General features: G+C 47.0%; 2 protein-coding genes and 1 non-coding gene across 7 annotated transcripts; 1 reads left to right on the top strand and 2 right to left on the bottom strand.

The window, feature by feature from the left end:
• Nucleotides 1–10,501: 10,501 nt before the first annotated feature.
• On the bottom strand, nucleotides 10,502–10,574 carry TRNAG-CCC (transfer RNA glycine (anticodon CCC)). Its single transcript has one exon. It is a non-coding gene; the product is annotated as a tRNA-Gly (tRNA).
• An 86,839-nt stretch (nucleotides 10,575–97,413) lies between these two features.
• Nucleotides 97,414–390,080, bottom strand: LOC145536931 (pseudouridine-5'-phosphatase-like). 5 transcript variants are annotated; one of them, XM_081567238.1, is made up of 6 exons: nucleotides 389,979–390,080; nucleotides 361,946–362,164; nucleotides 344,275–344,504; nucleotides 251,145–251,285; nucleotides 180,855–180,961; nucleotides 97,414–97,660 (listed from the first exon to the last, which is right to left on the bottom strand). In XM_081567238.1, the coding sequence occupies exons 1-6, from the start codon at nucleotides 390,046–390,048 to the stop codon at nucleotides 97,630–97,632; spliced, it is 798 nt and encodes a 265-aa protein (XP_081423364.1). In that variant the 5' UTR covers nucleotides 390,049–390,080; the 3' UTR covers nucleotides 97,414–97,629. The 5 variants fall into 5 exon arrangements, 4 of the variants coding, with proteins under 4 accessions (XP_081423364.1, XP_081423362.1, XP_081423363.1 ...); XM_081567236.1 differs by lacking the exon at nucleotides 97,414–97,660 and adding an exon at nucleotides 103,994–104,688; XM_081567237.1 differs by lacking the exon at nucleotides 97,414–97,660 and adding an exon at nucleotides 179,310–180,683.
• Nucleotides 390,081–392,635: 2,555 nt separating this feature from the next.
• On the top strand, nucleotides 392,636–535,179 carry LOC145536930 (steryl-sulfatase-like). Its single transcript, XM_081567235.1, has 13 exons — nucleotides 392,636–392,783; nucleotides 392,967–393,083; nucleotides 435,445–435,501; nucleotides 439,722–439,851; nucleotides 455,996–456,136; nucleotides 459,148–459,269; nucleotides 459,362–459,484; nucleotides 462,504–462,927; nucleotides 469,236–469,372; nucleotides 494,393–494,530; nucleotides 509,066–509,225; nucleotides 522,159–522,280; nucleotides 534,731–535,179. Exons 5-13 carry the CDS (start codon nucleotides 456,000–456,002, stop codon nucleotides 535,102–535,104), a joined length of 1,737 nt encoding a protein of 578 aa, XP_081423361.1. The 5' UTR covers nucleotides 392,636–392,783; nucleotides 392,967–393,083; nucleotides 435,445–435,501; nucleotides 439,722–439,851; nucleotides 455,996–455,999; the 3' UTR covers nucleotides 535,105–535,179.
• Nucleotides 535,180–576,716: the final 41,537 nt, after the last annotated feature.

Below are 576,716 nucleotides of genomic sequence, written 5' to 3'. Positions count from 1 at the left end.
ATCTTCTCAGAAGTTACTGGGGTTTTCTTAAAACACAGCACTGTATTAAATCTGCTTGCCTTTGAAAGCTAGGTGGTACTTATTCAAATCTTTCCTCTTGTGATGTATCCAATACCACAGTTCAAAAGCAACAATTCTGTAATGTAACCACATTTCAACTGGACTAAGTAACAGATCGCTGCAATAAAGAGAAATAACGTTCTGCTAATGAGCAATATTATTACTAGTATTCTTCCTAAGCCTCTAGGGGATCAGACCAAACAGATGATTCTAATGATCACTTTCAACTTACACAGAAATGTTTCTGTCTATATTGAGGCGTTCTCCGTTTTCAGTGACTCAAAGCACATTTGCCAGCTTGCCCGGGGTCTTCTGTAGCTGCTTTTCCCAGTTTCACATCCCGTGGAGTTAAGTCCTAACACAGCGATCAAGGCATCATGACTAACATGCTAGTATTATTTACCTAAACAGGGAATGTTTAACTTGAAGATTGGAGAAATCTATACAATTCAAGTAACTACTAATAAAGAATGCACTGATGGAAGTTTTTGATTTCTTACTTCACCCTGTTGTTTTAATTGCTAAGTCGTGTCAGACTCTTGGTGACCCCATGGACTGTAGCCCGCCAGGCTCCTCTGTCCATGGGATTTCCCAGGCAAGAATACTGGAGTGGGTTGCCACCTGTTGATGAGACTTTAAAGAAATCTCATATCTATATATCTCTATATCTATCTGTATCTATGTCTATATCTATATGTCCAGCTTGTAGTTAAAGAAACTCATGAACCCGTCCAGGTGGCTATGGATAGGATGTAGTAGAACCTCGGCGTTTTTGAGATTGTGTTGGGTAAATTACACAAGTTACGAGAAACACAGACTCTGTTTCATTCAGTCCTCTGATGACTGTTTGGATCATTTTATAAGGAAAGCAAGGCGTGGAGAGTCTCAGTAATACCCCCAGAGTAGCAGGGTATAATAAGTCAGGCCAAGACAGGACCTTTACTTCCAAAACCGGGCTGGAGCACAAGCCACTCTGGTCACATATGATCCTCTTCTCACTCAGAGTCACAGGTTCACGCGGGTCTGTGTGGTGTGTTAGCAGCGAGAAAATTCCAAGAGAGCTCTAATCACTGCACAGCCAAGGAACCCCCACCGTTTTCTTAGCTTAAAAACCTGACAGCTACTACCAAAAAACAAAAACACAAGAATATCTAAATGGCCAAATACACACACACTGATATAAACTTTTAAATATAAATATTTCTACATTACAAATATGTTGATTATATTTATATATATTATATAAATGCCTGTTAAAATACAAATGTTCATCTTATATATATCTATGTTGCTCATTGTGACTTTTCAAGTTTTATGTCTTGAATACATACTATATATACTACAAAAAAAAAGAATACTTAAATGACCAGCCACTCACATAAACAGACATGCACACATACATCAAATTTTAAATATAGATGTTTATATATTACAAATATGTTGATTGATATTTACATATATATTATACAAAAGTCACGTGGCTTCCCTTGTGGCTCAGCTGGTAAAGAATCCACCTGCAATGCAGGAGACCTGGGTTCAGTCCCTGCGTTGGGAAGATCCCCAGGAGAAGGGAAAGGCTACCCACTAAATGTCATATGTTGATTTATATTTATATATATTATATAGATTTCTGTTAAGATACCACTAAATGCCATATGTTGATTTATATTTATATATATTATATAAATGTCTGTTCAGATACAGATGTTCATATTATGTATATATATCTATGTTGCTCACTGTGACTTTCCTGTTGTATGTCTCGAACCCATACAATATATCACATATATTACACATATATTTAAAGGTACTCAGTCTCACGGAAATGAGAAGCAAAACCACTCCGTGTAAGAATGCCCAGGCTACTGAAATTTGCAGACACCGCCATATTAAATGTGGAGAAAATGTAGAGTAGGTAGACATCCACCAATGTCTGCTGACCCTAAAGAGAATTTCTCAAAACTGGGCGAGGCCTGCCATCAGGGCCGTGAAAGAATGCGGGCCCTCCGCATCTTTACGGAACCGGCTAAGAGAGGCATCTGAGCAAATATTTCATTTGCTGCTTCACGACAGCAATGACAGAGCTCAGACCCCGGACTGCGTTCGGATTTAATCATCCCTATCTAAACCCAATCACGGGCTGCGATTTAAACCAATCTGCTCTGCATTAAAGCTTCACGGGAAAGAGAAATTCCCTCCTGATTACCTGCGTCAACAGACAGTAAGCTGAGCTCAGAAAGAAAAAGGGGACACAGGCCATGCTTTCCGGGTTCTATCAGGCGGGTTCTATTTAATTCTATCTGGTAGCTGAGGAGGAAATAAGGCTTCAGTGCATTTTGGAAATGACCGTCCACCAGCACCAGTGACCCAGACCAACACGTGCAGACAATAACCAAGAGGTCACCAGTGGACACAGTGGGGTTGGGGTCACAGAGGGGACTGGGCGGTATAAACTACTGCGTGTAAGACAGGCTACAAGGATGTACTGTACAACACAGGGAATGCGCCAGCCTTTTTTTTTTTTTTTTTAATTACTTTACAATATTGCGGTGGTTTGGGCCATACATTGACATGTATCAGCCATGGGTGTACATGTGTTCCCCATCCTGACCCTCCCTCCCACCTCCCTCCCCATCCCATCCCTCTGGGTCATCCCAGTGCACCAGCCCTGAGCACCCTGTCTCATGCATCGAACCTGGACTGGCGATCTGTTTCACATATGATCATACACATGTTTCAATGCTATTCTCTCAAATCATCCCACCCTCGCCCTCTCCCACAGAGTCCAAAAGACTGTTCTTCACATCTATGTCTCTTTCACTGTCTCGCATATAGAGTTATCATTACCATCTTTCTAAATTCCATATATATGTGTTAGTATACTGTATTGGTGTTTTTCTTTCTGGCTTACTTCAGTCTGTATAATAGGCTCCAGTTTCATCCACCTCATGACAACTGATTCAAATGCATTCTTCTTGATGGCTGAGTAATATTCCATTGTGTAAATGTGCCACAGCTTTCTTATCCATTCGTCTGCTGATGGACTTCTAGGTTGCTTCCATGTCCTGAGCCAGCCTTTTGTAATCACCATAAATCCAGTGCAACCTACAAAAATTATGTAGAAACTAAAAACTCATTAAAAAGAAAAACCAAACAAGGAGACAAGAAAACCCATTAAGTCTGATATATAGTTATGTTACCACAAATTATCACAAAGGTCATGAGATAGAAGCATTGGATGTTATATTAAAATAAAAAAACAGCCATGTGAGACAGTCCCACTCACCAGTACTGGCCGTTATATACTTAACATTCTTACCAGTTTTCTAGGCAAATATTATATAGAATTATAGCTCTGCTTTATCTACCTTTGACTTCTCAAAGTGAAAGTCTCTCAGTCGTGTCCAACTCTTTGGGACCCCATGGACTATACAGTCCATGGAATTCTCCAGGCCAGAATACTGGAGTGGGTAGTCTTTTCCTTCTCTAGAGTATCTTCCCAACCCAGGGATCGAACCCAGGTCTCCTGCATTGCAGGCGGATTCTTTACCAGCTGAGCCACTAGGGAAGCCCTAATGAGGTTAAATATTTTGTACATTTTTAAACTTACTTCATTTCCTTACTAAATGAACTTCAAATATTTAATCTTTTTTTGGATTTGAGCATTTTCATTGCTGCTATTTATCGACTTACTGGAGCAATTGATAAATTAAGAATTTTAACCTTTCGTCTCCCATAAGGGTTGTAACAATCACTTTGCTTTTAATTAACAGTTTTATAAAAATTCTCTCAAGCACGTACTAACTTTATCATTAGTGTGAAAGCATTCTCTAACACAGGTCAAACTAAACCTTGATCTACATTCTCTTATAACTCTTTTTGTTGCTGTTGTTCAGTCACTCAATTGTGTCCAACTCTTGGCGACCCCATGGACTGCAGCCCGCCAGGCTTCCCTGACCATCACCAACTCCCGGAGCTTGCTCAAACTCATGTCCATCGAGTTGGTGATGCCATCCGACCAGCTCATCTTCTGTCGTCCCCTTCTCCTCCCGCCTTCAATCTTTCCCAGTGTCAGGGTCTTTTCCAGTGAGTCGGCTCTTTGCATCAGGTGGCCAAAGGGTTGGAGCTTCAGCTTCAGCATCAGTTGTACGATGAACTTCCTACATAAGACGTGTGCCCTGTCTCGATCATTTTGCTGTGTGCTGTAAAGTGATGATCCAGGGTTTTCCTCAGCGACTGGAGATGTTGCCTTTACATTTCAAACCTCCACAAACACGGGCACACACCTACACACCCCCTGGATGCTGGGGGCGGGGGGGGGTGGTGGGCCATATCTGGGTGTGTTAGTTTCTTAACTGAAGCTGTGTTATGTTCTTGCTAACACTACTCTCATCCCCTTCCCTAGTTTTCCTAACATCTGCCTTGATCTCTAAGCACACTCGGGCTTCTCTGGTGGCTCAGAGTAGGTAATGGTAACCCACTCCAGTATTCCTGCCTGGGGAATCCCCATGGACAGAGGAGCCTGGCGGGCTACAGTCCAAGGGGTCGCAAAGAGTCAGACACGACTGAGCCACTCAGCACGTGTAAGCATATTTTCAGCAATTCTGATTCACACATCTGCCTTCAGCCCTTTTCCACCCCAATTTCCTTTCCCAGCTCCCTTTCTAAGTTAATGTCTTGGCTGTTGGCATTACATCTCTAAGTACATTATTATTTGGAGAGCGCGGTTTTCCCCTGCGAAGCTTGTGTTGTGAAAACACCTTTCCTCGGGGAACCGTGAGGTCCTGAGCTGGCTGCTCCCCCCAGATCCTTGGAGACTGTCTCCCCTTTGGTCAGAGTTCTGGGGTGCCCAGCACAGTTCACACTCTTCCTACGGTGGGACGGGTTTGCAAGATTTTATTTCGCCCGAGGTGGATCTCTTTGATGGGGAGCCCAAGGTTCCTTCTTTGATCAAAAGCTTTCTTCTTCTTGCCCTTCTTTGGCTTCTGGTTTAGAGGGCCTCCTTACATAGGAATTCTCTATTTTTTACTTATTTTACTTATCTTTCTGTTTCTTGCTCTGCTCAATTTTCCCACTTTCTGGGCTTGGTGTTACTATAATTGTTTTTTATTTCAACAATTTGGTTTTCTTTAAAAATCATCTGTGGTTGTCTCCACTGGTTTTTTTTTTTTTGGTCTTCATTCTTCAATCTTTAATTTCAGTTAGTTTCTCCATGACTTTCATCTACTCTAAAGATACACGTCCTCTTGAATAGTGTGTGTGTACGTTGGTGTGTGTGTGTGTATGGATTAATGAATGAGAACTTTTCAAAGAGTTACCCTTGCATCTTCCAATAAATTCTGGCCTATAGATTACCCCTTTGAGTGAGGCAAGTTATTCCATTTCGATCTTCAGCTGATTACTTAGGGCAAATCTGAGTGGGTTCATAAGGTGAGGTGTTCAAACTCATATTGATACTCTAACCTGAAATCTCTGAATATGTATTTAACATAATGTGGACCAACTGTATAGATATTCTTTATCCTGCGTTTTTACATAATGTCAAATCACAAGCACTGCTTCCTTTTGTGGCTACATTATGTATATCAAAGCATGATTATATTCTTTAGGCAATTTGCATTTCCCCTGGAGAAGGGAAAGGCTACCCACTCCAGCATTCTGGCCTGGAGAATTCCATGGACTGTATTATCCATGCGGTCACAAAGAGTCGGACTCGACTGAGAGACTTTCACTTTCACTTTCTTGTATTTTTCTGGTATAATAGACAATATGATGACTATGGTGCTGTTGTTTAGTCTCTCAGTCAGTCGTGTGTGACTCCTTGCAATCCCACGGACTATAGCCTGCGAGTCTCCTCTGTCTGTGGGATTCTCCAGGCAAGAATACTGGAGTGGGATGTCATTTCCTTCTCCAGGGGATCTTCCCGACCCAGGGATCAAACCACCATCTCCTGCGTGAGCAGGTGGTTTTTATTTTTACTGCTGAGCCACTGGGTGCATATAAATCTCTTAACTGCATTTCTGACAGTTTCTTCAGGAAATACTCCTAAAATTGAAACTAGTTGGTCAAAAGTTATGGACACTATAAACAATGCCGGTGCCTAAGTGGCTTTCCAGGAATATTCTAAAATGTTCCCAGTTCTACCAAGAGGTTATGAGATGTCAGCTTGTTAGGTAAAATGCTTTTCGTGTTTTTCTTGCTATAAGGCAGGAAGTTGTTTTTCACGCTAACAGTCTTCTGCTTTTTTTTCCCTTCCCTTTTCATTTACAATTTCTGTCAATCATCCATTGTTTTGTTCTGGTATTAGATAACTCCTACTTCTAAGTGCTCCTGTAGGATGAGAAACTATTACAATATCTATTTTTATATCTATTGCAATTGATGTTCATTGTGTGGCATGTTTTTCCTGATAAACTTGGTTGAAAAAAATTTTTGTCATCTGGAGCTACTCAAATCAGTTATGCTTGAACTATCCTGACCTGCATGCGTGCTCAGTTGCTCAGTCGTGTCTGACTCTCTGTGACCTCATGGACTGTAACCCACGAGACTGATCTGTCAGTGGGATTTCCCAGGCAGGAATACTGGAGTGGGTTGCCATTTCCTCCTCCTCCAGGGGATCTTCCCGACCCAGGGATCGAACCTGTCTCTCCCACATTGGCTCAGAGGATTCTTTACCACTGAGCCACCAGGGAAGCTGGTGTATGTGAGTGTATGTGTGTAAAACACTAACTAATCTCATGAAGGATTATCAGCATCCATGCAACAGTTGGGGAATAATTCTTTACGTTGTAGCCCACCAATACCATCAAAATTCCCCTCACACTTTATTGATATGTATCCCCCACCCTCCTGAAAACAAGATACAGAAAATATATATGTTGCAATAGATTTTTTCACACTCAGTTCACACCTACTGCTTGGGTGGTTTTTTTAAAACACATGTTGCTTCCCTAACATGGCCTGGATCAGAGATTCTCAACTTGCAAAAGGCCAGCAAAGAAGGTGATTTTTTTTTCAAGGAATGGTTGGGTCATCTTCACAGGGCACTAACAGTCTGAGCAGATTTCACTAAGCTTTCTATGGGCTTTTTAGGGGCGGATCATTTTGGCTCATATTCAGCTCAAGTCCAAGGGAATTCGGGGCATTTCTGGGAATTTACCTGAAGTCAGAGAAAGAGACACTGACACGGTTCTTGTAGAAACTTCATTCATGTCCAAACCTTCCTGTAGCCAAGAACTATATCATTTTATGATGCTTGTTGGGAGTTTCTTGAACAAAAAGTAATTTTCCTTATTTGCCAGGGCTTTGTGTTCATTAATTTCCCACTTGCATGCTTTGCTGTGATTGCATTATTTTATCTTCCATTGGTCATATGATATTTTTGTGTGTGTGTATGTGTGTGTGCATGCACACACTAAGTCATTTCAGTCATGACCAACTCTTTGTGACCCTATGAACTGTAGCCCACCAGGCTCCTCTATTCATGGGATTCTCCAGGCAAGAAGACTGGAATGAGATGCGATTTTTGTCCTCCATTGGATCTTCCTGACCCAGGGACTTGAATCCGTTGTCTCTTGCTGCTGATGCTAAGTCACTTCAGTCATGTCCGACTCTGTGCGACCCCATAGACGGCAGCCCACCAGTCTCCCCTGTCTCTGGGATTCTCCAGGCAAGAACACTGGAATGGGTTGCCATTTCCTTCTCCAATGCATGAAAGTGAAAAGTGAAAGCGAAGTCACTCAGTCGTGTCGGACTCTTAGCGACCCCATGGACTGCAGCCTACCAGGCTCCTCCGTCCATGGGATTTTCCAGGCAAGAGTACTGGAGTGAGTTGTCATTGCCTTCTCCGCCATTGTCTCTTATGTTGCCTGAATTGGCAGTCAGGTTCTTTACTATTAGCGCCACCTGGGAAGCCTGTGACCTAACATTAAATATCATCCCTTTGTTGGAATAAACTCCATTTGGAAACGGTGTGTATTTCCTGAGTGGTGCATCAGAGTTGCTAACGTTTTATTTTTCTTGTTGCCTATGTACGCTTGATGGAAGTTTGATTATTCTGTATTTCATTTTTCTTTGCATTAAAAAACATCTGTGTTATAGAAGCCTGGTATTGCAGAGGAAGCATTCTTTAAACTACACTCACAGAGAATTCACCACGTGGGAGTAATATGTAACTTGAAATTTTCATAGAATGTGCCTTTTGAATGAATCACGTCATGCAATTTGTGATATGTATTTCTTCACTCCCTTGTAATTTGCACTGTGAAATTGATGAGTTTTTCTCTTTTTTATTAATCTAATATTAGTAACATATTTTCTAGGAAATAAGTACTTTATTCTAGATAAATAATTTGTGATAACAAAGCTGATCAGTATTTCCTTTTGTCATTTAGTATCTGTTGTTATTTTTCTGTATCTTAACAAGGAATGATTTCATCAAAAAATCCTGTAGTTTCTGGGACTTCCCTGGGGGTCCAGGGGCTAAGATTCTGCATGCCCAGTGCAGGAGGTCTGGGTTCTATTCTGGGCCAGGAAACTATAACTCACATGCTGCAACACAGACATGGTGCAACCAAATAAATCAAAAATAAAAATCCTCCAGTTCTTGACAGAAGAGAAAGACTTCCATAACGAGCAGATTTTCTGCCTTCTATGAGGGTGCCATCTCTTTGCACCTGAAAATTAGCTAATAATGGAACACTACCATGGTTGTCTTTAATATTTCTATTTTTTGAATATAAATTTAATAGGAAAAATTAGGTGGAAGGCTTTTAACTCATACAGTTGTTATTCATTGCTTTTTTTTTTTTCTAACCTCAAGGCAATTTTCTTAGCAATTTTGTTTCCAAGGCATCATTAGGGAAATGATCTTATCATAGCTGCATTCCACTGTGCATTTACTTCTAGTGACAGACAAGTGTCAGCTGGTGTGCCGGACAGTGGCACAGATGAGCCCAAACTGTTAAACAAAAGCTTACAGGAAGCGCCGAGGGTTAACAACAGATTCATTCCATCCTAGTAGTCAGTCTGACTCTGCACAGATGCATCAAGCAAGATGTTTCATATATATTTATATATAATTGAATCAGGCTTCCCAGGTGGCTCAGTGGTAAAAAAAAAAATCCGTCTGCACGAGATGTGGTTTTCCCATTAGTTATGTACGGATTTGGGTCATATATGGGTTTGGAAGGACTGATGCTGAAGCTGAAGCTCCAGTGCTTTGGTTCCCTGATGCAAAGAGCCAACTCACTGGAAAAGACCCTGATGCTGGGAAAGATTGAAGGCGGGAGGAGAAGGGGACGACAGAAGATGAGATGGTTGGATGGCATCACCGACTCGACGGACATGGGTTTGAGCAAGCTCCAGGAGCTGGTGATGGACAGGGAGGCCTGGCGTGCTGTGGTCCATGGGGTCGCAGAGAGTGGGATATGACTCAGCAGCTGAACAAACAAACAAACAAGCAATTGCTCTACGATATGGTGTTGGCTTCCACCATACAAGCACGTGAATCAGCCACAAGTACATGCACGTTCCCTCCCTCCTGAACCTTCCCCCCACCCCACCCCACCCCTCTAGGTTGGCACAGAGCACCGGGCTGAGCTCCCTGGGCCCACACAGCAGCCTCCCGCCGACCCACCACCCCGCACATGGTAGTGTACACACGTCAGTGCTACTCCTCAACTCTTTCCACCCTCTTCCTCCCCACTGTGTGCACAGGTCTGTTCTGTACGTCTACGTCTCTATTTCTTCCCTGCAAATGGGTGCCTCAGTACCATTTTTCTAGATTCCGTATATATGTGTTAATACGTGAAATTTGTTTTTCTCTGTCTGACTTACTTCACTCTGTATAACATGACCTAGGATCATCCACCTCACTAGAATGGACTCAAATGCATTCCTTTTAATGGCTGAGTGATATTCCATGGTACATATCAATACGTGCCACAACTTCTTTACCCATTCATCTGCAGATGGACATCTAGGTTGCTTCCATGTCCCAGCTATTGCAAACAGTACTGCTAGCTCATCAATTCTTGGTCACTCCCTCTCGGAATAACCCAGCAGGCTGAATCACTGCTCGTTAGATGCTGATATTTTTATCTCGCAGAAGGAACACTGTATTCCGCTTTTAGGTAATCTCTGTGTCTGTCTGGCACTAGGCTTGACAGGTCACCTCTGCTGTTGAAATACACAAAATGCTCACAAGGATGGTGAAGAACCCTCCTCTCTGCAAATCTCTCCCTTTTCAGAGCTTTCTGTGTGCTTGTAAATGTCAGGCTGTCTCCATTCTGTTTAAAGTCCTGATTGGTGAATCATTTTTATCTTTACCAGTTCCCTGATTCTGGGCTGACCTTCATACGAAGCTGTCTCTTTGAATATCTTATTTGTTTCTTTACTTTTCCAGCTGTGCCAGGTCTTAGTTGCAGCATGTGGGATCTAGCTCCCTGACCAGGGATTGAACCTGGGCCCTCTGCATTGGGGGTACAGAGTCTTAGCCACTGGACCTCCAGGGAAGTCCTTGAACCTGTCTCTTTGAGCAGTTGCATTTGAAGATCCCCTTGCACAGATTCTTACGGATGGTTTACATTTCGGGTCTTTGCTTTTATTTCTTCTCGCTAATGTACCTTAAAGAGATGGGAATATCAGGCCACCTGACCTGCCTCCTGAGAAATCTGTATGCAGGTCAAGAAGCAACAGTTAGAACTGGACATGGAAAAACAGACGGGTTCCAAATCAGGAAAGGAGTACATCAAGGCTGTATATTGTCACCCTGCTTATTTAACTTATATGCAGAGTACATCATGAGAAACGCTGGGCTGAATGAAGCGTAACCTGGAATCAAGATTGCCAGGAGAAATACCAATAACCTCAGATATGCAGATGATACCACACTTACAGCAGAAAGCAAAGAAGTACTAAAGAGCCTCTTGATGAAAGTGAAAGAGGAGAGTGAAAAAGTTGGCTTAAAACTCAACATTCAGGAAACTAAGACCATGGCATTCGGTCCCATCACTTCATGGCAAATAGTTGGGGAAACAATGGAAACAGTGACAGACTATATTTTGGGGCTCCAAAATCACTGCAGATGGTGATTGCAGCCATGAAATTAAAAGAGGTTTGCTCCTTGGAAGAAAAGTTATGACCAGCGTAGACAGCATATTAAAAAGCAGAGACATTACTTTGCCAACAAAGGTCCATCTAGTCAAAACTATGGTTTTTCCAGTAGTCTTGTATGGATGTGAGAGTTGGACTATAAAGAAAGCTGAGTGCCCAAGAACTGATGCTTTTGAACTGTGGTGTTGGAGAAGACTCTTGAGAGTCCCTTGGACAGCAAGGAGATCCAACCAGTCCACCCTAAAGGAGATCAGTCCTGAATATTCACTGGAAGGACTGATGCTGAAGCTGAAGCTCCAATACTCTGGCCACCTGATGGGAAGAGCTGACTCCTTGGAAAAGACCCTGATGCTGGGAAAGATTGCAGGCAGGAGGAGAAGGGGACGACAGAAGATGAGATGGTTGGATGGCATCAGCAACTTGATGGACATGAGTTTGGGTGAACTCCAGGAGCTGGTGATGGACAGGGACGCCTGGCGTGCTGCAGTCCATGAGATCACAAAGAGTCAGACACAACTGAGCAACTGGACTGAATTGAACTGAATGTAGCTTCGGGGCTTCCCTGATAGCTCAGTTGGTAAAGGATCCTCCTGCAATGCAGGAGAGCCCAGTTTGATTCCTAGGTTGGGAAGATCTGTTGGAGAAGGAATAGGCTACCCACTCCAGTATTCCTGGGCTTCCCTTGTGGCTCAGCTGGTAAAGAATCTGCCAGCAATGTGGGAGACCTGGGTTCAATCCCTGGGTTAGGAAGATCCCCTGGAGAAGGGAAAGGCTACCCACTCCAGTATTCTGGCCTGGAGAATTCCATGGACTGTAGAGTCCTTGGGGTCACAAAGAGTCAGACACAACTGAACCACTTTCACTTTACTTCAATGTACCTTCACTTTCCAAGCAAGAAAATCTCACGAACACCATTGAATCTGAAGCAGTTCAGAATCCACATAAGAGCTCTTTCATTCCCCCTCCAAGAGGCATCAAAACACGGGCTTCCTTCTGATAAGCCTCTACAAACATTAATAATATAGCATAAATCCTTTCATTAATGCCAAAGTTAATAGTTGTAAAGTGCTATTCAGTATTCTTATCTTAGAACAATGCCAAGAAATCTAGACTCGATTCATAATTGACCTTTCTTTTAAATACGAAGCTGATTAAACACCATCATTTTTATGTAATTCAGTACTTTTATGAGGGGCTTTGTTTTTCCAAGTGGGTTCAGGTTAAATGATTTTGAGTCAAACATAATGACTATTCAAGTAGAAGTCTTGATAAAGAGATCTCTTTGGACATTTTCATGAGAAATCCCACGCACAACATAATTTCATTATATTTCCTCGGAACTATTGGTACTTTTAGTTTATATCCTAATTGTTTTGTTCTGATCATGGCCTCAATGTTGACTGGCCACAGAAACTTGTGGGCGAAAGCCCAACGTGCTTCATTTCCAGGTGCTTCTGCTACCAAATAGCGACAGTAAGACTATTTTCTTGGTCTGCCTAATGATTTTTTTTTTCCTCTGTAAGAAAGAAATAAGACCATAGCTCTGCAAGAATTCAGTAGACACTAAAATGTCATATTATCACAAGCTGGGTTGTGCAGTTTGCCTGAGGCATGTTCTTATCTATCACAGCTAACGCCCTGCTTCTAGTCAGGTCGGAAGAAGAATATAGCAGTGAGAAGACCCACTTATGAATCTCTTTGATGCGTGTGATTTTCATTTCAGTCTCTGTCGGTATTAGGAAATGTTTCTGCTTTTCCTTATGCGTCCACACACACACACACAAAAACATTTAAAAACTGCCTTCTTGTTATACATGATGAACTCCAAGGGTTGGGACAAACAAGCATTCATGTAGACATCCAAATGGATTCGTTTATTTATGGGCTCAGGGATGTTCACGGTTATCCTTACGTCCCAGAACAACTGTTTGGGGAAAGACCATTAAACATTCAGTACAATCCCAAAACACTCTACTTGTTTTTTTCTAACGACAAATGGATTATTTCCTGCCATATCAATGATAAGGCCGTCAGAGCCATCACAACCATCACAGCCAGACTGGCCCTCCAGTTGTGAATTTCTGAGCCCACAGGGTGCCTAGCAAGAACAATGCCTGCTATCGGGCCACCCATTGAGCTGCAGCCACTGCCCACAGGAGCGTTGAGGAAGTGGGGGGTGGGGGGTGGGGGAACAGAGGGAGATGTGAAAAACATAAAAACAAAAAAAACAAAAAACAGGATACGGGCCCCAGAGAGCTGAGATGCATGTGAAAGGAAGGGTTTCAGTGAGCCCAGACTCTTGCATCTTTCCCTACATAGAAAAGCACAAAATTCCTTAACTTGACATACCTGGTTTCCCATAATTAATAATTTTCTGATGTTCAGGCTACCTGCCCCTTGTTGCAAACTTCTATATAACCTGACTCTGCCCCCCTCCCACACACACATAACTCCTCCGACCAGGATTCTCAAGGTCGCTTGCGATGCTGTCTCCTGGGCTTGACATCCTAAAAATTCCCGCCCAATAAAACATAACTCTCATCATCTTCAACGCTGGGACTATTGTTTTAAGTCGATGCTAAGGTCGACGTGGAGACACGGAATGTGCAGCACAAGTGATGCAATGGGGGCGGTTAGGACCACAGAGAACTCCAGGTATGAGCCACTGCTAACCTTGCAGTAGCCAGAGATGAAGGAAGACAAAAAGCCACGCGTGCTTACAAGTGATAGAGTGTCTGAAGCACTCAGGTGTGCAGACTCAATTATTCTGCAGCTCGGTGATTAATTAGAGATTTAGAAGGAAAAATAAAAAATGAAAGTCTTAAAATCTATCTACGCTGCTTACATGATGTATGAACATATTCACCTGCTTGGTTCTATTAAGAATTTTTTTGTGAAAAATCTTACGTTTTCCTCCTGTGATCGAGCAATTTCGAAAGCTTGAATTCTCAGAGTCAAACACCTCATCCCTCTTCACGGGCTCATTGAGGCCCCCCCCACCCCCAGCAGGCCTTGATAAAATATGGTATTGCCTTACACTGTTCTCTCATAATGAGTCATTAGAAATGACTTGAGTAGCTCTGCGGGTACAAAGGCAACACAGAATGCGGTAACTGTATTGTGAAGAAAACTAGAAGGTATGGGGGCTTCCCTGCTGGCTCAGACAGTAAAGAATCCGCCTGCAATGTGAGAGATCTGGGTTCGATCCCTGGGTCGAGAAGATGCCCTGGAGGAGGGCATGGCAACCCACTCCAGTATTCTTGGCCTGGGAAATCCCATGGACAGAGGAGTCTGGCGGGCTACAGTCCACGGGGTCACCAAGAGTTGGACACGACTGAGCGACTAACACTTTCACTTTCAGGGGAGCTGAGATCTCACGCGCCTCATGGTCAAAAGCCCAGAACATAAACAATAGGAGCAATACTGTAAGAAATTCAGTAAGGACTTTTAAAATGGTCCACGTTAAAAAAAAAAAAAATCTGTAAAAAATTAAAAAAAGAAAAGACTCGAATGCAAATCACCCTCTTAGTGGTGGCGGTAGTGGTTAAGTCACTCAGTCATGTCCAACACTTGTGACCCCATGGACTGTAGCCCACGAGGCTCCTCTGTCCATGGGATTTCTCAGGAAAGAATACTGGGGTGAGTTGCTATTTTCTTCTCCAGGGGATCTTCCCGATTCAGGGATTGAACCCCGAGTCTCCTGCATTGCAGGCAGATTCTTTACCAGCTGAGCCACCAAGGAAGCCGTCTGAGTGGTGCATTTAAGCTCAATCTTAATTATATCAAAATCTGGGCTTCAAAGCCACGATTCTACGAACTATGGTCATGTTAGAAATACATACTGTATTGTCCCTCCGTACATTCACTCTCTATATTAAGATTTGTTTTGTCAGCTCACAGGCACTGTTCATTATTATTATTAGTTCAACCAGAGAGCAGAGTGAGTCATGATTAACTTCGAAATGCTGGGAATAAAAACGTAATTGTCAGTTGACGCATGTGAGCGGTGTACGATGGATCCTGTTGGGAATAATTTTTACTCTAATGCAAAAAAAATCACTCAAATAACTCATGCTTTTCAATTAAATTCTGTGGCATAATAAAAGGAGCAAAATATGGCTGCTGGCATTGCATTAATGTTATGAATATTACCCTTAAATGAAAATTGCCCATGGACGCACAAATGGGTACATTTTGGAAATCTGAATGTAGAAAGCAATTTTGAAAACTGTAATAGACACGCCATTACCGACATATAGACAGCTTTCAATTCATTCATAGTTCATGCCAGTGAGTATTAGGTTTAGAGAAAGCAGTCTGCACTGGAACCCAAGAGTTGAAATAATCTGTGGAATTGAAATAAGAGGCTGTTTAACCAGGTAAAACTGTTTCTAATACGGCAGAAGTCAGAAATTTCAGAATCAGTTCGTAATGGCCCACTTGTGTTCACAGCAGAAAATCAGACCAGTTTCCACTTACGTGGTCTATGGAGAGAAGGGATTTATCCAGTGAAGTAGCAATAAATAATATATTTATTCCTATATACATCAACCTGAGAATGACAGACCTCAACCTGAATAAATTTACTAACACAACATTATAAATCAACTATACTCCAATTAAAAAAATAAAATGGTAACAAAATAAATTGTACGTGTAAATTGTTAAAAAAAAGAAAAATTTACTGACCATAACGGTGAATTTAGAAAAAAAAAGAAATTCCTCTTTTGATGGACGTCTAGGTTGTGCCCATGTCCTTGCAATTGTGAACACTGTTGCTGTGAGCATTGGGGTGGATGTGTCTTTTTTAATTATGGTTCTCTCTGGGTATATACCCGGAGTGAAATAGATGACTATTGAGAACAATACTGCATAGCACAGGAAACTCTACCTCATGCACTGCGGTGACCTGAAAGGGAAGTCCATGAGGGAGGGGCTTTATGTGTACATAAGGCTGAAGCAATCATACTCCAATAAAAATTAATAAAAAGAAGTCAGACTCAAATGAATACATGCTAAAGGATTCCATTTACAGTGCTTCATTTCTTGACCTCCGTGCTGGTTTTGGGGGCTTTTGTTTAGTATAACTCATTTTTCTGTCTTTCTCTTTTCAATGTCATCTTTCATGTTTGAGATATGTTTTATAATTGAAAGTTTTTAGAAATGGAATTATTCAAAACAAAAAAAAAAAGAGCATGTTCCCAGCTTCGATCTTTGCGTGCGCATGTGTTAGTAACTCAGTCGTATCCGACTCTCTGCGAACCCATGGACTTTAGCCGGCCAGGCTCCTCTGTCCATGGGATTTTCCAGGCAGGAATACTGGAGTGGGTTGTCATTTCCGTCTCAAACGATCTACCCGACCCAGGGATCAAACAAACCCAGGTCTCCTGCGTTGCAGGCAGATTCTTTACCACTGAGCCACCTGGGAAGCTACAGAATTACCCTAGGACTCAGCAATTCCACTTCCTGGAAGATACTCCAGTAAAATAAACACACTTTCATGCATAAATGCGTCCATGCATGTTCACAGCAGCATTTTTATACACCATCCCCAGAAGGTGAAAACATCTCAAATCTCTATTAACGGATGCATGGATAAATAGATGACAGTATATCCAAACAATGAAATAGTATTCCGTCTTCCAAAGGAAAGTAACGCTGACCCTTGCTACAGTATCCACGATTCTTGAAGACATGATGGTCAGTGACGGAAGGACACATATTGTCTGACCCCATTTACCTGCCGAATGTGCATGCTTGCATGTTAAATCCACAAAATGGAAAGTTGATTAGTGGCTACCAAGGGCTGGAGGGAAGAGCACAGAAATGAGACATGACTGCTTTACAGGTGTCTTTTTGGGGTGATTAATATTCTTTGGAACCAGATACTGGCAATAGTTGCACAACACTGTGGGTATACTAAATGTCACCCAATTGCACACTTTAAAATGGTTCATCTAAAAAAAAAAAAATCTAATTTATTTGCCTGCACTGGGTCTTAGTTGCAGCATGTGGGATCCAGTTCCCTGACCAGAGATAGAACCTGGGATTTCTGCATAGGGAGCTCAGAGTCTCAGCCAGTGGACCGCCAGAGAAGTCTCACACTTTAAAAAGGTTCTTTTTATGTTATGTGAATTTTATCTTCATTTCCTTAAAAAGAAGCTCTTCTGCGTGCGATAGAAATAACATGAAACAAAACCTAATAATGGGAGTAGCATCTAAGGAATAGAGATAAAAAGCTTATACAGCCTTAAAAAAAAAAAAGACTTTAAGACAAACAAAGGAAAAATAATACAGGTCCTACTTTTAAAATGCTAGAGAATGAGTTCCGGGATTTTTTTGTTTTTCCTTTTAATTTCAGCTTTATGTACGTTGTAACTTTTTATTTTAAGATCATTATAGGCTTCTTAAAAATTGCCAGAGTGGTCATGGAAGTCACATACACCCCCAAAACTACCTTTGCTAATGTGAACGTTATGTCATCCTAAAGGACAATGATGAAGCCAGGAAATTATTGATAGGATGCTATTAACTACATCAGAGACCTTACTAAGAGTTCTCCAGTTTTGCTGTTGGTGTTCAATTACGGAGCAGGATTCCACATTATTATATTTAGTTGTCCACTGCAACCTTTGACGGCTCTTCATTCTTTGTCTGTATATCACTTATTTTCTATGCTGCCTGTGAGGGTGTGTTTATAAGCTGTAAAGATCTCCAAAGAAGACATCAAGTGTGTTAATATCCAGGGACGCATCTGAGAAATGGTTGGCTAGGAACCAGGCCCAAAGAAATAGCAGAAAAATGAGATCCACAAACATGGGGAAAAAATACTTGATGCGGTAACAGGTGGAGCTGCAGAAATGAACGTGTCTCCCCAACACGGTGGAAGGGTTGAGAAGGCAGGTGAAGACTGACAGGCAGAGTGGGGAAAAGAGAGGCCTGACAGACGGTATCGGTCTAGCAGAGGACTGTGGTACAGGGTTTTCAAGCGTAGTTATGGCCCATTTTGGCATCTCAAGGACAGTTCTGGTCCATCTCAGCATCTCATCGTGTCATTACGTTGGCATCACAAGACCGTTCACGGTATGGCCCCTCTCTGCTCCTTCCCATGTCAAGTATTGAGCTGTGGGACAAGGTTCTCAGAGCAGTCATGGCCCACCTTCGGGTCTCAGCATGTCATCAAGTTGCCACGATGAGACCATTCATGATAGAATGCCTCTCTGCTCCTTCCCACGTCAAGTGTTCAGCTGTAGTAAAAAGTTCTCAAGAGGAGTCATGGTCCATCTTAGCATCTCAGCATCTCATCATGTTGGAATGGGGCCATTCGTGATAGGACCTCTGTCTGCTCCTTCCCAGGTCAGGAGTTGAGCCATGGTACAGGGGTTCTCAGAGCACCCCTTAACATCTGGTCCACCTTAGCATCTCACCATCTTGGCCATCTCATCACATTGGCATGGGAAGACCATTCGTGATGGGACCTCTTTCGTCTTCCTCTGCCAGGTGTCCAGTTGTGGTATAAGGTTCTCACGAGTGGTTCTGGTCCACCTCAGCATCTCAGCATCTCATCACGTTGGCATGACAACCTCATTTGTGATACAGCCCCTCTCTGCCTCTTCCCATGTCAAACGTTGAACTGCGTCACAAGGTTCTCATGAGCAGCTGTGGTCCACCTTGCCATCTCAGCATCTCGGCACATCATCACGTGGGCATGACAAGACCTTGTGAGGTATGGCCCCTCTCTGCTTCTTCCTCTGTCGAGCTGTGGTACAAAGTTTTCTAGAACACTTTGTCCATCTGAGCGTGATCCGTCTAAGCATCTCAGTGTCTCCACATGTCATCACATTGGCATGATGGGACCGGTCGTGATATGGCCCCTCTCTGCTTCTCCCTATGTCAGATGTTCCCTAAACTCTGGGGCTTCACAGAGCCCTGCAGGACCGCCCTCCAAGACCCTGGCTCTCTGACCGCTTCCACTCAGCTCGCTCTTGCCTGTGGATTCCAAGTTTCCATCTCTTCCTCCATGCCTATCTTTCTTCCATAGATTGTAAGCTTACTCCAACCTCCGAGGTCAGCTAGCTACGGTGGCATACTCATTACCAATGTTACTTTATCATGGACTGCATTTGCAATTCTCCTATGAATAGTCTTCATACCTTCTATATTTTTCTCATAAATCCAATTTATTTCAAAGTAGAGGACTATGTTTTGCTAAAAATAATGAGATCACTTCCTCTTATTTCATTAGATGAGGTGTACCATATCTACACATTCGAAGGCCACATTTAATTTAATCCTAATAGACTGTGGTCCATGCCCAACTACTACAGCCTCTAACTGCTACCTCTATTCTTAACATACTGACTCATGACCAGTTCTTTTCTGAATAAGATATTTGCAGGCAGTTCTTTTTTTTTTTTTCTGATGCATACTTGTCAGTAGCAAATTCCAGTACCACCTCTTGTTAGATAAGGTGTCTTGAATAGTACATTCTCTGAATGATTATCTGTTATAGACTAATTTTTCTAATTTATCCTTTGTGTGAATGTTCAGTTGCTAAATCGTGTCCAACTCTGTGACTCCATGGATTGCAGCAGGTCAGGCTCTTCTGTCCATGGAATTTTCCCAGCAAGACTACTGGACTGGGTTGCCATTTCCTTGTCCAATTTATCCTTTGAGTCTTTGGTTTAAATTATTCCACCCATTTCAGGAAAGCTGAGAGATCCTTGAGATGAAGGAATTTTCTCAGAAGGTCCACATGTTACCTTGTCCTTGTTACAATCCCCTTTTGGGCAGGTTCCTAGTAAAGTAAGTGCAAGCGGGAAGTTGAGCCAGGTTTGAGAATCTCCCATGGTCTTCATGTACATACACTGGGCACAGCATCAGTAACAACTCCTGTAAAGATAAATACTAACGTGTCTATGGCTGGTCTGGATGAAGTCTGCCAAGAGAATATGTGATCAAATGGTCCACAAGGCTGAGATGCTGCTCCGATGCACCTTTCTGATCCCCCTGGTATCCTCCTTTTGTGCTCTGCCCCCACAGTCAAGGATGGTCCACGATTCTTAGAGCCCAACACAACGTGCTTGGCCTCACCAAAGACAGAAGAAATTGTTCCTTAAAAAGTCTTGTGTATGTGTGTATTTTTAGGACAAAGAGGGCTCTGAAAAGGTAGAGAAAAACTCACCGTGTGTTTATAATGATATATAATGTGAAGAGCTCACTGCTCACTTGAACTTTCTGTGGCTTCAAGTGTTTCTACTTGGATCATAAAGAATGTATGAGGCAGAGGGGCAATTGCTTCCCTTCCCTTCCCTGTACAAGCTGAGATTATGTGCCCAACACGGAAGAGAAATCCAGAGGAGGAAATGGCAACCCACTCCAGTGTCCTTGTCTGGAAAATGTCATGGACAGAGGAGTCCCACGGGCTACAGTCTATGGGTCACAAAGGGTCGGACATGACTGAGCGACTAACACACACACACACACACACACACAGAAGACAATTTTTAGGACTTCCCTGGCCGTCAAATGGTTAAGACTCCACACTTCCACTGCAAGGGGCGTGAGTTCAATTCCTGGTTGGGGAACTAGGACCCCACAGGCCAAGCGGTCAAAAAAATAAATAAATAACATGCAAAAGTCATTAAGAAAATGTTTTTTAGTGGAAAGAGAAATCTCAACATATAAAATAAAATCTTTCATCTTCTCCCCCTACTTGGAAAAGAAATTGTTTATATCTTAAGGAAAATCCTTAGGCTTCTCTGGTGGCTCAGACAGTAAAGCGTCTGCCTGCAATGTGGGAGACCCAGGTTCCATCCCTGGGTTGGGAAGGTCCCCTGGAGAAGGAAATGGCAACCCACCCTTCAGTACCCTTGCCTGGAAAATCCCATGGACGGAGGACACTGGTAGGCTAAAGTCCACGGGGTTGCAAAGAGTTGGACACGACTGAAAGACTTCACTTTTAAGGAAAACCCTTATGTTTGAATGATTAATAATAGCTGAGTTGCCCAATGCTAAATTTTTTCCATCTAAGATACATCTTTTAGCCCAGAGCATTAAAACATTCACAACCGAAATACCAATACCTCATCCATTTAAAGGGAAATACAACCTTTGGGAGAATATTATAATCTTCCAAGTGTCTGTATGAAGCCGAAAACTCCTTGCCTGTGAAGCTGTTCATCGTTGGCAGAAATAAGATTGAAAATACCGGTCTAAAAATGGACTTATAGAGCACACAGCTTTGGGGCATAGGATGATGGAAATATACGAATATTGAGGTGAAAAATAGTGTTGCCACTTTTACTATAAGCAGTGAAATATCGCTAGTTCTTTAGTAACAGAAAGAGATGCATTATAAAAGCATACTGTGGGACTTCCCTGGGGGTCCAGTGGTTCAGAATTCACCTTCCAACGCAGTGAGTTCGCTCCCTGGCCGGGGAAACTAAGATCCCACACGCCTTGTGGCCAAAAAACCCAAATATAAAACAGAAGCAATACTGTAACAAATGTAAGGAAAACTTAAAAAAAAAATGCTCCACATTTTTAAAAAAAAACGTTAAAAAAATAAAAGCAAACAATTAATGCAATTTAGGAAGAAGATAATTGAAAAATAAGGGACTCAAACATCCCTAGCTTGCTCTAGGATATATGCTTGAAGAAGCACCATGGAGTATCTTCTCCATTGAGCAGATCTTTCAAAATGAGATGCTTGAGTCTATAAATGAGAACTTGTCCAGTTTTAGAATCTCCTGTGAATATTTCCATATCCCTGAGATGTATTAGTCATATATAAGACTACTCACTCACCCCATCACTACTGAGATCCCCTAGTCAGGTGTGGATGTGAGAGTTGGACTCTAAGGAAAGCTGAGCACCAAAGAATTGATGCTTTTGAACTGTGGTGTTGGAGAAGACTCTTGAGAGTCCCTTGGACTGCAAGGAGATCAAACCAGTCCATCCTAAAGGAGATCAGTCCTGAATATTCATTGGAAGGACTGATGCTGAAGCTGAAACTCCAATCCTTTGGCCACCTGATACAAAGAACTGACTCCTTGGAAAAGACCCTAATGCTGGGAAAGATTGAAGGCGGGAAGAGAAAGGGATGACAGAGGATGCAATGGTTGGATGGCATTGCTGACTTGATGGACATGAGTTCGAGTAAGCTCTGGGAGTTGGTGACGGACGGGGAGGCCTGGCGTGACACAGTCCATGGGCTTTCAAAGAGTCGGACACGACTGAGCAACTGAACTGAACTGAGATCTATTGCGCTTTGGAAGGGTTGGTTAATTTTTCTACCCCATCACAACTTTGGACGGGTGGTGGGGTGGGTGGGAAATACTGTTACTTTAGATTTGATACCTTACTTCTCTCACATTGAGAAAGAAATATTTACTTGCATTGTAATACTTTGACATGATAAATTAGGACTGTTGCAGAAAAACGAGTGCCTGGGTTCCAGCCATGGAGTACACGGATTACCCTTATGCTGCCTGAGTAATACTTTATAAACCCATTTGTCACACAGAAGAGGTGTCATGTGTAATCTGATGCATTGCAGGTAATGGATTGGGTGAAATTTACTTGGATTCTCGACAACGTGTGTGAAATAACTACCTTCACCCACGGGCAGACTGTATTTTATCTTTTAAATCTTATTAGGGCTCCCTCGGCCGACAGAGAACAGGTAAGCTGTATTTCAGCTGGCATCAGAAGGGGACAATGTCTGATTACCTCTCACAGATCTTCGTCAAGCCAGCCCCATCGAGGCCATTTGCTTGACAGGAGGAGACTTGTACGACGACATTCATGGTACAATTATCTACATGTATACTTATGGTCTTGTGTCAAAGCAGTGCTTCCTTACTTGAGACAGAGATTTTAAGTAGGAAAAAAAAAATCTACACTGGTTGGTCTAAGTGCTTACCCAATGTCTCTTAATGCTTCTTTTAAAGATTAATTTTTTTTAATAAGGATCGTTTTTTTTTTTTTTTAAGTCTTTGTTGAATTAGTTACAATATTATTTCTGCTTTATGTCTTGGGTTTTTTTTGGCCATAAAACTTGGGTCCTAGCTTCCCAACCAGGGATCGAAGCCGTTGGAAGGGGGAAAGTCTTTTTATTATTATTGTTATTTTGAAAAGACCCTGATGCTGGGAAAGACTGAAGGTGGGAGGAGACGGGGACGACAGAGGATGAGATGGTTGGGTGGCATCACCGACTCGATGGATGTGAGTCTGAGCAAGCTCTGGGAGCTGGTGATGGACAGGGAGGCCTGGCGTGCTGCGGTCCACGGGGTCGTGTATATGTTTCAGCGCTACTCTCTCTATTCCTCCCACCCTCTCCTTCCCCACTGTGTCCAAAGGTCTGCTCTGTAATCTGCATCTCCCTTGCTGCCCTGTAGATCAATACCCTCTTTCTAGACGGAAGGTGAAGTCTCCACCAGTGGACAGCCTGGGAAGTCCCTCTTGATGCTCCCACATGGGTACCGCACCACGCAGTGGACGGCTGCCATGTTCTATTTCCTCAGGTCTACTGATCCTGGAGGCTGGAGACCCTGAGACCAGTGGGTCAGCACGGTTCGGTTCTAGGGTCTGATGAGTGAGTCCCTCTTCTGGATCCTCATGAGGCAGACAGAGAGACAGAGAGAGAGTGCAAGCTCTCGCTTTGACTTCTCCTCTGAGATGGGTGCTAATTCCATCACGCAAGCTTTCCCTGCCCCGTGACCTAATTACCTCCTAAAGGCGTACACCCCCAAACCCACCACACTGAGGACCAGGGTTTGAACAGACGAATCTGGGGTGGGGAGACAGACCTTCAGTCCACAGCAGCGTCTGAATGTCCTTTTGGGGGAGCTTCCTTGGTCCCTTTGTGTGTGAGCTGGCTGTGAAGGTGTATCAAGCGGTGGATCGTGTCCCTTTTAGGAAACCACATGGAACAGAAGTACCTGCTTCCTGGTGGGATTTCAGGGCACCAGCTTTGGGGCACGTAATGAAGGCGAGATGACGGATGGAAGCACAGTGATGCACAGAACAAGAACCGCAGACCAGCCTGCTGACCAGAGGCTTCTAGGGGCCTCCAGAGATCTCTCACTTCCCCCGATCCAAGTGTTGACCTCCAACTTCACAAGGGTTTCACGAACCTTCCCCTGATAATCTTTCTGCTGTTGTTCGGTCCCCTAGTCGTGTCCGATTCTTCACGACCCCATGGACTGCAGCACGCCAGGCCTCCCTGTCCGCCCACCATCTCCTGGAGTTCACCCGACTTCATGGCCATTGCCTCGGTGATGCTATCCAGCCATCTCATCCTCCTTGGTAGATTTATCTTTCTACCAAATTCCAAAATGAGCTTCATTTGCTTTTAGTCAAAACCCAAACAGATACAGACACAGCCAGTTGGAAAAGGTCAAACATCAGAAACACCTGCATATAATTCATCTCACGGGTATAAGTCTCGTTCGTAAAGCCTGACTGTAAAGGCAGGGTTGGCAAGGAATTAAGTGTCTCCGTGTCATTTTTAAAAATGGGCGCGTTCAACACGAGACCGGATGCAATGCTAAAACGGGCAACTTTGAAGTTGATGCCAAGTAAGTTTCGGTGTGAAGACGGCTGTTGGACGATCTGGATTAAAATTCGGAATCGAGGTGGCGAGTCAACACGAGTGCTGGTTTGGGCCATCAAATGGATGCCGTGTTTCAGTTCTGAAAAACCAGGGATTAAACAGAGGATCTAACCGAGGATTAAAACCATGACAGGAGATGGTGCTTGAGGAATGCAATCAGACGCATGGTTCTCTTTGCCAAGTGAGAATACTATGTGTCAGATAACAGCAGGGTTCCCCATGACTCTGCACTTGAGCCTCCCATTCCTACGTATTTCCGCGTATCTTCAATCTTAAGCTTTTCCCTTCTGTCCTCCCAAAACGCAGTCAGAGAAATCTTGACAAAGAGAATCTGATCATGACACTCTTGGACGCTGACCGTGACTTCAACAGCGTCCCGAATCTTTTAGGATGAGCTCTGAAGCTCATATGATGACTTTAAGAATCTGGTCCCTGCGACTGCCCAGCCTCCCTCCCAGGGCCTGTCCACGGCCCTGCCAGCCACACAGCATTTATTTCTGGGTCCTGAATGTCCCGTGGCCTCTGAGATCATTAGGCTCCTGCCAGGAGGCTCATGTAGCCTGGAATACACTCAACGTCATCCCAGTCTCAAGCACACCTCCAACGCCCACGTTTTGCAAAATTTCTGCTCATTCTTCCTGCCGTCAGCATATCCTTTCTTCTCCCGTTTCCCTCTGGGTCTGGCCCCATCACTGAACACGCTACTGTTTCACTTGCTAAGTTCTCTTCCGGACCATTGAGTCCACTCTGCTGTGTCCGGCAGTGGGAAATAATAGGGCTCTCTCCTTCACCACGATATTTCTAGGACCTAGTGTTAGGTCCAGTTCCTAGCAGGAGTCAACAGATGTGTTTTTCAATGCCCCACCCTTCAGCAGAAAATTGGATTGAAGATTTGCTGAGCGTGGCCATGCCCATCAGAGCAAGACCTAGCTTTCTCCATAGCCAGTCCTTCCCGTCAGGAAGCTTGCACAAGCCTCTTCCTCTCATCCAAGAGGAGGAAGACAGAAGAAGCAACAACTACAATCCCACGACCTTCAGAACAAAAACCACAATCACAGAAAGCTGACCAAGATGATCACCGGGATCACAGCATCGTCTAACTCAAACTATAAGCCATGTCATGCAGGGCCTCCCAAGATAGACGGGTCACGGTGGAAAGCTCTGACAAAATGTGGTCCATTGAAGAAGGCAATGGCAACTCACTTCAGTATTCTTGCCTTTTGAACCTTATGAACAGCATGAAAACAGAATATTACTCAGCCATGAAAATGAAATGATGCCATTTGCAGTAACATAGATGGATCTAGAGATTGTCACACTGCGTGAAATATCTGACCAAGACAGATACTGTATGATATGAACTGAACTGATGTGTGAAATATGAAAAAAAGGTACAAATGAACATACCTATAAAACAGAAATAGAGCCACAGATGTAGAAAATAAACTTACGGTTACCAGGGAGTAAGGGGGGAGGAGGGATAAATCGGGAGATTGTGACTGACATCTACACACCAGTATATGGTGGCTCAGAAAATAAAGAATCTGCCTGCAAGGCAGGAGACTCGGTTTGATCCTGGGGTTGGGACGATTCCCTGCAGAAGGGCATGGCAACCCACTCCAGTATTCTGGAGAATCCCATGGACAGAGGAGTCTGGCAGGCTACAGTCCATGGGGTCGCAGAGAGTTGGACACGACTGAGCAACTGACACTTTCATCTTACTTTCATATATAAAATAGAAGCTAATAAGGACCTACTGTATTGCTCAGGGAACTCTACTCAGCAGTCTGTAACGACCAGTATGGGAAAAGAATCAGAAAGAGAATAAATATATGTATATGTACAACTGAATGACTTTGCTGTACACCTGAATCCAACACCCCCATTGTCAATCAGCTCTACTCCAGTTAAAACCTTTAAAAAAGGAGACATGTGTTTGTTTTCAGCATCTTGTTGATGGGACACCAAAGGCCGATGTAGTGACCAGCTGCCAGGCGGTGGACCAACTGCTGTCTCCTCCCCCCGATTCCTCCATTCCAACCAACTTCCAAGATGATCACTGTTAACTGGAGTCTGGAGGGTAGTTACTCGGGCAAGACCGGGTGTCAGTCATCACCATAGAAACGTTATCCTTACCCGGCATTATAATGGCGTTGGTTGGGTACTCCCCACCTCCACACCTTGCCCGAATCCCGCCACAGAAGTTTGAAAATGAGAAACGCTCACTCCCTGTGAGTCAGCCTAGCAGAGGATGCTGAGAACGCAAACACAAGCAGGTGTAATGAGGCAAGAGGTGCCAAGGCAGGAGGCAGAGATGACAAGCCCTCTCGGTCCCTGGGAGACGGATCCATGTTCTACAGGGATGCTGTTACCTCGGAACGTCCCATAATTGCATGCTGGGAACCACGATCCTCTGCACAGTTGTGCTAGGGAAACATTTAAAATCTCTGTTAAAACAAGAAAATGGGGCCAGACTGACATGTTTTACATGAAATAATTAGGAGAATCTGACAAGTGGTAATTTTGGTTAATTGCCAAATAGCGTGATTCTCTCCTAATAAAGTATATGTCAAATTACATTTTTAAAAAACACCATTAGGTCGTTCTCCCTTGTAAAGATTTTTACACGTGCAGCATGCAAGTTTAAATATGTTCATGCTTTTTCCCACATTGTATTTAAGCAATTAAAAAAAAAAGCGTTTTAGTGTTTCTCAGTTTCACTCCTTCCCGTGAAATTTCAAGCTCTGAAAGTTTCTTTGGATTTCTCCCTGTGATTTTTCTCAGACAAGAGTTGCTATTTTTTTTTTTTTTTTGCAAACAAATAGCATGGGAGAGGGTACAGGGATTTTTGCTTTCCTGAGAAAGAAAAGATTTCTCTGCATCTCATTCCGCTAAATCAGGGGTTCCCCAACCTATGGGTTCTCGGTTCTGTCCCAAGATTAAACCATCAAGGTGCATGCCAATCATTTTCTTCTCTGTGAGAGCTCAAAGAAGAAGTTTACAGCAAGTGTTTATGGTCTGTCTTCCAGCCGAGTCACCATGCAGCCCATCTTTTTTTTTTTTTTTATAAATTTATTTATTTTAGTTGGGGGCTAATTACTTTACAATATTGTAAATTTTTTGCCATACATTGACATGAATCAGCCATGGGTTTACATGTGTTCCCCTTCCTGGACCCCCCATCCACCTCCCTCCCCATCCCATCCCTCTGGGTCATCCCATTGCCCTGGCCCTGAGCCTTTGTCTCATGCATCGAACGTGGAATGGTGTTCTGTTTCACATATGATAATATACATGTTTCAATGCTATTCTCCCAGAACGTCCCACCCTCACCTTCTCCCTCAGAGTCCATAAGACTGTTCTATGCATCTGTGTCTCTTATTCTGTCTCGCATATAGGGTTATCGTTACCATCTTTCAAATTCCATATATATGCATTAGTATACTGTATTGTTGTTTTTCTTTCTGGCTTACTTCACTCTGTATAATGGGCTCCAGTTTCATCCATCTCAGTAGAACCGATCTTAACAACTTAGCTTGACTGCAAACCATGGGTGAAAACACCAGCCATGGGGGTCTCCAGAGGAGTTCTGGATTGCAGGAGGATGTCCTAAACCCCACAGGCCTCACCTTGACCAAGGATTTGGAACCACACTGCCAGGTGCCCCCAGACATCGAGACGGACTGTTTGCATCCCAGCAGTAAATCAACTCCAAGAGACAGGCCGCCAGCCTCAATGCGGGGGATCCTGATGCTGGGAAAGATCGAGGGTAGGAGAAGCGGGCAACAGAGGATGAGACGGCTGGATGGCATCACCGACTCGATGGACATGAGTTTGAGCAAAATCTGGGAGATGGGGAAGGACAGGGAAGCCTGGCGTGCTGCAGTCCATGGGGTCACAAAGAGTCGGACACGACTGAGCAGCTGAACAACAACCCTGCGTGAAGGGCAGGGGGTTAGAGTTAGGCTGGGGGGTGCTTGGTCTGCAAACCCAGAAGGCAGATACTCTAGACACCACCCTCTCTGGCTGAGGAGATTCGCTCAGCTTCCTCTCCCCCGAAAAGGGTGAGAGGGCATCCCCAGATGGCTACCACAGAGTCTACTGGGGAATCTTCAGTCCCTCTGAGATCCTGTGGACCCCCAGGGGTAGCCCCTCATGAACACACACGCTGGTGTAGGAGGCTGAAGTCTAAGGCGTACCCCCTGAGATCCCTGTCTGTGGGCACAGAGCCCTGGCCTCTGGAGAATGGGAGGGACCTGTGAACGTGGTGAACGCCACTCTCTTGACGGGGTCCCTCACCATTTGACGTTTGAGTCAATCATCAACGAACCTGGGTGGGCCTGACCTAATCAGAAGAAGGTAGGGTCAGAAAGACAGGACACTGCTGGCCTGGAATCAAACGGCCGTGAGAATCCCACGCAGCATGACTAGCGAGTAGCCCGTGTACCAAAACTAGAGAAAGCCCGCGAGGAACAATAAAGACCCAGCACAGCCAAAAGAAAAAAAAAAACAACAAAAGAAAAAGAAATTCCTGGGTGTCATACGGCAAGGACCTCAGGCAGCCTCTGGGAGCGAAGAGTGCTCCCTGGGCAAACTGTTTCTGTTATTTTTTTGACCTTCTGATGTGTTAGTCGATTGAGTCGTGTCCGACTCTGTAACACCATGGACTGTAGCCCGCCAGGCTCCTGTGTCCATGGGATTCTCCAGGCAGGAATACTGGAGTGGGTTGCCATCCCCTTCTCCAGGGAGTCTTGCCGACTCAGGGATCGAACCTGGGTCTGCCTTATTGCAGGCAGAATCTTGACCATCTGAGCCACCAGGGAAGTGCCTGGTTTTAACCTTGGTTGTGCATTTCACAGGGCTTCCCTGGTGGCTCAGACGATAAATAATCTGCCTGCAGTGCAGGAGACCTAGGTTGGATTCCCTGGGTCGGGAAGATCTACCTGGAGAAGAGAATGTTCATGCTTTGCAGAAAACGGTTGCCCTGAATGGTAGGGAGCATCTCACACAATTCTGCGTGTACACTTCCTATCTACACTGCTGTGGACAGTGTGACTGGGACTGTCCCATACCAGAGGTCATAATCACCCTGCCCACTTCCTGCCGTGATTACCGACTCATCCCCGGGAGGCTGGTGGTGCAGAAGGCTCCTACTTAGAACCAGGGTCTCCCCAGTCACCACACCCCACCCTAAGCTTCAGGGGAGCCCCCTGGCGTTGACAAGTGTGGACCCTGGGAAGGTGGAGAGAAAGAGCAAAACACAGCTGCCTCTGTTTCCTCTACAACGTCGCCCATGAGCCTGGACCACCTTAATAAAAGGAACTCTGATAACCTCACCTCCTAAGAGCATTGATAACAGTAGCAGTAACACCAGAGAGCTTCCGTCATATCCGACTCTTTGCGACCCCCATGGAGTGTAGCCCGCCAGGTTCCTCTGTCCATGGGATTCTCCAGGCAACAATACTGGAGTGAATTTCCACTTCCTTCTTCAAGAACAACGATGCCACTTTGTAAAAAGCATGCAGCAAATCCAGGGTGTGGGGCATGGCTGATTCTCCATATTTTCTTTACCCCCTCTCCTGCCCCAAACCCATCGCATACCTTGAGGTGCAGGGTGTGAAGTCATTAAACTTGTTTTTGTCACAACGTGGTTCTATGTCAAAAGAATAAATATGGGAGGGCGGTGTGAGACAAGGGCTTATTTTCGACCCTGTGCTGTGAATCACCTGCTCGCACCCCGGGGTCCTGCCTGGGATCACCTGATTTCTTTCCCCGGTGCAGACAAGCAGCAGGTCAACCTCCCCGGTTTGCAGGCCCCTAATTCTGTTTCCCCGTCCTTGGGCGGATGGTTGAAGGTTTCAAGGGCCCCTGGCAGCATCCAGCATCCATCTATGGGCTACCAGTTATATATGTGATTTTCTAGGAAAAGAGAGTTCGACAGGACAGGAAACAGCCTCCGGGGCTCTTGGCAGGCCTTGGGTTTGGAAGCCAGCCTCTGGCCAGGACCTGGGAAAGACGTGCTGGCGTCACCTGAGAAGCCAGCATGGAGGTTTTGTGCGAGTTTACTGTGGCCGCCGTATCTGATTACCACCACCTGGGGGTCTGGACACAAGACAACTGCATCTTCTCCTGGTTCTGGAGGCCAGAAGTTCCAAAACCAAGGTGTCAGGGGGGCATTGCTCTCCGTGTGAAGTCTCTAGGGGAGGGTCCCTTTCTTATTTCTGGATGAGGCTGCAGATCTCAGCGCTGGCTGGCTGGTGGGCAAGTCCGCCTAACCTCCGCTTCCATCTTTTCTTGGCCTTCTTCTCTGTGTTTCTCTCTGGCCAAATCTCCCTCTCCTTCCTCGCCTAAGGACTCGTCATCGGTGGAGTGTGTGTGTGTTTGTGTGTGTGTGATGTGCTTAGTCGCTGAGTCGTGTCCGACTCTTTGCGACCCCAAGGACGCTAGCTCACCAGGCTCCTCTGTCCATGGTACTTTTCCAGGCGAGGCAGCTGGAGTGGGTTGCCATTTCCTCGCTGGAGGCAGGGCCCACCCTAAACCAAGGATGATTTCCAGCTGAGATCCATACCTAAACATCTGCAGACACCCTCTTTGCAACTCAGGCCCCCTCCTGAGATTTCTGGAAGTTATCCATTTGGGAGATGGAGAGATTTGTCTTCCCTCCAGGACACGATGCTTCTTCTCTGTCTGTCACTTCTGCCACGGCTCTCACCTTCTTGTCCTGACCTGCAAGGAGCCGGGAAGCCGTTTCCTCCGGCGAGGGGGTGGGTAATGAGCGACTCGGCTATTCTGGGCTCAGCCTGTTATTTATAGAGTGACGCTGCCCCGGGGGATCGCAGGCCCGCCCCGCCGAGCTCCGGGATCCACAATCCGGGGCTGGCCGGGGGGCCGCAGACCCCGCGGCAAAGGGGATCCAGGAGGGTGGAGCCATCACGCTAGGGGCTGGTCTTCCTCTGATTAATTAGGCGACTGCGAGATAGCAGGTCTTTTGTCCCCATCACTGGGCATTCTTATGCCCTTGCACACTTCAGCAGCTCGGCCGGGAGCTCCGACCCAGTTCCTTCCCTTCTCATTTGTGTTTTTCACCCTCCAGGTTGGAAGGATCTTCAGCAGCGCCCCCCCCACCTCTCCCCCGCCGAGTTTCTTTTTGGGAGCTGGGTCCCGGGAAAGCGGAGCTTGTCCATCACAGGGATGCGGGGGGTGTGGCTGCCGGTCAAGCCCAGCGGGGTGCCGTTCCAGTGCTCAGCTCACATGCAGGCTGGATTATCTGCACCTCGGGGGACACTGCTGCGCCCCCAAAGAACCCCAAAGAAACGTGTCAAGGATGTCATGAGATCTCGGCCGCTGGGGAGGAGGCGACATGCCGGTCGTGGCAATACGCACAGAGGGACTCAGCGTTGGCTGAGGAGAAGCAATGGAGACTGATCTGTGCAGAGCTGGAGGGGGGGCGGCGGGCAGGGGGACATCACTGCCTATTTCATCTCCCCACGGGGTATGGATTCCAGACAAGCGAGACCACACTCGGGCATGCAGGCAACCATCGCAGTGATGGAGGGAAGGAGGAAAAACAGGTGGCACGGCCTGCCTTTTTGGAACTGGACTGGGCTTCCCTGGTGGCTCAGCTGGTAAAGAATCCACCTGCAGTGCGGGAGACCCTGGTTCGATTTCTGGGTCAGGAAGATCCGCTGGAGAAGGGAGAGGCTACCCACTCCAGTATTCTTGGGCTTCCCTGGTGGCTCAGCTGGTAAAGAATCCGCCTGCACTGCGGGAGACCCTGGTTCGATTCCTGGGTTGGGAAGATCCCCTGGGGAAGGGAAAGGCTACCCACTGCAATATCCTGGCCTGCAGAATTCCATGGACTGTATAGTCTATGGGGTGGAAAAGAGTTGGACACGACTGAGTAACTTTCAGTGAAGAAAACGTGATAATCTCAGTGACTGTGATAACACAGGGTGCTTACATAGGGATTTTCTTTATAGGATCAGCCTTCCCTGGTGGCTCAGAGGGTCAAGAATCTGCCTGCAATGCAGGAGGTATGGGTTCCATCCCAGAGTCAGAAGGATACCCTGGAAAAGGGAATGGCAACCCACTCCAGTATTCTTGCCTGGAGAATCCCATGGACAGAGAAGCCTGGCGGGCTACAGTTCATGGCGTCGCAGAGTCGAACACGGCTTAACAGCTACACAACAAGAGGAGTAACAGAAGTTCCGTGTCCCTGCCTCCCCTCAGCTTAGAAGGAAGATAACCTTTGATTTCTCCTTGCTGGGGCCTCCTCCTTCAGAATTCCATACCTGCAGAGGTCCTCCTGTGATCGGGATAGACAGCTGACATGACTTGGGAGGTGCTGACTGGAAGGTGCAGTCTGTGATTGCCCCGCCTGGATGCAGGCAGACGTGTGGACAGATCACAGAGAGAAGTGAAATTGTTCAGCTGTGTCCGACTTTTTGAGATCCCATTGACTGTAGACTACCAGCCTCTTCCCTGTTCCTCTTGTGCTTAAATCACTCTTCACAAGGCCCTTGCTTGCTTGCTTAGCCACTAAGTCACGTCCGACTCTGTGCGACCCCATGGACTGCAGCACACCAGACCTCCCTGCCCTTCACCATCTGCTGGAGCTTGCTCAAACTCGTGTCCATCGAGGCAGTGATGCCTTCCAACCATCTCATCCTCTGTCATCTCCTTCTCCTGCCTTCAATCTTTCCCAGCATCAGGGCCTTTTCCAGTGAGACAGCTCTTCGTATCAGGTAGCTAAAGCTTTGGAGCTTCAACTTCAGCACAATAGCTTCCAATGAATATTCAGTGTCCCAGCTCCTCCGTCCATGGGATTTTCCAGTCAAGAGTACTGGAGTGGGGTGACATTTCCTACTCCAGGGAACCTTTCCAATCACACAGTCACCGTGTTTTACTCCCTCACTCATTCCTGTATCCGTACAGTCAGCATCTTCTGTGTACCTGCCACTGAGAAACGGAACATTTACGGAAGCTACTTTCACCACCTATTTCCAAATCAGATCACTTCCATGAGTACCGGAGCTTGGGATTTTAACATCTCTTTTTGGGTGGGACACAATTCAAACTTAACGCTAATACTAAATATTCACTGGAAGGACTGGTGCTGAAGTTGAAGCTCCAAAACTTTAGCTACCTGATGCGAAGAGCCGACTCACTGGAAAAGACCCTGATGCTGCGAAAGACTGAAGGCAGGAGGAGAAGGGGACGACAGAGGATGAGATGGGTGGATGGCATCACCGACTCGATGGACATGAGTTTGAGCAAATTCTGGGCGATAGCGAAGGACAGGGAAGCCTGACATGCTGCAGTCCACGGGGTTGCACAGAGTTGGACACGACTGAGCGACTAAGCAAGCAAGCAAAGGCTATGTGAAGAGTGCTTTAAGAATAAGAGGAACAGGGAGGGGGTTTGGGGACAGGGGGACATCCGTACACCTGTGGCTGATTGATGTCAATGTATGGCAAAAACCACCACAATGTTGTAAAGTAATTAGCCTCCAATTAAAATTAATTAAAAGAAAAAGAATAAGAGGGACAGAGAAGAGACGTATGATTGCGCATCTCAGAATATGTCGCATCAGTTGAAGACACTGTCTTCATGAGAATAAACAGGTTGGGAGTAGTGAGCGTGGTAACAGAGGAAGGTGGGTGGACTGAAGAACTTCCAGGAGATGGAGAAACAGTCCCAAGACATTGATTCCACCCTGGTGTTGCAGAAGATAGAAGAGTTAAGGAAACACCCTGAGCTTTCTAGCTGGAGCGATCATGGCTGTGCTTTTTACCAATGTGGGGAACACGGGTGTGCGACGGCTCTGCTCTCAGACATCAGCCTATGGAAGGGAGGATGCTAGTGAGAAAAATCCAACACCCAGACCATTGGCATATCTGTCAGCCTCACTGTGTCAATACTGGTTGTTGAAAGAAGGGACGAAAGCAAACGTGGGGTTTCATCGAGCACGTTTCTCCACCGTGAGTTGCGTTCCCAGTGAGGCTGAGAAGAAAGGAGGGAAGTGCAGTCATACGCTAACTGATGAATGCATGGACTTGGTATCCAGTATCTCGTGGTTCAGTCTCATTTCTTTCTCTGAGGTTAATTTCTGGTTTCGTGCCACTGTGTTGCAGAATTTGTTTCTGCACGATGCCTGAGTAACCTATTACATGCCACCCAGGCACTGTGTAAGGCTCCAGGACTTTCAAAAAAAGTAAAAAATAAAAAAGTCAGTGGGCCTTCCTGGCGGTCCCGCATGGGACACGGGGGTCCATCCTCGGTTGGGGAGCTATGATCCCACGTGCCTCGGGGCAACTAAGCCTCACGCAGTAACTGCGGAGCCTGTGCTCTGTCAATTAGAGAAAAACCTAGGCGCTGCCATGAAAAGCCTGTGCAACGCCTGTGAAAGATGCCACATACGGCAACTAAGACTGGATAGCAACCAAAAATAAATAAATAAATAACACAAAAACAACAAAAAACAGTCAAATCATATGCCAGCCTTTCCTCTGAATGACTTTGTAGTCTAGGAGTGGAAAGGAACAAATAAATAACAAGTCATGACATGGTATGCGGGCTGATAAAATGACAGCAACCAAAAATCAATAAATGAGGAAATACTAAAAGAATAGCAGCAAAAATGGTCAAATCACATGTCTGCCTTCCCCTGAGTGACTTCATAGTCTAGAAGTGGAAAGCGTTAGTCACTCAGTCGTGTCCGACTCTTTGCGACCCCGTGGACTGTAGCCCACCAGCCTCCGCTGTCCATGGGATTCTCCAGGCAAGAATACTGGAGTGGGTTGCCATTTCCTTCTCCACGGGGATCTTCCTGACCCAGGGATCGAACCCAGGTCTCCTGCATTGCAGGCAGATTCTTGATCGACTGAACCACCAGGGAAGCCCAAGAATCCTGGAATGGGTAGCCTATCCCTCCTCCAGGGGATCTTCCTGACCCAGGAATCGAACCAGGGTCTCCTGCATTGCAGGTGTATTCCTGACCATCTGGGCCACCAGGGAAGCCCGAGTTCTACCCTAAAGAAGAACAGAATCCTGAGAAACAAATATCCACTTCCGTAGGACAAATCTCTTCCCTGCCTACAACGTGTCTGCCTCGACAGCTAGAAAGAGACTTCTCCTTAGGTTCAGATATGACCAGTGTCTGCAGGATTTATGTCACCATCCGGACTTCAATTTCTCTCCCCAATATTTTTCTCAGTGATATGAAACTAATTAAACCTAATGCCTTTGCAGTTGTTGGAAAAGGATATTGTTTTAAGCATATCTAACAACACCTTACGGGCCTTTCTGGCTGAAAGATATATATATATTAATTCTCACCTGAAAACATTGATAATATATTCTCCAACAGTGTGGTGTTAATTCTCTGACTGTACAGCAGCAATTTAAAGATGTGGTGTTTAAATGTGATTCCTCTAAAATGTGATTACGCATTTTAACCTGGCCCACTCCAGCCTTGCTGTCAAAATGGTCTGCTATGAGGCACATGTAACATGCCGGGGCATATGCAGTGTGAAAAGATTTCCATATTGATGGTGGGTCAGACCTACAAAACTGGGTAAATTAACATGCTTCTAATTAGTTAACATCCTCTGAATACATTTCCACAGCGATAATTGATACCCAGATACAAGTGTATGTTCTGTCAGTCCTGAGAGGTGAACGTCAGCTCACAGAACTGGGGTGATGTCTTTTTCTTTTTTTCCGCATTCTTTCAGCTCCTGCTTTCTGCATGATAATACCCTTCAACAATGCGAAATAGTACAATAGCTCTTCTCCCAGGGATGGGGGAGCCTGGTGGGCTGCCGTCTATGGGGTCGCACAGAGTCGGACACGACTGAAGCGACTCAGCAGCAGCAGCAGCAGCAGCAGCAGCAGCAGCAGCAGTGCCAGCCCTTAACAACTGTAATCTTTAGCTCCGAATTCAGCCAGAATTACACTTTCAACATTTTACAAGGTCACAGAGTTTAATAGTCACGTCCATTTTTCTTCATTTGTCTCGAACGTTCTAACTGTTGTATATTATCGGGCCATCCACATTTTCCTATTAAAATGCATATTAGAATATTTAATATTCAAAGCATAATGGGGTAACTTTTTTTTTTCTTCTATTTCTGGAAAAAGGACCATTGGGATTCGTTATTCAATGCTAATGTGAGAGAAGAAAAAAAAAATCCCATTTAGTCAATGAAAAGAAGAAAGCGGTCATTGACAAACGTGCCTGAGGGGTCTGGGATTGGGGTTAAGAGGGTGAAAAGAAACTGGAAGTGTCCACGGGAGACTTCCTGGTGGTCCCCCAGTGGATAAGACTCTGAGCTCCCAATGCAAGGGGCCTGGGCTCCAGCCCTGGTCGGGGAAGTAGTTTCCACATGCTGCAACTAAGAGTTCACGTGCCACAACCAAGCCTTGGCACAATCACATAAACATATTTTTTTTTTAAAAAAAGATATGCCCAAGGTGCCATCAAGTTAAACATGTTACAGGAAATAGTTAATACAGACCAGAGTTGAGTCTTTTTCACCCTCCCTGATAGCTCAGCTGGTAAAGAATCTGTCTGCAATGCAGGGGACCCTGGTTCGATTCCTCGGTCAAGAAGATCCCTTGGAGAAGAAAATGGCCACCCATGGCTACCCACTCCAGTATTCTTGGGCTTCCCTGGTGGCTCAGAGGGTAAAGAATCCGCCTGCAAGGAAGGAGACCCCAGTTCGATTCCTGGGTGGGGAAGATCCCCTGGAGAAGGGATAGGCTATCCACTCCACTTTTCTTGAGCTTCCCTGGTTTCTCAGATGGTAAAGAATCTGCCTGCAATATGGGAGACCTGGGCTTGATCCCTGGGTGGGGAAGATCCCCTGGAGGAGGGCATGCCAACTCACCCCAGTATTCTTACCTGGAGGATCCCCGTGGACAGACGAGCCTGGCGGGTTGCAGTTCAGGGGGTCACAAAGACTCAGACACGGCTCAGCGACTGAGCACACAGCACAGCCTTAAGCATATAGATGTGTCCAACTGCTTCCCCATCTAATACAGTTCTCAGTTCTCCATTGCTCTTTCTCTCAAAAAATAAACTTTTTATGATGAAAAATACAAGATGCAATGAAGAGTGTAGAGAAAGAAACTAAAATAAATGAACAAGGGCGGCATGTTTCTGGATGAGATGATGCTACGGTATTCGTGATTTTTTTTTTCCAAAGTGAACGTATGTTAGGTAAAAAGCGAATGAACGTCACTAAGGAGTTTTTGTGGGTTTTTTTGGTCACAAGATTATTTTTCTGATTATTTTTCTATTTGTCTGGAAGAATAAAAACAGTCTGGGCGGTTTGAGGAAGAGGAGCAGTGGGAGAAGGAATGGTTCCGAGTTTAACTCTGCAGCTATTAAACCAGGGTGATGTCAGAACAGCCTCATAGAGACTGATTAGCAAAACGAGAGAGGCACGCCAAGGAAGGCACACAAAGGCCCAAGTGTTTTAGACAACCTGGTGCAGAGTAATGCGTATTTGGGTTGGCTACTCAATGAGCCATAAATTTCATTTCCTCCCCAATTAAGCACCAGAATTAAATATCGTTGTGAGGATGCCCACTCTTACTGCAGGACACAACATCACTCTCACCCTCCGGATCAAAACCTATAGAAGTAAAGTTGCTCAGTTGTGTAAGACTCTTTGCGATCCCATTGCCTGTAGCCTACCAGGCACCTCCATCCAGGGAATTTTTCCAGGCAACAGTACTGGAGTGGGTTGCCATTTCCTTCTCCAGGGGATCTCCCTGACCCAGGGATCAAACCCAGGTCTCCCACATTGCAGGCAGATACTTTACCATCTGAGCCACCAGGGAAGTCTCAAAACCTATGTTGGAAACATTTTTTTTTTTTTAATCATAATTAAAAAAAAAAGATTCATGAAAACCTCAGGACACAGAGAAACACAATCAACTAAATGTGAAAGAGGGGTAAGCTCCTTCGATAACCTACCCCATATGTGGCTCCCCTCCCCTTAGCTTGAACACTTTCTTTGGTCTTTAGCTGGTGATGGTATTCAAGGTGATGATTAGATGGTCTTTGAGCTGACGGCTTGGGCCATTTCTGGGAATTTCTGTTTATTTGTCTATTTCCCATGTATACCGAAGGTACACACGTTACTCAATTTCTGCTTGTATTTCTTCTCCTATTAATCTGTCTTTTGGACTTTACTGGTGGCTCATGGTAAAGAATCCACCTACCAAACACAGGAGATGCAGGTTCGATCCCTGGGTCAGGAAGATCTGCTGGAGAAGGAAATGGCAACATATTCTAGTATTCTTGCCTGGAAAATCCCAAGAACAGAGGAGACTGGTGGGCTACCGTCCATGGGGTCACAAAGAGTCAGACATGATCAAATAACTAACCAACATCAACAATGACAGCCCATCTCTTATTACAGCAGGTCTCAACCAAGGAGGCAGAAGAGTAGAGGAAAAATAATTTTTCCTCCCCTACATAGGGCTACAGTAAAAAAAAAAAAAAAAAAGAGGGGAGACCAGGAGGCAGTTACCTGATTCTTTAGGCAAACGAAGATAGTACCTGAAGTAAGACGGCAACAGTGTGATACGGACAGAAAGAAACAAAAGTGTTGTTTCTAAGGAAAAAAAAAAAAAAGAGTAGGAAGCTCCTTTCAGGAAGGAAAAGACTGGTGTCAACTTTGATCTCTGGGGAAGTGGTAGGAGGAGCTTGTTGTAGGTTTAATGGTCAGGAGGAGGAAGGATTGAAATTTTTAAAACCCGGGTGGGCCAGTTTCATCAGAAATATGAGGGAGTCCTAGTCTCAGCACATGCTTCAACCACTGGACAACTATCTACCGAGAATCTTTGCAGCAGATTCCACATGTGTGCATTGATATATTTGTTTGTCTCTCTGATTTACTCCACTTTGGAAGACAGTCTCTATTCCCATCCAACAACAGTCTCTAATTCTGTCTGTGCATGGTTGTGGGCTAAGTCGCTTCAGTCGTGTCCAACTCTTTGCAACCCCATGGACTGTAGTCCTCCAGGCTCCTCTGTCCATGGGATTTCCCAGGCAAGAATACTGGAGTTGGTTGCCAGGCACTCCTCCAAATGACCCAATTTCATTTCTTTTTTTTTTATGGTTGAGGAATACTCCATTGTCTACATGCACCACATCTCCTGTATTCCTTCCTCTCCCCATGGACATTTAAGTTATTTCCATGTCCTAGCTATTGTAAATAGTACTGCTGTGAATATTGGGGGTGGGTTAGCACAGGGAACTGTACTCAATGCTCTGTGGTGACCTACATGGGAAGGAAATCCAGAAAAAGAGGGTATATATGTATCTTGATGCTGGGAAAAGTTTGAAGGCGGGAGGAGAAGGGGGCAACAGAGGATGAGATGGTTGAGTGGCATTACCGACTTGATGGACATGAGTTTGGGCAAGCTCTGGGAGATGGTGAAGGATGAGGAAGCCTGGTGTGCTGCAATCCATGGGGTCCCAAAGAGTCAGATAGAACTGAGCAACTGAACAGTGAATAGCTGATTCAGTTTGCTGTACGGCAGAAATGAATACAGTACAGTAAAGCAACTCTACTCCAATAAAAGTTAGGGGGAAAAAAAATCTTCCCAGAGGAAAGAGATGGCCTGTCCCATGTTGGGGAAGGAGGAAGAGATAAACGCCATGAGCTGTCGCCCACGTTGGAGGCAGCCTCTTCCAGAAGGTAGGGATCAGAGTGGTGGATCTGATGGTAACTGTACACGGGTGTCTCTGAGCTTCACGGAGACAACAGCCCTCCGGAGACAAGGGTGGTGTCCCGGGGTGAGGTGACTGCTCCGCTGTGACAGACCGTAGCAAACAGACACGGGGTATCCAGGTGGTGAGGGGAGAGTTCTCATGCTTGAGAGAAACTGGGACGTCGCGGAAAAGGAGAGAGAGACAAGCGGCAGTTTCCCACTGCCAGGTCCCAAGCCAGGCTGAAGGTGAGGTCCTAACCTTTCCCTCTAAAGTTGTGAAGTCGATGAACCTATCTATAGGGCGGCAAGGGAGACTCAGACATAAAGAACAGACTTGTGGATGTGAGGGCGGAGGAAGGAGACGGTGGGAGGGGTGGAGAGGGTAGCATTGAAGCATACGTACTACCATAGGTAAAATAGATAGGGCTTCCCTCGTAGCTCAAGCGGTAAAGAATCTGCCTGCAATGCAGCAGACCCAGGTTCCATTCCTGGGCCGGGAAGATCCCCTGGAGAAGGGAAATAGCAACCCACTCCAGTATTCTTGCCTGGAGAATCCTCATGGACAGAGGAGCCTGGCAGGCTACAGTCCATGTGGTCGCAAGAGTCAGACTTAGCGACTAAACCACCATGTAAATTCGACAACCAGTGGGAATTTGCTGTGTGATGCAGCGAACTCAAACTGGTTTTCTGTGACAACCTAGAGGGGTGCGATGGAGGAGAAGGGGGGGTTGGTTCAAAAGTGAGGGGACATATGTATGCCTATGGCTGATTCATGTCGATGTATGCAGAAACCAATGCAATATTGTGAAGCAATTATCTTCCACCTATAAATAAATCAATTAGAAAACATTCTGAAGTCAACAGTGACGTGAGTCACAGGGAAGCCGGCGTGATCCCTCAGAGACCTTGGACAGTCTCTTCCCTGCTTTCCCAAGCTCTCTGCTCTTCCTACTCCAGTTTGCAGGCCTTCTATTGGAGTCAGAGGAGAAATAAGTAAAAAGTAGGGCCGGAGGGAGGATTCAGGGAACCGAGGGAGTAATAGATTGAGTACAGAGGTTTCCATTTTTATTTCCTCTCTAATTTTCTTTTTCTTTTCTGTCCGTACTGCACGCAGTATGCAGGATCTTGGTTCCCTGACCAGGCATGGAACCTGGGCCTCGTGCATTGGGAGCATGCAGTCTTAACCACTGGACTTCCAGCAAAGTCCCTAAATGGAAGATTCAAAGATATAATGACCAGGAACTTTCCAGAATCAATGACCCATACTGATACACAGACCGATGGTGTTCAGCAGACCACAAAGAGGAGAAACACGACAGGAAAGGACAGCTGACAATTTCCCAGATGACCCTGGACACCAAAGACAAGAGAGTGAAGCTTGAAAGCAGCCGGGGAACAGAAAGACGCCTTACACATGAGCAGGTGACATTCTCAGCTGCAGCTCGCTGTCCACCAGAACAAACAATGGGGGGCGGGAGAAATGGAAAGGTATCACTGAGGTGATGAAAGAACAGTGTCAACTTGGAATTAGAGGTCTAGTGAAAATACCCTTCGGAACGAAAACTAGAACAGAGACGTTTTCAGGTATGATGAAAGCTGAAGCCTTCCTTTTCAGGAGACCCACTCCACGAGACACGCTAAAAAATACAAAAATAAAAGGTCTTCAGGAAGAAGGAAAAAAATAATAGCACATAAGAGCCCAGTTACACGAAAAGAATAGCAAGCAAAGCTGTAACTATCTGGATAAATACACATAAAGCACCTTTTTAAAAAAGTATCTACGTTGTCCGAGTCTCTTTCCACAAGTGTTCACTGTTTAAAATAAAAATGACAAGAATTTGCTGTGAGATGTAGCCTGTAAAAGTGGACTGCAAATTGATGAGAAGGAAAAGGAAAGAGAGGTGTTTACTGCAATTATTCCAGTGTATTTGTGTATATTTCCGAAGCTAGACTCTGCTACGTTAAGAATAAATATGGGGCTGCCTAGAGAAGAGCTTTTCTGCAGAACTTTCTGAGATGATGGCTTATCTAAAATGGTAGCCATTAGGCACATACACACATTGGGTGTTTGAAATGAGACAAGTGTGAGGGAGAAAATAAATTTTTACCTTTATTGAATTTAAATTTATTTCTATGACTACAGGTAACAAATGATTATTATACGAAAGAGTATAGTTCTATTAATAGAATACCTAGGGGAGACATCGGAGAAGGCAATGGCACCCCACTCCAGTACTCTTGCCTGGAAAATCCCATAGACGGAGGAGCCTGGTAGGCTACAGTCCATGGGGTCGCTAAGAGTCGGACACGACTGAGCGACTTCACTTCCACTTTTCCCTTTCATGCACTGGAGAAAGAAATGGCAACCCACTCCAGTATTCTTGCCTGGAGAATCCTAGGGACGGCAGAGCCTGGTGAGCTGCCGTCTATGGGGTCGCACAGAGTTGGACACGACTGAAGCGACTTAGCATAGCATAGCATAGCATAGGGGAGACATGTGACCATTTCTGTCAACGATCAGGTAGGATGTAATGTTGCTTTTGTAGACCAAGAGGCAAGAGAGAGGAGGTTATGCAGGTGCATATATAACTAGTATTTAACATGTGACTGTTTAATGATGAATTAATCATTCTTAACTAGTAGATCCTACAAAAATAAGTGATGGGCTAGATCTCTACCATCAGTTCAGTTCACTTCAGTCGCTCAGTCGTGTCCGACTCTTTGCGACCCCATGAATCGCAGCACGCCAGGCCTCCTTGTCCATCACCAACTCCCACAGTTTACCCAAACCCGTGTCCATCGAGTCGGTGATGCCATCCAACCATCTCATCCTCTGTCGTCCCCTTCTCCTCCTGCCCTCAATCTTTCCCAGAATCAGGGTCTTTTCCAATGAGTCAACTCTTCACATGAGGTGGACAAAGTATTGGAGTTTCAGCTTCAACACCAGTCCTTCCAATGAACACCCAGGACTGATCTCCTTCAGGATGGACTGGTTGGATCTCCTTGCAGTCCAAGGGACTCTCAAGAGTCTTCTCTAACACCACAGTTCAAAAGCATCAATTCTTCGGCACTCAGTTTTCTTTATAGTCCAACTCTCACATCCATTCATGACCACTGGAAAAACCATAGCCTTGACTAGATGGACTTTTGTTGGCAAAGTAATGTCTCTGCTTTTTAATATGCTGTCTAGGTTGGTCATAACTTTCCTGTCAAGGGGAAGCATCTTTTAATTCTATGGCTGCAGTCACCACCTGCAGTGATTTTGGAATCCAAAAAAATAAAGTTTTTCACTGTTTCCATTGTTTCCCCGTCTATTTGCCATGAAGTGATGGGACTGGATGCTGTGATCTTAGTTTTCTGAATGTTGAGCTTTAAGCCAGCTTTTTCACTCTCCTCTTTCACTTTCATCAAGAGGCTCTTTAGTTTTTCTTCACTTTCTGCCATAAGGGTGATGTCATCTGCATATCTGAGGTTCTTGATAATTCTCCCAGAAATCTTGATTCCAGCTTGTGCTTCATCCGGCCCAGCGTTTCTCATGATGTACTCTGCATAGAAGTTAAATAAGCAGGGTAACAATTTACAGCCTTGACGGACTCCTTTTCCTATTTGGAACCAGTCTGTTGTTCATGTCCAGTTCTGTTACTTCCTGACCTGCATACAGATTTCTCAAGAGGCAGGTCAGGTGGTCTGGTATTCCCATCCTCTTTCAGAATTTGGTCTCCACCATAAAGCAATGGGAAAAAAAAAAAAAAACAAAAACCTATCCTGCTATTTGCAGGGCAGGAATAGGGACAGACATGTAGAGAACAGACCTGTGGATATAGGGAGGAAAAGGAGAGGGTGGGATGAATTGAGAGAACAGCATGACCATGTGTAAAATAGACAGTGAATGGGAAGCTGCTGTATAGCACAGGGGGCTCAACTCGGTGCTCTGTGATGACCCAGAGGGGTGGGATGGGGGGAGGAGAGGGAGGGGATCGATAGATAGATAGATAGAGAGAGAGAGCGATCTGATTCACTGTGCTGCACTGCAAAAGCTAATACAACATTGTAAAGCAATTATCCTCCAATTAAAACAGTGCTCTCTGTCTACGTATCTATCTCTTTATCTATCATCTATCCATATCTGTCTATCATCTTCCCATTTATCTTTCTTTCTACCTGCCTACCATCTATCATCTGTATGTACCTATTTATCTATCTACCTACCTACCATCTGTGAGGTGAAGTCATGTCCGACTCTTTGTGACCCCTTGGATTATACAGATTGAAAGTGAAAGTGAAGTTGCTCAGTCGTGTCCGACTCTTTGCGACCCCATGGACTGTAGCCTACCAGGTTCCTCTGTCCACGGGATTTTCCAGGCAAGAGTACTGGAGTGGGTTGCCATTTCCTTCTCCAGAGGATCTTCCCGACCCAGGGATCAAACCTGGGTCTCCCGCATTGTCAGAGCAGATGCTTTACCGTCTGAGCTACCAGGGAAGTCGATAAAGTCTATATCTATAGACTGTAGCCTACCAGGCTCTTCTGACCATGGAATTCTCCAGGCAAGAATACTGGAGTGGGTTGCCATGCCCTTCCCCAGGGAATCTTCCCGACCCAGGGACTGAACCCAGGTCTCCCACATTGCAGGCAGACTCCTTACCGTTTGAGCTACCCAGGAACCCATATCTATCTGTTTATCATCTATGTAATCAAGAGAGCAGATAAAACAGAATATTGAAAAGATCATCTATGTAATCAAGAGACGAGATAAAACAGAAATACCAAAAGGATGCGATTAATCCAAAAGAAGGCACAAAAAGAGGACTCTGCAACACCAAACTGCCGGGACAGGGGGATGACAACTCTGGTAGAATTTTAACTGGAATTCACTAATACATCCCTTGAGGGACAGTGACTGGAAGCCTTCCTTGGGAAACTCTCTGGAGTACCCTTCACAAGGTCAAACATAAGATGCTTCTATGTGCCAGGAATTCCTCTTGAAGATACTTATGCAAGAGACGTGAAAAAGAAGTGCACACACATGTAATATTTAAATATTTAGATTAAATATTTTCAGTAAGTTTATTGTCTTCCTGAAGGGCTTTTTGGACCTGATTTTTTTCTCCCCCAGAATTGACATCATTCACCAGCTTTTATAGGGTCCCATGTGGCACTAGTAAAGAATCTACTTGCTTATGCTGAATACACAGGAGACGTGGGTTCGATCCCTGTGTCGGGAAGATTCCTGGAGAAAGAAATGGCAACTCACTCCAGTATTCTTGGCTGGAGAATCCCATGGACAGAGAAGCCTGGCAGGCTACCGCCCATAGGGTTGCAAAGATTCGGACGTGACTGAGCACGTATGCGTGAGAGGGACCAGCTTGTATATAAAATATGACACATTTCAGATAAAATGTGCTCTTTGAAATCATTATCCTGAAACTGGCACTGAAAGCAGTTTGGAATAAAAGTAAGTACTCTATTCGATTTTCATAAGACAATTCTAATTGGGCTTGTGCTGGAACAAACAGATGTGTGAAAAGTATTCTCACACATCAGCGTTTTCTCTTTACTATTGTGGTTCCCCTTGTCCACACGAATCAGCCCTGTCTCCTGCCTGTTAGTCACTTAGGAGCTCACTCGTTTCAGCCTGTTCTGTACCCTCGTGCCTATGTTCACGAAGTCCTTACTTCACATAATAATGGCCCCAAAGCACGACACAGCGATGCTGCCAATTCGAATATTCTCTTACTGTGCCTAACTTATAATTGAAACTTTATCATAGGTGTGGACATACAGGAAAAAATATAAAACACAGAGGGTTTCGTACTCTCCATGGTTTCAGCCATCCACTGGAGGCCTTGGAAAGTATGTCCTGTGGATAAGGGGAAACTATTTTATAATATGCAGATACATTACATATATATATATCTATGTATATATTCCTAGTATATATGCAATATATATATATATACCGTATCCCCAATGCATGAAAGTGAAAGAGTGAAACTGAAAGTCTCTCAGTCGTGTCCAGCTCTTTGCAACCCCATGGACTATATGTACAGTCCATGGAATTCTCCAGGCCAGAATACTGGAGTGGGTAGCTTTTCCCTTCTCCAGGGGATCTTCCCAACTCTCTCCCTCATTGCTGGTGGATTCTTTACCAGCTGAGCCACCAGGGAAGCTTAATACATCCCCAATGTATACATTTTATATATATACTGTATTGTCAATACAATATGCTGTATTTCTAATATATATACAATATATATACTGTACCTCCAATGCACACATATAATATATATACTGTATTAACAATTACTGGTAGATTGACCCAATCCTTCTTAATTTTTGCACCTCTGCAGAGCACACTGATAAGAACAGATTTCTCTGTTATTTTGTCAAAGACTTCCACCTTCCAGCGACACACTAGAAAATCTATTATACTCTGAGCTACCCAGAATGAGAACTGTCAGAGAAAGAAAGCTCTCAATACCCCCTACCTTCACTTTACAGGAAGCCAAACTAGTACCACGATTGCTCTTATGTGACCCACTTTTTTGGTGAAGCTCTAACGACCTAAATTTCTCAAGCCTTAGGCTTGCAAGGAACAGGGGAAGGTTTTCCAATCCATCTTCGTAACTTCAGGCAGGACACCTCCGTTGTGCTGGAGCTGTCAGGTCTATGCTGACTGTTAACATCCGCGAGGATTTTGCACCATTAACCTGGGGTTCTCTTTCGGGTTTGAGGAAGGTGTATGGCTTCCTACATTTGATAGCAAAGGAGGACTATCACAGAACGTTTTATAGCATAGGAAGAGCGTCATAGAAAGGAGCATAACGATTTTATCTCATAACGCTATCGGGTTATAGAATTACAGAGGCAAAGAAGGATAAAGCACAGGCAGCCTGGAATTGTAATTGGATCTGTCACACACTCCAACTCTGGGGGTGTGTCATGGTACCCACTGCTAAGCATCACTGTTACCTCGAATGCTATAAAGAAGTATCAGTTTAGTTCAGTCGCTCAGTCATGTCTGACTCTTTGCAACCCCATGGACCGCAGCACGCCAGGCCTCCCTGTCCATCACCAACTCCCACAGTCTACTCAAACTCATGTCCATTGAGTCGGTGATGCCATCCAACCATCTCATCCTCTGTCGTCCCTTCTCCTCCTGCTTTCAATCTTTCCCAGTAACAAGGTCTTTTCAAATGAGTCAGCTCTTTGCATCAGGTGGCCAAAGTATTGGAGTTTCAGCTTCAGCATCTGTCCTTCCAATGAACATCCAGGACTGATCTCCTTAGGATGGGCTGGTTGTATCTCCTTGCAGTCCAAGGGACTCTCAAGAGTCTTCTCCAACACCACAGTTCAAAAGCATCCATTCTTTGGTGCTCAGCTTTCTTTATAGTCCAACTCTCACATCCATACATGACTACTGGAAAAACCGTAGCCTTGACTAGACGGACCTTTGTTGGCAAAGTAATGTCTCTGCTTTTTAATATGCTGTCTAGGTTGGTCATAGCTTTTCTTCCAAGGAGCAAGCGTAATTTATATAGAAGTATAAACAGCCTTAAATGGCTACCAGCTGATTCAGGTCACACGCCAGCCTGGAGGATGCCCAGGTCCCCAGGCTGTACCTCCTTTCCTGAGACGTGTGATGTCCATGTAATCCCTTCCAGTACTTATTGACCCGACTCTTGACTCCTCCCTTCCTCTCAGTCACATGCTGGCCTCAGCCTTCAACTCTCTGCTCAACCCAGATCCATGATTCTCACCTCCAGACTGGGAGGACGCGTCTTCCACTCAAGACTTCAGAGAACCAGCCCTGACAACTGAGCACGTGACCTGTGTCTCGTAGGCGCTGGAGATGGCTGGAGACTCTGTCGTGTTTGGGATGGGTGTTTGCTCATCTGCCCAGCATTCCTCTCCCTTTTCATCACCTCTCAGGCACAGTCAGCAAGTTCCATTGACTGTAATATCCACATTCATCTGTGAGTGTGTGCATAGGTGTGTGTGTGTGTGTATACTTACGCCTTTAAAGGCCCCATCTCCAAATACAGTCATATTCTAATGTTCTGGGGGCTAGAGCTTCAACATATAAACCTGGGTGCGACTGTTTGCAACCCCATGGACTGTAAGTCCTTCAGGCTCCTCTATCCATGGGGATTCTCCAGGCAAGAATACTGGAGCGGGTTGCCATCCCTTCCTCCAGGGGATCTTCCCAACCCAGCGATGGAGTCTGCATCTCTTATGTCTCCTGCACCAGCAGGCAGATTCTTTAGCACCGCGCAGGAGAATTGAGCCCTGAAGAACCACTTTAAATGTAGGTGGAATTCCCCCACGCTTTCTCCTACATCCTGCCACTCAGCGTGAGAGCGTCTGATAAATAACGGTGCCCATGTATTGATCGTTTGATTCATATGGCAAGCTTGGAGGACGAAACTGAGTGAGCTGAATTCCTATGAGTGCGTGGGGATGACTAATCCTGGCTTCTGAGTGTTCTGAAAGTAACAAGCCGGGCTGGACGCATGTGTTTTGAGGGTGTTGAATAGAATCTCAATGACCGCTGGTGACCCTGGGTCGCCAGTCTCATCTCGTGGATTGCAGAACGCTGAATGAGAACACATCATAGCACGCTACACATGCGGAAATGAGTTTCCCCAAACCCAAGTCTCTGGTCAACATATTAAACAAAACCAAGAAAACAAAACTCTAACCACGTTTCAAAAGTAAAGCTTTACGTGAAGGAAGGATCAGAAAAACTATATTTCCTTTAGATATCCGGACTTCCTCTTGCCCATCTAATAGCCAACCAGGGGGACCCGAGAGACGATGACTGTGGAGTCACGTAATCAAAATGAAAATCGGGGCCGTGCTATTATTTCCAAGTAGATGACTTTGGGGAGAGCATCTACTTGTTCACTGTGATTAGAAAAGCAGCTAAATATAGATTTAAATAATCTCTATCCCTCCGAGAAGTCTAGAGACCGTGCCCTTTGTCAGTTTACAAGAGCCTGACAGAGAAATGCCAGTTTGGGGAATCGTAAAGCCTCTCCACCACCACTTATGAATTTTTATGAGCAAGATCTCGACAAGTCAAAATGACACTTGTTACCTGTCTCAGCAGGTTAGTTACTGCGATTCAAGTTAGTCTCTCTCTGTGAGCCTCGGGAGGACTCAGCTGATGGCTGATGAGAACCATGATGAAACGGATATTTTCAGCAGGATGTCTTTATATTTTACAGTAAGTACTGAACTTAACAACAATAAAAACAAAAAAAATCTTTGTTTTGGGGAAGTTTATCTGCTCCACCTGTACCACCTGGTTTTCTCACTTGATTCCCACCGTAATCCTCGATTTGTGGAAGCACAGTTGGTTGCCGTGGAGATGATGGCAAGGTCACACACAAGATTATGACTTCAAGTGGGGAATAAACTGCCAGCGCCCTCAACTCTTGACAAACAAAATCCTGTTATTATGCAAATAACCTTCAAGTAATCAAGTGCAACCCCAAATGCATAATTTTCTTTGGCGGGATCATTTTGCCCCTTTGGCGTAGAAAAAGACATCATCATATTGTGAATCTAATTCTAGAATGAAAATGGCTTGGAGCTTCAAAAAGGTCTTTGAGAGTGGAAGACCCTGCCACGTCACAACAACAACAAAACTCATCGTCAATATGTTGTTAAGAATGCTTGAGGAAAGATAATGATTGTTCAAATTAAGCCAGAGAAGTGTTTCGGAATCAGAAGAGTAATTGCAATCACAGGGAGTAACTGTCAAATTATAGGTTTCAAGGTAAGGAACTTGCAGTACCTATTGCTACACCCCATGTGACTTCTGAGATGTTAATAGTGGCTGATTGTTAACAGTGACCTCAGACAAAGATGGATATAGACAGGAAGGCTTCTAGGATACCATGAAAGTCCTGCTCTGATGAGAAACGTCATTCAAAACAATCTGGAGCAGCACCTAAATTGGCAGTGTGAGTCGATATTTATGATAAACAGAAGGAGAATGGAAGTTGCATTCACTGAGCATCAAACAGCAGGTATGGTGGCACTTATTGTATGTAAGTTCATTGAGTTCTCACAATCATCTCACACACACACATACACACACAGCAACCCATTATCTTCACTTTTCTGTGATTTTAAGGTTTAAAGAGATTAAGCATCATATTGTGTCTGTGGTTAACAAGGGTTGGAGCCAGTATTTAAATCCACACTTAACAACTCCATGGCCTGACTCAAGCTACAGCCCAAGGACCCACATCTTTGTGTAAAGTCACACTCATCAGTCATTATCACCCTCGATCCACATAGTTATGACTGTTTGGTCTTTGTTGAGGAGAGCATCAAACTCCTTAACGTGAGAGAAGCAGGGAACCATGGAGCACTGGGCTGGACCAGGGAGAGAAGCCAACTGGAGTTATGTGGCTGGTAGACAAGATGACTGTAGGATCGGTAGCCTTGGGCCATTCTGTTCCAAGTGTCCTGAGGTAAAGTCCCAGAAGCAATCATTTCAGGGAGTCACAGGTAGTCTTTTCACAGCTCTCTGAATCTTGGAGACTGACTCAGTGGGAAGGAGGCAGGCAGATTTTTGCAGCAAGAATAACTCTTTTGCTGTATAAATCCATATAATGTAGAAATTTACCACATTAAACACTGCAAGGTTTAACAGCTAATGGGACTTCCCTGGTGGTCCAGGGGTTAAGAGTTCACCTTCTGGTGCAGGGGGTGAGAGTTCAACCCTGCTCAGGGAACTCAGGCCCCATATGCCTCATGCTCAAAAAACATATAACAGAGGCAATATCACAACTCATTCAGTTAAGACTTTCAAAATGGTCCACACTAAAAAAAAAACCCTTATGTAAAATAGATGACCAGGGCAAGTTCGATGCGTGAAGCAGGGCACTCAAAGCTGGTTGCTCTTGGACAACCCAGAGGCATGGGGTGGGGAGGGAGGTAGGAGGGGGGTTTGGGATGGGGGGACACTTGTATACCCATGGCTGATTCATGTAGATGTATGGCGAAAACCACCACAATATTGTAAAGTAATTAGCCTCCAATTAAAATAAATAAATTAATTTTAAAAAATGCATTTAAAAACAAAAATAAAGTCAACACCTAAGTGGCATTAGGGACATTCACAATGTTCTGCAACCATCCCCACCAACCATCTCCAGAACTTTTTTCATCCTGCAAAGCTGAAACTCTGAACCTACTATACAATAACTCTATCTTTTCCCCTTGTCGTGTATGCTTTTTTAGTGACTGGAATTTTTTGTCAAAATTCACCCATGGTGACGCATGGTGATGGATGTGAGAGCTGGACCATAAAGAAAGTTGAGCGTTGAAGAATTGATGCTTTTGAACTGTGGTGTTGGAGAAGACTCTTGAGAGTCCCTTGGACAGCAAAGAAATCCAACCAGTCCATCCTAAAGGATATCGGTCCCGAGTGTTCATTGAAAGGACTGATGTTGAAGCTGAGACTCCAATACTTTGGCCACCTGATGGGAAGAACTGACTCATTGGAAAAGACCCTGTTGCTGGCAAACATTGAAGGTGGGAGGAGAAGGGGATGACAGAGGATGAGAAGGTTGGATGGCATCACCGAATCAATGGACATGAATTTGAGTAAACTCTGGGAGCTGGTGATGGACACGGAGGCCTGGCGTGCTGCAGTCCATGGGGTCGCAAAGAGTTGGACACGACTGAGCGACTGAACTGAACTGAACTCATGCAAGTATCATTCCCTAGTACAGTTGAATACTATTCCCCTGTATGGATGTACCCTGTTTATCTATACATTCCTATTTGGATTTTCTCCTCATCTTTTTTGGCTGTTGTGCGTAACGGTTGCTATGAAACATTTGTCATTCATGTGCACCTTTTTCTGTGGCTATGTGTTTTCATCTCTCCTAGCTAGGTACCTAAGACTGGAACTGTTGGGTCAGATGTCAACTCTGTGTCTAACCTGGTGAAAAGCTGCCAGCCTGTTCTATCAAAATAACTGTACCATTTTACATTCCCAAGGATACATGAGAGTTTCAGTTCATCTACATTCGTCATTGTCTCTGGTTTTTCCCTGTAGCCATCCTAGTGGGTGTGATCTGTTATCTCATTACAGCTTCATTTGAAGGCTAATCAAGTTGAACATTTTTAAATATGAGTATCGGCCCTTCGTGTATCTTTATTTTTTAAGAAATGCCTATTAAGTCCCTTTGTGTTTTTAACTCAGTTATCCACTGTTTTGTTACAAAGTTATTTATACATTCTGAATAAAGTCCCTTACCAGATACATGACTTTGCAATATTTTCTCTCCATTTTTAAATTGCCTTTTCACTTTTGATGGTGTCTCTTGAAGAGCAAACATTTTAAATTTTGATGAATTCCAATTCTTCTCTTTATTCTTTTGTCACTTATGCTTTTAATGTCATATCTAAGACATCATCGCCTAACCCAAGGTCATGAAGAAATATTCATGCTGTCTTCTGAGAGTTTTATAATTTAGCTCTCACATTTAGGTTTATGACCCATTTTGAGTTAAGTTTGTGTCTGGAATACGCAAGATAGGAAGTACATTTATCTTATATGGGGGAATTTATCTGCAGCACCTAACTCATTGCTACTGTAACTAAACAGTAGACACAAACTACATAATTTTGGGATAAACAGATATTTTATATTTGTGGATTCCATAGCTCTGATGCTTAAAGCCAAACTCCATGCTGTAATTGCAACTAAAAGCCCAGAGGTAGATAGAATAAGATAGAGATAAGAACTAAAAATAGTGACCTAAATGAGAAGGAAATCGAAAAAGAACAGGATATATGTATTCGTATAGCCGACTCACTTTGGTGTACAGCAGACACTAACACAACATTGTAAAACAACTATACTCCAATTAAATTAAAAAAAACCCTCTAAGGGTGAGTGAAACCTAGACCATTAAAAAAAAAAAAAAGAACTAAAAATGTACCTGCATATCTCTTTATTTTTAGCATCCTATATGAACTGCAATTCATTTTTCTTTATTAAACCGTTTCCATCAAGTAAGAAGGCACATATTCAAATAATAGACTCTCAAGGATGCAAATATAACTACTCAAACACTTGGCTTGAATGGAATCAAAACAAGAGCTTGCCTCTTCAAACAACAGTGAGCACATGCGGAATTAATAATAATGCCTTGTAACACGAGTCCTACACCCAATTCTACCCCAGCCAAGTGCGGAAACACAACACGGCTTGGAGAGCATCAGGAAGGAGCCTCGGTGAAGGTGCACCAGCCAGTTGGGGAATCTACACAGGAGGCCCAGTGGGTAAAGAACCTGCCTGCCAATGCAGGAGATACAGGAGATGCGGGTTCGATCCCTGGGTCGGGAGATACCCTGGAGAAGGGCAACCCACTCCAGTATTTGTGCCTGAAGAATCCCATGGAAAAAGGAGCCTAGTGGGGTACAGTCCATGGGGTCACAAAGAGTCAGACACGACTGAGCATCTGAGTGCACGTGTGCGCACACACACACACACACACACACACACACACACAAATGATGCTAAAGTGATGTCTAGTCCAGAAATCAGGATATGATGAATAAATTGGGCAGACGTGAAAGGCTGACATGTGGATCCCACACCATCAGACCCCTTCTTCATGCTACTGATAACCTGAAAGCACATGACTTCTAGGGTAAATCGCTAACACATTATGTGACCTTAAATATCCAAGTGGAATTCTCCTTCAGTTGCATTACTTCAAACAGCCTATGCAGAGATTAATCATTATGATCCTGATTTGAAAAATATAAATAGAACGGGAATGACCTTCCTAGGAAACCTGTCGTGAAGTGTGTGACTATTCTACTTTCTAAACCTGAGCACTGGCTTTATTCCAGCCCTCCCACCTGATCAGTTCAGTTCAGTTCAGTCGCTCAATCGTGTCCGACCCTTTGTGACCCATCAGAACTCCTTTTATATACCAGATTGCACAGCACTCTGCAAAGTCTCCTCTGTAAACCCTCGAATGCATAATCGTGTAAGGGGAGGTGCCCCCTCCCAGCAGACGTGTCTGATCTCAGTTCTGCTGAATCGGAATCCACCTATCGAACTGCACCCAATGCCTCCAAATGCCAACCCAGCAGGCTGACCTGCCAACTGGAAGTACTGACATAATTCTTCTACGGGGGAGCCCCACTTTGGACTAACACGCACGCGCTACTGTATGCAACACAGGTGACCAACAAGGGCCTACTGCATAGCACAGGGAACGGCAGTCAATATTGTGTCATGACCCACACGGGAAAAGAATCTGAAACAGAATATCATGCATATGTATAACTGAATCACTTAGCTCTGCATGTGTATAACTGAGTCACTTCGCTCTATCATTGAAACTAACACCACGGTGTAAGTCAACTCTATTCCAGTAATTTACGTTTTACAAAAAAATAAACAACATAGTGAAATCTCGAGAGAAACGAGGCAAGGGAGAAACCAGGATCCTAGAATGTGCTGCTTCTCAAGTGTCTCAGAGGCTGGGATTCTCCAGCTCAGTGCACGCGTGCCTGCTAAGTCGCGTCAGTCGTGTCCGACTCTCTGTGACCCCGTGGACTGCAGCCCTCCAGGCTCCTCTGTGCATCGGATTCTCCAGGCAAGAATATGGAGTGGGCTGCCCTGCCCTCCTCCAGGGGATCTTCCCGACCCAGGGATCGAACCCGCATCTCTGAAGTCTCCTGCATTGGCGGGCACGTTCTTTACCATTGTCCAGCTCAGAGCTATGGACGTTTGGGGCCAGACAACGCTCTGCTGTGGGGCCACCCTCTGCGATGTAGGGTTTTGAGGAGCCTCCCTGACCTCCACCCCATGGAAGTCAGCAGGGCACCTTTCCCACTTCTGAAAATTAAAGATGTCTTCAGACACCACCTTGGAGAGGAGAAAAAGTCAAGCCTGGCTGAGAAATCTACAGTGATGCATTAGCATAAACTCAGGTGTGGTCCAGAGCCTTTGTTATAAATAACAAAAGACAGTCTGATCACTTGGAAATTCCAAGGGTTTTGGGAGCTCTACGCCAGCAGGCAAGGATCAAGCTTTATGATCATTATTATTATTATACCGCAGGGATACAAACAGTCATGGGACGTGAACCGTGCTCCCTTTGGCCACAAAGGAGAGAAGTTTCCCAATCTGCTAATTCCTGCTTCTCCTACCCAGCTGGAAGCAGCCAGATGCTGCGTCTGTCTTGTGTCAACTATACGGTGGCACTTGCCACGGGCCTCTACCATCCAGCTTGACAAGGATTAAATCCTGAGCTGCTGAAGCGGCTGACCTTCAAGGCCCCCTGAAAGGATTTCAGGGTGGAGAGCAGAAATGAGGTGTCTGTGCACTGAGAAAAATTGGCAGGACGGGTCTTCAGATAGATATTTTCAGGAGCTGATTTTATGAACCCGATTCTTATATCTCTTCATCCCTAGAAAAGCACTAAGATCCTTCATGGTGATGTCTGCTCCTTGTGATCAGTGAAACGTTCTGCAAAAAATATGTGCTTGATTGCACAAACTCTCCCTTCACCAAAATCACTTATATTGACCTTAACCCCATCTCTCTGGAGAAGTTTCTCGGAGCTATCTGGGGTGCTGTTCAGCTTCCCTGGTAGCTCAGTAGGTAATGAGCTACTTCTGCAATGCAGAAGACTGGGGTTCAATCCCTGGATCGGGAAGGTCCCACTCCAGGATTCTTGCCGGGAGCATCCCATGGACAGAGGAGCCTGGTGGGATACAGTCCACGGGGTCGCAAAGAGCCAGACACGACTGAGTGACTAAACCGCTACTCCTGGGCTGCAGTCCTCATTTTGCCGCCAAATAAAGCGAAACTGGCAACTCTCACATTGTGCATTTTTTAAGCTGACACGTGTCTCCCCCTGCTTTGGGCCTCATCATCTCAATTTATGGTCCTTTAGAAAACAGACCGGTGGTTGCCAAGGGGGAAGGGACTGAGAGGGAGGCAAGGAGGGGGAGCCTGGGGTCAGTGGACGTGAGCTCTGATCTACAGAACAGATAAACAACAAGGTCCTCCCGTATGGCACAGCGAACTATATTCAATGTCCTATGAAAACTAAAAATACAGCTACCACGTGCTCAGCAATCCCACTCCCGGACAGATATCCGGAGAAAACCAAACTTCAGAAAGATTAGTGCACCCCAACGTTCACTACAGCACTGTTAACCATAGTTGAGACGTGGAAGCAATCTAGATGTCCATCGACAGAAGAACTGATAAAGAAGACACGATACATATACACAATGGGATATTCAGTTCAGTTCAGTTCAGTCACTCAGTCGTGTCCGACTCTTTGTGACCCCATGAACTGCAGCACGCCAGGCCTCCCTGTCCATCACCAACTCCCGGAGTCTACCCAATCCCATGTCCATCGAGTCCGTGAAACCATCCAGCCATCTCATCCTCTGTCGTCCCCTTCTCCTCCTGCCCCCAATCTTACCCAGCATTAGGGTCTTTTCCAATGAGTCAACTCTTTGCATGAGGTGGCCAAAGTATTGGAGTTTCAGATTCATCAGCAGTACTGGATCACTAAAAAGAATGAAATAATGCCATTTGGAGCAACATGGATGGGCCTAGAGATTGTCCTACTGAGTAAAGGAAGTTAGATAGAGAAGAAGAAGCAGTGTATGACATTCCTCATATGTGGAATCTAAACAAAAATACATGATGCAAATGAATTTACTTATTGAACAGCAATAGACTTAGAGAATGAGCTTATGGTTGCTGGGAGGAAGGATGGGGGAAGGGATAGTCAGGGAGTTTGGGATGGACATGGACACACTGCTGTATTTCACATGGAGAACCAATAAGGACCTGCTGTCCAGCACAAGGAACTCTGCTCAATACTCTGTAATAACCTTATGGTTCCCAGGGGGAAGGAAGGGGGAGGGGACAGTTAGGGAGTTTGGGATGGACATGGACACACTGCTGTATTTAACATGGAGAACCAGCAAGGACCTGCTGTCCAGCACAGGGAACTCTGCTCGATGTCATGTGGCAGCCTGGATGGGAGGGGAGTTTAGTGGATACATGTATGTGTATAACTGAGTCCCTTCGCTATCAACCTGAAACTATCACGACATTGTTAACTGGCTATACCCCGATACAAAATAAAAAGTTTAAAGAGTTTTGTCCATGAAATCACTTAAGTATAACCTCTCCGATGAACCAGGAACCATAAAAGCATGGACTCAAGTGAGATATATTCTCTGATGCAAGGAAAAAAATGATAAAAAATTATTCTGTGATAAATCATTATAGAAAATAATTTAAAAATGCACGTATATGTATAACTGAATCGCTTTGCAGTATACCAGAAATTAACACAAAATTGTAAACCAAATATACTTCACTAAATTAATAAATAAAATAAATTTATCATTCTGCTCCTTTCTAGTCAGGGTGAATCTTAGCCTTTGGGGGAAAAAAAACTACAGTTCTTTGGACAATCATTTTCAGAGTTGAAGCCTTTAATGAAGTAACACTCTGAGGCTTATGGTTGGTAGTTTATCCAAACTTTATCCAAACTTTTAAAGTTTATGCAAACTTTCCTTCCTTAACATAATGGCTGGTTTCAAATGCGTATTACAGACCACTGTTTCCTCCTCAGGTAGAGTATTATAAGCCGCATAAGATACAATCTGGCATACCATTTCTCATGTACAATAATAGAAGCACAGACAAAAAAAAACCAAATAAATAAAAGCCCATTAAGTGGAAACACCATTCACACACAAAAAAGAAAAATGTATGGAGGTGAAGTTACAGGAGGTGTGATAAATACAGAGTTTGTGTGGCTTCCAGGGGCTTCATCTACTCAAATAGCTGTCTGTAATCAACGCTCAGAGCTGTTTCTGTTTACAAAGCTCTGGGGAAATCAATGCACATGGAAGCCTCTTATCCAGGCAGCCCGGTCTTATCTTTACCCAAATCTGCCTGAGTGTCAGCAATTTCATTTGCTGAAGGGAATTTTAACTCTCTGTTGCCTGTTTTCCTTAAAGAAAAGACAATATCCAACCTCACTTCTGGCTATGTTGAATAATGCTTCAGGGAACACGAGAGTGCAGGTATACCTCTTAGAGCGGGATCTCCTGCACTCTCGTGTTCCCTGAAGCATTATTCAACATAGCCGAGAGGTGTAGGTACGTGTTAAGTCGCTTCAGTCGTGTCCAACTCTTTGCAACCCTGTGAACCGTAGACTGCCAGGCTCCTCTGTCCCTGGGATTCTCCAGGAAAGAATGCTGGAGTGGGTTGCCATTCCATTCTCCAGGGGATCTTCCAGACCCAGGGATCGAACCCGGGTCTCTTTTATCTCCTGCATTGGCAGGAGGGTTCTCTACCACTAGCATCACCTGGGAAGCCCAACCAGGAGGGGTAAGCCACAGAAATTTCTGTAAATGAATCAATGGGTAATCAAAATATGGTATATACACAAAGTAGAATAATCAGTTCAGTTCAGTCGTGTCTGACTCTTTGCAACCCCATGGACTGCAGCACGCCAGGCCTCCCTGTCCATCACCAACTCCCGGAGCTTACTCAAACTCTTGTCCATTGAGTCAGTGATGCCATCCAACCATCTCATCCTCTGTCGTCCCCTTCTCCTCCTGCCCTCAATCTTTCCCAGCATCAGGGTCTTTTCCAGTGAGTCAGCTCTTCGCATCAGGTGGCCAGAGTATTGGAGTTTCAGCTTCAGCATCAGTCCTTCCAGTGAATATTCAGGACTGATTTCCTTTAGGATGGACTGGTTGGAACTGTTTGCTGTCCAAGCGACTCTGAAGAGTCTTCTCCAAAGCCACAGTTCAAATCCCATGAGCCCCATGAACAGTATGAAAAGGCAAAAAGTAGAACAGTATTCATCCTTAGAAAGGAAGGGGACCGTTCAGGTGGGACAAGACACATGAACTCTGAGGCTCTCACGCCCACTGAAACAGGCCCGTCACTGAAGCACAGATACGATGAGACTCCGTGTCCTGTTCACACCTTTCAACATTTTCCTGTACGTGAGCTGCTTGAGATGTCTGTGCCATCTTTTCGTCCAACTGCCATGGACGGTTGCTCTACAGATACGGCAACTGACCCCACTGCACTGCCTCAAAACCGAAAACAACTACTGTGTGTTTACATGGCACCGCGTTACCCGATGCAGCATATACCTAACTGCATAGAACTTCCAGTTTTCCCAGGCATTGATAGGAACTGAAGTGTCTTAAAAGATTACACATCTGGCATTTCCCTTCTAGTGACTGGGACTCCTTGCTTCCACTGCAGGAGGCACGGATTTGATCCCTGGTCAGGGAACAAAGATTCCAAATGCCTTGTGGCAAAAAAAAAAAAAAAAAAAAAAAAAAAATTTAAGAAATTAAAAAGAAAAGATTACATATCTGATATTTGAGACCCTGATGCTGGGAGAGATTGAAGGCAGGAGGAGAAGGGGATGACAGAGGATGAGATGGTTGGATGGCATCACTGACTCGACGGACGTGAGTTTGAGCAAGCTCTGGGAGACGGTGAAGGACAGGGAAGCCTGGCACGCTGCATTCCACAGGGTGGCAAAGAGTTGGAGACAACTTAGCAACTAAACAACAACAATTTGGGGTGAAAGCCCCCCCAAATGGCCTCTGTCTGTGTCTTGTGAAGGCATCTTCCTCTCCCTGTATCTCTCCCCTGGCAATGCTGGTCTCTGGGGATGTTTCCACATCTCCACGGGATCTACAGTCTCATCCCTTAGAGTCGCAAGGTCAGGAGAGGCAGGACGCAAGATGGCAGGGGCATTTCTGGAAGCCAGACCATCACACAGCAGGAGAGTGAGCTGAATGGGACGTGTGACCGTGGACACGCACATCCACGTGACATGTGTTCCCAACTCCCCTCTCCTTTTCTGGGTCCCCTAAATGCTCTGCCCACTGTGATATCACCTGGACCTGGACCAAGGTCTAGTATTAAGGCAATAGTAGACAGTCGAGTGCAAAGATAAAGTGTCCTGACCACAGTGGATAAACTATCCCACTAGGGTGACATTTTGGGCCAGTCACTAGCCTCTGCCCCCAGCCGATAAGCTTAAAGGGGAATGTGTCATTCTTCCCAACAGGAGACATTACGCTTATCTCAAAACCTCAGCTAAGAAGGATCTAAGGTATAAGGGGGAAACTAAAATCAGAGGGAAGTGTGGTTCAGGAGCCAAGCAGTTGAAATGGGAAAAGAAAGCTCATAAGGAACAGAAAGTGGAAGGACTTCCCTGGGAGTCCAGCAGGTAAGAGTCTGCCTTGCAATGCTGGGGACCTGGTTTGCATCCCTGGTTGGTGAACTTAGATTCCATATGCTTCAGAGCAACCGTGCCCTCAAGAGACAACTGGAGAGTTCATGGCGTACGGTGCAACTGAGACCAGGTGCAGCGAAATAAATATATATATATATGTATTTAAAAGAAGAAGAAAGAGAAAGGAGAGGAGGAAATATCAACTCTCCACACCACCTTGTGGAAGATTCCTTTTCAGCCCAAGAAGGGGACCTCTGGGTTATATCCTCAGCACGTTTCAGAACTCCTGGATGCTGGGCAATTGTGTGTGTGTGTGTGTGTGTGTGTGTGTGTGTGTGATGGGGTGGGTGCTAGTTGCTGGAGGGATAATGCCTAGAAAAAAAGTTCCCACTGGAGGTTAATGGGCAGCGATTAGCTCCAAACCCACATCATGGCCAATATCAACTATGATCTTACTAACAAGCACCCGTGTGGAGTCCTTTTTCAAGAAAACGACTGTGCTTGAAGTAGTTAAGCTCACAGAAGGTGAAATCGTCAGGCTCACGTGAAAATTTACACAAACGAACACATTTTTGTTGTTGTTGTTCAGTCGCTGCGTCGTGCCCGACTCTGCGACCCCGTAGACTGCAGCACGCCAGGCTCCCCTGTCATTCACCATCTCCCAGAATTTGCTCCAATCCATGTCCATTGAGGTGGTGATGCTATCTAACCATTTCATCAACATTTTAACAATTTTATTTAACTCAGTGATCGAGGGAAGCAAAAGCTGACGTCATCACTGGTCCTCAGGAAGGATGTTAAAAAAATCACAAAATTACTAGGAAACAGACTCACAGACAAAGAGAAAAGATTTGTGGTTGTCAAGGGGTAGGGAGTGAGGGAGATATGGAGTCGGAGTCTGGGACTAGCAGATGCAAACTCTTGTTCAGAGGAGGGATCACCTGCAAGGTCCTACTGTGGAGCACAGGGGAGTTGCATTCAGTATTCTGTGATAAAACCAGAATGGAAAATAATACAAAAAAGAATGTATAGATATGGCTGCCAGGTGGCTCAGGGGTAAAGAACCCACCTGCCAATGCAGGAGATTTAGGTTTGATCCCTGGGTCAGGAAGATCCCCTGGAGGAGGAAGGGGCAACCCACTCCAGTATTCTTGTCTGGGAAATCCCACGGACGAGGAGCCTGGCGGGCTACAGTTCTTGGGGTTGCAAAGAGTCGGACATGACTGAGTCACTAAGTAAGGTATATGTTATACGGGCGCACATGGAAAGTCAACTGGTTTTTCCTCAGGGCATAGGGCACAGCTAACTAACCTGAGTAAGCCCGAAGGGCAAAAGAGAGAATTTTCCGATCTCTAAGATGTACTTTCGGTTGCTATCTGTCACCTACAATTTAGCAAGTTGTAAAATAGTTGAGGTAACTCAGGAAATGGACTCATTTGAAAAGACCCTGATGCTGGGAAAGATTGAAGGTGGGAGGAGAAGGGGACGGCAGAGGCTGAGATGGTTGGAGGGCATCACTGACTCGATGGGCATGAGTTTGAATAAACTCCTGGAGTTGGTGATGGACAGGGAGGCCTGGCATGCTGCAGTCCATGGGATCACAAAGAGTTGGACGTGACTGAGTGACTAAACTGAACTGATTCTGTATCCCTAAACAGATTTCCCTGAGAACCTCATTGCTTCAGATTTGATTTGTGTTAAGTCTCATGCTATTTTCCATCCGAACACCATGTGACTGTCAAGGTAAACTCCCATATTTTTAGTGAATGACACAGACCATAAATACACAAATGTACATTATCACCTCCAAACAAAAATGCAATCAGCCTTTGCACCTCTTAAGAGCACTGCAAATGCTCAAGATAGGTTTTGAAGTCTTTGTTAAAGAATATCCTTAGAACTCACCCCACAAAGTACTTTGAATAACCTCATCGACAGCAAATTCACTTCCCTCATGTCCTGTTTCATTTTCGGGAACAATCAGAAGCCATTGATGGGTAAGTTTAAAAAAACAGGTGGCGCGGGTGGACCTTGAGATTATCATAGTGAGTTAAGGAAGTGAAACACGGAAAGACAAATATATCAGATGATATTGCTTATATGTGAAATCTAAAAAAAAAAAGATAAAAATGAACCTATTTACAAAATAGAAATAGACTTGCAGACATAGAATACAAACTAATGGTTATCAAAGGGGAAAACCAGGCGAGGGATAAATTAGGACTTTGGGATAAACAGATACACACACTCTCTCTCTCAACATCGCTCAGTCGTGTCCGAGTCTTTGCGACTCTATGGACGGTAGCCCGTCAGGCTCCTCTGTTCATGGGATTCACCAGGCAAGAGTCCTGGAAAGGGTGGCCATGCCCTCCTCCAGGGGATCTTCCTGATCCAGAGATCGAATCCAGGTCTCTGCATTGCAGGCGGATTGTTTACCTCTGAGTGACTAGGGAAGACCATCAGATACACATTACGAAATATAAAATAAAGAACAAAGACCTATTGTATAGCACAGGGAAGTCTACTCAATAACTTGTCTATATCACATCATGTATATATATATATATATATATATATGTTTGCATAACTGAAGCACTTTGCTATACACCTGAAAGATTGTAAACCAACTATACCATACTTATTAAACTTTATCAACTATACTTCATTTAAAAAGAACAATAAAACAAAGGAGGACTCCCAGGTGAAGAGTAACACAGTGAATTTAAAAGCGAGGAAAACTGTCAGTGCAGCCTACCCTGGGCTGACGCCTTTTGAACCACATCCACCAGTAACATTTCCCCTCAAACTGAAGGCTTACACACGATTTTGCCAGTAAAATAAAAAAATTACACTCGATGAGGTGTGAGCACCACAGTCTGTAAATTAAAGTATGTGTGGGGCAACACAGGGCTTCCCAGGTGGCACTAGTGTAAAGAACCCACCTGCCAATGCAGAGATGCTGGAGACACGGGTTGCATCCCTGGGTGGGAAGATCCCCTGGAGGAGGAAACGGCAACCCACTCCGGTATTCCTGCCTGGAGAATTCCGTGGACAGAGGAGCCTGGCGGGCTACAGTCCCCGGGGTTACAAAGAGTCGGACGGGACTGAAGGGACTTAGCACACACGAGGCAACATGTGTGTTTCCACGCTAAGCGATGCCGTGTTCAGACCACGCTATTTCTTCCCAACCATCCTGTTTCTCTCCATTGCTTGCCTTGCCTTTGAGTGATTTTACAACTCAGGAGGTGCTTAATGACCGAGAGTAAGGCCAAACAGTTGTCATCAACAGAGATGAAGAGTCTTCATCTGGAAATTCAATTGACTTCTCTGCCCACCAGAAACAGAAGTCAGTCTGCTTCCACTTGTCTCTTCATGTCCATATTTTGAAAAAAAAAAAAATTATTTGGCTGATCTGGGTCTAAGTTGCAGCATATGGGGTCTAGCTCCCTGACCAGGGATCAAAACCGGGACCCATCCCTGCCTTGGGAGCACAGAGTCTTAGCCACTGGACCACCAGGGAAATCCCAATATCCGTATTTTTATTAATCTACACACAGGACTCTGCTTTGTTCTAGGATGGAGCTGTCATAGCCTACCATGGTTTCACTCAGCAATGATGTGTTAAATACCATCTGGAACATTTGTTCACTTAATATCTCCCTGAGAGTGATGGTTTTACCTTTTCTTTGTGAACTATCCTTTAAAAGAGCTTTTTTATTTGCCTTCACAGAACAGACTTATTTTGGGGGGTGAAGGAGAAAAAAAAAAAAGCACAGCAAAACCTTCCCAAGGAAGATTTATTGACAAAGTTCCACCTACCTAGTTCCGCCTAGAGATGTATTTCAAATTTCCACTGAGAAAACAATTACAAGATAAAACTCTATCTTATGACGCATCGGTCTCATCTTGGAAGAAGTTAGCTGGCTTCCTGACCTTTTCTGTTTCCTTATGATGCCAGATCCAGACAGAGCTTGAATATTGTGAAGCTTGTGGTAAATCCTTCTTTAAAAAATGGATAATGCTTGTCAGCAAGAGTGTTTTCATTTCGTTTGGGGCTGTAAGCCCTGTCTCTGTGTTGATGGGGTTCGGGGCATGCTACTCTAAAACAGGACAGCTTGGCGTCCTGAGTATTTGGAGCTGAATGAGTCAGAGGGAAGGACAGACACAGGAGGGACACACGGATGCCTCGTCCTAGCCCACCCCTCGAGCTTGCCCTTGGTCCTTACAACCAGTCATGAAACTGCCACTGAGACTTATCTTCTGAGCATCAGGAGGAGATAGCATCTCTTCTTATCACCAGAGGTAGGGGTTTGGCGGGGGGGGGGGGCTGAGAAATCTCTAGAGAGTATACCTTGTTAGACTTGGCATCACCAACTCAATGGACATGAGTTTGAGTAAACTCCGGGAGTTGGTGATGGATAGGGAAGCCTGGCGTGCTGCGGTCCATGGGGTTGCAAAGAGTCAGACACGACTGAGCGACTGAACAGAACTGAGACTTGCCCCCACTGTTCACTACCTGAAGCCCCAAACCCTTCCGTCTTGTCAATTCTGTGCAGATTCACTGTCTGTCTGAAAGGTATAAAAGTTCACTGGTTGGGTCTCTCTCTTTGACTTCCGTTCCCTTGTGAAGGATCCCAGGTGAACTTTTAATAAAACGTGCATGCTTCTTTTCCTGTTGATCTCTTGTGTCTCCTTCCTTGTCAGACTCAGCTCTAGGTTCAAAAAAGGGTGGAGGAGAATTTTTGCCCCCCTGAAAGTCACAATAGAAATATTCTGAGAAGTTAGAACTCTGGCCATCGTGAGGTCATTCTCCTGTCTTGCCCTCCAAAGGATCGGTAAGGAGTCTGGCCATGGATGGTCACGGACAACAGGCCAGGGGTGGGGTGGCTGACTGCAGACCCAGACTGTTTATAGGGGACGAGCTGGAAATTGATTTAAGGAGGTGCCAAGCCCTGGAGTTGGGAAGGTGTCTCCGGTCCGGAAGATCCCCTGGAGAAGGAAATGGTAACCCACTCGAGCACCCTTGCCTGGAAAGTCCCATGGACAGAGGAGCCTGGCAGGCTGCAGTCTGTGGGGTCGCAAAGAGTCGGGCACAACTGAACAATTAACACAAGCCCTGGAGAGGACTTCTCGGGTGCTAACACCCGTGTGTCCTGGCTCTCGGGAGCCCCTGTCTTGCTCTGAAATTTAATGGAGGAAGAGCCAGAGGCTGAGTCCTCATCTATAGGAGTGAATTCTCCTCCGAGCTCTCCGGCTGTTGGTAGAATTCATTTCTTTGGGGCTGTCAAACTCAGAATAGGTGGCTTCAGAGAGATGTTGCTGTGTTGAGAGTCTTGGCTGTAAACCTTTGAAAAGGCTCATGGAGGTGGTCAGGTCTGTCAATAACAATTTCTTCTTGAGTGACAGCTCAAAATCTGCGCTTGGGTTAGGGAACCCTAATCCTGCACTAAAAAGTGTCATCTTTCCTAAAAACCCTTCGACTTCTGCTAGGCGTGGGTGCGTGCTCAGTCATGTTTGACTCTTTGCGACTCCATGGACTGAAGCCCGCCAGGCTCCTCTGTCTGTGGGATTTTCCAGGCAAGAATACTGCAGTGGGTTGCCATTTCCTTCTCCAGGGGATCTTCCTGGACCAGGGATGGAACCCAGGTCTCCTGCATTGGCAGGTGGGCTCTTTACCACTGAGCCACCAGGGAAGCTCATCTCTGCAACCTCATCACTGGACTGACATCCATCCTATGCAAGGACCAGGCTGACGCTGACCGGCAGGAATTTTATGGGATACACAGAGCAGGGATGGTGGGGATCTTGAGGGTATGTGTATAATTCTACTCCCTGCAGTTATGGGGGAAAAAAAATCAGATCTTCTCCCACAGATATAACTGTAACAACGCTGAGAAAACTCATTTGTCTACGACTTAGGCAATGCCAATTCGACTTTAAAGGTCATCTTTCTCTTTCCCTTCACCCCAAAGACTTAATTAAGCTGCAGATACCTCTAATGAGAGATTTTGCTGGCGACTGAGAAATGAGGAGCATGGAATAACCGTGTTCCTCGGTTCTTTTTTATTTTTTTTAATTATGCCAAGGGCCCCTTCACTTTATTCCCTGTATAGTGAAGTCAGGCATTCAGGGCAACAGAGAGAATGCCCATGCCCGCCCCTCAAATTCATATGGGGGGTCCTGACCCATGTGAAATAGAATGAAGGGATGGGGTCTCTAGGAGGTGATCAGGTCGTGAGCCCCTTGGGACTTTATAAAGGAGACCCCAGAGAGCTCCATGGGCTTCCCAGATGGTGCCAGTGGTAAAGAATCCACCTGCTAATGCAAGAGATGTAAGAGATGCGGGTTTGATCCCTGGGTTGGGAAGATCCCCTGGAGGAGGCCATGGCAACCCACTCCAGTGTTCTTGCCTGGAGAATCCTATGGACAGAGGAGCCTGGCGGGCTACAGTCCATGGGGTCACAAAGAGTCGGTCACGACATTGCAACTGAGCACCACATCCCCTGCCATCCCCATGAGAAGATGGCTGTCTGTGAGCCAGAAAACCTGACCTCACGACACAGTGAGTCTGCTGGCACTGTGATCTTGGACTTCCCACACTCCAGGAATATGAGGGAAAAAAACATCTGCTGTGCAAGCCATCCCATCTGTTGAAATTTTGTTACAGCAGCCTGAACTGAGATGTCCAGTCTCAGGAGAGGACTCTTGGAGGGTGGGACACAGCACTTGCCCAAAATAGCTAAATGAAAGAGCACCGTGCACTGTTTGGGTTTGTAGCTGAGATCTTTAGCCATCATTTGAGAATTTTTTTTCTTTTGGCTGTGACACGTGGCTTGTGGGATTTGTTCCCCAACCCCAGGAGTTGAACCCCAGCCCTCAGCAGTGACAGTAGGTAGTCCTAACCACTGAACTGCCAGAGAACTCGCTCATCTGAGATTCGGAGTGAAGCTTTGGTACTAGGTGTGACTCAGGAACGGGTACCGACAGAACAGATGGTGGGATTTGAGATCTGGAGTGGAATGTGTACATTTCAACTCCAGAGCCTTCACTCAGTGATGAAGCCCTTGAAGCTCTTTTGTTGTTGTTATTAAGTCGCTCAGTCATGTCCAACTCTTTGCGACCCCATGGGCTGCAGTACTCCAGTCTTCCCTGTCCATCACCAACTCCCGGAGCTTGCTCAAATTCATGTCCATCGAGCTGGTGATGTTGCCCAACCATCTCATCCTCTGTCATCCCCTTCTCCTCCTGCCTTCAATCTTTCCCAGCATCAGGGTCTTTTCCAAGGAGTCCTTTCTTCCTATCAAGTGGCCAAAGGATTGGAGCTTCAGTATCAGTCCTTCCAATGGATATTCAGGGTCGATTTCCTTTAGGATTGACAGGGTTTACACAGCAATCACAGAAGGAGTGGGTTTGCAATGGAACAAGACCGCGGGTCTCAGAATCCCAGCCCCTTCTGCGTCTGTCCTCTGTCATTTATGGATGATGACCCCATACACCAGAAGGTCCGCACCACCAGGAAGCGCTGGGCATCAGTGCTGGAAACTAACAGAATCCAATCTTCCTACGAAAATACAGCATGGCTGCCCTTGGAGCTCTCTGAGCCCAGTTCTAGCCTTTGGACCTCAAGAGAGACAGGATGCCGACACCTGAACATCAACCCCAGGTCCACAATGAACAACAATGACAACAGTAACAACTTCATAAGAAGATCGAAGTCAAACTATACCAGCACAACTAAAGCAGAAGGAAGGTGGGCAGACAGAGCTGCCAAATGATGCTCCCATCCCAGTCCTGGGCATAAACCAGAAGAAACCTGCAATTCAAAAGCATACACGCACCCCCATGTTCACAGCAGCACTATTTGCAATAGCCAAGACATGGAAACCGCCTAAGTGTTCACCAAGAGAGCAACGGATAAAGAACATGAGGCACAAAGAGGCGATGGAGTATTACTCACAAAAAGGAACAGAATTGTGCCAATTGCAGACACGCGGATGGACCCAGAAACTGTCAAAACAGAGTGAGGCAGGTCAGAAGGAGAAAAACATACATTAACACATATATAGAGAATCTCGAAAAATGGTACAGATGAACCTATGTGCCAAGCAGAAACACAGGCACAGACATAGAAAACAAACATATGGACACCAAGGGTTGAAGCGGGTGTGGGAGGAACTGGGAGGCTGGAGTTGACATATTTATACTATAGATACTATGCATAAAATAGATAACCAAGGAGAACCTACTGCATAGCACAGAGAGCTCTACTCGATACTCTGTGATGACCTAAATGGAAAGCAAATCCAAAAAAGAGGGGATATATGTATATGCATGGCTTATTCACTTTGCTGTACAGCTGAATCTAACACAGCATTGTAAAGCAACTATCATCCAATAAAATAATAAATAAAAGGAAGGTGCCTGAGGATATCACATAAAGTGAAAGTGAAAGTCGCATCTGACTCTTTGTGACCCCAGGGACTATACAGTCCATGGAATTCTCCAGGCCAGAACACTGGAGTGGGTCGCCTTTCCCTTCTCCAGGGGATCTTCCCAACCCAGGGATCGAGCCCAGGTCTCCCACATTGCAGGCGGATTCTTTACCAGCTGAACCACTAGGGAAGCCCAAGAATACTGGAGTGGGCAGCCTATCCCTTCTCCAGGGGATCTTCCTGACCCGGGAATCGAACTGGGGTCTCCTGCATTGCAGGCAGATTCTTTACCAACTGAGCTGCCAGGGGTGTCTCACATAGGGACATCCTAAAAAGGTTGGGTTCCTCTGGTCTAGAAGGATGCAGAATGCAGACAGGGTTGCCGTGGCCCTCCCAGTAGCTGGATCCACACACGGTTTCCTCCTGTCCATTCAGTCCAGCCCTAGCAAGGGTTCGAGGAACATCAGGTCCTTTCCCTGGACTGGGGCAGCCTTCCACCTAAGTCTACTGGAAGCCTGTTTCAGAGCGGTCATGGGGACCCTGCCTTGTTTGTGGACCCAGTTCCCCATTCTACACCATCTCATGCACCTGTGTTAACAACGCTCGCTCTCTCTCCTTCCTCATGCCTCAAACACTGTCTTGCAGACCCACTTACTCCCCAAATTTCTCCAAAACTTGGCCTTTGCTTGTCTTGCTAATTGAAAAAGAAAAAGAAAAAAGCTCCTTCTAAGCCATGGGGATCACACCTGACCACGTATTCGAATCCCCTCGGAGCGCTTGTTAAGGAAACCAGCCAAACTGCTTTGCGGTGGCGTGGATGGACTTGGAAGGTGTAACGCCGAGTGAAACGAGACAGAGAAAGACAACGACACTACGATATCACTTCTACGTGAAATCTAAAAACGGCCACAAACGTGTGAATGTGAGTTACAAGAAGCAGGCTCACAGATGCTGAGGACAAACCAGTGGTTACCACTGCGGAGAGGAAAAGGGGAGAAGGGCAATATGGCGGAGAGAGTGACAGTGAGAAGCTCTTGGGTATAAACTAAGCTGCAAGGATGCATTGCACAGCTCAAGAGGAGATGGCCGTCATTTTACAATAACTACAAATGCAATATAACCTTGAAACACTGAGTCACACTGTGGAATACCTGTAACTTACGTGAAGGCACCCAGATGGTGCAGGGGTAAAGAATCTGCCTGCCAACACAGGAGACACTGGTTTGATCCCTGGGTCAGGAAGATCCCCCGGAGGAGGAAATGGCAACCCACTCCAGTATCCTTGCCTGGAGAATCCTATATCTAGGCTTCCCTGGTGGCTCAGACGACGGTAAAGCGTCTGTCTGCAACACAGGAGACCTGGGTTTGATCCCCGGGTTGGGAAGATCCCCTGGAGAAGGAAATGGCAACCCCACTCCAGTATCCTTGCCTGGAAAATCCCATGGAGCCTGGAGGGCTACAGTCATGGGGCTGCAAAGCGTCGGACACGACCGAGCAACTTCACTTCACTAAATATTAGTAGAGCAACTGTGCTTCAACACAAAGATTTTTTTAATTAAAAATAATAATAATTAAAACGCTCCTGGATGAATCCGTTCCCTCTGCCAGATCTACCCCACCCTGGGTACCTGTCTGAGGATGATCACCTTGGCCCTGAGTGTCTGAAGCCCTAAGGGGGTCCCAGGAGATGGTGGGGCAGAGGGTCAGGAACCTCAGGGGGCCAGGAGGTGATGAGGCAGCATGGCGTCACAGGTTATCATTTCTGCTGTCTGATCTCTGTGGTTTCAACCTCCTGGTTTTGTTTTGTTTTGTTTTTTTCCAGCAGCCCCTTTGCCAGCATCAACTGAGCGAGTTAACCTTCTCCAAGTGGTCTGGGTAGGTAAGCATACGCCTTTCTCCCGCCCCCACCCAGACCCCAACCTCTGGTGCTGTTAATGCCAGCAGCATTAGTGCTGTTCCAGCAAAGAGGAAACCCGGCTTGGAGCTACACAGAGCTTACAAAGGCAAATCGGAAGCCAGCCGAGTCTCTTCTGTCTTCTTCCTCTGGTGGCTCAGTAAAGTGAAAGTGAAGTCGCTCAGTCGTGTCCGACCCTCTGCGACCCCGCAGACTGCAGCCCGCCAGGCTCCTCCGTCCATGGGATTCTCCAGGCAAGAATACTGGAGTGGGTAGCCATTTCCTTCTCCAGGGCGTCTTCCCAACCCTGGGATCGAACCCGGATCTCCCGCAATGCAGGAAAACACTTTGCCGTCTGAGCCACCAGGGAAACTGCCTACAATGTAAAGGAATCTGCCTACACTGCAGGAGATGCAGGTTCCATTCCCGGGTTGGGAAGATTCCCCTGGAGGAGGAAGTGGTAACCCATTCTAGCATTCTTGCCTGCAGAATTCCTTGCAGAGAGGAGCCTGGCGGGCTACGGTCCATGGAAGTCTCAGACAGTCGGACATGACTGAGCAACTAACACTTTGGTATTGTCATGCCAAACAGAGGTCCACTCTCTCAGAATCCGGCTTCTGATAAATGTCCGTTCCGTTTTTTCTTCCCATCTGTTCCCGACACTCCTAAAAGCAGTGGCTCCGGGGGCGGTCCACCAGGAGCGAGACCAGGACCAAGGCATCAGCAGTTTTGAAAGCATGAAGTTCAGCCCGTCCTCATGAGACCACCTTCCATCCATCAGCCAGCGTTTGTCTGCCCTGGCGAGATGCAGGGCCACAGCTGGAGCAGGACCCAGTTTCTTCAGCAGCTTTCGCTGATTGGCTGGAGCGGGACCCAGTTTCTTTAGGACCTTTCACTGATTGGCTGGAGCGGGACCCAGTTTCTTTAGCAGCTTTCACTGATTGGCAGGTGGGACTACCTAGAGCTTAATCACCTACCTCATCTCTCCACTTGGCCGTGGGACTGAAACCTGCAGGGCGGGGTGAGTCACGTGTGGTTTCGGACTGTGCTGGCTGCCAAACTGTCCTTTATGGAAGCTGTCATAACTGGGATTTTCTGGGTGACCCTTCAACTCGTGGCCACTGTACGTTAAAACGGACCTATGCACTCATCATCAAGGTTGCTAAATGTATTTACACAACGGAAATACAAGAGGTGAAGCATCTCAAGTTAATTGGGTCAATGGCACTTTAGAGCTTTGTGCTGAAAGCAGCATTGTCTCAGTTCAGTTGCTCAGTTGTGTCCGACACTTTGTGACCCCATGCACTGCAGCACGCCAGCCCTCCCTGTCCATCACCATCTCCCGGAGTTTGCTCAAACTCACGTCTATCCTGTCAGTGATGCCATCCAACCATCTCATCCTCTGTCGTCTCCTTCTCCTCTTGCCTTCAATCTTTCCCAGCATCAGGATCTTTTCAAACGAGCTGGCTCCAACCATCTCATCCTCTGTCATCTCCTTCTCCTCTTGCCTTCAATCTTTCCCAGCATCAGGATCTTTTCAAATGAGCTGCCTCTTTGCATTGGGTGGCCAAACTACTGGAGCTTCAGCTTCAGCATCAGTCCTTCCAATGAATATTCAGGACTGATTTCTTTTAGGATAGACTGGTTGGATCTCCTTGCAGTCCAAGGGACTCCCAAAAGTCTTCTCCAACACCACAGTTCAAAAGCATCAATTCTTCGGTGCTCAGCCCTTTCTATGGTCCAACCCTCACGTCCATACATGACTGCTGGAAAAACCATACCTTTGACTGTATGGGCCTTTGTCAGCAAAGGAGGATACAGCAGGGAGAAAGGATGCTCCCCTCATGAGAAAGGCATTCAGTGACTCTGAATGACGGAACGTGTGGGCTGGTGTGTCAACACCCATCCCACTGGCCCTCCACCCAAAAAGCAGAGACAGTCAGACTGGTTGACTCTCCTCTGAAATGATACAGAAAGTGACAAAATAGAACCAGAAAATGCTACTTCTTAACCTAATTTTGTCCCTCCAGAAGCTGGATGAAGCCATTAAAAGTCTCACAAACTACATCGCTCACTCAGCAAAACTTCACCATTTCCCAATGCCGTGCTGTGGGGTTTTCTTTCCATTCTGCCACCCCGAATGAACCCAATAAGTCATTAGAGCAAAATGTCCTATTTAAGTATGGGAGCACAACTGTTTCAACTTCCTACTTTTGATCTATTTTCATAGTACCCTCATTGTGTCATAAGAGCCCACGGAGTGATCCAAGTCAAATAAGGATATCACCCAACCATCTTGCATGAAAACCAAACAAACAGACTTGAAGCTATTTTTTAAAAGTTTATCATAAGTTCTCTCTCTGTATGCGTATATATATATATCATATACATATTATATATATATATATATATATATATATATGTATGTATGTCAGTTCAGTTCACTTCACTCGCTCAGTCGTGTACAACTCTTTGCAACCCCATGAACTGCAGCATGCCAGGCCTCCCTGTCCATCACCAACTCCCAGAGCTTACTCAAACTCTTGTCCACTGAGTCAGTGATGCCATCCAACCATCTCATCCTCTGTCGTCCCCTTCTCCTCCTGCCTTCAATCTTTCCCAACATCAGGGTCTTTTCAAATGAGACAGCTCTTCACATCAGGTGGCCAAAGTATTGGAGTTTCAGCCTTAGCATCAGTCCTTCCAATGAATATTCAGGACTGATCTCCTTTAGGATGGACTGGTTGGATCTCCTTGCAGTCCAAGGGACTCTCAAGAGTCTTCTCCAACACCACAGTTCAAAAGCATCAATTCTTCAGTGCTCAGCTTTATTTATAGAAAGAATATATATACATTACATATATATGTATGTAATATATGATATATGTTCCCTGGGTCAGGAAGATCCCCTAGGGAAGGGTATGGCGACCCACTCCAGTATTCTTGCCTGGGAAATCCCAGAGACAGAGGAGCCGGGCGGGCCACAGTCTATGGGGTTGCACAGAGTCGGACACGACTGAAGCGACTAAGCACATATATGTAATATACGATATATATATATAATATATATGTTATTTCCAATAGGTAATATATTTCTTGACAGTAGCCTGTATCATGATTTTCTATCCTCAACACCAGATTAAACTGCCACAGATACTTGACCCATTTTCTGAACAAATGAATAATTAAAAACACTGTTTTGAAGTATAGTTAATTTACAGTGCTGTGTTAATTTCTCCTGTACAGCAAAGTAATTCAGTTAGATACACACATGCACACATACACACACACACACACATATATATATACATATACACACTTTATTTTTCATATTCTTTGCCATTCTGGTTTGTCACGGGATATTGAATATAGTTCCTGGTGCTTGACAGTAGGACCTTATTTCTTCATCCTAGATAGAATAGTTTGCATCTGCTAATCCCAGACTCGCAATCCTTCCCTCCCCCTTCCTCCAGCAACCACAAATCTCTTCTCTATGTCTGTGAGTCTGTTTTTGATAGTTAAGTTCATTTGCCTCATTTTTTAGATTCCACATATGAGAGATACCATATTTGTCTTTCTCTTTAAAAGTTTATCATAAGTTCTCTCTCTGTATGCATATATATATGTAATATATGATATATGTTCCCTGGGTCAGGAAGGTCCCCTGGAGAAGGGTATGGCAACCCACTCCAGTATTTGTCTTTCTCTTCCTGACTTATTCATTTAGTATGAATATCAGTAATTGCTAAGTATTCAAGTATTCAATTACCATTGAATACTAACTTAGTAATCTCCAGTTGCATTCATGGTCCTGCAAATGTCATTGTTTACTTCTTTTTCATGGCTGCATAATATTCCATTATATACAGGTATCACAACTTCTTCATCTATTTTTCTGTAGATGGACATTTAGGGTACTTCCATGTCTTGGCCATTGTAAATAGTGCTGCAGTGAATACTGGGGTGCTTCTCTCTTTCTGAATGAGAGTTTTATCTGGATATATGACCAGGGATTGGATGGCTAGATCATATGATAACACTGTTTTTTAATTTCTTAAGGAGCCTTCAGACTGTTTCCTGTAGTGGCTGTGCCAGTTTACTTTCCTCACCAAGAGTGCACAAGGGTTTGCTTTTCTTCACATCCTTGCCAGCACTTATCTCTTATCTTTTTGATAAAAGTTTCTCTGATCTCTCTAAGCCTGTGATGAGAGATGTTACCATGGTTCTGACTTGCATTCTCCTCATGATTGGTGATGCTTAACATCTTTTCATGTATCTGTTGGCCATCTGTATGTTTTCTTTGGAAAAGTGTCTTTTCAGATTGTGCTATGACACTCATTTTCAACTGATTCCTTAGTTCTTCAAACTATGTCACGAGAAGATGGAAGTCATTTCGTTATTAGCCTAAGTGTCTCATCTTGCTGAATAAATGCTAAAAGAAGCATCTACCAGTGACCAAAGTTTTATCCCTTAATCAAAAGAGTGCATTCCAAAACTGAACATTTTAGCTTTTTACTGGATCTTTACTTGGCTGTTTTCCCAAGATGAGATGCTATTTATATACCCCAGACTCATCTGAAACTACTTTTCCTGATCTCGCTAAAGAAAAAATTCCCAAATATCAGCAGAAGAATGCAAATATTAGCATGCTGCTGATACTCAACTGTTTCTTACCTAAAAAAAATATATATATATATCAATTTCATGTGGTTCAACCTAGAAATAATTCACTTACTGAGAACTCGCCTTTGAGGTTGTCCTTCCTTTTTGAGAATGGGAATTGTGAGAGATGAATGATGGGTATGTTGGTCTCATTGTCTGAAGTGGTTTGTACTGAATTTAGGAAGTATTGATTCATTGATTTACTGATTCTTTCAGGGGGGTTTTATGAATATTCATTGTGTGCCCACAAATGGGCTACACCGTGTTGGCACAAAACAGGATACAACACAGTCTCTGCCCTAAAGAAAATTTTCAGTGTGGTCTGATTCTGGCATGTTCTAGGAAAGGTGATAATCTTGGGAAAATGAGCACCTTTCTAGACATCCTTTCCACGGTCTCAGAGGATTTTAAGAACCCTAGAAGATACCATTGTTGTTGTTGTTAAGTTGTAAAGTCATGTATGACTCTTTGCGACCCCCATGGACTGTAGCCCGCCAGGCTCCTCTGTCCATGGAATTCTCCAGGCAAGAACACTGGAGTGGATTGCCCTTTCCTTCTCCAGGGGGTCTCCCTGACTCAGGGATCAAACCCATGCCTCCTGCGCTGGCAGGCAGATTCTTTAGCACTGAGCCACCAGGGAAGTCCTAGAAGATATTACCCAGTTTCTAATTTTCGGTTAAGGATACAAAAATTACTACAGCATGAAGAAGTCAGGCTGAACAGAAAAAAAAAAAAAAAAAAGAACTTTCTAACAACAAAACCAGCTCTTCTCCAAGAACACTGAAGATGTGCATTTTTCCAGGAGGGGGTTAATTTCATCGTGGGTCATTTGTGAGCAGCGAGAGACAATCACATCTCAAGGTTTCTTGGCTGACTTGTGTGATTCTCTGATGCATCATGATTTTACTTCCCCATCCCCGTGGGGAAAAATAAAGATATGGAATAAAGCACTTTTACAACTTTGATTAACTTTACACAGAACGACGAGATCGTGTATCTGGAAGGTGAACTTGGGATTTGTAAAGTGATGAGTATATTTAGGAGCATCATAAAGAATAACGACCCCGCCACGGAAAATGGTAAAGGGACGACATAATGTCTCCAACTCTTCATTTTCTGGGGGAGAAAAAGGCTTAATAATGATTATGATAGTTTATAATGGGATTTTAGCGGCTGCCTAACTGTGTTTTGATTTTCCAGGGTTTGTGCTGGGTGCTGTAATTGTTAATTCCTCCTGATTGCAGACTGCACTGCGGTTCCCCTCGGCTTGCTCTGAGCACCAGCCTCTGCATGCTTTTCGGGCTGATTTCAAGGTAATGAAGCAATCTATATTTAGGTATTTTGCAGAGGTGTTTTTTTTTTTTTTTTTTTGGCTAAATGTTAAGTGTACTTTTCCCCCTCCTCCCTGTAGAAACTGCTGCTAACAGCAAAGGAGTGAAACGAATTTTCAGGAGAAAGTATTTGAAACCTGACTTGATTTTTAATCAGTTTCATCTCATCTCCAATCTCCAACTCACTTTAGATGCTGATGAAGGATAAATGGAGAGACGGACTGTATTTGTCAACGTCTATTCAAATGCCATCAATACTTGATGGAGACTACAGTAAACATCTTAGGAGAGATCCCCATTTAGACTTCAGGGAAGCAGAAATTCCTGTACAGACAGGGGCCGACTTGGGAGCATGAGTAACCCAACATGTGAAGATGCGCATTTTGAGACCCTCACGTGGGAGGTATGAAGGGTCACAGGGAGGCATGCTTGGATAAACAGAATCCCCGGTTCTACTTTATGTCCCTATTTGAGTTCTGGCCTTTTCATTCTCAGCTGACTTCCACCTGGTTTGTTCATCATTCTCTTGCTTTATTTATTTTGCTTATATACTTTATGTGTCTTTCTAAGCCATATGTGGAAAATGAGAGATAATGTGGAAACAAGTGTGGAAAACATTTGTGTAAACTGAGAGATAATGAATAGATGTATGGATGGGTGGATGGTTAGATGGAGAGGAGGGGAGGGTGGGTAAATAAATGGATGCGTGGATTTGTGGGTGGATTTGTTATGGATAAATGGGTGGGTGGAAGGATAGACAGATGGGGTGGATGAATGGATGGCAGATTTTTGAATGGATGGATGGATGGATGGAAAGACAGATGGGTCCACAGGTAAGTGGATGAATGGGTCAGTAGGTGAATGGATGGAGGGGTAGTTATATGGATGGATGGATGAAGATGGATAGATGAAGGATGGATGGATGGATGGAAAGATGAATTTATGGATGGATGAAGGGATGGATAGATGGATGGGTGGATGGATTGATGTAGAGATGGATGGGTCAATAGGCAAGTGGATGGATGGGTGAACAGAAGGATGGGATGGATGGATAGATGAATGAATGGAAAGATGGGTTTAGGGATGGATGAAGGGATGGATAGATGGATGGATGGATGGATGGATAGATGGATAGATGTAGAGATGGATGGGTCAATAGGTAAGTGGATGGATGGATGAACAGAGGATGGGATGGATAGACGGATGGATGAATGAATAGAAATGTGGATTTGTGGATGGATGGATAGATGTGGGGTGGATGGGGTGGATGGCAGATTTTTGAATGGATGGGTGGGGAGACAGATTGGTCCATAGGTAAGTGGATGAATGGGTAGATATGTGAAAGGATGGATGAACAGAAGGGAGGGATGGATGGATGGATGAATGAATAGAAACGTGGATTTGTGGATGGATGGATAGATGTGGGGTGGATGCGGTAGATGAATGGATGGCAGATTTTTGAATGGATGGGTAGATGGATGGAGAGACAGATGGGTCCATAGGTAAGTGGGTGAATGGGTAGATACGTGGATGGATGGATGGATGGATGAACATAAGGATGGGATGGATGGATGGATAGAGAGATGGACAGAGGTAGGAATGCAGATGTAGGTGAGTGGGTGTATGAGCAAATAGGTAAATGGATGGGTCGATGAACAGAAGGGTGGGATGGATGGATGGATGGATGAATAGAGACATGGATTTGTGGATGGATGGATAGATGTAGACACGGATGGGTCAATAGATAGGTGGATGCATGGTGAGTACATAAATGGATGGATGGGTAGATTTGTGGGTGGGTGAAAAGGAGGATGGGATGGATGGATGAACAAGAAGGAAAGGTGGATTTGGGGATGGATGTAAGGATGAGGTGGAAGAATGCACAAACAGAGGAGTGGACAGATGGATGGAGAGATGGATGGAAAAAACTTAGATGCATATATCGAGAGATACAGGGGTGGATGGATTCACAGTGTGTGGATAAATGGGTAGATGAATGAAAACATGGATGAACAAAAAGAAAGCTGAAGGAACACACTTATGTCAGCGACCCTCTTGGGTAAACATCACTCTCTACCACACGATGGTCTGTCCCACCCTGTTCTTCCTCTCCATCGTTAACAGTGCCGTGGCTTTAGTTTAGCTCTTCACTCATCACGTCTCAAATCAATTCTCATTCTTCAACTCTCTTTCCTCTGAGAGGCTCCTCTTTTGTTCCCCTTGCTCTTTCAAGAGACGGGGCACCCCTTTCTTTCTATGCCCAAATCACCCTGAATATAACCTTCTCACAGCACACACTGTCCCGTTTGCCATCTTTCTGTCTGCTGTGACAAACAGTGACATCTCCTCGAGACTCTTGCTTCCATCTCATCTTGATATTCCGCAAGTGCCGCACGTGATGTTCTGCATGTGGCAGTAACAGACGCTAGCATTTACTACGTTCCCCCTGACCACTCTGTCACAGGTACTGCCTATGTGCTGTGTCATTTCATCCCCACAACAATCGCGAGTGGTCAGTATTGCTGTGATTCTCATTAACCATCAACAAAGTCCAAAGAGAGAGTTGAAGAATGGTCACAAACCTAGGCCCTCTGACTCTAGAGCATGCATTCTTTCACGGTCAGGATCATCCCAAGTGGGTGAAAATTCTTTCTTGGGAGGTGAAAATGATCACACACAGTTTATGCACAGAGTTTCCAAATATAGAACAGAGAAGCAGTGCATCTGTGAAAACTTCACAGAGGGGTGAATTAGGAACACATGTGTGAAAAAGTACCTTGGTGTCCAACCATGAAAAAAAGACTGAGTGCTATTCACAACAGCCAAGACATACACAACCTAAACGTCCACCAGTAGAAGAATGGATAAAGAAGATGTGGTATGTGTATGCAATGGAATACTGCTGCTGCTAAGTCGCTTCAGTCGTGTCCGACTCTGTGCGACCCCATAGACGGCAGCCCACCAGGCTCCGCCATCCCTGGGATTCTCCAGGCAAGAACACTGGAGTGGGTTGCCATTTCCTTCTCCAGTGCATGAAAGGGAAAAGTGAAAGTGAAGTCGCTCCGTCACGTCCGACTACTCGGCCATAAAAAAGAATGAAATGACACCATTTGGAACGACATGGATGGAACTAGAGATTATCATAGTAAGTGGAGTCAGTTAGACAGAGAAAGACAAATACCATATGGTATCATGCACATGTGGAATCTAAAATATGACACGAGTGAACTTGTTACAAAACTCTCAGACATAGAGAAAAGACTTGTGGTTGACAAGGGGTAAGAGGATGAGAAGGGATGGAATGGGACTTTGGAATTAGCAGATATGAGCTAGTATATACAGGATGGATGAAGAACAAGGTTGTATTGCAGAACACAGGGAACTGTATTCAATATCTTGAGATAAACCACAATAGAAAATAATACATTAAGAAAAACATACACAGGTATATAACTGAATCACTTTTATGTTATAGCAGAAATTAACAACACTGCAAATCAATTGTACTTCAATAAAAGAAGGGCTTACCTGATAGCTCAGTTGGTAAAAATCTGCCTGCAATGCAGGAGACCCCAGTTCGATTCCTGGGTCGGGAAGATCCCCTGGAGAAGGGATAGGCTGCCCACTCCAGTATTCTTGGGCTTCCCTGGTGGCTCTGCTGGTAAAGAATCCGCCTGCAACGTGGAAGACCTGGGTCCGATCCCTGGGTTGGGAAGATCCCCTGGAGAAGGGAAAGGCTACCCACTCCAGTATTCTGGCCTAGAGAATTCCATGGACTGCGTAGTCCATGGGGTCGCAAAGAGTCGGACACGACTGAGTGACATTCACTTTCCTGATTTATGTCCCATCTTTGATCTCTTCTTATGAGGGTGGGCTCCCTGATGACTTGCTTCTAACCGACAGAGTCCAGCAAAAAAACGATGGGATGTACTTTCATCATTAGGTTACACACGAGAGTGACTTGTGTCTTTCTACCGGATCCTTTCTCTCTTGCTTGCTTGTGATGACATAAGTGTCGACAGAGAGATGTCAAGGCAAGACTTGCAGGGACAGCTCCAGGTCACAGCCAGCAAGGTCTCTCTGTCTCTGTCTCTCTCCCTCCCTCTCCAGACACGCGCAGGGAACTGAATCCTGCCGACAGCCACAGGAGTTCAGAAGCAAATCCTTCTCCATCCAGGTCTTCACAGGAGACCCCAGTCCTGGCTGACACCCTCGGTGCAACCTTGTGAGTCTCAGCTTGGCCGTACCTGGAGCCCTGACCCTGATGGACAAGAACCCACGCGATGATAAAAGTGTGCTGTTCAGAGCTGACAGTTGTCTGGTAGATCACTAAGACAAGGAGTTCAAACGCCTTGATTTGAAACCATGAGACCCAAGATATCGACACACATGAAGAGCAGACCCTGTGGGTTTTTTCTTGCATCACTTGACAACACCTCCGTGGATCTGAAGCAGATTTGAAAGTTACATTTGCAAGTAGTTATGTTTGCCTAAATGTGTAGGGAGACCACAGGGTTTATTGGTTGGGAAGCTGCAGCTGAGTCCTTTAAAACCATATTCCACAGCACTTGAGTTGCATTCTGTGTGCTGATCTATTTACAACTCCCTGTGAAATTTCTTTTTTAAAACAATTGTGTCTATTTATTTATTTTTGGCCGCGTTGGGTCTTCACTGCCGCACTCGGGCTTTCTCTAGTTATGGTGAGTTGGGGCTGCTCTCCAGTTCTGCAGAGGCAGCTCATTGCAGTGGCTTCTCTTGTTGTTGAGCAGAGGCTCCAGGGTGGGTGGGCTTTAGAAGTTGGGGTGCACAGGTTTAGTTGCTCCGTGGCACGCGGAATCTTCCTGGACCACGGATTGAACTTGTGTCCCACTGCATTGGCAGTCGAATTCTTAACCACTGAGCCCCTATGGAATTCTGCATACTTTCTTATTTAATGATGGTCACTTAGTCAGCTAGCTAGGATGGTTCGGGAGACCTGCAACCTCTGATAGATGCCACTCAGCCACCTGCCGAGGGATTGATGGATGGAAGGACCAATGACATGCAGGCACACGTGGCTGTGAAACAGTTTGTTATGCACATAGAAAACAGAACATTTCCTGAGTAGAAAAGCTCAGGTTTGATTAAGAGTGAAATGAGCAGAAGGGGGCAGAGAGGCTCTGATTTTACCGTATTACGGGCTTTGACCATGTAGACAGTTTCTGCATGCTCAAGAGTTGGGATTTTCCTGGCTTGAATTTCCCCATCGCCTTCTAGGCAACTAGCTGCTGACTTTTTTTTTAATATAAAATAAATGTTTATTTATTTTTAATAATTTTAGCAATGCTGCATGGCATGTGGGATCTTAGTTCCCTGACCAGGGATCAAATAGGTACCTCCTGCATTGGAAGCACAGAGTCTGAACCACTGGACAAGTAGGGAAGTCCCACTGGACAAGTAGGGAAGTCCCACTCCTGATCTTTTCCTGGAAAACTCCTACTCACCCTTCAAAACCCAATTCAAATGTTCCCTTCTATGATGAACCTAGGTGGAGTCATTCTCTCCCCCATCCCCAAAATCTTAATAAAAGCATTTTTACCTAGTTCTATATTTTTTTTAATGGAGTAAGACCCTGATTACAGTGGCCACCTAGTGACAAGATATATAAAAACAGTTAAGTGTGAAACATTACACATGATCTGACTGATCAGGAGAGGGTGAGGTTATCAAGTGCTGGCCTAGACTCCGCAGAGGAACCTGGGTGTCACCAACATGAAGGACTCATACGATCACTTTCTTCGAAAGCATCCTAGTCGACCCCAGAACTGTAAAGGGTTTGGAAGCAGTGGGTCTCTCCCTGCCATGACGGAGCTCACCAGCTAAGGCAAAGCAGTTCAATACTCATCGTGATTAATACCAAAGGATACTGTAGATGCCATGAGCAGGAAAGAGCTGTTTTACTTGTGAGACCACCTGGGTGCAAAGTCTCAGGGGTCCTCAGACAATATCGGCTCACTGGTGTCAGAGCTCTGTGGTTCATAAAGCACTTTCATCTATTTGTCTCCGTTAATCCAGAAAAAATTGTCTATGAGGCAGAATGGGTATTATCGTACTTAATTTAGAGGTAAGACTGTGGAGGCTCAGAGGGGCAGGCAGAAGGGTTGTTCGCCAGATGTGAATGATGGAGACTTGATTCTGGAGGGTCAGAGTTCCTACCATACGAACTCTCCCGGGCTCACACGTCTCAAATCCACCTGCCCTTGCTGCTAGAGTGTCTGCTCTGTCTTGAGAGCAGAAGGGTGAACAGTATGCACTGGATTCAGGACATGCGTGCCATGCTTGGGTTGAGAAATGGCATGCATCGTTTAGACCTCCAATCTTCTGGAGACCTCCAGTGGCCTCCAAGCTTTTGGGCACCGAGGAACCTGTGACACAGAAGAACATTCTTCCATAGACGATGTGGTGGAGGGATGGTTTTGAGATGTTTCTCATAATGGGGGGGGTGCAACTTAGCTCCCTTGAGTGCGACGTTCACAGTAGGGTTCGAGCCCCCATGAGAATCAAATGCCGTCACTGATCTGACGAACTCGGAGATGAGGTATGAATGCGAACAATGGGGAGCAGCTGTAAATACACCCGAAGTTTCGTCTTTTCTGGCTTGCCTATCGCTCATGTCCTGCTGTGTGGCCCAGTTCCTAACAGGCCACAGAGTGGTACCGGTCCACGGCCCGGGGGTCTGGGGAACCCCCGATTTAGACGACACCTATGAGGATTTATTACAAGTTGTAATAACAGAAACTCCGCAGTTGTGCTCTCTTTCTTCCGTTACCCGGCAAAGACACTCCAGGAAGAAGAAGAGACGCGTTAGTATCTGACTGTCCTCACTCTTGGTTGCCCTAAATAGTTGCTCTGCAGCGTCACTATGACTTTCTCGAAGCACGGGAAGGTCTGGTGGTTTCCGTACCGTGTTTTGAACTTGCTTCTCCAATCTCAAGGCTCGTCCATGAGAGAAGCAGCCATCCCTGCACCGTTTGAGAAGAAGACCGCCCCATCCAAGAGGAGATCAAACATTTCTCCCATCCCAGTTGTGTGGCTTTGCGTGGAAAGGGTAGGGTGCAGGGAGGTGAAAGGGGTAGACCCTCCATGGGTTCCTAGTAACTCGTGGACTTACGTGGGGGACAGGAGATTTCTGAAAAGCCCTCTCTGCTGGTTGTACCTCAGAAAAGACGTGGCTTGTTTTCCCGTGGCCTGCAGGAGCCTCTGGGTCCAACAGAGCCATCTACGATTCCGCCAGAAAAATGGTCTTTCTGTCCACTTTTATTTCCCCATCTTGACTGTGACACCCAGATCCTGGAGAGGTCCATGACCACCAAAAAGGGGAGAGAGGCACAGATTTTTGGAAGCCACGAGCGACTTGGAGATGCTACTTTGTTGACTAGGATGATCACAGCCTCTTTTTATGTATTTGCTTATTCCTGGCTATGCTGGGTCTTCGGCGTTATTTGTGTGCTTTTCTCTAGTTGTGGGCAGCGGGGGCTACTCTTGCTCGCGGAGTATGAGCTTCTCATCGCGGTGGCTTCTCTCGTTGCGGAACTCAAGCTCTACCCAGGAGGGCTCAGTAATTGCAGTTCCTGGGCTTGGTAGTTGTGGTACATGGGCTTAGTTGCGCCGAGGAATGTGGGGATCTTCCTGGGTCAGGGATCAAACCTGTGTCTCCTGCATTGGCAGGCGGATTCTTTACCACTGAGCTGCCGGTGAAACCCTCATGACTTCTTTTTCTCTGATCTCTTCTGTCCTGGGGTGGATATAAATAAATATTTGCACCAAGCATACTCAAAGTTGGGCTTGCCCGGTGGCTCAGTGGTAAAGAACCCACGTCCAACGCAGGAGATGTAAGAGATGTGGGTTTGATTCCTGGGTAGAGAAGATACCCTGGAGGAGGAAATGGCAACCTACTCTAGTATTCTTGCCTGGAGAATCCCATGGATGGAGGAACCTGGCGGGCTACAGTCCATGGGGTTCACATGGAGTCAGACATGACTGAAGTAACTTACTACTCATGCTTGCACACTCAAAGTTTTCCTGGGGACATAAACTCCCAGGAAAACCCAGTAGGCAATAGAGAGGAAGAAAGGAGACAAGCACGTTTATTGGAGGCTAAATGCTTGATTTACTGGAGGGCTGGCCAGCTGCAGAAGTCAGTGGAGCAGCGTTGATAGCATTTGCGGCACTTTCATCTTGACTGAGGGAAACCCCAGGACGCCCTGGGATGCTGGCCTCTGTAAAGACTGTGACATATGGTCCATTTGCAGACATATGTCTGAGTTCTGAGCCCTCGGGCAAAACTTGCCCAAATTCTTCTGTTGCTCCTCTTTCAACCTCCAGCCCACAGCGGTACGTGGGACAGCTGGTCCCCTTTGTCCCGGGCCCCTCATGGTGGGATGTACAAGTTACTGTGCAGACTTTTCTGTTTGATCATTTGTTCCCATCAGAGAGCAGAAGGAAAGACGCTTGGTCAGGGGGCTTCACTCATATGGCCGAGGGCATTTTTTTTTTTTTTGTCTTTTTTTCTTATCTGTAAAGTCAATGAACAACTTCCGCCTTTGGCCCTAGAAGCTCAACCACCTGTTGCACAAGGTCACATGTGCAGACCAGAGTCAGCGAGCTTCCGGTTCTGAACCGTGAGCACGCGTGGGCTTTGGTTAGAAAGCAACCCGGCCTCACGTGGCCGACTAGAACATCCCGCCCCCAGCTGGCTCTGTGTCTCTCGTCAAACCAGAGGAATACGTGAACACGCCGATTCCTGCCAGGTCAGGGCATTTTTTTGCTATCTCTCTTGAGCCCCCAAATCCACCAGGAGCAGAGGTTGCCTGGGAGTCATGAAGACAGCTCAGAGAAGAGAGGTCTCCTGAGCTGGTGGGGTGGTGTCCTCAGAGGTTATGAACCAAGAGGTCAACTGGGAGAGAAGGCAAAGATGCGTCTGGAAGCCCTGTAGGTCAACAGGCATTGGAGGAGAAGGCAGTCACCCTGAACTGCCCAAGATGCTCCAGCCTCCATGACATCTTCTGCAGAGCAGGATGCCTTTCTGCTTATATGCACGCATGCTAAGTCACTTCACTTATGTCCAACTCTTTGAGACACCATGGACGGTAGCACCCCAGGCTCCTCTGTTAATGGGATTCTCTGGACAAGAATACTGGAGTGGGTTGCCATGCCCTCCTCCAGGGGATCTTCCCGGCCCAGGAATCAAACCCTCATCTCTTTTGTCTCCTGCATTGCCAGGCAATTCTTCACCACTAGGGCCACCTGGGAAGCCTGCCATGCTGCTTCCTGGTCCTACTTAGAGGATGTCACCCCCAAAGGAGCCAATGATATACTTGAAACATCAGTTCAGATCAATCATTCAGTCATGTCTGACTCTTTGCGACCCCATGGACTTCAGCACACCAGTCCTCCCGGTCCATCACCAACTACCAGAGCTTGCTCAAAGTCGTGTCCATAGAGTTGATGATGCTGTCCAACCATCTCATCCTGTCATCCCCTTCTCCTCCTGCCTTCAATCTTTCCCAGCATCAGGGTCTTTTCCAAAGAGTCAGTTCTTCACATCAAGTGGCCAAAGTATTGGAGTTTCAGCTTCAACATCACTCTTTCCAATGAATATTCAGGACTGATTTCCTTTAGGATTGATTGGTTGGATCTCCTTGCAGTCCAAGGGACTCTCAAGAGTCTTCTGTAACACCACAGTTCAAAAGCATCAATTCTTTGGTGCTCAGCTTTTTTTATAGTCCAACTCTCACATCTGGAAAAACTAGAGGTTTGACAAGACAGACCTTCATCAGCAACAGTATTTAAAACACATATAGCCCTGGTGGTCCAGTGGCTAACACTCCACGCTCCCAGTGCAGGGGGCCCGGCTTCAATCCCTGGTCAGGGAACTAGATCCCGCATGCCACAACTAAAGATCCTACAACTAACACAAGGCATGGGCAGCCAAATAAAACACACACACACGCAAAAACACATGTCAGCTATCCTAGTGTTGATCTCTTGCTTGATATCAAAAATCTCTATATAGTATCTACCACGAGTGTTAGATGCTGGAAAAGTGACAGCCCACAGGACAGATGTGGCTCCTAGGGCATGGAAAGAAAATACAGATGGGCTGCATACAGAATTAGCAGCCTCACCAAAGGAAAACTAGGGGGTGGTACAGGGGCATGTAGAAAGGAAATGCTACTAAGGGCATGGCTTTCAGGAGAAATGGGCCTTCTGTAGGTTGTACCCCAGTGCAAATGCATGGACGTTTTAACCTGCTTCCATGCCGTTTGGGGCCCTGAAGCAGTGTTTGCATGAAACGTTACAGCTGAAAGTGAATTTGTGCCCCAGGCCTAGCTACCTACTGAAGGCAACCCTGAAACTCTGTCTTGCTTCCTGGGGTGGAGTGAGCAGCAGAATAACCTCAGATATGCAGATGACACCACCCTTATGGCAGAAAGGGAAGAACTAAAGAGCCTCTTGATGAAAGTGAAAGAGGAGAGGGAAAACGTTGGCTTAAAGCTCAACATTCAGAAAACAGAGATCATGGCATCCGGTCCCTTCACTCCATGGAAAATAGATGGGGAAACAGTGGAAACAGTGACAGACTTTTTTTAGGGGGGGCTCCAAAATCACTGCAGATGGTGACTGCAGCCAGGAAATTAACTTGCTCCTTGGAAGAAAAGTTATGACCAACCTAGACAGCATATTAAAAAGCAGAGACATTACTTTGCCAACAAAGTAGTCAAGGCTGTGGTTTTTCCAGTAGTCACGTATGGATGTAAGAGTTAGACTATAAAAAAAACTGAGCACTGAAGAATTGATGCTTTTGAACTTTGGTGTTGGAGAAGGCTCTTGAAAGTCCCTTGGACTGCAAGGAGATCCAACCAGTCCATCCTAAAGGAGATCAATCCTGAATATCCATTGGAAGGATGGATGCTGAAGCTGAAGCTCCAATACTTTGGCCACCTGATGCAAAGAACTGAGTCATCAGAAAAGACCCTGATGCTGGGAAAGATTGAGGGCAGGAGGAGAAGGGGATGACAGAGGATGAGATGATGACATCTCCGACTCAGTGGACATGAGTTTGAGCAAACTCCAGGAGTTGGTGATGGACAGGGAAGCCTGGCATGCTGTGATTCACGGGGTCACAAAGAGTTGGACACGACTGAGTGACTGAACTGACTGGCTGAGCAGTAGAAGGCAGGCTTCTGCCACAGGCAGGGTTGAAGGCAGTAGGACCGGCGAGCACAGAACCTGACAGAGAACCCTGGGCACCCCCGGCAGGACAGGGCACAGCACTGCTGGCTGCAGAGTGGACCTTCCTGCCCTGCCCGGGCCTGGGTCCTGGCTTGTGCACGTGCGCAGCCCATGCCTTCTGCACAAATCCCCAGCTGGGGACTTGCACGAGCCCTTCTCCTGGCCTCCTTCTTTCTGCAGAATGAGAGCTTCTCCTTTTCAACCCGGTAAACAAGAGTCTCATGAAGACATCTGTCTCACGTCAATGCCTTATCTTTCACAGGGACGCCACGGCAAATCCACCCACAGACAGAAAGGATGTGCTCAGAGAGCAAGCAGGCGGCCACGCAGAAAGAAATTAAGGAAACAAAATAGGTCAGGGAGACCGTGACGGTGAGGCATTGGAAATGATGTGCAAGCTAGAGCGAGAAATACTGACGTGAGGACGTGAGCCTGGAGAGCGATCACGTTGTATCAGAGACCTGTTTGTGTGTCTATGATGAAACGGAAAGTGAAGTCGCTCAGTCCTGTCTGACTCTTTGCGAGTCTGTAGCCCGCCAGGCTCCTCTGTCCATGGGATTCTCCAGGCAAGAATGCTGAAGTGGGTCGCCATCTCCTTCTCCAGGGGGATCTTCCTGACCCAGGGATCACACCAGGGTCTCCTGCATCGCAGGCAGACACTTTACCCTCTGAGCCACCAGATGGAAAGGGAGTAAACAGGAACGTGAGCGTGATAGTAACAGAAAGACAGTAAACAGGGCTGTCAGTGCGAGAGACGGCCCTGCAGTCTCTTTGCCGGCCGTGGTATCTACACATTTTCTACGTGGCTCTTGTCATTTTCGTGGCCACAAAGCCTTGCTTTCTAGAACAAGCTACCTCCCCTCTACCGCAGTTCCCTGAGTGCCAGACCTCATTTTTTTTTTCCTGCTGGAAAACTCTCTTTTGGCAAGTTCCTTGCTTTATTCCTGCAACAGCAGTGCCAGCGGCAGCTGCCTATACCTCTCGTAAATCCCTGGATAAAAATCACGTACTGTGCTCAGCCTGGCAGCGCTGTTGGCAACTGTTCTCATCAGCTCAATTTCCCGTTTTCCCAAAGTGTCAGGCGGTGTGTAGGGAAGTGTTTGCTGCTGGCGATGAGATGCTGCTCATCATTCTGTGTAAACAGCTACAGGCGGCCACACAAGGTGACAGACGACCATCGTTTTGGGGAGCCTGCCTGTTTGGGGTGAAGAGGAGAAGGTGTGCGGGCCTCCCAGACAGCTCGGAAGTAAAGAACCTGCCTGCCAATGCAAGAGACAAGGATTCGACCCCTGGGTAGGGAAGGTCCCCTAGAGGAGGGCGTGGCAACCCACAGCAGTATTCTTGCCTGGGAAAGCCCACGGACAGAGGAGCCTGGCAGGCTGCAGTCCATGGGGTCCGAAAGAGTCGGACATGACCGAGCAACTGTGCAGAGTTGGGGAGACAGTGGCAGGGCTAAGAGAAACAGCTGTCTTCTCCTAAGCGCTGGAGAAAGCCAAGCCACTTGAATAAAGATGATGGTTTCATTCATCTGTATTAATTTTGATCACAGTCTTACAGGCACAAGTACCGTAACCCCTGTTTCAAAGACAAGGAAATTGAGCCAGAAAAACATTTAGCTTTCTCCAGAATATGTAGTTGCGTGCATCTTTATTTGTAACTGAAGTCAGAAGTGGAGTGTTATTTCCTACAGATGGCTGAGTTTGCCAGTTGAAAATGGTGACCCATTTTTTTTTCTTATCAGATGATTCTCAGCACTTGTATTTAACAACACCTGTGGCTCAGACTGTTAAAGAAACTGCCTGCCAATGCAGGAGACTCAGATTTGATCCCTGGGTCAAGAAGATCCCCTGGAGAAGGGAATGGCAACCCACTCCAGTATGCTTGCCTGAAGAGTCTCATGGACAGAGGAGCCTGGTGGGCTATAGTCTACAGGGCCGCCAAGAGTCAGACACGAATGAGCGACTAATACTTATATCTGATAAACCAGTGTCAAGAGCTTTTAGTAAATACAGACATTCAGTAGCCATCAAAACGCCATTGTCTCTCATGTCCCTCACAATGTACCATAAGAAAAACCTCCATTTCTCAAGTCTTTGTTGGCTATTTCTAATGGAATGGTTGTTTCTGGGGCAATCTCTATCTTTTACAAAATTATCTCATATCTTTCCGCTACCATTTTAGAAACTATAAACACTTCCTATTGATCTCTTATTGAAAAATTATATTATACATGTGGCTTCAGAAGCCTGACTACATCAGAGAAAAACACAGGCAGAATTTAAGACACGGAAAACCAAAGGTGGCTGATTGACTAGATTTTTAGTCTATTTAAGAAAAAGAAATGTATTCATACGCATAGCTTTTCAAAGTATTTTGTCGTACATGGTCTCGAATCCATGCTGAAATGTGGGGTTAATTGTAAGACTTGTTGGGGAAGGAATAAAGAGAATGGGGTGCATGGTGGAGTGGTTCACGAACAACCGTTTCAATCAGAAATAACCTTATGAGTGAGGAGACTAAGCGTGCAGAAGGCAGCCTCAGAGAGGCCTGAGCGAGTCCATTTAGTGACAGCTTTTCAATATCAGGACTCCCCAGAGGGAATTAATTGCATCAGACACTGTAAAAAGACCTTAAATACTAGCCCTGTTTTTTTTTTTTCCCTTTAGTGTTCATACCAAGAAAACAGTCAACGAGTTTCAGAGACCCTTCTCGATTAAGAGTAAACAATTTAAAAAGTACCAAATTATGAAGAAACATTTCCATTACTGAAACCAGCCTAGGGAGAACAAAGTGTGTGTACATGTCTCAAGTCTCGTACACACGTTAGTTGAAAATCTCTCTGCACGCCAAGTACCACCCATTTTCATGAGGACAGAAATGAGCTGAAAATCAGGCACATGGCAAGCAGCCTCTGGAAAATGGTACATTGTACCCTCTTAATGCTGGCTACTGCTAAAAGGGAAGAGAAAACCCCAGTGGGCAGGAAAGAAAGAGATGGGAGGAAAAGAATGAAGAGGAAATCAATCTCGTGGAGATTTTGGTTTACCTTTGTTTTGCAACGGACATGAGTTGATTTCATTCAAAGCCAGTCCTTTGATCGAAGATGTGGATGTCTTCATCAAGGGGTATCGAGAAGTCAATAAACTTCTGGCTGACGGATGACGTATTAAAGAAAGCTGCACAGATCTTGCCTGTGTGGGCAAATGAATGATGCCAAAGTGAACACAGACCATTCATGGTGTCACCACCATCGATGCTAAAATCCAAGCATGACCTACATCTCAGGAGCATCTTCCAAAGACCTCCCGATAATTGCCACTCCCCAGGCCAAAAACAACTGCTCCCTAAATTTTAACACCGTAGATTCGTTTTGCCCGTTTCTAAACTCTGCATAAATGGAATAGTACAATATTTATCTCCCTGGATACTCTGCCTGCTCAGTCGCTCAGTGGTGTCTGACTCTTTGTGACCCCATGGACTGTCACCCGCCAGGCTCCTCTACCCATGGAATTTTCCAGGCAAGAATACTGGAGTACGTTGCCATTTCCATCTCCAGAGGATCTTCCCCACCCAGGGATCAAATCCACGCCTCCTGCAGCCATGAAATTAAAAGATGCTTGCTCCTTGGAAGAAAAGCTATGACAAACCTAGACAGCATATTAAAAAAACAGATATTACATTGCCAGCAAAGGTGCGTATAGTCAAAGCTATGGTTTTTCCAGTAGTCTTGTATCAGTGTGAGAGCAGAACCATAAAGAAAACTGAGCACTGAAGAATTGATGCCTTTGAACAGTGGTGCTGGAGAAGACTCTTGAGAGTCCCTTGGAATGCCAAGAGATCAAACCAGTCAGTCCTGAAGGACATCAGTCCTGAATATTCACTGGAAAGACTGATGCTGAAACTGAAACTCCAATACTTTGGCCACCTGATGCGAAAAGCAGACTCATTGGAAAAGTCCCTGATGCTGGGAAAGATTGAAGGCAGGAGAAGGGGGTGACAGAGAATGAGATGGTTGGATGGCATCACCGAGTCAATGGACAGGAATTTGAGTAAACTCCAGGAATCGGTGATGGCCATGGAGGCCTGGCATGCTGCAGTCCATGGGGTCACAAAGAGTCAGACATAATTGAGCAATTGAACTGACTGATTGATGCTTTACCTGCTGAGCCATCAGGGAAGCCCATTTATTACCGCATCTAGCTTATTTCATGTAATATTATATGATCTATTAATGTTGTTGCATGGAGTGACTCATTCATTGTGTAGTTCTATGTAATATTCTCTTACATGAATATACGTCAATGTATTCATTCATTCTCCTGGAGGAGGGCATGGCAACCCACTCCAGTATTCTTAGCTGGAGAATCCCATGGACACAGGAGCCTGACAGGCTACAGTCCATGGGGTCACAGAGCGTCGGACACGACTGAGTGACTAAGCACAGTGCATGAATGAATGAATTCATACATTCATTCATTCTAGTGTTGACGGCATTTGGCTTCTTTCCTGGTTTGGGCTTTAATGAATAGTGATACTGTGAACATTCTCGGACAAACCTTTTGATGTGGTTATGTACACATTTATGTCAAGAATGGGATCATGTATATATCTACGGTCAGTTTTCACAGATATGACCAGTCTCCCCAAAGCTTGAGCTGATTTAGACCTCCTCCCACCAGTGCTATGAGTGAGTTCTAGTTGGTCTGTATCTTCGCCAGCACTTTCTGAGGCCAGTCTGTCTATGCTAGCCATTTTGGTGCCTAGGTAGAGGTTTCTCATTGTAGCTTTAGCATAAGTTTTCCTGATGTTGACTGAGCCAGAATATCGTTTTCATGGGTGCATTAGGCATTTGGATGTCCAACGTGTGAGGTGCTAGTTCAAACCTCTTACCCAATTTTCAACTGCCTTGTTAGGCTTTATTCATTTATTTTTAGGAGTATTTTCTATCTTGAGGGTACAACACATTTACAACTTCAGAATGCGGTAAATATCATCTCCCAGTCCGTGGCTTGCCTTTTTACTCTCTTAATTATGTCTTTTGTGATCAGAACACCTTGCCGGTTTGCCAGTCATTTCCTGTATCAGCAGAGTTGTGCCCCATTAAGACAGCTTTGAAAACTCTGACATTCCTGATGGTTTTCTGATGTATTTGATCTCTTTGCTTGTTTCTCTTTGTTGTCAACAGGATAGATTGTCTGAAGACAGCTAGGCAGATGTTGCTGCAAGTATAACTTCAATCTCATAGTATTTTGATTAAACTACAATGGCCCTCAACTCTTTTATTCTTAATTAAATCAATCTTGCTTTTGCTTTGTATTTAAACTAAACAAATTTAATTCCTTTTTCTCAAGGCTCTGCCCTGTAATAAAATTAAAATCTACTTTACAAGTGGAACCAGTATCTGTCCTTGTTAATTTAGTACAATCGACTTGTGAAGTTCACCTCATTTTAAAATTTTATTAGGAATAAAATAATACTTCAAAGGAACAAAAATTTTACCATGTACCTATTAAGGTAGGAAAAAAAGGCAACAAAAGGAGAAGTTGGAGAAAAGGAGAGATAATTTTAGGTTGCTTCAAAAATGGGCAGATTGTGAAATCCTGCAACACATTGCTAGGTGGAAAGGATGGAATCATTCATCCTATAAGAGCCTGAATAATATGAATAAGAACTATTACAGTAGTGAACACAGCAGCAACCCAATAAGCACTGTTCTTTGTTATTGCTGGCAGGCGATTCATGAATTACTTTCCAACTCCTTGATGATTGCTTAGTAACTCTGCCTCCAAAGGTGAACAGGCCTCCAATAGAGAGTTTGACCCCAGCCCACCTTGTTCACATAAATGAAGTAAGAAGGACATTGTGAAGAATGGCATTACAAACGTTAAAGTAGTTGAATTTATTTTAAGCTGAAAATATGTCTTCTTCATAGGTTTATATCCTGCAAATGTAAAATGAATCATGATTCTACATTCTACATATTCAATCTGGGCATCTCTTACACCACGTTCTTTTCATAGCCTGATTATTTTCGTAGGTTTTTGTTGAAATACAATATGGCTTTTTAATGAAGACAAGATGAAGAGAAGTATTATATGCTTTGTGTAATAAAAAGGGATAAACCAGGGCTAAGAAAACGTTAGTTATTAATTCAAGATTACGGCTACTTTTCAACAGCAGTCCTGGGTTCCATCCATGAAAACATTAAGTCTTCCGAAATGTGTGTTTTAATCGTACTGCAAAGCAATCTTAGGTTTTTGAAAATAGTTTTCCCATCAGAAAGAAACTGACCGACTTTCGCTCTGACAAATAGTAAAAATCTGTATTAAGGCTTGAGAACTGATTTGTGGTGACTCAGAAAAAGATAAGTATAGAAGTGGGATAAGAGAATTTTCTTCCTTTATATATACGCAGACCTACCCTTTAAGTGAGAGTTTAATAAGATTGGTTACTGTTATGTTTACTTGCTCTGGGCTCAGCCGCTCAGTTGTATCCAACTCTTTGGAACCCCAATGGACTGTAGCCCGTCAAGCTCCTCTGTCCATGGGCTTCTCCAGGCAAGAACACTGGAGTAAGTTGCCATTTCGTCCTCAGAGGGATCTTCCAGACTCAGGGATCGAACCCACACCTCCTGTGTCTCCTGAATTGGCAGGTGGATTCTTTACCACTGAGCCACCTGGGAAGCCCCGTTATGTTTATAGATGTGCTAAACATACAGGACTGATATATGCCTCCCATGTAAGGCTTAATTTGCACCTGCAAACCAGACTCTTTAGAATCTGACCAAAATGATGACAGAGAAGTGTGGGAATGTATCTTACCTGTCACACCCTACTCTGGAGAAATTCCTTTGGTATCAATATGTATAGCTTTCAAAGAATCATACACAGTTAAATCTCAAGGGCTTTTTGTGCATCAACCCGATTTAAAATCTGTTTCAAGGTTGCTGGCAGACAGAGGTGATTTTTCAGGCAGTTGGCTGGAATTTCCCACTTTTATCTGACGGAGAGAATAAAAAACACTTGGAGTATGGGATATCCCGCTGCAGTGAGTTCCCAACGGACCCCTCAGTTACAAAGTTTTCTCTCTGGAAATGCTGGTTCTTCCAGGTTCTTTTCACTTTGGGAATTTATATAACCCATGGGATTGGAAATAGAGAAAGAAGCACATGTCTTTCGGGAAGGAAGGAATCAGGAAGTAAAGGCATTGTTTAAAAAAACGAAGAGCCTGGGTGTCATAAATATGAGCCTTAGGAGTATCAGGTAGATCACTAAAAAGTTTGAGAGGGAGAACAGGACTTAGAATCTTCTGTCACGGAAAACTACTTTTCATAGTAGAATTGACAGTTTTTTCCATTTCCAGTTTCGTTGTTGTTTCTTGGCCTTATCAAATATTTCAATGCAATAAATTTTGTTATAATTACAAAAAAAGAATATGATTCTTCTGATTTTATTTGTTTTCCCTACCATTTAAAATCAGAAGGTCCATTTTTACTTTATGGCTGTAAAGAGGCAGATGGTGGTTCAGATCTGGCCCGCTGGGCTTAGGTTATAGATTTTGACCCACAGGGTTTGTTAAAAATTTATTTTTTTAATTTATTATTATTTTTTAATCTTTTGGCCACACTGCCCAGCATGCAGCATCCTAGCTCCCCGACCAGGGATCGAACCCCGGCTCCCTGCACTGGCACTGAGGTCTTCGGGTTGTTAAAAGTGCAATGCTGGGCTCCACCGCAGGGTTTCCCCTTCCGTGGGGTCAGGGGGTGTTCTGAGAAGTGCACTTCTAACAAGGTCCGTGGTGGGTTCCACCCCCATCCGAGTGGTGGAGGCAGATCAATAAATCAAAACCGAGTAGCTTGTGAACCATCTCTTGTTCAAAGGCGTGTGTTTCTGCTGCAATTCCCCCTGTGTTCGTATCACATACAAATGCTCTCCTTTAATCGAGTCAGTTGCCAACATTTGCAAATTGGGACATTTACAGGAAAAATGTGAGCTTCTGACTGTGCCGAAAACTGCAGAAAGCAGGCAACGTAGGCCCTCGATTCCCACAGGGTGAGCCCTGCAGGCAAGTCAAGATGGCCCCGTGAATCAGCCTGTAGAGTGTCTCCATGGTCTTCACCTCGTCTGTTACTCACGTCCTTACTGTTCTGGGCCTGTGACCATTTGCCTTCCCAGTTCCTAGAAGACAGGGGATGAGATGGTTGGATGGCATCACTGACTCGATGGAGCTGAGTTTGAGCAAGCTCGGGGAGTTGGTGATGGACAGGGAGGCCTGGCGTGCTGCGGTCCATGGGGTCACAAAGGGTCGGGCACGACTGAGCGACTGAACTGAACTGATAGATGCAGGCTGATGACTCTAATATAGATCAGAGAAATATAGATACAAATATAGATCAGAGAAATTAAATTTAAATGACACATAATTTGTGTTGGCCACTTAGCCAAACACCCCCTATATATAGTATATTACACATACACACACAAAATGTACATATATATATACACACATGTGTATACATTTATATGTATGTTATATATATATAGCTAATGTATATGCAATGCTACGTATAAAAATATACAAAGGCAATACCACTAATTTGTACCTTGACCAGGAAGGCACATATGCCTGTCTCCATTTTTGAGGTACACAAGGGGATTGTAAAGGTCACATAAATCACCTAAGATTACCCAGGCAATGAGTAAGAAAGAGAACTGAATACCAAATCCGTCTGCCCCTAAGCTATACGGCCTCTTCTCTACATACTAAACCTCTCTCTCTTCAAGCACAGAGGGAAAAAAAAAAATTCCAACAGCAACTGCTTCATACAAACATGAGGTTTGCCTTTCACCTCTTAAGCACATTCACAAGCAAAACAGAGCAGTAGGTTATTTACCAGAAATAAGTATCACATTTTATAAATTCTATATCATTACAGGCTCATGGTTTTTTAAAATGCAGCGATAACGCGTCTACAAAAACGCCTTGCTTTGCAAATCTACTGTAATATATTTTATTCCCTGACACATAATTGCATACCAATCAGTTTCTGATTCTCTGTTCTGCAACAGGCAATATTTGTTTGAAGCATCTCTGATTTGGTGCTGCAGAGAAAAAGCTGTGTGTTGAATAGGAGAATCAGAACTGTGTGGACACTCTGCCATGCTATTTTGAATTGCTCCAGGAGACAGGTTCAAAGGTGAGATGTCAAAATCATTTCAGAGATTCATTCGCTTCAGCAGAGCTAGCCAAAAAAAAAAAAAAAAAAAGTTGCAGAAACAACTCATGAAAAAATAGAACTATAAACCTACAGAAAAATCATCATGATCAGTGATGGTTTTAACCCCTAAGATATTATGAAACTGTACATGATATACGCTGCTCTATAATACACATATAGAATACAAAGCAGTTTATGTTAGCTGTACTTTATGTGTGGGGTATGGATACATATATATGGATATGTATATATGGATACATATATATAAATTCATATATAAGAGTTACGTATTTTGTTGTTGTTCAGTCACTAAGGTTTGCCCTACTCTTTCGTGACCCCATGGGCTGCAGCCCGCCAGTCTCCTCTGCCCATGGGATTCTCCAGGCAAGAATACTAGAGTGGGTTGCCATTTCCTCCTCCAGGGGAGCTTTCCAACCCAGGGATCAAATCCAGGTCTCCTGCATTGGCAGGTAGATTCTTTTCTGCTGAGCCATCTGGGAAGCCCTATTCTCATATATATCTATAAGCAAAACAAAGAATGAATTTTATATGTACTCATTTATAACATATGATTTTAAGCAATGGTGATATATATATCAATGCATATGTAACGCATTATATACATATAATGTATATGTAATACATACATGTATAATGTAAATCACCATTGTTTTAATCCATAAAACGTTACAAAGAACATCAAAAATATTCTCTTTGAAAAAAAACAAAAAAATTATCTTTGTAATGTATATACATAACATATATATAATACAGAGTATATAGGCTATAAGTGTTGCATATTTTCCTATGTATTCAGTTGGCCAAAAGGTTTGTGTTTTTCTGCTAACATCTTACAGAATGAATGAATTTTGGGGCTGACCCAAAAGTATAACACATATTCTTTTATATATATAATGTGTTTAGCCACTCAGTTTTATCAGACTCTTTGTGACCTCATGGACTGTAGACCACCAGGCTTTTCTGTCCATGCGATTCTCCAGGCCAGAATACTGGAGTGGGTTGCCATGCCCTTCTCCAGGGGATCTTCCCAATCCAGGGATCAAACCCAGGTCTCCTGCGTTGCAGGGGGATTCTTTACCATCTGAGGCACCAGGGAAGCCCACATATAAGTTATACTGCTTTGTATATTGGAGTCAGAAATGGCATATTTGGAGTAGGAAATGGCCATCCACTGTAATACTCTTGCCTGGGAAATCCCGTGGACAGTTATCCATACTACAAAGAGAATATTTTATATGCAGTTAAGGATATAAAGATTAAAATAATTACAATACATATCACATGCTATATGTTGTATATATTATATCTGCATTGATACGTGTACCACAATAGCTTTAATCTTCATGTGATCAAAGTGCCTCTAAAACATGCTCTTTGTAATTTATATGTATAAATATATATAGTAGAGTACAACTGTTATGTATGAACACACGTACACAAGGCAGGTGCTGTATCTCTTTTGTAATCTGTGTGTGTGTTGCTGCTGCTGTTGCTGCTGCTGCTGCTGCTAAGTCGCTTCAGTCGTGTCCAACTCTGTGCAACCCCATAGACGGCAGCCCACCAGGCTCCGCCGTCCCTGGGATTCTCCAGGCAAGAACACTGGAGTGGGTTGCCATTTCCTTCTCCAGTGCACGAAAGGGAAAAGTGAAAGTGAAGTCACTCAGTCGTGTCTGACTCTTTGCGACCCCATGGACTGCAGCCCACCAGGCTCCTCCGTCCATGGGATTTTCCAGGCAAGAGTACTGGAATGGGGTGCCATTGCCTTCTCCGACTATGAGGGCAGTATTAGCCTAATTCAAAACTACACACAGCATATGTCAGGTGCCCTCTGACAACATCATATGGATTAAGATGAGTGCTGATCAGGCTGACTTTTCTATTCCTATTACACACACACCTGCAGATGTGTGTGGGCGCATAAAATATTCCTAACAGGACTCATGGGCTTCCCAGGTGGCGTGAGTCGTAAAGAACCCGCCTGCCAATGCAGCAGATGTGGGTTTGATCCCTGGGTGGGGAAGATCCCCTGGAGGAGGGCACGGCCACCCACTTCAGTATTCTGGCCTGGAGAGTCCCTGGCAAGTGTCTGGCGGGCTACAGTTCATGAGGTCGCAAAGAGTCAGACACAGCTGGAGAGTCTTAGCATGCACGCACATCAGGATTCATACAGATTATGGAAACCACAATCCTGGAAGTTACTCTGTATTCAGAGACACTCAATAAACCATCAAGGGCTGTATTTGCTCCTTTAGGGATCCTTCAGTGTGTGTGTGTGTGTGTGATAGAGAGAAGGCCCTCCAACAAAGAGAACACCCTCCAGGTCTCTGTGACCCCAAGAGCTGATCCCAGGGCAGCAGCCGGAGAAAGCTCGCCTGTCCCCAAATTTCACAGCACCCAGCAGCTGCTCCCGACACACAGCTGCCCCCAGCCCACCCAGAGGCTGAGCTCCGTAAACACTTAGTGAACGGCAGCGTTGCCCTCAGAAGGGGTACCTGCAGCTCACATACCCACCATGTGCAACAGAAACATCACAGCTTGCCCTAAAACCCCATCATCTCCCAATTCTGTCCTCTAGAAACCAAAGGAGAAACTCATTCATGTGAGTATTTCTAAAGTGAAGATCATCATTGGAAGGAAATCAGAGATCTGAACCGAAACGTGATAACTTGTCCGGGAGGATCCACGTGTTTTATCTTCCCACGGACATTTTAATTTGTGACTTCCCTTGGTGGTTCAGATGGTAAAGAATCTGCCTGCAATGCGGGAGACCTGGGTTCGATTGCTGGGTCGGGAAGATCCCCTGGAGGAGGGTATGGCAACCCACTCCGGTATTCTTGCCTGGAGAATCCCATGCACAGAGGAGCCTGGCGGCCTATACAGTCCCTGGGGTCGCAAAGAGTCGGACGCGACTGAGTGACTAACATTCCATGTTTCACTGCTTTTCCCTGCCTTCAAGCAGACAGCTTCCTTAGACCCCATAGTTGGGGCTCAGCTTCTTTCTGGACTCGATAGATCAAAAGACACCCGGGATTTTTTTTTCCCAGGAATCCTGGCATCTTGTACTGTTCACAAGTACATGACCAGACTGTCATGTTGGTCTGTGAAGGCTCAGCCAACTGCCTTGAAGATGTTTGGAAGGAGGGGACATGTGACTGACCGCGCTGACACTTAGAATGAAGGGAATAGCCATAGTTCAGATTCCACAGGTAAGGAGTATCATATGGTAGCTTTGTCTCTTTCTGACTTCCTTCACTTAGGTTGATGATTTAATTCAATTAAAAAAAAAATGATCTACTGTATTGCACAGGGAACTCCACACTTTGTCATGACCTATATGGGAAAGCAATCTTAAAAAGAGTGGATGTATGTATATGTATAAACTGATTCACTTGGCTGCACACTTGAAACTAACATCGCACTGTAAATCAACTACACTCCAATCTAAAATAAAATTTCTTAAAAAAGGAATAACGGGAAGACAGTGGAGAGAGGTGACATACCTCCTTTCTCTAGCCTGCTTCAATTAAGAACACCCTGCAAAGAGCTTCCATGGTTTAATGCAATTTCTCTTTTATCTAATCTTGAAGGGATTTCTGGTGCATGTATGTGCGGAAAGGATAAATTCTCTCTTTAGTTTTCAAGGCAGTAGATGTGCTTAAGGTGCCCAGATAAATTACTGTAAATGGATTCTTCATCGGTAAAGGATTGTCAAAGTGATGGCCCAGAACTGGTGAAAACAAAGATTTTGAACGTTCAAATAGGCCGTCATCAAATTCACCATGTCTAAGTAATGTATAATTAGGCTATATTTTCCCAGGACAAAAGCAATGGGTTCTGAAAAGGAAATTTTAAACTTTTGCTTTAAACACATAAATACTGAAAATGACTATGTTTTCATTTAAACCTTGGTGAGGTTTTAATGACAGACATTTTTGTGCCCTACAAGCCCAAAGGCCTTCAGGGAAAATGCTATTTTTAACTCTGCATGCTTTTAACCGTTCTTGACAATTTGCACTTTGCTTGCAAATCTACCCTCAAAAATTCCACCAGCTCACTCCATCTAAGTGTTGACAGTTTGGATAAGTCTTATGAGAAAGTGGGCAAAAGGCTCAACTCAGCACGCAAATCATCACCTTGCTTACTTGACCCTGAGATGCCAAGAACAAAGCCTGCGGTTCAACTGAATTTGTTGCTGCTGTTCACTCGCTCAGTCGTGTCTGACTCTTTGTGACCCCATGCACTGCATGGCTTCCCTGTCCTTCACCATCTCCCGGAATTTGCTCAAACTCATGTCCATCGAGTTGATGATGCCATCCAACCATCTCATCCTCTGTTGTCCCCTTCTCCTCCCGCCTTCAATCTTTCCCAGCATCAAGGTCTTTTCCAGTGAGTCAGTTCTTAGCATCAGGTTGCCAAAGGATTGGAGCTTCAGCTTCAGCATCAGTCCTTCCAACGAATATTCAGGATTGATTTCCTTCAGGATTGACTGGTTTGATCTCCTTGTTGTTCAAGGGACTCTCAGGAGTCCTGAATTGATCACATTTAAATGGCTCAGGTGGTAAAGAATCTGCCTGCAATGCAGGAATCCCTGGTTCGATTGCTGGGTCGGGAAGGTCCCCTGGAGAAGGGATAGGCTACCCACTCCAGTAATCTTGTGTGGGGAATTATGGCAAGAAAGTCCATAGGCTTCGCAAGATTCCCAGGGGTTCCCATGTGGGCTTCCCTGGTGGCTCAGATGGTAAAGAATCCGCCTGCAATGTGGGAGACCCGGGTTCAATCCCTGGGTTGGGAAGATCCCCTGGAGAAGGGAACAGCTACCCACTCCAGTATTCTGGCCTGGAGAATCCCATGGACAGAGGAGCCTGGTGGGCTACAGTCCATGGGGTCGCAAAGAGTCAGACACGACTGAGCAACTAACACACATACGCACACCCCAAAAAAGGCCAAGTGCCTGGGGAAGTGATAACGCACTTTAAACCGTTGCTGTGTCCTCTCAACACCCAGGAAATATCCCCACAGTCAGCACCACGTGCAGGCAACGGAGGAATTCATTCTGTGAAGACAGTGCATTCAGGGCTTCTCAAACACTCCTGTTCCCTGAGTCCCTGGAGATGTCACTACAAGGAACATTTGGCTTCAGCAGCTTTCAGGCAGAGCTTGAGAGCACCTCCAATGCTCTCTCTCCAGGGATGCTAGAACCTTGTCCATCTTTGGACCATACTTTCTGTGGCTAGATTGTCCCGAATGGACTTCAACCGTGGAGTTTGGTGTTCATTCATGCTCTCCTGCTGAGCCGCTCAGTCGTGTCTTACACTTTTCCACCCCCTGGACTGTAGCCCGCCAGGCTCCTCTGTCCATGGGATTCTCCAGGCAAGCATACTGGAGTGGGTTGCCATTCCCTTCTCCAGGGGATCTTCCTGACCCAGGGATTGAACCCGGGTCTCCCGCATTACAGGTGGATTCTTTAACCATCTGAGCCACTAGGGAAGCCCCTATGGAGTGTGGCGGGATGTGCGAACAGACTGAAGTTCAAAACGCAAAGATGCCTAAGGGCTTTCCACTTGACCCAGCATCAAGTGTCAATAATATGAGTCAATGTGGTTTTGAACCATGGAAAAACCCAATGCTCGAAAAACCCATTGGGTTTCACACCCAATGCTCATTTCAAGCTCAAACTGTCTTTGTGAAATCAGTACTTATTAAAAAAAGAAACAAAAAACACTAAAGAAAAGCTAAGTATTGACGGATGCAGAAAAAAGCATACTAGAGATTAATGTCTGCTGCACTCTTTTCGTTAACTTTGGGACTTTTTTACTTACTTCATTTTTATTCCCCGAAGCACAGTCAGGTTGGCTTCCCACGTGGTGCTAAAACCCGCCCGCCAATGCAGAAGACATAAGAGAGGTGAGTTCGATCCCTGAGTCTGGAAGATCCCCTGGAGGAGGGCATGGCAATCCACTCCAGTATCCTTGCCTGGAGCATCCCATGGACAGAGGAGCCTGGCGGGCTACAGTCCACGGGGTCGCAGAGAGTCGGACACGACTCAAGTGACTTGGCAGGCAGGCAAGCACAGTCAGGTAGCTAAGTGGTAAGGAATTCCCTGCCAAATGAAGGAGACATGGGTTCAGTCACTGGGTCGGGAAGATCTCCTGGAGGAGGGCATGGCAACCCACTCTGGTATTCTCGCCTGGAGCATCCCATGGACAGAGGAGCCTGGTGGGCTACAGTCCAGGGGGTTGCAAAGAGTCAGGCACGACTTAGCAACTAAACAACAACCACAAGGAAGCACAGTCACAATTTTCCTCCATCTGTACAAACACATGTGATGGACTCCAATGTAGCTGACTTATTTATTCATTCAAAACCAAGAAGAGGGGTTTAGCCGGAAATTTCCCTTAGGGGAAAAAAATATAGTTCTTACAACAAAGAGTGATGATGACATTTGTCTCAGGAAATGAGCAAGTCATGAACACCATAAAGAAGTGTGGGCACTGTGTCGACACTAATGTGCTACGTATGTTGAGTACGAAGTCGATATTCCGCGCGTGTGACCCCGACACCACAGTTAGATGGATGGAGAAAGAAGTGGAACATACATCTTGTTGCATAAGCGTGGTCCCCTTCTCAGGAGCGCCTAGCACTCCTTTCTTCTGCTTCAAAGGGGGCAGAGCTATTTTCAACCTCAGGACCGAGAAGTGGGTCAAGACAGCGGAGTCGGCACGGCAGAAAAGGCTGGGATAACGAGCCGCTGGGCCCCGGTGACTTACATAATCTGCCGCAGGGAGCCGAGCAGGAGCCACGGAGTAAAGGCTGAGCTGAGAAAGTAGGTTTCCAGGAATCGGGGGTTTAAAACGCAATGGGCACTCACAGCTTCTTCTTAGAGCTACACGCTATTTCTCAAGTGCATGGCTGCGCGATTCTGTGGTTCCTTTGGTCCACACAGTGGTAGAAGACATCTAACATGTTGTGTGATCCTTCGCTTTCTGAGCATCTCTGAGTTCCTCTCTCTTTGGGAGAGGGGAAACTGTGGCCTAGGAACAAGTAAAAGATGAGAAGTTGATATTGATGCTTTCATGTCACTGTGGGCTTCTCTGATAGCTCAGCTGGTAAAGAATCCACCTGCAATGCAGAAGACCCCAGTTCGATTCCTGGGTTGGGAAGACCCCCTGGAGAAGGGAAAGGCTACCCACTCCAGTATTCTGGCCTGGAGAATCCCACGGACTGTGCAGTCCATGGGGTCGCAAAGAGTCGGACACGACTGAGCGATTCTTGCCACCGCGTCACTGAAGCCCGAGGAAGCAAACCTTTCTTAACTCTAAAAATTCAAAATAGCAAGGGAAAACTGATGCACTAAAGATGCACTGCACCAGAAGATAGGAAACAAGACTTACTTTTCAAGTTCTTTTACCTAATTGCTATGGGGTTAAGTTCTCAGTTCTGCAGACACTCGTGATAGAAATGTCTTACTATATCCAGTGAGAGTCAGGACCAAGCATTCCCATAGTGACTCTGCATCTGTAAGCATGTAACTATTTTGTGGGAGCCAAAGCTTTTGAATTCACAAACAGATGGATAGCTGTATACATAAGGATGTATACATAAATACGTGTATACATGTATACATAAATACACAGACAGATGATAGAGTAAAGCAAATGAATGGATGGATAGATAAATAGAGATGATGGATGGACAGACAGACGGATGAATGGATAGGTGGATGGATGGATAGAGAGATGTATGGATGGATGGGTAGATGGATGAATGGATGGATGGATGGATGAATGGGCAGACAGACAGATCAGACTATGCACCCCCAAACATGCCGCTTTGGCATAAGGGTAATTTTAAGACGAAAGGAACAGATAAGCAGCAGAAGCAGGAAGAAGTCTCCACCCAACCCCTTTCTGCCTGAAAGCAGGGCATAAATTTCCCTTTGAGAAGGTGACATAAATTCCCATCTGTAAAGGCGTTCTCCTCTCCCATACCAGAAGAGGTGAACGACTCTTACCTTGCATAACAAGCTTCCTAAAGAACCCTTCACTACCACTCACGAGCACTGGCTGCTAAGAACCGCCACTCCTACGTCTCTGCCTACAGTTCACCAGCCCTGGGAGCCCAGGTATCTTTTTCTTTGTCCGGTCCTGCATGCCTGCCTCTGCACTCAATCGTGTCCGACTCTTTGCGACCCCATGGACTGTAGCCCACCAGGCTCCTCTGTCCACGAGATTCTCCAGGCAAAGATACTGAAGTGGGTTGCCATTTCCTTCTCCAGGGGAATCTTCGTGACCCAGTGATCGAATCCACGTCTCTTGTGTCTCCTGCATTGCAGGCGGGTTTTTTTTTTTTTTCCCATCAGCTGAGCCACTAATTCATCATCTTCCATTAAGGTGGTGTATAAAGCATACCCCAGACCCCCACGTAACCACACTTTGGGTTTTCACTTCTTTCTGTGAAGCCCTCATGCACATAAAAACATTAGCATCAGTAAAGAAACCTGTCCGTCTCCTGTTAATCCGTCTTTTGTCAGTTTAATTCACAAGCCTCCATAAACAGATTGTAAGACAATAGAAGGGAAAAGCTTTTTCCCTCACACCCAGTTGGGAAGGGGATGGGGTGAGGGGGCACAGTAAAAGAGAAACAGATTTAGATGGATGGATGACGGAGAGGAATAGACACATATAGACAGACGGGTGATAAACAGAAACACTCCAAGTTCTGTTTTCTGCAAAGGGTTATGTTAAGGACTAAACAAGAGGATGTATATCAACATCTATTATGATCTACTGCATATTATTTATTATGATTTTTCACATTATTTATTTCTAGATTATGAATAAAGATCTCCACTTATGAAAATTTTTTATTCTTAGGCAAAAATGTTTTGAGTAAGTAATGATAAACCACGGGAAGTAAAGGCGTTTTTCTACTGTTTTTAATACTCAGCTAGAAATGTTACTGGAGGAGAAACTCTGAATCCCTGTTAACTGTTATAAATGAAGGCTGTCTTTTGGGCTTTTAACCCCAAAGTCTGCTTCCTACATAGTTTGGATTCCAGTGCCTCTCATCTTTAAGAACAGTCTCCATTCAGTCGAGTTGGAATCTCTAAGAATCTGCATTTCAAGCACAAGGCTAGGCACTAAGCTTATCTGAAATGACTAACGTGAATGAAACTCAACATGGACACATCTCTGAATCAGCCATTAAAACCATCTGGCCTTATCTGTATGTACCCTGATTTCAGATTCCACATACGTGTGTTAACATACATTATTTGTTTTTCTCTTTCTGACTTACTTCACCCTTTTTGACACCCACATCTCTGTGAGTGACCCAATTTCATTCCTTGTTTGTGGCTCAGTAATATTCCATCATATGTATGTATATCCTAAAGGAGATCAGTCCTGAATATTCATTGGAAGGACTGATGCTGAAGCTGAAGCTCCAATACTTTGGCCACCTGATGGGAAGAACTGACTCATCGGAAAAGACCCCGATGCTGGGAAACATGCTGGGAAAGATTGAGGGCAGGAGGAGAAGGGGACGACAGAGGATGAAAAAGCTGGATGGCATCGACTCAATGGACGTGAGTTTGAGTGAGTTGGTGATGGACAGGGAAGCCTGGTGTGCTGCAGTCCATGGGGTCGCAAAGAGTCGGACACGACTGAGCGACTGAACTGAACTGAACATCTTCTTTGTGCATGCATCTGTTGATGGACACTGAGGTTGGTTCCAAGTCCTGGATATGAGAGATAGCACTGCAACGAACATGTGGACACACTGGGAGAAGGGGCGGGTGGGACGAATTGACAGGTAGCATTGACATATACACACGACCATGATTAAAACGGACAGCTAGTGGGAAGCTGCTGGATAGCACAGGGGGCTCAGCTCGGGGCTCTGTGATGACCTAGAGGGGTGGATCGGGGGTGGTAGGGAAACTAAAGAGGGAGGGGATATATGTATATGTACAGGCGATCTACTTCATTGTACAGCAGAGACCAACACAGCATTGTAAAGCAATGATCCTTAAATACAAAATTAAAATTAATTAAAAAAAAACTGGCCCTAGTTCTCTTTCAGGCCGCCATGAACTAACAATCACTTTCGGAAAAACCCTCTACATTCTTGTATCTTCAGACTTCCCTACACCCCAGCTTGTTACATGACCACTACCCTCAAATGAGACCTTGTGAGTCTAACAAGTTATATATATATTTTTTCCTAGAAGAGAGAGCCCAGCAGAGTCAGCCTGGGGGCAAGTGGCGGCAACCTCTATTCCATCTCAGAGCACCAAGTCTGATCATCTCACAACCCTTGCTCCAAGGATGATAGATTCATGTGGGGCCAGTGAGTCACAAAAAGAGATTTTCAGGATGGAGTGATATCAAGATGTGCATGGGGAAGCTCTGGTTGCCACTGGCAACTGCCTAAGGCTATGATGAAGTAGCCGCTATAATAGAAGCCAATAGCCTGCCGTTCTCCGGACTCAGAGGAGATAGTGACCCCGCGTGTTTAAAGGAGCTTGCGTAGGTATGCTTGTCATTGGCAGCTTGCAGCTTCCGCATGGATGTTTACTACTAAAGTACCTTCACTGATTGAGCTCAGGCTTACTGAGCACCTACTGTATGACTGGAACTTAAGGGTGGTAAGGTGTCCAAGGGCAAAGTCACTCCTACACACTTACTGTATTACTCATCCCAAGCTGGCTTGTGGGGAGGAAAATGATTCTTTATCAGAGTTGCTCCTTGGGACTTTCCTGGTGGTCCAGTGGTTAAGGATCCACCTCCCAAAGCAGGAGACACGGGCTCCATCCCTGGTCCAGGAAGATCCCACAGACCACAGAGCAGCTAAGCCCGTGAGCCACAACTACGGAGCCCGCAAGCTCCAGAGACCACTCTCTGCAACGAGAGAAGCCACAACGATGACAAATCTGCCCACCCTGATCCAGAAAGGAGCCCCTGCTGGCCAGAACTGGGCAAAGGCCATGTGCAGCCATGAAGGCCCAGCACCATCCAAATAAAATAAATGAGTAAATATCTTTTTATTAATTAAAGAAAAAAAAATGCTGTTTTGCAATTCAAGCATCTTCCCAAAGAGGCAACATATTTTTCTCCTTAATTTAGCTGAAAATGTACCGTGTTCTATTATGCCCCAAAGAGTTAATTTTCAATTATCCAAGGTAGTCTTCCAGGTATCTTATTTTTTCAAAGAATTTTCACTGCTACAGTTATTTCTTTCTTTCATCTCAGGATGGACTCAGAAAGAATAAGGGCTAATGTATCAATATGTATAAATATCTGTGCTGAATTCTCAGCGAAATGTTACAATGATCACGGGATGATCCTATCTTTTTGTGACCCCATGGACTGTAGCCTGTCAGGCTCCTCTGTCCATGGGATTCTCCAGGCAAGAATACTGGAGTGGGTTGACATGCCCTCCTCCATGGAATCTTCCTGACCCAGGGGTCGAACCGGGGTCTCTCGCACTGCAGGGGGATTCTTTACCATCTGAGCCACCAGGGAAGCCCACAAATACTAGAGTGGGCAGCCTACCCTTTCTCCAGAGGGTTGTGTGCGGTGTGTGTGTGTGTGTGTGTGTGCATACATACACAGCTGTGTGTTTTTCCATTTGCTCTTATCTTCATAGTAACAGTTTTCAGAATAATCTGTTAATTAAATCTGGGGGCTTTAAACAAAACTATATTACTTGAACTTTTTTTTTTTTTCCCCACAGAAGCATATTTAACATGTGAAATAGCGGCCCCAAATTCTTAGGTCATATCTAAAAAATACTTAAAGCGTATTCAAAGAATACAATTCGTTTTTATTGGACACAATTAACCAGATACAAAACACAATTAGCCAGATAAATATCATGCCAAATTAATGGACCCCACTGAGTTTTCATTTTGCCTGCTTCTTAAGAGAAGCACTCCATCATACTGAAAATAAGCTATGGTTACATAATTCTCTCTTGTACTGTGTATTTATTTTTTTTACCTTGCCAATTTCTGAGGTATCCTTTAAAACCAACCACATATCAAAAACATTCGGTAGAGAAGCGAAGACTCATTAAAAACATATTGATTTGCTAGCTCTGACCGCAATGCCTTTACATCTACAGACATTGCAAGTTCCATATAGTTATTACAGTTGAGAGGAAAGAGGTATGCCATTTTATAGATAAATATAACTTTTATCACTGATTTACGCTGAGAACATTTCTGGAGCAACCATACCAAAATGAAGCAAATTCCATAGTTACTTGACTTTAGGTCAAGAAGTGGAAACTGTGGTCCTCATTGGTTTTTTTTTCCCCCTTAAGAACTATTTTATAAAACTGATCCTTTATACATCACACAGGAAGTTTCTATGAATACTTAACCATCAGTCACATTTACAAACATATTCTTTGCTAAAGCTGATCCTTTATATATCACACAGGAAGTTTCTATGAATACTTAACAAGCAGTCACATTTACAAACATATTCTTCATTCTGTTTGGGTTCACAGATTTCCTTTAGTTTTCCCTAGCGTCCATCTTTCTCTTGGTGGATGCAGAGAAATTAAACAGGTTTTTTTTTTCTTCTTTTTCTTTACCTTTTCTACAATCAGAGTTCAGAAGACCTGTGTTTATAGTCTTCGTTTAGCCAGAGTCTCAACCTAGAGGACATCAAAATCATAAGGGAGTTGTTTAAACTATGACCTGGATCACTCACACCATTTCTGAAAGCTACCGGTGATGCTATGTATGGTGGGGTCTTTTTTGAGTTTATTTTTCCCCTTTCGATATTGCAGACGTTCTGCCGGGAAATTCACCACGTGGGCTCTGTCTGCTTGTTTACATAGCAAGGATAGACCTCAGTGCTCTCATCTCTAACCATGAAGAGGCAGCTCTCTGACTTAACCAGCCCTCCAACAATTCCGTTTTCTTCTTCAATTTCCCCCAGGGTACTTCACTGAGCAATGCGTACTGCACTACTGGAAAATTATCGATAATTATGACATGGGGACCTGCAGATACTCCCGCTGGACCTTTTCAAAGGGGTAAATCACTTGACCTTGTAGAGAGAGGTCTACTCTAACATACATTATGCCCACAGATATACTTGTGATGATCTTTCAAACCATAAGCAAGTACAACAACTGAGTTATAATGTTCCGAAGGTAAAACTGGAAGGCTTTTGGCTTTTTCTGTGTTGTCCTTAAATCCCATTAAATAAACTTTTGCCCCTGCAAGAGAAACATATTCCAATAGATATCACCACTTATTAGGTTGGCAAAAAAAACGTGTTCCAGTTTTTCCAAAAGACGTTACAGAAAAACCCAAATGAACTTTTTGGCCAACCCAACACATACCGTTTGTCAGATAATTGTAGCTCCGTATAGCTGTACGTGCCAAGTTTTTTCTATCCGTATGGACTGTGGCCGGCCAGGCTCCTGTGTCCTTGGGATTCTACTGGAGTGGGTTGCCATGTCCTGCTCCAGGGGATCTCCCCAACTCAGGGAGCGAACCCGCATCTCTTACGTCTCCTGCATTGGCAGGTGGGTTCTTTACCACTAGCACCACCTGGGAAGGCCTCTATCTCCAAACACACTGGTTAGACCGGATGTGTGTTTTTCTCATCCCATTACGTTAAATGTTGGAGGAAGAGAATATTGCCATTGAGAATAAACCCATAAAATGGTTCCAGATGACTTAAGTGCTCAAGAACATGTGGTTTATCCATACGATGGGATCCTACTTAGCCTTAAAAAAGGAATGAGATGGTAACTCATTCCACAACTGGGCTGAACCTTGAGGCCAGTGTAGGGAAGGAAGACGAATTTCCCCTCTATACGTCTGAGATCCCTGTAATAAAAGACAGATGAACAAGAGGAAAACAAGCAAGTTTATTAATATGGGTGCCTCCTGTACATACATGGGAGAGACCAAGGAAAAACGAATAACTACAAGAGGTGACTTAGAACTGTGGCTTTCAGAGGGTCTTCAACAAAGAATAACAACTTAAGAAATAGCAGGACAAAGGAGGCTAGTTTTAGGCACCCAAGATCAAACTGTGGGACATTGGACTGCTGCTGCTGCTGCTGCTGCTGCTAAGTCGCTTCAGTTGTGTCCAACTCTATGCGACCCCACAGACGGCAGCCCACCAGGCTTCCCTGTCCCTGGGGTTCTCCAGGCAAGAACACTGGAGTGGGTTGCCATTTCCTTCTCCAATGCGTGAAAGTGAAAAGTGAAAGGGAAGGTCGCTCAGTCGTGTCCGACTCTTAGCGACCCCATGGACTGCAGCCTACCAGGCTCCTCCATCCGTGGGATTTTCCAGGTGAGAGTACTGGAGTGGGGTGCCATTGCCTTCTCCGGGGAAGTTTGACTAATGGCAGATAAAGTCCGGTTAGGAAAGTGTTATGTAGACTCCTGGCTCCTAGGGTCTAAAGTTGTCTCTGGTGAGTAACTTTTGTCTTTCCTGGTAGAGAAGGGAGGAGGAACGTCACTGCGAGTCTATGTCCCGCTTTTAGGCAAATGGAGGGGTCCAGGGAGCTTTGCTTTCCTTCTATGCATTTCTTCTCAGTGGCCTTCAGATCAGAGCCACGGAGCTGGCGTATTTTGGAGCTGGCATATTCTGACTACTCTTTAACACTGTGCTCAGTGAAATAAAACAGATGCCAAAGGATACGCATCGCGTGGGTCTGTGTACATGGGGTACCTGGAACAGTCTGGATCCGGAGCTACAGAAAGTGTGGCTTCCAGGGGCTGGGGGTGGGGAGGGGCTAGGACGAAGGAGGAATAAGAAGTCACCATTTGATGAGGAGGGAGTCTCCACAGCTTCGTAGAAAACAGACTTGCAGTTGCCAAAAGGAAGAGAGATGGATGCATTGCGAGCCTGGAATTGGCAGATGTAAGTTATTATATAGAGGAGGGATAAACAAAGTCCTCACTGTGTAACATGGGGAATTACATTCAATACTCTGGGATACAGCTTAACGGAAAAGAATATTAAAACAGAAGGCACACCTATGTATAACAGACTCACTCTGCTGTACGACAGAAATGAACACATGGTAAGTTGACTGTACTTCAATAAAATTAATTTTAAAAATAACTATGGGGTTTCAGATTGGGAAGGTGGGAACAGTTCTAGACATGGGCAATGGTGATTGTTGCAAGGCAAAGTGAATGTAGTTAATACCGCTGACCTGTTAACATGTATGTATTACACATGCATGTATATGTATACATACATGTATATATATAACTGAACCACTGTGCTGGAACCTGAACCTAACACAATATTGTAAATCAACTATACCCTGATATAAAACAAAGATTGTAGTCAGAAAAATGCCACTGATCTACACACTTAAAAGAAGATTAAAATGGTAACATTATGTTATGTATGTTGCTGCCGTTTTGTCACTAATTTGCGACCGATTCTTTTGCAACCCGCCAACTATAGCCCACCATGGGATTCTCCAGGCAAGCATACTGGAGTGGCTTGCTATTTCCTTCTCCAGGGGAGCTTCCCAACCCAGGGCTCTTCTTCCTTAGAAACATATATTCTCAGTCAAATGCTACACAAACAGAATGACAGCAAACAGCCCATTTCATATATTTATTTATATAAATATATAATATATTTATTTATTTATCTAACCCTATTATAAATAAATAAATAAATATATATATATATATATATATTTTTTTTTGCTGTTTAGTTGCTGAATTGTGTCCAACGTTGCAACCCCATGGACTATGGCCCACCAAGCCCCTCTGTCTATGAGATTTCCCAGGCAAGAATACTGGAGTGGGTTGCCATTTCCTCCTCCAGGGATCTTCTCAACCCAGCAATCAAACCAGGGCCACCTGCATTGGCAGGCAAGTTCTCTACCACTGAGTCACCTGGGAAGCCCACGTTATGTGTATTTTACCATACTTTTTAAAGGATGGCCTAAATAAACATCAGGAATAGTGTGATCGGTTCTAGAGTGTTCTGTGCCATAGAGAAATGGAATATTTCCTGCCATATCAGTAAACAAAGGACGTCACAGTCACCAGCTCCCGAAGCCGCCATAGATGGTGAGCCCCAAGGGAACTCAGGAAGGAAAGGACATCTGTCTTCAAGCAGCATCAGACTGCAGCCACTCCCCACGGCGAGCCCTGAGGAAACCCAGGATGTGAACACACAGGACACTGGTCCCCGATAGCTGAGGGCAGATAAAAGGAATGACTTCAGTGCACCCAGACTCTTGCATTTCCCCATACACAGATAAGGGCTAAATTCTTTAACTTGGGACATCTGATCTTATTTAATTAACAATGGGCTTCCCTGACAGCTCAGCTGGTAAAGAATCCGCCTGCAATGCAGGAGACCCTGGTTCGATTCCTGGGTTGGGAAGATCCTCTGGAGAAGGGATGGACTACCCACTCCAGTATTCTTTGGCTTCCTTTCTGGCTCAGCTGGTAAAGAATCTGCCTGCAATGCGGGAGACCTGGGTTCCATCTCTGGGTTGGGAAGATCCCCTGGAGAAGGGAAAGGCTACCCACTCATGTTCCAGGACAAAAAAGAGCTTGCAAGGAATTTTTTTCTTTTTTAGGGCTTCCCTCATAGCTCAGCTGGTAAAGAATCACCCTGCAATGCAGGAGACTCCAGTTCGATTCCTGGGTCAGGAAGATCCGCTGGAGAAGGGATAGGCTACCTGCTCCATTCTTCTTGGGCTTCCCTTGTGGCTCAGCTGGTAAAGAATCCGCCTGCAATGCGGCAGACCTGGGTTTGATCCCTGGGTGGGGACGATCCCCTGGAGAAGGGAAAGGCTACCCACTCCAGTATTCTGGCCTGGAGAATTCCATGGACTGTGGAGTCCAAGGGGTCGCAAAGAGTCAGACACGACTGAGTGACTTTCACTTTCAATTAACAATAATTTTTCAGTGTTCAGACTACTTGCCCTTCGTTGCTAAACTATATAACCCGGCTCCTCCCCCACCTCCTCGACGCAGTTTCTCAGAGGTATCTGAGGTGCTGTCTCCCAGACTGCAGTCCTTATTTCACCTCAAATGAAATGTAACTCACAACTCACATTGTGCATATTTTTCAACACCATGGCACACTCTGGAACCATGATGGGCTGAGTCTCTGTCGCCCACAGGATGGACTGTAGTAAAGCAGCAAGAACCCTGGTTAGACACGTGGGTGATGTCAACCTGTGAACTTGGCACTTTACTGCATAACTGGAGAAACGTTTATCACCATTTTCCTAATCTGTATCATTTCTACACTTGACCTCAACTTCACTAGCTCACTATTCATTTTGGGCTGTGTCTGTTCTTTGCTGACAAAGGTCTATACAATCAAAGCTATGGTTTTTCCAGTAGTCACATACAGATGTGAGAGTTGGGCCATAAAGAAAGCCGAGTGCCGAAGAATTGATGCTTTTGAAATGTGGTGTTGGAGAAGACTCTTGAGAGTCCCTTGGACTGCAAGGAGATCCAACCACTCCATCCTAAAGGATATCAGTCCCGACTATTCATTAGAAGGCCTGATGCTGAAGCTCCAATACTTCGGCCACCTGATGAGAAGAGTCGACTCACTGGAAAAGACCCTGATTCTGGGAAAGATTGAAGGCAAGAGGAGAAGAGGGCGGCAGAGGATGAGATGGTTAGAAAGCATCACCAACTCAATGGACATGAATTTGAGCAAACTGTGGGAGATGGTGAAGGACAGGGAAGCCTCCCATGCTGCAGTCCATGAGGTCTGAACCAGTCGGAGATGACTGGAAAACAACAACAACAAACCCTAAGGCAAGAAACTCCCATGGGATTTCCAGCAGTCCTGGCTGAAAGACCCAGGAAATGCATTCCTCCCACCAAAGCAAGTTGAATTCCGCAAATAGTTTAGCAGCTCAAACAACTACCAATCAGGCGGTGAAGCCTTGAGGAAACAATGGTCTATCTGTTTCCACATTCCTGAATTGAGTCATCTTTTTTTTTCCCTCTCTCTCTCTTTTTTGTCAGCCTCATAGAAAGAATTCTTCTGAAATGCCAACTGTCTATGGTAGCCTTCCGGGAGAACCCGCTGTCCCCCCAAGCAGTGTGACAGCAACTGTATGGAGAGCGTTTTCCAAAATAAGACTTGTCTCTCTGCCAGGACAGAAATAGACTCTGCAGCCTGAGGGAAGACCCTCTCTGTCTCCCACCCATTTCCCTAATCTGTAAACCGCAGGTCCCAAGGCTGTCAGACAGCTCCTAAAAGCGCTGAGGAGATAAATAGGATGACCTCCGGGCGGTCCTTGGGGTTTTGAGAAAATGTCTTGCACACACAGAAATGAGAGGCGTTCTGATAGCAGCCTCCGTGGTACCAGGGTTCGTGCTAAACAGATGACTTAACCCGTGGCAGGAAACCGTAAGCCCTTCTCGGATGCTTTGTCCTTTCAGGAAATGATCTTTGCAGATGAACACATCATCGGTTCTTTAGCTGCCTTTATTCTGATTACTCTCATAGCCATCACCTCTATGGCCCGGGTCCCTGTAAGAGAGTCACATGAGGATAAACAGCAGTGTCAAGAGTTGGTTGGGACCAGGCACCCAGAGGGTACTTAACCTGTGTCAAGGTGTCTCCTGATGATGCTGGCTTCCTGTTCCACCATGTAAACTACTCGTGAAAGAGGGATCGGGGCCAGTTACTTCAGTTCCAAAGGCAACACAGACTCGGAGACACAGGGTGGTTCAAATGCGGCCAGCCTTCCTCCTCCCTGCCAGGCACAGGAAACCTCTGGTAGACACGGCCCTGGACGTAGAGTCCATTCTCCCCAAACACTGAAAGAAGAGCACAGCTCAAGGGGCCTGGAGCTCGGAATAGAAGCTCATCCTCCAGACTGCTTCCCCAGACCCAGCTAGGATCATCCTCCAGCTTAAGAGACTAGGATTAGGGGATGTCACTTCCCTCCTCCCATGCCCGAGGGACCCTGCAGAGCCAAAGAAATGAAACCCGAGTGCTCAGTACAGCACTCAGCCTCTCCCAGCCTCTGCCTCTGAGAGCCGTCCCACCTCACGTGGAACTGACCAACCCCCATGGCAACTGTTGCATTGAGCCTCTGGATAGAAACCGGCCAGGTCCCTGACCCCATATTAGGTAAAAGATCCACCCTGTTCCCACCCTACAGCATCCTAACCAATCACCTAATGCCACCCTTCCAGTAGGAAATTTTTTATCTTGTGCTCTGTCTTATCCGAGTCTTTGCAACTCCATGGTGACCCACGCCATTTCCTACTCCTGGGGATCTTCCCGGCCCAGGGATCGAACCTGGCTCTCCTCCACTGCAGGCAGATTATTTACCACGTGAGCCACCAGGGGAGACTTGAGGCTATAAGAATCGACTATGAGTTTGCAAAAGGGGTCGTCTCTCCCTCGAGCCCACTTGCTGTCCCACCAGCATCTCCCACTCTAATAAGGTCTATTCTCCTGTCATTTCGTCTCACGTCTGGAAATCCTGTTCCACCTTGCGCACGGACCACGACAGTCTTCTTTGGAAAGTTCTGGATGCCCGAGACAAAAGGACCCCTTCACTGCACTGTGTTTGCCTCCCTCAAGGCGAGGTATGGTGTTTCCCCAACTGGTCCAGTAGGCCACCCACCAACACCCCCTCGAATATTAGTTCCATCTGGCAGAGGTTAGGGTTAGCTCCCGCTTCCTGGGCTCAGCACAGAGCCTGGCTTATGAGCAGCCCTCAACAAGGGGGGCTTGGGTGGAGTGGGTTATATATGAATAGAGTCCTAAACATGATGGATTCCGGGGCTCAAATCTATCCACCTATCCACCTCCCCATCTATCCACCTATCCATCTCCCCATCTATTCATCTATCCACCTCCCCATCTATGCATCCCCCATCTATCCATCTCCCCTTCCCCCATCTATCCATCTTCACATCCCCCCCTATCTATCTCCCCATCTATCCATCGCCCCAAGTATTTATTCCCTCATCACCCCATCTATCCATGGCCCCATGCCTCCATGGCCCACCTGTCTCCCCATCCATCATCCATTTCTCCATCACCCCCATACATCCATGGCCCCATCAAAGATCAGGAGCTTATCACTGCACAAAGTTCCTGTTTCCCTGTTTTTCTTACAATTACTTTAGCTATCTGATTTCATCTCAAGCACATAAGAGGCAAGGTGTGTTTGCAGCCTTTTTCCCCATCCTTGTGGTCATTGCTGTGTGTTGCTCAAACACTGGAAGCCGCCTTGCTCAAAAGATCTTGAAAACAGCCCAGATCTTGTCATTTACATGCCAGGTCAATATAAATGACAGAGAGAGAAAAATATGCTACGTGTTGGGCTGCCCGGTTGAAAGGAACAGGTTACTTTGCTTTTCTTATGCCTCCGCTGCATAGAAACATCACCTGTAGGCTGGAGGAAGGGACTTAAGGCTTCTCTGTGTATTAAATGCTGGGTGGTTTTGCAGACTGCACAAAACTATCTGTCCAACCCCTCGAGGCTCTCCCAAGGCCAGGAAATACCCCTCCAGCGCAAGCCCTGCCCGCGGGGTCTGGCTGACTCACACAGACACAGCGCATATTCTGCCCACCCATCTGACCACCAGTTGTCACAGCCGCAGGTGATTAACCCACAACGTGTGCAGCCCTGACTCAGCACTCTGGCCCTCTGGCTCATCTCTAAGCTGCCAGGCTCATAACAATAACAGTGCCCTGTCTACAAATGCAGGGTGGGCAGCCCAACTCAGGATGCCATCAAGCTAGCGAGCCAAGAGTTCTTGGTGATGATAGTAGACATAGTTCTTTGAGATTCCCTGTAGTTTGCGTTCAACTATGATGAGGAGGTCAACTCTCTGCCACAGGCAGTAGGCTGGACAAGGAGTGTGCTTTTCACCAGAGGAGCAGGGCATGATGACCTGCAATTCCACTGTACTATATAGGGCTTCCACGATGCTTTCGGAAGGAGCCCCAGAGGGTCGGGACCGCTCAGCTTCAGGAGAGGCAGATGTCCCAAATTGGAAAGTCTTTATCAGATCTTTGCAAGTAACACCAAGGGGTGGTTGGGCTTTCCAAGAATGCAAGCTCCCGTTAGCCAGGAATCATGCTTTTTCAGCTGTAACAGGCAGTTAGCACAATGGTGGTCACTGATAGGCTGAAGTTACTTGTTTAGCTTTGTCTTTTCCACTCAAGCGCAGTACCCCGGAACAGGACAACATTTCAAATAGCTTGTCGGAGACACAGAATGAGGCAGAATCTATTGGGATGATAGCCTTTGTGGTGCAGGAGGAAGCCGGCAGTGGGAGGCAGCTAGGTGTAGGAAGGGCTGTGTGTCAGAGACGCTGAGTCCAAAGACATGGGCATAAAGGAGCCTCCCAGAGGGGAAAGAGAAAAACACGGTCCCACAGGGATCAACTCTCACTTCAAACTCATAAGGCAGGTGACAAGAGTCTGCAACAGCTTATCGTTTTACGGGAAACTTACTAGATGTTAATTACAGAGAAACGCGAAAATCTAGATAGTTAATAACTCAACCATGTAGTGATAACCACGGACAAATTTATAGACAGACAAGCAACAGGCATATAGTAAATGGACAGATACACAGAGGCACTGACAAAGTCACAGACACAGATGTTTAGACAGACAGATACAGATACAGAAACACGGACAGATGAGCTTGCTAGATAGAGACACCAATACAGACAGATGCTGGGAGAGATTGAAGGCGGGAGGAGAAGGGGACGGCAGAGGATGAGGTGGTTGGATGCCATTACCGACTCGACGGACATGAGTTTGAGCAAGCTCCAGGAGTTGGTGATGGACAGGGAGGCCTGGCGTGCTGCAGTCCATGGGGCTGCAAAGAGTTGGACATGACTGAGCGACCAAACTGAACTGATAGACAGATGACAGAGATAAAAAGATAGGGATAGTTATAGATGGATGATAGATACAGGTGTATATAGATATATCCTATCTAAATAATAAATATAACTTCATATAACATATAAATATAACCCAAATTTTGGATATATGTTGCTCAACCTTGCATGGCAAACCATATAAAAGTACAGCTAAAAATCTCCAAAAAGAAAATATAACTGAGTCTTCAAAACAAACTTCATCCATTCTTCTTTTAACATATGATTATCACATCTCCAATGTCCTAAATTGGCTACCTGTTCCAGTTACATATATACTATATTCAAAAACCATATATATGTGTGTGTGTGTGTGTGTGTGTGTGTGCATACCAATTTACATTTATATGTATTATATTTATATGCACATTATAATATGCATGAAAGTGAAAGTCGCTCAGTTGTGTACGATTCTTTGCAACCCCATGGACTATACAGTCCATGGAATTCTCCAGGCCAGAATACTGGAGTGGGTAGCCTTTCCCTTCTCCGGGGGATCTTAACAACACAGGGCTTGAACCCGGGTCTCCTGCATTGCAGGTGGATTCTTTACCAGCTGAGCCACAAGGGAAGCCCAAATATGCATACAATATGCATATAATATTATATCTGCATACACAGTATCCTTTCCAAAAGGGAGCTCATACTGATCATTTTCTTCTAATTTAACAGTGGATCATAATCATTTTCCCATCTCAAAAAATTATTTTGCATCATTTTGATCAACCACATAGCATTCCGCTGGGTGGCTATAGTAAGAGAAGAAAACCTCTGTCCTTTTAGGGTCTGAAATGGGAGCCTGTGAATTAAACTGACATAAGGCAGTACTCTTGCCTGGAAAATCCCATGGACGGAAGAGCCTGGTGGGCTGCAGTCCATGGGGTCGCGAAGAGTTGTACACGACTAAGCGACTTCACTTTCACTTTTCACTTTCGTGCATTGGAGAAGGAAATGGCAACCCACTCCAGTGTTCTTGCCTGGAGAATCCCAGGCATGGGGGAGCCTGGTGGGCTGCCGTCTATGGGGTCGCACAGAGTCGGACACGACTGAAGCGACTTAGCAGCAGCAGCAGCAGCAGCAGCAAGGCAGATTAACAGAGCAACACCATGCACATGTTAATTAATAGTTTGCATGCACAGAGGAGCTTCCATAGGAAAAATCAAGACGTAAAGAAGTGCTTAGGACTTACATGCCTTTTTCTTAAAGGAAGGATGAATTTGTGGAGAAATGACTAGAGGAAGATGGTGTAAATGTCTAGGGGTGGTGAAATGTGGGAAGATGGCCACAACATACACGGGGAACTAACGCAAGGTCAGGGTTGTTTCAGGGTGTTAGCGCTGCCTCCCGGCTTGAATTCTGGAGGACAAGACGGACCCCAAACAAACATGCCAAAACACAGATACGTGAATTGCTACCAGGAGATGACTTGTGAGGCACGGAAATTCAAACAGCGACAGAGTCAGGGCTGGTTTGAGCTGAGGACTCTTGAACTTGACCTTGATGCAGAACCAGAGAGGAAGACCCACTCCTGGGAAGTAGGCTCTTTAGAGCAGAGGGAAGAGTTTTGATGGCCAGATGGAAGCTCATTAAATTTACTAACATGGACGAAGAAATCCAGAATACACCTCCACTGCAATAAAGCTACTCTGAGCTGAAGACATTCGACAATGAACAGATGCAGGAAAGAGGCTCTGTTGGAACCCTCCCTTGCTGCGCCGAAAAGAGTCTCCCAAAAGATGTCAACTTTGGTAAATTCCTATAAATTCCCCTTCGAGGACGGCTCCTTGCACCCCGGAAAATGAACTCCCATCAGCAAGGCAGCAAGAAGGGAACCCACCTGAATGGACATTGTCACAAATCCATCCAACCTGCGATGAATGCTCCTGAAGACCCACTAATCCCTCCTAAATGTTATTTATACCTCCATAAATACCCTTCTCCCTGCTTCCCCTTTCCATGCAAAGATGATCTATCCGCTCTAAATGCTGGCACCTCGAGCCGCCTGGCGTGTGAGTTCCCAGGAGTGTATGTACGTGAATAAACACTTTCCCAGGAGTGTATGTACGTGAATAAACACTGCTTTTCCTCTCGTCCCTCTGTCTTTTGTCAGTGAACTTTGCACCGTCTTATCGATGGAACTCACAGGGTGGAGGAAAAGCTTTTTCCTCCCTGATGTGATTAACCACGTAACAGTTTACAGTACAATTTTTCACACCAGGCAAGAATACGGGGGTGGGGTTGCCATTTCCTCCTCCAGGGCATCTTCCCAACCCAGGGATCGAACCAGAGTCTCTTGCATCTCCTGCATTGGCAAGTGGGTTCTTTACCACTGAGCCACCTGGGAAGCCCCCAATACATAAGTGAATCAATTCAAAAGTCACATTCCATGCAAAATATCGTGTAACAGAATTGAAGATACACCATCCACTCAGCATTTCATGGGAAGAGAGAGCTGGGCAATTAGGCAAAAATGTTCAAAGCGATGAGTGTAGAAGAGGAAAGAAATATCATGATGTACAGACACTGTGATTACCTACATGGAAATCCAAGAGAATCTTTAGGAAATCTGTGAAGAAGAGTGTTCCGCAAAGCTTCAGAAGACAAGAAGAATACACAAAGAAAGCAATATGCATCCCTCTATACCAGCAACACAGCATTAGAAAACATCCCTTAGCAAGCATTATATTACAAAAACAATTTACAATTAAGCAATCAATCATAAAATACCTAAAGTGCACCTATCATAAGACATGAGAGCCCATTATAAAGAGAGATGAACAAGACCATGTTTATGAAGACCATAAAAAGATGTAACAAATGACTACATAGACTTTGAGCTCAGTTTGTAAAGAATCCGCCTGCAAGGCAGGAAACCCGGGTTCAATTCCTGGGTCAGGAAGATCCACTGGAAAAGGGATAGGCTACCCACTCTAGTATTCTTGGGCTTCCCTTGTGGCTCAGCTGGTAAAGAATCTGCCTGCAATGTGGGAGACCTGGGTTTGATCCCTGGGTTGGGAAGATGCCCTGGAGAAGGAAAAGGATATCCACTCCAGTATTCTGGCCTGGAGAATTCTATGGACAGTCCATGGGGTTGCAAAGAGTTGGACACGACTGGGCAACTTTCACTTTCCACTAAAGGGAAGATGCAACAATCTTTCAAGATGTTTATTATCCTCAGAGTAAGCCATCAGTTCAATGCAAATGTAGCATAACCATGATAGAGTATTTCTTTACACTGGAAACGATGGTGATTTTTTTCACATGGACAGTGAGTGTACAAGAACTGCCAATGCTATTTGGAAGAATAATAAAAGTTGGGGGCAATTCTCCTACTAAACAGCATTACAACAGGATACATCACATAGAAAGTTTATAGTAATTAAAACAACGTGATGCTGGACAGTCAGCTTGACTAAAGGAACAGGGAAGAGGGATGAGAAGTTGATGGAGGTGTTAATAGGAATATAATATGAGGGTTTCCTGGTTGGTGGTCCAGTGGTTAAGAATCCGCCTGCAATGCAGGATACCTGAGTTTGATCCCTGCTCCATGAAGATCCCACACGCCACAGAGCAACAAAACCAGCGTGCCACAAATACTGAGCCAGTGCTCCAGAACCAGCAGCCACAACTACGGAACCCACGGTCCACTATGATTGAAGCCCACAGGTCTAGGGCCCCATGCGCTGCAACAAGGGAAGCCAGCAGACCACACACCACAAGCAGGGAGCAGTCCCCACTCTCTGCGATTAGAAACAGCCCATGCACATCAAGGGACATGAGTTTGGGTAAAAACTCCGGGAGTTGGTGATGGACAGGGAGGCCTGGCATGCTGCAGTTCATGGGGTCTCAAAGAGTCGGACAAGACTGAGCAACTGAACTGCAACTGAAAAATGAATATCCAGAGCAGCCCCCAAATAAACAGATATTAAGAAAAAAAAAAGAAGCATAATATGACAAAAATTCAGGGCAAACTGATGGGGTGGGATATAGACAGGCCGCTCAATAAATGGTGCTGGAAAACTTCTGTGGGGCAGACGGGACAGAAAGAGAGGAGAGATTCCTGCATTGCCCTACTAAAAACAAATATAATGAATAACTAAAAAAAAAAAAAATGTATATCTAACTTGTAAATGAAAGTGTCTCAACAATTAGAAGAAAGTAATGAAAATACTTGTAAGACCTTGAACTAAGAAAATTTCCCAAAGGCACTCGACAAACAAACCTTATGTAAGGGAAATATTGGCATTTTCCTGTTGTTTAGTTGCTACAACTCTTCTGCGACCCCATGGACTGTAGCCCACTAGGCTCCTCTGTCCATGGGATTCTCCAGGCAAGAACACTGGAGTGGGTTGTCATTTCCTCCAGGGGATCTTCGCGACCCAGGGATTGAACCGAGTCTCCTGTCTCTCCTGCATTGGCAGGCAGGTTCTTCATCACTGAGCCACCTGGGAAGCCCAGATATTGGTATGTCAAGTCACATTAAAGCCAGAATTTCTGCTCTGTAGAAGACATTGTAAACCAGTTTAAGAGACAAGCCATGGACTCAGGGAGAGACTTTCAAGGGATGGACTGGTTGGATCTCCTTGCAGTCCAAGGGACTCTCAAGAGTCTTCCCCAATGCCGCAGTTCAAAAGCATCAATTCTTCAGGGCTCAGCTTTCTTTACAGTCCACCTCTCACACCCAAACCCAAAGTGGATTATTTCCTGCCTCAGCAAAGAGGTCCTACACCTCAGAAAGGGAACACTCAAGGAGAAAGTGGTCAATTAGTGTAAGAAGGTGATTTATAGTGCAAGGGACTGAATAACAAAAAGCACTACAAAAATGTGTTCAAACTCTGAAAATTAAGAAAGAATGCCTTGAAATGTCAGCGAGCCAGCCTGTGATACTAAGTAGACTGGTCTAAAAATTACAAGAAAAGGCAACACCAAGTGCTGTTAAGGCTGTGGAAAATGGAATTTTTAATACTCTCATAAGTCTAAAAAGCAGAGACATTACTTTGCCAACAAAGGTCCGTCTAGTCAAGGCTATGGTTTTTCCAGTGGTCATGTATGGATGTGAGAGTTGGACGGTGAAGAAAGCTGAGCACCAAAGAATTGATGCTTTTGAACTGTGGTGTTGGAGAAGACTCTTGAGAGTCCCTTGGACGGCAAGGAGATCCAGTCAGTCCATCCTAAAGGAGATCAGTCCTGGGTGTTCATTGGAAGGACTGATGTTGAAGCTGAAACTCCAGTACTTTGGCCACTTCATGCAAAAAGTTGACTCATTGGAAAAGACCCTAATTCTGGGAAGGATTGGGGGCAGGAGGAGAAGGGGACAACAGAGGATGACATGGTTGGATGGCATCACCGACTTGATGGACATGGATTTGGGTGGACTCCGGGAGTTGGTGATGGACAGGGAGGCCTGGTGTGCTGCGATTCATGGGGTCACAAAGAGTTGGACACAACTGAGCGACTGAACTGAACTGAACTGAATTCTGAAATATTCCACTTTTTTAAATTTATTTTTTAATTGGTGAAAAAATGGTTTACAATGTTGTATTGGGTTTTGCCATACAAGGTGAATTCGTTATAGTTATATATTATATATGTAATATATATTATATATATACATATATCTCCTCCCTCTTAAGCCCCCTTCCTCTCCCTGTATCTCACCCCTCTAGGTCATCACAGAGTACCAGCTCCCTGTATTATACAGCAACTTCCCACTATCTTTTTTTTTTTTATAATGTAAAAAGCCACACTGATTGGATTTAACAAAACATGCTGATGGCAGATTTAACTCACAACGGGGAAGAAATCTGTTGCTCCCCCCACCTCAGAGTAGCATTATGTTTTTTTTTTTTTTCTTGCATTTTCATCCTTTTCCCTTATATCTTTACTTGCATTAAGCCAAAGGACCTAAAACATAACAGCCTCAAATAAAAGTGACTTCACATGTAATTTAATCTGCAATAACATCAAAAGTCACACCCCATGGCAAAGACTTTTTAAAAAGGACCATTTTAGCATTCTCGCCAAAAAGACATTTCCCCAGTTACAATATCTTATAGAAGAAAGTGGATATACTCAAACTTTGAAAGGTCAGGGAATAATAAAACCATCTCATTATGCACTTACTACAAAGAAATGAATGTATGTTCCACAAAACTGACGAGTATCAGCTGTTTGCAAACGTATGCTCCACAATTTTCTTTCCCTTTTCTATTTTTCATGACATTTTCACGATATTTGAAAAGACAAACACAAAGTCATGAATAAGAAATGATCCATCTGCAGAAAAAAAATAATACAATAACTAAATGCTCGAATGAATGAATGTGTGTATGCTCAGTCGTGTCCGACTCTTGCAATTCCCTGGACTGTAGCCCACCAGGTTCTTCTGTCCATGGGATTCTCCAGGCAGGAATACTGGAGTGGGTTGTCATTTTCTGCTCCAGGGGATCTTCCCAACCCAGGGATTGAACCCACATTTCTTGCACCTACTGCATTGGCAGGCAGAATCTGCCTGCCAATGACAAGAAATATCCTGCCAGAAGGCACTCAGAGAAAGATGAAGCAAAGCTGTGATTTTAGGACTTAAAGAAGTCAGTTTGATTTTCCAGTTGTTACACTGCAATAATCCATTAATTATACAGGGCTCAAAATGCAACAAAGAATCCGTCCATTATGCAGAACTGGTTAACTGGATCTCCCATCAGTTAAAGCCTGGGGAAATATTTGTAGCAGTAACGATTCCGTCCTCACCCACCACCCCAGACACAGCTCGTCCACATGGATCCGAGGAACTTCAAAAAGTCCGTTTTAAAGACCCAACTCTGCAATCTAACAAAAGCGGAGCATTCTGAACACACACCAGGCACTCGAAAAGGGAAAACATTTAAATGAATGGATGAGGGAAGGGATGGCAGAGCTTGTCCTGGCCCCTAATCGTCACTGCTGGTCATGGTCTGTGGGTATTTCTTCCTGGGTTCCGGAGTGGCTGGTCCCTGGAGACCTGGCCGTGGACTGTTAGGGACCACACAGCAGAGGCGTTTTCTCTCACGAATAATGCCATCGAGGCTCAGGGGAGAGAATGGGGAGCTTCCTCCAGATGGATGGGATGTGCCCTAGGTTCTGATGGTGCTCAGGAAGCTCCCATCCTCCCCTAGCTTCTGAGGCTTCCCTGATGGCTCAGCTGATAAAGAATCCACTTGCAATGCAGGAGACATGGATTCGATCCCTGGTCGGGAAGATCCCCTGGAGAAGGGACAGGCTACCCACTCCAGTATTCTTGGGCTTCTCTGGTGGCTCAGCTGGTAAAGAATCCGCCTGCAATGCGGGAGACCTGGGTTCGATCCCTGGGTTGGGAAGATCCCCTGGAGAAGGGAAAGGCTACCCACTCTAGGATTCTGGCCTGGAAAATGCCATGGACTACAGTCCAGAGGGTTGCAAAGAGTGAGACATGACTGAGTGACTTTCACTGGGAAGTAAGGGCTTCCCAGGTGGCACTGGTGGGAAAGCCCCCACCTGTCAATGCAGGAGAAGCAAGAGATGCAGGTTCGATCCCTGGGTCAGGGAGATCAACTGGAGAAGGGCATAGCAATCCACTCCAGTGGGTCTGGCCTGGAGAATCCCATGACAGAAGAGCCTGGCGGGCTACAGTCTACGGGGTTGCAAAGCGTCAGGCACGACTGGGTGACTAAGCACTAGTGTCTGAACACAACAAGCAAGCCTGCCCTCTTTTCCCCATTTTCTCACCACTGCAGCTGAGTCCTTCTGCCCCTCTGGCTTATTTCTGCATCCAGCTTCAGAGACGTAGGAGACATGGACATCATCGGTGTTCATTCCTGATCATGCTTCAGATGACAAATCTTAACAGCTCTTCGGTTCAGTTCAGCTCAGTTCAGTCGCTCAGTTGTGTCTGACTCTTTGCGACCCCATGAACCGCAGCACGCCAGGCCTCCCTGTCCATCACCAACTCCCAGAGCCTACCCAAACCCATGTCCATCGACTCGGTGACGCCATCCAGCCATCTCACCCTCTGTCGTCCCCTTCTCCTCCTGCCCTCAATCCTTCCCAGCATTAGGGTCTTTTCCAATGAGTCAACTCTTCGCATGAGGTGGCCAAAGTACTGGTTTCAGCTTCAACATCAGTCATTCCAGTGAACACCCAGGACTGATCCTAACAGCTCTTACGAATCAAGATATCTATGGCCCCGTGTCACAACGTCATCTCTGGTACACATGTTAAAAAATATCTTCTAAAGCAAATCCTAACATGATTTACACGGCCCTTTCTTCTCGAGTGGAGATGGTCATAAAACACAAACTTCAGGAAATGTCACCCATGTAAAAACTAGCTGAAAGAGATTTTTTTTTATTAATGTGCAAAGACAGTGAAAATATATCACCCATAAATCTTCCTGGAAATAAATAAACATTTGGAGACATACTCCAGTGAAAGGCGAAAACAATTAAAACCGAAATTTATAACTAACAATTAAAGGCGTGGTAAGAGAGGAAGCAAACAGGAAGCTATAGAATTAAGTATAAGTAATAGAATTAAGTAGAAATAAGTATAAGTAATGGTGACAAATACAGCTTCCCTGGTGGCTCAGATGGTAAAGAATCTGCCTCCCAATGCAGGAGACCTGGTTCGATCGCTGGGTCGGGAAGATCCCCTGGAGAATGGAGTGGCAACCCACTCTAGTATTCTTGCCTGGAGAACCCCTTGGACAGAGGAGCCCCCACCAATGGTGACAAATACCATTCTGAAACAGCGTGCAAATGTTAGATTCTTGAAACAACCTATACTCATGGAATAAACGATGATCAAATAATTCTTTTAAACGTAGGAACAAAATCATTGGAAAGCAGAAGAAAGAGTGCTAACATATGGATCAAATTTAATGGATGACAAAATGAAACAGTTGTTGAACTGATGGATAAATTCAACACATAAATCTGTGACTCTCCCTAAAACATTTCAAAAATAGATAAAACTTAGAGATGGCGTGGGGTGGGGTGGGGGAATAGAGAGAGAGAGAGAGATAAAGTGTTAGAATATAAAACCTTGGAACTGGGACATGGGCTATAACCAAAGGTAAGGATGAATTAATCTTTAAAGTACTAAACAATACTCTTCTATGAAGTTTGAAAGTCTGTACAAAATCCATGATTAAAGCATGCAGTTCATATGTTAAGAAAATTTAGAGAAGCTGAAAATGCTGCTTAATCAAAGAAGAAATTCAACATATAGTCAAGGAACTGGGCTTCAAAGAAGGCTGTGTTTACCTTCCACAAATGACTTGTTCATCTTTTTTTCTTTTTCTGATGTTTTTATTTAGTATCAGGGTATAGTCAATCCACAATGCTGTGATGGTTTCAGGCGGACATCAAAGGGACTCAGTCATACATGTACATGTATCCATTCTCCCCCAAACTCCCCTCCCATCCAGGCTGCACATAACCTTTTCTATGAGATGTGTTCTCTCTTCATGTAGTATCCAGGTGGCTTAGTGGGAAGGCCAATGAAATATGAGAAAAAGGAAAATAGTCAATATAAAATAGATAACTAATAAGGACCTCCTTAAAACACAGGGAACTCTACTCAATACTCTGTAATGAGTTATATGTAAAAAAAAATCTAAGCATAGAGTAGATATATGTGTATGGGAGCTTGTCAGGGGCTCTAGTGGCAAAGAACCCACCTAACAATACAGCAGACACAAGAGATGCAGGTCTGTCTAGTCAAAGCTATGGTTTTTCCAGTAGTCATGCATGGATATGAGAGTTGGACCGTAAATAAGGCTGAGTGCTGAAGAGTTGATGCTTTTTTACTGTGGTATTGGAGAAGATTCTTGAGAGACCTTTGGACTGCAAGGAGATTAAACCTGTCAATCCAAAGGGAAATCAGTCCTGGATATTCACTGGAAAGACTGATACTGAAGCTGAAAGGCCAATACTTTGGCTACCTGATGCCAAAGAACTGACTCATTGGAAAAGACCTTGATGCTGGGAGAGATTGAAGGCAGGAGGAGAAGGGGACGACAGAGGATGAGATGGTTGGATGGTATCACCAACTCAATGGACATGAGTTTGAACAAGCTCTGGGCATTGGTGATGGACAGGGAAGCCTGGCATGCTGCGATCCATGGGGTCACAAAGAGTCAGACACGACTGAGCAACTGAACAGCAAGATGTGCTACATGCATACAGTAGACTATTTCTCACTCATATAAAACTTTTTGACCAACCCAATATAATCTGTCATAAGGATGAGATGGTTGGAAGGCACCACTGACTCGATGGACATGAGTTTGAGCAAGCTTCAGGAGTTGGTGATGGACAGGAAAGCCTGACGTGCTGCAGTCCATGGGGTTGCAAAGAGTTAGACATGACTGAGCGACTGAACTGAACTGAAGAGATGCAGGTTCGATCCCTGGGTTGGGAAGATTCCCTGGAGAAAGAAATGGCAATCCGTCCCAGCATTCTTGCCTGGAGAATCCCATGGACAGAGGAGCCTGGCGGGCTACAGTCCACAGGGTCGCAAAGAGTCAGACACGACTGAAGTGACTTAGCACACATGTGTATGGATAACTGATTCACTGTGCTATACACATGAAACTAACACATGGTTGCAAATCAACTGAGCTCTAATATCATCTTTCAAAAAAATTAAACAGGGAGATGGTCAAGGCAGAGAAGAACACATTTAAAAGTCAGATGCCTTAGGTAGATGCCAGCTGTTTGTTTTCAAACTACAGTGGTTTCAGCATAGGGATTACCGGAAGCTAAAGAACTACCTGGAGCTACCTATCTCAAAAAGAGGCAGGCAGCCTCCATCCCTCAGAGAAGGTGGTCCCCAGATGCAGGTGACCCAGCATGTAAAAGGGAGTCTGCAGCTGAACAAACGGATGTAGAATGTGAGCTATTTGACACGGCCATGAAACCTGAAATTTAACACCAGTAGGTAACTCAGAGGGTTTCCTGGCGGTAAAGAATCCGCCTGCCAATTCAAGAGACCCAGGTTCATTCCCTGGGTCTGGTAGATCCCCTGGAGAAGGGAATGACAACCGATTCCAGTATTCTTGCCTGGAGAGTCCCATGGACAGGGGAGCCTGGGGGGCTACAGTCCACGGGGTTTGCAGAGAGTCGGACACGGCTGATTGAGCAGGTATATACAAGGGTAAGTCAGAGCAAGCATATATGGTTTCTCAACAGATGAGGTAGTGATAGTTAAGTTGTAAAAATAAGCAGGGAATGTTCTCCACACCCTCCTGTCTGGCTTCCTATTTTAGTGGTGTGAAAGCATTTTGGGAATCTTCTAGAAAGGTTCCCTACATGCACAGCATGCTATTATTCAAAATAAGGAGTTGCCTCCACAGATAATTGCTCCTGCGGTCTCAAAGTTGTCAGAAAAAAAAAATGATTTATTACTCAGCATTTGTGAATAAACATCATCATTTTTGCCAGATGCCATGAAAGATTTCATTGACTCATTTTTGATAACCCGTGGCCACGAGCTAATTCATTTGCTTGCCATTTAGCTGATAATTTATTCTGGGAAGTTTAGAGACACAATTTATTGCTTGGAAATCATACTACTGTCATACCGTTATCTAGAGATTTTTGCTAGAGCCAGGTTTGTCACTGATAAAGCCTGCCATAAGAACGTTCCAAATTATCTTGATCAGGCTTCTGCAATGAGGAAATTGTGTAGCAAAATTGCTTTTCTCCCCTATAAAGCGTCTTCGAGGGGGTGTTTTGTTTTCCTACGTTTTTTTTTTTTTTTTTTTGCTGTTGCTTTTTTGACGATAAAACGTCTAGCATTCTTGTGATCTCCATCCCTGAAGATCCTGGTCTGTTCTTTCATTTAATCCCCCCATTTATCCATTAATGGACATTACTAAACCTTTCTCCAGTCCTATCATTTCACAGCAAACAGATGGGGGCAAAGTGGGAACAGGGGCAGATTTTATTTTCTTGGGCTCCAAAATCACTGCAGATGGTGACTGCAGCCCTGAAATTAACACACACTTGCTCTTTGGAAGAAACGCTATGATAAACCCAGACAGCATGTTAAAAGGCAGAGACATTACTCTGCCAACAAAGTCAAAGTTATGGTTTTTCCAGTAGTCATGTATGGATGTGAGAGTTGGACCATAAAGAAGGCTGAGCATTGAAGAACTGATGCTTTTGAACTGTGGTGTTGGAGAAGACTCTTAAGAGTCCCTTGGATTGCAAGGAGATCCAACCAGTCTATCCTAAAGGAGATCAGTCCTGAATATTCATTGGAAGGACTGATGCTGAAGCTGAAACTCCAATACTCTGGCCACCTGGAAGGACTGACTCCTTGGAAAAGACCCTGATGCTGGGAAAGACTGAAGGCCGGAGGAGAAGGGGACGACAGAGGATGAGATGGCTGGATGGCATCACCAACTCAGTGGACATGAATTAGAGCAAACTTCTGGAGTTAGTGAAGGACAGGGAAGCCTCGAGTGTGGCAGGCAATGGGGTCACAAAGAGTCGGACACGACTGAGCGACTGAGGAACAACGAATCTATACTATAAAGGAATTTGACTGTTAGGATCTAATAAATATGCCATTAAAATCACAGATACATTAGAATCCCACAATCCTAATACATAAAGTAATGACATCACACAATACCAAAACATGTTTATTTTTTTATCTTATGATGTCCCAGAAACAGTTCTAAGGTCTTTAATCCCAGAAACCAATGCTAGCTCTATTTTACAGATGAGAAAACGAGCCACAGAGAGGTTAAGTGTCTTGCGGAAGGTCACACAGCTGGTAAAATGCACAGCTTGAATCCTTAATTTTAGAATGCGTTTTTGCCATTACAGAAAATTTGACAAGCTACCACAAAGCATTGCTGTCTATCTCACTTCACTTTCCCCTAATGTTTACATCATACACTTCCAAACATGATAGCAACAGTCACTCACCAAGATGGCAAAGATTAAGACATAAAAAAATACTGTTAAAAATATCACGCTTGGTTGTTCCTGATTGACATATGTCCTTTGAAATAATAATGTCATTATTGTAGCATAGCCTATTGAAAAAGCCACATACATACTCACTCAAATACGCAAATAGGTTTATACCATGATTTTTTTTATGGGGGTCCTTGTTTACAGTAGCAAAAAACCAGAAACAATGTAAATGCCCATCAGTACTGCTATCCAATCAAAGCCTAGCATGCTTGACACTCTCTGAGTCTCTGAGTGTCTCAGTGGGATGACAATGAAAAATGCCCAAGATAGATTGCTAGATGAAAGAGACATTGCACAATAACACTGAGAGATTCCTGTTTGCATCACATCACATCTTGTGTGTTTTTGAAAAGGAGCAAAAGCACAGAACAGGTAAGGGAAGACACACGACTAATTGTTAGAAGTTGTTCCTTCTGCAAAGTAGGAGGGGGTGGGTGAGTTACTTTACAGGAAGCGGGTGGGGTGGGGCGGAGACGGGAGGATGGAGAACTTTCTAGATAACGATGGCTGGGAATATAACTGAAGTCATGAATTAATAAAGTTGCAATTTGAGCACTCTGATCAGTCGGTCCCACGTTGTTTTCATTAATCATATACACATATATATACATATATATATATATATATTTATAAAATGAGTCTAGCAGCTGTGGAGCACCATTTTTTTTTCCTGCACCGCAGCCTGCCTGCAAAGATACAGAGTGGTCCAGCTCCAGGGAAAGATGCAGACAGCAGTGGCCGGCACTGACCATAAAGGCACATCTCAGAGAGGGTGATGGCTTCTGACTTTCCAGCTGCGATCCCGAAGGCATGCCAAGCACAAGAGAGGAGAGACGGCCTGGGCGGGGAGGAGTGCTGGGGAGTCAACTGCTTGTTGAGTGCCAGACCTGTTCTCTCAGCCTCTTATTTTGATTTCTTCTTCCGCATCTCCGGTGAATCCTATACAAAGGCCTGGTTTTATCCTCTAAGGGCTCTTCCTTCCTGTCTCCTATTTGACAACTCTTTTTTTTTCTGCTGATGTTACATTCTGGGTCATCTTGTCAGAAGTATCATTCAATGCTCAGTGATATACAATCCATGGAGGTTTCCCTTTGATTAGTATCTACTCCATGAAGGTACTTTTAAGTCAGTAATATTACATTTCACACACACAAATCTGTTTATCCCTTCATCTAAAAAAAAGATTTAAAAATTTATTGAATTTCTATATTTTAGATGGGGTGTAGAATGGGGTTATTACAATACTATGTGATGCAATACAGTGGGGGAACACAGTGGAATAAGAAATGTTAAAAAGCCTTTGGCCCTAATGAATTTTAAATCATAGTAGAGGAAATCTAATATACAAATAAACATGAAAAATCAAATCAGTGGAGCAGTAGGTAGAATAACTGGAACCCTTCAAGAAATCATCTCCAACTGATGAAAACCTACTGGATACCAGACAGAACTCTACTCAACACTGTAATGACTTATACAGCTGCTGCTGCTAAGTCACTTCAGTCGTGGCCGACTCTGTGTGACCCCATAGATGGCAGCCCACCAGGCTCTGCCGTCCCTGGGATTCTCCAGGCAAGAACACTGGAGTGGGTTGCCATTTCTTTCTCCAGTGCATGAAAGGGAAAAGTGAAAGTGAAGCCGCTCAGTCGTGTCTGACTGTTAGCGACCCCATGGACTGTAGCCTATCAGGCTCCTCCATCCATGGGATTTTCCAGGCAAGAGTACTGGAGTGGGCTGCCATTGCCTTCTCCAACTTATACAGCAAAAGAAGCTAAAAAAGAGTGGATTTACACTGTAAATCAACTCTACTCTGATAAAACTTATTAAAAGAAAGAAAGAAATCTATTCTTAAGTCCTGGAACCTGTGAATTCTATATGGAAACGGGGTCTTTGAAAATGTGATTTGGGGTCTTGAGATGGAGAGATTATTGTGGACTAAGCAGGTGGGCTCTGAGCATGTCACACGCGTCAAGAAGGCAGAGAGCGATTTACACACACAGGAAGCAAGACGCTGTGAAGGCAGAGCGGCGAGGGATTTGAAGATGCTGATCTCGAAGACTCAACAGGTATGACCACAAGTGCCAGGAGGCCTGGAATCCCCAGAAGCTGGAAGAAGGGGGAAGGAACCTCCCTTGGGGTCTCCGGTGAGAACTCAGCCCTGGGACACCTTGATTTCCGACTCTGAGCCTTCTGAAATGTTAGAGAATAAATTTCTGTTGGTTTCAAGGCAGCCCACCCCAAGTTTGGTGGTAATTTGACTGCATTGCCATTTAGTCACTAAGTCGTGTCCGAGTCTTTGCGACTCCGTGAACTGTAGCTTGCCAGGCTCCTCTGTCCATGGGATTCTCCAGGCAAGAATACCGGAGTGGGTTGCCATGCCCTCCTCCAAGGGATCTTCCCCACCTAGGGATCAAGCCTGCGTCTCCTGCATTTGCAGGCAGATGCTTTACCACTCGGAGAAGGCAATGGCATCCCACTCCACTACTCTTGCCTGGAGAATCCCAGGGACGGGGGAGCCTGGTGGGCTGCCGTCTATGGGGTCGCATAGAGTCAGACACGACTGAAGCGACTTAGCAGCAGCAGCAGCAGCTTTACCACTAAGCCACCTCGGAAGCCCCTGTAATGATGTTAGTGGTAATTGAACAAGAAAAAAACAACAAGAAGGAGATGGAGGAGGAGAAGTAACTGTATAAATATACTCTAATTGTGTACAAATAATGTATTAATATAACAATATGTATAACAATTAGCAGCAATGATTTTTGTTATCCTGAGGGAGATAATGGTGGAAGTTTCTAGAAGGACAGTGGTGGGTATCATGAGAAGAGGTCACCTTCTAGGTAAATTGTGGAAGTTCAATAGATGTGACATGCAATGGAGAGTGGATGAACATTCCATCATGACAACATGGAAAACTGCCCGGCTCTAGACAGTGGATGCGCAAAGGGTGGCTGATGCATTTTCATCTGCCCGCCCACGATGTCTGCTTCAGCCTGTGGACAAAACAGTGCTTAGGACTGACGTCTGTCCCCAGACTAGCAAGGGTTTTGTGTGTGTGCTCAGTCGTGTCTGACTCTTTGTGACCTCAGGGACCGTGGCCCGCCAGGCTCCTCTGTCGATGGGATTCTCCAGGCAAGAACACTGGAGTGGGGTGCCATGCCCTCCTCCAGGGGATCTTCCCCACCCAGGGATCAAACCCGCATCTCTCACGTCTCCTGAACTGGCAGGTGGACTCTTTACCAACTGCACCACGAGAGTTCTACGGGTTATCAGACCGTGATGCGACGTGGTCCACTATCCAGCGGGATTGGGTGGCGTCCAGTGTACTGACTTATGAGAGAGCTGGCGAAGCTTCCTTTGAACTCAGGTCATGATTATCTTTTCCTAGAGCAGGAGGCTCTCAGGCTTGTCTGTGTATCAGAATCAACCTGGAAGTTTTTAAAAACCCTGAACTCAAGCTGAACCCCAGACAATTATTTCCAAAGCCCCAAGGGTGGGACCCAGGTGAATGCATTTTTGAAAGTTCCAGTCAGACCCTTCCCCAAAAGTTTCAGGTCAATGTCCTTCCTTTTCTGTTAGTCTTTTTCCCCTAAACCAGTGATCCCCAACCTTTTTTTGCAGCAGGGACTGGTTTTGTGGAAGACAATTTTTCCACAGACCAGGGCAGGGTAGGGAGGGGATGGTTTCTGAATATTCAAGCGCATCCCATTTATGGTGTACTTTATTTCTATTATTATGACATCAGTTCCACCTCATATCATCAGGCATGAGATCTCGGAGGTTGGGGACCCCTTCCGCAAACCATTATACTCAGCTGGGGGGAATTCCCCTGCCCAGGGATACTATGCAATGTTAGGAGATATTCATGGTTTAGTTCAGTCACGTGCGACTGTTTCCAACCACATGGAATGCAGCACACCAGGCTTCCCTGTCCTTCACCATCTCCCGGAGTTTGCTCAAAGTCATGTCCATTGAGTTGGTGATGCCATCCAACCATCTCATCCTCTGTCATCCCCTTCTCCTTCCACCTTCAATCTTTCCCAGCATCAGGGTCTTTTCCAGTGAGTCAGTTCTTTGCACCAGGTAGCCAGAGTATTGGAGTTTCAGCTTCAGCATCAGTCCTTCCAATGAATACTCAGGACTGATTTCCTTTAGGATGGACTGGTTGGATCTCCTTGCAGAGATGGCAATTCATGGTTGCCATAACCTAATTAGCATCCTACTATATCCTATAGTCTGAGCTTCCTAGGTGGCTCCTGAGTCAGGAAGAACCCCTGGAGAAGGAGATGACAACCCACTGTGGTATTCTTGCCTGGAGAGTCCCATGGACAGAGGAGCCTGGCAGGCTACAGTCCATGGGGTCCAAAGAGTCGGACACGACTGAGCACACCCACACTCTAGAATCTAGGGACGCTGCTCAATGCCCTACAACGCACGGGACCGTTGCCCTACAATGCTTCCCAGCACAGAGAACTACCCCACCCCAAACATCAGCAATGCAGAGGCTGACATGCTTTGTCCCAAACCCTGGGGATTTTATGACTGCCTTCATGAGTCCGTGAGTAACTGCCAGCCTTCTGCACGTCCTTTTTTTGCCACTTTGGACTGTAACTGACAGTCTGAGGTGGTGGGTGGGAGGTAACCGTGGAAGGAAGGAAGAGAGTGCTGAGTAGTGGAAACACCTGGACTGAATCACCACCTCCCGCACACACAAGTGCCTCTAGGAGGTTCATCAGGGGGACAATTAGCAGTTGTTGAGAACAAGGAGAAGCAACTATTTGCATACTCCTTTCCTTCCTGAGTTGTGTCTGTGAGAGCCGAGTTAATGATCTGAAAAGTTTTAAGGACAAGCCCGGTGTTGAGGTCGGACCCAAGGTCTTTGTTCCTTAAAGGTTTGGAAGAAGGTTCATCAGCACATGGTTTCATCACTGAAATCACGCACGTGGGCGGACAGGGCATCTCCACGTGCCAAGATGCCACAGCAGGAAACTGCAGACAACTGGGTAGGAACCCAAGAGGCGGTCCTCACACAGCTGTGCGTGTCTGACCGGGGACCTCCTGACTCTGCTTTCCTGTTTTCGGACAGTCCACTGTCTGGAGTGGTCCCAAGGGGTTGTCAGCCAGAGGCGACGGAGCCCCTCTGGAAGCCCTTCTGGTCTTTACAAACTGAGGGCTGGGGGTGCTAGTGATGTGCAGTGGGGGACGGCAGGGACCCTGCCCAGTGTCCTACCGTGCACAGGACGACCCCTCAAGATGAAGACGATGCAGATGAAACTGGGTATTATACCGTATTATGGAAGTATGGATATTAGATCACATTATGAATTATTATATGATTATCTTGGCTAGAACAAGGCTATTTTGATTATGTAGGAGTGTCGAAGATACATTTTAAAGTCTGATTATGTAGGAATATGTCCTTATCCGGGCCTCCCAGCTAAGGGAATGGTTGGATGGCATCACTGACACGATGGACATGAGTTTGAGCAAGCTCCAGGACATGGTGATGGACAGGGAAGCTTGGCATGCTGCAGTCCATGGGGTGGCAAAGAGTCGAACACGATTGAGCAATAGAACTGAACTGGGCTTCCTAGGCAGTGCCAGTGGTAAAGAACCTGCGTGCCAGTTCAGGAGGCTTAAGAGATGCAAGTTCGATCCCTGGGCTGGGAAGATCCCCTGGAGGAGGGCATGGCAACCCACTCCAGTATTCTTGCCTGGAGAGTCCCATGGACAGAGGAGCCTGGTGGCCTACAGTCCTCAGGGTCACAAAAAGTCAGACATGACTGAAGCAACTCAGCAGGCATGCACGCATGTCCTTGTCTGTGGGAGATACCGATTAAAGTACTTGACATCTATAATTTAATTTCAAATGGCAGAGCAAAAACAAAGACCATAGGTGGTAGCTACACCAAAGTAACACAAACATTAACAATTTTGCATTTAAGTTGTGTGCATATGGTGTTCATTTCAGTATTCTTTCACATTTTTTTGTATTTGGCTTCTTTTCCCACAGTAAAAAGCTGTAAAACATACAAAAAAAAAAAAAAAAGTATCCAGCCTAAATGTCAATGATGCTGAGGTTTAAAAATCCTAGAAAGAGAAGGTAAGATAAAGGAAAATATGAGCAGCCCTATTAATAGGGCTATAATATTATTAATGTTAATAATATGTATACCTATGGCTGATTTGTGTTGAGGTTTGGCAGAAAACACTAAAATTCTGTAAAGCAATTCAGTTCAGTTCAGTGGCTCAGTCGTGTCTGACTCTTTGCCACCCCATGGACTGCAGCACGCCAGGCCTCCCTGTCCATCACCAACTCCCGGAGCTCGCTCAAATTCATGTCCATCGAGTGGGTGATGCCATCCAACCATCTCATCCTCATCCTTCATTAAAAAAATAAATTAAAAAACATAATCTTTAATGTGATTTAGTTACATACTGACATACTCTCTCCTCCAAGCACTTGCTGCTTATCTGCTGTGCTTACAGTCACACTCTACCAGTGGGTTTTACAATAAAATGTCAAGCTGGGCTGCAATGGAATACTTAGCCACCCTCTCGGGGGTGTTTTAGTTTCCAGTACTTGCTAGTAGGGCTTCCACTAGGTGGCTCAGCGGTAAAGAATCCGCCTGCAGTGCAGGAGACACAGGTTCGATCCCTGGGTCGGGAAGATCCCCTGGAGAAGGGCGTGGTATCCCACTCCAGTGTTCTTGCCTGGAGCATCCCATGGACAGAGGAGCCTGGTGGGCTACAGTCCGAGGGGTCACAGAGTTGGACACGACTAAGCAACCAGACAACGGCAACTTGATAGTACGGGACACCTGATGAACGTTCATCTCATTTCTCAGCTGGCCTATTGAGACTCTGTGGATGCTTACCGTGAAAACATAGGTCGGCTATGATTTAAGCCAGCACTTTTGTGATGTGTTTGAACACTGACTGCTCTTTCCGGGTAGACCCCACTGTTCCCAACTCCAATGCTGGGGTCTCTTTTATCCTGGCTTCCCCAGCCAGTCACAGTTTTAGGACTGAAAGCCCCCTGTCATGGGACATTCCCAATGCTGGGGTCACCCTGCATTCCTTAGAATTGATTTTTCAAGTAGTATTTTGTTTTTACTGGGGGGAGGGGAGGGTGGAAGGGAGAGGAGGAGGGGGAGGGGGGATGTTTCATTGGCATACCTTCCCAAATTCTAATTGAGTGATTAGCATGCTACAGTCCAGAAATGGAAATCGGTCCTGAATATTCATTGGAAGGACTGATGCTGAAGCTGAAGCTCCAATTCTTTGACCACCTGATTCGAAGAGCTGACTCATTGGAGAAGACCCTGATGCTGGGAAAGACTGAAGGTGGGAGGAGAAGAGGGTGACAGAGAATGAGATGGTTGGATGGCATCACTGACTCGATGGACATGAGTTTGAATAAACTCCAGGACTTGGTGATAGACAAGGAGGCCTGGCATGCTGCAGTCCATGGAGTCGCAAAGAGTGGGACACGACTGAGCGACTGAACGGAACTGATCCAGAAAAGAGATGATTAAACATATCTTGTCATGAGAGAGACCCTTCTTATACACACGATTGGTCTTTCTACAGGATAAAGGATCGTATCCTGAACAATCACAGATGCTTGTTCCAGAGAGTTGTTATACAATATTCTAACACTCTCATTCTAAGATTGAATTTTCTTTTTATTCAATTTGACAAAGCTCAAAGACCACCAGAGGTGTCCCTATGGGTAAGACTGGTAACAATGTAAAACATCTTTTCCGCGTCTCTGTTAGTACTGTATTTTACTTCTTTTTTTTTTTTTTTGAGTTTTTAAATTAGTTTATTTTCTATTTTTTTCTTTAACTTTACAATGTTGTATTTGTTTTGCCAGAGGGATGGGATGGGGAGGGAGGTGGAAGGGGGGTTCTGGAAGGGGAAAACATGTACACCCATGGTGGATTCATGTCATTGTATTTTACTTCTTGATCCTCAAATGTAAGGTCGTGCGCCCCGTTTCAATAACGGCCCCATTAATGGCTGAACCCACCATCGAAACCCCCGAGAAGTCCCCCAGTCGCCACACTGGCTCCAAATGAGTTCCTAAGGGTGAAATGCCAGCTCGGCCTCACCAGGACGTAGGGTAGTGATCCAGCCCACGTGCCCAGCCTCTGATCCTGTGAAACCACCTCATCAAGGCGTTCTAATACAATGCGCTGATGCACTCGATAGAAGTTGCCATTTTAATTAGAAACCTCAGCAGGGCATCGTTTCCACAACCCAAGTCATTTCTACCTTCAAGTAGCGGTTTGCCTTTGTGTCTAAGGCAGTGAACCACTGACAAATTATCCAACCTTTGGAGGATTCTCTAGTGACATTAAATGTTATACTACACACCCGAAATGCACTCCTACACGCATATGTACAGAAATGGTTACATAGGTAACTAAATGTGTATCACCAATAATAAGAATTCAATATGCGTGTATATACATGTGCGTTTGTGTATATATCATATATGCACAAACATGTATGTGTGATGTATATATACACACAGACACATGTAGGCATAAACAGATGAAGTATATATGGATACATACACACATAATTAGATAGACATATAAGTAGATATGGGGGTTTCCCTGGTAGCTTAGCTGGTAAAGAATCCACCTGCAATGCAGGAGACCCCGGTTCAATTCGTGGGTCGGGAATATCCACTGGAGAAGGAAATGGCAACCCACTCCAATATTCATGGGCTTCCCTGGTGGCTCAAATGGTAAAGAATCCACCTGCAATGTGGGAGACCTGGGTTCCATCCCTGCGTTGGGAAGATCCCCTAGAGGAGGGCTTGGCAACCCACTCCAGTATTCTTGCCTGGAGAATTCCATGAACAGAGGAGCCGGGTGGGCTACCGTCCAAGGGTTTGCAAAGAGTCAGACATGACTGAGCGACTAAGCACGGTTCAGCACAGTATAGGTAGATATGATACCTACATGCATTTTTTGTTGCTGTTTAGTCACTCAGTCATGTCCAAGTCCTGCAACCCCATGGACTGTAGCCTGTCAGGCTCCTCTGTCCATGGGATTCTCCAGGCAAATACTGGAGTGGGTTGCCATTCCCTTCTCCAAGGGATCTTCCTGATCCAGGGATTGAACCTGGGTCTCCTGTATTGCAGGCTTTTTTGTAATGCATGAATGAATAAATGAATTAAGGTTGCCCCAAGTTGGGTGTTAGGGTTCCCACTGGATCCAGTATGGAGTCAGTATCTGTGTTTGCATTTGTCCATCTGACCTGTGGACTGGAGAAGTGCCTTACGTGTATTTTTTTCAGCTTCATTATCAAGTAGTAAGCTGCCATATTCTAAGCCATCTTGACCTTTACAGGTACATACATATGCATGAGACATTTGTCAATATTTAAATATGCTTTAGATGATACAAAGAAACGTTACAGCGTTGCTGTCCAATTAACTGTATGCATCATTTTGGAGGACTATCCAATTAGTGACGAGCATATTGATCATTGGCTAATGTTAATTAGACAGCCATAATTGTTTTAAAATACATAGGAAATAATATCCACTTTAGAAAGGTATGTTTAAGCATCAGTTTAATCTCTGAGGTACTTAGGAAACTGCCCTTATGGGAATAATTTTATAGGGTCATAATACTCGGTAAAAATCCTAACTATTCTGACTCATTATTAAAATTCAAGATTGCAGTGCACCAGGTACCAAATGATGTATTGTACATAATGACTTTCTTATTCAATTTTTCTAATCTCTATTTTTCATCCTCTTGGGTTTTTTTTTTTCCTCAGTAATTGTCCAGAGCTTTAAATAAAAGAATAGTGGTGATTGAATCTTCATGCGTCTTTATTTTTAGACTCACATCTTAAAATCTGCAGAATGAGTGGCAGAGAGTGTAAGAGAAAAATGTGTGTGGAGATGATGCATGAAAATCATGCTAAGTTATCACATGTCCTTCAGCTCAGCCGACTGACAAAGGAGGGAAAAACTGTGGAGGCAATCACAGTTCTGCCGTCCATTCTGGAAGAGGCTGCCTGTAGATATTAGGATATGTGTCTGGGAGGACGGCTCTGGGGGACTCCTCTGGAAAAAGGCTTCACACAAACATGAACCCCGGTCATGTTAACTGGATGCCCAGGTCAAGGATCAGGACCAAGTAGACAGTCCGTTGAGTGTAGGGTGGGCTTGGGGACCCAAACCGAAATGGAGTTTGTCCCCCATGGCCTCTGCCTGTCTTGTCTGTGGAAAAGCTTCAGCCAAAGAGTAAGTTTTAACCTGAGAGAAGTGGGGAAAAACATGCAGAAACAAAGGAAAACAGTTCAACAAGACTAAATCGTTTAGTCATGAAGTGCAGTCAAGGACGTCTAGCTCTTCCTCCGGGGCTATAGACGATATTCTGAGCCATGTCCTGTGAGCTGTCTTATAGATACTTAAACCGCCAGCAAGTGGAGAAGTTAACTACACGATAACCAGACTGACACCAAGACATGAGCGGACATCATTCTGAGAACTGGCCTCAAGGAAATGGGAACAAACCCACCCTGGAAGAGAAGACCAAATGTACTGAAAAGAATCAAGACGATGCTGATCAGACCATCGGTGGCCAACTTCAACATGACTGTCAGAGCTGACTGCGTTATTTCTGCATGTACCCCCCTCGCTCTTGCCCTCTGACTATCGGTGATGGGGGACTTGGCCTCTCGATGGGAGTATACCCTTACCCCCTTCCCCTCTGGTTGCCAGCACCCAAAATACACTTTCCTTCCTACCAACCCATCCTCTCTAAAGGCTTCTGAGACGAGAGCTTCTGGACTCCATTTTCAGTTACACAAGAAGCATCTCCTTATCCAAGTCATGCTTCCGTCACCTTCAGCGTGAGATCAGAAGAACTCTCGGGTTTCCTGCAAGCTTCTTTTTATGTTGAACCCTAAAGCTTTCTTGCAGAGCCTTACTGCACAACCGTGGCTCTGTTACTGTTGCCAGAATAATTCCTCAGTCTCAAATCGTCACATCCTGGGTACCCACTGCTCACATAACAGGCCAGGCGGGACTCTGGCAAACACCCCTGAATGGACTCATTGTTCTCTGTCTCTCAGGGCTCCACACTGCCCCTCCAGGCAGTGCTTGAACAAACACACACACACACACAAATTCTAGAAGAGCTGGTTGCTTGAACAACTGAGAGTGCTAACTCCTTTCTGAAAGAGAAAGACACTTCAAAAGGAAAAACAACTGTCCATTCTGTGATCATGTATAATCACATAACGTATGCACTGAGACCAGGTAGCAATATGCCCTTGCTGTTTTAGTTGCTCAGTCAAGTCTGACTCTTTGCGACCCCATGGACCATAGCCCACCAGGCTCCTCTGTCTGTGGGATTCTCCAGGCAAGAATACTGGAGTGGGTTGCTGTTTTCTTCTCCAGGGGCTCTTCCCGGACCAGGGATCGAACCCATGTCTCCTGCATTGGCAGGCAGATTCTTTACCAGGGAGCCACCAGGGAAGCCCAGAAATATGCCCTAAGAAAGGTCATCACGCTTGTGTTTAGAATGTCACTGACGGCTGACCTTGACAATATCTGAGACTGAACAGTAACAACAGATGTAGGGTAGGCTAAGAAATAAGCAGGAGGTGAGAGTTGTGACCGTGAGTGTTGATGATGCTAAAACTGGAATAACACTGACAGATGGTATTTAGCAACCACGTTGGGACGCATGGGGAACTCGTTCATTTATAGATGCTCTTGTTCTTCTTTAAAAGGTTGGCGGTGAGAGAGGGGGAAAAGGATGGATTTGGTCCATGGTTCCCTGGAGACTACAGAGAAGAAAGGAGGCAGGTGTATATCATTCTGCAGGGAATACGAAAAACCAGGGAAGGTTACTGCTTGATAATGATGCTTTTCCCCTTTCATCAGAAGACTGACCAGGGATTGGGGATTGGTGAGATGGAGCTGATTTGATGAAAGAACAAGGGGCGAGGGAGAAGGGTGTGAAGGTTAGACTTTGATGGTCTAGAGAGGTGATGGTTGTAACTGAAGTCAGATGGAAAGAGGACTGTTAGGGAAATCTCTGCAGAGAGGAAGAACTTACGTGTCTCATTTACAGTGGACAGTTAGTAAAGCGTTGAGGGTTGAGGTCCCTTAAAGAGTAAACGAACCACCATGAGTTTCCTATGAGGGCTGAGTGTTAGGTCCGTGTTCCATATTTTGTTTGCACCATGGCTTTGCTTATGACATGGGAAGTGATCGTTTTCATGAGCTATTTCTGCAAGTACACATCTCTTCCAACAAGCCACCTAAGAATCAGTTTCCATGAGACCTCCCTGGTGGTCCAATAGCAAGACTCTGTGCCCCCAAGGCAAGGAGCCCAGGATTTGACCCCTAGTCAGGAAACTAGATCCCACATGCCACAACTAAGAGTTCTCATGAAGACCCAGAGCAACCAAAGAAAGAAAGAAAGAAAGAAAGATTTTTTAAAAGAAAGGAAGAAAGAAAGAATCACCTTCCTACATCTTGGAAGGAAATGAGCAAGATGAGTTACGAGCATGATCCCTTACACTGGTACCTCTTGCCACATTGTGAAAATTGCCCTTTCAGTTTGGCTGGGGACCACAGAGATGACACACGTAATTTTTTCTTCTCCTTTTCTTCCAGCAATAATTTTGGCCCCAAGGCATGAGATTTGATCATGAAACAGGCTACTGACTAAAGCACAGACAGATGGCAGAAGCCTGAGTCCAGTATAACTTCATGAAAAATAAGTCATGACATTAAACAGCCCTGGAGGAGGGCATGGCACCCACTCCAGTATTCTTGCCTGGAGAATCCCCATGGACGGAGGAGCCTGGCGGGTTGCAGTTGGACATGAGCAAAGCGAGTTAACACACGCACGATATTAAACAGGTACAACTCAGCCCAGTGCGAATATATGAAGCGGATGGGAGGCATGCCTCTTGGATGTTTGCGGTTCCTTCCATCAAGGGGCTTGACAAGGTCAAGGCAACATGCAGGGAATGAATGCAGGTGTCCTGTTGGAGCCCAGAGCCCTCCGTGAGCACAGGGCTTGGTCTGAGCTTCCCAAACATAACATGTGTAAAAGGGAGGGAACCTGGAAAGAATGTGATCATCACATTGAAGGTATTCTGGGTGATTGCATCTCCTGGGGAGCCTTGGTCACCAAAGACACTGTGTGTGTGTGTGTGTGTGTGTGTGTGTGTGTGTGTGTGCGCGCAGGCATGTGTGCTATTCACAATCAAAGACAACACACGCTGTCTCTTCCCTGATTGGCTCCCACACGTGGTACGGATGTGGTATTTTCCACACATTGGGTGCCAGGTGAGGGTTGCTGACTTGGCTGAGTGCAGGCAGCTGGATTTCTTTGTTGGAACCCGTGACTGCTGCTTGCCCTGCTGGGAAGGGGTGGGCCTTTGCGTTTCCTTCAAAGAGACAATTACATTAAAAATGTCAAGGAAGTCACAGGGAGGTATCCATCCCAACCGTGAGATGCGCCACGAGCCTTCCAGGTTTACATCATTTTCGTAATTAACCCAGTAGCTACTTCAACCGGGAGACCTGCAGGGGACATGGAGATCTTGTCTCAGCCACACCCTGGGGAGTTTTCAGGTTAGTGACACAACAGCAGGGCCACCACTGGAGCGTCGAAACCTCAAGAAAGCGTGCTGTGTCCTTCACACACGGGAAGAAGAGGAGGAAGGTGGAGCCCACGCCTGTCCCATTCTTCATTGTTTCTCTTCCTGACTCACTTTGCAAATCCTTTTGCAAGCTCTCTGGTTTCCCATAAAGAAATCACAGAAGCTGGCGATGGAAGAATATTTTGGTCCCTTGTCATGTTTTCATAATTACCTCCTCCAGCTCTCCATTCTACGAGTTTATTTAGTAAACAGCTAGCTCATCAATACTTTAGCAATGAAAACACGGAATGCTTCCTTTAAAGAGAAAAAGAAGTAACACAGCACGAAGCCAAAATTCTTAGTAGGTAAGGAGAAGCTTTTTGTGGGTCCATCATTTTTCAAGATAGAAGGGTGACATTTCATCTGACTTTAAGAGGTGTCAGACACAGAAAGCTCATTATCAGAGATGCTTAGATGGGTACTTCTTGTTGCTTCTTACCCCAGAAATCCCCATGTTTGTGTGAGTCATATTTTAACCATGAAAACCTATAAATTATGCAAGATATTTTTACGGAGGAGGAATTTAGCTGAGCAGTTAAGCAGAAGCAGGGTTGGTATTTCTGCAGCCTCGAGAGAGGTTTAGAGAAGAAGAATTATGGTCAAGCATCAACTCCAGTGGCTCAGATGGTAAAGAATCCACCTGCCAATGCAGGAGACTCGGGATTGATCCCTGAGTTGGGAAGATCTCCTGGAGGAGGAAATGGCAACCCACTCCACTATTCTTGCCTGGAGAATCCCATGGACAGAGGAGACTGGCAGGTTACAGTCCATGGGGTCGCCAAGAGTCCAACACGACTGAAGTGACTTCACTTTCAAAGAACTGATGCTTTTGAACTGAGGCGCTGGAGAAGACTCTTGAGAGTCCCTTGGACTGCAAGGAGATCAAGTCAGTCAATCCTAAAGGAAATCAACCCCGAATATTCATTGGAAGAATGGATGCTGAAGTTGAAGCTCCAGTACTTTGGCCACCTGAGGCAAAGAGCTGACTCATTGGAAAAAACACTGATGCTGGGAAAGATTGAAGGCAGGAGGAGAAGAGGGTGATAGAGGAGGAGATGTTTGGATGGCATCACTGACTCAATGGACATGAACTTCAGCAAACTCCTTCCCTCTTCTTGTGTCTTCTTCCCTCTCCAGATGGTACCTTCTTTCTCTCTCATCCATAGTTCCAACAGGGTAATCTGTGATTCTTTTTCTGACCTTCCCTGCTTCACCATCGGGCATGCAGGTTTACCTTTATCCCTCTACTCAAACTATTTCACCAGAGGGAATTCATCCATGAGGCCAGAGGGAAGAAGTTCACGTGGAAACAGTCACAGGTTATGGGACAAGGACCAGACATAGCAGCAAAGCGTGGAGCAAGCTCATGCTGACACATCCCATGTTCTCTTGGAAGCAGGGAGTGCACTCAACTCAGAGGAAGGCAGAGGAACCGCAGAGGAAGCAAGGTGATGGAGATCTGGGATATCTGAAAGGCCATGGATGTGTGGGGACTGCTGATGGCATGGGGGTCCGTCTGAGTCAGAAGTAAAGGAAGTGAGTGAAGGTCACTCAGTCGTGTCTGACTCTTTGCAACCCCATGGACTGTACAGTCCGTGGAATTCTCCAGGCCAGAATCCTGGAGTGGGTAGCCCTTCCCTTCCTCAGGGGATATTCCCAGCCCAGGGATCAAACCCAGGTCTCTCGCATTGCAGGTGGGTTCTTTACCATCTGAGCCACAAGGGAAGCCCAAGAATACTGGAGTGGGTAGCCTTTCCCTTCTCCAGGGGAATCTTCCCAACCCGGGGATCGAACCAAGGTCTCCCGCATTGCAGGTGGATTCTTTATCAACTGAGCTACCGGGGATCAGTCAGAATTATACAATCCACTTGCAATGCAGAAGACACAGAAGACATGGGTTTGATCCCAGGGTTGGGAAGCTCCCCTGGAGGAGAAAATGGCAACCCACTCCAGGATTCTTCCCTTGAGAATCTCATGGGCAGAGGAGGCTGCTGGGCTACATACAGTCCATAGGGCCGCAGAGTCAGACATGACTGCAGCAACTTAGCACATGTGGGATCTTAGTTCCCTGATCAGGGATCCAACTCATGCCTCCTGCATTGCAGGTGGATTCTTTACCAACTGAGCTATGAGGGAAGCCCAAAGGAAGTGGTAGGATACAAATTCCCCCACACTTCGGGTGGTTAGAGCTGGAGAAGCAGGACGGTAGTTTTGGCCATGGCTCAAGAAATTACAGGGCAGAGGAATGAGACAAGAGTGGATTACAGCAATTGGTAAGCTTGGGATCAGACTGAAGGAAAGAACCTTTTCATCGGAAATAGGAGGTTGGGAAGGGCAGCAAGGCTAACATGGACCAGTCAGAGAGTAGACAACACAGATGTGGCCAAAACTCATCAACAACAGAGAGAAACTGTTTTTCCTGGAAGAAAACTCAAGGAGAAATGACATTGCCTTCACAAGAGATGCAATAAAGTGAAGTCGCTCAGTTGTATCCCACTCTTTGCAACCACATGGACTGTAGCCCACCAGGCTCTTGTGTCCATGGGATTTTCCAGGCAAGAATACTGGAGTGGATTGTCTTGTCCTCCTCCAGGGGGTCTTCCCAACCCAGGGATCGAACCCGGATCTCCTGCATTGCAGGGTCAGACTCTTTATTGTCTGAGCCACCAGGGAATCCCAAGAGATGCAATGGATTATAGCTATTTTATGCATTTTTAAATTTTTTTAAATGTGAACCATTTTTTTAAGACTCTTTCATGAATTTGCTACAATATTGCTTCTGTCTTTATATATATATATATATCCTGTTTTTATTTTTTTCTTTTTTTGGCCCAAGTCATGTTGGCCTTCCCTGAGGGCTCAGTGGTAAAGAATCCACTTGCAGTGCAGAAGACACAGAAGACATGGGTTTGATCCCAGGGTTGGGAAGCTCCCCTGGAGGAGAAAATGGCAACCCACTCCAGGATTCTTCCCTTGAGAATCTCATGGGCAGAGGAGGCTGCTGGGCTACATACAGTCCATAGGGTCACAGAGTCAGACATGACTGTAGCAACTTAGCACATGTGGGATCTTAGTTCCCTGATCAGGGATCCAACTCATGCCTCCTGCATTGAAAGGTGAAGTCTTAACCACTGGACTGCCAGGGAAGTCCCGAGCTATTTTATTTTGATGTATGAATTATAAAATCTGAACAAGGTGATACAGGAAAGTGCCGATCCTCAAAATGAGACGTGGACTTTTCAATGAACAATCGGGACTGACGGTGCTTGACAGGGAAAAGAGTGGCAGTTGATGGGTACATTCGTATGAATCACCAAAGTATAAATTTTAAGTTTCAAGAAGTGGTAAGTTCTCAGCTGATGACAGGCAGGACCCGTTCTGAACAAGTGAGGCCGTGCGACCGTCTTTTCAGCCCTCAACTGAATTTACTCAGTCTCCAAGGACATCCGATACTTCCTCCACTGAGTTCTCTCAGTTAAACTAGATGCTGTTAGTTCTCAAGATGGATACCTTTTTTTCGTTCTAGGAGAAACTCTTTGTGGACAATCAAGAGCTATTTTTCTCTACTGCTGAGAGGGCTTTTCCAAGAGGCACGTTCTCACATGAACGGCTTTGGCAAATAATTGTGTCAATTTAAAGATGGCCAAGACCACACACTAAGCTCTCAGATAAATATCTATCCTAAAAAAAAAAAATCACAGCATCAAGCCATCTCGGTTAAGTAGTCACCAGGCGATAGCACACGCCGCAAACAAGCTCATCATCTGCTTGGCCGGCATCCAAAGCTGAGAGTGTCCTTCATACGATCAAGGTGAAATGAAATGAAGGGCCGTGTGAGCATGACGCAGAGATGTGCCGTGGGTTCTCTACCACATTTCAAATCGATCCTCGTAGAGCAAAGGGAGACTCACAAACAAAATGCAAGAGGAGCATCCATCTACCTGGGTGAAAGGTGAGCCCGCAGGGGCCCACCGGCTTCGAGTCAGACAAAGCATGGATGAAACAGCAGTCAGGTGATTACGGGGGCTCCGGGCAAAGGCACTGGGAAGCCGCACCATCAAAGTGGCTGCGGGAGGCGTGGCAAGGGCACGATGCAATTGCATCTGCAGCGTGACACGGACATAGACCACACTGAGGAAACAGCTACGGAGGAGTCCAGCTGTACAGCTGCCATCCTAGCTTAAGTGGCTGGTCCCAAAGACAAGCATCACACAGCGATTCCAAGGAGAGAGCTCTGTCCAGAGGAAGATGTTCATAGCTGCTACTCAGGACAGATGACTTGGATGTGAAACGTGCTCTTGCCTACGAGCGTCCTGCCCAGACAGCAGCTCTGACTCTGGAGGGTAACTGTGAAAGTGAAAGTCGCTCAGTCGTGTCCGACTCTTTGTTACCCCATGGACTATACAGTCCATGGAATTCTCCAGGCCAGAATCCTAGGGTAGCCTTTCCCTTCTTCAGGGTATCATCCCAACCCAGGGATCAAACCCAGGTCTCTGTCATTGTTGGAGGGTTCCTTACCAGCTGAGCCACCAGGGAAGCCCAAGAATGCTGGAGTGGGTAGCCTATCCCTTCTCCAGAGGATCTTCCTGACCCAGGAATCAAACCAGGGTCTCCTGCATTGCAGGCAGATTCTTTACCAACTGAGCTATGAGGAAAGCCAATGATTTTAGAAATACATGTATGTTTTCAGTTGATCAGAGCCTAAGACTCGCTTGTCCTCTCATGAGCTGGGTCAGTGCGCTGATTCCTTATTTTGGGGTTTCCCATGTCATCAGGGTATTAGTCGTTCAGTAGCACCTGACTCTTTGTGACCCTGTGGACTGTAGCCCACCAGGCTCTTCTGTCCACGGGATTTTCCCAGGCAAGAACACTGGAGTGGGTTGCCATTTCCTCCTCTAGGGGATTTATGATTGGTTTTTACAAAGAGCTCTTCTCTGTACAGAACATGGTTTATCCACTTCAGTACTATTGACATTTGGGGCCAGATCATTCCTTTTTTTGTCAGGAGAGGCAGGTTTGATCCCTGGATGGGGAAGATCCCCTGGAGGAGGGCGTGGCAACCCACTCCCATATTCTTGCCTGGAGAATCCCATGGACAGAGGAGCCTGGTGGGCTACAGTCCACAGGGTTGCAAAGAGTCTGGCATGACTGAAGCGACTGAGCACACACGGATGCACGCACAATCCCTTTTTTGTAGAGAGCTGTCCTAAGAGGTTTAGCAACAATGACCCACCGGTAACAGACACCAGCACCTTCACTGCCATCTCCCCAGCTGTGATGATCAAAAATGAATCCAGACATTGCCAGATGTCCCTTGAGGATAAAATTACTCCCCACTGAGACCCAGCAGCATGGAGTATCAGTTAAGTTCAGTTACTCAGTTGTGTCCGACCCTTCGAGACACCATGGACTGCAGCAAGCCAGGATTCCCTGTCCATCACCACCTCCCGGAGCTTGCTCAAACTCATATCCATCGAGTCGGTGATGCCATCCAACCATCTCATCCTCTGTCATCCCCTTCTCCTCCCACCTTCAATCTTTCCCAGCATCAGGGTCTTTTCCAGTGAGTCAGCTCTTCGCATCAGGTGGCCACAGTATTGGAGCTTCAGCTTCAGCATCTGTCCTTCCTGTGAATGTTCAGGACTGATTTCCTGAATGGGGAATGCAGGAGGCATGGAGTGTGCTGACATTTCAATCCACAGGTAATTTTCTCCTTTGCTTTCATCCTTTTCTGATCAATTCCTTTCATAGGCTTCGGACACTCCCCCCAGCTCCAGGAGAGCTCAATGTGCAACGCGCAGATGCAAGACTACTGCTATCATAACTACTGACCTTCACCGGGATGTTGACAACAGTGCTGCCGGCAAGGTCGGTGATGGTGTGCATGCTTCCTGGGTTGCCATGGTAACACAGGGCATCTCTCATCCAAGGGCCTGGGTGCCCTCAGTGTCCAGTAGCCCCCTGGACATCCATTCAGAAGAAACACAGTGAGGTGTTGACAGAAGATCCTGTCTCAGTGATCCTTGCATGTTACTCCACTTTGTTGAACCATCTATTATTCCTTTATGTTCCCTAGGTGAATTACTGGAGGCTGGTGGATCCAACTGCCAGGTGATGCGACGTTTCTGCAAAGGAAATTCAGAGCACCAGCAAGACGGGTTCCACGTCCAGAAACTATTCTATCCTGGCAGAGAGAACAGTCTACCGTGCTCACTGGAGTCTAATGTGCCTATCGGTCCTTCCTGCTACCCCTGGGAGTAAATAGACTCCATTCCCATCTGTCAACCAGTCCCTGGGTTGACTGATGAAGTGATTGTATTTCTTCTGAGTCCTGGAGGGTCTGCCCCGAACCACCCCACTGTGGTTTTTAATTGCCATAAGTGCTGGGATGGAAGGTAAGAAAGGTGAGTCCCTTCAACCCATCAACATGGGTTGATGGAGACTTGCAGGAGAGCTCTCAGCCCAGAAACGAGGTAGATCCAACGTGACCAGTCTGTCAGGACTCCAGTGGACACATTCCTCCTATCCAACTGTTCAGTTCAGTTCAGTTCAGTTCAGTCGCTCAGTCGTGTCCGACTCTTTGCGACCCTATGGACTGCAGCACGCCAGGCCTCCCTGTCCATCACCAACTCCCAGGGCTTACTCAAACTCATCTCCATTGAGTTGGTGATGCCATCCAAGCATCTCATCCTCTGTCGTCCCCTTCTCCTCCTGCCCTCAATCTTTCCCAGCATCAGGGTCTTTTCCAATGAGTCAGTTCTTCGCATCAGGTGGCCAAAGGATTAGAGTTTCAGCTTCAGCATCAGTCCTCCCAATGCATATTCAGGACTGATCTCCTTTAGGATGGACTGGTTGGATCTCCTTGCAGTCCAAGGGACTCTCAAGAGTCTTCTCCAACACAGCTGTTCAAAAGCATCAATTCTTCAGTGCCCAGTTTTCTTTATAGTCCAACTCTCACATCCATACATGACTACTGGAGAAAAACCATAGCTTTGACTAGACAGACTAATTCCTCAGTGTAAGAGCTGTTTCTATAAGGGTTTCTGGAAGAAGTCAGCACTTGACCCCATAGACCTGCATGAAGCAGATGCCTCCTCCAATGTGAGTGAGCTTCGTCCAGTCCCCTGAGGACAAGAACAGAAGAGGAGGCTGCGGGAGGGGAACTTCCCTCTCTCTGCTTTAGCCTGGCCACCCCCTACTCCTGCCCTTAGCAACTGTCCAATCTGTTTCCTGGGCCTCTGGACTAGAACGAAGGATGACACTGGTTTTCCTGGGGGTCTCAGCTTGTTCCAGCTGTGGCAGGGAATTGCCACCGACTGGGGAGCTTAGAACAATAGCAATTGCTCTCTCCTAGTTCTGGGAAGTTCAAGATCAAGATGATGGCAGCATGGATGAGAACCGATGAGGCCTCTCTTCCTAGTTTAGAGCCTGTATCTTCCTGCTGTGTCTTCACAAGGCAGGAGGGCTGGGGGAGCTCTGTGGGGTCCCTTTATAAAGATGCTAAACGCATTCAGGGGGCTCCACCCTCATGACCGAAGCACCTGCCAAGGGCCTCCCCTCTTGATACCATTACGTGGCGCTTAGGATGTCAACGTATGGATTTTGGAAGGACATGCACCCTCAAGCCGTGACACCTGGCTCTGCAGCTCGCAGAGAACAGACCCAGGAATTGGGCAGTGGGGTTTTGGTTGCCCTTACTGCATGAGCCGATTCCTACAGTAAATCAATCTCTGTCTGAACCATGACTAATACAGATGATGGAAAGCCAGCGCTGAGCCCCTGAGGTTCTTCTGACAGTCTGGGGAGATAGTTCTTATAAACGGCATAGGAAGTCCTAGCACATGACATGGGATGAATTCCTGCATTATCCCTGCAGGGCACTCTCCCATCCTCCTGCATGCCCTCTCCCCTAGCATGGCATGTAAGACAAGGGACTGAGCCCCTCTGTAGGGACCTACAGGAGACGGGGTTCCCAACAAGCAACACACAAACCATGTAACTGCTATCTGGCTCCCACCAAGGATGGACCCCAGAATCCCTCTTTATTTGTGACTTTCTGCACGCTGGGGCTTCCCTGATGGCTCAGTTTGTAAAGAATCCACCTGCAATGCAGGAGACCCTGGTTCAAATCCTGGGTTGGGAAGATCCCCTGGACAAGGGAAAGGCTACCCACTCCAGTATTCTGGCCTGGAGAATTCCATGGACTGTATAGTCCACGGGGTCGCAAAGAGTCAGACACGACTGGGAGACTTTCACTTTTTCACTTTCCGTGCTGCTTTCTGGCACCATCGTGAACATGTCGTGGTCCCTCTATTTATGTCTGCACTTTAACTCTTAATGTTGACAGTGAAATTGTGCCCCAGTTTCTCTCGATTATAGGTCCCTGGAGGCTGTAATAGAGGGTGTGCTTGCACAGGGCAGCTGTCTTGTCAACCTCCTCCATCTCTACATTTCTTTCTTCTAAATCTGAAGTGCACTGGTATACTTGAAGTATAGCCAGGTGGCACCAGTTGGTAAACAACCCGCCTGCCAATGCCAGAGACATAAGAGATGTGGGTTTGATCCCTGGGTCAGGAAGATCCCCTGGAGGAGGAAATGACAACCCACCCCAGTATTCCTGCCTGGAGAATCCCATGGACAGAGGAGCCTGGTGGGCTACAGTCCATAGGGTTGCAAAGAGTTGGACACGGCTGAAGCGACTTAGCCCACACAGCACATTCTTGATTTACAATGTTGTGTTGATTTCTGCTGTACGGAAAGATGATCCAGGTATGCATTATGTATATGTTCTTTTTTTAATATATTCTTTTCCGTGATGGTTTATCACAGGATATTGAATATCGTTCCCTGTGCTCTGCACAGGGTTTATCCCTCCTACCTAGAATAGTTTGCATCTATTAATCCCAAACTCCCGATCCATCTGTCTTTCAACTCCTCGCCATTTGGAAACCACAAGTCTATGTTCTATGTCTGTGAGTCTGTTTCTGTTTCATAGATAAATTCATTTGTGTCTTACTTTAGCTTCCACATCGAAGCGATATCATACGGTATTTATCTCTTTCTGACTTACTCCACTCATTATGATAATCTCTAGGTCCATGTTGCTGCCAATGGCACAATTCTGCTCCTTTTTATGACTGCATCATATTCTATGGTATCTATGTATCACGTAGTCTGTATCCATTTCTCTGCTGATGGATATCTAGGGGACTCACACGTCCTGACTACTGTAAATAGTGCTGCTATGAACACAGAGGTGCACATGTCTTTTAAAGTTAGTGCCTTGTCTGGGTATATGCCCAGGAGTGCAACCATGAATTTCTAGTCCTTGGAACAGTGTCTGTTCCCAAGCAGGTCCTCAGGAAACATTGGTCGTGGAAACTACCAGCTCTGCTATTTGACCAGAAAGCTTCTGAATGTCCCAGATACACCTGCCTGGACTGTGAGTCTATATTCTAATTGGTTGTGAAGCATATTCTAAGAAGAATTCCCCTAGGGGAGCAGGATTGAGGGGCACATGGGTTTGCGGTAGAGGAAGACCACACAGCAAGAGAAGGGGAACCTACTTAAAGCCACTCATCTTCCACCTCAGATACGGGAACCGCGGCCCGACGGACTTTGTGGGGGTCAGGGCACGTTAAGGAGAAATCAATTTTCAATCACTTAATTAATTCTTTAAATTCAGATTTAATTTTCTGTTGACAACATCGCGGTCACAACATTGAGGAAGCTCTTGATCCCCTAAATGTTAAAATTAAATCAGTGCTGTTTGAGAGCGTAGTTCCAACATAATGACTATGCTTAATGTTTTCCCCCTTTGGGCTCAGAATAACTTTGAAAAATGTCACACGTGAGAAAGATCGTTGAGGAGAGAGAGAGGGAAAAACAGGAAAAGAGTGAGTAAGGAAACAAATGAAGGAAGTTCTCAAAACAGAAGACAAATGTCCCCGAAAGAAGCAAACAAATGACAGAGAAAGGGAATAAATTACAGAATATGGAAAATAAATCCTTAAAATGCCAGGAGGCAGAACCAGCTTGAGAGCAATTGTTTAGAAGAGCATTTTTCAAAGTAATGTTACTTATTATAAGGATAACACGCACTCGCTGGAAAGCACTTAGCAAATATGGAAAAGCATACAAAGGGAATAAAAATCATGCAAAGTCCACCCTGACAAGAAAAGCATTTTAATGTTTGGGGGGTATTTCTTTCCAGTCATTTTTGTATGCCTTTAATTTTACAAAATGGGGGCATGTTCTAAAAATGATTTTACACCGTACTTTTTTTCCAATCAATGTTATGTTGTGAGTGTTTTCTCATGTAAAGTAACATTGAAAACCATGACTTTTATTAGCTGTACCAGGAAAGAACAAACAGAAACCCATTGGAATAGTGACTAGCATCTATTTTGGGTGCACTTTTCAAGCTAAGAGTGGTTTTAGCTTGAAATTAAATGCTTGGAAAAAAAACCACAGTATTTTAGGACACATAAAAAAATATGGAATTCAGATGTCAGTGTCTCTACATGAATTTTATTGGAACACAGTCACACGAATTCCTTTCACACTGACTGTGATTGCTTTTTGCCCTGTAAGGGCAGCTGGAAAATTGTGATGGAGACTCTATGATCCTCAAAGCCTGAAGTATTTATTCATACTATCTGGCTTCTTATAGAAAAAGTTTGCTGACCGCTGAGCTACATAATTGTGTAATCTCTGCAAATATCATAATTCATACATTTTATCACATTTTCATCTTTTATAATTAAATGCTCCTTATTATTGAGCACTGTGGAGTTTTCCCTTGCTATTTCAGATAGCAATGTTGTGACTTTTCTTGACCTGAACGGTGGGTGACGTCTCTGAATATTGTTCTGGGTAATTCATCATGGATCAAAGGTCATGGGTATTTTTAAACAGCCTGATGCCCTGTTCTCCAGAAAAGCAGAGAGTACATCCTGTTTTACACCAAGGAAGCTTACAAGAAATGGGACTTCTGGATCGGTGCCATAGAGTCTCCTTGTGGTGGCGGTGGTTAACTCCATGGTGGTGGTTTAGTCCCTCGGGTGTGCCCAACTCTTGTGACCCCATGGACTACGTTCCATCAGGCTTCTCTGCCCATGGGATTTCCCAGGCAAGAATACTGGAGAAGGTTGCTATTCCCTCCTCCAGTAAATCTCCCCAACTAGGGGATCAAATCCATGTCTCCTGCATTGGCAGGAGGGCTCTTAACGGACTGAGTCACTAGGGATACCCCACAGGTTTATCATCCCCAGCCACTATGGAACTAGGAAATTATTGGTTGGTGTCTTTCTCTGTCTAGAATCCTTCCCGCTCTTTCTCAGGGTGCTGGTACCTAGGAAATGGCCTACATCCACCTGTCCCATGCACACGGCCTGCAGCCGAACCTTTAGTTCACACCCGGCAGACACTCTGGCCGGTGAGATCAGCAGTCAATCCAGACAGGCATCAGGAATTAGCACAAGAACACCAGAGAGATCACCGAGGAGGCAGAGCAGACGGACTGATGCGGCCAACTGCTCACAGAGCAGAATGCAAGGCAGATGGCTCCCTGTCCTGGGCTGGGCAGCCAGGATGACAAGCAATTATGAAGAACTTCCTGGTGGCTCAGAGGGTAAAGCATCTGCCTGCAATGCAGGAGACCCGGGTCCGATCCCTGGGTCGGGAAGATCACCTGGAGAAGGAAATGGCAACCCACTCCAGGACTCTTGCCTGGAAAATCCCATGGATGGAGAAGCCTGGTAGACTACAGTCAGTCCATGGTGTCGCAAAGAGCTGAACATGACTGAGCGACTTCACTTTCACTTTAAATTTCAGTGCAAGGCGAGTCTCTCCACTCTATCTGCAGATCATGTGAAAGAGAGACAATGCTGGGTACCATCACGGTGTGGTTTGTTAATCTGATGAAGGAAAATGGTAAATCAGTCATCGGTGCTATTCCCATTAGCTGCCCTTTTGTCTAGCAGGGAGTTCATCATTTTTTGTACGACTGAAAGACCTCTGTATATTTTAAGATTATAACTGCCTTTTTCCTCTTAAATCCAATTTATGCAGTGTTTCCATCGGTTTTTGATGTGTATGACTTGCAAATAGAGAATATCGGATTAAGCAAGGTTAAACAAGACTGTTTAAAGCCAGACTTCTCAAGGCCAATTTGATGTGGTGAATTGTGAATCAGCAAGTGGGGAATTAAGATGTGATATTTCCTAAAATTATCGACAATGGGAAACTGTATTTATTAGCCATCTTTCAGAATATGCTTTAACTTTTTTATAGCAAAATATGGGAATCTGTGGTAGGAAGCAGGAAATATATGAGAAACATTCTAAAAGAGACAAAATCATACTGAAAAAACTAGCATAAATTAGAAGTGTCATAAAATGGCTAAATACAATATAAATACAATGAAACAAGCTTCCTTATGTATAAATAAACAATTAATTTCATGATCTCACCTGATAAGGTCAAATTCCAATAGCAAAACAAACAAACAAACAAAACCTCAAGAAATAACTTTAACGAGAAATATGTAAAAGCTAGAAATAAAATCATAAAACTTTACCAAGCAATATACTCTAAAATTATACTTGTAGCAATGAACAAAAAAAGCATGTTTCAGGATCTAAAATATAAATATTTTAACTATTTCCATTTTCCCAAGTAAATTGAAGGTTTTTATGACAATATAAATTCTTAATGGATATTTTTAGAATCTTGTAAGTTTTTTATTCCCCAAAAGTAATCTGAAATAATTAGTAATGATCCTATCTATGAAAGCTTTAAAATTATTAAGAGAAGACTAAGGTGAGATAGAAAACTATTTTATCTGTAAGGACCATAGGAAATTCTCACCGATGAAGCCAAGAAGAGATTCCAGAATCTGTCTTCATGCAAACTCAGTGAGATGTATCTTCCAATTAGAGACCACACAATGGACAAAGTCCCAGATGGGGAAGGCTGAAAGAGTCCTTAAAGAAACAGTGGTTGAAAGCTGCTCAAGTTTGACAAGAGATATAAACCTACAGATTCAAGAAGCTGTATGAATACCAAAGAGGATAAACCCCGAGCAATCTATGCCAAGATACATCTTCATAACTCCTGACAGCCAAACCAAAGAAAAGTCTTGAAAGAAGCCACAGGAGAAAAACACCTTACCTCTAAGGGAGGAAAAAAGAAAAGAGCAGATTTCTCGGCAGAAACCAAGGATATCACCTGGAGGTGGCACAATATTTTTTGTATGCTGAAAAATCATTTCGAAATGAAAGGGAAATGAAGACATTCTCAGAAGAAGAAGATCTAAGAGAACATGTCAACGGCAAACGTACACTAAAATGCTACTAAGGAAATTCTCTAACTAGAAGGGAAATGATGAAAGAAGAAATACGGGAACATCATGAAGGGAAAAAGAAACAATACACAAAAATATGGATAATTATGCTTTTCTTAATTCCCTAGCAGCTCAGCGGTAAAGAATTCGCCTGCCAATGCAGGAGACGCAGGTTTGATCCCTGGGTCAGGAAGATCCCCTGGAGCAAGAAATGGCAACCCACTCCAGAATTCTTGCCTGGAAAATTCCACTGACAGAGGAGCCTGGCGGGCTACAGTCCAGGGGGTTGCAAAGAGTCAGACATGACTTAGCTATTAAAACAACAACGTGAAGGTGATTTGGACATTTGATCAGGTGTGATTCAAGAATGGGTGGGACCTAAAATATCTCAGAGAAGTGGTTGCAGCAGTAAACTAAAATTTCTTCTCCTTTTGAGTCTTCTAAAAATCATATTTCAGGGTTGAACCAAAACCTGGAACATTGTCTCACATGGTTCTAAGTGTCTGATGAAAAAACACACAAGATAATTGTAATATAAGTGGGTGAAGGAAAAGAGATACAGCTTTTACAGAGCACTAATACTGGTAAATGGTGACATCAGTAGACTGATAGTCACAAACTTACATCATCTTGAGAAACCACTAAAAAGTTCTATAGAGAGATACTCTAAAAACACTATAAACTAAAACAGGATTCCGAATAATGCTTGAGTAACCCACAGGAAGGCAGAGAAAGAAAATAGAGAAATGAAAAACAGAGGTAACACAAAGGTAGCATATAATTGAGCACTAACTTATAAAAGTCATATTAAATGTAAATGGTCTAAATATTCCAATTAAAAGACAGATATTGATATCCATTCATGTTAAATACTCTCAGAAACGTAGAAACACAAGGAAACATTCTCACCTGCATAAAGAGCAGATATAAACTACTTGTAGCTGGCATTATACTTCAAGGTGAAAAGCTGGATGCTTTCACCTAAAATAGGGAACAAGGCAAAGATGCCCACTTTCATAACACTTATTCAACATGGAACTGGAAGTTCTGGTCAGTTCAGTAAGAAAGTAAAAGGCATATAGGTCAGAAAGGAAGAAATAAAACTATCCTTAGACCTAACACGAGAAGCAGGATTCATATCACAAATAATTTGTCTGTCATCAAAATTTAAAACTTTGGCTCTGTTAAGAGAATGAAAAAACAAACTATACAGTGGGAGAAAATATTTGCAAACTATATGGTTGACAAAAATACTTGTGTCTAGAATATACAAAAAAACTTCAAAACACGGCAGTGAAAATGCAAACAGTCCAATTAGAATATGGAGAAAAGTCATAAGCAGGCATTGCACTGAAGAAGACATACATGGCAGATAAGAATGTGGAAAGATGTTCTACATTATTAGCCATTAGAGAAATGCAAATTAAAGCTACAATAAGCTATCACTATACACCCATCAAAGTGGCTGAAATAAAATATTGACCATAGTAACTGCTGGCAAGGATGCAGTGAAAAGGAATCCTTCATACATTATCATTGGAAATATAAAAATATAAAGCCTCGAAACGCTGAAAAATGTAAAAAATATAAAGCCTTGAAATTCTGGAAAATGAATCAATAGTTGTTTAAATAACTCATGATCCAACTAATCTAGAAACCAGCAATTTCACTCCTAGGCATTCATCCCAGAGAAATGAAGACTTATGATCACATAAAAACCTAGGTACAAATGTTTAAAGCAGCTTTACTTGTAATAGTCAAAATGTGAAACAAGTCAGTTTTCCTTCAGTGGGTTAATGGCTTAAAAAATGTGGAATAGTAACCAGAAATAAGAAGGAGTAAATTATTGATACACAGGAAAATCTCATGAATAGCCAGAGAAGGATGCTGAATGCAAAAAACCAATCCCAAAGGTCATGATTCCATGCGCATAAAGTTCCTGAAATAACAGTACTGTGGAAATGGAGAATAAATTAGTGTTTTCCAGGGGTTAAGGAGAGGGTGGGAGCAGGAAGGAACCAGGTGTTGGTATTGATATCAAAGGATAACATGAGGGACTCCTGTAGTGATGGAAATACTCAATATGTTGATTCTATCGATGGCCTGGTATACTACAGTTTTGCAAAATAATGCTTTTGCAGGAAACTGGGTACATAGCACATGTCTCTCATTTCTTTTAACACTAGGTCTATAACGGGGTCAATATAAAATGTTTAATTCAATAAATAGAATAAAGTTACTGTCCACATTATAATACCAACAAAAGAGCCTTTAATAAGATGGAGCCGCATGCATATCATGCTGATTTAAATGGTATATACGACTTTAAAAACTGTAAGAATACATCTACCCTTTACCAAAAATGTGTGATATTTTTTTCTTCACTGACTTATTTTTCCATCAAGAGGTTAAAACTACAATGTCTTATCTCCTCCCACCAGTCATAACGGCCATTATCAAATCATCTACAAACAATAAATACTGGAGAGGGTGTGGAAAAAGGGACCCCTCCTGCACTGTCGGTAGGACTGTAAATTGGTGCAGCAATGATGGAGAAGAGTGTGGAGGGTCTTTTAAAAATTAAGAACAGAACTAAGAAGCAAGGACCCAACAATCCCACTCCTGGACACATTCCCCAAGAGGACGATAATTCAAAGAAACACACGCACCCCCAAATGTTTACAGCAGCACTATTCACAATAGCTAAGCTACTTAAAGGAGATCCGTCCTGGGTGTTCATTGGAAGGACTGATGCTGAAGCTGAAACTCCAATCCTTTGGCCACCTCATGCAAAGAGCTGACTCATTGGAAAAGACCCTAATGCTGGGAAGGATTGGGGGCAGGAGGAGCAGGGGACGACAGAGGATGAGATGGTTGGGTGGCATCACTGACTCAATGGACATGGGTTTGGGTGGACTCTGGGAGTTGGTAATGGACAGGGAGGCCCAGCGTGCTGTGGCCCATGGGGTCCCAAAGAGTCGGACACAACTGAGCAATTGAACTGAACTGACTGAACTGAAGATACTTAAATGTTCATTGACAGAAGAGTGTATAAATAAGACGCGGTACATATACACAATGGAATAATGTTCAGCCATAGAAACTAACAAGACTGGGTCATTTGCAGAGATGTGGTTGGACCTAGAGACCGACACCCAGAGTGAAGTAAGTCAGCAAGAGAAAAAGTAAATACTGCATACTAATGCATATATGTGGAATCTAGAAACATGGCACAGATGAACGTATGTGCAAAGCAGAAATAGTGACGCAGACGTGGAGAACAAATGTATGGACAGAAAGCGGGGAAGGGGTGGGATAAATTGGGAGATTGGGACTAACATATACAAAGCATTGATACTACACATAAAATAAATAACCTAATAAGAACCTACTGTATAGCTCAGAGAAGTCTACTCAATGCTCCGTGGTGACTGAAACAGAAAGGAAATCCAAAAAAGGGGGAGATATATGTGTATGTACAAGCTGACTCACTCTGCTGTACAGCAGACACTGACAAAACACTGTAAATCAACTATACTCCAATAAAAATTATTTTAATTAATTTATTTGTTGTAGCTCAGTTCAGTTCAGTCACTCAGTCATGTCCGACTCTTCGCAACCCCGTGGACTACAACACGCCAGGCCTCCCTGTCCATCACCAACTCCTGGAATTTACTCAAATTTACGTCCATCAAGTCGATGATGCCACCCAAACATCTCATCCTCTGTCGTCTCCTTCTCCTCCTGCCCTCAATCTTTCCCAGCATCAGGGTCTTTTCAAATGAGTCAGATCTTCACATCAGGTCACCAAAGCATTGGAGTTTCAGCTTCAGCATCAGTCCTTCCAATGAATATTCAGGACTGATCTCCTTCAGGATGGACTGGTTGGATCTCCTTGCAGTCCAAGGGACTCTCAAGAGTCTTCCCCAACACCACAGTTCAAAAGCATCCATTCTTCGGCGCTCAGCTTTCTTTATGGTCTAACTCTCATTGGAGGCTAATTACTTTACAATATTGTGGGGGGGTTTGCCATACGTCAACATGAATCAGCCACGGGTGTACATGTGTCTCCTCGTCTGAAACCCCCTTCCCACCTCCCTCTGCTCTTGGTTGTTCCATTGCACCAGTTTTGAGTGCCCTGTTTCATGCATCGAACTTGGACTGGCAATCTATTTCACATATGGAAATATACATGCTTCAGTGCTATTCTCTCACATCATCCCGCCCTTGCCTTCTGCCACAGAGTCCAAAACACTGTTCTTTTTATCTGTGTCTGTTTTGCTACCTTGCGTATAGGGTCGTCATTACCATCTTTCTAAATTCCATATACACGCATTAATATACCATATTGGTGCTTTTCTTTCTGACTTACTTCACTCTATAGAATAGGCTCCAGTTTCATCAACTGAAAAGTAAAATTAGAAGATGGTACTCCCCTGGAACTGTGGGGAACTGTTATTTAGCACAGGCAGGCTACCGTGACATGAAGAATGGGGTCAACAGCGACATGCGTGGCGTCTGTGGTTAACACACTGGACCCCGGGGGCCGTCACTGTGTGCCACGCACCTGCTGCAGACAGCAATGCCCCCGACGAGCCCTGCCATCCGTCCAAGCTCTTGCCCTATGACAGAGCGAGCTCACTAATGAGGCCCTGCATTGTCCCGATGGAAGACCTCCCAGGAGCGGAGCTGCTTTCTATTTCGTTTCCCTCATTAGTTGTCAGTGGCCGGATGGGAACAGCGGTGCCTTTTAATGGGCTCGCCTTGTCCTAACGAGGACTCGGGATGACGCCTCTTCACCCTGAGTCACAGGTGTCCTTTGACCACGTGGGTCACTTCACACCCAGCCACGTGGCACAGGTGGGAGTCGGAACCAGCATCCACGGCCCGACCCGGAGGTTCATCGGGAATGTGAAAGAGTCTATTGCAACTGAAGGTCTCTTTCGTGATGAACTGGATGTCGTGGTGGGCAAGGAACAAGCTGGTTCGAGTCTATTATTGGTTTTAGCCTTTAAGAAACTGCTTGGGGCCCGCATCAAGGTCCAACTTAAGCCTTCCTGGCAGACACTTCATCTGTATGTGTGCTTTGAAACACTGTGATTTCAGAACCATGTGGTTCTCTTTTCGTCTGTCCAGTACTGGGGGTGTCTTCGAGACTACAGCACAGACAAGATTTCTGGGTCTCAACTGGCCTCTTGTGTGTCCACTCCTCCTTATATGTGACCTGCCCACACTCTGTCCCACCTGAAAAGCTAACCTATCAGGCAAGCTGAGGGGCTTGCTGAGAACACAGATTGGACCATATGAAATCACCATGTCTGCAGGTCAGAGATAAACAAAGGTTGGCCATTTCACGTGGTTCATTCTCCATACTGGCAATTCTCTCCTCTCTGGGGACACTGGGCAATGTTTGGACCCATTTTGTGTTGTCAGAACTGGGACGGGGTTGGGGTGGGGTGGGGGGGAGACTGAAATTTGGTGGGTTGAGACCGTGGCTTCTGCTCAATAGTTTACAATGCACAGAATGGCAGCCCACCACCAAGGACGCAAAGACTCACCCAGACTCACAGGTCAATACGCCAAGGTGAAGAAACCCTGCTTTAGTTCCTGGAATCACAGAAAGGCAACCCGCGGGCCAAAGAGAATTCCTGCAAGTCGTTTTGTTCGCCCTCTCTATTGTTCTAAGGAGAAGGAGAAGGAAATTCTCCACTCCAGTGTTCCTGCCTGGAGAATCCCAGGGACAGAGGAGCCTGGAGGGCTGCAGTCCATGAGGTCAGAAAGAGTCACATGCAACTGAGCATGCATGCAATAATTGCTCTCAACGGCATGGTAACTAGACAGATCATAGCACAGCCAACTGAAACTCTGCTTACTAGAAGCCTTCTCCCCTGTTTGTGTGATCTGCTTGGTCCCTGCACACATCTCAGTTTACCATTCTGATTCTGAAGACTACCCTGATTTAGGGCTTCCCGGGTGGTGCTCGTGGTAAAGAATCTGCCTGCCAATGCAGGAGACATAAGAGATGTGGGTTTGAGCCCTCCTGGATCAAGATGATCCCTTGGAGGAGGGCATGACAATCTACTCCAGTAGTCTTGCCTGGAGAATCCCAAGGACAGAGGAGCCTGGTGGGCTACAGTCCACGGGGTTGCAAAGAGTCCGACACGACTGAGCGACTTAGCGTGCACACACGCGTGCACACACACACAAACATATGCATCTTAAGTTAAGTGTTTTGAAAACTTGGGCCATTCTGCATTCCCATTTCCCCTTCCCCTCCAGTGAACAACTGGCTGTGTATGGAGATATTCTTTGGTGTCACAAGCGGGGAAGGAGGAACTCCTATCAAGGAGGGGGTGGACACCTGGGACACTGCTCTACACCCAACAGGGCACAGGATTCCCACTGGCAGAGGACATCCCACAGCAGAGAGTCACCTGGCCCCAGACGTTAGCAGTGTCGAGCTCAAGACACCTGGGTTGTCCTGAATACAAAGAGGATTTAAGAACAGGGCCTCGAAGCCACTCTGCCTGCTTGCAGCCACCTCTCCACTTATTGCTTGTGTCTGTTTGTGTGCCTTCCCTAACATGCTAATAGTGATGATTCCTGCCTCAGGGTTGCAGGGAAGACTGAGTAAGTAAATACAGGTAACTTTCCGGCGTTGAGAACACAGATGTCTCAGTCACTTAGTCTGACTCTTGGCTACTCCAAGGACTGTAGCCCGCCAGGCTCCTCTGTCCGTGGGATCCTCCAGGCAAGAAGACTGGAGTCAATTGCCAGTCCCTTCTCCAGGGGCTCTTCCCCACCCAGGGATCGAACCTAGGTCTCCTGCATTGGCAGGCGGATTCTTTACCACTAAGACACCTGGGGAGCTGGTGGCTATTATTAACTATAGGATTATTTTTGAAATAAAAATGGCACAATCCAGAATTCACAGAAAATTCATCAGACTTAGCCAAATTGTGGACATCGACCTTAGGTCCCCGTTTGTGTTTGCTTGTGATGCCCCTAGTAGATGTCATTCCCTTTAACCAGCATACGTGCGTATTCAAAAGGTAAATAATTTTTCAACAGGAAGTTCACAAGGGCAGAACATTACTATACACGTTTTACACTCGGAAAGCTAGCTGGTCACAGGAAAGCCATGAGTTTTATTTGCCTTCTTTACTATTGCTCCAGATTGACGGCCACCCTGTGGAAACTGGCATGGGCTGTATTTGAGTAGTCCAGCTTCTCAGGTGGCACTAGTGGTAAAGAACCCTTCTGCCCATGCAGGAGACGTAAGAGACGTGGGTTCGATCCCTGGGTCAGGAAGATCCCCTGGAAGAGGGCATGGCCACCCACTCAGTATTCTTCCCTGCAGAATCCCATGGACAGAGGAGCCTGGCGAGCTACAGTCCATGCGTGCTAAGTTGCTCAGTCGTTATCCAAGAGGAGCTCACCAGGCTCCTCTGTCCTTGGGGATTCTCCAGGCAAGAATACTAGAGTGGGTTGCCATGCCCTCCTCCAGGGGATCTTCCCCACCCAGGAATCGAACCTGCATCTCCTGTAACTCCTGAATTGCAGGCAGCTTCTTTACTGCTGAGCCACCGGGGCAGCCCAGAGGAGCCTGGGGGGCTACAGTCCCCATGTTGCCAAGAGTCAGAGACTAGACTGAAGCAACTTAGCACGCACGTAGTTGAGGATGAGCGAAACTCGCAAGGCTAAAGTACCACATCTGAGTGTGCACGGGGAAGGTGAAAGGTGCACAGGGCTTCAGGTGTGGGATAAATCACGCTCGAAGTCCTCAGAGTGGGTCTTGAACCAGGGCTGTAAAAGCCTGCTGGTGTCCCAGTCGGTCTGTGACTCCTCCAGCCTGATTCTGTGCCATCTGCCTGAGACCTGCCATCCTCGAGGGCTTCGGCTTTATTTCAACGTGTGAGCAGAGGACAAGCTGTGCAGAAATGACCTGGATTAGACGCAGCGGAGACAGCTGGAGACCCGAACAGGTCAATTTTTCTCAATAAAGCGCAGGGAAAACAATGGCCCTCCTGCTGCAAACCCTCCCTCATCCTCATCAGGGAAGGCAGGACGAGCTTATTAGGCGAGGTCCCTCCGCCTGATGCTTCTGCATCTCCTGTCTGGTCCTTCATCAGTCCCCGGGGGCAGGCGGCAGGCAGGTGATTCTTCATCACCAAGACACCCCTGGCAATGAGGCGGGATTGTCAGGGGCCTCAATTTCAACCCCGTGATGAGAAAGAAAAGAAACATCAGGAAGAGGTTTCCCCCTCTTGCTTGCTTATTTGTTCGTTGAGGTTGTCAGGAAGGCTTTGGTCTGATGGCTCACGCGGGAAGTATGTCTTTTCCGCTGCTTGGGAGGGAATGGCAGACGTGGGTAACCACTGTCACACTTTCTTGCTGCTTGGAGAGCTGCTTTATGCAACAATCAGGGGCTCGTTGAGGCTGTTCGACCGGAAGCCTGGCAGCTGCGTTCTCAGACGTTCTCAGATAAACGGCGAGTGTGATGGCAAGAAAACTGCCGGGGAGCAGCAGTTTTCAGTCGTTTGCTGGGGTCCGTGTGCACCCGTGGAGCCCAGGTGGTGATACAAAAGGCAGGGATGCTGGAAGCACGGTCTGCTCTGAGATGATGCCCGAAGCCCTTCCAAAGTCGGCACGGGGCACGGCCAGCTTGAAGCGCAGGTGGATGAGGGTGGTTCCATCCGATTCCGTCCCACTGGATGCATTCTCCTGCGTGGAATGCAGGCAGAAACCATCTCATGTACACAAGTATTCTGTAAAGGGCCGGACACGGGCTACTTCAGGTTTTGCTGGTCTCTGTCACAGCTACACAACTGCTGTGTGCTGTGAAAGAAGCCACAGACAGTTAGCAAATGAGCAAGCGGGGCTGTGAACCAGTGTTGTTGTTGCTGTTCAGTCGCCCAGTCGTGTCTGACTCATTGCGACCCCACGGACTGCAGCATGCCAGGCTTCCCTGTCCTTCACCATCTCCCGAAGTTTGCCCAAGTTCATGTCCATTGCAGCGATGATGCCATCGCTGCAATCTCATCTTCTGATGCCCTCTTATTCTCCTGCCTTCAATCTTTCCCAGCATCAGGGTCTTTTCCAATGAGTCTGTTCTTCCCATCAGGTGGACAAAGTACCGGGGCTTCAGCTTCGGCATCAGTCCTTCCAATGAGCGTTCAGGGTTGATTTCCCTTAAGATTGACTCGTTTGTTCTCCTTGCTGTCCAAGGGACTCTCTGGAGTCTTCTCCAGCACCACAGGCATCAATTTGGGGGAGTTCTGCCTTCTTGACAATCCAGCTCTCACAACCATACGTAACCACTGGGAAGACCACGGCCTTGACTATACAGACCCTTGTTGACGGAGTAACATCTCTGTCTTTTCAACACACCATCTAGATTTATCATAGCCTTCCTGCCAAGAAGCCATTGTCTTCTGATTTCATGGCTGCAGTCACCATCTGCAGTGATTTTAGACCCCAGGAAGAGGAAATCTGGCATCACGGACCCAATAGAACCCAACAAAACCAGGTGGTGGTTGCAACTGGGTCACAGGTTAGAGCTCTCAGATCTTTGCAAAAATTCAACTGAGACACGGTGTGTGTTCCCAGGGATGTGGCACCAAATGCATGTTGAACAGAAGACACCCTGACATACGTTCTCTATCCAGGAAATAAATAAATAAGCAGATGTTAATTTTCTCACAATAAAGGCTTTAAAAACATTTTTTTTCCTCAATGCCTTGGAGCCTAATGACTAGAAACATTATTTCCCTTCACTTTATTTGCTTCTGCTCAGTTGTTTGTTAGTACTGCTTACTTGCAAATCACTTGTTTCATGCAACCGTTGAATCTGTGGCAATTAACTGAGTTCAGGTATGTGGGCTCGGGTTGGAAATTCTTCTTTTGATTATATTAAAAAGGAAAAAAAAATTGTCCCCCCCCCTTTTTTTTTGCCATGGTTATTGTCATCGATTCATGAAATGTGAAGCAGAACTGAAAGCTTTGGTTTAAGAAGGGGCTACAAATCCAGTCCTCATCCCATCTATGAGCTAATATTAAAAGACTGATGCAAAGAACAAGAAAGTCATTTTTCTTCAGCTCGTTACTGGAACCAGGCTCATGTCTGCCCTCTGAGTTCCCCGTCCATGCAATTTCTTGAATGAAATCACATCGGGTTAAAACATACATTGCTATTTGAAGCCATTTCCAGAAAAGCAAATTTGAGTATGATTTATCAGATATTCAGAGAAATGCAGAGGGGAGGGGAAACTCTATCAATACGACAAAGAGGGCTGTTGACATTCCCCGCCTCCCCCCCAAGTTCATGAGTTTTCTTCCGTGTCTGGGGAGTTTTATTCTTTATAGAAATTGAGTTCTTCTCAGGATGGATTTCAAAACCACACATTAAACTTTTTCTTACAGTATTATTTGGGATGAATGTCACCTGGAGGAATTTGATAGAAACAAGTCAGGGTGCTGGGAGATGAGTGAGGAGTTGAGACTTTTGCCAGGAACGTGCCCAGAAAGGATAGACAACCTGACCCTTCTAGTTTAGCCTCACTGAGGGCTGACGTTTTAGTTTGCCTGACTTGGGGATGACAAAGAGTCATCTTGGGCGAGGAACCTTGTCCACCTCCAACATCTCTTCTCGTATTTTTTTTTTTTTTTAATTTTTTTGATGTGGACCAAGTTTTTAAAATCTTTATTGAATCTGTTACACTGTTCCTTCTGTATTGGGTTTGGGGTTTTTCTGGTTCTTCTGGTGTGTGGGATCTTAGGTCCCCAACCAGGGGTCAAACCCACACCCCCTGCTTTAGAAGGTGAAGTCTTCGCCGCTGGGCTGCCAAGAAGTCCCCTCCTCTTGTCTTAAACAGTCAGGTTTCAGTGAAGTCTGCAGCTTGTCTGTGTCCGCTGCTTCTCCGTTTCTCTGGATGCTGAAATGTAGGGTTACTCTAGAAGCCTCACAACATTCAAGGCGGTCTCTGAAGGTTTCCTGGATGGAGCAGGTCCACAAGATTCAAAACCTGCCTGGAGCAGCAGTTCCCAGATTACCCTTGTATAAGACGAGCATCTGTCAGCATTGTAAGGGATTGTTTCAAAGGACTTCCATTTTCCAAGGGACTTCCCTGGTGGCTCAGACAGTAAAGAGTCTGCCTGCAACGCAGGAGATCCGGGTTTGATCCCTGGGTCGGGAAGATTCCCTGGAGGAGGATATGGCAACCCACTCCAGTATTCTTGCCTGAAGAATCTCCCATGGACGGTGGAGGAGCCTGGCGGGCTACAGTCCATAGGTCACCAAGAGTCGGACACAACTGAGCGACTTCACTTTCGTTTTCCAAAGAGTTTGGGACAGGAATGTGTATGAAAGTCTGCGACGCTCATAGAGAGCTGTGAGATGCAGGAGGTTCTCAGAGAGAAGGATAGAAATGTGATCAACTTTCTTCCCATCAGCAATTCGGAAGCCAGATGGACGGCGGAAACCCTTCATCTCGGTGGAAGGGACAGTAACTCATCGGACGACAGTTGATGCTGGAGAGGCCATGTGATTGCTCCCACGCTTCTGGGGTTCAGTTGATGCTGGAGAGGCCATGTGATTGCTCCCACGCTTCTGGGGTTCAGTTGATGCTGGAGAGGCCATGTGATTGCTCCCATGCTTCTGGGGTTCAGTGAGTAGCAAACCACGGGGCTCTTGTTGAAAGTCAGATAATGGATCGGAAGGTCTGGAGTGGGACTGGGGGACCAACATTTCTGACAAGCTCCCAGGTGGGCGGATGCTGCTGGAACATGGATGCTGAGTGGCAAAGGCACAGAATTCACCCGCTACAGCTGCCCCTTCCCCTTCCCAAGCTCCATTCCCCTCGGTCAGGGCTGCCCGCCCTCAGTCACCGCTGTTGGAATCCCCATCCGGTCAGTGGTCTTCAGTCAGCCCCAGCTGCACCTTGGAATCACCTGGGAAGCTTTGCAAGAAGCCTCATCCCAGAACTGTGAAATCAGAAGCTCTGGGATGCTGCCTGGACATGCTTTTGAAAGTGAGATACAATTAGCATAACATAAAGGAGATCAACCCTGGATATTCATTGGAAGGACTGATGCTGAAGCTGAAACTCCAATCCTTTGGCCACCTGACGCGAAGAACTGACTCATTGGAAAAGGCCCTGATGCTGGGAAGGATTGCGGGCAGGAGGAGAAGGGGACGACAGAGGATGAGATGGTTGGATGACATCACTGATTCAATGGACATGAATTTTGAGCAAGCTCTGGAGTTGGTGATGGACAGGGAGGCCTGGCGTGCTTCAGTCCCTGGGGTCTGAAAGAGTCGGACAGGACCGAGCGACTGAACTGAACTGAACTGAGGGCCTCTCTACAGTTTCAGCACCAATGCCCTACACACAATTCCCTAACGTACAATATTTTCACCCAGCTCTACATCTTGGGCCTTTCCCTGCACCGTGGATCTTCATTTGAAAGTATAATTTCAGGGAAGAAGAGAGGGGGACGAATTGAGAGAGGAGCACTGAAACATATCCATCACTGTATGCAGAGCCGACAGCCAGAGGTCATGTGCTGTGTGACTCAGGAGGCTCAACCTAGAGCTCTGTGAGTGCCTGGGGGTGGGGTGGAGGTGGGAGGGAGGCTCACGAGGGAGGGGACCTATGTACACCCACGGCTGATTCATCTTGATGTATGGCGGAGACCAGCACAATGTTGTAAGGCAATTATCGTCCAATTAAAAAGAAAACAAAAAAAGAAAAGATAACGTCATTACTCACAATATTGTAAGGCAAAACAAGACCGAGACTCCCCTAACCACGTAGGGGGAGGGTGTTGGCCTTTCCTGGTTTTTCCCAAATACAAACAAGCGCTCAACGAATGCTCCAGACAATAACTCCTTTGCTGACCTCTCTGAATAGTGCCTTTGGGTCCCTTTAGAATTATACGGAGCAGATTGTAGAGTTTGCACATTGTCCTCTTTATCCTGAGTTGGGTCAGGTATGAGCTCTTCCTGTGGATGGAAATCATACACATCACCTACTAGGAAGAAATGAATGACTGGTTACGTTGTGTGTTTTGCAAATACGGAAATCCACACATCACACACGAGGAGGAAGAGATGAATTACTGGTTACATTTCGTATGTTGCAAATATTGTTGTGTCACCGATGATGAGTTGATTCTCCTCCCAAACTGGGGGGTGGGGGGATACATATAGAGTCATATTTACTCTGCAGGACTTTTCCAGCCTCCCTCTGTTTCCTGAGTATCAATGCAGAGTCAGATTTATTCTACAGGAATTTTTGCATCTCTCTGTTTCTTGAGTGCCAATACAGAGTCATATTTCCTCTCCAGGAATTTTCCAGCCTCCTTCTGTTTCCTGAGTATCAGTACAAAGTCTGATTTATTCTCCAGGATTCTCCCAGCCTCCCTCCGTTTCTTGAGCATCTAAGATGGTTGCGGCGGTCGTTAAAATTCTCCATCCTGTCTCTCTATCCACAGCGGAAGGGGGGAGGGAATGCACCCTGCCTCCTTCACAGGCTCTGCTCAGAACCAGTGGAGGAGAGAAGCTACGTGTGGGGAAAGCATGTTGCGATCGCAGAGCAGGGCCCACATGTGAGGTGTGTTCACAACTACGTTCACTGCTTTGAAAGTCTCCCCCCTGGAGGTGCCCCAGTGGAAATGTCCTCATTCGCTTAGAGCGGACGCTCCCATAAGCCTGACCCACGTTGTCTTATTTGCTCTAAATTCTTCAGAGGCCGGCTCTTGTCACGTGCATATTGTGGGGACTGTTTGAACACGCTCGTTAAAGAGCTGGGCATCGATGCACCTTGGTTAGATTTTGTAAAGAGCGGATTTCTGGCTTTTATTTCCATTTCTCAAAAAAAAAGAAAAAAAAAAGCCATAGGTAAGGACATGAGTTATCCTTCTGTGACGGGACCTGGAGCCACTGCAGAAGTGTGCAAGTCGTGGGTTCTTGTGGTATATTCCCATTCGAATACAGCTTTACTCTCTTGTTGGCTTATACGATGGACAAGCACAAATAAGAAAATGTAGGGAGAAAAGCAGTTGAGTGCTAAGCCCTACAGACCTCGGGAGCCTAACATGGGGTTATGTGAACTCTAGAGAGGTGAGTCAAGCCCTCCTCTTTTGATGTAAAGTGAAAGTGAAGTCGCTCAGTCGTGTCCAACTCTTTGAGACCCTGTGGACTGTAGCCCACCAGGCTCCTCTGTCCATGGGGTTCTCCAGGCAAGAATACTGCAGTGGGTTGCCATTTCCTTCTCCAGGGGATCTTTTGATGGTGTTTCACAAAATGGAGAAACATGGATGGTGCTGGGTCTGAGGTAAAATGGAAAAACATGCCGGGGAGTTCCCTGGGGGCCCGGTGTCTCAGACTGTGTGCTCCCAAAGCAGAGGACTGGCTTCTACCCCTGGTCAGGGAACTAGCTCTCACACGCCACAGGAGCCCACAGGCCACCGTTAAGAGTTTGCACGCCGCACCTAAGGCCCAGCTCAGCCAGATAAACACTCAAAGAAGTGAATAAATGCATTTTTTTAAATGTAGGAATACCCTAAAGGTAAACATCCTTACCAGTTTGCGAAATCAAAAACCCTGATCAAGTTCCTGGCACAATGAACATTAAGAGATATCCCAGCTATGAAGAGGAACTCCCGGTTCTGTTGCAAATTTCTCTGATATCAAAAATAGGAGTAACTCCGCCCTCTCTTTTTGTCGCCTAACTCCCAGAGTTAAGAGGAAGGGCTGATATTGGTGGTCAACCCGCATGTTTTTCACGTCCACTGATTTTCTGCCCCGACACACTGTTTCCACCGTATTCGTCTTGAGGGTGTGTGTGTGCTAAGTCGCTTCAGTTGCAACCAACTCTTTTCGACTCTACGGACCATAGTTAGCCAGGCTCCTCTGTCCATGGGATCCTCCAGGCAAGAGTACTGGAGTGGGTTGCCATTTCCTTCTCCAGGGAATCTTCCCGACCCAGGGATAGAACCCACGTCTACTGGTTTGGCGGGTGGGTTCTTTACTACTAGCAACATCTGGGAAGCCCTCAAATCATTTGTAGAAAAAGGCAATAAAGAAACGTCAAAAGATACAGTAACGTGCTGGGTAAGAAACTTGATATGCATGTTTCCTTTCTAAACCTTCAGTGCTAGCAGGTTCACCACTTAGTGGAAACTCTCACACCAAAGCTGAGCTAACAGTGTCCATTTTCAGCAGTGGCTGTAAAAAGCCTTGGCCTTCTTTCTCAACAGGAATCTTTCTAGACCTTGAGGGGTACAGTGAGTAATACCCAGCTTTAGCTTTTAGAGATACCCGTCCCCTCCCAACCACAAATAACACTTCTCCCGATAAAGATGCATTCTGAAGAGTCTGTCCTGAAGCAGAGAGGAGATGAGAAGCTTTCTGCGTGTTGTAATGAGCCCCGATGAGACAGCAGGAGGCCGTGAGGAACAGACAGAGCTGTTTTTGGAGCAGAGTGAGCCTCTGTCTGTTCGTTTGCTCCTCTTTCTCCCTGAAATACCAGCTCTCTCCAAAGCGCCCAAGCTGGGACTTGCTAGGGGTGGGGGCAGTCCTGAGTATGCACCTTGCTCAGTAGTGTCTGATTTTGCGACCCTATGGGCTGTAGCAAGGCAGGCTCCTCTGTCCATGGGATTCTCCAGGCAAGGATACTGGAGTGGGTAGCTATTTCCTCACCCAGGGGATCTTCCCGACCCAGGGATCCAACCCGAGTCTCCTGCATTGCAGGGAGATTCTTTCCTGTCTGAGCCACCGGGGAAGCCTGGATAAGACTGCAGATGCCCTTTACCTGCAGTAGGACAGACACGTGCCTCTCAAGGAGGCTGGAGATGAGTCACCAGGAGGAAGATGGATGCAGGGCCACCTGCGACCTGTCCAGCGCTCACGGCTCATCTTACCGCGTGGATTTGAGGACACAACCCCTGGCCCCTGTTCCCCCGTGCATCTCCATCAGCCTGGAAGGACCAGGGGACTCCTGGGGATGTGGGGTGGCATTAGCCATGAGGAGCTGTGATGAACGACGCAGAGGAACAGAATCGATCGTTGGCATCTTACCTCCCTCGGCTCAGGATGCTTTTTTTTTTTAATTTATTTTTTTTATTGAAGGATAATTGCTTGACAGAGTTTTGTTGTTATCTGTCAAACGTTACCATGAATCAGCCATCAGTTCAGTTCAGTCGCTCAGTCGTGTCCAACTCTTTGCGACCCCGTGGACTGCAGCACGCCAGGCCCCCTGTTCTTCACCATCTCCCAGAGTTTACCCAAACTCATGTCCATTGAGTCGGTGATGCCATCCAACCATCTCATCCTTCTCCTCCCGCCGTCAATCTTTCTCAGCATCAGGGTCTTTTCCAATGAGTCAGTTCTTGGAATCAGCCATAGGTACACATATGTCCCCTCCCTCTTGAACCTCCCTCCCATCTCTCTCCCCATCCCACCCTTCTGGGTTGATACAGAGCCCCTGTTTGAGTTTCCTGAGCCAAACAGCAAATTCCTGTTGGCTGGGGTGGAGGAAGGGGAACGTTCTTGCACTGTTGGTGGGAATGTAAATTGAAACAGCCACTATGCAAGACGGTATGGTGATTCCTTAAAAAAGTAGGAATAAAACCACCATATGACCCAGCCATCCCACTCCTAGGCATAGACCTTCAGGACACTTTCGAAGTGACAAAGGGAACCCTTCCTTTGGTTTCACACCCGGAGGGGCAGAGGGAGAGAAATAGCACTAATAATAATAATAAAGCCAATTTGCAAAAAGTTGCAAAGCTTTGTGAAGGAGCTGACAAATGCAGGGTTACTGGAAAGAGTGGTGTCAGTTTACAAGCAGGGAGAGCACGCGGGCTGCAGTCTTGAGGTCACATTCCTCTACTTGGTACTTGCTGGAGCCTGGGTACCAAGTTATCGGTTGTGGTGCAGGATGCTGGGGCGCGGGCGGGGAGACGGATTAGCTCTCGGCATGCCGACCTGCAAACCCTGCTGCAGGAGGAGGAGGAGCCAGGAGCTCAGAAGGGCTACTGGGGTCCTAAACACCAGGATGATGTCCATGGGATTCTCCAGGCAAGAACACTGGAGTGGGTTACTATTCCTTCCTCCAGGGGACGTTCGCCAACCAGGATCGAATGTGCTGTACAAACCCATAAAATTGAATCAGGTCTGCCTCACCTAGGACAAAACTGAGGCTTTCCCGAGTGTTAGAGACGTGCCCGTGATTCCTGGGAACGTGGGTTTAGCGGAAGTTCCTGGTCTGTGCCTGGCAGGGAATTTCAGATGCCTGAGTCCCTTCCCCTTTTCCTCTGCAGGAAACACGTCCTGCCTGGAACATTACAACCCCATCCCTGGGCACCACGCACATCTGGAAACACACAAAGACTTCTGAGGACACATGCTAACGGCCTCTGCCCCAGGAATGGCCTCTGCCTGGTGCCCCATCTCGCAAAACACAAGAGCCAGTCTAGGAGACAGCAAACAGCAGCCTGGTCATCTCTGAAAGCATCGTATGAGAGAGCCGTAACTAATAAAAGCTCTCGGTGTTACTGTGACGGACCAGGACTCTATGGGACCTTCCCAGGATAGATGTCCCCCACCAACCCCCACCACGTCCTCCTCCTGCCTCTCATCTCCAGAAAAACATCAGTTAAAGAAATTTAATCAGAGAAGTGGGAAGATGCAGAAGCAAGGGAAAACACTCAAAAACGACCAAATAATAATATTGTAATAATAATACTAATTGTAATAATTGTAACAATAATAATAATATTGTACTCGCAAAGTCAAGGACCTTAATTTCCTCCTCAAGGGCTATAGAGGGCTCCCCAGGTGGCTCAGTGGTCAAGAGGCCACCTGCCATTGCAGGAGACCCGGGGTCGATCCCTGGGTAGCGAAGATCCCCTGGAGAGGAAATGGCAACGCACTCCAGTATTCTTGCCTGGAGAATCCCATGGACAGAGGAGCCTGGCGGGCTACAGTCCACGGGGTCACAAGGGTCAGACACGACTGCACAAACACACACCAACAAGAACATTTAATCCCCCTCTCATGGATACAAAGCTACAGCCATTCCTCCTTCCACCAATTTGAACATTTTATCAGAGAGCAATTCATTATTGCTGTTGAGAGCTGATTCAACCAGTGAATCAAGAGGGTTTTCCCTCTTTACAGCCACTATTAGCCAATTTTAGAGGCAGGCTTCTCTCTATATTCACCTGCTTAAATTAGTAACTCAAACGATGTTGCATTACCCGTGGTTTTATTTTGCCTTTAACGTTCCTTCACTCAGCAAATGGGTAAGAAAATTCATTAGCTAATTTCCTTACTACCCAGGGACGCATTTCCAAGCGAGTTTCCATTTTTGCATTTGAACCTGCCTCTTCCAACTATATTTCCTTTCTTAATGTTTTTCATTTTCATAGAAATCATTGGGATTCCATGGTGGCTCAGACAGTAAAGACTCTGCCTACAATGCGGGAGACCTGGGTTCGATCCCTGGATCAGGAAGATTCGCCGGAGAAGGAAATGGGCAGCCCACTCCAGTATTCTTGCCTGGAGAATCCCACGGACAGAGGAGCCTGGCGGGCTACAGTCCATGGGGTTGCAAACTGTCAGGCACGACTGAGCGACTAACACACACTAATGCCTTATCTCCCAGGATGGAGTTCTCATCTTACACACATCTTGTAGGTTGGATATGTGTTCCTATGGAACTGTAATCATTAGGTAACTTGATTGTCCAAAGCAAAAAATCTTATTTTCATGGACTTCCCTGGTGGTCCAGTGGTTAAGAATCCGCCTGCCGATGCAGGAGACACAGGTTCGAGCCCTCATCCGGGAAGAGCCCACATGTAGCAGGGCAAATAAGCCCTGCTCCACAGCTGCTGAAGCCCATGGTCTCCAGAGCCCATGCTCCCCAACAAGAGCACCCACGGCATCGTGAACCCCATGCTCCACAACTAGAGAGGAGTCCCTGCTTGCTGCTGCTAGGGCAAAGCCTGAGCAGGAATGGAGACCCAGTATAGCCAAGTAAATAAATAAATACAATTTTTCTTATTTAATTTTCATTATTTAATGTTACAAACCTGTGTTTTAAGTTAGTGTTAGTCGCTCAGTCGTGTCCGACTCTTTGCGACCCCATGAACCATAGCCCACCAGGCCCCTCTGTCCATGGGGATTCTCCAGGCAAGAATTTTGGAGTGGGTTGTCATGCCCTTCTCCAGGGGATCTTCCCGGCCCAGGGATCGAACCCAGGTCTCCTGCATTGCAGGCGGATTCTTCAAGCACCTGAGCCACCAGGGAAGCTGCGTGTTAAGTTAGCTTCCCCTCAGTTTATCGACCTGGGACAAGAAATGATCAATGTGTCAAATGCTTTCGTCTTTATATGTTTCCATCACTCAATCCACACCTCCCAACAAGTAAAACACCACAGTCACTTTGTCAGGAGGGCAACACAATGACATATAGCACAATGACATATAGGCATTAACTTATTAACAGCCTGAGTCCCGTGTCAAGAATGTGACATCTGACACCCGTGATTTAAAAGTGGACACGTAATTTCCAAATGCATGGGTTTTTTTAAATATAAAGTATCTTTGATAATAATCTCTCATTTTGATATTAAGTTCTCGTTTTGATATTAATTTCTCATTTACATGCTCTCTTCTCTGCCATCGCACTCTGTACTTTTTCAGTCCTTTAACTTTATTGAGACTTTCAATGACAAGGTAAGAGCTCTCTTGGTAAAAGTCACATTGCCCTTGAAAATATGTGGGTTATTTTTTCAGATTTCTTGTGATACTGATTTCTAACATAATCCCACAGTGATCCGAGAACAGATACTCTTATGATTTCAATACTGTCAGATCATGAAATTTTTGTGCATTGTTTTATGTCCCTGTGTATGTTCCAATGTCTCCTAGTTTACAGTCTATGGGAACTTGAATGGAATTTGTATCCTGCTGTTGTGTGAAAATTGCATAAATCTTCATTATGTTAAATTGGTTTGTGGTGCTTTCCAGGTCTATTATATCCTTCTACTTTTCTATATGTGCATTCTATTAATTTTTGAGGATTTGATATTGAAAAGTAAAAGTGAAGAGTGAAAGTCGCTCATTCGTGTCCGACTCTTTGCAACCCCATGCATTATACAGTCCATGGAATTCTCCAGGCCAGAATACTGGAGTGGGTAGCCTTTCCCTTCTCCAGGGGAATCTTCCCAACCCAGGGATTGAACCGAGGTCTCCCGCATTGCAGGTGGATTCTTTACCAGCTGAACCACAAGGGAGGTCCATGATATTGAAACTCCAACTAAAAATCGTAGTTTAGCCATTTAAAAAAATAATTATACTATATAGTGGAACTATATACAACTCTGTTTGGTATTTTCCAAGTCTCCTGTAAATGTGTTATGATAATTTCATAATTTAAAAAATAAAGAGAAAATACAGAATTGACAAACATTGAAGAATATGGTATCTGTATCAGCGACAGTATATGAAGCTGTCATGGCTTCCTGGAGTGAAATTCCCAGCAGCTGCTCAAAGGGAAACAGAGAGAGGAGGAAAAAACCAAAGAAAGGAAGCAAAAGGAAAGAAAAGACCCAGACACAGCGTGCATGGATCGTTTCTCTTACTGTGTCCAGACCTTGATCCCTTTTCTCTGCAATATCGCCCGCCTTCCCGGGGAGACCTGCTCTCAAAAGATGTGGCTCAGATTTTCTATATGTTAAGCATTCTTTGCCACCGCGAGTCTCTGCACACAGCGCCTTCTGAGAAGGACAGGAGTGTGCCCTGCACTCTTGTGGACACCGAAATTAAGGCGCCCGATCCACTAAAAATCGGATGTCCCTCACCTGCCCACCTGTGTCACCATCACTGCCGATGTTTTTTTTTTCTTCTGGAGCCTGCTTTCAATTACATCCCGGGACTCGTTCCTCATCATGTTAGAAAAAACACTCCATCACCACTTCCCACATCTTCTTAAGTCCAGAGAAACCTGTTGTATTCCTTTCAAAACAGATGCTTTTCTCCATTTCCTCCTCTGTCCTGCGATGCAAGAATTTCCAACATAACTATTTCCATCCCATCCCTCTCTTTCTCTCTCCCTTCTCTTCCTCTCTCTCTTTCTCTCTCTCTCTCCCCCCCTCTCATGGATTTACTCTGCAAGATGATGACAATGGTCGGCCAGCAAGTCACTGGTCCATTTTCACAGTTTACCTGGTTTTGATGACTTTCTTGCAGGAGACAGAGCTCAGAAATGATCTGATGGCTGCTCCAGTATCCGTGCAGGAATCCGCCCATGTGTCGCAAGAGTCCTGAACAGCCTAGAAGGAAATGCAAGGTGAGTTATGACAAGACACCACATACAGCTCCTCGCGGTGGCCTCAGACGAGCGTGTGCCCTTTTGATCTTGGGCCGGGTTCTACACAGAAGCTGAAGCATCTCTGTGTCTCCTAGCAAACCCACTGCAGGCAGTCTATACTTACGTAGAGAGCTGGGCAAGTAAGTGCTGTACACCTCCTGGTTGGAGAGAAGGTCCTCATGCCATAGTCTCTTACTGTCATACTGGGTTTTGCTTTTTGTGCTGTGCAATGTTATTTTCTAAGATGCTGTAGCATTTGCACTGAATCCAATCCAAAGGATGCAACTGAAGTGGAGCAGAAAGTGTCACCCTAAATGTGACTTAGGGGGCTCAGGACGTGTAACCCCAAGATGTGACTGTAGGGGTTCAGGATGTGTCACCCCAAAGATATGACTTAGGGGGCTCTGGACGTGTCACCCTAAATGTGACTTAGGGGGCTCAGGACGTGTAACCCCAAGATGTGACTGTAGGGGCTCAGGACGTGTCACCCCAAAGATATGACTTAGGGGGCTCTGGACGTGTCACCCCAAATGTGACTTAGGGGGCTCAGGATGTGTCACCCCAAATGTGACTAAGGGGGCTCAGGACATGCCACCCCAAACGTGACTGTAGAGGTTCAGGACATGTCACCCCAAAGATGTGACTTAGGGGGCTTAGAACATGTCACCTCAAATGTGACTTAGGGGGGTCTGGACATGTCACCTTAAATGTGACTTAGGGGCCTCAGGACGTGTCACCCCAAAGATATGACTGCATGGCTTCAGGACATATTACCCCAGAGATGTGACTCAGGGATTCAGGACATATCACCCCAAATGTGACTCAGGTATTCACAACCCCAAAGGTGTGACTGTAGGGGTTCAGAATATGTCACCCCAAAATACACACTTTGGTGTTGTGATGATTTTGAGCTGTAGGCATGTGGGAATCAGCAAGCACAGGGTGAGGCTCCCTCTAACCCCCTTTTCCCTCCTAAAGACACACTCTCCCAGAGAGACCCAGAGGTCACCTGTCCCCCCACTGGGGTTGTCGTCAGCCAGGCAGGCTTGACGCCCATCACAGGAGAGGCGCCTAGTGCTCGAGTCACCTACCTCTGCAGCATAGAGAGGAGACATGGAGACCCTGAGGTGTGATCCTCATTACACCCAGAGACGTTTCATCACAAACAGGCCCCCTTCTCATCCACCCTCCTAAGGCCTGGTCATCTCTCCTGAAAACCATTTCTTCTCCCCAAAGAGGGCCACGTCCCACCGTGACTGCCCCAGCAGCTGCCTCGGGTACCCCCCTATGTAGACATGAGGCAGGCAGGCAAGGAACTTCTGTGCGTCTCTCTATTATCACAAGCATCTCTGAAGAGAACTCAGAACGTGCAGGGTGAAAGTCATTTTTCCTCTGCTACACAATCCTTCATGCAACTGCAGGTAAGTATTTTTCCCTGAAACTCTTTTACGCAATTTTTCTAGTGTTTATAGCATAATTACCAGAGACCAAGGTTTGGAACATCACTTATTTGCTAAGAATGGAATAGTGCAGTCATTAATGACTTTCTTCTCAAGACAAATTGTCTTTGATACTTGAACTTATTATATACGTATGGGTAAACTGTTTGTTCTTATATTAATCATTGGACTCAAGCAGATTATCTTTGTGGCTATTATCAAAAGCTTGGGAAAAGTTACATTTATAAATCTTGAAGGAGACTCATGCCTGTTACTCTTTGACCACTAGGGTTTTGTTCCTAAAGCTTGTGCTAATGAAAAAAAAAAAAAAATACTAGTTTACACGTAGTTTTTTTTTTTTTTAACATTTGTTTACAAAATGTGACTTTATAGGAAAATAATCAAACCTTCATTCAATAAGTACTCAATGCCTGATGAAACTTTTTGCAGGGCAGGAATAGAGATGCAGCCACAGAGAACAGACTCATGGACAGAGAGGGGGAAGGAGAGGGTGGGATGAATTAAGAAAGTAGCATTGACATATATACACGACCTTGTGTAAAATAGACAGCTAGTGGGAAGATGCTATATAACACAGGGACCTCAGCTTGGTGCTCTGTGATGACCTGGAGGGGAGGGATGAGGTGTGAATCAAGAGGGAGGGGATATATGTATACGTATGGCTGATTCACGCTGCTGTACAGCAGATACAAACGGAACACGGTAAAGCAACTGCCATCCAAATCTTTTAACTCATTCATTCATTTTAAAAATCTTTTGGAAAATCAAATAATAAATATTGAATGAGCACCCAACACGTGTTCTAAGTGCTGGGGGAGAGACAACAGCAAATCCAAGTCAACGTCCTCCTGTCTGTGCGGGTGCCAGTTTTGTAGACCATAAGGAGGAGCCCTGAAGGGAAGTCCAGTATCAAATGTGACAATTTTTATATCACTAGACAGGTCCGAGGGCTGGAAATTGATGACAGTTTAGGTTCAGAGAGCATGCGCATGCATGTGTATTGATGAGCAGTCTGTATCAGCAGGTGCCTTTATTATGACTGATACTTTGGACTACGGTTAATTCTTGTCGTTCAGTCACTCAGTCGTATCTGACTCTCTGTGACCCCATGGACTGTAGCCCACCCGGCTCCTCTGTCCATGGGATTTCCCAGGCAAGAATGCTGGAGTGGGTTGCTATTTTCTTCTCCAGGGGATCTTCCTGACCCAGGGATCGAACCCACGTCTCCTGCATCTCCTGCCTTGGCAGATGAGTTGTTTACCATCGAGCCACCAGGGAAGCCCTGAAAGTACTGCTTAAGAGCAATCAAATCACGGCTGGAGAAGAATGAATAAGAAGAAAGATCCAAAGTTTCCTGGGCAATATGGTAAAACACCCCAAAGTGCTTCCTCTGTCTTACTGTTTTTAATTTTTCTACTCAGTTACTTTTTCCACCAATTCATTATCTCAAGGATCCTACCTAGGGCATACAGAATTGAGTAAAGAATTCGCTTTAAAACATGTGTTTTGTAGTTTATATCTGACGGAATCACTAGAACATTTGATTCTTTCTAGATTATATACTAATATGTGTATATTTGTAATCTAAGACCAAATAACACACACACACACACACACACACACACACACACACAGATTAAAAAGCACGAGAAGTCATATCACTCAATCATTCCAAAGTTATTCCCCTCATCCGAGTTCTGTGGAACCAAGCAGAGATCTGGTAAACGGGTGAGATGTGCCCATAAGAAGGACATTTCCTGCAGATTGATGCAAATATTCACTGTGCAGCCCTGTTGGGTATACAGCAGATGGTATATTCTCTGGTGCCCTGCATGCAAACAATTGGAACTCTGCTGGTTTCAGGAAATAATTTTCAACACAAATGAGGAATTCACTACAGAGGAAGAAAACAGTAAGCTGTTAAATTCTTTAAAGGGTTATGCTAAAATAAAAGGCAGATGATAAATGAAGAGACCGCTGTTAGAGTCACCCTAAAGTTACTGGAGTGCCCACCTTTTTAATCATGGTCATCGTACATACTAAATTGCACATATTGGCAATGGGATCAAATTACAAAAGGAATTTAGCTGACCATATGCAGTGGAAATTTAGATGGAAAATCATCTTTTTTCCAATGAGTCTCACTGGAAAAGACCCTAATGCTGGGAAAGATTGAGGGCAGGAGGAGAAGAGGACGACAGAGGATGAGATGGCTGGATGGCATCACCAACTTGATGGACATGGGTTTGGGTGGACTCAGGGAGTTAGTGATGGACAGGGAGGCCTGGCGCGCTGCGGTTCATGGGGTCGCAAAGAGTCGGACACAGCATAGCGACTGAACAACAACATCTTTGGCTGCAGAGGGAGAACTCAAAGTATCAGTTATTCAAACAGCTCTAAGCAGCCCCCAAGCATCCCTGCATGCTGCTAGTCACAACCTTATATAGACCTTCCCTACTCTGTATCAGAGGGGGCTTGCATAACCAGTAGAGAACTACTCTTTATATGAGGATGGTGCACGACTCCCCAGGTCAGGTCATACACTGCATTATGGCTTCTGTCTTGGTTCTCCCATGCTGAATATCCCCAGCGGCCATCATGGAAGGGCACGCAAGCAGCCCCGTGGAGATGGCTGAATGGCAAGGTTCTGAGATCTTCTTCTAGCAGACAGATCGGAACCGCCACCCCCCAGCCCAACAGCCACACAGGTGAGCCATCTTGCAAGCTGACCATCCAGCCCAGTCAGGCCATGATATGAGTGCAGTCCTAGCTGACGTCATGAGATACCCTGACCTGGAAATACCCAGCTCAGCCTCCTGAAGGTCACCAAGCCACCGAGACTGAGAAAATGAAGGCATGCTATCACAAGCCCTTGCACTTTGTGTTGCTGTGTTACACCTCAGCAGATAGCTGAGTGATATAAACACCAACACCTTCTTCTACACTAGAAACAAGATGAAAATGCTGAGACTAAAACCAAGGAGGACCTTTCAGGGAGGTCTTGTGGACAGACACCCCCCATGTCTGCCACATCTTGTTTGTAGGAAACCTGGAGCCTCCTAGACCTTCTCCAAGTTCTAAAGAGCAAATTAAGTCCAAGAAGTGAGAGAAGGCAAAAGCAAAGGAGAACAGTCAAGCAAGACAAAACACTTAATAGTTTATCCATTGAACAAACTCAAGGACTTTACTTCCCCCTCAAGGGCTGTAGATAATATTCTGAGCAATGTCCCTTTGAGCTATTTTGCAGGTTCTAAAGCCCCCACCAGACAGAAAGAGTTAACTATAATGCTCACCATCAGCATACTGACCCCAGACCTTGGAATCAGAAGGTTAATGATGCTGACCCCCCAATTCCCTCACCACCAGCCAGTCAGAAGGATGTCCACAAGCTGACCACACATTCCACAACTCCTTTCCCTCACCCTGTCTTTAAAAGCCTTTCCCTTAGTGTCTTTGGGGGCATTTGGGTCTTTTAAGCACCAGCTGCCTGGACTCCTCACTTGGCGCCTGAAGGGAACACTGCTGTTTCCTTCACCACAACCTGGTGTGAGCAGAATGGCTTTGCTGTGTGGGGCTGAGAGGACCCGAGTTTGATTCAGCAACAGGATTATGGCTGAGATGAGAAGTATTTTCAGGATCCCACACCGTGCCTGATATTGGCGTTCAATGAAATTGGTGTCAATGACATTGATGGTGAGACTCCCTTGATAATCTCGCATGCACGAGTCATGAGTTGGCGTAAACCCACTCTCGCAGATATTATAGCCAATGGACTACAGTGCAGAATCTCTCAAGCTGGAGGTATCAGAGGATAAAAGATTTTATCTTTTCTTCATTCTCACATGTCCACGTTTGCACTTGAGAAAAAGATAATCAGATTTTGTTTGAACAAGGCAAGCTGATTCTAAGAGGGAAAAACCATGCCCAAAAGAGCCAGTAAAATTCAGGAAAAGAAAGCTAACTAAGGGTGAAAACGATGCCTCACTGATAAGTATTGCTTTAAAATATGATTTCATAACAGTGTGCTTCTGGTTCATAAAATATGACAAGAACACTTACTGTGTGAGTATTTATAGCAGTTAAAGGTTTGGAGAGGAGTCCTTAGTGGCTCAGCTGGTAAAGAATCTACCTGCCAATGCAGGAGACACAGGTTCAATCCCTGGGTCCGGAAGATCCTCTGGAGAAGGAAATTGCAACCCACTCCAGTATTCTTGCCTTGAGAATCCCCTGGACAGAAGAGCCTGATGGGCTACAGTCCATGGGGTGGCAGAGTCGGACATGACTTAGCAACTAAAACAACAAAAAGCTTGGAAATAATTTAAATGTCCACCAATAGAATAATAGTGAGGAAAACTGCAGTATACTCAAATCAAACCAGGCAATCCTAAAGGAAGTCAACCCTGAATATTCACTGGAAGGACTGATGCTGAAGCTCCAATACTTTGGCTACCTGATGCAAAGAGCCAACTCATTAGAAAAGACCCTGATGCTGGCAAAGATTGAAGGCAGGAGGAGAAGGGGGCAACAGAGGATGAGATGGTTGGATGGCATCACTGACTCAATGGACATGAGTTTGAGCAAACTCCGGAAGTTGGTGAAGGACTAGGAAGCCTGGCGTGCTGCAGTTTGTGGGGTCGCAAAGAGTCAGACACGACTTAGTGACTAAACAACAGCGTTCAATAAAATGCCATGCAAGCATTTAAAAAATAAAGCATCTCAGTATAATTGCAGAGCAATCTCCAAGTGATCGCTTTTTGTGGCTAAAATCAGGTGTAAAATAGATGACTCACAGACATACTATGTGGTTAACTGCTAAATTTTACTCTGGTTTCTATAGGAACAGATTTTTAGTTCACACTGAAGATTCTTTACTACATTTTAATTTTATTTCCGTAAACGACTTAGAGGAAGTATAGATTCGTGAGGTGATAACTTTTAGTGGTTCAAATGGACCTCAGTCTTTAAAAGTTCAAAACACACCTGGATAAACTTGAAAAATAAATAAATACAGATTTTAAGATTTAATGACCTCTAGATATTTAGGACACCATCTGAAGTTTTTTTTTTAAGGTCTTTATTTCTAGATGTTCAAAGACATCACTAAATCACAAGATGAATACCATATTTGGCCACCAAACAAGCCTTGGAATAAACATGGTAATACTCTGCATGGTTCATTTCTAAAAATGTCTTGAGAAGAAAGAAATAAATTATACATACACTGATTTTTTTAAAAAAAATGGTATCCCTATTCCATGAAAGATTTTTAAGAAATGGGCTTTAAAACTAAGATCCACAAATTATAGTCCATCCATTAATATCATTTTAGGAATAACAATTTCTTAATTAGTTGCTCAAGAAAAATGAAACAGAAGCCTATTTGAACAGTACTACACAGAAGATCCAGGATTCATTTTTTTCTTTTTGATAAAGTCTCTGAAATCTTAACAGAGGGGAGTTGCTTAATTAAAACCTTTCATCATTGGAAAGGGGCTTCCTTCATAACTCAGTTGGTAAAGAATCTGCCTGCAGTTCAGGAGACCCTGGTTCCATTCCCGGGTCAGGAAGATCCCCTGGAGAAGGGAAAGGGCTACCCACTCCAGTATTCTGGCCTGGAGAATTCCATGGACTGGACAGTCCATGAGGTTGCAAAGAGTCAGACATGACTGAGCGACTTTCATTTTCACATCATTGAAAAACTGGAATTCAGTGGGAGAGAGTATGTTCTATACACATTGCAGATGCAGAAGCAAGTCTGGCATCTGAAACAGTGAGATAGTTGATTAAACTTTCTTCTCTCAACATTAATTATGGTTCTTTCAACACTTACAAACAACCCTCCCCACCCAGCCTCTCTAAGGCTTAAATGCTGAACTTCCATTTCTTAGAGTCTTCTTTCCCAGGGCTACCAAACTGTGGTACATCGGTATTCCCAATGAGGGAGACCTGGGTTTGATCCCTCGGTGGGTAAGATCCTCTGGAGAAGGGCATAGCAACCCACTCCAGTATTCTTGCCTGGAGAATCCCGTGGACAGAGGAGCCTGGCGGGCTACAGTCCATGGGGTCGCAAAGAGTCGGACACGACTGAGCCACTAACACTTTCACTTTATCCAATGGGAAAAAAATCCTAAACCTCAACGGAGGAAAAGAAAATAGCCACCGTAACTATTTAGCTCTTTCAGATCACATTTTGTTGTTCAGTCGCTCATTCGTGTCCGACTCTTTGTGACCCTGTGGACTGCAGCACGCCAGGCTTCCCTGTCCATCACCATCTCCCAGAGCTTACTGAAACTCATGTTAATTGAGTCGGTGATGCCATCCAACCATTTCATCCCCTGTCGACCCTTCTCCTCCCGCCTCCAATCTTTCCCAGCATCAGGGTCACATTCAGTAGTTACATTTAAAGATTGGCTCTGAGCCATCAGGAGAGACACAAAGCATTTGTTCATCTGACTCACCCCTGCAAACTCTTTAAAACCATCTTTTTCTTTTCTCCTCTGAAATGTTTCAGCTCTCAGCAGGGCTCCTGTTTCCTACCACATAAACTTGATTTTGCCTTATCAGGTGAAGGATGCTCAGACAGCAGCACATTAATTTTGGCAGCACTAAAGTTCATCTCATTCAGCAAGCCAGCCTCTGTTAACAAAGCCTCCCAGGACAGCAACCGCAAACCCTCCTGTAAGTGCGACTGATCGATGTTCACGGCTCAGGCAGCTCTGCCTGGCAATCAGGCGGGCTTATGATCAGGACCAGGGTGCCCTTCTCCTTAACAGCCCAGACTCGCCTAAACTCACAGTGTGTGCTTGCCTTGCCCACTGAATCCACTAGCTGTCCACCCGTGGCTGGGTTGGGCAGGGGTGTTGGGGGGGTTTAGGGGAAGTTTAGGGGGGTAGTGTGCTCCATGCCGCCACCTCCACGACACCCCTGCCTTCCAAGCTGGGACTTGATGTATGGGGAGGTCATGTGGCAGACAGAACCAGCGCAGACCTGCTATCTGATCCCAGGACACGAGCCTTGTTGGATGAGGCCCCAGGAGAAGGAGGGCATCCCTGGTGGCTCAGACAGTAAAGAATCCGCCTGCAATGTGGGAGACCCGGGTTCGATCCCTGGGTCAGGAAGATCCCCTGGAGGAGGGCATGTCAACCCACTCCAGTATTCTTGCCTGGAGAATCCCATGGACAGAGGAGCCTGACGGGCTACAGTCCAGGGGGTCACAGAGAGTCGGACACGACTGAGTGACTAAGTATAGCATAGGAGAATGAGGACACAGAGGTTAATTTAATGTAACGCCACTGCACACTCACTGAGAAAGGAAAAGATACCCAATGTCCTTTCTTTTCCTGACCGCCATTCTCACAAAGAAACTCCCCCTCCAACACACACACACACACACACACACACACACACACACACACTGCCTTTAGGGCCCGACACCACCTAAGCCAAGGGGTTAGCCCAGCCCTCTGTTACAAGGCCGACACTGGTGTCTCCCAGAAGACTGTTACGATGGCCCAGCCCACCGGGACCCATTTTTCTATGGGAGATGATGTAAAGAAATGTCGTCTTCAGTTCAGTCACTCAGTCATGTCCAAATCTTTGTGACCCCATGGACTGCAGCACGCCAGGCCTCCCTGTCCATCATCAATTCCCAGAGCTTTCTCAAACTCACGTCCATTGAGTCGGTGATGCCATCCAACCATCTCATCCTCTGTCGTCCCCTTCTCCTCGTGCTTTCAATCTTTCCCAGCATCAGGATCTTTTTGAATGAGTCAGTTCTTCACATCAGGTGGCCAAAGTATTGGAGCTTCAGCTTCAGCATCGGTCCTTCCAGTGAATATTCAGGACTGATGTCCTTTAGGATGGACTGGTTGGATCTGCTTGCAGTCCAAGGGACTCTCAAGAGTCTTCTCCAACACCACAGTTCAAAAGCATCAGTTCTTCGATGCTCAACTTTCTTTATGGTGCAGCTCTCACATCCACACATGACCACCGGAAAAGAAAACGCAGAGCTCCCCTAGACACGCACAACTAACCGTGGCTGGCAGGAATCTGAGGAAGGGTGGCGTCTGTGGGGAGTGGAAAAAAGGACCTCACGGTCCCAACCTCATCACCACTTTTATTTAATTAATGAATTCATAGCTGCACTGGGTCTTCATTGCCACGTGCAGGCTTTTCTCTAGTTGTGCTGAGATGGGGGCTACTGTTTCATCATGCTGTGCAGGCTTCTTATTGCAGTGGTGTCTTGTTGAGAAGCAGGGGCTCAAGGCTGCTCCGGCTTCAGTACTTGTGGCCTTCAGGTTCAGTAGGTGAGGCTCCCAGGCTTCAGAGCACAAGCTCAGTAGTTGTGGCGAGGGGGCTTGGTTGCCCCGAGGCACGTGGGATCTTCCTGGACCAGGGACTGAAACCTGTGTCCCCTGCATGGCTCTTCACGTAACTGAACCACTGGGGAAGTCCTCCTCATCACTCCAGAGCAGCTGCTCTGCCCATCAGCCAGGTTTAAGCGGGAGAAGGCAGGCAAGTGAAGGCCCACACAAGGGCAGCCGTGGTCCTCTCTTGAGGACTGTCTCATGGGAAGCCAAGCTTACCTTGACCTGCTCTCTGAGGAACAGGATGACTACTAACATTTTAATCAAAGATTTATATGTCTCCGAGTCTGACACATCTCTTCCTTGGGCAAGAAAAAGGCACAGTCCTGTTTTACATGGCTGAGGGATTTACGTAAGAGGATGTAAGTCAAAATCAGCTGGTTGGGGGTGGCGTGGGGTGGCCTGAGACCTTCAGATGAACGTCTGCAGCGATCAGTGGACCAGATTACTGCACAATCCTACACACCATCTCACAGAGCCATGGCTCCAAGGTAAGCAGACTCATGTTCTTTCTCCTGTGATGCCTTAATGATATGTGTGAGGACTAATTCAGGGGGAGTGCCTTCATGACTTTGGCATTGGATGCTGTATTTCTTCATTGATTATTTTGACTTTAGAGATGATGTGATTCCAGAGGCTCCAGAACTAATGACAGGTAAAGGAGGGTTGAGGAATGCTGTGAGCTTCAGGAAGTGTTCAAGCACACGCAGTGGGGAGGATATGTACACACGTGTGTATACAGATCACGGCTGGTAATCGCAGGGGAGGAGGGAGTGGGCACTCAGAGAACATGATGCGTGCTCACAGTAGGTGGGCCTTCTCGCGCTTCATCTATCCATCGGACTGGTTCTCTCTCTGCTGGAAGGTTTCCAGGGAAGAGAGTGCAAAGCTGGAATCAGGGCTTCCCTGGTGGTTTCAGTGGTTAAGAATCCACCTACCAGTGCACACGTTGCAGGGCAGCTAAGCCCATGTTCTGCCACAGCTACCGACCCTGTGCTCCAGAGCCCTCAAGCTGCAATGCCTCTGCAACTACTGCAACAGTCAGGCATCATCGTCACCCTTAGTGAACACTCCCTGGGCGCTTACCACGCAGTATGAAGGGCATGGCAAGCCACTCCAGTGTTCTTGCTCAGAGAATCCCATGGACAGAGAGGAGCCTGGAGGGCTAACAGCCCACGGGGTAGCAAAGAGTCAGACACGACTGAGCAACTCAACACACACATTGAACAAACGGAGGAGAAACAGACTGGTTTTCTTCCTGCCTGCCTCACCGCCCAAGGCAAAGGACTGGAAAGAGAAAGCCGTGACCCTGATGAATCATCACCCAAGTCTCTGTGTTGCTTCTGTTGAATATGCGTCTCCCTCTCCAAGCTTCTTGCAGCCATGCCCTCACCCCCAAACCGGGGGCATTTAGAAAGTCAACCAGGCAGGACTTTATTGGAGACTTCAGGCTGGGAGGGGAGTGATGAGAGAGAGGGAAGCCTGTGTAAGTTGAACCCCAGGTAGCACGAGGGCTGGATCTATGAGTGTGTCTTTCTTCAGGGAGACCAAAAGGCAGGAGGGTGAGCCTGGAGCAATGGCTGAGTAGAAGGGAGAGGTCCATGAACCCCACTAGGGACTTCCTTGAGGCTGAAATTCAACAGAGGCACGCAAGTGGGTGATGCTAGTTAGGCAGGACCATGTGCAGTATGGGAGCTGTCCACAGAGACTGCGTGGGACGCATGCAGGGAAGGATCTGTTGACAGGTAGAGGGTAGAGGAATAAGCACCATCAACCAGCAGACACAGAGCCAGGCTCTGACAGTGACGGGGGTTACTGGGCACGGAGACGAGGAAGCACAGGCAACCAAGGCTGAGAAGGGGCTGGCGGAAAGCGGACCGCTGGCAAGTTTCTGTATCTGTTTTATTTTCAAAAGCCTAGGTCATCTTAAAAGAGAGACATTACTTTGCCAACAAAGGTCCATCTCATCAAGGCTATAGTTTTTCCAGGAGTCATGTATGGATGTGAGAGTTTGACCATAAGAAAGCTGAGTGCCGAAGAATTGATGCTTTGAACTGTGGTGTTGGAGAAGACTCTTGAGAGTCTGTTGGACTGCAAGGAGATCCAACCAGTCCATCCTAAAGGAGATCAGTCCTGGGTGTTCATTGGAAGGACTGATGCTGAGGCTGAAAGTCCAATACTTGAGTCACCTGATTGTGAAGAACTGACTCCTTGGAAAAGACCCTGGTGCTGGGAAAGATTGAAGGTGGGAGGAGAAGGGGATGACAGAGGATGAGATGGTTGGATGGCATCACCGACTCAGTGGACATGAATTTGAGTAGACTCCAGGAGCTGGTGATGGACAGGGAGGCCTGGCGTGCTACGGTCCATGGGGTCACAAAGAGTCGGACACGACTGAGCGACTGAAGTGAACTGAACTGAACCAGGTCATTTTTGTAGCTACGCTCCAGTGCCACTTTTACTCAAGAATCTCCAAAGGATGCTGCCTTTGTGTGTGTGTGTTTCTGGTCTGCCTTCATGTCTTTTGTGGTCCGATTCCTTACCGGCATCATTCCATGAGTGGTTCATGGTGGTTGGGCAGAGTAACCCGCAGGAACAGCCGTGTGGCCCCTACGTTGGTGCTCTATGCTTGCTTTCTTAGGAGTGTTGTGTGTTAGTCACTCAGTCGTGTCCAACTCTTTGCGATCTCATGGACTGTGGCCCACCAGGCTCCTCTGTCCTTGGGATTCTCCAGGCAAGAATACTGGAGTGGGTTGCCATTCCCTTTGCCAGGGGATCTTTCTGACCCAGGGATCAAACCTAGGTGTCCTGCATCACGGGTAGATTCTTTACTATCTGAGCCACAAGGGAAGGCCTTTTTAGGTGTGGTGGAGATAGAAAGACCAGACAGAAGGAAAAACCAGGCACACGTTCACACAAAGGCAAAAGGCAAAGCTGAGAACTTGGGTGTCCCAGCTCCTGGCATTTCTACTCAGCGGATGTTTAATGCATGCAACACTGGAAGGAAAGTGTGGTGTGTAAGGGCTTGTTGGGGGCAGACACTTGCATTTCCCCTTCAGGACGACAAGAACAGGGGAGTCACGTCCAAGAGGAAGGGCAGCGGCCAGCTCGAAGGTCAGAGGGGGGACTTCCGAGGCTGGCCGGTGCTGGCTGGCGCTCAGCTTCTGTCCTCATCTCGATGCATGAGGGTAGATTATTCGAAGCGACCCTCTGACTGGCTGGAGTCTCCTGCTCCATATGCAGATAGATGGAAATATATGCGTCTCTATAATAGGTACCAGGAAGCATTTGTTACCCACGGCAGACAAGTACAAGTGGCTAAACTGGACCAAGGAAAAACAGGTTCATGACGAGAATAAGCCAAAAAGATGGTATCGGGTGCATTTAGGAAAAGGAAGTCAGGTTAAAATGTGTGTATGTGTGTGTGTGTGTACTGATGTGCTAAGTGGTGTCTGACTCGCTGTGACCCCATGGACTGTAGCCTGCCAAGTTTCTCTGTCCACGGAATTTTCCAGGCAAGAATACCGGAGTGGGTTGCCATTGCCTTCTATATATATAAAGAGAAAAGAAGTACACCCCACAAGTAAGGAGATGAGCCTGGAAGAGAAACGTTCTCAGCATCAGGGAAGCCAGGTTCCAACACACCCATCACTTACAAGCGCTGCGACCACAGCTCTGGGCCCCACTCCCCTTGTGTATGAAAAAGTCATTGAGTTCTACCTTGTGAAAGCGTTAGTCACTCACTCTCATCCAACACTTTGCAAACCCATGGACTGTAGCCCGCCAGGCTCCTGTGTCCACGGGGGTTCTCCAGGCAAGAATACTGAAGTGGGTAGCCATTCCCTTCTCCAGGGGAACTTCCCCACCCAGGGATGGAACCCAGGTCTCCAGCATTGTAGGCAGATTCTTTACCATCTGAGCCACCCGGGTAGCCCGCATCCTACCTTAGCGGGTTTTATAAGCATTAAATAGGATAATATATATCAAAGTGCCTAATAGCACGGCAGGGCATGGGATTCAACTCCCTACAAGAGTTCAGTCTTTCATCAGAAAATGTCTCGACTATTTATATTTCTGCTCTCATGTCTGAAGGACAGTGGTGGGTACATCTACCTGCTATCAACTATTTTTCACACCTTGGCAAAACTCGAGGCATCGTCTCTATTAGAGAGCCTATAAAAATTTCATAAATATGAAATTAAAGCCTACAGGGATGTAAATTCTATTCCGTGCTTATGATGTGTGCCTGTGGGAAATGACCCTTTATATGCAGAGAGCTGTATCATGCTTACACTCTGATGCTGTCACCCAGAGACAGGAAACAGAGCTTGCCTTGGCTTAAGTCCCTCCTTGTTTTCCTCCTCTTTCACATGAAATCACCAAAAGAAAGGAGCGCTGTAATAACTACTGTGGTACCAAAGTGAGTTTGTGTTCCTCTTTTAAGTTAAGCACGACATGGCTCCTAAGAATTAGTCCAGTTAGAGGCAAGGACAATAGAGACGCCAACTTACCTATCCCTTGGGATACGCATACGATTTGAATAGTGCATTGGGTCTGCGAACGTGCCTGAAGCACCTTGGAGTTTTCAGAGCTCAAGTCCAAGGTCACGAAGGTGAACGAGAGCTAATCCCCACCCACAAAGAGAATATGGCTGCAGAGCTACCCCTGGAAACAAATCACTGCCAAGCAGCGGGGAAAGAACCAACCTGCCCAGAGGTGGTCCCCTGAGAACAAGTCGCCAGTGGCTGAGCAGACAGCCATTTTCTGGATGTGGATGTTTGGCACTAGGAACATGAAGAGACATTGAGGCTAGAAGACATGCGGTGACCCCATAACTTGGGGCCACGCTAGACCCTATGGGGACTACCGTGCCTCCCCCAGTCCTAGGCTAGACTCCCCTCTCAGCCAGGGTGTTGGGAAGTCTCCCTGATGCTCTTCCAGCAAAGCTATGAGCCCCTCTGTCTTACTCCCAGGTCGAATAATCAATCACCTTTACATTCAGAAAAATACGAGTCTACCTGTGTATGGTTGAGATAACACTTGCATGAATTAAGTTACTTCTGCATCTTCAGCATCTGGGGAGGACAGACGGACCCATGTGAGCAGACACATCTAGACGTGAAAACAGGGACCTTCTCCCATGAGACCCATTCTCTCTGCCTGTCACGTTCATCTGTTACCACTTCCAGCTCAGACAAAGGAGGAGGCTGGTGATGTTCAGTCATGTCTGACTCTTTATGACCCCAGGGACTGGAGCACGCCAGGATTCCCTGTCCATCACCATCTTCTGGAGTTTGCTCAAACTCATGTCCATGGAGTCGGTGATGCCATCCAACCACCTCATCCTCTGTCTTCCCCTTCTCCTCCTGCCCTCCACCTTTCCCGGCATCAGGGTCTTTTCCAGTGAGTTGGCTCTTTGCATCAGGTGGCCCAAGTATTGGAGCTTCAGCTTCAGCATCAGTCGTTCCAATGAATATTCAGGGCTGATATCCTTCAGGACCGTTTCATATTAGAACAATGCAAATTAAATATGGAGTGTGGGGCAGATGCACGTTTTCATCAGTGGTGTCCTTTTCCCCTTCATGGGTCACAGCCTTATCGTGGCAAATGGGTTTGCATAACTCAATGACGTGATGACCCACGAGGTGCAGGGTGCCCCGAGATGGACGGGTCTCAGCAGAGACTTCTGACAGAACGTGACCCACTGGACGAGGGAACGGCAAACCACTCCAGTATTCTTGCTGCCAGAACCCCATGAACAGCATGAAAAGGCAAAAAGGAGAAGGCATATCTAAAACTGAGGGTCCATGGACACCCTCCGTGGGAATGTGCAGGGGGAGTGGCCAGGAGCCCCTGAGCTGCTGTGACCGAGGAACAGTCGGAACTAAAACAGAGGAGAAGGGAGTTCCAGGAAAAAAGGTCATGGGGAGAGACAGAGCAGAGAACAGAACGTGGGAGTGGGGAGAGAAGGTGGAGACCAACAGTGTGAAGCGTAACCCTGACATGTTCCGGGGCTTGGCCCCCTTGCCAGGAGACAGCACTGGGGTGATCCTATAACCTCCCGGGTCTCCTCCAAGGAGACGGACTTGAATCCCTGGGTGAGCATCACAGCTGTAAATGATGGTGAGAGAGGCGTGCACAGACACTTTAATTTCCCGCCCTGAGACTCAGAGACTCAGATGTCACATGTGTCGCTTTGAAGGGCTCCGCTTGCAGAACTGAACCTGGAGAGTTCTGAAAACTCTGTCAAATCCTTCAGGGCTTAAGCAAAAGTGCCTGTAAGCCCCTCTTTAAATCAAGGGGAGCCACGTTCTTCCATCAGTGGGCAAAGCACCACCCCCAAGGTGTCTGATAATTCTAGGGTGGTGGGGTGGGGGTGAATTCAGAGCTTATGGACAACCCCTTCACTGGGAATACTTACAATGATATCCCTTCAAGAGAAGACTTGAATGGAATATTTTATGCCTCTCCATATATGTGGGACACAAGGAGTTGGCTCAGCGGGTAAAGAACCTGCCTGCCAATGCAGGAGACCCAGGAGACCTGGGTTCGATCCCTGGGTTGGGAAGATCCCCTGGAGGAGGGAATGACAACCCTCTCCAGTATTCTTGCCTGGAGAATCCCATGGACAGGGGAGCCTGGTGGGCTACAGTCCATGGGGTCGAAAAATGTCAGACAGGACTCATCGACTAAACAGCAGGAGCAAAGCCCCTCACAACTATCATTCATTTGGCAGTGATATGCTCTTGGAGAATCAATGGAACAAATCTAAATCATTCTTATCATTGGAAGCCCTTGAAGTATCTGAAAAGGGCTACCATGTTATATTGATTATCTGCTGATACGTCACATTATCTCAAATTTGCTTTCCAAATCATCCAGTTACCTGAAACAGTGAGGTTTGTTGCCAATTTCTGCAGGTTGAGGCTCTGCTGAGTCATCTACTTTGGAGGCGGGGATGGCTCTCTCACAGGATAAAACTCAAACTTTCAGTCAGGGCTGTGGTCCCCTTCCAGAAACCATCTAGGAAGGACTTACCCCCAAGCTTCCTGATGCTGTTGAAAGGATCCAGCTCCTCATGAATTGATGGACAGAGAGCCTTGTTGCTTCCACGCCCTGTGAGCCGAAGGCTTTGCTTGGTTCTTCCAACATGGAGGTCTGACTCATCAAGCCAGGGTGGCAACAGAGTCTAGAGTCTCTTAACAACAGAGAGTCCTGGTGTTTGATAATTGTCAGGACCTGAATGTTTGCGTCCCCCCAACCCCCCACAAATTCACACACCAAAGCCCTAAGTCCTCATGGGATTGTATTCAGAGGTGGAGCCTTTGTGAGGTCCTTAGGTTTACATGAATTCATAACGGGTGGGGGGCCCATGATGAGGTAGATGAGATTATGAGGATGGGGCCCCCTGTAATGGGATTAGTGCCCTGACAAGAAGAGGAGGAGACAGCATAGTCCACTTTCCCTCTGTCATCTGAGGACACAGCAAGAAGGTGTGTCCAGGATCTTGGTGTAGGACTTCCCAGCCTCCCACACCTTGACAAATATGTCTGTCCACTACACCACCCAAATCCATGGTGCTTGGTTACGGCAGCCCGAGCGGGTAAGACCAAAAAAAACTCATCTCTTTATCTTTTCTCTGTACTCTGTCCACTGAGAAGCAGTCACTAGGAGGCTGGTGCACACAGAGACGGAGGGATTTAAACAAGGGTGTGAATATCAGGAGGCGAGACTCATCAGGGTCCCTTCGGTCGGCCTGCTTCCACATACACAGCTCTGGGTTTTCATTTCTGCAGGTCCTCATTTCACTTAATCTCTCATAAAAGCCGTGTTTACATGTCTTCATCCCATGGGCTGGTGTTTGCTTGCACTTGAATCTTTGGTCATGGCTATTCATCATTTCAAGATGAAAACAAAGGCTTCCCTGGTGGTCCAGTGGTTAAGCATCTGCCTTACAATGCAGGAGGGCTTCCCAGGTGGTGCTAGTCGTAAAGAACCTGGCTGCAATGCAGCAGACGTGGGTTCAACCCATGGGTCGGAAAGATCCCCTGGAGAAGGGCGTGGCAACCCAGTCCAGTCTTCTTTCCTAGAGAATCCCCATGGACAGAGGAGCCTGGTGGGCTATGGTCTACAGGACTGCAAAGAGCTGGACACGACTGAAGCAACTTAGCACATTACAATGCAAGAGGCGCAGGTTCTATTCCTGGTGCCGGAAGACCTCACATGCCATGGAGCAACTAAGCCCAAGCACCCTAGAGCTCACAACCCCCCAACCACTGAAGCCCTTATGCCTAAAGACCATGGCCCAAAACAAACAGAAGCCACCACAATGAAGAAGCCCATGGACCACAACTACAGAGAACCCCACACAGCAAGGAAGACCCAGCACAGACAAAAAAAATAAAATAAACGCATAAATAAATCTCGTACAAAATGAAAACAAGAATATTTCTCTGTGTCTCTTCTTTCCCCCCAAGTCCCAGTTGTTTTATTCCAGGAACGTGTATTTCAGTCTGCCCACAACCATCAAGATCTTTTCTGTGTAAGCCCGTGAGCAGCTCCCCAGAAGAGATGAACGGGTGTGCGAATGCGTGTTCTGACACCCACTGTGTTAGGATGCTTCTTGGTCTTCCCAGTCTCACTTGATGTCTCGAAACCTGTGTTATATATGGACCATCTCTGCTCAAGCCGAGAAGGCTTTGTTCTCTAGTAGCCTTGAAGTTTCAGACGCAGACAGAAGCCCCGTGGTATCCCACAGCCACCCTCCAGAGCATCCTTCAGACTATTTGGAACTCTTCAAAATCCCAGCTCTTTGGAATGCACCCACTGAGTAACTCTCCGAAGAACCAACAGAGATTATCTTAACGGGGACCCTGGGGTAGAGGATTTTATTTTTAGTTTCCTTTGGTCTGTTTCGAGGCGCAGACAGACTACCGCTGTACGGACACAGCCAAAACATTTAAGATTCGATAGATGTGTTTATCTGCCAGCCGTAGGTTCCCAACTGCTGGAAGAGAACGGATTTATACCCATGCTGGGCTCCCAGGACACAGAACGAAATCTCTGCTTTTCCAATTTCCTCCATACCGCACGGGAGTTCATGTATTAAAAACCAATGACACCAAATTTGTCAACGTCCACCGACTGCCTTCCCCACCAAAACAGGAATACAAAGTACTGTCATTAGCATTTTTATTGGTAAATCCATATAGGAGTTGACTTTGAGTGTTTAGACAGTGAATGTGCCTTGGGAATAAACCGGAATACAGCTGGCATGTATGAGACTCTAAGCTGCCTGCTTGCTTTCTTTCTTTCCTTGTATCACCTGACACAGGTCAAACATAGAACGCTGGTAGTATGGTTAAAAATTTAAAAATTAAATAAATTTTAAAAAATTAAAAAAAAAACCAAAAACGTGTTTTAGAGTTACACAGTTTAGGGTGTATAAGTGAGCTTAAATAAAGCACTTGCAAACTATGTGCAAATAATTTATTCATTCTAACTCTATCTCGTTATCATTTAAGAAATGTAATACTTTTTATGATGGCAGTGGTGGCAGTTCAAAAGTTCAATTAAACCAAGAACAAAATGTATCCAAGCGTTGTCTCTTCTCTTTCCCTCTGCTATTTCTAGAGTTTGCTCAGGAATTCCTGCCAAGTAACAAGGAACGACTGTACGGCCCCGGGAAATTCTACTCAATATTTTATAATAACCTATAATGGAAAAGAATTAAAAGTATGTATGTGTGTGTGTGTGAGTATAACTGAATCACTTCACTGTACACTTGAAACTCACACAAAACAAGCTGTCAGAGTAGCACTGAAATATATACACAGTGAGAGTGAACGTCGCTCAGTTGTGTCCGACTCTTTGCGACCCCATGGACTGTACAGTCCATGGAATTCTCCAGGCCAGAATACTGGAGTGGGTAGGCTTTCCCTTCTCCAGGGGAGTCTTTCCAATCTAAGGATCGAACCCAGATCTCCCACATTGTGGGAGGATTCTTTATCAGCTGAGCCACAAGAGAAGCCCTAATATACATATTACCATGTGTAAAACAGACAGTGGGAAGCTGCTTTATAACACAGGGAGGTCAGCCTGGTGCTCTGTGGTGACCTAGAGGGGTGGATGGGGGTGGGAGGCTCAAGACAGAGGGGATCTATGTATACATATGCCTGATTCACAGTGTTGTACGGCGGAAACCAACGCAACGCTGTAAATTAACTATGCTGCTGCTGCTAAGTCGCTTCGGTCGTGTCCGACTCTGTGCGACCCCATGGACGGCAGCTCACCAGGCTCCGCCATCCCTAGGATTCTCCAGGCAAGAATACTGGAGTGGGTTGCCATTTCCTTCTCCAGTGCATGAAAGGGAAAAGTGAAAGTGAAGTCACTCAGTCGTGTCCGACTCTGTGCGACCCCATGGACTGTAGCCTACCAGGCTCCTCCATCCATGGGATTTTCCAGGCAAGAGTACTGGAGTGGGGTGCCATTGCCTTCTCCGGTAAATTAACTATAGTACAAACTATAAAAAAAAACAAGAAGAAATTTCTCCCAGAAAGACATTCCTATTCCTGTAAATAATGGATCCAATGTGATCAGATCCCCAAGAGTTCGACACTTAAAGCGCAACACGTAAGTATGAACAGAGAATGAGAATCTCAGCATACTTTGGAGAAAAGGAAGGATTCCGATGCCATTCTAAGGTCGGTTAAGACCGTGAAGATGGGTCTCCTAGGCGAGCGGGAAATAGGATTCTGAAAAGCACTCACTGCTTGCCACAAAAGCTCAATTCCCACGACGTCTGTTTCCTCAACCTGAATCTTACCATCACCTCTCTCTGTCTGTCTCTTTCTCTCCCACTCCGACCCTCCTTGTCTCATTCCGCCCCAAATGCCGGTGCAGGGAGAGGCAGCCCGGAACCATTTACAGCATCCTTAGTGCAAACATTTGTGCTGCCAACTGACATGTGTCATTCCTCTCTTTCTATCTCCATGGAATGAGTGAAGCAAAGCAACAGAGGATTTGCTCAAAACCACAGTTGGGAAAAAAACAAGTCTTCTTGGATTCACTGATTTCAGTAGATTCACTTGTTTTCTAAAACCAAGCCCTCAGGGACAATCATCTGTGTCTGGGCCCTGGCAGGGGACTGTGTGGTCCCCTCGCTTTCATAAGAGAGTTTTCTTCTTTCAGCCTGGGCCTGTGTTTAGTCCCAGACGAGGTGCCCTTGTTACCACGTTTGATGCCTCTGTGATCTGCATCATACGTTGAGGGGGGGAGACAGGACACACAGGGAATGATACGTTAAAGACCAAGAGTGGGCTGCTGTGGGTGAAAGACCCTTGCCTAAACCAGTAAGACTTCTTGACGACAGTCTGCATCATGATACGGTCTGGGTCGGCATCATCACACAGCGTCCAGTGGTCTGAGCAGAGAGGGAGTGGGGAGACAGTCACGGGGTTGGAGGTGGGGTTCAAGAACAGGCAGACGACCTCCCCAAGGTGGCGGACGCTGGAGGATGTCAGCGTCGTGTAAAAATGAAGAATAAAAGGATGATATGGAAAGTGTGTCGGCAATTATGTTTATACTCTTTTCAGTAAAGCAGTGCATGCTGTGGGCATACACGTTACGAGAATAAATCTTAATGTGAAATGGTGAACGTTAATGTGAATTCTAAACATGTTTGAAAAAACAACAGTTCTGTAGGTTCAAGAGATATTCCATGGGTGGGGAGCTGGTTACTGGAAATGGGACCCTGGAGATTCTGAGGGTGGGAGGTGGTTTCTGCAAAGGGGACCCCAGAGTGGGGGCTTCAGAGGGTTCGAGCAGGTGCTGGTGAGAGGACGCAGGCAGGACTCACAATTCCTACTGCACAGAAGGTCTGTGGACCCCAGAAGGCGACAGGGGAAAAGACCTGGGCAGTTGACCTCACAAGATGCTTCGGAGCTGCTGCAGAGCACCCTGGGAAATTCCCATCAGGCTTCCCTGATCCCAGATGGAAAAAAAAAAAACCACACGTCACCCCTGAGGGGACAGAGGCTTTCAGGTGACCGGGGAGAATCGGGGCAGAAAGAGACAGCTCCGTGGTCCCGTCGTATTGACCAGGCAGCAGTCTGCGGGCTCTCACGGCAGGGCGGTGGGTTCGGTGCTGAGCAGGAAGACAGTGCTGCAGGGGTGATATCCCAAAGTCTTCTCCTGGAGGACTCTGCAGGTGGGGGGTGGATGCATTTCTGGCTCCTCCTGGACTGAGACTACTGTAGAGGGGAGAGGAGTTGAGGGGGGCAGGGTGGTGACTTCTCAGCATCACCCACTCGGGGGGTGTCTAGCAGAGGAACATCTGGGCTGAGACTGCAGGTGTTCTGGGATTTGTGACAGAATCCCCTCTCCTCCCACCCCTACACACAGGACGGATTTCTGAAACGTGTGTTTGCAGAGTGTGTATCTGCTCAGCTGCATCCGACTCTTTGTGACCCTGTGGACGGTAGCCCACCAGGCTACTCCGTCCGTGAGATTTCCCAGGCAAGAATCCTGGAGTGGGTTGCTGTTTCCTTCTCTAAGACTCAAAGGAGACAGCAGTGGCTGGGACTATGGGCACGTGATCAAAATCAGCTCACTGACTTGATTTGACTTAAGGAAAACCAAGTGCAATTAACACTAACAATTAAAAAGAAAAAAACCCCCATAGAGTCAATTCTCACTGTCATTACAAAAATGTTTCTAACACATATTCTCATCCAAAACATCTGCTAGTGCTTTTATATAAATTCTCTTGAGCTCATGAGAAACAGTATTCAATACTTTGAAAACCCTCCCACATATAGACTAGCACCTTCTCTTGTGTTCGAGACCTGGGTTTGACCCCTGGGTCGGGAAGATCCGCTGGAGAAGGGACAGGCTACCCATTCTAGTATTCTTGGGCTTCCCTTGTGACTCAGTTGGTAAAGAATCCGCCCGCAATGTGGGAGACCTGAGTTCGATCCCTGGGTTCGGAAGATCCCCTGGAGAAGGCAAAGGCTACCCACTCCAGTATTCTGGCCTGGAGAATTCCGTGGACTGTGTAGTCCGTGGGGTTGCAAAGAGTTGGACACAACTGAAAGACTTTCACTTTCATCTCCGCTTACTTCCAAAGGGAAGATGATCATAGTTGGACCCTTACGAAATTTCCTGTGTACTTTTAAATGGACAGTCTGTACTTGACTTTATAACATACCTTAAAAGATGATCTTTATTACAAAGTTGACATGAAAAAAATTATAAGAACTTGATGCAGGACTGTAACGGATATGCAAGCTATATCAGACAGGAAGGACGCTCACGTCATTTCTGTCTTTACTGGGGAGCTAAGGGAATCCCTGTAGAGGGATTTTACGTCGTATTCAAGAAGATGGTTCTCAGCCTGCTCACTCTCAGACTTCCTTCTTTGCAACCAGACCACCAGGGAGGTCCAACTGGATGCAAGGAGGTATAAAGGAAACTCTAAGTGAATAGCCGCTGAAGACTTACAGGGGTATTATGTGCATATATGTAATTATATTGATAGACTTTGTGGATATACAGAGTAGCAAAAACTCAAGTGTACATCACTTCAGTTCAGTCGCTAGTCATGTCCAACTCTTTGTGACCCCATGAACCGCAGCACGCCAGGCCTCCCTGTCCATCAGCAACTGCCGGAGTCCACTCAAACCCATGTCCATTGCATCGGTGATGCCATCCAACCATCTCATCCGCTGTGGTCCCCTTATCCTCCTGCCTTCAATCTTTCCCAGCATCAGGGTCTTTTCAAATGAGTCAGCTCTTCACATCAGGTGGCCAAAGGATTGGAGTTTCAGCTTCAACATCAGTCCTTCCAATGAATACTCAGGACTGATCTCCTTTAGGATGGACTGGTTGGATCTCCTTGCAGTCCGAGGGACTCTCAAGAGTCTTCTCCAACACCACAGTTCAAAAGCATCAATTCTTCTGCACTCAGCTTTCTTCACAGTCCAACTCTCAAATCCAAACATGACCACTGGAAAAACCATGGCCTTGACTAGATGGACCTTTGCCGGCAAAGTAATGTCTCTGCTTTTTAATATGCTATCTAGGTTGGTCATAACTTTCCTTCCAAGGGGTAAGTGTCTTTTAATTTCATGGCTGCAATCACCATCTGCAGTGATTTTGGAGCACAAAACAATAAAGTCTGACACTGTTTCCACTGTTTCCCCATCTATTTCCCATGAAGTGATGGGACCAGATGCCATGATATTAGTTTTCTGAATGTTGAGCTTTCAGCCAACTTTTTCACTCTCTTCCTTCACCTTCATCAAGAGGCTCTTTAGTTCTTCTTCGCTTTCTACCGTAAGGGTGGTGTCATCTGCATATCTGAGGTTATTGATATTTCTCCTGGAAATCTTGATTCCAGCTTGTGTTTCTTCCAGCCCAGCGTTTCTCATGATGTACTCTGCATATAAGTTAAATAAGCAGGGTGACAATAGACAGCCTTGACGTACTCCCCTTCTTATCTGGAACCAGTCTGTTGTTCCATGTCCAGTTCTAACTGTTGCTTCCTGACCTGCATACAGGTTTCTCAGGAGTACATACAGGGCAGCTAATCTCACATAGATACGCACAGTAGCAGCACAGGGTCCCAGGAAGGGTAAGTCTGGGATACAGGATGCTGCATGGGTGGGGGTGGGTAGAGCTCTGACACCGATGCCCTTAGGGAGCAGAAAAAAATGAATTCAGAATGTAGAATTAAAAAAAAAGAAAGCTAGCCATGGGGTAAAGACAATGTTCACAGAAAACAGGATTATCAACTGTGTGAGATAACGCCTCTTGGTGCCAGAAAACACACCTCTGTCATGTCAACCCAAAATAGTATTAAGCTTCTTCCCCCAGAAGAAGGGAACAGAGAGCACGGCCAAGAAAAAGCCACGGATCCGGCACAAATCAGGTCTAGATAAATCTCTCTTCATTCAAAGACTTAAGAAAAGAAGTCAAAATCTGCGGATGTATGGAAGGAAGAAAAAAAAAAGGAGAACACAAGGAAGCACAGTGTCAGTGTGAAGACGGAGAAGATCCACGGGGAGCAAGATGTAACCTGGAATGTTTCTGAAGTATGGGGATAAAGGGAGAACATTCTTCAAGAATTCAGGCAGAAAAAAATAAAAAGAGGCTGTCTCCAATGAGCCAAAATCATGGGGTGCTCAGATATTTCATGTGGAAGCCTGGATTCAAAATGTCTTTTTCCTCTTCGAGTAGAAAAACGGATATCTAAAGACATTTCTATTCAACCAAGAAGTCTTGTCCTAAAGAAAGGCAAAGAAGAAAAGACTTCTAAAAATTCAATAAGTTTTCTAATAGCCCAAACACGTTTCTCAAAAATAAAATCCACTTTATGTCATCAGAGACGAAACCCAAACAATAACTCAGGAATGTATAAATTATGAGATGTGTTGCTGCGCTTAGCTGCTCAGTTGTGTCCGACTCTTTTCGACCCTGTGGGCTATAACCCCCCAGGCTCCTCTGTCCGTGGGAATTCTCCAGGCAAGAATACTGGAGTGGGTTGCCATTTCCTCCTCCAGGGGACCTTCATGACCCAGGGTTCAAACTGAGTCTCCATCCCTGGCAGGCATATGCTTTACACTCTGAGTCATCAGGGGAGCCCAAATTATGGGATACAAGGTCCAAAACTATTAATGCCAGAGAGGCATAGTGTTTTATACCAAAAAAAGTGTCAAATGTGGTTACCCAAAGGAATTAAATGCTATGATTAAGTTGCTGCAAATGGGTATATTTGTTGTAACATAATTAGTACCAAAAAAATAATAATTTGGGCTTAAAATCCCATCTCCTAAAATCTTATCTTTTCATAGAAAAGAGTATGAAAGTTTGAGTCTATAAAATATAAAACTGCCCTCACTGGATACAGTATGAGGTAAAAGACAACCACGTCGTTTGAGGTCTTGAACAATGTCAGTATCGACAATAATGAAAACAACTAATATTTCTGAGGCACTTGTTAGGAGTCAGGCATTCTTCCCAGCACAGTTCATGTAGGTTTGTAATACAGGGTCGATGACTGTCTCAGTCGGTCTGGGCAGCTATAATGAAAGGCCACAGAGCAGGTGGATTATAAACAACAGACATCTCGCTCTCACAGTTAACAGAGCCGGGAAGTCCAAGATGAAGATGCTGGCAGGTTCCGCGTCTGGTGAGGACCAGCTTCCTGGTTCACGGATGGACGTCTCCTTGCTGTGTTGGAACGGGTCAGGGGCCTCTCTGGGTGTCATTTATAAAGGCAGGAGATCCATTCACGCGAGCTCCACCCTGGACTTCATCACCTCCCAAAGGCCCCACTTCCTAATGGCATCCCACGGGGGGTGACAATTTCAACATGCAAATTTGGGAGAAGTGGGGAGAGCCATCTACAGCAATTACATTCTTGAAAAACTAAAATGACTTGTTTATAAAACACAAACAGACTCACAGAGTTACAGAATGAACTTACGGTTCCCAGGGGGGAAGGATGGAGGGAAGGGATAGTCAGGGAGTCTGGGATGGACATGGACACACTGCTGTATATAACATGGAGAACCAGCAAGGACCTGCTGGACAGCACAGGGAACTCTGCTCAATACTCTGTAATAACCTTATGGTTCCCAGGGGGAAGGATGGGGGAAGGGATAGTCAGGGAGTCTGGGATGGACATGGACACACTGCTGTATTTAACATGGAGAACCAGCAAGGACCTGCTGGACAGCACAGGGAACTCTGCTCAATACTCTGTAATAACCTTATGGTCACCAGGGGGAAGGATGGGGGAAGGGATAGTCAGGGATTTTGGGGTGGACATGGACACACTGCTATATTTAACATGGAGAACCAGCAAAGACCTGACTACAGCACAGGGAACTCTGCTGGATATTATGTAATAACCTAAACGGGAAAATAATCTGAAAAGAATAGATACATGTATATGTATAAACTGAATCACTTTGCCGAACTCCTGGAACTATCACCACATTGTTAATCAAGTATACTCCAATATAAAATAAATACATATTTAAAAAAAAAAGAAAACAGAACCACAAGCATATTTTTAAAAGGAGGATCTGCTTTCTAATCTGTAAGATAAACACAAATAAGACATAATCATATGACAAAAGACAGAAAACAAAGGAAACAGCAAGAGATGCTTGCAGTACCTCGTCAGCAAGGAGACAGAAGCGGAGCCAATCACACAAGTTATTGTGTTGGAAGGGAGACAAGGTTCACCTCCCACCTCTCTCAAATTGGGCTTAAAAAAAACAAGTCCAAACATGGGGGAATGTAAAAGCTTCAGAAGAGAATTCAGCCCTCTAGTCATATTTAACAAAACCTCCAGAACCTGATGAAAATTACCAAAGGAAACAGGCCACAGAGGGAAGAGAAACAGTGGTGACGCTCAAACCAGCAAAGGGTAGCAAAAACATGCCAGCTAGTTCAAGGAAAGGGTGCCCTGTTGAGAACAATGTGGCCCCAATTCCTGAGGCCACCAAGGGCAGTTCAACACTCTCCCTCCCGAGAAGCAGGTGTAATTCGCTGAGAAACACATGGAAGATGCTCTGGGAAGCTCCCAGAGCGTCCTCTGTGCTGGACCTACAGAGGGCAGGGCTGTGGCTAGTTCACAAGATTCTCAAGAGGTGAATAAAGCTCCCATCGTTGGGACAGCCGGCCAACGGGTCAAACAGGGAATGGGAAATCGGTGACGGCTTGCAATGTTTCTCTAAACCGGCCATTAACAGCAACCTGTGGCTCCCCCCATTTAGGGTAAAAGAGGAGGATTGGGGGGGTGGGAGGGGGTGGGAATCCTGGATCCTGAAGCAAGAGTTCACTGTGCGAGATGCAAACCGTGTCTCTTGGGGCCATTTCCGGAAGCGCAGAGAGACAGCAGCAAAGAGAGTGCAGCAGGAGATGGGTCTGTAGATGCGGGTCTGTCCCGGAGCCACGAGCCGCCCTGGCATCTCCAGGTGGAGCCCACAGCAGCTGAGTGCTGGGGCGCAGGCCCCGTCCTGCGGGCCTTGGGGCTGGACCGGCCCGGAACACTCAGGGGCTGACCACTCCAGTCTGCCCTGGGGCGGCTCTCCGGGTGCCTGCAGCCCGATGCTTGTGGGTCACTGGACCGGACACAGACCCGAGCGGAACCGGGATCCCGCGGAGGACAGATGCGGACGGGCTTAGCTGGGAGCTCCTCCTCTCTCTCTAACACACACACACACACACACACACACACACACGCACAGACACACAGAGACACACGCACACACGCTGAGGACAGATGTGGATGGGCTTAGCTGGGAGCTCCTTCTCCTCTCTCTGTAACACACACACACATGCACAGACACACAAAAACACACAGACACACACACACAAATACACACACAAACACACACACAGACACACAGAGACACACATGCACAGACACACACAGAGAGACACACACAGACACACAAACATACAGACACACAAACACATAGACACATACAGGCACAGACACACACAAACACACACACAGACACACACAGACACACACACAAATTACACACAGACACACACACAGAGACACAGACACACAAAAACACAGAGACACACACAGACACACACACACAGATACACACACAGATACACACAGACGCACACAGAGACACACACAAACACACAGAGACACACACAGAGACACACATACACAGACACACACACAGACACACAGACACACAAACACATAGACACAGACACACACAGACACACACAGAGACACACACACACAAACACACACAGAGACACACAGACACACACAAACACAGAGACACACACAGAGACACACATGCACAGACACACACACAGATACACACAAACACACAGAGACACACACACACATAGACATACACACAGAGGCGCACACACAGACACACACAGACACACATAGACACACAAAGACACACAAACACATAGACACATACACACAGAGACACACACAAGACACACACAAGCACACAGACACACACACAGAAACACACACACAGAGACAAACACACAGACACACAAACACACAGAGACACACACACACACGCCGAGGACAGATGTGGACGGGCTTAGCTGGGAGCTCCTCCTCTCTCTCTAACACACACACACACACACACACAGACAAACGCACAGGCACACAGAGACACACACATACACAAACACACACAGACACACAAACACACAGAGACACACATAGACACAGACACACAAACACACACACAGACACACAAACACAGACATATACACACACAGACACACACACACAGAAACACACAAGCACACAGACACACACAGAGACACACACAGACACACAAACACATGGAGACACACACAGACACACAGACACACAGACAGAGACACACAAACACACAGACACAAACACACACACAGAGACACAGACACACAGAGACACACAAACACAGAGACACACACAGACACACACAGAGAGAGACACACAAACACACAGACACACAAACGCACATACACACACAGAGACACAAACACACAGAGACACACACACAGTCACACATAGGCACACACATACACAGAGACACACACACACAGACATACAAACACACAGAGACACACACATAGACAAACACGCACATACACAGACGCGCACACACAGACACAGACACACACACATATACACAGACACACACAAACACACAGATACACACAGACACACAGCCACAGGTATATTTAGATAACAAACTGTTAAAAGGGGGCATTTACAACCGCATAAAGATGGGAGGACAATGCAGAACTACATTTTCACGATACCAGTTCTTTAAGAAGCATGTCTCTAATGTACAGGTATAATTATAATGTGGATGGATAGCTGTATAGATGATGCACAGAGATTGACAGATAAACCCAGAGATCGAGATGGACAGGCAGAGAGGGCAAAAGAGAGAGGAATCCATGGATACAGACTGACGGGCAGACGTTCAGGTATCTGCGTCTCTTTGGCGTCACTTATGAACATAATTCTAACGCACAGCTCAGTGCCCTGGAGAAAAGGACCTAACTGAATCTCTCAACTCAAGTCTCCTCATCTGTAAGGTAGAAATATTAATTGCACACTCAGCGAAGTTCTTATAAAGATCAGATGCTATCACCTGTCACAAACCTGACTCATCAAAGAGTTTCAATAAATAATAGTTTCTGCCTCATCCGATTTAGAGTTACATGTACCCAGAAAGACATTGGGGGAAAAAAGGCAGCATTAAATCATGGACCATTTTGGAGCCCAGGAAAATCTAATTCCAAATTGTAAATATACCCATCCTATAATTATGCATTGTATTTTAAGAACGTTGTCTGAGATAGCCAAAAGTATTACATAAGGGTATATCTTCACAGAAAAGAAAAAACTGGAATACACAGAAAATTAGACCATAAACAGATCAAGATTATCTTTCAAAGACCGGGCAGGAAGTGAAAGAAGAGAAAAATGGAGGGCTCAATTTTCATTTGTCATGATGACCCTATACAGTCAGTAATAGGCGCTCCCTCTAAAGGGGGGTGAGGTGCAACCACCTGCTGCATGAAATGCTGCAAGCATCATCTTATTTAGAGCTGAATTTAGAGCTTCCTTCTTGTTCTGCAACCAACCAGACCGTTTTACTAACAGCCCTGAGGACCTGCTTTCTAAAATAATCCGGCAGGGGAAGGTTGAAGAGGAAGCTGCCTTTGCAACCTATGGCTTGGTTCGTCGGGGTCTCCAGACTGTGTGTGTTTCATGCATGACATTAATAAAACTGCAGTCCCTAAGCAGAGTCCATGCCTCAATCCCCCAGAGTGAGACCATGAGACCTCACGTGGCAAGATGGACCTGCAGACAGCTTCAACCTTAAGATGGCACTAACCCGAACACGGGAATTTCATCGTGGATTCGCCGCGTGGCCTCAGGTGGTTAGAGCAGAGGATGAAGCTATAGGAACGCATGAGACAGCTGGAGGTCCATGAAAGGCATTCTACCTGTGGTGGCCGACTTGGAAGGCCAGAAAGAAAACCCCAAGGCCAAGAATTCTGGGCTCTCCAGAAACCAGGAACAACCTCAGCTGACAGTCAGCATGGACTAAGAGAGATGGCTCTCCCATGGTACGTGGAACTGAACCCGGACTTAAGCTGAATGAGTTAAGAAGCTGATTCTCCCGCAGAATCTTCGGAAGAGAGGGCAGCTGGCTGGCAAAGACCTTGGTTTAGGCTCGTGACACCGTGAGCAGAGAACTCAGCCGTGTCACTGCTAACCTGGAGAACTGTAAATGTAAACTCACATTGGTGCAAGCTCCAAAGTTTGTGGCTCCTTGTTAAGGCAGCAAAAGAAAATTAATACGGTAATGTAAGACATTATAGCATGGGATATTTCTAAGCAGAGATGTATGAGAAATCTAGTTAAAATATAATCAACAACAATGAAGCAGCTGTTTCCTGAGAAATATGACTCTTGCCCACGAGAAACAAATGTGTTGACTCTCCTAAGGTGGAAAGAAAGATTCCCTGTCTCCTTCACCATCAACATCAAACAGACTAATTCCACCAGTCATGAACTGTAATAACTAGGTAACAATAATGCTAGGGCTTCCCTGGTCACTCAGATGGTAAAGAACCTTCCTGTAACACAAGACACCCAGGTTCGATCCCTGGGTTGGGAAGATCCCCTGGAGAAGGGCATGGCAACCCACTCCAGTATTCTTGACTGGGAAATCCCATGGAGAGAGGAGCCTGGCGGGCTACAGCCCACGGGGTCACAAAGAGTTGCTGACACAGTGAGTGACTAACACTGTAACTAACAATAACTCTAATGTAACTATATAGTATCTATAACAACATATAACAAGCTAGCTTGTACATTCTAGTAATACAATTTTAAATGTTGTATTTTACATGGGTATCGTTTTTTGCATCTGTTTGTATTTATATTGCACATGCACATATACAGTATCCAATAATAACCTCTAAATATGTGACAGATTTATAATACGCTTTTTAACTTCTTCCTCAGCTCACCCGCATCCTTCTGCTGCCTGTATCAATTTTCTGTTGCTGCTGTATCAAAGGACCACAAACCTGGGGGCTGAAAAATGCAAACTTGCTACTTTACAGCTCTGTAGGTCAGAACTCTGATGTGGGTCTCGATGCACTAAAATTAAGATGGTGGCAGGGCTTCAGTCCTTGTGGGTGCCTAGGAAAGAGTGTGTTTGCTGCCTTTCCCAGCTTTGAGAGGACACCTGCCTTCCCTGGCTTGCAGCCCCCTCTTCCGCCATTACCAAATCCACAAACACTGCATCTTTCAGACCATTTTCCATAATCTCCTCTCCTCCTGCCCACAGGTGGGAAGGGTTCTCCAGTCTGAGGACTCATGTGATTGGTTTGGACCCCCCTGGATATCCCAGTATAATATTCCCACCTCAATATTCGTGTTTCACTCCCATCAAGAAATCACCATTTTCTAGACAGGGGAGCATACTCACAAGTCCTGGGCATGAGGTCATGGACATCTGCCCTGTTGTCTACACTGGGCAGAAAGCCAGGACGGAACAGTGACCTGCTTATAAATTCATCCACAATTGGTCCTGATCGAAAACTTTCACTCATCACGCACTTAGGTGAAGACAGTCAGACAGAGAAAGACAAGTATGGATGATACCGCTTCTATGCAGAATCTAAAATGATACAAATGAAACTCTTTCAAAACAGAAACAGACTCACGGACTTAGAGAACATTTTCACAGGGGTAGGGGAGATAGATTGGGACTTTGGGATGGACGTGTACACACTGCTGTATTTAACATGGAGAACCAACAAGGACCTGCTGGACAGCACAGGGAACTCTGCTCAATACTCTGTAATAACCATCTGGTTCCCAGGGGGGGAGGATGGGGGAAGGGATAGTCAGGGAGTTTGGGATGGACATGGACACACTGCTGTATTTAACACGGAGACCCAGCAAGGAGCTGCTGGACAGCACAGGGAACTCTGCTCAATACTCTGTAATAACCGTCTGGTTCCCAGGGGGAAGGCTGGGGGAAGGGATAGTTAGGGAGTTTGGGATGGACATGGACACACTGCTGTATTTAACAAGAAGAACCAACAAGGACCTGCTGGACAGCACAGGGAACTCTGCTCAATACTCTGTAATAACCTTATGGTCACCAGGGGGAAGGATGGGGGAAGGGATAATTAGGGAGTTTGGGATGGACATGTCCACAGTGCTGTATTTAAAACAGAAAACCAACAAGGATCTACTGTAAAATAAACAAATAAAAACTTATACCAGACAATGTATCTCCCAATTCCTATTTTCTGTCCTTGCCATCTGTGACCAGACCAAGGTAAAGAAGGAAAGGAGATGCAGGTGGCAGAAACCCTTTGCATCAGCCATCTCAATATCCAAACCCAGCTGGTCCATAGATATCCTGGCACCACTAAGCTCATACAATCTTATACGTGTAGCTTCTATGGACTTGTCTCAACAAGACAGTGGATGCTGGGAGGTGAACTGAGTTAAACAGGTAGTCTGTGACACATAAAAAGTGAGTGGAACCTGAGAAATGTTGCCAAGAGGATAGATTATCAACCTGGAGATCCCCCCAACCTTTAGATTCATCTTTCACCTCTAGTCAAGGGCAAGTAACACACCCTGCGTATTGAGGGGGGCAAAAAAAAAATCTCTGCCAGCCCAAGAGGCTTGCCTCCGATGAGACACAGGTTGCCAACATGGCTGTCTGAGTTGTAACAGGGACGCTCGATGGAGGGAAGAAGGCAGCCACTGCGGTGGAGACACGTGAATATGAATCTATGTTTTACGGCAGGAGAGTCACAGCTCCATGGTGGGACTCCTCCTCCTCACAAGAGACTAGTTTTGTCTAGTCACTGGAAAAAACTCAGACGTCTACTTTCAGCAGATCAGATCCCTGAGCACACACACTACACACACACACACACACACACACACACACACACACACACACACGGAAGGCAGCTTCCTAGCCCTGGCTGCACCATTCACCCTCTGGATGCCTCGGTATTTATTTCATCCTCTGCCCTCGAATCCCACACTTTCAGAGGGGAAGTCACGGTGGCTCAGATCATTGATACGTGCAGCTCTAGAATCTGAAATTCTGTAAACATGCAGTATGTTGACCAAGTGTTGACAGTACTGTTAAACCCATCTGCGGCTCTCGATGGAAAATAGCCCTGGCGTCTATCACTCTAAGCTGACTCTCCCGAGGGAGGTTATGTGGGCTAATCTCTCCCCAGGAGGGGACCGCCCAACCCACAAAACTCACCCCGCTTCATAAGATGGCAGGTACGGAATAACATCTATGTATCTATCTGGACAGCAAATGTGATCTTTCTATGTATCCATCTCACCTATGTACCTATGTCTCTCAACCGACTCATTGGAAAAGACCCTGATGCTGGGAGAGATTGAAGGCGGGAGGAGAAGGGGGTGACAGAGGATGAGATGGTTGGATGGCATCACCGGCTCGATGGACATGACTTTGAGCAAGTTCCGGGAGTTGGTGATGGACAGGGAGGCCTGGCGTGCTGCAGTCCATGGGGGTCACAAAGAGTCAGACACAATTTGGTGACTGAACAACAATGGCAATCTATTGTATCTATCTGTCTATCTCAACTACCTACTTACATACCTGTATATAGACATACACTACAAAAGTGATCTTTGACTCCTATTAGATTTTTCTTTCAAGTTCAAGCAGAAGAAGACTGTTTGTATATATACCAACTTCTGATCCAGGCGGGCAGCGCTACCTCAGAGGTGTAAATAGGGATGGCTAAAGACCCTTTGGATATTTCTTTGTTAAGACTTGATATACCTCATACATATATGTGTGCTCTATAATTATCTCAACACAATAGAAATGTAAATGCATAATCAAAATTTAAATACATGCAAACATGCTCAGGTTCTTATTAAACCACGCTTTTGTATAAAAATAAAGACTGTTTCATCCACTGTTTTGCTGCCAGAGTTACACATGAAGCCATGATCCAAGGATGGAAATGACCTGTGAGGTTAGTTCTTTACCCCTTGTCCGGGAGGAATTGTTCACCAAAATGGTATTTGCATAGCCTTTTTAATTATTTGGAAAGAAAATAAAATGGAGTTGTAGTGAAGGAGAAAATCCTCCAAGAATGTTTACCGTCCTTCTTTAGAGTAATATTTCAAGATCCAGGCAACTTAACCCATTTAACAATGCAGTTTCAAGCGTGGAAAAGTGCTCAAAAAAAGGCAAGCGGATGAAAGCTTCCAGCCTCTGCCATCTGTCTCCAAGAATTAAAACAGTCACATGGGCAACTAAGACCAACAACCTCTGAGAAACTTAGGAGAGAACGAGGTAGAAGGACTCTGCGTTGATGACATCTCTAGCTGCTCAGGTTGGATGAGTGTAGGTTAAGATGCGTATATTTCAAGAGTTTTCAAATGCTTCTGACACATTCAGCTTCTTCATCCAGACTTCCTGCTTTCACTCAACCCTCATGATAGTCCATTCGGTGACTGACTCTGACCACCACCAAACCAGTACAGTAGATTTGAGATTTAATAACTCTTTGGAAGGACTGATGCTGAAGCTGAAGTTCCAATACTTTGGCTACCTGATGAGAAGAGCCGAGTCATTAGAAAAGACCCTGATGCTGGGAAAGATTGAAGGCAGGAGGAGAAGGGGATGACAGAGGATGAGATGGTTGGATGGCATCACCGACTCGATGGACATGAACTTGGGCAAACTCCGGGAGATGGTGAGGGACAGGGAAGCCTGGCGTGCTGCAGTCCATGGGCTCACAAAGAGTCGGACACAAACTTGGCAACTGAACAACAACAACATCCAAGCTAAATAATACGAGTCTGTTGGGAAAGGGTGAAATATTCTAGTAGGTAAAGTACGAAAATGGGAATTTCGCTGTTTGGGGATTGTTTGTGAGCTGTTTGTTATTTCGTCAGCAAAATGTGCTTGTCAAACCTTCTACCTTGTCTGGGTCTGAGTATTTCTTGGTCGGGAGAGTGAAGAGGCTGAAGTCCAAGCTATGTATGTATGGTTTGTTATGCTGTGTCCATCGGGGGTGGGCAAGGGGGGGTGCTCCCATTAGGAGAGTTTCTCCCCTAATTGTCTAGTTCCCTTTCTATCAGTCACATCCATGCTACATGCTGTGCGTCAAGCCTTCCTGGCAGATGAGGGCAGAGGATTCTTGCGTGTTTCCCCGAGGCTGTCCCACGCACACGTGGAACTGTCCTGCTCGTCATGATGAAAACCTAAGCTACTGCATCCTTCACCCCTTGGGTTTATCGTACGCTTTCTTCACTGCCTCTTTCTCAGGGGTGCACGTCCTAGCTTTTAAATACGAAGGTACATGGGAACATATACACGACTTTACGAAAGACAGCCAGTGGGAATTTGCTCTGTGACGCAGAGAGCTCAACCTGGGGCTCTGTGACAACCTAGAGGGCTGGGATGGGGCGGGAGGGAGGTTCAAGAGGGAGGGGACGTGTGTACCCCTGTGGCTGACTCATGTTGGTGTGCGGCGGAAACCGACACAATATTGTAAAGCAACTAATAAATAAATTAAAAAAAAATACTAAGTAACATGTTTCACTTTCCAAGCTCTCTCCCAGCAGAGGACACCCCATCAGTCATTGAGTCCACGCATCCAGCAACGGTCTGTCCGGTGACTCTCGTGGTGAAAATGCAAGCTGAGGTTTTGTAGCTGTTTCACTTTCATCTTTCTCATAATCCACTTGGTTCGCACGTGCTGGTCCATGAAACACTGCAAATTCTTCTTTTTTTTTTTTTTAAGTGTTGCTCCAGCACTGTTTCTATCTCCTCAAGGCTGTGGGTGAGGAAGACCCAGGTACACGGTTCTGAGGTCCCTCGAACACCTGCTCACTGTAACTCCCCCTTTTCAGGGAATTCTCCCCCCAAACCATCCCATCTTCCGTTGCCGCTGTCTTCACCCGCTGACCTTCGCCTTGAAAGTCTCAATTACGCTCTGAAATTCCGGACGATAAAAGCGCATGAGGAAGGCTCCCACCTCCTGCATGTCAGAGAGGTTCCCGACACTACAGAGTACTCTATACACATTATTTTTTTACCCTTTAATATCCACCAGAGAAGTGAGTCATCTTACGGATGAGGAAATGGAATCCAAAGAGATTAACTGACCCCAGCTGGCTGGGGGACCACCTCACATTCTTTCCACTCTGCCACTCATAATTTACACCCAGAGACCATGTCTGGTTTCACCCAATAATGATAATTTAATCTTTCCCTAGTTGAAGGTCATCATTCATCTTGAATCCAGTTGTGCTGACCTGAAACTATAAAGACGCTCTACAGTGGGATCTCTGAGTAGCAACGTCCTGCTCCATAGCACAGAGAACTCTGTTCACTATCGTGTGACAAACTAACAGAAAAGAGTATAAAAGCATATTACTCACATATATATAGATATAGACTTTATTTTGGGGGGGAGGGCACCAGAATCACTGCAGATGGTGACTGCAGCCATGAGATTCAGAGACGCTCGATCCTTGGAAGAAAAGCTATGACCAACCTAGACAGCATATTAAAAAGCAGAGACGTTACTTTGCCAACAAAGGTCTATCTCGTCAAAGCTATGGTTTACCCAGTAGTTGCGTATGGATGTGAGAGTTGGACTATAAAGAAAGCTGAGCACCGAAGAATTGATGCTTTTGAACTGTGGTGTTGGAGGAGACTCTTGAGAGTCCCTTGGACTGCAAGGAGATTCAACCAGTCCATCCTAAAGGAAATCTGTCCTGAATATGCATTGGAAGGACTGATGCTGAAGCTGAAACTCCAATCCTTTGGCCACCTGATGCGAAGAGCTGACTCACTGGAAAAGACCCTGATGCTGGGAAAGATTGAAGGCGGCAGGAGAAGGGGATGACAGAGGATGAGATGGTTGGATGGCATCACCGACTCGATGGACATGAGTTTGGGTAAACTCCGGGAGATTGTGATGGACAGGGAGGTCTGGCATGCTGCAGTCCATGGGGTTGCAAAGAGTTGGACACGACTGAGTGACTGAACTGAACACAGATGTGCATATATGTATGTATATGTATAACTGAATTACTTTGCTGTACAGCAGAAATTAAACACATTATAATCAACTATTAGTTCAATAAAATTAAAAAGAAAAAAAAAAGGGGGGGGATAACATACAAGGTTGGAGCCTGTGGTTGTGGTTATTACAAGGTCCCAGGGTAAAGGATTACTGTCTTTAGACTGAAAATTGAAATTCAGGCCAACACCAATTCGTCACAGATCCTAAAGGAGACCACAGAATCGAAGTATTTAATTAATCTAGATGATAAATTACCAGCGATCTCAGACCAGGCGGGCAGCAGGAGGCCCACGTGAGCATGAGAAATAAATGAGAACGCTGGTTTCAGGAATTTACCTTATAAACAACATTATTCTAAATTTACAGCCTAACACTTTGGAGTGGGAGAAGGCAATGGCACCCCACTCCAGTATTCTTGCCTGGAGAATCCCAGGGACGGCAGAGCCTGGTGGGCTGCCGTCTATGGGGTCGCACAGAGTCAGACACGACTGAAGCGACTTAGCAGCAGCAGCAACACTTTGGAGTCTCATAATGTATTTGCTCACCGTCCCTGAAGGAGAGAAACATTAGAGGAATATTCTTCAGGGCCTCTCCAAAGATGCCTTGTCCCGTATGGTAGCTCTTACCAAACAAGCCCATTAAAATGAAGGAGCTGACACCACCATTACCCTCTGGAGGTGTAGATAAAAACACTAAAGTGAGGTTAACCCTACAACCCTGTGCCTGCACATGTGATGTATCATATAGAAAGATAAAATGAACAACTGTGTGAATATGCATCTGACAAAAACACGGTAGCCTCTTTAGGGAAAAAGATAAAGGGGAAAAAAACGCAATTGACTATTTTCACTGATTTTTAATAAAATCTTGTAGGCATCTAACTTATATATGTGGCTCAGCTGGTAAAGAATCTGCCTGCAATGCAGGAGATCCTGGTTCGATTCCTGGGTCGGGAGGCTCCCCTGGAGAAGGGATAGGATACCCACTCCAGTGTTCTTGGGCTTCTCTGGTGGCTCAGCTGGTAAAGAATCCGCCTGCAATGCGGGAGACCTGGGTTCAATTCCTGGATTGGGATGATCCCCTGGAGAAGGGATATGCTACCCTCTCCAGTATTCTTGGGCTTCTCTTGTGGCTCAGCTGGTAAAGAATCCGCCTGCAATGCAGGAGACCTGGGTTCGATCCCTGGGTGGAGAAGATTCCCTGGAGAAGGGAACGGCTACCCACTCCAGTATTCTGGCCCAGAGAGTGCCGTGGGCTGGATAGTCCATGGGGTCACAAAGAGTCAGACACAACTGAGCGAATTTCACATTCACTTTCTGTAATCATACAGATAGGTACGTATCTGAAACCCTTTCCCCTAGAAAATTAGCATTCTTTAAGGAAACATACTTCCTAGAACTTAGACCCACACACCCCTATCCATTAAAAAAAAAAAATCACGTTCACGTGAAAAGATGATCGCTTCCTGTGTTGAATTCCGAAGCACCTCTGAAGAGCGTGGAGGAATTGCAACATCAGGAAAGAGGACCTGCTCTCGGAAAACCCAATAGCCTTTGGAGCAAGGATACAACGCCAGATGTTAGCGCTGCTTTGAGCATCTCCAGAGAAGCAAAAGCAATCGGGCGTTATCCTTGCTTCTCCCTCTGTTTCAGGATCTCATCCCCAAAGCCGGCAGACGTGCTGGTGACGGTGCAGCGGAGCAGGAGGCGTTTTGTCCACGCGAAAATAAGGTCTGGGCAGAAGTTTACTCTACGTTTCCTCGAGGGAGGGCGGGGAGGGGGGAGAGACAGGGAGAGAGCATATAACATAAACCTGACTGATTACATTATCTTGAAATGGTATTTCATAGTCACTAGAACCATGGAGCGCGTGTAAGCCCGTTCCAGGTAAAAACGATAAGCTCTGCTGTACCGACCTCCTGTGGGGTAGATCAAATGCTAGCTGTCTTGTCGGCACTGGGAAACAAGAAATGTCACGGGCGTGCGTCACCCACGGCACCAGCACGCCCAAACCCGGGCCCGCAGACGGCAGCTCTGCTTTTTCCTAAACCCCAAAACACCTTGGCTGAGCCGCGAGCAAGTCCCTCTGTGAAATGATGGAGCAATCACACACCACCCCCAGGGACCCTCTCCAAGTCCACGATGCCCTTATTTTAAGCAATATCCACCTTTTCCACTACTTTGGCCACCTGATGCGAAGAGCTGACTCGTTGGAAAAGACCCTGATGCTGGCAAAGATTGAAGGCGGGAGGAGAAGGGGACAACAGAGGATGAGATGGTTGGATGGCATCACCGACTCGACGGACATGAGTTTGAGTAAGCTCCGGGAGTTGGTGATGGACAGGGAGGCCTGGCGTGCTGCAGTCCATGGGGTTGCAGAGACTTGGACACGACTGAGCGACTGAACAACAACAGTTTCCAACCGCTGGGAGGATAAGTGTGGGCCACTGTGTGTGGGATAATGAAGCTGGGACATCCGTTTTAAGAGCCAGGCCGCTTTCTCCACTTCTGTCGGAGGAGCCGTCTGCTGTCCTCTGCTCCCTCGGGAGGGCTGGGGAGATCACAGCACGGAGGACAGTGACCTGAGCCTCGGAACCTGAGCAACGAGCTGGGATTACTCCGGGAGGGCCTGCCCCACGACGCTTCGGGGAAGATGGGGAAGATAAAGGGACAGCCACTCAGGCCTCGGCCTCCCGCTGGCGAGCCCCCGGGCACCCTGGCAGGTGCTGGTCCACAAATCGGCACCCAACGTGCTCCCGTGTGAGTGAACCGACCGGGACACAGCCTCATCTGCCCGGCGGTCCTCTCCTGGGCTGCTGCCGTGACCTCCGGGCTGGATGAGGCACAGATGGCTCCCTTGGCGCACACAGGAGCTGGGCGGGAGACCCCCCCTGCCCTGTCCCGCCCCAGGAACGGGACCTGCCATCCCGCTCAATGATCACTGTGCTCCTCTCAGAGTCCATCTGGAGCTGAGGACGTGCTGGAGTCTCGCAGAATAGCGTCACTAACTTGTAAATTTCGTCTCAGCACCATTAAGTGCAAACTCTGCACCACAGACTCTGTAAAAACGAACAAGCTCTGAGAGGTACAACGTGGGGGGAGAGAAGGCCGCTGGATCTAAAGAAGGGATGGAACCCTCTCCACCTGTGAGATTTGGGGTCAACCTGACTGGGCCATGGGGTACCGAGATATTTGGTCAAACATGATTCTGGACGCGTTTCTGAAGGCGGTGTGTGGCTGAGACAAACATTTGTTATCAGCAGGCTGAATAAAGCGCATTGCCCTCCTGTGTGACTGAGCCTCATATAACCAGCTGAAGACATGAATAGAAAAACAACAGACTCAGAGGAAACTTTGCTTGTTTGAGCTTGAATGGGGGTCTTCTCCTGCCCTCGGACTGGACTCACCCCGTGGGGTTCTCCAGGGTCCCGGTCCTTTGGGCTGGACCTAGAGCTATAGCGTCGGTTCTCCTGGGTGTCCACCTTGCAGATAACAGACCAGGGGACTTTTCGGCCTCCCTAATCAAGTGAGCCAATTATAACAAATCTCTTTGTCTGTAACAAGACTTTGTATGTAACAAATCTCTTGTTGCTTTAGTTTCTCTGCAGAGGACTTTGTGATGCTCCCCCTCCACTTTCACATACAATGCCTCCTTACAAATCTCCCACCCCAGGCTCCCCCCGAAGGCTCGCTGAACGTCACTGATCAGCCCTGAGGCCTTCCAGCTCTGAAATCCAGACACTAAGGAAATGTACAGACAATAGAGTAGTGGTCAGTGCACAGGACTTCACACCAGCCTGTTCCGTTGACCTGCCAGATGGTGCTGGTCTTGAATTAATATTGCAACCCACGGCCCTCCTCAACCACCTTCATAAATGAATGACTGGCAGATGCTGGCAATGCCAACCAATGATATCTGAAATTTCACACCTTAAGTCTGATCACGGGAAGGGCCCTCTAAAATAACCACACCACCGTGTCTAAATATGGAACGTGGCATCTCTCAGCAATTTGTAGATTTAAGACCTGTCTGCAAAATGGAATAATTCAGAGTAGATGGGTCAGGGGTCTCATGAAATACAACAGAGGTTATTTATACCCACAAAGGGGCTTCCCTGGTGGCTCAGACAGTAAGGAATCTGCCCGCAATGTGAGAGACCAGGGTTTGATCCCTGGATCAGGAAGATCCACTGGAGAAGGGAATGGCAACCCACTCCAGTATTCCTGGGCTTCCCTTGTGGCTGAGCTGGTAAAGAATCTGCCTGCAATGAGAGAGACTTGGGTTCGATTCCTGGGTTGGGAAAATCCCCTGGAGGAGGGAACCCACTCCAGTGTTCTTGCCTGGAGAATCCCATGGGCAGAGGAACCTGGCAGATGACTGTCCAGGTGGTGGCAAGGAGTCTGACACAACTGAGTGACCAGCACACACACATACCCATGTTTCTGTTTAGCTTTGATTTTCTACCTGACTCCTGACATTCTGATTTAAATAAGCCAATTAAGAAGTCAGATGTTCCGACACATATTCAAATTAAATGAAAATTTGAATTTCGTAGTAAACAGTTGGAGGAAGGAGAACGTGCCTAGTCACTAGGAAACTGAGATGATGTTCAGTTGGCTGCTTTACAGATAAAGACATTTGAAATGATAAAACGTGCACGTCTGTTCTGTAGAGGTCTGCTCAGAGTGAAAGCAAAAGGTTAAAACCTGCAGAAATTCAACAACTGTTGATTCACTTGTTAAAAAAAAAACAAAAACCACCAATCATTCACTGTGGGGCACAGAAAGGATTCTTGAGCGGAGAGGATGACGAATAAAAATGTCCCCCAAAGAATGGGTGTGGGGGGAAACAGAGTAAATATAAACAACGTGGTGAACTGGAAAAAACCCAGAGAGGCACCGTAAAGAATCTACCTACAGGGCAGGAGACCTGGGTTCGGTCCCTGGGTCTGGAAGATCCCCTGGAGGAGGGCATGGCAACCCACTCCAGTACTCTTGCCTGGAGAATCCCATGGACAGTGGAGCCTGGAGGGTTATGGTCTGTGGGGTCACAAAGAGTTGGACGCGACTGAGTGACCAACACTTCCACTTTCTTTCAGACGCAAGTGTGTGCAGGAGCGCAGGAAGGGCTGAGGTCACTCTCCTGGAATTTCTTCTGAGGGGAGAGAAGGCTGGGAATGAAAAAGCTGAAATGCACTCGGGCACTCTTCAAATTCAGGAAGCTTACAAATGAGAGGCAAACTGTCACTGGACACCTGTGCCCTGTCTCCTCCAACGCTGGCGGCCATATATTCAGCACGTATCCTGCGCTGGCCTTTATTCTTGACACACACAGGCTATAAATCATCTGGCCTGGCCTTTGTCCCAGGTTCCTGACACAGAAAAGCCCTGGAACCTCCTGAGTGATACGGGATGTCTTTGTTATGCTGATGAGGTGACTCGGCAGAGTCTCCCAGGTGGATTCAGGAAGGAGGCGGCTCACCAGAAAGATCAACTATTTACATGATAAAGAGGTTGGGACTTCCAGCTGTTCCACCACCAGGGGCTGAGAAGGGGGTGGAGGCTGAATTCAGTCAAGGGTCCAGTCACTGACTGGTGCATACCACATAAAAAACCTCAGTGAGTAGTGTTCCATTTTGCTGTATGACTCGGGGTGGGGGGTACTTCAAACCGGGGCTCTGTGACAACCTAGAGGGGTGAGATGGGGTGGGAGGAAGGTTCAAGAGGGAAGGGATAACTGTATACCTATGGCTGATTCATGTTGATGTATGGCAGAAATGAAACCAATATTGAAAAGCAATTGCACTTCAATTAAAAATAAATAATTAAACACACACACACACACACACACCTCAGGGAGGGTTCTGGACACAGGGGCTCAGAGGAGCCCCCCTACCTCGTGGACTCTTTGCAGGATGAGGGTTCTGATTCCATGGGGAGAGGCTCAGAAGCTCTGGGTTCCTGCCCAGATCTCAGCCTGCATGCATCTTTTGTAATAAAACCATGTATGGTTCTTTTCTGAGTGCTATCAGTCTTTCCAGTGAATTTGAGAACTAGGGGTTCAGGAAAACCTCTGAATTTATAGCAAATTGGTCCAAAGTACAGGCGGTCTGTGGACTCACATGGTGTGGCTAGCGTCTGAAATAAGGGTCATGTCCACGTGTGGACTGGAACAGAATTTCCAGACATGAAGCGGCATGAGAGGAGAATAAAGTTCATTAGAGTAGGAGATGCTGTTAGAACAGCGGGCCTGCTCAAAGGAGAGCCGACCCCTTTCATGGGCTAGCAGCAAATTTTTACAGCCTCAGGACAGAGAAAATTCCTGCTGGAATGGCAGCGTTAGGTGACCGGTTAGGACGCTATACGGTGGAAGGGACAGTGGGTATTTTACCTAATACGGGGTCAGGGAACGGGCCGGTTTAGATCCAGAAGTTCACGGCAACACTTGCTGTAGGGCTCGGTCCATTCCAGGGATTTTTATCCTGTGACCTTGGTTACAGGGCTCCACGGTAAGGACGGTCTCCTTGGGGTCTTGCGGGGGTCTGCCCTCATTCCTGTGGTTAGAGCCAGCGGTGGACGGCAGTACACGCAGCCAGCGTTGAACACAAGAATACACGTTAACACACCACCGTGTCGGGGGGCGGGGGGCGCGGCTATGAATGCCATTTGCACAGTCAAGAAGCTGAGGCACAAGGTCACGCCATCAGCTCAAGGTCGATGCTGGAATTGGAACCCAGGCAGCTCCTTTTCTTCTTCTTGTTTTTAATCTTTTGGCCGTGTCACACAGCGTGTGGGATCTTGGTGTCCCAAGCAGGGCTCAAACCCACGAACCCCCACGTTAGGAGGGTAGAGTCTAAACCACTGGAGCATCAGGGCAATGCCAGGCAGGAATCACTGTTCCCCATCGTGCCTGCTACCCACATGCTTCTGCTTCAGCCAAAGTAGGGGCGTATACTTATCCGGGCTATCCCCACACCTTCCCATAGAGGGAACAAGGTTGTTACTTCAACGGCGTACGGTCTGTTGTCACAAAGCGTCCGAACCCTCAGGAGAGAAAGGCAAGCAGACAAAAATACGGCGACGCTCAAATACAAGGAACAGGCGCACGCATGTGGCCATCCTCCTCGCTGACAATCGAAGTGCTTCTCCCGGGATCTTACACAGAGAGAATTACAGCTGACTTGAACCCTGCAGCCCTGTTTGCACATCATACACTTTGCAATGGGACAGGAGCCATGAGGGTCCCGTCTCTGTTGATTTTAGTATTGAGATGATGAGAGAGATGCATCAGGTCATGGCCTCCACTTTTTCCACAGCTGGTGCATAACTGATCATCTCTGTGCAGGAGCCAAGAGTCGTAGACTTGCAAAGTGTCAGACACAACTACACACGCGCGCGCGCACACACACACACGCGCGCGCGGAGGAGCCAAGTCTGTGATCTTCACCCTAGAGTTTCGGGGGGAGTCCAAATGCCCCAGGCTGTCCCTTCCTTAGGGACTCTGAAATTTGAAAAGTGGAATGTGTTATTTGCTCTGTCACGTCTGACTATTTGTGGCCCTTATGGACTGTAGCCCTCCAAGTTCTTCTGCCCATGGGATTCTCCAGACATGAATACTGGAGCGGGTTGCCATGCCCTCCTCCAGGGGATCTTCCCAAGCATCAAACCTCTCTCTCCTGCATTGGCAGGCAGGTTCTTTACCTCTAGCGCCACCTGGGAAGCCCTTTCCAGACCACAGAGATGCTTTTAATATACTAGGAACTAGAAGGAAATGGCAACCCACTCCAGTACTCTTGCCTGGAAAATCCTATGGACAGAGGAGCCTGGTAGGCTGCAGTCCATGGGTTCGCTAAGGGTCGGACACGACTGAGCGACTTCACTTTCACTTTTCCCTTTCATGCACTGGAGAAGGAAATGGCAACCCACTCCAGTATTCTAGCCTGGAGAATCCTAGGGACGGCGGAGCCTGGTGGGCTGCCGTCTACAGGGTCGCACAGAGTCGGACACGACTGAAGCGACTTAGCAGTAGCAGCAATACTTATTATTTCTTTCTCATTCTCATCACAAGTTTTATAGCTATTGTCATGAACTCGTATGATTTCTTACAAGTCTAAAATATTTTTAAAGTAAACAGCTAGCTTTCTGCTGATGGCAATCATCTATATACTACCATCTTCAACCTTCCCATGAAAATCCTTTTCAGCATGTTGTTATAAATTCTATCTCATTTACAGGCAGGCAAATGTTGCATCTGATGATTCTTCCCATAGACATATGGAAGAAGAGATGCCAAGAAAGACTGTCACAGTTTTGTTCACTTGGTAAATGTGTCAATTTGGGGAACAGAACAGTACACTCAACACTTAATGTTCTTACCATTAGTGACATTTTCTCTGAAGCTTCCGCTATCAGAAGGGCACATAATTTTTTTTTTTTAAGATTATGTGAATAGGTCACTGAATTTTAACTAAAGAGTGTAACCTGTCTTCTAGGGAAAAGAATTAATTGCCATTCAACTGGGAATTTCCTTAGCTACCTCAATCATGACAGAAATGCAAAGAATGGAACAAATTTACACACATCTCAAAAGTAAAAACAGATTTCATATATATATATATATATGCAATTAAGTTGATTTAGCTCAGAAAGAATTCCACAATTTTTTCCCTTGAGGGGTTAGAGGAAAATTAGTAACTAGAAGTCAAATGCGGTGGTGGTTCAGTCGCTCAGTCGTGTCTAATTCTCTGTGACCTCATGGACTGTGGCCCACCAGGCTCCTCTGTCCATGGGATTCTCCAGGCAAGAATACTGGAGTGGGTAGCCTTTCCCTTCTCCAGGGGATCTTCCCCACCCAGGGATGGAACCCAGGTCTCCTGCATTGCAGGCAGATTCTTTACCAACTGAGCCACCAGGAAGTCCCTCTTTCAAAACAAATATCCAAGGTGGTGGGAAAAAGAGTTCATTTTTTCAAAGGAACATTTACACATTTGCTTTTTCATGCTAGTCACACTGTGCCACAGAATATGAAGCAGTACATAATTAACAAACTTAAAAAAAAATTAAGTCGAAAACTAAATTCAAACATTCCTAAGTGTTGCATTAAAAAAAATAAAAAATTCAGTGTGCCATAAGGACAGCACTCTTGCAAAACCGTATTTTTTAACAATCTTTAAAAATAGATTCGCCTTGCAGGAGTGTGGCCTGTTACTTCCCGGACCAGGCATCGAACTAGAATCCCCTACAGCAGAAGTACACAGTGTTAACCACTGGACGGGCAGGGAAGCCCCACAAAAGTGTATGTTAAACACTGAAGAAGGAAAATCCGTTCCCCGTAGATGCTTAGTTCCATCGAGGTTCAGAGATACCAAAAAAAGAGCTCAACGATGCGGGCTGACAAAGTGTGGATGGCAGGATGAAGGGGAGGCAACGCTGACCTGCAGGGGCGAGGAAGGAGCGCCGTATTTTTTATTTCTGTTGGAGGCGGCGGACGAGAGCGTGGCGGGGGTGGTGGAGGCGCTGTTGGAGGCGGCATGAAGGAGGCATGAAGGCAGCGGCAGGCATGAAGGAGGAGGGGCTGGGGGTGGAGGGGGTGGAGCCAGAGGCGGCGTCAGAGGTGATGGAGATGAAGGGGGAGGTGAGCGCTGGTGACGGTGAAGTCGGTGGAGGTGGAGGTGGTGCTGAGGGTCGCTGCAGTGGGACTGCTGGTGGAGGTGGGCAACAAAGAAAGAAAGAAATGTGCCAAGAAAAGCAGCAGGAGCAGTTAAGTGCTGCACAGCAAGTGGCATATGTACACTCTGATGCCCTGGACCCCGGTACCTACTCTGGATAGACACTCAGGAGAGACCTCTTAGAAGCAGTGACGTGTACCTAGGTCTCAAAGCCAAGAGGCCTGGCAAAGGGCACCCCACGCTCCATATTCATGAGTGAGGTTTAACTGGGCATGTGCAGAGGCCCAGCATATCAGCAACAGAGCAGAGACTTTTAGAAACAAGGTTTACGGTCAGAATATGAATGGGCTCTCGGGGATGCCCCTGGTGGACCGGTGGTTACGTATCTGCCTTGCAATGCAGGGGACAAGGGTTCAGTCCCTGGCCAGTGAAGTAAGATCTCGCATGCCATGGAGCAGTTAAGCCTGAGAGCCACAACTACCAAGACTGCATGATACAACAAAGATTCTGGATGATCCAACTAAGACTGGAGGCAGACAAATAAATTGATAAATATGTATATATATATTTTAAAATGAATGGGCTGTCTCTCCTATCCACTTTTGCTAATACTCTGCAAACATTAGGCTTCCCTGGTGGCTCAGATGGTAAAGAATCTACCTGTAATACGAGAGACCCAGGTTCGATCCCTGGGTCGGGATGATCCCCTGGAGAAGGGAACAGCAACCTACTCCAGTATTGTTGCCTGGAGAATCCCATGGACAGAGGAGCCTGGGGCCTGGTGGGCTCCAGTCCACGGGGTCACAAAGAGTCAGACACAACTCAGAGACTAACACACACACATATATTGGAGGATTTCTCATGACAGTTTGGTTTTTTTTTTTCCATCATATGTATCACTGAAACTCTAAGGAAGGGAAGAGATTCAGACTAGCGTTTAGAGTTGTGTTAAAGTTTGCTTTATGTCTCTCTACTCAGAACTCTTTTCTCAGGCCTCTAGAAAGCGTTTTTGTTCCTATTAGCTTGCTTTAAATAGGAAGCCTACTTCATTTCTTGTGGTATGTTTGTAGTCTTGAGAATATCTCTGTAAAAATCTATGGCCATCTGCAAAAGTAAGTCTTTTTCTAGCAATTTTTGAACTACTGATTTGGCTCTCCTCGTGTTTCAATGAGGAACCAGAAACTTAGTCCTGGAGAAAACTGACAAATGGGAAAAAAAAAAAATACAAACTTAGCATCTCCAGTATTCTCGCCTGGAGAATCCCAGGGACAGAAGAGCCTGGTGGGCTGTTGTCCGTGGGGTCACACAGAGTCAGACATGACTGAAGCGACTTAGCACAACATCCCATGTGCTCTGATTTTTTCTTAGTCGTCAGTCACTTTTCCAGTGTTTTTTCAACTCAATGCTAATTTTCTGGCCAAATACTATTCCCTAACCCAGGGAAGAGGAGTCACTAAGGTGCTCCCCAGTAGATACTGTTGGTGACACCCACGTACTCTCTCTGCCACTTTGGGGTCCATGCTCCCCAGTTGAGAACACTGGATACTCACAGCTATTAGCTACCCCAAGTGGGTCATATCTGGGTGGTTACACTCTTCCCCAGGAATAGCTCAAACCAACGACTGATGTGAGTTCCAGCTATGTGTTATCACGTAGCAAACCACCCCAGGATCACAAACCTAAAACAAAAACCATCATGTGAAGCTCATGACCTATGCGGGTGGGAATTAGGACTTGGCATAGTGAGCATCCATGGGAATATTGGCATAGTGACTATTCGCTGGAAGGACCGATGCTGACGTTCCAATACTCTGGCCCCCTGATGCAGAGAGCAGACTCACGCAAGCAAAAGTGTGGTCTATACACACATCAGAGTATTATTCAGCCATAGAAATAAATTCTGACACAGGCTGGAACGTGCCGAGCCTTCAAGACACTGTGCTCAGTGAAATGAGCTGGGCACAAAAGGCAAAAACATCCTGTATGGTTCCACTTGTATGAGACACTTGGGGCAATTTGGTTCGTAAAGTTAGAAAGCAGAATGGTGGGTGCCAGGGACTTGGGGAAGGGGGCGCTGAGTTAATGCTGAATGGACAGAGAGTTTCAGTTTTGTGAGATGAAAATAGGTCTCTAGAAAGATGGTGGTACAGTGAGAAGGTACCTGAAGTCACCGAAGTGCATACTCAAAAACTGTTGAGATGGTAAATGTTCTGTTATCTGTATCTGACCACAAAAAAAAAAAAATTTAAGTCCTATACTGTCACTTTCACCACAGTCTATTTGCTGCAACAACCAGTGTTCTGCCGACATTCAAGGGGATGGGAGGCAGACCCACTTCTTGATAAGGAGGGTGTTACCATGACTATGGCATAGCTGGTAAAGAATCTGCCTGCAACGCGGGAGACCTGGGTTCGATCCTTGGGCTGGGAAGATGCCCTGGGAAAGGGAAAGGCTACCCACTCCAGCATTCTGGCCTGGAGAATTCCATGGACTGTATAGTCCATGGGGTCACAAAGAGTCAGACACGACTGAGCGACTTTCACCATGACTATACAACTGTTTGAAAGGATGCATGCGCCCCAGTGTTCACTGCAGCACTGTTTACAATAGCCAAGACATGGAAGCAACCTAAATGTCCACTAACAGAGGAATGAATAAAGAAGATGTGATATGTACATACAATGGAATATTACTGGGCCATAAAAAAGATTAAAATAATGCCATTTTGCAGCAACATGGATGGACCTAGAGATTATCACACCAAGTGAAGTCAGACAGAGAAAGGCAAGTATCATATGATAGAAAATACATGTGAAATCTTACAAAAAGTGGATAAATGAACTTCTCTACAAAACAGAAATTGAGTCAGAGATGTAGAAAACAAGCATGAACATCAGCGGAATAGGATGGGAGGGATAAATTAGGAGACTGAGATCGACATATACACACTGCTATATACAAAATAAGTAACTAATAAGGACTTACTCTAGAGTACAGGGAGCTCTACTCAATACTCTTATCATGCCCTGCAGGGGAAAGGCATCTAAAAGAGAGTGCATGCGTGTGTTCGTGTAACTGAATCGCTTTGCTGAAAACCTGAAACTCACACAACATTGTTAAGGCAACCAGGCATGTGTGCTAAGGCGCTCAGTTGGTGACCCCATGGACTGTAGCCCGCCAGGGTCCTCTGTCTCTGGGACTCCCCAGGCAAGAATTCTGGAGTGGGTTGCCATGCCCTTCTCCAGGGGAGTCAACTATACTCCAATTAAAAAACAACAACAATGGTATTTTGTCCTAGGGTCTACCTCGTGGAATAAGGTGGGCGAGTCCATAGAAACGTGTGCTGCAGAGCTCCGCAAAGGATCAAGCAGAGGTGACTTCAGCGGCAATCACCCTCCTCCACCTCAGCCGCTTCCCTCATTTCCCGGGAAGTTTCTCCTCAGAGACATCCATCAATAAATCACTTGTGCTTGACTCCTCAAACCAGGCTCTGCTTCTAGGGAATCTGAGCTAAAACGGTTTCTGAGACGGAAAATCCATGAAAGCTCAGAAGAGCAGTGGAACCTTAAGGTTTCTGCTGGGCTAGGGGGAATATATTTTGAAACGGGAAGTCTTTTTAGCACCTCTTTGGAGTAAGCCCTGAAGGATGCCAGCTACTCACAAGACCTGTCCCGATCACTTAGCAGCATTTCTCCAAAGGCCATGTCAGCCGCTCTCCCTTTTGATGGGCTGCTCTGAGGACCTAGGGGACTTCCCTGGTGGCTCAGATGGTAAAGAACCCACCTGCCAATGCAGAAGATGTAGGTCAATCCCTGAGTTGGGGAGATTCCCTGGAGGAGGGACTGGCAACCCACTCCAGTATTCTTGCCTGGAGAATCCCATGGACAGAGGAGCCTGGTGGACTACACTCCATGGAGTGACAAGAGAGCCAGACATGACTAAGTGATTAACACTTTCGCTTTCAGAGGACTTAGGGGCTCACTCGCAGTTGGTGAACCGTTGAGGGAAGTTTATGTGCCAGTTCAGACTGACCAACTGTCCTTGTTGTCTCAGGAATAAGGGCTTTTCCCTGACACGAGATTTGCAACATCAATCCCAGGAAAGTTACACACAAACCAGGCTGTGCTGGGCGACTGATTAACGGCCCGCTTGCACTCAGCTCCCCAGGAGGTCTAAGATTTTGTAATCCTCACAATAATAGTTCTGTAGCCATGACCTTGTTCCTTCTCCAATTTTATAGACAGTAGCATGAAAAAGTGAAAAGTAAAGTGAAAGTGAAGTCGCTCAGTTGTGTCCGACTCTTTGTGACCCCCATGGACTGTAGCCCACCAGGCTCCTCCATCCATGGAATTTTCTAGGCAAGGGTACTGGAGTGGGTTGCCGTGTCCTTCTCCAGGGGATCTTACCGACCCAGGGATTGAACCCAGGTCTCTCACACTGCATGTAGACACTTAACTGTCTGAGCCACGAGGGAATCCCCGATATATAATATTAAATACATTTCATCATGCCATCTTCTCTTGAGCTTTCCTCATTGAAACACAGATAGCAAGGGGAAAAGTCTTCTTCTTTAGTTCCAGGATAATGTGGCAAATGGCAAATGCCGATAGTGTTTATTTTTAAGGAAAATTAATCGTTTTAGCTTAGCAGATTGCCATCAAGTAAACATTTACTTCAATAAATGCTGACACTCTGATGGCCTAAAACCACGTATTTATCATCAAAAATATGAGGAGTTCACCCCCAGTTCATGAGCAGGATTGCATTAAGTCTACATTCCAGTGGCTCATAGGTTTTGTTTTGTTTTTTTTTCACAAAGTAAGCCCATTAAATGAATCAAATAATGAATTGGCAATGATATAATGTCATAACCTGTGTATGTTAAAAGGGTGCTGAGAGCTGAAAAATTCGTGCGTCTATTACACTTAGCCTGTACTAGAAATCTGTCAACATCCATGGGCAACAGGTAATTACGTACTTTGTAATGGCACTAGAAAACTGCTTGTCACTCAGATGGATGGAGCAACCAATTTGTTCTTGTACCTTGCCATTACATCAAATTCCATTAAATCCTGACATAACCTAAGAATATACGGCTGTTTTTCCGTTAAGTGAAACACTAATCAGAAGAAAACCAACGTTTAAACACCTCGGGCTCAACGCCGTTTAGAATGTTTTACGGTTAGAATTCTTCCCCCTCACACAGAGCATTTTTTTAATCACAAAAAAATCGCCATTGCTTTTTCTCCCTCAATTTTCTTCTTTGTTTTTTTGGCCCCGTGCTATTAAAGGTTTTAAAAATATCTTATGCACTTGACATGGAAGCCAGTTGTATTAACTACCTGATGTGTATCTAGCAGAAATAGAAACCAAGAACCTTATCTGATGTTATTAATAGTGTTCACTGATCATTGGTTGTTAAATTCCCCATAAATTGTTTCAGGCTAAGTATAGAGGAAAACAGACCATCCATAGATAGGTAAATATTTTGAGAAGATGAGAGGTTGTCTGGCGGATATTTGTGTTATCAGTATAGATGTCAGTCAAATGACCGTGTGGGGGTAAAAGCCAGCTGCCCGGGAGGGATGCTCGAAGTAGGAAACTATAGGTTGTGTTTACATGCGGCCAATGAAGTGTGAAGTTGTACCAACCCGGTGATGCACCTAGATGCCAATCAAATATTCTGAATGGGAAGACAAGCGCCATCATCTCTTCCTGGCCCGTAAATTGCCTTTTACGAGGCTGCTTTTCCCCACTGTGAGGAGTCGTGTCTCCTTACTTGGTACGCTGGTACCAGTGACTAAACTCCTTCCAGGAGGCTGAAATCATCATCATGTTTCTGTCCGGAAGATCCTGTAGCATCCTTTCCTCTGAGAAACCACACGGAATGTCAATACCGAAACTGAAATCTCCAAATCTGAGAACACCTTCTCTTGTCAATACCTGTTACGACTCAAAGACTTGGAGGAAAATAAGAAAACATACATTGTTTATTTTTATTTTTTCTTTCTTTACTTCCCAGCAGTTACTCTTCATTGAACTAGAGTTTGAGCACTGCAAATTCAAATTCAACATAAAAATGAGGCAAGAAATGACATTCGCCAATTGTACCCCCCCAACCTCAATCCCCTACACATCAGTACATATTCATGCAACCTTGATTTCGAGTAAGTGTGTCAGCTGGACTCAGTTGCAGATAATAGGCAGCATTCTTGGTCTTTTGTGCTACAAACAATTAATACAGAACAAGTCCTTACAAATCACCAGTCAGGCCACCACGAAGGCCACCCAGAACAAAATAACAAAAGCAGCCCTTGTACTTGGAACTGTGGGCTCTGCCACAGCTGGGGGACCAGGCGTCTGTCTGCCTGTGTGACTGAACCCAGCACCCCACTTCACCCGCTGGACCACCCTGGCAGGACCATTTTTCTAACCACCTGTCTCAGTTGCTAACTGCCTGTCTCAGTTGCTAACTGTCTTTAAGAGGATGCTTCTGATTGGTGGACCAAAATCACATGCCCCAAACCAAGCTGCATGGGGAGTCTGGGAAATGTAGTTTTTGACAGTCCAGGTTTTGCAGTATCAGTTCAGTCGCTCAGTCCTGTCAGACTCTTTGCGACCCCATGGACTGCAGCATGCCAGGCTTCCCTGTCCATCACCAACTCCCAGAGTTTACTCACACCCATGTCCATTGAGTCGGTGATGCCTTCCAACCATCTCACCCTCTGTCGTTCCCTTCTCCTTCCGCCTTCAATCTTTCCCAGCATCAGAGTCTTTTCAAATGAGTCAGTTCTTCGCATCAGGTGGCCAAAGTATTGGAGCTTCAGCTTCAGCATGAGTCCTTCCAATGAATATCCAGGACTGATTTCCTTTAGGATGGACTGGTTGGATCTCCTTGCAGTCCAAGGAACTCTCAAGAGTCTTCTCCAACACCACAGTTCAAAAGCATCAATTTGCTCAGCTTTCTTTATAGTGCAACTCTCACATCCCTACATGACTACTGGAAAAACCATAGCTTTGACTAGACAGACTTTTGTTGGCAAAGTAATGTTTCTGCTTTTTAATATGCTGTCTAGGTTGGTCATAAGTTTGCCGTATGGGAAGGCGTATAGTGAAGTCACTAAGTCATGTCAGACTCTCTTCAACCCCATGGACTGTAGACTGTCAGGATCCTCCATCCATGGGATTTTTCAGGCAAGAATACTGGAGTGGGTTGCCATTTCCTTCTCCAGGGAAATCTTCCTGACCCAAGGATTGAAGCAGGTCTCCCGCGTTGCAGGCAGACTCTTTACCTTCTGAGCCACCAGGGAAGCCCTTGGGTAGGCATACTTGAAGGATATGAATGGATGCTGAGAATCCCACTGACAGAGCCTGGCGGGCTATATTGTACATGGGGTCTCAAAGGGTCAGGACTGAGTGACTAACACTTTCACTGCCAGTTAACCTTACCCTCCCATGTACCTATGTGTTCTGGCCTGTTCTCTACAAAAATGGGTATGGTCTTCTCAACAGCATGTGGCTAAGTGAGCCATTTATTCTGCTGTCTGTGTGCTTTTCTGTGTTGCTCAGCTGCATCCTTGCGACCCCACGGACTGTGGCCCACCAGGCTCCTCTGTCCATGGGATTCTCCAGGCGAGAATACCGGAGTGAGTCGCCATGCCCTTCTCCAGTTGTTTTGAAATCCATGATAATTCTAATCGGTCGGCCCTCTAAGCTGAGCTGTGGTTAAGCGGGCGGAGTTGTAGAGTGAAGTCTCGACACAATCACATATTTACTTGAACTCCCGTCCCTTTGGGTACTCTTTCCGAGGACAAGACGCTAAATGATTCACTCTCACGTGAAGCTATTTCTTTTTGAAAATCCTAGAGCACCAAAAACGGTCTCTGAAGCACATCGTAGGTTTCCTGACGCGGGAGGGCTGTCTGCAACGCCGAGGTGGAGGAGGGCCCAGGACATGAAGAGCTTTCTTGTGGGGTCACTGAGGAAGGAGCCAATTTTTAAATGTAACTACTAAATGTGACCCTGATGCTGGGAAAGATTGGAGGCGGGAGGAGAAGGGGGCGACAGTGGGTGAGACGGTTGGATGGCATCACCGACTCAACGGACATGAGTTTGAGTAACCTCTGGGAGTTGGTGATGGACAGGGAGGCCTGGCGTGCTGCAGTCCATGGGGTCGCAGAGAGTCGGACACGACTGAACGACTGAACTCCAGTGTTAGATTTCAAACTTAAAAGTTATTCATGGAGTAATTGATAAACCACCGCTTCCTCTACAGTCTTAAACAACATAACCACAATAGAATTTCCCATTATTGTTTTGGCTTGATTCTGCAACATCCTTTCCCAGGCATGGATTATTTTTCATGGCTCCAGTTTAAATAAAAAGAGTGGTGTTGTGTAAATGATAGAACACCTTACTGCCTCCCTGGGTCTGTCCATCTTCCATTATCATGAAGAGTGTGGAATTTCCACCATTCAAGTGCCATCTAAGCCATCTGTTGTAGGTTTACCCGCCTTTCACAGCTTGTCTTGATGGAGGAGGTTAAAAACTTTTCAGCAGGATGAGCTGCCTGGGTTTTAATTAAGGTTCCATCAGATATAATTTAAATCAGCTATCACAAGTAGCAGCCCAGGCCTGCTTCCAAGAGTGCTAAGAGCTGGCGGGTAGAGACAAGAGAGTCTATTTTACCTCCAGGGTTTGGAGCTTACGCTTTTCATTAAAGATCAAGGGGTCCTTTGCATTAAATCACTCAATAAGTGAAAGTCGCTCAGTCGTGTCTGCCTCTTTGCGACCCCATGGACTATACAGTCCATGGAATTCTCCAGGCCAGATTACTGAAGTGGGTAGCCGTTCCACTCTCCAGGGTATCTTCCTGACCCAAGGATCGAACCCAGGTCTCCCACATTGCAGGCGGATTCTTTACCAGCTGAGCCACCAGGGAAGCCCAAGAATACTGGAGCAGGTAGCCTCTCCCTTCTCCAGCAGATCTTCATGACCCAGGAATCAAACCAGGGTTTCCTGCATTGCAGGAAGATTCTTTACCAACCGAGCTATCAGGGAAGCCCAAGGCAATGTCCAAACGCTCACAGCTGTCACTCAAACATCTGATTCTGGGTTCAATCACAGCCCTCTCTCTCGTCAGGGCGTCTCAAGAATTGGGAGCACCGATAATGAATGGCGAGGCGTGAGGATCTTGAAAATGATTTTCCACAGTCAGTTTCACGGTGCAAAGTGCCTATTGAATATCTGACTCGGTGGAAAAGGCCTTTTCTAAATGAAAAACTAATGGCATGTCACACTTAGCCTCAATCACGGAGATGGTCTAAATCCATTCTGCACGGCCAGGGTTCACGTAACTCCCATGGCCCCCGCTCTGCATGCGATAAAATAAGAAAGCAGTGAGCAGACAGGACAACAGCTTGCAGAGAACTCCGCATCGTAGCATTTTGGGAGAGAGAGCCGTGAGCCACCTCAGTGGGCAAGACCAGGCACGGTGGTATCCCAGGGTGATCACACGTGTTGGCCTGAGAAGGTGACTGACTTTTCTTGTTGCCCTTGCCTTCTCTTCCATGAGGCTTGGCTTCTGGAGCTGAGTGTGTGACAGAAAGAAAATAACCATACACACACACATACACGTGTATCACATGTTCAGCCCAGTGCAAGGGCATCTTCCGGGACTGAGAAGATGCGTTTCTGTTTAACTCAACTTGTTGTGTCATTTCAGGCCTCTCGGTCTCAGTCTGCTCCCAGGAGACGGATGGATCAGAATTCATCTTGAATGATAAAGGTGTTTGTTTTGTTTTGTTTTAAACGTCGCCATCATTTAAAGTACTGCCCGGCTCAGAATTTAAGATTCTTCAAATGGCTTCCTTTCTTTTTTTTTTTTTCTTTTTTTTTTTATAAATTTATTTATTTTAGTTGGGGGCTAATTACTTTACAATACTGTAATAGTTTTTGCCATACATTGACATGAATCAACCATGGGTTTACATGTGTTCCCCCTCCTGGACCCCCCTCCACCTCCCTCCCCATCCCATCCCTCCGGGTCATCCCATTGCCCCGGCCCCGAGCCCCCGTCTCATGCATCGAACATGGAATGGTGTTCTGTTTCACATATGATAATATACATGTTTCAATGCTATTCTCCCAGAACGTCCCACCCTCCCCTTCTCCCTCAGAGTCCATAAAATTGTTCTATGCATCTGTGTCTCTTATTCTGTCTCGCATATAGGGTTATCGTTACCATCTTTCAAATTCCATATATATGCATTAGTATACTGTATTGGTGTTTTTCTTTCTGGCTTACTTCACTCTGTATCTTTTAGGCTTCGTTTTTTGTTTTTTTTTTTTAACGAAACAGTAAAATACACTTTCACATGACTATTTCTTGTTTATTTTTCATTTCCCAAGTAGCTTGGGATGGTTAGGCTATCTTATCATTTAAGTCTGCTACAGAGCATTCTGCAAGTCTACAAACTCTATTGATGCGAGATTTCCAGATGAACCAGAACCTTTAAGAAGTCAGTTGAAAACAGAAACTTGTTTCAAATAATGGACACAAAGAGGGAATTTGCAAATGACACAGGACCCCAGCTAACGTCACGTGACTAGAACTACACAGTCTCGGCTCTCCCACTTACTGTGTGGAATTCATTCATTCTTTGAGCAGATGTAAATTAACTGGTCCTAGGTATTTATAAGCTTTCCAGGTGGCACTAGTGGTGAAGAATCCGCCCGCCAATGTGGGAGGCGCTAGTTCCATCCCTGGGTTGGGAAGATCCCCTGGAGAAGGAAACGGCAACCCACTTCAGTATTCTTGCCTGGGAAATCCCATGGACAGACGAGGGTGGTGGGCTACAGCCCACGGGGTCACAAAGAGTCGGACATGACCGAGCAACTAAACAACACAAGAACAAGGTATTTAAGCTTCTTTGTCATAAACATCTTTGTCGCATGCCTCTTGGCTGCAAACATCTGTACCACATAACTAATTGGCCCTGAGGCAATTCTGCTATAAGTTGACAGTTTGCTTTCATTTCCACACTGGCAAGCACACCCGTGTTTATATCACATCATGTGAAAGAAGGCCCAGAGCCAAAGCCACGTTTCCCAGGGAACTCCGGAACATCTGTTGAGAGACATGACGATAAACCAAGAATACGCCAGTGCAGAGCCTTGCAGAGGGCAGCGCAGAGCTCAGGTATAAGTCCGCATCCCTAGCGCTTGTACACTGTGCTCAGTCATGCGACCCCACGGACTGTAGCTCGCCAGGCTCCTCTGTCCATGGGATTCGCCGGACAAGGACACTGGAGTGGGTTGCCATGCCCTCCTAAAGGGGACCTTCCTGACCCAGGGATAGAACCTGTGTCTCCTGTATTGGCAGGTGGATTCTTTACCTCTGAGCAACCTGGGTAGCACTGACAGCTCTTTTAATGAAGGAAGGAATTTTAGCAAAAAAAAAAAAAAAAACAAAACTTGATGCCCATTGTAGAGATGAATCAATAGGCAGAAAAATTATATGGTGAATGAAGGACTCGGAAGACTGGTGCCTAGCTCCAACCCAGAAAATAAAATCCATTATTTGTGCAGTAGCCATGAATCTACACACATTTTAGCTCTGTTCAAAGATTTTGTACTTTGCCATGAAGTCTTTGTAATTTTGTTATTTGCTTTTTTGTGTTTTCTCATGTCCTTTTTTAATGTCCATTTTTTTATTTTTCGTTATTTTATCTTTTATGACAAAATTGCCTCATGGCCAATTAGATCTGTGGGGGAAAATGTTTATGGGGGAAAATGCTTGCAGCAAAGATGTTCATGGCAAAAAAAAAAAAAAAAAAACACCACCTTGAAAGGGAAATACTGCAGAGGAAAGTACCCACCTAGCAGGTACTTGTTGCTGTTGTTCAGTAGCTGCGTCGTGTCCGACTCTTTGCGACCCCATGGACTGCAGCACGCCAGGCCTCCCTGTCCTTCACCAACTCCTGGACTTTGTGCAAACTCATGTCCATCGACTCAGTGATGCCATCTCAGCCTCTGTCAGCCCCTTTCTCCTCCCGCCTTCAATCTCTCCCAGCATCAGGGTCTTTTCCAGTGAGTCAGCTCTTTGCATCAGGTGCTGGGACCAGCACCAGACACAGGATACTGCTAGACCGTCTTGCACACAACTCTTTGTGTCTGTGGTCTCTTTCCCATGAATCTCACATCCCAGCTGGTGACAAAGTTAACAGGTAAACAGAGCAGAACCCATCGCTGGACAACAAGACTTCACTTGTCGGGTTTCCATCGGCCTGAGACACGCCTTGCTCGAAGTTGTGCAGTCTGTCCAGACGCTGGGCCTCAACTTTCTCTAGACACCAGGCCCTTCTCGGGACTCAGAGACTCTCTGCACAATATCAGGAGTCATGTGAGCCACAACGCCAGGGTCAGCGGGATCCTTCAGAGCTCATGGAAATAAACTCCACGTCCTATCACTGACGCTCCATGACTTAAGACAGCAAATGCAAGTCTCTGTAAGGGACAGCTTCCAAGCTGAAGTGGTTAAAGGATGCCAATGCACACATCTGCTCATCAGGAACCTGGGAATATAGCGTCTCGCAAGCAGACGGGGGTGTGTTGATTCAGTCCTGACACTCTGCTCCCACGAGACGCTCTGTTTATCATACTTCCGTCGTCGCTTGAGTTATAAATAAATATGCTCTGATCCAGGGGCTCTCTGAGTGTTCCCAGCTCAGGGTGTCTGCAAAGCTATTCCCGGGTGAATGGGGAGAAATGGTAGCATTTCCATTTTGTATCTAATGAGTAGGTTCTAAGCGGAGCTTAGAAAGTGAAAAGTGTTAGCCGCTCAGTCACGTCCGACTCTTTGTGACCCCATGGACTATAGCCCACCAGGCTCCACTGTGATTGGGATTTCCCAGGCATGAATACTGGGGTGGGTAGCTATTCTGTTCTCTAGGGGATCTTCCTCACCCAAGGATTGAACCCAGGTCTCCTGCATGTATGGATGTGAGAGTTGGGACTATAAAGAAAGCTGAGCACCAAAGAATTGATGCTTTGGAACTGTGGTGTTGGAGAAGACTCTTGAGAGTCCCTTGGACTGCAAGGAGATCCAACCAGTCCATCCTAAAGGAGTTCAGTCCTGGGAGTTCATTGGAAGGACTGATGTTGAAGCTGAAACTCCAATACTTTGGCCACCTGATGCGAAGAGCTGACTCATTGGAAAAGACCCTGATGCTGGGAAAGATTGAAGGCGGGAGGAGAAGGGGACAACAGAGGATGAGATGGTTAGATGGCATCACCGACTCGATGTACACGAGTTTGAGTAAACTCCGGGAGTTGGTGAAGGACAGGGAAGCCTGGCGTGCTGCAGTCCATGGGGTCACAAAGAGTCGGACATGACTGAGCAAGTGAACTGAACTGAACTCCTGCATTGCAGGCAGATTTTTTTTAACCATCCGAACCACCAGGGAAGTCGGGTAAGTGGAGCTTACGGTTGGTTTAAATCCAGATATGCATCCAATGTCCTGAAGTCCCGCAGATGGTCCGGGGACATCCCTGCGTCAGGGACAGCAGTGCAGCTCATTTGTCTTTATTTCCAGTGACTTGCCACCCTTTGCCAGCTACAGGCGCCCAGATGAGAGAATGCAATAATGATGCTACCTGCCGTTAGTGAAGTCAGCCCTCACAAAATGCATGAGGGCCCTGAAGACTGCTGGGGAGGTGGCAGGACTGGCCTTGATTAACAACGAACACCAAGCTCAAGCCAGCCACAGAAAGTGCAGCCGCAGACAGGTAGCCCCGCTCAGGTCAGTAAATAAAAAAAAGCAAAGGCTCTAATGAAGTCTGACAAAATCTGAGCTCTCCCTGCGGATGAGATTCTGAATTTTCGAGAAGGCTCCTTAAAAGCCTCATCTGCATGCATGGTGGTGAATGGTTGTCCCCATGAAGGTACACGGCTCCTGGAGAGGAGGGCATGGGCTGATGTGGTTCAGTCGCTCAGTCGTGTTCGACTCTTTGTGACCTCCTGGACTGCAGCACGCCAGGCTTCCCTGTCCTCCACTATTTCCCTGAGTTTACTCCAACTCATGTCCATCGAGTCATTGATGCCATCCAACCATCTCATCCTCTGTCGTCCCCTTCTCCTCCCGCCTTCAATCTTTCCCAGCATCAGGGTCTTTTCCAGTGAGTCAGTTCTTCCCATCAGGCGGCTAAAGGATTGGAGTTTCAGCTTCAGCATCATTCTTTCCAATGAATACCCAGGACTGATTTCCTTTAGGATGGACTGGTTGGATCTCCTTGCGGTCCAAGGGACTCTCAAGAGTCTTCTCCAACACCACAGTTCAAAAGCATCAATTCTTCAGCGCTCAGCTTTCTTCACTGTCCAACTCTCACATCCATACGTGACTACTGGAAAAATCATAGCCTTGACTAGACGGACCTTTGTTGGCAAAGTAATGTCTCTGCTTTCTAATATGCTGTCTAGGTTGGTCATAGCTTTTCTTCCAAGGAGCAAGCGTCTTTTAATTTCATGGCTGCAGTGACCATCTGCAGTGATTCTGGAGCCCAAGAAAATAAAGTCTGTCCCTGTTTCCATTGTTTCCCCATCTATTTATACATTATATCTGATGTGTATATACATTATTTTAAAAAAACAAACAGATAAACTCCTGGGGCTTTTCTTGCTTCTCCATGCTGGCATGTGAGCACAAAAGTTTGGAGAACGGGACTTCCCTGGTGGTCTGGTGGCTAAGACTCCAAGCTTCCACTGCAGGGGGCCTGGGTTTGATGCCCAGTCAGGGATTTAGATCCCACATGCTGCAACTAAAGATCACTCATGCCACAACAAAGGCCCGGTGCAGCCAAATAAATAAACAAATAAATGAAGGGACTTAAAAATTTTAAGTTTGGAGAACACAGTTCTAACCATTCCCTGAGATCTTAAGGATGGATGTCATGATTACTGTCATTTTTTCAGTTTCACAACTGTCTCTGATTTGGGGTTGAACCCTAGGAAAGTAATGGTGTGCAAGCATTTTCAGCCTGCAAAAACAGCAGTTCAGATTAATAAATGTAATGCCGGAGTCAAGGTCGATAGATATTTGAAGGTCTTCTTTACAGAGTCCCTGAGCTTGGGGCTGGGTATACAGAGGTTAACAGAACACCCCACCCTTATCCTCATAGATGCTTGACTCTCCTCAGGACGACATGCAATAAAGATTATGACTTTTTAATATCACCACCTGTCACAATGCATCAGGAGGAAGTGGATCAAATACTTCCACTCTGGCGGTAGGGATTTTTGCATCTAAGGAGGAACAGTTTGAGGCAGGTGCAGACTTGTTCAGTGCCCACTAGAGCAAGGCTGCTTTCAGTGTTAACTGTAAAAGAGTGTCACCAAAATAAAGTCACTCACCAGGCCTCCTCTCCTCCCACGCAGCGTAAAACTGAAGAGGGATGACACAGATGCTCAATATTTAGATCAGCCTGGAGGGCAGTTCCAGTGCGTCATCTACTTTTGTGAATGAAGTTTTACTATAAGATAACATGGTCGTGCCCGCTTGATTGGTAGGTGAAGAATAATGTTCCCTCTACCCTTGTAGGTGCTGTGCCCGAGGCGTGTGAATTAAACTGATAAAAGCCATCTATTTTTGTAAATGAAGTTTTACTATAAGACAACATGGTTGTGCCCGCTTGACTGGTAGGTGAAGAATAAAGTTCCCTCTACCCTTGTAAGGTGCTGTACCCGAGGCCTGTGAATTAAACTGATAAAAGCTAGATTAACAGTAGAAAGATTCATGTATGCAGATTGAGGCCTTCATAGAAAAGGAATGAACACAAAAAGGAGTTAAACTTTGGGACTTAATGTTCCATTTTGACAAAAGGTGATAAATTATGCAAAGTGAGTAGAAAATATGCTGAGGAAGCTCACAGAATGTTATTTTTAGCAAGGTCTGTTAGTGCAGACTTATCTCAGTATCTTATCTCCAGTGATGAGAGTCACTCTCCTCTTTGTGGACCAAGAAAGGCACATCTCTCACCAGAAATCTGGTCCCTGTCAGTTTACACATCCTCTGCATTGCTTTCACGCTTCATCACAAGTAGCTAAGATAGAACTCTGATAGCCTTTGCTAAATCGCTAGTCGCTCAGTCGTGTCCGACTCTTTACAACCCCGTGGACTGTAGCCCGCCAGGCTCCTCTGTTCATGGGATGCTCCAGGCAAGAATACTGGAGTGGGTTGCCATGCCCCTCTCCAGGGGATCTTCCCGACCCAGGGATTGAACCCGGGTCTTCTGCAGTGGTGGGTGGGTTTTTTTAACCTTCTGAGCCACCAGGGAAGCCCTTCAGATAGACTCTAAAACCCAAAATGTCGACTCTCTGGCCCTGCCCTGAAAAAAAGGCTTGCTAGCTCTTATTTATATGTCAGAGTACATAGCAGGGGAAAAAAAAAAAGTTAAAGGCAGATGGATTACAAGTAAGGTGCTGATCCAAAACAGAACAAATTGAGCTTGATAAAACACACATTGACACTTTGCTTGAAGTTTTCTCTCACCTTTCTAGGAATGTACAAAATGACTTTTCATAATGCATAAATGATCATGTAACATTTTCCAAGATGTGAAGTTCCTAACATCTTGCTGTTGTTAAAAAAAAAAAAATTAATTAATTTTAAAACAACCAAGAGTGTCTTGGCCTTCCCGTAAAGCAGAGAAACAAACAGGCATGTGGTCCATGTTAATTATTTCTATCAGGGCTCTTTGGCTATCAGCATCGAACTGTAAAATAAACAGCTCTTCCAAAATACCTATGCAAATATAAACTCATTTTCCTGATGTAATCTGCATTAAGCTGAATCACTTCCCAGAATAAATTCAAAGGGTATTTCTTATTGCAGTTGTTCTAGAAATAGGTATTTACATACAGAGGCAGGTCCTTTATTCATTTATACAAAAATTTTTCACAGGCTGGTAATTGAAGTTCTGAAAGCAATGGTTTCAAGTCTTGGGTCGCCTGCCTTGATCAAGGAGGTACTGTTTCCTTTGAAAGGAACAGTAGGAAAACATAAACTTTTTTTTTTTTCAGAGAAATTCTCAACAGCATGATGGAAGTACAGATATAAACCATTTTCCTCTGAACTGCAATAGGTACTCCTGACCCTAGAAATTCTTGTAACTGGCAGGCTTCTTCTGTGCATAAGATTTATTCTTTACCTTTATTTTTGAAGAGATGGGGTTAGAGTTTCTTAACTCGTTACAAAGGCTTTCTCATGTGTGAGCAATTACTAACTCTAGGGCTCCAGCTCCAAAATCACTGCAGATGGTGATGGCAGCCATGAAATTAGAAGACACTTATTCCTTGGAAGAAAGGGTATGACAAATGTACACAGCATACTGGAAAGCAGAGACATCACTTTGCCGACAAAGGTCAGTCTAGTCAAGGCTATGGTTTTTGCAGTAGTCATGTATGGATGTGAGAGTTGGACTATAAAGAAAGCTGAGCGCCAAAGAATTGATGCTTTTGAACTGTGGTGTTGGAGAAGACTCTTGAGAGTCCCTTGGACTGCAAGCAGCTCCAACCAGTCCATCCTAAAGGAAATCAACCCTGAATATTCATTGGAAGGACTGATGTTGAAGCTGAAGCTCCAATCCTTTGGCCACCTGATGCGAAGAGCTGAATCACTGGAAAAGACCCTGATGCTGGGAAAGATTGAGGGCAGGAGGAGAAGGGGACGACAGAGGATGAGATGGCTGGATGAGTTTGAGCAAGCTCTGGGAGTTGGTGATGGACAGGGAGGCCTGGCGTGCTGCAGTCCATGGGGTCGCAAAGAGTCGGACACGACTGAGTGACTGAACAACACCAACAAAAACACAAAAGTGTCAGAGCCGTCCTTTTGAGAGGGAGCACGATCATTCTGAAATACTAATTGCTGTTTTTCGACAAAAGTTTGAAAGTCGAGACTGTGTAGTCAGCTCGAGCGGAATGTTAAAACTCATTCCTGAAGGAGGAATTTCACCTCGGAGTGAGCACACCTCTAATGTAGAACGCAGAGCGGTAACGGCTGGCCGCCTCTCTTTGGTTCCATGTGGGGCAGGGAGATCACATTGAATGTGATTGCAATGGCCCCAGAAAAGGCAGTTCAGCACGTGTGGGTGAGCATTTTGTTACCGAAAGCAAACCTGTCTCATGGGCACAGAACCCACAATAAGAGGTATCCTGGTTGGCAGAATCTGGCGTCGTCATTAAGGACACTGGGACGGCGGGCAGGTCTGAGCGTGAACACAGCTCAGGGTGACGGCTCAGGCTTTGGCTGAACCGGGGGAAAACTGGCGCTGCCTTCCCAGAGATGGCGCTTCCCAACACCATTCCAAGATGCCCTGCCCATTTTCGGGTCGGGGTTCGGCCCACAAGAGCCACCCGCATCCTCAGGAGAACGCCCTGGAACGCACTCTGGACAGAGGATGGGTCTGGAACTTGGTACTGATTCTGGGAATTCAGCCGGCTAGTAAACAATCTGCCTGCCGATGCAGGAGACCCAGGTTCGATTCCTGGGTTGGGATGCTGGAAGAGGAAATGGCAATCCACTCCAGTATTCCTGCCTGGAGAATCCCACGGACAGAAGAGCCTGGTGGGTTACAGTCCATGGAGTCGCAAAGAATCAGACACAACTGAAGTTACTAACCCTTCCGCTGATGCTGGCGAGGAGGGAAGAGCCCGAGGCAGCTTTCGTCTCAGGAAACAGAGCTTTGGAAAAACGGGGAAGGACTCAGACATGACTCACCGGGCTGATTACCCCAGGACGCACACTGGGAGTCATTCGTTACAGGAGACGCACTCACGGCGCGCCAAAAAGACCCGGACTTGCCAGATGGAAAAGGGACCGCGGCTCACAATACGCGCACCTTCTGACTCAGAGAATCTGCACGCAGAGCCGAGGTGTCTCCTTTCTGCCCGGATGTGACCGGAGATACACGTGTGTCCTGAGCTCCTGGGCATCTGGGATGTGCTCTGGGTCTCTGGCCGGCTGTCTCTGTCTTTCCCGCTTCCTGGATTAACAGTTACCCTCCTACCGAGTTTGACATGATTGAGCGTGGCGTCTGTGTTTTTCTCTCTGGCTTGGCGTGAGTCACGTCTTCTCCCTACAGTTTAATTAATTCTGTACCCTGTGTGCCCAACAGATTATCTGTAGCACGGACACATGAATAAAGCCGTTAATTTTTTTTTTTTGTCTTCTCCCTGCTACCTTTCCAATCTGTCTTATCTTTATTGACCTAATGACCTTATCTTTTATGTGATTTCTGGACCTTCTTCAGGACTCAGGGTGGGCTTCCCTGGTGGCCCAGTGGTTAGGAGTGCTACCTGCCCATGCAGGGGGATACAGGTTTGATGCCTGGTCTGGGAAGATCCCAAGAAGCTGAGATTCCCTGGTGGCTCAGCTGGTAAACAATCCGCCTGCAACGCGGGAGACCCCGGTTCAATTCCTGGGTCGGGAAGATCCACTGGAGAAGGGATAGGTTACCCCACTCCAGTATTCTTGGGCTTTCCTGATAGCTCAGTTGGTAAAGAATCTGCCTGCAATTCGGTAGACCTGGGTTTGATCCCTGGGTTGGGAAGATTCCCTGGAGAAGGGAAAGGTTTCTGGCCTGGAGAATTCCATGGACTATACAGTCCATGGAGTCACAAAGAGTCGGCCTTTCACTTCACTTCGGGCAAGATTGCACAGGCCACAGGGCAACTCAACCTGTGCTCTGCAGCTACTGAGCCTGTTCTCTGCAGGCTTGCAGAGAGAGAAGCCTGCCCGTTGGGAGTCTGGGGGCACGAGACACCTGTCTCCTTGCATGGCCCTGCAATAGACCTTTCTCTGCTCCAGGCCCTGGCGTTTCAGCGCGCTCAGCCTCACTGTGCGTCGGGCACACCAGCTTGTGTTCAATTACACGGGGACACTGAACAGGGGGGCATGGGGAAGTGAGAGCCGAGGGGACCAGAGACAGGACTCCTGAGCTCGGAGCGGGTTTCTCAGTAGCCCTGGGGGGCGGCTGGGTGTGAACTGCCGGAGAGCACGGTTAGCAAGGAGAAGAACCACCGGCAAGGTGAGGCAAGGCTGGAGACGCAGAAGAGAGACATGCCATCTGGATCGGGTGGGGCTCAGCATTGGCCAGACTCAGTGGCGTTGTTCGGCCTGGTGCTGACTCTGCCCCTCACTGGGGCAGACCACGGATGTGCTGAGCCTCAAGAAACCGAAAGGCGTTCAGTCGTGTCCGACGCTTTGCGACCCCGGGGACTGTAGCCCCCCAGGCTCCTCTGTCCATGGGGATTCTCCAGGTATGAATACTGGAGTGGGTAGCCTTTCCCTTCTCCAGGGAATCTTCCCGATCCAGGTATCGAACCCAGGTCTCCTGCCTCGTAGGCAGATTCTTTACCATCTGAGCCACCAGGGAAGCTCATGCCTAAAGAAATGCACACGGCAAAATCGTATGCTGCAATTTTCCAGCCTGTGATTCTGTTTACACAGGCAGCAATGACCGCTCGCCGAATAGTCAGTGCTTTTGGAATTTCATCTCATTCCATCACCTCACGCTAGCCGGGTCTAAAAGCAAAACCCAACTGGTCCTCATAGTTTGTGGAGTCTGCATTGCCAAACTCTCTCATCCTTGGTGACGTTGATCTGTGACCCCAACGTCAAGACGGTGTCACTTTCACAGTCACGTACAGGCGTGAGTACGGTGGTGAAAAATTCATGCAACCTGACACACACACACACACACATTTCTAGCTGAAGTCCAACGAGACAAAGCTGGGCCTTTTCATTTCAGCTCTCACATTATAAACAAGTGTCTTTTCCTAAGTATACTCAGAAACATACTTTTTTTGCCTTTAGTAATTTTTCTTTTTGCAATTCTGTGCTTTTTTGCAGTGATTTCACTATTCAAGATGGTCCCCAACTATAGTTGCTAAGCTGTTGTCTGATGTTTCTAAGCATGAGGCAGCTGTGATGTGCTTTCTGGAGAAAATACGTGCATTAGGAAAGCATCATTCATGCAGGGAGCTCAAACCCAGAGCTCTGTGACAACCTAGACGGGTGGCGTGGGGGTGGGAGGTGGGAGGGAGGTTCAAGAGGAAGGGGATGTATGCATGCCTACGGCTGATTAATGCTGATGGATGGCAGAGACCAGCAAATGTTGTAAAGCAAGAACCCTCCAATTAAAAATAAATTAATTAAAAAAAAAAGAAAGGTGTCATTCAGGCACGAACGTTGGCCATGATTTCAACGTCAAGGAATCAAGTGCATATTAAATAAGGCATCTTTCCGACGTGAGGTTATTCATTGATTGGGTGATGACGCTGTTGGGACCACGGGCTCCAAGAGCCCAGCCCTGCATTTGACCCGGGAGTACGGTCACTACAGCAAGTCCCCTACATACAGACCTTCAAGTTTGGAACTTGCAGAGATGCGAACGTGTGTTGGCATGTCCAGTGCTGTAAGTTAGCTCACATATCTAGCACATATTGTCGCACGCATCGTCTACAAGTGTTGGGCTTCCGTGTGCTTTTCTGAACAGTCCTGTATAGGAGACGGTAGTTCAGTATCTGTATTTCAAAGCACAGGGCGTCTGGTAGTGACTGTAAAAGCTGCGGTGACGTATCTGGTAAAAGTGAAAGTCGCTTAGTCGTGTCCGACTCTTTGTGACCCCATGGAGTGTAGCCTGCCAGGCTCCTCTGTCCGTGGGATTCTCCAGGCAAGAAGACTGGAGCGGGTTGCCATTTCCTTCTCCAGGGGATCTTCCTGACCCAGGGATAGAACCGATGTCTGCTGCACTGCAGGCAAACTCTTTACTGTCTGAGTCACCAGGGAAACCCGATGTAGCTGACACTACTATACTTCTCAGGGTCCTGTGCTGTAAGATTAAATACATTTTCTTTACTTATCATGTTTTTCATTTTTATATATTATTATTTGTGTGACTATGTACTATGTAGCCGATTGTGTTAGTTGGGTACCCAGGCTAACTTTGTTGGACTTGTGAACAAATTGGATTTATGACCACTCTGTCAATGGAACTCCTTCTTATAGAACGTCAGCACTAGGAATAAGGGTAAGCACCCACACTTCAGCGTCCCAAGCGTTCTTGGGAAACTTCCCTCTTCCTCCAACCTCCCTCCATCACTTAAAACCCACACCTCATTGTGACGCCCTCTTATGCACCCAAACGGCCGCCTACTTCTCACAAGCCTCACTTCAGGAGGTCTCTCCTCTGCCCTCTCTCTCCATCCTCAAAGCTCCTCTGACTTTTCCGGACACTGATTTCCACAGCTGAATTGTCACTGTCATATATTAGCTGTTCTCCCCAGTCCCAGCTCCTTCCGTCCTTTCTGTAGCCCGGACAAGCTACAGGCCCTGCCTCCAACCTCCTCACCTTTCCTTCCTCCCTTTAAGCTGTTACCCCACCTGCAAAGTCCAGCTGAGATGTCACCTCCTCCAGGAAGTCCTCTGGGACGCTTACCTTGCAGGCTGAGTGCTGATCCCTGAGATCCAGGAGTTCCGGCGGCCTGAGGCTCCGGTTTGATGAACTCGGGGAGCCGACTTCTTTGTTCATTTCACCCGTTTTAAGCACATCAAGACTTCCAACAATGAGGGTTGCCTTCTGGATAAAATACAGGGCGCTCGGTTAAACATGAATTTCAGATAAATGACAACGTTTTTTTTCAGTATAAATCTGTCCTGGATATTTCATGAGGTATGTGTGTGTGTGCTAAGTCACTTCAGTTGCGTCTGACTCTTTGTAACCTCCTGGACTGTAGACCGCCAGGCTCCTCGGTCCATGGAATTCTCCAGGCAAGAATACTGGAGTGAGTTGTCACTCCCTTCTCCAGGGCATCTTCCCAACCCAGAGATCAAACCACATCTCTTATGTCTCCTGCATTAGCAGGTGAGTTCTTTGCCACTAGGGTCACCTTGGAAACCTCATTTCATGAGATATATAGTACTTAAAAAAAAAAAAAGTGACTGCTTATTTACGTAAAACTCAAAGTGGGCATTCTGCATTCTTCTTTACTGAATCTGGTAACACGCCCACTAACTCACCTCGCTACAGTTTTGGAATGAACTACTTTCTAAGGAATCACAAAAGCAGCAGATGTCCTGTCTTCTAGCTGTGAAGAGGGGTCATAGGGAATGAGAGGATTTAACTCATAGAGAGAAGAGTTTGTTAGTCACTCAGTCGCGTCCGACTCTCTGTGACCCCATGGACTGTAGCCCATCAGGCTCCTCTGTCCATGGGATTCTCCAGGCAAGGATACTGGTGTGGGTAGCCTCTCCCTTCTCCAGGGGATCTTCCCCGCCCAGGGATCGAACCCCGGTCTCCAGCATTGCAGGCGGATTCTTTAGCGTCTGAGCCACCAGGGAAGCCCTTAGGGAGGAAGCCGCACTCCAAGGCAAAAACATACAAACCCTTCTGTGAAGCTGAGGGCGGAGAAAGCACAAGCTGTAATTCAATTCAGGCTGGATTACTCATGTCGGTTTCAAGGACATGTCCTTAACACTGACTGGTGAGAAGAGGTGGGTTTTCAGAGAACTGGGGAAGCCGGGTGATTTAGTCACCGACAGCTGCAATTGTGGCAGGAAGTGGGGGCACTTCCAAGGTCCAAGAGTGGGCTCTCATCTAACACCCGGGAAGTGAACTGTCCAAGGAGACTCACGAGCTGACAAAGCAAGAGACTTTATCGGGAAGGGGCGCCCGGGTGGAGAGCAGGAGGGTGTGGGAACCCAGGAGAACGGCTCTGCCTCGGGGCCGGCAGTCTCGGGTTTTAGGGCTAAGTGTCCGCCTTATCCTTCTGACTCAGGGTCCTTCCTGGTGGCGCGAGCATCACTTAGGCAAGATGGATGCCAGCGAAGAGGATTCTGGGAGGTGGAAGGACCCACGGTGTCTCCCTTTGGCCTTTCCCGAACTCTTCCGGTGGGTGGTGGCTTTAGTCCCATGTTCCTTACCAGGACTTCGTGTCGTAAAGCAACTCGCGCAAATGGTTACTATGCTATCTTGCCAGGGCGGGCGGTTTCCGTCAGCGTGCCTCCGCTAACACTGTCACGAGGACCACAGATGGTGGGGGAGCTTAAACCACAGACATTCATCCTTCCGGTCCTGGAGGCTGGAGTCAGAGAGCCAGGCGTGGGCTGGCCTGGTTCCTCCCGAGACCTCTCTCCTGGGCGTGTCGAAGGCCGTCTGTTCCCTGAATCCTCACGTGGTCAGCCCTCTGTGTGTGGGTCTGAGTCCTGACACCCTCTTCTTATAAGGACCCCAGGCCTGTGGGGGTCAGAGTCCACCTTAGTGACCTTCTTTTACCTTAACCCCTTCTTTAAAGACCTCGTCTCCAAATGCAATCCCATTAAGAGGTCCTGGGAGTTAGGACTCCAACATTATGAATGGGGGTATGGGCATCACTTAATCCAGAAAAACCAGGTGGATGTCCCCAGGAAAGACAGTGTTTTAAAAAAAATTATGCAAGTTCATTCGTTTCTTACTTCTCCACTTCAGTTCACCCAGGCATTAATTTTTACCAATTTTTCCAGAACACTGAGAATCTTGTTCCCAGATTATCAGTGACAGAGCATAACTATAGTCAGAAACAACTATTAAAATGCCCTGTTGCAAGGGTAGGGGAAATAAAAAAAAAAATTATGTCTCAGAGGAGGTACTGGAGAAGACTCTTGAGAGTCCCTTGGACTGCAAGGAGATCCAACCAGTCCATCCTAAAGGAAATCAGTCCTGAATATTCATTAGAAGGGCTGATACTGAAGCTAAAACTCCAATACTTTGGCCACCTGATGCTAAGAACTGACCCATTGGAAAAGACCCTGATGCTGGGAAAGATTGAAGGCAGGAGAAGGGGACGACAGAGGATGAGATGGTTGGATGGCATCACCGACTCAATGGACATGAGTTTGAGCAAGCTCCGGGAGTTGGTGATGGACAGGGAGGCCTGGCGTGCTGTGGTCCATGGGGTCACAAAGAATCGGACATGACTGAGTGACTGAACAACAACAGCAGTCTTTTAGAGAAAGGGCTTCCCTGGTGGCTCAGCTGGTAAAGAATCCACCTGCAGTGCAGGAGATCCTGGTTTGATCCTTGGGTTGGGAAGATCCCCTGGAGGAGGAAATGGCAACCCACCCCAGTATTCTTGCCTGGAGAATCCCATGGACAGAGAAGCCTGGTGGGGCTACAGTCCATGGGGGTTGCGAAGAGTTGGACACGACTGAGCATCCTCACGTGAAGCTTATAGGATCTTAGTTCCCCCACCAGGGATTGAACCTGGGCTCCCAGCAGTGAGAGCGCAAAGTCCTAGCCACTGGACTGCCAGGGATGTCCCCAGAGAAACTGTTCTAACTCAGTTTAGTTTATACATTTTATGACCAGAGCTCACAAGGCCTCAGCTCTCAGTCAGTGACGTTTCTGTCCTCGGGACCTGCAAAGTTAATCTGCCCCAGCCCTCGTTAGAGTAAGATTTGTGAAACAATGCTTCATTTCCTGAGAACAGACGGAAACGACTTGGGACCAGAACCATGTGTGATCATTTTGCGGAGAGCAGGCCTCCCGGTGTGCTCCAGGACTCACGGACAGAGGGCACCCGGACTGCACTGTTCTCTGGAAAGCCCTCCCGTCTCTTGAAGACGCCTGGAGCAAGTCATTCTCCTCCAAAACGAACCCTCAGTCACTGCATCCCCGTTTGTTTCTGAGTCGATTTACATTAAGGAAATGGAAGTAGCATGAGATATTAAACAGCACATTTTCAGAGGCTGCTTTTCAGAAGGCTGCCTTGGAAGGTAGGTTCGGCTTGGTGATCAGGAGGACACGGACGTTGAAGCATACTTTCCAGAGAGGACTTCTTGTTTAAGAGACGGCGGCCACCAGAAGAAGGGGAAGAGAGAGCATGAGGACTCTACGGGAGGATGTTTCTCCTCCCCAAGGACTTGGACTTTGTTAGCTCAGATACGCAGATGACGCCACCCTTAGCGCAGAAAGCAAAGAACTAAAGAGCCTCTTGGTGAAAGTGAAAGAGGAGAGTGAAAAAGTTGGCTTAAAGCTCGACATTCAGAAAACTAAGTTCATGGCATCCGGTCCCCTCACTTCATGGCAAATAGATGGGGAAACAGTGGAAACAGTGAGAGATTTTATTTTGGGGGGCTCCAAAATCACTGCAGATGATGACTGCAGCCATGAAATTAAAAGACACCTGCTCCTTGGAAGAAAAGCTATGACCAATCTAGACAGCAAATTAAAAAGCAGAGACACTACTTTGCTGACAAAGGTCTGTCTAGTCAGAGCTATGGTTTTTCCAGTGGTCATGTATGGATGTGAGAGTTGGGCCATAAAGAAAGCTGAGCGCCGAAGAATTGATGCTGTTGAACTGTAGTGTCGGAGAAGACTCTTGAGAGTCCCTTGGACTGCAAGGAGATCCAACCAGTCCATCCTAAAGGAGATCAGTCCTGAATATTCATTGAAAGGACTGATGCTGAAGCTGAAGCTCCAATCCTTTGGCCACCTGATGCGAAGAGCTGACTCACTGGAAAAGACCCTGATACTGAGAAAGACTGAAGGTGGGAGGAGAAGGGGACAACAGAGGATGAGATGGTTGGATGGCATCACCGACTCGATGGACATGAGTTTGAGTAAACTCTGGGAGTTGGTGATGGACAGGGAGGCCTGGTGGGCTGCAGTCCATGGGGTCACAAAGGGTCAGACATAACTGAGCAACTGAACTGAACTGAGCTGTGAAAGTGACTAAAAATACTTCATATTCACAAGTCAGAAGCAAAACAAAAATGCAGCCCATTGGATTCTCCCTCTACCACCACCAAATATTGTGCATCAGTGCATGTTGGATATAGCATTTATATATGACTTCTCTGGAGAAGTAAAGTCAATTGTCATTGTATAACTGATTTTATGTATCTATTTATTTTTAATTTATTTTTCATTGGAGGATAATTGTTTTACAGAATTGTGTTGGTTTCTGCCAAACATCAACATGAATCAGCCATAGGTATACATGTGTCCCCTTCCTCTTGAACCCCCCTCCCACCTCCCGCGCCATCCCAGCCCTCTAGGTTGTCACAGAGCCCCAGGTTGGAGTTCCCTGTGTCACACAGCAAATTCCCACTGGCTATCTGTTTTACACATGGTAGCCTTTATGTTTCAATGCTACTGTCAATTCCCCCCACCCTCTCCTTCTCTCACTGTGTCCACAAGTCTGTTCTCTACGTCTGTGTCTCCATTAAAGCCCTACAAATAGGTTCATCAGTAGCATCTTTCTAGATTCCATATATATGTGCTAATGTCCGATATCTGTCTTTCTCTTTCTGACTTAATTCACTCCATATAACCGGCTCTAGGGTCGTCGACCTCATTAGGACTGACTCAAATGTGTTCCTGTTTATGGCTGAGTACTATTCCATTGTATACACGTACCACAGCTTCTTTATCCATTCACCCAGAAAGCACGTTCGGGCAAATCTCTGGGTACTGCAGGATCCAGTTCAGTTGACGAGGAAAACTAACCGCCACCCCCATGTTGGCACATTTCTATCCAGTCATCAAGGTGTCATGCAGTTTCTTGGCTTACACATGTATGCACACACACAATAATTGTGGACAACCGGGTCAACAAACGCCGGGACTTCCCCAGTGGTCCAGTGGCCGAGACTCTGCACTCCCAGCACAGGTGGCCTAGCTTCACTCCATGGTTAGGGAACTAGATCCCGCAAGCCACGACTAAGGCCGGGTGCAGCTAAATAAGTAAATATTTAAAAAAAAAAAAAAGAGGAGGAAACAAGTTTGTGTAAGTGGTGGTGAGCCTCACCGCGGTATATTCAGTGTCCTGCTTCCCTAGACCGTTCACGCCACCTTTTTTTTATTCCCTTCTTCTCACACATCCCCAGAATGAAAGTAATAGTCATAAGAACCAATGTATATAAGGAGATTTTTTAAAAAACACACAAAAATAATAACGGGTAGATTCTCCATCTTACTATGTACCGAGAGGATCAGACTCAGCATATTTCTCCCAGCTCTTTACACTTTACCCCTTTCTTGCTTCTTGGAATGTGTATGTGATGCCTGGAAGTGCAGCAGCCATCTTGTGGCCATAAGGCCAAGAGCCACATGATAAAGATGGCAGAACAGTAAAACAGACAAAACTTGGCCCAATGTCTCCATGTGGGGGCTGCTGAACCAACCCTGCAAACCCATAACTTTGTTCCATGATGCAGCCAGTATTCTGATTTGATTCTGACATCTTTTACTCAAAAGCTTGTCTACTTTCAAGAAGCTTTAACGTATGTGTTCATGTTAATATTATCGATTGCTTTCATTCACTGGTAACTGAAAAACATTTATAAAACAAGATCGCAATTAATCAAAGTATTATTTCTGTGTCTATGCAGTTTCTTCAGGAAAAATGAAAGGAAAAAGCTTCAGGATCCACACACACACACAAAAACCTTAACATTTTGTTCTTTCTATGTTTATGGAAAACGTGCGTTAAAATACCTTAAAAACGTGCAAGAGATAAAAATGCCAGTTTTTTTTTTCTCCTTACATTTTATTTACAGCACTTCAACTTTGATTTTAAATTAAAAACGTCCTACACTGTGCTAACAAATTAGCAAGTTTGAAAACGCTGTTAGTAAACAAATAGCACAAAAAAAAAAAAAAACAAGGGAAATCACAGAAAAAAATTCTCTAAAAATAGAGATGGTATAAGATACATCAAGCTGTGGATTCTGACTTATAATTTGCGTTCCCCTCACAACTGACACGGTGTGGCTTCAAAGGTCAACGTGCCATGGCTTTATAATGATTTCAGTTAGTAGTTAAAAGTGCATTCACAGGGCTTGCCTGGTGGTCCAGCGGTTAAGAATCTCCGTTGTAATGCAGGAGACACAGGTTCGATTCCTGGTCTGGGAAGATCCCACAGGCTTTGGGGAACCTAAACCCGTGTATCACAACTACTGAGCCTGAGCTCTAGAACCCGGGAGCCACAACAAGAGAAGCTATCCCAATGAGAAGTCCGTGTACCCCAACTAGGAAGTAGCCCCTGTTCGCCATAACTCAAGAAAGCCTGCATGCAACAATGAAGACCCACACCACAGCCAAAAGGAAATAAACATTTTTTCAAGTTAAAAAAAAAAAAAAATCAAAGACTGCTAGACTACATATTGTAACCCCTTAATTTTCAGGAAAAGCCATGGTCCTCCCAGTGACATGACCATTTGTCCCCCTAAACCAAATGCCATTCCCTCCAATTCAGTGGATATTTGGGTCCCGCCATGCGCCAGCTGCAGGCAGTGTGGCCTCCCGGTGGAAGTCACCGTCTATCTGAGCCATCACGACCTTCAGAAAAAATCGGCTTCCTCTTCTCCTTGCAGAAGAAAACCTTAACGCGAGGGTTCACTTCTCATTCGAATTCGGAAGGGAAAGGAGTCTTGTCCTACGTCGTGTTGCCTTGCCACCTGTTTGGTTCATCGTGAATTTGGCAACAGGATTAGAAGACAAAAACAAAAACTTTGAAACCCCGTTGAAAAATTTAAAAGGGAAGACTTGACACTTCCCTCGGTGGGCCAATGGCGAAGACTTTGCCTTCCAAGGCAGGGGACGGGGGTCTGATCCCTGGCCGGGAGGTCTAAGATCCCATGTGCCTGGTGACCAAAATCCCGAAACATAAGCAACAGAGGCGATCTTGTAACAAATTCAATTGCAGACGTTAAAAATGGCCCACGTCAAAAAAATCTTAAAAAAATAAATAAAACGAAATTAAAAAAATAGTAAAGAGAGAACTTTCATGAAAAACGGAGGCTTCTGTCTGCATCTTTTGAGTCTCAAATGTCTTCACACCAACTCTGGGGTTCTGAGTGGGTCCCCACCATTCCCCACCCTCGCCCCGACCCTAATGGTCTTACCCTGCACACATCAGCCACGGCCTCCTATGGCTGATCATCTATCACTCATCCACGGTGCCTCGCCTTCATAAAATAAATTTCATACATCCCACCCCGGCCCATGTCCTCCTGTTTTCCCGGCGTCTTTGTCTGGAATCTCACAGTTCACTATCGCCATACCCAAGCAGAACCTTCCAGCCGCTGACCCCCACCTCCTGTGATGATTCCTCCAAGGCGAATGGGATCAGAACATGCAAACCCAGATGGTGCTGCGGGGTTTCGAGGAAAGGCAGCTCCCACATTCCAGCCGAGGCTTCCCCCAGGCGGGCGAGCGGGTCTCCCCTTGCTCTCTGCATCTTTGCTTTTTTTTTTCCCCCCCAGTCTCCCCGGGGGGAGCCTGCGAGTGGCTCCTTGCAGTTCTGGTCCCGTGCGCATCCCTGATCTTTTTTCTGCCCTGAGAAACAAGAGATGGACGCAGAGGAGGACATACACACATTCCCACCCCACCCCAGGCCCTGCGTCTGCCCACCCCTCCAGAATGGAACGTCTTCTTACCAACGCACGGGCACCAACCACTCTCCCTCGGGGGCGGGGGTGGTGCGGAGTGCTGGGGGAGCTTACATCCGCTCAGCCTCACACTGCCGCTCGGGGGCTGGGCAAGCCTCTGGTCCCTGGTGACTTGTGGGATGCTCGTCTCTGAAACCACGTGCCCCTTGTGGGCTTCAGCCACCCTGTCCTGTTCCACAGGCCCCAGACTCACCCCATCTCTGTACACCCCTTGGACCTGCTCCGGCCAGACCTGTTCTCACACCCCAACAACCACGGGACCTGCTTCCACCCGTCCGTCAAGTCAAAGTGTCTAGCCTCTCAGTCATCTTTACTGACTCTCTGTGACCCCATGGACTCTACCCTCCAGGCTCCTCTGTCCATGGGACTCTCCAGGCAAGAATACTGGAGTGGGTTGCCATGCCTTCTCCAGGGGATCTTCCCGACCCAGGGATCGGACCCAGGGATCGAACCCCGGTCTCCCGCATTGCAGGCAGATTCCTTACTGTCTGAGCCACCAGGGAAGCATCACCCTTGTCAGCCTCCTGCCAATGAATTCTCCAGCTAAGGGTTCCTCCCGGACACCCTGTGAAAAATTTCACCCAAAACCTTGACACTTTATGTTCACCCCCTCCCCCCACCGTGGATCTGTCCTCCTTGGAACTCACCTCCTGCTCACATATTTGATGTTTTTTGTATGTATCGTGTCTACTGGGCTTCCCTGGTGGCTCAGATGGTAAAGAGTCTGCCAGCAATGCAGGAGACCCGGGTTTGATTCCTGGGGTCGGGAAGATTACCCTGGAGAAGGGAATGGCAACCCACTCCAGTATCCTTGCCTGGGAAATCCCATGGGCGGAGGAGCCTGGCCTATTTATTGAGTGAATGCCAGGTACCAGTAGAAAGAGCTGGAAGGGGTGAAGGTAGGTGCATAGAAGGATTAAAATGGGGAGACAAGAAGGACTGCCCTGGTGGTTCAGGGGTTAAGATTTCACCTTCCAGAGCAGGGGGGTGTGGGTTCGATTCCTGGTCAGGGAGCTAAACTCCCACATGCCCTGTGGCCAAAAAAAAAAAAAACAAAACAAAGCATAAGACAAGCCGTGTTGTAACAAATGCAAAAACAACCTACAATGGTGCAGACCAAAAAAGAAAAAGGAAAACAAAAAAGCCCGGGGAGAGGAAAGACTACAGTCTGCAATTCTGGCTTTTCAGAGCTAATTGCGTTTTCCTTTAAAATGTGTAATTTAGATATAAACTACACCTATCGAACGAGCTCTAATAGATCTGTTCTTCTCTGTCAGCGCTCGGGTATGAGAACCATCTGCCCCCGTGACTACGATCCGGATGACGCAGTTCTCAGATGCCAGAGCGTTCCAGGAAAGAGGTGCTCTGCTGTGTTTGAGACTGAAACCTGTTGGTAAATATTATGATCTTCAGGTAGAAATATGATGCACCACATGTCTTAGAAAAACAAAATGAACAAACACAGAGTGAAAAAAAAAAATCTCTTTTACTTTCTATTTCCATGTCCCCTCTACACTGCTTTTAAGTGAGACGTTTCTGGGACTTGCCTTGGGGTCTGTTGGGTAAGACTCCCAGCTCCCGGTGCAGAGGGTCTGGGTTCGATCCCTGGTCACGGAACTAGATACCATATGCCGCAACTAAGACCTGGCACGGCCAAATGAATATTTTTAAAAAATTATTTTAAAAAGGGAGACATTTCTGCCTACAATGTGATGATTAAGTGATCCCTTTCACAAGGAGACACTGAGTCAGTCCTCTAGTATGCGTGCCTGCTAAGTCACTTCGGTCGTGTCCGACTCTTTGTGACCCCACAGACTGCAGCCCACCAGGCTCCTCTGTCCATGGGATTCTCCAGGCAAGAATACTGGAATGGGTTGCCATTCCCTTCTCCAGGGGATCTTTCCAACCCAGGGATGGAACTCGTGTCTCCTGCATTGGCAGGCGGGCCTGGGAAGCCCCTGAGCCCTCTCGATTCATTAGCTAAATAACATGAGCCAAAGACTTGGCTGTCAATAGCCTGGTAGCCAGGTGGTGCATTTTTCGCATTTTTCTCACCTCTCTTTTTGCTGTTTCTCTTTATCTCGTATGTCGATCTGGCAGAAGCCAAGGATTACATTTCTGATTTTGTTCTTCTCTTCATCAAAGTCTGGCAGTGGTGGTGGTTTAGTCACTAAGTCGTGTCCGACTCTTGCGACCCCATGGACCGTAGCCTGCCAGGCTCCTCTGTGCATGGCAGTCTGAGTGCTGGGTAAATCCCAGAGCCCCAAGCAGCGGTGTGGCTCTTGAACAGGGTTTGATCTCTGAGTAACAGGTGTGTACGGCAGAATGAGGAGGGTGAAGGAGACAGAAGACTGCATCCTGCTTGCTTAGGTAGATTCCACTGCTGACCGCCAAGCTCCTTTCCGACACGGTGCTCCCTTCCGAGATGCAGAAGGTACACAGCCTTGCCAGACACATCCTTCAAACTGGTCCTCTGCCTGCACCTGCCCCCAGCCTTCTGCTCACACTCAGAACAGGAGCCTGCGATGGAATTAGCGTGTCTAAAAATACCACTGAATAAACACACAATCCGAAACACAAAGGGAGCCAGAATGATGGGCACGCTTAAATGGCAACGGCAGAGCTTAAATTACAGGTCTGAAAAGTGTCATCTTTTCTTTGAAGGCTCTGTTCTCCTTTATTTAAAAAAAAAAAAAAAATGATTCTAATTCCACAAAACCAGAATGCAACACAGAGACTTTGAAAGGGAAAAATGGGAGGCAGCCGGCACTAATTCGGTTTAATTAACACCATCCTGTTCGCTCGTCTACAGTTATTGAAAATGCAAGATGCCCATACGTGGCCTTCCTCCCACGTTTTACTACTAGCCTGGACATCGTGGGGCAGTCTCCCCTTTGGCTCGGCTAGAACTAGGACAAGTCTGGTAAAACTGTCCACCAACATCTCTAAAATCATCCTTTAAAAAAAAAAAAAAAGTAACTGGCACCATTTTTTTCCAACAAATGGTTTTAGCCATGGACACCTATGGATACTAAGAAAATGATCCTTTGCTGCTGCTGCTGCTGCTGCTAAGTCGCTTCAGTCGTGTCCAACTCTGTGCAACCCCATAGACGGCAGCCCACCAGGCTCCACCGTCCCTGGGATTCTCCAGGCAAGAATACTGGAGTGGGTTGCCATTTCCTTCTTCAGTGCATGAAAGGGAAAAGTGAAAGTGAAGTCACTCAGTCGTGTCCGACTCTTAGCGACCCCATGGACTGTAGCCTACCAGGCTCCTCCGTCCATGGGATTTTCCAGGCAAGAGTACTGGAGTGGGGTGCCATTGCCTTCTCCAAATGATCCTTTACACTGCCTCTAAAATGAACTAAAATTACCATGCTCTGGGCGGTAGGATGACACAATAGGAAAAGCTACCTTATTTTTGTTTTTTTTTTATAACTTTTGTAAAAAAAATTATGTATTTTTGGACCACAAAGAAGACTGAATGCTGAAGAATTCATGCTTTTGAATTGTGCTGCTGGAGAAGACTTCTGAGAGTCCTTTGGACAGCAAGAGATCCAACCAACCAGTCCATCCTCAAGGAAATCAGTCCTGAGTATTCATTGGAAGCACTGATGCTGAAGCTGAAGCTCCAACACTTTGGCCACCTGATGCAAAGAGCTGACTCATTTGAAAAGACCCTGATGCTGGGAAAGATTGAGGGCAGGAGGAGATGGGGACAACAGAGGATGAGATGGTTGGATGCCATCACCGACTCAATGGACATGAGTTTGAGCAAGCTCCGGGAGTTGGAGATGGACAGGGAGGCCTGGCGTGCTGCGGTTCATGGGGTCGCAAAGAGTCAGACACGACTGAGCGACTGAACAGCCCATCTGTGTCCAAGGGGAATCCTGGTATGAGGCCCTCCTCCTCGGGATCCTATAGAGCATCAGGTGAGTCGAGCGTCTGCAGCAAACACCTTGTGACCCTTTCCTGACAGTCATCCCCGGCTGCCTTCCCCCTGGAGCTCGGATGGCTTGGGCAGAAGCCCCAGAGGAGAGGAGGGGAGAACCCGGGTCAAAGACCTGCTCATCTCTGAACACGTGAAGGTCTGCAAAGGAGGAGGGACCTCCCCAATGCAGGTAGAAGGCCCTGCCAGTAAGGAAGGATGAGACAGGAGACTGGCGGGCCCTGCGGAAGCGGCCAGGTTGCTGAGAAACCCTTAGAAGAACAAAGCCCTGAGATATAGCCCCAAGGCCCCTCACGGGCCTGGGAGGGAACGGCGAGGGCGTGGGGTGGGGGTCAGGAAATGGAGAGAGGGTTTCCCTGCTGGCCCAGCGGTTAAGAAACCAGCCTTGCAATGCAGCGGACATGGGTTCGATCCCGGGTCCTGGGAGATCCCGCATGCCCCGGAGCAACTAAGCCTGTGCGTCGCAACTATTAAAACCCACATGGCCAAGAGCCTGTGCTCCAGAAGAAAAGAAGCCACCCCAATGAGAAACCCGAGCACTGAAATTACAGAGGAGCCAGCCAGAAGCACAGTAATCGATATTGTTGTTGTTCAGTCACTTGCTGTCTGACTCTCTGCGACCCCGCAGACTGCAGCATGCCAGGCTTCCCTGTCCGCCACCAACTCCCAGAGTGTACTCAAAACTCACATCCATCGGGTCGGTGACACCATCCAAGAAAAGGAAACGTAAAAAGCCAGCAGGGACCACTGTCCTGAAAAGCCTGCTCCCGAGAAAGAGGAGAGAGAAACGCTAAGGACGTGACGGCTTGAGCCTGGGTTATATGTAAAAGCAGAAATGTCTACCGGTAAGGGAATAATTAGGTAGGTTTGTTACCCACCCTGGGATGAAAGTGTAGGGAGCTAACAAAACCCAGGGCGCTTGCTATTTCTCTTTCTGTTCCTAATTGCTACCGAGAAAGCCGACGTTCATCACAAGATTGAAGGGAGGCCAGCTCTCGTGTGTGGGAAATCTCGCCGTGCAGAGACGCTCAGCTGGGGGGGAGGGGGGTCGGAAGTTGGGCCAGACCATTCCAACGGTGGCCAGACCCCCGCCTGCACTGCCCGGAACACTGGGCCTGAGATAAACAAGATACATCATTTTGTTCCACGCTCCTTTCCTTATCAGCTGCAAAGGTTTAAAATCTCCCCGGCTATTTAAAAAAAATTTATTTCTTGTTTAAATGTGAGCTTACAGATATTTTAACTCATGCAGCTTCATGCAAAAAAGCTCTTCGATTAGTGAAAATTAATTCTGTGAACACTCTCTGCAAGCAACTTCTTAAATACGTGTTTATTAATAAGCTGTGTGTGCATGTGCTCCTGTGCGCGCCCTGTGGAAAAATTTCTCAAAGCCGAGTGCCAAAGGCCCACATGGCGACTTGGTACAAACTCAGCTTTGTGACAAACAAGTGTCTGAGCCGTGATGGATGGTTCTTGCCCAGAGGACCTTTCCCTGGGGATGACACAGCAGAGGCAGGACTTTCCACAGGTTCTGACCATCCAAGTTGGCATGCACAGGTTTTTCTCTGCCACCTTCTTGGAAATTCACATCCCATCCATTGTGCTTGCTAAGTAAGGTTCATCCTTTCATTTCTGCAGAGTCGAGCATTTGTTCTGCTGAAAGGACCAGACGTGGGATTCAACCTCACCAAGGGGAGGGACCTTTTCAGGTCAAGGGTCCCATGAATTATGTCAACTTAAGAACGACCTTCATGAAGCGATTTTTTTTTTTTTCTTGCATACCGACCCCACCAAAGCTGAGAGGTACAAAGGGTGAACACAGAACCTTTATGCAAATGTCACATTTTACTTGCAAATTCCTAAGCCCAGTTATCCATGATGTCCCAGAAAATCGGTAAGAACTTAAAAAAAGCAGATAATGGATAATGGTCTCCGGCAGACCAATTACAATATAGGCTTAAAATTATCTTTTTGCAAACTCGTTCTCAACTCTTCCATTCTTTTGATTTATTTGAACCATGACTTTTTATCTCTGAGTAGCGTCCCTCGTTTTAAGTGACCTGCTGATATCTTTATATTTAAGGAAGTGGAGAAAATGCAATTTCTCTTCCATGGAGAGGAGAGAGATTTTTATCCTTACAGACAGTCTTGCTACCGTGGTAGGGGCGGGGAGGAGAAAGTGCTACTATCTGTGAGAGGTTTCCTTAGAGATGTCACAAAAGCCACAGCATTAGAAAAAAAGAATCATTCATTCTCATATGAATTTTCCAGTGCCTAAAAGACACGCGTGTTGTTACAACTCGGAGATGCTATTCTATGAAAAAAAAAAAAAAAAAAACAACTCAAGAGTTCTAGATAGCTGTCATAGAAGGAATCCCACAAAGATCTTTCCAACAGACAAAGAAGATTTGTATAACATCATTCCTATCGATTGCATCATTGACACTGAATTAGCTTTTCCTGTTATATGGTGGTGTTCACTGAATTCATAAAGGCCATTCTGGTGAAGAGGTCTGAAAACATGGAGATGAAATAATTGTGAGTCTGTAACACTCAGCCTCTTTTTTAATCTCTGAAATAATGCTTTTGAACTGTGGTGCTGGAGAAGACTCTTGAGAGAAACTTGGACTGCAAGGAGATCCAACCAGTCCACCCTAAAGGAAATCAGTCCTGAATATTCAGTGGAAGGACTGATGTTGAAGCTGAAACTCCAATACTTTGGCCACCTGATGCGAAGAGCTGACTCATTGGAAAAGACTCTGATGCTGGGAAAGACTGAAGTTGGGAGGAGAAGGGGATGACAGAGGATGAGATGGTTGGATGGCATCACCAACTCGATGGACATGAGTTTGAGCAAACTCCGGGAGTTGGTGATGGACAGGGAGGCCTGGTGTGCTGCGGTTCACGGGGTCGCAAAGAGTCGGGGATGACCGAGGGACTCAACAACAACAACACATACTATCAATCAAATTCCTACACTTTTCACATATGCTGGGGACGACGGGGGCCTTTTTATGAACATACATTTTAAGACTTTCTTATACATTTCCACATTCCACTGCCACCTACGCATCTTGAGACAGTCTTAATCACCAGGACTTCTAAAACATTTAATAGAATAATAGAACATCTTTTCCTTTGCCAATTAACATCTTAGCACTTACTTCAATATCGGAAATATTTTAAAGGTTTCTTTCATCTTGGCAGAAAGTCTTTTCATGCAGGGAGCTGTGACTCAAAAACCTACTTTCGGTTCAGAGGCAAAACCGTTTCCCTTATTATCCCAGATTTTGGTGATTTGGGTTTTTGTGATTGTCGTTCACTGACCAGGAATTGAATAAGAATTCTAACCCAACATCTAAATGTAAGGTGTTGAGGAAAGGACTTCCCTGGGGGTTCGGTGGCTAAGACTCCAAGCTCCCAGAGCAGAGGAGCCTGGGTTCAATCCCTGGTCAGGGAACCTGATTGTACATGCTGCAACTAAAGATCCCACATGCCACAGCTAAGACCCGGTGCAGCCAAATAAATAAAATTTTTAAAAAAATTTAAGAAAGGAAGACAAGAAAAAACTGTAAAAACAGGTTTAAAGTGTTGAGCAAGTAGCAACCTTCACCCCAAATGTTAGACATTCGGCCAGAGAGGAAAGGAATAAAACCTTGACATTTTGGAAGACCGTGTTTTTATTACAAGCAGAGATATTTAGTGGGTAGGTGCTATCTCTACTCACAAAACCTCAGACTCAAGAGTGTGAAGCCGGTGCTTAGGCCGTAAAGAGAAATTGCCTTTCAACAGCCCCCCTTAAAGGATACCACGTCCTCAAGACTTCACAGAGCAGCCCCCACACCAACGCTGGAGGAAGACAGGCATGTTTCCTTCTCCCTCAGTAAAACACGTAAACACATCCATTCCCTGCCATTCAGGGTTGATGACCTAAGGCCACGCCTACATCGTTTAAAGTGAACAGAGATGGGGGGTAACAATGAAGAAGCAAGAAGTCCACGTTCACTTCCTTCGATCTGGTGGTTTGGGAGGTGTGGGCTTATCCATTCTGGGTTCCTGATACTGTCTCCTGAAAGCTTTTAGACCTTTGTCGACTTGCAGGGGAGTATCGTCCTTACCAGCCATCACAAATTGAAAGTACTGTAGGTAGAAAAGGCTTTGAATACATCTCACATCGCAAACAGCATGGATTAGCCCGCCTACCCCACACGTGCTCAGAACACACGTGTTGGCAAACAGCATAGATTAGCCCGCCTACCCCACACGTGCTCAGAACACACGTGTTGGCCAACGGTTGGGCAGAGTCATCCAACACGGAACCTGTTGCTAAGAAAGTGCTGAATGCCTCATGTCATTTCCTGAATACTGCACCAAAAGTGAAACACTTTGGGGTCGTTTGGGGCCCTGAAGAGCTCCAGAATTGTAGTGCTTTCTGTCTCAGCAGAGAGAAGAATTCAGAAAGAGCAAAGTGGTAGATAAAAAAAAAAAAAAGACAGTGCTAAGCTGTGTCTTTGCAACCCCGTGGACTGTAGCCCACCAGGCTCCTCTGTCCACGGGATTCTCCAGGCAAGAATACTGGAGTGGGTTGCCATTCCCTTCTCCCGGGGAATCTTCCCGCCCCGGGATTGAAGCTAGGTCTCCCACATTACAGGCAGATGCCTTACAGACTGAGCTATGCGGGAAGCCCAAAGTGGTGGGTAAGACATGATTTATTAGAATAAGACACTTGTGAGGCTTACAAGTGGGACGGTGAGGGGTGCCGTGCCCTGATTACTTAGTGGGGGCTGCAGTTTTATAATCAACGGAAAAGTGAGGAGCAGGGAGAAGACCTTTGTGTCTCGAGTGGACATTGTGCTTCCGTCATCAGCTTCTCCTCCAAGTTGGACAGGGGAGTTTTCTTATCCCTGCATGGTCAGGCTAGTCCCCAAATTACTGGGTTTTTTTTCTGTGTGCAGAAGCCATGTCCTAGAGATCTTTAACTGACTGAGCTCACTGGGCAGGATGTGGGTCTCCTGTCATCACTGTTTTATTGTTTGGGGGCAGTTCCGTGTGCTTCCAGTGCATGGTTTTGTTGCTAAGCAAGCCTGCCTGGTTTGTGTTTAAGCAAACCTACTTTCTTGAGTGAATACTAACGTACAGAGGTCTCCCGTACTTTTTCCGCTTAAAATCCCCTGGTGGGATTAACTGTTTAATCACCCACGTTGTCCCTTCAGTCTGTTCCCTGTCAAAAGCGAGAAGCAGAATGGTCATAAGTGTTTGGGTCGTTCACAGGCTGACGGGGGGCGGCCGCTGCTCCCCTTCAGGAAGGAGGAGGGCTTCCCATCGCTCGCCCAGGGAAAGACCAACGTTCAAACTCTGAACTGCGGTGTCTGCTGAATACATATGGCTTCCTGCCCCCCGCAACATAAAGTTGAAACACCGAACATGGGGGCGCGTCTGTACTTGTTTCTGTTGACAAAGCTGATTCAGCGGTGACGTGGAGCCCAACGCGTCCTGAACCCAGAGCGGCCCCTGGGGAAGTCTGGGTCTCAGTTCTGTGCCCCAGCATCTTCCTCACGGTGTCTTACCCCCACGGCTCTTCAGGGACCCACCCCCATCCTTTTTACCACCGACCACCGTTGCCCGGGACCCAGTTGGGCTGATCCTATCTGATCCGAAGAGGTTGGAGAGACTAGCACCCACCTATGGATGGTTACTGCCTCTAGAATAAAAGGAAATGGTAAAGACGGTGCTCTGCTACATAGGCAAAGCGATGGTTTTTCACATGCATGGATGTGAGAGTTGGACCATAAAGAAAGCTGAGTGCCAGAGAACTGATGCTTTGGAACTGTGGTGTTGGAGAAGACTCCTTGGACAGCAAGGAGATCCAACCAGTCCATCCTAAAGGAAATCAGTCTTGAAGATTCATTGGAAGGACTGGGGCTGAAGCTGAAGCTCCAATACTTTGGCCACCTGAAAGGAAGAACCGACTCATTGGAAAAGACCTCGATTCTGGGAAAGATTGAAGGTAGGAGGAGAAGGGGACAACAGAGGATGAGATGGTTGGATGGCATCACTGACTCGATGGATATAAGTTTGAGCAAGCTCCAGGAGTTGGTGATGGACAGCGAGGCCTGGCGTGCTGCAGTCCATGGGGTCGCAAAGAGTCAGACACGACTGAGCAACTGAACTGACTGAACTGAACTGCTCCAACCTGTCTGCCTGCAAACGATGCCTTACAGGCTCCTGCCATGTCTCCAGCATGGCCACTTTCTTCCAGTACAGACAGTCTGCTACAGGATGGAGACCCGGTGTTACAGCCTAGTCATGAAAGTGACTTCCCATGCCTTGCCATGCTTACTGGTCAAGCATTATTCTCAGTGTTTCTGGGAGGCTGTTTTTGGACAAGACTGACATTAAACAAGTGGACTGAATAAAGCTAATTGCCCTCCCTAATGTGGGTGGGCCTCGTATGATCAGGGGAAGGCCTGAATGTTAATAGAACCAAAAGTCAAAGCTACGGTTTTTCCAGTAGTCACGTATGGATGTGTGAGTGGGACTATAAAGAAAGCTGAGCACCAGAGAATTGATGCTTTTGAACTGTGGTGTTGGAGGAGACTCTTGAGAGTCCCTTGGTCTGCAAGGAGATCCAACCAGTCCATCCTAAAGGAAATCAGTCCTGAGTATTCACTGGAAGGACTGATGCTGAAGCTGAAACTCCAGTCCTTTGACCACCTGATGCGGGGAACTGACTCATTGGAAAAGACACTGATGCTGGGAAAGATTGAAGGTGGGAGGAGAAGGGGGCAACAGAGGATGAGGTGGTTGGATGGCAACACCGACTCGATGGACATGAACTTAAGCAAGCTCCGGGAGATGGTGAAGGACCGGGAGCCCTGGCGTGCTGCAGTCCATGAGGTCACAAAGAGTCGGACACGACTGAGCAACTGAACTGAAAGCCTGACCTTTCCCCAGGAAGAGGGGGAGTCCTACCTGGATTCAGTCACACGTCCTGTGTTAACGCTCACTGGAACTTTCCTGGTGGTTCAGTGGTTAAGAATCTCCCTTGCAAGCAACGCAGAGGATGCAGGTTTGACCTCTGGTCGAAGAGCTAAGATCCCACAGGCCTCAAAGCAACTACTGAGCCCACGGGCACCACAGCTAGTCCATGGGCCACCACGAAGATTCTGTATGCTCCAACTAAGACCTGCTGCAGCCAAATCAGTAAATAAATATTAAAAAACAACAAAAACACTCACTAAAAATGCAAGACATTCCAGTGGCTCTTGATCTACTAGACAAGGAAAGGTCTGAAGCTTGAGTAACTTACTGGGTGTGCGTCCTTAGTTGCTCAGCCATTTCCGACTCTTTGTGACCCCATGGACTGTAGCCCACCAGGCTCCTCTGTCCCCGGGATTCTCCAGGCAAGAATAATGGAGTGGGTTGCCATTCCCTCCTCCAGGGGATCTTCCCCACCCAGGGACTGAACCTGCATCTCCTGCATCTCCTGTACCTCCTGCACTGGCAGGCAGATTATTTACCACTGAGCCTCCCAGGAACAGGACTTACTGAGAAGTGCGTGGATTCCCTGTGCGAGTGGCTACATCTCAAAACAGAAAAGTGGGCGGTTAATTTCACTCCAAGTGACTCTCGCATACAAGAGGTGTGGCTGGAGTCCTCTGAGGACAGTACTGCTAGACCGGGGTTTTATTCCGGTGGCCTCGTCTCTTGCTCTGTTGGGTGTGGGCGTGGGAATGTCTACTGTTGAGAGTTTAGAATCTCAGGCAGAGTGGTTTACCCGGCAGGACACTCATTTGTAGAGTCCACACTGAATGAGGAACAATTTTTCTTTCCTGAACACTTTTCTCCTTGGCTTGTATTTTTTTAGATGAGTGTTTTGGTTCACAATGATTTTAGATTGGTGGAAGAGTTCTAAACAGAACACGAACAGACTTCCCCCGCGGTCCAGGGGCTCAGACTCCGTGTTCCCAATGCATGGGGGCCCAGGTTCAAACCCTGGCTAGAGAACTGATCCCACATGCAGCAACTAAGACCCAGCCAAATAAATAAATGCATATTTTAAAAAGAAACGCAGAGAGCATGGAGACTTCCCATATAGTCTTCGCCCATTTCGGCTAACATTAACATCTCATTTAAGCACGAAAGGCTGGTCAAAACCAGGAGAGTGACGTTGAGACATCACTGCTCACTGTATTTCAGGCTTTCTCAGGATTTTCCCAGGTTGTACGATGATATTTTTCTGTTCGAGGACACCATACTGTATTTCGTTTTTATGCCTTAGTCTCCTTTGTACTGTGACGGTTTCTCAGCGTCTCCTCACTTTTCGTGATCTTGGCAGTTAGGTATCTCTTAGAATGTCCCTCCATCTGAGTCTCTGCGGTGCCTTTCTGGATATTAAACTGGAGTTATGAGTTTTAAGCGGATGAAACTTGAGAGCTGAGGTGCCCTTCCCACCACGTCCTATCAGGGGTCGGTGACTTCCACATGGCTCACCAGTAGACCACGGGAACCGTGATCACCTGCTGAAGATAATTAAGTGTCTGTCGAGCTTCTGCACTGCGAATCACTCCAAGTTTAGTGCAATCATGAGATTTTTAAAAAATGCACTCGTTTTTAAATTGCCTAAAGTCAGAGCTACTTCTCATTTCTATGGACTTTTTTTTTCTATTCTCAATTTACTTCTAATTCAATTTCACCTTTGTTGTTTTCTTCTAGGCAGGGGAAAAAAAAAAAAAACAGTTCTTAAACACCACCTTCGTCACAGAACTCTCCTGCTGAAACCTGGAGGCTATTCTTGGTTGGGATGAAAGGAAACCCATAGTTTAGGCATCTCTGAGGTACGAAGGAATGTAATGAATATTTTATATATGTTTCCTACTTACATTTCACAAGAGCCCTCTAAATTAAATATTAACAGACCAGTTTTCTTTTCTTTTTTTTTTCAAACGAAAGAACCAATTTTCCCAAGGCCACAGTTAAAAGACAGAAGGTCATAAAACAGGTAGGAGAGAACCCAAATGTTTTAAGCCAGAAGGTTTAAGGTCACCTACTAGCTGTTCAAATTTGACCCCTGGCACTCCAGTACACAGACCTCCCTCCCCGCAAACAAAAGAAATATTACGTATTTACAGCGTATTTCCTCACATCTGTGCCTTGAACACTTGGTCCTCCAGCCCCCAGGCTCCAAGTGGCCTCCCCAGGTATGACTCACCCTGTACAACTAGCTGAAGCCCGCCTCCTCCAGTGAGCTCTCCCTGACTGCGACACCCACGGGGACATTTCCTCCTTGTGCTCCAAGCGTCTTCTCTAGCCCTGGCTGGTCGTGAATGCTGTCTGCCCTCCCCTGTCCCAAGCTCGTCAGACAGGTTAGCCCACCCTGCACCACGCCTTGGGAAGATATACACGTGTGTCAGCACTGAGGAGCTGTGCTTGTGTTAGGACCATCACACACACACACACACACACACTCACACACCCCACCCCGGTCAGGACAGCCCTCCCGTTTCTGGACTGGAATCTGGCATTGTATCCCGCACACTGCACCAAGGTCCTGGCTTCAACCTCCTCCTGGGGCTGCCCCTGGATATTTGACTAAAAAGTCCACCAATTGCAAAGTCTTCACCAAGACGGCCATCACAGGTGATGCCAACTGCTGTGGATAAAATAACAAGCTACAAGGATGTATTGTACAACATGGGGAATATAGCTAATATTTTATAGTAACTAGAGATGGAGTATGGGCTTCCCCAGTGGCTGAGTTCTATTGAGTCACTCCGTCATGTCCAAGTCTCTGCGACCCCATGGACTGCAGCACCCCAGGCCTCCCTGTCCATCACCAGCTCCCGGAGTTGCTCAAACTCATGTCCATCGAGCCGGTGATGCCATCCAACCGTCTCAGCTTCTGTCGTACCCTTCTTCTCCTGCCCTCAATCTTCTCAAGCATCAGGGTCTTTCCCCCAGTGGCTCAGCAGTGAAGAACTCATCTGTAATGCAGGAGATCTGGGTTCCATCCCTGGGTTGGGACGATCCCCTGGAGAAGGAAATAGCAATCCACCCCAGTGTTCTTGCCTGGAGAATCCCATGGACAGGGGAATCTGGCAGGCCACAGTTCACAGGGTCTCAAAAGGGTCAGACACGACTTAGTGACTAAACAACAACAACAATTTTTTATAAAGACACCATAGTTTGATAAAGACCGTCTCCTGGCTGACACAGCAAAACTGCATGAGATGACGCCATATCTAAATCTATCTATATATAGGCTCAGGTGGCTCAGTGATAAAGAACCCGCCTGCCAAGGCAGGAGACATAAGAGGTGAAGGTTCAATCCCTGCTCTGGCAAGATCCCCTGGAGGAGGAAACGGCAACGCACTCCAGTATGTTTGCCTGGGAAATCCCTTGGACAGAGGGGCCTGGCGGGCTAAGTCCACAGGGGTCACAAAACAGTCATGACTCGGAGACTAAGCAACAACAACACCATAGATGGAGTATAACCTTTACAACTTGCGAATCACTACGTTGTACCCTAGTTAACTTATATAATACTGGAAAGCAACTACACCTATACTATATAAATGGTATATACTATAGTATATACCATATATATAGTATATAATATATAGTATATAGTATACTATAGTATATATATCTATACTATATATACTATCTAAAATATAATGAAGCATAATAACCTAAATATGGGCTTCCCTGGCGGCATAACAACCTAAACATATATACACATGCAAACCACATAAGCATTTAGAAGGTGCATACGTATATACGTAAAAATAATAATGAGACACAGCTGTAGACATAGGGACGTTCTGCGGGTGGTGTCAGGTGGGAATATTTGAGACTCCTCAGGCAGCGTGGTGACAGGACTTGTCTCCATCCTGTCTTGTCTAAAGTCCCCTTTTGACCACTCCCTGCTGCCTCTTCTGGCTACAGGACGTGTTCTCAGCGAGGACTCTGAGAGGGGTCCTTAAGGGGCACCACTTAAGAGCAGAAACTGGGTCTTAGGGTGACAGCTCTTACTGGTTGTTTTTTTTTTTATATATATATAAAGCACAGGCAGGCATGCAGCACTTAAATAGATATACAGTGTAATAACTGTGGTGTTCAAATTTCTTGGGAGGGAAAAGGTACCACCATTAGAAAAGAAAATGCTTCCCAGGTGAGGCTCGTGGTAAAGAACCTGCCTGCCAATGCGGGAGACCCGGGTTCAGTCCCTGGGTCGGCAAGATCCCCTGGAGGAGGGCATGGCAACCCACTCCAGTATTCTTGCCTGTAGAATCCCAGGGACAGAGGAGCCTAGTGGGCTACAGCCCACGGGGTGGCAAAGAGTCGGACACAAGTGAGCACACACTCACGCAGAAAAGCAAATGTCAAGACTTCCTTGCGGTCCAGTGGTTAAGACTCTGCACTACCACCCCTGCATCCGCGCACTGTCACGGATGCCCAAGGACTCACGGTGCCTGGAAGAAGCATTCTTAATGCAAAGAAACACTAAAAACTCCCCTCATAAATAAAATAGCAACAGGCACCTGCTTCTGCAGAATTGTTGTTGTTCAGTTGCTCAGTCGTGTCCGACTCTTTGAGACCCCATGGACTGCAGCACGCCCGGCCTCCCTGTCCATCACCAACTCCTGGAGTCTACCCAAACTCATGTCCACCGAGTTGGTGATACCATCCAATCATCTCATCCTCTGTCGTCCCCTTCTCCTCCCGCCTTCAATCTTTCCCAGCATCAGGGTCTTTTCCAATGAGTCGGTTCTTCTCAGAGTGGAACGCTACTTTCAAGGAGTCTGCAATACACTAGGAATTAATAAAACATTTTAAAATACACTCTGCAATTCAAGTACAGAAAGGAAAATCGATTAATGATTCAGAAAGAGAGAGCAAGTGGACATGATTATTATAATTTTGCACGTATCGAGAGCTATTGTTGGACACTGTTTTAATTTCCCAGGGTCTGCCACTGAGAGATTGCAGAAAAAAAAGTCAAATAAAATAGCACACACATCCTCATTAAGGTGCCTAAATACATAAGACATGTTTGATTGCAATCCTATATCCTCGTGTTTGAACCTAGAAGTTTTTACACATGATACATCACAGGTGCTTGGGAAAGTAGGTATTAATATCCCTTCCTTCTGCCTCATTTTCCATCAGTCCTTCCCTTTGGATTGAAGACAATTCAGATCAAGTCCGGTGTTTGAATTAGATTCTATTGTTTCTGCGACACAGGCTAGTCTGCTACATTACACAGTCACTTTGGAAAGTTCTTTTGTTCAGTAAGTCCCAGAGCGAACGTCCAAGTAATGACAGTCCCTCAAAAAGGCAAAGTTTTCCACCACGAATTTCTGCTGGGGGAAACTTTCCTTCAATCTCCTGTGGCCGTTGCAAAGGATTCTTTTGGTTTTATCTCTCCTTTTAAATATATGGGCTTCCCTGGTGACTCAGCAGTAAAGAACCCACTTGTTAATGCTGGAAACTCGGGTTTGATGCCTGAGTCAGGAAGATCCCCTAGAGAAAGTGAAAATGAAAGTGAAAGTCGTGTCCGACTCTTTGTGACCCCATGGACTATACAGTCCATGGAATTCTCCAGGCCAGAATCCTGGAGTGGGTAGCCTTTCCCTTCTCCAGGGGACCTTCCCAACCCAGGGGTGGAACCCAGGTCTCTCGCATTGCAGGCAGATTCTTTACCAGCTGAGCCACCAGGGAAGCCTAAGAATACTGGAGTCGGTAGCCTATCCCTTCTCCAGCAGATCTTCCCGACCCAGGAATCGAACCGGGGTCTCTGCATTGCAGGCGGATTCCTTACCAACTGAGCTACCAGGGAAGCCCCATGTATGAGTGAGGAAGTGAATATTCAGTGATGCTTGGCCAGGTTCTTCATCACTCCCATGTTCCTCCCCCTCCCAAAAAAAACCCACAATTCTTCCAACCACACAGGGATACATGGCTCAAATCTGCGTGCCAACGCTGGTCCTTCCCCAAGAGGACGGTGGACTTACATCTGTATTACAGGCAATAGAGAGCTTCATTGACTGGCAAGGTTCCTCAGACAAAGTCTTTTGCATAACACAAACAGCAGGTTATTATTTCCAAATGACCATAGTACTCTTAGGCAAAAGCTCTTTCAATTGAAATGGCATTAGCATACATCTCACTTTTGGCAAAATGTATTAGAAACTGCAGGAATGAAAAAGGCATATTCATACTCTGTGTGTCTTCAGGAAAACTATGGTATTGGATGAAGAGGAAAACCAATTTGCTACTCAAAGACCTGATTCTTTATTTTTCAGGGGTTCAAGGACTCAGCTCAAGAAATGGGTCTTGGGTCTTCTCTGTGGTTGGAATGAGGCATGGTTCAAGAGGCCAGAGACACAATGTTGAGTAAGACATGGTCCCACCTCCTGAGACATTTCTAACCTGCTTTTACACATACTCCAGTCAAGAATTCCCTAAACGTCCTAAACGTCCCTAAACACAGCAACCTAAACGTCCATTGACAGAGGAATAGATAAGGAAGATGTGGTACATATATGCAGTGGAATATTATTCAGCCATTAAAAAGGATGAAACAATGGCATTTGCAATAAAGTGGACGGACCTAGAGAGTGTCATACTGAGTGAAGTACGTCAGAGAGGGAAGCAGAAATATCGTACGACATCCCTTATATGTAGAATCTAAAAAGAAATGATACAAACGAACTTATATACAAAACAGAAACAGCCTCACAGACTTAGAGAAGGAATTTCTGGTTTCAGGGCAGAAGAATAGGGGGAAGGGATAGTTAGGGAGTTTGGGATGGACATGGACACACTGCTGTATTTAACATGGAGAACCAACAAGGATCTGCTGGACAGCACAGGGAACTCTGCTCAATACTCTGTAATAACCTTATGGTTCCCAGGGGGAAGGAAGGGGGAAGGGATAGTTAGGGAGTCTGGGATGGACATGGACACACTGCTGTATTTAACGTGGAGAACCAACAAGGACCTGCTGGACAGCACAGGGAACTCTGCTCAAGGTCATGTGGCAGCCTGGATGGGAGGGGAGTTTGGGGGAGAATGAATACATGTACACGTAAGGCTGAGTTCCTTTGCTGTCCGCCTGAAACTATCACAGCATTGTTAATTGGATGTATACCAATACAAAAGAAAAAAAATTAAAAGAATGTTAGCCTAGAGAAGACCTGATGCTTTTTTAAAAAAATAAAGTTAAACTTTTTAAGTACTGATAAAAAAAAAAAAAGGGAGAATTTCCTACTGCCACGCAAGTTTGGGGTGTTTTTCTCCTAATACCACCCAGTTTTACTGCCTAGATCTGAAAACAGTGACAGAAACAATGACAAGCAAACAATGACCTCTAGCTGGACCCAGACAATATTCCAAAGAACTACAAACTAAATAGCTTGGCCCTCTGTGTGATGTTTGCTTGATTATTAAAAAAACCAAAAGTCGACACGTGGTTTTTATATTTATTTATTTGCGCTCAATCGTCACAACCCAAGACTCTGTTCTTTGATTTAAAGCTCTTCGGGGTCACTGAAGTGTCATTTGGAAAATCGCTTCCTGACGCGTAATGTTATGGTAATCGTCCCCTGAAGCCAGCATAACGCTCTGCCATAAGAGCTATCGGTTTATCTCCTTCCAAGTATTGTTTTAAAACCAGCGGCAGCTGGTGGTCAAGAGAGAGGCACTGGGTTCCAAGAGGCTTAATGCAACCCAGGAGTTTTGTTTTTTGTTTTGTTTTGCTTTAATACACTTGAGAGGAGAAGAGTTGTTGGCAAGTAAGTACTCATTTAGAGGAACAGTTCAGGAAAGACACACTTCTTTTCCTTCTGAGCACATGATTATAAACTCTGTAACAAAGTAAGTAGGAGAAACAGTAGAAGGTGCCGGAAGATCAGGGTTGAAGCAAGAATCTAAGAGACTGGGATTCAAAGTCCAGCCTTGCCCCTTGCTGATTATCATAAAAAAAAACCCAAAAAACTATAAACAATAAATGCTGGAGAGGATGTGGAGAAAAGGGAAGCCTCCTGCACTGTTAGTGGGAATGCAAACAGAGACAGTCATTATGGAGAATAGTATGGAGATTCCTTAAAAAAATACTAGAAATACATCTACCATATGCCCCAGGGCTTCCCTGATGGCTCAGTTGGTTAACAATCTGCCTGCAATGCGGGAGACCCCGGTTCGATTCCTGGGTCAGGAAGATCCGCTGGAGAAGGGATAGGCTACCCACTCCAGGATTCTTGGGCTTCCCTGGTGGCTCAGCTGGTAAAGAATCTATGTGCAATGCGGGAGACCTGGGTTCGATCCCTGGGTTGGGAAGGTCCCCTGGAGAAGGGGAAGGCTACCCGCTCCAGTGTTCTGGCCTGGAGAATTCCACGGACTGTATAGTCCATGGGGTTGCAAAGAGTCGGACACAACAGAGCGCCTTTCACTCTCATGCCCCAGCAACCCCACTACTGGGCATATATCCTGAGAAAACCACAGCTGTAAAAGACACACGTACCCCAATGTTCACTGTAGCCCTATTTAGCCAGAACATGGAAGCAACCTAGATGTCCATCGACAGATGAATGGATAAAGAAGATGTGGTAAAATATACACATCCGCTGGGTTTATAAACCAAACGTGAACTCTGCCACCTCACATAAAGCGAAAGCAGCAGCCTCAAAGACAAGTGTGAGGATTAAATATAATATTGTGAGCAAAGACCAAGGAACAAAGCCTGGTACACGATATAAGCTCACAGACCTGTACAGGTCATTGCTACTGTTGTTGCCGTAGGAAATTTTACACAAATTATTTGCATAGACAGTACCAATTGCTCGCTATTTGAGGAAGGTGCTGTGCTGTGATAATTAGTTTTCTGCATCAGTTGTCTAGGCTACAGGACCCATCTGCTTGTTTCACACTAGTATATATGTGGGTTTTTTTTTTTTTTTAGATGTGATTACATTCACATTGGCAAACTCTGAGTAAAGCAGATTGCCCTCCATAATGGCATTGGGCACAGCATAATAGATGGTGGGAGGGTCTTATCCAATCAGGTGAGGGCCTTAAAAGCAAAGATGAAAGTTTCCCAAAGAAGAAGCAATTCTCTGTCAAGGCTGCAACACAGAATCTCTGCCTGAATTTCCTGCAGATTTTGGACTTGCCAGCTCCTGGAATCACATGAGCCAATCCCTGAAAATACATCTCTCCACAGATAGATAAGACAGATACAAATATATGTATCTATTATTGTCATTCAGTTGCTAAGTTGGGTCTGACTCTTTGTGACCCCATGGACCGCAGCACGCCAGGCTTCCCTGTCCATCACCATCTCCCGGAGCTTACTCAAACTCGTGTCCATCGAGTCAGTGACGCCATCCAACCATCTCACCTGCTGTCGTCCCCTTTTCCTCCCACCTTCAATCTTTCCCAGCATCAGGGTCTTTCCAGTGAATCAGTTCTTCGCATCAGGTGGCCAAAGGATTGGAGTTTCAGCTTGAGCATCAGTCCTTCCAATGAATACTCAGGACTGCTCTCCTTTAGGATGGACTGGTTGGATCTCCTTGCAGTCCAAGGGACTCTCAAGAGTCTTCTCAGTCACCACAATTCAAAAGCATCACTTCTTTGGCGCTCAGCTTTCTTTATGGTCCAACTCTCTGTACATGACTATTGGAAAAACCACAGCTGTTAACTATAGGGACCTTTGTTGGTAAAATGATCTCTGCTTTTTAATACACTGTGTAGATTGGTCATAGCTTTCCTTCCAAGCAGCAAGTACCTTTTGATTTCATGGCTGCAGTCACTGTCTGCAGCGATGTTGGAGCCCAAGAAAATAAAATCTGTCACTATTTCCACTTTTGCCCCTTCTATTTGGCATGAAGCGACATCAGGTTTGGTAAACCCTGAAAGTGTTTCAGGGTCCATCCAGGGAGGGAGACGGAGGCCTGTGGAATAGACAAGGCTTCTTCTCTTTGCCCACGTGTGGTGAGCCTGTGTGCCTCCATCTTCTAAAATGAAACTTCCCCTGAGGATAATTATCCATCTTTTCAGAGAAGGGAAAAGCCACTGCTCTCCTGGTGGCTCCAAACTCAGAATCCGAGGGTCTGATTCAGACGTACTAATGTAACAAGCTGAGCTTTTTGTCCATAAAGTGAGGATGGAGGAGAAGAGGGGATGGTTTTTGATGAGGGGTGGGGGTGAATGGATGTCACAGGGACTTCTAGGTGCAGCCCCTGTCTTGCATTCCTAGGGTGAAGATTACACCACTGACAAGATGGTGGTGCAAGCTCACGCGGCCACTGGGAGTGGATCCATTTACACAGACCGCCATAGACGGTGCTCCTGGAGCTTTATAGAGCAGCTCCTACAAGATTCTGGACAAGAGTTTGTTCAGAGACACTGGAGAACAGTCCTAGTGAAGTAAGCTTCAGCATCCAGGTTCTCGGCGACTTCCTTACAGGATTCTGAATGTGTGTTCCATTAACAGAACCAAACAGGAGCCTCCCTGGGTGCTCAGTAGTAAAGAATCCGCCTGCCAGTGTAGGAGACACAGGTTGGATCCCTGATCCAAAAACATCCTACATGCCATGCTAAGCCCGTGCACCACAACGAGTGAGTCTGTACTCCAAGGCCCCAGAGCCGCAGCTACTGAAGCCCGCCTTTTACAACTACCAAGGTCCAGGCGCCCTAGAGTCTGGGCTCCACAAGAGAAGCCGCTGCAATGAGAAGCCTGCCCATTGCAACTGGAGAGTAGCCTCCCCTCGCCACAACTAGGGAAAAGCCCGCCCATCAACGGAGACCCAGCACAGCCAAGAATCAACGCGATTTTTTAAACAGGACACGAAGCCGCAACAATGGAGCATCCTACTACTGTTTCTTGGAGATTTTGACCTCACCTGATACCTCCTGGACGAGGAGGACCAAAGCTCTTCATGTATCTACCATCCCGGGAGCCAAAACAGGTGAAACCCCTTCCCGTGTGACTGTCTGAACACGGAATGCAAACAACGTAATTAGTGATGCAGAGGGCATTTCAAACATGCCCCCGACGTGGAAACATGCAAAAAAGGGACGATGCCTGCTTGTAAATTCTGATCAGGACTCAAGACAGACCCTAAGGAGGCATATCCTAGGCAACAGGAAACGTGCTCGGTAAGAGAGACCTTCCCAGATGCTCTTCTGTAGCTGCCCACGGTCAGGCTTCATATAAATAGACGAGGAGCGTCTTATCTCTACCAGCGGTCCTTCTGCTGATCAGCTCTCTGTTCCCCAAGTCACTCCACAAACGGGCAGAAAGAATGATATCTCATGGCGGGTACCATGGCTGTCCTCCTCACGTAAAGTGTTGAAAGAGTTACTCACTCCATCAACCGTGTCTGACTCTTTGCGACCCCATCGATGGTAGCCCAGCGGGCTCCTCTGTCCATGGGATCCTCCAGGCAAGAACACTGGCGTGGGTTGCCATTTCCTCCTCCAGGAAATCTTCCCAACCCAGGAATCAAACCTCGGTCTCCTGCATTGGCAGGCAGATTCTTTACCACTGAGCCACCAGGGGAGCCCTTTAATGCAAAATAGGATTGCTTGTTAAAGACCTGGACCAGCTCAGTGCAGACACTGCCATGAGCACGTATCGAGGAACAGGCAGAGGATAAGTACATTTACACAATAAACAAAGACTGAAGGCTCATGGTTGAGAGCTGCTTCTAGCTTAATATTGTTACTTAATAGTTACTGTTTTAAAACATTATAACATATAAAACATAATCGATTAATTTGCTACATTACATAAAACTGCTATCTTTCAAAATATGTCTTCTTGCATCTGAAGCAGTGAGCATTTGACCTCACAAATCAGTACACTGTGATTAGAATACTTCAAAATAAATACCATGCGGGGTTTTGGGGACGTGCCTTCTTTTATTTTGTTCAGTTCTTCAGTCGTTGGCCTCCCTCGCCCTGATCTAGATAACACTAACAACAACAACAAAAATGTTCTCAATGACTCACCCTTTCCTAGACATATTGATGAAGGGAACAGAGTGAAATCACTAATTATAGAGTTCTAGATTGTGAGTAAGTCTCTTCCACAAAATCCTTGCAGATAAAAATAAAAGTGATAAATGAGCTGTCACCGCGTTGGAAATAAAAGACGGTGGCATCTCACTGTCTTGGGCTTCGCTTATAGGCACAACAGGCATTATTTTGAGGAATGCAACCTGAGGGGGAAAATATGAAAAATAAGGTCCCTGAACTCATCACGGGTGGGATGTTCCTCGGTGTGAAATAGTGGTTGTGTAGCCGTGATCTTGCAGCAGTGTCTGTGTGTAAATGTTTCAAATGTGGTTTTTTTTTCCCTTCCTGGATCACAGCCTTGTCGTGGGGAAGCGGCACGCGTTACTCGGTGAAGTGATGAGTTACCAGGTGGCCACTCAAGACGGACGGGTCATCGTAGAGAGTTCTGACACAGTGTGGTCCGCCGGAGGAGGGAATGGCAAACCACTCCAGTGGAATCCCGTGAACCGTATAAAAAGGCACATGCTCTTAGAGTCATTTTATTAAAGGCTGAAACACAGCATCTGGTCTCCTGCTCCAACACCCCTGTCAGGGACAGATTTGAGCATTTGCAGATGAGTCATATCCATGAGTCCTCAGGTCAGAGATGGAAACTGATGCTTGGTCTCTGCTGAGAACCAGGAGTGACTGACGGTCCAGGACGAAGCAAAGGTTGGATTCCAGCTTTGCAGGCTGGTCCTCACCAACGATTTTAGGGCGCAAAGCACATCTGTAACATTGGTGTCACTCTTACCGTAACTCTTCCGTTACTTTCGTTTCAGTATTTTTCAGTATACTTTAAAATTTTTCTCATAAAGTCTTTCTATCATTTTTCTTCCTATTTATTGATATTTTTTTTTTTTATATTTTGGAGGCTTTTGTGAAAGCTATTTTCTAAAAGTGTATGATCCAGTTATTGCGAGCATATAGATACACAGTACGGGTGATAGCGGATATTTATGTTGTATCCAACAACGTTGATAAAACCTCACTGATTCTAATAATTTATCTAAACCGTCTTTGAGACTTGGGGTTTTCAAGGTAGAAAATGAATGTGCTGTGAAGGATAACGGCCCTTTGCTTTGTAATCTTCGTATGTTCCATTTTATATTTTTCTTAATGGCCTTTAGTACCGCCAACACAAAGCTGAACGGAGGTTGTCATAGAAAGCATTTTTACTTCCCATCGTAAACAGGAATACTTTTCACCATTAAATATGAGGCTTCAACTCAGTTTTTGCTAGGCATTATTTATCAGTGTGGGAAAAGTTACTTTCTATCCTTAATTGTTAAGGATCTATTTTATAAGTAAGTCAGGAATAGATACTAACCATATCAAATGATTTTTTCTTCATCTCTTAATATGATGACATACATTTTTTTTTCCCCTGGAAATCAATGGATTGGTCTTTCTCATGTTAATCCAAGTGTGTATTTCTAGGAAAAACCTAATTTACTCATGATTCAGCTGGTAAAGAATCCACCTTCAATGTAGGAGACCCCGGTTCGATTCCTGGGTATGGAAGATCCGCTGGAGAAGGGACAGGCTTACCCACTCCAGTATTCTGGGGCTTCCCCGGTGGCTCAGCTGGTAAAGAATTCGCTGGCAATGTGGGAGACCTGGGTTCGAATCCTGGGTTGGGAAGATCCCCTGGAGAAGGGAACGTCTCTTCCCAGTATTCTGGCCTGGAGAATTCCATGGACTGTATAGTTCATGGGGTCACAAAGAGTCTGACGCGAGTAAGCGGTTTTCACTTCCACATTATTCTTTATATACGTTGCTGGATTGCTTGGATGATATGCTGTTCACGATTCTGTCCTTGAATTTAGTAGGATTTATTCTCCTTGGATAATTTAGTTATTAAAGTTAGGTAGTTTCATAAAATGAGTTCAGCTTCTTATTTTTTCTGTTCTCTGGAAGAGCTGCACTGGTTTGAAATTGACTTGTTGCTTGTTAGAACGAACATACAAATCCATCAGGGCATCGGTTCTTTCTTTGTGTAAAGCTTCTTTTTTCTTTTTTTCTTAAACTACTGACAGTTTTTATAGTTTGTTTCTTCTTGAGTCATTTCCATTTTTTTCTGGGATTTTGAATATGTAAGGTTTCAAGTTCAGTGCTGAAAAGGCTGAAAACGCTGTGACTCTTATTTTTTTGCTCTCTGAAACAGCTATACGCTTGAAACAGCGAATATTTGTCCTCTGGGCCACCACCAGCACCTGTTCCCCTCTCCTCCCCCGCCCTTCACTGTTCTCTTTCCTCTTCCCCATCTCTCTCTCCTATTGACTCTTGCCAAGAGTTTTCCAGTCTTACTAACTGATTTTTTTTTTAATTTGGTGAAGTGTAATCCGCTGCGCTTTTCTTAATTCCCTGTGTTAAGATGCTCATTTCATTGATTTCCACACTATTTGTCTCCTACTATGAACATTTAGAGTTCTGAATTTCCCTCTCCATTCATCGTATTTCCCTTTTAAAAGTACATAGCGTTATTATTGTCTGTCTATATTTTCACTTTCCTTTATGAGTTCTCATTTGACTCACACATTTTTTAAGTCATGCGCTTTAACATTTCTCTACGGAGGTTTTCTATGTATCTCTTTGTTCTTGGTTTCTCACTGAATGCATAATGGGGAGAGAATGTGACTTATATCCTAGCAGCCTGATGCGATTTACTAATAGTCTGCTTTAGGAACTCAGTGTTCAGTGGTCGTAATCATTTCATATATTGCATAGATATATGCATTTTTCCCTCTGCAGGCTGCAGTGTCCTTTTGGTAACATGATATGCTTGATTTATTTTCACTGCATTTTGTGTTTTTAAACTTTCTGCTTTGTAGGGAAGTTACTGATTTCCTGAGCAAAAATGAAAAAATTCATTCAAGGAGGTTGAGGGAGTGCTCAGTTCATGCTTATAATCGCTGTACATGAAGAATTAATGAACATTAGAAATACCATGGTACAGGGCTCTCCCTGGTGGCTCAATGGTGGCCAACGGTGGGCAATGCAGGAGACACGGGTTCGATCCCGGGTCTGGGAAGATCCCATGTGCCTTGGGGAAGCTCAGCCCGGATGCCACAACTACTGAGCCCACGTGGTGCAACTACTGAAGCCCACACGCCCTAGAGCCTGTGCTAGGCATCAGAGAAGCCTCTGCAATGAGACGCCCACACGCCACAGCTAGAGAAAAGCTCGCACAGCAGCAAAGACCCAGTGCAGCCAAAACAAATAAACACATAGATCAATCGATAAATATTTTTAAAAGAAGACCATGGTACAGCAGAAACTAACATAACACTGTAAACTATCCTATTCCAGTTAAAAATTAATGAATCAATTGATAACAAATAAAAAGTTAAAAAACGGTCACTAATGGAAAAGAATGTGCAAGAAAAATAGATAATTCTCTATGCAAAAGTGAATCACCTCACTGTACATGTGAAATGAACACAACACTGTCAATCAGCTATTGCTGTTGTTGTTCAGTCACTAACTCGTGTCCGACTCTTTGTGACCCCCGTGGACTGCAGCCCGCCAGGCTCCTCTGTTCATGGGATTTCCCAGACAGGAATACTGGAGTGGGTTGCCATTTCCTCCTCCAGGAGATCTTCCCCACCTAGGGATAGAACCTGCATCTCCTGCATTGGCAGGCGGATTCTTAACCACTGCACCATCAATGAATCCCTTTGCCATACACCTGAAATGAATGCAACACTGTAAATCAACTCTACTTCCATAAAACTTAATCGATTTAAAAGAAAGAATGCACTAAAGAAAGACTAACAGTGCTCATCCCCACGGACTTGCCTTAGCGCCTAGAAGGGGACAGAGATAAATACTCACATATTTGTTTGTGTTTGAGTCACACGTCACAGAGGGAAAGTACAGCGTGTGTTCAGTGACGAAGGGTCTTTCTGATATCGAGTACGGTGGCGATTCCCCAGGAGGCACTGCTGGTAAAGAATCTGCCTGCCAATGCAGGAGACTTGGGTTTCCCAGGTCAGGCAAGGTTCCCCCAAAGGGTCAGACGTGACTGAACCACAACCATCATCTTAGGGATGTCTTGGACTGGAGCAAATAGGAACAGGTGTCAAGTATCTGACCCAATGTTTTATGCACATTCTGAACAGGACGAAATGTCTACCGAGTGTGTAAAGGCACAGACAGTGGGCTGCGCTTGGCTCACTGGCAGGCACAGTTTGCTGACTTCCATTCTAAAACGTTTCCCACAGGTCATGATATCTGATAAAAGTTATTAAGCCGTTTGTCTTAGTTGCTATCACATGCGTGCGTGCTCCGTCGCATCGAACCCTTTGCAACCCCACGGACTGGCTGCTGTGTCCATCGGATTTTCTAGGCAAGAATACTGGAGTGAGTTGCCATTTCCTCCTCCAGGGGACCTTTCTGACCCAGGGATCAAACCCGCGTCTCCTGCCTTGGCAGGCGGATTCTTTACCAGCGAGCCACCTGAAAAGTCCACTTGCTGTCACATACGTAACCTCAACCCGGCAGCCCTGTTGGGGTAGCTATTAACTGTCATTCCTTTTGCAATGAAGGCCCAGGGATGTTAAGAAATTCATATAGGGCTTCCCTGGGTGGACCTGTGCTTAAGAATCCCACCTGCCAAGGCAGGGAACACGTGTTCGATCCCTGGTCAGGGAGGATCCCACGTAAAACTAAGCCCATGCACCACAATTACTGAAGCCCGTGTGCCCTAGAGTTTACAACAAGAGAAGCCGCCAGAATGAGAAGCCCAATCACTATAATGGAGAGTAGCCACCACTCGCCACAGCCACAGAGAGTCCTCGAGCAGCAAGGAAGAGCCAGGGTAGCCAAAAATAAATGAATTAAAAAAAATATATATATATATATATATTCACATGACCGATGCTAGCTGGAAATTGAAAGCCCACGTCTTTCATTTCCGACCCCAGGAGCTGGTTGCCTTCCACGGCTGCCTCCTTCCTAAGCTGTTGTTTGATGCTCCTTTGGTGACGCTGATGCTTCTGAGTACAATAGATGTCCGTTCTTGGCCTCTGATGTTTCTCATCCAGCCTCCCTCCTCAGGCTGCTTCTAAGCTGCGTGGGTTCTGCATGTTTCTGTGCGGGCTCTGTTAATGCGCACCTTGCGGGCTTTCTGTCCTCTGCCGTGTTTGACTCCTTCGAGTCCAACCTGCACGGCGTTGGCTCGTTCTGTCCCCTTTGTGGGTGATTTCCCAGTCTTTCACATTTCCGCCTAAGCTGCGACGGCCCCCAGGGCAGATGCTGCAACCCTTAATTCCATTTTGCTTGGGGAACAGATGAACGAGGGGTTTTGGCAGCTTGAGGAAGAGCTGGTGTGCAAATCCTCTGATTTGTGGGGGAGGGGGTGTTGCAGTTCAACAGGACCTTCGCAGGCAGGAAAAAATGCAGCGTGAGCCCAATTTACTGTTTCTCCGACTCCTCGACATCTGTATTTCGTATCTGCTTGTCTTTATCACCCTCCAGGGCTGGGTGGCCATCCAGGGTTCGCGTTCTGTTTGAAGACTCAAGAGAGGACACTTAAATTCAGAGCCAGACGTCACTGCAGAAGTAGCAGAAAGGGAAAGTGAGGGTCAGAGCGGAGCGCCCAGCAACTCCCTTGTTTTTCTAGCTGCTGGTGAAGTTCCCCCTTGAAACATGCTTTCAAGGGCGTCCCTTCAGTAGGGGACAGTTTATGACTTCTTTATTACAGAGCAAGGCCACGTCTCTCAGGCCATCTTGGGCCCCAGGGGCGGCTGTGATCCGCTGCAGATTTCATTGCGATCAGAGTCTAACTGGGAGAGAGTGTGTGTGAGCACCGGGCACCTGAGCCGTCTGAGGGTGGAGGCAGCAGGCTCAGGAGCTGAGTGACAAGGGACAGACAAGCCCAGGCTAGGTGGCGGGGTTGTGGGGTTGCTGCTGCGGTGGGGTGGGGGGAAGAGAATGCTCTCAGCATCTCCACCTGGGATGGGGCCATCTCTAGAGGGGCCAGTCTGGGGAGAACTTCTCCCGAAGCCTTTTACATATATTTATATATATAAGGGGGCTTCCCTGGTGGCTCAGCTGGTAAAGAATCCGCCTGCAATGCAGGAGACCCCGGTTCGATTTCTGGGTGGGGAAGATCCCCCGGAGAAGGGAAAGGCTACCCACTCCAGTATTCTTGGGCTTCCCTGGTGGCTCAGCTGGTAAAGAATCCGCCTGCAATGCGGGAGACCTGGGTTCCATCCCTGGGTTGGGAAGATCCCCTGGAGAAGGGAACGGCTACCCACTCCAGTATTCTGGCCTGGAGAATTCCATGGGCTGTATAGTCCATGGGGTCCCGAAGAGTCAGACACGGCTGAGCGACTTTCACTTCACTCCACCTCACATATATGTAAGATGACTAGAAAAATCCTCTCCCATACTTCTGCTTCAGCCTTAGATATGCTACTTATTAAGCAAAAGTAGCAAGTAGCCATTCCTTGTAAAGTGAGTTCTTCTGTATCACAAGGTACAATTCTCCAGGAAGTCTAAGATACAGGCCTTGGAAGTGAGACTGACCCCCTTTACAGACGAGGGGAACGGAAAGAGATGAAACTGCCTGTGACGATATCGGTCATGGGCTTCCCCGGCGGCTCAGCAGCAAGTAATCGCTTGCAATGGGGAAGACACAGGAGACGTGGGTTCGACCCCTGGGCCGGGAAGATGCCCTGGAGGAGGGCATGGCAAGCCACGCCAGTATTCTTGCCTGGAGAATACCATGGACAGAGGAGCCTGGTGGGGGGGCTACCGTCCATGGGGTCGCAGAGAGTCAGACACAAGTTAGCAACTGAGCATGCACTCACAGGTATATGTGTTGGGGCACACTACCAGATTTTCACCGGTTTAAACTATCGTTGTTTCATCTCTTTCTCTTAGAAATATACGTCTATTTCTAAAGTCTCTTTTCAAGAATAAGGTTAAGTGTTATGTATCCACCCTGGAGGAACGATGGTGTAGAAAAGGCCATTGTGTTGATGTAAATCATTTCTTTTTTAAAAAGGCTTTTTGTTTATTTGATGTGGAGCAGTTTTTAAAGTCTTTATTGAATGCGTTACATTGTTGCTTCTGTTTGATATTTTGGTTTGTTTTGGCCACAGGGAATGTGGGATTTTAGCTCCCCTAACCCGGGGATTGAAACTGCACCTCTTGCAGGGGAAGGTGGAGTCTTACGGCCCCAAGGTAAACTGTTTCTTCGTCTTTTCCTCTCCATCCTCACCACCGAGCTTCGTTAAAGCCTCTACATCTCTGACCTGAGTGGGTGCCCTGGCTTCCTCTGCAGCCTTAATCTCAACTCTCGGGCAGAAGTCCACACTGGGTGGCCCTGGAATTCCTGACTGTTCCCGTCTGGACCGTGTTTACGTTGTTCACCAGAGCGCAGACCTGTATTCGCTTTCATCAACCTGTGTACGCTCCCTCCTGCTGCTTTAACAAATCGCCATGAGTGCCGGCTTAAAAGAACACACAGCCCTCAACACAGGATACTGTAATGGCTGGCTTATCCGTCTTCCCTCTCAAGACTGGGAAATCGTAACACAGAGGGGTAGGGTGGCAGGTTCCTAGATGAATGAGTGAATGAATGACTGTGTTTGCTCTTAGGATGTTCGCTCTTGCATTTTTCCCACTGGTGGCAGTCGGGTTCAACTAACCTTGGAGGACGTGAAGAGCTAACCGCAGTTTTCTTTCCAGGCACTTTTTGGCATGCATCCCCGCAGAGATAAAGTCACTGCAGCCTAGATTTATAGCTTCTTTTCTCCATAAAGCTTTACGACTTCTTTAGCTACTTCAGGTTAGACTACCTAGAAAGTGGTCTCCGGGGAGCTGAGTGAGGTCACAGCTAAGGAAATTATCTGGATGGCTTTGCTGGGGAGCACGCTGGTTGGTCCTTGCTTGTCTGGTTTAACTATCACCCACGGGGGCCCCCTTTCACTTCCCAATTCTGATGAGAGAGTCAGTCTATCGATATTAACGCTTCTAACATCGAACACATCCGTTTGCTTGGGGATGAAATAGGAAGGGGTGTAAACGCACAGAATATTCTGTAACACGTGTTACATCCTGAAAGGTTGGAACGATCACTACGATTTCCTGAACAAGTGAAGAACGAGAAGAAAATTATGGGACTTCCCTGGTGGTCCAAGTGGCTATGACTCCATGCTCCCCACACAGGGGGAACGTGGGTTTGATCCCTGGTGAAGGAACTAGATCCCACAGGTTGCAACTAGGAAGTTCACAGGCCACAATTGAAAGATCATGCATTCTGCCAGTAAGACCTAGCACGGCCAAACAGAATTGAAGAAAAAAAAAAAAATCTCTTTTACATAAGAAGAAAATCAGTAACAGTTTTAAGAAATGACGGGTGTTCACACCAGCGTCAAGTCTGTCGGTATCTCCAACTGCACATTTTGTGTGAAGCCCTGAGATTCTTTCTTACACTCTTACTGGCTAAAGACGGGCTAAAGAAGGGAATTCAGGGTCACTGACATGCGTTGCAGAACTCTCTCATTTCCCTGGGAGGGCAGAACACGGTAGCCTCGGACAGGGTCCCAGCGGATGGGCTACAGAGGTGCAGGAAGACCACGGCGAGGGGAAAGCCAATTGTCTCTATGAAGGGAGAGACACAACGGGAGGAGAGTCAGCCTTGAAACTCAGAGAGAGAGTGTGTCTGCAGATGACCCCAATCAGCAATGCAGACCTTGCGCTGAAAGCAAGGCCACACAGTATAACCCCTGAGAGCAAAGGAAAGGATACGGGAACAGACTCGTGGACACGGTGTGCGGAAGGAGACTGGGACAAATGGACAGAGAAGCATCGAAACATCTACAGTATCATGTGCAAAACAGCCAGTGGGATTTGCTGTGTGATGCAGGGAGGTCAACCCGGGGCTCTGTGACAACCTAGAGGGGTGGGATGGGGTGGGAGGCTGCAGGGGGGTTCAAGAGGGAGGGGACATATGTATCCCTACAGCTGATTCATGGTGACGTATGGCAGGAACCAACACGATATTATAAAGCAATTACCTTCCAATTAAAATTAAATAAATTTTAAAAATTTAAAAATAATAAAAGAGTATGTTAAAATATGAGGTCAGCTAAATGTAAGACCAGAAACTATAAAACTCTTAGAGGAAAACACAGGCAGAACACTCGATGACATCAATCAAAGCCAGGTCCTCTACGACACACCTCCTAGAGTAACGGAAATAAAAACAAAAGTAAACAAGTGGGACCTAATTAAACTTAAAAGCTTTTGCACAGCAAAGGAAACTATAAGTGAGGTGAAAAGACAACCCTCAGAATGGGAGAAAATAATAGCAATTGAAACAACTGATAAAGAATTAATTTCCAAAATATACAAGTAGCTCATACAACCCAATGCCAGAAAAACAAACAACCCAATCAAAAAGTGGGAAAAAGACTTAAAAAGACATTTCTCCAAAGGAGATGTACAGATGGCTAACAAACACATGAAAAGATGCTCAATATCGCTCATTATTAGAGAAATGCAAATCAAAACCACAATGAGATATCACCTCACACCAGTCAGAATGGCCCTCATCAAAAAGTCTACAAACAATAAATGCTGGAGACGATGTGGAGAAAAGGGAACACTCTTGCACTGTTGGTGGGAATGTAAATTTATACAGCCACTATGGAAGACGGTATGGAGGTTCCTTAAAAAACTAGGAATAAAACCACCATATGACCCAGCAATCCCACTCCTCGGCATATACCCCGAGGAAACCAAAGTTGAAAAAGACACATGTATCCCATTGTTCACTGCAGCACTATTTACAATAGCTAGAACATGGAAGCAACCTCGATGTCCATCGACAGATGAATGGCTAAAGAAGTTGTAGTACGTATACACAGCGGAATATTACTCAGCCATAAAAAGGAACGCATTTGAGTCATTTCTCATGAGGTGGATGAACCTAGAACCTACTATACAGAGTGAAGTGAGTCAGAAAGAGAAAGATAAATACCGTATTCTAACGCATATATATGCAATCTAGAAAAATGGTACTGAAGAATTTATTTACAGGGCAACAGTGGAGAAACAGACATAGAGAATAGACTTATGGGCATGGGAAGAGGGGAGGAGAGAGTGAGATGTATGGAAAGAGTAACATGGAAACCTACATTACCATAGGTAAAATAGATAGCTAATGGGAATTTGCTGTATGGCTAAGAAACTCAAACAGGAGCTCTGTGTCAACCTAGAGGGTGGGATGAGAAGGGAGATGGGAGGGAGGTTCAAAAGGGCAGGCATATATGTATACCTATGGCTGATTCATGTGGAGGTTTGACAGAAAACAACTAAATTCTGTAAAGAAATTATCCCTCAATAAAAACATATATTAAAAAAAAAATGAGGTCAGAGATAGCAGGTCCATGCAGAAAGATGTTTCTTCGATTCACGTGAAAATGAACAAATGCATGTCAGGAAACAGTGACGGGAGGGGAAGGAGGAGATTTGGGATAATCGATTTGAAGAACTGGGCCAGTTCTCTTGAAAAAATAATGACAGTGGAGGAAAAAAAAGTTTAAGACCAGAAGACATTTTTCACTGATTCTAAAAATCACTTATTCAAACACCAAAAAAAAAAAAAAGAAAAAGCCACAATAAATATTGACCATGAGCTAGATCTATCAAGTTGGAGCCAGGCAGAATTACTGGGAAAGCTGCTTGTGACTTCACAACAATTAATAAACAGAGACTTATAAACAAAGACAGAGATGAAATTGTTCATCCATCCCTAACATTTAGCCCATTTTTCACAACTGTGTGTACAACATATACAAATTACCACGATGTGAAGATCATAAATATGGGTTCCTCTTTGGTTTCCTTTAATAAACCACATGTCTTGTATCTGGCCTCCTGACACATCTATTTCTCCATATTAAACAGAAACCTAATAATATTTGACAAACGATGATTTTATATTTCGATGACACCCAGATCTTCCGCGACGTGTGTAGAAAAATGGAATTACTGCTGGAAACGTTATTTAAAGATTAGGGTATGAAAGAAGGATTAAGAGGTCAGAAAGCTCTTTCTTCAGAAAGAAGCTTATCTCGACTCATTCAAATAGCTTCACAAGCCAGTTTGAGGTCCTTCCAAAAAAATTTAAATTGCTAAATGAGAGACCCTGTGTGGCCCGACTCTGGAAGGACGCAGCATCTCATAAACACTAGGGATAGTTCCAGTATCTTTCCCGAGGTTCTGGCAAAAAAAGAGAGAAAGGGAGAGAGCTGTGGAATCATTCAATCTGAGCGTTTAGGATGTGGGTCCCTTTGCTAGATACAAAGTGGAGGAAGCCAGGATATATGCCCGTGGAGGTGACATTCCCGCTGGGATGGTCAGCGTGACCCGCCCAGATCAGCACTCACTAATAAGACACAGACCTCTGTGGCAAGGGCTCTGATGGAAACCTCCGTGAGCTGATGGCCACTCGGGGGAAGGACTCCTCCAATTCAGCTGTTTGCAAAAACGACTGTTTCGTGGAGAGGGTCGTGTTTGAACTAGAGGTTTAGGAGCTGGGAGGATTAGAAAAAAGGTGTCAGGGAAGGGGGGGCGGATCTTTTTAAATTTTTTAAATTGTGCTAATGTACACAGATCACAGAATTCGTTCTCTGTGGCTCAGATGGTAAAGAATCTGCCTGCAGTGCAGGAGACCCAGGTTCTATCCCTGGGTGGGGAAGGTCCCCTGGAGAAGGGAATGGCAACCCACTCCAGCATTCTTGCCTGGAGAATCCCATGGACAAAGGAGCCTCGTGGATGACAGTCCATGGGGTCGCAAAGAGTCGGACACGCCTGAGCGACTAACATACACACACACACACACACAATTTATCAGGGTAACTTCAAAAGTATTAAAGATACTCACACTGTTTTGCGATCACCCACATTACCCATCTCTCGGATATTTTTCATCTCACCAAATTAAAACTCTGCGCTCATTAAACCATAACTCCCATTCCCCCTCCCCCACCACGGACGCCCACCATTCTATTATCCTTTTATCCCTATGACTACGCTGGGAATCGCACATAAGTGGAATCATACAGCATTATTTTTTGACCGGCTTGTTTTACTCAGCATCATACCCTCAAAGATTTTTAGCATGTTTCAGAATCTCCTTCCTTTTTAAAGACTGAATCATATTCTACAGTGTGTCTATATCACATTTTGCTCTTTTGTTTATCCACTGATGGACACTTGGGTTACACCACGTCTTAGGTGCAGCACTCAGGATCTTTCGTTGTGGCCTGGGAACTCTTAGTTGCAACATGTGGGATCTAGCTCCCAGACCAGGGACTGAACTCGGGCCCCCTGCACTGGGAGCATGGAGTCTCAGCAACTGAACCACCAGGGGAGTCCCCTGAATAATGCTGCTATGAAGAGTTCAGCTCAGTCGCTCAGTCGTGTCTGACTCTTTGTGACTCCATGGACTGCAACACGCCAGGCTTCCCTGTCCATCACCAACTCCCGGAGCTTGCTCAAACTCATGTCCATCGAGTCGGTGATGCCATCCAACCAACTCATCCTCTGTCGTCCCCTTCTCCTCCTGCCTTCAATCTTTCCCAGCATCAGGGTGTTTCCCAATGAGTCAGTTCTTCGCATCAGGTGGCCAAAGTATTGGAGCTTCAGCTTCAGCATCAGTCCTTCCAATGAATATTCGGGACTGATTTCCTTTAGGATGGGCTGGTTGGATCTCCTTGCTGTCCACGGGATTCTGAAGAGTCTTCTCCAGCACCGCAGTTCCAAAGCATCCGTTCTCCGGTGGTCAGTCTTCTTTATGGTCCACCTCTCACATGAGTGTTGCTATTGGAGACCCTCGTTTCACACCTTTTGGAAAATGCTCAGAAGTGCTGGATCTTGTGGGAATTCTATTTTAATTTTCTGAAGAACAGCCAGTGTGTTTCCCACAGCATCTGTACCACGATACATTCCCACCAAATGCACAAGGGTCTCAGTTTCTCCACCTCCCTGACCGAAGTGACTATTATTATCTTTTTCTTAATCATAGCTACCCTCATGAGTGTGAGATGGTATCTCACTGTGGCTTTGATTTCCATCTCCCTGATGATTAGAGATACAGAACATCTTTTCACGAGCTTTCTGCCCATCTCTGTATTGGCTTTGGGGAAATGCCTGTTCAAGTCCTTTACCCATTTTTTTAAAAAAAATCATTTGATGTCTTTATTTATTTGGGGCTGCAATGGCTCTTCCTTGCCACCAGGGCTATTCTCTAATGAGTGAGGGCTACTCTCTAGTTGTAGTCTGTGGATTTCTCATCACAGTGGCTTCTCTTGTTTCAAAGCACGGGGTCTAGGACACGTGGGCTCAGAAGTTATGGCCTCTCCCAGGCTGTAGAGGACAGTCTTAACTGCCCTGAGGATTGTGGGATCATCCTGGACCAGGGACCAAAACTGTGTCCCATGCATTGGCAGGCAGATTCTTCATCTCTGAGCCACCAGGGAAGCCCTTTTTCCCTTTTAAAAAGAAAAAATCAGGTTGATTATTTTTTGGTTGCTGAGTTGAGGCATATCTTTAAACACGAGTGATGGTTCAGTAAGGGTTTGTGTACATGAGTCAGACATAACATCTGGAAATGTGACCCTGCCTCCGAGCATGAACGGCTCGTCTTGAATGCCCTCTCCAAGACGGAGTGTGGATTTCCCAGGAAGTCGAAGAGACCCCGAGGGCAAGAGCATTGTCCAGTCTGTTCTCAGATGCAGGAATGTTTAGGCCAACGACAGTGAGGAGCCTTCACAGGAGGGAGTCAGACATAGGAGCGGGCTGAAACATGACGGCACTGCCTTAAACTGGGGAAAGGTGATTCTAACACGCCGTGGTCGCCCTCGAAGAGCCGGCCGCAGAAAGGTGATTCTAACACGCCGTGGTCGCCCTCGAAGAGCCGGCCGGCAGAAGGCAGAGCAGGGCATCATGGCCAAGAAGGGAGACCTCCAGAGGCTGCGGGTCAAATCCTCCAATCTCAGCTCTTTCCTGTAAGAGCACCCTTCAGCATCCGCACAGGGTCACTGGGAGGGTCTGCGGTGTCCTACACGAGTACCCACAGCTGTGCAGACACACAGCGCCTCTGCTTTCATGACACCAGAAGCAGACCGTCATCCACGCCGTCCACTTGGCAAACACCCTCTCGTTACTGAATGATCCTCATGGCAAACAGGCCTCTGAGATGCTACCAGGAGCCCACCCCGTTCATCCCAGCAGTGACGGAGCATCTGAGAAGAATCCTGTGTTGCCCACCTCCTTTGTCCACGTCAAGAGATTCAGCCACAGAAGCAAAGTGAGTGGGGGAGGGGGGGAGGGGGGGGCCTACCTTCGATTATTCCCCCCTTTCCCCCTTCAGGCAAATCACCTGGCAGAGAAACAGGCCGGGAGGTCTAAGACCCGACGCCCGCTCTGGGGCTGACTCTGCAGACAAGACTTCAGGATTAGTCCTTTAATCTCCGGGGTGGATTAAATGAAGGTCGCCACAGAGCTGTTGGGTTTTAAAGGACTGTGGCGATTTTATCATTAATGAATAATTATCTTATTCCTTGCAACCTCAGACAGATGTTTAAATGCCAGAGGCTGATAAGTACGCGAGGGTTTCAGAAGTGCAATGAAATTATCGTAACTCAGTTAAAAAAAAAAAAAAACACGTATCTTTCGAAAAGAATCCCGAGGTAGTGAGTCACCTCTTCACCAAATGTTTCCTATCTTATCTGCTGTTGCCTTCATGTTGGCACAGCTTAAACGCAGTTCAAGGAATATTTACATGATCCTGGCAAGACTTGGAAATATGTTGTTGTCTGTGCCAGCACCAGACAGCTATGCCAACAGCATATTCTGTCTGTACACTCCATTTAAAGCAGTTTTTGATTTCTGTTTCTTTTTTTTTTCCACTGGAGGAAGGAGAAAATGCTTACATAACCCCTTTATTTGTACTGTTGTTTCTTGCAAATTCTGGACCCGGAGTAACGACAAGGGAGATAAACATTAAAATAGTGTTGTTTCTTGACCATGACCCAAGCTTGAAAATGAAATAAATTAAACCCATGCCTTAAAATGACAATTAAAAAAAAAATGAAGCATGCCTAAGGACAAGTCCCGCATTCCAAGGTTATTGGCCAAATAACCTGACCTTGTGGTCCTAAAACACTGAAAATATCACTTGGGGCAGTGGGTATAAATAATTTAGAAGGAACGGAACGATGTGAACTTTGGTTGAAGGGTTTAGAATGTAGCTTCATACCAGGCAGGTCAAGACTATCGTTACAGAACCATTAACATTTTTTAATCTGTGGTTCCGTGAAGTTGCTGACAGGGAGAAGGAGAAAGAGGTGTCCTTGAAAGTAATAAAACAGAAAACTCAGTTGGACCTACCATTGATAGGACTAGATTGCTATGGTCTGTTTCCCGAGAATCTGCGACTTACAGGGAAGCGGACTCTCACTCTAAAACAAAACAGAGGGCCCCGGGGATTTCCGTCCAGGTAATTTGTGTCCTGAGCTTCCCAGGTGGTGCAGCGGTGAAGAAAACCACCTGGCATGCAGGAGACGCAGGAGACGGGGGTTCGACCCCTGGGTCGGGAAGATCCCCTGGAGGAGGGCACGGCAACCCACTCCAGTGTTCTTGCCTGGGGAAGCCCATGGACAGAGCAGCCTGGTGGGCTGCAGTCCTTGGGGTCACAGAAGAGAAGGATGAGACTTAGTGATTAAACAACAACAGTTTGTGTCTTCAGAGTGCGTATTGCAACATCAAGTGTATTCTGCCACCTGGGGAATAAATGTGTGTGTGTGTGTGAGAAAGAGAGAGACAGACGCGAAGAGACATTTATACATACAAATATACACATGTATCAAAGCATTTATTTATTTCACAAAGTTGTCTAATATAAACCGAGTCTAAACCGAGCACTTCTCTTGTATCTCTGGTGATACTTCTAATTCTTCTCTGTCCCTTTGGGCAAAACCACTTAAACCTTTTATCTTGGTGTCCTTTGTGGAAAAATGAGGGTAATAGACACCCCTTAGCCATCTCTGAGTAATGTTTTGATGCCAGCCGTTATGCGATTATGGGAGAAAAAAGTTCTGAGCTTCTGGCAGTTAGGTGCTCCATAAAGATGATTAGCAAGCCCCGGAGATTTTATCTTTTGAAACTGACAAGGATTTCTCTTCTAAAAGCTCCTATCTGTAGCCCCTGGACACGTGTTTCCCGATAACTGTGTTCAGAGAGATCCACTTCGCTCCGCGAGAGAGGCAGAGGTTCCCCGCTCCGGGAACCGCTACCCAGGGTTTGGAGAAAAAGACGTTCTGGCTCATGGAGCTGGGGGCAGGCAAGCTGCTGGTTCGGGCAGGAAGATCTGGGGGCCGGGAGGGGCTGGGAGGTCAGGAGATGGCCCTGCGGAGGTGGCCGTCCAGCTGGAGGGACACGCGGCGGGGGAGACTAGAGGACGTGTACAAAGGCAGTGGAGCCAGGCGGTATACGGAAGGCAAAGGAAGACAGCAACTCAGATCTGCACACCCAGGGGAGCTCCTGCTGATGTCGCGGCCTTGGACGTGGAGAAGGTTCCACAGAAGGAGCCCAGCCCTGAACTTTCTTTACCTGTGATGACCTTTCCTACATATAACAAACGTGGGGGGGGCGGTATGGAGGAAAGGGGACCCTCCCACATTGCTGGTGTAGGAAGTAAACTGGGGCAGCCGCTGTGGAGAACAGTACGGAGGTGCTATAAAAATACTGAAAAAATAGAGCTATCATGTGATCTGGCAAGCCCAGTCCTGGGCACATGTCTGGAGAAGACTCTAACTGGCAAAGATGCATTCACCCCGATGTTCATAGCAGCTTTCTTCGTGGTAGCCAAGACAAGGAAGCAATCCCTCTCTGTTAATTCACAGAGGACTGAATTAACGACATTGTGTGTGTATGTGTGTGTGTATATATACATATACACATATATATGTCTTAGTCAGTCAGTTGCGTCTGACTCTTTACGACCCCATGGACTATAGCCCTGCAGGCTCCTCTGCCCGTGCGATTCTCCAGGCAAGAATACTGGAGTGGGTTGCCGTTTCCTTCTCCAGCGGATCTTCCCAACCAAGGCATCAAACTCGGGTCTCCTGCATCTGTAGGCAGATTCTTTACTGTCTGAGTCACCAGGGAAGCCATGTATATATAAAACAAAATATTATTCAGCCATAAAAAGAATGAAATATTCCCATTTGCAGCAATGTGGATAGACCTAGAGAATATTATGCTCAGTGAAATGTCAGAGAAAGACAAATATCGTTTGATACCACTTAATGTGGGGACTAAAAAATTATACAAATGAATGTATATGCAAAACAGACTCAGACATAGAAAACACTAGTGGTTACCACAGAGTGTTGGGAAATAGCAGTATGGGATTAATAGCTATAAACTACTATATATAAGCTATATAAGCAACCAGGATCTACTGCAGAGCAGAGGGAATGATACCTAGTATCCTGTAATAACCTCTAATTGAATATAATCTGAAAAAAAAATGTGAATCACTATGCTACACACCTGAAACTAACATAATTTGTAAATCAACTATATTTAATTTTTAAAAATGTAATGACGTTTGTTTGGCTTCCTTGGTAGCTCAGCTGATAAAGATTCCACCTGCAATGCAGGAGACTCCGTTTCGATTCCTGTGTCAGGAAGATCCCCTGGAGAAGGGATAGGCTACCCACTCCAGTATTTCTGGGCTTCCCTTCTGGCTCAGCTGGTAAAGAATCTGCCTGCAATGCAGGAGACCTGGGTTCGATCCCTGGGTCAGGAAGATCCCCTGGAGAAGGGAAAGGCTACCCACTCCAGTATTCTGGTCTGGAGAATTCCACGGACTGTATAGTTGGACACGACTGAGCGACTTTCACCTTCAATGACCTCTGTTAATCTCAGAGGCGTCTTCTGCTAGATGTATTAGAATTATGCATTCAGCAATATAGGGGAATGTCATTGGTAAAGACAGATATGTGTGTGTGTGTGTGTGTGTGTGTGTGTGTGTGTGTGAGACAGTGAGAGAGCCATGTGTGTGAGACAGAGAAACAGACACACACAGAGGGACTGACTTTTCCTCCATACTTTTGTAACCGAGGACTGAATTATCAAGGGGGTGCAGAATGAAATGCTCGAGTCCTCAAAGACTGAAACTAAAGTGCGACTCGTAAGACTTGTTCTTGATTGGTCTTCAGGGTATGTCTGACACAGAGAAGTAAAAGGATGCTGGTACGTTCCTGACCCAGTGATAACAGGGCTCCCTCTGCGCTGACAGAATCGGGCTGCAGAACCCACAGGGCAGGCAGCCATTCTGCACAGTGACGCCTTGATTTGGGACTGATTTTTTTTTTTTTTCCAAATGACAGAATGGAGTGATCTCTCAAACCAAATTTCCATTCCCAGCATACAGAAGCCAGTCAATCTGATATACGTTTCAAGGGCCTAAGCCCACAGCCAGAAATGAAATGAGAGGGAAAAATTAGGGTGGTGAGTAGGTGTTGGTTTCCTTTGTGACCTTTAGAGCAAAGACGGTGTTCTAGTAATACTGGGTTGGGGGATGTTTTTCACGGGAGTACATTTCTGGGTCCTCAGTTTTGCGGTGGGTTGCCACCAAGCTAAGCTGATCTAAGACAAGAGTGCTGGCTGTGGTCTCTTCCAGGGAGTTTCAGCTGGAGACCATGCCCACAACCAGCGATTCCATGAATGCCTGCTCCCAACATGGACCAGGAGTTTGTCAGATTGGAAAGCAGGAAGTGCATCTATTCAAACCCACTGAAGCGTCAGTTCAAAACATCTACCTTGGTAGTGATGGGTTACATCATAATCTTTGCTGGAGGACAGACTCTGAGAATCTTAAAATGGAGAAGGCTCTTTAAGCTAATGAAACATTATCTCTTGACTAGTACAACTGCCCCCCACACAACTTCACAGCTTCTATTTCCAATCAAGGAAGTTTTTTTTTCAGTAACGCTGCTATACCCTGAATACTAGGAATACACAGGTGAGTAAGACATGAATAATCTCTGTCCTTAAAAGACTGACAACTTAGCGTGGAAGACTGAAAATTCAGATACACAGAACATTTTAGAGACAGAACGGAGTAAAGGAGAGATATTTAAAGCAACTCCGAGGCACTTAACCCGTCCTGGCGTACCCAGAGGGCTAGAATATGTCCAGGACTGGGAAGTTGAGACTTTACAAATTGTGACTCCCAATGGTAATTAATAGCTATTTGAAAACTAGGTTTTCTCATAATAAAAAACCAAAGTGTGACTTCCTATAACTTTTACCCACTGGTCCCACATCTGTCCTCAGAGGTGACATAGGCTATGACTAAATCACCACTTCCCTTCTGCGGAGGGCTCAGCCGTGTCCGACTCTTTGCGACCCCCTCGACGGCAACCCTCCTCTGTCTTGGGATTCTCCAGGCAAGAATGACAACAAGGTGGTCATTCCTTTCTCCAGGGGATCTTCTCAACCCAGGGCTCGAACCCGTGTCTCCCGGGTGTCCTGCACTGGCAGGTGGATTCTTTACCACGGAGCCACCCGGGAAGCCCCAAGGGAAGTACACAAAGGGAACCTTAAAACTTGGCCCATGGTGAGGACGGCCATGTAATTCTCAAGGTGCCACTAGTGGGCACGCTTGTCCACAAGCCGTAAATCATGTGCCTTTGGTGGGTTGGGCCAGGAAAAGAGACTGAGTTTCAGAGAAGGCATACACATGGCCAACAAGGACAGGAAAATCAACAGGGAGATGCAAATCAAAACCTCAGTGAGATACGACCTCACACCTCTTAGGATGAAAGTGAAAGTGTTAGTCACTCACTCACGTCTGACTCTTTGCGACCCCATGGACCCTGGCCCAGCAGGCTCCTCTGCCCATGGGATCCTCCAGGCAAGAAGACTGGAGTGGGTAACCATTCCCTTCTCCAGGGGATCTTCCTGGCCCAGGGATCGAACCCAGGTCTCCTGCATTGCACACAGATTCTTTACTGTCTGAGCCAAGATGGTCATCATCAAATAGACAAAAACAAAACAAAACAAAAAAACAAGTGCTGGTGAGGATGCAGAGAAAAAGGAATCCTTACACACTGTGGGTAGGAATGCAAATTAGTGCAGCCACTGTGCAAAACAGTAGGAGGGTTCCTCAAAATATTTAAAATTAGAACTACCATATGGCTCAGCAATTCCACTCTTAGGCATATTTTCACAGAAAATGAAAACAAGATCTTGAAGGAAAGTCTGCACTCGTGTTCGATACAGCTTTATCCGAAAAAGCCAAGATGTGGAAACAACCTAGATGCCCGTCTACGGAAAAAGAGATAAACGTACGACACACACTGTGCATCCGAGGAGCAAGTGTCGGCCTGGACGAGCCCTGGCCCCTGGCACTCGGACCTCACGGCAGTCCCGGGTGTTGTGTCTACGTTCTAAACGCGTCTGACAACGTCCGACACCTCCCGCCTGTAGTGCCCTTCCCTGGTCGTACCCACCACCCACCACCACCTCGGGCTGTGACTTCTGTGCAGACCCCCAGCTGATAAGCTAGCTTCCATGCTGACCCCAATACGGCCTCTGGATGTTAAGTCGTACATACAGCTCTGGTCTCCTGCCCTGAGGTGGCTTCCTTGGTGGCTCAGACTGGTAAAGAATCTTCCTGCGAACACAGGACACCCGGGTTCGATCCCTGGGTCGGGAAGATCCCCTGGAGGAGGACGTGGCCACCCACTCCAGGCGACTGAGCACGCCTGCCCCAAGCCCTCTGTATCGGTCCCCCGCTTCCCCCAGGCAGAGCCTGCGAGAGCACACATTTTCATTTCATATTATTGTGGCTGCGTTATTATTTCTGAGGCTCCAGGACACCACTTCCCCTGCAGGTTAAGCTAATAGAGCACCCCAAGTACTGCGGTTCTGTTTCAACAGCTCCGCTCAGTGCTATTTCAGGAACGGCCAGGGATAATTAGACACCAAAGGCTCTTGCTTTGAAGGCTGCTAAGAGCATAAAATTAGTGTGCATCAGAAGAGTGGCAGAGGCCCCCCTGGGATTTATCATCAAACTTCCCTTCTCCGGCCCAAGTATTCCGCCCGCCCAGAAGAGGGGACCACGGGGCTCAGGTAGATTGCAGAAGCCGGCACGGTTCTACATCCTAGCTGTTGTCGTACGTGGAGTTTGCCCTCCGTTAAAAAGCCTTTGCCGGCAGGGCTGCAGGAAGTGAGAACAGATTTCATTTTACCTGCTGAGCAACTGCGGAAAAAAACAAGTCTTTCCTTTGCCTTGGCAGCTGAGATTCCTTAAGCGTTCCTCCTAAAACTGGATATGACCCACAATCTATTTTATATACGCCCACCTGCACACACACACCAAGCCTGGTGAGCTTGCAGGGTACGAACACGACCATTTTTTTTTCCCCAAGAGAGAAGTAACAGGAGTAAATGTGGAACATTCACTTTACCTTTTCCTCATCAGTTTAAATGCATATGGTTCTGCCCTGGTGGCTCAGATGGTAAAGAATTTTCCTGCATTGCGGGAGACCTGGGTTCAATCCCTGGATTGGGAAGATTCCCCTGGAGGAGGAAATGGCAACCCACTCCAGTATTCTTGCCTGGAGAATCCCATGGACAGAGGAGCCTGGTAGGCTATAGTCCACGGGGTCACAAAGAGTTGGACACAACTGAGAGACTAACACACACACATCATTTAAATCTACACAATTGCAAATAAGGAAAATAATATAATTGAACTTATACTCATAATCATAAATGCACCATGAGCACACTTTTTGGTGTATTAGGCTAAACATCTTTCAGGAATTCCACACCAAAGATAATTTGAGAAATGGAACAGGTGCTTTTTTGAGATCTCAGCATTTTGGAGAAAAACCAAGTGCTGGAGAGGAACTAAAGAAAACAAAAATTCCTCTTTTACAGACCAAGCCACGTGCACTCATTTCCGCCCTGGTGATGTGGTCAGTTAACCATGGAACGGAACAGGTGTGTGGTCTTCTTCTACCTTGAGAGTATCATTATTTTAAAAAGATAAAAATGTGATGATTAATGCGAGCTTTCAAGAGACCACTCTTCCTCATGAGTTTGTGCCAGTTAGAGCCAAACTAGCATTCCCACACAGCGGAAGTTGAAATAAAAGGCAGTGAGTGCCTTGCTTTAATAACGGGAAGATGCTTATTTGAGCAAAATACCACTTGGTGGCTAGAAAAGACAAAAAAAAATATCGGCCGAGGTTGAAGCAACAGAACCTCAGACCCTTATCAAGGTCACCCCTAGGTTCCTGCGACCTCTCTAGAGATGCTGGTGGTCACAAGAGGAGAATCCCATGGACTCGTAGGACAAAAATACTGAAATTAAAAGATGCTTGCTCCTTGGAAGAAAAGCTATGCCCAACCTAGACAGCATATTAGAAAGCAGAGATGTTACTTTGCCAACAAAGGTCCGTCTAGTCAAAGCTATGGTTTTTCCAGTGGCCATGTATGGATGTGAGAGTTGGACTATAAAGAAAGCTGATCTCCAAAGAATTGATGCTTTTGAACTGTGGTGTTGGAGAAGACTCTTGAGAGTCCCTTGGACTGCAAGGAGATCCTACCAGTCCATCCTAAAGGAGATCAGTCCTGAATGTTCATTGGAAGGACTGATGTTGAAGCTGAAACTCCAGTACTTTGGCCACCTGATGCAAAGAACTGACTCATTTGAAAAGACCCTGATGCTGGGAAAGATTGAAGGCAGGAGGAGAAGGGGACGACAGAGGATGAGATGGTTGGATGGCATCACCTACTCAATGGACATGCTGCTGCTGCTACTGCTGCTGCTAAGTTGCTTCAGTCGTGTCCGACTCTGTGCAACCCCACGGACAGCAGCCCACCAGGCTCCCTCGTCCTTGGGATTCTCCAGACAAGAACACTGGAGTGGGTTGCCATTTCCTTCTCCAGTGCATGAAGGTGAAAAGTGAAAGTGAAGCTGCTCAGTCATTTCCAACTCTTAGCGACCCCATGGACTGCAGCCCATCAGGCTCCTCCATCCATGAGATTTTCCTGGCAAGAGTACTGGAGTGGGTTGCCATTTCCTTCTCCGCAATGGACATGAGTCTGAGTAAACTCTGGGAGTTAGTGATGGACAGGGAGGCCTGGCGTGCTGCAGTCCATGGGGTTGCAAAGAGTCAGACATGACTGAGCGACTGAACTGAACTCTTTGCAACCCCACGGACTACAGCCCACCAGGCTCCTCTGTCCATGGGATTCTCCAGGCGCGAGTACTGGAGTGGGTTGCCATGCCCTCCTCCAGGGTATCTTCGCGACTCAGGGATGGAACCTGAGTCTCTTACGTCTCCTGCACAGGCAGGCAGGTTCTTTACCACTAGCACCACCAGGGGGAGTCCTCACCACCGTTGGAGCATCTTCTTTTTTATTGCTTTGGGCAAGGACCTGGCTCTCCTGGCAGAGAGCTGTCTAATGTGGGAATTGGTGGGGAGAAGAAGGTGCTATCTTAAGCATTCACAAAGGTGGAAGCACGTGTGTGTGTTACGGGCACGCTGTCTCACACGGAAAGGCATCTTGCTGATGTCCACGGCGGTGCTGAAGCCACGGGGGATGGTCTTCACCCTTTGGTCTCCGTGGGGATGAGGGTTCAGCAGATCTTCTCAGGTGGGAGGCAGAGGATGAAGGTGGGGCAGTGAGAACCGCTGATGGCTTGCGATGAGCCATCACTGTGGTTCTGCAGAGAAAGACCTGCAGAGAAAGTCTGCTTTCATTGACGCAGACTTGGTGTGAGTCGGGCTGACCGGCCCGTTTACGGAGAACACTGCTGAACCGTTCGGCTGATCTAAGTAAACCTGGGCAACCTTACTGCCTGTCTCAGCTCGGGTCACATTCAGAAACAAACCAACTCTGACATGCAGAGAAGCTCGAGAAATAATTCAATAATTTTTTTTCTCCCAAGTCCATCAAAAAGGCCAGCATTTTCTCGTTTTAAGAAATGCATTTCTTTGGCTGCACCATGCGGGATCTTTAGCAGCCACATGTGAACTCTGAGTTGCAGCACGTGGGACCCAGTTTCCCCATCGAACCCGGGACCCCTGCATTTGGGAGCGTTAAGTCCTTGTCTCTGGGCCACCAGGGAAGTCCCAAGGCCGCTGCTTTCATCGTTGCTAGCTTCAAATGGTATTCTGCTCCAATAAGGATCTTGTCCTTATAGAAGTTATGCACTGCCTTTTATTTCAACGGTAGCTGTGTGGAAATGTCAGTTTTGCTATTACTGGTGCAACCTCAAAAAGGAAGAAAAGTGAACTCAAAGAGCCAGCTGGAGTGGGATCTAATTCCTTAGCAACCTAGAAAACAATGGCTGGAAGGGCTTGTGCTACAGACCAGAGACCCTCGGAGGCCAAAAGCAGATTCTGTCCCCACGCAAATGCCTTTAATTCCCCCTCTACCCTCTTGTGCTGGGCTGTGCTTAGTTGCTCAGTCATGTCTGACTCTTTGCGACCCTGTGGACTGTAGCCCACCAGGCTCCTCTGTCCATGGGGTTCTCCAGGCAAGAATCCTGAAGTGGGTTGCCATGCCCTCCTTCAGAGCCAGGTCTCCCACATTGCAGGTGGATGGATTCTTTACCAGCTGAGCCACCAGGGAAGCCCAAGAATACCGGAGTGGGTAGCCTATCCCTTCTCCAGGGGATCTTCCTGACCCAGGAATCGAGTCGGGGTCTCCCACATTGCAGGCGGATGGATTCTTTACCAGCTGAGCCACCAGGGAAGCCCAAGAATACCGGAGTGGGTAGCCTATCTCTTCTCCAGGGGATCTTCCTGACCCAGGAATCGAGTCAGGGTCTAGCACATTGTAGGCGGATTCTTGACCATTTGAGCTACCAGGGAGGCCCCTGTACCCTCTTATGCTGTAACAAAACGCCATGACAATTACTTAACAGTCACGAACCACTGGTTAACCGCTTATGTTTGGACTGTCTAAGGTAAACAATTTTGAGTTGCAGATTTGCTGAAAATTATACACAACCACATAGATACGTGTTCAATCACGTCTCTGTGATTTATTATTGCGGCTAGCAATTTTGTACTCATGTTGTCAAAACGGAAGCCATGATGGCTGGGTATAGTTTTGGAGATATTTGCTGGATCATCACATGCACAGAATGCTCATTAACGCCTCATTTTTTGATACTTGCTGCAAAAGTCCCAGAAGCAGGTGAAGGGTGGGGTTCTGCCTAATTTTCAGGACAATATAACACAGCTGATTTTATGCACAATTAAACAACAGAATTAAAGACCGAAGCCTCCTTTGCCCAAGTGGTTTTATCATTCCACCAGCAGAATCGTTTTCTCTGCTGTGGCTGTCAGCATTCCTCGGGTTTATTTTTGCCATTCAAAACACGGCCTCCATAGAATCAACCAAGTGGACTGTGGGAACCACCTCGTCAGCTTCAGACCAGTCGTCTACCCTGCTTCTGTTGTGATAAAGGAGAAGACTCCTCTATTATTTTATCGAGCTATGGCTAATTGTATCTCCAAGTGCAGGGTCCGAGTCTATAGATGTTTGATATATACCGAGAGGAGTCCTTAGTGCAGAGGGGTCAAAAGACATGGTTATCTTAGAGCCTTACTGAATATTATTGAGAGGGCTGTCTGAGCCACCAGAGAAGCCTTACCGATTTCATTGATCTACTAACTTAATGCGAATGCAACACTCTCTTGATTACTGCAGCTTTATGATACCTCTTGAAATCAGGCAATGTTAGTCATTCAACTTTATTGTCTTTTTTTTTCAAAGTGATTCGGCTATTCTGGGTGTTCTGAATTTCACCATGGGTTTGAGATCAGCTGGATAATTTTAAAGAAAGAAGCCTTTTAGGATTTTGGTTGGGATCATATTAAATCTACCAATCAACTCATGAAAAATGGAAAATCTTAATATTTAGTCTTTCAACCTATAAACAATGCAGAGCTCTCCATTTATTTAGTTTATTTCTCTCAAGATTTTTTTGTTTGTGTTTGAGATTTTTGCCTTACAGGTTTTGCACATTCTTTCTCAAATCTATCCCCGCATACGGCATACTTCTGTGTGCTGTGTATGCTTAGCTGCTCAGTCGTGTCCGACTCAATGAGGCCTCACGGACTGAAGCCCGCCGGGCTCCTCTGTCCATGGGATTCTCCAGGCAAGAATACTGGAGTGGGTTGCCATGCCCTCCTCCAGGGGACCTTCCCGCCCCTGGGATCGAACTGGCATCACTTGCGTCTCCTGAGTTGGCAGGTGGATTCTTTACCACGAGTGCCACCTGGGAAGCCCCTAAAACCAGTATACACACAGTCTGAGGAATAACATTAAGGCCAACAGCTGTGTAACCGCCACCCAGGGTGAACATTAAAACACAGCAGTATCCCCAGAAATTTTTCCTACCCCATGTGTTTTGTCTCCATCAAAAGCACTTCCTCTCCTCCTGGAACGATAATTCCTCGCCTGCTTTTTATGGATCTAACTGTTTCTGCTCTTTGAAAATAATGAATGCATTCCTAAACAAACCTAGTTTAGTAGTTTGGTTTTACTGCTCTTTGAAACGATATAAATTAAATCACTCATCAGAATGCTCATTCGTGTTAGCGGATATATTGTGATGTGAGGGGGAAGTCTACCAGAGTCTCGAGAATGAGAAATTTTGCTGGCTTCAGGGCAGTATCGCTGAGAATTAGCAGAGGTCCCTAACCACCACGAAGTCTTCTGTAAGCCAAGCTTCTCTCTACATTTGTCATGCACTCTTCAGTGACTATAAGGATGGTCCAAGGTGCTGCCATGTCTCTGAGCCCGAGGGCATAAAATACAGACGAAAGAAGTGACCGTGAGTGGTGGCAGACGGTTGTCATCTTGGAAGTGTAGTGAAAACTCCCCGCTGGACGGCCTTGAACACATCGCTTCATCCGTCTGGCCCAGACTTTTGTGATCCTTAACTCCTTGGTGAACGGGGTATCTTGTGGTTGGGATGGACGTAGAGCTTTCACAGGTCTCCCGACTTTCAAATACCCTATTTTCAAGAGACACCGGCATCTCTGAATCCCAGGGGAGACAAGTTTTTTCTTCCCTTTATTTAAAAAGGTCAATTGTACTAAATCTTCAACGCACAGCACTTAAGTCAATTCATTATACAAAGACCATGAGGTGTAAAGTGATAAATATCCTGTGTCAACCTTGAAAACAGATTTAGCACTTTTCACTATAAAAACTTCAGAATTCTTAGGTAAGCAAATAGATGCTGTTGCTTAATTGTTTTACATCATCAGATATCAATCTTCACGATGGGGGGCCGTGTGGTTCATTTTTCTTTCTTTCAAGATTTTTTTTTTTTTTATGTGAACCATTCCTAAAGTCTTTATTGATTTTGTTACAATATTGCTTCTGTTGTCTATGTTCTGGTTTTCTGGTGGTGAGGCATGTGGCATCTTAGCTCTCCAGGGATCAAACCCGCAAACTCCTGTGTTGGAAGCCGAAGTCTTAACCCCTGGAGCACCAGAGAGGTCCCCATGTCATTGAGTACAACGTGAAAGGGAACGGAGTCCAGGCGCCCTCTCTGAATGGGGATTTCTGTTGAGGTTCTAAATTAGCCTGTGTCAGACTCCACCATAAAACCTCAGGGGCTCAGATCACACAGACCACCTATTCTCATACTGAATTGGGAGGTCTATATTATGGAATCTCTCAGAACTATAAATGTGTATTTCTTTCATGTCACACACTAGAGAAGGAAATGGCAACCCACTCCAGTATTCCTGCCTGGGAAATCCCATGCACAGAGGAGCCTGGTGGGCGACAGTCCATGGGGTCGCAAAGGACTTGGACACGACTTAGCGACTAAACAACAAAATATATACACACACATACACATATGTGCAGAACTGTAATAATTAAACTACTGGCCATGTCCTCACTCTCTCTCTTTTTTTTTAATCTTCAAAATCACATTTCTGGACCCAGGGCTGCGAGACACAAAATGAAACGGGCCGACACTCCGCTGCTCACGAAAACTTGAAACGTCCAACTGGGATTCTCATTTCTTACATCAGCAGGACTAATTCTCTACCACCAGAGAGAGCGTTTTAACTTTGTTAGGGGGTAAATCCTTTTTCTGATCAGGAATTTATTAGATGTCAAAATATGATGCTCTCTTGATGGATTCGGGAGAAGGCAATGGCACCCCACTCCAGTACTCTTGCCTAGAAAATCCCATGGACGGAGGAGCCTGGTAGGCTGCAGCCCATGGGGTCGAGAAGAGTCGGACACGACTGAGCGACTTCACTTTCACTTTTCACTTTCGTGCATTGGAGAAGGAAATGGCAACCCACTCCAGTATTCTTGCCTGGAGAATCCCAGGGACGGTGGAGCCTGGTGGGCTGCCGTCTATGGGGTCGCACAGAGTCGGACACGACTGGAGCGACTTAGCAGCAGCAGCAGCTTGATGGATTCAGGTAGGCTGTTTTTCGGGGGTACAAGTATTCTCTTTTTCCTAAGCCTTTATTTAGTTTGTTACAATGTGCTGTGTGCTTAGTTTCTCAGTTGTGTCTGACACTTTTCAGTCCTGTCCGACTCTTTGTGACCCCATGGACTGTAGCCCACCAGGCTCCTCTGTCCACAGGGTTCTCCAGGCAAGAATACTGGAGTGGGTTGCCATTCCCTTTTCTGGGGAATCTTCCCAACCCAGGGATCGAACCCAGGTCTCCTGCATTGCAGGTGGATTCTTTACAGTCTGAGCCACCAGGGAAGCCCCTTGTTACAATACTATTTCTGCTTTTTATGTTCTGTGGGGGGCGGGGGGTGAGGGGAAGTTTGGCTAGGAGGCATGGGGGAATCTTAGCTCCCTGACCAGGGGTTAACCGGCACCATCTGCATTGGAAGGCAAAGTCTTAACCACTGGACTGCCATGGAAGTGCCCCGGGTACTTAGCATTTTGTTTCTGGCACACCACTTTGAAAGTCTGAAATAGGGCAGATGAATTTCCTTAGGACAAGGTTAACTCACAGTTGAAAACTACTCTAATAGATGTCACGGTTAAATCTGTTCAGAATAAAAGACTCTTTAAACATGAACGCACATGAAACGCAGCACACAAAACCTCCCAGGACACCCTAATTTTTGGATTTTAATCAGAGTTCATTGGCACGTATATTTTCTCACTTGTTTAGATAAAAATGTACATGTATATGAGCTACTGCTTGTAATGACATTTGTAATGAAAAATAGTTGTAAGCTCCTGCTTGTAATGATATTTGTAATAAAAATAATTGTAAGCTCCTTTCAAGCAAGGGCTTTATGAATACATAAGTGTGGAATGAATGGATAAAAATTCAAATAATGCATGAGTGAAATGAGACTGGCATTAAATATCAGATATAACCACACTGATGCATACTGGTTACAGAACTAGTGGCTTTCACGTTGAACGTTAGAAAAATCGAGTCAGTCCATTCTACAGTGATGGAAAACGTGTATGATTCCTGAATTGTTCTTGATGTAAACAGAGTATTTTGTTTTAAAAATCTTTAGAACCTTAAAATGCACACGGCCAAGTGAAAGAAGACAGTGTGAACAGGCACAGCATAATATCATTCAACGAGATGACTTTCTAGAAAAGTGAAAACTAAAGAAGGCGGAATGCAGAAGCATTGATGCTTCCGAACTCTGGTGGTCCTGGAGAAGACTCTTGAGAGTCCCTTAGACGGCAAGGAGATCAAACCAGTCAGCCCTAAAGGAAATCAGTGCTGAATATTCATCGGGAAGACTGATGCTTCTTCTAGAACTAACAGCCAAAAAAGATGTCCTTTTCATCATAGCGGACTGGAATGCAAAAGCAGGAAGCCAGGAGACACTGGAGTAACAGGCAAATTTAACCTTGGAGTACAAAATGAGGCAAAGCAAAGGGTAACAGAGTTTTGCCAAGAGAACGCACTGGTCATAGCAAACACTCTCTTCAAAGAACACAAGAGAAGACTACACATGGACATCACCAGATGGTCAACACCGAAATCGGATTGATTATATTCCTTGCAGCCAAAGATGGAGAAGCTCTATACAGTCAGCAAAAACAAGACCGGGGACTGACTGTGGCTCAGATCATGAACTCCTTATTGCCAAATTCAGACTTAAACTGAAGAAAGCAGAGAAAACCACTAGACCATTCAAATATGACCTACATCAAATCCCTTATGATTACACAGTGGAAGTGAGAAATAGATTTAAGGGACTAGATCTGATAGACAGAGTGCCTGATGAACTATGGACGGAGGCTTGTGACATTGTACAGGAGGCAGGGAACAAGACCTTCCCCAAAATAAAGAAATGCAAAAAGGCAAAATGGCTGCCTGAGGAGGCCTTACAAATAGCTGTGAAAAGAAGAGAAGAGAAAGGCAAAGGAGAAAAGGAAAGATATACCCATTTGAATGCAGAGTTTCAAAGAATAGCAAGGAGAGAAAAGAAAGCCTTTCTCAGTGATCAATGCAAAGAAATCCAGGAAAACAACAGAATGGGAAAGACTAGAGATCTCTTCAAGAAAATTAGAGATACCAAGGGAACATTTCATGCAAAGATGGGCTCGATAAAGAACAGAAATGGTAGGGATCTAACAGAAGCAGAAGATATTAAGAAGAGGTGGCAAGAATACACAGAAGAACTGTACAAAAAAGATTTTCATGACCCAAATAATCACGATGGTGTGATCACTCACCTAGAGCTAGACATCCTGGAATGTGAAATCAAGTGGGCCATAGGAAGCATCACTACGAACAAAGCTAGTGGAGGTGATGGAATTCCAGTTGAGCTATTTCAAATGCTGAAAGATGATGCTGTTAAAATGCTACACTCAACATGCCAGGAAATTTGGAAAACTCAGCAGTGGTAACAGGCCTGGAAAAGGTCAGTTTTCATTCCAATCCCTAAGAAAGGCAATGCCAAAGAATGTTCAAACTATTGCACAATTGCACTCATCTCACACGCTAACAAAGTAATGCTCAAAATTCTCCAAGCCAGGCTTCAGTGGTATGTGAACTGTGAAATTCCAGATGTTCAAGCTGGATTTAGAAAAGGCAGAGGAACCAGAGATCAAATAGCCAACATCTGCTGGATCATCGAAAAAGCAAGAGAGACTAGAAAATAATCTACTTCTGCTTTATTGATTATGCCAAAGCCTGTGTCAATGACAACAAACTGTGGAAAATTCTGAAAGAGATGGGAATACCAGACCACCTGACCTGCCTCCTGAGAAATCTATATGCAGGTCAAGAAACAACAATTAGAACCAAACATGGAACAACAGACTGTTTCTAAATAGGAAAAGGAGTACGTCAAGGCTGTATATTGTCACCGTGCTTATTAACTTATACGCAGAGTACGTCATGAGAAATGCTAGGCTGGATGAAGCACGAGCTGTAATCAAGATTACTGGGAGAAATATCAATAACCTCGGATATGCAGATGATACCGACCTTATCACAGAAAGCGAAGAAGAACTAAAGAGCCTCTTGATGAAAGTGAAAGAGGGGAGTGAAAAAGCTGGCTTAAAACTCGACATTTAAAAAACGAACATCATGGCACCCAGTCCCATCACTTCATGGTAAATAGATGGGGAAACAATGGAAACAGTGAGAGACTGTATTTTCTTGGGCTCCAAAATCACTGCAGATGGTGACTGCAGCCATGAAATTAAAAGACGCTTGCTCCTTGGAAGAAAAGCTATGACAAACCTAGATAGCATATTAAAAGCAGAGACTTTCCTTTGCTGAGAAAGGTCCATCTAGTTAAAGCTATGGTTTTTCCAGTAGTCATGTATGCATGTGAGAGTTGGACTATAAAGAAAGCTGAGCACCAAAGAACTGATGCTTTTGAACTGTGGTGTTGGAGGAGACTCTTGAGAGTCCTTTGGACTGCAAGGAGATCCAACCAGTCCATCCTAAAGGAAATCAGTCCTGAATATTCATTGGAAGGACTGATGCTGAAGGTAAAGCTCCAACGCTTTGGCCACCTGATGAGAAAAGCCAAGTCATTGGAGAAGACCCTGATGCTGGGAAAGATTGAGGACAGGAAGGGAAGGGGATGACAGGGGATGAGATGGGTGGATGGCATTACTGACTCAATGGACATGAGTTTGAGGAAGTTCTGGGTGTTGGTGATAGACAGGGAGGCCTGGTGTGCTGCCGTCCATGTGGTCACGAAGATTCGGACATGACTTAGCAACTGAACAACAAAAAACAACGAGGATGGTTAAAAAAAAAAAAATCTGTGATTGCCAGGGGTGAAGGGGGAGGGGAGTGGTTAGGCAGAGCACAGGTAGTTATAAACTGTGGGCTTCACTGGATAATCAGGTAACAATTCTGGCTCATCAACTGTAACAGACACACCACACTAAAGTCAGATGTTAATGAGATGGGATAGATAGATAGATGACAGATCATAGAAACAGGTAGATAGATAGACAGATGAAAGAAACAAGTAGATAGATAATAGAGAGAGAGATGACAGATGACAGAATCAGGTAGATAGATGATAGAAACAGGTCGATGATAGATGATAGAAACAGGTTGATAATAGATGGTAGAAACAGATAGTTGGTAGAAACCAGTAGACAGATGACAGATAGCTAGCTAGAGAGATGGACAGACAGACGACGGAAACAGGCAGGCAGACAGACACATGGAAGAGCTTTGCAGACGTGCAGGTGTGCATACAGTATTTATTCCCCTTCCTACAATAATTTCTATTTTCTCTTTTCCCTTCCAGTTTTCTCTGTGGAAGGCATTTTCTGTCTGAGCTCAACATGCTGCTGAGTAAAAAGCCTGCAGCCCCGATGAACACAGCAGATATTAACAGGAAACCGCAGGGCAGGATCACCTGGGGGTGTGAGTTACGGAGGCGACAGGGGAAGCATTCAGATTCGATGTGGAAATTGTCCTCGGGAGACCCCAGGAGTGCCACACACAGCGACTTTACATTTTCAGGATTTAAGATCACCTTTTAGACACAGTGAAGAGGGAGGTGAAGTGTGTGGATTTTTTGCCAAGAGATTATAGACAGATGTTGGTTTTGATACCTCTTCCTTGTAGCAGCTGACTTATTTCAACAAAATAAAAGGTTTTGGAAGGAGAGGGGATTACTCCTGCTCAGTGGGTAGGGAAACCATTCAACACTGAAAAACAGAATTCCCCGCATGCATACCACTCTGGTGGTGCGGGAAATTAATACATCTGATTCAGTAACTTCATATTATAATAAATTTGTGATCAACTGAAACAGGGCCACTTTAGGAGAAAAACATCACAGTCTTAATGGAGAAACGAACCCTGAATTCAAGTCTGAGCTCCATATCCCGTGAGGATGGATGCTCTCTGTTTTTCTCTGACTGCCCTTTCCTTCTTCACGCAGGAAGTTTTCCTTTGAATGTTTACAGTAGACATTTTGTTTTTTTTAAGAAGGGCATATCTGAGCCAGCCGTTACCATAGTTTATCTGAGAATTAATCTGATACATATATGAGTTTATTTTGGAACTTTCTTGAAACAGCATGTAACGATGTTGGTTTGGAAATGACGCTCCAGTAGGGAGTTCCCTTTATGAGTGCCGTTGTAGGTAAGTGTAGACTGGTAGCTCAGACAGGAAAGAATCTGCCTGCAATGTGGGAGACACTGGTTCTTTCTTTGGGCCGGGAAGATCCCCTGGAGGAGGAGATGGCAGCCCGCTTCAGTACTCTTGCCTGGAGAATCCCAAGGACAGAGCAGCCTGGCGGGCTACAGCTCATGGGATTGCAAACAATCAGACACAACCGACTGAGCGACTAACTTTGGGCGCGTGATACTGGCATTCTCGTTAAACTGTGAGTCTGGTTAAGTGGAGAAAACAGCCCAGAATGATATTTCTCTTCTCAATTTTCTCCAGGCCACCACGGGATTTGGGTTATGATTAGGAAGACCGGCCATTCCAATCCTAGAAGGTGTATGTCAATTTCTTCCTCTGAGTTCAGACCCTCTGAACCTCACAGGGAAGGTTAGGGGTTGAGGTACAGCCAACACCATCACACAGACATCTACTGTGTCAATCTTTTGCCCAAAAGAGGGTGCACACTCAGGAAGGAGGGAAGTTCCGGATGCTGACTGTCTGCCCTCTGGAGTTGCAACCCCAACGTGAACATCAGTCTGGAGACAGAGTCTTTCATGAAGCAGGTCTGTAAAACCAGCCCTGTCTCTAGCTGCCCAGGAAAAGCGGTCCAGCAGGCACCACCTTCATCTTCAGACCCCCGGACGCAGGCATCCGTGTCAGCCCAGAGCTTGGAGCATGTCCTAGGAGTTGGCTTAGCCCCATCTTGGCCCCGCCCTGAGAAGTCAGGTGAATGCTGCTGCTGCAGGGGTGGACACGGAGGGCCACGGTGCCCTGGGCAAGGATCCTCACAAAAGGGTTAGAGAAGATGAGCACCATGTGCTGCCCCGCACTGCTGCTCGAGTGCCCAGGGGCACGTCCTTTCCCAACCTGATGCCACAGCCTTCCCGCTGCCCAGGGTGGAGGAAGCCTTGCCTCCTGCACCTGATAATTCAATAAAAGGAGCTGGCACTCGGGGAGGCCATGGATGCCCACAGTCACCTGTCAGAAGACATTCTTTTTTTTTTTTTTAAGGAGGGCGTTAACTCAACCAGTCATCACCACAGCTTATTTGAGAATTAATCTCACAGTTGTAAGTTTATTTTGGAACTCTCTTAAAACAGTGTGTGGTCTTCCCTTGTGGCTCAGCTGGTAAAGAATCTACCTGCAACGCGGGAGACCTGGGTTCGATCCCTGGGTTGGGAAGATCCCCTGGAGAAGGGAAAGGCCACTCACTACAGTATTCTGGCCTGGAGAAGTCCATGGACTGTGTAGTCCATGGGATCGCCAAGAGTCAGACATGACGGAGCGACTTTTCACTTCACTGAAACAGTGTGTAACAGTGTTAGTTTGGAAATTTCCTCCACGGTCTCAGCAAGTTGCCTCTCAGACCTTTCTCCTCTACCGCTTCCTATTCAAAAGCCTGTGTCCATATCATCAAAATGTGATGAATGGATAAAGCAGTTGTGGTACATATACACAATGGATTATTACTCAGCCATAAAAAGGAACGCCTTTGAGTCCATTCTAATGAGGTGGATGAACCTAGAACCTATTATACAGAGTGAAGTAAGTCAGCAAGATAAAATATCATATACTAATGCATATATACAGTTTAGAAAAATGGAATTTATTCACAGGGCAGCAGTGGAGAAACAGACATCAAGAACAGACTAATGGATATGGGGAGAGGATGAGATGTAAGGAGAGAGTAACCTGGAAACTTACATTACCATATGTAAAATACATAGCCAACGGGAATTTGCTGAATGTCTCAGGAAACTCAAACAGGGGCTCTGCATCAATCTAGAGAGGTGGGACTGGGAGGGGGGTGGGAGGGAGGTTCAAAAGGGAGGGGACATATGTATACCTATGGCTGATTCATGTTGAGGTTTGACAGAAAAGAGCAAAATTCTGTAAAGCAATTATCCTTCAATAAAAAAAATTAAAATTTTTTTTAAATGTGATTTTTCATCAAAAATCAAAATGTGATTCCCTCTCATTAGCAGTTCATCAAAATGTCATTCCCTCTTATTAGTGGTTCTCGGCCAAAAGCGAGGAGGGAGCACTCTAATAGAAGGGGTGGAGTGGGGAAGTTACGTTCTCCGGGGCCTCTGTATTTTCACAAGGGGATTCACAGGCTATGTAGGGAGTCACTGTGGAGTTCTGCGTGGAGAGACAAGAGCAGGACCCAGCCTGGTTCAGTGCAGGGAGAGAGATGCGGGCTCAGGAGTGTTTGTCGGGGGCTTGAACAAGGGCAGGACCCAGCCTGGTTCAGTGCAGGGAGCGAGATGCGGGCTCAGGAGTGTTTGTCGGGGCGGGACTCATACAAGCCGGTGGCTGCGTCCTCGGCAAGCTGTAAACAGACATCTGGTGTGGCGAGCTGGGAGGACGCAGTCTGAGAGACCTTTAGTGACTGGGCCGTGCTGGATTTGCGGGATTAGATGCACTTTTGGGGGAAATGCCAACCGCTTCAGGAGTCCTTTCCTCTGCTTGCCCTCCCCTGTGTCAGCCTGTTCTCAAGTCCTCCCCCTTCTGTCTGCAGCCTCAACTTTGGAAAGAGACATTTCAACCCTGCCCACCGGCCAGGGGTCCTTGTTCCTTTTAGGATCAAGGAAAGTTTCCCTTGCACAACTCTGTACCATCTGGGGTTACAAAGCACCTCCTTCTCTTTCTACTCACTTTGAACCATTCATTCAGTCCACAGAAAACTACAAGAGACAGAAGATTCTCCCCAGGCTCCCCTGGAGGGACAGCCCCGTGTCTTTGCTCCCCTGATCGGTCAAGTTTCTCCAGCGTCGTCTCCCCTCGTGGTGTCAAGCCCTTCCCCTTCATCTTCTCCAGTCTGCCCTTGGCCCCTGGACGCTTCCTGTCCAAGCACAGGTACCTAGACCGTGTGTCCACCTCTCTGCCCAGGTGGTCCTTGGTCTCCTGGCAGCATTTCGAGGCGGACTTTCGCTTTTTTGTTCTTTCTTTCTTTGGCTGTGTCGAGTCGGGTCTCAGCTGCAGCACACAGCGTCTTCACCGGATCACATGGGATCTTTTGTCTCGGCACACGGACTCTCCGGTTGTCGTGCACCTGCTTGGTTGTCCCGTGGCATGTGGGATTTTAGGTCCCCAAACAGGGATGGAACCCATGTCCCCTGAACTGCAAGGGAGATTCTTAACCACTGCACCACCAGGAAAGTCCTGAGACTTTCACCATTATGACGCTGCAATCACTTCCTTCTGACCCGTTTTCATCGGACACCTTCTCATCTGTTAGGACCCAGATTCTCCTAAAGCTATGCATCTTCTAAGCCAGGCTTTGGCTTACCTTGACAGACCATCACAGGACCACTGGATCACTGGAAACGGAATATAAAGCATGAAGTGATTTGAATTCCTCTTTTACTTTCTCCCTTCCTTTGGTTCCTCTCACCGACAACACTTGTTGCTATGTAGGTGAGTGATATTTACTTATTTACTCAACGTTTATTTATTTGGCTCCACTGGGTGTAAGCTGCAGCAGGCTGGTCTTTGTTGTGGCATCCAGCAACGAATGTTCTTTAGTTGTGGCATCTGGGATCTAGTTCCCAGATCAGGGATTGAACCCAGGCTCCCCTACACTGGGAACACGGAGTCTCAGCCACTGGACCACCAGGGAAGTCCCAGTGACTTACATTTAAAAATGCATGCATTTAACATTAGAAAATGGACTGAGTTCATCAATCCATCTTGCAGACTTTAATCTCTGGTTGAGATCTCTAGCCATCTCTTGTCCAAATGACGGAACTTGCTCCGCATACGTGGAGCTCCTTTTATGTGAGGTAATTAGAGGAATGTGTTTGGGTGTTGGTTGAAAGGTACGAATAACACTGGAATCTCAGACCTTATCACAAAGCCAACTCCCACCAAGCCCTCCTCTTTGGCTGGCTCCTGCGGTTGCTCCCTTTTGACTATTATGAACTGTGCTGCAGTGAATATCTGTGCGCAAGTTCCTGTGTGGACAAACTTTTTCATCTCTCTCAAGTACCCAAGAGTGGAAATGCTGGGCAACGTACGGTCAATCTCTGTTTTGCTTTTTAACACATTTATTGACCAGGGGATTCTGGCAGAAGCTAACACCTGTGGCTGGCAATTTGTTCAGTAAACACTGAGACACTCCAGTCAGGCAACAAAAGATGTATTCATGTCTCTGCTCAGTAAGTTCTTAAGAAACTGGCCAAGTTAACTTCCACTGCCTCCTGACTCAATCTTAAATACTGCTTCTATATTGAGGCCCTCTCATTGACCCTACAGGCCCTCGACTTAAATGAGGTGCCCACCACTGTTCCCCCTAAGACACTGTTCTTCTGCCTTGCAGCATGTATAGCAATTTGCAATTGTACATTTCCGTGGGTCCTTATTATATGCCTCCTATTCAATTCCTCATTGCATGGGGGTCAGAGCACGTCCATCTGGTCTACCACTGCTGGGCAACAAAACCCATCAGGTCCTGTGAGTTATTTAACCCGCAAACTTCTGGGATATACTTTGAGATACTGCTTCCAAGGAGTTCTGGGCAGAGAAAGGAAGGTGCGTGTCTGCAGCTAACAGGAGGAGAGTGGACGGCACGTGAATCCACAGGGACGCTCACCAGACCCGAGCGGCTTGTCTCGGACACCTTCATCAGCACTCTGGGGACCCTGCAGCCAACAGGCTCAAGGCTGCGTTCCCTTCATCCCCAAACCCGGGAGCCAAGTTCTCGCCGGACGGTGTTGGGGGGGTGGTGGTGGTGGGGAGGGGTCGTCAGGACAAGTCATATGGACAAACTGCGGTTTGCGGAGGAGGAATCAAGGTACCAAAATGAGAGAAGTCGAATAGCAGTGACCCATAAACACTACCCATACGTGTAAGATAGCTAGCTTACCGGGAAGACGCCGGATAGCACAGGGAGCTCGGCTCGGTGCTCTGTGATGAACTAGAGGGGTGGGATGGGAGAGTGGGAGGGACGTTCAAGAGGGCGGGGGTATATGTGTAGGTATACATGTAGCTGATTCACTTTGTTGCATGGCAGAAAGCAACACAGCATTGTAAAGCTACCATCCTCCAATCAAAAATAAATTAAAAAAAAAAAAAAAAGCACCGTTAGAGAAAGGAGAGATGGACGAAAAAACCTCAGACCCCAGTCCTCAAGAAGAAGTTAAAAACCTGCCCTAAAAGTAACCAGGAGACGCAGGTTTGATCCTTGGCTCGGGAAGATCTCCCTGGAGAAGGAAATGGCAACCAACCCCAGTATTCTTGCCTGGGAAATCTCACGGACACAGGAGCCTGGTGGACTACAGTCCATGGTGGGGGCGGTCACAAAAGAGTCGGACATGTCTGAGCGACTAAACAGCCACCACTGCGTGCTCCTCTCAAGGGGCCTAGAGATAAATGACCTGTAGGAACCCCGCAGGGATGCTGAAAACACACACGCATCGCTGTGGCGTCAGATCCGGCCTTGGACCGGCCAACAGCTCGCCTCACCAACATGACTGCATGTCAGTAAGGGGATCAGCACAGAATAAACAGCTCATCACCGGGCGCCTGATAAGTGTTTCCCAAGGTGTAGAGACTTGACATTTCACAGTGTTCCGGAGGTTAACTCGAGAGTCCTGAAGACCACGGTCACGAGGGAGCCATCGGAGGCGGGGATGAGAGGTGGCATTCGAGAGGCTTCGTATTTTCTCCATCAGTGGGCATCTCAAACTTGTGTAAGGAAAATATTCTCCTTAATGAAAAATGGATGATTCAAGGACTTCCCTGGCGGTCCAGCGGTTAAGACTCCGCCTTGCAAGGCAGGAGGTGCGGCTTCTATTCCTGGCTGGGGAACTAGGATCCCACAAGCTTCGTGGTCAAAGACGCAGAGCGTAAAACAGAAACAATATTGTGACAAATTTCAACAGACTTCAAAAAATGGTCCAGATTAAAAAAATAGGATGGTGTAGCTAATAAGGCAAGAGTGTGTTCTATGGGCTGCCTTCAACAGCGTGGGCCCACGTTGAAATAAATACAGGGCTGGCTGCATCCAGGCAAGACCCATACGAGTCAGTTCTGCACCCAGACAATGGTGATGCGATGCCAAATATCCTTGATAGTTTAATTACCCAAAATTTCAATGTATGAAATGTATTTCCCTGTGGTTCACGGTAACAGTGTGGGGAACGATGATGTTTTCTGGAGTGTTATCCTGACTGTTAACCCTTAACAGTCAGCCTCAGCACTGGCCTCACAAGTTACAAAACCTAATTGCGCCCCAATTTGTCTCCTCAAGACGTTAAGGCTTAGAGGGGGTAACAAGGAGTATTCTTGGGCTTCCCGGACGGCTCAGCAGTAAGGAATCCGCCTGGAACGCAGAAGCCCCAGGTTCCATCCCTGGGCCAGGAAGATCCCCTGGAGAAGGAAATGGCAACCCACTCTAGGATTCTTGCCTGGAGAATCCCATGGACAGAGGAGCCTGGCGGGCTACGGTCCATGGAGTCACACAGAGTAGGACACGACTGAGCAGTTAACACTTCAGAATTCAGTATCCAGTGAAGACATCATTCGGAAGTGGAGAAATAGACACGGTTCAGAGAGACAATCTGAGAGTTTTTATATCATGGTACTCGTATGTAAACATTAAGTGGCATTACTCATTGACTAGAATTCCTAGAATGGTGATGAAAACGTACAGAAGGAGGAATCCTTTTGTTTCTGACTTTTAAATGGAAGAGTGAGTACACCACCAATTAAGAGTATTGACTCGGGTTACAGAGAAATTAGGTATTCTTTACAATAAATATCTGTCCTTATCTGACTAAGACTCTGAATGTGGAATGCAAGCCAATTCGTTTGCAAAGCGGATTTTGTAAACAAGTCATTTTAAATGCCTCTGCATAATATATGAACTCACCACCTCTCTGACAAGTTTCTCAATGAGTAAATGTATTTAATGGCATGTTTCCCACGGTCTCAGGTTTAATAAGAGATGTCAAGACGTGCCATTTACAGCAACATGGGGTGGACCTAGAGATGATGGTATTAAGTGAAGTCAGTCAGAGACAGACTAATACCGCATGATGTCATTTATACGTGCAATGGAGAACAAATGATAGAAATGACCTTATTCACAAAACAGAACTATTTGGGAAGAATGTGATCACGTACAAATCAAGTAAGTGACCACTTCACTGAGAACCTCTATCTGCTGAGTGCAAAGAAAGCTTGGTTCACTGACCATATGTAAATGCCTACTGTATATAAAATAGCTAACAAGGACATACTTGTACAGCACAGGGAACTCTACTCAATATTCTGGGATAACCTATAATAGGAGACAATCTGAAAAAGAATAAATACATGTATATAAGCACATCAGTTTGCTGAACACCTGAAGCTAACACAACATTGTAAAACAAGTATATTTCAATAAAAATTTTAAAAATAATTAAAATTAAAAGCTTTTGCACAACAAAGGAACTATAAGCAAGGTGAAAAGACAGCCTTCAGAATGGGAGAAAATAATAGCAAATGAAGCAACAGACAAACAATCTCAAAAATATACAAGCAACTCCTGCAGCTGAATTCCAGAAAAATAAACGACCCAATCAAAAAATGGGCCAAAGAACTAAACAGACATTTCTCCAAAGAAGACATACAGATGGCCAACAAACACATGAAAAGATGCTCAACGTCACTCATTATTAGAGAAATGCAAATCAAAACCACAATGAGGTACCATTTCACACCAGTCAGAATGGCTGCTATCCAAAAGTCTACAGGCAATAAATGCTGGAGAGGGTGTGGGGAAAAGGGAACCCTCTTACACTGTTGGTGGGAATGCAAACTAGTACAGCCACTATGGAGAACAGTGTGGAGATTCCTTAAAAAACTGGGAATAGAACTGCCATATGACCCAGCAATCCCACTGCTGGGCATACACACCGAGGAAACCAGAATTGAAAGAGACGCGTGTACCCCAATGTTCATCGCAGCACTGTTTACAATAGCCAGGACGTGGAAGCAACCTAGATGTCCATCAGCAGACGAATGGATAAGGAAGCTGTGGTACATATACACAATGGAATATTACTCAGCCATTAAAAAGAATACATTTGAATCAGTTCTATTGAGATGGATGAAACTGCAGCCTATTATACAGAGTGAAGTAAGCCAGAAAGAAAAACACCAATAAAGTATACTAATGCATATATATGGAATTTGAAAGATGGTAACGATAACCCTATATGCGAGACAGAATAAGAGACACAGATGCATAGAACAGTCTTATGGACTCTGAGGGAGAAGGCGAGGGTGGGACGTTCTGAGAGAATAGCATTGAAACATGTATATTATCATATGTGAAACAGAACACCATTCCAGGTTCGATGCATGAGACAAATGCTCAGGGCCGGGGCAATGGGATGACCCAGAGGGATGGGATGGGGAGGGAGGTGGAAGGGGGGTTCAGGATGGGGAACACATGTAAACCCATGGCTGATTCATGTCAATGTATGTATGGCAAAAACCACTACAATATTGTAAAGTAATTAGCATCCAACTAAAATAAATAAATTTATTAAAAAAAAATTTAAAAATATACATATGCAAGTATCATTTGACAGTATTAACACTGGCCGTGGCTTGAAAAAAAAAAGTCAACCAGTCACATTTATGTTTTACATTTGTCAGAGGATAATTTTTTTAAGTCTTTATTGAGTTTGTTACAATATGGCTTCTGTTCTATGTTTTAGATTTTTGGCCACAAGGCATGTGGGATCTCCGTGCCCCAACCAGGGGTGGAACTCACACCGCCAGCACTGGATGGTGATCGTGGGTCATCAGGGAAGTCCCTGGAGTGCGACGTTTTTCAAAAGAGAGTGATAAAATCACATTCACAAATAAAACAGAAACAAGTGTCAAAATTTTTATTCAATGAGATTAACTGGTGAGAGAAACAGTAAGATGTTACAGGAAATTTCAGGGAGATTCAAAGAACAGGCTCGTACACAGGCCATCAAGACACAGTGAGATCAATTAGCTGAAATGGTGCAAAACTGGTCAAAGGCCGGAAATAATCACGAACAATCATCGCCGTCACACACATTTCTATCATTTTTCTAAGACCTTACACAATTGAAAATCAGTAACAGGGAACACTTGGGGGGGGGGGCCACCTAGTAGGAACAGCCCGTGATTATATTCTTCTCATTTTCAATGATGTTCCCATCGCAGAAGGCTAAGGAAGTCTGTTGTTGTTGTTCAGTTGCTAAGTCGTGTCCGACTCCTTGCGACCCCATGGACTGCAGCGTGCCAGCTTTCTGGAGGAAATCTATTAGAAGCAGTTAATCGCCAGAGCGTAATGTCCAACAAATTGTTCCCCAAATGGGTTCTTGGTGGTACCAAGACAGCATTCTGTAATCCAATTCTATCTGAAAGAGCGTATTAGAAAAATAAATGATCTTAAAGGAAATGATTTCTCTGAGGTAGAAAACGTTCTCGCACGTGGATATGCACCCCGATGTAAGACGGAGGCTACAATGATGTTCACACCGACAGCAAACCACGGATGACAGAGGTCACAGGCTCTGACCACAGGCCCAGAGCATTCTGAAGGACAGAGGAAGAATGCCACCGTCTGCTGATAGAGTCTCTTATTAAAAGCTCATCCGTGATCTGAATTTCCCACTCAGATTACAAACATAATGACCACCTCACTTGTATCAGTTGCTACTGCCCGTGACGACAAAAAAAACACTGAAGAGTGATACAGTACACGATGTCTATGCTGCTAAGTCGCTTCAGTCGTGTCTGACTCTGTGCGACCCCACAGACGGCAGCCCACCAGGCTCCCCTGTCCCTGGGATTCTCCAGGCAAGAACACTGGAGTGGGTTGCCATTTCCTTCTCCAATGCATGAAAGTGAAAAGTGAAAGTGAAGTCACTCAGTTGTGTCTGACACGATGTCTGTAAATATAAATAAATATGTACCTACATATATATATACACACAAGCACATACATATATGCATACATATTTTACAGTTGCCAGCCAGGGTTGAGAACATCAAAGAAGAAAAAGGACGTGAAGCTAAATTCTTCGGACACTAAAGACGATTCTTCAAGTGAGAATTTTCCCTTTTGTGTTCTGGGCTGGGTGTGCCTTCTGTTGTCTCAAGTGAGGGTTTGTGGCCCCCGTGGAGAGCATGGGCCTGGCCCTTGGCGGGCTGAGAAGGCTTGGGGGCGGAAGGCTTGGCCGGTTCCAGGGGAGGTCTGGGCGCAGGGCTTTCCTCCAGCTCCTCGGGGCGGCCCCTGGCCCTCTCAGGGTGGGGTCGGGCGGGGGGCGCCGTTTCAGTTGTAGGGCGGCAGGCCGAACAGCTCCGGCTGGAAATCCTGCAGGGAACCCAGCACAAGGGTGGCCTTGGAGGTCAGGTCTGGGTTCAGCTTTCCGTCCGGGACCATGACCACCTGCATCCCGGCGGCGAGGGCCGCCTCCACCCCGTTGGGCGCGTCTTCGAACACCAGGCACTGCAGGGCGAGGGAGAAGAAAAAGAAAAAAAAAAAGAGGGTTGAGGCCGTGCCTGTCCGTACCCACACGTCTCGCCTGGGTGGGCAGGGCCCCCATGGCCGGTGGCTGAGTCTGCCTGTGGGCACGGCCGGAGTTCTGCGAGACCCAGGAAGGGTGTGGACGGGGAGCTGCCTGGTTCATCACCCGTGAGGGGGGCAGAGGGGGCTGGCACGCCCACCATCCGAGTGCGTCCCGCCCTGGCACTTGACAGTGGGCTGGCCCATCGCTCTCTGCCCCAAAAGGTGGCACAGCTCAGCGGGGAGACCGGGTTCTAGGCACACAAATTTATTTTACTGGAATCGTTCAGAAGCAGTTCCGCCAAGCACGAGAGGACGTTGCGAAGGGTAAGAAAAAAGCATGCGGGTTAGGTGTAAAGTGACCTCACTGCTGGCCACGTGTCAGGCGCAGCGGTTTGCTCATTACACGGTCAACGACGGGTCAGGAGAAGGCCAGCCCCGGGGTGTGCAGAGTACGCCTCGGGAACCGCCTGAACACCCAGCCCGAGCACCGGGCGTGGTACCTGTCCGGGCCTGCTCAGACATGGCCTCAAAGCGGGGGAGTGGTGTCTGTACCCTGGAGAGGTCAGGGAGCTCCCCCATGCACCGTCCTGCGACTGGCACCCACGCCACATTCAGGTCAGTTCACGCTCCGAGTGAGAGACGGAACCCGCCCGGGGGCGAGCGGGCCGTCAGCTTCACACCCGCTTCCCTCCCGGAGGGAGGCACACGCTCCTGCAAAGCCTCCCTGCGCCCCCTGGAACTCCACACGGGCCGTGAGAGCGCGTGCGCATGTGTGTGAGCTCACTCAGTCGTGTCTGCCTCTCTGCGACCCTGTGGACTGTAGCCCGCCAGGCCCCTCTGTCCGAGGGGCTCTCAGGCAAGAACACCGGAGCAGGCTGCCCTCCTCCAGGGCTCTCCCTACCGAGAGACGGAACCTCGTCCGCTGTGCTGCAGGCGGGTCCTTCCTCTCGGAGCCCCGGGCAGCCCTGCTGCTGGGCCGCTGCGTCCTCTGCAGGGAGTCTGTCTGCGGGGGCCGCGCGGCTGTCAGGAGGGCTGCTCCCTGCTCCACGGAGATGCTCTCCTGGGCGCCTTCGGCACCGCTGCCCCAGCACGCCCGGGGCTGGACACCCGCAGTACTCACAGCACAACACAGTACACACAACACCCACAACACACCGCAATACACACAGCACCCACAACACACCCAACATCCGCAATACACACAACACAGAATACACTCACTCACACAACATACACACAACACAGAATACACCCACTCACACAACACAGACTACACACACACCACACACAACACACCCACAACACAGAATATACTCGCTCACACACCACACACACCATACACACAGAACACACCCACAACACAGAATACACACACCACACCCACAACACACACAACACAGAATACACCCACTCACACACCACACACAAACACACCCACAAAACACCACACACACACCACACACACACCACACCCACAACACAGAATATACTCGCTCACACACCACACACACAGAACACACCCACAACACAGAATACACACACCACACCCACAACACACACAACACAGAATACACCCACTCACACACCACACACACACAACACACCCACAAAACACCACACACACACCACACACAACACACCCACAACACAGAATATACTCGCTCACACACTACACACACAAAACACATCAACACAGAATACACACACCACACACCCACAATACACACAACACAGAATACACCCACTCACACAACACACCCACAACACAGAATATACTCGCTCACACACCACACACACCATACACACAGAACACACCCACAACACAGAATACACACACCACACCCACAACACACCCACAATACACACAACACAGAATACACCCACTCACACACCACACACCCACAACACAGAATATACTCGCTCACACACTACACACAGAATACACACACCACACACACAACACACCCACAATACACACAACACAGAATACACCCACTCACACAACAAACAACACACAAACACATGCAATACACACAGAACACCACACACACAACACACTCTCTGCTCTGCAGCAGGCTCACCAACTTGACTTTCTTTGCCTTCCCTGCTTCCCTTCCCTCCGGAGCTAAGCTGTGCAACCGCCAACCGTGCCAGGACCAGCCGTGAGCCCCAGGCAGCGCACAGGGTGGGTGGGTGCCGGGACGCGGCGGCCGACGGCAGAGTCCCGGGCCCAGGACAGCCCGCCCACCGCCCGCCCCGCAGGCCTCGGCCAGCCCCCGCCGGGAGGGGACGCCTTCCCGCTCGGACAGCGGGGACTGCGGTCCGGGTGGTCTCTCCCTCTGAGCCGAGCGCTTCCTGTCGCTGCTGTTTCTCTCCCTGCCTTTTCAGGATCTGACCCGCCTGGATTCCCAACCTCCCTGGGGTTTTATTTGGGACCTGCACGGGCACTGCAATGTCAGCTGGCGTTTTGTTTTTGAGACCCCGAGGGGTCTGAAGCGTGGTGCGGACCACCTGGGACCTTTCGGAGGGCCCAAGGACATTTTTGTTGATTCCTTGGCCTCACGGTGTCTGGCTCGAGTTATGAAAACAGCTTAGACCGTGCATTTGTGAGAGGCTCCTTCCGACGAGCATGTGGGCGGGAGTGAGGAGGGCGTGGAGGCTCGGAAACGGTGGCGCCGAGCAAAGTAGGGGACCAGGACACTGTCCTTCTCCGAGGAGAAGAGGGGACAGTGCCTTCACGCCTGACGGCTTGTCCACAAGCCCGCGAAGGCGATATAGCAAACGCAGAGCCATGCCCACACGCCCCTGAGGCTCCAGCAGCGAACGGCGGACCGGCGGACCGACACGGAAAAAGCTGTGCGGGTCTTGAGGGCACCGGGCAGGGAGGCATGGCATGGTTGACACGCCCTGCTTCCGGAAGCGTCGCTCTTTCTGGAGGCGTGTTTATCGGTTTCTCCTTTCAGCGCACCATTTGTCCCCGCCTCATTCTGGAAGGAACCGCCCAGACTACCAAGGAGACGTGAACCATGATGCTCAGCATGCGGGCCGCAGAGGAAAGGGGGCGGGGCTCAGGGAGGCCAGTCCCAGTGTCCACGGGGGGCAGGGGACCCGTGGGGCTGCTGTAGCAAGACGGCCAGAGTGAGTCTGGCCGCGGCCTCGAAATGATTCAGGGAAAAGCCAAGCAGACAGGCTGGGGCATGTGCACAGATCCACTTGGGATGCTGACTGTCCTCAAAGGTCAAAAGCGATGGTAGTCTGTGTTGTGTGTGTGCGTGCGCGCACTCAGTTAAGTCCATCTCTTTGCGACCCCGTGGACTGTAGCCCTCCAGGCTCCTCTGTCCATGGGATTCTCCAGGCCAGAACACTGGCGAGGACTGCCCTGCCCTCCTCCAGGGCATCTTCCTGACCCAGGGGTCAAGCCCACGTCTCCTGCGCTGGCAGCGGATGCCTTAGCACTGCACCAAGTCTGTGCTGCAAATTCAGTCCAAAGGAGAACAGAAACCATGACTGCAGACATTGTGCCGGGAGCTCCTCAGATCCCTTTCTTCTGTTCCTCGCACCCAGCCTCCTCACTTCACAGCTCTAAGAAAACAGTTTCCTTGGGCGCCAGGCGGACTCTTGTTGACATCACCAACAAGAATTTGAGAAATACAGAGACAGCGAAAGATAATTTGAAGTCTTGAAAAGCAAACTGCAACAGGGAAGAAGAAATCTGACTCCACATTAGATCTGTTTCTTTCGCTTTAACCTTTTCTTCTATTGCTTTTGCTCGAGTTAAAGAACGTTGCTGAGAGTCTGAAATGTAGTTGCTGATTACTGGCTCAGTGGCACTTAAGTCTTTGCGACCCCATGGACTGTAACCCACCAGGCTCCTCTGTCCATGAGATTCTCCAGGGAAGCATACTGGAGAATACTGGCAAGGAGTGGGTTGTCATTTCCTCCTTCAGGGGATCTTCCTAACCCAGGGATAGAACCCCAAGTCTGCTGCATTGGCGGGCGGATTCTTTACCACTAGTCCCACCAGGGAAGCCCCTAGCCTGAAATATACAGAAAGTCCACTCTCAAGGCTCTGATGTTTAAAAGGCTGACACTTTTCCATTCTTAGAGAGGTAAAAAGCTGTCTTATAATGTTATTATAAGAACCAAGAACCAGGGATTCCTGCACTCAGAACTTGGTCACAACCAAGCATGTCCCCCTTTTCTTGCCTTTAACATGCTTTGCTGAAACCCTTCAGGGAGTTGCGGGTTTTGTGGCGGAGGAGGGTGAGCCACCCGTCTCCTCGCTGGCCCTGCAGTATACCTTTCTCAGCTCCAAGCCCTGACGTTTCAGCCCTGTGTGGCCTCGCTGTGTGCCAGGCACACGCACTTGTTTTGGGTCACGGAAGTGGCCGGTCCACTGGACGGTGTGTTAGGAGACTGTGCAGGACACACAGCAGCAGGTGCGGGGTGCGGTTCATGGGAGACGGGACTCCCCATATCTCAGCCCAGCTGTCCCCACACAGCCCCAATCCTGCCGAGAGCCCGCAGTGGAGCTGCTCCGGATGCCCACTCACCCCAGCGCTGGCTGCACGCGGACGGAACCGGCTGCTCAGGCGTCCGACGGCACCTGGAATCGCAGGCCTTCCCCGCCTTCTTAGAAGTGACGAGACTCCCAACCCGAATGACGCCTGGATTGTGAAGCGCCGGTCAGAATGCCTCGGAAGGCTTTTATGTGCTCACTATTCTCTGCGTCTTTGTTTCCTGAGACCAGGGGTGCCCAGCCTCGGGATCTAATGCCTGATGCTCTGAGGTGGGGCTGATGTCATGATTATCGAAATCACACGCACAGTCAATGGAAAGTGCGCTTGAGTCATCTCCAAACAAGCCCCCTGCTCCAGTGTAAGGAAATACTGTCTTCCTTGAAACCAGGCCCTGGTGACGACAAGGCTAGGGAGCGCTGCCTAAGAGCCAACGGTCTTGTCACGACCACTCACAGGGCAGAGGTACCCAGGGACGAGAAGTGTGCACGCTGCGAGCATGCTTCCTGCACGGCCTGTCTAGGTACTGAAATCAAAGAACAGATCTTAACCAAGAAGAGTTTGCCCGGGTATCACAGGACTTAAGGGTCACAAAACCACTGAAAGACACAAGTGAAAGCAATACAACTCACACCTTACACCAACCAAAGGAGGACGTGTGCACGACTGAGCACACACGCACGTGCTTTTCTGGCAAGTCCCTCAAGGCCTGCTGGCGGTTTCGAGCCGCCACGCCGGCTAGCAGGTGTTGACCTTCCCTTCCCTCCTTCCTTTTCGTCGCTTCACGGCTCCCTCAGTGACCCGCCCAGCCCTGCCAATTCTGCCTTGACGGATCGCACTTGACCTAAAACTCAGTCACGCCTACTTGGAAAATGTGACCTTGGCGGACACGCACCTTGGTCTCTGCAGAGACACTCCCGGTAACCAAGGCGAGGGTCGTGAGGGGCTGCAGCAGGTGGAGAGGCTGGTGGGGCAGAATGCCCTTCCCCCGCTCCCCCTGCACCTCACCCCCCTGGCCCTGACACCCCGTGGATACTGGGCAGCCCTGTACCAAGGTCACAGGTGCAAAGCCCTGTGTGTACCCGGGTCATCCGGAACAAACCAAGCTCCATAGCAACTGTGGACATGAGGCCCCCTGACCTACACCGGGCGTTCCCCAACTCCGTATTAGATAAAACCTCCTCCCTATTACACCCTCATAAGCAATCACCTAATACCACTCCTCCAGCAGGAATCATCTTTGTCCTGAGGCTGCAAAAATTGATCACTAGCCCAAGAAAGCATGGGCTCTGCTGTGAGAAGCTGTTCTGAGAGCGTCTTCCACTCCAACAAACTCGACTCTGAAATAGTCTAGGTCTGGAATGTCTTTTGCAACCTGCGCACAGACCACGACAGATACGAACCTTTAACCTAGGGGGGTGATGTTTGGAGCTCGGCACCCGTAGCAGGCACCCCAGGACACACTTCAGGACTCTGAGGAGCTCGGCACCCGTAGCGGGCACCCTGGGACACACTTTAGGACTCTGAGGAGCTCGGCACCCATAGCAGGCACCCCGGGACACACTTCCAAGAGTCTTGGGCAGTGGCTGGTCAGGAACACTCCTCTCACAGCGTGTGTGGCTCTAACCGGGTGGGTCTGTGGGAAAGGCAGCCCGCCCACTACGGTGCCAGGCAGACAGCGGGCATCTGAGTGGCGCCTGCTACATCTGGGGCGGCGGCCGATGGGCCCCGTTTGGGACTCAGAGCCACACAGGGGCCGCAGAACATTACATGGGAGCACGAGGGCCGGCCAGCACTCTCCTGTCACCGTCCCCGGTGAGGGACCCGCGCCAACCGAGGCTCACAGGTGAGCTGAAGGTCACAGCGGCGGGCGGGTGACAAGTGTCTAGGGATGGCACCCCGGGTCTCCAGAATCCAGTGTTCTTTTCGCTTCACCAAGCTGAGGGCTCAAATGCATCTGGATTTCATCTCCAGGAGAACAGATGAGCTTAATTCAACTGTAGCTGGAGGGGTTTAATTTAGAAGGGATGACATTTGCAACAAACGACTGGGGAGGTGAAGTGAAGCGTTTCAGGGGCTCAGCACCCGGACGTGGCGACCCTGCTCCTCCAGAGATGCGCAGACTCGGCGGGGGGCCCTGTGGGATGGCCCACGTCCATGAGCTTCACCTGGGCGGCTCGTCTGAACCACGGGGGGGTCAGGAGGTCCCTTAAAGATGGGCATCGTTACAACTAAGACGGTCCACTTGCTATCGATGAAGATGCACGTAACAATCTTTGTGTGATGGTGGTGGACGGAAGGGACAGTGGATGGGATCGGGGAAATCCTTCACAGGCGACATGGGGTCTGATGGACGACACAGCCCATGATGAGGCAAAGGGGAGTCCAGGCTTTCTGACGAAGGCACTGGGGTCACTGTTACGGCGGAGGGAAGGAGAACCTGCTTCCTGACAGCCTGGGTTTGAGGCCACTGGGGGAGGGCCCAGCAGAGACAAGAGGGGCCTGCCTGTGTCCTGGGCGAGCAGAACTGGGCTGGGTGTGAGCAGAGGGGGCTGGGTGTGACCAGAGGTGTGCGAGCATCAGAGGAGGTGGGCTGGGTGTGACCAGAGGTGTGCGAGCATCAGAGGAGGTGGGCTGGGTGTGACCAGAGGTGCCTGAGTGTAAACAGAGGTGTGTGAGCATCAGAGGAGGTGGGCTGGGTGTGACCAGAGGTGTGTGAGCATCAGAGGAGGTGGGCTGGGTGTGACCAGAGGTGTGTGAGCATCAGAGGAGGTGGGCTGGGTGTGACCAGAGGTGTGTGAGCATCAGAGGAGGTGGGCTGGGTGTGAGAGGAGAGGGCTGGGTGTGATTAGAGATAGCTGGGTGTGAGCACAGGTGTGAGTGTCCGAGGAGAGGGCTGGGTGTGATTAGAGATGGCTGCGTGTGAGCAGAGATGGCCGTGCGTGAGCAGAGGTGTGTGAGTGTCAGGAGGTGGGCTGGGGGTGAGAGGAGATGGGTTGGATGTGATCAGAGATGGTTGGGTGTGATCAGGGATGGCTGGCTGTGAGCACAGGTGTGTGAGCGTCAGAGGAGGTGGGCTGGGTGTGAGAGGCGAGGGCTGGGTATGATCAGAAATGGCTGCGTGTGAGCAGAGGTATGTGAGTGTCAGAGGAGAGGGGTTGGGTGTGATCAGAGGTGCCTGGGTATGAGCAGAGGTGTGTGAGCCTCAGAGGAGGTGGGCTGGGTGTAAGAGGCGCAGGCTGGGTGTGAGCGGAGGTGGCTCCCTCGGCCTTTTTCAGGGTACTGGTGAACCACAGCGCTGGCCCAAGGCCCCCGCTGGTCTCCCGTGTTGAGGGCTGACCTGCGGTCAACCTTGAAGATCACCCCATAGGTGACCAAGGCGTCTGAATACACACAATGGGCTGATCTGTGTTCTGCGAGGTCCAATGCTAAAGCCTGTCACCCCATGGACTTGGAGATGGGGTCCCTGGAAGGCCTTTCAGGTGACTGATGAGGTCCCGAGGGGGCCTCATCAGAGAGGGTGGGGGGCCCTCCAAGAAGAACACGGGGACGTCACTGTGTCCGCCCCTGGCCTCCTCCGCTGGGAGGACCGCCCCCGTGAGGACACAGGAGTGAGCAGGATGCCCTGACCAGCGCCCCCTGTGCTGGACCCCAGCCCCAGGACCAGGGGGACACACGTGTCTGCTGTTGCAGCCCGCCCCCACCCCCCCCAGTCTGTGGTCCTGCTCTCCGGCCTCCCGAGCACTCTGTGACCACACGCCCGGGGCGAGCTGTGTGTCCAGTCCCACCGAGCACCTTCGCAGAGAAGAAGCGCCCGGGGTTGTCTCAGACGGCAGCCGCCTTCGGCCTGTGGAGGAAACACGCGCTGCCCGGGGGACACAGCTCCGCCAACGCCAGTGGCGCCGAGGCATGCCTCCTCCTGCCTGCCTTTGGCCGCGCTTCCCCAGCAGGCTTCAGCCACAAACGGGGTTATCGCAGGACAGACCAGGGGAGGGGATGTTCCTACTCTGCCTGCAGATGGCGTGTATAGAAAAGCTGGCGGTTTCCACGGGAAGGGATACACACGCAAGGAAACGTATGTTCGTGCACACTCGGTCGTGTCCGACCCTTTGCGACCCCACGGACTGTAGCCCGCCAGGCTCCTCTGTCCATGGGACTCTCCAGGCAAGAATACTGGAGTGGGTTGCCATCTCCCCCTCCAGGAAATCTTTCTGACCCGTGAATCAAGTCTGGGTCTCCTGCACTGACAGGCAGGTTCTTTACCACTGAGCCACCTGGCAAGCCCCCATACCACATTTAGCGACTGAACAACAACAATAATGAACTCAATATGAGTTGAACCTTTGTAGCTGTGGCTGAGTCGCCAAGGCGTGTCCGACTGTTCCCGATCCCATGGACTGCAGCACCCAGGCCTCTCTGTCCATCACCATCTCCCGGAGTTTGTCCAAGCTCGCGTCCATTGAATCGGTTTAACCTAGTGTACAACTGATCCAGGGTTTCTCAGGCATTTTGTCCACTGTCACATCCTAAGAGGTCTTTGCATTCAGATATTTTTTTTACCACCCTACAGGGTGACTGCTGCCTCTTCCCTGCCCATTATACACTAGTCCCTGGTGGCTCAGCTGGTAAAGAATCCGCCCGCAATGCTGGACATCTATCTGGGTTCGATCCCTGGGTTGGAAAGATCCCCTGGAGAAGGGAAAGGCTACCCACTCCAGTATTCTGCCCTGGAGAATTCCATGGACTGTATATAGTTCATTGGGTCGCAAAGAGTCGGACATGACTGAGTGACTTCCACTTTCACTCACACAGGAAGAAGCTACGTTGGAACTCTGCAGTAACCAGCAAGGGAGAAAGCGACCGGGTGAAAGGGTATATACTTGATGGGGTCCTGTGGGGAGCCGGGCAGACTGAACTGGAAACAAGACCATAGCTGTGGTTTACACACGTTCCACAAGCAAAACCTGGGGTGTAGGAAGAGGTTCTTTGTGCTGGAACTTAAGTGAGATTGCTCCCATGTGGGCCTACTAAGTTGCTCAGTCATGTCTGACTCTTTTCGACCCCATGGACTGTAGCCCGCCAGGCTCCTCTGTCCATGGGATTCTCCAGGCAAGAATCCTGGAGAGGGTTGTCATTTTCTACTCCAGGGGACCTTCCCATCCCGGGAATCGAACCTGCGTCTCCTGCATTGGCAGGCGGGTCCTTCACCCCTAGGCCCACCAGGAAAGCCTGATCGCTCCCACAGACTAGCAGAATCGTGTGTGTCTAATACATGCATTTGCAGGCACGGCTGTTTAGTTACTTTATCAGAAATCCAAGATACTACTCGTCCTGGAAACGGTCTGAAGTCTTGTCAGATTTTCATTCTGTAATGGTGGCTTAAGATGGCTGGGTTACATGAACACGCTGTCCTGATGCCCTCATGAGAACTACCGTCCTCTGAAATGGCTGACGCGTGGAGAGTTCACAGCCACATGTGCAGACACACAGAAGAACCGAAAAAGCCGCTCAGCAGTCATGCTGGCGCGACCACACTATAGGACGAAGTATACAGGCGCCCCTCAAGTGATGTTTCCCATCGTGGTAACAAAAACTGGCTTCTGGCATATCCCTGCACCAACTTACATCTAGTCTGATATATGTGTCTGTGCGTATGAATCCACAGAACCAGAAGCAACTTAACTGCTTTGAGATCCATTTACCAGGAGTCATGCCAAACAAAACCGAACATCACACAGGCAGACACAGCAAAGGGCTCTGGTCAGGTGAATGCTCCCTGTGATCGCAAAGGGAGACAGGGCTGCCTTTGGATTTCCTTGTTCCACTCCATGGAAGTCAAGGGGCTTGAAATATAGCCAACGCGACAGCTGGCTACACTTGAGGGGCTTCCCGGGTGGCTCAGCGGTTAAAGAACCTGCCTGCCAATGCAGGAGCCACGGGTTCAGTCACTGGGTTGGGAAGATCCACTGGAGAAGGGAATGGCAACCCACTCCAGTATTCTTCCCTGGAGAATCCCATGGACGAAGGAGCTTGGCAGGCTATAGTCCATCATGGGGTCCCAAGAGTCAGACTAACACACACACACACACACACACACACACACACACACTATACTGGATGTGAAAATGGAGATGAACACCCATCCAGGTGACGTGAGGAGAAGTGTGTGTAAGAGGTATATGTCATATCTCCTGTCCAGGAAGAGTTCCATCAGACAGCTGAGAGTGGGTCATTATGTCTTTAAATAATGTAATTCTACAGCATTATTCGCTATGCATTCTAGGCCTATGGGCTGTAGGTGGCCCATTTCTTTAAGATTTTTTTTTTTCACATGGGACCATTTTGAAGGTCTGGTAAACATTGCTTCTATGTTTTCGTTTTTGGGCCTTCAGACAGGTGGGAATCTTGGCTCACCAACTAGGCATCAAACCCACACACTGGAAGACAAAGTTCTGGACCACCGGACCGCCAGGGAAGTCCCATGGGAGCCCGTGTCTTCATGGCAGCTGGGAGCACCCAGGCCTGGCCGCCTAAGTCACCCTGCCATCAGGAGGAACACGGACCGTGGCCTTTGATCTCAGCAGGGCCGCCGGCAGGGGGAGGCGGGGCAGCGGGCCTGGGGGAGGTGCGAGGGAAACAGGGGCCTCCCGTGCAGGAGGTCACCGGCACCGCCCAGCTGGGGAGGACCCGCAAGGAGCCGGGAGGAAGGTGGGCACGTCCCGGGGCGAGAGGGCTTGGGGAGCTGGGGGGCGGGTGCCCACAGACAGAGCGAAGGTGCAGGTGGGATCCAACGCCGGCATCATGGAGTCCCGGAGGTCCCCGGGGCCGGCCCGGGACCAGCTGCTCAGCGTGGGAGCCCGACCAAGGGCTCCTGGCGAGCAGCACTCCCCGAAGCCATGGGGGAGGTGAGACCTCCTGGGATGGAGGAGGACTCACGCACCTTCAGAAATGCAGAGCTCTCTGAGCAGATGCCTTCCTGCTGGCCAGCCAGACGCTGAATGTCAGGGGAGAGGACGCAGGAAGCTGACAAGGGAGGGCTGGGGAGGAAAACAAGAAAAACAGGGACTCCCTCGGGGGGAAAGGGGGCCCAGACCACGCCACAGGGGGCCCAAGGATTCTTCTCAGCTGAAGACATTTGAGAATCAACAGTAGTGGGGAGAGGCTGTTTTCTAAACCCTCCTTATATTCCTCAAAGCAAAGGCTCCCTGTGTTAGCGTGTTACTTGCACAGTTGTGTCCGGCTCTGTGCAATCCACGGATTGCAGCCTGCCAGGCTCCTCTGTCCATGGGGTTCTCCAGGCAAGAATACTAGAGTGGGTTGCCCTTGCCTCCTCCAGGGGATCTTCCCAACCGGGAGGGACCATACCCGGATCTCCTGCATGGCAGGCAGATTCTTTACCATCTGAATGGGCTTTAATAAGCCCTTAAAGTCTCCCTGAAAAACTCAGTTGCCACCGAGACTTCCCTAGTGGTGCAGTGGCACTGATGCAGGGAGCATAGGTTCCATCGCTGGTCGGGGAACTAACATCCCATACCCCATGCCACGAGCGCAAAAGATTTTTAGAAATCGGTAGGTCCCTTCCTTCTCTTGTGTTTCCTGCATAGACAAAACCTACAGAAAATAAACCCTACACAACTAAGAAAATGCTAACAGGATCACATATTTCAGTATTACCTTAAGTGTAAATGAATTAAATGCACCAAGTGAAAAGTGAAAGTCGCTCAGTCCTGTCTGACTCTTTGCAACCCCATGGACTATACGGTCCGTGGAATTCTCCAGGCCAGAATACTGGAATGGGTAGCCTTTCCCTTCTCCGGGGGATCTTCCCAACTCGGGGATCGAACCCAGGTCTCCCGCATTGCAGGTGGACTCTTTACCAGCTGAGCCACCAGGGAAGCTGGAGCAGGTAGCCTATGCCATCTCCAGCAGATCTTCCCAACCCAGGAATTGATCCAGGGTCTCCTGCATTGCAGGCAGATTGTTTACCAACTGAGTTACGCTCCAACCAAAAGACATGGACTGGCTGGGCGGATGAAACAGGTACTTCAGTTTCGCCTGTTGCATTCCGTGGAGGCGAAGGGGCGCTCGGAAGGTACCGAAGGTGCTGACTGACTGCACTTGAGGGGCTTCTCCAGCGCATGTATGCGCTCCCTCTTTCTACGTCACTCTGCTTGACCCCCCAGAGTGTTATGTAATTATTTTACATTGCTAGGTTAATCGTGTTCCCATTATGGCTTGCAACTGTAATGATCTTTTATTTTTTTTTTTGTTTGGCTATGGACTGTGAAAACTGATAAACATCTTTCACTATTGTGATTACATAACTATTACTCAGTTAATAGCAGTGTCTCATCATCGGTCAACAGGAAAATAATACGATTCTGTATCACCAAAACTGTATCACAAAAAACCATTTAACAGAAAAACCTGCAATCACTTTTTAAAATCCAGGTGCCTGTCAGAATTAAATTGGAATTTCTTGAAAAATACACATGCCCAGGTATTGTTTGCTTTTCTCCAAAGCTCCAGATATGTTTCTGGTGAGCTGCCACGTTTGGAAACAACCGGACTGTACGATGATCTTATACTTTTACCCTGTTTGTTTCACTTTTTCTATTTCACATTCAGTGCTCCTATTTCATTTAGTTTATGTTTTCCAATTTCTCCATCTCTTTTTTTAATGTTCTTTCTCAAGTCTTTATCAAGGATAGTAGAAAAGCTTTGGTATACACATATATAAATAGTGTATTATAATACAATAAATACAATAAAACAGTGTATAAACCAACATATATTGCAGAAAACTTGGGAATTTTTGCCTAACTAAAAAATTAATGACATTTCCATTCCATTTGTTTGACTCAGTATGAATAGAATGCTAGGTTTCTAATTTTTTAAAAAAATACATATGCAACAGGCAACAAAGGTTTGCTATACAGCACAGGAAACTATAGTCAATACCTTATAATAACCTGCAATGGAAAATAACCTCAAAAATAATATATGTGTATATGTATAAGTGAATCACCTCGCTGTGCAGCTGGAACACTGTATGTCAACTATACCTCAATAAAACATATATATATTAAGACAAAAAAATTCAACTGCCATAAAGCCTCTCCCTAGGATTTTCACAACCCAGGAACGTTGACTTTTATGACTAAACGGAAGTCTGCACAGGTCAGCACCTGGGTAAGAAACCACCCAAACAGACGTTGCCATACAACTACTGCATCTCCCATCTGTTCTCCTAAGAGCCCATTTATGTTCCTGAAAGATATCTGTTCTCCCAGAAGCGCCCCTCTTTTTTTCCGCAAGCCCTATTAAAATGGTATATAAACCCCAGGTTCTAAATGTCTCCTTGAATCGTATTTGCTGTGCAGTGCCTTGTTGTTATGCAAAGAGAAACCTGTATTTTCTCTTGCTGATATCTTCTGCCCATTTAATTGACACGCCCCTGATGTGGAACTTAAGAGCGTACAGGAAAAGGTCCCAGAACATGCCACAGGGACCTGGTACGACTACATATTTTAGGCACAGAAGAATGATACACGGACAAGCTGGGAGAAAACAGTTTCAGGGAAAACATAATGAACGCCAGCCCTGTGAGGCGTTTCCTCGTAGTAAGACTGTAACCAGTGTTTGAACGTAAACCCCCCTTTTACACTACCTGTGCTTTACTGCTTACCCATTAGCACTGCTGCACTGAGTTCATCCGGTGAGGCGCACAGCATCGTAAATTCGCGCTGGCACCGCGCCTCTCTGCAGGGACTTAACAATCGCGTGGAACGCCCTTGACCTCTGAGGCTCGCCAGCCCGTGTGCTGGCGCCCGCGCTGCGTCAGAGACAGGGCAGCAGGACGCGACCCAGGAGCTCTGTCGTGTCTCCACGGGCCTCTCTGCACCCGCTTCCTGGATTCAGCAGCTTAGTTGCTCAGTCATGTCCGATCCTTTGCGACCCCATGGACTGCAGCCCGCCAGGCTCCTCTGGCCACGTGATTTCCTCGGCAAGAACACTGGAGTGGGTTGCCATGCCCTCCTCCGGGGGATCTTCCCCACCCAGAGATCAAACCTGCATCTCTTACGTTTCCCGCACTGACAGGCGGATTCCTTCCCTCTGGGCCACCTGGGAAGCCCCTGTATTCGGGAGACAAACTCAAGTACGGAATGACCGGGCTGCGGGGTGGGGCACAACCAGGAGCCTGTCAACACGGGCCTTCTCACCACAAGAAGCACATCACCAGGGGAAAACCCAAACGCCTTAGCTATATTTGCCTAAGAAACAGGACAAGAGAGGTTTCCCTCTGCAGGACCAACACCTGCATGAACAGACGTGGGTGCGGAACGGGGGTAACTGGCGGAGGAACACCCGAAGAGCTGGATTACACCCAGGCCACGCGCTCGCTGACCTTCCTTTGACGCATCTGAAAGGAACGCCGTCAATGCGGGCAACAAGGACGTTTGAGCTCCGGCCCGGCGCCTCACCAAGGGAAACTCCTGCCCTGCGGGCTGGAGCCCCCCACCCTTGCCCCTACCTCCCCCCGTCCACGCTTTCGCTACAAATGTCCTCACACAAAGACAGCGACGTGGTCTCCTCGTAAATGCTGCTTGCGCACACACTCGCAAGCCCGAAAACACCGTCTTTGCATGAACAGGGTGCCCAGCGAAGGAAGGGCTGCTTGGAGGCGGAGGCAGGCAGGAGCCTCTTCCTTGGACCACCACGGCCACACGATCGGGGAGGTGACGGGCCAGCATCTTCTCTCAGCCTCCAGGATGAGCTGGAAGATAGCGGTCCTGCTGGGAGCCACCCGGGGAGGGACCAGTCTGCCGGGGTTGGGGGTGGTGGGGGGCGGGGGGTGCCTCACTGCGCCAGGTTGATCCACAGCAACCTGCAACGCACAGAGAAGGTGGCCCTTCTAGAAGCCGCTTTATGAGCCGAAGGCATCGACATTAAGTGGGGGTGGTGGTAAAGTTCTTAGAGAAAAGAATCCATCTGTGTGGAACGTGTAGCGGGACGCCAGGCCCGCAGGCACGCACACGTCCTGACGTAAGAAGCAGAGCCGCACGGCCCCTAGCCCCTGCCCCGCCAGCCCTGCGGCTTCAGCTCCGACCCTGCGGCTTAGCGGCTGGGCCGCGTCAACTGCCAAGTTGGCCCTGTATGTGAATCACTGTCCCGCAGTGACACTCAATAATGCTTACGGCTGCAATGTAATTAAAAAAAAAAAAAAAAGGTCTTTGCCCCTGGTATCCTCCAGGCTTCTCTGTCCATGGGATTTTCCAGGCCAGAATACTGGAGTGGGGAGGGGGTAGCCATGCCCTTCTCCAGGGGAATCTTCCCGACTCAGGGAGCGAACCCGGGTCTCCTGCACTGCAGGCAGATTCTTTACCGTCTGAGTCACCAGGGAAGCCCTACTTCAACTTTCCCGCCCAGAGCTCCTAAAACCCTTGACACGTCCTGGGCAGTGAACACATTTTCCGTCATTCATACTAGTCTGCTTTCAAGCATGCCTGAGTATCCTGGTCCCTGGACGGATTCACGATGCGGGGCGTGGGGGTGTGTTGATGGGCTCCTGGTTGTGCCCCACCCCAAGGCATGATTGGAGGGGTGCCACTTCTACCCCACCCCCTCATCTCCAGGGCCAGCGAAGGATGCATTTATTTACCAACGGCCAGTGAATTAACCGATGGCAATGGAGCCTCCACAAAGACCCTTGGAAAACAAGGAGGCCCTTGGCGCTGCTGAAGACAGGCGGGTGCAGGAGGCTGGTGCACCCGAGTGGGCCTGAGCGCTCCAGCAGCCCAGCCACCCACCCCTCACCCCACACAGCTCTTCTGCTGCAGGGTTCCTGGCTTGTATTTATATACATGTATTTGGCTGCACTACGTCTTAGCTGTGGCAGGCAGAAGCTTCACTCTTTAGCTGAGGCATGCAGACTCCTAATGACGGCTATGTGGGATCTAGTTCCCTGACCAGGGATCGAACCCAGGGCCCCTGCACTGGGAGCCTGGAGTCTTAGCCACTGGGCTGCCAGGGGAGTTTCCTTGAGTTGCATTCTTAAGGTAAACCAGTGAAGGCAAGCACAGCGTCTTCCTTGAGTTCTGAGTCATTCTAGTGAATTAGGACTGCCGAGGTAGGGGCTCTGTGGGATCCCCAAGCTTGCGCTCGGCTGGGGAGAAGTGTGAGTGGCTGGGATGCCTCCGCTGGTGGCTAGCGTGTGGCGTGGGGGCCGTCCCGGGGGGCTGAGCACCTAACCCGGGGTCTGCACTGACTCCAGGGAGCTCCTGTCCTAAGTATATTGAATCGTGGGAGGCCCAGTAGGAGTCTGAGATCAGGCACATTGCCCTTACAAGCTGAATGGTCCTGAACCCCAAAAGCAGGTCATTGAAGAACGCTCCCCCATCTCAGCTGCTTCTGGAGGCTGCTTTTGGAATAAAGGCCCCCGAGGCTGTGATTTCCGCTGTACCAGGGCGGTTCCCATCCCCGGCTCGCTGGTTAGTGAGAGGCCACAGCGGCGAGAAGACGTTCCAGGGAAACACTCTTCCTTGCATCGGTTCCCCACAAGGCACCCGATCCAGGATCCAAGAACCAGCCGGGAACGTCATCACCCTCACTGGATACACGCCCTGCCTGGCGGGGACACCCCGGGGTCACCAGGAGCAACCCCTCAAGAGAAGCCCCCGGATGCTCCGGAATCTGCACCTGTGGACGGCCGAGGCTCCACCCTGCACCTCAGCAGCCCCGGTGCGCCATGAGGCACCACTGCTCACTGTCAGCCTCTCCCAGGCTCAGGCACCCCCTCCCTTCCCCACCGGGGACCCTGCGTGATGCAGGGTGCAGCTCCCCCTGCGGCCCCTTCCAATGGGAGAAACACACAGAAGCCTGGCAAGCGCTCAGTGAAACCCAAGGGCCCTCTCGCGCACCAGCTCGGCGGTGACGAAGTATCACCGAGAAGCGCGCAGGCAGAGGGGCGGCGAGGGTGGCTGACTGACGTCACAATCGCAGAGCGGCGCTGAGCGTGCGCGTCCGGGTCTACGCGTCACAAACGAGGATGCTGGGGTCCCGCGTCACCGAAGGCCCCTCTTCCCCGCACAGTGCCCGTCGGCCGCGCTTGGTCTGGTCCAGGCGCTGCGGGACACACCCGGGCACCCCGGGCGGTTCTGGGTGGTGGGTCTCTCCAGCCGGGCGTCTCAGGACAGCTGCGCTCCCCGCCACGAAGCGAAGGGCCCTCCCCGGGCACAGCCCTCCAGCTGCCCGCAGTGCCCTCGCCTCGAGTGAGTCTCGGGCGCCGCGCAGCAGCCGTCCGCGTGGACACAGAGCACCCCCCGACCCACACCGGGTGTCTCCCCCGTTCCCAGCGGCGCCGCATACCTTATCGGCGGGAGGAGCCGGAGAAAAGCGGCGCGCGCAGGCCAGGAAGATGTCCGGCTCGGGCTTCCCGCTCCGCACCTCGGGGTCGTCGCCCAGCACCACGTGGTGGAAGAGGCTGAAGAAGTCCTGGTGGCGGCTGGTCTTCAGCTGGAAGGACGCGGTCCCCGAGCTGGTGGCTACGGCGCACGGCACGTCGTGCTTCCGCAGGTGGTGGATCAGCTTCTCCACGCCTGGGGGAGTGGAGGGGGACCGTCAAGGATGGGGGGGGTGGGCAGGCCTGGGGTGGGGGTGGGGGACGCTGGGCCAGCCCGGTCCCCTCCAGCCTGCAGCCTCGTCTGATCTCATCGCTGTCCTCACGGGGTGGGGATGTCAGCACGGGGACATCTCCACTCAACACCAACGTGGAAAAGCAGTTCAGGGCTTGGTGATGGCCGTTCCGAGAGGATCAGAGGAGGCTGCACTGGGGCGGCTGGGACTCTTCTCGCCAGTCCTGACTCAGCAAGGGCTTCCCTGATGGCTCAGCAGGTCAAGAATCCACGTGAACACTATCTACATACAACAGCTAGGACGTGGAAGCAACCTAGATGTCCATCCACTGATGAATGGATAAAGAAGCCGTGGTACATGTATACAGTGGAATATTACTCAGCCATAAAAAGGAACGCATTTGAGTCAGTTCTAATGAGGTGGATGAACCTAAAGCCTATTATACAGACTAAAGTAAGTCAGAAAGAGAAAAACAATTATCGTATATTAACACGTATGCATGGAATCTAGAAAAATGGTACTGATGAACCTATTTGCAGGGCAGCAATGCAGACGCAGACATAGAGAACGGACTTGTGGACATGGTGGGAAAAGGAGAGGGTAAGACGAATGGAGAAAGTAGCATGGAAACACATACACTACCATATGTAAAACAGACAGCCGGGGGGAATTTGCTGTAGGACTCACAAAACTCAACCTGGGGCTCTGTGACAACCTGGAGGGGAGGGATAGGGTGGGAGGTGGCAGAGGGCTCACGAGGGAGGAGTCACAGGCACAGCTGTGACTGATTCATGTTGATGTATGGCGGGAAGGAAAACAATGTTGTAAAGCAATTATCCTTCAATTAAAAATAATAAATTAAAAATAAATAAATAAAAGAATCCACCTGCAATGCAGGAAACACAGGAGGTGCTGGTTCGACCCCTGGGTTGGGAAGATCACCTGGAGGCAGCAAATGGCAAGGCACTGCAGTATTCTTGCCTGGGAAACCCCAGGGACAGAGGAATCGCCTGGTGGGCCACAGTCCATGAGGTCTCAAAGAGTGGTACACAACAGAGCAACTAAAGCTCTACGCCTATCAGAGCAAACCCGGGGAGCTGCCAATAAAACTGACAACGTACAGGAAATGGACAAGTTCTTTCCAAGAGAAAGAAGTTCTTTGGAAGAGTTCTTGGACAGCTCACTCAGGAACATAGCAATAACATAACTGGCCCTAGATCCGTGGGAGAGAGACTGGTATCTGTAGCTAAAAACCGTCCCAGACCTAGCGCCGCACGCCCTCACTGGGGAACTTACCAAACATCCCAGGAAGAAACAATGCCGATTCTAAAGAAACCTCAGAAAAATCACAGGGAACACTTATTTCCCAACTGTTTTATTTGAGACTGGGACTTTTCTGATACCGAAGCTGGAGAAAGGCATACAAGAAAACTGCAGATCCGTATGTCTTGTGAACACATACACTTAACCTCACACTGAAGCCAACTTACAACCACTATGAAAGAGTTCTACTTGAAGAGTTGCTATGGGGTTGGAACCTGTTATTTGAAAATATTAAAAAGCCACACTATTTAATTATCTTGCCACAACTAACGACCAATATGTAGGATTACATTAGCTAAATTTCCATAAAAACCTTCATGGAACTGCTGAATTAAAAGGATGAAAGAATGCCTATAACAAATATACATCCAATAATCACCTTGGTCTGGATATGGTGATTAAAGCTGAGTATCAACATGATTTGCATCTAAAACAAAAGGTTCAAATTGTATGACCCAATAATAAACCAACATACTAAAAAATATTGGAGCATATTTAAATATATACTTCCTCTAAAACCTACTGGAAAAAGAAAATTTTGCTGCAAGAGTTCTCTGATGCTATTGATTATAAAAATTTAACTACAGTCGATGTCATTTTAGCTTATCCTTCAAATATTTCTAGTTCTGTGAATATTTTGTAAGGCACTAACATAACGGGGCACTACTATACCAAAATAAATACACACCAGCAAGCCTATATTGGAATACAGAGTCAACATTTTTATCCATAGGGGGATGAATGAAAAACAGTTTTTGGCTGACTGGTAATTTTTTTTTTTACGATTTATTGCTTGTATTGATACATTTATCTTTGGCTGTGCCGGGTCTCGGTCACGGCGCGCAGGATCTCCACTGCAGTGGGCAGGCCTCCTCCCTAGCTCGATGCACGGGTTTAGCTGGCCCAGGGCACATGGGAACTTACCTCCCAGACCAGGGAGCAGACCCATGGCTCCTGTACTGGAAGGTGGATTCCCAACCACTGGGACCTCAGGGGAGTCCGGGAATGACTCTTTAAATCAGACGAGCTCCGTGAAGATGTCTGAGATGGACACAAACGTGAGCCCAGAGACAGGGAGGCTGACCACAGCCCTTGGCAAGTCGACTCTGTCTCTGGGGCTCGGTTCTGTCCTGTGATACAGCAATGATTAGCGTTCCTGGTGGTGACGCTGTGAAGGAACGCCTGTAAAAGGTCCCACCTGTAAAAGCTCACATAGCAAGGTAAGGCCCCACGAGATGCTAGCAGCCATGGTTGCCAGCAATCCATCAAATTCAGGTTACTCATCCGTCATTCAAATCTCCTGATAGTGACATACTATTGCCCGATTCCTTCAAAAACTCTGGTGTCCTTTCAATACTGTCTGCTGACTTTTTCATAGTCTCTCTGCAACGTAAAAGACTAGAAACATGATGAAACTTCTGTCCTGTACAGAAGCTCGTTAATTAGGTGCATAAATGAAACCCAGCCAGCAGACAGCTGGGAGCCCCGGAGTGCTCAAGTGGGTTTCAGGGCCGGGCACAGGCAGATCACTCTTGCTACAAAGAAGGAGCACTCCCAGGACTGATCTACAGGGGAGGAAAGAAGAGGCGTGTGGAGGATCAGCGATGCTGAGAGGTGAGTGCTTCTGCCTGACTTCATCCGGGAGGCCTTGGGTTGGTGAGGACAGACACGGAGCCTGCCCCGAAAGTGGGTCTGAACATGGAATCGTGCAGAGAAGGGCGACCGGGGACAGGGGATCTCTCTCTCAGCTGCTGCCCTGGAATTCACGTGCTGGGTGGCTCCATCCAGCAGTCCCCTGGCTAGCTCAGGCGTCCTCTGTGACACTTCACCTGAACCCAGAGACGTGCTGTGGCTGGGAGCGGAGAGGGCCCGGGGGGAGACAACACCGCTCAGGGACGGGCTCGGCAGGCATCTCGGGACCCGCAGAGCAGGCACGGAGTCTAGAGTCCTGCGGGCAGGTGCAGGAGGGCAGTGGGGAGGGGGATCAGCTGACAGAACCACCTGGGGGGAGAGCAGACACCACTCAGGGACCCACGGAGCAGCCGCGGAGTCTAGAGTCCTGCGGGCAGGTGCAGGAGGGTGGTGGGGTGGGGGCTCGGCTAACAGAACCACCCCGGGGGACAGCAGTCACCACACCACCCTGGCACGGGGTTCGCCGCGTGCAGTCTGCCAGACCCAGACCTCCAACAGGAGCATTCCTGGACAAGAGGCTCAGTCCCTCGTCCTCGCAGCCCACGTGTGGAAGGGAGACCATTTCTCCTAGACAGTGACCGTGCCACTGCCAGGGAGGTGACAGGCTGGCACCAGGGAGGCACAGGTCACAGGGGATGCCTTCAAGGGTGGTGGGTCCAGTGGTGGGCCCCGAAAGGGAGGTAAGGTCCTCAACCCTGGGGTTTCTGACCATGAACTGAGCAGGGACAACGAGGGTCTGAGCAGAGGTGAAGTCCTCACCCTGGGGTTTCTGAACATGAACTGACCTGTGACTATGAGAGTGTGAGCAGAGGTGAACTTCCTCACCCATGATGGTTCTGACCGTGAATTGATCATTGACAACGACGGTAGGAGCAGAGGTGAAGGTCCTCACCCCTGGGGTTTCTGACCGTGAGCTGACCTGGAACAATGAGGGTCTGAGCAGAGGTGAAGGTCCTCACGTCTGATGCTTCTGACCGTGAACTGACCAGGGACAACAAGGGTCTGAGCAGAGGTGAAGATACTGTCCCCTGGCGATTCTGAACATGAACTGATCTGGGACATGAGGGTCTGAGCAGAGGTTAAGGTCCTCACCCCTGGAGTTTCTGAACATGAACTGACCTGGGACAATGAGGGTGTGAAGAGAGGTGAAGGTCCTCACGACTGGTGTTTCTGACCATGAGCTGACCTGGGACAATGACGGTCAGAGCAGAGGTGAAGCTCCTCAGCCTTGTGGTTTCTCAACATGAACTGACCAGGGACAACAAGGGTATGAGCAGATGTGAAGCTCCTCACTCTTGGGGTTTCTGAACATGAACTAACCAGGGACAACGAGGGTCTGAGCAGAGGTGAAGGTCCTCACCCCTGGAGTTTCTGACCGTGAGCTGACCTGGAACAATGATGGTCTGAGCAGAGGTGAAGATGCTCATCCCTAGGGTTTCTGAACATGAACTGACCTGGGACATTTAGGGTCTCAGCAGAGGTGAAGGTACTCACCCCTGATGCTTCTGACTGTGAACTGACCAGGGACAACGAGGGTCTGAGCAGAGATGAAGGTCCTCACCCATCGGGTTTCTGACTGAGCTGACCTGGGACGAGGGTCTGAGCAGAGGTGAAGGTCCTCACCCCTCGGGTTTCTGAACATGAACTGACCTGGGAGAAGGGTCTGTGTAGAGGTGATGAAGGACCTTCAGAATGAGATCAGCATGGTTTTAGGGTCAGCCCTAAACCCAGTGGGACTTCCCAGTTGGCTCGGCGGCAAAGAATATGCCTGCCAACACAGGAGACATGGGAGGCTCAGGTTGGATCTCTGGGTCAGGAAGATTCCCCTGGAGAAGGAAATGCCAACCCGCTCCAGTATTCCTGCCTGGAGAATCCCATAGACAGAGGAGCCTGGAGGGCTACGGTCCATGGGGTTCAAAAAAAGAGAGCCATACGCGCCTGAGCAACGCACACAGGCACGCTCAACCCAGGGACATTTGCCTTCCTCTGTTTCAGCTGTTGTCATGCAGCCCCACCGGCCTGGCTGGTGTATAAACATGGAAATCTGTTTCTCACAGGTCTGCAGGCTGCGATCAAGACCAAGGTGCCCGCATACCCAGTGTCTCCTGAGCGGGCCCTCTTCCTGGCTCACGGCCACCTACCCATGTCCTGATGTGGGGGAGTGGGGGGTGAGCGAGCTCTGTGGGGCCTCTCGCATAAGGGCGCTAATCCCATTCCTGGGGTGCCACCCGCATGAACTCACCACCCTGCAACCGGGTCACCTCCAAATGCAGTAACACTGTGGGTCAGGACTTCAACTATATGAACTCAGATGTTTCTAACAGAGCAACTGGGGCCCTTAGTAACTGGTGTCCTCACAAGAGGAAAACAGGCAAGGGGCAAGAGGAGAAGCCACGTGAAGACAGTGGGAGGCGGCCACCAGCCCAAGGATCAACGCCTGGAGCCCCAAGAAGCTGGAAGAGGCGGGGAGGACCCTCCCCTGGAGCCTCTGGAGGGATCTCAGCCCTGGGACCCCTTGACCTCAGAACAGGACTCTACTTGAAAACAAGATCTCTGCAGATGGGAAGTCAAGGATTCTGAAATGAGACCATTTGGATGAGGGTGGCCCTAAATCCCATGATATGGTCCCTATAAGACACAGAAGAGGAGAGACACGGACACAGAGAAGCCCCGTGGAGACGGAGGCGGAGACGGGAGGGAGGCGGCCACCAGCCCAGGGACGGACGCCTGGAGCCCCCAGAAGCTGGAAGGGGAGGGGAGCACCCTCCCTGGTGTCTCTGGAGGGACTGCGGCCCTGCCCACACCTTGACCTCAGCCTTCCAGTCTCCAGGACTGTGCCTGCGTGAATTTCTGCTGTCTGTGGTCATTTGGTTCATCGGCCACAGCTGATGGAAATGGACCCAAGGTAGGAGAGCTCATGGTGGAGACTAGAAACAGGGTGCCATGATTATGAGAAGTGTGCTGGCAACATTTTGACAAACCATTAGTTCTCACTTGCTTAACACCTGTCTCTTCCTATAAAAACTGCCAAGCAATGTAATTTAAATATTTCAGGATTTTCATTCTATGCATCAAGTGTTTACTTGCTTTGGATGTTGGTGAATTTTTTAAATTCCTTTAAGGGATGCGTGTGTGTGTGTGTGTGTGTTTGTACATGCATCACAGAGGTATACTAAGAAATGTTCTGGAAGGAGGCACCCTGAATGGCTAGTTAAACAGTGTGTGCGTGCTAAGCCAATTAAGTTGTGTCCGACTTTTTGCAATCCTGTGGACTATAGCCAACCAGGCTCCTCTGTCCGTGGGATTCTCCAGGCAAGAATACTGGAGTGAGTTGCCATTTGCTCCTCCAGGGGCTCGACCCAGGGCTCAAACCCCTGTCTCTTAAGTCTCCTGTACTGGCAGACGGGTTCTTTACCACTACGACCACCTGGAAATCCCCGTTAAACAGTAAGTAATGGGGCTTCCCTTGCGGTTCAGCTGGTCAAGAATCTGCCTGCAATGCAGGAGACCTGGGTTTGATCCCTGGATGGGAAGATCCCCTGGAAAAGGGAACGGCTACCCATTCCAGTATTCCAGCCTGGAGAATTCCATGGACTGTATGGAGTGTGGTTTAACAAAGAGTCGGACACGAGTGAGTGACTTTCACTAGTTCACCACTAATGGTGACTCCAGGGAGAACTAGTTACAGGGCCTCTCAGTTTTCACTCCATGCATTTTGCTGTGAGACACGGTGTCATTTTGCAATTAAAATATTCTGAAGGATCAATTTCTTCCAATTACAAAAATAAAAATAATAAAAAGGTTTTTTAATACCAAATAAATAAATAAATAACTTAAAGGAGCGTGGCATCATGACTATAGCTTGTTACTATGTCTGTGGGCTTCCCAGGTGGCTCAGATGGTTAAGAACCCTCCTGCCAGTGCAGGAGACATAAGAGACACTGGTTCGATCCCTGTGTCGGAAAGATTCCCTGGAGGAGGGCACGGCGACCGACTCTAGTATTCTTGCCTGGAGAATCCCATGGACAGAGGAGGCTGGTGGGGCTACAGTGCATGAGGTCGCAGAGAGTCGGACACGACTGAACGACTCAACACTCTCACACTATTCTACACTACTACACCATGTCCTTACTTAATACCGTCCTGATAAGTGTTGCCATGTGAAAAGCTACATGCATCCTGAGACTTGCACCTTCTGCCTCTAAATGTCTGCTGGAGTCTTTTTACCTTTGCAATTCCACAGCCTCAGTGCTTACAAGTAACAGCGCCCCTTGAAACTTCAGGTTCGGTCCTGGCTTCCCGGGCAGGAGAATGTTAACTCTGGCCGGCATCGTGTCACAGTATCACCCCGCACGGGAAGGTGGTCCACTCCGACCCCTGACTCCACCTCAGGTCAAGTCCTCAGATCCTGGTCCTCCTCCAGCCCGTGTCTCTCCTGCTGGTGTCATCACGGGCCATAAACCCTGAGGAATTCCCCATAGCATCACTTTCCCTCTGGTACACACCTTTTCTTCAAAACTCCCTCTGGTTCTAGAAGCAGTAGACAGATTAGCTCAAGACTGAAGACCTAATTGAGTCCAAGTTCTTGGTCATTTCTCAACAATAAAAGGTTGAGCTTCCAGCTTTTCCAAAAGCGTGTTCAATTCCTGACTTGAGTCCTCCACAAACAGTCTTTTCCATCTGGAATGACTGTCCCCTCCCCATTCACCCACCCCAGCTCACGTGGTCTCTGCAGTTTACTCCATGTTCAAGGCCCCCTTCCTTCTCCTTCACAAGCCTGCCAGTGCTCCAAGCATGATCTGCTTTATTTTCTTCCATATCCCTCCAGCCGCTCTTCTCTGAATTTCTCTTTTTGACACGAAACTATATGCCATTGTGGATTTTCAGTTAAATGGAGATACATATTTTGGCCCCCTGATGCGAAGTACTGACACACTGGCAAAGACTCTGATGCTGGGAAAGATTGGAGGTGGGAGGAGAAGGGGACGACAGAGGATGAGATGGTTGGATGACATCACCGACTCCATGGACCTGAGTTTGAGCAAACTCTGGGAGCTGGTGGAGGACAGGGAAGCCTGGTGTGCTGCAGTTCGTGGGGTCACAAAGAGTCGGACACGACTGAGTGACTGGACTGAACTGAACTGAAAGGAAGAGGAAAGTTACAGAGGAAGCCTGAAAAAGTAAGTGCCTTCTTGCCAGGACGGTGGAAGGTGTATTCACAAAGCAGGTGGTGGGAGGAGGTCGCGTCTGCTGATGGCCATGGGGGGCTAAAGGCATAAGACGAGTGAAGAACAAAGGAGAACGGACGGTGGAAACAGACGTGCTTGCACAGGCCCAGGCGCCCGGCAAGGAAGAAACGGGCTTGGGGGGACTGGGCCCGGGGCGCCCCCCAGGGAAACTGGTGCCCGCCGGGTGGCTGCGCTGTAGTCTTCAGGGCTCTCCCGGAGAGGAGTGAGTGGATTCCGAGCCTGTCCTGGCGTGAGTGACTTCCAAGCCCTGGCGAGGACCGGCCCGGGTCAGACTCATCTCCACCTGGGACCTGTCCCCACGGGCAATACCCCGGCAACACTCCACAGTGGAGGTGGACCTGCGCTCCCGAGGGGCCCATCTCACAGGGCAGGGCACACAGGCCTGCAGTCCTGGGGGGGGACTTGTCCCAGTCCCCTCCACGGGCCCTGATGTCACCTCCTGGGCTTCTCCGTGGGAAATCCCCACTCCCACCGCACCCCCAGAGAAAAAGAGCAGGAAAAGCAGAGAGCCACAGCAACAGGAGACCTTCTCGGGGATTTCACACCACTAAAAGCCACCGACTTTATTACTGGCCTTCCAAACCAACTTACTCCTGCTTAAATGATGCCAAAACACATTACTGTCATACATCTCCAAGAATCGGTGACTGAAGCCATCTGCTCCAGAATACGGTGGAGGTGGACTTTCCTCGTGGTCCAGGGTTGACAAACCCACCCGCCAACGCAGGGGTCAGGGGTTCCATCCCTGGCTGGGGAACAAAGACCCCACAGGCTGTGGGACAACTAAGCCGCAGAGCTCGTTCTCAACAAGAGAAGCCACACCGCAGTAAGAATCTCACCCATCACAATCAGTAGCCTCTGCTCGCGTGCGCTAGACAAAGCCCACACACAGCAACGAAGACCTAGCGGAGCCAAAACAAAAGAGGTAATTTTTTAAATTAAAAAACAATCATTAAAAAAAAAAATACACTGGAGGTTACCAGCACCCTTCACGGGCAACACTGTTCTGACGGTTTCCTTACATCTCATGTCAAAATTTTTCCTCTGTAAAACCACACACATTTCAGTATTTCTTTTTTTTTTTCGGTCAAAAACTTTGGCCACAGTTAAGAAGATGTCTATTCTCAGAAAATAATTAGACCCTTGGCTGACTTACATTCTATATTTCATCACTAAGGGATGTGGTAAATGCTTATAGGACATACTGGACAAAAGTACTTCCATCTTGATGGCAGGAAGGGACAGTTAGGGAGTCTGGGATGGACATGGACACACTGCTGTATTTAACATGGAGAACCAGCAAGGACCTGCTGTCCAGCACAGGGAACTCTGCTCAATGTCATGTGGCAGCCTGATGGGAGGGGAGTTTGGGAGAGAATAGATCTATATATACGGCTGAGTCCCTCTGCTGTCCACCTGAAACTATCACAACGTTGTTAATCAGCTACACCTCAATATAAAATAAAAAGCTTAAAAAAAACTTTACTTCCCTCCTAGAAAGGGAGGCCCGTTTTAAAGAGAGGTGTCCACAGCTCATGGGAAGGTAATCCAGTCACTCGTGCCTCGCCTCCAAGCCGCGCTGGCCAGCCCCATCCTCCGTGTGGCGGGACCCAGAGAGAGACGCCCCCCACCTCACAATCAGGGGCCAGTCACCCAGGTGACGGGCCCAGGCAGGGCTCCCGCATCGCTATAGCCGGGCCTGTTTCCCCGGCAACCTGCCCTCCCGCCGCACGAAGGACCTGCTGGGCCCACAGCGCTCACCTGAAGGCAGAGCTGCGTCGTCAGGACGAAGGACGTGCGTGTCACTTGCTCAGTCGTGTCCGACTCTCTGCGACCCCGGGGACTACAGCCCGCCTGTCCGTGGGGATTCTCCAGGCAAGGATGCTGGGGTGGGTTTGCCATTGTCATCTCCAAAGTGAAGGATATGGAATTCATAATACACTCTCTCTACAGACAGGCTCCTTTCTCTAATGGGCGCAAGGTGCCTCCCCATAACCGAAAATGCCCCACCAGAAAACAGCTGCAGAAGGAAAAGAGATGGAAGACAAGGGCCCAACTCTCTCATCCTCAGCTGCGTGACAGAAACAAAGAGGCAAGTGGACAAGAGGCACACCCGGATCTAGAAAGGGGGCAGTGGTCACTTTTCCTGGCTACACTCACCGCCTCCTGGACTCCAGGGCCGGGAGGTTGCCTTTCCGGCGGAACTCAGCTTTGGCTCACATAAAAGAGGTGATGGCGGGAAGGCGGCACAGATGGGAACTCTGGGGTAAAGCACATCTTTCTGAGCAGAAGCTAGATCTCTGTCCTTACTGTGCCTGTGACTGGCATGTGATACATGCAGAGACAAAGAAGGGTCTTGCGGGCGAGTTCAGCAGGACTACACTGTCCAGGAAGAACGAGTTCTTGTCTCACTTCCATGGTGGAGCTGGTTTTGGGATTCAGTTCTCTTCAGTGATTACCCAGGATTAGGTATCATTTAAATGACACCTGGCCACTGGCAAAGCCAAGAGGAGGGCACTACACGGACTGGATCACCAAGCAGACTTCGTAATATAGACGCATTGGCACTTCAGCCAAACTACCAGGCTAGCTGGATAACACATCATCTTCTTGGAATTAGAGTAGAGTATCTCAAGTATGGGCTTCCCTGGTGGCTCAGCGGGAAAGAATCTGCCTGCCAAGGAGGAGTCATGGATTGGATCCCTGGGTTGGGAAGGTCCCCTGGACAAGGAAATGACAACCCACTCCAGCGTTCCTGCCTGGGAAGGCCCATCGACAGAGGAGCCTGGTGGGTTATAAGCCATCGGGTTATCCAAGAGTCAGATACAACTTAGCAACTATACCACTACCACCATGTCTCAAGTATATCTTAGAAAACAAACAAACAAACACACACAAAAAATCTGGAAGGAAAACCACTTGAAAGGCTTGGGTGGATAAAGAAGAAAAGATATTTGCGTGCCTAAACCATAAAGGGCGCTTTGTATGTTAAACAATGAAAGAGACTCCATGTCAAGTATGAATGATATAGACTTAGCTGGATTAGCAAAGAAAAAACAAAAAACAAAACCAGGCTCATAAATACAATCAGAAATGAAAGCGAGTACTTTAAAACCAATGGCACAAAAATACAAGGGATTCAAAGAGAATAATGTGAAAACCTGTAAGCAAACACACTGAATAGCCTGGAAGAAACAGATGAATTGCTAGAAATATACAAGCCCTCGACATCAAAGCAAAAACAAAGTCTGTTCAAACCTCTAAGTATTACGGAGATTAATTCAGTAATCAGAAGCCATCCGACAAGGAAAACAGGACCAAAGGGACTCACTGCAGAATTCCACCAGACTGTAAAGAATTAGCACCAACAGTACTCAAACTCTTCCCAAAATTAAAAGAGGATGATATACTCCCAAACTCATCCCATCAGGCCAGCATTACCCTGGCACCAAAGCCAAACAAACGACAAGAAACTGATGCAGACACATTCAACAAGATACTAGCAAACTTATTTAAATAGCACATTAAGAGGATTCTTCTACACCGTAAAGAAGGGAGGTTTATTCCTGGAGTTTTAAGGATGGTTCAACATACAAAAATCAATGTGACACATCGTATTAACAAAATGAAGAACAAAACCCAAGGGATCATCTCAACTGACGCAGAAAAAGCATTTGGAAAAAACTCAATACCCTTTCATGATATAAACACTCAAACTAGGAATAAAAGAAAAGTACCTCAAAATAATAAAAGCCATATACGAAAAGTCCACAGCTAACATCATACTCAATGTTAAAGGCTGAAAGCTTTTTCTCTGTGATCAGGAACAAGAAAACAATGCTTTCTCTTGTTGCTTTTATTTCACACAGCTCTGTAAGTCCTAGCCAGAGCAACTAGGCAAGGAAAAGAAAAGACATCCACGTCGGAAAGGAAGTAATGAAGTCATCTGTTTGCACATGAAATGATCTCAAACGTAGAAAACTCTAAAGATTCCACACATACACATAAGACTATTAGCACTATTAACAAACTTCAGCAACACTGCAGATGACAAAAATCAACATACAAAAGCCAGCTGCATTTCTACACACTAACAATGAAAAATCTGAAAAGAACATTTGAACAAATCCACTTACAACTGTGTCAAAGAGAAATAAAAGAAGGTGAAAGACCTGTAATGCTGAAACTACAAAATACTGCTAGAAGAGATGAAAGAAGACACAAATAAATGGAAAGGCATCCCAGGTTCATGGGCCAGAAGATCTGATAATCTTTACAGTGCCCACAGAATCCAAAGTGGTCTACAGATTCAGAGGAATCCATACCAAAATCCCAACAGCACTTCTCGTTGAAATACAGAAATCAATGCCAACATTTTTATGGACTCTCAGTCGAACCTGAACAGCCATAAACTATCTTGGAAAAGAAGAACAAACTTGGAGAATCTCACACTTCCAGGTTTCAAAACATATTACAAAGGTACCGTAGTCAAAACAGTTTGGTGCTGACATAAAGACAGACATAGAGACCAATGGAATAGAAGAGAGAGCCTGGAAATAACCTCACACGTATAATACCCAGGTGATCTTTCAACAAGGCTCCCAAGACTACTCAGCGGGGAAAAGGACAGTCTCTTCAACAAAGTGTGTTTTGGGAACATGGATATCCACATGGAAAGAACAAAGCTGGACTCTTATACCATATATAAAAATTAATATAAGATGGATTAAAGGCCTAAAGGCAAGAGCTAAAACTACAAAATTGCTAAAAGAAAACAGAAAGAAAGCATTATGACACAGGATTTGGTTTTTAACTCTTGGATATGACAGTGAAAACATAAGCAAGAGCAGAAACAGTCAATGAGTACATCAAACTTAAAAAGTTCTGGGCATCAACGGACACACTCAACAGAGTGAAGAAGCAACCTTTGAAATGGGAGGAAATATCTGCAAACCACGTAGCACATAAGTGGTTTGTATCCAGAATTTATTATATGAAGAATTCTTAGAACTCAACAAGAAAAAAAAAACTATCAAAAAATGGACAAAGGACTTGAATAAACATTTCCCCAAAGAAGACAGACAAATGGTTAACGGCAAGAAACAACGCTCTATGTCTTTAATTATTCATGAAATTCAAAACCAAGAGATAATGGCTTCACACACATTAGGACAGTTACTATCAAAAAGAGAGAAAATAACCAGTGTCGGTGAAAATGTGGAGAAACTCGAACCCTTGTGGACTGCTGGAGAGAAAATAAAATGACACAGCCGGTATATAAGACAGTCGGGGGGACCCTCAAAACACTAAAAAGAGAATCACCTTATTATTTGATAATCACACTTCTGGGACTGTACCCAAAAAATAAATAAAAGCAAGGTCTTGAAGAGGTATTTCCATACCCATGTTCACAGCAGTGGTTTTCACAGCAGCCAAGAGGCGGAAGCAAGCCAAGCATTCATCGAGGGATGAAGAGATAAGCAGAATGCGGTCCATCCATACAATGGAGCATGATTCAGTCTTCAAAGGGAGAGAGTCCTGTCTCATGCTACAGCCCATGAAATGAAAGCACTGATGAACCTCAAGGTTAGTCACCACAGGACAAACACTGTTTGAGATCCCTGCGTGTGTGTATGCTCGCTCAGTCAGCTCTGACTCGGCCACCCCCAGACTGCAGCCCGTCAGCCTCCTCTGTCCAGGGGATTCTCCAGGCGAGGCTACTGCAGTGGGTTTGCTGTTTCCCTCTCCAGGGGATCTTCCCGACCCAGGGATTGAACCCGTGTCTCCTGCACTGGTAAGTGGGCTGTTTAAGGCTAGTGCCATGTGAGATAAAGGACCGAAATAGTAGGGACCTAACAGAAGCAGAAGATATTAAGAAGAGGTGGCAAAAATACACAGAAGAGCTGTACCAAAAAGATCTTCACGACCAGATAATCACAATGGTGTGATCACTCACCTAGAGCCAGACATCCTGGAATGTGAAGTCAAGTGGGCCTTAGAAAGCATCACTACGAACAAAGCTACTGGAGGTGATGGAATTCCAGTTGAGCTATTTCAAGTCCTAAAAGATGATGCTGTGAAAGTGCTGCACTCAATATGCCAGCAAATCTGGAAAACTCAGCAGTGTCCACAGGACTGGAAAAGGTCAGTTTTTGTTCCAATCCCAAAGAAAGGCAATGCCAAAAAATGCTCAGACTACCAGACAACTGCACTCATCTCACACGCTAGTAAAGCAATGCTCAAAATTCTCCAAGCCAGGCTTCAGCAATACGTGAACCGTGAACTTCCAGATGTTCAAGCTGGTTTTAGAAAAGGCAGAGGAACTAGAGCTCAAATTGCCAACATCTGCTGGGTCATCGAAAAGGCAAAAGAGTTCGAGAAAAACACCTATCTGCTTTATTGAGTATGCCAAAGCCTTTGACTGTGTGGATTACAGCAAACTGTGGAAAATCCTAAAAGAGATGGGAATACCAGACCATCTGACCTGTCTCTTGAGAAACCTGTATGTAGGTCAGGAAGCAACAGTTAGAACTGGACATGGAACAACAGACTGGTTCCAAATAGGAAAAGGAGTACATCAAGGCTGTATATTGTCATCCTGCTTATTTAACTTATATGCAGAGGACATCATGAGAAACGCTGGGCTGGAAGAAACACAAGCTGAAATCAAGACCGGTGGGAGAAATATCAATAACCTCAGATATGCATATGACACCACCCTTATGGCAGAAAGTGAAGAAGAAGTAAAGAGCCTCTTGATGAAAGTGAAAGAGGAGAGTGAAAAAGTTGGCTTAAAGCTCAATGTTCAGAAAACTAAGATCATGGCACCTGGTCCCATCACTTCATGGAAAATAGATGGGGAAACAGTGTCAGATGTTATTGTTTTGGGCTCCAAAATCACTGCTGATGGTGATTGCAGCCATGAAATTAAAAGACGCTTACTCCTTGGAAGGAAGGTTATGACCAACCTAGATAGCGTATTTAAAAGCAGAGATTTTACTCTGCCAACAAAGGTCCGTCTAGTCAAGGCTATGGTTTTTCCAGTGGTCATGTATGGATGTGAGAGTTGCACGGTGAAGAAAGCTGAGCGCCGAAGAATTGATGCTTTTGAACTGTGGTGTTGGAGAAGATTTTGAGAGTCCCTTGGACTGCAAGGAGATCCAACCAGTCCATCCTAAAGGAGATCAGTCCTGGGTGTTCATTGGAAGGACTGATGTTGAAGCTGAAACTCCAATACTTTATACTTTGGCCCTCTCATGCGAAGAGTTGCCTCACTGGAAAAGACTCTGATGCCGGGAAGGATTGGGGGCAGGAGGAGAAGGGGACGACAGAAGATGAGATGGCTGGATGGCATCACCGACTCGATGGACATGGGTTTGGGTAAACTCCAGGAGTTGGTGATGGACAGGGAGGCCTGGCGTGCTGCGATTCATGGGGTCGCAAAGAGTCGGACACGACTGAGCAACTGAACTGAACTGAACATGTGAGTTATGTGAGATAACTAGAAGAGTTCAAATTTACAGAGACAGAAAGCAGAAGGGCAGGTCCCCGGAGCTGGAGAGAGAGAGAGACAGAGGAAGGGATGGAAGTTACGGTTTACTGGGGACACAGTTTCACCTCCGCAAGGTAAAAACTTGAGAAAGATGGATGCCGCTGCTGGTTACACAACCACCTGAACATTCTTAACGCTCAACTGGCACACTTAAAAACAGGTAAGATGGTAAACTTTTAGCTTAGTGCTTCTTGTGACATTTATTAATAGTTGTGCTTCCATCATTAAAGATTGTTAGCATTCCAGTGTGTGCAAACGGCCCAGAAAGACAGCTGGTGAAGAAAGTGTGTATCACGGGGCTTGTGCTCCTATGCTGAAGTACGTGTGTGTGTGCACGTGTATTTGTGTGACATACGTGTGTATGTGTGTGACATGTATGTGTGTGACGTATGTTTGCGTGTGTGTAACGTGTGTGTGACATTCATGTGTGTATGTATGTGTGACGTACAGGTATATGTGTGTGTGTGTGTAATCCAAGAACAGCCCACACGGTTTCTTTGTAACACCAGGCAGCAGTAATAGCAGGGCCCTTTGCAGGAAATTCACTAGTTCCAGGGGATATTCAATCTGTCCCTCTGGATATATGTATAAACGTAGATAGTTACACGTTTCAAAAATGACTTTGACTCATGTTAATACCATTTTGAATCCAAAATTACTGCTGTGAGTGTAAATTTTTTTCTCCCTTAGCACCAGGAATTCTGAAGACTGAGTAATTCTCCTTTCTTCCTAGAAGAATCTTCAAATAACACTCCATTTTTAAGCCATTTTTGTCCCTGTAACCTAGAACATTCTTGACCTTCTCACTTATTGTAAGAAATAGCAGGCAGTTCTGTTGTTCCATCTTTAGCTAACAAGCCCCAGGGGAGAAAAGTCATCTTTCCTCTCAAAGGAAAACAAGTAAAGGCCACACAAACAGACATGTTAGAACTGAATTATGCCTTTAACTCTTAAAATAAGTTTTTTCAAAAGTTCTTTAGGGAGATTTGGCTGCTTGCTTATCATCGTGTTCAAGTCTGCACAGCTGCTGAAACATGAATTCTCCATCTGACTGTGAAAAGCAAAAGCCACCTATTTGAAATTTGGAAGCAATTCTCTCAGGAATGTGATCTCTAGGTCATACTGAGACAAACAAAATGCAAATGTTTTCAGACCTCAGGAATCGGAGGAAAGAATGTATATTAAGAAGGCTTAAAAATGACAAGAACACGATGTTGTTGTTGCTTAGTCGCTGAGTCACATCCAACTCTTTTGTGACCCCATGGACTGCAGACGGCCAGGCTCCTTTGTCCATGGAATTTTCCAGGCAAGAACACTGGAGCGGGTGGCCACGCCTCCTCCAGGGACCTCCCCAGCCCAGGGATCGAACCTGAGTCCGCAGCACTGGCGGGCGGGTTCTCTTCCACTGGGCCACCCAGGAAAGCCCACAGCACCTGCCAGCACCCTGAAAAGTCTCTAACGAGTCCCTCGGAGCCCTACCAGGAAGGAGATCTTCCGAGGGGTTATCAGGGCAGAGGAGAACGCTAGCGCACTCGGCGGCAGGCTGAGAGCGGCCGCTCAGAGCCCCGAGCGCGTCCCGGGACCTCACCTGGCATGAGCGCGGCCGTGGGGAAGACCTCCTTCAGCTTGGCCTGGCTCACCTCCACCAGCTCCTCCGCGGACATCGGGAGCTGCAGCGTGTCCCTGATCAGCTGGGCCGCCTCCAGCGCCTTCTTGCCCATCACCAGCGACTTCACGTCCCAGCTGTACTTCTTCCCGTAGCGCCCGCAGATGTCCTGAAACACGGCGGAGTACAGCCGCTCGGTATCTGCGGAGACGAGGGGGCGGAGACACAGGGGCGTTGAGGGCGCGGCCTGGGATGTGTTCACTGGGCGCAGAGCCCGCGTTCCCGCGTTCGGGGCGGACAGCTCTTGGGGGGGCCCTGTGGATGTGGGGGAGACGCTGGCGGGTTCGGAGGCCCAGCCGGTGCCCTGGCGGCCTGCCCTCTGCTGCCCTGTAACCTTACAGGGTGGGAGGGAAAGGCAGTCTGTGCACTGCTGCGTCCAACGCCGCGCTCCCGTGGACCGTGGCCCGCCAGGCCCCTCTGTCCATGGGATTCTCCAGGCAAGAATACTGGAGTGGGGGGCTCTCTGGGGGCTCAGTGGGAAAAGAATCCACCTGCCAATGTAGGGGACATGGGTTGGATCCCCGATCGGGGAAGATTCCACCTACCTCGGAGCCACTAAAGCCCTGGGCCACCACTAACGGAGACTGGGCTCCAGAGCCCGGGAGCTGTAACTACTGAGCCCCGGGCCGCGACTCCTAAAGCCTGCGTGCTCTGGAGCCTGTGCTCAGCAGAGAGCGCCCCCGGCAGTGAGAAGCCCACACACCGCATCTACACAGGAGGCCCCCGCTCTCCGCACCTAGAGAAAAGCCCGCGCGGTAAAAAGAGCTGGTACAAAAATAAATTATTTAGGAAAAAAAAAAGAAGAAGAAAGAATACTGGAGTGGGTTGCCATTTCCTCCTCCAGGGGATCTTACAGATCCACATATCGAAACTTCTTCCACAGTGCAGGCGGATTCTTTACCGCTGACCCACCAGGGAAGCCCTGAAATGTCTCCGTTTGGGTTCAAGCGTCTTCTGCGTTGCCAGGTACGTTCTGTTGAGCCTGGACCACTATTGAGACTTGGCGTCCTGATGGAGCAGCCGCGAGCGTGCACACTGCAGTCTGTGTGCAGGGACTCCACTGCGGCGGACCGTCCGAGTGCTCTGCGCCCCCGGCAATCACTCCCGGTGGGAGTGTGCGGACGCGGATGCAGCTCTGAACGACGCCCCTGCGTGAGCACAGACGCCCGCCTGCAATCCCAGGAGGAAGGCGCAAGCCCTGGGTTTTCCGTTTCCGCCGCCCACCCTCGGCGACCCTGCAGCAGTAGCGGTGGGGTTTCCCTGCAAGGTAACTGGATTCTACACTCGGTGGCGAAGGGCTCAGTCCCAGGAGACCACCCCCACCCACCTCCCAGCCCACGGCAGCTGACCTGCCCTTCCCCTCGCCGCTCCTAAGTCTGGCCCTCCCTGCCTGCAGCCCACTTCCTAGCAATGGGCCCTGGACACCCGGCCCTGTGGTGGCAGGACCCGGCCTTGGACAAGAGCCAGCAGCAGAGAAGGGCTTTGCTTTCTCCTCTGCTTTTCAAGGCAAAACCACGTGTAGCTGCGTATCAAATACAAACTCATCTTCAGTGCTTTAACTATCTGGGTCCTCGCTTTTCTACCATGGGCTGGATTTGAGGAGAAGGTGGGGAGCGGGGTGGGGGTGGGGGACGACACGCAACAAGCAGCTCTCAGATCTCCATCCTGGTAGGTACCTGACTGCCCTTGCTCAGGCATGACCCCAGGGTTGGGTGACACATCCCTGCTTTGGTTTCCTTCCTGGTACAACGGAAGGTGAGACTTAAAGACAAGTCTTCCTGGGCTCCTTGGTGGAGGAAGCCAGTGTTCGGATCATAACCTGAGAGGCTCAGATTTCTTCCAGAACCCCCCTGCGTGTCATCTCCATCAAGAAGTCCCAGCAGAGAGGGAAGGGCTGGTCCACACCTCTGGGGGACAATGAGGAGGGCTGTCAGTATCGAATGCTCGCTCACATCCTGTTTCCCGCAAAACCCAGAGGGCTCCACAGGCATGGAGAGGCAAGGCCTGGCAGGGAGCCCGTGTACACTTTGCTTTCTTCCTGTAAACACTTTTCTTCCAGCAGCTGGGAGAGAGAGACTGACAAGACATCGCAGGCACCAAGCGACTGAGAAACCGCCGCTGGGTTTGGAAAGCACGCAGAAGGCCAGGAAAAACAGCAGAGGCCGATGAGCCAAGCGGATGAGGAAGAAGAAACGAGCGCAAGAAAAGACAAATTGCAAAGACGGAAAAGAGCTGCATTCTTTTAAAACATGTTACACGTGCTTCTTTAAAGCTGGTGCTTTTCATTTAAAAGGCCTAGAACAGTGGGATTATAAATCTGTAGAAGACTGTGCAGTCACTTAACTTTTCTTCACAATTTAGATGAAAATCACACCAAACCTTCCGGGAGATAAGCAAGGATCTCAATACATTGTTACAACTCCTCACATCCTGCAAAGAGTACAGCAGCGGAGGACAGTGTACAATCAATGAAAGGGACAGCGCTTCGAAGGGGAAAGTTCTCCCAGAAGCTAAAATAAAAGGAAGGAGTGGAATTCCCTGGTGGAGGTGGTGTCCAGTCGCTCAGTCGTGTCCGACTCTCTGCGACCCCATGGACCGCAGGCCAGGCCTCCCTGTCCATCACCAACTCCTGGAGTTTACCTAAACTCATGTCCGTGGAGTCGGTGATGCCATCCCACCATCTCATCCTCTGTCGTCCCCCTCTCCTCCTGCCCTCAACCTTTCCCAGCACCAGGGTCTTCTCCAATGAAGTCAGTCTTTTTCCTGGTGGCTCAGTGGTAGAGTCCACCTGCCAATGCCGGAGAAACGGGTTGGATCCCTGGTCTGAGAGGATTCCATATGCCGTGGAACGACTCAGCCCACGTGCCACAACTATTGAGCCTGTGCTCTGGGGCCCATGAGCCGTGACCACTGAGCCCACATGCGCCCCCACTACGGAAACCCAAGGTCCCCAGAGCCCGCGCTCTGCAACAAGAGCCGCCACCGCGACAGGAGAAGCTGGAGCACCGCAGCTAGAGAGCAGCCCCCTCCCCACGAGTACAGAAGAGCCCTCGGAGCAGGAAGACCCAGCACAGCCAGGACCAAATAAGATCATTCAGAAATAAAAGTAAAAAAATAATCCAAAGGAAGCAGCATACAGTAGCAGTGCCCAACTGTCCCGTGCACACACGGCCTCCAAAGCTCCGAGCTCTGCGCCTGGCTCCTGGGTTACTTTTCATGAGAAGCTCGCACGTGGTTTGCAACGAGCCACAGCCACACAGGATGCTCCCCTCCTCAGGTGTGCCAGAAAAGTACCACGTGTACACCTGAACCTCAGTCCTGGGGGCGGGGGGACGTAAGGAGAGACGACACTCAGGCAGCACTCCCAGCAAGCGCGGTGAACGGGTCAGCTGGGCAGAGACAGGAGGGCACTGGACGCGGGTGCAATCTCGGCCCAAAGGCCGGTGTTTCCCTCGTGTGCTGCAGGCTGGGCCCCCGGGTGGTGAGATGTGCACACACTGACCCTTAGGGTCAGGGAGCTGCTACCACAAAAGGCCTCAGCAGGCCTGGAACTCCTCTCCACTTTGTCTGGGGCTGAGGTCCCACCACTGTGGGGTACCGAGTCCAGCTGATCACAGAGGACGTATTTACACGTATCTGTCCCGGCCTCTGAGGACACTATCGGTTTGTGTTTCACCCTATGAAGACGGGAAGGAGGAAGGGCAGTTCCCCGGATGACCGGGACTTGCATTGTTTTATAGCGAAACACCTCAAGCAGACGCTCAGCGCCTAGCGTGCAGGCTAAGACCTGCTTTCTCTGCACACCCCATGGTCCTCTCCGAGCCACACCCGGAGGAAGCAGCTGTGTCCTCGGCCTCTGTCCCCGACCTGTGGTTTCTGCCAGGGGGGTGGGGGCCACGGGGAGCAGCCTCTGCCCGCAGGCCAGGGTGCTCCCGAGGACTCAGGTGAGGGGCAGCGGGTTCTCTGAGGCCAGCGGCCTGGGTTGGAGGCCCTGCTCTGCGGCTGACCAGCGGCTAGGAGCTGGAGACCCATGCCCAGTGCCCAGCTGGGCCTCGGCTAACCTATCTGTACACGGGGGGTGCAAGAACAACGATATGCCTACTGGGCATCTGTGTCACCTAAGCGGGGAATCTGTGCAGAGCCATGAGCCAAGCGATGGCCCCAGAGTCACCGGCTGGAGCCCCTAGGGCGGGAGGCAATGGCTCCACAGAGGGAGGTTAGGAGTCCTCTGGGAGGCGAGAGAAAGGCAATTAGGGATCATCTACGAATTAAGAGGAAGGCAGTAGGGATCCTCTGGGAGTTAACAGGAGGGTGACTGGGGATCATCTGTGAGTTAAGAGGAAGGCAGTAGGGATCCTCTGGGAGTTAACAGGAGGGAGGCTAGGGATCATCTGTGAGTTAACAGGAGGGAGGCTAGGGATCATCTGTGAGTTAACAGGAGGGTGGTTAGGGATCCTCTGGGAGTTAACAGGAGGGTGGTTAGGGATCCTCTGGGAGTTAACAGGAGGGAGGCTAGGGATCATCTGTGAGTTAACAGGAGGGAGGCTAGGGATCATCTGTGAGTTAACAGGAGGGTGGTTAGGGATCCTCTGGGAGTTAACAGGAGGGTGGTTAGGGATCATCTGTGAGTTAACAGGAGGGAGGCTAGGGATCCTCTGTGAGTTAACAGGAGGGTGGTTGGGGATCATCTGTGAGTTAAGAGGAAGGTGGTTAGGGATCCTCTGTGAGTTAACAGGAGGGTGGTTGGGGATCATCTGTGAGTTAAGAGGAAGGCGGTTGGGGATCCTCTGTGAGTTAACAGGAGGGAGGTTAGGGATCATCTGTGAGTTAACAGGAGGGTGGTTGGGGATCCTCTGGGAGTTAACAGGATGGTGGTTAGGGATCCTCTGGGAGTTAACAGGAGGGTGGTTGGGGATCCTCTGTGAGTTAACAGGAGGGAGGTTAGGGATCCTCTGTGAGTTAACAGGAGGGCTGTTAGGGATCCTCTGTGAGTTAAGAGGCAGTTACAAGTTCTGCTTTCTCCCTGTCCACCACAGCTCACACACAGCTCCTGCATTGGCAAGGGCCATTTAATCTGAGAAGAGAGTTCATTGTTCCAAATGTTCCACTTCAAAAAAAAAAAAAAAAAAAAAGCAGCACCCATTTGGAATTCATTCACAAAAGTATCTATCACATGTTCCCAGCACATCAGACTAGCTCCACGAATATCTGTTAACAAACTGCCCAACCCAGTACCAGCACAGAATCCTGTGTGCCCAACCCTGTAATCCAAGTCTCCTTGCGGTGACCTGATCCTCCATAAACCAACCCTCGCATGTTCCCAGCTGGTGGCAGGACCCCACTTCCTAGCTAGCTCCGTTCACCTCTCCCGGCCAGGTAATAATTACACAGAGGTGTATCGGGCACCTGTTCCGTGAGATGCACTGAAAAAACATAAATGAGACACAAACACCCTTGCTAAGTTAAACACATAACGCAGAGATTCCAGTCAAAGACTTTAATGTACTCAATGAAGCAAGAAGTAGATACGTTTCTGGAATTCTCTTCGTCTATGACCCAACGGATGTTGGCGATTTGATCTCTGGTTCCTCTGCCTCTTCTAAAACCAGCTTCTACATCTGGATGGCCTCACGGACTCAACAGACATGAGTCTGAGCAAACTCCGGGAGATGGTGAAGGACAGGGAAGCCTGGTGTGCTGCAGTCCATGGGATCGCAGAGTCGGACACAACTGAGCGACTGAACAACAATGGTGACTGCAACTGAAAAGCTCACTGATGTTTGCTGACCAAAAAAACAAAGGCAACAGTCACCCGGGAAGGTAGAGGAAGCTCTGCAGAAGGAGTGACAGAAAGGCAGTATGTACATCAAAGTATTTTTCTCCACTGAGACCCAAGGATACATGGCCCCTTGCTGACCCCAAGGCCCTGGGAGTTCAGGGAAGTCCTCTCAGACCTCGGAATGGTGGCAGATGGTGTGTTAGATGCCACAGAGACAGGGGCCCAGTGTTCTGGGGAGCAGAGAGAGAAAACAGGACGGGGAGCGCACAGATGCTGCCTCCACCAGACAGGCTCGCGTCCAGGCCTGGAGACACTCGGGTGTTCCCTCTCAGGGCTGCCCGCACCGCGTGTTGACCGCACACGCAGAAGACATGGGAGAAGCCTGTCTAGTCCGTGCGGTTTAACCTTTACAGACACGCTTGCCTGCAAGAGCCAGCAACTTCCTCGTGTTTAGGAACGTAAGAGACCGAAATGAGTAGTTAACAATCGTGAAATGACGAGGCCCGGTAATATTTGCTTCAAACTAGGAGCCGCTTGCCTTGGAGGCTTTGAGGACAAGTATTTAAGGGTTTGATGGACTGTTTCTTGTGGCTGAAAGCCAGCCAGTTTCCAACTCCTTTAAATAAAGATTGGTAACGACTTAACCGAGTGATCTTTTCTCAAGTGACACTTTTGATTAGCCTTCAGTATGGTTCAGTGGCATTATCAACCACTTCCTTTAACAGGTGTGGGTATGAGTCAAGAATTATTTTCTTTTTTTCTGACAATCCATAATAAAGTTTAAGAAAGTGCATCACCACGCCATTTCGTAAGGGGCCACACTGGGTCCGAGGACAGCGCCTGGGCATGAGGGTGGAGGACTCGGGAGTGGTGCCGTCCTTACAGTTGGGGCGCCTGAAAAAGGCTGGGCCCCTGTGGTGGGCTCAGGTGTGGGCTCTGATCACCAACTTACACACTGAAGTATTTTCAGAAGGTACAATGGAAGAACATATTCAGAGCACGTGACTGCTCCCAACCATGCAGCCCAAAAAAACAGCAATAGTCAGTCAACTGACAGTCAATGATTTCTACAAAAAGGCTTCTCAGAAGCTCAAACTGAAACTACAGTCAGGTTACAGCTTTTGTATCTATTTCTCTGCCCAGTTCAGTTCAGTTCAGTCGCTCAGTCGTGTCCGACTCTTCGCGACCCCACGGACTGCAGCACGCCAGGCCTCCCTGTCCATCACCAACTCCCGGAGTTTACTCAAACTCATGTCCAGCGAGTCGGTGACGCTCAGTCATCAGTATTTTCTATACTTGAATAGAACCTATACGACCAAAATTCTAACTTGAAGGTGGCATTTAACCCAAGAATCATAGTAAATTTTTACTGTATCTTTTGTTTTGAAAAAGGTCATCAAGCAAGATTTGGAAACAGTTAAGTATGCAGTGTGTTTTACACACTTGATTCATTACCCAATCGCCAATTCAAGATTTCCTTGGCAATCTTTCTAAATTATTGAAAGTTACTTTAAAATGAGTTGATAGATGGTGATGCAATAACGCTTTTTTTTTTTTCAATTCCTTAAAGTGATGGTTTATAATCAGGGTGATTTTGCCCTTGGGGGACTTAAAAGATACATGTGTTGTTTGTTTGCGGATCATTTTTTTAATCTGATTTAAAAGACAACTGCATAAAATTAAAATTACAAATCTCTGTTGATGGGCATATAACATATATAAAGATGTAATACATAACACGTAAAAAGATGTAATCTTTACGACAATAACACCACAAAGGAGGGTAGGAAAGGAGATATATAAGAGCCAAGTTTTTGTACACTATTCAAATTACACTGGTATTAATGCAAACTGGATGGGTATAACTTGTTAACTATAATACACAGAGCAACCACTAAGAAAATAACTAAAAAAAAAAAAAGGTAAGAGAAATAAAACAGTTAAAATGTACACAACAAACTATGTAGTTCCCATAAAAGAAGGCAGTGATGGGGGAAAGGGGAACCAAAGGAAAAGACATAGATCTGTTTCCTTTTTTGATTCCACAGACACTGGAAATATACAGGGTTTGTCTTTGATTTACCTTCTACGTCTACCTGTTGTTATTGCAAGCAGCCAAATCTCAAACTAATCTAAGGCGTAAACAGACACAGAGTTCAGAGAACTATTTCTACCAGAGGGGAGGGGGTGGGGGAGAGACAAGACAGATGAAGGGGACCGAAGAGGTGCCAACTACTAGCGGTAAAATAAGGAAGTTACAAGAATGGAAAGTGCAGCACAGGAAATACAGTATTTTACAGCTTTACACAGAGTACAGTCTATAAAATTATCAAATCACTATGCTGTACACGTGAAACAATCCTGCCAGTGAACTAACTGCAATAAAAAAATACATGTGGACAGAGGAGAGTCTTCTCTACAGCAGAATGCTCGTTAATAAATACAGATTGACGGCATGTGACAAAAAAAAGAGAAAACAAATAAGATAACCATATACGTAAATCCTTTATCAATAATGGCATTATATGTAAAAGGTTAAATGTAAATTAAAAAGTAAAGACTGGCAAAATGGATTAAAAACGAAAAACCACATGATCCGATTATATACTGTCTACAAGACACACTTTACCAGGAAAGGTGCAAAAAGCTTGAAAGTAAGAGGATGAAGCTGTTAAATGCACACGGTAACCAAAGAAAGCCACACTGGCCACGTCCAACAAAGCAGACTTAAGACAAATGTTTCTACTAGAAACAAACAAACAAAAACTCGATAGAAGCATTTTGTAAGGACAAAGGGGTAATTCAATCAAGAAGATGCAACAACTATAATCATGTAAGAAACTTACAACAAAGTCACAAACACCTAAAACAAAATCTGACCAAACTGAGAGAAGAAACAGATGTCGACCACAGTAGCTGGAAACTTGTAATGTCACATTTTCAATGATAGACAGAACAGCTGCACAGAAAATTCACAAGGAACACAAGGCTGGATTTAAAACTTGCTAAATACTATAGGTAACTGCTACTGCGTAGACAGAACAGCTGGACTGAAAATTCACAAGGAACACAAGACCAGATTTAAAACTTGTTAAATACTATAGGTAACTACTACTGCGTACAACTTAACTACTTAAATACCATAAACCAACTGAATTTTATGATACTATGGAAATGCTCCACCCAAACATGACAAAAAAAAATTCACTCTTATCAAGTTCACAAGAACTCACCAGGAAAGACGATAAGCTAGGCCATTAAAAAAGGCTCAATAAATTCACAAAGGATCAAAATCATGCCAAGTATTTCCCTGATCAACAACGGAACGGAATGAGAAATCACTCACAGGAGAGCCTGGGCAGTTCACAACTGTGTGGAAGTTAAACAAACACACACCTAAACGGTGAGTGGTGAAAAGGTAAAATTGCAAGAATTATAAGACAGGTTGGGAGGAAGGAAATGACAAACACAGCACCCCGAAAGGTATGGGCTATAACAGAAGCAGTGCTTGCAGGGAAACGGATGGCTGTAAACGCCTGCAACAAAGAAAAGGATGGTTAGAGAGGTGAAGTGCTGAAGGACCTGAAGATCAGGGAGGAATGCAGCTGCCTCCAGAAGCTGGTCAAGACAAGACTCTCCCCTGCAGCCCACACAGGGAACCAGCCCTCGACCTCAGCCCAGGGACACTGGTCTTGGACTTCTGACTCCCACAGCCATGAGAAAGGGCATCTGGGTTTTTTTTAAGCCAGTGAGTTTGTGGCATTTTGTTACAGCAGACCCAGGCAACTAACACATACTGTAAATTCCACTAATCCATCCATCCACCCACTTGTCCACCCATCCATCCATTCACCCACTAATCCATCCATCCACCCACTAATCCATCCATCCATCCATCCACCCACTAATCCATTCAGCCATTCAACCACCCACTCATCAATCCATCAATACATCCATCCAGCCAGCCACCCATCCATCCGCTAATCCATCCATGCCTGCACCCACTAATCCATTCAGCCATTCATCCACCCATTATCCATCCATCAATCCAGCCAGCCAGCCAGCCACCCACTGACCCATTCAGCCACCCATCCATGGACCCTTGGGTGGCTTCTGCTTCCTGCCTGTTATGGACTGTAATACTGGGAAAGACAGCCCTGTCTTAAGGGGAAACATCTATCATTTGCCAGGTCACTGATGTCTCCTCAGGGACCAGAGCCCCGAGTCACCCGCCTCGAGCCTCCGTCTCTTCCTAGGCAAGCTCACCTACCTCTCAGCCCTCACCTGGAGGACTCTGATGAGCACCGGGCGAACTGGCATGTGAAAAGCACTGAACGCCATTCTGGAAACTCACAAGGAGACTGGTTTTTCTCTGGAAACATCACAGTCTTTGCAGATGTGACGAAGTGAAGGGTCCGAGATGAGGTCCTCCTGGCTGAGGGTAGTCCTAAATCCAATGCCACGGTCCTTGTAAGGGACAGATGAGCAGAAACACAGCAAGAGCCACAACTACTGAACTGGCACTCTAGAGCAAGGGACCCACCACTACTGGGTCTGCAGCTGTGAACTACTGAAGGCCGCATGTCCTAGAGTCTATACACTCTGCGATAAGAGGAGCTACCACAATGAGAAGTCCGCGCACCGCAACTAGAGAGTAGACCCCGCTCGCCACAAGTGGAGAAAGTCTGCCCGACAACAAAGATCCGGTGGAGCCAAAAAGAAAAGAAGAACGTGGAGGCTTCCACGAAAGTGGGTCTGAAAAAGGAAAAACTGCAGAAAAGACTGACAGCGAACAGGGGTTCTATCAAGGTGTTGCCCTGAATTCATGTGTTGAGTTGGGTCTATCCATCAACCCCTGCTAGCTCAGGAGTCATCTGAAACACTTCACCCTGAAACCCAGGGACATGCAGATTTTTAAAGCCCTCCTTTCCCACCCAGATCAACAGCTTCCACTTCTTTTCAAGACCTTCCTTCAGTGGCTGCTCCCGTTACCTCTAGATTTTTATACTTCCTGAGGGTACAGTGGGTTGAATTCCCCACTGACTGTATCACCCATGGTGTATGCATTGGTACGGAGGCAGCGCCAAAACCACTTTTAATTTAGAACAATGCAAAGCACTGTGGAATCTAGGAAAAGCAAATGAAGAGACGTTAAAAAAAAAAAGGACGCGATTCTTCTCCTTTGAACACACACAAGCCATTGTGTTCCCGGCGTCATTTCTTTAGCTGTGATGTGCACTTCCGTTGATCTGTTTTTGGCGTGGACGGGGTGGAGGACTGCAGACAACTGGAAAGCGATGACAGGAGGAAGACTGGGGGAGATCACGCGGTAACCCTGGTGTCTCAGCTACCGACTGCACAGCTCTGGGCGTCCACGGGCACCTCCCCGGCCGCAGTCTGCCCGGGAGATCTGTCAGATGCCGGCGCAGCTCCCTTTATCCAGTCCCGGCATCAAACACCCTACGTTTCTGGGGGGGATTCGCTTGCTGTGGCTGCCATGGTAACACACCGCACGCTGGGGGGCTCAAACAACACGAAGTTCCTTTCCTCAGCCCTGGAGGCTGGAAAGCAGAGACCTGGATGTGGAGAGCGCTGGTTCCTCCCGAGGCGTCTGTCCTGGGTGCACAGACGGCCGTCTCCTCCCCGTGTCTGCCCGCGGTCGTCCCCGTGTGCGTCTCTGTGCTATTCTTTCCTTATGAGGACCAGTCCTAAGGGGTCAAAGTGGTGTGTGTGAGTCGCTCAGTCGTGTCTGACTCCTACAACCCCGTGGACTGTGGCCCGCCAGGCTCCTCTGTCCGTGGGATTCTCCAGGCAAGAACACTGGAGAGGGTGGCCAGTCCCTTCTCCACCTAAGGGGTCAGGATCCAGCGCAATGTCCTTATTTTACCTAGTTACCTCTTTGAAGACCTTGACTCCAAGTACAGCCCCATTCTGAGGCCCTGGGGGTTAGGGCTTCACAATACGAGTTTTGGTGGCGCACACAGCAGCCCACAACTCCGAGTTATTGATCTTCATCTATGCAGCACTTCTGTCAAAGGCAAGGTGTCCGTGTGTATGAGGCGTGCGTGCTAAGTCACCTCAGTCATGTCTGACTCTCTGCGACCCCGTGGACTGTGGCCCACCAGGCTCCTCTGTCCGTGGCATTCTCCAGGCAAGAATACTGCAGACGGTTGCCATGCCCTGCTCATCAAGGGCAACTGATGAAAAATATCCTTCTGTGTCTTGTTTTTTTATGGGAAGGGACTAGAGATGGACCCCAGGAAATAAGGGTCAATATTCTTTTAAAGAACATCTGCTCAACAATGGAAAGTGGCTCGCACATCTCAGACTTCATTTACCTCTACCCCGGCATTTCTGCAAAGGTGAAAAGGCGGTCAGGCGTCCTTTCTCTTCCCAAGCAGAGCGCACCTTCTGTGACCACAGGAGGCGGAGCTCGGTCAGCACAGGTAGAAACTCACCTGTCCTAGCCCCCCCATCGCAGAAGCTCTGAGAGACGAGGAGACACAAGTGCCCACCCTGTTCGCAAACGTAAGTGGCTTTCGGTCTGGAACTCTGAGGACCCAGAAGTGCCCTCTAGGGACAGGCAGGGGCTCCTCACATGCACAATTAAGGCTCATTTTCTGACTCCCACGGGTATATGGCCTGACGTGGTGTTACTCCCAGTCAGACACAGGACATGAAAGAAATCCTTCAGTCATTCACATATTGTTTTCATGGCCCTCCCCCTGGGACCTGCACGGACCTGGGAAATATACTGAACAAATGCAGAATTCTCGTCAGGGTCAAAGATTATGGGATTTACATGGAAAACATTCATATATGCCAAGAAATGCAAAAATCTACTCAGCTGGGTGGGAAAAAGGTTTCCATAATGGACAGGCAGACACCTCTAGACTCCCAAAACATTCAGAGATGTAAAGGGAATAAGGTTTTGCAAGTTATTTCTCATTTTGTTCTGTGTATTCTTTAATGGGATTTGGCCTATCGGGGCAACAATGCTATAAATAAACTTTGAAATACACACTGAAATTACTAACTTTCACCTGCCATTTTAAGACAATATTATCAGGGGACTTCCCTTGTTGTCCAGTGGTAAGACTCTGTGCTCCCAAAGCAGGGGGACCAGGTTTGATCCCTGGTTGGGGAACTAAGATCCCACGGGCTGCAACTAAAGACTCCGCCATGTCGCAACTAAGACCGTGCACAGTCAAATACAGAATTTCCACAAAGATGACATTATTGGAACTCTACTGGAAAAGTCAAGTGGACTTGATGCTCATCCGTTTTATAAACCTCATGTATTAGGCCTTAAAGTGATCACTGGCTATTCAGAAAGGCTGTGTTAATTCAGAAAAAGGAAGTACTGAACCAGGAAATAAAACACACTATAAATGGAGCTTCACAAGCAGAAAGGTATTTAAGTGGATTAAAAAATGTGCAACAGTCAAACACTACCATGGCCTCTTAATAGTGATGGTTAATATGTATCAGAGCTGTCAACAGAACAAGCACAAATTAAAGTGTTTGGGACTTCCTGGGGGGTACGGAGGTAAAGAATATGCCCGCCAATGCAGGGGACAGGGTTCGAGCCCTGCTCTGGGAAGACCCCACATGCTGAGGGCAACTGACTGAGTACATTGCAACCACCGAAACCCGCTCATCTAGAGTCTCTGCTCCGCAACGAGAGAAGCCTCAGCGAGAAGCCCTCCGACCGCAACTAGAGAAAGGCCCACACGGCAGTGAAGAACCACCGCAGCGAAAAATGACAGAGAAAGAAAAATTTTTGAAGAAGACCTTAGATAAATGGAGGATCACAAGCATCAGGGTGTTTATGTTGATGAAAAAAAATGTGTAAGCGGAGTCAAATATTGTCATGGACTCTTACTAGTGATGGTTAATGTCTACCAGATTTCCCAACAGAATAAGCAGAAGTGTTTAAGGGGCAAGTATGATTTTGAAACTTGAAGAGCTGATAATTTTTTTTTTTTAATTGGAATATAACTGCTTTACAGTATTGTGTTAGTTTTGGCCTACGACAACGTGAATCAGCTGTATGCATACATATATCCCCTCTCTCTAGAGCCTCCCTATCTGACCCCAAAGACTATACAGTCCATGGAATTTTCCAGGCCAGAATACTGGAGTGGGTAGCCTTCCCTTCTCCAGGGGGATCTTCCCAAACCCAGGTCTCCTGCATTGCAGGTGATTCTTTACCAGCTGAGCGACAAAGGAAGCCCAAGAAGACCGGAGAGGGTAGCCTTTCCCTTCTCCAGGGGATCTCCCTGACCCAGGGATCAAACCCAGGTCTCCTTCATCGCAGGCGGATTCTTCACCAACTGGGCTAGCAGGGGATGCGTTAAAACCCAGTGTCCAGGAGCCAACTCGACACACAAGAAGGCTCATCAGTAATATGACGCCCTCGTGACACGCCGCCCGCATGTGTGTGGGGGTGAGGCGAGGAGAGCAGAGGGCGAGAAGGGGGATCCACGGGCACTGGAGGCGCAGAGCTGCTGTGCAGGGCAGAGGAATGCCCCCGGCACTCCCAGGACCGAGCTCCCCGTGGTCAGGAGGAGGTGGGCGGGCGGAGGTGGACAGACGACAGCCCTGCAGGTGCGGGGCGGGTTTGCTGAACAACAGGCTGGGCATCTAGCTTCCACCTGTGACGCTCACACCTGGGGAAAACACGCTCGGGTTATTCGAGAACTGGCTGCCCGGATTATTTGGGGCCCTTCCTGAACACGCCAGTGTGCACGCCAAGGCAGGATGGCGTGAGCAGAGGGCAGGAACCCGTCCAGTGAGACGGCGGGGCCCGCGGGGATCCCGGATGGTGTAACAAGAGTGCGTGCGCGTGGCCTCAGTCTCCAGGACGGTTGTGACAGCCCCTAGGCAGTTCCCGGCCTCGAGGGCCTGGTCCTCCCTGCCGAGGGTACTGCCCTGTGTGGCACCGCGCACCCGTGGGGCTGGGCGGCAGGTGGGGGGTGAGGTCTGCGTTCCTGGGTCTGGCGCAAGGCAGACCGCACCCCGGGCGCCCTCCCTGAGGCCTCTGCACTCGCCTTGCACCGCACTGGGGCCACGGCTCTTCCTCACCCTCGGCTCGCACAGACTCACACGCGGGGCCCCGCTGGCCGGGAACCCTCACGGCCCTGCCTGACGGCCACCCGGCCGGCTCCCACCGCCCAGCGGTGTGTGCTCAGTCACTCAAGTCGTGTGTGACTCTTTGCGAGCCCGTGGACTATCACCCGCCAGGCTCCTCCGTCCACGGGATTCTCCAGGCAAGGATACTGGAGTGGGTCGCCATGCCTTCCTCCAAGGGATCTTCCTGACCCAGGGATGGAACCCGGGTCTCCCGCTTTGCAGGAGGATTCTTTACCATCTGAGCCACCAGGGAAGCCCAAGAATACTGGAGTGGGTCGCCATGCCCTCCTCCAAGGGATCTTCCTGACCCAGGGATGGAACCCGGGTCTCCTGCTTTGCAGGATTCTTTACCATCTGAGCCACCAGGGAAGCCCAAGAATACTGGAGTGGGTCGCCATGCCCTCCTCCAGGGGATCTTCCCGACCCAGGGATGGAACTCAGGTATCCCCGCTTTGCAGGCGGGTTCCTTACCAGCTAAGCCACCGGGGAAGCACTCCCACAGGCCTGCTCAGGATGAATCCAGTGTCCTGAGAGGCACGCTGCACTGCAACTCGCTTCCTGCCCCCAGCTCCCAGGGTACCTGGGTGAGCTGAGCGGTATGTCCTTCCCTGGACTGGCCTGGGGACCTGCATCTGGTGGGCCTGCTCTGGAAGACCGTGAGGCTCAGGAAATGGGGCAAGGCCCTGAACGTCCCTCCCCTGGACCGCCCTGGCGGATCCTGCTGTCACGCTGGCCTTAAATGCCCTCTGAATGAAAAGCCATGTCCCTGAGCAGGCTCCCCGAGTGGGCAGGTTGGCTCCAGGCTGCTGGCTTTAGGCCACGCTACCTCCCGGGGGGGACTGGCCCGAAACCACTCACTCGGGGTCAGACCTTGCACGCTTTTATCAGGCTGCTTGCTCTCAGCCTGGCTGAACGAGATGAAGGCTGAGATCCGGCTCGGGCTTCTGGGGAGGAACACACTCGTCCGGCTGCACGTGGCCAACTCGGAGATGACTTACGTGTCTGTATCATAACCACACACACATGCACACACGCACACAAAGCCAGCACACGGGAGGACAACTCAGATGCACCGCGACAGGTAGGGATGGGGGCTGTTTTTACGGCCCAGACGCCCCTTCTCATGTAAACTATTGAGGGACCCGCTTCAGCGCAGATTCCTCTGAGAAGGCAAAGCAGGGGCACTTGGGGGGAAAAAAACGTGTGCTAGGGTGGGTGCCCTTGGCAAAGCCTCCTTCACCTGTACATGCCGGGCACCAGGCTCTGTGCCCTCTCACCCACATGAGCACCAAGCCTCGCCAGCCGCCACCAAGGTGTCTGGGAGGGACATGCCTGCCCCGGGCACACGAGAGTCTAAGTAGCCGCGTCGCCTCTCGGGCTGTGGGAAGAGGCAGGAGGCGACGCCGGGCAGGCTCTGTCCCTGAGGTGAGGTCCCTGGAGCCGCGGAATGCGGGAAGATGGGCAGGAACGGGGTGCCGGGCTCCCTGCCAGGGGCCCGGCTGAGGCGGGCAGGGTCCACGGGGAAGGCTCCCGGGAAACATTATCACCCGAACAGAGAGCCTCGGGGCCTGAAGACCCCAGCGTGGCTGTGACTCTTCAGCCAGCAGGAAGGACCGGATGCTGGGGAGAGAGAGGGGAGGACCAGAAGTCAGGAAGCTCACAGGCGGCTGACGGGGAGCATGGGATGGCAGACTGGTCTGGCCTCCGCTTTAACCTGGGTCTCGGGGGCGGCCCCTGGGTGGAGTGCCCTGTGGGCACTGGGAAGTGTGGACGGAGCTGAAGGGGATGCGAGGGCGCCCACAGGGACCCAGAGACGGTAGAGGCAGAAGGCTCCCCGAGGCCACACGTCCCTGAGACATCGCCAGGAAGGGGGCCAAGGCCAGGGCCCTGAACACCGACAGAGGACAGACAGATGAGAAGCGCGGGACAGAGAGGGTAGCAGCGGCTCATGAAGCCCAAAGTTCTGGAAATACAAGAAAAGATGCCGGCCACACATCGACTCAATGGACGTGAGTTTGAGCAAACTCTGGGACACCGTGATGGTCAGGGAAGCCTTGTGTGCTGCAGTCCAAGGGCTCGCAAAGAGTCGGGCACGACTGAGCGACTGAACGACAGCAAGCCAGCCACCCGAAAGGCACTGTGCCCTTCAGCCCAACGACGTTCCTGGGTTGTGGGTGGAAAGCAGTGTGCAGGCAGGACGGAACCATGAGAGCAGGGAGGTTGTGTTTCAGTGATACTCTAGAACACGCTGTGCTCAGGCACTAAAGCACTGGGCTTCCCTGGTGGTTCCGTGGGAAAGAATCCGCCTGCCAGTGCAGGAGACGCGGGTTCAATCCCTGGGTCAGGAAGATCCCCTGGAGGAGGGCATGGCAACCCACTCCAGTCTTCTTGCCTGGAGAATCCCACAGACTGAGGACACTGGCAGGCTACAGTCCATGGGGTGGCAAAGAGTCGGAGACGACTGAGCGACTAAACGACAGAAGAATTAGAAGCAGCAGGAGAAAGAAGCTGGTGACATTCAGAAGAAAAGGCAAGCCTTCCCTCAGGGCCAGGGCTGAGCCCACGCGGAGGCATCGGCTGGAGCGGGAAGACCACTCCCTCCCGGATGGGAGGGCAGCTGATGCCTGCAGAGTCCTGCACACTCCCCCCGAGCCAGGGCACCAAGGAAGACGCCGGTGGGCAAGGACCCCCTCCAATTCAGGGCCTGACTCTCTCTCCAGCCCAACGCTCGATACGGTATTACAAATGCCAAGACAGGTACCCTGCACTGGTTATTCAGTATCACAGGTGCGGTCACACAAAGCTGTTAAGGTCACACGAGTGCCATCTGCTCACCAAGGGAGGATATGCCTTTACTTGATCTAATAACAAACACAAATGCTATGAAGAAGGTCTGTATCATATTCAGACAACTAAATCTCTTCTGCAAAGTCACATTAAACACTGCACTGGGGCTTCCCTGGTGGTCCAGCGGTTTAGAGTCCACCTTGCAACGCACGGCACGTGGGTTTGACCCCTGGACCGGGAGGACTGCCACATGCCGTGTGACAGCTGAGCCCGGAGCCACAGCTACTGAACCCACGTGTGCCAGATCCCACGCTCTGCAACATGGGAAGCCAATGTAAAGAGACGAATGGGCACAACTGGAGAGCAGCCCCCGCCTGTCACAACTAAAGTAACCCCACCTGTCACAACTAGAGAACAGCCCTCACAGCAATGAAGACCCAGCACAGCCAAAAATAACATTAATTTAAAAAACAACAGCAGCAATAACAACAGTGCACTGAGGGCCTTGGGTCAGCTAGCAGGCTGTCTTGGATCTGACTGTTCTTACATCCTGATGAGCCTCTGAAGGCCCCGGAGGGGTCCCGTCCCGCCTGAGACACGCCCGAGACACCTAGGCCAGGCTCCGCTGCTGGGAGAACGCCTGAGGACGGGGAACTGCACCAAGCCGGCAGGGAGAGCACGTACCCGGGGTGAAGTGGGGGGCCAGGCTTCCTCCAGGTGATACCCGGGGTGAAGTGGGGGGCCAGGCTTCCTCCAGGTGACAGCCAACGTGTTCAGTGAGCACAGGTGGTCCTGAGTGGGACCCTCCATCGGCCCTCGGAGTGAGACAAAGACCAGAATGCTAGGTGTCAGCTACGCCGTCTCTGAGGTGGGTGTGTGCGTGCTCAGTCACTTCAGTCCTGTCCGACTCTCGGTGACCCCATGGCCTGTAGCCCGCCAGCCCCCTCTGTCCTTGAGATTCTCCAGGCAAGGACACTGGAGTTGCCATGCCCTCCTCCAGGGGATCTTCCCGACCCAGGGATGGAACCTGCATCTCTTGCATCTCCTGCATTGGCAGGTGGGTTCTTTACCACTAGCGCCCCCGGGAAGCGCAATAAGGATGTCCCATTGTGCCTGTACCAGTGAGGGTTGCCCGGCGGCGGGCGTTCTAAGTCGGCCCAAGGCCCCCCACTGAGATGCTTGCTGAACCGACCTGGTAGGAGGCAGCGAGCTCGGTTTTCTCTGGGTTCTCCAGGCAGCTTGATGGTTTCTCCAAACACATCTCAAATTTGACTGGAACTCCCCCTCCGCAAAGCCAGTCACCTCAGCATACTGCTTTCAAAGCCAACGCATGGTCATAAAACTGTCAGTGCCAAACTCAAAACACACGGGGGCCAAAGACAGAATCTCAGCTGGACTTGAAGTCGGCCTTGATTATACATAGTCATCAGGCAAAAAAAACACACGCTGTCAATGTAAGCAAAGGAAATGCTTTTAAGATAAATAAGGGAAATAACAGACGCAGAGAAGAAATTGGAGTGTACCAGGGCACCTACTGAAATCGATGATTGTCCGTGGCTGGAACGAAACGCCGAATAACACCCTGCTGGCACAAAACGCTTCTTTGATAACCAAGTGATGCCCCTTTTCTTAAAGCAGGAGCAGAGAGGTTTCCAAGACGGTGAAACCGTGGTGAACACGGACAGAGAACCCCGTGGATGTGTGAAAATGCAGCCGCAGGGCCCTCATGCCAAGGACAGCACTGGCCCAGCACTGCCAGAACTGCTTTTATTTATTTATTTTCAGAACTGCTTTTAAATCCACATCGTTCTTCACTCCAGCTCGAGCTCCAACCTCAGGAGTGATGCATGAGAACATCCCAGGCCTGCAGCGGCAGACGTCTGCTGAGAGACATCGGCCCAGGGCTGCCGGGTTCCCCAGGGACACGGCTATCACCAGGTCTGACGGGCACACCACGTGACCGCAGGTATCGGTGAGTGGCTACTTCAGGAGGACATGTAGGAAGTTGTTCTCTCTTTTTTTTGAATGTGACCTCTTGACTAACTATCAGCTGCTGTTTAAGATTCCAACAGAAGATGAGAATGTAGACTGATACAACTACTATGGAAAACGGTACAGAGAATCCTTAAACAGCTAGCAATAAAAACTACTGTATGACCCAGCAAGCCCAGTACTGCGCATGTAATTCTGAGAAAACCATAATTCAAAGATGCGTGGTACCCCAGTGTTCACTGCAGCACTATTTACAGCCGCTAGGACATGGAAGCCACCTAGATGTTCACTGACACGTGAATGGATAAAGAAGATGTGGTATCTATAGATATATACAATCAAACACTACTCAGCCATAAAAAGAAAGAAAACTGAGTCATATGTAGGGATTTGGGTGAACTGAGAGCCTGTCATACAGGGTGAAGTAAGTCAGAAAAACAAATACCATATATTAACGCATAAATAGAGAATCTAGAAAAATTGTACTGATGAACCTATTTGCAGGGCAGGAATAGAGATGCACCAGCAGAGAACAGACCTGCAGACACAGCGTGGAGAAAGTGGGAAGAACGAAGAGAGCAGCACGGACATTCTTTACACTACCATGCGGAAAACAGTCACTGGGAAGCTGCTGTGTAGCACAGGGAGCTCAGCGCAGTGCTCTGTGATGACCTAGGGGGTGGGATGGGGGTGGGAGGGAGGCTCAAAAGGGAGGGGATACAGGTATACATATGGCTCAAGCTGAGGCTCCAATACTCTGACCACCTGATGTGAAGAACTGACTCCTTGGCAAAGACCCTGATACTGGGAAAGATTGAAGGTGGGAGGAGAAGGGGACAACAGAGGATGAGATGGTTGGATGGCATCACCGACTCGATGGTCATGAGTTTGAGCAAACTCCAGGAGATGGTGATGGACAGGGAGGCCTGGCGTTCTCGAGTCCACGAGGTCGCATAGAGTCAGGCATGACTGAGTGTCTGAACTGAACCGATGGCCGATTCATACTGATGTATGGCAGAAACCAATACAACACTGTCAAGTGATTACCCTTCAAATAAAAATTAAAAAAAAAAAGATTCCACCCAAAGAAAATCTGGTGCACAAATGTCTTTAGAGATCCCGGGGCCCAGCTCCAAGCGCACAAGTGGGAAAACGACAAGGAAGGGTATGGAGCAGGAGGACAGGGAAGTGTTTTTGATACTCTGACTTGCTGACCCAGGGGAAGAGACTGCCCCTCCCAAGGGTAGTCAATTCCTATAGAGAGTAGGAAGCTGTCTTCTGTATGCAAACAAGAGTGCCTTTCACATGCAAACCAACCTACCCAGAGCCCATCCTCCCAACCAGTCCTTTACTGATTTAACCTACCTGTCAAAGCAGGAGACAGGAGAGACATGGGTTCGATCCCTGGGTAGGGAAGATCCCCTGGAGGAGGGCATGGCAACCCACCCTGAAGACTCCCCTGGACAGAGGATCCTTGTGGGCTACAGTCCACAGGGTCGCAAAGAGTCGGACATGACTCAATCAGCTGAGCACACACACACGCCAGCTCTGATCGTGTGTCCTCATCTTCCGTAGACTGGACGGGCTAGCGGGCGTCGAGCAGACTCTAGTTTGCCTCTAGATCAGTTCCTGGCCTCTAGGCCTAGGGAGGCGAGTTAAGGGCCATCGACTGCCCAGCCCAAGGGCAGGAGGCAGGCCGATGGAGCCGCCTGCCAGGCCAGGGTGCGGAGCAGACCACCCTCAGCGCAGGCGCGGGCCCCCATCTGCACAGGTACCCTGTGCAGAGACTTAAGCTAAGCTACTGACTGCAGGCCTCAGAGCAAAGGGCATGACGGAGCCAGATGGTAAAGGAAAATGGGGTTGTACCTGACAAACACTCAGAAGGTAACTTGAGAGCTGCTGGGATGAGATGGGCCGTCCACCTCTGCAAAGACCAAAAGCAGGAGAACACTTCAGCATTTCTGCTCAAGAAACAGAAAGTGGGTGAGTCACAATCATTATGTGTTCAAGAAAATCCTTCTCAGACACCCGGAAGGCAGTTTCAAACCAGAGAAATGTGTTCTGTAACTACAGCGCTGCCTTCACCCCCCTTTTAACACAATTCTATGAAGCTTTTAAGAACACTGTGCGTGCTACATCGCTTCCGTTGTGTCCGAGTCTTCACAGGTCTATGACAGCCAGGCTCCTCTGTCCGTGGGTTTCTCCAGGCTAGAATACTGGAGCGGGTTGCCATGCCCTCCTCACAGGGATCTTCCCGACCCAGGGATGGAACCCACGTCTCTTATGTCTCCTGCACTGGCAGGCATGTTTCCTACCATTAGTGCCACCTGGGAAGCCAGTATTCACGTACAGCTGACGGTGAGATCTTTATTTTGAAATGTAATCCAAACACCAAGGCACCGTCTGACCTCAGGCTATGTATCCATCACTTTTCAAACACGGGTTTGAAAAGTCACCTGGGCACCTCTGTGTAATGAGTGCTTTTGGCAGATGTTTCTTGGGGGCATTATTTCCCGTGCTCTTTTCCGTTGCATTAAATCTCGGTCTACCCCTGAAGAATGACACGGCGTAACTGATAAATTATAGCAGCTTACAAAATGAAAGGTAAAAAAAAAAAAGGAGCCGAAACTGAGAAAAGAGAGAATCATCATAAAGACAAAAGGGACCAAAGAATCCCCAACACACAGCTTTTTCCAAGGAGAAGGAGGGAAGAACAGATTGGGGGAAAAAAGACGACTCCTCTGCTGTGATCGTACCCAGGTTTCGCCGCTGAGACTCCAGAGGAAAGCCCACCACGAGGAGGATGAGGAAGCCAGGAGAAAGCGAGGCAAGGACGCTCTGCGCCTGCACTGGCAGAAACCCGCTGAGCATTTTAGCCGCGTTGCCAGCTGCACCAAACTCCCGTGGACCTGCAGAATTCTGCAATTTTGATCTCACCCTCTTCCCAGTTATTCTAGAAATGCGAGCCCCTGTGGTGGATAGGAAATGCTGATGGTAGGAACACACTGAAGGCTGATGAGGTTTGGGGCTGTCAGGAAGCACAGCTTCACAGGCCTGAGTTTACCCACCTTGGTCCCCCTAGAGTCCTTTCTTACTCCTGATGGATTTTCTCTGACAGGCAACATGGTCTGTTGGTACCTTCACCTGCCCCTTGGTTGCTCAGTCGTGTCTGACTCTTTGCGACCCCATGGACTGTAGCCCGCCACGCTCCTCTGTCCATGGGATTCTCCAGGCAGGAATACTGGAGTGGGTGGCCACACCCTCCTCCAGCGGATCTTCCCGACCCAGGGATCGAACCCACGTCTCCTGCATTGCAGGCATATTCTTAACCTTCGGAGGCCCCAGGGCAGTAACCTATGAAAGTTACTAAAGCCATCTAAGGAGACTCTATGTTTGTCACCCGCTGTGTGGAGGCCCCAGGGTCTAGAGAAGCTGGCGTATGCGACATGAAGCAAAGGACAACGGGTGACAGGGGACTCCGAGCCGGTGTGGGCATGGCTGTGAGCTGCTGAGCTCCAGAGAGGCCCTGCTTTCACTCAGAGGCACCCAGACACACTACTGGGCACCTCTACACCATCTCAAGGGCCACTACCGGGCAGGTCCACAACAGGGCATCCGCTCCTCTATGTAATGGTGAATTAGAAGCCAGGTGTCTCCCCTGAAAACCCTGCAATCTTGGGACTTTCCTGGCACTCCAGTGCCTCAGAACGGTATTTTCAATGCAGGCTGTGTGGGTTCAGTCCCTGGTTGGGAAACCAGGATCCCACCTGTGGTGCTCAGTCATGTCCGACTCTTTGCGACCCCAGGGACTGTAGCCCACCAGGCTCCTCTGCCCAAGGGATTCTCCAGGCCAGAATACTGGAGCAGGTTGCCATTTCCTCCTCCAGGGGAATCTTTCCACCTCAGGGACTGACCTGCGTCTCCTACATGTCTTCCACTGGCAGGAGGGTTCTTTACCACTGAGCCAAGGATCTCACATGTCGTGGGATTAAAAATAAATAAAAAATCCTGCAATATCTGCGTGTTTATGGAGACAGGGACATTTACAATCAACACTGCAAATAATCACATTTTCCCTCAACCATCTATCACATTATTATTTTTGTTTTTTTTTTAAGAATTTGAAAGTAAGTTATTTTTTTAAGGCTGACTTTTTAAGGATTATAATTACTGCATCAGATTCCTAGAAAGCATATTTTATGTATATCACATTTTACATATAGCAGAATTTCTAATTCTCAATATGCTTAACATCTACCCTCCACCTAGCCCTGTTATCAATGGTAATTATCAATGAATTGGTTCCTAAAACCCTATACCTGGGTCATCCAACAAGGTAGGCCCTGGCCAAACGTGGCCAGTGAAGCCTGGAAACCTGGCTAGTTTGTGCGGAGATGCATTCTGAGTGTTCAATACACACAGATTTCACAGGCCAGGTAACAAAAATGAAGGCAATCTATCTCAATGATTTTTTTTTTAACTGATTACATGTTGAGTAACAATATTTTGGATGTGTTAGGACAGAAAAAGTTTCCATTCAAGCTCATTTCCTCTGTGTCTTTCTCCTTTTTTAATGTTGCTCTAAGAAAATCTTACATGGTCCTACTCCTATCAGATTGCAGGACTCTGAACCACCAATTTTCCTCTCTTAAAGAGAACCTCTTGTGCTCCTAAAGTCATTAAACAACTTCAGTTATTTAATCAACAAGAAAATCTTTCCTGCTCAGGAGCTGAGTGTTTGATACTTGTATCTTCTTCCTTCAAAACCTTATCCTTGATTATAAATAATCTCAGTCCCCTCTGTCTCTGCATCTAAATAGCATTTGAGGGCCAAAATTACTACCTAACTCACAGATAATTGTTACCTGTGTCAACAAAAATCGAATTCCAAAGATTCAAAAGACAACAGCAGCAAAGACTTCAAAAGCACTGGAAAGTAACCCTGGTGTTCCTGTCAGCATTCCTGCCAGAATCTCCAGACTTCTTCACTGTCCACAAGCTTCGCCCTTCTCTAAGAATTCCTCACCCAACTCACTGTTTTCTGTTTCACTTCTTGGAAAATTCAAGTACTGGGGATACATGAACAAACACACTTCCTTGGGGAAATGCATTTGGAATTCTGAAAAGCAGGCAGACCGAAAAAGAACTTATTATTAACTGATGATGCACTATTACGCAAACAATAGACAAACTGAAGTCAGGCCCTTGAAAATTAGAACAGGCATGTGCTTTAGTTGCTCAGTTGTGTCCGACTCTTTGCGACCCCATGGACTGCAGCCCACCAGGCTCCTCTGTCCATGGGGATTCTCCAGACAAGAATACTGGAGTGGGTTGCTATGCCCTCTTCTAAGGGACCTTCCCAACTCAGGGATCGAACACATGTCTCCGGCACTGCAAGCAGATTCTTTACTGACTGGGCCACCTGAACAGGTATAATCAAGCAGATTAAAGGAAGTAAGTATTGCATTCTGGAAAGTGGTGTTTTATACCCGACGTTTTGCAAAAAGTATCAGAATAACCAAAGATGCATTTCTGAGAAAGTTCTGCAAGGCCTTACCACCTCCAGGAAGAGTTAGGACATGAGGTAAAAGGGCGGTAAAAGAGTAAAAGGTGAAAGAGTAAAAACAGTCAGGGTATGAGGTAAAAGGGCAGAAAGAGAAGGAGGATAAGAGTTGGGTCTTATGTTCCCACTAATCCTTGCTTCTCTGACTTGTTTAAAGGATTGGGTAACACAACTGCCAGGCCAATGCTTGAAAAACCACTCAACTTGCCTTAACTAACGAAGTGGAGACTGGTTGATAACAAAGTTGCTCAGTCGTGTCTGAGTTTTTTCGACCCCAGGGACTATACAGTCCATGGAATTCTCCAGGCCAGAATACTGGAGTGGGTAGCCTTTCCCTTCTCCAGGGAATCTTCCCAACCCAGGGATTGAACCCAGGTCTCCCACATTGCAGGCAGATTCTTTACCAGCTGAGCCACAAGGGAAGCCCCTGATTGGTAACTACCCCTGCAATTACCACCACGTAAGTCACATTCATGGCTCCAGGGAACACGTATGTGTGTCTCCAGTGGGGATGAAGCATCAAGCTCATTTAGAAGTTTAATAAATTTAACTTTAATGAGACACCTCAGTCTGCATTAAAATTCATGAGACTCCCAAAACATGTTCTCTAGACCTTTCATTAGAGGTTTATTTGACAATTTAACTTGACCACCTGGGCAGGAAAACTCATGTCCACAAACTATACTTATGAATCCCAGAGGTCTTTGAAATTGAGTCATATCAGGTTTAGTAGCAGCATACACTGTTCTATCCAGTCAGTGACCTCTACGGGAACTTATTTTTCTTCCTTAGGAATTCACTTGTTTACAGTTCGGTGCTATGCTATGTGCCAAGTTGCTCAGTCATGTCTGTTTGCAACCCCATGGACTGCAGTCCACCAGGCTCCTCTGTCCATTGGATTTCTCAGGTAAGAATACTGGAGTGGGTTGCCATACCTTCCTCTAGGGGATCTTCCCCACCCAGGAATCCACCCCACATCTCATGAGTCTCCTGCATGGCAGGCGGATTCTTTATTGCTGAGCCACCTGGGAAGCCCTGGGTCCATGAAAAAAAAAAAAAAAAAGACTGGTTTTTGTGTGCCTTTAAAAAAACAGCCCCATTATTGAACCGAGTTACATGATTACACTCACACAAGGTCACACTCACCCCCCATTAAGATGAGCACAGCACTTATATTTAGAACTAGACAGATCTGTAACCATTTCTCAGCTCTGTTTCTTATTAGCTGTGTGACCTTAGGCAAGTCACTTTACCTCTCTGAGCTGTGCAATCTTTTGCTTTCAGTTAGTCAACACAAATATTTTCTCCCATGTTGCAAGATTTTATGACAGGAAGCATTAAAGTACCTGAAAGTCTGACCTGGTGGCTCAGACTCTAAAGAATCTGCTTGAATGCAGGAGACCCAGTTCGACCCCTGGGAGGGCAAGATTCCCCCAGAGAAGGAAATGACAACCCACTCCAGTGTTCTTGCCTGGAGAATCCCCATGGACAGAGGGAGCCGTCCATGGAACTGCAGAGTCGGAGACAGCTGAATGACTATCACACACACACACACATTAAAAGTACACACACCTCCACCAAGTCAGTAGTCTACATGAAGTAGGCACGCATTTTTACAGTTCTGTGAAACATTCCGGAGACTGAGGTCAGAAAGACGTTTCCTAACTGTGTAACACTTGGCACTGGTATGGAAAAAATGGCCCAAGCTGTAGGCACCGCTCAGGGCAGTTAGTTGGCTCTTGAGTTGTAAAAAGGGATTGCTTTCTATGAATCCTGCTTGAATTCCGTTTCGGTTGGTGGAGTTCACACCTACCACTACCACTACTAACCCACTGCAGGACAAGTTCGGAGGTGGGGGGGCGGAGGGCGCGCAGGATTGCTAAACCACTCTCAACCATGGGCGCTGTATGCACCTCCAACTTTCCGGCGCTTGGGTTAAAAAAATGTAGATTCTGATTGGGCAGCGGCGGGGTGGGGACCCGGGCACCGCACTGCAAAGCGGCTGCCCGCTCGGATGCCCGTGCTGGGAGTCTCTCGGCCCAGCCGGACCTCTGAGCAGGGCTCCAGCCATCACCATCACCTCCTCCTCCTCCGCACAAGACATTGGGGATCAGGAGCGTTTGCAGTTTGCAGTGACCGTAGAGCGGTCCCGTGCATTGCAAGAGAGCGAGCTTCAGCAGCAACCCCGCTTGGATGGCAATCCCGCCTTCCGCATAGGTCACCCCCAAACGCCTGCAGACGTCGGCAGAGGCTCCCACGCCCCCCCCCACACACAAATTGGCGGATGGAGGACCATGCCCTGCCTGTAGGATGCTACCGACCAGGTGCGTGCACCTCAGAGGGCAGAGCCCCGGCAGGGCCCCCTGGAGGTCGAGGCGCAGATGGGGAAACTGAGGCAGGGCTGCTGCGCGCTGCGCTCGTGGCCTCCGGGGTGGGGGGTGGGGGGCCTCACTAAGAAACTCCGCAGCCAGCCCGGTGGTCCCTGAGCGCGCCGCCCCCTCAAGCGCGGCGCGGCCGCCGGAAGTGCCCCGGGAGCCGTCTAAGCGGCAGCCCCGGGCGCGCGACCCACCTGAGGTGACCGAGGGGTCTCCTCACACCTCCCCGTCGTGGCCCCCGACCCCGGCCCTGAGGGCCTGCGTTTACCGCCCCCCGCCCAATCCCCAGACAGCCCTGGCGGGAGGCGGCCGCAGGCTACCCACCCAGAAGGAGGCCGTCCATGTCAAAAAGCAGGTGGGTGACGGGACGGGGAAGGGGTACGGGCGCCGCCATTGTGCCGCCGTTTCTTAGCCGACTCGCGGGGTGGGCGGGGGGAGAGGGAGGGCGGGGAGGAGGCGCCAGCAGGCGCGCTCCCGGCCTGCCCCGCGCGCCGCGCGCCGTTCTGCGCACGCGCGGCCCCCGGGCCGCCGCCTCGCGCCCGTGCCCCCATCCCCCAGCCACGGGCTGCTCCCGCACACGCACGCGCGCTCTGGCCCTCCTCTCCCCGACCCCGGCGCGCGCGCGTGTGTGCGCCCCGAGCCGTTCTGCGCACGCGCGTTCCCGGGCCGCCGCCGCCGCCGCCGCCTCCTCGCGCCCGCGCCCCCGAAGCTGCTCAGGCGCACGCGCGCTGCGGCCAGCCCGCTGTGCACTGGGAGCCGCTCTGCGCACGCGCGCCTCTCGCCTCCTTGCGCGGCCCCCGCGAAAAGCGCGCGCTCTGAGCCGCACAGCCGCTCGGCGCATGCGCGCCACTGGCCTCCCTGCGAAGCTCCTGGAACGCGCGCGCGCGCGCGCGCCCTGGGCCTCCTGTCCGCGTCCACCCGCCCGGCGCACTTCACACCCGTGAAAGCGGGGCGGGAGGTTCAGTAACGGCCCGGAGCAGAGCCGCATCCCTAGTCCGGGGGCCAGCGCGTGCGGCTCGAATTTGGAACGCGCCTGAGGAGGGAGGGAGGGCGCGGAGGGACAACCGCGCTTGAGGTGCTTGTGAGGAGGCATGCGGAGGCCCTCACCTCAGGTGGGCCTCTCTTCATGGGCAGGCAGCCGGGTGGCCTTAGTCATGGGGTTCCCCCCGGGGGCTTCGGCCCGGGCCCCGGAACGCCCGTCCCCAAACTCTTGGCAAGTTTCCCTTTCAGTTTATAGCCGCCCCGCACCACCACCACCTCGGGCTTGGCGGGGTGCATGAGCAACGGCGTGCGGGTCCCCCTCCTTGGCGCCTGCATCCCGGAGCTTCCCTGGCTGGTACATCTTCCAGAACAATTCCCCAGCCGAAGTCTGATAGCAGAGAGCCAGAATCGGTTCGGTTCAGTTCAGTCGCTCAGTCGTGTCCCGACTCTCTGCGAACAAATGTACTTCAGCACAGCCAGGCTTCCCTGTCCGTCACCAGCTCCCGGAGCTTACTCACAAACTGTGTTATCCAAGTTGTTGGGCGCTCAGTCATGCCATGACTCTTTTGCGACCCCCATGGACTGCAGCCCACCAGGCTCCTCTGTCCATGAAATTCTCCAGGCAAGAACACTGAAGTGGGTTGCCATTTCCTTCTCCAGGGGATCTTCCCGACCCAGGGGTTGAACCCAGGTCTCCTGTACCTCAGGCAGATTCTCTACCGACTGAGCTAGGAGGGAAGCCCTTACTCAAATTCACGTCCATTGAGTCGGTGATGCCATCCAACCATCTCATCCTCTGTCGTCCCCCTTCTCCTCCCGCCTTCAATCTTTCCCAGCATCAGGATCTTTTCCAGTGAGTCAGCTCTTCGCATCAGGTGGCCAAAGGATTGGAGTTTCAGCTTCAGCATCAGTCCTTTCAATGAATATTCAGGACTGGTTTCCTTTAGGATGAACTGGTTGGATCTCCTTGCTGTCCAAGGGACTCTGGGGCTTCCCTGATAGCTCAGTTGGTAAGGACCCATAATAGAAGAAAGTGAAGTCACTCAGTCGTGTCCAACTCTTTGCGGCCCCATAGGCTGTGGCCTACCAGACTCCACTGTCCATGGTATTTTCCAGGGAAGAATACTGGAGTGGGTTTCCATTTCCTTCTCAAGGAGATCTTCCCAAGCCAGGGATTGAACCTGGGTCTCCCGTAGGGTCTCCCGTATTGTAGGCAGACGCTTTACCGTCTGAGCTACCAGGGAAGTCCATTGGCAGATGTCTTAAATGCCTTGCCGTTTTTGCTTGTATGTCTCATCTGCCTTTGATTACTGAGTTTTCTTCCCCCCCTCCCCTACCCCCAAACTTCTGAAAGCAAGCTGAAAAGCAGCATTTCGTTTTTTTTCTTCCCACTCTCAGAAGTACCTTCCCCCAACCCTTTTCTATTTATTGTTAGCTGGTGTTGTAAATGCATGTTGGCAAATGGGCTTCCAGAGTGGCTCAGATGGTAAAGAATCCACCTGCAATGGGGGAGACCTGGGTTCATCCCCTGGGTTGGGAAGATTCCCTGGAGAAGAGAATGGCTACCCACTCCAGTATTCGGGTCTGAAGAAGCCCACAGACAGAGGAGCCTGGCGGGCTACAGTACATGGGGTTGCAAAGAATCAGGAGAGGACTGAGCAACTTTCACTTTCATTTTCAAATGCATGTTTAAGCATAAAGATAGGATCTTTCAAGAGACAGAAATAAGAAAGCTACAGAGACTTTAAAATGTGAGCATTGTATTTCTGGTGAAGTGTGTAAACTGGGCACTCAGAGACACCTTGGTTTAGCACGTATCGGCATTAAACCTCTGTGCCTTCCTTGCACATGAAACGAAAGTGTTATTTGATGCAAGCCAGGGCAAGCTGTTCAGTTCAGTTCAGTCACTGTCGTGTCCGACTCTTTGTAACCCCATGGACTGGGCAAGCTGTTGGAAGTGGCACATAGTATATGCTCAGTTAATTTATGTCTTTTTTTAGAGCTGTGGCTGTGACAGACGTTCCCTGGTTTCATCCAATCATGATTTCCCGTTGAGGACGCTGGACTTCAGAGAGGGCAGTTCATCAGCCAGTTAGTGAGCGGACTGTGCCCCGAATGTGCAAGGCTGCTGTATGGAAGGACCACCGAGTGGGTAGACTCAAAAACATGAAGTTAGTGCCTCCCAGTTCTGAAGACCAAAAGTCTTCAGAGGGTGGACAGGGTTAATGCCTTGAGGAAAGAGTTGGTTCTGGGCCTCTCTCCTTGGCTCCTCCATAGCTATCTTATCACTTTATCTTATCTTCTTATCTTGTCATCTTATCTTCTCCCCAGGCATCTCTTTCCATGTCCACATTCCCCTTTTTGTAAGGACACCAGTCATCCAGGATTGCCACCCAGACTCATGACCACATTCTAATTTAATTACCTATGTCAAGACCTTCTCTTCAGGTAAGGTCACACTGAGGTACTGGTGGTTAAGACTCCTACACTATTATTTTTTTAATATTTATTTTATTTATTTATTTGGCTCTTCTGGGTCTTAGTTGCAGCCTGTGGATCTTCAGTCTTCGTTGTGGCATCTTGTTTGTTTAGTTGCGGCATGTGAGATCTTGAGTTTCCAGCAGACAGAATCTAGTTTCCTGCATGCGTGCATGCTCAGTCGCTTCAGTTGTGTCTGACTCTGTAATCCCGTGGACTGCAGCCCGCCACGCTCCTCTGTCCATGGGATTCTCCAGGCAAGAACACTGGAGCGGGTTGCCATTTCCTTCTTCCAGGGGATCCTCCCCACCTAGGGATCAAACCCAGGTCCCATGCATTGAGGCAGGGAGTCTTAGCCACTGGACCACTAGGGAAGTCCCTCCTATGCAGGGTTTTTTGGGTTTTGTTTTTTTTTTTTTGAGGGGCACACAATTCAACCTGGAACACAGCTATTCCACAAATATTGGGGGCCTCCTGTGTGCCCAGGCTCGCCTGTTGAACCCTTTAGAATTCTTGCTCAGTTTCTTTCCATTTTTGGAAACATAAATAGACACACAAAGGAGAGAGTTACTCTTCTCCATTTGTAACAACTTTGCTGATTCCTCAGACAAAAGGAGTGTTTTCAAAAGGGAAAGAAAAAAAAAAAAGCTCCAATGCCAGGGTTAAGAATTGGAAACAGCAAGGGTAAGGCGGCAGCTATAGGAAAGCTCTGTGTTAGGGACAGTGGGCTCCTTAGAAGGCGCTTGCGGAGTTGCCTGGGTTTTGACGCTTCGTGATGATGTGCTGCAAAAATAAGCAAACAAAATAGATGCAGGTGATGAAGGTGTGAGATACCCTGGCACAGAGATACTTGGAGGGTTCCCCTTGTCCTGTTTCAGCCACTGCAACCCTGGGCACGTCTGGGCAGACAATCCAGTTTGTTTGCTTACAGGAAACCAATGTGTTGGCAGAGGGGAGTTCCCCTTTCACCGAGGCTAAGCGGGCAAAATCTGAGGGCAGTGCAGTTGCAGACAAGATACATTGGGAAACTTCTCCCACAAGGCTTGAAAATATGGCTCAAGTCATTTTTTTTTAAAAGTCTTCTTTTCCACACCCTTCAGAAACATCTCTTGCCCACAATGGAAGACACCTCAAAATAGCAACAACTGAAGGAAAACTGAGTCACACGTCTTTGTCACAAGCTCGACTGGAAAAAAAGAGTAAAATGTGTTGTATTCAGGTGGTTACTACACATGTCATTAGGTGCTGTTTGTTGTTTCGTCAGTGAGTCATGTCCGTCTCTTTGCGACCCCAAGGACCCCCAGGCTCCTCTGTCCTTGAAATTATCCAAGCAAGAATTCTAGAGTGGGTTGCCATTTTCCTTCTCCAGGGCATCTTTCTTGCCCAGGGATCGAACCTGCGTCTCCTGCATTGGCAGATGGATTCTTTAGCACTGCGCCACCTGGGATTCCCTCCAAAATATATATATACGTATATGTATGTGAGTGAAGTGAAGTCGCTCAGTCGTGTCCGACTCTTTGCGACCCCGTGAACTGTAGCCCCCCAGGCTCCCCCGTCCATTCTCCAGGCAAGAATAACGGAGTGGGTTGACATTTCCTTCTCCAGGGGATCGTCCCAACCCAGGGATTGAACCCAGGTCTCCCCCATTGTAGGCAGACGCTTTACCATATGAGCCACCAGGGATGTCCACTCTATATACAGTATCGCCTTGTTTCTTTTTTATAAAGTTATTTGTTTACTGGCTGTGCCGGCTCTTCACTGCTACCTGAGAGCTACTCTCTCCTGGCACAGGCTTCTCCTTGCGATGGCTTCTCTTATCCCACAGCGAGGGCTCTAGGCATGCCGGCTTCAATAGTTGCAGCACAAGGGCTCAGCAGTTGTGGCGCACGAGCTTAGTTGCCTCACCGTATGTGGGATCTTCCCAGACCGGAGATTGATAGGGTGTCCCCTGCGTTGCAAGGCGGGCTCTTCACCAGTGGACCATCAGGGAAGTCCACAGTCCCAACTTACATCAGCTTCCTTATTTGGCTGTCTTGCTTCTTCCAGCTGTACGTTCGCTTTTGTGTGTGGTACTTGGAGAGCTGCTTAGAAGCCAGGTTTTCTTTGGGAAGCCATCCCAGCCCTGCAGGTGACCCTCAGCGGCCCTCCAGTTTCCTTCCGTAGCTCTTGTCTGCCCTGATCCTAGCAAGTGTGAGGTTGATGGGTGAGGCCCGACCTGGCAGGTTACCCGTACAGGGCGTCACAGCGCATCACAGCGGCTGAGCCGAGTCTGAAAGGGCTTTGTTCATTCAAGATGCAAGAAACATCTGGAGCTGCTGCGGGCAGAAGCAGACAGGCTTGGTGGTGAGTTTGGGAGATGCCAGCATGCCCCCTCCAGGTGCAAGGGTTCCGTGCTCGACAGTCCTCTAGCTGGAGAGCTCACAGGGGAGAAGCTTGAAAGTTTAAGGTATAGGAGATGGAAGACAGACATCAGAGTACTGATATCTTTTTTTTTGGGGGGGGGGGACTAATTTTAAATTTATATATTTTAATTAGAGGCTGATTACAACATTGTGGTGGCTTTTGCCATACATTGACATGAATCAGCCATGGTTGTACATGCGTCCCCCATCCCGAACCTTTTTTTTTCATGTGGACCATTTTTTAAGTCTTGACTGAATTTGTTATGATATCGCTTCTGTTGTTTACGTTCTGGTGTTTTCGCCCCAAGGCATCTGGAATCTTAGCTTCCTGATCAGGGATCAGACCCGCACCCCCCTGCTTTGGAAGACAAAGTCTCAACCAGTGGACTGCCAGGGAAGTCCCAAAGTGCCGATGTCTTGAGTGGAACTTTGATGTCTTTATGTATATGCATATAATAGCATATCTGTTATATATATAAAATATGTATTTTATATGTGCCCTGTGTTCAGTCGCTCAGTTGTGTCTAACCCTTTGTGACCCTTTGGACTGTAGCCTGCCAAGCTCTGCTATCTGTGGGATTTTTCAGGCAAGAATACTAAAGTGAGTTGCCATTTTCCTCCTCCCGGGAATCTTCCCTACCCAGGAATCCAACCGGCATGTCCTGTGTTTCCTGCATTGCAGTCTCTGAGCCATCGGGGAAAGCCATTATGTATGGATGGATAGAAATATACATAAAGTATATCCATGTATACATAAGGTATTTACATACATACATGTAAACTGTGGATATACGTAAACATATGTTATTTGGGAAAGACCCTGATGCTGGGAAAGATCGAGGGCAGGAGGAGAAGGGGGTAACAGAGGATGAGATGGTTGGACGGCATCACTGACTCATTGGACATGAGTTTGGGTAAACTCTGGTAGTTGGTGATGGACAGGGAGGCCTGGCGTGCTGCAGTCCATGGGTTCGCAGAGAGTCGGACACGACTGAGCGACTGAACTGAACTGAACCACCCTCACGACCTCATCTAAGTCTAATTACTTCCCTGGAAGTTATAAGAAATACATGTTTGGTCTTCGTTCCATTTCAAGCAGCTCCGGAAGCCCTTGCAATTTCTTAAGTGAGGGAAGAGATAAAGGTGTCTTTTGTTGTGTTAATAAGGTGACTTTTGCAAAGCAGCTAATTGTGGGGACTGGTTGCCAGGGGAACCAATTTGCTTTTTTTTTTTTAATTTTACTTATTTAATTATTTTTGGCCGTGCTGTGTCTTCGTCGCTGTGCGGGCTTTTCTCTAGTTGAGACAAGCGGGGGCTACTCTCTAGTTGTGGGGCCCAGGCTTCTCACTGCAGTGGCTTCTTTTGTTGCAGAGCACAGGCCCTAGGGTACCTGGACTTCAATAATTGCAGCTCCGGGTCACTGGAACACAGGCTCAGTAGTTGTGTCTCAGTTGCTTCTCAGCTTGTGGGATCTTTCCAAACCAGAGATCGAACCATGTGCCCTGCATTGTCAGGCAGATTCTTTACCACCAAGCCACCGGGGAAGCCCCAAATCAATTTTCTCATGAGAGCCTCAGAAGGTTCAGTTTCACCCCCAGCGTCCAAGGAAGGGTGAGGGGCTGGAGGTTGAACCAACCACCCATGGCCAATGGTGTAATCAGTACGCCCACATAATGAAGCCTCCATAAAAACCGCAGAGGAGCTTGTGGGTCAGTGAGCCCGTGGAGGTGATGGGACGGGGGTTCCCTGGAGAGGGTGTGGAAGCTCCGTGTCCTCTCCCCATACCTCCATATCCTTCCCCGGTGCGTCTCTGGCTGTTCCACAGTCGTATCCATTTATAATGAACCGGTGAACACAAAAGTAACCTGTTTTCCTGAGTTCTGTGAGCCACTGTCGGAAATGAACCTCAAGCAGCCGGTTGGAGGACCTTGGGGCCTAAAGCTGGTCGGTCGGAAGGACAGGAGACCACGTGGACTTTTGATTGATGTTTGAAGGAGGTGGGGTTAGGTGGGGGGCAGTTTGGTGGGATGGAGCCCTTACACTGTGGGATCCGAAGCTGTCTCCCAGTAGACAGATCAGAATTGAGTTGAGTTGTGGATATGGACACCCCAGTGGTGTTGGAGAATTGCTTCTCCAAGGTGTCTTTGTTATGTTAATAAGGTGACTTTGGCAAAGCAGCTAATTGGAGGGACTGGTTTTCCTCTTGAAAACCCTGCAGTCTGAGCTGATATCAGAACTAAACTCCTATGGATAAACAGCAAGGCCCTAATGTATAGCCCAACCACCTATACTCAATATCCTGTGATAAACCGTCATGGAAATGAATGTGAAAAAAGAATGTATTAATATATGTGTATGAGTGAGTCAGTTTGCTGTACAGCGGAAATTAACACAGTATTTTAATTCAACTATACTAGCCCTAACCCACTCCAGTATGCTTGCCTGGAAAATTCCATGGACAGAGGAGCCTGGCAGGCTACAGTCCATGGGGGTCTGAGCAACTGAGCAGACACACATACTTAGATGAAACTGTCACAGCATTTGTTAGTCATCTATACCCCAATACAAAATAAAAAGTTAAAAAATATATATATATATATGCTCTAAAGGAGCTTAAAAAAGAAAATTACAAGTAAACGCTCAAAGATCCCACCTCCAGGTCCTGTCTCACTGTGGGTTACGGCTTCCAGCTAGGAGTTTTAGGGGGACTCAAACATTCTGTCCATCGTAGACTATCGTCTTCTGTTCCTTAAAAAAGTCGATAACCCACATTCTCTGCTTACCTCTGTCCCACGTAGAGTGACTGCAGGTAACCCGGTGTCACCCTGCCAGCCCCGCAGGCAGGGAGTATTACCATCGCACGTTACCATCAAGCCTTCCTTGAGCTACCTCCCAATCGTGTAGAGTTAGGAGATGATCAGGCCCAGGGGAGTGAACGAGGCAGAGAAAGCCTGACAGGCGTGAGCCCACCCCTGCAGTCCTTTCAGGCAGGGAGTGTGTCTTTAGGGGCAGGTGCCTGAAGCTGATGTCTCTGCCCCTGACAACTGGAAATGCAGGTTATGCTGCAGACCTCTGGCCTCAGGGGCAGCGTAGGCTGACACCAGTGGTGGCCTTTGGGGCAGGTGGCCCCACAGCCTGGAGCACGCAGGTAAGGAACACAGAGAAAGACGTGGTGAGTTGAGGTTTGGGAACCCTGCAGAGACCACTCGCCTGTGTCCCCCGAGTTCAGGGTTTCCCCCGTCACCTCAGCACTGTACATATTTGGAGCAGGAAGGTCATTACGCCTGAATTCCGTGCCCACAAATTCAGCGTGGCAGCTCTGGTCAGTCATCCGGGACCTCCGAATGTGGCCATGTTTGGAGACCTTTAAAGAGGGGGGGATGAACATCAAAGGAAGTCACTAGGGTGAGCCCTGATCCCGCAGGACTGGGGTCCTTATAAGAAGAGGAGCTCAGGACACTGACGCATATGGGGGCGGATGGCCACGTGGGGCCACAGGGAGCAGATGGCCGTCAACACGCCCCAGAGAGAGGCCTCGGGAGGAACCAGGCCTGCCCACACCTGGATCGTGAACTTCCAGCCTCCAGGAGGGGAGACAACACGCTCAAGTCTGTTACTTAAAAGCCGTCCAGCCTATGGTACTTTGTTATGACCACCCTGGCAAAATAATACGATGATTTTTAGTGGCAGCAGGATTGTTTCTGGGCATTGTAGGATATGTAGCAGCTTTCCTTGTCTCCACCCATTAAATGCCAGTAGCAAACACCTCCTGTATGTCTGGTCATCAATCCATCCATCTATTCATACTTCTATAGATCCGTCCACTATCTATCCATCCATCCATCCACGCTTCTCTCTGTCCACCCATCTGTCCATCCATCCATCCTTCTATCTATCCGCCTATCCTTCTATCTGTGTATCCATCCATACATCTTCTGTCTATCCATTGATCTAGCCATCCATCCTTCCTCCTATGTATCCACCCATATGTCTGTGTATCCATCCTTCTATGTACCCATCCATGTATAGATCCATCCATCTTCTATATATGTATCCATCTATGCATTTATCTCTTCATCCATCCATCCTATCTCTCCATCCATCCTTCATCCACCTACACATCCATCCATCTTCTGTTTATCCGTTTATCTGTCTATCCAACCATCTGTGCGTGGGTTAGTCGCTCAATCATGTCCGACTCTCTGCGACCCCGTGGACTGTAGCCCACCAGGCTCCTCTGTGCATGGGATTCCCCAGGCAAGAATACTGGAGTGAGTTGCCATTTCCTCCTCCAGGGGATCTTGCCGACCCAGGGATTGAACTCAGGTCTCCTCCTCCTGTCTGTCTGTCCATCCATCCTTCTATCTATCCATCCGCCTATATCCATGGATCCATCTGTCTATCCATCTATATTCTAACTATCCATCTATCCATGTATCTCTCTATCCGTCTATCTGTATTTCTATCTGTCTGTGCATACACACATGCATGCACATGTATGGAGTCATATGTGCACGGAATCCCAGGAGCCTACTGAAGCAAGAAAGCAGAGTAGCAGCTCAGAGGTTCCGCCCTGCATGTGCAGTCAGCTTCCTCATGTCCCTTGACTCCAAGAATCCTTGACCTGATTCAAAAAGCTCTCAGTCTGGGATTCAAGAGGCATTAGAGGAAAAAAAAAAAAAAAGAATGCGCTCCCCGTAGAGCTGAAACATTTCACTGATGCATTTTTACAACAACTTCCTGACAACAACACGCTCATTTTGCAGCTTAGACAACGTGTCCTTCCACGCTTGTAAAACCCAGTTAAGTGTCCTGCTAATTAACCCTTTTCCTTAGACATGCCAGATAAGGAAGCTGAGGGGAACTGGTCGAGGCCTCTCAGCTCCTGGAGGACTGGAGAACTAGGGTCTGTCTGTCCGGATGCTGGTTTGCTGGAGCCGTCCATCACCTGCCTCTGCCCCATCATTGTCTTCATGCATCTGCGAGGCATGGGTACCACTCTGCTGAGATTAGTGGCAGGGCAGACTGGGGCCTGGTGGTCCCTGTGGCTCTCTGCGGGTGGGCGCCTGTAGAGCGTGCTCTGCTTCAGCCATGGGGGTCTCACGAGCCTTGTCCCTGCTTCCTCCAGCCCAAGGAGACCGGCTTCCACATCACGTTCAGGATGGGCCCACGCAGGGATCCTCCTGTGACAAGGCGGGGAAACTAAAAGCTCTGGCTTTAGGACTTCCCTGGTGGTCTGGTGGCTAAGACTCCACGCTCGCAATGCAGAGGGTCCCGAGTTCCATCCCTGGTCAGGGAACTAGGTCACACGAGCTGCAGCTAAGAGTTCGCATGGCGTAGTGAGGATCCTGCGTGCTGCAACTAAGACTCACAGCAGCCAAATAAACCAATATTTTTTTTTTTTTAAAGGACTGCCTTTCTCACCTACCTAAAGGCAAGATCTTATTTACATACTCAATGTGATCTCTGAGTTCTGTGTTAGCACTTCAGAGCTGTGATTCTCCATTGCTTAAATGGGCAGTTTGCCATGGCTATGTCTGAGCCCCATACCTACCATCAGCAAGCTCAGGAGAAAGACCCTCTCTGCCACCACATCCTGGTGCATAGTAGGTGCTCAACTAAATGTACCTGTGTGCTCAGTCGAGTCCGACTCTTGGTGACCCCGTGGACTGTAGCCCGCCAGGCTCCTCTGTCCATGGGATTCTCCAGGCAAGAATACTGGAGTGGGTTGCCATTTCTTCCTCCAGGGGATCTTCCTGACCCAGGGATCAAACCCACATCTCTTGCATATCCTGCATTGGCAGGCAGATTCTTGACCACTGAGCCTTCTTGGAAGCCCTCACTCAACTAAATACGCTATGTTAGTAAATACAGTCCTTTACTACAAAGAAAAAAGAAGCAAGCTCTGGCTTCCGTACATAACTGGCATGGCAGTAGGGACCATGGGTCTGCTCCCCTCCACCCACCTGTTTGTCCCCAGCCCAGGGAGCTCTGGGAGGGACGCCTGGTGTGGATGGCTGCATTTACTGCTTGTGGTATTTTCCTCCTGGGTGCAGTTGATATTTTTGCGGGAAGGTCATTCGTCTTGACCATCTTTGCTATCAGGCTACCACCCGGATGACCTGCGTACCAGAGAGGGCCCCGTTTACTCCTCACAGTGGTAGACAGCAAAAGTGGTCCACAGACCCGCAGCATTGGCACCGTCTGGGACCTTGCCAAAAATGCAGACCCCCAGGCCCCACCCAGCCCACCTGAACCAATATCTGCATTTCACCGAGGTTTCCCAGGGAGTCTTGGCCACTGATTCCCCCCAAACCCCGTGGTGCCTGTGGTGGGCAGACGTATGAGAATCCTGGCTTGTGATGATTTTACAAAGAAAACAGGAAATCAGTTGAGTTCAGGGAGAGTGGCGTCTTGCTTCTTCTAAAGGAACCAACAGGCAGAACTATCTATTTTTATATTCTCTGTGTTTTTGAGGTTTATTCTGCTGTGGATAGTCAAAACCACATCCCTCATACATGACTGATGAGAAAATCAAATACATTCTTGATTCTGTCTATGTGTGTACCCATCCATCCATCCATCCCTCTATCACATCTATCTCTCTACCTATGTATCCATCTATCTATCCCTCTATCACATCTATCTATCCTTCCACCCATCTATCCATCCATCCATCCATACGTCCATCCATCCATCCATCCATCCATCTATCCATCCATCTCTCCATCCATATGTCCATCCATCTCTCCATCCGTCTATTCATCCATCCATCCATCTATCCATCTATCCATCTATCCACCCATCCATCCATCCATCCATCCATCCACCCATCCATCCATCCATCATCCATCCATCCATCCATCCATCCATCCATCCATCCATCCATCCATCCATATGTCCATCCATCCACCCCATCCATCCATCCATCCATCTCTCCATCCATCCATCCATCAATCCATCCTTCCATCCATCCTTCCATCCATCTATCTCTCCATCCATCCATCTGTCCATCCATCCATCTATCTCTCCATCATCCATCCATCCATCCATATGTCCATCCATCCATATGTCCATCCATCCATCCCTCCATCCATCCCTCCATCCCTCCATCCCTCCATCTATCCACCCATCCATCCCATCTATCTGTCCTGTCCATCTCTCTCTCTACATCCATCGATCTATCTACCCATCCATCCATCTGTGTCTATCTATCCATCCATCTGTCCCTCCCTCTATCTATCTGTCTATCCTAGAGACCACCAGCAAAAAAAAAAAAAAAAAAAAACAGAAACTGTAAGAAAAAAAGGCAAATGAAAGGCCCAAAAATAAACCAGATGGAGAAACATTTGGTTTTCTCCGTCTGCCATTTGAATGGAAACCTGTAATAGCAGCAGCACAGTGTCTGACTAAGCAGCTCTCAGCCCAGCCTTGCCCAGAGAGGCAGGTTTTGTCCTGTTTAGCCTGACCAGGCAAACCACAGTGAAGCAGACAGCAGAAAGACAGTAGTGGAAAGCGGGCTGCTGGTCGCCTCCTCTCCTTCCCTAAGATAACACAAGCCTGGAAAAAGGAGTGCAGCTTGTACGGTCCCTCCGAAATCCACAAGCCCCTTGTCCACTAAGAATGCTTCATACTTGAGGTCCAGGATACACTTCTCTCATTTGTTTTTTAACCTAGCATTTCCCAAACACATCACACACTCCCTTTAACAAGAAAGTAACCTCTGTTAACTTCCCATTGAGTTGGATCTCTGTTCCCTCCCCAACCCTGCACCAAGAACATGCTTTTAGAAGTGCCAGACTACTGATATGCTTGGGCTCCACTGGGACCCTCCAGCTCTCTTGACCAGATTGTCCTAAAGCAACCATTGAGAATGAACTTAGCATCCCGGCAAGTCATTGTGGTACCCAGAGCATTAAAGTAAGCATAAATTTACATAGTAAATTGTACAGACAGAAACCCTGAAGTAGCCCAAAGGGTAAAGAGTTTAAGAATCATGAAAATGGGATGCGTGTGTATATAGAGACACGTACTCACATTTATGTGATATGTGTAAGGAATCGAGTTGTGTGTGTGATTTTAAGAAACTTGAGGCATTATCTTTACATAAAATTTAAACTTAAAAAGACACATATTCTTCTGTGGTATCAGTTCAGTTCAGTCGCTCCGTCGTGTCCGACTCTTTGCAACCCCATGTATGCCAGGCTTCCCTGTCCATCATCAACTCCCAGAGCTTGCTCAAACTCGCGTGCATCGAGTCGGTGATGCCATCCAACCATCTCATCCTCTGTCATCCCCTTCTCCTCCTGCCTTCAATCTTTCTCAGCATCAGAGTCTTTTCCAGTGAGTCAAGTCTTCGCATCAGGTGGCCAAAGTATTGGAGCTTCAGCTTCAGCATCAGTCCTTCCAATGACTAATTATGTGTGGGTGTGGTTATAAGAAAAGCAAGAGGAAAGGTCAGGCATATCACGTACACATACTAAATTTGCATATGTGCAAACATCATATTGATAAATAGACATGTGTGTTGCCTTAAGAAAGGTTGTGGGCTTCCCTAATGGCTCGGTGGTAAAGAATCCACAGGCCAACACAAGAGACATGGGTTCAACCCTTGGTTCGGGAAGATCCCACATGCCCCTGGGTAACTCAGCCCACACGCCACTGAGCCTGTGTTCTAGAGCCGGGGAGCCACAACTTCTGAAGCCCAAGAACACTAGAGGCTGTGCTTTACAACAAGAGAAGCCACTGCAACTAGAGAGTGACCCCGCTCAACACTAGAGAAAAGCCAGATTAGCAATGAAGACCCAGCACAGCCAAAAAAAAAGAAAAAGAAATGTAGGTGAACATTCTTCCTGTATAATTTGGTGTACGTGTAATACAAAGGGCGTATATGTAAAGAGAATTGTTCAAGCCTCAGAGCTGTGTAATAGGTTCTGTGGACAGGATGAATCAAACAGTTACACTAAATGTATTTTGTTCCTTTGCGGACACATTTCAATCAAGTATGTTTGTCGGCAGCCAGCTGGTATATGAATGGATAAAGAAGAACGTTTGGAAAAAAAAAAAAAAGCACCTATTCCGGCCCCATCTCCCTTGAAAGTACCTCTGTGGCAGTCAATTCCGGTGACTCTGTCTCCTCTTGGAGTCACCAGAATGCCACGCAAAGGAAGGTAATTTACTGGGACTCGATTTGGGGTTTGATAATAAAGCCATAATACCTTCAAGTCCCCGAAAGCAGTGTATCAAGGACAAGACTGTGATTAGCCCGGCTTGTGAAGAAACAGGCTGTGCTTGATAATTAAAAACAGTCAATAACTGAAAGCAGCCACCCTGAAATGACTCAGATTTTTTACATCTCCCTCCATGGATCAGCCCCCATCCGCATACGTGTGGCCCCAGAGGAGTGAGTCAGTGAGTGGGATCCACGTCTGTTCTGCCCTTTGCTGCCCAAGAACCTCCCTTTAGCCTCCACTGAGGGTCTCAACACGTAGCTCAGTTGGTAAAGAATCTGCCTGCAATGCAGGAGACCCGGGTTCAATCCCTGGGTCAGGACGATCCCCTCGAGAAGGGAATGACAACCCACTCCAGTGTTCTTGCCTGGAGAATCCCATGGACAGAGGTGCCTGGCAGGCTACAGTCCATGGGGATGCAAAGAGTTGGACATGACTTAGAGATGTAACAGTGGTTGTCATATTCTAGCATTTCTGGGCTTGCTTCGTTTTTATTTTCATATTTTTTACTGTACTAGAATCTATTTACAGGGTGGTGTTAATTTCTGCCATATGGCACGATAATTCAGTTACACATATGTATGAAAAAAAGTGAAAGTGTTAGTCGTGTCCGACTCTTTGCGACCCCATGGACCATAGCCTACCAAGCTCCTCTGTCTGTGGCATTCTCCAGGCAAGAATACTGGAGTGGGTTGCCATTTCCTTCTCCAGGGGATCTCCCCGACCCAGGGATCGAACCTGAATTGCAGGTGGATTCTGTACTGTCTGAGCCACCAAGGAGGCCCTCCATTCTTTTTTTTTTAATATTCTTTTCCATTATGATTTATCACAGGATATCAAATAGAGTTCCCTGTGCTATCCAGCGGAGAAGGCAATGGCACCCCACTCCAGTACTCTTGCCTGGAAAATCCCATGGATGGAGGAGCCTGGTGGGCTACAGTCCATGGCGTCGCTAAGAGTCGGACACGACTGAGCGACTTCACTTTCACTTTACCCTTTCATGCACTGGAGAAGGAAATGGCAACCCACTCCAGTATTCTTGCCTGGAGAATCCCAGGGACGGCGGAGCCTGGTGGGCTGCCGTCTATGGGGTCGCACAGAGTCAGACACGACTGAAGCGACTTAGCAGCAGCAGCAGCAGCAGCAGTGCTATCCAGTGGGAGCTTGTTGTTGACTCATCCTGTGTATAATAGTTAGCATTTCTGGGCTTTATTTTTTAAAATATTTTTTTAATGAAGTAGAGCTGTTTTACAGTGTTGTGTTAACTTCTGCTGTACAACAAAGTGATGCAGTTATACATATATATTCTTTTGCATATTCTTTTTCCATTATGCTTTATCACAGGATATAGAATAGAGTTCCCCGGTCTATACAGTAGCATCTTGCTGTTTATTCCTCCTGTGTATAATAGTTGGCATTTCTGGGCTTTACTTTTACACGTTTTACTGAAGTATCCTTGATTTACAGTGCTGTGTTAATCTCTGCTGTACAGCAAAGTCACTGTTAGACATATACATTTTTCCATTCTCTCTTTTAATTTAATTTATTTTTTTATTGAAGGATAATTGTTTTACAGAATTTTACTGTTTTCTGTCAAACCTCAACATGAATCAGCCACAGGTATACATATATCCCCTCCCTTTTGAACCTCCCTCCCATCTCCCTCCTCCCCCACAGGTTGACACAGAGCCCCTGTTTGAGTTTCCTGAGACATTCAGCAAATTCCGTTGGCTCTCTATTTTACATATGGTAATGGAAGTTTCCATGTTGCTCTCCCGGTACATCTCACCCCCTCCTCCCCTCTCCCCATGTCCGCAAGTCTGTTGTCTATGTCTGTTCCTCCATTCAACCAGTTCAGTTGCTCAGTCATGTCCAATTCTTTGTGACCCCACAGACTGCAAAAGCCAGGCCTCCCTGTCCGTCACCAACTCCCGGAGTTTACTCAAACTCATGTCCATCGAGTCGGTGATACCATCCAACCACCTCATCCTCTGTCGTCCCCTTCTCCTCCTGCCCTCAATCTTTCCCAGCGTCAGGGTCTTGGTTTCTCTATTGCTGCCCTGTAATTTTCCTCTCTCTTTTATCACAGGGTATTGAATAGAGTTCCCTGTGCTCTGTAGAGGTCCTACTGTAGGACCTTGTTGTTTATGCATTCTATATCTGTACTTGTTCACGTTCCTGGGCTTTACTTTTATACATTTCAATGTACTTCATTGTACAACAAAATGACTCAGTTATACACATGTATTCTTTTCCATTCTCTTGTATCACAGGGCCTTGTCATTTATCCATTCTGCATATACTCGTTCACGTTAGACACATGTATTCTTTTTCCATTGTCTTTCATCACAAAGTCAGGACCTTGTCATTTATCCCTTCTTTATATACTCGTTCACATTTCTGTGCTATACTTTTATACATTTCAGTGAAGTATCCTTGATTTACAGTGTGGTGTTAATCTCTGCTGTACAGCAGGGTGACTCGGTTAGACACGTGTATTCTTTTCCCATTCTCTTTATCACACAACCTTGTTGTTTATCCCTTCTGTATATACTCGTGAACATTCCTGGGCTTTTGGAGGTGGTGGTGGCTTGCCGGAGATGAGCTGAGCGCATCGTGAAATTCACAGCAGAATCCGTACCCCGGGAATGTGCCCACTTGGTCCCATGCGTACAGAGAGAATAGAAGCTGATTGTAGATAATCATAAGGCAGCCACCCAGTGGATCCTGAGGTTACAGGCCCCTGTCAAGCTCAAGAGAGGAACCTCCCACAAGTGTCCGGTCGCCCTGGCCCCAGTCACCTGATTTGCACTGAGATGCCATTTCCTCCGCTCAACGCCGTCAGGTCCAAGCCTCAGTTCGGTCTTGGAGAATGAGTCTCGACTTGCCAGTCTTTGCCTGTGTCGGGCCCGAGCCCTCGGGTGGGATTCTCTGCCAGCCATTTGTCCGCTGGACTCTCCTCTGCAGAGTCCCAAGCGGGAAGGCGTGTCCGGTTTTAGCTTGAGTGTTCCCTTGGTGATCAGTGTGGTGAGACAGGTGTTGAACATCCCCGAGGTTCCATCTTGAACGATTCCATTTCTAAGCCTCTACAAGGGTTTTTGTTCGGGGGGGTGGTGGGGGGGTTTGGAGGGTGCCTGGCTTGTGGGATCTTAGTTACCCGACTAGGGATCGAACTCGCATCCCTTGCCTTTGGGACACGGAGTCGACTCCTGGACCGCCAGGGAATTCCCCGCAAGGCTTACTAACACAAAGCCTCTGTTTTTCCTGACCTCAGAATACAGTGGCTTACATAGTTCAGGTGAAATCTTTTCACTTCAAGTCTATAAAACTGGCCCAAGGGTCAGTTGCTCAGTCCTGTCTGACTCTTTGGGATCCCATGGACCGTAGCCCACCAGGTTCCTCTGTCCATGGGGATTCTCCAGGCAAGAATCCTGGAGTGGGTTGCCATTTCCTCCTCCAGGGGATCTTCCCAACCCCAGGATTGTGCCCAGGCTTCCCTGGTGGCTTAGAGGGTAAAGCGTCCGCCTAAAATGCAGGAGACCTGGGTTCAATCCCTGAGTCGGGGAGATCCCCCGGAGAAGAAAATGGCAACCCACTTCAGTACTCTTGCCTGGAAAATCCCATGGATGGAGGAGCCTGGGAGGCTGCAGTCCATGGGGTCGCAAAGAGTCTGACACAGCTGAGCGACTTCACTTTCCTTTCTTTTCCTCCTCCATCAGCGTGCACATTCTTTATTGTCTGAGCCACCAGGGAAGCCCCCAAAAACTGGCCCTAAAGGAGCCTCTATTTACTGCAGTGCAGTTCCATGCACTGCACCCTGGTTGTTTATCTGGTGAGGAACCTTGCCTTGAATGCAGGAGAAGAGCCAACCACTGCTCAGGGCTGGTCCTGTACTTTTCTGAAGTCACATGGTTAGCCTGGGGCCTGACTTCAAGTCTGCCTTCCATTCATTAAGATAAATCCTTGGGGTGGGGAGGGAATGTTTATGGTAGCAGAGTAGTAAGTGCTGGCTGAGTGGCAAAAAAAAAAAAAGTCCTGGAGGAATAGTTAATGCAGGCAGCTGAAACCTCCATGGGCTCTGTGTTCTGGCAGCAGGAACAGAAAAGAACAGCCTAGCTTTTGTAAACAGGGCTGCGATGAACACTGGGGCACGCATGTCTCTTTGAATTCTGCTTTCCTTGCTGTGTATGCCCAGCAGTGGGATTGCTGGGTCGTATACCCATGGCTGATTCATCTCAATGTACGGCAAAAACCACCACAATGTTATAAAGTAATTAGCCTCCAATGAAAATAAATAAATGCATTAAAAAAAACAAGAAGAAGATAGCAGCTTTCTTTGGCATTAGAATCCTGCCTCTTCCAGTGTGTTTTTCCAGTAGTCATGTCTGGATGTGAAAGTTGGACCATAAAGAAAGCTGAGCGCTGAAGAATTGATGCTTTTGAACTGTGGTGTTGGAGAAGACTCTTGAGAGTCCCTTGGACTGCAAGGAGATCCAACCAGTCCATCCTAAAGGAAATCAGTCCTGAATATTCACTGAAGGACTGCTGCTGAAGCTGAAACTCCAATCCTTTGGCCACCTGATGCGAAGAGCTGACTCATTGGAAAAGACCCCGATGCTGGGAAAGATTGAAGGCAGGAGGAGAAGGGGACAGCAGAGGATGAGGTGGTTGGATGGCATCACCAACTCAATGGACATGAGTTTGAGTAAAGTCTGGGAGTTGGTGATGGACAGGGAGGCCTGGCATGCTGCGGTCCGTGGGGTCACAAAGAGTCAGCCACGACTGAGCGACGGAACTGAACTGACTCTCCCGGTGTGTATGAGTGTGGGGGTGAGTCTTCTCACTTCACCCCTGCCCTGCGAGGACTCAGAGAGACCCCTTAGAGAGGGTGAGACCTCAGGCTGGAGCTCTGGGGCCCCGAGGAACTGATTCCTGCCTGAGGGACCAGGCAGGGGGGTGCGCTGGTAAAAGCTGGGCTGGCCAGGGCGCTTGGAGACGCTGACCTTGGTGACCCGTGGTAAAGGGCAGAGACAAGGTCTTGCAGCCATTGGGATTTCTGCTCCTGGGGGTGGGAGGGACTCTAGCTGAGAGGGAACTACCCTCAGTCTCTGGAGTTGTCACTGGGGGGGAAACCAGCTGAGACAGGTCCCAAGAACTTGTCCGAAGGCGCTTCCAAGGGTGAGTCAGAGTCCAGAGGCCGGGAGCCATCTCTGGGGAGTACTGAGTCGTAGGGGCGTGGTCTGCCCTTTGACCTTGTCTCTCCCTTCATATTCCTTGCTGGGAGAGACCCAAGAGCACCTAGAAGGGTAGGGAATGACCCATGCGGACACCAGAGGCTCCTTCCTCTTTCTCTCCAGGGCTCCGGACCACTAAGACCACACCTTAATAGATGGCTAACTGACTTACCCCAGTATTAAGCCAGGAGTTTTAGAATCTTAAGGCATCGTGGTCTGACCTTTACAGCAGTCCGCGACCGCAATCATCACAGGGTGTGCTGGAATCGTGACCTCCACGCCACGCTTTGAACCATCTCTCCAACAAGTAAGTTTTATAGAGACATCCCCTCCACCCCAAGACCAAGTGTCACCTTTGGATGATGTCTGGGTCATGTATGCATGCTTGCTAATTTCCTTCAGTCGTGTCTGACTCTACGACTCCGTGGACAGAGGAGCCTGTCCATGGGATTCTCCAGGCAAGAATACTGGAGTGGGTCTCCATGCCCTTCTTCAGGGGATCTTCCCGACCCAGGGACCGAACCCACATCTCCTGCATTGCAGGTGGATTCTTGACCACTGAGCCACTGGGCAAGCCCCTCCGGGTCGTGCTTACTCAGGATCAACTATCTTTTTCAGGTTTCACCTTACTATCTTTCCTGAGTTTCCATAAAGAAATCGGTCAGCAGCTGCTGCGTTATGTATTAATTATAGGAGTACCTGCCAAATGCCTGGGGCACACAAAGTAATTAAAACTGATGTTTTATTTATAGATGTGGAATAATGAAAACAAAGACAGAGTTAGTCTTTTTTCGTTGTTCTTAAACCTAAACAAAAGAAAATGATGACAGGAGAGAATGTGCTGAAAGAGATAAGGTGTGAACTTCCCTGGTGGTCCAATGGCTAAGACTCCACACTCCCAATGCGGGAGGCCTGGGTTCAATCCCTGGGCAGGGAACTACATCCTGCATGACAGCAGCTAAGGTGGATGCTTCCGTGTGTTGCAAGGAAGACCTGGCACAGCCAAATAAATAAAGAAAAGAGACGTGCGTGCTGAGCCGCTTCAGTTGTGTCTGACTCTTTGCGACCCCATGGGCTGCAGCCCGCCAGGCTCCTCTGTGCATGGGATTGTCCAGGCATGAATACTGGAGTGGGTTGCCATTTCCTCCTCCAGGGGATCTTCCCCACCCAGGGATGCCACCTGAGTCTCCTGCATCTCCGGCACTGGCAGGCAGGTTCTCTACCCCTGAGCCACCAGGGAAGCCCCCAAACAGACACAATGGCGAGTTATCTTTTGATGGGTAGAGATGTCCCCCAGACGTGTGGGCAGGGGCGTCCCAGGCTCACTTCCTCTCTGGTGCTTTCCACCCCGCCCACGAGGCTGGGGATGAGGGGGTGGGTGACCTGGCTGAGCATCCTCGCCCAGGGTGTCGGTGGGGAATGCATTCCTCGGGGCTTTGTGTGCGGCATGTGGGGCGGCGGGCAGGGAGGCGGGACCAGTTTCCTACACTCTGTGTACGGAGCATGCCGTGTGCCCGCCCTCATCCGTCACCACCCACCTCCACTGGGGACCACCGGGTGATCAGTGGTCCCCGTGAGCGCCCCCACCCCACTGCCTTTCCGCATGCTCCTTCTCCACCCACACCTGGGGTGCCTGTCGGCCGTGGGCCAGACCTAGCGCACCTCCGAAATGCTCTGCATAAACATCCTCCGAGATGACTGTCACCTCTCTTAGATTCCTTCCCCCCGGGGTGTGACGACTGAGGTCAGCCAGCCCAGCTCCCCTTCTGATTTATGCACGAGGCACTCGGGCGTCAGGGACAACCACGCGGAGAGACGCAGGTGCAGGGCCGAGATAACTTTTTTATGAGCGATTCACCGGTTACCCGGGGATGACTTTACGGCCCGATGATGGTTCCCTATAACTTCCCTGGGGCCGTGCAGTGACTCTTCAGAAGCCAGGCAGGCAGGGGGCCCTGAGGTGTCATCCGGTGCGGTCAGAAGCAGGAGAAGCTGTGTGAGGTCCTGCGATCAAGGCCGGGCACCTTGTCTGTTTCACCGTGAATAGCTTGGTGAGTTGCATTCATTTTTTTTTTTTTTCCCTGCTTCTCCTGCCAAGCCATTGAGATAAATGACAGAAAACGGCTCCTGGCAATAGGGACTTGAATGAAGAGCTTCAAAGGGCGTCTACAAGTTCATGTATTGTTCCTTTTATGGGATAGTGAAATAGTCGACAGGTCCTGACTTGATTAAATGAAGTCAAAGGGCTTCTTGTTGTTGTTCAGTTGCTAAGTTGTCTGTGACTCTTTGTGACCCCGTGGACCATAGCATGGGAGCCAGGCTCTTCGGTCCTCCACTGTCTCCCGGAGTTTGCTCAAGATCGTGTCCGTCGAGTCGATGATGCTATCCAACCATCTCGTCCTCTGCCGCCCCCTTCTCCTTTTGCCCTCAGTCTTTCCCAGCATCAGGGTCTTTTTCAATGAGTCGGCTCTTTGCATCAGGTGGCCAAAGGATGACACAGAGATTTCTGAACCATCTGGAGTGGGAGTCATGAAAGCGTTACCTTGCAAAGAGAAGAGTGTTACCTTTTGAAGAAATCTGCAGAGCCACCTGCAGTGGTTTAACTGATATGTAGTCATTTGTTCATTTGCTCTGAAACAAGGAGGTCGGGTGGGAGAGGGAATCAATTGCCAATTCGTCTTTCTGTCTTTCTTTCTGGATGAAAGCACTATAACATGAGTTTGGTAAAAAAAAAAAAAAATACTGGCGGGACGTCCTGGCGGTTCAGGGGTTGAGATTCCATGCTTCCAAGGCAAGGGGAGTGAGTTCGATCCGTGGTCAGGGAACTAATGGTCCACATGTCGCTTGGCATGGACAAATAAATAATGTTTAAAAGTTAAAAAAGAAAAAATAAAAGAGTAGTGGAGAGCTCAGAAGGAAGAACTCGAAGAGGAGGTGAGCAGAAAGGTGCATTTTGTGCTATCGCTTGTCTCGAGACAGAAATGTAAGCAACTAGCCTTGCCAACCATAATATCGGAACCACTGCTTCTGAGTTCGATTCAAGGAAAATAAATAAGATGCACGTGCCCTGAAACGGATTCTGTGAAAGACTGATGTCATTCTCAGCTTGCTTTGGAAAAGCAACTGCCTGCTTTTTCCAAAACAATTTGGTGGCAGAATTAACAGCAGGTCCACTATTTTTTTCCTTTTTTTTTTTTCACTTTACATCTTTGTTTTCTTTCTTAAATGTATGAATAAGTCTGTCATGAACCACTTGAATCTATCCTGAGAAATGGCAAAGAACCATGTTTCCTAATTGAGAGGCTTGCACGTCGATCAGTGTGTCCTCAGGACAGTTGGGTCTAGCGTGCTTGTGGCTGCAATGGCTGTGTTTTGGGATGTGCTGTTTATTACTCCAGGGTTTGGCTGTGTTGTCAAGGAGCTGGGTTATACAGGGAATGCATTTGCAGTTCAGAAATCAACCATTTTATTCTGCACATGTGTATCAGTTACAGAAAATCAGCATTTGGGACAATGTATCCTTTGCAATGAATGCCACACGTAACCTACTTATTATGAACCAACCAAATATGTGGTTTTTCTCCCAGCGATAGAGGCTAAGAAATGCATGTAAACCCCATTCAGCCTGATGCTTCATGTTTCTCTTATGAACAAATAATCAGAATGAATTAAGATGTCTACTTCTTGCTTGCTTTTCTTCTTATCTGGGGGTCAACATATTTCCTGTCTACTTCAGTTTTTTTCCTTTCTGCTGTCCCTTGCACATTGAATTAGAGGGACTGATAGAAATGATTGTCATCTAAGATGATGTCACTAAAAATGGTGAGGCTGTTTTATTGAAAGATTCCTCTGTGTCATGGTTATTTGCCATCGGCATTCTGTGTGTTCACTAACCACGTGATGATACCCGAGACATTATTCCTGTGAACTGGTGTTTGCAGGGACATTCCTATTTGCCAACTGATATATTGCCCCATATTCATTTATAATGAGATTGCAATGTAATAACTGATGCTATCAGGACTCAGTGTAAAAGCTTTCAGAGAAAAAGAGAGAGAAAAAAATGTGTCCCTCTATTTGTATTTAAAGGGTAAACAGTATCTGTCAGGTATCCCTTAAAAGGTTGAATGAAACTCTTTTTTTTTTTTTTTCTTTCTTTTATTTTAAGTCGCTCAGTCGTGTCCTACTCTTTGCCACCCCATGGACTGTAGCCTACCAGGCTCCTCCATCCATGGGATTTTCTAGGCAGGAGTACTGGAGTGGGTTGCCATTTCCTTCTCCAGAAACTGTCTTTAAAAGATTGTGGGTAGGCAGTGTTCCTCGAAACACTATTTACAGTAGCTAGGAAGAAGAATTGAAGTCGGTCAGTCGTGTCTGACTCTTTGCAGCCTCATGGACTGTAGCCCACCAGGCTCCTCCGTCCATGGGATTTTCCAGGCAAGAGTACTGGAGTGGGTTGCCATTTCCTTCTCCAGAAACTGTCTTTGAAAGATTGTGGGTAGGCAGTGTTCCTCGAAACACTATTTACAGTAGCTAGGAAGAAGAATTGAAGTCGGTCAGTCGTGTCTGACTCTTTGCAGCCTCATGGACTGTAGCCCACCAGGCTCCTCCGTCCATGGGATTTTCCAGGCAAGAGTACTGGAGTGGGTTGCTATTTCCTTCTCCAGGGGATCTTCCCGACCCAGGGATCGAACCCAGGTCTCCCACATTGGGAAGTCACAGTAGCTGGGACATGGAAGCAACCTAGATGCCCATTGGCCGATGGATGGATAAAAAAACTGTGGTACACATACGCAGTGGAATATTACTCAGCCATGAAAAGGAACACATTTGAGCCGATTGTGATGAGGTAGATGAACCTAGAGCCTGTTATACAGAGTGAAGTAAGTCAGAAAGAGAAAAAGCAAACATCAGCACACATATAGGGACCCTAGAAAGATGGTACTGGTGAGCCTATTTGCAGAGCAGTAAAGGAGACGCAGACATGGAGAACAGACTGTGGTCTCTGGAAAGGAGTAGGAGGGACGAATGGAGAGAGTCGCATTGAAACCCATACACTACCATGTGTGAAATCGATACCCAGTGGGAATTTGCTGTGCGGTGCTGGGAGCTCAAGCCTGGTGCTCCGTGATGACCTCGAGGGGTGGGATGGGGTGGGAGGTGAGAGGGAGGTTCAAGAGGGAGGGGACGTGTGTATACCTGTGACTGATTCGTGTCGCTATGTGGCAGAAACCAACACAACATCGTAAACCAGTTATCTTCCAATGAAAAATGAATCAGAGGAGGAAATGGCAACCCACTCCAGTATTCTTGCCTGGAAAAGTCCATGGACAGAGGAGCCTGGCGGGCTGCAGTCCATGGGGTTACATGACTGAGCATGCGTGCATGAGGGTGGAGGGAGATGGGTTGGTAGCGATAAACTGGTAGAATTTTTTTAAAAATTTAAAAAAAAATAAAAAAATTTAAAAAGATGATGAGTAAGGAATTCCCTGGTGATCCAATGGTTAAGACTTCACCTTCCAATGCAGGGGGTTGCAGTTAGATCCCTGGTCAGGGAACTAAGTTCCCACAGGCCTCTTGGCAAAAAACAAAAAACAAATTCAATGAAGACTTTAAAATGGTCCACATCAAAAAGCAGATCTTAAACATAAAATAATAATTAGAAAAAAGGTTGTGGGTAAAAACTCCAAGCCGTGTTCTCCGGACCCATCACCACCTCCGCTGTGTTGTTGGGTTCCTGTCTTCTGGTTCAACTCCCCACCTTGTTTGGATGTTAACCCTGAAAAACTCGGTCACTGACTCAGCAAGCTCTCACCCAGCACCCTGGGATCCAGGTAGTAAAAGAGGGAGCGATGATGAAACACACGTGCAGCGTCACCTCCAAGGTTGTCCAAGACGGAAAACAGAACCTGGTGGAGACTGCTCGAGCTGACGTCAGGATCATTAAATACTCGCCGCGAACAGGAAGTACAGGGAAGGCCATAGCTCAGGGCTCAGCTAGAGCAGCGGCTGGATTTTTTTGTTCTTTTTTTTTTTAGTAAACATGTTGCTGTACGTATTTCGCTTCGTTGGGTCTCAGTTGCAGCACGCAGGATCTTTAGTTGTGGCACGTGGAATCTAGTTCCCTGACCAGGGATGGAACCCGGGTCCCCTGCGTCGGGAGCACAGAGTCTTAGCCGCTAGACCACCAGCAAAGTCCCATTGACTTTCACCTCTGGCCGAAAGCCCCCAGGTCACACCAAATGGGTCCCAGAGTCAGTGTTCCTCTTCGGGTTTCCAGGAGAGGGGTTGTCTTGCCTACAGATGGATGGAGAGTTTGAACGGGGGCTGGGGGCTCTCCTTTAATTTGTCTGCCCCAGGGTCTCAGTTGCAACCCTGGAAGATGCTTTGCTGTGGCTCCTGATGTGTGCATTGAGGATGTGTAGAATCTTACATGCTCCGTGCTGATATCAGACCCCCTCTCAGCTGCAACAACCAGAAATGTATCCTGGTGTTGTGCCATGTTGCTTTAGCTCCAGGTGATAACCACTGATGGAGAATAAGCGTTTAAAATACACAAGGCATGATTCCAGGCAGTTCAGTTGCTCAGTCGTGTCCGACTCTTTGCGACTCTGTGGACTGCAGCACGCCAGGCCTCCCTGTCCATCACCAACTCCCGGAGTTTACTCAGACTCGTGTCCATTGAGTCGGTGATGCCATCCAACCATCTCATCCTCTGTCGTCCCCTCCTCCTCCTGCCTGCAATCTTTCCCAGCATCAGGATCTTTTCCAGTGAGTCAGTTCTTCACATCAGGTAGCCAAAGGATTGGAGTTTCAGCTTCACTGGGCACTATTTACAATACCCCAAACTTGGAAGCATGTCTGTTGGAAGTGCCCACCGACAGCAACCGGATTAAAAATATGTGGTGCATATACACAACAGAATATTCCTCAGCCATAAATAGAGAATGAAATGTTGCCGTTTGCAAAAGCATGGGTGGACCTAGAGAGTCTTACTCTTTAGCGATGAGTCAGACAGAGAAAGACAGACACTGTATATCACTTGTATGCGGAATCTTAAAAATAATACAAACGAATACGTATACAAAACAGAAATAGACACATACAACAAACTGTTACTCAAGGGGACAGAGACATGTTGTTGCGTTAGTCGCTGAGTCATGTCCGACTCTTTGTGACCCCGTGGACTGTAGCCCTCCAGGCTCCCCTGCCCATGGGATTCTCCAAGGAAGAAGACTGGAGTGGATGGCTGTTTCCTTCTCCAGAGGATCTTCCCAACCCAGGGACCGAACCTGGGTCTCCTGCATTGCGGGCAGATTCTTTACCAGCTAAGCCACCAAGGAAGCTAGTGGTAAAGGACCCGCCTGCCACTGCAGGAGACATAAGAGACATGGGTTTGATCCCTGGGTTGGGAAGATCCCCTGGAGCAGGGCATGGCAACCTACTGCAGGATTCCTGACTGGAGAATCCCTGTGGACAGAGGAGACTGGCAGCCTAGTGTCCATAGGGTAGAAAAGAGTTGGACATGACTGAAGTGACTTAGCAAATAAAGGGGAGAGAGACATAGGCAGAGACAAATTAGGGTTATAGGATTTGTGGAGACACACTACTATATGTGCAATAGATAAGCAACAAGGATTTACTGTATATCACAGGGAATTATGGCCATTAGAATAACCTACTGTAGGTTATTATATGGGCCACTGTAATAACCTACTGCTGCTGCTAAGTCGCTTCAGTCATGTCCAACTCTATGCAACCCCATAGACAGCAGCCCACCAGGCTCCCCCGTTCCTGGGATTCTCCAGGCAAGAATACTGGAGTGGATTGCCATTTCCTTCTCCGTAATAACCTACAGCAGGATGTAATCAGCAAGAACCCTGGATCACTATGCAATACTCCTGAAATTAACACAACATTGTACATCAACTCTTATTCATAAAATAATGAAATGCATCAGGCAGAGCTTCGGGGGAGAGCAGGGGTCGTCAGTCTGAGCTCCGAAGATGTTTGGGGCCACATGTCCCTTTGATATGGGGGCGTCCTGTGCACTGTAGGATATTTAGAACCTCCGACTTAGAGACAGCGTTGCGTACCTCCGCCCCAGTCTGATATTATCTCCAGACACTGCTGAAGGCTTCTCAGGGAGGCAAAGCACCCCCTCTTTAGACCTCTTGAACTGGAGACAAGAAGTAGCCTCCGGGGTATATGATAGAAGCGGGAAGACAGCCCTGATGGAAGACAGTTTGCAGGTCTTCTCCAGGTTTCCTGGCAGCTCATTGTTTCTGCTTGGAGGATGTCCCGGCTTGCCCGAGCTGAGTCACTGGGCCAGGCTTTCTTGGGTCCCTGCCTGCCTCCCTCATAGAGGAGGGAACCCTGGGCTTGCATCAGTTCTCGGGATTGGCCAGGGTGCTCTTCAGCACAGGCGGGCCTGGCCAGCACCTGCCTTCCTCACCTTCTTCTCTGCAAGCCCTGCCCCCCCCCCCCCCCACTGCCAGCCCTTTGTCCGTAACCAGGGAGAAAAGGGAAAGACTGGAAGGCCGGTGTTGCGACTGCTTGTCTGGCAGCAACGCTAGTTCTGAATCCAGGAATCTGAGACTGAGGTGGCGCTGAATGCTCTTTCTTTATCCAAGAGAATGCCAAGATCTGTTGTGTTTGTGACTGCAGAACTATTGATATGTGCGAGGGCGGGGTGTGGTCCCAAACGTCACTAAAGGTATATGCTGAGACTTCCCTGGCAGGCCGGTGGTGAAGACTCCACACTTCCACGGTAGGGGGCACGTGTTCCCCCAGTTCCCTGGTTGGGAATCAAAGATCCCACAAGCTGTGCTAAGCTGCTAAGTCACCTCAGTCGTGTCCGACTCTGTGTGACCCCATAGAGGGCAGTCCACCAGGCTCCGCTGTCCCTGGGATTCTCCAGGCGATAACACTGGAGTGGGTTGCCATTTCCTTCTCCAGTGCATGAAAGTGAAAAGTGAAAGTCAAGTCGCTCAGTCGTGTCCGACTCTTAGCTACCCCATGGACTGCAGCCTACCAGGCTCCTCCATCCATGGGATTCTCCAGGCAAGAGTACTGGAGTGGGGTGCCATTGCCTTCTCCGACAAGCTGTGCAGTGTGGCCAAAAAATAAAAAAGTATGTGGATTACGTGATACGTTTGAAGACATATTGTATCTGTATATGTGAAGTTGATAGTCAATATATACATATATAGATATATAGATATGTTATATCTATATATGTGATCGTAATGGTGAATATATACATATATAGATACAGTATATCTATATATGTGATGGTAATGGAGAACATAGGAGAAGGAAATGGCAACCCACTCCGGTACTCTTGCCTGAAGAATTCCATGGATGGAGGAGCCTGGTAGGCTACAGTCTATGGGGTTGCAGAGTCAGACACGACTAAGCAACTAACACACACACACACACACTGGTGAATATATACATATATAGATACATTATATCTATATATGTGATGGTAATGGTGAATATATATACATATAGATATATTTATGTATATAAAGGTACTGGTGAATATATACATATATAGATGCATTACATCTCTATATACGTGAAGGTAATGGTGAATATATATATAGATATATCTATATATATGAAGGTAGTGTCGAATATATACATATATAGATACATTATATCTAAATATATAAAGGTAATGGTGAATATATACATATAGATACATTATATCTATATATATATGAAGGTAATGGTGATTATATACATATCATTATATCTATATGAAGGTAATGGTAATGGTGAATATATATATAGATATATCTATGTATAGGAAGGTAATGGTGAATATACAATTCTAAATAATAAACAGCATTAGTCGCTCAGTTGTGTCCGACTCTCTGTGACCCCATGGACTGTAGCCTGCCAGGCTCCTCTGTCCATGGGATTCTCCAGGCAAGAATACTGGAGTGGGTTGCCATTCCCTTCTCCAGGGGATCTTCCCGACCCAGGGATCGAACCTGGGTCTCTTGCATTGCAGGCACATTCTTTACCATCTGAGCCACCTGGGAAGTATACATATATAGATACATTGCATTTCTATATGTGAAGGTATGGTGAAGATACACATATATAGATTTAATATATCTCTGTGTGTGAAGGTGATAGTTGCTTAGTCATGCCTGACTCTTGGCAACCCCATGGACTGTAGCCCACCAGGCTCCTCTGGCCATGCAATTCTCCAGGCAAGATTACTGGAGTGGGTTGCCATTTCCTTCTCTAGGATGTATGAAGGTAATGGTGAATAAATATATGTATATATATACATATATATTCCCTTTATTAAATGACAAGTGAATAGATAATTTCAGTTCTACTCAGGGATCATTGACCTCTAACACTGTATACGGTTCTGATGTACAGCGTAACGATTTGATGTACCGCATCTGTTCTGAAATGATCACCATGATGCTCAGTGAACATGGTCTCACCCAGTTACAACATTTGCTTGTTGTTAAATGGTGTTAATGGTGTGAAGGCGAACGCTTCACTGTAGACAACTACTGTCTGTGTTATGAGTGCCGTAAACTGTCCTGAAGACAGTTCAGCTCTGAAGGTGGGTGGGGCGGGGGGGTTTCTTTGAATCGTTTTAATAAATTAGTTTTTATTTTTTTTAATAAAAACCACGACCTTCTCAAATCCAAACAGTTCTGAATTCTGAAACCCACCTGGCCTCACGTGTTGGCATTCCGGGACTGTGGACCAGGAATTGCAATTGCCAGCAGGTTCCTCTTACCTCGTGGTGACTAGAAACATCAGATGGTGTTTGTACTAGGTGGGTTTTTTCCCATTTACTGGGCCATCCTATGCTCCCATATACCCTTAGAAGCCGCTTTTACTACTTGAAAAACTTAAGACTTTCCTATAGTCTATAGTTCTGCGATAATGTGAAAACGCTCAGAAATCTAAATGTGGCCAGAAAAATTGGGCAGAACAGCTGTGCCCCTTGGACCCTGTGCCCAGAAGTGAACAGCTTCTGACCCCTGCTCCCAACCTGTGCTCCTGAAAGGTAAAGCATTCTTTACTCAAATAAACTGAGGGGTTATAAGGGCCCAAGCTGATGTTCAAACCGAAAGGCATATCCCGACCTTAGAAAGGCCAGCTATGGGATTCCATAAGAAAAAGTGCCAAGTCTGTTTTTGGTTAATTAAGAAGAAAAGATGGTTGTCCTTTGGCGAGCTTGTCTGCCTCTGGGTCAGGATTTCCCAGCCTGAGTGCAGTTGATGTGTGGGGCTGGGAAATTCTTTGTCGTAGAATGGGTCTTGCGCATTGTCAGATGTTTCATCTCATCCTTGGACACCACCCAGAAGATGCTAAGGGCATAAGCCCGATTGTGACAACCACAATGACTCCAGATATCACCACTGTCTCCGTGGGCTGGGTGTTGGGAAAGGGCTGCAGAGTCACCCCTTGTTGACAACCACTGGTCAAGAAAAAGCCTTTAAGAATTAGTAAGACAAAGGGTTGGCCTGAGAGTAGGATTCTCCAACTTTGGCACGGATGATGCCTGGGGCCGTATCATTCTTTGCGCGCAGTGCATTGTGGGATATTCATTTGCATCCCTGGCTTCTACCCACTGGATACCAGGAGCGTCGCCCACAGCTCTGACAACGAGAAACGTGTCCACACCGTGCCCCGTGTCCCCTGGAAAACAAAGTCACCAGGACTTGACAGTCCTTGTTCTAGGTTCTTCTGCGTGTTCAACCCTATACTTGGTGTTGTTTTCAGTCACTCAGTCGGGTCTGATTCTTTGCGACCCCGTGGATGGTAGCCCACCAGGCTCCTCTGTCCATGGGATTCTCCAGGCAAGAATACTGGAGTGGGTTGCCATTTCCTCCTCCAGGGGATCATCCCGACCCGAGGACTCAATCCTCCTGCAGTAGCAGGTGGATTCTTTACCACTGAGCCCCTAGGGAAGCCCAGGATCCTGTTTTAGGGCTGGGAACAACAACAACAACAAAAAACCCAAAACTATATTCTATAGACAATGTTGGGGCCAAGAGTTTTTCCACTCCACTGTCTTATTACATGTCCCATGGGTGACTCATCCAAAGGGGTGTCGAAAACCACTCGCCTTCCTGGGCGTTCCGGGTCACATCACGTGATGTACATATCCCGAGGCAGACTCAGTATGCTTGGCAACACGCACGGGATTCCACCAACTTCTTATTGCCCGTGAATGCAGGTGATGAGTTCAGCAATCAAGGAGGTGGAAGTCACTAGTGTCGAGAGCTGCAGCCCGCACACGCAGACGGTTTTTGGTTGCAAGTGACCGAAACTCCGTGATCTCCCTCGCTTAAACCCAGAAAGGGATTTTTTTCATTTCCAGGGGGTCGGAGGGAGGGTCACAGAGTCAAAGGAGGAGTCCAGGGGGGGCAGGCATGCTTGCTTGAAATACAAGTGGAGAATTCTTTGTAAGTCCAATTGACTTGACTCATTGCTACTGCATGCAATGCAGGAGACGGAGGTTCAATCCCTGGCTTGGGAAGATCCCCCGGAGGAGGGCATGGCAACCCACTCCAGTACTCTTGCCTAGAGAATCCCATGGACAGAGGAGCCTGGCAGGTTACAGCCCATGGGGTCGCAAAGAGTCGGACACGACTGAGCAACTAAAGCATCAGCTGTGTGTGGTTGCTGATGGAGGCTGCCTGTATTTCGGTGAATTGTTGGTTTTGCCTCCTGGTTAAATGGAATCGTGTTATTACCATTTTCTGTACATTTGGGAGTGGGTGTTTTGGCCCATCCAGTGACCACACTAAATTTAATGGCTTAGAACAACCTCAACTGATTATCTCCAGGTCCGCAGGTCAGGTGTCAGGTACACGACTTAGCTGGCTTCTCTGCTCATGGTCCTTTACAAGTTTGCAAAATGGTGGCCGGGATTTGTGTCCATCTGAAGCTTGGGATTCCCTTCCAAGCTCGCTCAGCATGTTGGCAGAATCCGGTTCCCTATGGCTGTGGGCTCCTCACTCCTAGGGATCAACTGTCCCCGTAGGCGTTTCACACCATGACTATCCCATGAATGCCAACAGGCCAGCACCTCTGCAGAGGCTTGGAGTCTGTTTCCAAGGGCTCCACCGATGAGGCCAGGCCCACCCCACACCAGTCTCCTCTTTGAGTCACACAAAGACAATTGACTAGGGACCTCAGTCACATCCCTTCCCTTTTTCCATGCCCTACTAGTTAGAAGCACATCTTAGGTGCCACCCTCAGGTACACATACTCAACAGGAGAGAATCATACAAAGGTGTGCGTACCAGGAGGTGGAAGCCATAGAGGTCATCTTAGAATCCTGCCTATGACGGATTTCCTTTTTCTGGGAGGACCTGGGAACCTCAGTAGGATTTGCAAGATGCGTGCCGAGAACTCAAGAGCCTAGTTAGACACAGTCTTTTGGAGAAAAGGATGTAAAAGCAGAAATGAATGATGTTGTCACTGTTCAGTGGCTCAGTCATGTCCGACTCTTTGCGACCCCATGGACTGCAGCACGCCAGGCCTCCCTGTCCATCGCCAACTCCCGGAGTTTACTCAAACTCATGTCCGTTGAGTCGGTGATGCCATCCAACCATCTCATCCTCTGTCGTCCCCTTCTCCTCCCGCCTTCAATCTTTCCCAGCATCAGGGTCTTTTCCAATGAGCCAGTTCTTCACATCAGGTGGCAGAAGTATTGGAGCTTCAGCTTCAGAATCAAGTAGCTCATTTTACATTTGATGTTGATAAAAGAATGAGAAATCCAATAAATAATTGAAGATTGCATTGTGTTACACCAGAATTTCCTGTTACTCGCTGAGGCTCTGTCTTCATTTTATTCATAAACATGTGTGTTGCTGGGGTGGCCACTCTGAAGAGAGAGAAGAGCAGGAAAGACCAGATGCTTCTGAACTGTGGTGTTGGAGAAGACTCTTGAGAGTCCCTTGGACTGCAAGGAGATGAAACCAATCCATCCTAAAGGACATCAGTCCTGAATATTCTTTGGAAGGACTGATGCTGAACCTGAAACTCCAATCCTTTGGCCACCTGATGCAAAGAACTGACTCACTGGAAAAGACTCTGATGGGAAAGACTGCTGGGAAAGATTGAGGGCAGGAGGAGAAGGGGGATGACAGAGGGTGAGATGGTTGGATGGCATCACCGACTCCATGGACGTGAGTTTGAGTAAGTTCTGGGAGTTGGTGATGGACAGGGAGGCCTGGCATGCTGCATTCCATGGGGTTGCAAAGAGTTGGACATGACTTAGCAACTGAACAACAGGCAGGCTTGATGAGGTCTCTGTGGACAAAAGGACCCTGCCTCCCAAAACCCAGGGGACCCCAGCAGTCTCGTTCCACTATGAGCCTGGCTACCTGGTCAGCCTTGCCCCCTCCCCCACCCCGCCAGGTCTTACAGCCAGGTCTTACAGCTGAAACTGTTCTCTTGTTGATCGGAAATTCTCACTGCACTGTCCCCTGAGTGGTCCGATCCCTCTGTGCTTATCAGAAGGTTCACTGGACCCCAGGCTGTGGTCCCTGGTCCAGGCTGGTGGGTTGAGATCGTCATCAGCTGTGACCTCCGGTCCTGTGAGCACTTCCAGTGCGGGTTTGGCATTGGCGCAAATCTCCATTCAAGGATGTGATATCATGCTCGCGGTACTAGAAAGCGTGGTGATATCTTTCTTTTTCTTTAAAGTAAACTTCAGTGTGATGTTTCTTTTATTTCTTCATTTATTGAATTATAGTTTCCGGCTGTGCTGCATCTTCGTTGTTCCACGGGCTTTCTTTTGTTGCAGAGACCCGGGGGGTGCTCTCTCGTTATGGAGCTCAGGCTTCTCAATGCCGTGGCTTCTCTTGCTGTGGAGCATGGGCTCGAGGGTGTGTGGGCTTTGGTAGCTGAGGTGCACGAGCTTAGTTGCTCCACGGCACGGGAGATCCTCCCGGACCAGGGATCGAACCCGTGTCTCCTGCACTGGCAGGCGGATTCCTCACCACAGAGCCCCCAGGGAAGCCCCTTGTGTTTCTTTGTTAAATTCTTTGTATCAAAAGCCTGGGGTGAAATTCACCTAACATACAATGACTAACATCCAATGAACCTTTTTAGGTTTATTTTTTAAAATGGGGTGGGGAGGGAGGTGGGAGGGGGGGTTCCGGATGGGGAGCACATGTACACCCACGGCTGATTCATGTCAATGGATGGCAAAAGGCACCACAATATTGGAAAGTAATTGGCCTCCAATCAAAATAAATAAACTGATTAGAAAAAAAAATTTTTTTTTTTTTTGGCTGCAAGGCACAGTTTGAGGGACGTTAGTTCCCCGGCTGGGGACTGAAACAGTGGCCCGTTTCAGAGCCTCTTAATTCAGAACCACTTTGTTGCACTGCTGCTTCTGTCTAGTTCTAGAATGTTTTCCTCATTCCCTCCCGAAACCCCGTGCTCTCTGGGAGTCATCCCCCACTCAGTCTGCCTTCCCTTTGTTGTAAATGTATTTATGTTTTAATCGAAGGATAACTGCCTGACAGGGTTGTGTCGGTCTCTGCCCATACATCAACCCGAATCCGTCATCGGTATGTCCCCTCTCTCCCACCTCCAACCCTTTCTCACGCCTCTAGGTGGTCACAGAACCCTGGTTTGAGCTAGCCTTTTTTAGCCTGTACCCCTTGTCTCCTTTCTGGGTCCAGGGATTCACTCATTTTGGACATTTTTAAAAAAATTAATTAATTGATTTTAATTGGAGGCTAATGACTTCACGGTATTGTAGTGGTTTTGGCCATACGTTGACATGAATCAGCCATGGGTGAGCATGTGTGCCCCATGCTTATTTTGGACATTTTCTGTACGAGGAGTCACGCGCGATCGGTGGCCTTTTGCGTCTGCCTTCTCTCCCCAAGCTCCTTGCTTTTTAAGGTCTGCCCGCGTCGCACGACTCCGCTCCTTTTCGTGGCTGAACCCTACTGCGCCTCTTGGCTGGACCACGTTCTGTTTCACCCCTTTCTCCGTCCCTACGCGCTTGCGGGTGGCTTTCACGTTTTGCCTCCTGGGGAGCCTGCCGCCGTGAACCCAGGGCATAAGGATGTCTCTGAGAGAGCGGGGCGAGTTATTGCAGGGGTGCAGCCGGCTCACGTGGCCATTCTGTGTTTCACTTCCTGAGCAACCGTTGTGCTTTTTCCCATCTCAAGTTGCTGTTGTTGTTAAGTCTTTATGGGGTTTGTAACAACACTCTTTCTGCTTGATTTTTTTCTTTTTTTGGTCTGTGAAACAGGTGGGAATCTTAGCTCTCCATCCTGGGACTGAACCCACACCTATTGAAAGGCAACATCTTTTTATTTATTTTAATTTTAAATTTATGTGTTTTTTTTTTAATTGAAGGATAATTGCTTTACAGACTTTTGTTGGTTTCTGCCAAACATCAGCATGAATCAGTGAGACCTATACACACGTCCCCTCCCTCTTGAACCTCCCTCCCACCTCCCTCCCCATCCCACCCCTCTAGGTTGTCCCAGAGCCCCTGAGTCACACCGGAAGGCAAAATCTTCACCACTGGACCACCAGGGAGGTCCCTCCACTCCAAGTTTCAATTTTTTCAATCTCCGTTCATTGTTGAGGTCCTCCTGTTGACGCGTTCTTGCTGATTCGGCTGAGCACCCCTGAGACATAAAATGACAGCATCAGCATCTCTGGTCATAACTTGCATTCAGGGAGATGCCTTTTCCCCAGGAGAGGGTGCTTGGCCAAGCCTCTGTTTGGATCGGGAGCCTCTGGAAGACTGGTTTCTGTCTGCCCCGCAGCCTGTTGGGAAAGGCGGAACCGCCAAGGCTCGGGTATAATACAAGAAGGAAGGACCCCAAAAACTGGTCCCCCTGAGACGCAGGGCAAGGTCATGGAATGATACACAAGCCTCAGGCAGGCCCGTGGGTCCAAGCAGGCAATCAGACCTGTCCTGCTGGCTGCAGACAGGCCGGAAAAATCCCTCGGGATGATTCCCTGGTGGGAGTTGTCATTGGACGGAGCGGGCGGTGTTCCAGGTAGGGGGTGGCGATCCCAGGGCCCTGTGAGCTGTCGAGCTGAGTCTGCTCCTGACGTTGAAATGAGCCATGGAGCCAGGAGTGAACAGGTCTTCTGGGAACCTCATGCCACCTGCCTGATCTCCAGCACAGGTCACGGGCCTCTCTCTGCCCTCCACCCACAGTGAGTCACTCCCATCCCAGCCGGCCTCGGTCTAGGGACAGAGCTGAAGGTTCTGAAGTCCAGCAGATGGAACCAGTGGCCCATCACCTTTGTTGTTGTGGTTCAGTTGCTCAGTTGTGTGCGACTCTTTGCGACCCCACGGACCACAGCACACCAGGCTGCCCTGTCCATCGCCATCTCCCGGAGCTTGCTCAAACTCATGTCCATCGAGTCGATGATGCCACCCAACCATCTCATCCTCTGTCGTCCCCTTCTCCAGTTCAGTTCAGTTCAGTTGCTCAGGCGTGTCCAACTCTTTGCGACCCCATGGACCACAGCACGCCAGGCCTCCCTGTCCATCACCAACTCCCAGAGTTTACTCAGATTCATGTCTATTGAGTTGGTGATGCCATCCAACCATCTCATCCTCTGTCGTCCCCTTCTCCAGTTCAGGTCAGTTCAGTTGCTCAGTTGTGTCCGACTCTTTGCAACCCCATGGACTGCAGCACGCCAGGCCTCCCTGTCCATCACCAACTCCTGGAGCTTATTCAGACTCATGTCCATCGAGTTGGTGATGCCATCCAACCATCTCATCCCCTTTCACCGCCCCTTCTCTTCCCACCTTCCATCTTGCCCAGCGTCAGGGTCTTTTCCAATGAGTCGGCTCTTTGCATCACGTGGCCAAAGGATTGGAGCTTCAGTATCAGTCCTTCCAATGAGTATTCAGGGTTGATTTCCTTTAGGATGGACTGGCTGGATCTCCTTGCAGTCCAAGGGACTTTCAAGAGTCTTCTCCAGCACCACAGTTCAAAAGCATCAGTTCTTCAGCGCTCAGTCTTCTTTATGGTCCAACTCTTGCATCCATACATGACGACTGGAAAAACCATAGCTTTGACTACCCGGACCTTTTCCAGCAAAGGCCCATCACCGTATGAACATTAAAATTCCAGTTATATCAGGACCCTTTATCTTTGGGTTGACTGCGATAATTTCCATCTCTCTTCCAACTCTCATTTCCACCCTGGATAAATACACTTGTGTCCAGTGGACAACTTACAAGATTACGGATTTTATCAAACATGATAGCTTGAAACACGCTGGGTGACTGCTTACATATTATTTTCAGCAAAAAGAGGGCTTCTAGTTAAGGAAATGAAGCCTCCCAGGTACAATGGTGTGTGTAGAATATACATGGTATCTAATTCCATATAGCATTAGAGCCATTGGGAGAATTAATATGGGGACTTTGGGTGGCCTGAAAATTCAGGAATTTCAGTAGGGGCTGGGGATGGAGGCTCAAGAAGGAGGCATATATGTATTCATGTAGGTGATACATGTTGTTAAACAGCAGAAACTAACACAGCACTGTAAAGCAACTTTGCTCCTATTTAAAAAAAATAAGTAAAAATAAGAGTTACGGAAATTGCGAACATTCTCAGCCACCCCTGAATGTAGCTGCCACCAGACTTTTCAGATGGGATGGCTGTTCCTATGATTTCTTTGCTTTTGCATCTTTTAAGCTGAATGAACCTTGTGCATGATGTTATACTTTGATTATTTTTTCTTGGTTCAGTTGGTGAGCTAAATTGGAGAGGAAAGTCCATTTAGACCTGTGATAACAACGTGTCAAAGATATTCTGAACGATGTCTGTGGTCCTTTGACATTTTCCTTCGAATGTGACAGGGCTTCCCAGGTGGCTCAGCAGTTAGGAAACCGCCTGCAGTGCAGGAGACACAGGAGATGTGGGTTCAATCCCTGGGGTGGAAAGATCCCCTGAAGGAGGGCATGGCAACCCACTCCAGTATTCTGGCCTGGAGAATCCCATGGACAGAGGAGCCTGGTGGGCTACAGTCCATGGGGTCACAAAGACTTGGACACGACTTAAGTGACTGAGCACGCACGCATGCACGAATGTGACAGTTGATTATTTATCAGTTTGCTCACGATGCTGCTCACAGTTATGTGTGTTCACAGACTTTCCCGTATTTTTCAGTAAGACTTGTGATTTCCCTCTTCACCAAACCTGTAGTCTCCTAAGGCATCAGTGCCATCCCAGGAGAATTTTGCCTGAAGCACAAGATTCATTGCATTCTCAGCTTCATCGTCATCTCTTGTAGAAAACACTTCTGCTTTTCTTGCAAAAGATGCATGCTGCGACTTCCTAGGCTGCTGGAAGAACGAACATTCTGGAAATGAATTTCTTTCCATGCAGATGAAAAGTAATGCAGACATGCCATTGCTGCATTCGTAAAAACGTGTTTACCAATACGACTCTCTATCCACTGTCCATAAACCGTATGGTATGTGTGTGTGTGTGCTCAGTCATGTCCGACTCTTTGTGACCCCTTGAAGTGTAGCCCACCAGGCTCCCCTGTCCATGGGATTCTCCAGGCAAGAATACTGGAGTGGGTTGCCATTTCTTTTTCCTGGGGAATCTTCCTACCATAGGGATCGAACCCACATCTTGTGCATTGCAAGTGGATTCTTTACCTATTGAGTCATTGGGACTTTCCTAATCATTGAACTTAAGTAAATTCGACTGGAAAGAATTAGCATCCATCCTTGGTAGGGTTTCAGTAATAAAAACCTGCTTTGATTTAAAGACTTGCATGATTCCATGGAAATAATCTTGAATATGGGCTTCCCTGTTGGCTCAGATGCTAAAGAATCCTCCTGCAATGCAGCAGACCTTGGTTTGATCCCTGGGTTGGGAAGATACCCTGGAGAAGGAAATGGCAACCCACTCCAGTATTCTGGCCTAGAGAATTCAATGGACTGTATAGTCCATGGGGTCGAATAGAGTCGGACACGACTGAGCGACTTTCACTTTCAAGCTTGAAGATACTGCTGTCTTTGCAGAGCTTACTAAAAATCATGACTTTGGACTATCCGTAAAGAGAGTATTGGGTGCTCGTTTAAAACAGGGACAATGAAAAGCAGCAGACTTGCCCTCCAGAAACCCACATGCCATTGAACCACCATGCCCACACCGTGTGCAAAGTCTCAAAGACCTCCATAAGCCCAGTCATTGGTGAACTTGGCCCTGAGCCCCTGAGCTGGGCCATTCCCCACACTCTGTCCTGTTAATTTACTCCGTGAGTCAATGCCCGTTTGCTTTTCTCTCTTACGTTTCTGCCCATGCACTGTTGACCTTTTCAGAGACCTTGGCTTCTCTCAAGCATGTTCATTCCCCATCCTGACGGGGCTGCCTCAGAGAGATGCCGCGGAAGGTCCGCCAGAGGGGATGTGTCCCCATGGATAACATCAGGACACACTTGACTCACACCCACATGCTTAGCAGAAAGAGAGAAGGGCTTCCCAGGTAGCACTAGTGGTAAACAACCCGCCTGCCAATGCAGGAGCCATAGGAGATTCAGGTTCGATCCCTGGGTTGGGAAGATCCCCTGGAGGAGGGAATGTCAACCCACTCCAGTATCCTTGCCTGGAGCATCCCATAGATAGAGGAGCCTGGTGGGCTACGGTCCATGGGGTCACACAGAGTCAGACACGACTGAAGCAACTTAGCACGCAGGCACGAAAAAGGGAAAAATGATAAAACGTGTGAAAGTGCAACGGCCTTATTCAATTTACACGAGGACACTCTGTTCTAAGTTTACATAGATGGATGTATATTTATATATATTTTAATTCAATCTGTATCATTTTTCTTTAAATGATGTAATATGTGTTTACAACTTTTGCAAGGTATATTTTACATATTCTGAGGGTTTCTCTGATGGCTTGTACAATAAAGAATCTGCCTGTAATTCAAGAGACCCGGGTTTGATCCCTGGGTCTGATCCCTGGGTCAGGGAAGATCCCCTGGAGAAGGAAATGACAACCCACTCCAGTATTCTTGTCTGGAGAATCCCATGGGCAGAGGAATCTGGCGGGCTACAGTCTATGGGGTCACGAAGAGGCGGACATGACTGAGCGACTCGCACTTTTCACTTTACATATTGTAAAATTCAACCACTTGCACCATTCAGTGGCTTTTATTAAATTACCAAGTTGTGCTATCACTGCATTTTATTTATCAATAAATCAGTTTTAGAACCTTTTCATCACCCCAGTGAGATCCTTTAATGCCCATTTCTTTACATCCCCGCTGCCACCTTTTGCCTGAGTTTGTTTTTAAAAAGTTTTATTTTTCTCCATTTCATCATATTTCTTGGACCTCCGTGATGACAGTCATCACATGTTGACAGTCATCAGGTTATATCACTCTACGACATGACCTTATAATCCTTGTGTTACAAGGTCCCAGAACTAATCGCTCAGGCGTGAGGAAATAAAACCTTTGAGTCCGGTCAATCCGCTTGCCCCTCACTGTTTGGAATGCTTGTCTTGTCTGCCTTCACACTAAATCATCTGACCCCTCTTCTGCCATTTTCACCGTCTTCTCCAAATCGCTACTTCTAATTATGCTCATTTCCAAAGGAAAGGTGTATGGAACGCTTTCCTGGATTTAGGTCCTCAAGACCCACTTCCGTTATAAACAAGTGAGCGGTGTACAAGCCATCTGAGCCACCAGGGAAACCATTATTTGTCAACGAGATGATCGTCGCTTGTTTTCTCAGGCTGTTCTCGTTTGAATACGTGTATGATTATTTCAACAGGCACAGCTAATAATAGGATTAAGGGAGACTGCATTAATATGGACAGCTTGTGTGGTTCTTAATAGAGACTGAAACTTTAAATCTGCACATAGAAGCATGCTTGGGTATTATTTGATCACAGTGGAAGTGTTAGTTGCTAAGTCGTATCTGACTCTTTGCGACCCCAAGGAACTGTAGCCCACCAGGCTCCTCTGTCCGTGGGATTCTCCAGGCAAGAATACTGGAGTGGGTTGCCGTTTCCTTCTCCAGGGTGTCTTCCCGACCCAGAGATCGAACCCAAGTCTCCTACATTGCAGGCAGATTCTTTATCATCTGAGCCACCAGGGAAGTCATGATTTGGTAAGGATTTTCAAAAGAGAGAAAAGATGAAGTGATGTAATTTGGAAATATACAATAGATACCCAGGCCGGGTCCAGAATGTGAGTAATGAGTTCTTACCTCCAGGTAATAAAAACTTGGCACAGAACCCCGATGTATCTGCAACTTTGGTGATCTGAAAATTTAGCTCATGGGCATCCACTGGAAATCTTGCCCAGCTGAAAGCTTAGTGTCTGATAAACATCTCTTCTTTCTGGAAACTTCATCCAGCAGATAAAAATATTGCTCTGGAAATTGACTGTGATAAACTAGGAAGAATTGGTTGGTGAAGCGAAGTGATAGAAATTCTCCGGAGGAAGTGACCCGACTCTCTTAAAAATGTGAAATAGTGAATGGTCAACATGGGCACTGGGGTTTAGAGTCGTTGAGATAAAAATAGATTTTATCTCCTGGCCAGGGACTGTGAGAAAGAAATGATTCAAGCATTAGAATGGACTCAGACATGAATGTCTGCCCTGGCAATCACAAATCCTTAATGATCCCAGTGGGGAAGGGAGAAAGTAGGAAGTCGGTGTAGCAAAAATGATGCCAAACTTTGAAAGGGAACGTTTGGGAAGCTGGGCAAGTGGCAGAAAAACGTCATGTCAGGAAGACCAAAAAGCCCAAACAAACTCATCCAAACACTTAAGGTGAAAGTGAAGTCGCTCAGTCATGTCCGACTCTTTGCGACCCCGTGGACTGTAGCCCACCAGGCTCCTCCATCCGAATTTTCTAGGCAAGGGTACTGGAGTGGGTTGCCATGCCCTTCTCTAGGGGATCTTCCCAACCCAGGGATCAAACCCGGGTCTCCCCACATTGCAAGTCGACGCCATTTGGAACAGCCAAAAAAAAAAAAAAAAGCGTGGTGCTCTAGTTTCCAAGTCTACCCAGGCATTTTCTATGCACTTTGCCCCTCACTGTTTGGAATGCTCATCTTGTCTGCCTTCACACTAAATCATCTGACAGCAGTGGGATAGCACACCACTGCTTCATACCTAATCCTTAGGAAGGTAAAAATCCACTAAACAGCATCTGTCTTTTCAAAGTTCCAAAGCTTATAACAGCGGATGCTTTGGTTGCCCCACCTGGAATTAGGTATCTATGCACTTTATGCATCTAATTTCAGACGGTGGTGATGACTTTCTTTGAGACCATCAGGCAGATGTGCTCACTTGATCCATGGCAAAGGATTGGCTCACATCCTGAGCTGTCTTTGGCAGTGTGTGTTGTTTGATTTGGTAACAAGGGAACCCCAGGTGACGCTAGTGGTAAAGAATCCACCTGCCCATGCAGGAGACACAAGAGACGTGGGTTCAATCCAGGGGTCAGGAGGATCCCTTGGAGGAGGAAATGGCAACCCACTCCAGTATTCTTGCCTGGAGAAATCCCACGGACAGCGGGAGCCTGGTGGGTCCATGGGGTTGCAAAGATTTACTAACATGAACTAAGACTCCTTTGTGTTTGCCACCATTACAGATCCACCCACCACCACTCACCCCATCAAATCTGTAGATTCACAGCTGCTCATTTCATGCGTGCATGCATGCGTGCTAGCTAAGTCACTTCAGTCCAACTCTGTGGGACCCCATGGACTGTAGCCTGCCAGGCTCCTCTGTTCATAGGATTCTAGCAGGAAACTTGGCCTCTGAAAAGTCTACGCAAACAAGCAAACCAATTGGCCAACCAATGGATGTTGACAGATTTGACTCAACTCTCTCCCTTTAATGCTTAGACATGCCCTAGGTGAAACACCAAGGTTATCTTGCAGTCTTGTTAAAATCACAGGCAAACACAGGCCCCTGACATAAGTTGTCCTTGGCTGCCGAGGTTGACCACATGTCAACAGATAGGAATGTTCACCCTGTAGAGAGGCAAATAATGCCACGTGGATGATCCAGAACTAGGGTCTGGAGACCTTGGATTCTACATGGTGTCAGCTGGCTTCCTGTGTGACGCTGGGTCAGGCACTCACCCTTCACAGGCATCCGTGCTCTCACCTATAAACTGAGCTGTTTGGATTTTAAGTCATCAGCTCAGTTCAGTCGCTCAGTCGTGTCCGACCCTTTACGACTCCGTGGACTGCAGCACACCAAGCCTCCCTGTCCATCACCAACTCCTGGAGTTTGCTCAAACTCATGTCCATTGAGTAAGTGATGCCATCCAACCATCTCACCCTCTGTCACCCCCTTCTCCTGCTGCCTTCAGTCTCTCCCAGCATCAGGGTCTTTTCCAAGGAGTCAGTTCTTTACATAAAATCTTGTGATTTTAAGTCACAGACTCTACAGACTCTGTTCCTTCAGTTTGAGCCACAATACTCATATTCTGCAAAGTTCCCAGGCTACAGTGTGATTTTTTTTTTTTTTGGTCCCACTATGTATCATATGGGACTTTAGTTCCCCAGCTGGGATCTAACCTGTGTCCCCTGCAATGGAAGCACACAGTCTTATCTGCTGGACTGCCACGGAAGTCCCTACAATTTGAGATCAAATATCCTGAGCTGTAAAACCTAAAACCAGCTGCTGATGTAATGAATGTGGCTACATTTTTGGGAAGGAGGCAGTAATGAATATTGTTGTTGTTCAGGCAATAAGTCGTCGCTGACTCTTTGCTACCCCAGGAACTGCAGCACGCCAGGCATCCCTGTCCTTCGCTGTCTCCCTGGAGTTTGCTCAAACTCACCTCCGTTGAGTCAGTGGTGCCATCCAACCATCTCATCCTCTGTCGCCCCCTTCTCCTCCTGCCCTCAATCTTTCCTGACCGAGTATTAGGTCATTTGTCAGTTGCTTTCAATGTAAAATTATTAATCTAGGGTAGCTGGCACACTCCATAAATTCCCCCAGTATCCTGGATTAATGCTTTTACACTGAAACCAAGTAATTATGAGTCTGCCTCTAAATCACATTTTTAAATCGGCATTCCAAGGTTGACAGATTACTCTCACACGTTGGATGCCGCCTACCTGCGTGCACCGCCAGGCCACTCAGCATGGCTGTTCCCTTGCTGTCTGCGTGTCCCCTGCTGGACCAACCACTGCTCTGTGTACATGCTACTCGTGTGATCTGATGTGCCCCAGCCCCGCCCCTTCGGCCACAATGTCTCCACCTGCTAGTTTATCAAAGGGCAGTGGTTGTTAGACTGAGGAGCCTGGTTTGCCTGGTAACTGATGGAGCCTGATGTCGTGTGCGTGCTCAGCCACTTCGGTCGTGTCCCACTCTTTGCGACCTCATGGACTGTAGCCCGCCAGGCTCCTCTGTCCATGGGATTCTCCGGGCAAGAAGACTGGATTGATGGCCATTCCCTTCTCCAGGGGATCTTCCTGACCCTGGGACCCAACCGGGCATTTCTGCATCTCCTTCATGGACAGGTGGGTTCTTTACCACTAGCAACATCTGGGACTCTCAGTCAGTTCAGTCGCTCAGTCATGTCCAACTCTCTGCGACCCCATGGACTGCACCATGCCAGGCCTCCCTGTCCATCACCAACTTCTGGAGTTTAGTCAGACTCATGTCCATTGAATCGGTGATGCCATCCAACCATCTCATCCTCTGTCATCTCCTTCTCCTCCTGCCTTCAATCTTTCCCAGCATCAGGATCTTTTCCAATGACTCAGTTCTTTGCATCAGGTGGCCAAAGGATTGGAATTTCAGTTTCACCATCAGTCCTTCCCATGAATATTCAGCACTGATTTCCTTTAGGATGGACTCGTTGGATCTCCTTGCAGTCCAAGGGACTCTCAAGAGCCTTCTCCAACACCACAGTTCAAAAGCATCAATTCTTCGGCACTCAGCTTTCTTTATAGTCCAACTCTCACATCCATACATGACTGCTAGAAAAACCATAGCTTTGACTAGACGGAAACAGAAGTGGTGTTTGTGTGATACAGCTTGGAAGATTCTGTATATATTCAGGAACTCAATAAGTTTTCACGTTTAGCATAAAATAGTGACTATGAAAACTGGTTGGCCAGCTGCCAGATCCCAAGATGTGGCTGAGCTTCATCACTGGTGGTGAAAACACCAGTCAGTAGGTGAGGTCATGCCAAGGACAGTTAAGGGGGGACGAATATGAGAGGCGCTGTTTTGCGAAGCCATCTGGGAAGGTGACCTTCCAAGAGGTGTGGATGCAAACACCCCGAGGGCATGTCCTGAACAGGGAAGGGACTCTGTAGAGTCCACCAGTCTGCAAGGATGCAGGTCTCTGACCACTGGACATCGGCCGTGGTGGAGTCCCCAGCCTGCCGCCTGACTATCACCATCAGACACCCAGCAAAACACAAGTGCATTCCAGCATCGTGGCAGATACAGGCTGTTTATCGAGTTACCACTGGGCTTGCAAGTCCAGGGCAGTTTCAGAAATGTCATCATGGCTGAGATAAAGTATTTTTGTCCTGTGAGTTGGTGTTGCAAGAATCACCTTTGAACCAAAGGTTATAGTTTATACTTTGATTTTGTTTCCTAAGGCTGTACCCAACTTTTTATTACAGATTTCCCCTCACTTAAATTTGATATGAAAGAATGATAATCTGTACACCCTGCATAATTGATCATAGATTCAGTAATTGAAGGACCTCTTGATGAAAGTGAAAGAGGAGAGTGAAAAATCTGGCTTAAAACTCAACATTCAAAAAACGAACATCATGGCATCCAGTCCCATAACCTCATGGCAAATAGATGAGGAAACAATGGAAACAGTGAGAGACTTTATTTTCTTGGGCTCTAAAATCACTGCTGATGGTGACTGCAGCCATGAAATTAAGTCGCTTGCTCCTTGGAAGAAAAGCTATGACAAACCTAGACAGCATATTAAAAAGCAGAGACATTACTTTGCCGACAAAGGTCCGTCTAGTTAAATCTATGGTTTTTTCCAGTGGTCATGTATGGATGTGAGAGTTGGACTGTAAAAAGGACTGAACACTGAAGAACTGATGCTTTTGAACTGTGGTGTTGGAAAAGACTCTTGAGAGTCTCTTGAACTGCAAGGCGATCAAACCAGTCCATCCTAAAGGAAATCAGTCCTGAATATTCATGGGAAGGACCGACGCTGAAGCTGAAGCTCCAATACCTTGGCCACCTGATGTGAAGAGCCAACTCACTGGAAAAGATCCTGATGCTGGGAAAGACTGAAGGCAGGAGGAGAAGGGGACCTCAGAGGACGAGATGGTTGGATGGCATCACCGACTAGATGGACATGAGTTTGAGCAAGCTCTGGGAGTTGGTGAGGGACAGGGAGGCCTGGCCTCTGAACTGAACTGAACTGAACAAATGAGCAAAGATTAAATAATTGAAGGGTTAACAGTTCAGTTCAGTTCATCACTCAGTCGTGTCCGACTCTTTGCGACCCCATGGACTGCAGCACTCCAGGCCTCCCTGTCAGTAACCAACTCCGGGAATTTACTCAAACTCATGTCCATTGAGTCAGTGATGCCATCCAACCATCTCATCCTCTGATGAGATGGGTTTACAGATGACAGTACATTCAATAGTTGAAGGGTTTAGGTGATGATACACTTAATAATTGCAGGATTTATAAACGATGATGATGTCAATAATTGAAGGGTTACAAATGGTCATAGACTCAATCATTGAAGGCTTACAGATATTCATAAACTCAGTAATTGAAGGGTGTACAGATGATGATACATTCAATAATTGAAGATGTTACAGATGATGATCATAGATTCAATAGTTGAAGGATTTACAGATGATTACATTGGACATGGATAGGGCCTCCCAGGTGGTACAGTGGTAAAGAATCTGCCTGCCAATGCAGGAGAGGCAGGTTCAATCCCTGGGTCGGGGAGATCCCCTGGAGAAGGGAATGGCAACCCACTCCAGTATTCTTGCCTGGAGAGTCCCATGGACAGAGTAGCCTGGTTGGGGCTACAGTCCATGGGGTCGCAAAGAGTCGGACACGACTGAGCAACTGAGCACGCATCCATGCAGTGAAATTGTATTTTCGATTGTGGATTTGAAACCGACCCAACTTCTTAGCCACATAACTGAGTCTCCGCCATGGGAAAAGGGGAAACACCACGTGGTTTTTGCTTTGAAAGGGGCTTCTGTGACTTAGGAACGGCAGCCTTCTGATTTGTTAATTCCAGGTGTTGATACGTAACGACAGCTTGGCCCTGGCTCTGATTCAACTCCCAGGATTTTCACAGTCCTGGGTAACACGAGCTCTCCACACACCCTGACTATCGATACATACAGTTTCTTACCTGAAGTCCTCAGAGCCAGTGGTACTCTGGAATTGAGTTATGCATATTTTAGAAAGCCAACATGTGGCTTTTCCAGATCTCATAGGACCTGCCCCTCCCCCTGCTGAGCAGGTGGGGGCAGCAGTCAGTAATCAAACGTGTTAATATTCCTGCAGAAAAATGTATGAATCTCTCTCCCCGTGGGTTACATGAAGACAAGTGCTGTAATAGTTACAGTGTATTCGTACACTGGTAAATTAAATTGTGTGAGGATGTCAACACCTGGGTACTTCCTATCTCTAAGGAAAACATGAGATGTAGCAATTCAAAATAAGTAAAACACCTGTACACGTACCTGTAGGGCTTCCCAGGTGGCTCAGTGGTAAAGAAGCCACCTGCCACAGGAGACCCGGGTTTGATCCCTGAGTGGGGAAGACTCCCCTGGAGGAGGAAATGGCAACCCACTCCAGTATTCTTGCCTGGAGAATCCCACGGACAGAGAAGCCTGGTGGGCTACAGTCCATGGGGTCTCAAAGAGTTGGACACGACTGAAGGAACTTACCATGCGTACAGACACACACACACACACACACAGACACGCATATTCTATAGTATGTTCAAAACCATTTATTTGACTTTCTTTGAGTTCATTTTCATTTCATGTGGGGCTTCTAGACCAGAGATTGGAAAACTTTTCTTATAGATAGCCAGATAGTAAAATATTTTGAGGTTTTCATGCCAAGCAATCTTTGTCGCAAATGCGCAACTTGGGCTTTGTACCATGGGGCAGACAGATATTAAGTAAGCGAATGAGTGTTGCAGTATTTTTTGACTTTGCTAATGGACCTTGAAATATGAATTTCACGTTCTTTTAATGTGTCACAAAAAAATGTTCTTTTTCCAACTGTTTAAAAATATGAAAACATTTTTAGTTGGCTCCAAAACCAGACAGAGACATAGTCCCATTTGCCTTCGTCTGTGAGCCCAGCTCTACTGGGAAAATATTTGCAGAGAGCTTGCTATGAGAAAAAAATGCCCCTACCCTCTTGACCCTTTGAGGCTGTGCAAGGGACAGGATAACCACATAAAACAAAACCAAACAAATAGACTATGGCAAATAGTGACAACTGCTCTGGGGAGGGTAGGGAGCAGTGCCAGGATTCCTCAACTGTGGAGCAACTGCCTTAGACTGTGTAAATCACAGGGGGCTTCCCCGAGGAGGTGGCCCCTCAGCCGACACCTGTGGATGAGTAGGAGTTGGGCAGAGCGTGAAAAGAAGCAACAGGCAGGAGGAGGCTACCCCGAGGCCAGAAGGAGCGCGTTTCGCGGAATTGCTTCAGAATGGGATCCCTCAGCATCTGATTCTTCTCCTCTGGACGGCTTCACAGGATAAGCGTGGCGCACCCTGTCTGTATCTGCTGAGAGAGGCAGTCAACGTCTCCCTCCTTGCACATGGTGGTCTCGGTGACATCGCATCCGGAGGACAGCCACCCGAGACCGTCTGAAACTGTTGTCAGTGTAAGTACGAGACGAGCGTGTAGGGATGCTTTCACTCTGAAAATCTCAACGCCTTTTCACACTGTGCTCCCGTCCTGTTGTCTGAGTCATGTGGGTATTTGGCACCCTTTCCGGTGGTGTTTCGTGGGACTTCCCTGGTGGTTCCGTGGTCAAGAATCCGCACTTCCGCTGCAGGGCACACTGGTTCGATCCCTGGTCAGGGAACTAGGATCCTGCAAGGCACGGGCGATGCCCCAGCTCCCAAATCTTTAAAATTAAAATAATAATAACAATAAAATAATATGGGGCTTCCCAGGTGGCGGTAATGCTAAAGAATCCGCCTGCCAATGCAGGAGACATGGGTTGGATCCCTGGGTCAGGAAGATCCCCTGGAGGAGGAAATGGCAACCCACTCCAGTATTCTTGCCTGGGAAATCCCGTGAGACAGAGGAGCCTGGTGGGCTACAGTCCATGGGGTCGCAAAGAGTCAGACCCTGCGTAGTGACTGAACCGTGGGCTTAGTTGCTCTGAGGCATGTGGAATCTTCCCGGATCAGGGATCTAACCTGCGTACCCTGCCTTGGCAGGTGGGTTCTTGACCACTCGACCACCAGGAAAGTCTCAAAGGCTGCATCTTCGTGATGCTCTGATATTGTGATGTCAGGGTGGCATTAGGGAGCGTTCACTGACCCCCATAGCAACAGACCCGAGGAATGGGCATGGAGATGCTGTGAGAAAAGATGTGGTTCACAGTGGTACCTGAAGGCTCCCAGAGGGGGAACCACACAGAGTCAAGGCTCTGAATGCCAGCCCCCTGCCTCCTCTGCTGGCCACATATCTCAGAGAGCGGATTTCCCTTCCTGCGCCCGGAGTTTCCTCTATAAAGTGGAGGTGCACAGGGAAGTGCCAAGGGCGGTCATGAAACGTCAAGGATGCTCTTTGTTTGGGAGAAGCAGGGTAAATACCTGCATGGCCCTGCCAGCCAAGATGGTGGGTTGCAGACAGATGTAGGTGTGTGCGTGTGAAGTCTCTTCAGTCGTGTCTGACTCTGTTCGACCCCTGGACCGTAGCCCACCAGGCTCCTCCGTGCATGGGATTCTCCAGGCAAGAATACTGGAGTGGGGTTGCCATGCCCTCCTCCTCCAGGGGATCTTCCCAACCCAGGGATCGAACTCGCATCTCTTATGTCTCCTGTATTGGCAGCCGGGTTCTTTCCCACTAGGGCCATCTGGGAAGCCCACAGACAGATGGAACTGTCCTCCAAATGCAGCTTGGGACTCTGAGGTTACTGATGGCAAGCCCTTCTCCCTGAAAGGCGATTCTGCCTTCCAGAGGGAATTTGGCAACGTCTGGGGGGTATTTGAAGAATGGATCCTTTTGGACTGTGGTGTTGGAGAAGACTCTTGAGAGTCCCTTGGACTGAAAGGAGATCCAGCCAGTCCATCCTAAAGGAGATCAGTCCTGGGTGTTCATTGGAAGGACTGATGCTGAAGCTGAAACTCCAATACTTGGGCCATCTGATGCAAAGAGCTGACTCATTTGAAATGACCCTAATGCTGGGAAAGATTGAAGGCGGGAGGGGAAGGGGTCGACGGAGGATGAGATGGTTAGTTGGCATCACCGACTCAATGGACATGAGTTTGGGTAAACTCCGGGACTTGGTGATGGACAGGGAAGCCTGGCATGCTGCAGTCCATGGGGTAGCAAAGAGTCGGACACAAGTGAGCGACCGAACTGAACTGAACTGGGAGGTATCTTGGGTTTCATAAGTGTGGAGGGTCTTGGCTCCTGGCGTCAATGTGGTGGAAATGGAAATGCTGGTCACTCTTCTGGAAATGCACAGACAGCTCACGATAACTTGTTCCCGCAGCCTCCAGTGTCAGGACTGCCAATGGAGAAAGCCCGATCCATACAACAGGAGACTAAATCTTTTTTCTTCCTAAAATAGTCACCGGTATTTTACTTTGAGGGATTAGAGTTAGAATCCAAATTAAAGAGTAGAAAAAGACAGTAACTTTTAGGATTTTTTTTTTTTTGTATTAAATTTAAACCCCTGAAGCAGAGGTTTTCTGGTTGTAGAGGAAACATCCCCAGAGGCTTCCAGTCTGGGCTTGTGTTCCTTCTTAACGCTGAGCGGCTTAACAGATTCATTTTCTATTGTGATTTCTGTAATTTGTTCTTTAAAAGGATCTTGAATTCCTTTCCGCTTTGAGAAACCAACTTTTGGAGGATTTTTTTTAAAGGATACTTGATTTTCTCAATGTGTTGTTAATGCGGGAGCCGGCTTTGATTTCCGACCCAGCTTTCAAAGCCTTAAGCACCTGCTAAGTAAGAGTTTTATTTTTATTCCTCTGGAAAACAGCAGTATGTTTTGCAAGGAAATGCTTTGAGAAATTTTTTTTTTAATTGTTTTAGTCTAGAAGGAGATTGACATTCTTTGGACGCAGCCAGAAGAGCTTGGGAAAAAATTTCACAAAGTTGGAAGATAATTAAAAATGTGCAGCTGAAAAAGACTCATGATTAATTCATGATAAACTAATATGACATGCATTATCCTTTTTTGAATGTTCTGATGCAAAGTGAGAATCTTTCAGTGGGGATTAAAATACCTCTTCCTAAATACCGAATAACAATATCCATTATATCTTACCAACATAAAGGCATCCCTCGAGGGGTATTTTCTTTGGCCGGGCCGCAGAGTATGTAGGATCTTAGTTCCTTGACCAGAGATCGAAACCGCTTGCCCTGCAAGGGAAGCCAGGAGTCTTAACAATTGGGCTCCCCGCCAAGGGAAGTCCCCTCACCAGGTATTTCAATGAACTTCAAAATCTGGAGTTTGGGGTTCTTGTGTATAAAAACGTCCGTTTCCTTTAAGTGGATGAACACTTTGATAATAATCAAGGAAGTGCTTTGATCTTGTCTCTCCTCTTTCTAATTTATTTCCATCCAAAAAAAAAGATTTAGAGACATTAAAGTTTTCTTGTGAACTAAAAAAAGGAAAAAAATCTTCTTTTAATGCGATGTTATTTTATTTGACCGGACCTGCCAGCAGTCTGTTGCTCACCCTGCCTAACTATCTGGTGGGACAGCCAAGTTGTTTTCTTCTTTTTTCTCTTTAATCCTTTGATGATGATGAAAAGGTTCCTCAAGTGGACTGTAAATCCTTAATAAGGATATTTGACGGCAGCAAATACCCATGATCATAAGCACATTTGGGTGTCAAGATAATCCCAACCAAAAAAAAAAAAAAAATAACGGTGACTGTATTGTGCGTCTCAGAAAAAAACTGATGGAGAAGATCCATGAAGGGGGACAGTGGAGCATAAAATAGAGCAATCTGGAGGCTGCACTCCTAACCAAGAGACCCCCCAAGAGTGGGACACCTTGTTATCACAGCCCTCTTGATATGAATCGAGAAGAACGGCCCTGAGCTTCCCTGGTGGCTCAGGGGTAAAGAATCCACGTGCCCATTCAGGAGACATGGGCTGGATCCCTGGTCCGAGAAAATCCCACATGCCTCGGGGCAGCTAAGCCCTGTGCTCCGCAGCTGCTGAGTCTCTGCTCTGGAGCCCACGTGCTGTGAGGACTGAAGCCGGGATGGCCTAGCACCTGAGGTCCATAGCAAGAGAAGCCGCTGCAATGAGAAGGCTGTGCTGTGCTGTGCTCAGCCGCTCAGTCGTGTCCGACTCTCTGCGACCCCGTGGACTGTAGCCCGCCAGGCTCCTCTGTCCGTGGGGATTCTCCAGGCAAGAAACCAGAGTGGGTTGCCATGCCCTCCTTCAGGAGATCTTCCCCACCCAGAGATCGAGCCCAGATCTCCCGCATTGCAGACAAATTCATCACCAACTGAGCCAGCAGGGAAGCCTAGTTGAGAAGCCTGTACTCAACTAGAGAGTAGCCCCCACTCACCGCAAGTGAGAAAACCCAGCAATGAAGACTCGGCATGGCCAAAAATAAATGATTTTGTAAAAAATTAGTTTTTTCTTTTTTTAAAAAAAATGGTGTGATATCTATGCCAAAAAGGTTCAACCTCAATCTGCTCAGAGGAGCTAAGCAGACTAACTGAGAACTGCATTGTCCAAGACAACTGACTTGAATTCTTGCCCCGAAGGTCAGTGTCACAAAAAAAAAAAACCAAGAAAGCTCAGGGGTGGAGGGACTTTTCCAGGTCTCAAAAGGACCCAGAAGCATAATGATACCCGAATCTCGGACGGCTCCTGCATTGGAAAAATAAAAGAGCCAAGTGCTACAAGTATCTGGGAACTGTGTTAGGTTTGTTGATGGAATCAGTGCTACTTGTCACGGTTTTTATGGTGTTGTGGTGGGGAAGGAGCTATCCTTACTTTAATAAGACAATGGTCCCCAGCGTTTTTGGCCCCAGGGAATGGTTTCCTGGAAGGCAGTTTTTTCCGTGGACACAGCATAAGGGATGGTTTGGAGATGATCACTCCAGTGTTCTTGCCTGGAGAATGCCAGGGACGGCGGAGCCTGGTGAGCTGCCGTCTTCGGGGTCGCACAGAGTCGGACACGACTGAAGCGACTTAGCAGCAGCAGCAGCAAGGGCATTATATTTATTGTACACTTTATTTCTGTTATTATTACATCGTGATACATAATGCAATAATGATCCGACTCAGCATGATGTAGAATCCGTGGGAACCCTGAGCTTCTTTTCCTGCAGCTAGGCGGTCCCGTCTGGGGGTTATGGAAGACGGTCACACCCAAAGCGTGTTGTGCTCCTTTGACCGTCTAAGCTCACCGGTGGTCTGTCCTGAGGCGGAAGTCTGGCGTTAATGTGAACAATGGGGAGCGGCTGTAAATACAGATGAAGCTTTGCACACTCACCTGCCACTCACCTTCTGCTCTGAGGCCTCCTCCCTAACTGGTCGCAGAGCGCGATAGCTGCATGCCCTGGGGTGGGGGACCCCCGTTCTAGGAGACCCAGACCAAAATGCTCTAGGGGCCAAAGTGCCGCTGTGTTTGCAGCTCCCTCTGAAACATCATGGCACGCAAACACGAGTGCACACCTTGAAAGTGAAAGCCGCTCAGTCGTGTCCGACTCTGCGACCCCATGGACTATGGAGTCCATGGGATTCTCCAGGCCAGAATACTGGACTGGGTAGCCTTTCCCTTCCACAAGGGATCTCCCCGACCCAGGAATTGAACCGAGGTCGCCTGCATTGCAGGTGGATCCTTTACCAACTGAGCTACCAGGGAAGCCCTGTAGCAGTTCCCTTCTCCAGGGAACCTTCCCAACCAAGGGATTGAACCCAAGTCTCCTGCATTGCAGACTGATTCGTTACCAGCTGAACCACCAGGGAAGCCCTATCCTTTTAACATCTTGTGATGCAAAAAAACTATATGATGTATGCCTGTGGTCAGTCACTCAGTCATGTCTGACACTGCAGCCCCATGGACTGTAGCCTGCCAGACTCCTCTGTCCATGGGGTTTTGCAGGCAAGAATACTGGAGTGGGTTGCCATTTCCTCCTCTGTATGATGAGTGCGTGGTTGCATCTGTATGTATACATGCGCAAGTACACCTGAGCGCAGAAAGCAAGCAACCAAACGTGGCAACACGTAAAGTGAGCCATCCTAAGTGCGGGACTCTACCTTGGTTTGTTTGCATTCTTTTGACTATTTTGCAGGGTTGAAAAAAAAAAGTGTTAGAGATATTTTGGGGGGGAAATGCATATGAAGTTTTATTTTGTTGCTCCTGTTTGAACAGGTGGTGTCTGTGGCCTCCCTTGTGTCACAGCTGAGCTCTCTTTAGTGGCATGACTGTCAAGCCACAGGGATTATCTTGGAAGAAATTGCGTTTAGGCGCAAAGTTCTCTCATGTCGGCTGTTCGCATCAGGTGGCCCAAGTATTGGAGCTTCACCTTTAGCATCGCTCCTTCCAACAGCAGACTGATCGGAAGAGACCCTGATGCTGGGAAAGATTGAAGGCGGGAGGAGAAGGGGACGACAGAGGATGGGATGGGTGGATGGCATCACCGACTTGATGGACATGAGTTTGCTTAAACTCCGGGACTTGGTGATGGACAGGGAGGCCTTGAGTGCTGCGATCCGTGGGGTCGCAAAGAGTCAGACACGGCTTGGTGGCTGAAGAGCAATGACAACAACCCTGTAATGTTAAAAAAATAAAAAAACCTCCCACAGCCCCTGGGTCACCTTCTTAGCTGTCCCTTGTCTCTCCATCTGGACCGGTCACGTCTGGGGCTGAGCCGGCTTCATCTCACGGGTGTGGCCTCCAGTGTGACCTATCTATATCCATCACTACCTTTCCCAGCACCCTGGCAGGGGGACTTTCTCAGGACCCAGCTCTGATCCTACGCCTGGCCCTGTTTGTTGCTCAGCCGCTCAGTCGTGTCTGACTCTTTGCGACCCTATGGACTGCAGCACGCCAGGCCTCCCTGTCCTTAACTGGCCCTGCTAGAGCTCTCCAAATGCCTTTCCCTCAGAAGGCAGGTGGAATTCCAGAACCACGGCTGGAATGGTCTCTATGATCCGGCTCCCAGGACCCTCGGTGTTCCTCAGGCCCCTTCCCCCTCCGCCATATATTTTTTTAATGTTTATTTTAATTGACGAATAATTGCTTTGCAGTATTGGTTTGACTTCATTTTTTACATCAACATGAATTAGCCATAAGTGTACATGTGTCATGGCTTCCCTGGTGGCTCAGCTGATAAAGAATCCACCTGTGATGCGGGAGACCTGGGTACGATCCCTGGGTTGGGAAGATCCCCTGGAGAAGGGAAAGGCGACCCACTCCAGTATTCTGGTCTGGAGAATTCCATGGACTATATAGCCTATGGGGTCGCAAAGAGTCAGACACTATCGAGCGACTAAACTACCACCAAAAGCATAGGAAACATACAACACTCACTCACGGTGTTCCAGCAACGTAGGGTGCCTTGTAGACATTTAGTAAATAATTATTAAATTATTGTTGAAACCGTTGCTCTGAGTCCCAGCTTCAAGACCTTACCCTGGGACTTCCCTGGTGGTCTGCTGACTAAGACTCCCTGCTTCCAGTGCAGGGGTCTCGGGTTCGATCCCCGGTCAAGGAACTAAGACCCTACATGCCACAACTAAAGATAATGCATGCTGCAATGAAGATCTGGTGCAGTCAAAGAAATAAAGTTGTTTTGTTTTAAATACATGGATGAAAAAAAATGGTTCCTCTGCTATATCAAGTGAAAGACAGTGAAGTCGCTAAGTTGTGTCCGACTCTTTGCGACCCCGTGGACTGTAGCCTACCAGGCTCATCCGTCCATGAGATTTTTTCCAGGCAAGAATACTGGAGTGGGTTGCCACTTCCTTCTCCACTATATCAATCCTGCCATGAAATGATATTCTTTGGATTTTAATCAACTAAGAAGGTTTCATTGTTAAAAAAAAAAAAAAAAAGTTTCCTTCCTGATTGATTTGGCCTCTACCTTACACCCTGTAAGCAATGATCTTTACCTCTGATCTGGGATGTCTCAATCTTCCTGTTGGCCAGGTATGATGAAACTCCATACCTGTTAAACATCACCTCCCACTTGGCTGCCTGGGATTCTGGAGAGGAACAGAGCCACCTGGCACAACCAAGTGCTTTTTTTTTTTTTTTTTCTGTAAAGAATGAAGCACAATTTTAAACTAAGTTACTGGAACTTTGTGCCATTTTTCACTGCATCTATTTTATTAGTTGTTTCAGTGATCAGTCATTGAGGTGCAGCTGTTTCAGTTCCAGTATTTATACTGCATGTCAGGGGTTCTGCTTATTTTGATGTTTTTTCCCCATATGAAGTGTGTGTTACAGTCTGCATTTTAGAGGTGAATTGTATGGTAAGATAGTCCATGATACTGTTTCATGTTTAAAACGTCCTATTTGAAATCAGAAAATAATCTGTACAACAACCTATAATTCTTTACATTTCTCTGTAAAACGTTGGAAGGCCGTGATAGCAATTAAATGTCTGTGGTTAGATTTTATAATATTAGGAGTGCAGTGTTTGGGTTTTAGAATTATATAATCTATTGCCAATGAGCAGTTGGTATAATACTCTTTTAACCTATACCATGGCATAACTATGTATCAGCTTTAACGGCATCTCTATATTGCTTTATGCTACAGTACTTTGTTTCTCTATTTTTATTAAAATCCACTCTGTATTTGAAAGTATAATAGCAATTTACCAATTCATTCTATGGTTTCCTAATCCCCCTTTCATAACTGAAAACATGGGTTGTTTCTTTAAATTTGAAATTTTTATTAACTGTACGTTAGTCTCTAGTTCTTTGATTTTTTGTTTTTTTTTGCAGTTTGTTTCCAGAGCCTGACGGGTTTTGCTGAGTGCATTTAATTGTGTAATATTTCATATCAGATGGATGGGGAGCCCATTGCTTCTAGTCATCTTTCAAGTTTATTTATTGTGAAAGTCTGATATTCAGGGTGGGAGGTTGATCAAATGCATAAGCTAACGTACATTTACAATCACAAGTAGATGCCATTTCCTGAGTTACTTGTGGGTTTTTCTTCATGTAAATGTATGGCAAAACCCACTAAAATATTGTAAAGTAATTAGCATCCAATTAAATAAATTAAAAAAAATAAGATAAAGTAGACATCAGAACTAAGAAAGAGAAAAGCAAACATTTTTATATTAACAGACATGTGTAGAGTCTAAAACAGTGCTACAGATGAACCCATTTGCAGGGCAAGAATAGAGATGCAGACATCAAATGGACTTGTGGACACGGGAAGGAGGGGGTGGGGTGAAATTGAGAGAGTAATACTGACATTTATACACTGCCGTGTGTAAAATAGACGGCTAGTGGGAAGCCTCTGTATAGCACCGGGAGCTCAGCTCGGTGGTCTGTGATGACCTCGAGGGGTGGATGGGGGGATGGGAGGGAGTCAAGAGGGAAGGGACCTATGTATACTTATGGCTGATTCACTTCATTGTAGACAGAAACTAACATAGCATTGTCAATAAAATGTGGAGAGGCTGGACTTTCTCGTGGCCTTCAAACTTACCCCCTACTTTAGCATTGATGGAATAGCTTCTCTTTAAAGATCCCTTTTTGGGTTTTATACCTCTGACTTCATGTTGGTCTAGAATAGCAGGTACTTATCTATCACGAGGCTGAGATGGTTGGATGGCATCGCTGACTCAATGCACGTGAGTTTGGGTAAACTCCGGGAGTTGGTGGAGGACAGGGAGGCCTGGCGTGCTGCAGTCTGTGGGGTCACAAAGAGTCACAAAGCTGTGGTCCCCTGCATTGGCAGGCAGATGCTTAAGCCCGGGACACCAAAGAAGTCCCTATTGCATGTATTCTTAATGGTGTTTCGCTGTTCCCCAACCTCAATATGATGTCTGCACCCGGTTGTTCTCCTCCGGGGAGGATTTCATTCATGAGAAAGCAATCACTGCAAGTGTGGTCAGCTGGTGCAAGACCGCTCTCTCTCCACTCTGGGTAGCAGCTTCCTTGAAAGCAGAGAGCTTCCTCCTGAATTGCAAACTGTTGGCCCGCGATGTGTACATGGGCCCTGTTCTTGGGCCCGTGCAGGTCTGGCCCCCGTGACTTGGCTGGTTTAAAACTCTGGTTCAGAAATCAGTTTGCCTCTGAATTTTGCAGCCGTTGCTTGTCCTCTACCGTTTGCTGTGATTATTCAAAGACCAAAGCCAGGGACTTCCCTGGTGGTGGAGAGGTTGAGATTTAGTCTTCCAGAGCAGAGGATGTGGGTTTGGTCTGTGGTTGCAGAGTAAGATCCCACATGCGTCCTGGCCAAAATGCCAAAACATAAAACAGAAGCAACGTTGTAACAAATTCAATGAAGACTTTAAGAATGGGGGGAAAATATTAAAGAAAAAGACCAAAGCCAGTCTGGGTCTTACTTTTATTTAGATGAAACCCATTTATCCTTGGAAACAGTGAGAGACTTTATTTTCTTGGGCTCCAAAATCACTGTAGATGGTGACTGCAGCCATGAAATTAAAAGACGCTTGCTCCTTGGAAGAAAAGCTATGACCAACCTAGACAGCATCTTAAAAAGCAGAGACATTACTTTGCCAACAAAGTTCCATCTAGTCAAAGCTATGGTTTTTCCAGTAGTCATGTAGGGATGGGCGAGTTGGACCATAAAGAAAGCTGATCGCCGAAGAATTGATGCTTTTGAACTGTGGTGTTGGAGAAGACTCCTTGGACAGCAAGGAGATCCAACCAGTCCATCCTAAAGGAAATCAGTCCTGAATATTCATTGGAAGAACTGATGCTGAAGCTGACGCTCCAATACTTTGGCCACCTGATGCTGAGAACTGACTCATTTGAAAAGACCTGATGGTGGGAAAGATCGAAGGCAGGAGGAGAAGGGGACGACAGAGGATGAGCTGGTTGGATGGCATCACCGACTCGATGGACATGAGTTTGGGTAAGCTCCGGGACTTGGTGATGGACAGGGAGGCCTGGCGTGCTGCAGTCCTTGGGGTCACAAAGAGTCGGACACGACTGAGCTGATTTTGGTTTTGGCTGCACTGAGTCTTCACTGCTGTGCGTGGACTTTCTCTAGTTTTGGTGAGCAGGGTCTACTCTTCCTGGTGCTGCGTGGGCTTCTCACTGTCATGGCGTCTCTTGGGGCCGAGCATCGGCTCTAGGGCATGTAGGCTTCAGTAGTTGTGGCACATGGGCTTAGCTGCTCCGAGGCATGTGGGATCCTCCTGGACCAAGGATTGAGCCCGTGTCTCCTGCCTCGGCAGCCAGATTCCTTACCACTGAGGCACCCAGGAAGCCCCTGGAAGGCAGATTCCTAACCAAGAAAGTCCTGGTCCATCATTTTAATAAAAATGGCTATTGCAAATGTTTCATCCTAATACAGTGATTAAAGTATCTTGTCCCGTTTATCAGTCATTCAAGCTTTTCTTTTCCACTGCAAGTAAACACAGAACTGTAGAATCCAAGAGCACTAAAGAAAAGGCAAGGGTGTCCCTCTGTTGAGTAGAATATAAATTCTAAGTTGAAGCACTAACCAGAGTTAGGCTGAAAAATGCTGTGAATGTACTTATTATCTGATCTACGATGCAGACATATTGAGTTATCAGAGAGGATAATTCATTGGTGTCGGTTTGGCAAGCAAATTCATATTCTTTTCCTGTAATCCATTTTCATAGCTTAACATTTTGATTAAAAATGACACCTGTTCCCTCACGAAAAGGAAGCACATTTTTAAGAGCTGCTGATTGATTTGTCTGCATTATTCAGGAGTTGTGTTTTTATTCAGAAAAATAACAGCTACCACACTGCTCTCAAATCACCTCTGCAGACATACGTGGTTTCTCTTGGTGGGGTCCTCAAACATTTCCATGACATGAGCAAAGTCAGGCAGCACTGGCAAGTGGCGGACTGGAGAAGACTATTTGAGTGCCTGCTAAGTCACTTCAGCCGTGTCCGACTCTTTGCGACCCCTTGGACTGTAGCCCACCAGGCTCCTCTGCCCATGGGATTCTTTAGGCAAGAATACCGGAGTGGGTTGCCGTTTCCTCCTCCAGGGGATCTTCCCGACCCAGAGAGTGAACCCAGATCTCCTGCATTGCAGGCAGATTCTTTACTTTCTGAGCCAGGGAAGGTTGCACAGACATATGAACACACAGGAATGTTTGCTCGAGGATCCCATTGTCTAGTTGTGGATGTCGGCCAGCTCACAGTTCCCACACGCCTCAAGGAGGGTTCTGTGTGGACTCACAACCAAGGATGCGGTCATTCCGTCAATTTGGACAAGTTTAACCTGGTTAAATTTGGCTGGGCTTTCCCGATGCCTCAGTGGTAAAGAACCCACCTGCAGTGGAGGAGACGTGGATTTGATCCCCGGGTCGGGAAGATCCCCTGGAGGAGGGCATGGCAACCCACTCCAGGATTCTTGCCTGGAGAATCCCATGGACAGAAGAGCCTGGTGGGCTATAGTCCATGGGGTCGCAAAGAGTTGGACACGACTGAGCGAGTAAGCAACAACTTTCTCTGGCTGGATTTTATACCTGGGAGAATATCCTGACTGTGGTTAGGCCATGCCTCTCAGCTGCACCACTATCTTAACTACCAAGGCATTTTTTTTTTTTTAAAGGCCTTTGCATTCTGCTTATAGTAAGTGTTCTCTGTACTTGCTTATAATCTCGAAAAGAACAGCAGTGATTGTGTGAGGGCTGGGGAGGGGGGCACCCCCATCCTGCCTGGAAGGATGGCCAGGCTAAGGATCATTTGTTGAAATGTCTCCAATGCAGAGGGGTTCGCTGGCTTTGCTGGAGTGTGCGGTTGGGAGTGGCAGCTGGCCCTGCACTTAGCACACATCCTTCTTGTTTGGAATCCGTCTTTGGTTCCTGACCTAATCTGGTTGTTACAGCCATCAAGCTTGGCCCCGATCCTGGGTGTGCTCAGTCGTGTCCGACTCTTTGCGGCCCCATGGAATGTAGCCCGCAGGGGCTCCTCCGTCCATGGGATTCTCCAGGCAAGAATACTGGAGTGGGTTGTCATGTCCTCCTCCAGGGGATCTTCCCAACCCAGGGATCGAACCCGGGTCTCCCACGTCTCCTGCATTGGCAGGTGGGTTCTTTACCACTCAGCCACCTGGGAAGCCCTGATGCTAATAGGTCAAAGGAAGTTCCTCTTTCTTTTCTCATAACGGGGCCTGTGCTGCACAGCTCTCACCCGCGTGGTGAAACCTTTAGGTTGTTCTCACTAACAACTTTAAGTTGTTCCCAGAGGCCTTCTGGTATTTACGGCACAGATGACAATATCAGGATGGAAAGAAGAATGTCACCAGACTTGGCCTGGTGATCCAGTGGTTAAGACTTCACCTTCCAGTGCAAGGGGCACAGATTCGATTCCTGGTCAGGGAGCATTTATCTCACGTGACTTTAAAAGTGGTCCAAATTAAAAAAAAAAAAAATCTTAAAAAAAAAAAAGAATATCAAGCCTTTTCCAAATCCCTCCCTTTCTCTTCTGCTACAAAGCTTATGCTTCATATCCTATTGTTTCCTCATTATGCATTTTCATTCTCTCCAACTAGCCTATAAATGTTGGCCCATTCCTTCATACTGAATGTTAGAAATCTAAGCAAATAAGTCCATTTGTATCTTTTTTTTAAAAAAAATTAAGATTCCACCTATTTGTTGTTAAGTCGCTAAGTCGTGTTTGACTCTTTGGGACCCCACGGACTGCAGCACGCCAGGCTTCCCTGTCCATCACCATCTCCCAGACCTTGCTCAAACTCATGTCCATTGAGTCGGTGATGCCATCCAAATGGCTCCTCCTCTGTCATCCCCTTCTCCTGCCACCTTCAATCCTTCCCAGCATCAGGGTCGTTTCCAATGAGTCAGCTCTTCACATCAGGTGGACAAAGTATTGGAGTTTCAGCTTCAGCATCCGTCCTTCCAATGAATATTCAGGACTGATTTCCTTTAGGATGGACTGGTTGGATCTCCTTGCAGCCCAAGGGACTCTCAAGAGTTTTTTCCAACACCACAGTTCAAAAGCATTCTTCGGTGCTCAGCCTTCTTTATTATCCAACTTTCACATTCGTATGTGACTACTGGAAAAGCCATAGCTTTGACTATGCTTCATTAAAAAACCAAAAGCAATCTAAACATATATATTCAAGTCTATAAAAACACTTGTTAAAACAGATTTTCAGAGACTTCCCTGGTGGTCCAGTGGCTGAGACTCCACTTTCCAGTGCAAAGGGCATGTATTCGATCCCTATCAGGGAGGGAAGATTCCCACATGCCTCGCTGCCAAAAAACCAAAACCTAAAACATAAGCAATGTTGTAACAAATTCAATAAAAACTTTTTAAATGGTCCACATCAAAAAAAAAAAAAATGTTTTAAAAAGACCACATATTCAGATGGGATTTTTCCTGCCCTAATGTCAGACAGTATTTCTTCATGACTTTAAAAGAGGTCGTCTATGTAGATGATACTTGGTGATATATCATTGGTGATGCATGGCTCAAATTGACCAAAGCAGCATCGTTTCTAAACAAAAGACGGTTTGCGATGTAGGTTTTTCTCTGTTTCCAGTAAACCTTTTCTGCATCTGGCAAATAGATTAGGAACTTGTTGGTTGCTGTGGTAAAGTTTTCTATTATGCCAGAGCAGTGTTAATTTTCTTATAATGAACAGATTCGATGTAATTACCTCGCCAGTTATGAAAATGTTCTTTTGTCTCTCTGGTGCAGAATAATTCTGTTTTAGAAATAGCTACGTTCTCAAAAAAAAACTTTGTTTTTCTTCTTTGCCAAATGAAGTTTGTTCAGAAAAATAATTTTTTCAGGGAGGAGCGTTTGCTGTTTTTCAGAAACTAATGTGCTATACTCTTAATATTTTAGAGCACTTTTATTTCATTTTAAGCACTTTTATCAACTAACTCTTTTAATAGTTTGAAACATCTTTAGGAACACCTGTTCTACTCCATGTTTGTGGGTAAAAAATAAGTTCTGGTTATTATGATAATAGTTTTCATGCAGTGTGATTGTAAGTGACTATTAAGAAAGATAAAATTTCAGACATCCTTTTGTTTTCTTAATTTAGTTTTAATCGGAGGGTGCTTGCTTTACAACATTGTGTTGGTTTCTACCATATACCCACAGGAATCAGCCATAGGGACACATATGTCCCCTCCCTTCTGAACCTCCCTCCCACCTCCCACCCCATCCCGCCCCTCTAGGTTGTCACAGAGCACCGGTTGGAGCTCCCTGCCTCACACAGCAAATTCCCACCGGCTGTCTGTTTTATGTGATAATGTGTTTGTGTCAATGCTATTCTCTCTATTCCTCCCACCCTCTCCTGGCTCTTCCCCATGTCCACAGGTCTGTTCCCTGTGTCCGCGTCTCCACTCGTGTCCTGCAAACAGGTTCATCAGCACCATCTTCTACATTCCACACATACGCGTTGATCTATGGTGTTTGTCTTTCTCTTTCTGACTCACTTCACTCTGTCTACTCGGCTCTGGGTTCATCCCCCTCATGAGAACTGACTCAAATGCGTTCCTTTTCATGGCTGAGTAGTATTCCATCGTATGTATGTACCACAACTTCTTCATCTGTTCATTTGTCGATGGGCATTTAGGTAGCACATCCTTCGTTTTTAAGCTGACAGAGTCATAAAGATAGAGTGAGAGATGCTCAGAGTGAGGTGGACAGGCTTACAGACCTGTTTCCGAGCTCTCATTTGTATATTTTATCCACTATGTATACAGAAGTTAGAGACACAGTTCCTTTTAAGCTGTATTTTTATATTTATTTATTTGTTTGATGGTGCCAGGGTCTTGGCCGTGGCATGTGGGATCTTTTGTTGTGGGGTGTAATGAATTCCTTCCTTCCGCTGTGTTTGCTGCCACCTCTTAGCACCCAGCACTGCCCCAGGCAATGAACCTTGTCTTCCTTGAGCTTGGAAAGGTTTGCAACACAGCCATGTCAACACGTTTCCCTTTTAAAAGCTGCTGCACCGACAGTTGACAGTCGTGGCTAATTTTAGAAAGGAGTTGACACTGACAATTGGATTATCCTGAAGTGCCTGTTTTTTTGTTGTTTTGTTTTTTTTCCAGTGCAGAGCAGAGAACTTTTAGCTGATGACAGAGCCTGCCTTAAAGAGATGATTGTTTTCATTTTTCAGGAAGAGATGACTGTGTTTTCATTTTTCGAGACAGAGCCTCTGTTTTGGTTCAAGGTAGAAAGGAGATGTCCGTGCTGTGCAGGAAGAAAGAAATGTTTGTTTGTTGTAGAAGCAAACACACAAGACAGAGAGGGTGCAGTTCTTTCTACTGTGATGTCTGAGGCTTCCCAGGTGGTTCCAACGCAGGAGATGTAAGAAACTTGGGTTCAGTCTGTGTGTCGGAGAAAATCCCCTGGAGGTGGACATGGCAACCCACTCCAGTGTTCTTCCCTGGAGAACCCCATGGACAGAGGAGCCTGGTGGGCTGCAGTCCATGGGGTCTCAAAGAGTCGGACACGACTGAAGCGACTGAGCACACACGTGACGTCTGAGTTGCTTTGGATCCCGTACGATCCGGGGTGGGTGGGTGGACAGTACCCTTTCTTCTAGTGGGAGGGGGAGAAGGGAGGATCCCAGAGAAGGAGAACAGTCCCTCCCACCAGCATCCTTCACGACTCTCTTGCTCTCGCCCATTGCAGGGACATGATGACCCTTCTGCTCCTGCTGCTGTTCCTCTGCGAGGCTCAGAGCCGGGCGACGTCAAAGCCCAACTTCGTCCTGCTGATGGCTGATGACCTTGGCATCGGGGATCCCGGTTGCTATGGCAACAAGACTCTCAGGTGCGGCGATGGGGAAACACAGGGCCCCCTCCACGGGCTGGCTGCCCCGTGACAGGCAGCGGGTGGTCGTAGAACACAGGCCACGGGGAGACGTGCAAAGCCCACCCACCTCTCCAGCTGCACGCTTTCCTCTGTGGCTATGTGTATACCATGAAAATGAAGACTGCCCTTGAGCCTTGTAAACCACGGTGCTCTGAGGTCACAAAAAGCAGGAACTTCGTCTTATTAACCCTTGTAGGGAATTCCCTGGTGGTCAAGAAGAGTCAGACACAATTTAACGACTGAACAACAACAGCAACTCATATTAGATATACTATTAGATGTGACGTTCCTAAAATTTACTAATGTAATAGGTAACTGATCCCACTAAGGAATCTTAATTTAAAAAATTACAATCATGTCTTTAAAGTTCACTCTCTGCTGGTTATCAAAAGGAAGAAAAGGGCTATACAGTCATAGATAAGAATTCATAATAATAAATTCATAATAATGCCCTAAATCTATCTTGTTCTCCATATTGGCATCCAATTCTTTTTCTTTTAATTGAAGTACAGTTGAGCTACAATATTGTTTTAGTATATATACACACACGTGTGTGTGCTGTGTGCTGAGTTGCTTCAACTATGTCCGAGTCTTTACAACCCCATGGACTATAACCCCGCCAGGCTCCTTTGTCCTTGGGATTTCCCGGGCAAGAATACTGGAACGGGTTGCCATTTCCTTCTCCAGGGGATCTTCTCGACCCAGGGACTGAACCGTTGTCTCTTATGTGTCCTGCATTGCAGGCAGATTCTTTACCAATAATAGTGCCACCTGGGAAGCCCATATACACACACATACATATCTTCTTTATATATGTGTATATTCTGTTTTCTAATTCTTTTCCATTAGAGTTTATTACAAGCTATTGAATATAGTTCCCTATACTAGACAGGGCCTCCTTGTTATTTATCTGTTTTACAGTGTATGTCTGCTAATCCCAAATTCCTAATTTATCCCTCTCTCCGACCCAGCTCTTTCTGAATGACGTGATTCATTTTATAATATCACACCCCCAAATAGATTTCTCAGTAGCCAATCTAGGCACTAGTCAAACATACAATTTCAGTCTTCTCAGCATCTTGTAATATAAGGCAAAAGCCAAGTGGAAATGTTGGCAGTTAAATGCCTAAAGTAAGCTAATAGATGGGAGAGGAGTTTGAGATGCCAGTGCAGTACAACAATCTTCCCCACTGAGGTGGATATTGTTACACGGGCTTCCCTGATAACTCAGCTGGTAAAGAAACCGCCTGCAATGCAGGAGACTCCGGTTCAATTGCTGGGTCGGGAAGATCCGCTGGAGAAGGGACAGGCTACCCACTCCAGTGTTCTTGGGCTTCCCTGGTGGCTCAGCTGGTCAAGAATCCGCCTGCAATGCGGGAGACCTGGGTTTGATCCCTGGGTTGGGAAGATCCCCTGGCGAAGGGAAAGGCTACCCACTCCAGTGTTCTGGCCTGGACAATTACATGGACCATATAGCCCATGGGATCGCAAAGAGTGAGACACGACTCAGCGACTTTCACTTTCATTATTACATGATTGGCCTCTGGGCACTGAACCACAGGAGGGTGGGGCCACTGTGAACAGAGATAACATGCCCCATCCCACAGGCCAGGAAGGGAGTGCAGTTAATCACGTCGCCCTTTTATGGTGTGATGGAAGCTGCTGAGATGGGGGATAGAGAGACATCTTACTGGTGGAGCAGGCTCCTCCCACAGGACAGGGAGGCCACAGGGGGTCCCATGTATGGTCAGGACCAAAGTCTGGAAGATGGGCAGAGTGGCAGGGACCAGGGCTTCTTTAAAAGGATATGGGATAACCACTCAGCGTGGCCCCAGACCTTTGAGAACTTCCCCTCCCCATGTCCGGGAAGTCTGGTGTCATTTCCCGAGGTGGTGGGGCCACGACCTTCCTGGAGAAAAGGCCGCAGAGTGGCTTGTCCTGCACAATGCGCCATCCTCGAAGTGAACCCGTGTGTGAGCATTGCTTCGGCATGAAAACCCTCGAGTCTGCAGAGGGTGTGAGTGACGGCCTGACCTGTTTCCAGCTTGACCTGCGGCCCTTTGCCCTGGACTCTGTGAACCCCGGGTAGTTCCCTGGTAGATACACCTGGAGCCCTTTCTTTCTTGCTCCTGGGGGTCCCATCACCCCCTTCTCCCTGGAAAAGTGTAAGTGTGAGTCACTCAGTCATGTCCAGCTGTTTGTGACCCCATGGACTGTAGCCCGCCAGGCTCCTCTGTCCACGAGATTCTCCAGGCCAGAAGACAGGAATGGGATGCCCTTCCCTTTCTCCAGGGGATCTTCCTGACCCAGGGATCGAACCCAGGTCTCCCGCCTTGCAGGCAGATTTTTTCCCATCTGAGCCACCAGGCAGAGGCTGATGAGAACTCATTAAGAGCCTCTCTTTGGCTGTGGTTGGGAAGGGGAGACTCAGGCTGCCCCCAGAGCTTTCTCGTTGGGGGCACGGAGGTGACTGGGGGGGACAGGTGAGAAGGAGCGAGACCTTGAAACATTTCCATCCCCCTGGTCACAGCAGCCCATTCTCAGGATTCGGCTTCTTCCTCCTAAAGCAGAAGCTCAGAGCCCTGGGTGAGTGAGGTCCCCCAGAGAGCTGACCTCAGTTGTGGAGCCCTCCGTGTGGTTTGGTCCTTAGAGCCATGGTGCTGTGTCCTCTCCCCTTCCTTCCCTTCTTCCCACCACATTTTGTGGTTCAGTCGTGTCCGACTCTCTGTGACCCCATGGGCTGCAGCACGCCAGGCTTTCCTGCCCATCGCCGTATCCCAGAATTGGCTCAAACGGATGCCCGTCGAGTCGGTGATGCCATCCAACCATCTCATCCTCTGTCGTCCCCTTCCCACCAACACACATGGCTCTATTTCCCTGGGTTACTGACAAGCGACTCAATGTGCAAAGCCCCCGAAGAAGCTTTCTTCTTAAGGTTGTGATGAATGACCCTTGAGTCTCTGTTCCAGGACTCCCAATATCGACCGCCTGGCCAGAGGGGGCGTGAAGCTCACACAGCACCTGGCAGCATCACCCCTCTGCACGCCCAGCAGGGCGGCCTTCATGACTGGCCGGTACCCCATCCGCTCAGGTAACCGCCCCCCGGCTCCAGCACCGCGGTCCTCATCCTCCTCCCAGTCCTGATGGTCCTCCCGTCTTAACGGTCGATTTCTCCTGGCTCAGGAATGGCATCTCAGTCCAAAGTGGGAGTTTTCCTCTTCTCGGCCTCTTCTGGAGGACTGCCCCCTAGTGAGATTACGTTCGCCAAGCTTCTGAAGGATCAAGGCTATTCCACAGCTCTGATAGGTATGGGCAGCTGGGTGCGGGGACTGAAGGTCTGGGCGGGGTGATTGGGAGAGTGGGGAGGGTGTGACCGCAGCCATCTTGAGGCTGACACGGCTGATAGAATTTGCACAACTGTAGACAGGGAAGAAACAATCTCAACTCTAAATCAAAACAGCAGGCATCTGTATGCACTGTTTGAACGTGTAGATGTGTGTCCTTATTTATGTATCTATGTGTACGTGTGTTGATGGATGGATGGATGGATGATAGGTAGATAATGATAGACACACAGATGGATTGGCAGATGGACAAATGGATAGATGGCAAGATAGTTGAGTTAGGTGATAGAGACAGGGATAGGTAGCTGAGTAGATGAGATGGATGCTGGGTGAATAGCTTAGTAGATGAGACGGATGATGGGTGAATGGCTGATGGGTGAATTGTGGATGCTGGATGGATGGACGGATGGATGCTGGATGGATAGGTGGATGGTGAATAGATGGATGGTAGGTGATGGTGGATGGTGGATACTGGATGGATGGAGAGATGGATGCTGATGGATGAATGGTAGGTCAATGGCGATTACTGGAGGGGTGGATGGTGGGTGGATGGTGGCTACTGGATGGATAGGTGAATGGTGGATGCTGATGGATGAATGCTGGATGGTGGATGGATGGATGGATGGGTGAATGGTGGATGGATGGTAGGTAGATGGTGGATACTGGGTAGATGGATGGATGGTGAGTGGATGGTAGAGGGGTGGATACATAATGGATGGATAGTAGGTGGATGATGGCTACTGGATGAATGGTGGATGCTGATGGATGGATGGTGGATGGATGATGGCTGGATGGTAGATGGTGCGTGGGTGGTAGATACTGGATGGATGGATGGTGGGTGGGTGGATGGTGGGTGAGTGGGTGGGTGGTGGATCCTGATGGATGGATAGATGGTGGATAGATTGATGGCGGGTGGGTGGTGGATGGATGGATGGGTGATAGATGAATGCTAGGTGGATGGTGGATACTTCATAGACAGATGGATAGATGGATGGATGAATGATGGATGGATGGTAGGGAGATGGTGGATTCTGGGTAGATGGATGGATGGTGGGTGGGTAGGTGGTGGAAGGATGGATACATAATGGATGGATGGTAGGTGGATGATGGCTACTGGATAAATGGATGAATGGTGAATGCTGATGGACGGATGGTGGGTGGATGGATGATGGATGGATAGATGATGGATGGTGGGTGGATGATGGATGGATGATGGATGGACGGTAGATAGATTGTGGATACTGGATGGATGATGGATGGTGGGTGGATGGTGGATGGATGATGGATAGATGGTAGATGGATGGTGGGTATTGGATGGATGAATGATGAATCCATAGATGGGTGGGTGGATGCATGGGTGGATGAAGAGTGGATGCTGACTGGCTGGATGAATGGTAGATGAAGGGGTGAGTGGGTCAGTGGGTGAGTGACTGGATGCATGAATGAATGGTGGATGGTGAATGAGTGGATGTTGGTTGTTGGATGGATGAGATGCAGAGGCAGAAAGTTGAAATATATGGTAGATAACAGAAAAATGCATAGTTGTGCACACACACACACACACACATACACACACACACCATACTATTGATAAAGATTTTCATCTTACATGGCAGTAATAAAATTGCATCTGAATGTTTCTATTTGACATTCCCATTGATTTTATTCCCTTGATAGGAAATGAATCCTTCTCCCCTTCCCCTTGATAAGCTTGGGTCTATGTAGCTCATCAGACGAATCATGGAAAATCTCATGGGAGCAAAATGACCCTTCTCTTCTTTCCCACATCTTGTCATAAAGCCACCATCACTTTTTCTCTTGTGTGAGGCGCTCACTAATTTACTGATACACTTCGCATTTTATAAGAAATGTTGAGAGGTGTTTAAAATAATTACTGACTTATGAGTATGATTTCCTCATGCCTCGGGGGTCATTTTTATGTAAGGATTCATTTGCAGTTTTAACTTTCAAGGGAGAAAATCAAGTTGGTTCTAAGACTTTGCTTTTAAGGAAATGTCTTTTTAAAAAAAGCACCTCTGGGATGTCCTTGGTGGTCCAATGGTTCAAACTTCTCCTTCCAATGCAGAGGGTGTGGATTCAGCCCCTGGTCGGAGAGCTGGCCAAAAAACTAAACCAGAAGCAGTATTGTAATCAGTAAAGACTTTGAAAGTGGTCCATGTCCAAAAAGGGCTTCCCAGGTGGCGCTAGTGGTAAAGAACCCACCTGCCAGTGCAGGAGACGTAAGAGATGGGGGTTCGATCCCTGGGTTGGGAAGATCGTTTGGAGGAGGGTGTGGCAACCCACTCCGATATTCTTGCCTGGAGAATCCCGTGGATAAGAGGAGACTGGTGGGCTACAGTCCATGGGGTTCCAAAGAGTCGGACATGAATAAAGCGACTTAGCAGGCACATGTCAAAAAAAAAAAGAATACTTAAAAAAGAAGAAACAAACAAATACCTATCCCAGAAAAACATTGGGATTTTCTTCTGTAGTTTTTTCCTCCTGCCTATGAAGTATATGGGGCTTCCCTAGTGGCTCAGTGGTAAAATAATCCACCTGCCAGTGCAGGAGATTTAAGAGACCCAGGTTTGATCCACGGGTTGGGAAGAGGCCCTGGAGAAGGAAATGACAACCTGCTCCAGTATCCTTGCCTGGAGAATCCCACGGACAGAGGAGCCTGGTGGGCTATGATCCACGGGGTCACAGAGTCGGACACGACTTAACGACTCAGCAACATGAAGGATGCAAGTTGATCTTGAGGCTTTTTTTTTTTTCCAGTGCCCAGATCGCCTCTTTTTTCCTGGTGCCATGAGCCGTTCCTACCCTAGACCGTTTAGGGGAAAGGAGGTGAACGGGATCGAACAGATGAATCTTGATGATCAAGAACGGGTGTCAGCCCACAGGCATCGGACGCTGAGCTGGGCCCTGGGGGGTTTTTCCGCTGGCTCTAAACTCAACGCCCCTGTGGTCTGTCCCCTCAGGCAAGTGGCACCTGGGTATGAGCTGCCACAACCGCACCGACTTCTGTCACCACCCGACCAGCCACGGCTTCGAGTACTTCCACGGGCTGCCCATGACCAACCTGCGGGACTGCAAGCCAGGCGAGGGCACCGTGTTCAACAAGGCCTTACAGATGCTGGTGTTCAGGCCCCTGCAGCTCATCGCCATGGCCCTGCTGACCCTGGCCATGCTCAGGTGGCTGGGGCTCTTCTGGGCGCCCTGCTGGGTCTTCCTCTTCCTCATCCTCCTGGCCGCCGTGGTCCTCGGCCTGCTGCTTGCCTTCCTGCATTACTACCGGCCGCTCAACTGCTTCCTGATGAGGAACCGTGACGTCACCCAGCAGCCCATGTCCTACGACAGCCTCACGCAGAGGCTCACGGAGGACGCCGCCCGCTTCTTACGTCGGTGGGTCACCTCTGCCGGCCCAGCGGTGCCTGGGAGGCGCGGATGGTACCATCTCGGGTGCCTGGGCGGAGGTAGGGGGAGTGGGGACCAGGGTGTTCAGCGAGCCATGTTTCCAAACTCCTGTGCTTGGGGGATTGTCTCCAAAGGATGCACGTGGAAAACGAGATGGCATGCTTTGCAGAGGTGTGTGTTGGGGGGGGGAAGAGATCCTGATACTGGCCAAGACAGAATGCAGGAGGAGAAGGGGACGACAGAGGATGAGATGGTGGGATGGCATCACCGACGCGATGGACATGAGTTTCAGCAAACTCTGGGTGTTGGTGATGAACAGGGAGGTCTGGCGTGCTGCAGTCCATGGTGTCGCAAAGAGTCGGACGGGACTGAGTGACTAAACTGAACTGACCGAGGCGGGGCTTGGGAATTGCAATGCTGGGGGCTCGATCCTCCCAGAGTCACTTTGCCAGGTCCCCCCTCCCCCATCCTGTGCAAATGAGTGTGTATGTGTGCTCAGTCACGTCTGACTCTTTGCGACCCCATGGGCTGTAGCCCACCAGGCTCCTCTGTCCGTGGGATTCTCCAGACAAGAGTACTGGAGTGGGTTGCCATTTCCTCCTCCAGGGGATCTTCCCAACCCAGGGCTCGAGCCCAGGTCTCCCACATGGCAGGCAGATTCTTTACCAGCTGAGCTATCAGGGAAGCAACAGAAGAGGGTAAATAAATAAAGACTTGTCTTGTTACTTTGCCAACAAAGGTCCGTCTAGTCAAGGTTATGGTTTTTCCAGTAGTCATGTGTGGATGTGAGAGTTGAACTATAAAGAAAGCTGAGCGCCGCAGAATTGATGCTTTTGAACTGTGGTGTTGGAGAAGACTCTTGAGAGTCCCTTGGACTGCAAGGAGATCCAGCCAGTCCCTCCTAAAGGAGATCAGTCCTGAATGTTCATTGGAAGGACTGATGCAGAAGCTGAAACTCCAATACTTTGGCCACCTGATGTGAAGAAATGACGCATTTGAAAAGACCCTGATGATGGGAAAGGTTGAAGGAGGGAGGAGAAGGGGACGCCAGAGGATGAGATGATTGGATGGCATCACCAACTCGACGAACATGAGTTTGGGTAAACTCTGGGAGTTGGTGATGGACAGGGAGGCCTGGTGTTCTGCAGTCCATGGGGTCGCAAAGGGTCAGACACGACTGAGCGACTGAACTGGACTGAGCTGCCTTGTTTCAGTAAGGTGGATGCTGCTTGTCTTGTCTGTTTTCCACCCAAGGGGCTGTGCCCCTACACTGTGCTGTGCCCATGCACCCCAAACCTTTTAGGATGGTCTTGAGTGGTTAGCATCCTTCACGCAGCTATACTGCCCCTCAATGCTTCCGGAACAAGTCATGATTAACTCGCAGGCTAGGCAGTCCCCACCTGCATGGTCCCCAGAGACAGCCTGTGAGGACCCTTGTGTCCACTTAACCAGGGCCTCCTCCAGAGAGGAAGGAGGGGAGCTGAGAGTGGACAGTGACTCTAGTCAGTTTGCCGTGAGTCTGTCTTCTTTGCCCAGGGACGGAAGGGGCCGCGGGTAGACTTGGAGGAGGCAGAAGAAGAAGACAAGGAGCGAGAGGAAGAGGAGGAGGTGGGAGACAAGAAGAAGGAAGAGAAGAATGAGGAGAAGAAAGAAAACAAGCAAGAAGATGAAGCAGAAACAGGAGGAGAAGAAAAAGTAAAAACAGAAGAAGCGCTCGGAACTCACTCTTCTTGCTGACTGTCACGTGGCCTCTTGCAAAAGTTTCAGTTGTTACTTCTTTTCCAGGTGGTGCTAATGGTAAAGAATCTGCCTGCAATGCAGGAGACCTGGGTTCAATCCCTGGGTGGGGAAGATCCTCTGGAGGAGGGCATGGCAACCCACCTCTAGTATCCTTGTCTGGAGCATCCCATGGGCAGAGGAGCCTGGCGGGCTACAGTCCCTGGGGCCGCAGAGAGTCAGACACGACTTAGCAACTAACACTTTCTTTCCTATTACCTGAAGCATAAAGCCATTTGACTTTTTTTTTTTTTTTCCCAACAGAGGTTCAATACCTTCCAGTCTCTGGGTTAGAACACTCAACGAATGAATGTCGGATGATTTAAAACCGGAAACATCAGAGGGTTTTCCATCCCTGTGTTCTGGGGGGGGGGGGGGCGGCACGTGTGGGTGAACTCCAGCAACTTTGAAGTTCAGATGGGCTGTGCCAGTGTCAGCCCCATCATGGATGATGTCCATAGTCGAGTGTCCTCAGAGTCTAATTGCGGGTGCAAAGCCATAGACTCTATTGCAGCAGTCCCCAAACCTTTTCCGCCCCAGAGGCCAGTTTCATGGAAGACAGTTTTTCCTCGGACTGGGGGCCGTGGGGGCGGAGGGAGTGGTTTGGGGATGCCTCAACTGTGTTTTCTTTATTGTGTACTTTATTTCTATTATGATTGCATTGGCTCTCCCTCAGATCATCAGCCACTAGACCCTGGAGACTGGGGACCTCTGATCTATGGGAATAATACAGAGTCGCAGGCAGGGCTGTCTGTGAAAGGGCTTCTCACAAAGAGAGCCCGTCGGGACGCTTGACAGATGAGGCCATTACGGGGAAGCCGGGGTTCTTGTTGTAGCTGGACGGACGCCTGCAGAACTAAAAGTCAGGGCATGATCTGAAATCTCGTTACCCAAGCCGACCTTGAGACCTGGGGATCTGTATCTTCTCCCTCTGTTTTTGTGGGGAAGAGACGGCTTGCATGGTTTTCCTGTCCTCAGTTTTTTATTTTTTAATTATTACTATTATTTTTTTAACTTTTAGTTTTTGGCTACACCATGCAGCATAAGGTATCTTAGTTCCCTGACCAGGGATTGAACCCATACTGTTTGCATTGGAAGCATGGAGTCCTTAATCACCTGGACCACCAGGGCAGTCCATCCTGTCTTCCTTTTTATATTTAAGATGTATCTTCATTGTTCTGTGGTTCTGAAAATAGCATGTGCTACTTTAAAAAAATGAAAGCTGTATAAAAATGTAAAACAGCTAAGGAGTTTAAATTGTTGGCGGTCTTTGCTCCTCAACTATTGACCTTCCTATTAGTAGTCTGCGTGTGTGTGTGTGTGTGTGTGTGTGTGTGCACGCACGCACGCGTGGTCGCTCAATCGTGTCCCCAACTCTGTGACCCCATGGACTGTAGCCCACCAGGCTCCTCTGTCCTTGGGATTCTCCAGGCAGGAATACAGGAGTGGGTTGCCATGCCCTCCTCCAGGGGATCTTCCCGACCCAGGGATCGTACCTGGGTCTCCTGCATTGCGGGCAGATTCTTTACCACTGTGCCACTGGGAAGCCCCATTAGTGGTATCTTTCAGTCAGTATAAAAATCTGTATAGGGCTTTTTCCCCCCCGGAGCCGTGCTGGTTCTACAGCTCTGTGGCAAGCTGCAGAGTCGGGGTTCTGTTCCGCAAAAAAAAAAAAAAAAAATCTATATAGGTAATTTTTTTGTTTTAAAAACTCGACACTTTTCCAGTGGTCCAGTGGTTAAGACTTTGCCTTCCAAGCCAAGGGGTGTGGAGTGTCAGGGACCTCTGATCCCACATGCCTTGTGACTGAAAAAACAACCACAACATAAAACAGAAGCAATATTGTAGGGTGTGATCCCTGGTCAGGGAGATCAGATTCCACATGCCTTGTGAACAACAACAACAACAACAAAACCACAACCTCAAACAGAAGCAATATCGTAGCAAAGTCAATAAAGACTTTAAAAATTGTCCACATCAAAAAAAAAATCTGTTGAAAAATTAAAAATGTACTCTGAAGTGTGTTTGAATGAAGAGCCTGGGGCCCCGTGCCATAGAAACCATGCTTTTAAGAGCTCGTCTTATGTCTCTGCCATCATCCACTTCCGTATCTGAATAGCGTGGCTGGGGGGAGAGTGGCTCAGCCACTGACACATTTCTGGAAAGCGCTCACACACCCTGACACACGGCTGGAACGCACGGCGGGTTCTGACCGCTGCAAGGTTGAGGTTGACGCTCCTTGTCTGTATCCATCCTCTGATATGTTCAGTTGCAGCACATTAGGCAGCGCAGACCAACCGACTCTGAATGGTCTCCTCTGAACTTTGGGTGGCTGATGGCAGGGCATGGTCCATCCTGGCTTTATATTCTGAGTGCCCGGTGCCGTGTGGGCAGAGCAGATGCCGCAGGCTTGGGTGGGTCGAGTGAGCAACTGCACGTGTCCATCTGCGAGTGCAGAGTGTTGGTCACGCGAACTCCAGCTGGCTGACTGTTGTCACTGCCTGGTTTATTGTCAAGGTTCAGTCGCTCAGTTGCGTCCGACTCTTTGCGACCCCATGGACTGCAGCACGCCAGGCTTCCCTGTCCTTCACTATCTCTTGGTTTATGCCTTAGTCCGATTGCCAGCTCCCGAGGGGCTTCGGAAGCCGTCCATAGACATCTGTATTTGCATTCCAATTATTCCCAATGCTGACGCAAATGGGAACACTCAGTGATTAATAAAGCTCACACCCTCAGAAAAAGAGGCTCTGCCTGGTGGCTCAGATGGTAAAGAAATTGCCTGCAATGCAGGAAACGCAGGTTCACTCCCTGGGTCAGGAAGATCCCCTGGAGAAGGAAATGGCAACCCATTCCAGTATTCTTGCCTGGAGCATCCCATGGACAGAGGAGCCTGGTGGACTACAGTCCATGGGGTTGAAAGAGTCTGACATGCTGCTGCTGCTAAGTCGCTTCAGTCGTGTCCAACTCTGTGCGACCCCATAGACGGCAGCCCACCAGGCTCCCCCGTCCCTGGGATTCTCCAGGCAAGAACACTGGAGTGGGTTGCCATTGCCTTCTCTAGTGCACGAAAGTGAAAAGTGAAAGTGAAGTCGCTCAGTTGTGTCTGACTCTTTGCGACTCCATGGACTGCAGCCCACCAGGCTCCTCCGTCCATGGGATTTTCCAGGCAAGAGTACTGGAGTGGGGTGCCATTGCTTAGTGACTATTTCAACAAATTTCAACTGGATGACTCAGTGGGTAACGAATCTGCCTGCAGTGCAGAAGACACAGGAGATGTGAGTTTGATCCCTGGTTCGGGAAAATCCCCCAGAGGAGGAAATGGCAACCCACTTCAGGATTCTTGCCTGAAGAATCCCATGGACAGAGGAGCCTGGTGGGCGACAGTCCATGAGGTCGCAAAGAGTCGGACAGGACTGACACTTCCTTCCTTTCTCAAAAGAAGAATATACTATGCAAGACCTTCCTGGCAGGCAGGAAAAGAATTACGCTGTAGCCGTCTTCCTGCCTGGATTTCACTCCCTCTGCAGACCAGATGTAAATCTTTGTGATTCTGAGATTGTCATGATGGCAGGTTGCTGGCAAGGTGCAGAGAGCCGCCTTCTGTATTTGTAACAAATAGAGAGAAGGCGTGTAGCAGTGAAAAAATTCTATCTCTTCACACAGCCTGGGAGGCTGGACACAATAAATTTTCCAAAGAGGTGTTTACTGAAGTGCTTCAGTTAATAAAAAAAAAATAAAGTGAAGCTGTTACGGGGAGATCTCCGTCCTGCCAGCTTGCTCATTTGTTCATTTAGTTTTCAAGGTCGTAGAGAGAAAGACAGACGGTACTGTGAGGGTCTTTTCCTGCTATCTCTCTGGAAGGACAGCTGAGCGTAGGTTCCTGAAAGAAAGTGAAAAGTTGCTCAGTTGTGTCCGACTCTTTGCAGCCCCATGGACTGTATGGTCCATGGAATTCTCCCGACCAGAATACTGGAGTGGGTGATTTAGTCGCTCAAACATATCTGACTCTTGCAACCCCATGGACTGTAGCCTGCCAGGCTCCTCTGTCCATGCGATTCTCCAGGCAAGAATACTGGAGTGGGTTGCCTTTCCCTTGTCCAGGGGATCTGCATTCATCCCAAAGAGTAAGCTGTCCATCACACCCGAGGATGTGAGCAGGGCAGAATGACCCATCTGTCCAGCCTACATTCCCCAGGCTCCACTGATGACACCTCTATTCCCAGGGGGGAAATCCTCACTGATGGATTTTATTTTTGGAAGCTGGATATTTCTCTTCTTCTTTTTTTTAACCAAGGGAGGAAATCCTCACAGTTGATTTTATTTTTGCAAGCTGGATATTCCCCTTCTTTTTTTTTTTTTTTAACCAGTTGGGGCAATCCTCACAGTTTCATTTTATTTTTGCAAGCTGGATATTTCTCTCTCTTTTTTTTTTAACCAAGGAAATAAAGTGTTTTCACTTTCAGAATTAAACAACAACAAATGGCGTCCAACATGCTTATTTTGCCCTTTTTTTTTTTCAGGAATGCCGAGACCCCTTTCCTGCTTGTCCTGTCTTTCCTTCACGTGCACACGGCTCTCTTCTCTTCGAAGGACTTTGCCGGCAAAAGTCAACATGGCGCCTACGGGGATGCCGCTGAGGAGATGGATTGGAGCGTCGGTGTGTATCCCTCTATCTGCGGTCTCTGGGCTTCCCGGGTGGCTCTGTGGTTAAGAATCCGCCTGCCAATGCAAGAGACGCAGGTTCTATCCCTGGGCGGGGAAGATTCCCCTGGAGAAGGGCATGGCAACCTACTCCAGTGTTCTTGCCTGGAGAATCCTGTTGACAGAGGAGCCTGTCAGGCTACAGTCCATGAAGTCACAAAGAGTCGGACATGACTTAGTGACTAAACAAAAACAGTCTTCAGTCTGAACTTCAGAAGTGGCTGCGACCCTGCCTCCTAGCTTATTTTTTCTGAGTTTCTGCCTGTGTGTCTGATACCATCAGAGTGTCTGACTCTTTGTGATCCTATGGACTGTATAGTCCATGGAATTCTCCAGGCCAGAATACTGGAGTGGGTGGTTTAGTTGCTAAGTCATGTCCGATTCTTGTAATCCCATGGACTATAGCTCACCAGGCTCCTCTACCCGTGGGAACTGGAGTGGCTAGCCATTTCCTCCTCTAGGGGATCTTCCAACTCAGGGATCAAACAGCAGGTAAGCAGGATATAAAAAGCATCTTAACCCTGGGTGCAGTTGAGGTTGCCAGTGGATACAGCAGCAGGGAGTCTGGGTCTGTGGGCTGATGATCAAAGAGATGAGTGAAGGAAAAAGAGTCAAGCATTTATTCTTTCCTCCCGTTATGCTTTCTTTATGTATTTATTTTAATTTTTGGCTGCTCTGGGTCTTCATTGCTGTGCATGGGCTTTCTCTAGTTGGGGCGAGTGAGGGGTACTCCCTTAATTGAGGGTCACGGGCTTCTCTTTGCGATACCTTCAGTAACCTTTTGGGGCAAGGGACGTAGAGCTCGGGGTCAGTAGTTGCTGCATGCCCGCTTCATTGCCCCGTGGCACATGGCATCTGAATTCCCCGGCCGGGGATTGAACCTGAGTCCCCTGCCCGGGAAGGCGGATTCTTGATCCCTGGACCATCAGGGGATTCCCACCGCTGACTCTTTTAGCGTTGAGTCTGAGCGGCCCCTTGTCTCTAGCACAGCGGGTCCAGGGCAGGTTTGGGAGACAGAAGACTCCCCGGCGGTTACAGCTGTGGACAGTCTCGCTGCAGTAGCTTTGAGTTCTTCTTCTGTGGATCCTGTGAGCCCTCGCTGTGCCTCCTTCTCCTCCAGCTTGTGTGCTTCTTGCTGCGTCCACGAGGATCACAGGGGTTCCCTTGGTCTCTGTGTCCCTCCTCCCTAAGCGGGTTACCCTCTTTCCTGAGAGACGCGGCACGTTTTTCGGAGGAACTCGAAAGACTTCTTATTGAACTTTTCCTTTCTAGAAGATGTTTTTTACTGTGGATTTCACTTGGCTGCATCGGGTCTCACTTGTGACACTTGAGATCTCAGTTGCATCATTTGGGATTTTTTGTTGTTGTTGCAGTACACAGATTCTATAGCTGTGAGTGTGGGGACTCCATAGTCTTGGTGAGTGGCCTCAGTTGCTCCACGGCATGTGGGATCTTAGTTCCCCAACCAGGGATTGAAACCTGCGTCCCCTGCATTGGAAGGCAGATTCTTTAGGGCAGTCCCTGACGTTTTACTTTGTAAACTGTTCCTTCAACATCAACATGAAATCATGGTGACTGCGCTGTCTCTTGGGACTTTCCTGATGGCTCCGCGGCTGAAGAATCCACCCGCAGTGCAGGGAGACACAGGAGACGTGGGTTTGGTCCCTGGATCGGGAAGAACCCCCTGGAGGAGGAAATGGCAACCCATTCCAGTATTCTTGCCTGGGAATGCCCACGGGTAGAAGAGTCTGGCGGGCTGCAGTCCAAAAGGTTGTAGAGTTGGACACAACGTAGGGACACAACTGAGTGTGCATACCTGCGCTTTCTCTTGCACAGCTAAGCAGCCTCAGGCCTTTTCTGCAGAGTGCAGGGGAAGCCAGAGTGTGTGGGTAAAACAGAGGGATTGAAAATCCGTGAGTTCTGAACTTATCATTCAGTTCCTGTGTGCTCCAGCGATGTCTCTCATGCTGAGGTCGTTTGCTCCTTCTGCACAAAATTGGACAAAAGTGAGTCGATGGCACTGTCAACAGGTTGCTCAGGGTTTTTGCCATATTTCCTTTCTCTTCCTTTTGCCCCTTCTCTTGTGCTTCCTTTCCTTGCTGGACCCTACATTCAGCGTTTTTCTCATCGAGGTGTTTAGGAGATCCTTGAACGTGGCCGTAGAGTTTTCTTTATTGGTTTGTGTTAAGAGCACACGGAATCTGATGAGGGTCGCCGACCGTGGCGATGACAAGAACAACTCTTGTTTCGTTTCTTTGAAACCTTGGGAGGAGCATCATTCTTTCGGACAAGGTGACTGCAGCCCTCTTGTAGCTTCTAGCTCTTTCCCTGACTATCTGTATGAACTTGACAGATGTCTTAAATCTCTGTGCCTGATGAGTTCAGATGAAGCAACTTCTGAGTTTCTTTCTAACCTTCTCTGTAATGCTCTTGGATAGCACGTGTGAGTCAAGTGATGAACACGTACTAGGAAAAACAAAGGCAGCCAGAACATTCTGCCTAATGAGATTGGTAAGAAGAATTCATTATTCTCAGGGCTTTGACATACAACTCCTACAAGCCCGCCTTCTTTCATTTCTGCTTCTTAAAATGTTGCATGTAAATTAGTTTACATTTTCCACACCTTAGTAGTGTAAATCAGTAGAATAGTTCTTCGTAGTGTGAATCAGGAGAATATTTTATCTCTTTAATGAGTGTTGTATGTTAATGTAACAGCTTTTGTATCTAGCTGTCTGACGTGTCTTGGCTGGCAAGCAGGCTTTTGCTAGTATCATCACACGTATTGATTACTTTTTATTTAATTAGATGAGCACATATTCCTACCCTCACTCATTAAAAACAAGTCTAACTTCCAGTGTTTTTCTGCTACTCACCCCTTGTGAGTAAAACGGAGCATGTTTTTTGAATCTTTGAAATCTACAGTAGACCCTGGTATCATATTAATAGGTGGTTGTGTTCTTCCATTTTTCTTTTGCCCAAAATAAAATCCTCCCCTTAAGCCATTACATTCATGACTCAGGATGTTTCTGTTGTTTTTCAAACTCAATGCGTCTGAGCATTTTGAAGAATATGGCTTCTTTCCAGGAAGACCCTTTCTATGTCACCGAGAAGGGGACTCTGGGTGATTGTGTAATAAAATGACACGGAGGTATCCACTTAAAAGAAATGCCTCAAGCACCATGGGAAGCTGAGCTAGAAGCCATCAGCCAGACAGACCATAGCCCTGTCCTTTAGACTCTAAAATACTCTAAAGTTTAGGGCATTTTCTTTCTAAATGTTTGGAAACAGCATAACTGTGTGGAGCATAACTTTCCCCACTGTGGGTTTCTCCGTGCCCGTAAGAGCATATTCATAGAAGAACCTTTCTTATTTAATTGTCCGCCATGGCCAATCTCACCCCACACTGTGGAGCTTTGCATGGCTTTATTCTCAGCTGTGCGATCACTGTTGCTTGTATTGTTATTATGACCCAGAAAGGATGGACCACAGAGATATGGTGTAAGCTCTAAACAACGGGTTGTTGTTGCTGTTTAGTCACTCAGTTTTTGTCTGACTCTTTGCGACCCCATGGACTGTAGCCCTCCAGGCTCCTCTGTCCATGGGATTCTCCAAGCAAGAATCCTGGAGTGGGCTGCCATTTCCTTCTCCAGGAGATCTTCCCGACCCAGAGATGGAACCCACATCTCTTACAGCAGGTGGATTCTGTACCACTAAGCCCCCGGGGAAGCCCCCACGCGAGGTGGCTGGCAGTAAAAGTCCACAAGGGTGGCCGAGATCCTGAAGCTCTTAATACCACCGAGCAATGTGAGAGGTGGGCAGTGTTCTACTGATCGCAGTCACTGCCTGTGAAGGGCGTGCCCTGCGCCTGCTCTTGCCTTCACACATGTCCCCTGCCTCTGTGATGTCAATGGTCAGGGCGGTGTCCTTCCACATCAGAACGGTGTGTACTCCACAGCAAGTCACAGGGAGAGGATCATCACCTTCAACACATGCCATTGTGTGCCTAATATATGATAAGACCTTGGCTTAAGGGAATTTAGGGGTTCCTAGTGGAATTAAGGTCCATATAGTCTTAAGCTGTGGTTTTTCCAGTAGTCATGTACGGATGTGAGAGTTGGACCATAAAAAAAGGCTGAGCGTGGAAGAATCGATGCTTTCGAACTGTGGTGAAGACTCTTGAGAGTCCCTTGGACTGCAAGGAGATCCAACCAGTCCATCCTAAAGGAAATCAGTCCTGAATATCCATTGGAAGGACTGATGCTGAAGCTGAAACTCCAGTCCTTTGGCCACCTGATGTGAAGAGCTGACTCATTGGAAAAGACCCTGATGCTGGGAAAGATTGAAGGTGGGAGGAGAAGGGGACGACAGAGGATGAGATGGTTGGATGGCATCACCGACTTGATGGACATGAGTTTGAGCAAACTCTGGGAGATAGTGAATGACAGGGAAGCCTAGCGTGCTCCAGTCCATGGGGTCGCAAAGAGTTGGACATGACTTAGCAACTGAGAAACAGCAACAAGGGAGTTAAGATTCTTCCAAGTGATTTCGAAATAACCCAGAGGAAGGCGGAATGAATGAATGTCTGGAAGGAGGTGCAGTTGACTCTGGAGAGGTTTAGAAAGGGACGAGTCCCCATATATGGCCAGTGGCCTGCCTCACCATTTCAGCAGGACACACTTTCCGGGGAAGCGTTTGGGCAGTTGTGGATCTGTTGCCAAGTCTGATTTTCAACCCCAATTAATTCCCCAGCAGCAAAGCTTTGGGGGAGGAACAAGTGGAAAACATGTTGCTAGGATGGGTGAAACAGTTCAGTTCAGCTCAGTCGCTCAGTCGTGTCCAACTCTTTGTGACCCCATGAATCGCAGCACGCCAGGCCTCCCTGTCCATCACCAACTCTTAGAGTTTACCCAAACCCATGTCCATTGAGTTAGTGATGCCATCCAACCATCTCACCCTCTGTCGTCCCCTTCTCCTCCTGCCCCCAATCCTTCCCAGCATTAGGGTCTTTTCCAATGAGTCAACTCTTCGCATCAGGTGGCCAAAGTCTTGGAGTTTCAGCTTCAACATCAGTCCTTCCAATGAACACCCAGGACTGATCTCCTTTAGGATGGACTGGTTGGATCTCCTTGCAGTCCAAGGTACTCTCAAGAGTCTTCTCCAACACCACAGTTCAAAAGCGTCAATTCTTCGGCGCTCAGCTTTCTTCACCGTCCAACTCTCACATCCATACATGACCACTGGAAGAATCATGGCCTTGACTAGACGGACCTTTGTTGGTAAAGTAATGTCTCTGCTTTTAAATATGCTATCTAGGTTGGTCATAACCTTCCTTCCAAGGAGTAAGCATCTTTTAATTTCATGGCGGCAATCACCATCAGCAGTGATTCTGGAGCCCAAAAAAGTAATGTCTGACACTGTTTCCACTGTTTCCCCATCTATTTGCCATGAAGTGATGGGACCAGATGCCATAATCTTAGTTTTCTGAACGTTGAGCTTTAAGCCAACTTTTTCACTCTCCTCTTTCACTTTCATCAAGAGGCTCTTTAGTTCTTCTTCATTTTCTGCCATAAGTGTGGTGTCGTCTGCATATCTGAGGTTATTTGATATTTCTCCCGACATTCTTGATTCCAGCTTGTGTTTCTTCCAGCCCAGCATTTCTCATGATGTACTCTGATAACTCTATTATTTTTTTATTTAATTTTATTGTTTTATTGAAACGTAGTTGATATACAATATCAGTTACAAGTGTACCATGTAGTCATCATTCACAGTTTTGAAAGGTTATACTCCATTTATACTTATAAAATATTTCATACATTCCCCATGATGTACGATACATCTGTGTAACTTACTTTGTGCATGATAGTTTGTACTGAAAGAAGGCATCTTTTTTTTGAAAGTTGCTGTGTTGATTCCTAGGGCTTCCCAGGTGGCGCTAGTGGTAAAGAACCCGCCTGCCAATGCAGGAGACGTAAGAGACATGGATTCCATCCCTAGATTGGGAAGATTCCCTGGAGGAGGGCATGGTTACCTACTCCAGTATTCCTGCCTACAGAATCCCATGGACAGAGGAGCCTGGTGGGCTACAGTCCATGGGGTCACAAAGAGTCGGACACGACTGAAGTGACTTACCACTCATGCACACGTTGATTCCTAAAGAGGTCAGACAGTTTTCTTTCATTTTTTTTTTAAATTAAACAGAAAAAAATAATCTGTTATTTATCAAGTGGAGTCAGAACATTTCACAAGCCCCGTCCTCCTGTCGTAAGGAACTACAGCGGCTGAATTTTTCACGAGTTCTCCTCTGCTAATCATACCTCTAAGGTTAGCTTACAAAACGTATTTTAAATATTCAGCAAACACTTTTTCATTCTGACTCTCGAGCCATCAATGACACAGTTATTAAAACTCAACTCAAGCAACAAATCAGACCTCATTTTCTCACTGGTACTTTCCTTTATTGAAAAATTCCCTTTTGGAATTTTTGAAAGACTTTTAAGTTCTCTGGGGGGAAGAGAGAGAGGTACATGTTTACGCTTGTCCTTTTGCATTAGGTTTCTCTTCCAGGATATCCTTAGTAACACACCTTAAAAAAAAAAATGTCTGAGTTTTTAAAAGTTTGCTTTTAATTCAATAAGTTCCATGGGATCCTAAATACCCAAAATGGAAACTGAATTTTTTTTTTAAAAGGAAATGTACCAGTTCATTCCAGAGTATCAAATCTTGGCTATATGCTCGGGATGGCAGCTTAGCTGTACAACAGAGAGAATATGCCCTCTGGTGCAATCACCATAATCCCTGTTTACCCAGATAATCAGGAAACAGAGGCTGCAGAAAGCATCCTTGCCGGCACTTTTGACAGGGTCTGGCATTACAGAAACCTCTGCCTAATGAGCAGACTTTTTATTCAAGCAGATCTAGACAGGAGAGAGAAGAACCTGTTTCCATTACAGACCACTGTTTACCTGAATTGCAAGATACATAACGAGGTTTCAAAACTTCAAGAAAACATTTAGAAAGTGATGACAACCTGTGCCCTGTAACAAAATGACTGATAAAGACCCACCGATGTCCAATTTTCTTTCCGCGGCTGTCAAATACATCTAATAAAAAGACAGGATTAAAAAAAGGTCCCCTGCTCAGTTTGCAAACATAGAGACTGAGCTTCAAGATGTGTGCCAAAGAAACTTAAGAAAATGTGCCATTAGGCCATTTGGGAGAGCTTGTTTCGAGATTTCGAAATGCAAGGCTTCTGGAAAATAATAAATGGGATATTATTACTGGAGGATACCTTTATTTATTTTAATTTTATTGAAGTGGAAGAAAATGGCAACCCACTCCAGTATTCTTGCCTGGAGAATCCCATGGACAGAGGAGCCTGGCAGGCTACAGTCTATGAGGTTGCAAGAGTCAGACACAGTTTAGCAAGAGTCAGACACAATTTAGCCACTAAACCATCACATGGCTGATTTACAATGTTGTGTTAATTTCTGCTATAAAGCAAAGTGAGTCAGTTGTACATGCACACCCAGGCACACATACACACACACATATATGTGCCTGCTCAGATAGACAAGGACAGGGAAGCCTGGTGTGATGCAGTCCATGGGGTCGAAAAGAGTCGGACACGACTGAGCGACTGAACAATAATAATTTTTGATCACACCGTACAGCATGCAGGATCTTAGTTGTCCAACCAGACTTCGAACCCGTACCCCTCGCATTGGAAGTGCAGAGTCTTGACCAGAGAAGCCCCTGACTTTAAACTCTTCAGTTAGCATGGAAGCGTTTGATAGTGAAGTCTCTTTACAGAGGACTGTATAAGTCACTTTATTTGCTCCCAAGCAGTAGAAGGAAAGAGGTGAGGTCTTCAAGTAGCATATTTCCATTAAGAAACCCCTTCTCCATCCAAAATGGATCTTGTCCATTGGGTACCCCAGATATGACTGATGCAGAAAACTCAAATGAAACAAAACTGTTGTTTCTGGAGTTTTTTCGAGTGCTTGCTGCAGTTAACACAAAATTCCATTCATTAAGGTCACAGACATCAGACCCACCCGTCGACTCTAAGGAGACGTTTGCCTGTTTTAGCAGTTCCTTCAATTTTAAAATGAACGCTCAGTGGCGTTCAACTACAAACTCTTCTTGGAGTCGGCTGGGACAGACTGTGATTTGGGCAACACGTTCACGTTTCCAGTTCACACAAAACCGTTAGAGAAGGAACACTGTTGTCATAATATTTTTTTTTTCCCACTCGGAAGTAAGACAATAGCCAGAAGAGAGTGAAAAAGACAGCATTATGGCATTTTAAGCCTTTTAACTTTGATCCTTTGAAAGCAGAATTGCCCGTCATCTACCTCTGTCGACACCCCGTTGCCTGCCTGCCAAATCTCATCGGTAACAACCACCTTATTTATGCATTTATGCATCTGATTTTCAGCAAGTAAATAAGCCGTGTACTCAGAAGAGAGAAAGCTACAAGAAATAAGCATCTTTGACGATCTCGGAAGCTTCGAGCGCTGACTTTGAGAAAAGTCATTTTGCCTTGTCTCAACAACGTGGCCTTTGTGTTTTGCTTGGTGTTGCTTTGTAATTAAGCCAGGGGCGGGGTGGGGGTGGATGTGGAAGGGGAGGAGAGTTCCAGAAAGGGCATGACTGTCGACTTGGGAATATAGGGAGTGCCTCTGGATGCCAATAGAGTAGATGCTTCTGCTCTTTGATGCCTCACCCCACACAGGGATGCTTGTGTGCAAAAAAGGAACAGTTCTTGCACTCAGGAGCGAGGCTGGGTCAGGCATCGCCGATCAAGGAGGGAGCAATCCTTTCGGTTGGGTTGAAGGAAGGGGAACCTGTGAGCAGAACAGTATATGTGCACTGGGCACCAGCACAGGTGTTGTGGGCAGTGAGGACTCCAGGGTGGAATGCACACTCCCCTGCATGTGTGTGCGCCTGAGCGTGCACGCACGGAGCTACAAATCACGCGTCCGGGAAGGAAAGTGTCTTTACAGGAGACCGACTCCCTGAGACATTTTCTTTGCTCCCAAGCAGTAGAAGAATGGGCCAAGCCGGGTCATCAAGGGACCTATTTCCATAAACTCCTTCTCCATACATTTTATCTGGCTCTTTCCTGATTTATTTATTTAATTTATTGAAGTATGGTTGATTTACGGTATTGGGTTGATTTCTGCTGTACAGCAAATTGATGCAGTTATACTTGCATATATATATATATACTCTTTTTCATGTCTTTTCCCATTATGGTTTGTCACAGGATACTGAGTACAATTCCCTGTGTTGTACACTAGGGCCTTCTTGTTTATCCGTCTCATATAAAATAGTTTGCCAAACTCCCAGTCCGTTCCTCCCTCCCCCTCCCTCTTGGCAACCAGAAGTCTCTTCTCTATTTCAGTGAGTCTGTTTCTGTCTCCTAGATAAGTTCGTTTGTGTCATTTTTGTAGATTTCACGTATAGGTGCTATCATAGGATATTTGTCTTTCTCTGTCTGACTTACTTCACTTAGTGTGAGAATCTCTAGGGCCATCCATGTTGCTTGCAAATGGCATTATTTCAGTCTTTTTTTTTTTATGGCTGAGTGACATCCTGCTGTGTATATATGAACCACCTCTTCTTTGTCCAGTCATCTGTTGATGGACACATGGGTAGCTTCCATGTCCTAGCTAGTGGTAAAGAACCTGCCTGCCAATGCAAGAGACACGGGAGACGTGGGTTTGATTCCTGGGTGGGGAAGATCCCCTGGAGGAGGGCGTGGCAACCCACTCCAGTATTCTTGCCTGGAGAATCCCATGGACAGAGGAGCCTGGGGGGCTCCAGACCGTAGGGTCGGAAAGAGTTGGACACGACTGCAGTGACTTAGCACACATGTCCTAGCTATTGTAAATGCTGCTTCTTGCCTAGAAAAATTCCAGGATAGAGGAGCCTGGTGGGCTACAGTCCGTGGGGTCGCAAAGAGTTGGACACGACCGAGCCACTAAACAAACAAACAAAAATGACCACTGGGGAGTATGTGTCTTTTCAAATTGTGGTTTTCTCTGGATATATCCCCCAGAAGTGGAATTGCTGGGTCAAACAGTAGCTGTATGTTAAGTTCTTTGAGGAACATCCATATTGTTCTTCATCGTGACTGAACCAATTTACATTCCCACCAGCAGCGTAGGAGGGTTCTCTACTCCACACTCTCTCCAGCATTTGTTATTTGTGGACTTCTTCGTGGTGGCCATTCTGACCACTGTGAGGTGATATGTCGTTAACAGTTTTGATTTGTGCTTCTCTAATAATTAGTGATATTGAGCATCTTTTCATGTGCCTCTTGGCCATCTGTACCAATGGCATTAATTTTCAATGCTTTGCTCTTGCAAATGAATCTCTATCTGCCAAAGTGCAATTTTTCTCTATTATCTATTCTTGATTTTATATGTCTGTGAGGTATGCACATCTGGCAACCTTAATATAAATTAGGATATCAGAAAATCAAATGATAGGATAGCAAAATGTATCTGCTTACATGTATATACATATATATGTGTGTATATATATATATATATGTGTATATGTATATATATAGCACATATCAGTTCAGTTCAGTCGCTCAGTCATGTCTGACTCTTTTCGACCCCATGGACTGCAGCACACCAGGCCTACCTGTCCATCACCAACTCCCATCCATTGAGTTTACTCAAACTCATATCCATTGAGTCAGTGATGCCATCCAGCCATCTCATCCTCTGTCATCCCCTTCTCCCCTCGCTTTCAATCTTTCCCAGCATCAGGGTCTTTTCAAATGAGTCAGTTCTTCACATCAGGTGGCCAGAGTATTGGAGTTTCAGCTTCAGCATCAGTCCTTCCAATGAATATTCAGGACTGATCTCCTTTAGGATGGACTGGTTAGATCTCCTTGCAGTCCACAGGACTCTCAAGAGTCTCCTCCAACACCACAGTTCCAAAGCATCAATTCTTTGACGCTCAGCTTTCTTTATAGTCCAACTCTCACATCCATACGTGACTACTGGATAGATATATATATATAAAAGCATATATGCATACACACACACACACACACACACACACATACACACACAAACACACACACACATATACATTTCCCAGGTGATGCTAGTGATAAAGAACCAGCCTGCCAATGCAGAAGATGTAAGAGACACGGGTTCGATACCTGGGTTGGGAAGATCCCCGGAGGAGGGCATGGCAACCCACTCCAATATTCTTGCCTGGAGAATCCCATGGACAGAGGAGCCTGGTGGGCTACAGTGGATAGGGTCACAAAGAGTTGGACATGACTGAAGAGACTTAGCATGCACACAGGCACGTATGTATATATTACATAATATATATATGTAAAACACAAATTTTATATACAAAATTTATATGTTTTCAAGTTATCTTCCCTTCCTGTGTCAGTTTCCAGTATTTGTGACAAAACAGTAATCTTCTGCAGAAAGATTCAGTTTTTGCAGCCTCAGGTTAGACATGCAGACAGTACAGAGGTGGGCAGTTAGGATGGGGAGAGAGCCCTGGGACAGGAACAGTGAAGTCTGTTACTCCAGACTTTTGGCCATAATGTTTAGTTAGAAATTCATTATGTAGAATATTGATTTTCATTCTCCAAGTTAATTTATCCTATAAATCGTTAACCCCTGGGTTTCATAAACCCTGTAATCATGATACCATTTTTTTTTTTTTTTTTTTACAAAGCCCGAAGCTTAGTTTTATTTTCTTGAGCCCAGGGTGGATATTATTTTACCTTGAATTTACATCTCAAATTCAAATGAGTATGTTTTAACACTCTTCCACAAAATCATTTCCCTAAAGAAGATAACGCCATAAATTATCGAGGAATCAAGTTGCCCAGTTAAGGCAAACAGGATTAATAAAATTTTTGGTTCCAGAACCACAACAGCTATCACAACAAGAATAGTAAATGTTTATTGACTCAGTCACTTATCTAACGTCTCCCATGGATAGTTTAGTGGAGGCCTCACAACGGTGTTCTAAGAGATTTTTACCATCCTTGCGGGTGAGGAAGTAAAGTTTGGAGAGGTTCAGTGACTTGTGTAAGACTGCCCAGGCACCACTAGGCTACACTGCTTCTCTGTAGCCAGAAAAGGTTTCTAGTTTGCTGCATTAATTCAGAAAGTAGACTTGTCTCCTCTCCAGCTGTGGGTTATCTACAAGACAAGACTCTTTGGACCAATGGCCTCCAACGATTTTCCTCCAACTCCTGTATCCTAGGAATTCATCCATCCCTGCATTCTTGACTTTGTCTCACACATTCTAGAGATGTCTGTATTCTTTACGGTATCGAGGATGTGGAGGCAACCTAGATGTCCATGGACAAATGAATGTATAAAGAAGTTGTAATACATATATAGAGTGGAATATTACTCAGCCATGAAAAGGAAAGAATTTGAGTCGGTTGTAGGGATGTCGATGGACCTAGAGTCTGTCGTACAGAGTGAAATAAGTCAGGAAGAGAAGAGCAAGTATTGTATGTTAACCCATGCACACATATATATGGAATTTAGAAAAATGAGACTGATGAACCTCTTTCCAGGGCAGGAATAGAGACAGAGATGTAGAGAACAGTCTTGTGGAGGTAGCAGGGGAAGGAGAAGTTGGGATGAACCGAGAGGGCAGTGCTGGCATCTCCGCACGACCGTGTGTGAAACAGACAGCTAGTGGGAAGCTGCTGTGTAACACAGGGAGCTCAGCTCGCCGCTCCGTGATGACCTAGAGGGGTGGGATGGGGGGTGTGGGAGGGACGCTAGCCAGGGAGGGGGTGAATGTTTACACATGGCTGATTCACCTTCACTTTGTTGTGCAGCAGAAACCTGTGCAACGACACTGTAAAGCGATTATCCTCCAACTGAAAAAAAAAAAAGAGAGAAATTAAACAGATGCAGAATACAATAGGACGTGCATGTTGGGTATCACGGGGGTGTTTTATGTAATACCGCCTTCTCCCTCAGCCTCTCCCGATTAGCACATTTAAGTTGCTAATTAAATATGTCTAGGCATAGCAAGAAAAGATAAATTAGGATTTGAGAGATGGAGTTAAAGCAATGTTTAAATGGTATTCCACTGAGGACCAGTGTCTGTATTTGAAAGGTGAGATCAAAATTGGGGGTGAGGAGCAGATTTGAATACTTGTTGCTTTCCAATCGTGACCCAATTAGCGCTTGTCAAAAAGTCAAAAGCAATAATCCCCGTGCATGTGGACTTCCCCTGGCGGGGGGTTCAGCGGTTAAGATTTTTGCCTTCCAATGCCGGGGGTGGGGATTCAATCCCCGGTCAGGGAGCTAGGATCGCACATGCCTGGAGGCCAAAAAACCAAATGGTAAGACAGAAGCAACAGTGTAACAAATTCAGGAAAGACTCAAAGAAAGATCCTCCTATGCTGATGTGCTAACACCTGCTTGAATGAGTTGAATCAATCAGATGCAATGAAGTCACATATTTACAAGAGTCAGCACAGTAGCTGGTATGCAAGAAGTGTTCAGTAAATGCTAGCTGCTATTATTATTATTATTATTACTATTGCTATTATTATTACTCTCCCTTTCACAGGTGGGTGAAGCATGTTTGCTTAAAATGTACATATGCGCACATGATATTGAGTAGAAAAGTCATGGATGAGAAAAAAAAAATGTCTGTGATGGAAAAGGAGGCAGGTATTTGGACCATCTTGTGGGTTTTTATGTCACTGTCACTGTCGCATCTTTTATTTGAAATGTTCACTCTGGACTTCACGTTCCCCACAGAGCCCTTCTGCCGGTGGCCTTGGTGTTGAGGATCGTAGGGGCAGAACTGAATTGCTTCTAAGAGCTTGAGCTCTCCACGTGAACTCAGCATGTCACCCCAGAGTTAGGTGGGCATTTCAGGAACTGCGGGCAGCGAGCTGGAGGTCAGCTGGACACGAGAGAGGAGCTTGGTGGGGTGGTAGTCAATGTATCGACTTTTTTTTTTTTTAATACATATTTATTTATTTGACTGCACCAGGTCTTAGTTGCAGCATGCAGGGTCTTTTGTTGTGGCTTGCAAACTTTTTTTGTAGCATGCAGGGTCTTTTGTTGTGGCATGCAAACTCTTAGTTGTGGCGTGTGGGATCTAGTTCCCTGACCAGGAATCGAACCCAGGCCCCCTGCATTGGGAGTGTGGTATCGTAGCCACTGGACCATCAAGAAAGTCCCAGCATGTCCAGGTTTTAATTTGGATGGTGAAGAGGAGTTGAATCTGTGAATAATGTAAAGGTGTCTGTAAACAGAAGCATCATTTTGCATTTTGTACCCTCAGCTTTATAGATGGTCCAGTCCAATGTTAAAAAAAATCTGGTCTTGAGAGTTAAAAACTGGGTAGGTCAATGTTATGACCTGGGTGAGAGGAGGGTTTAGGGGAGAATGGATACATGTGTATCTATATATATATGGTTGAGCCCCTTCGCTGTTCACCTGAAACTATCACAGCATTGTTAACTGACTATGCCCCAAATGCTCCAATACTTTGGCCGCCTGATGTGAAGAGCTGGCTCATTGGAAAAGACCCTGATACTGGGAAAGATTGAGGGCAGGAAGAGAAGGGGACAAGTGAGGATTAGATGGTTGGATGGCATCACTGACTCAATGGACATGAGTTTGAGCAAACTCTGGAAGATAGTGCAGGACAGGGAAGCCTGGCGTGCTGCAGTCCATGGGGTTTCAAAGAGTTGGACACGACTTAGCGACTGAACAACAATGCAAAATAAAAAAGTTTAAAGTTTGAATAAAAAATGAGTAGGGATAGTGTAGAGGGCATCATAAGAAAGAGCCTTCTGAAGAGCTTAGTTTCCTTGGTCATTCACTGTCCATCGCCTCTGGACATACACTGCTCACAGCCCAGCTCGGGTGGGAAGTATAGTGGTCATCTCTTCCTCACTGAAGAAGTTCTGGCCGATCCCTTTCTAGAGCTTTGCGCTGGCTTGGACCATAGAAAGCGCCCCCTGGATGTGCAGGCAATGTCAGTCTCCATCACAAAGCTGGGATAACCTCCCCTGGCAAGTTCAACCAGTAGCCATTTGCACAGAGCAAACGAGATGCAGGCTTTCTTCTCTGCAACCCAGTGAAGACCAGCAGATACAGTGGCGTAGCTACATCAAGAGCGGGGAGACCTCCGAGAGCTGCCCTTTGGAACGATTGCCTGCTGTCTGAGCGCCCACTGCCCAGGTCAACCAGTTCTCTGTGATGCTTATCCTCCTGGGAAGGCGGTGACCACAGACACTGACCGCAGAGCCTTCCTCCAACCCGCGGGCACGCTGACTTTGAGTTTCCCCCAGACTCACACGTGCGATGCCACTGAGCAGCCACAGTGACGCTGCTGTTGTGTGGGTGCGCGAAAGCACGGGTACGAGTGTGCTCGCTGAGAATGAGGACTGGTGGGAGTTATTCAAATCATTTCCAGCCAATGCAACACTCTGGTGGGGGGCTGGGAAACACAGACTTTATTATTAATCAAAGAAGATGGCTAAGCAGAGCCTTGGAAGCATCCCGAGTACGGGAGATCACGTGCTGGAGGAGGGAATCCGTCTCACTGTACAGCTGCGATGAGGGCAGAGATGGGCTTACCAGAGGAAATCACCATGTAATCAGAGCAACCAGATGCAACGTGGAACAAGGATGAATTTCCTGGAGACAGTGTGGACTCAGACAGGAAGGAACCCGAGAAGTGAAGTGAAGCCACGTCAAGAAAGGATCTTTCATAGAAGGCAACATTTCCATCATGCAGTTTTGTGCTTTTTAGTTACCCTGACCATCCTAATTATGTATTTATCGTGTTTAGTCAAAGCTATGACCAACCTAGATGGCATATTAAAAAGCAGAGACATTACTTTGCCAGCAAAGGTCCGTCTAGTCAAAGCTATGGTCTTTCCAGTAGTCATGTACGGATGTGAGAACTAGACCATAAAAAAGGCTGGGTGCCAAAGAATTGATGCCTTCCAACTGTGGTGCTGGAGAAGACTCTTGAGAGTCCCTTGGACTGCAAGGAGATAAAACCAGTCCATCCTAAAGGAAATCAACCCTGAATATTCATTGGAAGGACTGATGCCGAAGGTGAAACTCCAATACTCTGGCCACCTGATGTGAAGAACCAACTCATTGGAAAAGACCCTGATGCTGGGAAAGATTAAAGGTGGGAGGAGAAGGGGACGATAAAGGATGAGATGGTTGGATGGCATCACTGACTCGATGGACATGAGTTTGAGTGAGCTCCGGGAGATGGTGATGAACAGGGAGGCCTGGTGTGCTGCAGTCCATGGGGTCGCAAAGAGTCGGACACGACTGAGCGACTGAACAACAACAGCAACATAAAGGTCTTCCCGGGTAGCTCAGTGGTAAGAAACCTGCCTACTGATGCAGGAGACAGCAGTTCTATCCCTGGGTCAGGAAGATCCCCTGGAGGAGAAAATGGCAACCCAAACTCCAGTCTTTTTGCCTGGAAGATGGACAGAGGAGCCTGGGGGGCTACAGTGCTTGTTGCAAAGCATTGGACGCGACTGAGCAGGCACACAGCATCAGTACGTTGAAAAAGATGGCCATGTTGGCGATGCATCTAATCCCAAGTAAGCTAACAAAGAATTGCCTTTGTAGGGTCAATGACACCATAATTTGTCTCTCCCGGTAACTGAGTCAGGGGGGCATCAGAGCGTAGGGTGAAGCTTGCACCTTAAAACAACACCTAGTGTTTCCCCAAGCCCCACAGAGAGTCGTAGCCACCACCAGCTGCTGCAATTATTAATAGATGCTCTCTTATTTATCTTCAGATCCTACCCTCTTTGGGAACATTTGCATTCCATCATTCACCTGTCCATCACAGGAAGGACTTACTGAAATACTTTTAGGGGAATTTTTTAGAGTTTCCTGTGTTCCCTGAATTACATCAAGTAGGTGGGAATTCTTTCTTCATTATTCATGGTGGGCATCTGCTCCAGGAGATACTCCCTTTCCTTAATGAGCTCAGTGTTTCCAGAAGGGTGAATAGTGACATCACAGCATTTTTGTTCCCATATTTTGCCTGAATCAACCTACCTTATAAGAAACAAAAGAAAAGCCAGATTTGCTGAAATAGCAAGTCTTCTGATAGACAATTTGATTTAAAAAAAAAATTTTTTATTGAAGTATCGTTGATTTACAATGTCTCGAGTGTCCAGCAAAGTGGTTCAGTTTTATACAGACACACACTTCTTCAGACTTCTTCATATTCTTTTTTGTTACAGATTGTTACAAGATATTGAATATAGTTCCCTGTGCTACACAGTAGGTCCTTGTGGTTTCTCTGCTTTGTGTAAAGTAGTGTGTATCTTTTAATTTCAAATTCATAATTTATCCCTTCTCCCGACCTGTCCCCTTCTGTAGCTACAAGTGGGTTTTCTGTGTCTGTGAGTCTATTTCTGGTTTACAAATGAATTCATTTGTATCATTTTTTGGATTCCATATAAAGTGATATCATATGATGTCTATTTTCCTCTCTCTAACTTCACTCAGTATCACAAGCTCTCGGTCCATTCATGTTGCAGCAGGTGGCATTATTTCGTCCTTTTTTATGGCTGAGTAATATTCCATTCTGTATGTGAACCTCCTCTTGTTTATCCATGTCTCTCTCCCTGGACAGGTAGGTTGCTTCCAAGTCTTGCTTATTGTAAATAGTGCAGCTGTGAGCACTGAGGTGTGTGTATGTTTTTGAATTATGGTTTTCTCTGGATATATGCTGAGGCATGTGATTGCAGGATCATATGGTAGCTCTATTTTTAGTCTCTAAAGGAGCCTCCGTGTGGTTCTCTGTAGTGGCTGCACCAACTTACGTTCCCACCAGCAGTGTAGGAGGGCTCCCGTTTCTCCACAACCCCTCTAACATTTATTTGTAGACTTTTTAATAATGGCCATTCTGACCTGTGGGAGGTAGTACCTCGTTGTAGTTTTGATGTCAGGCAAGCTGATTGGAGAAGGAAGTGGCAACCCACTCCAGTGTTCTTGCCTGGAGAATCCCAGGGATGGCGGAGCCTGGTGGGCTGCGGTCCATGGGGTCGCACAGAGTCGGACATGACTGAAGCGACTTAGCACGCGTGCACCCATTTAGAGGTCAAGAACCGCAGTGAGCAAACCAGGGACTCAGGACTTGGGACCTGGAAGCCAGACCCTGAGCAGTTAGTTCTGCATGATGGCAACTCCGTCTCAGGCAAGACCTAGGATTCTGCCCGAGGACTGGAAAACCTTCTATCTCACTTTGCCCATCACAGTGGAACGTGGCATGACTCTTGCCTGTGGCATGAATCAGTGGAAGGAACAAATTCTCCAGAACCCAGGCTTCTTTCAACCTGTATTCACACTTGTGGTGGGGAAGGACCGTCATTTTCACACCTCCGAGATTTCTGCTTTAAAATGACCGAACCCTCGTCAGCAAGTTCTCCTATTTTTCCCCCGATACACTCAATCTTGCTGTCTCTGGTTAGATAACAAAGTGCTCTCGAAAATGGCTTGTTTTCTGTATTTGTTTCATTTCAGGAAGAATGTGAGGAAGCTTTGGAAATAAAACATTTCATTTATACGCTAAACTGCAGCCCTCCACCGGTAGTTCAGAACTATCATCCGATATAAATTGGTATCATTATACCTTGAGAACCTCTGAAAGATAATATTTGCAGACCTCTGACTTGCAGCGTATGGGTCTGAAAGCAAGAATAATACAGCGGCGTTTGTTCCCACAGGAGATTTCAGTGCAGAATTTTTTAGATGAGAAATATGTTAGACCTTTATAGGATCAATGTCATGAAACATCTAACGGCTAATGGGCTTTTTGAATGAGATTCTGGCGTTTAAGACCCAAATAGTATGAGATTCGAGGGTGCCTCTCTCAGGGGGAAAAAGAACTGAAAGAGAATCAGAAATGTGATGCTTTTTCAGGTATCCATGCATGGGAGCTAGATTCTCTGGGATTCTTAATCCCAGCCCAGTGGTATACGGTCCTTTCGATGAAAATGATCAAGTTATCACTCTAGGCAATGGATGTAAGGAATGCATGGGGGCAAAGGAAATATCTTATCATGGTCATTTGAAATATTGGAATTTGGAGGAGCTATGTAGGGAGGAGTGTGAAGATGAGGGAAGATGTGAGATATATTTTAGTAGAAGGATTGTGTGTAGCGAGTGCAGCTGCTGGGTTGTCTGGGTTTGAAAACAGCCTGCAGGGAAGACTGTCACAGGGGGATGTAGCTGCCTTGAGGAAAGGCAGCGGTCAACCAGGGGGCTCTGGGATCAAACGTCGGCCATCCCTGACCCTCTGCACGCTCTGGTTTTTATTCCTTTTTCTGTAGGCTTTTTGTCAACACGGGTTGAATGCAGGATGACGATGTGTGGGAGCCAACAGGGTATGCGAAAGGCATCTTTTAAAAATTAGCAGACGATTTTAAAAAATGTTTGCTTATTGTAATATTGTTCCTTTTTACTTTTTGTTTTTGAACAAGCCTAGCAGCTTGCAAGATCTCAGTTCCCCGAGTGTTACTTGCTCAGTTGTGTCTGACTCTTTGCAACCCCATGGGCTGTAGTCTGCCAGGCTCCTCTGTCCATAGAATTCTCCAGGCAAGAATGTTGGAGTGGGTTGCCGTTTCCTTCTCCAGGAAGGGATCAGACCTGATCCATCCGCAGTGAAAATGTCAAGTCCTAACCCGTGGACTGCCAGGAAATTCGCAGTAGACTATTTTTCTTTGTATAGCAGTTTTAAGTTTACAGAAAATCAGAGCAGAAAGTACAAAGAGTTTTTCTATATTCATTTCTTCTGCACACAATTTGCTGTATTCTCTCTCTCTCTCTCTTTTTTTTTTTTTTGATGTGGACCATTTCTAAAGTCCTTATTGAATTTGTTATGCTATTGCTTCTGCTTTTTTTTTGTTCATTTGTTTTTTTACCGCAAAGACATGTAGAATCTCAGCTCCCCGACCAGGGATTGAACCCACACCTCCTTCATTGGAAGGCAAAAGTCCAACCACTAGACCGCCTTAGCACAGTACGTGTGTTGCTTCTGATGAGCCAATATTGATGCATTCAGTCCAGTTCAGTCGCTCAGTCGTGTCTGACTCTTTGCAACCCCATTAATAACAGTTAAAATACATAGTTGTTCTTGCAGTTCACTATTGGAATTGTTTCTTTTATTTTTGTTGTTTTTCAGTCGCTCAGTCGTGTCTGACTCTGCGACTCCATGGACTGCAGCACGCCAGGCTTCCCTGTCCATCACCATCTCCCAGAGCTTGCTCAAACTCACGTCCACTGAGTCAATGATGGCATCCAACCATCTCATTCTCTGTCGTCCTTTTCTCCTCCCACCTTCAATCTTTCCCAGCATCAGGGTCTTTTCTAATGTGCTGTCTATGGGTTGGGGTAAATGTGTAATTATTGCAGTATCATACACAATTCTTGCCCTCCCTGTTCATCCTTCCCTCATCCCCAGCCCCTGACAAGCACTGATCTTTTTACTGTCTACATGGTTTTGCATCCTCCAGCATGTCAGAGTTGAATCATGCGGTATGCAGCCTTTTCGAATCAACTTATTTCACATCTGTGTGTCTCTTGTATAGTTGCTCAGGCCTGTCTGACTCGTTGCAACCCCTTGGACTGTAGCCCACCAGGCTCCTCTGTCCATGGGATTTCCCAGGCAAGAATACTGGAGTGGGTTGCCATTTCCTTCTCCAAGGGATCTTCCCCACCCAGGGATTGAACCCAGGTCTGCTATGATAGTCATATGCATTTAAGGTTCTTCCGTGGCTTTTCATGGCTTGATAATTCGTTTCCTTGTTTCGGTGAGTAATATCACATTGAGTGGCTGGACCACAGTTAGTTGATTCATCCACCTACCAAGATGCTGAAAGACACCTCGGTTACTTCCAAGGTTTTGACAACTATAAATAAACAAGCTCTAAATATTTTTGTTGTTTTCATAGAAGTTGCCACGGAAGCCACATTTTTCAAAAAGATATTTCTTCACAGCATTTTTCTTCATACTAAGGTACTTCTATATATGTGCGTTCGAGAATAATTTCATTTGAAACAGAGGTGCATGGTTGTATGCCCTTTTGCAAATACCAATTACAGCGCAAGGAAGTGAAACCCTGATCTGTGTTGTTTTATTAATACTTAGAAATTTTTATATGCACCCAAAGGGGCATTCTTTTATTTTTTCATAAATTTTTTTTTCAAACATTCTCTTTGCAGTTCTTTCCTTTTATTTTTGACTGTGCTGAGTCTTCCTCGCTGCACGGGCTTTTCTCTAGTTGCAGGGAGAGGGGGCTGCTCTCGACTTGTGGTGTGTGGGCTTCTCATTGCGGGGGCATCTCCAGTTTTGGAGCACGGGCTCTAGGTTGCATGGACTGCAAGAGTTGCAGCTCCAGGGCTTTAGGGAGCAGGCTCAGTAGTGTGGCACACGGTCTTTGTTGCCCCTCGGCATGCGGGATCTTCCCGGACCAGGGATGAAACCCAGACCAGGGATCCAAGGCATTGACCAGCGGATTCTTTCCCAACAAGCCACCAGGGAAGGCCCCCAAACGGGCCCTCTTCCTTCAGAGTGTATGCTGCTGCTGCTAAGCCGCTTCAGTCGTGTCCGACCCTGTGCGACCCCATAGACGGCAGCCCACCAGGCTCCTCTGTCCCCGGGATTCTCCAGGCAAGAACACTGGAGTGAGTTTGCTATTTCCTTCTCCAGTGCATGCATGCATGCTAAGTCGCTTCAGTCATGTCCGACTCTGTGCGACCCTGTGGACCACAGTCCACCAGGTTCCTCTGTCCCCGGGATTCTCCAGGCAAGAATACTGGAGTCGGTTGCCATTTCCTTCTGCGTCAGAGTGTATGTGGGGGTTATGTCTCTGCCTTGTTGCTCCTTCCTGTGCGAACTCATTAAACTAATTACCATTTGCAAAGTGATGAGCCTTAAATTAGTGTCAGAGTCCAATTACCCCAATCCCGGGTGCACAGGTGGTTTGTGGAGCTGAACCAAAGCACAGCACAATAAATGTCTGGCTGGCGGTGATTGATCACGGGAGACAACTCGCTAAAACAGTCCTGCGCGTCTTATCCCTTGATCCTGAGGATGACATTCATCTACGCAGTGCAGCTTCCAGGAATGTTTATTGTACGGAATGAAGCATTGAGAAAGATTGAACAGCCTCTAGCCTGTGGCGTTGCAATCAGATAGCAAAAATATGTCTGGTGACAGATGAATCGGATGTTGCTTTTGCATTGGAAATCATGTCTGCCACCTCCACGGAGGGTGGACTCTGTAGCTTTTTACCCCTTTTTTTGGACAAAGTCAGTGAGGGTGCAGCCCCCGGGGTGGAGGGCTTGACTCCACGGGGAGCGTGATCTGTCTGCTGGATCAGTTCAGTTCAGTTCAGTCGCTCAGTCGTGTCCCACTCTTTTGCAACCCCATGGACCGCAGCCCGCCAGGCTCCTCTGTCCATGGGATTCTCCAGGCAAGAATACTGCCGTGGGTTGCCATGTCCTTCCTCCAGGGGACCTTCCCAACCCAAGGATCGAACCCGCGTCTCCGGCATCGGCAGGCAGATTCTTTACTAGTGAGCCACCTGGGAAGCCTTTAAAGCTCTTAGCAGGCCTCAGAAAAACCAACTCAGACCTTTTAACACCTCACGGTATAACTACCTGCATGCATTGACCAAATGAAGGTAGCACCATGGGAATATAAGGGATCTCTGGAAATTATAAATTAGACAACTCTAGTCTGATCAATATTGTCTTCTGATTCGAGAGCAGATGAGAGCTTCCTAATCAGGGAGGCTATATTTCAGCCCATTCTTCCATTTTCGCTTCCTAATCAGAGAGGCTGTATTTCAGCCCATTCTTCCATTTTTGCTTCCTAATCAGAGAGGCTGTATTTCAGCCCATTCTTCCATTTTCGCTTCCTAATCAGAGAGGCTGTATTTCAGCCCATTCTTCCATTTTCAGCTCACTTCTGTTTTTTTTTTTTTAATGTAAAATTTGAAGTATAAATAGAAGCAGAGAGAAAAGTGAAGTCAAGCGCACGTGTCCTGGGTCCACCTTTACCAGTTAATGAAGTCTTGTCTGATGTAGGGCCATCCATGCTCCGTACTCACTTCCCATCTTCCTGGATGAATGTGGTGACAAGAGGAGCTGTCATACCATGACATCCATGGGTCTGTTCGTCTGCTCAACTCTGCTGGCTTTGAGAGTCTGGGTTTTGGAATCAGACTTCACTCTTTCTTTTGTGTCTGCCACTTCCTAGGCTTCCCAGCTGGCTCAGACAGTAAAGGATCTGCCTGTACTGCAGGAGACCCAGCTTTGATCCCCAGGTGGGGAAGATCCCCTGGAAAAGGGAAGGGCAACCCAATCCAGTGTCCTTGCCTGGAGAATCCTGTGGATGGAGGGGCCTGGTGGGCTACAGTTCAGAGGGTCGCAAAGAGTTGGACATGACTGAATAACAGTCAGTGTCTACCGCTATCACTTTCTGCCCCTTCCGAACTGTGGGAAGTATCTCTTTTTGGAGCACTGTGACCCTCCGCTGTAACATGGACCCAGCGCTTTTCACTCGTAGGGTTCAGTATGCTGTTGACCCGAGAATGTGGAAACCAGTCCTTTGCAGATAAAGAGTGCTCAACAGACAGTGCCCATCATTCTCATGGTTGACGCTGGCGTCATTTTTATATTGAAGGGTTGCCATCTGGGAGTTGGGCTGCCCAGGTGGCTCAGTGGTAAAGAATCTGCCTGCAATGCAGGAGATATGGGTTTGATCCCTGAGTCGGGAAGATCCCCTGGAGTGTTCTTACCTGGAGAATCCCACAGACAGAGGAGTCTGGTGGGCTACAGTCCATGGGTTCACAAAGAATTGGACACCACTTAGCGATTAAACAACAATACCACTGTGTTAGGGTTAGTCTAGAACATGAAGTTTGGGGAAACAAGAGGAGGACGGGAAAAAGGAAAATGTGAGGAAAATAGATTTTTCATGCAGTTTTAGGCCTGGGTATCCATGGTAACTATTAGAAAGGTCATTCATCGAAAAGTATTTATAGAGATGTTTCCTCATATAAGAGGAGCCCTGATGGTTTAGTTTTTTTCCAGTCAGTGAAGAAGGCTAGTAGACTTTTCTTTCTTTTACTGGAGAATAATTGCTTTACAATGATGAGTTAGTTTATGCTTTACAACAACATGTCAGCTCTATGTAAACATATATCTCCTCCCTCTCGAATCTCTTCTCCACCCCTCATCCAACTCCTCTAGGCAAATGAATTAAGAAGTTGTGGTACATATATACAGTGGAATATTACTCAGCCATAAAAGGAACAAAATTGGGTCATTTGTAGTGATGTGGATGAACCTAGAGTCTTTCATACAGAGTGAAGTGAGTTTGAAGGAGAAAAACAAAGATCGTATGTTAACACATATTGATGGCATCTAGTAGACTTTTTTATGACCTCAAGACCAAGGCCAGCTGATGATTGCAATAATCTTCCCCCTGTCTCCTAGCATCTTCCTCCAAGGGCTCATGATCTGTGAGCCTGGTTCTTCTAGAATCCAATCCAGGAGATGTGGATTCGATTCTTGGGTTGGGAAGATCCCCTGGAGGTGGAAATGGCAACCCACTCCACTTATCGAGTCTCTCTGGAGGATTGCCCCACAATGCCTAGAGGTTCAAACGATGCTTGCAGATGATAGTTAATTCCATGACTGACCTTTCTCCTTGTCTCTGCCAAGCGCGCAACCACTGTTGCCACTGTTGGTCCTTCTGATGATGCCACATCCCATATTAGAATCCGCATGGGTGGGAGGGCTCAGGGTATAAAGACTGTCTCCTCCTCAGCATCACCAATTCCCAGACAAGTGCACAAGGGCAAATCACCTCTGTTTCTTTTGTAAAGATTGCGATGTTTTTACCTTGAGTATTTCCTCCCCTTCAGGGCAGATATTGGATGTCCTTGACGAGTTGAAACTGGCTAATAACACCCTCGTCTACTTTTCCTCGGACCAAGGAGCTCATGTAGAGGAGGTGACCGTTAAAGGGGAACTTCACGGAGGCAGTAACGGAATCTACAAAGGTAAGAAATGTGTTTGGGTGGGCAATGCCCATTGTATCAGCTCTGGGCCCCCCGACTCAGCCCTTGCTCAGCTTCTTCTGAACCTTGGAGGAGTGGTCCTGTTCTTTTTCTTAATACGTATATTTATTTATGTATTTGGGCTTCCCAGGTGGCTCACTGGTAAAGAATCCGTCTGCCAAACCAGGGACACAGGAGATGTGGATTCGATTCTTGGGTTGGGAAGATCCCCTGGAGGTGGAAATGGCAACCCACTCCAGTGTTCTTGCCTGGAGAATCCCACGGACAGAGGAGCCTGGGGGGCTACAGTCCGTGGGGTTGCAGAAGAGTCGGACACGACTGAGCGACCAACACTTTGACTTTTTCGTGGGATCTCTTAGTTGTGTCATGTGGGATCTATTTCTCTGACCAGGAATCAAACCTGAGCCTCCTGCTTTGGGATCACATTTCCTTGGTCCCTGGACCACCAGCAAAGCCCTCCAGGAACTCTTTAGTGAAATGATTCAGCCAGCCCTCCTGTATTCACTCTTATTGTCAAGGGGCGAGAAGTCGGAAGCTTACATTCCTATATAAGAAGATGAGATGCCTTTTTCCTGTTTCCATGAGGTTATGAGCTGTGTGCAGACAGTTGTTTTTGCTATTTCATAGATGGTAGCCTCTCTCGAGATGCAGTCACAGACTGAATTTCATGTGCCAGCCGCCCCCCCCACCCCCACCATCCATTCATTTCCCCAAAGAGGGTCCTTTAGGTTCCAAAGCAGCTTAGCAGCTGTTGCTGAGATGTGTACATAAATCACAGTAATAGAGCTGGCGAGCAGGTGATACATTATTTAAGAAAGTCACACACAAGGTGGGATGGAGCCCCGGGTCAGGGACAGAGGACCCCCAGCTGATAGATCTGAAAAAGCCTGATAGAGCAGAGAAGGAGGGTGTCCTGGGATTTCGTGATGATAGCTGAGTCTTCAGAAACACAAGTGGATGGTGAGGCTGCGTCAGAAGGAGAGGGTCAGAGGTCTGAAAGATGCCTGCGGGCTTGGGGTTTTCATACAATCCGCAAAGCGAGCTCGCGGCCACTCCTTGTTTTGTTTTTTACCTGGAGGATAATTGCTTCATAATACTGTGTTGGTATCAACATGAATCAGCCACAGGTATACACACGTCCCCTCCCTCTTGAACCTTCCTCCCACCCCATCCCACCCCTGTAGGTTGGCACAGAGCACTGGATTGAGCTCCCTGAGTCACACAGCAAGTTCCCATCTATTTTAAACATGGTAGTGTATATATTTCTATGCTATTCTCTCAAATCATCCCACCCTCTCCTTCCCCTACTGTATCCACAAGTCTGTTCTCTATTGCAGCCCTGCAAATATGTTCATCAGTACCATCTTTCTAGATTCCATATATATGCGTTAATATACTTGTCTTTTTCTTTCTGACCTACTTCGCTGCGTCCAATAGGCTCTAGGTTCATCCACCTCGTTAGGACCGACTCAAATGCGTTCTTTTTTTATAGTTGAGTAACATTCCATTGTGTATATGTACCACAGGTTCTGTGTCCATTCATCTGTTGGTGGACATCAGGTTGCTTCCATGTCCTAGCTATTGTAAAACGTGCTGCGATGAACATAGTTGTTGTTGTTCAGTTGCTGAGTCATGTCCAACTCTCTGTGACCCCATGCACCACAGCACGTTAAGCTTCCCTGTCCTTCACTATCTCCAAAGTTTGCTCAAACTCATGTCCATTGAGTTGGTGATTCCATCCAACCATCTCATCCTCTATCATCCCCTTCTCCTCCCGCCTTCAATATTTCCCAGCATCAGGGTCTTCTCCAATGAGTCAGCTCTTTGCCTCAGGTGGCCAAAATCTTGGCATTTCAGCATCGATCCTTCCAATGAACATTCAGGCTTGATTTCCTTTAGGATGGACTGGTTTGATCCCCTTGAAGTCCAAGGGACTCTCAAGACATTGGGGGTACATGCGTCTTTTTCAGTTATGGTTTTCTCAGGGTATATGTCCACTAGGAGCACTGTTGGGTCGTATGGTAGTTCTATTCCTAGTCTTTTAAGGAATCTCCATATTCTTCTCCATAGTGGCTGTTATCAATTTACATTTCCACCGACAGTGCAAGAGGGTTCCGTTTTGAACACATCCTCTCCAGCGTTAAACATGTTGGATGTGTTAGGAACGCTTTTCTTGACTCCTAGAGATAACCATGGATGTGTGGCACTGTATTAATACCTCAGTCGCTACTCTGTTACAAAGCATTATCCCTTTGTCAGGTTTAGTTGAAATCAAGTTCACACGGAAACCTTGTTACTATATCATGCTCTCAAAAAAAGAAAAAAGTAAATAAGTAAAAGATGTGACTTCCTTCTGGCTATGCGGAATGGCCAAAACAACTTCAAAAGGTCAAGACAGCTTGTTTTTAATGACTTCTCAAGGTCAAGGCAGCCTGTTTTCTAAAGCTGTGAAGTCACATGCATTCCTATGATTTGTGCAAACACAGGGGAATCACACTATTTAAACTCACTGATCAAAAGAGCATCCTTTTCTGAACAATGCCGATTTCATGTCTTAATCAGAACTGCTCAGAAAGATCTGTGCTGTTTAAGCTCGGGGAGACCCCTGTGTTCCCCAGTCAGATCTCTCTCACTGATGAAGTCTGTGGTCCACCTTGATAGAATGGCTGTGAGCAGATCACTTTACCAGAGTGCAATAGCCAACCCCTTTTAATCAGAGGAACACGAGATCCTGCTGTTGTCTGCATTTTTAAAGTTAATATTGTGGGTTTGAGGGGATAGTGTCACTACTAGATTTTCCTGTCATTCTTTTTTAAGATTGAAATATAGTTGGATTAGTGGAGGAGGGCATGGCAGCCCATTTCAGTATTCTTGCCTGGGAAATCCTATGGACAGAGGAGCCTGGCAGGCTACAGTCCATAGGGTCGCAAAGAGTCACCCATGACAAAGCGACTGAGCACACACATAGTTGGTTTACAACGTTCTGTTAGTTTCAAGTGTGCAGCAAAGTGACTCAGTTATACACATGTTATCTATTTTGTTTCAGATTGTTTTCCCTTATAGATTATTACCGAGTATTTAGAGTAGAATTCCCTGACCTATATAGTAGGTCCTTGTTGATTGTTTATTTTATATATAGTAGTGTGTGCCTGTTAATCCCAAACTCCTAATTTATTCCTCCCCACCTTCCCTCTTTGGTAAGCATAAGTTTCATTTTTTTTTCTATCCCGTGAGTCCATTTCTGTTTCATAGGTAAGTTAATTTGTGCCATATTTTTAATTCCATATGTAAGTAATATATTTTGTTTGCCTCTGTCTGGCTTACTTCAGTTACTATGATCATCTCTAGATCGATCCAAGTTGGTGCAAATGGCATCCTCTCATTCTTTTTTATGGCTGAGAAATATTCCACTGTATATATGTAGCACATTTTCTTTATCCACTCACATGTCGGTGCACATTCAGGTTGTTTCCATGTCTTACACATTGTGAATAGTGCTGCTATGAACATAGGGGTCCATATATCTTTAGTTTTCTCTAGATGTCTGCCTGGGAGTTGGCTTGCGGGATGCTAGGATAGCTCTAGATGTCTGCCCGGGAGTTGGCTTGCAGGATGCTAGGATAGCTCTATTTTTAGTTTTCTAAGGAACCTCCAAGGCAGGAGGAGAAGGGGTCGACAGAGGATGAGATGGTTGGATGGCATCACCGACTCAATGGACATGAGTTTGAGCAAACTCCGGGAGTTGGTGATGGACAGCGAGGCCTGGCGTGCTGCAGTCCCTGGGGTCACAAAGAGTCGGACAGGACTGAGCAACTGAACTGAACTGAACTGAATGCTGTTTTCCACAGTGCTACATCAACTTGTATTCCCATCAACAGTGCAGAAGGGTTCCCTTTACTTCCCACCCTCCACAACACATAATATTTGTAAACTCATTTTCACCTTTTCCCTAAAATACCCTCCCTTAGCTGGGACCAGAATAACCTAAGATTCTCATAGAGTTTCCAGTCTCTTCCTCGTAGTTGAAAATTCCCCGAAGTCTTGGATGAGAGCATGATATTCCTGGCTCTGGCTTTGGTTTCGTTCCTCTCCGAAGTCAAGGTCACCCAGCAGGCGGCTCCTCTCGTCAACCCCCACCTCCCTTCTACTCTGCCTAAAGGCAAGTAATAAATGCCAGTGGAGTGTATAAATTAACTCTGTAGATAGCGTCTGTAGAAACATTGGTTGGCAGGGGTGGGGGCTGAAAATCATGTTTTCCTGTGTGTGCCAGAGAGGAGGCTTTCCAAATTTGCTGAGACCTGGATGGAAGGTCCTGAAGTTGCTGGAACTTGAAGTGCACATTCTACAAGTTGCTGATGAGCTGGAGTCCAGATTGCTTCTGAGTTTGGCTTCTCTTTGCCTCCTATAGTCACACAGCTTTCAGAGCAATGGATACTTTCACTGGGAAAAAAAAAAAAAAGAGCAAGAAGCTCTGGTAGTTTATTAGGAGGTGGTTGCGTTCAGGTTCATCATTCAGTCCGTGGACTGTAGCCCACCAGGCTCCTCTGTCCATGGGATTCTCCAGGCGAGAATACTGGAGTGGGTTGCTATTTCCTCCTCCAGGGGATCTTCCCCACCCAGGGATCGAACCCAGATCTCCTGCATTGCAGGCAGATTCTTTACTGTCTGAGCCACTGGGGAAGCCCCATTCAGATTTTGGCAAATAGTTTCATCAGCTTCCTGAGAGTGGGCCATGCTGGCCGGTCTTGCTACTGGCAGGACTTGTGTGCTAGGAGTTCCCTGGGATTTTCTTCTTTGAAAGAAGCTCATATGTTATACCCAATTAGAAGTTCACTCCTTTGGTTAAATTCCACTGACAAGTGTGCATTTATTGAGTCTACACAGTATGCCAGGCACGGGGCAGCTTCTAAGGCATCGTGGAAATGGATACAGGGACTCTGACTACTAGTAACTCATATTCTTCTGTTGAGATGGAGCTCTAAGGACATGGTGTCAGATAACAAACTAGACAGGAAGCTCTGAGAAGGGATCAGTGGAGGTTGTTCACCTAACCTGGGAATTGAGAGACCCTTCCAGGAGATGCTGGCCTTTTGCAGGCTGGTGTATGGAAGTGTTGGCTGGCAGGGAGGAGAGGTGGAAAGTTCATTCCAGGCAGAAATGAGATGCTTCTGGGGAGCGAAAAGGCAGCTCAGTGTTTCTGGAGATGAAATTGTGAACAAGGGCTATTAGTGATGTAACTGAGAAGAGGTATCCTACATCCCCATTAATGCACCCAATAGAATGAATGGAAGGGGATGGATGAATGAGTAGACAGATAAATAGATACATATGGATGCATAGATGGATGGATGAATGCATAGATATAGATGGATGGATGGATAGACAGATATAGAGGGATGGGTAAATATAGATAGAAAGATAATAGATAGATAGATATGGATAGGTAGATATAGATTGATGAATGGGTAGACATTTATAGATAAATGGATAGATATAGATGGGTAGATGGATATAGATGAACGGGTAGATATAGACAGATAATAGATAAATAGATATGGACTGATAGGTAGATATAGATCAATGCATGGATAGATATATACAGATGGTTGGATAGATATATGTAGATGGGTTGATATAGATAGCTAATAGATAGATAGATATGGATGGATAGGTAGATATAGATCGATGAATGGATAGACAGATATAGATGGATGGATAGATACAGATGTATGGATGGATAGATAGATATAGACGGATGGGTTGATTTAGATAGATGATAGATAGATATGGATGGATAGGTAGGTATAGATCAATGAATGGATAGATAGGTATAGATGGATGGATAGATATAGATGGATGGATGGATAGATAGATATAGATGGATGGGTAGATATAGATAGATGGATAATAGATAAATAGATATGGGTGGATAGGTATAGATCAATGAATGGAGAGATAGATATAGATAGATGGATAGATATAGGTGGATGGATGGATAGATAGATATAGATAGATGGGTTGATACAGATAGATAGATAATAGAGAGATATGGATGGATAGGTAGGTGTAGATTGAGGAATGGATGGATATAGATGGATGGATGGATATAGATGGATGTATAGATATAGATGGATGTGTAGATATAGATAGATAATAGATACATAGATATGGATGGATAGGTAGATATAGATTGGTGAATGGATAGATATAGATGGATGGATAGATATAGGTAGATGAATGGATAGATAGATATAAATGGATGGGTAGATATAGATAGATAAATAGATATGGGCAGATAGGTAGATATAGATCAATGAATGGATAGATAGATATAGATGGATGAATAGATATAGATGGATGGATAGATAGATAGGTATAGATAGATGGGTTGATATAGATATATAGATAGATATGGATGGATAGGTAGATATAGATCAATGGATGGATGGATATAGATGGATGGGTAGATATAGATAGATAGATAATAGATAAATAGATATGGACTGATAGGTACATATAGATCAGTGCATGGATAGATACATATAGATGAGTGGATAGATATAGATGGATGGATAGATACAGATAGATGGGTTGATACAGATATATAAATAGATAGTAATAGATAGATAGATATGGAGGGATAGGTCTATATAGATCAATGAATGGATAGATAGATGTAGATGCATGGATAGATATAGATAATAGATAGATGTGGATGGATAGGCAGATATAGATCAATAAATGGATAGACAGATATAGATGGATGGATAGATATAGATGGATGAATGGATGTAAAGAAACAAAATAAATGTGTGTGTGTATATATACAACACGTGTATATATGTATATGTATATATATGTATGTAGGTATGCAGTTATTTCCATTTGGGTAGTAGTTAAAATTGGAGGTCAAGAATATCACCCAAATCCGGTACAAGGAAAGGCTGAAGGAGTGAGGATAAGGATGCACTGAGGAATAATACAGAACATCTCATGCTTGTGGCTGGTCTGATTGGGTGGACAGCGGCTTAATTCCTTGAGGATTAGGACTCCTGGGCAGAGACTGTCTTTAGAGCTGGAATGATAGGATTGTCCTTGTAGGAACGTCGTAGAGTGTTGTCACAATGATTTAAAAGGCTGTGAGTGCAGTGTCTCCTAAGTGCCCTTAGTGAGGGCAGGGTTGACTGTTATGTAACTGCCAGAGTGCAAGACCATTGTTGGCAGATACATTACCCACATCACCTGTATCCCCAGAACTGAGAACAGTACCTGACATGTTATAGGAAATGGTTTTTGAGGGACTTCCCTGCTGGTCCAGTGGCTAAGACTCTGAGCTCCCAATGCAGGGGGTTTGGGTTCAATCCTTGGTCAGGGAACTAGATCCCACCTGTCAAAACTAAAGAGGTTGCATGCTGCAACTAAGATCTGGTGTGGTCAAATAAATAAGTAAATAAGCATTTAAAAAGGAGTGATTTTTGAGTCAATATGTAAATGAAAAAAAAACACTTGAGCTTGGGTTTCAAGGATCAATGAAAGTGAAAGTCACTCAGTTGCATCCAACTCTTTGTGACCCCATGGACTATACAGTCCATGGAACTTTCCAGACCAGAATACCGGAGTGGGTGGCCTTTCTATTCTCCAGGGGATCTTCCCGACCCAGGGATCCAACCCAGGTCTCCCGCATTGCAGGTGGATTCTTTACCAGCTGAGCCACCAGGGAAGCCCAAGAATACTGGAGTAGGTAGCCCTTCCTTCTCCAGGGGAATCTTCCCAACCCAGGGATAGAACTGGGGTTTCCTGCATTGCAGGCGAATTCTTTACCGGCTGAGCTACCAGGGAAACCAAAGGATCAATGGTTTAACTCAATGAGGAAAGCAATGGAAGAGTGTGATTGTCTTGGAAAAATCCATTGATAGTGGCAACGGATTGGATATGGGGTTTGAGGGAGAAGAAGACATCAAAGCTGTCTGTTATGTTTTTGGCTGGTGTGATTGGGTAGGTAGAGGTTCCCTTGAGGAATTGGGAACTCCTGGGCAGAGACCCGTATTGGGTTGTTGTATGGAGAAGTGTATGGGGTCATTTGGAATAAGAAGATGTGTGGAATATAGAAGGTGAGATGGCAGATGATCCAACAAAGGAGACAACAGAGAGAGTGACAGGGAAATGAGAGATAACCAGGAGAGAAAGTGGTTCAGGGAAGAACATGATCTGCAGAAATGGATGCTGACAAAAAGTCCAGTTCAGCTGGAATTCCATCACTTCCACTAGCTTTGTTCATAGTAATACTTTCCCGAGGCCCCCTTGGACTGCAAGGAGATCAAACCAGTCAGTCCTAAAGGAAATCAATCCTGAATACTCATTGGAAGGATGGATGCTGAAGCTCCAAGACTTTGGCCACCTGGTGCGAAGAACTGACTCATTGGGAAACACCCTTCTGCTGGGAAAGATTGAAGGTAGGAGAAGGGGATGACAGAGGATGAGATGGTTGGTTGCCATCACCGACTCAATGGACATGAGTTTGAGCAAATTCCAGGAGATAGTAAAGGACAGGGGAGCCTGGTGTGCTGCGGTCCATGGGGTCGCAGAGATGGACACAACTTAATGACTGAACATCGACGTGAGTTCAATCCCTGAGTCAGGAAGATCCTAAATGGCAGTCCACTCCAGTGTTCTTGCCTGGAGAATCCCATGGGCAGAGGAGCCTGGTGGGCTACAGTCCATGGGGTCGCAAGGAGTCAGACACGACTGAAGCGACTGAGTACGCGTGCACAGTGAAGATAGTTGGGGTCAGTGAGGATGTCAGGTTTCCAAGAAGATCATGGGAAATGAGATCTAACACATAGATGGAAGACTGATCTTTGTACAGATTGCAAAGTATAATGCTTATACTGGATTATGTATAACCGAATCACTTTGCCGTATGCCTGAAACTAATGCAACATTGTAAGTCAACTATATTCTATCTATTAAATAAAAAAAAAAAAGAGCAGTGCCCCACAAAGTATGGCAGTTGAGCCAGATCCAGTCTGATGGCTGATTTGGTAGACCAGGATTTTCTGAAATAAAGCCATCCTCATTTGCTGGAGTCTGGCCCTGCTGTTTCTGAGCTTCTGAGAACTTGGGCAAAGTACTGACACTCCGTGAAATAGTGTTTCCCGCCCCCCCCCCCCCAGCACCGGCTCTTGAGAGAGAACACGTGCCAACCCTTGGCTCAGATGATTTTACTGTTTGATGTCTTGCTTCAGTCGTCACCTTCAACTTTTCAAACCAGGTCAGTTATTTTAAGGGTGTTCTGCAGTTCTTCACCTCTCCTTTTCATCAGTGGTGTGAGCAGACAACGGTTCTTTATTTTCACCCTGTTCAGCGGTGGATAATACTTTGATAGACGCTGGGCAGTTCTGTGCCCTGTCCCATCTATATCTGGTGGCGTTTTAGTCTCTTGAATGAATACATCGAGGAGAATGGAAGCTAGAGCCTCTTGGGTGAGATCTGCTTGAGTTAATTACATTTGTCACATGCTTCCTTGTTGTTGTTTAGTTGCTAACTTGTGTCCTACTCTTTGTGACCCCTCCGTGGACTGTAGCCCGCCAACCTCCTCCATCCATGGGATTCTCCAGGCAAGAATACTGGAGTGGGTTGCCATGCCCTCCTCCAGGGGATCGTCCTGACCCATGATCGAACGCTCTTCCTGGGGATCTTCTGGACCAAGGGATCAAACCCTCATCTCTTAAGTCTCCTGCACTGGCGGGCGTGTTCCTTACCACTAACACCGCCTGGGAAACCCCACATACACACTGCTGCTAAGTCGCATCAGTCGTGTCTGACTCTGTGCCACCCCATAGACGGCAGCCCACCAGGCTCCTCCGTCCCTGGCATTCTCCAGGCAAGAATACTGGAGTGGGTTGCCATTTCCTCTTCCAGTGCGTGAAAGTGAAAAGGAAAAGTGAAGCTGCTCAGTCGTGTCCGACTCTTCGTGACCTCATGGGCTGCAGCCTACCAGGCTCCTCTGTCCATGGGGTTTCCCAGGCAAGAGTACTGGGGCGCCATTACCTCCTCCCACATACACACTACTATATATAAAAGAGATACCAATGAGGACCTCCTGTATAGGACAGGAACTTGACTCAATCCTCGGTAATAACCTAAGTGTGAAAAGAATCTGAAAACGAATAGATATATCTGTGTATAAGCAAATCACTTTGCTGTGAAGCAGAAATGAACACGATATTCTACATGAACTACCCTCCAATAACAGTCTGTTAAAAAAAAAATACCCAATGCTCTATGCCTGTCCCCTCCTCCTGTGAGGAATTGAGACACTGGAACTGTAGCTTGGTTGTTTAATTTGGGCGAGCACTCTGGAGAGGCATTGACAGCTGCGTGCTTTAGCGCTGAGCCACCAGGGAAGACTCTGCTTCCTTCTGCTTCACATCAACCCGGGGAATCAGTGTTATCTAGGCAGGGAGACGCCTAAGAGGAGGAAAAAAAAGACAAATGGAATATTTCATACAACTCTGTGCCCAGATGAAGCAAAAGAGTGACAAGCATATGCTCCTGCCACTCAGAGGCATTTGACCTGCCGCGTGGCAGCATCCAACAAAGACAGAAATGGAAGGCTGGTTTGGAGACAGCTGTTCCTAACAAGAGTCTCAGAGTGAATGGTGGGGGAATTTGGCAGAAAGATTGACTCAGCCATCATCCCTTTATGATTCTCCATCGGGACCGAGGACCAGCAGGATGTTAAACGTGCGAATTTGACAGTGTCTCGACCAGCGTTTTAAATTTAGACCGTGCTCTTTTCTCTGCTCAGGCGTTTTCGGAAAGAACGAATCCGGCCTCCATCACCTCTTTTTTCTCTTGTATCTTCCTGACAACCCCCACGCCTTGCTCTGCTAACCATCTTTCTCCTTCCCTAGCCAACTCAAAGGCTGTTGATTTAGAGCTGGTGTTCCCCCAGGCAAGAGGCATCCTCTGGGCTTCTTCTTGGTCCCCAGTTATGCACAGCATGTTTTAAAGCCATGGAGCACTGCTCCGGGGTGGATGGCGGGGAAGCAACGTGTCTGTTTTTCCATCCATCCCCATGTTCTCTGCCAGAGGGACCCAGTAGCCCTGGCCTCTCTGAGCCCAAGGCTGCCATGTTTCCGTCTGCCTTCCCCAGGGTCCGTGAGCGGGAGGCCTTGGTGAGCATCTTCTGTGGACATTCTGACCCACTCCCTGCAGCCCTCCCTACAGCCCCTCCTGTTAGCCCTTTCATGTTCTGCTTAGTTACTTTTGAATCTCTTCCCAGGCAGCGCTAGTGGTAAAGAACCTGCCTGCAACTCAGAACGACCCAGATTCAATCCCTGGGTCAGGAAAATCCCCCTGGAGAAGGAAATAACAACCCACTCCAGTATCCTTGCCTGGAGAATCCCATGGACAGAGGAGCCTGGTGGGCTACAGTCTGTGGGGTCGCAAAGAGTCAGACACAACTGAGCAACTAACACGTTCACTTTCTTTCATATGTGCAAAGCTTGTTTTCCCAACTAAACAGTGAGAGCTATACCAGTCATAAAATAATAGCCATGATGAAAATGGGTCTTCCTGGTGGCTCATAAAGTAAACAATCTGCCTGCAATGCAGGAGACCTGGGTTCAGTCCCTGGGTTAGGAAGATCCCCTGGAAAAGGAAGTGGCAACCCACTCCAGTGTTCTTGTCTGGAGAATCCCGTGCACAGAGGAGCCTGGTGGCTTACAGTCCAGGGGATCGCAGAGAGTGGACTGAGTGACTGACTCTAACTGAGATGAAAATGCTACTCTTGGTGCTCTCCTGCCTGCCAGGCCAGGAATCCTAGTCCCATGGAATACGCACACCTTCCGTGTTTGTAACGTACAGCACGGCACGGTTGATCTGAGTGCCCACGGGCACAGGACCAGTATTTTCATTTCCTGGGTCTGCCTTAACAAGTTGCCACTGCTTCTGTGGCTCCGAGCAACCCAAGTGGATGATCTTATGGTTCTGCAGGTCTGATGTCCAGAATGGGTCCACGAGGGCTAAAATCAGGGTGTTGGCAGAGTCGCGTTCCTTTATGAAGACTCTTGGGAAGGCCCACTTCCTTGCCTCTTCCAGTAGCAAGAGACCACCTGCATCCCTTGGCTTGGGGCAGCTCTCTGCATCCTCACAGCTCCTGATGTAGCATCCTGAAACCTCTCTGACTACAGCTCTGATACCAATGCCCCTGACTCTCTCTTTCCCTTAGAAAGACCCTCATGATTCTATTCGACCCACTCACAGAGTCTGGAATTAACTCTCCTTCTGCCATATAAGGTGCCATATCCCCAGATTCCATTCGGAGACATGTGGGGGCTCCACTGGGCTTCCCAGGTGGAGCTAGTATTAAAGAATCCATCTGCCAATGCAGGAGACGCGGGAGACATGGGTTCGATCCCTGGGTCTCCAAGATCCCCGGAAGGAGGAAATGGCAACCCCCTCCAGTACTCTTGCCTGGAAAATTCCATGGGCAGAGGAGCCTGGTGGGCTACGGTCCGTGGGGTTGCAAACAGTCGGACACGACTGAGTGACTAAACACGCAGCACACAGGGGCAACATTATCCTGCTTTCCACCAGTGGTAAAAGCTAGAAATGGAATTGGAGCCCCAAGACTTCAGAGTCGTTGTTGTCAGTCTCTTTTTTTCTTTTTGTCAGTCTTGGTTGCTGCAAGATTTCAGCGTCCCTGATTACAGAGGCATCACTCGTGTCCACCACGCAATGCTGACCATGTGTCAAGCATGTAGTGACCATGCCATATATATTGGGTTGGCTGAAAAGTTTGCTGGAGACCTGGGATCGATCCCTGGGTCAGGAAGATCCCCTGGAGAAGGAAATGGCAACCCACTCCAGTACTCTTGCCTGGAAAATTCCATGGATGGAGGAGCCTGGTAGGCTACAGTCCATGGGATCGCAGAGTCAGACACGACTGAGCAACTTCACTGCAAAAGTTTGACTTTTCCGTGACATCATATGGAGAACTTGAACAAACTTTTCGGCCAACCTTATATATATGTGTGTGTGTGTATATGTATATATGTGTATATATATATATATATATGTATATACAAAACATATATTATCATGTATTATATATTATTATATATATTATATACAGTATGTTATATTTTATATATATTATGTATACTAGCTGAAAAATTGATGCTTTTGAACTGTGGTGTTGGAGAAGACTCTTGAGAGTCCCTTGAACTGCAGGGAGATCCAGCCAGTCCACCCTAAAGGAGATTAGTCCTGAACATTCATTGGAAGGACTGATGCTGAAGCTGAAACTCCAATAGTTTGGTCACCTGATGCGAAGAGCTGACTTATTTGAAAAGACCCTGATGCTCTGAAAGATTGAAGGCGGGAGGAGAAGGGGACGACAGAGGATGAGATGGTTGTATGGCATCACCACTTCAATGGACATGAGTTTGAGTAGACTCCGGGAGTTGGTGATGGACAGGGAGGCCTGGCGTGCTGCAGTCCATGGGGTTGCAAAGAGTCGGACACGACTGAGTGACTGAACTGAACTGAATGTTAAAATTGTATATGACTTTATATATAATATGTTATATAATATATTAAAAGTATATATAACTATATATGTTATAATTTATATATATGAATATATATTAAACATATAATTTATACATATTATAATTATAGATAACTTTATATACTTTATAATTTATATATGAATTATATATAATGTTATATATTATAATTATATATGAGTATATAAATTTAACTATATTATAACTATATATTTTATAATTTATATATAAATATAAAACATATAATTTATATATATTATAATTATAGATAACTATATATTTGCAGTATAAAATTATATGTTATATATATTGCATATTGCATTATACTGAAGTTGAAACTCCAATAGTTTGGTCACCTGTTGTGAAGAGCATAATAATCATCAGGTATAATCATATATAACTTAATATATTGTATATATTTTTCATCACAATAGACACAATGTATATTTTAGTAATTTTCTTTATTTTTGGCTGTGCTGGGTCTTCATGGGTACCCGGGCTTTTCTCTAGCTGTGGAGACCGCGGGATATTCTCTCATTGTAGTGCTTAGAGTTTTCGTTGCAGTGGCTTCTCTTGTTATGGAGCGCAGGCTCCAGGACACTCAGACGTCAGTAGCTGCAGCTCGTGGGCTCAGTAAGTCCAGCCCCGTGGACTTTAAGCACAGGCTCAATACTTGTGGCCCATGGGCTTTGTTGCTCTGAGGCATGTGGGATCTTCCCGGACCAGCGATGGAACCCTGTGTCTCCTGCTTTGGGAGGCCGGTTCTTTCTCACTCGAGCCCCCAGGGAAGCTGCAGATACTATGAGACTCTCACCGCATCCCTGTCGTCAAAGCACTTAGTTCTTCCAGACTGGCCGCGCCAGATCGAGCGTTGAAGAGGGCCCTGCGGGCGATCATTGGAAAGACAGATCGCCTTGACGCGTGTCCTTCTGCGTTCCAGGGGGAAAAGCCAACAACTGGGAAGGAGGCATCCGGGTTCCCGGCATCCTCCGCTGGCCGGGAGTGATCCGCGCCGGCCTGGAGATAGATGAGCCCACCAGCAACATGGACGTCTTTCCCACGGTGGCCAAGCTCACAGGGTCTCCTCTGCCGCAAGACAGGTACCGTGACTCCCAGCTACCTGGGACGCTCTCGCTCAGGTTTTGCAGGCCAGGGGGTTCTGGTTCACCTGCTCCGTGGCAGGCTGCCTGCAACTGGACCGGTTATCCACGCCCAGTTATGGAGGATAACTTGTGGGTTAAGGGGGCTTCCCTGATGGCTCAGTTGGTAAAGAATCCGCCTGCAATGCGGAAGACCCTGGTTCGATTCCTGGGTCGGGAAGATCCGCTGGAGAACGGATAGGCTACCCACTCCAGTCTTCATGGGCTTCCCTGGTGGCTCAGCTGGTAACAAATCCGCCTGCAATGAGGGAGACACTGGTTCGATTCCTAGGTCGGGAAGATCCCCTGGAGAATGGGTAGGCTACCCACTCCAGTCTTCATACGCTTCCCTGGTGGCTCAGCTGGTAACGAATCCACCTGCAATGTGGGAGACCCTGGTTCGATTCCTAGGTCGGGAAGATCCCCTGGAGAACGGATAGGCTACCCACTCCAGTCTTCTTGGGCTTCCCTGGTGGCTGTGGCGGGCCCAGCAATGTAAGCATGGCTCTGACCATCCTTTTATCCCAGGGGAAAACAAAGTCTGAGGCCTGAAGGGGCTGGATGCTCCATTTCTTTGTTTTGTTTTGTGTTCTTTCATTTAAAGTTTATTTCCCTATCATTTTGGATCTGCATTTTTTTTAACAGAGAATAATTGGTTTATGATGTTGTGTTGGTTTCTGCTGTACCACAGTGTGAATCGGCTATAAGGATACATATATCCCCTCCCTCTGGAGCTTCCCTCCCACCCCCATCTACCCCTCTGGGTCATCACAGAGCCCCAAGCTGAGCCCCCTGTGCTATACAGCAGCTTCCCACTAGCTGTCTGTTTCACACATGGTTGTGTGTGTGTGTCAGCACTGCTCTCTCAATCCATCCCATCATCTGCTCCCCCTTGTGTGTCCACAAGTCTATTTACGTCTGCGTCTGTATCCCTTCCCTGCAAATGGGTTCATCTATGCCACTTTTCTGGATTCCATATATGCATCAATATCTTGTATTTGTATCAGCTGACTTAATTGCTTCTAGTCTCTGGGTCAACCCACGTCTCTAGGAAAGATCCAACTTTGTTCTTTTTCATGGCTGAGTAATATTCTATCGTATTCATGTCCCACTTCTTCTGTACCCATTCACCTGTTGATGGACAGCTGGGTTGCTTCCGTGTCCTGGCTGTTGTAAACAATGCTGCAGTGAACATTGAAGTACATATGTCTTTTACATACGCGATGGGCTTCCCCAGTGGCTCACCTGGTAAAGAATCTGCCTGCAACGCGGGAGACCTGGGTTCGACCCCTGAGTTGGGAAGATTCCCCTGGAGAAGGAAACGGCTACCCACTCTGGTATTCTGGCCTGGAGAATTCCATGGACTGTATGGTATATGCCCAGGAATGGGATTGCAGTCTTTAGCTGAGCCTCCCTCTTTTGGCATTCGATGGATTTTCTCTCCCTCTGTCTCTCTCTGTCTGTCTCATCTGCCCATCATCAGCTTGCAGCAGGGCATCTGGGCAGATGCTCTTTAACCTGCCTCCTCTCATCACACACGCCTCCTCCCGGCCCCACCCAGCAGCTCTTTGCTTGCAGGAGCACCGAGAAAGGCAGCTGGCTTCTCCGTCAGGCCTGTTTCCCCAGCACGTCTTCGTTTAGCAGGTTCTAAATGAAACGTCTTTCTCTTCAATTTAAATACAACTTCCAATGACATTGCCAGCAGTTTCTCCTTAAGTGTTATGACCCATCCGAAGAGTTCTGAGTGAGGCCTGCTGATTAATTGTTTTCATTACTCAGGTGGCAGGCGATGGGGGCACACGGGCCACAAATCTGGTTTAAATTCAGCTGCTGGGGGAACCCAGCGCAGACTGGAAAGCAGGGACGAAAACCACAGCTCAGCCAGAGCTGAGTCCAGGCAGAAGTTCACTCAGCTCCCATTGTGTGCAAGCTTGGTTCACTCTTACCTTTTTTTTTTTTTTTTTTCCAAATTTCTACGTTGAGTGTATACCTTCTGCCAGAAGTGTGCCCACGCACCACACACACACACACACACACGTGAGAAAGGTGAAATTATAGAGTATAGCCCTTCTTCTGTGTTATGATCCATCTGCAGAATTCTAAGTGAGGCATGCTGATTAATTGCTTTCATGAGTTCTGGTCTCAAGACCCTCACAAACACTTCACCGATCAAGGAACCCAAAGGTGCTCTGCTTCTGTGGGTGGTATCCATCTATGTTTGCCATATTAGTAATCAAATCTTCAAATCAGAGTCTTTAAACACAAGAGCACCCAAGCAGACATTGAGTCGGCTGGCAGAGTTATGACGGAGCCACTGGGGAGAGACCCTCCATGAACTCGTGAAAGACCAGTGATACAAGAGATCAAAGAATGTTTTGAATCACCGTGGAGATCGTTTCAGCTGGTAGACCTCCTGATGGATCTCAGGGAATGCCCACGGGTCTCTGGACCACACCTGGAGAGCAGCTGGTGCTCCGGAGAACAGAGATCCTGGAGCCGTATTGCATGCAGGGCTTTGCATCTTGGCCGTTTTAACAGCTGCCAAAGCCCCAAACTTCCTGGTCCTTGGTTTTTTCTCCTGCAAATGGGTTCAGCCTTGCACGCCCCCGACTGGGTTGATGTGGAGATGGAAAGCGTCAGAGACTGGCAAGTGCAGAGTGGAGAGGCATGAATACTTGTCCTTTGTGCTTCGTCCACCATAGGGAAAAAGAGTTACTGCAACTTCCACATTTAATCTCCATCAGGGGTTAGAGGGTCCTCACTTTGAAGGCTGAAAGGGGGCTTCGAAGATCTTACCCTCCAGTCACACTGTTCTTTTGCCTTTCCTCTAATGATGGAAAACTCGGCAGTGGGAACTCATCGAAAGTTCTTCTTCTTCTTCTTTTTTTAAAGAGATTTTGTTTAATCTATTTTTCCACTCTGTGTGGCATGAGGGATTTTTAGTTCCCTGACTAGGGATCGAACCTGTGGCCCCCTGCAGTGGAAGCATGGAGTCTTAACCACTGGGTTGCCAGGAAAGTCCCAAGCATCTTTTCTTGTAGACAATCAGAAGTCTCCCCGCTTCTGTTATCTGCTCTTTAGCCCTGGTTCTTTCCCTCGGTATAAGTGTGAATAGTATTGGGAACGGGGCACACAGACTGTTCAGATTGTTGTTGTTGTTCAGCCTCTAAGTCATGTCTGACTCTCTGCGACCCCAGGGACTGCAGCACGCCAGGCCTCCCTGTCCATCACCAACTCCCGGAGTTTACTCAAACTCATGTCCATCGAGTCGGTGATGCCATCCAACCATCTCTTCCTCTGTCGTTCCCTTCTCCTCCCACCTTCAATCTTTCCCAGCATCAGGGTCTTTTCAAATGAATCAGCTCTTCGCATCAGGTGGCGAAAGTATTGGAGTTTCAGTTTTAACATCAGTCCTTTCAGTGAATTTCAGGACTGATTTCCTTTAGGATGGACTGGTTGGATCTCCTTGTGGTCCAAGGGACTCTCGAGTCTTCTCCGGCACCACGGTTGAAAAGCATCAATTCTTGGCTCATGATAGCATCACTGCTCTTTTCTCTCAGAGTCTCACTGCTGACACCTCCTCCCCATCCCAGCCTGAGGGTGATGCAAGTCAACCTGATTTTCTCACATGTGCCTGTTGATGGAGGAAGCCAGCCCGCACCCCTGTTAATCAGACCCAAGTCTTTTCTGTGTGAGCCAGTTTCATCAGTAGAGCCCTTTCTGAATACTGAAGATTCTTCCAATGGATCTCATCCACTGATGGTGTTACTCAACCCAATGATATTGAGTGTCTGGGTGGAGGTCCCTCTTAGATGTCATTGTCATCCTAGAGGCCGCAAAGATAAGAAAACAGAGATCTGCTTCCATGTCACTCATGAGAATAAAATGAGTTCTCAGTGTTCTGTTTAGATAATGTTAGGTCCAGAAAACAACCTTTTATGTCTGCCCTGGTGACTCTGAGCATCTAAAGGAATGGTTTTCGGCTGGGGTGGCTGTTCCTCGCAGCGGCCGTTTTTCAATGTCTGGAGACATTTTTGATTGTCGGGACTCAGGATGCTGCTGGCATCTCGTGGGTGGAGGCCAGAGATGCCCCCCAACGGCCTACAGTTTGGTGGACGGCCCCGGAGGAGCCCCACCACCACCACCACCATGAGAGGGAGTGATCCTGCCCAGTATGTCACTAGTGCTGAGGTTGAGAATTCTGCTCAGAAGCTTATTATTGCCCTTTCATGGAAAATGTTGTTATAATGAAAACCTTATTACAACTTTTCAGTAATGACTGCTGGATAATATTCTATTTATCCATGCGGGCGTACTCAGTCGCTTCAGTCGTGTCCGACTCTTTGCGACCCCATGGACTGTAGCCCACCAGGCTCCTCTGTCCACGGGATTCTCCAGGCAGGAATACCAGAATGGGTTGCCATGACCTTCTCCAGGCGATCTTCCTGACCCAGGGACTGAACCCAGGTCTCCTGCAAGCAGATTCTTTACAGTCTGAACCCCCAGGGAAGCCCCCGATTTATCCATGTCCATCTATAAAGCCAACACCTGGATATTTCCTCTGTAGAAAACAACCTGAACTCTTTCTCGCTACGATGAATGGGAATCAGCATTCCTGATCGCTCACTGGAGAAATGTCAAAGGGACGTTTCTCAGGAGAAAAAGCACATACAGAGGGTTGGACCCAGGTTACGGGATAATCACTTAATCAAGCACCCTTACATTTTTCCACACATTTTATCGCACGAGAGGGCCTTTTGTTCACAAGACCCTCTGCAAGGACAAGGACAGCCTTGTCGTTCTGAAGAAGCATCTTGTGTCTGGTAGATAGCTCTCCTGATCAACCCAAGCTCGGTGAGAAATGAAAGCCTTTCCATGCAGAGTTTCTACTTAGCTACGAAGAGCAGTGATCCCGGGGTTACACAGAGAGACTGTCGTGTGGCTGAGTCTCCGCCATGAGGTTTCTCTAATTCAGCCCCGTGGTGTGCCTTGTATGGGAGTCCCGTCCACAGAAAATCTTCCCTCCAGACCCGCTTGAGGGGTGTGTTTGCTTTTGGTGCCGTAGCTTACCTGTGGCTGTCACCCCAGTACGTGCAGAAAAATCCTTTCCCCCCTGGTCTTCTGGTAAGCTGATTGCAGAAATAAACGGAGGACTGTCTCTCTTTGTGATATAAGACATGGGCAGCGAGATCTCGGAACATGGTACAGGTGCCCCCGTTGGCAAGGCAGAGATTGGGAGAAAGATGTAGATAACTAATGTATGATTTGCCAAGGGGGGCGGGAGGGATGGAATGAATTGGGAGATTAGGATTGAAACATGTACATTACCATATGTGAAATAGTTCATCAGTGCAAGTTGATGCATGAAGCACGGCACTCAAAGCTGGTGCTCTGGGGCAACCTGGAGGAATATGGTGGGGAGGCAGGTGGGAGGGGGGGTTCACGATGGGGGTGACGCATGTATACCTCTGGCTGATTCATACGGATGTATGGGAGAAACCGTCACAATATTGTAAGGTTGACAATCTTGTACATTACAATATTGTGAAGTAAATATCCTCCAATTAAAACCAATAATTTTTTTTTTTTTAAAAAAAGAGTCTGTCTGCCAATGCAGGGGACAAGGGTTCAGTCTCTGGTTTGGGAAAATCCTACCTGCCACAAAGCGACTCAGCCGGAGCACGACCACTATGGAAGGGTACATGCCCTAGACACTGTGCTCCACAGCAAGAGAAGCCACCGTGGTGAGAAGCCCCCGTATCGCAGCTAGAGAGGAGCCCCCAACTCGGGAAAACCCGTGCAGCAACAAAGACATGGCACAGCCCCCCAAAATTAATTAATTAATTTAAAAGAAAGAGACAGTCACCCCAAGCTGTTGAATTGGACCTGAAATTCGGCCGCGGTGCTCCTTGATGTTGAACTGTTAATATCCTCATGGTTGTCAGGAGTCAGGAGCCCAGGGAGAACCAGCTCACTTTCCAAGTTAGACACAATCTCAAATGAGCACATTTTCATAGAAGTGAGCAGATGCCAGGAAGGAACACATCCAAGTCTTTAGGCCACGGCTATCCTGCAAACTTGCTGTGAAAGCTTCAGTTCGTTGACAGAGAAGTCCAGTTAGACAATTCCCATAGAGAACTATGGGCGGACGTTCGTTACATTGTACAGGAGGCAGGGATCAAGACCATCCTCAATAAAAAGAAATGCAAAAAGCCAGAGTGGTTGTCTGATGAGGCCTTACAAATAACTGAGAAAAGAAGAGAAGGTAAAGGCAAAGGAGAAAAGGAAAGATATATCCATCTGAATGCAGAGTTCCAAAGAATAGCAAGGAGAGATGAGAAAGCCTTCCTCAGTGATCAATGAAAAAAAAATAGAGGAAAACAATAGAATGGGAAAGACTAGAGATCTCTTCAAGAAAATTAGAGATACCAAGGGAACACTTCATTCAAAGATGGGCTCGATAAAGGACAGAAATGGTATGGACCTAACAGAAGCAGAAGATATTAAAAAGAGGTGGTAAGAATACAGAGAAGAACTATACAAAAAAGATCTTCACAACCCAGATAACCATGATGGTGTGATCACTCTCCTAGAGCCAGACATCCTGGAATGCTAAGTCAAGTGGACCTTAGGAAGCATCACCACGAACAAAGCTAGTGGAGGTGATGGAATTCCAGTTGAGCTATTTCAAATCCTGAAAGATGATGCTGTAAAAGTGCTGCACTCAATATGCCAGCAAATCTGGAAAACTCAGCAGTGGCCACAGGACTGGAAAAGATGTTTTCATTCCAATCCCAAAGAAAGGTAAAAGTAAAGAATGTTCAAACTACCGCACAATTGCACTCATCTCACATGCTAGCAAAGGAATGCTCAAAATTCTCCCAGCCAGTCTTCAACAGTACGTGAATCATGAACTTCCAGATGTTCAAGCTGGATTTAGAAAAGGCAGAGGGACAAGAGATCAAATTGCCAACATCCATTGGATCATCAAAAAAGCAAGAGGTTCCAGAAAAACACCTACTTCTGCTTTATTGACTATGCCAAAGCCTTTGACTGTGTGGATCACAACAAACTGGAAAGTTCTTCAAGAAATGGGAATACCAGACCACCTGACCTGCCTCCTGAGAAATCTGTATGCAGGTCAGGAAGCAAAAGTTAGACCCAGACATGGAACAACAGACTGGTTCCAAATTGGGAAAGGATTACGTCAAGGGTGTATATTGTCACCCTGCTTGTTTAACTTATATGCAGAGTACATCATGAGAAATGCTGGGCTGGATGAAGCACAAGCTGGAATCAAGATTGCCGGGAGAAATATCAATAAGCTCAGATATGCAGATGACACCATCCTTATGGTAGAAAGTGAAGAAGAACTAAAGAGCCTCTTGATGAAAGTGAAAGAGGAGCATGAAGCAGCTGGCTTAAAACTCAGCATTCAGAAAACGAAGATCATGGCATCCAGTCCCATCACTTCATGACAAATAGATGGGAAAACAGTGGAAACAGTGACAGACTTTATTTCTTCGGGCTCCAAAATCACTGCAGATGGTGACTGCAGCCATGAAATTAAAAGATGTTTCCTCCTTGGAGGAAAAGCTATGACCAACCTAGACAGCATAATAAAAAGCAGAGACATTACTTTGCCAACAAAGATCCATCTAGTCAAAGCTATGGCTTTTCCAGTAGTCATGTATGGATGTGGGAGTTGGACTATAAACAAAGCTGAGTGCTGAAGAATTGGTGCTTTTAAACTGTGGTGTTGGAGAAGACTCTTGAGAGTCCCTTGGATGGCAAGGAGATCCAACCAGTCCATCCTAAAGGAAATCAGTCCTGAATATTCATTGGAAGGACTGATACTGAAGCTGAAACTCCAATCCTTTGCCCACCTGATGCGAAGAGCTGACTCATTGGAAAAGACCCTGATGCTGGGAAAGATTGAGGGCGGGAGGAGATGGGGACGACAGAGGATGAGATGGTTGGATGGCATCACCGACTCGATGGACATGGGTTTGAGTGAACTCCGGGAGTTGGTGATGGACAGGGAGGCCTGGCATGCTGCGGTTCATGGGATCGCAAAGAGTCGGACATGACTGAATGACTAAACTGAACTGCATAGAGTGGCGATGCTGTGTGTGATTTTGAGAGTGTATGGGCCACTCTGCCACAAAATGTGATGTTGTAGGAACATTTCCATTCCAGCCATCCCAACTATTTTGATAGCTCAGACACTGTTTAAAAGTTTAGCTCAGTAGAATCACTTTCCATTTTTCATGGCAGAAATGAGCCTTTTTTTGACAAGCCATATTTCTGCAGCACTGTTCATCGGTGGTTTCCATCACCGCGTGATTTATTACCTGCTTCCAGAAAAGAGCACGTTAGATGCAGGATATAAAAAAAAAAAAAATTAAAAATGAGATCTCTCTCTGCATTGCAAGGAAAAATAAGGATGCAAAACAGACATTGCTTCTCTCCTTAAAAAAAAAAGACTTGAAACTTTTGCTTGGAAGTAAGAAAGGAAGTTTGTAAGACTTGGAGACTTCTTTTTATCATTAAGTCCCCCTTTGTAGGATCAAGGCCAGTTTATTCGTAAGATACTGATCTTTAGAAAATGGTTCTAGTTCCTGTGTTCTTAAGGGCTGAGTTTTGTGGGCATGTGATGAAACACAGCTTCCAGAAACAGAGGTAGAATAATGCCATTTGCGGCAACAGGGGTGGATCTAGAGATTCTCATTCTGGGTGAGATAGGTCAGACAGAGAAGGAGAAATATCGTACGGCATGCCTTATATGTGGAATGTATTATAGAAAGAAATGACACAAATGAATTTCCTTACAAAACAGAATCAGATTCGCAGACTTAGCTTATGGTTGCCTGGGGGAAGGGATAGTCAGGGAGTTTAGGATGAACATGGACACACTGCTGTATTTAACGTGGAGAACCAGCAAGGACCTGCTGTCCAGCACAGGGAACTCTGCTCAATACTCTGTAACAACCTTATGGTTCCCTGTGGGAAAGATGGGGGAAGGGATAGTTAGGGAGTCTGGGATGGACATGGACACACTGCTGTATTTAACATGGAGAACCAGCAAGGACCTGCTGGACAGCACAGGGACCTCTGCTCAATACTCTGTAATAACCTGATGGTTCCCAGGAGGGAGGATAGGGGAAGGGATAGTTAGGGAGTCTGGGATGGACATGGACACACTGCTGTATGGCTAAGTTCCTTCAGGGTTCACCTGCGAACTCTCACAGCATTGTTCATTGACTATACTCCAATATAAAATAAAAGACTTTTTGTAAAAGAATAAAATAAAAAAGCGAGGTAGAGATTGATTGTGAGAAAAGGAGATCCATCGCCAGTCTTGAACCTTCATGGAAACTCCTTATCTTCATGTGGACAAAGAGGTGGTGGAGTGAGCTGGGGTCCACCTCAACCTCAGAATTTTTAGCCCAGAATTTTTCATGCTCCAATTCTCCTCTCTGCTCCTTTCTCCTCATCCCTTGCTTCCTTTCCACCTATTTAGGATCTCATAGTCTTAAGGACGGGCTTCCCCAATGGCTCAGCTGGTAAAGAATCCGCCTGCAATGCGGGAGACCCAGGTTCGATCCCTGGGTTGCGAAGATCCCCTGGAGAAGGGAACGGCCACCCACTCCAGTGTTCTGGCCTGGAGAATCTCATGGATACAGTCCGTGGGGTCGCAAAGAGTCGGACACGACTGAACGACTTTCACTTTCAGTCTTAAGCACTGGGTCTTTGTGGAAATTTCACAGTACCTGCCATTTCAGCATAGAAACGGTATTCAGAGCACATGCTGCTTCCGGATAGAATTGTCTGTCCACCCTGTTCCTCTCATAGCAAGTAGCAGGCAGGCTTTGAAAGCGAGCCAATTCTGTCCTTTGTTCTTATTTTTAACTTAGCGGTAATGGAGTCTTTTCAGTTCTGTGGACTTCGGCGGGGCGTGTGACAGATCATTCAAGGCAGGTGCCCGACAAGCACTCAGCAGCAAGGCTATAATGACTTTATGAGGGTTTTAGTGACACTAAAAGACACCACCGAAAAAGAAAGAAAGAAAGAGAAAGCTTGAGAGACATCGGGCCTCTCAAGAGTCCTCACCCAAATTATATGAGCGCATAAGGACAACCTTATATGCAAGGCAGCAAGAGAGACACAGATGTAAAGAACAGACTGTTGGACTCTGTGGGAGAAGGCGAGGGTGGGATGATTTGACAGAATAGCATTGAAACATGTATATTATCATATGTGAAACAGATCGCCAGTCCGGGTTCGATGCGTGAGACTGGGTGCTCAGGGCTGGTGCACTGGGATGACCCTGAGGGATGGGATGGGGAGGGAGATGGGAGGGGGGTTCAGCATGGGGAACACATGTATACCCGCAGCTGATCCATGTCAATGGATGGTAAAAACCACTACAATATTGTAAAGTAATTAGCCTCCAGTTAAAAGAAGTCATTTTTTAAAAAGTTCCAATTTCTCATAGTAAGAGAGGACAGACATAGAGTGTTGGTTTTTTTTTTTTTTTTTTTTTTCTGTTTTTTAATGTTTGTTGGAGTATAGTTCATTTACAGTGTTGTAAATGTGACCCCATGGACTGTAGCCCACCAGGCTCCTCTGTCCATGGGATTCCCAAGGCAAGAACACTGGAGTGGGCTGCCATGCCCTCCTCCAGGGGATCTTCAGACCCAGGGATCAAAACTAAATCTCCCATGTCTCCTGCATTTCAGGCGGATTATAATACAGAGCCTCCTGTATTATCTATTCTTTTTTGGATTGTTTTCCCATATAGATTATTACAGAGTATTGAGTAGAGCTCCCTGTGCTATACAGCAGGTCCTTATTAGTATGTTTTATATATGGCTTCCCTGATAGCTCAGTTGGTTAAGAAGCCACATGCTATGCAGGAGACCCTGGTTCGATTCCTGGGTCAGGAAGATCCCCTGCAGAAGGGATAGGCTACCCACTCCAGTATTCTTAGCCTTCCCTGGTGGCTCGGCTGGTAAAGAACCTGCCTGCAATGCGGGAGACCTGGGTTTGATCCCCGGGTTGGGAAGATCCCCTGGAGAAGGGACAGGCTACCCGCTGCAGTATTCTGGCCTGGAGAATTCCATGGACTGTACAGTCCATGGAGTCACAAAGAGTCGGACGCGACTGAGCGACTTTCACTTTTATATATGGTAATGTGTATCTGTCAATACTGGTCTTCCAATGTATCCCCTTTCCCCACTTTGGTAGCCATAAGTTTGTTTTCTTCATCCGTGACTCTATTTCTGCTTCGTAGATAAGTTCATTTATACCTTTTTTTTTTTTAGATTTCACATATAAGCATTATCATATGATGTTTGTCTTGGGAGTGTTTTTAATCAGAGAAAGAAAACCCTCACATGCAACAATCTCACTTTTTGCGGGCATCTTTCTGCCCCAGCTTTTGGTGGCATTGGCCTCATAGTATCAATACCTTCAATTTCTCTAGTGGGTGTTAATGTATGCTTCGCTCAAAGCAAAAGTTTAGACATTTTTTCTTTACTTAACCTCCAAAAGGCACGTCCCACATGGCTCAGTGGTAGAGAATCTGCCTGCCATTGAAGGAGCCGTAGGTGTGAGACCTGGGTCAGGAAGATGCCGTGGAGTGGGAAGTGGCAGCCCACTCCGGTATTGTCACCTGGGAAATTCCGTGGACAGAGGAGCCTGGTGGGCTGCAGTGCACGTGATCGCAAACAGTCGGACATGACCTAGCGACTAAACAACAAACCTCCAAATAGTCTTGTTTGGCTCATCACCCATTGTCTACAGTTATCACCTGCCATCTGGAAAGTTGCGTGTTCCGGCATAATCATAGAAGCAGATACATTTACCTTTGAGAACATAAACATATGTGTCATGTGTGTATATAGTATGTAAATGTGTAAGTATATTTCCATCCTCGGGATATTTAATATCATCATCATTATTATTTGCAAATCACTTCATTGGGACTTAGAACTTTGTTTTCATTGAAGTCTATCCAGTCTAAGTTGCCCCATGCTATATATATTATTTTTTTCTTAAACACAGATCGTCAGAAATTCTTATTTTCAACAGATCTGTAGTTTGTGAATAAACTGCCAAGGTGATAAGCAGAAAACTGGGTGCAGAACTAGTAGAAGGTCATCCCACCCTCCTCTTCCCCTCCTGTGTCCACAAGTCTGTTCTTTACATCTCCACCTCTGTTTCCACTTTGCAAATAGGTTCATTAGTACCATCCTTCTCAATTCCGTATATGTGCCTTCATATACAGTATTTGTTTTTCTGTTTCTGACTTACTTCACTCTGTATGACAGACGCTGGGTCCATCCACATCTCTATAAATGAGGCAGTTTTGTTCTTTTTCATGGCTGAGTAGTATTCCACTGTATATATGTAAGCACATCTTCTTTATCAGTTCATCTGTCAATGGACATCTGGGTTGCTTGCACGTCCTGGCTATTGTAAATAGTGCTGCGGTGAACACTGGGGTGCTTGTGTATTTTTCAATTAAGGGTTTTTTTTCGGGGTATATGCCCATGAGTGGGTCCACCCCACGGACGTGGGACACTTGTGACATTGGGCAAATCACTCCATGTCTCCGTATCACGATCCCACGATGACGCCGGTCCCAACTCACGGTGTCGCTTTGAGGATGAAATCAGTTCATGCGTGAACAGAGCTGACCTCCCTCCGTACATGGCTTATGGTGCCCGGTGATGCTCAGTTGGTGTTCTCAGCATTCCTTGCTGAACGACCACCTTGTAGCCCCATCACGCCCTCGTGGACTGAAGGACAGCTCAGACGCCAGGGTGTCTGAGCGCCCCCCACCTGGCAGACGTGGCCACCTGACACCCCGCCTGCTTTATCCCCCAGGGTCATCGATGGCCGGGACCTGATGCCCTTGCTTCGGGGGCAGACCCAGCGATCGGAGCACGAGTTTCTCTTCCACTACTGCAACTTCTACCTGAACGCCGTGCGCTGGCACCCGCCCAACAGTGAGTAGATGCGTCTCCCCTCTTGTGTATCCTCCTCGCCTCGCTTTGGGGGCTGTGTGCCATCAGGAACGGGCAGGGGAAGAGAAGAGAACCGCAAGAGGGCATTGCTCTCGTGAGATGCCCCCCCAAAGAAGCTTGGTTTGATTTCTCCTTCCTCCTCTTCCTACTTCTCTTGAGCCTGCTGATTCCCCCGGTTGTCTGGGCAGACCAGGGCAGTCACCCAGCTCTATGCCAGTGCTTTCTGGCTCATTCCCCCTGGGGAGAGGGGGGAGCAGAGGACGTGCCAGGTGGTTGGCAGGGTTCTGAAGCCCCTTCCTTTCTGCTCCGCCAGCCGCCCAGCTGTGTCTCCTGGTCCGACCTTCCATCTGAGTTCCTGCCCAAGAGCCCCTCTGCTCTGGCATGGCTTGTCTCTGTTTGCGGTTCCCTCTGCTTGCAATGACTTTCTTGTCTTTTCTGGTTAATGCTTACCCATCTCCCGCGATGTCCCTCAAATGCCATCTCCCCTGCCTGTGGTCTTCTAGCTTTGCACTGGTGCTGCGTGACTTTCAGATGTCTACCTGACCTTGCCCCCTGAGCCTCAAAGGCGGCGGGTCGTGACCCGCCGATCTGTCGGTCTGTTTGGTCACAGATTCTCTGTGTGTGTCTGCTAGCCATAGATGTTTAAGCCAACACTCAGATGCGTTGATGGCATCGTGGTTCCCAGACCAAGTGTGTTTTACATCACGCCCTGTGTCAGCAACAAGATGTACTCAATACTTTGGGTCTGCTGACAGCATGTACAAAAGCACATTACCTTTTATTAAAAATTTTTCTTTATTCAGGTATGTGTTTTTGGTTGCGCTGGGTCTCTGTTGCTTTGCAGAGGCTTTCTCTAGTTTCAGGCGAGCAGGGGCCACTCTCTGCTCGCAGTTTGCAGGCTTATCAGAAGCAGTGGGTTCCCTTGTTGCAGAGCATGGGCTGTAGGTTACTCAGCCTTCAGTGTTTGAGGCCTGTGGGCTCAATAATTGTGGCTCCTTGGCTCTCGGGCACAGGTTCAATAGTGGAGGCACACAGGTTCAGTTGTTCCACGGCAAGTGGGATCTACTCAGACCAGGGATCAAGCCTGCGTCTCCTGCATGGTCAGGCGGATTCTTAACCACTGGACCACCCGGGAAGTCCCAACGGGTGCATTTCTAACGAGCCTAAAGGACCAAGTGGGACCAAGCAATGATCATATGTGTAGCGATAGTTCCGCATCTGGTTTTCATACGTGTAAACGTAAAATTACAGTACAAGGAGAACCAGTCCATGCTAAAGGAAATCAGTCCAGAAGATTCACTGGAAGGACTGACGCTGAAGCTGAAGCTCCAATACTTTGGACACGTGATGCAGAGAACTGACTGTTTAGAAAAGACCCTGATGCTGGGAAAGATTGAAGGCAGGAGGAGAAGGGGGACGACAGAGGATGAGATGGTTGGATGGCATCACTGACTCAATGGACATGAGTTTGCATAAACTCCGGGAGTTGGTGATGGACAGGGAGGCCTGGCATGCTGCAGTCCATGGGGTCGCAAAGAGTCAGACATGACAGTGACTGAACCAACACTATCACAGCACTGAGATGCCTAGGCATCTGTGGGAACCCAGCACCTATCATATCCCTGTTGTATACCTTATAGAGCGATGCTGATGTTAGAGTCTCAGGTGCCTCTTGAGAGAGGGAATGAAGCTCCCCTTTTCTCTAGCATGTTTTGGGTTCTGCTGCCAGATGTGAGATTCTCACAGAGCATCTGGTCACCACGCCGCCAACTGGTGGCTCATTCTTAAATTCAGGGGATTCTCATACCGGATTTCAGTGCAGTCCTGACCCCATCCTCATCACCCAGCTGAGTTACCCAAGACATCATTTAAAGAGCAGCTACTCCATTATTTTTCAAGTGGAAGATTGTGATCCTTCCTCTGTCCACAGAAATGAGGCCAGGTTTACCCTTGAAAGTTTATACTTTAAATCTGGACGAGTTCCCTGAGATAACTTCTGGAAGATCTTCTACTTTAAATCTGTATGACTTCCTTTTGATAACTTCTGAAAGATGAATGTAGCAAAACTACATGCTCACAATTCTAGGCTTGGAAGGACCCTATTTACCTATCTCATCCATGTGGCCATCACTCCTAACATCCATAGGCATGCTGTCTCTTTTTTAGGTTAATTGACAGCGTTTTTGGAGGAGGAAAAATGGCAACCCACTCCAGTACTCTTGCTTGGGAAATCCCACGGACAGAGGAGCCTGGCAGGCTGCAGTCCATGGGGTGGCAAAGAGTCGGATGTGACGTGGTGACTAAACAGCTGGCAGCATTTTAATCTGAGTCAGTTCAGTTCAGTCACTCAGTCGTGTCTGACTCTTTGCGACCCCATGGACTGCAGCACGCCAGGCCTCCCTGTCCATCACCAACTCCCGGGGTTTACTCAAACTTACGTCCACTGAGTCAGTGATGCCATCCAACTATCTCTTTTAAATCTGAGCCATCTCATAAATGAGAGCTGTGGTCCTCCCCATCTCCTTTTTTATTTTTTAACTTCTTATTTTATATTGAAGTATACTTGATGAACAGCGTTACCTTGGTTTCCGGTGTACAGCACCATGATTCAGTGATATATATACACATATCTGTTATTTTTCACGTGCTTTTTCCCGTGTAGCTTGCTGCATAATACTGAGCAGAGTTGTCCATGCTATACAGTAGGTCCTCGTTGGTTATGCATCTTAAACGTAGCAGTGTGTCCACGTTCCCGCTTCTTTTTGCACTGAGACTGAAAGAACCGTAAAGAATCAAGTTTCCAGGGCTCTTGGCTGTTTAAAGACGGGCGGCATCATGTCCTGAACCTTGCTGAGTTGCATGTAAGTAAAACCAGCCACCTCCACTTAAAACCTAGCGGATCAGGGTCCGGGAAACACAGTGTGTGGAGGCATAAACAGGAAGGGGCAGAAAATAGGGGTCAGTGAGCAAAACCAGACCCAGGTTCTGACAGGCAGCAGGCCCGGGGATCAAATCTGCTGCTCAGACAGACACAAGGGTATTTCCTCTTATGCAGCTCGTTACTGTCTTCTGCCTCGAGGCAGCGACAGAGGAGGGAAAATGACAGTCTTTCGATGCCGGAATCATCCATCTAGTCAACGGGTCTGAGGAAACCATGGGTTTCTTTTTTTTTAAATCAGTCGTCTCGTCTCCTTTGGAGATCGTGCCCTGAAAGTCAGTGATGGTGGTGGCCACCTTGGCTGTCCCTTGTGGCTCCCTGGAGCTGTTTGCTCAGTATCTTTGTCTGCTCGTTTGTTCTACACGTATTTATTGAGCATCTACTACATGGAACCTGCCAGACTAGAGACACCTGTTGGTGGGCAAAATATACTGAGTTCTCTGCCTGGGAGTTGCTTGACTCTTAGATCACGGCGGGGGGAGGGGGCTGCAGGCTGGGCAAACCGCCGGGGATGCAGATTTGTTTCAGAAAGCGTCCCTTGCCCATGAGGATTCCTAGTACTACATGATTACTAGCTGGAAGAGGCGGCCCTGCATTTAGATTACAGTACTACATGAGTGGATTACTAGTACTACATGAGTACTAGGTGGGAGAGGCGGCCCTGCATTTAAATTACTAGTACTACATGAGTGGATTACTAGTACTACATGAGTACTAGGTGGGAGAGGCAGCCCTGCATTTAGGTCACTAGTACTGCATGAGTACTAGCTAGGAGAGGTGGCCCTGCATTTAGGTCACTAGTACTGCATGAGTACTAGCTAGGAGAGGTGGCCCTGCATTTAGGTCACTAGTACTGCATGAGTACTAGCTGGGAGAGGTGGCCCTGCATTTAGATTACTAGTACTACATGAGTAGATTACTAGTACTACATGAGTACTAGCTGGAAGAGGCGGCCCTGCATTTAGGTCACTAGTACTACATGAGTACTAGCTAGGAGAGGTGGCCCTGCATTTAGGTCACTAGTACTGCATGAGTACTAGCTAGGAGAGGTGGCCCTGCATTTAGGTCACTAGTACTGCATGAGTACCAGCTGGGAGAGGTGGCCCTGCATTTAGATTACTAGTACTACATGAGTAGATTACTAGTACTACATGAGTACTAGGTGGGAGAGGCAGCCCTGCATGTAGGTCACTAGTACTACATGAGTGGATTACTAGTGCTACATGAGTACTAGCTGGAAGAGGTGGCCCTGCCTATAGGTCACTAGTACTACATGAGTGGATTACTAGTACTACACGAGTACTAGGTGGGAGAGGCGGCCCTGCATTTAGGTCACTAGTACTACATGAGTGGATTACTAGTACTACATGAGTGGATTACTAGTGCTACATGAGTACTAGCTGGGAGAGGCGGCCCTGCATGTAGGTCACTAGTACTACATGAGTGGATTACTAGTACTGCAGGAGTACTAGCTGAGAGAGGCGGCTTAGATCATCTTGTGACCAAAAGTGGAGTCTGACTGCTCGACGCTCAGAAGCCACTGAAGAAGGCAGGGTGGTGGGAAGGAGAGTTTGCTTTACTGGGGATGCTCTCAGCCGGGGAGTGGCGGGGTGGACATCTGTCCAAAGGCAGACTCCCTTGACAGTCAGAATGTAAAAGCTTTTATAGACAGAGGGAGGGGGGTTCCTGCAGAAACAGCGCTGTCAGCCCTGTCAGTCATCTTGAAACTGATCGTCGGTGGTCTGATCAGTACCATCTTGATTCTTTTCAGTACAGTTCATCTTTCAGTCCCACTAGCGCCAATGGTGCTGGCGGTAGGGAACCCACCTGCCGATGCAGGAAGCGTAAGAGACGTGGGTTCCATCCCTAGATGGGGAAGATGCCCTGGAGGAGGGCATGGCCACCCACTCCAGGATTCTTGCCTGGAGAATCCCACGGACACAGGAGTTCAGAGGGCTACAGTCCGTGGGGTCGCAAAGGGTCAGACAGGACTGAGATGACTTAGCAGGGCAGGGCACACTCTTCAGTCCCAGGGTTGATTTGAGGCCAGTTCTGGGAATTAGGGCAGGTTAGAACATGGCTACAGCCTGATTGTCATGTCCTTAACTCCTTCCCCCTGGTGGGAGTTCCAGTATCTATAAAACAGCTCATGAGACCTGGCTCAGAACATTATCTATAGCCTTTGGTGCTCAGTCTCTTCAGCTGTGTCCGACTCTTCACCACCCCATGAGCCCGCCAGGCTCCTCTGTCCATGAGATTCTCCAGGCAAGAATACTGGAGTGGGTTGCCATTTCCTTCTCCATAAAGCCTTTGATCTTCCCTTGAGTTTGCTTAATGACTACCCTATCATTATTTGGTCTCCTCCAACTGTCTTCCTTGGTTTCTGCCTGCTCTCCCTTCTCTGGCTAAACGTATTCTTTGACTCAAGGCTTTCCACAGACAAAAGGCAGGCTGAGCACCTTAAGGTCCCGCTCTGTTTTTGCTTCCGGATCTATGTCGGTAGGAGACTGTGGGCAATTCACAGACGTTGAACTAGTACTGTTCAAGAGATGGGCTTGAATCATCTGAGATGTATGCTCACAGGAGATTGTGGTCATCACCACCTGGGGGACACTTTCCATAATTCTTAGAGGCAAGAGTATTGCCACCTTGAGCTCCAAAGTATCTTGAGCTGCAGATACTTGGTTTGAAAAGAAGAGAGATATTTAGGATCAGGATTTCTAAATGTAGGGCCAGGGCAGCAGTGAGCTGGAGCCAGCCCCTGACAGCTGAGGAATCTCACCAACTTGTGGGGAACATGTTCCTACCTAGAAGTCAGCCTTGTGGGGAGCGTCTACACCATGGCAGCTGGCCGACACAGCAGATGTCAACCGTGTTCCTCACTCAGAGAAGCCGGAGCCTTCCAGCACAACACTGGCACCATCTACTAGAATGGAGTGGCAGCGTTGGGGAGATCCAACTCATGTTTGTCTTGATGAGGTTCAGTTTAGTTCTGTTTAGTCGCTCACTTGTGTCTGACTCTTTGCGACCCCATGGACTGCAGCATGCCAGGCCTCCCTGTCCATCACCAGCTCCAAGAGTTTACCCAAACTCATGTCCATCGAGTCGGTGATGCCATCCAACCATCTCATCCTCTGTTGTCCCCTTCTCCACCTGCCCTCAATCTTTCCCAGCATCAGGGATGTCTACATTTCCCTGGTGGCTCAGACAGTGAAGAATCCACCTATAATGCAGGAGACCCAGGTTCAATGCCTGGGTTGGGAAGACCCCCTGGAAAAAGGAATGGCAACCCACTCCAGTATTCGTGCCTGGAGAATCCCATGGACAGAGGAGCCTGGTGGGCTACAGTCCATGGGGTCGCAAAGAGTTGGACACAACTGAGCGACTGACACTTTCATACCTATTACGATTTCAGACATGTTCAATATTCATTTTTTTCCAAAACATTACAGCCAGAATGCTGTTTCTACTCTTTTAAAACATGAATCCCTTTCAGCTTTTATATACAATGTCTTCTCTATAATTGAATATTAGGGCCAGAATGCTGTTTCTACTCTCAAAATATGAATCCCTTTTGGCTTTTATATACAATGTCTTCTCTATAATAATTGAACAATTCTATAATTCTCATGATTCTGTAACTTGGTTGTCTCAGCACATTGAGTTGATAAGAATTCTTCATTTCTTTTTTTTTCCCTAAGAGTGAGCACTGGTTTTAAAAATGATCATGTATATAGGCTTCCCTAGTGGCTCAGACAGTAGAGACTCTGCCTGCAATGCTGGAGACCTGGGTTCGATCCCTGGATCAGGAAGATCCCCCTGGAGAAGGAAATAGCAACCCACTCCAGTATTCTTGCCTGGGAAAATCCCACGGTCAGAGGAACTTGGCGGGCTACGGTCCACGGGGTCGCAAAGAGTCGGACATGACTGAGCTGCTGACAGTTTCACGACCTATTACAATTCCAGACTTGCTAAAAACTCATTTTTCCAAAACATTAGATCCAGAACACTGTCTACTCTCTTAAAACATGAATCCCTTTCAGTTTTTATGTACAATGTCTTCTCTATAATTGAATAATTCTATAATTCTAATGATTTTATAATTTAGTTGTCTCAGCACATTGAATGGCTAAACTTTATCATCATCTGAGGTCATTATTCCCATTACGTTTTAGGAGCACTCACGAAAGCATTATTAGAACGTGGATAACTTTGGTTACATGACGATGGGAATTTTGAGCTTAAATTTCCTGTTCAGCGTGTATTCAAAACGTGTGTTTTAAGTTTTCACTTAGGCATCAATGTTAGTAAAAAGTCAATGTAATGGCAACTGGATTTTATGGTCAAATGTATCTTAAAAGACTGAGAGATGTTTTTTTGGCTCTGGTATTCTGGTGCAGAGTTTTGAAAAGATGAATATAAATCTATAATGTGACTGCTGCTGCTAAGTCACTTGAGTCATGTCCCAGTCTTTGCGACCCCATGGACTGTAGCCCGGCAGGCTCCTCTGTCCAGGGGATTCTCCTCCAGGCAAGGATATGGGAGTGGGTAGCAGAGAGAACATTCTAATTACAGCTACTTTTGTCTTAGGAATTAAACAGCTAAGAAAGGCTGAGCTGGTTTTTGTCTTCACTAATCATTTCAGTGGGTGTTGGTTGGATACCCCTCTTTATCTGAAGATCAGAAGTTAAATCTGAAGGGTCAGCAACAGCATATCAAAGGCTGAGGCTGAACTAACGTCAGTTCAGTTCAGTTCAGTCGCTTAGACTCTTTGTGACCCCCTGGACTGCAGCACGCCAGGCTTCCCTGTCCATCACCAACTCCCGGAGCTTACTCAAACTCATGTCCATCGAGTGGGTGATGCCATCCAACCATGTCATCCTCTGTCGTCTCCTTCTCCTCCTGCCTTCAATCTTTCCCAGCATCAGGGTCTTTTCCAATGAGTTGGCTCCTCACTTGAGGGGGCCGAAGTGTTGGAGCTTCAACTTCAGCATCAGTCCTTCCGAGGAATGATTAGAATCGTCAAAGCAATGAAGAACAAAGGTTAAAGGCAAAGAAACAGATCCAAGGAGGAATAGAAATCCGTCCTTGCCTGTAACACGTTCAGTAGATGACATCAAGATTACTGAGGGGTCGGCTGAGGGTCCCAGGGGATGGTATCGGTGGCTCACAGTGGGGGAAAACAGAGCCGTCTTTGAAATGCGTCTTTATTTAAAACAAAAAAAAAGATAATTTTATTTGTTTTTGTCTGTGCTGGGTCTTCTTTGCTGCGAGGGCTCCTCTCTTGTCTCGGCGCCTGGTATCCTCTTGTTGTTTGGAGCGCAGGCTGTCGGCTGTGTGAGCTTCAGTAGCTGCAGCGCGTGGCCTCAGAAGTCATGGCTCCCAGGCTTCGTTGCCCCGAGGCACGTGGCAGTCTTCCTGGATCAGGGGCCCAACCTGTGTCCCCAGCATTGGCAGGTGGACTGTTTACCACTGAGCCACCAGGGAAGGCCTGCCGTGCTTCCTGAAGGACTCCAAGGTGGCAGTTTGTAGTGGGAAACGCAGCTAAGACCAGAACCCCCAAATGACTCTATTTGGCTGCTGTGATATATACACGGAGTCCCCCACGCATGCAGAATTAATCTTGCCAAGACAAGCAGTTAAACAACATTCATCAAGGGCCATCTAAATCTGAGTGATAAATTAAGAGCCAATGTGTTGAAACCCTTTGAATTTTGTTGTTCATGTTCTTTAAGAATCCTTAAGATTGGTGAGGCGGGGGGGTTGGAAAAAAGAGTCTGAAGACTTGTATTACAGTGGCAGCAGGTTGAAGAACAGCTGGAAACCAGTGGTGTCATCTTAGATTGCTAGCAGCTTTACATTCAAAGGAGGGCTCCCTGGTGGCTCAGAAGGTAAAGAGTCTGTGTGCAATGCAGGAGACCTGGGTTCGATCCCTGGGTTGGGGAAGATCCCCTGGAGAAGGGTATGGCTACCCGCTCCAGTATTCTGGCCTGGAGAATTCCACAGACAGAGGAGCCTGGCAGGCTACAGTCCATGAGGTCGCAAAAGAGTCGGACAAGACTGAAGCGACTAAACGACAGCAAAAGGAGATGGGACCCTGAGCGGTTAACAGCCACCCCCAGCATCCCACAGTTAGGAGATCGCATAGCTGGGGTTAGAACCCACCCTGTCAGAGCCAACAGAAAGGGCGGGAAAGTTCAAGCGGATTGTATTCAATGAGCCACCAAGACAAGACACCGTTCCGAGCTCAGAATAAAGGATGTGTCCCCGGGATGCTGGTCCTGGCTCTAGACCCACAAGAATCCTTGCATGAAGAGGGATGTGATTTGCAAAGCAGACTGGCATCTGTTAGGAGGGATTAAGCACCTTTAATCTGCAGAATCTTCTTCTAATGCCTCCGTGGGCAGCCCAGTGGGCTTTGCGTTGCCCCTGTTTGTTCTTGGGGACCCCCTGTGCTCATTCTCGAGGCTTGTCTGCCAAGGGACCTCAGAACCCTTTCTTGTGGCGGAGTCCCTGAAAGCGCTCAAGATCACAACAGCGGTGCCTGTCTTGGGCTTTACATGCCCTCAGATCCCCAGGGAATCTCAGGGCACCGTCACTTATTTGAAGCTTGGAAAGGGCTGAGTTCGGGGTCCAGCTCAGGTCAGGCTGCTCTCTCTTAAATTCTATTGGCCTCTTTGTCAAAGGACTGGAAGCTTTCTTTTCTTGTGAATAAAAAGAAAGTGAGTCACTGTTTTTTTTTTAACCTGCGAAAGTGTTAGGTGCTCAGTCGTGTCTGACTCTTTGAGACCCCATGGACTGTAGCCCGCCAGGCTCCTCTGTCCATGTGGATTCTCCAGGCAAGAATACTGGAGTGGGTTGCCATTTCCTTCTCCAGGGGGTCTTCCCCACCCAGAGGTTGAAGCCAGGTCTCCCTCACTGCAGGCAGGTTCTTTACCGTCTGAGCCACCAGGGAAGCCCCTGTTAAGCTGTGATTCTACGTAAAAATGTTTCAAAGGTAAATAGTGAGCTCCGGAGCACTGCGTATGGCAATGAGGAAGCCGTACTGTAACTGTAATAAGTCACTGACATCTTTGTGGTTTAGCTATAACTCTCTCAAATTTTGGGCTTCCCTGATGGCTCAGCTGGTAAAGAATCTGCCCGCAGTGTGGGAGACCTGGGTTCGATCCCTGGGTTTGGAAGATCCCCTGGAGATCCAGTATTCTCGCCTGGAGAATTCCATGACCTGTATATAGTCCATGGGGTCGCAAAGAGTGGGACACAGCCGAGCAACTTTCACTTTCTCTTACATTTTGAAGCATCATTTAAACCGAATTCAAATTATTGTTCCCATCGCTATGTAGAATACTTTTGTTTTTGAAAAAACACCACCTGGAGTTTCTCTGCATTCTCACTGTAAAGTTTAATAATTCCTTCCTCTAGTCGTTGGATCTCAATTGTAGCTGAGTTTAAGATTCCATGGTGGTCAACATATTTATCTGTGACAGAGACAGAAAACAACATTTTTCAGAGTGCACTGGAATTTTAACAATAAACGAAAAGTTTTTTAGCTCAAAAGATTTTTAGTAGTATATGGAGAAATCCCAGATGAAATACGTCATCAAAATAAATTTCAAACACAGGATTAAATAGACGTATTAGAAATGCAGGGTGACACCAGGTACCTCCTTTCGTTGAAATGACACCTTTGATAGTGTCAATTCCTGGTTTCCTGGTGAACAATAGAGCAGACCCTGAACTAAGGCTTCACATCTTATAAACCCAGGGCTTCCCAGGTGGCACAGTGGTAAAGAGTCTGCCTGCCAATGCAGGAGACACGAGATGCAGGTTCAGTCCCTGGGTCAGGAAGATCCCCTGGAGGAGGGCATGACAACGCGCTCCAGTATATTCTTGTCTGGAAAATCCCGAGGACAGAGAAGCGTGGCACATGCAATAAAATGCATTTGACCAAAGCCAAGGTGCTCTAAAGAAATTATGCAGAGAATGCACAATGTATCTTTTTATAAAAAGTTCTTAAAAATCCAGATTGGGCAACATAAAGGCAGACACCTCAATGGCATACCAAACAAATCTTCAGAAAAATTAATTCTTAATTCTACACTTGTCCGAGCTACATGTATGCTCCCTGTGAGAATGCGTAAGGTTTACTTACTGACTGGTCCTGAAACCTTTGTGTGCCTGCTCAGTCACCCAGTCATGTCTAATTCCGTGCGACCCCATGGACTGTAGCTCACCAGGCTCGTCTGTCCATGGGATTCTCCAGGCAAGAATACTGGAGTGGGTTGCCATGCCCTCCTTCAGGGAATATTTACCCTTACTAACCCTTGAATATGCTTGTCTGGGGTCAGGGGCTGTCTGAGGAGAGTGTGGACACCTGTGCTAATTGTCTTCTGCTGTCCATTAATTTATTTTGCATTTGGATCCGTGGGTGAGCACTCAATATGTGCAATTGCAAAACCACCGTTTCCATGACACAAACAGATGATCCGAGTGAATTAAGTACGTGTGTGATGCTTTCTAGGGGGGCAGTCTCTACAGTTTTCTATAAAAAAGCTGAAAGGATAAAATGGAAAAGGACATTTTCGGTCTGAACCTAATTCCACTTGGTTTATACACATTAACTCTGTTTTTCTCTGCCACCTTTTTCTACCCAGGATGCAGTTGCTAGACCTCTATCAGAGCCAGCTCTCAGAAAGTCATAGCATCGTAGGATAAACAGTAAATCAATCATTTCACAATTATTTGTTTGTAAATCAATTTTTTGTTTCTAAAATTTTAATATTGGCTGCTTAGTCGTTGGAAGAGACCCTGATGCTGGCAAAGGTTGAAGGCGGGAGTAGAAGGGGGTGACAGAGGATGAGACAGTTGGATGGCATCACCAACTCAAGGGACATGAGTTTGAGCAAGCTCCAGGAGTTGGTGATGGACAGGGAGGCCTGGTGTGCTGCAGTCCATGGTGTCGCAAAGAGTCGGACACTCCTGAGAGACTGAACAACATCAAATGGAACACAGAACTTATATTTTTTGAACTTTTTTCTTTTATTTATTTCTGGCTGCCCTGGATCTTTGCTGCTGTGGGAACGCTTTCTCTAGTTGGGGTGCGTGGGCTTGTCATTGCAGGGGCCTCTCTCATTGTGGGCTCTTGGGCCCACAGCTTCAGTGGTTGCAGCTTTTGGGCTCACCCTAGAGGTGAGGTCCCCCCCCCCAAAAAAAAATCAGTTTTTGCATTATAACAGCTATTGCATAATCAACTTTGTCTTTTCCTACTTGGCAGTTAGATAACAATGCATGTTTTCTTGCTTTTTCTTTTATCTTTTTAGCTATGATGATTACTCTTTTTTGAGCCTTAAGTGTGATAAATCCACTCCATCCATAACTGAGTCTCTGCCTTCTTGAAGCGCCCGGAAGGGTGGTTTTCTATGCACGCTCTGTTTGGGCATGACTATGGCGACCCTGTCCCCGCCACACCTGCTTCTCTGTTTGTCCCACCACAGGCACGTCCATCTGGAAAGCTTTTTTCTTCACCCCCAAGTTCTCCCCCGAGGGCGCCAACGGATGCTTTCCCACCCACGTGTGTTTCTGTCACGGGCAGTACGTCACCTACCACGACCCGCCCCTGCTGTTTGACATTTCCAGAGACCCCCGGGAGAGAAACCCGTTAACCCCAATGTCGGAGCCGCGGTTCTGGGAGATCCTGGAGGCCATGCAGGAGGCGGCGGTCCGCCACGCCCAGACCCTGCAGGATGTCCCCAACCAGCTGTCCGTGGGGAACCTGATCTGGAAGCCGTGGCTGCAGCTGTGTTGCTCGTCGTTGGGGCTGTCCTGCCAGTGCGACCGGGAGGATCAGGACGGGAGATGGAGCCCTTAGCCCTTATCAGCCACGTCTAGGGGCCCACGGGGTCGGGGGGCGCCCCGCTGGCAGCATCAGGGATGAGCACGCGGGATCGACCCTGGGGGAAGGCAGCCGAGCAGTCAGACATAAGCAGTCCACGACCCATACCCACCAAGACAGGAACAATCAGACATAAGCAATCCACGACCCATACCCACCAAGACAGGAACAATCAGACATAAGCAATCCACGACCCATATCCACCAAGACAGGAACAATCAGACATAAGCAGTAAATGACCCATACCCACGAAGACAGGAACAATCAGACATAAGCAGTCCACGACCCACACCCACGAAGACACGAACAATCAGACGTAAGCAGTCCACGACCCACACCCACGAAGACACGAGCGATCAGATGTAAGCAGTCCACGACCCATACTCTCGAAGACAGGAACAGTCAGACTTAAGCAGTCCATGACCCATACCCACCAAGACAGGAACAATCAGACATAAGCAGTCCACGACCCATACCCACCAAGACAGGAACAATCAGACGTAAGCAGTCCACGACCCATACCCACGAAGACACGAGCAATCAGACGTAAGCAGTCCATGACCCATACCCACGAAGACACGAGCAATCAGACATAAGCAGTCCACGACCCACACCCACGAAGACAGGGACAATCAGACGTAAGCAGTGCACGAATTATACCCACCAAGACAGGAACAATCAGACGTAAGCAGTCCACGACCCATACCCACGAAGACAGGAACAATCAGACATAAGCAGTCCACGACCCATACCCACGAAGACACGAGCAATCAGACATAAGCAGTAAATGACCCATACCCACCAAGACAGGAACAATCAGACATAAGCAGTCCATGATGCATACCCACAAAGACAGGAACAATCAGACATAAGCAGTCCATGACCCATACCCACGAAGACAGGAACAATCAGACATAAGCAGTCCATGACCCATATCCACGAAGACAGGAACAGTCAGACATAAGCAGTCCATGACCCATACCCACGAACACACAAGCAATCAGACATAAGCAGTAAATGACCCATACCCATGAAGATACAAGCATAAGCAGTCCACGACCCATACCCACGAAGACACGAGGACTCAGACGTAAGTAGTCCATGACCCATACCTAGGAAGACACTAGCAGTCAGACATAAACAGTCCACTACCCATACCCATGAAGACACTAGCAATCAGACATAAGCAGTAAATGACCCATACCCGTGAAGACACAAGCAATCAAACGTAAGCAGTCCACGACCCATACCCAGGAAGGCACTAGCAGTCAGACATAAACAGTCCACTACCCATACCCATGAAGACACTAGCAATCAGACATAAGCAGTAAATGACCCATACCCATGAAAACACGAGCAATCAGACGTAAGCAGTCCACAACCCATACTCACGAAGACACTAGCAGTCAGATATAAGCAGTAAACGACCCATACCCATGAAGACAGGAACAAGCAGACATAAGCATTCTATGACCCATATGCACGAAGACATGACATACATAAGCAGTCCACGACCCATACCCATGACATCTCGAGCTCTTGCAGACCCATACCCATGACATCTCGATGCCACATTTCGTGATGAGAATGGTGGTTCATGCCCGTCCTTGTGTTTTGTTGGCCTGACCCTGCGGGTAAGCTATATCTGTGCCTCAAGTTGGTTGTGACATGCATGCTTCCGTTTGAATTCCATTTCCTGCGACCTCAGGAATGCAGGGATGAGGCCGAACGGGGTCACGGAAGAGACTGGGAGACAGGAGGCACAGCTGGAGAGAGTTCCCAAGTCTGGACCACCGGCCCCTTCTAGGCAAAGAGTTCCTCTGAGTGGAGAATACCTAGGTGACCTTCAGACCCTATAGGTGCTCCAGCAATATGGTGAGGATCCGTTCGCTCATCTGTACATGGGAGCTGTGGTCCGACTGCCTCTTTCATCTCTGTAGTGAACATGTCTCAGCGTCTATCTGCTCTTGGCTCAGGGGTGTTCTCGATCCCACGGGGGGAGTGCAGGTCAGTGGAATACTCTGCACTGTGCCCACCTCCCACACACCCCCGCCCAGACGCATGGACCCTGCCGTCCGGGCACTTTGGAGGAAAATGTGTGTAAGCGCTTCTCCGGCTCTCTGACAGTGGTCTCTGCCTTCTGGTCTTTATCCCGGCTGAGCAACGTCTGATCTCCAACAGCATCTCCCAAGCTCCTCCTTATGGTCTGCTATTTCAGAATTTTTTTTAATTAATTTATTTATTTCAGTTGGGGGATAATGACTTCACCATATTGTGGTGGTTTTTGCCGAACATCCACAGAAGTCAGCCATGGGTGACCATGTGTCCCCCAACCCGAATCCCCCTCCCACCCCCCTCCCCACCCCATCCCTCTGGGTTGTCCCAGAGCACTGGCTTGGAGTACCCGGCTTCATGCATCGAACTTGCCCTGGTCATCCATTTCACATATGGTAATAGACATGTTTCAATGCTGTCCTCTCAAATCATCCCACCCTCGCCTTCTCCCACAGAGTCCAAAAATCTGTTGTTTACATCTGTGTATCCTTTGCTGCCCTGCATGTAGGATCCTCCATACCATCTTTCTAAGTTCCATATAAATGTGTTAATATACAGTGTTTGTCTTTCTCTTTCTGACTTAACTTCACTTGGTACATATACACAGTGGAATATTACTCACTTATAAAAAGGGAATGCATTTCAGTGAGTTCTAATGAGGTAGATGAACCAGGAGCATGTTATTTCAGATTGTAAATCTTTCTTTGTCTTAAAAAAAAGGCAAATGATTCCTTCTGCCTCCTGGGGAATGGTTCCAAGTTGGAAAGCAAGCAGGATTCTTTCTCTTAATTCAAATTTCTCATTCCAGAAATTTGCCAAAAGCATGTCATGTTGTTTTAGGAAATACTCGCATGAAAGAATGCATGAGCATGTTACTAGTGTGTTAGTATTATTGCTGTTATTGTGCAAAACCTATCTAAAGCCACTGTTACCAACTTACGTGTTAAGAGGACCATATTTGCTCAGAGTTGGACACAGTCAATGCACATGGACTTTACAAGACATTTTATGATGTCAGAACATTGTGTTTGAGGCTGAAATCAGTGGAAGGACTTTTGCATATGTTGTTAACACACAGCTTTGTATAGCATTGATTGTTTAATCCGTACATGGGTAACAGCCAACAAAGGATACATTTACCTCTAGACTCACAATGAGCTTTTAAGTATTTACCTCAAAATAACTTACATCTCCATTATATTTCAGTGTATTTGGAAATCAGGTTTCTTTGTAATAATCATAATTACCATTTACCACCTGAAAGTTTGGCTTGGAATGCACAACAGGAAATTTGAATTCCCACTGGTGTGATCTCTTGTATTTCCTGTTCTTTGTGGGTTTTAAAGCTTTAAACAAATTCTTTCTGAAAAAAAAAATCTTTGTATTTCTAGCATTTCACAGATGTTGAAAGCTTAAGCTAACAGTGACTTATTGACAGGCATGATTTGACAGCATCATTAACGCTGTGAGAAAAGCACAATCACGACTTATGTATCAGAGGCGATGAAGGTTTCAGGAAGGGGAAACACATGTCAGGTGGCCCTGAAGGACATCCATGGAAGAAACAGGCAAAGTATTTGTCACATGTCTGAACAATGGCATCTCTGACGTGATCGCATCTATGAAAGTTTCCCAGAACCTTATTGTCATGTGAACTTAAAATTAAAATAAACTTTTCCCTGGCAATTAAAAATTCTCTCCTGCTTGGTTTTCCATGGGGCTCAATTCAGCAAGCATACAGGGTGTTCAGGCAGTCAACAGTCTGCCTGCAATGCAGGAGACCTGGATTCCATCCCCGGGTTGGGAAGATCCCCTGGAGAAGGGAATGGCAACCCACTCCAGTGTTCTTGCCTGGAGAATCCCATGGACAGAGGAGCCTGGCGGGGTGTTTACTATGTTTGGGGTATGATGTTAAGTGCTGGGGAACGTGGGTTTCAGTTTGGCAAATCTTTAGGGAATGTCAGAGGTTCCGGGGAGGGGTGGGAAGTACACAGATGGATGAGAAATAATAAATAATAATAATAATAAATAAGGAAGCCCCTGACTTTCATGATTAGAGGGCAGCGTGGATGCCCTGGCCATCTCTTAGATTCCAAGTCCACGTTGCACTTGTGTGTTGCTACAGCTGCTGGTCAATTTCCAGTGAAAGGCTTGTAGTAAATATAATGGGCTCATAGTTGTAAAGTGCCTGGCATGTTATAAGTCCTAAGAAAGTGTTAGCTACCTTTACACCCTTGCTTATATTTATCTGCAAGTGTTTTTTATTACCAAAACATCTAATTGTAGAAAAATACAGCATACACACAAGCGAAGAGAAAGAATCACTTTTAACCTGATCGTCAAGCAGAAAATACCATAAGTATTTTTGAGTATATCTTTAAGACTTTATACACACAATCACTGGACTTCCCTGGTGGCTCAGACGGTAAAAGCATCTGCCTACAATGCTGGAGACCCGGGTTCAATGCCTGGGTTGGGAAGATCCCCCTGGAGAAGGAAATGGCAACCCACTCCTGTGCTCTTGCCTGGAAAATCCCATGGACAGACGGAGGAGCCTGGTAGGCTACAGTGCATGGGGTCGCAGAGAGTCGGCCACGACTAAGCAATTTAATTTTCACTTTCTTTCACTTTCATACACAATCACATTACACACGCACACAGATGTATGTTACAGAAATGAATTATAACCGGTTGTATTATAACCTTTTTTTTTTCCTGTAACTCCGTTGTAACCATCTCCATGATAGCAGGAATATATTCAACCTGTGGTTTTGATCAATTTCATAATAAAAAAAAATTTCCAATGAATATGTTTTTATAAATACGAACTTTGAGTTGCCTGTTGAAATTGATGTTGTCTAAATGTAACACAGGGTGCATGACTCAGTCACACACAAAGGTATGGCATATGCTTGGGTGGGCAGGACCCCTCTGTAACTGCATGTGAGGCAGAAACTGTCTCAGGTACGATGTCATCTCAGTACTGGGTACTGGGCAAGAAGATTTTCTCCACTTTCTTTTTTTTATTCTTTTATCTTCGGGGCCACTGAGGCACTCAGGCCCGGCCAGAATGTTTCCCACACCGTGCTGTATTTGTAGCTACTGACTGCGGACCATCCAGGTAAGGAGTCTGAGATGGTCCTAAGGAGGGGTGATTAGATGATGGCGGTGGAATAGCCTGGATCTCGTGAGTCACCACCTGGGGCAGCTCCAGAGAAACCACGGTTTCCCCGATCGACAGAAGACTGAGACCTGAACAAGATCTAATCTTTTCTGGGGACTTCCTGGGTGGTCCAGTGGCCAAGTCTCCGAGTTCCCAATGCAGGGGGCCTGGGTTTGATCCCCGGTCCGGGAACTAGAATCCCACATGCCGCAGCTAAACAATCCACAGTGAAGACAGAAGATCCCGCATGCTGCCACTAGGACCCAGTGCAGCAAAATAAGTTTTGTTTTTTTAAAGATCTGCTCTTTTTGTTTTGAAGACACAGAGATTTGGAGGTTGTTAGCGTAACAGCAACTGGAGTTCCTTTTCTTAGCTAATACACTAGCTTGGCTTCCCTGGTGGCACAGTTGGTAAAGAATCCACCTGCAGTGCAGGAGACCTGGGTTTGATCCCTGGGTTGGGAAGATCCCCTGGAGGAGAGAAACTGCAGAATTACGGTTTCTTCAGTATTCTAGCCTGGAGAATTCCATGGACAGTGGAGCCTGGCGGGCTCCAGTCCATGGGGTCACAGAGAGTTGGACACGACTGAGCGACTAAGCACGCCTGCCCGGCCACATTATATAAACCTGACACTTTTTTGAGAACATCATGGATTGCAGAAAGATTTTTTTTCCAGTTTACTCATGTTGCTTTGAATAGAAGCCTATGCGCAAATGTTTCTTTTTAATTTTGACTTTATGATGGAAACAACGCTCAGCTTGAGACCTGCCCTCCTAGATTTTGCAGGAGAAGGTACAATCTTGTTAACCACAGGCACAGAATTGTACAGGGGATCTCTAGAATTTATTCGTTTTGCAGAACTGAAACTTTGTATCTGTTGATAGAAACTCCCCCTTCTCCTCACCGCTCCAACGGTTCAGTTCAGTTCAGTTCAGAGGCTCAGTCCTGACCAACTCTTTGCGACCCCATGGACTGCAGCAAGCCAGACCTCCCTGTCCATCACCAACTCCCAGAGCTTGCTCAGACCCTTGAACCCTTGGCAAGCCGTAATTCTGCTCTCTGCCTCTGTGGGTTTCCTCATACACGTGGAACCACGCAGTGTCTGTCCTTCTGTGACTTAGTTCACTTAGAATCTGCCCCACTAAGATCCATCCATGTTGTTGTTGACTGCAAGATTTCCCTCATTTTTAAAATTCAAGAGTGTGTCTTATTAAAAAAAAAAAAGGCAACTAGATTTGGCAAGGCTATGGAGAAATTGCAACCCTCTACACTAATGGTGGGAATGCAAAATGACGTCGCTGCTGTGAAAACCAGTGTGGGTGTGTGCTCAGTCGATTTTGTTGTGTCTTGAGTCTTTGCGACCCCATGGACTATAGCCCGCCAGGCTCCTCTGTCCATGGGATCCTCCAGGCGAGAGTACTGGAGTGGGTTGCCGTGCCCTCCTCCAGGGGATCTCCCCGACCCAGGGATTGAACCCAAGTCTCCTGTGTTTCCTGATCCTGACCCAGGGATCGAACTTGAGTCTCCCACGTCTCCTGAATTGCAGGTGGATTCTTTACTGCTGAGCCACCAGGGAAGCCCCCCAAAACATTATGGAGGCTCCTCAAGACATTAAAAATAGAACTACCATACGATCCAGGCTTCTCCCTTTTAGGGGATTTTGCCCCAAAATTGAAATCAGGATCTCAAAGAGATACCTGCAGAACCATGTTCATTGCACCATTATTCATAGTATAGCTGATGTAGACAGAATCTTTAATGTCATTGACAGATAATGGACAAGGATATATGGAATATACCTTAATTCTTTAAAGGCTTTCAAGCCTTAGAAGGTGGGAAAGAGAAACTTAAAAATGTACTGTGCGTTACCACCACCTGCCTACGGCCCAAAATGAACTGATGCTGCAACTACTGTCTCAGTGAGAAAGAGAGTTGGAGTCTTTATATAATTTACAATTTGATGATTAATTAAACATGGAGATTCTTTCTCATGGTGGAATATGACATTTTGCTTCATTGATTACAGGAAAAGAGCAGATTTCAAAAGATATTATCTATGCCTAGGAGAGATGTCATTTCTAATAGCAAATCTTCTAACGAGTATATATTTTCAAAGATTCATTTTACTTCAGAATGGTGTCCCATCTCTTGTCAAATATCCTTTATTTCTCCTTGGATGTGTCTCAGTCTCTCAGTTGTGTCCAATTCTTTGCGACCCCATGGACCGTAGCCTGCCAAGCTCCTCTGTCCGTGGAATTTTCCAGGCCGAATACTGGAGTGGGTTTGCCATTTCCTACTCCATGATGAATCCATTTTTAAAAAAGCTTTTTTTTAAAATTTTGTATTGAGGTGTAGCCAGTTGACAATGTTGTGATAGTTTCGGGTGAACCTCAAAGGGACTCAGTCATTTTTCATAAAATATTCTAGTTAGCAAAATATTCAGATTTGGTTCTGTCCGAGATGTTCATAAGACATTTGATTCGTATCAAAAGTTTCTGTGTTCATTTTCTTCTTTTATTGGTGGCTGTGCAGGGTCTTCCTGGCTGCCTGCAGCCTCACCCTGGTTGTGAAGATTGGGGGAGGTACTCTGCAGTTTTGGTGCAGAGGCTTCTTCTTGCAGTGACTTCTCTCATTGTGAACACAAGCCCCAGGTGCACAGGGACTTCAGTAATTGTGACGCACAGGCTTAGTTGCTACCCAGGATGTGGGATCTTCCTGGACCAGGGATTGAACCTGTGTTCCCTGCGGACTGGCAGGTGAATTCTTAACCGCTAGACCACCAGGGCAGCCCTTAAAAGGTTCTTGATGTTTGGTCACATTTAGTCCTTTTCCAAATGCCCATGGAGACTTCTCGGTCCACACCAAAAGGTCCTTGGTATTTCGTCCCGTCCAAAATTGTTTGGCGTGGACCACACCTGCTTGTGGACATTTTCGATAGGACCGAATTTCAAGGACCTTTTGGTGTGGACCAAACGTCTTCTGGACCAAATGTCTGATGCACCAAATGTCCGATGAAAGTTTTAGACAGGACCAGGTATCCTGCAGGGAATACTGTTTTTTTAATTCCCTGTAAACCTTATCACTTTTGAAATACCTTCAAAAATATTTCCCATGCCTGTGTAAAAGAGTCCAGTGAATATCATATTTTAGTTTTTGTTGATCAGATTTTGTCCTTAGGAAAAAGATCAAGAGATGACGTAATGTTTTTATGACAACTTCTTTCAGCAACCTTTGAAATAGTGCAATGTAGCTTGTGTTTAACATATCCAATTAAACCGCGAAATGCCTGTTTCCTGTGTTTTCCTTTAAAAGGCAGCATCGAAAACATTCAGTTTATGCAGAGCATCAGTTCCACGTTAAAATCTGAGGAGCGTTTTTGCAGCCAGACTGGAAAGCAGTGTCGTGTAGTGCCTCTCAGCAAAGGTGACAAGTGCCATATGAAAAGGTTGGGAGAAGTTAAGAGTTTCAGATAATTCCGAAAAGGGCACTCGTGGCATTTCATCAAAAGCATCGGGTCGGTGGCTGCTGGGAGAGAGAGAGAGTCATCAGACAGCTCATCCATTAAAGCTTGTATCAAGGAGACGTGTTCCCAGCTGTACCATCAGAAGCAGAGATGAGTGAGTTTCTGCAGCATATTTCATCGCCCTGAAGGTGAAATGGGAAAAGGTCCCACGACCCACACATTGCTCTGATAGGCTGGCCTGTGGAATGATGTTTGGTTCGATTCCTTCATCCCAGGCCTGATTCCGAGTGCTTCTGTGGGTTCATGGACTTAATCTTCACTACATCTTTATCAGGGGCTTTCCAGCTGGTGCTGGTAGTAAAGAATCCACCTGCAATTCAGGAGACATGAGTTGGATCCCGGGGTCTGGAAGATCCCCCAGAGAAGGGAATGGCAACCCACTCCAGTATTCTTGCCTGGAGAATCCCATGGACAGAGGAGCCTGGTGGGCTACAGTCCATGGGGTTGCAAAGAGTTGGACATGACTGAAGTGACTTAGCAGGCACACACGCACATCTCTATCAGATGTTATGATTGTCTTGTTACAGATGAGGAAACATACAAAAAACAGCATGTGAATATGCTTTACGCTCAGATTTATGCCATGATGTTTTCATTAAAAAAGTTAGTGGATAGATTTTCACAGTCTCCGTGTATGACTTGTGTGTGCTGCCTACTGCACAGCTCCGGGGGTGACATGCACACTCCACCATAGGAAGCGGTGTTTCCTCTGTTTGTTCAGTGTGCAACATGAGCCACCATACATGGCAGCCTTGGTTAGATTGTGGTGTAGAAAGAGCTGGATATGTTAAGTCATCGATAGAACTTGTTATTTTGATTGGCCTGACAATGAGGGCTGGAGAGCATTGGTGAACTCAACCCAGGCATCGAATCCATGAGCTAGCATATAGACCTGAGGCACTTCCGGAGTGAAAGAAACGATATGAGGGTCCTGCTCATTCAAACAGAGATCAGATTGGTGGAGCTGGTTTATTGCACTCAAGGAAATAGGCACGTGGTTTTCTGTATGTGCACCAGCACTGTGATGATTTCTAAAGACCTGTGGCTTGATCCATGGTCCTCAGACGTAGTGACCTCATGTGTTGGAAGAAATGTCCCTTGTTAGTTGAGAGCTGCAGGGCCTGTTGCTAGGATAGAAATTTCCAGCATCTCAGATAGAGGTTGGACCTCTGGGTAAAGAAGACCCCGAACAGAGCCCCAGAGGGCCCACGGTGACCATCTAGGGTGAAAGTGTTGATAGCTCACTTGCGTCCGACTCTCTGCGACTCCGTGGACTGTAGCCCGCCAGGCTCCTCTGTCCATGGGATGCTCCAGGCAATAATACTGGAGCGGGTTGCCATTCCCTTCTCCAGGGGATCTTCCCGACCGAGGGCTCAAACCGAGGTCTCCTGCATTGGCAGGCGTGTTTCCTACCATCTGAGCCACCAGGGAAGCCCGTCTAGGGTGAGCCAGGAATAATCCTTCATTCCTTGAGTGCCCGAGGGTGTCAATGTCATCACTGCCTCTTTAAGTGCGTTCTTTTTGACTAACTCACGTCACCCCTCTGTTTTTGCAAAGGAATAATGATTAAATTTTGCCAAATACTTCATCTCTCATTTTTTTCCCCCTTAGAGATTATGTCCTAAGGAAATCTTGGGACATTTTGGACACTTGAATAGTTGAGGCTTACGCAGGCTTAGAAAGATATTTTAGGACATTAAGGGAGAAGAAAAACGAGAATGGCTTTGGCCCAGGAGGACAAAGCAAACAAATTTTTAAAAAACACAGAAATTAACATTTAGGTTGACTGTATCTTCAGAAATGTACACATTTCCTAACCTTTCCTGCCTGCGCATCATGGAGGTAAAAAAAAAAAAATCACTGGGTAACATGTTACATGACAAGGAGACTTAGCAAGGATTGTACAAGTTCAGTGTCTCTGCTTTAATGATAACACGAAACCCTACATTGAATGCCCTTTTCAATGTGTTCAAAATGTTTAACCTTCTTTAATTATATGTTAAAATTTTTTGACACTGTGTTTAAAGTAAAAGGAACACACAGTCAAAACAGTGATATTTATTTGCATCCTACTATTATTAGTTTAAATGCCAGTAAACCCCCTTCTGACCTGTTATCCTTTGTATTGTCTGCCCTTTTTATTTGCAGTCTAAGACTTCAGTGAGTTCTGGTGCAAAAAAAAAAAAAAAAATTATATGGTGGTATTGTTTTCCCATGACAATGTTTTAAAGGGCAACTCGTGTTAGGAAAAAAAAAAATATTTAAAGCTGTATTGTGCAATTTCCATCACAGCAATGTGAGAGGTTTTCCGGGACTATAAATGGTTCTGCCTGTGTATAGTTGCTTAAATTCAACAAGGATGACAATTCAAAGAGAACGGCCAAAAAGAAATGAGACAGTGACTTAACGTCTTCCCGCGGGAGAGGGGGTGGAAAAGGAGAGAGGAAGATTACTGTTGGATGTTGAAGCCAACCTTAATCATCCCCACTTCTGTTTATGGCGCATTTCTCTTAAAAGATGATAAACTAGAGGTCGGAGGACCAAAGTCACCACGGGTCGCAGCGTGGCAACTACCCCGTAATCGTCTGTCTTCGGGGATCTTAGAGAATGCCCGAGAAAGCGCTTGATGAATGCTCCTGTCCACACAACTATTTCATGCTGGGGCAGACAGCAGAGCCAGAATTTCTGACCTTCACCCCTCAGTGTCTCGTATGTCTAGAACGTGCAGGGGTCCAGTGTCAGATCATCACTAACATGCTCTAAAAATACATGGGTCTCTGCAGAAGATGGCCTCTATGCTCCTCCGCAGCCTGGAAGTTTCCTAGAAATGCCAGAAATCCCTTCCAAAGATGTGGTGATTTATCCTAGGAAGTGACAGGGCCCTTGGATTGTATTTCGATGAGATCTGGCCACCGCAAGCAGGAGCCCTAACAGCTGGATGGCGAGCTGCCCCTTCTAGAAATTGATGGCTGTGACGAAACTGGGTTTGCTAGCAGCCCTGGAGGCTGTGTTGGGCTTCCCTGATGGCTCAGATGGTAAAGAATCTGCCTATAGTGGGGGAGACGTGGGTTCGATCCCTGAGTTGGGAAGATCCCCTGGAGAAGGGAATGGCAACCTGCTCCAGTATTCTTGCCTGGAGAATTCCGTGGACAGAGGAGCCTGGCGGGCTACAGTCCATGGGGTCCCAAAGAGTTGGACACAACTGAGCAACTAACTTTTTCACCTTGGCAGCTGTGTTAATGCGCACTCTGGGAGCACTATATATACTTGGCATCGCCTGCCCAATTTGAACCATTCCAGAGTAGCATGGAGCAAGCCCTGGCCTTCTGTGTCCATCTAGACTGACCTCCCTGGCTGGGTTTCTCATTTCTCCGTTTTGGAGCATAACCACGGAAATTTGTAGCTCAGCTCGTAAAGAATCTGCCTACAATGCAGGAGACCCCAGTTCGATCCCTGGGTTGGGAAAATCCCTTGGAGAAGGGAAAGGCTCCCCACTCCAGTATTCTGGCCTGGAGAATCCCATGGACTGTACAGTCCATGGGGTCACAAAGAGTCAGACACGACTGAGTGACTTTCACTTTAACTTTTCACTTTCATGGAAGGAAAAGGTTTTGACCAAGTGAATGAATGGGACTCTAAATCACTAATTTTGAAGACTGAATTCCAACATATAAAATAATTCAATTTCCACGATGTAAGTCACTCCAGTGCCTGAGGATGGAAGATGGTGACAGCGGTTGCTGAATTTTGAGGCATCGTTATGATCGCACACAATTTAAATACATTTTAATTCTTCTAATAAGAGAAGATTACCTAATTAGAAAGTGTTTTGGCAGTACCACATTAAAACCCGTTCTGATGTATCTTTCCTACTGTTTTAATTGTAGTTTATAAGGACAAATGCAAACTGAAATAGTACCCTAAACCATTCCCTAGTTGGTAAAAGAATAATTTCCTGAACTATAAAATATGGATTTGCCAATGTGGGGAGTAAATCACATTGTCCTCCATTTTCTCTTATCTTGGCAGAGAAATAGAAGATTCCTTCCAACATAGAGCTTAACCCTCTGATTACCATGTGGTCCACTTTACTTGCCAATATTTTGTTGTTCAGTCGCTCAGTCATATCTGACTCTCTGCGACCCCATGGACTGCAGCACGCCCGGCTTCCCTGTCCATCACCAACTCTCGGAGTTTATGCAAACTCATGTCTGTTGAGTCAGTGATGCCATCCAACCATCTCATCCTCTGTGGTCCCCTTCTCCTCCTGCCCTCAATCTTTCCAGCCATTATCTTAGGTGTTAGAAAAGCAAGACATTTCCATCAAACACAAAATATGACATGGACTTAGAGCAGACTGTCCCTACTGACTTTTTTCTTTACATTACATGTGATATTACTAAGGATCATTTATTTATAATTTGCATGGGATCGCAGGGGATTCATGTTGACAGGAAAATGCTTTCAATCTGCCCTTTGAAACCTCAGAAATTTGAAATGAAAGCTTAGAATGAAATAGTGTCATATGTTTCTTGAGAGAGGCACTCGGTGAACGTTGACATTTTACAATTCAGTCTCACTGATGTTATTCCAGGTGGGAACAGAGGATACAAAGAGTGCAAGGCAATTGCCAACCGTAATTATTTTTAAAAAAGCATTGTAGGGTGGAAAATTGCAAACACACACAGAAGTAGAAAGACTGTGATATTGACCCCTCCGTGACCTCACCCCCAAGCTTCAGGCATCATCACCACCTTCAGATACAGTTGTAGTCAGGATGTTTTATAAGTTCCCATAGGCATGCCTGGATCAGAACATAACTGTTTTAATGTTGCAAGATAGCCTGCCCGAATGGTTGCATTTTTTTTTTCTCCTGGAGTGCAGGTATTTATTTTCATAGGGGTAAAGAGTGAAGATGATGAATAGACATAAAGTGTATCAGGGTTCTCTTTGTGTGTGTCCTACCATTGCAGAACTTACTGGCTTAATGCAGTACCCATTTATTTAGCCCCTGATCTTGACATTCAGGCTGTGCTGGGTGGCTATTTCCTGTCTAGAACTGCCTACGCAGATCTTGGCTCTGGCATCTGTATGAGGTGACTGGCTTACTATGCCTTCGCCTGTGACAGTGAGAACCTCGGGGTTCCCCGTCCATGTGGTCCCCTCATTCTCTAGGAAAGAAGCTGGTCCAAGCTTGTCCTCAAGCCTTGTCTGATCCAGTGGTTTCAACATCCGTAGGCGAGGGCAACCCCAGGTACAGATACGTTGCAAGTCTGTGCGGGTGTGTGTATACTACTTTCCATTCCAAACAAGTTCCATGGCCAAATCCAGAGGCAGAAGGTTGATCTGTAGATTCCAGCCGTCACGGGGACTAATTACAGATTGCCATCAGGACAGGACATGCGTACAAGGGAGGGAAAACCTGTGGCCAGCGTTACCATCTATTTCGTAAAGTTTTATCAATGAATGCAATCAAGTTGACAGCGGTGAAAATGGCAAAGTAAGGACCAGCATCATTTCCCTTCGCCGTAAAATCAGTGAGACAGCTGGAAGAAGTCGTCAGAAATAACTTCAGCGTGAATCTGGAAATTAACCAAAGGCTTGCCACAATCCAGGCAACATTTGTTCCAGCAAAATGGTTGGATCTCAGTAAAAACAGTGGACTCAGTAGCATGGTAACTTGCTGAAGACAATCCAACATTCTGCAGTCTGGGAAAACAACAGCCCCTGGCTTCCCTAGCAGGGAGCAGAAGGAAAGATCAGCCCGACCTTGAGCAAATGCTCATTCCTAAGGGACGATTTATTGGTCTGTTACTGACCTGACATGGAGCCTGCCCGGTGCAGAAAGCCTTCTCCAGGAGGAAATAAAATGCTGAAACGCGACATTGTGGGTGAGCATTGGAAAACTTGTGGTAAGAGAAAAAAGTTACGGTCAAAAAAGAGGCGAAGATGAAAGTGTTTTCATATCTATTAAAGGATATGACATAGAACCAACTATTGTTACAAAGATGGGGCTTCCCAGGTGGCATTGGTGGGGAAGAATCCATTTCCCAATGCACGATATAGAAGAGACTCCACAGGTATGATCCCTGGGTTGGGAAGATCCCCTGGAGGAGGAAGTGGCAACCCACTGCAGTATTTTTTGTGTGTGTGTGTGATCCAATTTTATTTTTTAAAATTAATTTGTTTGTTATAGTCAGAGGCTAATTACTTTGCAATATTATAGTGGTTTTTGCCATACACTGACATGATTCAGCCGTGGGTGTACATGTGTCCCCATCCTGAACCCCCCTCCCACCTCCCTCCCCATCCCATCCCTCAGGGTCATCCCAGTGCACCAGCCCCGAGCACCCTGTCTCATGCATCGAACCTGGACTGGCGATCTGTTTCATATATGATAATATACAAGTTTCAATGCTGTTCTCTTAAATCATCCCACCCTCTCCTTCTCCCACAAAGTCCAAAAATCTGTTCTTTACATCTGTGTCTCTTTTGCTGTCTCACATATAAGATCATCGTTACCATCTTTCTAAATTCCATATATATGCGTTAGTATACTGTATTGGTGTTTTTCTTCCTGACTTACTTCACTCTGTATAATAGGCTCAAGTTCATCTACCTCATTAAAACTGATTCAAATGTATTCTTTTTAATGGCTGAGTAATAGTCCATTGTGTATATGTACCACAGCTTCCTTATCCATTCGTCTGCTGATGGACATCTAGGTTGCTTCTATGTCCTGGCTATTGTAAACAGTGCTGAGATGAACATTGGGGTACACGCGTCTCTTTCAGTTCTGGTTTCCTCGGTGTGTATGCCCAGGAGTGGGATTGCTGGGTCATATGGCAGTTCTATTCCCAGTTTTTTAAGGAATCTCCACACTGTTCTCCATAGTGGCTGTACTAGTTTGCATTCCCACCAACAGTGTAAGAGGGTTCCCTTTTCTCCACACTCTCTCCAGCATTTATTGCTTGTAGACTTTTTGAAAGCAGCCATTCTGACTGGCATGAGATGGTACCTCATTGTGGTTTTGATTTGCATTTCTCTGATAATGAGAGATGTCGAGCATCTTTTCATGTTTGTTAGCCATCTGTATGTCTTCTTTGGAGAAATGTCTGTTCAGTTCTTTGGCCCATTTTTTGATTGGGTCGTTTATTTTTCTGGAATTGAGCTGCAGGAGCTGCTTGTATATTTTTGAGATTAATTCTTTGTCAGTTGCTTCGTTTGCTATTATTTTCTCCCATTCTGAAGGCTGTCTTTTCACCTTGCTTATAGTTTCCTTCATTGTGCAAAAGCTTTTAAGTTTAATTAGGTCCCATTTGTTTATTTTTGCTTTTATTTCCATTACTCTGGGAGGTGGGTCATAGAGGATCTTGCTGTGATTTATGTCAGAGCCACTCCAGTATTCTTGCCTGGGAAATCCCGTGGACAGAAAAGCCTGGTGGGCTACAGTGCATATGGGGTCGCAAGAGTCAGACACGACTGAGCAAGTAAACCACCACCATCACCACGGGCTTTTGATGTCACTTTGTTTTTTATTTCAACTTAGTGAACAAGCCAGCTATGTTCCGGCTACTCTTCATGCCTTGAATTCCTGCCTCTCCATCCAGTGACTCTTACCCACAAATCCATGAGCCGCTCTTGATCTTAGAATCATCTCCTTTTTAGGAAGCATAGTGTTTTCCCGTTTTAACTCATACCCACTGCTCTTGTGTCTTGTGTTATATGTGGATCTGAGATATGTTTCAGCTCCTCAGGGGGAGGGACCACTTTTTATTTACCTTTACATCTCTTTGTTGCTCAGTTGCTCAGTCTAGTTCTTGACCCCGTGGACTGCAGTACACCAGGCTTCCCTGTCCTTCAGCATCTCATGGAGTTTGCTCAAACTCATGTCCACTGAGTCGATGATGCCCTCCAACCATCTCATCCTCTGTCATCCCCTTCTCCTCCTGCCTTCAATCTTTCCCAGCATCAGGGTCTTTTCCAGTGAGTCAGTTCTTTGCATCAAGTGGCCGAAGTTTTGGAGCTGCAGTTTCAGCATCAGTCCTCCCAATGCATATTCAGGACTGATCTCCTTTAGGATGGACATCTAGAATTTACATGTCATGTGAACAGAACGAGGCCTAAAACCTTCACAGGAATGTTTCATCATCTGTGGACCCTGGGAAGGTTATGCCTTCCAAGATCTGTGGACCAATTAATCCAAGGCCAGTCCACCCTGTCCATTCTTCCCCCTCTGCTCACATTGTACAGACCATTAAAAACACAGTGGTCCTATAGGAGTTGCAAACTTATATGCACATCAAAGCCTACACGTGACGTTTACAGCCGCAGTATTCGTAACTGCCCACACTTGGAAGCAACCACGGTGTCCTTCAGTAGGTCAATGGGTAAGTAAACTGTGGTCCTTCCAGACACTGGGATGTCATTCAGTGCTAAAAAGAAATGAGCTGTCCCGTCAAGGAAAGCTGTGCAGGACCCTTAAATGTGTGTTGCTGTTCAGTCACTAAATCGTGCAGGACTCTTTGTGACCCCACGGGCTGCAGCCCGCCAGGCTCCTCTGTCCATGGGATTCTCCAGGCAAGAATACTGGAGCGGATTGCCGTGCCCTCCTCCAGGGGATCTTCCCGACCCGGGGGGCGAAACCCACCTCTCCTGCATCGCAGATGAATTCTTTTCGGCTGAGCCACTGGGAAAGCCCAGCCCACTGCTTATGGGTACGTTCGTCCCCTCTGAATGAAAATTTGCCCCCTTCAGTCATGCTCACTACCTTCTGCGATTCTTTGCCCTTCCCCACCCCTATATGAGTCTTTGTCAGAACCTCTTTATGCCTCCTTCATGCGATGCAATGGTTTTTGCAGAGCAATCCAGAAAATTTCTTAAGGAGTCGAGGTGAAAGCATTATTTTTCCAAGCAGGATGCATTTTCATACCCTCTGCTCTCATCTGAGGCATCCAGAAAGTGAAGAAACTATTGACAGACTCCCCTTCAGCTCAGTTACCATTTAGAGTGGTTTCAAACTACCTTTGTAAAAATGGCTGTCTTAGGGACTCCCCTACCCCACTCCAGTACTCTTGCCTGGGAAACCCCATGGATGGAGGAGCCTGGTAGGCTGCAGCCCATGGGGTCGCGACTGAGCGACTTCACTTTCACTTTTCACTTTCATGCACTGGAGGAGGAAATGGCAACCCACTCCAGTATTCTTGCCTGGAGAATCCCAGGGATGGAGGAGCCTGGTGGGCTGCCGTCTATGGGGTCGCACAGAGTCGGACACTACTGATGCAACTTAGCAGCAGCAGCAGCAGCAGCAGCAGCAGGGACTCCCCTGATGGTCCAGCGTCTGGGGCTCTGCCTTGCAATCCAGGGAATGTAGGTTCGATCCCTGGTCAGGGAACTCAGATCCCACATGCCTCTTAGCCAGAACATAAAGCAGGAGAAATATGGTAACAAATTGATAAAGACTTTAAAAATGGCCCACATCAAAAAAAATCTTTAAAAAATAAATGGTTTGTCAATGTATGGCAAAAACTACTACAATATTGTAAAGTAATTAGCCCCCAACTAAAATAAATAAATTTATTTAAAAAAATAAATAAAACTAAAATTGTATAAAAGGAAATAAATAAATAAATCACAAAAAATGGTTTATTGAAAATAATGAATTATCCCATAAGAATCATAGTGATCTGAATTTATGTATCAGCATATGCAATTTTTCATTAACCTAGAAACCTCAATGAAATGATTGTGTCATACACACTTGTATCCACTTCTTCCTTTATTTTTTTTTTTTTCACTTCTTCCTTTAGTGGACAATTTTTTTTTTTAATTTTTCTTTGTGCTACTTAGAAATAAATATGTCATGGAATATCCTATAACAGCAGTTTCTAAACTTACCCTGGGTTCTAGACTCCAAATGATACATTGGTGTATTTGGGAATTTATATTTTTAGCAATAAAAAGTCAAAATGCAAACCTAGCTAGCTCTGGAAATAAAAATGCTGGAGTCACAGAGCAAAAAACGTGTTTTTTTTTTGTTTGTTTTTGTTTTTTTGCTTGAAATAGGCTTAAAATAACTAAAGTCTTATCCAAAGATAATAATAGGAATAAGGCCTTGGCCTAATTAAAGTCATTCCAAAAGATATATAACATGCATTCAACTTTCAGTTATCTAAAACATCAGAGACTTTGGGATTTGTGAATGATAATTAAACTTTAGTCATAGAATTAAAGCCTTAAAAACAGGCAAAACAATTTGTATGTGTTTGTTCTACCCTTCAAACAAATCGATAATTTAACTATTCCTTTTTTTTGTCTGAGTGGTTTCCACATTTGAAGGAGAGGAGACATGAAACAGTTTTCCTAAGGCTTGTTGTTTTGAAGAAGATGTAGATTTTCTAAGCAGAATCCATCTCAGCTAATGGTGATGCTATCCTAGCATCTAGATTTGAATGCCTGGTTTTACTCACTTCTTGAACTGCCTGAAATATCATAGGACTCGACTTAATATAGATGGTTAATGAACAAACTTCATAACTTTGGCGACTTAGAAAAGTAACATTTCTTAGGCATGTATGATGTGGTTTGTTTGCGTCAATAACCTATATATGCTTTGGGTGTGTGTCATTCAGTGGCTCTGATTCAGGACAGACCTTTACTTGAATGGGTTTATTTTCCTACTCTCGTCAGTTTCTTGTTTGAACTGTTTCTTCAGAAAGTTTTGAAGCTGTTTGTTGGAAGTTTTGGTCCTCAGCTCTTTGATACGAGTTCTGTTTAATCCCACATGTCAGAGAACCACAGGAGTAGACCTTCAGAGAAATATTTCAACTCTGCCCCAAGTCCCACGGACTTTGTCTCTGCAATGACCATGTATTAGTCAGCTATGTCTATAATAATGCTGTGTAACAAGCCAGTCGCATGCAATGGCATAAAAGTACACATATGTCCTCCTGTTCATTGGTCTGTGGGTCATCCAACATGGTTCTGCTCCATGCCATGCGACGGGACCCAGGCTAGCAGGGCAGAGGGCAAAAGAGCCCAGAGGTACAAGAGCAAACACATGCTGTTCTTCACATCTTTGCCCATAATGGCCATTTCTGTTCACATTTTGTTGGCTGAAGCAGGTGACAAGAAAGTCTACTTTTCCCAAGATAATTTTCTATGGCCAGGCAATGAATCACCAGCAGCTTAGCAGCTGACACCAACACCCGTGTTTTGATTCACAGTTCTGCAAGCCAAGGTCCAGCACAGCCCAGCTGGGTTCTCTGCTGTACATCTCACAGCGTGAAACCAGTGTACCGTCTGGGACTGACCACAGTTCTCAACCTGGGCTTTGAGCTCATCTTCCAAGCTCAGTGGTTATTTGCAGAGTTAATGCCCTTAATGTCCGCATGGGCTCCTCTGTCTTTAAACCAGCCATTGCAGGTCAAGTTCTTCTCTGCTTTTTCTTCTGTTCCATCCTTCAACTGATTGGATGAGACCCACCCAGACTGGGAGAGCAATCTGCTTTACTCAGAGGGGAATCAAATATGGACCTCATCCAGAAAACACCTCACCGACTTACCCTGAAAACAGTGTTCAGCTGAGTATCTGGGCACCTCAATGCCCAGGCAAACTGATACATAAGATTCACCATCAGAGAGCATGTCAAGTTCATGAGAATATTTGAAAGGAGAAGGGGGAAATGGCGCTGGAGACAGATGACAGGCAGGGGCCACTGTGTGGGCAGTCTCACTGAAAGGCTGTCCTGTAATCTAAAGTCACTGGGAAGCCATCCGTTCAGTTCAGTTCAGTTGCTCAGTCGTGTCCGACTCTGTGACCCCATGGACTGCAGCTCACCAGGCCTCCCTGTCCATCATCAACTCCTGGAGCTTGCTCAAACCCATGTCCATTGAGTCGGTGCTGCCATCCAACCATCTCATCCTCTGTCGTCCCCTTCTCCTCCTGCCCTCAATCTTTCCCAGCATCAGGGTCTTTTTCAATGAGTCAGTTCTTTGCATCAGGTGGCCAAAGGATTGGAGTTTCAGTTTCAGCATCAGTCCTTCCAATGAACACCCAGGACTGATCTCCTTTAGGATGGACTGGTTGGATCTCCTTGCAGTCCAAGGGACTCTCAAGAGTCTTCTCCAGCACCACAGTTCAAAAGCATCAATTCTTTGGCCCTCAGCTTTCTTTATAATCCAACTCTCACATCCATACATGACTATGGGAAAAAACATAGCTTTGACTAGATGGACCTTTGCTGGCAAAGTAATGTCTCTGCTTTTTAATATGCTGTCTGGGTTGGTCATAGCTTTTCTTCCAAGGAGCAAGCATCTTAATTTCACTAAATCAGAGGACAGGGCTGATCCCACTTAAAAGATCATTCTTAGTGCAATGCAGAGATGAGAGTCTTCAGCGTAGTCCTGGAGAATGTGAAAACTAGACAGATTCGAGAGTTCTTTAGGGGATGAAGTGGATAGGACTTAGTGTTTGACAAGATGCAGAAGATGAGGAAGAAGAAAAGATGCTTCCTACTGTGGGACTCAGGACAGTTGTAAACATTTTGCATATACACTGCAGAACTACTTCTGGATTGTAATCTGCAGATTGTCAGCGTTCCTCCGAGTTCACTACAGAACTTTTTACATTGTGTTCTCATTTTCAAAATAAAGTTGCTATCAGCTGTGTGTTTCTATTTATTTTTTGACCGTGCTGTGTGGCTTGTGGGATCTGAGTTCCCCACCCAGGGATGGAACCTACACCCTCAGCAGTGAAATCACAGAGTTCTAACCACTACTGTGTGTTCAGATGCTCAGTCATGTTCAACTCTGTGTGACCCCATGGACTGTAGCCCACCAGGCTCCTGTGTCCATGGGATTATCCAGGCAAGAATCCTGGAGTGGGTTGCCATGCCCTCCTCCAGGGGATCTTCCCCACCCAGGGATCAAACACGTGTCTCTGGTTTCCTGCATTGGCAGGTGAATTCTTTACCACTAGCACCACCTGGAAAGCCCAGGACCACCAGGGAATTCCTGAATTCTTATTTTATTGAGAGTACAAAGGATTTTTTTTTTTTTTTTAGAAACAACCTGAACATTCTGGGTGATCTGGCCAATTACCGCATGACTGAGTTTCTGTCATCTTATTTCAGAGACTCCATTTCAGTTTGCATCAACAATTGCATTAGTGTCCTCTGGGGGCCCTGTCACATTCCAATAAGCTGTTCGAACTAAAGTTTGATAGAACGTAATTTAGTTGGAAAAGTTTTGAGAGAAAGGAGTTGCCACCTGCTCCACGGTGATCGCAAATTCAGAAAATCTGTGTTTCCGAAATCAATGTCAGTAGCAAGGAGGATTCTTAGTTCACAATAATACATACGACATCTATATTAAAGATATAATTTCCGGAAACATCTCAGATGGCCACAGAGTATGGCTTGGAGGCTACACAGCAAGGGGCAGGCAGCCAACAAGGATCCATGTACTGTCAGTCACTCAGTCGTATCTGACTCTTTGTGACCCCATGGGCTGTAGCCCACCAGGCTCCTCTGTCCTTGGGATTCTCCAGGCAAGAATCCTGGAGTGGGTTGCCGTTTCCTTCTCCAGGGGATCTTCCCAACCCAGGGATCAAAATCCGGGTCTCCCGCACAGCAGGCAGATTCTTTACCGTCTAAGCCTGTGGATATACTTAAGCCCTGCAAAGAAAGTGTTGTTACCTACTGCTTGATATCTGTCAATACGAGAGAAGGGTCTGGGTCCTGAAACCAGACCCATTTGCTATGCCCAGCGTATCCACATACTACTTGTAAGCCAGGTCTGGCTGAGTGTTTCCTGACGAGTGTCTGTGGTTGGTGGAACCGGATCACTGGTGCAGCATCTTCAGATTTCTGTTTCAATGTCACCTGCCCTGACTCCACTCATTATTGACCAGACGATTTTTGCAGAAACAACTATTGCCCGTGGCCGGCGATCTTTGTTTATATGTCACTCAATCAGAAAATTCATCTGCATTAACATTCACTGAAAAAATTCTTCTCTGTTCAAAATTTCACAACGCGTCGCTTTTGACAATTTTACATTTATAATACACAGAAGGTTGGAACAAAAAGCTAACGGAGCAAAACGTGAACGATAATGACAACTGTACATTGTGTAATGAAACCTTGGTCAATTTTAACTTTCAACAGCTTCACACGGTGATGTTAATTGTCTCACTCTCTGAAAATGTATTGATACATCCCATGTCGATAACATTCCACTAACAAAAGCTGTATTAATAGGTCTCCGGTAAATAATGCGCTAAAATAAAATCATCCCATGAATTAATGAAACTGCAGAGGGAGACCTGGAGAAAGAACGTGTGGAGTGGGTGACCGGGACCAGCACAGCCCTCTCCAGGGTCTAAAGGATGGATTTTTCTGAGACAGAGCGGTGTGGAAGGATTGCATCTGAGTGGCGCTGAGGTCAGAGAGACCGATGCCAACCCTGGTTCCTCACCTCACCGAGGAGTCAGAACCATCACTCAACGGGGTCTCTCTTCTCAGAGATGAGCCCAGAGGAGGTGTTGAACGCTTAGGAGAGTGATAGCAGATGGAACTCTGGTGGAGCTGACACTTGGAGGCTTCACGGGGGGAGACGAAGATGAAGAAGAGCCACCCAGAAACACCCCAGGGCAAGGGGCAAACCTCTCTCGGAGACTGGCTGATCTTTTGCTCAAGACCCCCCGTGACTTTCCTCACCCACCCTAGATGAGCCAGGGATGGGAGACTGGAAGCCATCGATGCCAGGACAGATGGCGGGCAGCCTGAGACGCTGGGGTGTGGGGTTAGGGGCTGGGAGGAGAGAAGAACCAGGAGAAAGGAGATGAGTCCTGAGACGGGAGGCGAAGATTCACAGTGAACTGGCTGCTTCACCATTTCTCTGAGCTCTGATTGCTGCAGTTATCAGTTGGAATAAAGGCTTTTCACTAGTAGTTCAGTTGCAGTCGCTCAGTCGTGTCCAACTCTTTGCGACCCCATGGACTGCAGCACGCCAGGCCTCCCTGTCCATCACCAACTCCTGGAGCTTGCTCAAACCCATGTCCATTGAGTCTGTGATGCCATCCAACCCTCTCATCCTCTGTCGTCCCCTTCTCCTCCTGCCTTGAATCTTTCCCAGCATCAGGGTCTCTTCCAATGAGTCGGCTCTTCTCATCAGGTAGCCAAAGGATTGGAGTTCCAGCTTCAGCATCAGTCCTTCCAGTGAATATTCAGGACTGGTTTCTTTAGTAACAGAGACTCAAATTAAATGTGACTTACACAGTATTGAACGTGGCAGGTTTGGGGGTGGCTGCTAAGACTTTTTCAGGAGTTCAAATTCCTTCCATCCTGTTTTTTGGTTTGTTTGTTTGGTTTTATAATTTATATTTAATTCCAGCATGTGGTATCTATTTCCCTGAGCAGGGATCAAACTTAGGCCCCCTGAATTCAGAGCGAGGAGTCTTAGCCATTTGATCACCAGGGAAGTTCCTCCTTTTTTTTCTTTTTTTTAATCATCCTTCAATGCTGTTTTCCAAGATGACTCAAGAGCTTGTTTTGCAATTTGTATGTTTCCCCTTTCATTTCTTACTGGCTGGGACACGGTCACGTGAGCAAACTAAGCCACCAAGGATTCTGGGAAATGTAGTCTTTAGCAAGGATTCTGGGAAATGTAGTCTTTAGCAGGGTAGCTCTGTGCTCAGATAAGAAGTCTGTAATTATGAATGGAGTGCAGAATAGATATTGGTGCCATCAGCAGCCTCTGCTACCCTCCCTAATGACCTGCTTTCCAGCTTGTCATCAATCTCGTCTCCACTGTCATTTGAGTCTCATATGATATCCATGGAGGAGTAATTATTGTGTCTGTTTACAGATGAGGGAAAAAGTACTTCATTTGAGGGTGGCTGTTTTCAGCGGGAGAATGATGTGGTGACAAAATTGTAGGCAGAAGGTTGGAAAGGCATCAAGGAAGGGACGGTGAAGTATTATTTTATTTCCAGCCATTGGAAGCTCTTTAGTGTTTTCATGACTGTGGGGTCATGTGTGTATATACCTGTGTGTGTGTGTGTGTGTGTGTGTGTGTGTGTGTGTCTGAATCATGTGTGTATATACCTGTGTGTGTGTGTGTGTCTGAATCATGTGTGTATATACCTGTGTGTGTGTGTGTGTCTGAATGCATGCATTCATGTGCATGTGTGTGTCTGTATGTGTTTGAGGATGCCTTTGTGTGTGTTCATTACGAGGGCTGCAATTTAGTGCTATGGTTGAGGAAGCACGTGTCAGCTACACACTGGCGCTCACCGTGGGCACTTGATGTGGGCCTCTACAAGGATTACAATGTGTGCGGCTGCTGACCTTCAACACCCCCTGGGAGGAGCTTAGGGTGGACACCACACAGGAGGCACCCGTGCTCTGGGGAAGACTGGCAGGGCAGGTCTTCGGGGACCTAGATATTTTCAGGAGCTGACTCAATGAGCCAAATTCTTGCATCTCCTTATATCTCGAAAAGCGCTCAAGTCCTTTGTGGTGATGACTGCTCCTCATGACTAGCAAGAATTTTTCTACAAGAAATTATGTGTTTGATTGGCATGTATACCCCCTCCACCAAAATCACATCTGTACTGACCTTCCCCCTGCTTCTACGGAGCAGTCTCTCAGAGCTATCTGAGGTGCTGTCTTGTGGGCCGCAGTCCTCATTTGGCCCCAAAGAAAACCTAACTCGCACCTCTCACGTTGTGCATTTTTTTAAGGTGACAGGAGCCTTGGAAGGTTTGAAGAAAGGAGCTAATGTGCTTCAGAGATAGCATCACGGCTATAAGCAGCTGCCTCTGTGGGCTTCCCAGGTGGTGCAGTGGTAAAGAATCCGCCTGCCAAGCAGGAGATGTAAGAGATGCAGGTTCGATTCCCGGGATGGGAAGATCCCCTGGAGGAGGAAATGGCAACCCACTCCAGTATTCTTGCCTGGAGAATCTCATGGACGGAGGAGCCTGGTGGGCTACAGTCCATGGAGCTGCAAAGAGTCGGACACGACTAAGGACACACACACACACACACAACAGCTGCCTGTGTGTTTCACCCCCTTGGTGAGTTCAGGGGTCCAGTCCAGTGAAAGCAGAAACGTACAAGGTTTTGTCCTTAAAGCAAGTCGGTCAGTTTGTCACTTTATAGACAAGTGATGCTCAAACCTGTTTTCTTGGAAGGAATAAAACAGCTCCCCTTCTGTACAGCAGGCTGTAAAATGCCCAAGTGCTTCCTCTATTCCGGGGAGTTATCCTTCTGCACTTCAGAGAAGAAAAGTAAAGAACGTACTCAGAATCTCCCTTCAAGGATTGCAAGCATCAGTTTTTCTCTTTTTTTACAAAGTGCTCATTTTTCTCCCGGGATGCAGGGTGAGGAAATTACTCTTCGGCAACGTTGGAGGCTCCGGTGTGTTCACCGCCCTTCCTCAACTTCTGTCTGCACTGAGCATCTTTGCGAGAGGCTTGAGTGTCGTGTAACTTCAATCACGTTAGGATTATAAATGAATTCAGGCCGTAGCAGATGCAGCAAACAGGTTTCTTTCTTGAGATACGACATCTGTGCCAACCCATGTATCTTGGAAGAAAGACGACTGTTCTTTGCTTCTTACTGCCTCCGCGGCACTGTATCAAACACTCCATGATCAAATAAAGGATGAGACGGTGGGGAATGGAAATGATTTTCAGTCCCATGCCTGATGGCGTTGTGCACGATGGGTTTCACGGGAACCAGCTGGCGTAAAACTCAGCGTTCAGAAAACTAAGATCATAGCATCCGGTCTCATCACTTCATGGCGAAGAGATGGGGAAAAAATGGAAACAGCGACAGACTTTATTTTCTTGGGCTCCAAAATCACTGCGGACAGTGACTGCAGCTATGAAATTAGAAGACTCTTCAGTTCAGTCCAGTTGCTTAGTCGTGTCCAACTCTTTGCAGCCCCACGGACTGCAGCACACAAGGCCTCCCTGTTCATCCCCAGCTCCTGGAGTTTACTCAAACTCATGTCCATCGAGTTGGTGATGCCATCCAACCATCTCATCCTCCTCTGTCGTCCCCTTCTCCTCCTGCCTTCAATCTTTCCCAGCATCAGGGTATTTTCCAATAAGTCAGTTCTTCACATCAGGTGGCCAAAGTATTGGAGTTTCAGCTTCAGCATCAATCCTTCCAATGAATATTCAGGACCGATCTCCTTTAGGATGGACTGGTTGGATCTCCTTGCAGTCCAGGGGACTCTCAAGAGTCTTCTCCAACACAACAATTCAAAAGCATCAATTCTTCGGCGCTCAGCTTTCTTTATGGTCCAACTCTCACATCCATACATGACCACTGGAAAAACCAGAGCTTTGCCAGTGGTGGGTGGGGGCTACTCTCGAGTTGCAGAGGGTGGGCTTCTCATTGTGGCAGCTTCTCTTGTTGCAGAGCAGAGGTTCTAGGCCACTTGGTCTTCAGTATTTGTGTTGCATGAGCTCACTAGTTGAGGTTCCCAAGCTCTAGGGCTCAGGCTCATTACTTGTGGCAATATGTGGGTTCAATCCCCGGGTTGGGAAAATCCCCTGGAGAAGGGAAAGGCTACCCACTCCAGTATTCTGGCCTGGAGAATCCCATGGACTGTATAGTATATGGGGTTGCAAAGAGTCGGACACGCCTGAGCGACTTTCACTTTCACGGGCTTCGTCATGGGATCTTCTCAGATCAGGGGTCAGACCCATGTCTCCTGCATTGGCAGTCTTTACCAGCGAGCCACCAGGGAAGCCCATCATTCATTTTCTTACTCTATACAGCTGCATCCTTCCTTGGCAACCTCCCTCCCTCTCTCTCTCTCCCCACCGCTCCCTCGTCTCGCACTGTTGCAGAAAACAAAGACTCGTGACAAGGGTCAGGTACCACACCTGCTTTTACAAGTCCACGGCTCCCAGTCATGTGACCCTGTACCCAGGTCCCTTCTTAGAGGTGGATGTACAGACGGTGCCTCCTTGGAGGGTTGTGACATGCTGTGATTAAAACACACACACACACACACACAGCGGTAGAGTGAAGTGGTTTCAGCCTCTGGATCGCAGGCCCCTCGCAATTTAGCATCTATGAATACCCCTGCACCTTTGGCCCGCCCTCTGGAAGATTCTGTATCTCTTCTGCACGATGATGTCTTCCATCCCCCATGTTCACAGTGTGGCTCCTGTGTTCCCGTCTCCAGCCCTTGCCCCTTTCCCTCTGACTCTGACCCAACCGAGCATGCAGAGCTTCTATGACTGATGCTCCTTTCACTTGTCATAGCTCATCTCGAATCTTCTTGTGCCCTTGAGCCTTCTTTCTGTCTTGGTAAACGTAAAAGTGTCAGGCGCTCAGTCATGTCCAACTCTTTACAAAACTTAAAGCCCACCAGGCTCCGCCATCCCTGGGATTCTCCAGGCAAGAACACTGGAGTGGGTTGCCATTTCCTTCTCCAAGGCATGAAAGTGAAAAGTGAAAGTGAAGTCGCTCAGTCGTGGCCGACTCTCAACGACCCCATGGACTGCAGCCTATCAGGCTCCTCCGTCCATGGGATTCTCCAGGCAAGAGTACTGGAGTGAGGTGCCATTGCCTTCTCCCAAACCACCTCTTACTCATGAGTAATTGCATGACCATCTTCTGATTCCTTTAGTCTCAAAATATGGAAGTTGTCTTCTCTTTGTCTCACAAATTCTACATTTAGTTTGTATCAACTTGTGTTGACTCCACTTTAAAAGTATCTGTTGCGTGGGTCATACATTTTTGTCTTCCATACTGTTACCTTTTCATACTGTTTCATACTATTGAGATGAGATGGTTGGATGGCATCACTGACGTGATGGATGTGAGTTTGAGCAAGCTCCAGGAGTTGGTGATGGACAGGGAAGCCTGGTGTGCTGCAGTCCATGGGGTCACAGAGTCAGACACGAATGAGCAACGGAACTGAACTGAACTGACCTTGCATGGGTACACTTGTATTGATTCCAGATGCCACTCTCTTAGTTTTGGGTCCTGTTGTGGCTTATCTAGATTATTTCTGATTGATCATTCTTCCTACAGATTCTATTCCTCTCTCATCTATTCTGCAGACAAATACTGGGACTTGCTTTCTCGATACTCAGTCCTGACCCTTATCTTCCTGCCTGTGTTCCCTCTTCTCTCCATATTTATGATCTAGCCATATTAGATAACTTGCCATTTCCTCTCCTCGGTCACAGGCACACATCTTGGCTCATGCTAACAGATACCACTGTTTGGCATGTGTTTCTCCTCCCTTCCCCCCCGCCTCCACCACTGAAATCTATCAGTTTTTTGTTGTTGCTCTTCAATCAATAAGTCATGTCCAACTCTTTTTGACCCCATGGACTGCAGCACGCCAGGCCTCCCTGTCCATCACCAACACCCAGAGTTTACTCAGACTCATGTCCATCAAGTGGGTGATGCCATCCAAGCATCTCATCCTCTGTCGTTCCTTTCTCCTCCTCCCTCAATCTTTCCCAGCAGGAAGGTCTTTTCAAATGAGTCAGTTCTTCACATCAAGTGGCCAAAGTACTGGAGCTTCAGCTTCAGCATCAGTCCTTCCAATGAATATTCAAGGTTGATTTCCTTTAGGATTAACCAGTTTGATCAGTTTTCTAATCCATCATAAAAATGAATATAAACGTAGCTGCTTTGAACATCACACTGTTTGTTTTCTCCCAGGACTGTAGGTCAGAAGTTTACAGTGTATCTTTGATATTTTTGCTCTATGTTCCGTAAGGCTAAACTCACGGTTATGGATGGCCAGAGATCTGATCTGGAGACTCAGAGGAAGAAACTCCTTCCTGGTGACTGGCAGAATTCAGCTTCTTCTGGCTGTAGGACTGAGTTCCCCATTTCCTTGCTGACTGTCAGCCAGCAGCCACGCCCTTCTGAGCTTCTCATAGCCCTCTGTGTGTGCCGTGCCATGTTGCCCCCTCTGTTTTCAAACCAATAGCCAGACCCTGAGTCCTTCTCATACTTTTCATCTCTCTGACTTCTGCCACATCTCTCCCACTTTCAAGCTAGAAAAAGGGGGGATTGGGTCAGCCTATGTAATGCAGGAGTATCTCCATACCTTAAGGCCTGTAACATGAGTTACATAACCGTCGTGTGCATGAGAGTCACTCAGTCGTGTCCGACTCTTTGCGACCCCACGGGCTATACAGTCCATGGAATTCTCCAGGCCAGAATACTAGAGTGGGTAGCCCTTCCCTTGTCCAGGGGATCTTCCCGACCCAGGGATCGAACCCAGGTCTTTAGCACTGCAGGCAGATTCTTTACCAGCTGAGCCACAAGGGAAGCCCTAACTTGACATATTCATCAGTACAAGGGATCAGGGTGTAGACATCTCTGGGGGGGAGGGTGGCATTCAACTTATGACGAAAAGCCCTAGTGATTTTTCAGAATGCAGTGTCTGTCTCTGCAAAGTGGCATTAGCTTTGTGGCTTCCTTCAAGGTATAATTGTGATGTAGTGTTTACAAATGTCCTTTTTGTGTAGCAATGTACTTTGTGGAATATTTAATTATAGAAGCTTATTTACCAAGTCTGCCTCCCACCACCAATGATGAATTACAGGAGCTCAGAAACCAAACCCTTATCACCTTGATATTCACATGCAGAATCTAATGCAAAGCCTTACATGTGTTTGTGAAATAAAATGAGTATGTTCTCCCAATAATTTGCTGCAAGTTTTGGTAAGTACTGGCTATGTCTGAGACCCTTTGATATCCAGATCATGAGCAATTATAATATATCAGTTAGGGAACCTCCAAGTGGTTCAGTGGCTCAGACTCTGAGCTGCCAATGCAGGGGCCCTGGATTCAATCCCTGGTGAGGTAATAGATCCCATATGATGCAACTCAGATTTCACATAGTGCAAATAAAGTTGCTATGTGGAAAAACCGAGACCCAGCACACGGAGATAAATAAAATAAATGTTTAAAAAATAAAGAGCTGCTTTTTAAAAATTAAAATAATAAAGGTATCAATTAATACAAACCATGACAGGTAAGGCTGCCCAGCTGGCTCAGTGGTAAATAATCCCTTTGCCAGTGCAGGAGACCTGGTTTCGATCCCTGGGTGGGGAAGATCCCCTGGAGGAAGAAATGGCAACCCACTTCAGTATTCTTGCCTGGAGAATCCCATGGACAGAGGAGCCGGGTGGGTTCCAGTCGATGGCATCGAACATGGCTGAAGCAACTAAACAACAACATGACAGGCAGCTCTTCCTAAGAGCTACTCACATCGATACCGACTCTGACTTACACAGAAGCGGAGATGCCCGCACACCCACTGTATCCGTTGTGTACTGTTGAACGGCAACAATCCACAAGCTGAAGGGCTGGGAATGAGACGCATTCATCAGCTCACGGTCACCGTGGGTCGGAAACCCAGGCATTGGGTCCTTTACTGTGTGATTTCTCATGAGGCTACAGTCCACGTGTCAACCAGGGCTGAGATGTCATCTGGAGGTTTGACTGGGAAAGGAGTCACCTGATACACGTGTCAGGAAAATTGAGTTCCTCCCCAACTTTTTGTTTGTTCCTTCTCAAGGACGCAGCTGCAGCCTGGAGGTCTTCTTTTTCCCAATGTATGAACAGAGAAGGCAAAATAAAAAAAAAGACAACCGCAACAATGACAGAAACCTTACACTTATTAACATCACCACTGACATTATTCAGTTCAGTCACTTGGTCGTGTCTGACCCTTTGCAACCCCATGGACCACAGCATGCTAGGCCTCCCTGTCCATCACCAACTCAGGAATGAATTATTTAAGTGTTGGGAGCCCATCAAGTTCATAGCAGCAGATGTAAGACTTCTGAAATGCTAATTATTTTTCCTGCAATCTTGAATTTGTCACTGGCAACCAATACTCTCAACTGTTTTCCATGAAGTGACTGGTTCACTCTGTTCAATTTCGAGAAAACATCTGCCACATACCTGGGTCTGAATGGCCATAGATGGTCTGTAGGTCATAGTATCAAGTAAAAATGGGAGCTACTGTTTTTCCTTGCTTCTCAAACAGTGGCCCACTTTTTTTCCCCCCTGGAGACAAATGTTGAACTTCATTGGGAAAGAGAAGACCTTTACGTATACATCCCATTTCTTCATGCAGGATAGCACTGACTCTAGATATTTAAGAAAATCAGCCCCACTCCAGTCCTCTTGCCTGGAAAATCCCATGGACGGAGGAGCCTGGTAGGCTGCAGTCCATGGGGTAGCTAGGAGTCAGACACGACTGAGTGACTTCACTTTCACTTTTCACTTTCATGCCTTGGAGAAGGAAATGGCAACCCACTCCAGTACTCTTGCCTGGAGAGTCCCAGGGACGGGGGAGCCTGGTGAGCGGCCGTCTCTGGGGTCGCACAGAGTCGGACACGACTGAAGCGACTTAGCAGCAGCTATGTTTACAGCTTCATCTGAAGCATTCTAGGGAATTAGTTCCCTGTCAGTCCAGTGGGTAAGATTCCGAGCTTCCAATGCAGGGGGCCTCAGGTTCGATCCCTGGTCAGGGAACTAGCTCCCACATGCTGCAACTAAAGGTCCAGAACGCTGCAATGGAGATAGAAGATTCTGCTTGCCTCCACTAAGACCCAGTGCGGTCAGATAAATAAGCATCACAAAAATACACAACATTCTGAAATGAAACTGACATTCTTATATTCCAGAGCATGGTGGTGATGAATATTACTACAGTTTGGATTCAGTACCTTGATCAGTGCTAAGGTGCCAACAGTTTTTCCAACTTTTGGCACCATCAGTACAGTTGCGAACAAGGTGGAAATGGTGCGTGACAATTCCATATTATGACGAAGGTGGATGTGTTCTCACGGACCTTGTAAAATATTTCCCAGTCTCCAAGGGATGTGAGGTCCATACTGCAAACTCCTGCATGGGAATACAGCAGACAGGATCCTTGAGTGATGCTTGACAGGATCACAAAAGTCAGCATGCACTTGACTCAGAACCTGGCATTCTCTCCCATCAGCTCTGCAGCTAAAACTCTAAATTCATCATTGCCTTGGTCTCCAATCACTTCTCTGAATACCAAAACAAAGGAGAACTTCTCAGCTTCGAAACTTGTTCCTGGCTATTTCTGTATCAGCCACACTTAAGTCTTCAGAGCCTTCTGAGTTTTGGGTGTTGTTGTTATCGTTTTTAATTTTGTTGTAGTTTATTCATTTGCTTGTAGCTTTTACTCATTTGAAAGTGAAAGTGTTAGTCGCTCAGTCGTGTCCGACTCTTTTTTGCGACCCCATGGACTGTAGCCCGCCAGGCTCCTCCATTCATGGGAGACTTTCTAAGAGTAGATACTGCAAAGATCTTTGTTCAATAAAGATCAAGCAATATGTACCATCTAAAGAAACTGTAAAGAAGATAAAGATACAGTTAAGCATATAAACCCCATGGAGGATGCAGCTGTCCTTGTGTTTGTAATAAGAAAGGAGCAAATTGGAAAGAGAAACAAATGTAAACAATCTTTTATTTCCCTTCTCCTGAAACACACCTTGAAAAGCTCATAGAGCTATATGTCACAGGCAACACTAGTAACTGTAAATAAAAGCAGTATTAGAGAGAGAGAAATAGATGTTACAATGAAAATTGATAGAATAACAGCGTACGTCTCAAAGGAAGTGTTTTATAATTGCCCTTTCATCAACCCAGTTTGCATCGGGATGCACTCTTAAAACGTCGTTGTCTTCCTAACTGTTCACGGCCCCGCCGCATTCCCGTCTTAAAGCTTGTTTTGCATAATGTGGGTTGCAGATTGGTATGAATTCCTTATTATGAACCGTTTTCTATCCCAGGTGCTATTAACTCCATGTCTGCCTAAGGCCTAATTTGTCACGTGCTCCCTGAGCTGCTTTTCTGTGATGAAGCGCTGACTTGACATCCTAGCAGAGATGGAAGAGCTCTGGGATCCTAGTAACCAAGCTGTGATGGTGATGAAGGGAGACACCCCCTGGCACCTCTCCAAGCCTCAGTTCCTTCTTCTGGGAAATGGGAGTAAACCATTTACTGCTAGATTATCTGGAGGGATTCCCAGGTGGCACAGTGGTAAAGAGTCCACTTGCCAATGCAGGAGACACAAGAGACGCAGGTTCGATCCCTGGGTCGGAAAGATCCCCTGGAGAAGGAAATGGCAACCCACTCCAGTACTCTTGCCTGGAAAATTCCATGGATGAAGGAGCCTGTTTGGCTACAATCCATGCGGTCGCAAAGAGTCAGACATGACTGAGCTACTTTCTTTATTTTTTAACAGTGTAGGAAGGTTCCCTTTTCTCCACACCTTCTGTAGCATGTGTCATTTGTAGATTTTTGATGATGGCCATTCTGACCAATCTGAGGTAATACCTCATTGTGGTTTTGATTTGCCTTTCTCTGGTAATTAGCGATGTTGAGCACCCTTTCATGTGCCTATTGACACGTCTTCTGTGGAGAAATGTCTATTCAGATTGCTCATTTTTGGATTAGGCTGTTTGTCTTTTTTGACACAGAGCTGCTGCCTCAGGTGTTCTGGAATCTAATTTTTAAAATAATATAAGTAAACTTATTTACAAAACAGAAACAGACTCACAGATTGCAAAAAACAAACTTATGGTTACCAATGGGGAAATGTGGTGGGGAGGGATTAATGACCAGTTTGGGGTGAACATGCATACAATACTATGTATAAAGTAGGTAACTAGTGAGGACCTGCCATAGAGTACAGGGAATTGTACTCATGTATTCTGCGATAACTTACATGGAAAAAGAATATGAAAAAGAATGGGTTTGTGTGTGTGTCTGTGTGTGTGTTAGTTGCTCAGTCATGTCTGACTGTTTGCGACCCCATAGACTGTAGCCCACCGAGCTCCTCTGTCCATGGGATTCTCCAGGCAAGAATGCTGGAGTGGGTTACCATTCCTTTCTCCCAGGGATCTCCCCCACCCAGGGATCAAACCAGGGTTTCCCACACTGCAGGCATTCTTGACTCTCTGAGCCCCTAGAGAAGCCCTATGAGTGTGAAAAGTGCTCAGGAGTGTTGCGATGTTAGAAAGAAATCTATGTATGACGTTTTGTTGCATACAAAGTTCTCTGTAAGTGTACCTGTCGTGTGGCATGAGACACATGCTATATTCTCACACAAGTGTTTTCCTTAGTCACTGCTGAGAAATGACATTTCTTAGAAATGCAGTTGTCCCCATTATTTACCTCCTTCCGGCAAGAAAACATTCCCAGAGGAATTGCATTGATCAAGGTGCACTCTTTGACTTCTCCTTGGTCTCTTCCACAAGTCTAATCTGACCTCATCTGCTCACCCTGTCATAGGCTTCCATCCTTGCCTAGGCTTATGGAAGGTCTTGACGACCTTTTCTTCTTAATAGCCTCTTCCTGGAAAAAGACCCTACGGGTCTGATCTCCTCTTGGATAACTCTCCATGGCTTGCAGGGTCTGCAGACCTCAGAAGAAGAGTTGTCATTTCTTCATGGGCAACCGTGTCAATCACAGGTTGCAAGACAGATGTGCCACGTTGGGTGATTCTTCTCAGACTCTTCCTTGAATATTCATGACTCAAGCTCTCCTGAAAAAGTCCTGGCCCCTCCTTGCCCAGCCTCTGTACAGCATTCCTTGCCCCCCTCCAAAAAAAGAGATGAAAAAGATGAGAAAGAGGCTGCTTTAGTTGGTTTCCGTAATTCTTATGCATTATTAATTTACTTAACCAAAAAAAAAGGGGGGGAAACTCATGTGCTCGTCAAGATTGATTGGAATCCTTAATGGAGATTTAATTTAAGGGTTGTCGCCACATAACTTCTACTCAATGGCACCGACTACTGGAAGGACTGATTCACGGTCTACCAGTTGTACTAATAGTCTCGCATGAACACTGTGTCTAAAGATCTCAGACAAGCTGCCTGGGAAGTGAATGTCTGCACATCCATTGACACTTGTTTTGCCTAATTGAAATTAATTGGAATAAATATGTGTCAAATAGTTAGACTCGGTAACCTAATTTTAATGGAATGATGGAGCTACAGTTTATGTACACTCAGCCTGGCTGTTTTTTCCTTTTTTGTAAGTGGGTCTTTTGACTGTGTCTTTTCATGACAATGTGTTTTTCCTGTGCTGGGGTTCTCAGATTTCTCAGAAGAAAGGTACAGTCTGGGATTTCTTTGCAAAGGGGAAAAGAGTGTGTCCACTAGGGATGGTCGTGGTAGTGGTGCTCAGTCATGTCCGACTCTTTGGGACCCCACGGACTGGAGCCCTCCAGGCTCCTCTGTGCCTGGAATTTTCCAGGCAGGGATGCTGTAGTGGGTTGCCATTTCCTCCTCCCGGGGATCTCCCCGACCCAGGGATCAAACGTGAGTCTCCTGCATTGCAAACAGATTCTTCACCATCTGAGCCACCTGGGAAGACCTGTGTCCATTAGATCACATCGAAAAAATAGTGAAGGCAAAGAGGAATTGATTCTTCACTCTAACAGGCAGCTGTTATGTGAAGGCTTTATTGCATAGATGCTGAATAAATATGTCTGAAGTGAATAAAAGTGATAATGAGACTCTTTTGACCTTGGCATTCTGCATTCCTATGAACACAGCTGCAGACAACTGCCGGGCCGGCTCGGTATATTCTGAGAACTTATTGCTCTTGAAAGACTTATGCATAGGCATGTATTACTGTGTTAGTACAAAATCCAGACTTGGCAGTGACCTTGGAAAGAGTGCATATGATTCCTATGTTCCTATGTATTGTTCAGTCACTCAGTCGTGTCCAACTCTTCGCAACCCCATGAACTATATAGCCCACCAGGCTCCTCTGTCTGTGGGATTCCCCAGGCAAGAATACTGGAGTGTGTTGCCATTTCCTCCTCCAGGGGATCTTCCCGGCCCGGGGATTGAACCCAGGTCTCCTTCAGTGGCAGTCAGTCATCTGGGTAGGTGCTGTGGTTCTCTGAGTCTCTGGTTCGGGATTCGGCCTGTTGGGTGAATCACAAAACAACCCCTGAAAGTTGAAGGAGAGCATCTTGCGGTAGCCGCAGACTTTCAGGCCAACAGCACAACTGTGTCAAAATGCTCCACACTAGGGACTTCCCTGGCGGTCCAGCGATTAAGACTCCCCAGTTCCAATGCAAGAGGCGCAGGTTCAAGCCCTGGTCGGGGAACTAAGTCCTGCATGCCATGAGATGTGGCCAAAAAAAATTCACACTACATTTGGGGTATCTGAGTGAGTGAGGGGGAGTCCCTTTCATTATTTCCTGTGTGGCCTTGTCGTATTGTCAAGACTCCCACGTCCAGTGATGCTTGGAGAAAAAAGAAAATGCTTCCGGGACCCGCCCACCCCGTGGAGCGGCTCACGGAGCTCCCACTTTGGCCAACTCTCTTGCTGCCTCGTTTCTGCCTGTTTCACTTTTCTGCCTTGTTTGGGGTGTTCTGTTCTGCTGACCTCCAGTGTGGAGTAACTCCCCCTGCCAAGGGGAAAGGAATCTGATCAAGGCAAGAAGCCACCATTGAGTTTTCTTCCAGGAAGGAATCGCTGACTCTCACCGGAGCAAAGTGTGATATGTATGGGGTGTCAGAGCCTCGGGAGGCCTGGGAGATTTCTCTGGACCGATTTCTCAGGTGATGTTTACTTTGTGAGCCCTAGCCAGCCCACCCTCGCCTTCCACTGCGACTGCCTCTGCCTTGGACGTCTGTCCCAGCTTCGGCAGTCTCTCCCCTGCTCCTCAAGGCCTTAGAGATTCTTCCCTGGTGCTCCAGTGGTTAAGACTCCGCCTCTCCATGCGGGGGACGAAGGTTCGATCCCTGGTCGGGGAACTAAGATCCTACAAGCTGCGAGGTCATAAAAACCCAAACTGTATGATAGATGCAGCCTTGTAACAAATTCAACAACGATTTTAAAAATGGTCCACATCAAAAAACAATCTTTGAAAAAAAAGGTCTTAGAGGAGTCAACACGTCCACATCTCAGCTGTCTGACTTCCACCACCACCCCCCACCGACCTCTCTCTCCTTTCTTCTTTGATGCCTCCTCCTGACACCCACAACTCTATTTCATCCTTTGTGAAAAAATGTTTTGAACTTAGAAAGCCTTTTTCTTCCCTCTCAATGCCTAGCGTGCAAAACGAGAGTGTCTCTGTGAAGATTGAAACACGTCCACTTTGCAACCCAAATCAAGCACTGAGATCTTTGCCCTAGGGGTGTATGCCTTCTTCCAAAGTTATCGAATCCACTGTTTTTACTGGATAGTTCACCCTCATGAACTAAGGGGGATAGAAAAAGAATTTGCTTTAATATTTCCAGTAGACTTTTTGGTTTGTATTTGAAGATAAGTGTATTTCCTAACCAATCCCTGAATCCTACTCTATAGCTAGTTATTAAAATAAGCCCGTTTTACATATTTATAGTTAGCATAAGTGGCAGTTTTCAACTCTAATCTTCCAGAGGAGAAAATGGTTTGAAAAGGTGCGTAACTGTTTACAATAGCCAGGACATGGAAGCAACCTAGATGTCCATCAGCAGACGAATGGATAAGGAAGCTGTGGTACATATACACAATGGACTATTACTCAGCCATTAAAAAAAATACATTTGAATCGGTTCTACTGAGATGGATGAAACTGGAGCCCATTATACAGAGTGAAGTAAGCCAGAAAGAAAAACAATAATACAGTATACTAATGCATATATATGGAATTTGAAGGATGGTAACGATAACCCTATATGTGAGACAGAATAAGAGACACAGATGCATGGAACAATTTTATGGACTCTGAGGGAGAAGGTGAGGGTGGGACGTTCTGGGAGAATAGCATTGAAACATGTATATTATCATATGTGAAACAGAACACCATTCCATGTTCGATGCATGTGACAAGGGCTCAGGGCCGGGGCAATGGGATGATCCAGAGGGATGGGATGGGGAAGGAGGTGGGTGGGGGGTCCAGGAAGGGGAACACATGTAAACCCATGGCTGATTCATGTCAATGTATGGCAAAAACTATTACAATATTGTAAAGTAATTAGCCCCCAACTAAAATAAATAAATTTATAAAAAAAAAAAAAAGAAAAGGTGCATAAAACATGAAGATCTGAAGTTGTCGGTCTTTTCTTTGGAGACAATGGGTAGTGTCTATTTTTTCCAGCATACAACTTATGTAATTCATGATATGTCAAAGCCATATCCAAGGAAGTTATGAAGGTAAACATCCAGAGCAAAAGTTTGTTCATGAGATAGCATGGGGAGGGAATTTTAAGACAGTCAAAAATCTGGCTTAAAATTCAACATTCTGAAAAACTAAGATTATGGCATCCAGTCCCACCACTCCATGGCAAATAGAAGGCGAAAAAGTGGAAACAATGACAGAATTTATTTTCTTGGGCTCCAAAATCACTGCAGACAGTGACTGCAGCCATGAAATTAAAAGACAGTTATTCCTTGGAAGGAAAGTTATGACAAACCTAGACAGTGTGTTAAAAAGCAGAGACATCACTTTGCCGACAAAGGTCCGTCTAGTCAAAGCTGTGTTTTTTCCAGTAGTCATGAACAGATGTCAGAGTTGGACCATAAAGAAAGTTGAGTGCTGAAGAACTGATGCTTTTGAATTGTGCTGCTGGAGAAGACTCTTAAGAGTCCCTTGGACAGCAAGGAGATCCAACCAGTCCATCCTAAAGGAGATCAGTCCTGAATGTTCATTGGAAGGACTGATGCTGAAGCTGAAACTCCAATCCTTTGGCCGCTTGATGCAAAGAGCTGACTCATTAGAAAAGACTCTGATGCTGGGAAGGATTGAGGGCGGAAAGATAAGGGGACAACAGAGGAAGAGATGGTTGCATGGCATCACCAACTCAGTGGACATGAGTTTATGCTAGCTCCAGGAGATGGTGAAGGACAGGGAAGCCTAGTATGCTGCAGTGCATGGGGTAGACTCACCTTGGGCTCCAAAATCACTGCAAAGTCAGACTCTTCTGAGCGACTGAACACCAACAGCAACAGGGGTCAATTAGGAGATTTTTGTCCTCTAAAAAAATTATAATATTTAGTGTACTGGTAAAGTGTCTTTGTAGCTTGTGGTGGGCTCAAGTCCTCACCCCAGCTTCAGAGCTTCCTCCATGCCCTTCCACCTCTTTGTTCTTTGGTGGTGGTGGTTTAGACACTAAGTCGTATCCTACTCTTGTGACCCCATGGCCTGTGGCCCGCCAGGCTCCTCTGTCCATGGGATTTTCCAGGCAAGATTACCAGAGTGGGTTGCCATTGCCTTCTCCAGGGGATCTTCCCAATCCAGGAATCGAACCCGGGTCTCCTGCATTGCAGGCAGATTCTTTACCGACTGAGCTATGAGGGAAGCTTTGCTCTTTAGGTTAGCTTGTTCAGCCCATCCAGGTTTGTCAGCCTTGGAGAGGTAAAAGGCTCCCCGATTCCTCACGACCTCATGCTATCCCTCACAGGGTACTAGCCATCCCTTCTGCTCTGACCCTGGTATTGCCGAGATCCTCACTTTTCATCCTCATCTCTCACTTTCCGCTTGGCTAGAACAGCCCCGTGTTGCCTCTCTGCCTTCCTGAGAAGATAGGAACTAGGAAGCAGGTTGTGTGGAGTTTTCCGGGGGGGGAAGGTAGACAGTGTCACACCACATGGTCTTCCATCTCTCACTTCTGCTCCCACCCCCCAGTAGCACCATGTGTTCTAAGACAGGTGGACATCCACTCAGTCACACATGGCCCTCAAACGTGGCATGACTGAGACCCCTGCTCCGTTCACAATCTTTAGTTCAAAGTCCTGGTTGTTCTGACACTACCTGTGTGACCCTGGGCACATTGCTTCATCTCTTCAAATCTTTCTTGCAAGATCTGAAGTATCTTCAAATGACCTTCACCTCCCCAGCAAGGTCAGAGTGATCGCCACCTGCCAACATCAGAACTTCCACGTGCAGGACACAGTGCCTGGGGCAGGTGACATCCTCAGTCAGTCATGATTATCCTTTTCTTCTGGAGACGTACAATAATCTCTTCTCAGCTGTCTACTCCCTCTGTGTCATGCTTCTCTGCAATATCAACTCCATGTGTACATTCTCAGTATCTTTTTTTTTTTTACTTTTTAAAAAAATTTTAATTGGAGGCTAATTACTTTACGATATTGTGGTGGTTTTTGCCAAACATCCACATGAATCGGCCATGTGTGTACATCTTTTTGTAGAATGGATCCTTCCATCCGGAGGGCAACATGCAAAATCTTTTCATTTTGGAACATTTAGCCTTTCAGTGTGAGTATCCTTCACAGTGGGCTTCCCTGATGGCTCAGAGGTAAAGAATCTGCCTGCCAGTGCAGGAGACACGGGTTCGATCCCTGGATCATGAAGATTCCCCTGGAGAAGGAAATAGCTACCCACTCCAGTATTCTTGCCTGGAGAATCCCATGGACAGAGGAGCCTGGCGGGCTGCAGTCCGTGGTGTCGCAAAGAGTCAGACATGACTGAAGCGACTAAGCAACAACCAGGCTTCATAGTTGTGGCTTTCAATCAGTGGAAAATTGTATTGATTCATATAAGGCTGGTGGAATAGAGGGAAGGTTTTTTTTCACTTCATCACTGGTATCTGCTTAGTGGTGGGAGAATTCATGAAGGGGAATTGGTGTGAACATGCCAAAGGAATTGTGATGACAGTTGCATTACTGGGAGGTTTTCTATGGGTGGAAAAATCCATCCACCATCCGTCTTTAAGTGTCGTTGTCCGTCTGCTGATAACCATGAACAAAATGCAGTATCTGCTGGTGGAATTGCTTTAGGACTCAGGCAGAAAAAAGTCTGTGTGTGTTACGGTAGAACCCAGGGATCAAGAGTTGAG

This window comes from Giraffa tippelskirchi, chromosome X (assembly GCF_054371585.1).
Source record: "Giraffa tippelskirchi isolate mGirTip1 chromosome X, T2T-mGirTip1v1.2.pri, whole genome shotgun sequence".
In the NCBI taxonomy this organism is placed as follows: domain Eukaryota; kingdom Metazoa; phylum Chordata; class Mammalia; order Artiodactyla; family Giraffidae; genus Giraffa; species Giraffa tippelskirchi.
Note: the sequence above shows the minus strand (reverse complement) of the source record. Positions and strands in the feature narration are given on the sequence as shown.

Coding starts and splice junctions, on each gene's coding strand:
- LOC145536931 (XM_081567236.1), bottom strand. CDS start 390,048: ATGGCGGCGCCCGTACCCCTTCCCCGTCCCGTCACCCACCTGCTTTTT. Junction 362,165..389,978: donor CATGGACGGCCTCCTTCTGG/GTGGGTAGCCTG, acceptor TCGTCTCCGCAG/ATACCGAGCGGCTGTACTCC. Junction 251,286..344,274: donor CGGCTCCTCCCGCCGATAAG/GTATGCGGCGCC, acceptor TATTTTATCCAG/AAGGCAACCCTCATTGTTGG.
- LOC145536930 (XM_081567235.1), top strand. CDS start 456,000: ATGATGACCCTTCTGCTCCTGCTGCTGTTCCTCTGCGAGGCTCAGAGC. Junction 459,270..459,361: donor CCGGTACCCCATCCGCTCAG/GTAACCGCCCCC, acceptor CTCCTGGCTCAG/GAATGGCATCTCAGTCCAAA. Junction 494,531..509,065: donor CAGTAACGGAATCTACAAAG/GTAAGAAATGTG, acceptor TCTGCGTTCCAG/GGGGAAAAGCCAACAACTGG.